Source organism: Calliphora vicina, chromosome 1 (genome assembly GCF_958450345.1).
Source record: "Calliphora vicina chromosome 1, idCalVici1.1, whole genome shotgun sequence".
Lineage (NCBI taxonomy): Eukaryota > Metazoa > Arthropoda > Insecta > Diptera > Calliphoridae > Calliphora > Calliphora vicina.
In genome coordinates, this window is record NC_088780.1 from 28054584 (window position 1) to 28609152 (window position 554569).

Sequence of the window (554569 nt, forward strand, 5' to 3'; positions counted from 1 at the left end):
AATTTTTTTTACCACGAAACTTATTTTTGTTGAATTTTTTATGGATATTCCAATTCTGTAGGCATTTATAGACCATAGAACCATATTTCGGGAAGATATTTGTATGGGCGCTACTAGAAATCATGGACCGATTCTTATAATTTTCACCAGAGTTACTCCTTTTATCATAAAAGTAGCGAGTGCAAAATTTTACCAAACTGCTTAGGACAATAATAAACATTTTTCTTGTAACTCTACTAAGTTTGTTTGCGTATTTTGAACGTGAGCGTGTTTTACACAGACAGACAGACAGACAGATGGATATGGCTCAATCGACTTAGAATTTCATAAGGATCAATAATATATATTCTTTTGTTGGGTCCCAGATGAATATTTCTCAATGTTACACACGGAATGACAAACTTATATATAGCCTCATTCACCACTTATGGTGGTGGAGGGTATAAAAACAAATTGCATTAAAATAAACTCAATTTAAATCATTATCTACCTTGACTGTAAATGGATAGAACCTTTCAAATGTTTACTATTAATCTTCATTCAGTAGTTATTAGTGCAAAGAAGGAAAATTTTTTTTTTGGAAATTTTGGAAAATCTAAAATTTGAAATTGAAGAATATTTAGCATGAACTTTTACGATTTTATTTGATATCACTATGCACAGTTGTTTAAAGACTTTTTATTTTGGTAACTAGAGAACGATTGGAGATATCTTAATGAAATTTAAGTTGCTTTGTAGTTGAAATAGCGGCTCGCCCGCTCAACCGCATGTCAACAAATTTTATATTTATGTGATTGTATCTCTTTTAGTTCAAGAAATTCAATAATAATTTTTTTTCACGATTTTTTTTTAGTTTTTTTTATGTTACTAACTAACTATGGTCGACAAATTTAATTTAAAAGAATCATTTAAATTTCTGATAAAATATCAAATCAAATATTGGAATTTTTTAATAAGGGTCCTCATGTAAACGCTTAAAAGCCTCGCAAACTGTGCAATCTGTGCATTTTTACACTCTCGCAAATGAAATGTCAAAAAATGTATGGAAATTCGTTTGCAGAACTCCGATAAGTTTGCGCGACAATTTAGACTCGCAAACTTGAATTTATTGTGCATTTGATGAATCAGCTGCTTTTGTTTACTTTTATTTATAAGAAATAAAAATCAAATAAAATATAAAAATTTTGTGCATGTGAAAATTGTGTAACTTTGGAACAGAATGATTGTATTAAATGACATTGTGTATGAAAACATTAACCAACAGCTAGAACATAAACAAAGTCCTCCAAACTATGTATACCACCGTTTGTTCCAAAGATTTAACTTTCATTCAACATTTTAAAATTAAAATTTATACAATTTGAAAAAAAATTATTAAAGCTTTTGTTGAATTTATGTATTTTTATTTGACAAATATAAATTTTCTGTATAAACTTGCACAAAATTGAAAAGGTGGGTTCATGAAACATGTCGCGCAAATTTGCCCATTTGCACAAATGGGAAACTTAAGCGTTTAAATGAGTACCCTTAATATTTTTTTTTAAATATTTGTACATTACACAGTTATGGTAATAGAAAACAAACAAAAGAAAATGTAAAAATGTGTATGGTTTCAAGCCGATAGCCTAAGTTGCTAGTGCTTTTAGCTATAAGATTTATTGTAATTTTAATTATAATAAATATTTAAATAAATAAATAATGTGTATGGTTTGGAAAGAGGGACTAATATATGTCACACTTGTTGGCTAGTGAAACTGGTATCTGGTATTTTTATACCCTTCGCCATAAGCTTGTCATTCCGTTTGTAATTTCTACATTTTTCATTTGCGACCCCACAAAGTATATATATTCTTGATCGTTATAGATAGTGAAGTCGATATAGCCATGTCCGTCTGTCCCTTTGTACATTGAAATCAACTTTCCGTATCCCCCAAATAACTTACAAACATGATTGATACATCAATATATCGGGAATTATTTCGGCTCGTTTGAATTTAAAATCGAGAAAATCGGCCACAAATGGCCGAGATATATGAAAAAAACTTGGACAACCTCGATTTTTGGCCAATTTTTGATATATATCTGGATTACTAAGTCATTAATAAAGACAATATGAATATCTAATGATAGTCAAAGTCCATTGCAATGATGTATATAAGGCTATAGTAAGTTCGACCTACGGGAAAAATATTTTTTAACCCGAATTTTTTTTTCATCAAAAAATACTTTTTTGTCAAAAATTCTTTTTCAAAAACAGATTTGAAAACAATTAAAAAAAAAATCATTTAGTTGAAATAATAGTATTTAAAAAAACAACATTTTTTAATATAACTAGCATAACTCGCTGCACTTCGCTACCCCTACCTCTCAATTACAGTTCACTTGATATTCGAAAATAACTCACTAATTTTGTATGGGATATACCACTCCACTCCATTGTTCTGATCCCACCCATTTTTAAATCTTATATGTAAATATCAAGCTTTACTTTAACTTTCCTTTATAAGGGAGGTGTCATTCCTACTAAGCCGATCATGCTTAGCTAAACTTCGAACAGGGAACAGGAATAAATTCGTTTTTAGCTAACCTGCGTAGAATGGTAATAAATTGCTTGATACGGAGTTTAAATTCTTTTACAACTTGCCTTTAAGTTCGTAATAGTAAAAGCTAACTTTAAGTAATAGAAAAAGGTACCCTTAAAGCTAACTTTTACTATTACGAACTTAAAGGCAAGTTGTAATAATGGCCATTAGAATTATAGTTCTCCAGATATTCAAAAGTAATTATTTACTTTGCAATCCCGACCATTTTCAGCCAATCTGTGTGAAATGGTAAGAGAGGCATGCTGACAAAGTTTGAAGAACCTTGCTGTTATTACTTTGTATGGGAGGTGACTCACCTCCTTATCCGACCCCTCCAATTTTGGGTGCTATGCCCTCTAATCTAATTCCGTCTATATTCAGCTAAACTCCGCACAGTAATAAGAAATTAATTTGCTAATAGTTTAAACACTTTTACAATTATAGTTCTGCAGAACTACAGAACTTCCACTTCCACTATTTCAATCCCGAACAATTTCAGTGAAACTATGCAAAATTATGAAAGAGCCATTTGGACTAAGTTTTAAGAATCTTGCAATTATAGTTCACAAATATTTAGTTCGCTCTGCAAACTACAACCATTGAAAACTTGTTGTAGAACGTCAAAATAACCAAACGGTTCGATATTACTTTTATGAGATCTGTCATTTGTTTCGTATCTGTAATAATCTGTGGCATTGGGTATGACAGTTTCAAAAGAACTACCCATCTTTTGAGGCCAAGAACGCATCATGCCATTTTCGGATACTCTGTTCTGTAGTGAAACGTATCCCAGAGAGAGCGTTCTGCATCGATCGAAACAAATAGTAGTCGGGCGGGGCAAGATGGGTGTGGCAATAATTTTAAAATAATTTCTAACAGGTATTGCAACACGGCATAGCGTTGTCATAATGGAATGTTACAGTCTCATGTCTGACCGAATATTCTAGGCGTTTTTCAACTAATGCTCGCTTCAAACAAAGCCGTTGTGTTCGGTAGCATTACCTTAGCGCCATGTATATTTGGCCTTGATGTCAATTCGGCTGGTTGGCCGGGCTTTACATACGATCTCTTACGCTTTGGGTTATCGTAATGGATCTATTTTACATCGCAAATAAAGATTTGGTCCCAAAATGATTTTCTTTTAGATCGTTCAAGCAGCACTTCTGACATACAAAATCATTTGTCAATTCATATGGTTCTCAATTTCCCTGTGATTTTGCAAGCTCTTGTTGAGATTTACACATTCACCATAAGCTTTGGTGAGCAATCGGTGTGCTTCAGAGTCACTTCTTTTCTTTTTTTGAACAGTTGCTTTAGTTTTGCTTTGGTATTGTCTTGCAATACGATAAACCGCCATCATGTCTCACTACTCCCGCACAAAGCCAAACACGATCAAGGCTTCGTAGAGCCGAAGATGGTGCCCATTTGTCCATCAAGGTTCCCGTTTAACAATAATATAATAAAAATACTGAAAAATTCCAAAATTTTAATACATTTTTATTTAAAAACAAGTAAGAAAGAAAGAAAGTATAATACCCTACACTAAGTAAAAGAGCAAAAACATTTTTCTTTTAGAATTTCAATAATTTATATTTTTGAGTGATTTTCGGAAGTGGGCCTTATATGGGGGCTATGACCAATTATGGACCGATCATCTTGAAATTATGTCTATATGAAAGTTTACTATGTTGAATTTTGTGAGTATACCAACATTTCTAAGCGATTTATGCACATTAAAGTGATTTTCGGAAGCGGGTCTATATGGGAGCTATGACTAATTATGGACCGATCGTAACAGAATTTGGTGATATGAATTTTGAACATTGATATTGTTACGAAATTTCACACATTCGGAGCTGAGGTGTTTTCGAGTTGATATACTGTTGCTCAGCTTCCTAGGTGTAATGGGCGCCAGTATGTAGCATGCAAGGTAGATGCGGAAGACGATAAACCTTCCACTAAAGACGTTGATTATGAAGGAGATGGAAATAGCAACGACATGGTTTCTATAAACATATTTTATCTTTGTAATATACATATATTATCAATAATAGGTTTTGTGTTACACATGCGTATAATGGGTAAAATATGTGATGATTTAGTTCATAAGGTTTTAGTTTTTGATAAATAAATTCAGTGTCATACAAACATTCAACGAGAAAATATCACACGCCCCAGTAAAGCATAGCATCAATATTAGCAATCTTTTTACAAGCAGCATTAACTGAAATTTTGTCGAAAAAATTGTTTGAAAATATAAAACTTGGGGTTAGATATACATATGCAAGGAGTTTAAAAATGTTGTTTCGGAATCAATTTGTAACAGGTTATCGATCATATAAAATATTTATATTTAAACATTTTTTTTTTCTAATTTTTAACTTTAAACCAACATAACACAATAAGAAAAATAATTAACGCGATCAGTTCTACCATGCCTACAACAAAATGAAAATCGTACCATAAGAAAAAAATGTTGAAAAATATTTTTAGACAAATTCTCCAAAACTATTTGATTTTTCTCATCGGATTGAGTGATATTTAATAATTTGCCAATCCAGCTCTAAGTTGCTATAATATGTCTCAATGTTTACTTGTATGTTGAAACATCTGCAATACTTTGTGTGATTTTAAAGATTTAGAAACCTTGGACAATAGAGTTTTACTCTAAGCTTATTGAAAGCATCAAGAGTCCCAGAATTTGTGAAATTCTTGGATTTAATTATGCTTTAAATATCGCCTCCAACTTTATTATATAGTTTATCAATGTCCGCATATTTATTTCCATTGCGAAACATTTTTAATGCTTAGAACTTCTAATTTAAGTTTCTAAAGAGAGAATGCAGCAACTATTAACTTATTAACCTTCTTGGAATTCACATAAAGTGAGAGAAAATATTTAAGTCGAAATTATTTATTTCATTTTGAAATTTTCTGTTTAACAATTTCACCTATTACAACTAATCCCAAAGGTTTATTTCAGCTGCCTCAAGTACGGCAGTACGATTGCCTAAACTGTATTATTTAACAGTTTGAAAAAATCTTTTTCAAGATTATTATTCGCATTAGTTCTGTGTAGCGTATTTAAATCAATATATATTTTCTACCACATCAAAATCAAAACCAGTCCATTGGCACATTATAGAGTTTTAAAACTCTATAATGTGTGAAAGATTATGAAAGATCACTGGTATAAAATTGGGACTTCTGTATTTCAAATTACACTCATTATGAGCAACTCCTCGTACTTAACCAGTTGGTCTCTAACTTTGTAATTATTTAAAGCATTTGCACAAATGTGGCAATATGTCGATTTAAACTTTAGACAAATACTGATTGTAAATATCTGTCGCATCTTTGACAATTTTTTCTACAAAAAACTTTGGAATCATTTTCCCCGAAATAATATCTATTGTTATTGTGTGCCTCACTAAAACTAAATTAAAGTATAATAACTAAAAGCACATGGAATGCGCCCTACCCTACACTACCATAGTGGGGAGGGTATCACGCGTTTGTGCAGATGTTTGTAACGCCCAAAAATATTAGTCTAACACCCACTTAAAGTATACCGATCGACTTAGAATCACTTTCTGATGTCCGTCCGTCCGTCCGTCTGGTCGGCTGGCTGGCTGTCCATGTAAACCTTGTGCGCAGAGTACTGGTCGCAATTTTGAAGATATTTCGATGAAATTTGGTACATATTATTTTTTCGGCCCAAGGACCAAGCCTATTGAAACTGGCTGAAATCGGTCCATTATTTCACCTAGCCCCCAAACAAATGTCCTTCCGAAATTGGACTTTATCGGTCATAAATGTTTAATTTATAAATGTATCTCCACAAGTTGCACTCCAAATAAGTTTTATATATACAAAATTCATGTCACCAAATTTTGTTACGATCGGTCCATAATTAGTCATAGCTCCCATATAGACCCGCTTCCGAAAATCACTTTAACGTGCATAAATCGCTTAAAAATGTTGGTATACACACAAAATTCAACATAGTTAACTTTAATATAGACATAAATCACACGAACTAATTTCATGGTGATCGGTCCATAATTGGTCATAGCCCCCATATAAGGACCACTTCCGAAAATCACTCAAAAATACAAATTATTGAAATTTTAAAAGAAAAAATGTTTTTACTCTTTTACTTAGTGTAGGGTATTATATGGTCGGGCTTGTTATGGTAAATTATTTAAATCAATAAGTATTATTATTTTTCAGAATTGGCTGGAATTTTGTTTTCACTACAGAATGTAAATTATTATGGTAATAATGAATTTCTATTGCATATAACAAATCAACTTCTAATATGTGTCCTGTTGATCAGCGATCGACAGAAGGTGTATGTTAGATCCACCAGAGAGTGTCTTAAATAACCTTCCAGAATACTGCTTTTAATTACACTAGTACTCAAGTCAATAAAATTATATAAATTGTTGAATTGAACACAAATTCTACCCATCGGATCAATATCTGGCATAATTTGATCTGTAATATCTTATTTGGAATATAATTTCTTGTTGATATGTTTCCATAATAAATAAACAATCTTTATAGTCCAATAGACTAATTTTATTGCTAAAATTTCTTTTGACACCCTTAGATTTTTTAGTTTCTTTTAAATCTTCCGTTTTAAAAGAATACATCTTTGCTCTTAAACCCGCAAATTCTATCATGATTATGACATAGTTTTCATCCTTCATCATTCCTAAAGTTTTTTTTTTTATTTTTTGTGGTATTGATAAATTTTGCCAACCTTTAACATCTTTTCCCTGCTTACGAAATAAATTTAACAAATTTCTGAACAAAAACTAAATTTGCACGAAATCTGCCAATTTCAAATAGGTGATCACACTAACCCGTAATAGGTACAACCGTTAAAATTAGCATTTTTAATCTCCATTTAGCATAGATTAGATTTTCTGAAATTTCGAACGTTTTTGAAATGTAAAATTTGTTATTTGAGATGTTCATGAAATTTAGTGATTTTTTTGGTATTAAATTGAATTTGTATTTCCATTGACTTAATAAATGAAATGAAATTGTAATGGGTTATAGATCGCAGGCAATATTATTTGTATTTTATATTTACCAAAACTGGATACAAAGATAACACAGGTCAACAGCAAAATAAAGGCTTCACTAACCACTATATAGATTCGATGCATCATGGTTACCTAAGTACAAAAATGGTAAAATTTTTTAATTCTATGGATAGATTATTTTTAAATTTTTTTTTTCCTAAGTTGTTAATTTTTTTAGAAGTTTCTCCACATAATATATGATAACTCAAAAGGGTATTTTATTATTGAGTAAACTTAGAAAGGTTCAAATTTATATAACCTTTACTCTGTTTGTATAATGCGTTTAAATCGGCTCAGTAGTTTCGGAGTTATAATAATAAATTGAAGCAAAAAATATATTTTTTACATGAAAATAGCAAATTTTTATGTTTTAAAAAAATCATGAAAAATCGAAAACGGAAAGAAATGGTCAAGTTTATTGCTTTATCGCAAAGCCGCAAATAATAGCAATAAAATGAGATATCGAAGATAAAAATCGATTGATTCCTCTAGAATTTATTCACAATTAAGTGAATTCGCTCATTTTCACAAAATTTTATTTTTTTGTTGGATATAGTACATAAAATTGAGTAGTTAATGTTCTTCTTTCGTTTGATTGAATTTTGCAAACATTTTTCCCATGCAATGTACAAATTTCTACATATATATTGCGTTCCAATCGGCAGTTTTGGAGTTATAATAACAAATTGAAGCAAATAAAAAAATGTACACTCAAAGTACAAATAAATTCAACTGTTTTTCATCCAATAAAAATAAAAAAATATTGTAGCAAAAAAAAAAAAAAACAGTTCTCTGGTTCACCGTGATTTGAGCTCGGGTTTAAAAGAAAAAAATACAAGTAAGAGTACTATATTCGGCCGTGCCGAATCTTAAATACCCTCCACCTAAATAAGATGGTAAAACAACTGAAATAATATAACAATTGTTAGAAAGACTAGTTTACGCAGAAGATATTTTATTTCAAATGTACAAAAAATTGTATCTAATTCAGCAATTTATAACTGAAATTCCTATTAGAATGTATGAAATTTAACAATTTATATACATAACTAGCTGAACCCGGTCCGCGTTGCTGGCCCTTACAATAATTCTGTTTTATATTGCATCTCGATTTGAATATAGTGTCGGACAAAAAAAAAGCACGGACTCCCCCGACCTGAGGTGGTCATTTGACACAGTTGTAGCAGATATCTATAAGTACAGTGGCATGATATGCCCTTAAAAAAATGAAACGGATGTATTTAAGGCAAATGGGATATTATATTTATGAATTCATCTTAAGGACAGGGGATATACGTTTCTTTTTTTTATTTACTCGGGAGCAAACCACATACAAAACATGAATTTTCCAAATGTAAGCCAGCAATAGTCAACGATTGGCCTTATGCTTTGTCGTTGGAAATCTTTGGTATGCGTGAAATCATTACGTCTTCGCATTTTAATCCGCCATCGATGATTGTTGCCTCTATTAAATTTGGTGAACGTTTTTTGATGGTCAATCGTGTTCCGTTGCATAATTTTGGCGCGTTTATGTTGCGGAGAAACATTATCTGTGATCCAACCTTCAATGTTTCAGTAGCATACTTGAGGCTTGTTCTTCGTTCATTACTGTGTCAATCGATTTGTATTTCATTGTTTCGTCAGTCAGTGTCATTAGCGGTATAGTGTAAAAATTTGATTTTACCACGCCCTCCGCCCACAGACCGAAAATCAAAAATCTGAAGATTCACTGAAAATTTGAAATGTACACTTCTTTTTATATATAAGATAATTAGTTAATACGTTTGGATCAACATTTTCCCCTTTAACATCAAGTGAAGAAATAGAAGGGTATGCAAATATATTTAGACAAATTTCAAAATATTTGGTTGTGGGACTTATATGGGAGCTATGACCTATTATGATTCGATTGTCATAAACTATTTTAACGTGATTTTTATGTATTTATATGGGAGCTGTGGCCAATTATGGACTGATATTCACAAAATTCAGTATTATGCATACAAATTACTGACCTGTGTACTATTTTGGTTCAATATATGGATGCTATGACCTGTTATGGTCCTAAGTATTTGAGGGCTATTTTTGTAGAATTTCATACAAACAACGCTATTAACAAGAGATTACCTTATATGGGAGCTATGCCGAATTATGGACCAATATTTAAAAAATCTTATAGTACGATTTTTGGATATTTGTGCAGGTTAAAGGGTCATCCTGAAGTGGTTCTTATATGGAGGCTATGACCAATTATGGGCCTATCATCATAAAATTTGGTACATCGATTTTTGTATATATTGAATAAATTTGTTTCGAATTTCAACCTAATAACTATATTTGTAGGAAATTTATGAGGATTTTAGTGATTTTCGGGAGTGGATCTTATATGTGAGCTATGGTTAAATATGAACCGATATTCACAAAATCCAGAAGTGTGATTACTGGACACAAATTACTGATCTGTGCGTAATTTCATTTTGATAACGATATGTTTTAAATATTTTTTATAGTAAATATCTTTTTCGGAAATGGGAATTATATGGGAGCTATGACCAATTATCGGCCAATCTGCATAAAATTTGGTACGGTGAGTTTTATGTACATGAGTATTATTTTTGTCGAATTTTAGCATGATAAAGGTATTTATAAGAGATTTATGAGTACTTAACTGATTTTCGGAAGTTGACCTTATATGGGATCTATGGTCAAATATGGACCGAGATTCACAAAATCCTGTAGTATGATTTCTAAATATAAATTACGGATCTGTGTAAAATTTTGTTTTGATATTGATATTTTTTAGATATTTGTGTAAGTTATTGTGTTTTTCGGAAGTGGTCCTTATATGGGAGCTATAACCAATTATCAGCCGATCTTCATAGAATTAGGTACAGCAATTTTGGTATATATGGGGACTATTTATGATGAATTTAAACTTAATAGCTATATTTATAAGACATTTATGCTTATTGAAGTGATTTTCGGAAGTGAAGATTATATGGGGGCTATGGTCAAATATGGGCCGATCCAGAAAAAATTTGGTGTTGTGATTTTTTTAAGCACGAAACTTATTTTTCCTGAATTTTGTGTGGATACTGCAATTTTGTAGGCATTTACAGACCATAGAACCATATTTCGGAAAGAAATTTGTATGAGGGCTAGGAGAAAACATGGACCGATTCTTATAATTTTTGCCAGAGTTAGTCTTTTTAACATAAAAATAACGTGTGTAAAATTTAATGGTATTATCTTCAATATATTTGCACTTTTTGTAAGTCTACCAATTTTGTTTGCCTATTTTGGACGTGAGCGTGTTTCACACAGACAGACAGACGGACAGAAGAACAGACAGACGGACATGGCTCAATCGACTTAGAATTACATAAGGATCAATAATATATATACCTTGTTGGGTCTCAGATGAATATTTTTCAATCTTACACACGGAATGACAAACTTATATATACCCTCATTCACCACTTATGGTGGTGGAGGGTATAATAAAGAAAAACAAAAATAGTTGGCTGCAACGGGATTTAAACCTGGACTTAATAAGTGGTACGACTTATACCAATATACATACTATGATGAGTTTTGAAAAATTGGCGGTTAGTGATTTAATAAAATATTGGATGAAAGAAAATGTTACAACTCAATATAACAAGAAATTTTGTTTATGAATTTTTTTTACAGTTAATTAGTTATTTTAAACTTAATAAAAATTAAATTAAATGTCCCCTTATTTGGAATGATTTCTAATTAAAATATTAAATTGAATTTAAATAAAAACGAAGCATACATCTGCTCATTTTAGCAGTTTTACTAATGTTAATCAATGTTAACAACATTTAACAGACTTAATTTTCTGTACGGATCGGTGGGATTGTGTTTATTTTTTTATAATTTTTTTTTGTTTAAAAAAATTAAAATAAGTTATAAAAATATAGATTTTAACTTACAGTACCAGGATCCCACGTCGAAAGACCTTACGGCTGCTTCTTGTATGTAATTTTTTTTTCAAAACTGATGAGTTTATGTTTCTGTAACATTTTATGTTATTTAAACTTTTACTCAAATAATAAAAAATCATTTTTCATAATGCTTAAATGTAATGCTTACAAATATTTTTTTGATTTGATTGACCCTCCACCACCATAAGTTTGTCATTCCGTTAGTAACATTGAGAAATATTCATCTAAGAGCCAACAAAGTTAATAATTGATCCTTATGCAATTCTTTGTCTGTCCGTCAATGTAAAACCCTCTCACGTTTAGTATTGTCCTAAGCAGTTTAGTATAGAAAATCAGCTAAATCGGTGGATCCAGAGTTATAGACCAAAATGTGAGACAACCTAAAAAAATTGATAATTTTAAAATATTTTTTGTTATTTGTGTAAATACCATAAAATTTTTCACTTATTTCTTATGATAAAATTACTAACTACATACATTTAAAATGGTAACAATTGGTCCTTCTAGCCCCCATATAAATTTCTTCACGCAATAATTAGCTATGGTCTATAAATTCCTATAAAATAGCAGTATCCATATAAAATTCAGCAAAAATAAGTTTCGTGCTGAAAGAAATCACAAGAATAATTTTTTTTGGTGATTTGGTTTATACCATAGCCCCCATATAAAGTTCACTCCCGAAAATCACTTAAATAAGCATAATTATCTTATTAATATAGTTAGCAACTTGAAATTTGACACAAATAATCCCCATATATACAAAAATCGCTGTATCGAATGCTATTAACATCGGCCCATAATTGGTTATAGCTGCCATATAAGGATCACTTCCGAAAAACACATTAACCTGCATAAATATCTAAAAAAATATCAATATCGAACCAAAGTTGTGCACTATATCAATAATTTGTATTAGAAAATCATAGTACAGGATTTTGTGAATATCGATTCATATTTGGTACACTTCCGAAAATTACTTAAGTACTCATAAATCTCTTATAAATATCTGCATCAGGTTAAAATTATAGATAAATAATTCTCATATACATAAAAATCCCTGTACCGAATTTTATGAAGATCGGCCCAGAATTGGTCTTAGTTTTCATATAATTAGGAAAAACTATATTGATCCAAAATTTTACATAGATCAGTAATTTGTATCAATTATAATACTAGATTTTATAAATATCGGTACATAATTGGCCATAGCTCCCATAATAGGTCCACTTCCGAGAATCACTATAATACCCAAAAAATCTTGCAATAAAGTTATTGACATGAAATTCAACGAAAATAGGCCTCAAATACATATAGCTCACTTTACAATATTTTATTTCGATCGGCCCATAAATGGTCATAAGTCCCATGTAAGACATATGTACATTCCAAAAATACATTAAAGCACATTGACATCGATATCCATACAAATTTCAAAATAAATTTTGAAGTTCGATATCGACTATGCGATTTCAGAATTTTTGGCCTAAAATTGAATTTTACATCAAAACAAGTAAGAAAGTATGGTCGGTCAAGCCCGACCATATAATACCCTACACTAAGTAAATGAGCAAAAACATTTTTCTTTTAAAATATCAATAATTTACATTCGTGAGTTATTTTCGTATGTGGTCCTTATATGGGAGCTATGACCAAATACGTACCGATCGCAATGAAATTAGATCGTGTGATTTATGTCTATATGAACGTTATTTATGTTGAACATTTTTAGGAGATTTATGCTAGTTAAAGCGATTTTCGGAAGCGGGTCTTATATGGAAGCTATGACTAATTATGGACCAATCATAATGAAATTTGGTAACAAGAATTCATTAAATATAAAACTTATTTGAAGCAAAATTAGTGAAGATACCGATATGAATTAAACATTTATGACCGATAAAGTCCAATTTCGGGAGGACAGCTGTATGGGGGCTATGTGAAATAATAGACCGATTTCTGCCACTTTCAATAGGGTCCGTCCTTGGGCCGAAAAAATTATGTTCCAAATTTGATCGAAATATTTTCAAAATTGCGATCTGTACTTTGTGCACAAGGTTTACATGGCCAACCAGCAAGACGGATATCGTGTAATCGACTCAGAAAGTGATTCTAAGTCAATCGGTATACTTTAAGGTGTAGGGTAGTGAAGAGTATAATAAGGGGGAAATAAATCTGTAACTTCTAAACGGTTTGCCCGTTTTAAATGAAATTTCACATGCGAAGTGTTGTCAAATGTGGAGTCCACCAGGAGCGTTGCCAGGAGTCCCCAAAGTAGGACACCTCGGGTATGTTAATTTTTAAAAGGATCCAATTTTTATACCCTTCATCTTCGTGAGAAGGGTATATATAAGTTTGTCATTCCGTTTGTAATTTCCACAAATTAATTTTCCGACCCTATAAAGTATATATATTCCGGATCCTTATAGATAGCGGAGTCAATTAAGCCATGTCCGTCTGTCTGTTGAAATCAACTTTCCGAAGCAACCAAATAACTTACATACACGATTCATACATCAACATCTTCGGAAGTTGCTATTTAATATCGAGTCCACAAATGGCTGAGATATAAGGAAAAAACCAGGATAACCTCGATTTTTTACCTATATCTGGATTATTAAGTAATTAATATAGACAATATGGATATCTAATGATAGATATTTCAAAGACCTTTGCAACGACGTATATAAGACCATAGTAAGTTGGACCTACAAGGGGTCAAAATCGGAAAAAATATTTTTTAACTCGAATTTTTTTTTCACCAAAAGTTTTTTATTCGCTTAATATTAAAAAAAAAATTAAAAACCAAAAAAAAAATTAAAAAACAATTCGAATAAATTTTTTTTATTTTGAAGTATAATTTTGTGAAGGGTATATAAGATTCGGCACAGCCGAATATAGCTCTCTTACTCGTTTCTTTTGTGTTCCTATTTAAAAAAAAAAATTACATATACATACATATAGAATCTTCTCGTAGACAACGACAAAAAACCTCGTTCTAGCTATCAATTCTCTGTGATATGTTAAGTTTTCCATAATTAATTTGTCACGTAAAAAACGTAAGGTATATCAATAGATAGGGGATTTATATGTAACATTTTTTAGTAGGTAATAAAAAAAATCGTCTGATTTAATTTTTTAAATATTTAAGGTAATGTTTAAAAAATTAAATCAGCCGATTTTTTTATTACCTACTAAAAAATCTTAGAAATTAATGTTTAGAAAAGGTCACTTTTTTACATTTCAATTCCAAAATATATCCAAAAATAGATTGCTAAATCGACCCACCCTTATATACAAATTTTATTTACGTACATTTTATTGAAATCTTAAGTGTTGATTAGGTGGTTTAGTTAATTAATTTGTATCATTCTCATCCCACTCGAGATTTTAAAACTCACCAAGTTAATTAAATTTAATTGTCAGCAGATATTAAGTATTCTGTCTGTGGTCGTTCAATAGTTAATTACACAATAATATTGTTTTCGCACTTTTTCTTAAGATTAGATTATTCACATTTTGAAGTTCATTGAATAATATTAGTTGAATCTATTTACACATTATTTAGAGACATTTAGAACAGTTATATTTTTTTTACAAAACAATAACACTTTGATGACGTTCACTTTAAACAACTGAAATTGTATTATTTAATAATTTTTATATTAAAGATCCATGACTATAAACCAGAAATGAGAACATAAGAAATAAAATAAAAAGAGATGAAAGAGAACAATTAAAATTGTTATATTATTTTATATATGGGCAATTCCACGAGAACGACAACCAAGACTGAAAAAGATGATTTGAATAGGAGAAAATACTAAAATGTTACTATGTGAAAGTATTAGAGCTTAAGTATTACATTTTAAGGGAAAATATAACACCGTGCGACAGCAATTATTGGACTTGAACGGGACCATATACATATGAAACCTTATATCATATATAGTGGAACTGCGTTTTTAGTTTTTCATTTTGTGATCTTTTCTCCTTTTTAAAGGACTTCAAAGTTTTAAGGATATACAAATTTTTAAAATTTATTTAAATAGTTCTGCTCATTAGTTTTTCTTTATATGGATGTCAAATGAAAGGGGACAATTTCTAGAAGTAGATAATATTTTTTATTTTTACTTTTCAGGACGAAAAGTTGTAAAAAATGTCCTTTGAAAAATGTATCCTTTTATATCCTTGAGAATTTCCAATATATTTTTCTAAACAAAGTATATGTTGAAACCATGCATATACTTTAACACATGCTTAAATTTCGTTCTTATAGCTTTATAAGTTAAGCCTAAACAGAAAAAAACATATTATTAAGTTCATTAAAAAAAAATACTTTTATGGATACAGCAATTAAGATTACCAGAATATTAGATAGTACTTTTTGGACTTAAACAAGTCCACATACACATGAAACTGGAGATCGTATATAGTAAATCTGCGTTCTCAGTTTTTAATTTTCTGATCCTTTCTTCTTTTTAAAGGACTTCAAAGTTTCAAGGATGTACAAATTTATAAAAAATAAAATAAATATTTTTATAAATGTTTGTCAATATGTGTATCAAATAAAAAAAGACAATCATTGGAAATGAAACAAAAGAGTTACTTAAATTTTATTCTTTCATATTTTAGTATAATTCTAACAAATTCCCAATTAGTACCAGCAGGAACAATTATTATAAAAAAATTAAATTTATATAATAAAAAAAATATTTAAGCTATACTAAATACTAAATAAAGATATAAAAGAAAGAAGAAATATAAAAATATATTATGGAGAAAAATGAATACGTTTACTCTGCCGCATGTATGGAGTATGTGAATCTCGACATATCGACCAACAGTATTTAGCGAGCATGCGACAAGTGCTCTTTCCTCTAAAGCGATTTTCAATAATTGCTAGGTCCTGGTGGAATCGTTCCCCATGTTCGTCACTAAAATGACCCAAATTATCGGGGAAAAAATCTAGGTTCCTATCTAAGAAGTGTATTTTCAGTGACATATTCACACCCATTTCACCGAAGTTGCGAACGAGATTGCGGACGATTTCTTCGTAGTTTTCAGATTTTCTATTACCTAAGAAATTTTCTATTATGGCATCTAAACTCCTCCAACTATTTTTCTCAATAGGTGATAGAAGGTTTGGAAATTCCTTGCAATTTAAAAATTTTTTTAGTTGGGGTCCATTAAAAACACCTTAAAGTATAAAAGATTACTTAGGGTAATACAATAATATAAGTATTTAGCACGAACCTACCGGTGACAATCTTTGCTTCGCTTAATTTGGGAAACATTTTTTTCAAGTGCACCATAGCTGCACTATCAACGTCGAGTACACGAACAAAATTTCTTATAAGAACCAATTTAATGTGTAGTGGTGGAAGTATTATTTTTGGAAAGAGCACTTGTCGCATGCTCGCTAAATACTGTTGGTCGATATGTCGAGATTCACATACTCCAGAATACAGAGTAAACGTATTCATTTTTCTCCATAATATATTTATACCCTACACCACCATAGTGGGGAGGGTATTATGCGTTTGTGCAGATGTTTGTAACGCCCAAAAATATTAGTCTAACACCCACCTTAAAGTATACCGATCGACTTAGAATCACTTTCTGAGTCGATTTTGAAGATATTTCGATGAAATTTGATACATATTATTTTTTCGGCTCAAGGACCAAGCCTATTGAAACTGGCTGAAATCGGTCCATTATTTCACCTAGCCCCCATACAAATGTCCTCCCGAAATTGGACTTTATCGGTCATAAATGTTTAATTTATATATGTATCTCCACAAATTCCGCTCCAAATAAGTTTTATATACACAAAATTCATGTCACCAAATTTTGTTACGATCGGTCCATATTTAGTCATAGCTCCCATATAGACCCGCTTCCGAAAATCACTTTAACGTGCATAAATCGCTTAAAAATGTTGGTAAACACACAAAATTCAACATAGTTAACTTTAATATACACATAAATCACACGACCTAATTTCATGGTGATCGGTCCATAATTGGTCATAGCCCCCATATAAGGCCCACTTCCGAAAATCACTCAAAAATATAAATATTTGCTCTTTTACTTAGTGTAGGGTATTATATGGTCGGGCTTGACCGACCATACTTTCTTACTTGTTTTATATTTCTTCTTTCTTTTATATCTTTATTTAGTATTTAGTATAGCTTAAATATTTTTATACCCTACACCACCATAGTGGGGAGGGTATTATGCGTTTGTGCAGATGTTTGTAACGCCCAAAAATATTAGTCTAACACCCACCTTAAAGTATACCGATCGACTTAGAATCACTTTCTGAGTCGATTAAGCGATGTCCGTCCGTCCGTCCGTCTGGTTGGCTGGCTGGCTGTCCATGTAAACCTTGTGCGCAGAGTACAGGTCGCAATTTTGAAGATTTTTCGATCAAATTTGGTACATATTATTTTTTCGGCTCAAGGACCAAGCCTATTGAAACTGGCTGAAATCGGTCCACTATTTCACCTAGCCCCCATACAAATGTCCTCCCGAAATTGGACTTTATCGGTCATAAATGTTTAATTTATATATGTATCTCCACAAATTCCGCTCCAAATAAGTTTTATATGCACAAAATTCATGTCACCAAATTTTGTTACGATCGGTCCATAATTAGTCATAGCTCCCACAAAGACCCGCTTCCGAAAATCACTTTAACGTGCATAAATCGCTTAAAAATGTTGGTAAACACACAAAATTCAATATAGTTAACTTTAATATAGACATAAATCACACGACCTAATTTCATGATGATCGGTTCATAATTGGTCATAGCCCCCATATAACCCCACTTCCGAAAATCACTCAAAAATATAAATTATTGAAATTTTAAAAGGAAAATTTTTTTTGCTCTTTTACTTAGTGTAGGGTATTATATGGTCGGGCTTGACCGACCATACTTTCTTACTTGTTTTTATTATATAAATTAAATTTTTTTATAATAATTGTTCCTGCTGGTACTAATTGGGAATTTGTTAGAATTATACTAAAATATGAAAGGATAAAATTGAAGTAACTCTTTTGTTTCATTTCCAATGATTGTCTTTTTTTATTTGATACACTTATTGACAATACGATCTACGATCTACTATATACGATTTCCAGTTTCATATGTATGTGGTCTTGTTCAAGTCCAAAAAGTACTATCTAATATTTTTGTAATCTTAATTGCTGTATCGATAAAAGTATTTTTTTTTAATGAACTTAATAATATGTTTTTTTCTACTTATCAAAACATGTTAATTTTGTTCCTACATTTCTTGTTCTAGTGGCCTGAGATATGTTAATGGCCTGGGAAATTTTTAATAACTTTAACATTGTTTAACCAATTTATGTTTTTTATATCTCATTTGAACGCTAATTATGTACACATTCTGATTCTTTTAAATTAACTTGCAAAAGGAATTTTTTAATGGCAAAATTTTTACAAAAACTGAAAAAAATTAATTTTCTCCCATTGTAAATGCATCTCAAAACTTTAGAGGACTTTCGGCACATCTTAACCCCAACCGAATAACCTGAAATTTGTTCAGGTGGATTTTTTTTTTTATCAATGTTCACCAAACTGCCCTTATTAAGGGCCACCTTAATGTGTATAGTATAACTATTTATTTATAAACGTAGCAAATATTTATAAAATTTGCCTTAAAAAAATATTTGTTAAAACAAAGTTATAATTAACCTACATATGTATACATAATGTGTATTATTGGAACTCTTTTTATGCTGCTTAAAAATGTCCAAAAGGGTGCATGTATAATTTTCAATCTAATTTTGCTTATGTTTTATTTAATGAAGCTGGGCGTTTATTTGTTTTAGCTGGCATAAAAGTAATTTTCTAATAAAAAAAAACTTATCTAGCATTGGACAGTAGCACATATTATGGCAAAATATGAGCAAGTTTTTCAAAATTCATAAAATAAATTTTCATTGTCACTCAGTCTAGTAAAGGCTTTTTGACAGTTTTCATTTATTTTATTGTAAAATACAGCCAAAAGAAATTTTTGCTGAATATAGGAAAGTGTGAAAGAGATTTTTAAAATTTAACAATTTCAACATTTACAAATAAAGTTCAGATGTCATTAATAATATTTATTTTGAATTTATACCCACTGTGTTGCTTTTTATTGACATTTTTATGTAATATTTCACTGTCAAAATAAGTATGTGTAAAAACTTTTTCCACCACCCAATACATTATTACCAAAATGTGTAGCATATGTGAGGGCGGTCGTATGAATTAAGGTTGAAACATAACTTTTATGCAAATAACCCAACACAAATATTAATTGCACTCCTGGGAAACTATAAAATTTATATCGATTTACTATTTTTACTTTATTTTATAATTTTAGTTAGTATTATTTCATTGTTTTTTTCTATTTATTTTGTGTGTTCTGTATATTTTACTTTGATAAATACTACAATAAATAAATTTTATAACGAATATAAAACAAAAAACAAATAAAAAAGTAAATATAGTTGGTCAATTCACAAGGTCTCCTATTGTGTCATATTGTCCTAATGTCCTAATATTTCACAATGGTTTGAAAATGCTGTTATTGCATTTAAACAAAAAATGTCCTAAAATACTACTACTCTGTAGAGACTTGAGCTGAACACCTAAGAGTCGGTTAAGCCTAGCCGCCGAGTCGTGGAATTTTAGGACATTATGACAATATGACATGAGGATACCTTGTGAATTGACCAATTAGGTATATTTAAAAATAAAACAACAATATTTAACAGATAAATAAACTTGAAATATGTTGAAAAAATGTTTTTATAAAATAAATCTATTTTTACCCAAAAATCTTTTAAGTTAATAAATGCTTTCATAAAATGAATTAAATCTTTAAATAAATAAATTTTGCATTTTTTTTAATTTTATTTTTTTGTAAATAAAACTTGAATTTTATTTTTATTATTCTATTACTGCCAATAAATTGCAAAAACTAAAACAAATTGCTGGAGTAAAAGAAAATTGAGCCATGAGAATAAAAAATAAAAACAACAATTATTACTTTGGGTTTTTTTTTTGCAAAAATACACTCATAACTGTTCAAACAGTTGCACACAAAATAATAGCAAAATTTGGATAGCTAATTTAACAAATTTACTTGCGCAAGTCTTGAGTTTGTAGATGAGAGAGTAGTGGAGATTGGAAAGATTTTCCTCTTTTTTTCCTCTCTCTTCTATAAACTCAAGGATTTCTCAAGTAAACTTTACGTCCAGCACTGATTTATAAATATTATTTGAGGTTAGTTTGATTTAGCAATTTATCATGATTAGACTCACTCCAATGCAGCGTTTGAAAACATTGTTATTTAACCACAATTTTATTTGAAAATTTTGGTCAGTGATAATTCACTCTTTTGCTTAATCCTCAAGCCACTGTCGAAACAACATTACATATGATAAACTTACTTAGTTATGCGATTTATGGATCGATGGAATTGATTCATATGTCTTCACAAACATCGGTGCTCGGAACATTACAGTCAATGGTTAGCGATAAAGAGATTAGCTTATTATTGCAGATACGCAGTTTCAGCTGGATGGTATGATTTATTGAGAGAAACATTTGGCCAACGAATAATTTAAAGGGATGGAATTGTTAACTGGCCACTTCGTTCTTGTCATTTGAAGCTATTAGATTATTCGAAGAAGGGAATATTTGAAGTCCCAGCTCTATGCAGATAAACCAGAAACGATCGAGCACTTGAAAGCGAAGAGCGTTAGTATCGAAATAAAGCCTGATTTACTGCTATTTTTAAAAACCATTTGAAGTTTACTTAATTTTTTGTTCACTATTATTTGAACTGTAACTGTACTTACATTCATGCCACATCATTATATGAGTTTTGTTCTTTTTTTTTGTTTGCCTTGTTATAATTTTTGTTGTTGTTGTTGCTGCTGTTGTTTATTGCAACCATAATTATGTTGTTACATCTAACCAATTTCTTTCTATATGAATTTTAGTTTTTCGTTTCATTTTCAAGTTGTTTTTTTTAATCTCTTCTCTCTATTAGATTCAATGGCTGGCATATGCAGTTTATCATGTCATCTGTAACATTATGAGAGATATTGACATACATATATATGGGGCATTTCATGTCGAGTGAACCAACTTTAGTCACAACAAGATCGGTCAAGAACTCTCTGAGTTACAGATCTTGGCCAAACAGGTGTTTTTCCATTCTCATTGTTCTTGGCAAAATGTGTCCCAAATAGTTTAAATAGCTATTTCTTCAATCTTTAAAAAAAAACAAGAAAGCTTTATTCAGCTGTGCCCAATATTATATACCCTTCACCAAATTATACTTCAAAATAAAAATTTTAAATATTTTTAGGTAAACAAAATTTTTTTTTTTTCAAAGTTGTTTTTTCATTTTTTGGAAAAAAAAATTTTCGAATTGTTTTTTTAAATTTTGTTTTTTAATTTAAAAAAAAATTAAGTTTATTTTTTTTTTGTTTTTTTAATTTTTTTGTTAATATTTAGCGAATTTTTTTTCCAAAAAAAATTTTATTCACACTTCTCTATTGCAATGAAATAGTGAATAATGGGCAAATCATTAACAGTATGATCCGGGCCCATCACATTACCCAATCTTGATCTGGCAAGACCGGCTCGATGCAATATATAAAAAAACTTTAAATTTTTTGGAAGGTGGCAAGGTTTAAGTTGCTTCTGAAGAGTAAATATAAGCTTTTTATATAAGTATTAGGTATTGGTGAAAACCTTAAGATTCGAATATTAACATTTCAGTGGAATTAAATAATTTTGTAATTTTTTCCATAGTCATTTATCTTAAAAACTATAAAATGTATAATATGCTGATTTTCCATTAAGAAAAATATAAAATTGTAATTAATGTAAATTTTTAATTAATACACATAGATCTAATAGATGTGAGGCATATGTGGGGGAGACACAATTTGGATTCAAGGCGGGCATGGGAACACGAGAGGCATTACTGAGTATACAAGTATTAATCCAAAATTGTCGAGCGGTTCAAAAGGATATATATCTCTGCTTCGTTGACTATACGGTTAAACATTACAAATTGATGGACATTTTAATCTCTATTGGACTGGAAGAATGTGATATAAGATGCATAAAGAACATATATTGGAAACAAATATCAAACATTCAAGTTTATGGTGAACTGACTGACAATATTCCAATCTCAAAGGGAGTAAGACAAGGGTGTATATTATCACCTCTTTTATTTAATTTATACTTGGAGAAAATATTTCGAGAATCACTTAGTGGAAAGAATATCAGAATTAGAATAAACAATACATTAATAAATAACATACGATATGCCGATGACGCTACATTACTAGCAAGCAGCTTGTCGGGATTACAGAAATTAATAAATGTACTTACGCAAACTAGCGAGATATATGGGTTGAAACTGAACATTAAGAAGACGAAATACATGATTGTGAGCAGAAAGAATGTCCAAACTAATGCATCAATACGGATAAATAATTCCAAAATAGAAAAAGTTTCAACATTTAAATACCTGGGAGTTCACATTAACGATCAATGGGATATGTCTAGGGAAATTAAATGCAGGATTGAAATGGCCAGAGATGCCTTTTTTAAATACAGTAAAACACTTACTAGTCACGACATAAGCCTAACAACAAAAATACGTTTCATAAAATGTTATATATGGTCCGTACTATTATATTCGGCAGAAACATGGACGATAAAGGCGTCAGATGAGAAAAGATTAGATTCGTTTGAAATGTGGATTTTCCGTCGAATATTAAAGTTACCATGGACTGACCGCGTTTCAAATGAAGAAGTGCTGAGACGTATGAATGTCGGACGTGAAATAATAAGAAATATAAAGACACGAAAAACATCTTATTTGGGTCACATAATGCGAAATGGAAAATATAAAATTCCCCAAACCATTCTACAGGCTAAAGTTGAAGGAAGACGTCGAAAAACCTTCAACAATGGACAGGTCACCAAGATGAAAGAAGTCTTCTGAGGGCAGCCAAAAACTGACAACTCTCTGTAACTGAATAAAAAAAAAAATATTGTTACTTTATAATTATTGTATGATCGCTTATATCCGAACACTGATTGGCAAATAAAGAAGAAGAAGATCTAAAGGTCTTTCATTCAATGACATTGCAATGGTTGCCATTCTTTGTTTTCAAATAACGAAATTTCTAAAACGGGGCAAACTGAGTTTTCTTTAGAAAAGTGCACATTTAGACGTTTTTTACAGTGTCATTTTAAAAAGGCTTTGTATGTACTTAAACAACATATAGGGCTATACAAATATGGTGCTTTTTGAGACTAAAATTTTATTCCAAAATTTCCAAGTTTGGATAGAGCTGGGAGTGATAATGTCCGCTTAGGTGTGCCAAATTTTAGATTACACGCTTTTGCATTAAGTTCTTTTTACAGATCATAAAAAAAAAATGTAAATAGTCCCGAAGAAAATAAAAGAAAAATTATAGGAACTTTTTTGAAAAAAAAAAACAAACTTACACAGAAAAAACAGATTCGTGATAGCAACCAAATTTGTTTCCTATCGAATGATTCTACCCTAGTGACTGAATTTTACAGTTGTGACTACAAAATTTTAGAAGGGGTAACAAAAGTTTGAAAGCTTCAACCGGAATTCTTATTTCTGACTTTCTGTTGATAGAACCGAAAAATTGGATGTGTGTAACTAATTTGTTGTCTTAGTGTAGAAAATACACACATCCAAAAGATGTTTCAACTTTGGATGCATGTAACTTTTTATAGGGACGAGATAACTGTTATCATGTTGTTTTTATTTTGATCAGAATTTTATCGCAAATATAAGTGATAATTAAAAAATAATGTTCGAACTTCGAAAGATCAAGCAAAATTAAACCTAAATATCTTTAAAATTGAACTAAAGGAGATAACCTACACTTCTAAGCATAATTTTTGTAGACTTTTCAAGAACTATCTATATTTTAAATTACAGCTCATTCCGATCATAAATGGATTTTTGGCGATCCATGTGATACTTTGAGGGGCCACTCACTGATCCCCATTTCAGCTACTAAGCTGAACAACTGTAAATCAACTCAAACACACTTCAGCCGAGTAAATAATACAGCACAATTTAGAAGTGTGGACTTAATTATACTTTTTGAATAAAAAATATTTGTATTCGCGTCAAAAAATAGTAAAAGGTAAAAATTGTTCTTTGTTGGCTATTTAGAGTACCTAGAGACTTCCAGATTGCATTGCACAGTGGGGCAGAATCGAAATTTTTTGGAAATAAATCTGGCATTTTTAAAGGGCTTATCCGATCAGGATGAAATTTGACATGGGCGTATTCGAGTTCAAGTTATTAAAATGGACCCTACAAATGCTCCAACGGCGGCGCTATGGATGCTCAAAGTAGGGTACCTTCGACATGTACAATTTTTAAATACATGCCATTTTTTGTTTCCCATCCGATTTCAAATATTTTTACATTTTTGTAAAGATCTCGAAAAAACATGCGGTGACTTAATTTTTTTTTATAAAAAAAAACTTTCTTTAATAACATATGAAAATTTTATGTTTTTCTGTAAGGTATCTTTACGGAGAACATTTTGATATAAAAACCATTTCCCCTTCGGAATTTGACTTATTTTTTTTTATAAAAATTTAAACTTTGGACCACATGTTCTAAAATCTCAAAGATGAGATCTGAAAATTGAAAGTAGTTTTGGAAACCCTTGTGTGTTTCCTATTTATCCCCAAAGTATTTTCCCAGTCACGAAGGAAATGTGGACTCCATGGGCAAAAATGTAAAAAAAAATGTTTGGGATTTTCTCTCCAATTTTTAGGAATTGCTGGATTCCCTTTGACCTTTTGACAAGTTTTTTTTACATCTTGTTATTTAGAATGACAAATGTAAAAAACTTTGAAAATTTCATTGAGGGTTGGTAATAAGTAAAGTTTTTATTACATATTACATATTTATAGAGTTTCTAAAACGAAAATTTGCATCAAAATTTTAATAGGATTGCAATATTAGGTGCAATTTGATCCACATTTATTCGGAATTATTTTTTTTTGTTTAGACAAGTTAATTTTTGGCTTAACAAAAAATTTTCAAGTCAATATCTCAAGTAGATTCAAAAATATGCCACTTTAAAACACCGCCCCACTGTGCATTGATATGTTTACTAGAGTTGTTTAGCTTTACCGTAGCTATAACTTTGCTAAATATTGTTAGAGAAAAACTAGGAGTCCACGTAAGTTATTCTAAAAAAATGGAAAAAAAATGTTCTTAAAATATTTTTTTTTTCAAGGAAACGAAAAAGATATTTTTTTGCCCAATAATTTAAACAAATTTAGTTTGGTGGACTCTTAGCTATATTATTGCCATATATAGTTAAGCGGTATCACCAAGTCCGAATTAGCTGTTGGTCAAAAACTGATGACACCTTTTTTTGAGGATATATAAAGTAACCAAATGACTTCTCATTGCACAGCAAAGGGAACATACATGTCAAATAATCCAAAAATATATAAATTAGAGTCAGCCAAGTGACCGATCGATAGTGACAATTACAGTCTATATGGGATACATTGACTACTTGCTTAACTGCTGGGTATTCTGTTAGACACAAAATCGTTAGTGTCTTTTCTAGGCAACACTGCCCACATTTATGAGCTTATTATGACCTATTATTTTTTGCTATAGACTTTTTAAAATTCGTTGCAAATTAACAATCATAAATTCTTGCACTAAGCTTGCGTTAGTTTATGAAGTTTCATTAAAAAATCACATACACGCACACACACATATATAGAAACACATACACACACATACGTATACTTACACAAATTTAGATTGCATGATGTTATTTGCTAAAAGTTGTTATTGCAATTGTATCATTTGTAATGGTGTGTGGTGTTATAGTATTCATAACATTTGAAAATCTTTTTTAAGGGTCTGCGTGTAACAAAGAGGAAATGAGAGGGAAAGAACTGGGATATCGTTGGCATTGTTTTTGTTGTAGTTATTGTGATATGATTGTGCTATTTAGAATAGATGAAATAAGAGCAGAGTTTTTTTTTATTGCCATTGATTGCATACAATAAGCACAGCTTTTTTTCTAATTTTTTTTTATTTGTTCGCTTTTTGTAATGAATGACTAAAATATGTTTTTTTTTCTGTAGATTTCTGTTTAATTTACAGTTTTTTCTTGTATTCTAGCTAACATTTCAATACCCATATTTCCATGAATGTTGCGGTTGTTAATATTCGCGTGTTATAACATTAGCTCTCTCTCTCTCGCTCACTCACTCTCTCTCTATTTATGGCGAAGGGATAATTAGTGAAATAAAATTGTGTGTGCATGTGTGTGAAAGTGGATTTTTATAAACGTTTCATAATAAAACCTACAACTACACATACAATTAAGTAAATAATTGCATGCATGCATACACTAGGCTGATCCTTGAATTGCTAATTTTTCGATTTTCATTGCTGCCAAGGTCTGAAATTGTTTTTAGTCAAGTGCAAAATATTTGAGCAAAATCGGATAACATTTTGAATTTGCACATTTTATTTGAAGTTTTGAGGCAAAATACCTATATTTTCCAAAAAAAAAAAATAATTTCAAAAAAATCCAATTAAAAATAGTTTTTGCATTTCATTTACATATACTAGGGTATTCAATTAATCGGGTTTCTGATTTAATCGGTTAATCGAGCAAATAATTAATCGAGGTTTAGATTTAATCGGCTAATAATCGGTTAATTTTAAATTATTCGACTAACCGAATAATATCCATTTTAATTTTAAATTGAAAAAAAAATGTTGTGTACTTATATAAGCATTTTGTTAATAAAAAGAACAAAAACATAAAAAACAAATAAAACATATCATTTCAACAAAACAATAAATAAACATATGAATTTTTTTTAGGGAGATCTTCTGAAACAATCTTTAAAAAAAGGAATATAATTTAAATGCTTTAAAAACTTAACTTGAAAAAACTCTCTCACCAACTATAGCTGTTGGAGAAATCGAAAGTAAGGCATGATAAAAAATATCCAATTTCTCAGTTCTTTTTTTAGTTTTTTATGGGAGTCCTTTTTGGATTTTTTTTAGATTTTGAATACTTTAATAGTTTCATTAAGTTGTGATAAAAGACTCGTTTCAGTATGTCTTCAGTTTCGTCTATTACCATATCGTCCTCCGACTCATTAGGACAAAGTTCATCATAGAACATTCTAGAAAAAGGGTCATTTCCAAATTCCTTAGTGTCAGTTATCGTACTATACGGCGGCATGAAATAACCCCCCACGAAATAATCCCCCAAAAATAAAATGAAATAACCCCCCAAAAATTAGTACAGAGAGCAACATCAACGATTTTTGGGGGGTTATTTCATTTTTTGAGGTATTATTTCATATTTTGAAATGGGGGATTATTTCATATGAAATAATACCCCAAAAAATCATTATGAAATAAGTCCCCAATATACATTTTGGGGGATAATTTAATTTTTTAATATATAAAGAAAACTTAATATCTGTCCCGATATATTAACAACATGTATTTACCATTCACAAAAAAAAGTTGAAGTGATAATTTCGCAGAGTTAAGATCATGATAATTTCACAGTGTAAAGAAAGTTGTAAAGAATAAAAATAAATTTTGAAATTGAAACTGGATTCAGAATGACTTTTTTTGGTTCAGAATGTCAAAAAGTCGGTATACAATAGTACCAGTAAATAAGAGTACAGGAATAAAACTCGCCAGGCTTACTTGCTTGTTATTTGTTAAAGGCTCTTAATATAATTAAGGATGAATGCGAAGATCTTGGAGAAATATTAAGGGTCATACATCTGCAATGAGCTTAACAATATTTGAGTTGTATGTTAGTAAGTAAAAAGATATTGTTTTGTTATCTCTAAATTTCTAATGGTGTTTGAAAATAGTTTCCGAGGAAGCAATTCAATTTATTTCCTCATATTTAAATAAATAAAAATTAAAAAGATTTTTTTCATAGGAAATTTGTAAATTTGGTCTGCTTTAACTTTTTTCATAAAATCTATAAGGTTTAACTTGAAACAAGTTTAGTTGAAATATTGATTTGTAAATTACTGTATTGTTTTGTTATCAAGCGCTGCAGGCGAAAAATTGTGTAAAAAATAATAAATTAGTTCAAAAAGTCTTATTAGTTTAAAACTTTTTTGTTTGAAAAATAAAAAAAAATGTGTTTAAACTAGCGGACATTATGACAATATGACCTAATAGCAGACCGTTTGCATCCCCCAATTGTTTTTGATCACCTTCACTGTGTTTGGGGACTTATTTCATTTTAAAAATTGGGGTTCTATTTCATATGAAATAAGACCCCAATAATGGGGTGTTACTTCATTTCTGTTTGGGGTATTATTTCATTTCATTGGGGTCTTATTTCATTTTCAAAATTGGGGTTTTATTGCATATGAAATAAGGCCCCAAATTTTGGGGGGTTATTTCATTTTATTTTTGGGGTGTTATTTCGTGGGGGGTTATTTCATGCCGCCATACTATACCTCAAAAAACTATTGCTAGAAGGAAATGTTTACAAGTGATGAAATAAAAGTTGTGTGTTTAAAACTATATTTCTATATAAAGTGCAAAAAATAAATAAATTTCGGTTAATCGTTTAATCGACACAAATTAATCGGTTTATTTGTTATTTGAAAATCGTCAATTTTAAATTATTCGAACAGTTAACCGACCGAAATTAATCGGTTAACCGATTACTAAGCCGATTGAAACACAATATATATTTTAAAATTTATACATAACATGGGGAAAATGTTTTCAAAATTCAATCAATCGAAAGAAGAACATTAACAACTCAATTTTATGTATGTCAAACAAAAAACTAAACTGTTGTGAAAATGAGCAAATTCACTTAATTGTGAATAAATTCGTAAAAAGTTAATAGATTTTTATGATCGATATCTCATTTTGTTTCCATTATCTGTAGCTTTGCGATAAAGTAGTAAACCTGGACAATTTCTGCCGTTTTCTATTTTTCATGAGTTTTCTAAAACATAAAAATTAACTATTTTCACGTAAAAAATATATTTTTTGCTTCAATTTGTTATTATAACTCTGAAACTACTAAGCTGATTAAACCGAAATATATAAACGGAATAAAGGTTATGCAAATTTAAAAAAATCAAAAAAAATCTTAAAATTACAGCGTTTGCATAATTTTAATTGAAATGATACCAATTCGCGGAACTCTCTAGGAATTATCATACCTAACACTGTCCAACAGCATTTTAGGAACAGAATAGCGACCCCATAATTCAGAAAGGGCATGTTGAGTAGATCATTTTTGTAGAATAAACTTATAGTCCAGCTGGTCTAAATTTTTTTTTACAGTTGGTCAAAGTTTTAATTTTTTGATCGAAGATAGCATTATAATGTATGTATTAATGTATTACAAAGAGAAAACAGATTCGTAATAGCAACCGAATTTGATGCCTATCGAATGATTCGGTTGCACACATAGAATTTTTCGGTTCTATCAACAGAAAGTCAGTTGATAAAGAAGAATTTCGGTTGAAGCAACCAAACTTTTGTTACCCGTTCTAAACTTTGGTAGCTAAAACTGTGAAATTCTGTCACTAAGGTAGAATCATTTGATTGGCAACAAATTCGATTTTGCTTAAATGTGCATCATTCATTAGATGATGAGTTACTATTTTAGACTTTGGGATAAGGATCACTCTACTACACACATATTCAAGCAAAATAATGAAGAGAAATGTATAACACACATACATATAAACGTACTTGCACTTGCATGGAAATTTAGCTGTAAAAAAAAGAAATTCTTAAATTAGTTTGTTTTTCGTTTTATTACTTTACAGAAAATTCCTTGCTTCCATTAGAATTTTTTAAGATAAAATACAATACATTACTTGTTAATTGAAATAGCATTGTGTTGTAGTTTATTTTTTACAGAGAATTTAGGAATTTAAAAAATGTTTTGGTTTATTAGAGTGAGATTTAAAATAACTACCACACAACCACATATGATTGAGTATTGGTGTGATATTTGTGGTTGCAGCAATATCACTCATACGATTTGTTGGTGAATTTAAATTGTTTACAAATTTTGTTTTTTTAACTCGTTTTTTTTTTTTTAAAAATAAACAATGCATTGTTGAAATGATAGCAAATGAATTTCTAGCAAAAATAAGTCATTTTCATTTAGTGGTAGTAAATGTATTAATTTTTCACTTTAAACAGTTTTCCTTAAAATTATTTAATTTTATATCAACAAACTTATATATTACAATGTAGGTGTAATGTAGAGAAAACAAACAAATATATATTTTTTCATAGAATCATAAACCAACGTTCATGTAGATAATTATATGTGTAAGCGAAACATATTTCAAAGTAAGTGAAAAGAAAACTGTTATAATAGTGTTAGATACGAGACTATAATTACGCTGTCGCCTTGTAGTTAAATTCGTATTATCATTATAAAGCATTTTATTTATTTGCAGTCAAGTTAACACAAATACAAACATACACCTAAGCATACTGTCAACCCAATATTTGGGTTAAAACAATAAATATAATAGCTAGAAATGGGGATAAAAAGCGGCCATTAGAAAAAAATACAGTAAAATGTGTTATAGTGAAAATTATAATATGATCGGTCTATAATTAGTCATAGCTCCCATAAAAGGCCCGCTTAAAAATGTTGGTATACACATAAAATTCAACGCAAATAACTTTCATATTGACATAAATCCCATGACCTAATTTCATGGCGATCGGTCAATAATTAGTCATAGCTCCCATATAAGAACCTCTTCCGAAAATCATTCACGAAAATAAATTGTTGAAATTCTAAAAGAAAAACAAGTAAGAAAGTATGGTCGATCAAGCCCGACCATAAAATACCCTACACCAAGTAAATGAGTAAAAATATTTTTCTTTTAAAATATCAATAATTTATATTCGTGAGTGATTTTCGGAAGTGGTACTTATATGGGAGCTATGACCAATTACGGACCGATCCCCATAAAATTAGGTCGTGTGATTTATGTCTATATGAAAGTTATTTATGTTGAATATTGTGAGTATACCAACATTTTTAAATGATTTAAGCACGTTAAAGTGATTTTCGGAAGCGGGTCTATATGGGAGCTATGACTAATTATGGACCGATCGTAACAAAATTTGGTGACATGAATTTTGTATATATAGAACTTATTTGGAGCGAAACTTATGTAGATACATATATAAATTAAACATTTCTGACCGATAAAGTCCAATTTCGAGAGGACATTTGTATGGGGCTAGGTGAAATAATGGACCGATTTCAGCCAGTTTCAATAGGCTTCGTCCTTGGGCCGAAAAAATAATATGTACCAAATTTTATCGAAATATCTTCAAAATTGCAACCTGTACTCTGCGCACAAGGTTTACATGGACAGCCAACCAACCAACCAACCAACCAGCCAGCCAGACGGACATCGTTTAATCGACTCAGAAAGTGATTCTAAGTCTAAGTACTTTTACTTATTGTACATTATTGCATTAAAATCTCAATTTCTAATAAAAAGTGGACTAGAACCTTTGTATGTTAAACCAGCGATATATTTCGTTGTTTCAGCAGTATGTGTGAATAGAGTAATAAATACGCTTCCAGTTTTATTTTGTTCTAAGAAGTATGAAGCAAATATTCCAGCACGATTATGAGTAGCTAATATTTCTTTTTTAAAACCAGCTCAAATTTACACAGGTGTAATTATAGCTATAGAAAGTGGTTTTATATGGACATTTTGAACATGAAATTATTATGCTTTAGTTGGTCTATTTTTTATTTTATTGCATTTTTTATTTTAGTTAAAGCTTTCACCTGCTAAGTAATGCTCATTAATAGTAAATTTGACATCGCTGTCGCTATTCCAAATGTACAGGCGATCACAGTAATTTTAAGCTCTATATGACAGAAATATTTGGAGGCATTATGCAAAACGTTACAAGATTTACTAAACAATCAAAGACGTTTGGCTAACGCCAAACAATGAACTTAATGTATTTTTGAAGTCATCCGTTTTGTGGAAACACGTCAAAAACTTTAAACATGCGTGTCGAGCTACGGAACGATCAATCTGCAGAAGTATTTTCCAAACAATTGCTGGACATTGGCAACGACAAAATCCCAGCTCACATTTCGACCGGCTGCATTCAATTTCTAGTCGCTTTCTGTCAGTTCAAAATCCGAACTCATCCGAAAGGTGATTCCAAATATTGCACAAAATTACAAATTGAGCGAACGTGCTATATGAAAAACGTTGATGTCGATGAATTTTAAGATTTAAATTGAAATTGCTATTGAATTGATGACAAATCGATGGATTCTGTTACTTCACAATCTCCAACTGAAAGTCGGATCGGTAATCATAATGTAACTATACATAAACCAACCACGTCTTAAGCTGGGTTTCCGCATACACCGTAATCGGCGCCGATAACGAAAACTGAAACCGAAAAACGTTGGTGTTCGTCACCGTCTCGTTTCTGAATTGTTTTCGTTTCAGTTGGGTGCGTTGCGGCATAAAACAGAAATGAAATTATTTTTTAATTTAATAAAATAGAATTTCATTATTTTTGACAAAATCTATTATTTTTTTCCTCTTCCAATAACGAAAATTAGTTTTTTTAATCATTTTGATTTTCTTTAAATTTGAAATAAAAAAATAATTAAAATAATTTCGTTCCTACAGCACCGAAAACAACCTACTTGAAGTTGTTTTCGTGCCCCAAATGACAGATTTTTCGTTACTGATCGGTGCCGTTTCGTTCCCAATTTTCATTGCCGATTTCTGAAACGAACTTTTTTTTCGGTGCAAATGTATGGAATTTCGTTTTCGGTGTCGATTATGGTGTATGCGGAAACGTAGCTTTAGTAATGACATCCGTCTTGCGGTAAAAATACCTGATGAATAATGACATGAATAAAAATTACACTGTGCTAGTTGAAAAAACTGTCAAGCGGGGCACCCGGTCGAGTACGCTGAATTCAATGGTGCCAACCGTTTTTTTTTCGAGATATAGCGTTATTTCGAAAATGGAGGAGGTTGCATAACATATATTCACGTAACTCAAAAACGGTTTAGTTTCTTGAATAAACTGAAAAACCCGAAATTCCGCAATAGAATTACCTTTAAGCAAGACTGAAAGTTTTTTTAATCTGCGCAGTTGTTTACGCAATATATATTTTTTTGGCAAACAAAAAGTTGTTAGGAAAATTTCGAATTTTTTGTTTTTTAAAACGGCATAAAAAAATTGGAAAATGCTGCCAAAAACAAGTAAGAAACACCCTACACTAAGTAAAACAAAAACAAAAAAATTTGTTTTCTGAAAAGAAATTGATATTCGTAAGTGATTTTCGGAAGTGGGCCTTATATGGATGCTATGACCAATTATGGAGCGATCACCATGAAATTAGGTCGTGTGATTTATGTCTATCTGAAAGTTATTTATGTTGAGGGGTTTTTGAGGGATTTATGCACGTTAAAGTGATTTTCGGAAGCGGGTCTATATGGGAGCTATGACTAATTATGGAACGATCGTAACAAAATTTGATGACATGAATTTTGTATATATAAAACTTATTTGGAGCGGAATTTGTGGAGATACATATATAAATTAAACATTTATGACCGATAAAGTTCAATTTCGGGAAGACATTTGTATGGAGGCTAGGTGAAATAATGAACCGATTTCAGCCAGCTTCAATAAGCTTGGTCCATGGGCCAAAAAAATAATATGTACTAAATTTGATCGACATGTCTTCAAAATTGCGACCTGTACTTTGCGCACAAGGTTTACATGGACAGACAACCAGACGGACTGACGGACGGACGGACATCGTTTAATCGACTCAGAATTGTGAGTGATCTAAGTCGATCGGTATACTTTAAGGTGGCTGTTAGACTAATATTTTTGGGCGTTACAAACATCTGCACAAACGCATAATACCCTCCCCACTATGGTGGTGTAGGGTATCAAAATGTATATTTCTAAAACGATTGCGAAGATTAAAAACGTGCTAAGCCTTAATTAATGATAATTTTATTGCGGAATTTCGATTTTTTCAGTTTATTCAATAAACTAAAATGTTTTTAAGTTACGCGAATATATGTTATGCAACCTCCTCCATTTTAGAAATAACGGTATATCTCGAAAATATGAGCTAACCTAAAAAACGGTTGGCACCACTAAATTCAGCGTACCCGAATTAGTTTAAGCAGCTGGGTGCCCCTCTGAGTGTTATCATTCAAATTTTGTTTCCAATTTGGACAGGACAACGTCTATCGGGTCAGCTAGTTATTTGATAAAACTTAAGCTCAATTAGGTATAACTAAAATATCCTAAAATGTTAATGTTAAAATGGAGTTAACATTAAATACTATTTCATCCCTTCTTTTCTTTACTTAAACTTTAATATACTTCTACATTGAATTAACCTTATATGATAGAGTATTTTCTTTCTAACTGTGATTACTTTTATTATAATTTCCTGCTTATAAATATTATAAAGATTTCTTTTTGTCTTAGTTTCAGAATCATTTACTACCTATATACATATAAGAGTATAAAATAAATGTTACTAAAAACCCAAGTTAACTAAGAACAAATGTGTAATATGTAGTTATAAGAGCATTAACTGGAATTTATATGGGCCATATTATTTTTTTCTACAGGTTTAATGGCTTCTTACTTCTAAATCTTATTGTATTTAACACTATGTATAGAGCAAAAGCTTAGAAACAGTTTTCTTAGCTAACTTAAGATGAGTAAAATGAAATAGTTTTATTACGTAGTTTTAAAGCCTTTAATTTTCTATATATAGTGGCTAATTTTAATAAGAATTTAGGCTGTATTTTATGTTTTGTTACCTTCATATTCTAACCATAACAATTGATTAAACTTCTTGTTTGTAACATAAAAAATATAACGAAGAAACAGCATGATTTTATTTTATCACATTTAAAATGTATGAATTTTTTGCTCAAAAAGTAGCCATCTATAACAAGTTTGTTTTTAGTTAAAGAAAGGATAAAAATAATAAAAATGTTTGTGTTTTATTTTGCTAGAATTCTATGATGTTTGAACTTTTAAGTCACACAGAAAGTCATTTTTGTTATAGTTTGTTTGTGAAGGCTTATAATTCCTTTGTGTTAGGATAGCTTTAATCATACAGATGTGCAAGCACATACTTACTTTTGAATGTACGCATCTAGACCATATATAAAAAAAAACAAATGCATTCATTTAAAATAGGTTCCACAAGAACATTCACAGTTGAATGCTTTTGTTACATGAAATACTCAGATACAAACATATGCACTAGTAGAAACATTTAGACTTTAATTTAAAAATATAGAATACTAAAGCATTGTTTAGATGGTTGTCAGATCTAACAATATTTTACAGGAAATGTCTTACAATCGTGTAAACTTAAAATTTTTGTATGGCAATATAGTCAGAGAAAGCTAACTATATTTGTCTATACTTGACAAATATTTATCATAACAATAAATGACATTTGTTGTCAAGACAAAGTTGTCTTAGCAAAAGCACTAACAATTTTGTCATAACGAAGCAATAATACTAATAAATGGAGACTATACCTGATATTTTTTTATCTTGACAACCATTTTGACGTTTATCATGATAAAAATTTATCAAGTATAGACAGGGGGTAATAACAAATATTTGCAGATATCCATTAATCGTGTGAACACATTTCGTAGTCATTTTCAAAACATTGTCAGTCATTGCCAGATCATTTTACATTATCAGATGAGCGAGATTTTTAACATATATATGACAATGGCATCGTAAGAAATGTAAACAAAGAGTTTGCGACAATTCTAGCTACCGTGTGAACTGACATTTGTTTGCCTGACAAGGTTGTCAGATAATTTGTTACAGTGGATTTCTAGATTTTCCGGAAATGTCTTGTAACCGTGTCAACTGACAATCTACATTGTGGTGAGAATTTCTCATTGTCTTAGATCTGACGGCCGTCTGAACAAAGCTTTTAAGCTTTTTCTTTAAGTTTAATTTTTGTTTATCTATTAGTGTATGACTTAAAAATGCGGGATTTTCAATAGATGGCGTATCTTTTGAATGCGGTTTTTATTTTTAATAACTTATGTATATGTATGTCATTTTGAAGAGTACAGATCTGTAATTTCTAAACAACAAAGTTTTTTTTTGCTTCTAAATACGGGAAGTTTTGCTTTACTTCTTTAATTTGAAATTACACAGTTGTTACCAATAAAATCCAATTTGGGGGGGACAGTTATAAGGGGGCTAGGTGAAATAATGGACCGATTTCAGCCAGGTTTAATATCTTCAAAATTGTGACCTGTACTTTGAGAAAATATTTTTGGCCGTTAGAAACATCAGCACAAATGCATACCCACTATAGTGGTGTAGGGTAAAAATTTAAGCACACCAATAGTTAATCGGTTTTAACGTGCGAGAGATGGTTTGCTCAAAGAATTGGAGGCATTATTCCATGAAGATTGTTGTCAAACTCAACAAAAGCTTGCAAAATCATTGGGAGATACTCAAGCAGCAATTTCAAAATGTTTACGAGCAGCAGGATTCATCCCAAAGGGGAACAAATAGGGTACCATACGAGTTGAAGCCGATAGACCTTGAAAAACGATTTTGTATGTCCGAAATTATGCTTAAACGCTATAAATGTATCCATTACGATAACCCGAAGCGTAAGAGATGGTATGTGAAACCCGGCCAACCAGACGAATCGACACTATAGCCAAATATACATGACGCTAAGATAATTCTCTGCCTTTGGTGGGAGCAAATATGCGGCTTATAATAGGAGAACCTATTATAAGCTGCTGAAATCTGACCAGACCATCACAGGGAACTTGTACGGAACACAACTGATTCGTTTGAAGCGAGCATTTACACAAAAATGCCTTGAATATTCGGCCAGGCATGAAAATGTAATATTACATCTTGACAACACTCGGACACATGTGTAAGAGATCGTACTTGAAGCCCGGCCAACCAGCCGAATCGACACCAAAGCCAAATATCCATGGTGCTTAGGTAATTCACTGTATTTGGTGGGAGCAAAGCTGCTGAAATCTGACCAAACCATCACAAGGAACTTGTACAGAACACAACTGATTCATATGAAGCGAACATTTACCAAAAAAAAACTCCCACATTATGCTACAAAGACATGAAAATGTAATATTCCATTTTGACAACACAAATTGCAATACCTTTTGAAAACTATTTAGTACGAACTGGTTGGAAAGTATTGCCTCACCCGCCTTATAGTCCAGAACTTGTCCCGTCCGACTACTATTTGTTTCGATCGATGCATAACGATCTCTCTGGGTTACGTTTCACTTTGGAACAGATTAACCGATATTGGCTTGATTCGTTCTTGGCCTCAACAGATATGTAGTTGTTTTTGCTTGGAATCTATATATTGCCAGAAATATGGGAAAAGTTCATAGCTGGCAATGGTCAATACTTAGAATAAATTTATATTGCACAAATGTCTCAAAATAAATGCTAAACATTTAATAAAAATTTATTCATTCACAAAAATTTGCAATATATTTTTCTCGAGATTTCTGTTACTTTTGCCAGAGCCTTAGGAATTGATATTACAGCTAGCTTCCCTTATCACATGAGTGGTAAGGGATCTATTCTCTATCTCAATTATTCGGTCTTATAAACAGAGAAAACAGATTCGTGATAGCAACCGAATTTGTTTCCAATCGAATGATTCTATCTTAGTGACCGAATTTTACAGTTGTGACTACAATCTTTTGTACGGGGTAACTTAAGTTTGGTTGCCTCAACTGAAATTCTTCTTTATCAACTGACTTTCTGTTGTTAGAACTGAAAAATTCTATGTCTGCAACCGAATCATTTGATTGGCAACAAATTCAGTTGCTATCACGAATCTGTTTTCTCTGTGTAGTAATCGACTGAGAAATACTATGTATAAGGCTAAAGAATGGATATAGAGAACAAATCCCTTACACAGAGAAAACAGATTCGTGTTCACAACCGAATTTGTCGCCAATCGAATTTTGTCCGTTACATGTACTATCACAAAATTCGATTGGAGTGACTGAATATATGGTATGCGCAACCTCAATTGCTGAATTATATAGTACTCACAACTGTTTTAAAAAAGCAATTCGGTGAAAAGGACTGAAGTAATAAGTATTGTAACCAAAATAGAATGTAAAAATATTTTATTTTTTCTCAATTTATTTTAGATAAAATACAATTGCCCAATTCACAATTGATGTCGTAGTGTTGTAGCGTTGTATGTCATAAATATTTTTCAAACAAATTTTTCGAAACAAAAACAAAACATTAATAAAAAAAATTACCACATACAACTATACAACGCTACGACACCAATTGTGAATTGGGCAAATATGTATATGTATATTAAATACAAAAATCAATGAAATGCATAAACTTGGAGTTTTTGATAATCTTATCCACGTATGTTAACAATAGTTAACCATTTGAAAATTTCAGCTTTGCTTGATATTAAACGGAATATCCGGACTTCATCTACTCTGTAATTCCTATTTTTGATTTCGGTTCCATAATGTAATCCGAGGTGTCGAAGATTATGGCAAAGATAACCATCGATAAGGAATCCAAAGATAAAACTTACTGAGTTCTTCAATCAAGTGCATTTTTTAGGACTTATTGATTTTTGTCAACGGAGAACAGCCAGAGAGGATGTAATAAGTGGCTTTCGCTTTTCAAATACTAATATTTTCGGCTGTACCATACATCATAGGTTAAGATAAAGGGTTGCTGTTAAAACACATAAAAAGTTATGAACGCGTTATTAATGTAGACACAGCATCTTAAGAAAATAATACATACCTTAAAATTATGTAGTTGGTTTCATCTTATCTAATTTTTCGGCTAATATGTATTTTAACATAACATACATAGTAAGATTTGTTCTTATATCTATCACAAATTGTTTCAATAAAATAAAATAATTTTTTTTTATTTTATTTACATATTATGTATATTATTTGTTTATGAATGTCAAAACAATCTACCGAAAGAAATTTTCAATCGGTTGAGAACACCGAATTCATATCCAGACATAACGTTTATTACAACTAATATTCGAATGTGGTGCCTATAATGCTGAATTAAGTTTGGTTATCATTGCCGAATCACTAAAATATATTTTATTAAAGGCATGAATCGATTGGAAACACCGAACTTGTTACTTATTTTTAGACTTAGAACCATTATTTAATTTATGCAACTAATAAAATAGTTAAAGTTGAAATGTTTTTAACACAATCATATTTTTGATTGCGACCACCAATATTTTATTATAAAAAGTGAATTGAATGCGGTTGCATCTACCGAGTCTATTAAATTTATTTTCAATAGATGGAAATTTATTGTGTTAACTAATATTTCAATTGTAGGAATTCTAATTCTATTATAAATATGGTTTTTTAGATACAATTAAAGAAAATCTGTTAATTTTACCAATTTTCAGTAATTAAACTAATATTTTGGTTAGAATTAAAAAATATTCATAATTGTAACCATTTTCCAACCAATCTGTATTCTGTGTGTACCACTCATGTTATTAAGTGAAGCTAGCTGTAATATCAATCCCTAAGGCTTCATGAGAAGAGTATCACACAATTCTTTGAGATTTTGATGAGGAATCGCTAAGTATCGACTGTCGATTGGAAAATATTTTGAAATTTTTACCAACACGAAATGAATATTAATATTGTCATAATTTTCCTCTATATACATACGTATGTATGTATGTATGTATCTGCCATATATAATTGGATCTTAATCTCGTAAGTGATTGCTTGTTTAAATGCTTTCGGCCAGATATTACTATGTTTTCTTAATATGTTTCTTGTTTTCTGTACATATGTATCTGTTAAAAATCTGTTTATACCCTACACCACCATAGTGGGGACGGTATTATGCGTTTATGCAGATGTTTGTAACGCACAAAAATATCAGTCTAACACCCACCTTAAAGTATACCGATCGACTTAGAATCACTTTCTGAGACGATTAAATGATGTCCGTCCGTCTGGCTGGCAGTCCATGTTAACTTTGTGCGCAGAGTACAGATCGCAATTTTGAAGATATTTCGATCAAATTTGGTACTTATTATTTTTTCGGCTCAAGGACCAAGCCCATTGAAACTGGCTGAAATCGGTCCATTATTTCACCTAGCCCCCATACAAATGTCCTTCAGAAATTTGACTTTATCGGTCATAAATGTATAATTTATAACTGTATCTCCACAAATTGCGCTCCGAATAACTTTTATATATAAAAAAATTCATGTCACCAAATTTTGTTACGATCGGTTCATAATTAGTCATAGCTCCCATATAGACCCGCTTCCGAAAATCACTTTAACGTGCATAAATCGCTAAAAAATGTTGGTATACTCACAAAATTCAACATAGTAAACTTTCATATAGACACAAATCACACGACCTAATTTCATGGTGATCGGTCCATAATTGGTCATAGTCCCCATATAAGGCCCACTTCCGAAAATCACTCAAAAATATAAATTATTGAAATTTTAAAAGAAAAATGTTTTTGCTCTTTTACTTAGTGTACTCAAAAATATAAATGGTCGGGCTTGACCAACCATACTTTCTTACTTGTTTTAATTATTAGAAAATAAGAATAGCATTGAGAATTTTTCCAAAAATTTTAAAAATAAAAGTGTAATAATGCCACCATATTCAGGATGAATATAAACACGATCTGAACCCATGTTCTATTTGTTTGTGATAGATATCTTGTAAAATGAATGACATATAAAATGATATTATGAATAATGAACATTTATAAAACAAAAATAAAATATTGTCAAAAAATAATAAAATAAAAATCTTTTTTATTTTTTGGTTGGTTGCTAAAACTAAAATGAAAGCAAAACTTTAGTTTACATAAACAGTAATAAATTTTGAAAAAATCAAATTTATGCATTTGACATCAATAATAAATCATAAAAAATGCTCTATTGCATTAGTTTTTTTTATTTATTTTTGTTTGTATTAAGTTAAAATACATAAAACAAAGTAAAAAAAACTGCATAAAATAGTAGGACTAAGAAATAAAGAGACAAAAATAAATGATAATAACTAAATTTTGGTGGCTTGTAATTTCGATTATTACGCGTAAAGAGCACTACTTAGAACTTTGGTAACTTTGGTTAGCTACACTGAAATTATCAGGCAAACATTTTTGTGCAGTATTTCAATACGTAAATGTCCTTTTTGAAATGATTTTTTTTATTTTTTCAAAAAGGCATCAAATTATCCCCTAAGGAGAGGAGCTAGAGGAATAAGATCTTCCACAAAAATTATACCCATAAAATTCCACAATATAACTCTGACAATAAGAATTCTCTCAGACATTAACTTACAAAATTTTATTCATTTAGTATAATGCTCCATTTCTATTCAGTTGTAATTTTGCAAATTCACTATAACAAAAGAATTATTATAATCACCCTGAATAATGAATTCTAACACTAAGCTTTCATCATAAAATTGTGTTAAAAGATCCCTACCACCCTGTCAAAACCTAAATTTTCTTTAAAAAAAAAAATAAAATAAACTAAAGCAAAATGTAAATACAAATAAAGCAAAAAAAAAAATTGAAAACGTAAAAATGTCGATATGTGGCAAAAACAAAAGATATCATAAATATGCTAAAAAATATAAACAATATCAAATGTCAATGCCAACAACTAACTACAGCCAACAAAACTAACAACAATAGAATAATAAAAAAATAAAATAAAAGAAGTATTGCCAACATATCAATAGAATACAATACAGCACAATACAAGCTAAACAATGCCACTGCCACATGCAAATAGACATGCACAATCATGACTATATATATGTATGAGTGTATCTGTGTGTGAAAGTACTGATAATGTAAATAGAATTTTATACACAAATACAGCTACAATCACACATTTGTAAATTTCAATGTACATATCTATGTATGGTGTTAGTATTAGAATCAACATGAACAAAATACAACAAAAAAAATGCAAATACTTTTCAATCAGTATGACAAACAAAACCAACAATCAAAAAACAACAGCAGCTACAACAACACCAATAACTAAAAACCTTAATGCTTTCAAAAGATGATGACTACAATGAAAAATCTCAAAAAAAATTCAAAATAAATCTATCACATATAACTAATACATGGAAATACATACACATACACTAATACAAACATTTACACTTATGCACACACACACACTCACACTCAATGATATTAACAATTACAACAACAACTACAATCACACCACCAGCAAAAGTAACAAAAACGAATTGTAAAAACAATAACAGTGGCAATTACAATAACAAAAAACCAACAGCACCAGCACCTACAATATACAATGTATGTATTTGTAATAAAAAAGAGAAAAACCAAAACACTCAGTAAAAAATCTCACAACAGCAATAGCAGCAACAACATTTCGTCAATCATGCTCGTAATAGTTAAAAACAATATGGCAGGAAGGAAGACATTTATAACAACAACAAATGAAATGCTAACTGTTATATATATGTATGTATGTATTTTAAGAATGTGGCTGTGAGTTTTGTTGCAATATTTGTTGTTATCTTTATTTACAAAAGCTTTGAGCATAAAAATTCAAAAAAAAACAATAAAAAATACGTTGAAAAAATGGAAACCCACAACAAATACATACATTTAAAAAATAAAAACATGGAAAATATGCAAATACAAAAACAAATACTGTTAGCGATAACCAATATTCGTGAGAAAATAGTAGCAAAAAACAAATTAATGAAAATCTCCTAAAATAATATAAACAAAGTCAAAGTAAGCTGTATATGAGGAAAATAGTAGAAATTTGTTAAAAAGTTATTAAAAATAAAGGTTTTGCTTAAGTGAAATTAAAATGATGCAAATTCATACAACACTCTCGTAATTATCAATGGTTTTTTTTAAACATTTATTACATACTAGCTGGCCCGACACACATTGCATTATATAGGGTGTATGCATCTCATAATTGATTTTTGCAAATGATTGAAATTAACCATAAAACAACTTGTTTCTTAAAGTTAAGATGTCAAGAAATAATTATTTGCAGAAATTATAGTTATTATGTCAACAGAAGTATTCGAAAAAGGGGAGCCAAAATTATATCATATTCAAGGGCGTAATTTTAATATTTATAATTATTTCACATTTTAAAAAAAAATGTGTCCATATCAATCCAGCCATTCACAACTGATGAAATTGCCAACGAACGACATTTGATTTTTATTTATATAGAAAATTAATGTTTTTAATATAATTTTTTCACGAATTCTATTGACGAATGTTTGAGAATGAAATGTTTAATGCTTTGAATGTTTTGAACACGTAATATTAGACGTAGTATTCAATTCTTTGCAATACATAAGGAACCTCCGGTTGTTCCTGGTCTGAAGCTATGGTAATACTCAGTCTAGTCCAGGATTACTTCACATAAAATTTAAAAAACTTTTTCTTTGTTCTTTTACCACTTTCACAGTTTCTTCCGTTTTAATAGCAAAACTCTATTAATAGAGCAATAATGCAAATTGTATGCTTCCTTATTGAGAACAATTTGGTGAAACATACCGGTGCCCAATCATTCCTGCCCACTAGTTCCTGCTCTTATAATATTCTATGATGTAATCCTAGAATCTTCTCTTGTCTCCAATATTTCCGAGTGTTACTTCAAAGAAAAATATCTTCCACTCTTGCCCTGAGCCAGTGCCCTATTCTCTTCCCTCAAGATAAGGATATAATCCTCCTGATTATAAACCAGTGCCCTGTTCTTACTATACAAGGATTGGTGTATGCAAATCCAATTTAATTACTCTGTAACTTGTTTAATTTATTTTTTATCTTACCGTCTTGTCACACGTCTTGCACAATATTAAAAGAGAATGATTACTACTTCCTTCTTTGTCTTGTGTCCTCTTCAATACGAATGATTCTCTCTGTTGACCAATCTCTACTGATATACTCTGCTAACACCCTCTGGTGTTGATACTCTCTATTTATCCCCTAAATATTGTTTTTAATATTTATCTTAAAGTATACATTCGGGAAGGGCTTACATTGGTTTATTGGAACGGTTTATAAGATTCAGCACAGCAGATATTTCTTGTTTTAAAAATGTTCAAAATAATATGATTTAAATTAAGTTTTACCAACCTAAACTTTTTCAATATAATAAAATTTAATGTTTTAATTACTAATAAAAAAAGTTAACATGAACAAAGCTATTCAGTGAATAACACAAGAAAATGTTTCAAAAACATTCCTTTCTTTTGTTTAGAAAAATTCCTTAATAATATAAATTGTGCTAAGCTCAACGATTATATGATGCAATTTTTTGTTAACACTTAAAATGCTCACAATGGTATAAAGACAAAGAAACCCAACAATGCAATGAAGCCAAATGATTTTGCTAAAAGAATAATAATAGTAAAAGGTAAAGAGGTAAAGAATAAAAATATGAAAAATTAAAACAAAATTTTGCAAAAATACAAAATTATATAATAAACATTAGCAGAATTTGCAAAACAAAAGCTATTTGTTATACATTTCTTTTAAAATAAATATTTGCTATTTATCTTATGGCCAAAATAAAAATACTTTTTTAAATAAGTTGTAAAGAAAAATATACTTAAGATTAATTGTTCATTATTTTAGAAAAAATTTCAAAAGTTATCAACTTTAAAATATTTTTTACTCTCTTCTTGGTTAATTTTGGCGGCCTTTAGCTGATTCTTTACTTCATAAGGTTTTTTAGAAGATAAATTTTATGAATGTTTAGATTCATCTCTATATTTTTCGTATACATTTCATTTCAATTGAACACTTCATATCAACACATGGTACCACTTGTCGTATGATTATTATTTAATTTTTTGTATGAGGAAAATATTACGTATACGTGACTTATGTCAATTAATAAATAGAGAATTTTAATTCATGTAGAACTTCTAAACTATTGGTGCCATCATCTAATTTAAAAAACCAGTTTCCGGTTTGACCGAAAATGTGTGTTTTTAAAAAAACAAGTTTTGATTTTTGTCTTTTAAAAAAATCGGTTTCCGGTTTAACCGAAAATGTGTATTTTTAAAAAAAACAAGTTTTGATTTTTGTCTTTTAAAAACACCGGTTAAACGGTTTCGGTTTCTGTCTTCAATAAAAACCGGTTAAACGGGTTATATTAAATTTTTATTCAATATGAAAAAGGTCTACTTAGATTTATTTTTATTTGTGGACGCTTATAGGTAATATGTTAGGATTTGTGTACTAAATCGTCGGAAATTTAACATTTTTCATTCTTTATGCAATTATTTTATACCTTTTACTACTATAATTGCCTACAAAATAAAACAATATCTTTAAAGTTTACAAGGATGAAAAATACCCTAGTGCCACACATTGTTTGAAGAGTGGCCGAAATTCATTTTTTTCATGTTCGCCGTTTTGGATAATTTTTTGGTATTTTGTTGTCAAATATCTGAATATTATGATTCCGTAACATTAGGCTGATATATTTATTATTTGTTAGTACAGACACGCTCGATGTTCATATATGTTCGCTTGTTTAAAATGGCATTCAAATTTACTGTATATTCAATCTTTTGGTACAATCAGACTAAACTTATCATTTGACTTTGTTGTATATTTTCGTAAATGAAAATTGTCATAGATGAGATTTGCATTAAAAAAAGTATGTAAGTAAGAAAGTATGATCGGTCAAGCCCGACCATATAATACCCTACACTAAGTAAAAGAGCAAAAACATTTTTCTTTTAAAATTTCAATAATTTATATTTTTGAATGATTTTCGGAAGTGGGCCTTATATGGGGGCTATGACCAATTATGGACCGATCACCATGAAATTAGGCCGTGTAATTTATGTCTCTATTAAAGTTTACTATGTTGAATTTTGTGAGTATACCAACATTTTTAAGCGATTTATGCACGTTAAAGTGATTTTCGGAAGCGGGTCTATATGGGAGCTATGACTAATTATGGACTGATCGTAACCAAATTTGGTGACATGAATTTTGTATGTATAAAACTTATTTGGAGAGCAATTTGTGGAGATACATTTATAAATTAAACATTTATGACCGATAAAGCCCATTTTCGGAAGGACATTTGTATGGGGTGAAATAATGGACCGATTTCAGCAATTTTCAATTTGATCGAAATATCTTCAAAATTGAACCTGTACTCTGCGCACAAGGTTTACGGACAGCCAGCCAGCCGACCAGACGGACGCACGGACGGACATCTTTTAATCGACTCAGAAAGTGATTCTAAGTCGATCGGTATACTTTAAGGTGCGTGTTAGACTAAGGGCCTCATTTTATAAAACGAAACGACAAACGTTAACAAAATTTTGTATGGAAAATATTCAAGTTTCAAACCCTTTTCCCAGTATTCTTCATACAAATTGCTTACGCTTCCAAACGTTTCGGTTTACAAAATGAGACCCTAATATTTTTGAGCGTTACAAACATCTGCACAAACGCATAATACCCTCCCCACTATGGTGTGTAGGGTATAAAAAATGGAAAAAAATCCATATGCTGTCCGAGGAAGCTCAGGAAGCGACTATAGAGCCTATAGATTACATCATTCGCGAAGAATTGGACGTGTAGCCACTAATGAAGACGTAATGCATAATTGTTTATTGTCTTCAGACAATATTTCCGTCAAAGCTGAAAATCAAAAAATTGGAGTACGATAACACCGTCCGACAAATAGAGAAAAAATAATTTGTATTATCTCTATTTTATCCTTGAAAGATCAAAAGATGTCAAAAATGTCCTTTAAAATGTTTATCCTTTAAGATTTCCAATAAAAGATTTCCATTTAAAAGAACCAAATATTCTATACTAAATGTCAAAATTTTATCCTTTATATGTATATATAAAGGTCAAATAAAAATATAAAAAAAAATTTTAGTATACAAAAAAGTTTTATTAAGAAAAGTGCATGTTTATAAACTACACCACCATAGTGGGGGAGGTATAATGTGTTAGGGCTGTTGTTTGCAACATACAAAAATGTTGTCCTAACACCCACCTTAAGGTATACCAATCTGCTCAGGATCACTTTCTGAATCGACTAAGCTATGTCAGTCCGTCTGTCCGTCCATCCATGTAAACCTTGTAATCAAACTACAGGTCGCAAGTTTAAAGATAATTCGACAAAATTTGGCATAAACTTTTATATTGACCCTAGGACAAAGGCTGTTGAATGAATGGTTAGAATCAGCCCATTATTTATCCTAGCCCCCATACAATTGGCCTATTTGAAAATAGTTAAGCTCTCATAAATATCTTAATTATAAACATATTCAAACCAAATTCAGCACAATTAAGTTTTATGTAGGCCGAACTCTCACTACCAAATTTCGTGACGATCGGTCAGAAATATTCCATAGCTCCCATATAAGCAACATTCAAAAATGTCATTAATATACATAAATCTCTGAAATAAAATTCAACACAAATCCAAATAAAATTCAACACAAATATGTTTCATATATTCGCAATTCATCCCACCAAATTTTGTGACGATTGGTCCATAATTCGTCATAGCTCCCATATAAGGCCCCACTACGAAAAATGTATGTATTCAAATATGATTCAACACAAATAAGTTTCATATCAAAAGAAAACTCTTTATAATCATATACCCGGTGTAGGGTATAATAAGGTCGGGCTTGCCCGACTATACCATTTTACTTGTTTATTAAAAAGTCTTCTTCGTTGCTTTTCACAATGGATTTTGTTATATTTTTTCGAATGAAATATTAATATTAAATCAAATACTTAATTCAAATTTAAAATATTTTTTAACACTTAAGTAGTTAGGACAGAAGGATAAAATGTTGGCATGTGGTATTCAATATTTGAGTCTTTAACTCACTATTTAAAAAAAAAATTATTGGAAATCTAAAAGGATATTCAAGGATAAAAATTTTAAAGGACATTTTTGACATCTTTTATCTTTACAGGATAAAATAAAAATAATACGAAATATTTTACAACTCCTCTTGATCATTTGACACCAAATTTGGCATAGTAGGATGATCACAAGTATTCTTTGAAGTCCTTTTAAAAGAAAACAGGATCACGAAATGAAAAACTGAAAACGCAGTTTTTCTCCATTTAATTTATTTTGCTTCAGACGTATATCATCCGGTTCGTGTCTAATATTGAGTGTCGTACGGTGTAATGATGTTAAAAAATTATTAAAAGACTTAAATTACATATTCATGTTTTTTCTAATTGTTTTTTCTATGGGAGATGGGCCTAAAAGTGGGCGGATCAGGTATATATTTTCAGAAGCCCATTCTAAAAAGTCAAAATTTAATTTTCACTTTGTATGGGAGGTGGGCGTAAAAGTTCAAACAATGTGTGCCATAGCTAGAAAACTTGAAACTTTAATTTAAAATGCATAAAAGTTCTTTCAATTTTTACAATATTGATCTAATAGTAATGGTATGTACCCTAATTTCCACATGTTTAAGTAAAATCTTTGGAAAATGGAACCATTTATTATGCTGTATCCTGTTTTGCTCACTAGCATTAATATGAAGTCAAAAACAATAAAATCAGAGTAAAAGATATTTTGCACACTTCAACTGTAATATATGAACTTTGAAATGAAATTCTGGAGAACTTTAAATTATTATAGAATTCGAAAAAAAAATTTTTTTGTTAGAAATTTTTCGTTTCGTCCCTCATATTTTAAATTTGTATAACAAATATTTTGATTTTTTTTTTAATATAGAATATTACATACATATATAAATCATAGCTGTAAATTGTGAATATTTTTATTCAAAATATTTCCAAAAACTTAATTATTTTTGAATTTTAGATATATTTGAAAAAATAAATTTATATTGAAATCATTCTATATTATTCAAAATAGGATACTAATTAATATATATCTATTTAGAATATAAAGCAATAAATATTATTTGATTTAAATAGAATACGATATTAAATATATTATACTGAAAAGTTTTGAATAAACATTCATAAAATTATACTAATATTATTTGTATTTTAGTAACAATAAGTTGTATTTTATTCAATATATAATGAATAGATTTTAAAATATTTTAATCAATATGAGAACATGTAATTATTTTCAAACTATATTTTTATAGTAAAAATAAAATATTAATTTAGTTTATTCAACTAGTTATAAATGAAATATTATTATATATATTCGAAAATTTGTTGATAGATTTTATTCAAAGCAATTTTCTTTGAATAATTTTATTTCTCCAAAAAAAAGAAAAATATTTAAATATTCAACAAAAAAATTTAGAATACTTTTATTCATAGAAATTTTCTTTGAATAATTTTATTTGTGAAAATAAAGTCAAATATTTTAACAACAAATTTTTGAACAGTTTTATAAAAAAAAAATTTTGTGTGTGAAAATGAGCTCGGACGATGAAGATTTTTCATTCGATGATTATGAAAAAGATCCTTCGTTTTCTATGAAAAAACAAAAACAATGCTCAAAAATAATTGAACGATAAAAAGGATTAGGAGGAATGCCATGTCAGACGATCATTTTGAACAACTATATACTTTAGTTTTCAAAAATAATTCATGAATTTTGTTCTTCGCAATTTAAATTAATAATAAACCTCCAATTGAAACCATAAATCTGTGTTCATATTGTAGTGATAATCAATGATTAAGTAGTAGTTTTTAAAAATAGAATATTAGATATCAGAGAATTAGGGTCTGAAAAAAATTGTAATTCGTTTTGAAAATAACTTTTTCAACTCAGAATGCAATCAGAAGACATTTTACATCAGTATTATTGTGAAATAAAAATATTCTTTAACATTTATTAGAACTATTTCTATTCAGTAATTTTTGGAAAAATAAATTTATTTGTTTCAAATTTGTGAGAAATAAAACTATTTCTAATGTTTTATTAGAATTATTTCTATTCAATCATTTTCTGTTTGAATAATTTTAGTTTTTTGTGTTTTGTTTGAATAAATATTCCAAAGAAATTAGTTGATTTTTTTGTATCTAAATGAAATAAATTAAAATTTTATTCAACTTTCTTTTATTTGAATATATAAAATTTTACTATTTTCTAAAAAAATATCAATATAATTTAATTAAACTAATATAAAATGATTATATTTATAATTTATTTGGTTTTAAAAGATATAAATATGGATAAATTTAACTGTAAATATTATTAATAAATTAGACAAATACTTTATTTAACTAGTAAATAATTTGGAAAATAAATATTTATAATTGGAAACAAAAACTAAAATAATATAAAAAATATTTATATTTTGTATTTTATTCACAAGTTACAGCTATGATATAAATATAATATTAATAATAATACATACATGTTTATTACATTATACCAAAATAACTTATTAAACGAAATGTGTATGTATAATTTACATAAAAATATGTATAATTTTGATACAATTTCCTCTGATTTTAACATTTTGTTGTGTATTAAAAATAACAACTATAAAAACATTATAATAACAATGAAATAATTATAATTACAATAATAATAACAATGAGAGACAATGACAATAACAATAACATCAACATAATAAAAACAACCATATAAATGTCATTTACAAACATGTTTATATTACACAAACACTTGTACTCACACACATTTAGACTTGTGTAATTTTTCAAAACCACCACTATTTGAAGCCCACATTTATTAAATCATGGTTAGTATTATGGTCATTTTTATGTGTTCATGAGATAGCAAACAAAAATAAATAAGTTTTTCATTACGTTCGTAACATGCTGCAGAGAGTTGTTATAAGGCCAGATAGTAGAATTATAATTGTTTGTGTTTTTTCATAGAAAATATCAATTGGAGAAAGTACAGTCTGAGAAAACTCTAAAAAGTGCAAAAATATACCTGTTTTAAAATACTTTTCATACGCTTCACATACACCAAAACTTGAGAAAAAAATCGAAAATTACATTCTGATTTTTTTACACTTGCTTACAGTTTGTTAAAAATGCAACCTTTTCACGATGGTAAATTCCGGTCAAAAATGTTTTTTTTTTTTGTTTTATTTATTTTTATTAAATTTTGATGGTGTCATTTTAATAATAGAAAAATGTTATTTTTTTACTTTTGAATCGAAGTAGCCTGTGCTTTTTTCTTTGAAGTTTTTTTTTGCAAATTATCACAGTTAGAAGTTAACCATTCCACGTAGTTATTATGGAGTTTTTGCGTGTTCTTTTTATATAAAAGTGAAGTGATTAGGAACTAGTTTTAAATCTATAGAAACTAAATTTAAAAAAAAGTTTGAAAGGCCAGAAAAAATTAAAAGGGGCTACTAGAGGTTAAGTGTAAATTACATCTTATACTTTAAAGTATCAATAAATTTCAGCTGCAATTATCTGCCATTCTAATAACCAGAACAATTTCAGTGCCTTCATATTTTACACATTTTTTTTTGCATTTTTTTGGTCAATTTCAAAAATTATGTTTGAGAGTTATTTACGTCTATGCTGATTTGGCCAAACCATGTATTTGTATATCGAAATTTTTTCAATGGATCATTTATGTTATTTTTAATTATAAACATAATTGAAGCCATATGCAAAAATTACATACTTTTTTCTATACTTTTATAACGTCAATGTTTATTTGGCCAATTCCTCTATGCAATTTTAATATTTTTTGCGATGGATCACGTGTGTTGTTCTTAAATGTACATAAAATTTCAAGCATTTACATGAATAAGCAAATTTTTCCGATAATTTCAAAACGTCCATCGATAATAAATTCAAAATTTTGTTCACCTAAAAATATTTAAAATTTTTATTTTAATTTGAAAGTAAATTTTTAATTAGGCTTAAGTTCATTTTTATTATAATTTGTTTGTAATAATTCAAAGAATATCACTGAATACTAAAATTTTTAGACAATTGGCAAATTGGAATGCATTTTCTACCCTGCCAAGGACTTAAGCCTAATTAAAAATTTACTTTCAAATTATATATATAAAAAGTTCGAATAATTACCAAAAATCTATAAATTTTTATTTTAAAGTATAATTTGTTGAAGGGTATATAAGACGAATATTTTAATTTTTTAATGAAAAAAATTTTAACTATTAACATTATAAGTTTCTGTGGGAGATATGCGTAATGTAGTCACGAACACCTTAAATTTTTCACAAAGTTTTTGAACAATGAAAAATTATACAAATCTCACTCGTTGGAGAGCACTGGTTTACCTATAGATAAAATCGGGGTTGTTATAATTAAACGAGAGTTAAATTTTATGAAAGCTTAGATTCTTCTGCATCATTTTCACATATATTTCTTTTCAATCGGTTTAGTAGTTTAGACGTTAAATATATTTTACTGAATTGTACCATTTCACAACACTTGGTTCCACTGGACGTATGATTATTATTTAATTTTTTGTTTGAAGAAAATATTACGTATACGTCGCGGTTATAGTAATGCTTGCAAATTTAATCATAAATGTTAATATATATACAACCACCATTATATACACAACTTCTATGCTATTAAGGCAATCATTACCAAACTTGGTAGATCAGTAGAGAAGGAAATATGCTTTTGTTGGAAAACTTATCCAAAGCAACTAAATGTAGAACCCGATGGTGTTTAGTATGACATTCTGGTGGGAAAATATTTACAGAAGTTTTCCAAATATATACTGATTTTATAGATATAAACATTCTGAAAAACTACATGAAAATGTTATATAGGAAGAAAGTCAACCATTTTAAAAAATATACTGTTTAAGCTTGTAAATAAAAGTATAATATCAAATATTACCACAGGATGAGCCGAAGTACGATATGTTAAATTTCTCAAATTTTGTTGTAAAAGAATTTCTTACTGATATAGTGTCACCGTTCGGGAAAAACGTTCAACTTATATAATTAGCAAATATGTACAAGACACTATTTAGATTCAACTTTTAGTGTCAAATTCTGGACACAATATTTTTTACATAAAACAACTGTAGGGAGAATCCATATCAAAACGGACAGAAAACAGCTATTTTCGGATTTGACATCTTTAATTTTAATGAAATTTACCACACATATTACGGTTAAAAGGGTTCCTCAAATCAATGACTTTTTCAGCGGAAAACCTTTCCATTTCAAAAACCAGCATACTCCATTTTAAAGCCAAAGATATTGTACTTAAAATGGTGTGGATAAAATTGTTTACTTCCAAAAGGTTAAAGGTCAATATTCGGAGTATATATTTCAATGTAAAAACTATCAAAGATCGCAGTGTTAAACATTAATAAAGAACATGATATGAGGACACCTAAACTCTCTACTATACTCGTGCAAACAAATTTCGATGGACACTCGATTAGTTCAGGAGTTATAAAGAAAAACGTTATTAAAAGTACGTTTTTTAATATAAATTCTTATAAATAACTAGCTGTCCCGGCAAACGTTGTTCTGCCATAGCTCACACAAAGTTTGAAGACTCCCGCTATAATAGTGCTCCAGATATGCAATAATAAATGTTTACTTTGTATGGGAGGCGCCTTGCCCATTGTACCTATATAGGTCAATTGTGAATCTAAACCATCCTGGGACCCACTCAAACACACACAACAAATTTCATCGAAATCGGCCCAGCCGTTAAAGAGGAGTTCAGTTACTAACACACGTACAGAAGAATTATATATATAAAGAAGATTACAAAGTCTCGAAAATTTTGAATTTTGATTTTAGTGGTTAGAAAAAATGTAAATTTATTTAAACTTTTAAAGTAAAAACTTTTTAAATTGATTTTTTCTCATTACAGATTGGCCCGGAAGGATTTATTGTTTTCGATATTCCTCTGAACCATACAATGGTGTGCTTGGAAAGATGATTCCAAAAACGGAAATTTCTTAAAACTATCAAGGCAATGACTTCACAAAGAGCCGCTACTTCTAACAATTAGAAAAACTAATATTGGCAGAACCACAAAAATAGAAAAAGCTGTCGACAAACTTCAAAAAAGAGAGCGGAATCAAAATTTTTTGGAAATAAATCTGGCATTTCTAAACGGCTGATCCGATCGGTATAAAGTTTGACGGAGGCGTAGCCATGGAGTATTCGAGTTTTAGTTATTAAAATGGGTCCTAAAATGGATAAGACCATCATTAAATTTGAATTTTATTCATTGCTTCTTAAATGTATATACTTAGTAAAGAAAACTTAAAAAATTTTTATAAATTTTCTTAAAATTTTATTCAACAACAAGTCAATTGTTCAATTCACAACTGACGTTGTACAGTCGTATGAGTTATAAGTCGTCTGAATCTACAATAGTTGTACAAATGTTGTTGATAATTTCTATATAAATGTTTTGTACAACACCTACAACATTTTTACATATGTTTTTCGAATGTTGTATGAAAGTTTAAGTGTTACCAAAAGTTCATATTTTTACATAAACAAAAATATTAGACAATTTTAGTGTAAAATAATAAGCAAACGGTTTGTTTTAAATATTCGTCAATTGTTTTCATTTTTACGCAATGCAGATATTAGTTTGCTATTAATAACGATTTTACATATTATTGGACTTTGGAATCTTTTGTTTTAAACTCCTTCTTTTGCCATTTTCAAGACTTGACAAGGTAAGCTTACGATTTTGCGAAAATTGTGTTCACAATCACAATAGTTGTATCATACAATGTACAACATACAACTACGTTGTGAATTGGACAAATGATTCTGACTTAATCACAATTTATACTAAAATATGAAAAATTGCAATATTTTTGAAGGACGGAGCTTTAAAGTGGCATATTTTTAAATCTAATTGAGACATTGACTTGAAATAGTTCAAAAATTAACTTATATAATCGAAAAAAAAATCGGAATAAATGTGGTTCAAATTGTTCCTAATATTTGCAATCTTATTAAAATTTTGATACAAATTTTAGTTTTAGAAACTCAATTAATATGTAATAAAATCTTTATTTATTAACAAAACTCAATAAAATTTTCCACGTTTTTTAAATCTGTAATTCTAAATAACAAAGTGTTGAAAACCGTGTTAAAAAGTGAAAGGGAATCCCACAATTCCTCAAAATTGGAGCGAAAATCTAAAAAAAAATTGTATTATTACAATTTTCCCATATGGTCCACATTTCCTTCTGTACTGGGAAAATACTTTGGAGATAAATAGGGAACACATCAGGGTATTCGTGGCTGCATTTCGTTTTCTGATCCCTTTGGGATTTTGTAATATTTGGTCCAAAGTGGAAATTTTTATAAAAAAATAGGTTAAATTCCGACGAGCGTAGGGGCAACATATTCAGAAATAGGACATGTTTTTTTATATTAAAATGTTCTCCGAAAAGATATTTTACAGAAGAATATAAAATTGTTATATGTTCTTAAATAAGGTTTATTTTTTAATAAAAAAAAAGTTAAGTCACCTTTTGGATAAAATATAGTAAAATTATATTATTTTTTTTATATTTTTAAATTGAAAATCTTTAATTTTTGAAATACTGGTAATTTAGTTGTCTACTTAACAAATTTTTTGAAATCGAATGGGAAACAAAAAAATTGCACGTGTTTTCTTTGAGCCCCCTGTAGCATTTGTAAGGTCCACTTTAATAACTTTGTCCCGATCGGACCAACTGTTTAGAAATGCAAGATTTATTTCCAAAAAATTTTGATTCAGCCGCACTCTGCATTCTTAAACAGAATGGTTTCTCAAAACTTGCACTGATATGGAATCGGAAGGGGATATTTTTGAAGACATGATCTATTTGAATATATAGAAGAATACTATGTAGCAACGCAAAAGGAGTCAAGCAAAAACGAAATAAAGTTGGGTCTTGTTTGCCCTGTAAATATTTGGGACTTGCTTTATTTCTATGTATATTTTTTGGAAATTATTTCATTATGAAATAAAACCCAAATATTGGGAATTACGTTGTAATTTTAATTGTTAGATATTTCATTGAAATTAGGTGATTATTATTTTTTTCATTTGGGTGTTATTTAATTTTTTGGGGTTTAAATTTATAGAAACCTATTTCGTTATCCTAGGGTGTTAATTCGTGTCGCTATCCTTAAAAACTACATCAAATTTTCCATATCAAACAATTCTAAATTACAATTGGGGGATGTAAAGCGAACCGGGTTCAGCTAATAACAATATAAAACAATTCGACTGCTTATTCACAGTTGTTTTCCATTATAATTTCGTTAATTTTGTTCACGGTTATGAGCAACTTTATGCTCACATTGTTGTAGGTTTTCTCCTTTTCTTACTCATTTTACACTCCTTGTATATAAGTGTATAAGTGCTTTGTTTTTGTTTATATCGTTGTTATTGCTGTTTATTGTTGGCTTGTGTCTATTATAATTTTATTCATTATTACATTGTTATTGCATTAAAATTATAGTCAGTCCTCGTTGGCTCGCATGCATATTTTCACGTACATAAATATATATGAATTTTATAAGTGCTAGCTACAATTTTCTTCTTCAAGTCTACATTTAACTGTTTTTAATAATGATAATAATAGAGCAGCAAAAGTTTAAGTGTTTTTACAACAAATTGCTTAAAGGTTGACTGACTGGTTGCCAGGCTCAATGAGCGCCGGCTGGACTGACTGAACGACTGAACAAATGTTTCGTTTTCTGTAGTTTTTTTTTTTTTTGCTACAATGAAGACAAAAGTTATGATAAATTTGCAATGCAAGTGATAAACAATTTAAAAATGTGGTGGTTAAGTTAATTGTGGTATTGTAGTTACAAAAATAATAATAATAATTAATAAAGTAAAGTAATTTTAATAATTTTTGTTTTAAAGTTTCTCTTTAACACAGTTATAGCATGAATGAAAATAAAGACCATGAATTTCAATTGAAGAACCTTCGTTTCCATGTGATGATAGTATTTCGAAATATTTAATGATTTGCATACATCATGAAACATTAATGTTTTTAATCCTGATCTAATATATAAACAAATTACACATTGAAATTAAATATATTATTTTGCTCGTTTTATACTAGTGTAGTATGTTTTGTTAAGGACCAGTTTTTTTCTTTTTGTATGGATGTATGAAAAATGAAATCAATCAGCCGTTTTTTGAATGTATTAGTTAGTTGGCATTTAGTTACAACTATACCCATGACTAAGTGCTAACTAATTGTGCTGAAAGTAACCAATTGTGAATAACTTAAATAGGTACTTAAAAAAATTAACACTTGGTGATCGTTTATGAATATGTGCCAATAATGCAAAACTTTTGCAACAAATACTTAGTTATTTTCAAATATCCGATAAAAGTATGGAGGACTAGCTAACACGGTGTGCTTCGCCACCCCAATTGGAAGAAAGAAATAGTACTAAGTATTAAGTCTCACTTTGTGAATTAATACTAATTCAGGATAACATGTCTCTAGTTCCATGTTAATTGATTCATTGTGAAGTGGATTCTATTTCATTTGAAACGTATTATTAGAATAAATAAGTACAATAAATACCCTCATTTTGTATTCCTACTCAGCATCATGACTATTATAGATAATGCTAAATAATGGTACCACTAAAGTCACATTTAGTGAATTTTAACTCAATCAGAATCACGTGTGCCTATTTTTTATGTTTATTATCATTAAATGTTCAAAAAGTATTATTAGTTGGAGGAAAGTACCTGTGAGTCCCTTTTTTAGATTCCAACTCGGTGAGGATCATTTGTGTTTAATTTTCTGCTTATAGGTTCATTATTATTGAAATTTCAAAAAAAATCGAAGAACGAAAAAATACTATTAGTTTTTGTTATCTCAATGTCATCAAATATAAATAAAAATCAAATGTCGTTCGCTAGTAATTGCATCAGTTGAGAACGATCGGACCGATTTAGAAATTTTTTTAAAAAAATGTTGGTCATAGTCCAACCTAGGTTTTTACGATTTATCCAAAATCTTTTTTTTTTTTTTTTTTAATAAACGTTTATTTATCGAATCTGCCTTACTTAGGCCTGACAATAAGTAATAAAATCTTATAACTAAAATTAAAACTAAATGCTCTCTGACGGGAGCGTTGATGTTCATATGGGCCACATCTTAGCGGGGTGGTAGATCGGCTCTACGAAGCCTTGATCTTGTTTGGGTCTGTGTGAGATGTCTTGCAAGCGGGTTCGGGTGGTTCCACAATTTCATGATGTATTTCTCACGGACATTCTTGAATTCATCTTTAACTAACGGTACTTGTAGGTCTCTATGGATGTTCTCATTTCTTATGTACCAAGGTGCACCTGTCATTATCCTAAGAATTCTCGATTGGGCCCTCTGTATAAGTTCAATACTGGAATTACTGGCCGTTCCCCACAATTGGATTCCATATGTCCAGATTGGTTTTAAAACACATTTATACAGGATGACTTTATAGTCAAGACTTAATTTTGATTAGTGATTGAGTAACCAGTGAAGGCTAGAGGCTCTTAACTTCATGTGAAGTCTCTTGACTTCTATATGTCGACGCCAAGTAAGTCGTCTATCCAAGTGAATACCAAGTTATGTAACAGTATCTGTCTGTGGAATGTTTATGTTATTTAGTGTGATAGGTGGACAATCACCCCTTCTGAGAGTAAATGTGATGTGTTTACTTTTGAGTTCATTTACTCGTATTCTCCAGTTATTCAACCATATCTCCACGAGTCTCAGATAATTGGCCAATTTCGTAGAAGCTACCTGCGGATCTGCATGTGAGCTAAGTATTGCCGTATCATCAGCGAATGTTGATATGGTAAGTCTATCACACACAGGCAAGTCAGAAGTATATATCAAATAAAGTGTTGGTCCGAGAACACTTCCCTGTGGAACACCAGCTTTAATTTCATAATTTCCTGTTACATAATCACAATATTTCACTCTAAAAACTCGGTCTGATATGTATGATTCCAGCAATCGATGCGTACTTGGTGGCAATAGACACTTAATTTTGTGAATTAACCCCTTATGCCACACCTTGTCGAAGGCCTGGGCGATGTCCAAAAAGATAGCACAGCAGTATTTTTTATTTTCAAAAGATTTTCTGATCTCTCCAGTCAATCGATTAACTTGTTCAATGGTTCCATGTTGTTCACGAAAACCAAATTGATGAACTGGGATAATATTTTGGTTATTTAAGTATGGAATAATTTTACATTGCAATACTTTCTCAAATAACTTTGATATGCATGGCAGTAGACTTATAGGTCTGTATGAAGACGGCATTGTTAAATCTTTTCCTGGTTTAGGTATCATTATGCTGCCTAAACCAGGCTGCCCCGTTTTGGCAAATTTTTTATTTCAATGTTCATAGTAATCCAATTTAAGTTTTTACAGAAATAAAAATTGTGCACGTCCACTAATACGTTCACTTATTAAATACATATGCAAAATACATCACTGTTATCACTCATATTTCTGAACAAAATTCGATTACTTATATAAAAACTAAAAATATCTTAAATCATTAATAATTGGCCAAATAACCGTTTAATCAAGAAAAGGAGCTCGATCTGTGATCACTCATATTTCTCAACAAAAATGGATTTTTTATATAAAAACTCAAAATATCTAAATTCACTAATAATTTGGCCAATAAGCGTTTAATCAAGAAAAGAAGCTCGATCTGCGATCACTCATATTTCTGACCAAAAATCGATTTTTTATATAAAAACTCAAAATATATAAATTCGATTTAACTACAAGTTAAAGAAAAAAAGGGAGTGTTCAACAGTCAACGGTAATAAAGAGATAATCAAGATTGAATAATATGGTCTTCAGCATTATATGTTTAAACATAACTTCAATGAGCTTCAAGCAGCTCTAATTATAACTTCAATGGTAGGACTTTTAAAACCTCAAATCGTAAGTCTTTATATAGAATTTTTGAAACTACAATCGCAGATCTTCATATTGTTTATTATAAACTCCAATCTTTGCTGTTTATATAGTCTTTTACAAGCTCCAATCGTAGATATTGATATAGCTTTTATAAGCTCCAATTGGAGGTATTTATATATGGTTTTTATAGGCACAAATTGTAGATCTTTACATAGTCGTTTATAAGCTTCAATCGTAAGTATTTATATATTATTTTGAAAGCCCCAATAGTTAGTCCTTTATAGGCTTTAATTGTAGGTCTTTATACAGTATTTTATATGCTCCAATCGAAGGTATTTGTACAGTCTTTAATAAGTTCCAATCGTAGGTTCTAATTACTACTTCAAATGCAGGTCTTTATATAGTATTTTATAAGCTCCAATGGTAGGCATTTATATAAGGAGTGAGCCAGAAAAGTCTTATACATAGGGTACAACTAGAGGCGCAGCTGAGAGTAAGCTGAGAGTAACAATAATTACTCTCTTCACACGTACTTGTGATATGTGAATTCAATATACTTGTGAGAGAATTAAACACATCAATATACTTGAAATTTTAACTTTGATTTTTCGACTAAATACAGATCGAACCATTTTATTGCACTTCTACACAATATTTGGCAAATTTTTTGAATACTTTGCAGGACACTTTTTATTCAGAAACACGTTAGTTTTGCTCAAATGAAAAAAAATCATTATTTTTTTAATTTTTGACACTTAATTTTATTTGTGGTAGAATTAAATTTATAGAACAGAGTTTAAATTTTTGGCATTGAAAATAGAAGGAAATTTATATAAATTAAAATTTAAACAGAGTTGTAGTGTGTCTGGTGAAAATTAAAAAGGCACCAATACAACCTCAAAAATATATACTAATACATTCTCACGACTTAGGTTTTTGACAACAGACCCGGTGATCCCGTTACGCTTAAAATAGGACACGTCTGGGAAATACGTGTTCTTTAATTCTTTTTTGAATAAGAGCCCAATACCTTTCCACAGACCGAAGTTCTGGACAGTTGGGTAGATTTGCCTCCCATGGTACAGAATTTATGTTATTGTTTTAATATCACTGAAGGGCATTTTTTCCATAGTGTGATACCAAATCGTTCCAGAAATATCTTTTTTGCTGTTAAAAAATTTTTTAATTAATTTTATAAAAAATTTTATAAACTAGAAATCAACATAAAAAAAATACAAACATTTTAATTAAAAACATAAAAATTAACATAAATTCAATAATTGTACTAAAAGTATCACCAAAAAAGTCTCCGTACAGTTGACCGTTTTAAGGCAAGGAATCCCAATATTAAAATTAATTGCATTTAATATTTGGTAGGTCCTCCTTTCTGAGCAATTGTAGCATTTAAATGGCAGTGCATGGAATGGACCAGCTTTGTTGTTGTTAGGAAATCTATTTTATAACACTCTTCCACTATAACAGCTGATCTTTACGCGATATATTGTGCTGCCGAATCTTTCTTTCCAAGTGATTCCATAGATGCTCAATCGGGTTGAGATCAGGTGACTCAGCTGGGCGATTTAATTCCTTAGGAACATTATAAATAAGACATTCCTTTACTAATCCAGAGGTGTGTTTGGGATCGTTGTCTTATTGGAAGCAATACAAACGTCCCAACCATAATTTTTGCATCACTTTGTTTTAAGTTTTTTTTAATATATTAAGGTTTGCATATTTATCCATCGTCTTTTCAATAAAAATAAGATTTCCCACCCCAGATGAAGCCATGCAACTCCAACCAATTACGTTGCCTCCTCCATGCTTTACGGTTAGCGTCAAATGCTTCGGATCCATTTCAGTATTTGGCTTTTTCCATACCATTTTTCTTCCATTAGAACCAAAAATATTAAATTTACTTTCATCGCTAAGAAAAAATTCGATTAAAAAAAAATCTTTATCAATATGCTCAATAGCGTAATCCAATCTCTTTCTCATGTTCACTTTTCGAACAAGCGGCTTCCTACGGCTTACCCGACCATTGTATACATTTAGTTTAATAGCGTTTCTTACAGTTTGGAGGTTTACCATTAATTCATCACTAGTTTTGAAGTTTCCCTCAATTACACATACGCTGATTTTTGGATTAACTTCTACAAATCGTACAATTCTTCTCTCTATTGAATTGAAGAGCGTGGTCTTTTTACAATATCATTGATGTCAGTTAGACTTTTTCCTTCATTTTGCAGGCAAATAATAATTTTATTTCTATCCATTGAAATTTGCTTATTTTTGCATTCCCTGACAACAACAAAGCTGGTCCATTCCATATAAATGCTACAATTGCTCAGAAAGGAGGACCTACCACATATTAAATGCAATTAATTTTAATATTGGTGTTCCTTTCCTTAAAACGGTCAACCGTACGGAGACTTTTTTGGTGATACTTTTAGTACAATTATTGAATTTAGTCCCGGTCCACACTGTGAAACATTTGCTGCAAAACATTTGAGTTTGTTGATGAAAGGGGAAAGAGGAATGAAAAAGGGAACCTTGTTTCATGTACATGATGTTTTTGTTGAGTATGTCATCCACATATATTCGTTCGTATTCTTTCTGTACAGAAATGTCAAAAACTGAAATGCAAAAACTTCACTTTGTGGACACGAATGCAGTTTCAAAACAGAATTTAAAAATGTTTTGCAGCAAATGTTTCACAGTGTGGACCGGGACTTATGTAAATTTTTATGTTTTTAATGAAAATGTTTGTATTTTTTTATGTTGATTTCTAGTTTATAAAATTTTTTATAAACTTAATTGATTCAGTGTTTATCGTGCATGATGTCACAAATGATTGGTTTCTTTCGCCACAACCGCAATTTTGTTTGTTTTATTGTCCGATACTGCTCTTGAACGTCCATACAAATCACAAATCACATACAAATCTTGACCCGGAAGTTGTCCAGTAGTCCGCCAGTAGATAAGTTTCATGATCCATCCCACAACAGGTGTATTTTTTTATAAAATTAGAATTCAATTTCCATCTCGTTTTTTTTGTTTCTAAGTTCATTACCACATTGTCATCTGGAACTTTCTGAAGTTTATACGTCAAAGTGTTCGGTGCTCTTCCAAAGAGTTGTTCGACTTATTTTGCCTTACCAATATCTGTTAGACCTTTTTTTCTTTCTGATCCAGGTTCTCTTTCACTACTCAAGTATATAGTTTAATGGCTTTTGAAAAATTTTAATTATTTTTTCGTGTATTTTTTTATTTTGGCTGTCCATTTTAATGATTTAGAAACTATAATATCTGACACATTTTTAAAAGCTAACGTGATTAAAAAAATATAATGTGTATAAGTTTTTTCTGACTCACTCTTTTCCTCCAATGATTTTCCAAAAACTTTGGACAATAAAATTTTAATTTATATGTAGCTCTGATATACGAATGAATCTAGATATAAGTGATATTCTATTGGAATCTGCTAGTCATGAGTTTATTCTATAAGGTTAGGCAATATGCTTATTGCCACGCTTACAAAAATATTAGCAAAAAAATATATTGATTTTTGGAAAAATCAACATTTTATTGAGTGTAACTAGACATTACAACATTTAAAGCCTATGCCATTGAACAACATACTTGAATGGATTTTAAATTAGCCTTCCACCAGCTTACATATATTGGTATATGGGCTTAACCTTCATATCACAGAGCCATATTGTATTCCTCGCAGCAATTTATTACAACATTACCCCACTATACTATTTCCAAAAACCTCAAACACTTATTAACATTTTAATTGAACAACTTTCAACAACTCCTTGTATTTCTGTCTAATAGATTTTATGCAGTTCATTATTTAAATTTCAAGTGCACTAAATCTCATTCAAGTGCGCTAAACAAATAAATGCTTGAATTTTTAAATTGAATTATTTTTATTTCATATTTTTTGACGCTGCATATTTAGCATGCATAATTATGCATTTATATTCAAATACAGTCGAACATTTTTTTGTATTTTCAGGTACAAGTATTAGCCACCACTACAAATCGTTTCGATTGTAATAATCAATATTGAATTTACCTTAATTTTTGTCAGGAATTTTATTAGCATAATGGTGAACAGCATGAAACACAACAGAAGTGCACTCAATGAAAACTACAAAACAAAATAAAAAAAACTCATAATATATTTGGGGAAATATTTGGACAATTTTTATGCACCTAATGAAAACTCTTTTCCGTTTTAGTAATTGTACTGGCTGTTATAGACATACATAAAGTGCATGGGGCACAAGTGATTATGCCACAATATAGCATTAAACCAAATACTCTTTTAACAGGGGAAAAGCTAGTACAAATTGAAATTGTATATAGCTACTTTATAAAATCTAAAAATTTGTAATTTTCTCAATAGAAAGCTTTGCCGTTTAACAAGCTCCTAGTGTTCTATAATGTTCGTTCACGTTTTTATTTGCATTTGCATATTATATTTGAATTATGTAGAGTTTTTATTATTATTATTGTTTCAGCATTTGCTTTTTAACTCGAAACAAAATTCTACGAATTCGACCAACAACTACTATGTCATGGTATGCATGCTTCCCAGTAGTTCTAGGAGACTGTCCCGAACTAGTTATTTTACCTATCATTTAGGGTGACAACTAGTTACATAAGTAACTACGCGACTAGTTATTATACCCTACACCACCCTAGTGGGGAGGGTATTATGCGTTTGTGCAGACGTTTGTAACGCCCAAAAATATTATTCTAACACTTTCTGAGTCGATTAAACGATGTCCGTCCGTCTGGTTGGCTGTCTATTTAAACTTTGTGCGCAGAGTACAGATCGCAATTTTGAAAATATTTCGATCAAATTTGGTACATATTATTTTTTCGGCCCAAGGACCAAGCCTATTGAAACCGGCTGAAATCGGTCCATTATTTCACCTGGCCCCCATACAAATGTCCTTCCGAAATTGGACTTTATGGGTCATAAATGTTTAATTTATAAATGTATCTCCACAAATTGCGCTCCAAATAAGTTTTATATATACAAAATTCATGTCACCAAATTTTGTTACGATCGGTCCATAATTAGTCATAGCTCCCATATAGACCCGCTTCCGAAAATCACTTTAACGTGCATAAATCGCTTAAAAATGTTGGTATACTCACAAATCAACATAGTAAACTTTCATAGAGACATAAATCACACGACCTAATTTCATGGTGATCTGTCCATAATTGGTCATAGCCCCCATATAAGGCCCACTTCCGAAAATCACTCAAAAATATAAATTATTGAAATTTTAAAAGAAAAATGTTTTTGCTCTTTTACTAGTGTAGGGTATTATATGGTCGGGCTTGACCGACCATACTTTCTTACTTGTTTTTGTATGTGCTTGTCCTAAGCAGGGGGTCGTTGACCCTTTTTAATTACAATGACACAGTCTGATAGCTGGTACAAAGTAATCAACGCATTGGATTCACATATCGGTTACATATAGACAGTTACCTCACTAGCCACCTAACTGGTTACTTGATTAGCTGCATGACTAGTTATTTTAACATGTACACGTGACGTCAAGTTGTCAGTTCAAAAGACATCGCATATACAGCCCAATTACTTCTTCCGACAACCCTCCAATAGATTACTTCGTGTGGGAAAAAAAAACTACTTTCTAAAGTGCAGTACAAATTAACATTTAAAATTACAACACTCTAGGTTACTTAGAGACACTAAAGTGACAATTGACTTCACTCTACGTTATATGAGATGTCAGTATTCGTAAGCAAAAAGGAAAGTTAGGTATTCAGGCAGCCGTCCAAAACCTTTCGTATCGCACAGCTCACTTGGTCCATTGATTGTTCCCTTTGTGGTACCTGAGGAAGTAGAAGATAAAGAAGAGAAAAAAGAGAAGTGAAAGAAGAGTGATATCTGTAGGTTGAGTGAAAGTAAAGTTAGCATGAGAAAATATAGGTAAAAATTTGAGGAGTTAGAAGAGAGAAGAATTTAAGAACTGAAGGAATAGCGCAGACCATCATGCGACAGTTGCTTGGTCACTATGAGTTGCGCTATGAGGTGCAAATTTGTGACAATTGTCTCCACGCTAGATTACATGCGATGTATAAAGTAACCAATTGACTTCTATTCGTACTAGAAATAGCTCATACGTGGCAAATGACCCAAATTGCAGTCAGCCAAGTAATCAGACAGTAGTGACAATTACTGTGTATATAGGGATACATTAACTATTTGCATAACTGCTGGGTTGTTATTTAAACCTACACTAGTCGAGTTGACTATACGATTTGTATTTATATTCAAACTCGTACATATGTGAGTATTTCGATATTTGTAAATACCTATACATTTAAACATACACTCACATACCTTCATATTTAAGTAAAATAATTCTCATAGTACAAGTATATAAAAGACTCAAATAACAAATTAAAAGGAAATTCCATGAATATTAAAAAAAATAGAGAAAAAACACAGAATTAAGATTGATTGGCAAGCGGTTACAATTAAAAGACTTCAATAGAATGAACTGAAATATTATTGCAATTTTTGAGAATCTATAAATTCAACACACTCTCCTTACTTAAGAATGTAAAAACATTATTTCGGTTCCAATATTTGAAAAATTTGTTGATTCAGTTAATTCTTGAAATGTGATACAGATAACCTACGAGTTCTCTTAGCCGAGGACCTGGACATTGCAAGAACCCTGATATAAAAGGGTTCCCCTTCTCAGCATACAACATTCTCTATACAAGAGGTAATGGAAGGCCAATTTTTCATTGTATGCAGCTTAGCTCAGCGGACCTAAGAGTCGCAGAGGCCGATATTCCGTATAATGTGAGCTTTTTGATTTTCTCAAGCTATATGACACATGAGAAGACAGCTCCTCCATGGAACTGAATACTCAACACAGGTTTAAGAGGGCAACGGTGGCCTATCGTAAGATGTTTGGTATGGATGTATACAGCTTATAGTACAGCCAATTCTTACTTATGAATATCTTGTATGGTGGACTGCAACTAGAAAAAAGTTATGTCGTAGACCAACTATATGAAGTTCAGAGATCAGCCTGCATTGACTTAAATGGGGCACTAGATTAGGTATTCAGGCAACCGTCCAAAATCTTTCGTCTCGTACAGCTCACTTGGGTCCATTGTTTCTTCCCTTTGTGGTACCTGAAGAAATAGAAGATAAAGGAAAGCAGAAAAAGAAGTAAAGGAGGAGGGAAATCTGCAAGCTGAGTGAAAGTAAAGTTAACAAGAGAAAATATAGGTAGAAATTGAAGAATTTAGAGAAGATAAGAATTTAAGAATTCAAGGAATTCATATAGCACAGTTGCTGGGTCACTATGAGGTGCAATTTGCATGCTCGGTCTTATCAACCACCTGCTATCCCTAATAAAGGTATCTATGCACTTTAGTTCCTTCCCAGATAACCCGGATTACTAAAGGATCGCTCGCCTAAAACCCTGGCAAGCAGATTACGCGGTGCCGGAGAATTATAAAAGCAGAAACCATATATTCTTCCTCCTACTCATTCTGACAACTCCTGCAGAAGTCGTGATGAGGCAGACCAAGTCTTGTAGCATGGTTACCAAAAGTGCAAATACCAGTGATCATCGCCACCATATTGCTAAGTCATATTCGTTGTAAGCGAAGTAGTAGATATGACGTGCGTTTATAGTCCAACGCAGGCCATATCATCCTCATAATAGCACAGGTGGATTCATTACCACACCTTGTTTGAGCAAGTTTGTAATATGCATTATGTATCTTCTGATTACAAGTCGACAGCGGAATGCCACATAGGAAGTCTATTTCATCTTCCGACATCGAGGCTCCTATTCTCGTCAAGTTATCACCAATACAATTGGCTTCGTTATCCCTGTGTCCACGTACCCAAGCGAATACAACTGTTCAATGTCTTGCCATCAGGATAAACTTCTATCAGGGATTTGATTGCGGATTTACTGTCAGTATATATATATAAATATCCCTACCAGATATTCTGTAAAATCGGTCTGAAGAATACTACATACATTTGGTAGTTTAAAGGATATTCTTATCCCAAATTCAGGAATGTAGACACCTTCGCCCACTCTGGAACCTTTCTTGGGCTCATCCGTATGGGTAGCCCCAGTGAACCAAGGGAGGGGCCATCAACAAGTTCCAAACTGGATGTGACTGAGAATCCGTAGTTCCTCAGGAAGAAGGTTTTGGAGGTGCAGTAATCAATATGATCAGAAAGATTTTGAATAATTCCTATTATGCAAGCATGACCATTGGATCCATAATTCCATACGTTGAGCCTAAAGCCCATGTTCAATGCCAGCTTTCTGGCCATTATATCTACTGGTTCCCAGTTAAGTAGAATGAAGAGCGGCTTCGTCGCCCATGTTATCAGGATTGCCATACTTTTAATACCCTTTCAAAGAGTGTACGGTTGGAGGCCCTATCAATAATATCGGTTTAGTAACCGTATCAACTACCCAGTTTACGTTCCAGGGGCTAATACTCCATCTCGTGTCTATGACCCTTTTACAGACGTACGTAGCCGTCATGGCCTTAGATGTCCTTGCCCACTGAACACTATACTGCACCTTGTTCCAGTATACTTTCACATAACGGCCACTGCGCAGCGAGGCTTAATGCGGGGGATTCTTGGCCTACTGCCTCCATATACTGATTTTGATAGGGTGTTCAGGAGTAAGTGGTTTAGGGGTATTTTCGTGTACGAATATGACACCAAGATATATACAGACGATTCTAAAATGAGCTGTGATGTTGGTTCTGGTGTTTTCTGTGACGAACTACATTCACAATTCCCCTATTTATTTCGATTCATGCAGAATTCTCTCTCTGCGATACGCTTCACTTTGGAACAGACCCTTCTTTCTGAGGAACTTTGGTTTCTCAATTCCATTCAGTATAGAACGTGATGGTGGTCCCTTCCTTGGTTCAATGGGGCTATCCATCTATACGGATGGGTCCAAAAAAGGAAAAGTGTGGGCGGAGATGTCTACATTCCTGAATTTTGGAATGTCCTTTAGACTCCCAAATGGATGTAGTATTCTTCAGGCTGAGGAATCGGCCATTAGGAGAGCGGTCAACTGGCTCAACTATTACAGAATATCTGGTGGGAATAACTGATAGGTGTTTATACAACATCAAATACTGTCCAGGAATGCAGGGCATCCTTAAATGAAATCGCGAGACATTCAACAGTAGTACTCACTTCGGTACGTGGAATAGGAGCCTCGATGTCGGAAGATGAAATAGACTTCCTATACTGGCTTGATTCATTCTTGGCCTCCTAATATGAGTAGATCTTTTGGCTCGGAATCCATATGTTGCCAGAAAAATGGGAAAAGGACATAGCTTACAGTGGGCTATACTTTTAAGAAATTTATATTGTACAAATTTTCATTTTCATTCTCCTTTAAACATTACAATTGTACTTTAAGTCTTTTATCACATTACCTCATACAAGTGGGCATAAATGTATGTTTATGTAGATTTTTGGTATATTTGCTGCATTAATAAATTTTATACATAATGTATAAATTGTCTTTAATTATTTCCATTTCCATTGTTGTTGTAACTATAGATTCTATAGATTGTAAGGTGAGGTTGTGTGTGTTTGTTGATACAAATGCATAAATGTATGTATTTGTTTAAGAGTTGTTGCAATTGTTGTGATTATTATTGTAGTTATTTGTTTTAGTGCTTAGCGTTTGTTAATTAGGTGTATATTTATGTTTAAATATTTCCTAGAAAATATTTACTAAACGACACTCGAACATACAAACAGCAACTACAATAATAACGGTCAGTCTAATGTACTACAAAATTAAAGTTGTTTAAATTTTAAAGGTTTTTTTGTTTGTTACCTAGAATAAGAAGACTTTTGTATCGTTGATTCTGTGTAACGTTTTTAAATTTTAGGTACAATTTGACACGGAGTGAATTAAGTTTTGAATATACAACTAATTTGTTCAAACCTCTACAATTTCAGTCAGACAGGAATGTTATTTACCACTAATATACCCTGAATTCTATGACATATATTTCAATAGGTTACAAAAGGAATGACAAAATATACCCCCTTTTTCAGCCAAAACTTATCCTTGGTCCAACAAATTATTATTTTTTAATTACGTTAGCTTTTAAAAATATGTCAGATATTATATTTTCTAAATCATTCATTGACAATTGTTATTTCGATCAAACTGGTCATTAAAAAATATATAAAAAAAATTATTAAAACTTTTCAAAAAAGTCCAATATGGACTATAAAAAAATAGCAAAAGATTTAAATGTTTAACGTCATATTGTTTCAAAAGTCATTAAACGGTAAAATGATGACTTGAACATTGAAAGAAAACCTGGATCAGAAAGAAAAAAATGTCTTACAGATATTGATAAGTCAAAAGAAGTCGAACAACTTCTTCGAAGAGCACCGAACACTTCTCTCAGAAAATCAGCTCGTAAAGTTAAATGCTCTGAGCAGATCCAAAGCTAATGCTGCACCGAGAAAACATATTCGTGATATCAACCGAATTTATTGCCAATCGAATAATTCGGTTGTGCACATTGAAGTTTTCGATTTTATCAACAGAAAGTCTGTTGATAAAGCAGAATTTCGGATGAAGTAACCAAACTTTTGTTACCCCTTCCAAAATTTTGTAGTCACAACTATAAAATTCGGTCATTAAGGTAGAATCGTTCGGTTGACAACAAATTCGGTTGATATTACAAATCTGTTTATGTGGTTTGAAGTCGTATAAATTGCTGAAAGTTCCAGATCGCAATGTGGTAAAGAACTTAAAAGCCAATGAACGAGATAAAAAATTGAGGTCAAATTTTATAAAAAAAAACTAGCTGACAGAACAGATGTTGTCCTGTCCAAATGAGAAAAAAAGTTTCTGTCTGATTTGTAATTTGTGAGATGCTGTATGAAATGTGAGCAAAAAAAACATTTCTTTGATTTACATTTGATTTGAAAATATGCACAATATCTTATAGTGTGATATCATAATTTTGTTCATTCCAATGCTCTATATTTTGTAGTCTGGCGCCTAAACAAATAATGCTGATGATGTTCTGAAACGGGAACTAGCGACATAGAATTGACAGTTCGAGAAGCATGTATTTTCAAGATTAAAGGATAGTTGACGACATTATCTTGGGAAGTAACGCAAGCCATCGAATTCTACGTCATCAATTCGACAGCAATTTCACTTTAAACTTTAAATTCAATTCGTCGAACTCAATGTTTTTCGCAGCCAATATAGCAGGTTCGCTCAATCAATCACCTTTCGGATGAGTTTGGATTTTGATTCGGAGAACTGGCAGAAAGCGATGGGAAATTGGATGCAGCCGATCGAAATCTCTACCGGGATTTTGCCGTTGCCAATGTCCATCAATTATTTGGAAAATACTTCTCTAGCTGGATCGTTCTGCAGCTCAACACGCATGTTCACAGTTTATTGAAGTGTTTCCGCACGCAGAGAAAAAATATAATTGGGCATGGTTACTGTAACCATTTAAATAGTGTTACAAGATTTTTAACAATATTATAGTCACAGTAACTATTTACGTGATTGTGGTAACCATAATATAGTTAATTTATGATTCACATGATTGTATCAACCATATATATGGTTACAGTAAACAAGTATATGTTTGTGGTTTTTACCCTTCTTAAAACAGCACAGAGGGCCTTCATATTTCTGATTGATTTGGCATCATGTCACTATGGGAAAAAGGCCCTTGAGTGGTATTTCTACAATACTGTCAATTTTGTAACTTCGGAAAGTTAAAAGGTCTAAAACAAAAAACTCATATCATGAACAAAAACCTTATAAACTACAAAATTTCCAATTGAATTTCAGAATTTTTCAGTTATATTTCAGAAATTCTAATTGTATTTCAGAATTTTCTAATTGAATTTCAGAATATTCCAATTATATTTCAGAAATTTAAAATTTAAAATTCTGAAATACAAATGGAAATTTCTGAAATACAATTTGAAAATTCTGAAATACAATTAGAAATTTCTGAAATATAAATGGAAAATTCTGAAATATAATTGGAAATTTCTGAAATATAATTGGAAATTTCTGAAATATATAAAAATTCTGAAATACAAATGGAAATTTCTGAAATACAATTTGAAAATTTTCAAATACAATTAGAAATTTCTGAAATATAAATGAAAAATTCTGAAATATAATTAGAATATTCTGAAATTCAATTAGAAAATTCTGAAATATAATTGGAAATTTTTGAAATATAATTGGAAAATTCTGAAATATAAATGGAAAATTCTGAAATATAATTGGAAGTTTCTGAAAATAAATTGGAATTTTCTGAAATACAATTAGAAATTTCTGAAATACAATTGAAAATGGTGTAGTGTTATTTCAGCTTTTTACTCCTTCTAGTTAATATTTAACCATAATTTTCATTAACTTAATGATTTATCGACCACTTTAAACAAAACAAATGATTTAATTTGTAATCTTTACTTTAAACATTTGTTTTATATGCAAATAAATGTTTAACAATCATTATGCCAAAACACGCACCCCAATCTCTAGATATATAGACACACAAAACAGAATTATTTTGTAAATTTATTAACGAAATTAGTTGCTATCTATAAATTAAATATAAATATAAATAACATTGGATAAATACTGATAAAAAACTAAAAACCGAATAAACATTTACATAAAAAGAACAGCTAAAATAAACAAATAGAAAAATAAACGAATTTGCATGAAAAATTAATTATGAAAAAGTCAAAGGGGGAAATGACAGTGAGAGAGGGAGATAAACAATTTATTGATATTTTGATTAGCAAATAGTTGTAAATAATCGCAAACATACAAAAAATATTATTGTTTATGTGTAAATAGTGTTACATATAGACAAAATAAATCTGAGAGGGAGAGGAAATTTAAATAGGATCTTGTTAATTAGGGCCAGATTAGATTTTCTATAAATTATTCTTGAAAATTATCACTTTTTTATAATCACTACTGTCTCATTGAGGAATATGGTCACATTTTTTCAGAATTATTTGCTGAAATTTATTTAAATCTGTGCTTGCTTTATATTAAAAATTATTTAATAAACACAAAGAAAAAAATTATAAACATAAATACTTAATGAACTTAAATTTATATTAATTTCCACAATGTACTTATTTATTTTGGACAAAACAAAAATCTATTATTAATTTAAAATACGCATGTAAATCAAATAGCAACGATAGTAATAAGTATTAATAATTAGCTAAAAATAAATTTTAATTTATATGAAATTATGCAAGTATGAACAAAACTATATTTTAAATAAACAACTGCATAATTTTTCATTAAAATCGCTAAACAACACCTATTTGTTGGACCGTGTGAGGTCACATTAAAGGTAAACAGCAAAAACAAAAAAACAAAAAAGAATTTAAAAACCGACAAAACTAAAATTCATAATAAAAGTGGAAAATAATTCTGAAAACCACTTAATGTATGCATAACACCACATGCAAATAAATATGTATATGTATGTATGTATGCGTGTGTTTAAATAATATGTTTGAAGGTCTGAGGCAGTTTCATATTAAGAAATTCTGCATTTATTATATAAATATTCTGAAATTTTTCTCTTACCTCCAAAAATACAAAAAATTAAAAATTATCAATGCACAGTGGGGCAGAATAAAAATTTTTTGGAAATAAATCTGGCATTTCTAAGCGGCTGGTCCGATCAGGATAAAATTAGACGTGAACATAGCCAAGGATTATTCGAGTTTAAGTTATTTAAATGGGCCCTACAACTGATTCAGAGGCGGCGCTATGAAGGCTCAAAGTAGGGTACCTTCGACATGTAAAATTTTTAAACTTGTGCAATTTTTTGTTTCCCATCCGATCTTGAAAAAATATGCCTGCGTGTGTTATTTATCTCTTATAATTTCCGAGTTATAGCCATTTCAAAATTGAAATTTTAAAATTTTGCCAAACCTTGGTCCGCTTTTTTTAAAATATAGGTCGTACTTTTAAACCGAATGGACTCGAATATTTTTGTTAGTTAGAAAACTAAATTACGAATAACATACTAAAGATTTCAGAGCAATATCAATTATGGATCCAAAAATAAACGATTTTCAATTTATATATTCAAAAAATAATTAATTTGGGATCAGAAAACGGAAAGCGGCTTTTGAAAACCTTATATGTTCCCTATTTATCTGCAAAGTATTTTTTCAGCCCCGAAAGAAATTTGGTCCCTATGGGCAAAATTTTAAAAAATACCATTTTTGGGATTTCGCTCTAATTTTTAGGAATTCCGGGATTCCCTTTGACCTTTTTACAAGTTTTTTTAGACTTTGTTATTTAGAATGACAAATTTAAAAAACGTTGAAAAGTTCATTGAGTTTCGTTAATAAATAAAGATTTTATTACATATTACATATTTATTGAGTTTCTAAAACTAAAATATGTATCAAAATTTGAATAGGAATGCAAATATTAGGACCAATTTGATCCACATTTATTCCTTTTCTAATTTTTTAAAAACAGAAAAGTTAATTTTTGGTCCTACAAAAAAATTTCTCAATTTGATTCAAAAATATGCCACTTTAAAACTCCGTCCTTCAAAAATATTGCACTTTTTCATACCAAAAAATTAAAAAATCTACAATGGTTTACTATATTATGATATCGACTATGAGATTTGAGAATTATTGCCCTAAAGTTGAATTTTACATAAAATATAGGCGTTTTTTGGATGGAACTGGTCTTCTCGGTATTAACAATTTTCAAATTTGTTTTCATTTAAAAGATTTAGTGTAAAGTTAGCCTTTTGAAAAGTATAAACTCTTAATACAGACAAATCCCGGTATAACGAATCTCATTTTAACGAAAATCCGATTTAACGCACGGTCAAATTCGTAACATTGACTACCTTATATAACGAACGTTTCAAAAATTATATGCTCGATATAACGAATGGTGATAAAAAACAAACAAAATAAAACAACTACCAAATTTTTAACATTGATAAACTTATATGGCGAACATTTTGAAAATTGTAACGAACAGAAAGTATAAAAAACAAAAGTAGCAAAGAATGTAAAAATAAGAAAATAAGTCGTTACAATACCGTTTTCAATGGTTACTCTCTTTAATAATTCTAAGTGAAAGAAAACTGATTCGTTCACATAAACATGAAGTTAGGAAATCTAAAATCAGCTTTCTTTTCAACGAAATCTTTCATTCAATATTGTGAAACAGGCTATAATTGTGCAAGTGTTCACGTGAATTAAATATGGGAAACAGTAGAATTTCATTGAAAGAAAAGTAAAAAAATTAGATGAATGAATGAAAAATGGAATAACAAAATTCTCAATATTTTGAAGAAAATAAAAACAAACATTTTATCGTTACTAAGTGTTTCCTGGAATCTACAAATTCAGTTTTTTAAAATGTTTGTCCCTGAGTTTAATTTTCTAAATCTATGTAAATCGAAACCCTTACAATAAAGGCTTTATTAATCGTGGATAATGCACCAAGCCAGCCTCCAGAAGAACAATTAGTAAAAACTACTAAAGATATACAAATTTGGACGATATTCATTCCTCCTAATGTCACACAGCTCACCCAATCTAAAAAAAGATTCTATATATGTAATTTTTTGGAAATCGGAACACAATCAAAGAAATAGCGTCTCTTTAAAAATTTAACATACCCGAGTTGTACTACTGTGGGCACCCTGGCCGCACCCCTTGTGGGCCCATACAGAACAAATTCAAAACTTAAACTCGACAACACTTCTTCTTTATGCAATTCAAATTTCACTGAGGTTTTCAAATCGGACTGAGGGTTTAGAAGTTACAGATTTATTTCCCTCTTTTTTTTCAATACCACTGTGAGGCGTTTTCTTTTCTGACACAAAATAATGCCAACATATTTTGTACCATTTATTAAAGTAACCCATACCCTCATAATGTTTTACATTTTTAACGATCACAATTGTACAAAAACCATACCATTTATGCAATTTTCTTTCATGTAGCTTTTAAATATTCTAAAACTAAGCTTTTTACTACCATTTCAACAATTTTAATAAACTTTAACTCTTTTAAACTTCAAAAAAATAAATAGAAAAGCTGTTTAAAAAGTGTAGCATATTTTCGGGGTATTAGGGCAACATTATTTGAAAAGAGTACATTATACGCTTACCAAACTACATTTTTTCAGAAAATAACGCAAAGAAGGATAAAAGAAAAAGAATGAAGGCATCATTTATACCAAAAAAAATATACGTTTCATTCGATGAACAAATAAAAATATTTTGTTTTTATTAAATCTGATTACAAAACTCCCCAAAATTATTTAATAAAGGTACTATTTTCCCTAAAGTTCTAAAATGCCATGGTATATGTATGAAGTAAATGCAAATAAACCTACAAAAATAAATTAAAAGAATGTCATAAACTTGTGTGCATGTTGTGTATTAAATATACATATACACAGACTGCCACATACACATACCTACTACATGTAGAGACTCAACGGCGCGTACTTATTTAAATAAAACAAAATGAAATAATATTGAAATTCATTATTTTATTTTTAAAATAAATATTTTTGGGAATTTTTTGGCCAAAAAATCAAATAAACCTAACGCACAGCTAGCCACACAGTTATACATTTATACATGCATACATACACACTTGTCATATACACTCTCTCACATACAATGTCGATTTTCTATGCGTGCGTTTATTAAACCAATAAGCATTTGATAATTATGGTTTAAAATTAATATACAATTAAATTATTTGCATAAGTATAATAAATAATGCATAAATGCCTACACACGAATGCAACACATATAGATACGCACAAATATTCTCTTTACTCGGCTACAGGCGAGTACAAAATGTTAGTAACAAATATAATGCTGAGATACTTTTATACATACATACGTATGAGTAACGTAATGTAATACCCATATCTGTAGTTACTCATACGCCGAGGTACGGTGAAATGAAATTAGAGATGCTAATCGGGACTGATTTTTGAAAATCCCGGGGATCGGGATTTGGTAAAGAATCCCGAAATCCCGACCCGGGGTTTCGGGATTTTTGGGAAATCTAAAATCCCGAAAATTATAAGAAAATTTCGAAAATTATATTTAGCAATTAATTTTTAATAGACACTAAAAAGCATACTATTGCATCTATGGTTTCGTCTGCCATTCTGGAACGAATTTTGTCTCCGACATATGCTGCTGCCGAAAAATATCTTTCACATTGGCAAAACCGTTTGCAAATACTTATAACAAATCTGCAAATATTTTGTGATATATTTCTTTTTCAAGTTGCAAATCTACATTATAACTTGGTTTCGTTATTGTTATTTGGGTTTTTTACATTTATTAATAATATCTTTTAGCCTTTGATCAATCGAAATATTTTCACTTTGTTTGAGTTTCTCATCTGAGATAAAATCAATTTCGTTTGAAGATTTAAATTGAGTTTTGTTAGATAACTTACAAAAAAAGGTGAAGAATTGATTTTCTAGAGCGCCACTCAAAGAAAACCAAAAATACCGTTTGTGCCAAATCTTATATACCCTTCACCAAATTATACTTCAAAATACATATTTTAAATATTTTTAGGTAAACAAAATTAATTTTTTTTCCAAAGTTGTTTTTTTAATTTCTTAGAAAAAAAAAATTTTGAATTTTTATTTCAATTTTTTTTTTTGTTTTTTTGGTCAAAAAAAATTCGGATTCAAAAAATATTTTTTCCCATTGTATGTCCAACTTGCTATGGTCTTATATACGTCGTTGTAAAGGTCTTTAAAATATCTATCATTCGATATCCATATTGTCTATATTAATAACTTAGTAATCCAGATATAGGTCAAAAATCGAGGTTGTCCTGGTTTTTTCCTCATATCTCATCCATTTGTGGACCGATTTTGCTGATTTTAAATAGGAACTGACAGAATTATTGAAGATTTGGATTCCGAAGATATCTGGGGTCTTCAGACAGACATGGCTTAATTCGCTATCTATAAGGATTCAGAATATATAAACTGTTACGTTTTAACCTTTTCAAAACTCATCTTTATTTCCTTTAAATAAACCGGATACTTTTGATTGCAAATAAAAGCCGTTTAGTAGTTTGAAAATTGTAACAACTCTTTATTTATTAAAATGTACAACAACAACAGAATTAAATAGTCACTCATTGTGTTTTATACACGTTTGTAAATTCGCAGAAATACAGACACAATTTATAATGTACACGAATTTACTTGAAAAACACAACACACTTTAAGGCACTCAGTTGATGTTTATTCGAAAAGCGTCTCTGATAAACTCACTCACGACTGCAACCTCTGCCACTATTTATAACACTGTCATCTGCACTCTATATTGTTCTTTAACTGTAAAAATTCGAATATTCTAGATCTTACTAATACATACACCACATACGCTGTGGTGTACTTTCTACAATGTTCTTTAACTGAATATTCGAATTCGAATACAGCGTTGCCAACTTACGATCAAATCAACTGAAAGCTTTTATTTAATAATGCCCACAGATATGTTACAGTTTGCTATCACAGCACTGTTATTTGAAAGCATTATGCTACTTTTAAATCAGCCCTTAAAATCGTTATATTTGAATTCAAGTACAATTTCGTAACAATACTTTATAGGGTCGGAAAATTATATTGTGGAAATTACAAACGGAATGACAAACCCTTCTCACGAAGGTAAAGGGTATAATAAATAACTCCCAAAGGGTAAAATGAGAATACATTTCCTTACTACAATTGGTTGGTTTCTTGCCGACACAAACTGTAGTGTGTAATGTGAAATAACTCCCAATTCGGATGCAATGTTCCTATTAAAGCTTACAAAAACGGTAGAGGATTTATCCTCTGTGGTGTATAAACACCGGCTTGATATAGTAGATTTCAGTTACTGCAGATATGTTTCGAAAAATCTTTTCGGCAATACAAGAAATCTATAATAAGCGAAGCCGGTTTTGAATACAATCCAGAGGAGAAAACCTGAGGAGAAAGGCTGAGCAAAGCCGAAACGAATGAAATTTTCGTTTTCCTTTTTCTGAAGAAGCAAAAAACGGTATTAATTCCACTTTCGATCGGAATGAAATTGTGTGAAAAGCCTGTATATATAGAATTACCCGGACGATTAGCTATTTGCCACACCTGCAAATAGGTTAACCCTTTGTGTTTGGGTGGTTACTTTACTAACCACATTTTCTATAGTCTTTAAAATATAGTTTATTGGCATCTATTGCCATTTTGCTAAACAATTATAATTTTTGAAGACATTGTTTATGATTTTTTGCAAAACTTTGCCGTCAGGGTGCTCGGGTTAGATAAATATATTGATTTGAAAATATTGTAAAAATCAGTTTTTTAAGAGACTTTCACGCATTCAATAAAAAAAAGCACAGAATATTTATTGTTCATCGAATTCAGTGTTACTTTGATATTTCAGTTGTTTGGTCAGAAAATTTAGTGAAAAATATTCGACGAAACAAAATTTGTTATCATAGTTATTTTTAATGACAACCGCCACGGTGGTTAGTAAACTAACCACTTCACTCCACAAAAAACCTTGGAATGGGGTGGTTTTTTAAGTTTTGATTTTTTTTTTTTTTTTACTTTTTATAATAAACTTGATTAAAGTAAAAATGCAATTGTTTTGATTTTAAGCTTATAAGTACACAAATATCAGAAGCTGAAAGAATTAATATAGGATATATTTTAAGTAAAAATTAAATTTGATTTTAATATTTCTCAAAATATGTTAATTTAGTTTATACATTTCTTGTACTAGTGGTCTGAGACACGTGAATGGCCTGGGGAATTTTTAATAACTTTAACATTTTTTAACCAATTTCTGTTTTTTATATCACATTAGAACGACAATTATGTACACACTTCTATTATTTTAAATTGATTTCTTGGTGATCGGTCATAGCTCCCATAGAAGGCACACTTCGAAAATTACTCACGAATATAAATTATTGAATTATTAAACGAAAAATTTTACTTAGTATAGGGTATTATATGGTCGGACTTGACCGACCATACTTTCTTAATTGTTTATTAAGGAAATTTTAAGATATTTATGGGAAAATTCATGGTGATAATAATAAAAAAACATATGGAAAAATCGTACGTTCGCAACCCGTTCGTTCGCGACCGGTAATTAAGACAATTAAACAAAAACCAATAGAGATATTTTATTGTGTAAATAACGGATAGAGACCTACATTAATATACTTTTAAAATAAATTAATCGCTTTTAAATATTCCGCTCCATTTCGCAGATTTTTTCACGTCCAAATACAATGTAGACCAATTATCTATCCGAATCGCACATTTTGCTGCAAAATGGCATCGATTTGTTAGTGCATATTTTTGCATATTTTATTGATAATGCATATTTTGTTATATTTTACTTCAAAATGCATATTTATATGCATATTATGCCAATTTTTAATAAAAATATAATTTTTTGTCATTAATGGGCAATACATTGTTTCGACAACAATTTTTTTTGTCGAATTTATTATAGAAATAGTAGTAGATAACATTTACATCGAGAAACTGGCATTAAGTTCTTCATTGCTTTAACAGTAATTGAAAATTATCATTTCAAAACATTTTTCTTCAAAAAAGTTTAGTTTTGTTAAGTATCAAAAATTCATTAAATGTATCGAAAAACATTCATATTTGTTTTAATTGCAAATTCGATTTATAAGAGATTTCGTTATCGAAAGATTCACATACACAGTTACCGCTCCTGACAGTCATTTCTACGAGACTGTCGTTAACCAGTGATTTTGGAAAACTTAGAGACACTATAGATTACATAGAGACACTTAAGTGATAATTGTCTTTATGCTAGATTCCATGGGATGTATAAAGTAACCAATTGACTTCTCTCTGCATTACAAATAGCACGTCAAATGACCCAAAATATATAAATTGGAGTCAGCCAAGTGATCAGATATTTTTTCCCTCTATAAGGAATACATTTACTAATTGCTTGGTTATTACGAGATAAAAATTAAGGTTGGATGCTACTTTGCAGCACGATCAAAATAGAGAAGCTCTAAAGATTATGGCTTTAAACAAGTATTCATACCAAGATATTACAATTAATATATCGTCCATCGTTTTTTCAGAAGAAAACTTATTTTAAAAATAGTTTTAGAACTTTAATTGTTTAATTCCTGGTATAATTTAAAGAGTTCTAACTGCTGGTATTTTTTGGACATTTCGAATTCCATACTTAATTATTTTATGTTTCTGCACAAAAATATAAGTGCATATTTTTTAAATTTTTATGCCATATTTTGATTTTTTTGAAGCATATTTTAGGCGCATATTTTCCAATAATAAATGCATGAAAATCCGCCCCCTATTTATAAGTATCATTATGAAAACTTAAATTCGATGGAATCCATCTTTTGCACTAAACATAGAGCTACCAAAATGCTATCGAATCGCAAAAAAATGCAAGGAAAAGTTTTTTTTCTATATCAAAAGCGTACGATCGTACGTTCGTGACCCCAGGAAATGCTCATATACAAATGTATAAGTTCATATATTCACACTGGTATTTTCAAATAAATAATGTTTAACAGCTAAAAATACCAACAACAACAAAAATAAAAACTATTGCGTTTACAACAACAGCAACATTAACAAAAAATCAATTTTAATTACAACAATTGTAGTCAAAATTATATATATCTAGTTTTTTAATTGCACACATTTATATTTACATATCGCTCATTTACTAAAAGAACGTCATAACTCAAAAAAAGTCTTTTCGTCGTAATTTTTTTTATTAATGTTTTGTTTTTGTTTCGACAAATTTGTTTGAAAAATATTTATGACATACAATGCTACAACACTACGACATCAATTGTGAATTGGGCAATTGAGTTTTTTGAAAACTGATAAAACTATATGAAAGACTATAGAACGGCGCATATTTTGTAATACTCAGTTCAAACAATATGAATTTTGAGTTATGACATTCTTTTTGTAAATGAGCGATATGTATTTACATACAGATATCTGTATTTATAAAAATATTTATGCGTACAACATAAAAAAATACATGTGCAGATGTGTGTGTGTGTCAGTTTTTACACATGTATTTGCATGCATTTACCACTAATACCAAAATAAATTATCAATTTTTAATAAATTGAGAAGATTTGAAATTTTGCATATTTGATATGTATGACTGGCGGGCAAATTTGCATAAAGTTAAATGTTGATGATGTCAATAATGACATTGATAATGCGAGAAATTTTGTTGCAAATGCTGTTTATTAATTCAAATGCAATACTTATGTGATGTTTCAATTTAACAAACAAAAAAAAATACATAGTTTTAATTTAAATTATTGATTTAAAAAGATTTTTTTAATATTAAGAGCTTCAGAATACTTAACATTTAGTATAAAAAAGTGTACATCTTATTTAACTGATATTTCTAGAATTTTCAATATTTTATAAGTCAAATTATTGTTCTGTGCCTTTTTGTTATTATGTGCTGGATTTTTATTCTTTAAAATTACATTTAAATGAAATTTTAATAAAAATTATTGCACTTTTAAGTGTTAAGCTTTTCAGAAATAAATCATAAAAACCCGAAATAATTTAATAATGTGCCATTGTTATTTTGTCCACCCATTTGTTTGTCATACTTGTGAAACATTTCCGTTTAATGTCGACAACTTAATTTTAGTGTTTCACACTTTCCACTTATACATAGTTATAACCAGGGAAACCGGAAATATGCTCTAAAAAAAGCGTTTTAGGCGCTTTAAATATGCAGTAAAAACTTTAAAATATGCTCTTAAAATTTAAAAAATATGCTCTTAAAAAAACAAACTTTTACATAATTTTTAACCAAAAAAAATTTACTTAAATTTTCAAATAAAAATCGTTGTCTATTGGATCTGAAAACATTTTTAAATATAGAAAATGTTCTTTTAACATCAACTGATGTTACAGGAGCAAATTTAAAAGACAACATTTCTTTAACACTTAGAACGGTTAAGTTTGAATTAGAACTAAAATTTGATATTTAGATGGAGCTATTATTAAAATAGTGCTTATTTTATATTAAAACAAGTAAGAGAGCTATATTCGGCTGTGCCGAATCTTATATACCCTTCACCTAATTATACTTCAAAATAAAAAATTTAAATATTTTTAGGTGAACAAAAATTTTTTTTCAGTTTTTTAATTTTTTGGATAAAAAAATTTTTCGAAATTTTAAACAAAGGAAGTAAAAACCTGTAACACAACAGCGAAAAATAAGTAAGACAAAATTTGTTTTTGATAAACTCAAAATATGCTATTAAACAGTAAAATATGCTCTAAAAACGCAAAATATGACATAAATATGCTCTTAAAACAAATATATGCAAAAATATGTATTTAAGGGTAAAATATGCAAAAATATGCACCAACAAATCGATGCCAAAATTCTTAAATAGTTCTGAAACGTGTAAATATCTTATCCATGTGCTCATTCGACTCACAAGAAAAAACATGCATTTGCATATTTTGGTTTCCCTGGTTATAACATTCCTACATACAACTATATACCATCATTCAAATACATATTCAAGCAATACATACCCAGCGGGAAAAAATCTTGGTTGTTCACTTTGTAGGCCTTTTAAAAAATCTGTTTACACATTCTAAAAGATGCGATACTCATTCTGCTCTGCCTTCTCTCAGAAGACATTGTAGAATGGCTTTGCTTCTCCTTCTTAAGAAAATCATACACATTCAAAACAAGTAAGAAAGTATGGTCGGTCAAGCCCGACCATATAATACCCTACACTAAGTAAAAGAGCAAAAAAAAATTGTCTTTTAAAATTTCAATAATTTATATTTTTGAGTGATTTTCGGAAGTGGGGTTATATGGGGGCTATGACCAATTATGGACCGATCACCATGAAATTAGGTCGTGTGATTTATGTCTATATTAAAGTTAACTATGTTGAATTTTGTGTGTTTACCAACATTTTTAAGCGATTTATGCACGTTAAAGTGATTTTCGGAAGCGGGTCTATATGGGAGCTATGACTAATTATGGACCGATCGTAACAAAATTTGGTGACATGAAATTTGGGTATGTATATAAAACTTATTTGCGGAATTTGTGGAGATACATATATAAAATAAACATTTATGACCGACAAAGTCCAATTTCGGGAGGACATTTGTATGGGGGCTAGGTGAAATAATGGACCGATTTCAGCCAGTTTCAATAGGCTTGGTCCTTGAACCGAAAAAATAATATGTACCAAATTTGATCAAAATATCTTCAAAATTGCGACCTGTACTCTGCGCACAAAGTTTACATGGACAGCCAGCCAGCCGACCAGACGGACGGACGGACAGCGCTTAATCGACTCAGAAAGTGATTCTAAGTCGATCGGTATACTTTAAGGTGGGTGTTAGACTAATATTTTTGGGCGTTACAAACATCTGCACAAACGCATAATACCCTCCTCACTATGGTGGTGTAGGGTATAATTACACTATAAAATAAGGTCTAACAAAGCTTTCTTTAAAATTCAAAAAACGATTGGTTTTGCAATTATTCCTATATGTTGTCTCTCTATAACAATGGTGTCCATTTCATTATGCTTTCGCGCTGACTAACAATACATATATTCTTATTCTCTTTTGTTTAGTAGTCACTGAGACAGCGACGAATGCACATGCTAAGCGGATGTATTGCTATTCTTTTTATACCCTTTACCTTCATTCCGTTTGTAATTTCCACAAAATAATTTTCCGACCCCATAAAGTATATATGTATATTCTGGATCCTTACAGATAGCAGAGTCGATTAAGCCACGCACGTCTGTCTGTCTGTTGAAATCAACTTTCGAAACCCCAAAAAACTTACATACACGATTCATACATCAATATCTACGGAATTCTTCCGGCTCGGATGCTATTTAAAATCGGTCCACAAATGGCTGAGATATAAGGAAAAATAAGGAAGATATTTCAACGACGCACCGTAGTATGAGAAAAAAAAAGAGGGAAATAAATCTGTAACTTCTAAACCCTTACTTCGATTTGAATGAAATTTCACATGTTCAAAGGGGAAGTGTTGTCGAGTTTAAGTTTTGAATCTGGGCCTCATGAGCCCACTACGAGCTGGGCCAGGGGTCCCCAAAGTAGGACACCTCGGGTATTACATATATAGAATCTTCTCATTGAGCACTATATAAAAGTGCTCACTACTCGTCGTAGCTATCAATTATCTCTTATAGCTTAGGAGATATCCGCATTTGAAAATTAAATTTTCAACATTTTTACCCACCCTACTCCAGTTTTTTGATGACCGCGGTTCCAAATATTTACCGATTTTCCATTTTTCTTTTATAGGATTAACAACAGATGTATATATCAAACAAAGGAAGAACTGTTTAAAAACCATGACTGAGTCCAAAGTTAAATGCATTTGAATTAAAAAAAAAATTAAAAAAGGCGATTTTTCGCTATTTTTTTTGAGAAAAAGTATATATAATAATTTTCAAATGCGGATATCTCCTAAGCTATAAGAGATAATTGATAGCTATGTAGTGCTCAATGAGAAGATTCTATATATGTAATTTTTTTTTTAAATCGGAACACAAACGAAGAAATATTATCATATTTAAGATTGACCATACCCGAGGTGTCCTACTTTGGGGACCCTTGGCCCAGCATCTGGTGGGCTCATGAGACCCAGATTCAAAACTTAAACTCGACAACATACCACTGTGCGACGTATATAAGACAATGGATCCAAATCGGAAGAAAAAAATTTTAACCCGATTTTTTTTCACCTAAAGTTTTTTTCGCAAAATATTAAAAAAAAAAAATCAAATTTCGAAAAAAAAAAATTTTTCAAACAATCAAAAAAAAAATTTGGTTACTTAAAAATATTTAAAATTTTTATTTTGAAGTATCATTGATAAAATCATTGAAGTGTTGTTAGGTTTTTCACATCAATTTACGTCTGTGAACAATTTTTTTCAGATTTTAATCAAAACAACGTAAAAAGATAAGAAAAAAAAATAATATTTTACATATTTTTTTATTTTTTTTTTTACAAATTTGTTGAAAAATATTAATATTGAACACTCAATTAATGAGCTTTGATAATATGTATATCGCAGACAATTTGATTAAGATTGTTGACTTGATTATTGTTAACAAATAAAACCTTAAAAATATTGACATCTTTATTTAATTTACTAAACTTTTCTCTCAGTACAGCTCTATTTCTCTCACCAATACTATATCAGTTTTAGCTATGGACATTCCTGCTCTATAAACAAATTTATTTTGCTCTCTTTATTATAAACCGTTACATAAAACCAGAAGAAGTTACAAAGTTTTCTAAAAAAATTTAGGCTTTTGTGAAGTTCGCTTGAAGTAGAATTTTATATATAAAACTATACACGTTATACTTTCAAGTCCATTCTTTTGGTTTTATGCTGAATTCATTAAGAATATTTTTCCTAATAACCTTAAAAGCTTAAATTAGGCTTTAATTTTTAGGACTTTTAATACAAGTTCTTATGTAGACATTCTGTGTGTAGACATTAAGTAGGCCTTCTAGCAGCGCACTAATAGAAATGAATATGCAAGGCCTTGGCTCCCAAAATAAGGCCCGCAGAAAGGCCTCGTTGCTGTATCTTTTTACCGCTGCGTCCATACGTACTTATTACTCGTATATAAAGTAAATACTTACAATTTATGTATGTTGTTTAACCATTTTGATTGTTATTATTTTATATTTTTTCCATTTCATCTGTTTTTTTTTAATTTTTTGTTTGAAGAATGCTTGAAATTCATGTACATTGTACAAGTTGCCACAAAACACATTATAAATAATAGAAAAAACTCAATAACGACAGTGAACATTTTTTGTGAAAAAAACATTGTCAAGCAAAACCGACCTAATGATTTACTACTGATAGGATATTAACATGTTGGCAATTCGTAAAGAACATATTTGTATACCCACCACCAAAAGTATGGGGGGTATATTGAGTTTTTCATTCCGTTTGTAACATATCGAAATAGTGGTCGTAGAACTAAAAAATATAGAGGGTACTTATAAAATTCTAAGACAATCGCAACGTTCGTGCGTCAATTGTTGGCACGATGGGGCCTCGAGGTAAGAATTAAGGATTAAGAAACGTTCGTCAAATGTTCTTTGTTGATCAAAAATATTAAAATGCAAGTATCACAAAATACATATTTTACAGAATCTTACTCATTCAGGATCATATGTGTGTAATTTCATGATTCCAGGTTCATTATTATAAATGTATTCAAAAAGTACCATTACAATTACAAAAAAGTACCATAAAGTCTCCCCATTGATACTTATTCACTCAGTATTATTAAAGAAAATTCAAAAAATACCATTATTAAAATAAAAAAGTACCTATAGTTCAGTTCTCACATTTTGGTACCTAAATATTATCCCCTATTACTAACTCAATAAATAATTTAAAATATTAAAAACGTACCATTAGGAGAAAAGTACCAATTTCCTTTTTTTCCTTGAACACCCTCAAGTTTGAAATTTAAAAAATACTCCATTTTGCCAAAATAGAAATGTCTCAAACGATTAAAATCTGCGTTAATGGGCTCAAGAAAAATATGTACCAAACTGTTTACCCAGATTTGGCCCAATTCGGCATTCGAATTCTAAATAACACTCTGTTAGTTAATTATACCCTACACAACCACGTTTGGGCAGATGTTTGTAACGCACAAAAATATTAGTCTAACACCCACCTTAAAGCATACCGATCGACTTAGAATCACTTTCTGAGACGATTAAACGATGTCCGTCCGTCTGGCTGGCTGTCCATGTTAACTTTGTGCGCAGAGTACAGATCGCAATTTTGAAGATATTTCGATCAAATTTGGTACATGTTATTTTTTCGGTCCAAGGACGAAGTCTATTCAAACTGGCTGAAATCGGTCCATTATTTCACCTAGCCCCCATACAAATGTCCTTCAGAAATTGGACTTTATCGGTCATCTTACCAAATTTTTTTACGATCGGTCCATAATTAGTCATAGCTCCCATATAGACCCGATTCGGAAAATCACTTTAACGTGCATAAATCGCTTAAAAATTTTGGTATACACACAAAATTCAACATTCGCTTCCTTGAGCGAATGGAGCCCAGGGTGTAGCCTCTCAAAGTTGGTCACCTCGTGTCTCAATTTTTTTAAAAAAAAATCCATTTATGATCCTAATGAGCTGAAATTTAAATTATAAATACTCCTTGAAAAGATGAAAAATACGCTTACATGTGTAGGTTATCTCTATTAGTTGAAGAGATATTCAGGTTTATAGATTTAGTTTTTTAATTTTGGGTCCATTTTGAAAAAAAGTTCGAATTTGCAAAAACAAAGGCAATAATTGTATGTCTTGAATTACAAAATATTTATTTTAATAGATATCCCACTAAGCGACAAAATAGGTCTTAAAGGAAAAGACCTAAGCTTTCCTTTGAGCAAAAAAAAAATTTTAAAAAATAGCCAATATTGAAATAAATCGATTTTGAAAAAAAAATTAAAATTTTTTGTTTTGCGTTACAAAATATTTATTTTGATAGATATCCCACTCGCATCCCACTAAGCGACCAAATCGGTACTAAAGGAAAAGACCTAAGCTTTATATTAAACAAAAAATTTTTAAAAAAATTTCGATTTTGCCAAAAAATTTCAAAAATTGTATTTCTAGAGTTACAGAATATTTATTTTGATAGATATCCCACTCGCATCCCACTAAGAGACCAAAATTATCTTAAAGAAATGGACCTAAGCTTTCTTTTGAGCAAAAAAAAATTTGGGGAAAAAGGGCCCATATTGGAAGAAAAAAAAATCGATTTTGCAAAAAAAAAGTTAAAAATTTTATATCTGGAGTTAAAAACGATTTATTTTGATGGATATCCCACTAAGAGACCAAATAGGTCTTAAAGGAAAAGACCCAAGCTTTTTTTTGAGCTCAAAAAATTCAGAAAGGGTCAGTTTTGAAAAAAAAGTCAACAAAGTTTTTGATTTTGCAAAAAAAAAGCCAAAAATTGTATTTTTTGAGTTACAAAATATTTATTTTGATAGATATCCCCTCGCATCCCACTAAGCGACCAAATAGGTATTCAAGGAAAATATCTAAGCTTTATTTTAAGAAAAAAAGAGCATATTTAAAAAAAAAAAGTCAAAAAAGTTTTTGATTTCGGAAAAAAATTTCAAAAAAAATTTTATTTTTAAATATTTTTTTTCGAAAGATTGGAGAAAGCTATTTGGGACACATTTTGCTAAGAACAATAGGTAATGAGATACATGGATAAGAAAAAACACCTGCTTGGCCAAAATGTCAAATTTTGACCCCCTCTAACTCGACCGATCTTGTTGAAAAGTTGTGTCTGAGTTACTATCCAATAGAACTAACCTTGGTGCAAATTTCATCCCGATCGGAAGACATCGATTTCAAAAGTTGGTTCACTTGACATGAAATGCACCATATATAAAAAATTCTATAACAAAATGTTTACAAAAACTTAAGAAAAACTATTTTTTTAAAATAACCGATTAATTTGTGGGAGAATTCTCGAACAATATTTTGAAGTTTTTATACCTCCATGTTACATTCAACACCACAAGTGCCAACTACCTTCTCATTTATGTGGTGTGATGGTATAGAGCATTAAAAACTTATATAATTTATTATTACATAAGTATGGCTACAAATGTACGATTTTTTTTACATGAACATTTATTCATGTATTTGTGCATGTTTGCCATGGTAGCCATCATTTTAATTTGTTAAAAAACATTTAAACATTATTAAACAATTACACTTGATTCTACACTTCCGTTTCTGGTATGTATTTTCATTATTTTTGCTCTTTTTTTTCTTTAGCTGTTTCTTTTTTTTTCTGTAAGTCATTTTTGCTGTTTTTTATTCCTTTTGTTTTGTTTAATTTTTCTGTTGCTTTTGTTAACTGTAACTTATGGAAATTTTACACGTACATATAAGACCATTTTAGTTTTCTTATAAGTACTTGCTGTATTTTTGACTTATGAGTTGCCTTTTGCTGAAAGAAAGCAACAAAAACTTATAATAATTTGAATGAAAGTACCACCCTCTTTTGTTATGGTCAAACTGTTATGTTGCAAAAGTTTAAGGTTTTTCTTTATTATAATTATGTGACAATTTAACTATAACCAAATTTTAGCATAATATTTAATTGTAATTTTATGTTAAAATTTAATAAAGAAATTTATTTAATCGGTAGCGTATAATTTATGTTAATTTATTTTGTATTTATTTCATATCACTCATACGTAATGGCAGACTTAAGCTGAGAAGTCATGAATTCGCCTTAAATTGTTACTTACTTCTGCTTAAATTAGCTGAATTTTGATATTGAAATATTTAAGTGTATTCTCGGTTCATTTACTTTAAGTTTCAGCTTTAATAACTGTTAATCTTAACATAAACGTTTTAAATCTTTCCAATTGACTGCACATTATTTCAAACCAACCGACCACCCTGTCAGTTGAAAGTTATGTAAAAGCCAAAAAATCAGAAAATTAAGATTATATGTATGTGTATTTATAAAAAATCAGCAACATGTTGCAAGTTGAAGAAAAATACTTAAATTGGTGTTAATAAACAGACAACAGCTGTGGCCAGTTACGCATCTTCATTGGAGTTCCTTTTTTTCATTTCCTTCTTGGTATCCATACATATATTCTCAATTTGTTTTTTTTTTTTGTAGGCTTTATTTATTTGTGATTATTTTTCTATATCGCGCTATTTAAATATTTTTAGTTTAATGTAGTAGTGGTAATGTTTAAAGGGCTACATTTATTTTAGAAACAAAAGTCCCAACTATAAAATATTTATTACTGTAAATCATAGCTGTTAAGTGTGAATATTTTTATTCAATATATTAGCAAAAACTTAATTATTTTTGAATTTTAGTTATATTTGAAAAAAAAAATTTATTTAAATCATTCTATATTATTCAAAATAGGATACTAATTAACATATATCTGTTTAGAATATAAAGCATTAAATATTATTTGATTTTATATTAAATAAATAAATTAAACTTAATAGTTTTTAATAAACATTTATAAAATTATACTAATAGTATTTATATTTTAGATACAATAATTTGTATTTTATAAATTATGTAATGAATAGATTTTAAAATATTCTAATCAATATGAAAACATGTAATTATTTTCAAATTGTATTTTTATAGTAAAAATAAAATATTAATTTAGTTTATTCAAATTTTATGAATAAAATATTATTTTTCTTATTAGATTTGTAATTTGTTGATATATTTTATTCAAAGCAATTTTCTTTGAATAATTTTATTTCTCCAAAAAAAGAAAATATTTACATAAATATTCAACAAACAATTTTTGAATATTTTTATTCATAGAAATTTTCTTTAAATAATTTTATTTGTGAAAATAAATTCAAATATTTAACAACAAATTTTTGAACAATTTTATAAAAAAATATTTTTGTGTGTGAAAATGAGCTCGGACGATGAAGAGTTTTCTTCCGATGATTTGAAAAAGATCCTTCCTTTGCTATGGAAAAACAAAAACAATGCTCAAAAATAATTCAACGTTATTTTGAACATCTATTTTCACTTACGGGGTTATTAAATAGCCATAGGAGGAATGCCATGTCAGACGATAATTTTGAACAACTAGTTACTTTAAAAACAGTTTTTATAGCCTCCACCACCACTAGTGGTGAATGAGGGTATATATAAGTTTGTCATTCCGTGTGTAACATTGAGAAATATTCATCTGAGACCCAACAAAGTATATATATTATTGGTCCTTACGAAATTCTAAGTCGATTGAGCCATGTCCGTCTGTCTGTCTGTCTGTCTGACTGTCCGTGTAAAACACGCTCACGTCCAAAATACTCAAACAAACTTAGTAGAGTTGCAAGAAAAATGTTTACTATTGTCCTAAGCAGTTTGGTATTGAAAATCAGCGAAATCGATACAGTGGAACCAAAGTTATGAATTAAAATGTGGGACAACCTCAAAAAAAAATATTTTTCACATATTTTTGGACATTTTTTGTAAATATATTACAGCTAATATCCTAAAATTTTGCACTCGTTACTTTTTTGATAAAAGGAGTAACTCTGGTGAAAATTATAAGAATCGGTCCATGATTTCTCCTAGCCCCCATACAAATTTCTTCCCGAAATATGGTTCTATGGTCTATAAATGCCTACAGAATATCACTATCCATAGAAAATTCAGCTAAAATAAGTTTCGTGGTAAAAAAAATTATATTACAAATTTTTTTCGTGGATCGGCCCATATTTAACCATAGCCCTCTTATAAAGTACACTTCCGAAAATCTCTTAAATAAGCATAAATGTCTTATAGATGTCGCTATCAAGTTTACATTCGACATAAATAATCCCCATATATACCAAAATTGTTGTACCCAATTCTATGAAGATCAGCCGATAATTGGTTATAGCTCCCACTTCCGAAAAACACAATAACCTACATAAATATCTAAAAAATATCAATATCAAAACAAAATTTCACACACATCCGTAGTTTATATTTAGAAATCATACTACTTGATTTTGTGAATATCGGTCCATATTTGACCATAGCTCCCATATAAGGTCCACTTCCAAAAATCAGTTAAGTACTCATAAATCTCTTATAAATACATTTATCATGTTAAAATTCGACAAAAATTATACTCATATATATAGATATCACTGTACCAAATTTTATGCAGATTGGCCGATAATTGGTCATAGCTCCCCTATAAGGTTCATTTCCGAAAAAAGATATTAACCTTAAAAAATATTAAAAACATATCGATATCAAAATTAAATTACGCACAGATCAGTAATTTGTATCCAGTAATCATACTTCTGGATTTTGTGAATATCGGTCCATATTTAACCAAAGCTCCCATATAAGGTCCACTCCCGAAAATCACTAAAATCCTCATAAATTTCTTACAAATATAGTTATCAGTTTGAAATTCAAAACAAATTTATTCAATATATACAAAAATCGATGTACCAGATTTTATGATGATAGGTCCATAATCCCTACAGTATATATATTTAATCTCTATAGGGTATTAAACAATAAACTTATTCCAAGTTTAGGGTACCAAAAATTCGTATTTTTTTAAATATTTCTCACAATGTTTGGTAAACAATTTAATATATACATCCGTTTTGAGCAGAGGGAAGGGAACACATTAAAAGTCAATATACATAAATTAGTTTCATTTTATCATTCCTCTTTGCTCGTTTTTTTTTTTTTTTTTTTTTGAAACACTAACATATTTAACTTAATTTCAGTTGGTTACCTAAAAACAAATTGTATTTATGCACTAAACCAATTGACTGGAAGATAAATGTAAAGTTTTGTTACTAACAACAGCAGCAACATGGACAATGCTAAGACCCTGAAAAAAACACATCTTAACCATTAAACATTTAACTGTTTAACGGTTGAAGTTGTTGAACAGCAAACAGGAAAAAACCAGGAACAACTTCTTTTTTGGAATATGTGTTAAAACCAGCTATTTGGCCTTTTTTTATTTATTATATGAAAATTACACATATTGAATAGTAGCAGGAGAAGAGATGTTTTTTTTTTTTTGTATGCTTAAAATTTAATCAAGCATAACCATATTAGACTTTCTCCTTGCTTGAGTTTCACCTAATAACACATGTGCTACCAAAAAATATTGAACGAAAAAAAAACGAAACTGTTACCAAAAAAATATAAATTGGAGTTGTTTGTGAAGAATATTGTTTTTTTTTTTTCGTTTACCCTTGATCTCAATAAATTGGCAGATGTCTACTTTGTGTGTGTATTGGGAATTTTGTGTTTATATGAATTTTTCTGCTGCATGCTTTTATGACGCAGTGTCATAGAAGAGTTTTTCTATAAAATCACATACGCATACAGTTTTATATTTGATTTTATAGATTCATATAAAGTTTTGTTGGTAGATAGTTATACCCTACATTAAGTGGTGTTAGAAGTTGGTATAAGTGTGCAAAATCTTTGAAATAATGTGGAATATCATACAATAAATTTCTTGGTTTTTCTAAATTAAAATTTGCCTTAAAATTTTTTGAAATTTTTATAATATCTAGCAATTAGCATAAATTCAGACAGAATATTTATCGTAAGGTACACTCGAAATACGAAACCCTTCTCTTCAACTACACCACTTGGACATAAATCGTGCGATTTGAAAAATGAAAATTCTACATTGCAAATTTCAAACAAAAGAAAATGTCAAATCTAGCAATTAGCATAAATTCAGACAGAATATTTATCGTAAGGTTCACTCGAAATACGAAACCCTTCTCTTTAATTACACCACTTGGACATAAATCGTGCGATTTGAAAAATGAAAGTTCTACATCGCAAATTTCAAACAAAAGAAAATGTCGAAATGGTTGTGCTTTGGAAAGAAGAACAATATATTTCACACTCGTTGCAGGTTCTATTTTTTTCTCTCGCTCTGCAAACTATAACCATTGAAAAGTGGCTGTAGAACGTCAAAATAAACTAACGGTTTGATATTACTTTTTTTGACAAGTGCCATTTGATGCATGTCTGTAATAATCTGTGTACTACATATTGAATATTTATAAAAAAAAATTCTAAATAGGTGAGAGTTCATATGCAAAAAGATAATCAGCTCAATCATGAATAAACAAGTAATAGAGCTATATTCGGCTGTGCCGAATCTTATACACCCTTCACCAAATTGTACTTAAAATATTTTTTTTAAATAGTTTTATTTAAAAAAAATTTATTTTATTTTAATTGTTTTTAAAATTTTTTTTTTTCAAAAATGTTTTTTCCAAATTTTTTTTTAAATTTTTTCAAAAAAAAATTTAAAAAAAAGAATTCATGACAAAAAAAATTGTTGATGAAAAAAAATTTGGGTTAAAAAATATTTTTCCCAATTTTGACCCCACTATAGCCTTATATACATCGTTGCAATGGACTTTGAAATATATATCATTAGATATCCATATTGTCTATATTAATGACATAGTAATCCAGATATAGATCAAAAATAGGGCAAAAATCGAGGTTGTGCCGGTTTTTTCCTTATATCTCAGCCATTTTGTCGATTTGAAATAGCAGCCGAGCCGGAAGAATTCCCGATATATTGATGTTTGAATCATGTATTTAAGTTATTTGGGGATTTCAACATACAAATGGACAGACGGACATGGCTATAACGACTTCGCTATCTATAACGATCCAGAATATATATACTTTGTGGAGTCGCAAATGAAAAATGTAGAATGTATAATGTATATATATCGTTGCCACTCATGGCGAAGGGTATAAAAATCCGCGGGAGTATTTTCCCTTTTCCCATTTTTCCTATGCAAATTCAGTGTTAAAAATGGGAAAAGTAAAAAAACTCCTGCGGATTTTTTATTCGTGATTGAGCTGATTATCCAATAGAATATTTCGATATCATTCAGCAAAGAATAAAAAGGTCTTTTTTCAACCTGGTTTCAGACGTAAAACGGTTTGTGATGTCTAAATCAATACCCCCGCTTCACTACAACATTTCTAAATTCTTAAAACTCATTTACAGTATACTTGCGATAATATGAACACCCCAAAATATGAACACTTTTTACTTCCATAGGGTAATAAAATATGAACAGCTTAGTACACTAAGTTCATATTTTAGAGCTTTTTAAAATATGAACAGCTTATTTTTGTTTATTTAACGTATTTTATTTATCTACACAGAGTTGAAATCTAAATCAACAGGCTAGTGGATAAATTCTAATTCAATTGCTTAATAATTTTTGGACTTCCCTAGCTGTAGATGGGAATTAGATGCCATTCGCAAATATGAACAATCTTGCGAAAGTGAACTGGCCTGGTTTTAATTAGTTCATATTATCGCGAGTGAATTGCATATAATAAAGACACAAAGGAATTTAAGACTGTATTTTTAATTAAGTTTAGGAAGTACAATATCAGTTCAAGTGTTTTGGGATCCTGGATAGAATTTCTGTACTGTTCGGGTATTGAAAAGTATTAGTTCCGTCTTCATAGGGTTCAAACTAAGACCACACGAAAAACTCCAGTGATTTCCATCTCAACCAGCAAGGTATTCCATAACCATATTCCACAACAGACCAGATAATACAAATCCTCCCGGAGTTCAACGCTTCGTCAGAACATATGGTCATAATAACAAATATTTTATTGACAAATTGGCATATACAAAGGTGAATTTCCAACGCCATCATTGCCTACCAGATGGCAGTAGGCTACAAGCTGCTTATATATCCATGAAGAAAACAAGAGAATACTCCTTATGCGCTAGCGATTCTTTAATAGGTATCACTAACAAATGTAGAGCTGTTTTCACAGATCTTCCTTATATATAAGCTTATTCTCAAATGTATATCAATGACCCTTTTAAAGTCTTTAAAATAAAGGATGTAGGAGTCACCCTATCCCAGTGCCCCGCAAAATGCTCTGGATATTTAAAAAAAATACCAATCGATTCCAAGTCCTAATATTAACCTGGCAGGGACTCGTCAAGCAGCTCACTTGGATCCATTCAAAACTTGGATCCATCCCATTGTGATACCCAAGAGTTAAACAGCAGGGTATTTATAATTCGTCCGTTGTCTTCGATTTGAACCAACCAGATTCTCTAATGAAGGAGTGGATTCGTCTTAGATGCATCCTTGATAGCTCATCTAAACATGATAGGAATGGGTTTCTGGGGATACATTCCCTCAAGTTTGTTAGCATGTGTCCCAATTATACAGTGGCCTGTAATAAAGGAAACAATTAGCCTTATTTTCTCAATACGGAATTCCAAGTAGATTCGTCCTCGTTTTAGCACAGAATGGTTCAGTGGTCCACCTGTTTTGTTCAGTCTCATATAGTCTCTGCTGTACAACCATTTTCCATTTAACATCATTTGCTATACAACTACCCTGATTTCCATCGTGTCCAGGTACTCATATAAGCGTTATCCTAGAATACCCGGCATTCATTGGTTAACCTAGATATCGTCAAGACACCAGCTAATCCGTCAAGGGTCCAGTTACCATAGGTATTCCGAATGTAGCTTGCCCGCTACACTATATCCTGAAAAACAATAGCGATTGTTGGAGAATGGGAAACGATGAAAACCTAAATATAATCGAAAATAAAATTATGATATTACAACAACAATTAAGATTAAATTCGTTTTCCCGAAATTGTTCATTATCAACCTAAGTCGATACAGGGGTCGAATTACCGCATTCGATATCGAGTAAATTTTATCGTAATTTTCTTATTCGAGATTATGGCAATCGATATCTAGCAAGAAATTTAATACATTTTATCATAATTTTGATATCGAAATTATTTTTCGATACGATAGCCATTCAATCACGAATGCGGTAATTTGGCTCCAGGTTTATAAGCAAACCACCATACGAAAATGTTAAATAGTTGGCAGAGATAAAAAGTGATTGTAATGCTTCATATGTAATTATATATATATAGTAGTGTATCCCTTTAGCCCATATCTTCCTACAAAAAATGTATTTTCTTATTAGATTGAGTTGATACTATATTCAATATCATAGTTATTGAAAATAAAACGAAACTATAATTTGTTGCAATTTACACATGCTGTCTGCTGTGACTGGTCAACTTTTATCTTTTCAAATATTTCCTTACTTTTCTGCTTCGTTTGTTCGTGATATTGATGCCTGGTCTGCTTACGTGTATAAATTTTGAGAGTTCAGTGCGTTCCAATAAACAAGATGTTACAAATACAATAGTAGTTTTATTAAAATGAAAATAGAAAGTGTATTAGCTAGAATAAAATAGTTGTAACACAATGAAATTATAAATGAAATATCTTCACTATAATAAACTAAAATAATACAAGCTGTACAAGAAGTAAAACTAACATTTCTAAAAGATTAGTATAGCCCTCATCATTTAAACTCTGTCTAAGTTTGTCAATCCGATGATCTCAGATATCTGTATCCATATATCAGATTTTGGTATTGAAAATCTATATTAACTCTTTCAGCCACGGTTTTATGTATTTAAGTTTAAAATCAAGACAATTGCATTTTTACTTTAATCAAAGTTAGTTTATTATAAAAAATAAATCAAAACATAAAAAACACCCCATTCCAAGTCTTCTATGTTTTTAAACCTGCATTGTCTTTAACTTATCGTACCAAATAGTCCGAGTACTGAGCTAACCGGACTGCTTTCCTACCGGATGTGTTGGGAGCTCTTTTCAAAATGCTTTCTATTTATTGGCTTTAGAAATATCATGTGGGCCATTACTTCTACCTGAACCAGGTTTTCTATCAACGGACAAGTTCTCCCGATACTGTTTAATAACATTGGAATCAAGTTGACGAAACTTTTTCTAGTTCCAAATTGAGTTTTCTTGAAAATATATAACAACTAGCTCACCGGACAGACGTTGCCCTGTCCAAATTAAAAAAAATGCTTGTGTTCGATTTGTGAGAAGCGGTTTGAAATGTTTTGCAACAACAGAATACATGTAAATCAATGACATATTTTGAGTTTTTATATAAGTAATACAATTTTGGTCTGAAATATGAGTGATCACAGATCGAGCTCCTTTTCTTGATTAAACGCTTATTGGCCAAGTTATTAGCGAATTTAAATATTTTGAGTTTTTATATTAAAAATTGATTTATGGTCAGAAATATGAGTGATCACAGATCGTGCTCCTTTTCTTGATTAAACGCTTATTGGCCAAGTTATTAGCGAATTTAGATATTTTGAGTTTGTATATAAAAAATCGATTTTTGGTTAGAAATATGAGTGATCACAGATCGAGCTCCTTTTCTTGATTAAACGTTTATTGGCCAAGTTATTAGCGAATTTAGATATTTTGAGTTTTTATATAAAAAAAATAAATTTTGTTCAGAAATGTGAGTGATCACAGATCGAGCTCCTTTTCTTGATTAAACACTTATTGGCCAAGTTATTAGCGAATTTAGATATTTTGAGTTTTTATATTAAAAATCGATTTTTGTTCAGAAATATGAGCGATCACAGATCGAGCTCCTTTTCATGATTAAACGCTTATTGGCCACGTTATTAGCGAATTTAGATATTTTGAGTTTTTATATAAAAAATTGATTTTTGGTCAGAAATATGAGTGATCACAGATCGAGCTCCTTTTCATGATTAAACGCTTATTTTCCAAGTTATTAGCGAATTTAGATATTTTGAGTTTTTATATAAAAAATTGATTTTTGGTCAGAAATATGAGTGATCACAGATCGAGCTCCTTTTCCTGATTAAATGCTTATTAGCCAAGTTATTAGCGAATTCAGATATTTTGAGTTTTTATATAAAAAATCGATTTTTTGTCAGAAATATGAGTGATCACAGATCGAGCTGTTTTTCTTGATTAAACGCTTATTGGCCAAGTTATTAGCGAATTTAGATATTTTGAGTTTTTATATAAAAAATCAATTTTTGGTCAGAAATGTGAGTGATCACAAATCGAGCAAGTTATTAGCGAATTTAGATATTTTGAGTTTTTATATAAAAAATGGATTTTTGTTCAGAAATATGAGTGATCACAGATCGAGCTCCTTTTCTTGATTAAACGCTTATTGGCCAAGTTATTAGCGAATGTATATATTTTGAGTTTTTATATTAAAAATGGATTTTTGTTCAGAAATTTTAGTGATCACAAATCTAGCAAGTTATTATCGAATTTAGATATTTTGAGTTTTTATATTAAAAATCGATTTTTGTTCAGAAATGTGAGTGATCACAGATCGAGCTCTTTTTCTTGATTAATCGCTTATTGACCAAGTTATTAGCAAATTTAGATATTTTGAGTTTTTATATAAAAAATTGATTTTTGTTGAGAAATATGAGTGATCACAGATCGAGCTCCTTTTCTTGATTAATCGCTTATTGGCCAAGTTATTAGCGAATTTAGATATTTTGAGTTTCTATATAAAAAATTGATTTTTGTTGAGAAATATGAGTGATCACAGATCGAGCTCCTTTTCTTGATTAAACGCTTATTGTCCAAGTTATTAGCGAATTTAGATATTTTGAGTTTTTATATTAAAAAATCGATTTTTGTTCAGAATTGTGAGTGGTCACAGATCGAGCTCCTTTTCTTGATTAAACGCTTATTGGCCCAGTTATTAGCGAATTTAGATATTTTGAGTTTTTATATAAAAAAAAATGGCTTTTGTTCAAAAATATGAGTGATCACAGATCGAGTTCCTTTTCTTGATTAAACGCTGATTGGCCAAGTTATTAGCGCATTTAGATATTTTGAGTTTTTATATTAAAAATCGATTTTTGGTCAGAAATATGAGTGATCACAGATCGAGCTCCTTTTCTTGATTAAACGCTTATTGACCAAGTTATTAGCAAATTTAGATATTTTGAGTTTTTATATAAAAAATTGATTTTTGTTGAGAAATATGAGTGATCACAGATCGAGCTCCTTTTCTTGATTAATCGCTTATTGGCCAAGTTATTAGCGAATTCAGATATTTTGAGTTTTTATATAAAAAATGGATTTTTGTTCAGAAATTTGAGTGCTCACAGATCGAGCTCCTTTTCTTGATTAAACGCTAATTGGCCAAGTTAGCGAATTTAGATATTTTGAGTTTTTATATAAAAAATCGATTTTTGGTCAGAAATATGAGTGATCACAGATCGAACTACTTTTCTTGATTAAAATCCTATTGGCCAAGTTATTAGCGAATTTAGATATTTTGAGTTTTTATATTAAAAAACGATTTTCTTGATTAAACGCTTATTGGCCAAGTTATTAGCGAATTTATATATTTTGAGTTTTTATATAAAAAATGGATTTTTTGTCAGAAATATGAGTGATCACAGATCCGATTTTGGATAAATCGTAAAAAGTGAGCGTAAAAGTGGGCGTGGTCAATTTTTCATTCCGTAAGAACCTAAGTTGGACTATGACCAACATTTAAAAAAAAAATTGTCTAAATTGTTCCGGCCGTTCTCAACTGATGCAATTGCCAACGAACGACATTTGATTTTTATTTATATAGATTTTAGTACGCACTTTTTTCTCGTCACTCATTATAATTAGATTAACAAGAAATGAACATAATTGACATTAAACATAATAACTGACACACTTTTCAAAGGTAACTTGATCAGCTTTGGTGCACTGACTTTGCGATGGATCATCCCTATTGTGATTTTGTATTGAAATAAAACCATTTATTTTTTTATTATTTTTAATTTTTTTGAAATATTTATTTTTTTATTAAATATTTTTAATATGCGTAAATATAACAATTTCGTTAAGAAAAAAAAACTATAAAGAAATATTATTAAATTTGAAAAAATTTCAAATATAAATATTTTTTATAAATTTTTCATTTATTTTGTGTATTCGAGTTGAAAATAAAGATCATATTTGTGAGATTAACAAATAAATAAATAAAAAAAAAAGTATTGTAATTAAATGCTTAAAAACTACATCAAAAAAATAATAAACATAAAAACTAAATTCACAGATAATTTGTTAAAAACTTTCACAAACAAAAAAAACAAACAAAATAAAGGCATTTGTGATTTTTAAAAAATCAAATTGTTGTATATAAAATATGTATGTATGTTGTATATAAATATGTAAATATATATTATAAAATGTATATATATAATAAATATAATAATAATGAGGTGAAGCAAAAAAAAATAATAAATTTGTGACCTTAACTAAGTGAACGGAGTGAAGAAAAAATAATTAACCTGAATTTCTTTCAGTGATAAGTCTCAGACATTGCTTTCTTTTAAGTGTATAAATGTGCGTTTTAATAGAAATACAATAAATTTAAATAATTTGTGAAAAAAAAACAAAATCAAAATAAACATTTAAATTAAAAGTTAGTTAGTAAGTAATATGTTGTTATATAAATAATAATAATAATAATTTAAATATAGTATCGTATTGTATTGTATATATAAATATTTATATAAGACGGCAGTTAGTAGAAATAGTTTAAATTCATTAGTTTCAAAAATTATTTGTTTATAGTTTTTTTTACATAAATTTCCTTAAAAAACAAAATTATATAATTATAGAGGGGCGTATAAAAAAATCAGGGTCTAATAATTTATAAATTTATATGTATGTATATGGCATATAAAAAAAGCTTTAAAAACCTTATATGTTTAAGATTAATTAATTAATTTCCTTGCTATTTTTTAAATTTGTTTTATTTCGCGAACAAAATTTTAACTACAATAATTTTGTTAACAGACTTTTTTTATGTGTTTGTTTTGGTTTTATTTCTAAATGTTATATTATAACTTTTATCTAATTTGATTTTCAATATTTATAATAATTAGCATTGCTTTCTTTATTATTTTTGTTTTTAAATAAAATATTTTCAATTATAAATTAAGCTTTTTTTAAGTGCTTTTAGCTTTACGTAATTAATAGGTTTTGAAAGTTTTGTTTCTTTTTTAAATTTTTTTTTATATCAATTTTATATAATTGTGCCTATATTACTGTGGTTTTGTGTCTAAACTACTGGCGTTTTCTTCTCAAATTTCTGTTATTTTATTTTAATTAATCCCTTTGTTCGTCAGTTTCTTGCTTTCTTTCTGTTTTACTAGTTTTATTAATTTCTTTAAAAAGGGGGTGGGTTTAGTAACTTTGTTCCATACTTTTTGTTTTGTGTGTGTGTGTGTTATTTTCACTAATTCTGTCTAAAATTGCAGATTTAGAAAAATATCTCATTTGGGCGTTTCGGGTGGAGCGGTAGCATTGCCAAATAATTCTTCATAGGAAGGAGCTGAAAATAAAAATAAAGAAAACAGAGTTAATTAATAAATATTTACAAGCTTTATCACAAATTGCTACAACCATAACAACGTGTCTCAGTCCATTTGTATAAGAAAAGCAAAGACAACAAATAAGAGCGCTATATTCGAATTTATCTAATCTAATACACCCTTCACCTTAGTACTGAGTATATGAGTTTTAAAGTGGCATATTTTTGAATCTAATTGAGATATTGATTTGAAATTTCTTTTATAAAACAAAAAATTAACTTATCTAAACAAAATAGATTATTTCGCAATAAATGTGGATCAAATTGTTCCTAATATTTGCAATCCTATTAAAATTTTGATACAAATTTTAGTTTTAGAAACTCAATAAATATGTAATAAAATCTTTATTTATTAACCAAACTCAAGGAAATTTTCAACGTTTTTAAAATTTATCGTTCTAAATAACAAAATGTAATAAAATCTTATCAAAAGGTCAAAGGGAATCCCACAATTCCTAAAAATTAGAAATAATCCCAAAAATGGTATTTTTACAATTTTGCCCATAGGGTCCACATTTCCTTCGGGGATGGGAAAATACTTTGGGGATAATTAGGGAATACATCAAGGTTTCCAAAACTGCTTTCCATTTTCTGATCCCAGCTTAGGGATTTTAGAACACGTGACCCAAAGTGGAAATATTGATAAAAAAATAGTTCAAATTCCGAAGGGCGTATGTGCGACATATTCGAAAAATAAGACATGTTTTTTATACCAAAATGTTCTTATAGAAAAACATAAAATTGTTATATGTTCTTAAAGAAAGTTTTTTTTAATAAAAAAAGAGTTAAGCCACCTTTTCAAACAGCAAAAATCTACTATTTTTGGAATTTTTAAATTGAAAATCTTTTTTTTATCCATAATTGATATGCTTTGAAGTCAAAAGAAATTCGAGTCCATTCGGTACAAAAGAACAACCTATATTTTTAAAAAATAGGTCCAAGGTATGTCAAAATTTTTAAATTTCAATTTTCAAATGCCTATATCTTGCAATTTATATGAGATAAATAGCACACGCAAGGCCTAGCCAAACGCTTTCCAAAAATATAAAAATCTTTGAAATCAGATGGGAAACAAAAAATTTTACATGTCAAAGGTACCCTACTTTGAGACCCCATAGCGCCGCCCCTGGAGCATTTGTAGGTCCCATTTTAATAACTTAAACTCAAATACTCCTTGCCTACGCCCACGTTCTCCGTATCGGACCAGCCGTTTAGAAATGCCAGATTTATTTCCAAAAAATTTTGATTCTGATCCCACTGTGGAGCGGACGACAAATTCTTCTCAAAATAAGAGAGGACGAGCGATGCTACTCGAAGAGGAGAGATTATACTCCAAGCTCTCAAAGGTGTCTCTACTCTACCCAGACAAGAACAACTTATCAGTATTGCCGGGTTAGAGGGGCGCAGCTGCCATCGTATTGTTGTCACTCTTGAACGGAGACCACTCTGAAGAGAGATTATACTCTGAACCTCCAGAGGTTCGATAACTCATTCCGTGAGGAAATTTGTATGGGGCTCGGTGAAATCATGGACCGATATTGCCCTTTTTCAATACCAAACAAACCTTATCGTCAGAGAGTATTTGAGAACATTTTAGCCATATTTGCTTTAGTTTAGCTCCTATAGTGTTTTCAACACACAGACAGATAGACGGACATAGCTAGAACGTCTTAGAATCTTATGAGGACCCAGAATATATATGCGACAAATATTTTGATGTGTTACAAATGAAATGACAAAATCAATATACCCCGCATCTTTTTTGATGGTGGGTATAAACATTCACCCTTATCGTGGTTGGCGTAAACGTCAGTTTCGTACTAGATTAAAGAAACAGTTTGCATTTTATCTTTAATCTAGTACGAAACAGTCGTAGGCGTAAGACGTTTACGCCAACCACGATAAGGGTGATTATATTCTATTTATAACTATTATTTTGAGTGATTTATTTTGTATAACAAAATATACATAAATCACAATTTGGGTATTTTGATCTAAACAAGTTATTTTCGGTATCTGCCGAAATGAATTTATTAAAATAAAGTAATAAAATAAACAATTCGAGAAGTTTCATACTCCATACAATTTTTAACCAATCTAAATTATACATATTTCCCTATAGTTTAACACAAAATACACTTACGCAATTCATGGGCTCCTGGCTGTGGTCGCATTGCCATGTACGTCGACGATGACACCGAGGCATAATGTGTTGACATTATTGAACTTCGATTTAAGTTGTTCATGGTTGGCGGTGGGGGTGTTGGTGTACCCTGATGTGGAAGTGGCTGTTGCATCAGCGAGTATTGTGGCGAGTCTGATAGGGGATATGGTGGCATATTAGCGGCTGGCGGTGGATATGAATTGATCATCAGTGGACTACTCGAGTAAGGCATATATGGTACATTCGAATTACTGCGAAGACTAGCTCGGTTAGAGGGACTATTGAATTGTGACGATGAACCGGAAGTGTAAGATAGCGCTGTACCTCCTACAGCTGGGCTTAAAGTGGCTGCCGATGAATCCGAAGTGGTCGAATGCAAAGAACTCGATTCACTGCTGTACTGTGAAGAGTGTGATGGTGAACCAATTGATGTATCCAGTGGTGGATACATAGTTATAGAATTGGAAGATTGTTCAAAGGGATTGCCAGCACCGTTGGCAACTTCCGGCGGCATGGGTGGATGTGGTAAATTGGGCGCTAGACGTACTGCTCCTTCAGTCTCATTTGTGTACATTTTAAAAGGCATATTAAGAACGAGATTTTTAAAGAAACCCCTTAGAACTGCTTCAATGCGCAACTCATAGGTTATGTTAATCACGCCCGACAACTCATCATCCGTCGGCTGGGCCATTTCGGGTATTAGCAGTTCATGGGCAAACGAACGTTCACTTTTCTTGTGCACCGATCCCGTCTCCTTGTGGGCTATAGGTATGATTTCCATTTTTTGTACCCTCAACGGCACATGGCTGTAATAAGAAATGTATTGTAAAACACAGAAACGTAATTTCTCTACGTTGGTGGTGCTATTATTGGTCACCGTAACACATATACGCAATGGCTCTCCTCTCACCGCAAAGTCTTCGGGCAGTAAGGCCAACATACTTATGGGTCGTGTACCAAATAAACTTATAGTTTTCGTGATTTGTTTCTCCAATGGTGTGGGATTTAGCCGATACACCGGCGGCAATGACATATTTTTCATTATGGTTACCGGTATAGAATGCCGTTCATCAAATGACCAGGGCCTTTGTATGAGTATACGAAGTTTGTATTTAATTGAACCATGACTTCCCTTGAAACTAGACGGCAGAAAACATTCCAAAGGCATTGAAAAGTCGAAAGTATGTTCACCGGGACTTAGCTCAATGCCACGGGGTTCGAATACCGAAAGTGGTATTTCATTGTGGGCATAGATTTCTTTGCTCGAATAGAAAAGGCTGCGTGTGGTTTCATTATTCGAATTGGAGTTTTTGCGTAAAATTTCCATCCATTTACATTTACCTTTGCCGGTAATTTGGACTTTAATCGCTGAAAGCATAGAGATTAAAAAAGAAAATTAATGAAATTCAAATTTCACAAAATAGTAATTTACAATACAAATTAAAAAGTCGTCGTATTTATAAAAATATATATAAGGTATATTTTAATATATAATATGAAACAAATTCACTAAAGGGTTGCTAAAGTTATGGCCCATACTTTTCTTACACCAAAAGTTGTTTAATTCAGTTTATATTCTGAATAGTGATGATGTTATTCTAAGACGCTAATGTTCCAAATTTCAAAGGCGTCGGTCCAGTATTTCAAATATTATTATTTTTATTAATTCTCATTTTATAAAAAAAATCCAAATAAGCATACTACACACTTTTCGAATAACTTATCATTTTTGACGTATGAGTATTTTACAATACAACCCAGATAAGTATGCTACACTTTTATTACATTACTATGGCGTATGATTGTTTTACGTTACGTGCGAAAGATTTATTCATCATACGCAGCGCTTTTGGTGTACCAAAAATCACAAATATTTTCCTAATACAAATTTACAAAAAATCAACAAAAAGAAAGATATGTGGTGGACAAAAAACTCACCACACTTTGTTTACTAGTGGTAAACAGTTATTCAAAAATTATTTTTTTTTTTTAATTAAATTTATTTTTCAAATTTGTATAAAAAATATTTTTCTAATAAAAATTAAGAAAAACAAAAAAGATACCTGAGGAACATAAAACTCACAATACTTGGATTTGGTGTAGTACATAAATTTAAGTTATTATAAAATTTTTGTTTTGAATTAATTTTTTTTTCAAAAATTGTATACTTACATACTTCAATACTTTTTTTTAATAAAAAATTAAAAATTAAAAAAAAGATACGTGATGAACAAAAAACTCACCACAATTTGTTTAGGTGTGATGAATAAAATTTTTATTTACCACACAAAAAGTTATTCACAAAGTACTGCATTACTGAACCGTACTACCGATAACTGCAATACCACAAATATTTGTATCGACCGAACCCTAATCAGGTGGATACTTTTACCGACACTATATTTACTATATTATACAACACTGTAGTGCTGGATGTTATTGTGAATGCATAACATTGATATCTATTGTGAATTCCTCATCAAGTGTCACTTTATACATATAGAAATAAAATATAGAAGCAGAAAAAATTCTTTCTTGTGAAAAAAATTTAACACTGAAAAATATGTGTAATTTCTGTTTATAAAATTAAGTTAAATAATGCAAAATATGTAAGTATAATTATTTTAGAAAATTTACAGATATTTATTTAAAAAGTGTTTATAAAAAAAAGCCAATAAGAATACAAAATGGTGGAGTCGTTTGTCTACAGCATAGTGGGTAGGTAAGCAATGAATTTAATGTGTGGTTAGAAAAGTGTCCCACATAGCCAACATTAATTTGGGTATTATTAACAAATTTCCTACATTTTGATCTGTAACAGAGAATATTTTAAATAATTACTTTAATTTTAGTTAAAATAAAAAAGTAGCGGCTTCAAAAAAAATATTCTTACATACATTATACTGAAAAAATCAATATGGATAGTGGCTTGATAAAAAAAGCTTTGTGCTTCCATGGCAAGCCCATGCAAAAGATATGGGATGATGAGAGGGGTGCTGGAGACTTACAAAAAATAGGAGTGCCCGAGGATGGCAACTACAACATCTATATGGATAGACAGAAGTATTTCACATTTCAGGATAGGGCCAAACGATTGAAATTGCATCAATTTCTCTCACGCAAGGCTTTGGATTTATATGACAAGGATTTAAGCAAATCGTTTATACAGTCCATAAAACCCAAGGAGGATGTGGAGAAGGGTAAGTAGCAAAGATTAAATTATAAATATATGACGCGTTAAGTTTTCGTTCTTATTCAAAATGAATTTATTATAATTTTTGATTTGAATTACACTTTTTAAAATTTATATACCTACCTAATTTCGTTGGTTTTTTAATGTTAAATGGTAAAGTATTATTTTGTTTTTATATATTTACATTTTCCTTATTTAATATTTTATGTCAAACTTTTTATTTTAGCTAAACAATTTGTGGCTGAGATACCACCCTATGAACTATTCATTGTCAAACATCAGGACAAGGTTAAACGTCATATTTTGGAATCTATAATGCCGGGTGATATTGTATATGCCTCTATACCACGTTCAAAACTCTCCACCACAAAACTATTAGCTGTAAAATTAAACGTAACACCTCTTTGTACGGGAGAACCAAATTGTAAACTAATACATGAATATAAATTAAAGGTGAGCAAGATAAATATGATTCATTATAATTCCTTTGTCATATAGATTTGTACTTTACTTAAATTAAAAATTTCCTTAGCGCTTAAAACTGATTAATTTTCGTCTTGTTATTTATTTTAGGCTCAAGTTCCACCCCAACTATGTGAAGAAATTGTTCCATTAAAGGGTGTTAAACCACGTGGCAGTGAAGCCCTGGAATATTTGCGCTGTGAAGTCGTTGAATTTTCCATAGATGCAGATCGTTTAACCTTAAGTCTTTTGCATACAACAACAAAAAATAAAAATATTAAATTAGGCTTGGTGACATATGAGGAATTGCCACAATTGTATCGGTAAGTTCCAAATATAAAACAAAAATTCAATCAAGTTATTAATGGAATAGAATTTGTTTTGCAATCATAATGAAAACTTTAGTAAACTATCGGAAAGTACTTTAGAAAGATACGAAGAATGTCTGAAAAAAGCTAAAGAATATGAAAATCCAAATTATGATATTTTATATACACTCAATGGTTTGGATATCAATGATAATTTTTCATTGATGAACAATTTAAAGTATGATTTTCCACCACAAGAATACGCCAAGGAACTGAGACAGGTACAGGCGAGTAAATGGGCTTTTAGGTAAGTGTCAAAAAAAAGTTAGGCATAGTTAAAGCTGACCAACAATGTCATTATTTCAGATCTGTGGCCGAGGGTATAGAGTACTTTAAAGTGGGTCAGCATGTAGAAGCATTTCAATGTCTTAATAAGGCCTTGAATATAGATCCGCGCAATGTGGAGGGTTTGGTGGCCCGGGGTGCCTTATATGCCAATAAGGGTTCGTTTCTAAAAGCCGTGGAGGATTTTGAAAAGGCTCTTAAGCTTAATGCTTATCATGTTAATGCACGCAAATACATGGGTGAAACTTTAGTGGCTTTGGGACGCAGCTATGAAGAGGATAATCGTATACAAGAGGCTGCCAAAGCATATAGAGACTGCTTGAATATAATACCAAATCATGAACAGGCTCGCCTTTCCTTGGAGGCCATACAACAACGTACTGGTGCCACAGTCGAGCCCATAATGCCATCTCAACTACCACCAGCTGCTACCGAAAAATCATTGCAACAGCAAATAAATGGTAATTACTTTGGGTTTTAAATAATAATTAATTTGTTGGTTTTTCTCTTTACCTATATTTTCAGGTTTTAAACAAATCTATTAGTAAGATAATTTAGCATTTTGTTTACATTTTTATTAAAACAAAACCTTATTGTCATTTTAGATTTTGAAAATCAGATTACATTAATAGTATCTTCTAGCAATGAAGAGGAATCCTCTGAAGGATCTTCCGCCTCGGAAACTGAAGGCTCTGGTATGTTTTTTTTTAAAACAAACAAATTTAGTTTAATAATAAAAACTCATTTGTAGACGAACATGCTCTTAAAGATCACTCACTATCGCCACTAAGCAAGAAAATGGTCATGCATAGAACAGCTATGGAGACCGGACAAAAACCACAAGCACAATTTAATCAACCATTTATGCAAACTAATAGAAATTCAATGAATTTACCGGTTATTCCAAATGAATTTAAGGTATGTCTACTAACTTAAGTTTGCAATTATAATACAAACATATTTTTGCTACACTAATTAAGCTGGACGATGATGATACAGAATCTAGGGTGCAAAAACTCTTGCAAAAGGCCATGAAACATAAAAAGGAAAAAAAGAAATCAAAAAAATCCAAGAAATCGAAAAAATCTAAAAAGGAAACCAAATCTGTCAAGAATCCTTCATCATTATTGGAAAAAATTAACTTTCAGGATGCCTACAAGTAAGTAATAAAACTTCTCTCAGCCTAGAAATCTCAACATTACTACATTTTAAATGATTTTTCAGTATACTAGGTGGTGGTTTACAAATTGAGAGTACTTTAAATGACAATCTTAAAATGTACGAGCAAACCATACAGGAAATACGTAAGCGTCAGGAATTACTGCAGCAGTCAACTTCAACGGCGACAGCATCTACATCAGCTGCTGCTTATAATCGCAGAGAACAACAACGTCAAAGATCGGAAACCCCACCACCACCACCTTTAAAGCCCAGCTTGCCTGCGCAATCGACATATGTTTATAAATCCATAAATTTTGGCAAAAATTCTTATACACCGGCCGCACCCAAGCCGCATGTTGTGGAACCGCCAAAATTTTCATTTCAGATAAAAAAACCAGTTAAAGTGGATAAATTTGGTCTTATACGCTTGGCCACACCTGCTCTACAAAACAGTCCAACACCATCGCCACCCAGATCCAAACGGGTTTCACGTTCACCACGTTCTCGGCGACGCACACGTAGTCGCAGCCGCAGTGGCAGTAGAAGTCGTGGTGGCAGTAACAGAAGACGTAATTCCCGTTCACGTTCTCGCAGTCGAGTGTTCAGAGGGGGTAGTCGCAGCAGCAGGCCCAGATACAGACGTCATCGCAGTTCGTCTTCAAACTCTCGTTCGCGTTCGCGTTCTCGTTCAAATTCTCGTTATCACGGTCGTAAACATGATTCACGCGGCAAATCTTCGGGATCACGCTCTGCACGCCGTTCGCCCTCTCCATTTGTGCCACGTGGCACTCCCTCACCAAACACTCGTTATCGACGTTCACGTTCACCCCGTTTTAATAGACGTTCACCTCATGGCCGTCGTGGTTCACGCAGTCCCGTTCGCCGATATCCTCCACCTAAATTTGGTAATCGCAGTTGGCAACGACCCGATTTTAAACCACGCGTACCCGCTGCTGCGGCAGCAGCCGACGGTAAATGGCTACACGATAAATTTGAGGATAAAAATGATGGGCCCTCCATTGAGGAAATTGATGAGATTATCAGTAAAGCTCAAAAGGAACGCAAGCAAGATATAATTAATCGTGATAAGAATATACTTAAAAAGACTAAGAATTGGTAAGAATTGTTGGAAAAGTACGTTATTATAATAAATACTGTATTTATAAATATAATTCCTAAAATATATTTTGTAGCTTATAAAATTACTATATTACATACATACATATAAATAACGTACGTGGTTTGTTTTATTGATGGCATTTCAAATGTTAAGAAATAAATTTAATAAACTACTTTAATTGAACTAAATATTTTTAATTGGGGTGAACGAAAAAGGCTTTATTAATAATTAAGCAGACAAATAATTAATGTCATGGAAAATGTATATGGGATTTAAAATGGTTGTAAAACAAAAAGTTAAATTTGTTGTGATTAAATATTGATTTTGTAAAATAAATTCGAAAGAAAATTGCTTTGCGGATTAGGCCGAAACTCGATTACGGCCAGTATTCGGAAAAACATAGATTGGCGATTTTGAAAGAAACAAGATCAATTTTACGATAGAGGAGATATACAATCGAAGGGGCAAACAACTGATTTCACATAAAGTTCATAATATTGCCAAAGAAAGATGAGAGACAGTAGAAAAAAAATGGTCCAATATAGATATGCAGAAAGAAACCATATAGCATTCAATATAATATATGTAAATGCCCAAAGGTTAATAATCCCTAAAAACGGTTTCTGATGAAGCTTTAATGACGAGAAAGATGTGGAGAAAAACTAAATTTTAAAGAAAACAATCAGCACAATTATGAATAAAAATTCCCATTTTTCCTATTCAAATTCAATGGGAAAAAACTCCCGGGGAATTTTTAATTCATAATTGGGATGAATTTGTAGAAATAAAAAAATCGTATAATTTAAATTGTATTTGGCCATTTTTACCCAAAAGGAAAAAAGTGCTTTTTCTGCTACTATTTTTCAAAGTTTTAATTTTCGTCATTTTTTAGCCAAAAATAAACTTTTTTAATCAAAATTATTAAACTTAGGTCAATTTTGTTAAATGTAAAAGCAAAAATAGCAATTTTTACTACTTTTCCAAAAGTAAACAAATGAAAAATATGTATATCTTTTATAATGTTCGATAAACGAGTTTGATAAATTTAAAAAAAAAAATTACATTTTTCTGGAAAAAATCATATACAATTGGCATCTCAAGACGTTTTAAATAATATTTTACAAATTTAACCAAAATATACTTTGTAATTGTTTAAGGTATTTATAGACGGCAATACTGAGTATTAATATTTGTCAAAAACTCAAGTATCATAATACAATTTCATCGTCTAAACAAAATTTGTATTAGATTTTCAAAAAATACAAATGATTTTTTTGATTTACGGTCGGTATTGAAAATTTTTTTAAAACAATTCAAAAACTTTTTATTTTCATATGTATCGGGTATGTATTTATAAAAACAAATAAGGCAAATAAAAATGTCAAGAAAAATAAAATTTTCAGAAAAATATCAATCAACAAAGAAATAAAATATTTGTAATACTACGTGTAAACCATAGAGAATTATACATAGAGACGAGACACTCCGATTTGTCAAACAAAAATATAAAAAATCATATGTCTGATACAAAAACAAAATACATTGACTAGCATGTATTTTGTTGTTGCCAGAGATAGGTTTTTGACAACAGACTTAGGTTTTTGACAATTACGTCTCGTCTCTATGTTCCCTATGGTGTAAACAATAAATGTTTTTTTGAAACTTTTTGAACCGACTGATTTCAATAATATTTTAAATTTGAAAAGTGTTAATACTCAGTATTGCCGTCTATAAATACCTTTTAGTGATAGCAAAAATTGTGTGATGTGTTTCATTCAAAATATTCAATATTTATATCTACAGTTAGTGCTAACTTTCAGTTAAATTTTTTATTGTTAATGTGAATTAGAAATGTAAATAAGTTCCCAATATGGAATTGAACAATGGTCCGCAAAGATAGTACTGAAGGACATTCTAAACCATGGTCTAAAATTTAGAAAATTTAATTATGGAAATTTAAGATTGGACTGAATGTTGTTGGTTTGGTCCTATCAACCCATAATATTTACAGGGATTTTTCTTGTATTTAGCATGTTTTGCAATAATTGGTTCTTTTTTATAGATTTGCACAATATAAAAAATTGTTTCAAAAATCTTTCCATAAAAGTGGTAAAAAGCGTTAAAAGTGGTCGACTTTTCGACCACCAGGCGATCCTAGTATTTATTATTTCATAATTTATACATTCGTAGAACCCGCTGTCATTAGAATGAGATTTAACGGTAATGTTTGTTGCTTTTAGGAGAAATCATCTACTTGCTCTTCTGGCAACCCCAACATACATGAATCACGATATCATATTATGGCAAATGTCAAATCACAAAAACAGCTAGACTATTTGTTTATGTTCATGTTTAATTACATTTAATAAAGCAAATTTATGGAATTTAAAACCAATAAATACTGAGTAGTTTATCAGATTTACTTAACAAACTGCATATTACATGAATAAATATTTTCCTTTTAATATTACATATCTTACAATGCAATTGACATCACTCCAAAAACATTCACAATAAAACTTTTATTGTTGTATGAAAAGAATAAAAAAGAGAGTGCCAGCGAGGGTGTGAAAGAGATTATTTTATTCTCAAACAAAAACAAAACCTCTAATCAAAACACAACAAAAACATACGGAAACCAAAGTCTAGCGAAAATTATTTGTAAATATCATACACAGTAGTGTAGTACGTCTGGTGGTGGCAATATTGACATTAAAATTAAGTTTAAGCTTATTTCCTTCTTTTTTTTTTGGCAATATTGCGTGTAAAGTTTATTATTGAAAAACGTTGTGTGTTTGTTCTATCTAACTATCCTTACAGCAAAATAAACAAGTCATAAATTAGGTCTAAAAAAGTAACACGAACAGGTAAACAATATATTTGAAGCTAACAAGAAAAAAACTAACAGATACTTTTGGTTTCAAAAGAAGAACCTTAAGAAACGAAAACAATGTACGAAAAAAATTGTAATTCTGATAGACACATGTTCTTTTGTATAATATAGTAAATATTATTTGCTGACTAGTGTGATTATTGCAATTTTACATAAGAATTTTTTATTGTGCCATCATCATGGGACTTAAGCTAATAAAAACGTGTATAAATTTGTGCGTCTAAAGAAACTGGGTGATTTTTCTTAATTAAAAAAAATCTATAACGTTCATTACATCAATTTACGTAGACTCTATTGTCTGATTTTTATGGGTTTTTTGCAATTCAAATTTATGATTTTAACCTTAGAGTTTTTTGCCAGTGTAATTCTTTCTCGTGTTAATGTCGAGTTAAAGTATTGATATGTAAACAAATGAGTTATATGGACTTTGAGCTTTTGTTGTTGATTATAATAATAAAAGAGCTTGATTTCGCGGACACTCTACATTAAGTCGATGAGCATTGTTTTAGGTTTGTTTGTAATTGAATGTTTGAAAAAGTTCAACTAATTTTCTTTAAGTTCAACTACTCACTTCAAAATTTGTCCAACAAAAAATTTTGAAATAGATATAAAATCGTAAAATTTCTCCATTTGGAGTGAAGATTTATTTTTGTTAACAGATGGTTAATGGTTACTTATGTTTTGGGATATTTCTAATTCACTACTAAAATCAATCATTAAGCTATTTATAATTTGATTAATTTTGGTCTATAATTGAAAATTACTAATTTTCAAATAACTAAGAAAACTTAGTTAAATGAAAAAAAATTTCGGTCGATCAACCGAAATACCCACCATCAAAATAATAGTTTGATTTTGCATTGCGTTTGTAACACTCCGAAATATTGATCGTAGACCCAGAAAAGTATGAAGTATGAGCTTGATTTCGCGGACACTCTACACTAAGTCGATGAGCATTGTTTAAGGTTTGTTTGTAATTTGAATGTTTGAAAAAGTTCAACTTTTTTTCTTTAAGTTCAACTATTCACTTCAAAATTTTTCCAACAAAAAATTTTGAAATAGATATAAAAACGTAAAATTTCTCCATTTGGAGTGAAGATTTTAGATGGTTAATGGTTATATTTCTAATTCACTACTAAAATCAATCGTTAAATTATTTATTATTTGATTAATTTTGGTCTATAATTAAAAATTACTAATTTTCAAATAACGCAGAAAACTTATTAATTTGTGTCGATCAACCGAAATACCCACCATCAAAATAATGGGAGTTATATTGATTTTGTCATTGCGTTTGTAACACTCCGAAATATTGATCGTAGACCCAGAAAAGTATGACTATTCGGGGTTGTAATACAATTTTAAGACATGACTTTTTACCAAACATTTTGTTCATGTTGTTCATGCCCAGTGGTCCAATTTAGTAAACAGAACTGGCGCTGTCGAATGAACTAAACGTAATGTTCTGTGCCCAAATTAACTTCAAGTGAAGTTGAATTGAATATGTTTATCTATAAAACACTTTTATTTAAATTTCTCGTTTAGCCATTTATTTCCAAGTATTTTAGTCCAGATGTGTATTTCCACCGAGAAGTACACTGAGACCAGAAAATTAAAAGTTTTTGAAAACACTTTGTTTTATCATATTTTCATAGGAAAATAATAAAATTTAAATAACGTAACGAAATTTTCCATTTATTCATAAGTCATTTCGAGATATTCGAATGCAAGGTCGATCATTTGAATATTTATACAAGTTTTTAAAGAGATACATTATGCATTGACTTTTGATATCTAAAATCTTTCTGAAAAAGAGTCAAATAACTGTAAGTATTTGCTTTGCATTATCACATATTTCGAAGTCCCGTTCGACATTGGAAATCAACATTTGTTATCAGTGAGTCGAAAGTACATGCAGAAAGCTTATCAAATATTGAGTACAAACAGAGATTTCTTATACAGTTAAAATAAAAAATCCTTATTGAAAAATAAGAAGATTTATGACCTTTGTACTTATATAAAGTTGGTCCCGTGCAACATCGTAAGTGTGAAATTAAATTTTATGGGGTAGAAATATATCTAATGCCGTCTGATCAGAAGAATCTTGCAATTAAAGTTCTCAAGATATTTAGAAATACCCATTTTGGTAGGTGACTCAGCCCCTTTTCCGACCCCTCCAATTTTTGGTTAAACCTCATGCAGTAATAAGAAATTGAATAGTGTAAAGTTTGAAGACTTTGACAATTAGAATCACTTTGTGTGGGAGGTGCCACGTCCGCTAATCCAATCCAGACCAATTTCAGGCAAACTATCTAAAATGATAAGAGAGCTATTCGGGCAAAGTTTGAAGAATCTTGCAATTAAAGTTCACAAAATATTTGGAAATACATAACAATTTTCTATCTATGGGAGGTGTCTCACCCCCTGTTCCGATGCTTCCCATTTTTGGTTCATCTGTAAGTATCGTGATATGAAATTGATTCATCAACAAAATTATAGTACTCCAGATATTCGAAAATAACTATTTACTTTGTATGATAGCTGCCACGCCCACTAATCCAATGCCACCAATTTTCAGGCAAACTCCGTCCCATTTTTGGTTAGACTTCATGCACTGATAAGAAATTGATTCGTATAAAGTCTGTCACAATTAAAGGTCTGCAGGTAAAAATGTTACAAATCTAGTCAATTTTCTTAGAGTTGCAGTTTTTTTTTTGCCCGCACAAATTTACCACTGATTTTACTAAAAACTTTGTAATTATCCTTACGTACAAAACTATTGGACAACATTTAATACAATAAATGACTATGACCGCAAAGAATTTATAAATAGCAGATGGGGATAATTGTATTCCTTTATAAGAAAAATCATACCAGTTGAAGATCACAACATAACGTTGCATTTTTCATGCTCGGTACTGTACATTCATTTTTATACCCTTCACCTTCGTGAGAAGGGTATATATTCCGTTTGTAATTTCCACAATATAATTTTCCGACCCTATAAAGTATATACATTCAGGATCCTTATAGATAGCGGAGTCGATTAAGCCATGTTCGTCTGTTGTTTTCTGAAGACCCCAGATATCTTCGGGATCCAAATGTTCAATATTTCTGTCAGGCATGCTTTCAAGAAGTTTCCTATTTAAAATCAGCAAAATCGGTGGCTGAGATATGAGAAAAAACCAGGAAAACCTCGATTTTTACCTATATTTTTATTACTAAGTCATTAATATAGACAATATGGATATCTAATGATAGATATTTCAAAGACCTTTGCAACGACGTATATAAGACCATAGTAAGTTGGAAATATAATGGGTCAAAATCGGAAAAATGGTTTTTAACCCGAATTTTTTTTGTACCAAAAAAAATTAAATAACTCGAAAAAAGGTTTTTTCCAAAAAATTAAAAAAAAAATAATTTTGTTTACCTAAAAATATTTAAAATTTGTATTTTGAAGTATAATTTGGTGAAGGGTATACAAGATTCGGCACAGCCGAATATAGCTCTCTTTTTATATAAAAGATTAAAGGCAAAAAAGCTATTACAAATTTTGAATTTAATAAGGTATCCCATAGTCTATGTAAATCAACTTTTTATTTTCTTACCTATCATTATAAATTCAAAGCGTACCTACTACACCTCTGTATATATTAATATTTTATAATAACAAAATCCAAAAATAATCTCTATTGGAATAATTTTTATACTCTCTTATCACTATAATAATGTTTTGTTATTTTTTTATTTTATTTTTTTCCAGTCTACTTTTAAACATTGCCAAATTAACATCTTGTATTGTTATTCGCTGGTCGAGTTTTCAATACATTTTACACACACAATATGTTATCAAAAATATTTCGCGCTGTCATTCTGGGAGCTCCGGCTTCGGGCAAAGGCACTATATCAAAGCGTATTGTGGATAAATTTGGTTTTGCACACATATCACCGGGTGATGTATTGCGTTTGAACGTTATCAATAATACTGAATTGGGGAAAACCGCCAAAGTTTTCATCGATCAGGGTAAATTGGTGCCCGATGATCTAATCATTAAATGTGTTATGAGCTGTTTAAATGAAGTGGGTAATAAATCATGGATGTTAGATGGTTTCCCGCGCACTGTTGTACAGGCTCAACGTTTATCTGAAGTAGAACGTTTGGATGCAGTCATTAATTTGGAAGTACCTCATGAAGTTATCATAGAAAGAGTGAAAGGCAGATGGATACATTTACCCTCGGGTCGTGTTTACAATATTGGTTTTAATGAACCCAAAGTTCCCGGTAAAGACGATGTAACGGGTGAAGATTTAGTGCAGCGTGACGATGATAAGCCAGAAATTGTAGCTCAACGTTTAAAGATTTATGAAGAGATGATGAAACCGGTTGTGGACTATTATGCAAAGCATGATTTGGTAACGAATTTCAAGGGAAAGACAACTGCAGAAATATGGCCAAAGGTAGAAGAATATTTAAGTGAAAAAACCAAAGCTTTACAAGCTAGTCGAGTTTAATTGTTTTAAACATATTAACAAAAAAAAAAACATGAAATGTTTGAAATTTTAAAGCTCAAATGCAAGTTCTAAATTATATGATAATAATAACTAACATTTGATAGTTTGCTTTTTTTTATTTATTATTTCTTTTGCAAATATATGTAGTAATAAAAGTCTATTTTATGACTAAAATGATAATTACGGTCTTTTGTTTTGTGATTAAACAAGTATGAAATATGGACAAACTAAATATGTGTAATGGTTAGTTAGTTCGTTTATCTTTAAGTATGCGCTTGTGTCTTCTTTTCATAGGCATAGAGTAAATATAAACATTGATAAGGTTTCCTTTGTTGTTTTAATTGAAAGTGAAATTGTTTTCTTAGCAAATTACAATTTAATAACAATGGTGTTGGCACCAAAATGGGAAAAATGTCTACATTATGGTTTCGTATATCATTTGACGGGTGTTAAGTAAGTAAGCAAATCAATTTCATATTACAGAGCTTAAGTGTGTTTATATTAAATTATGTGTGTTACATATTATTTTTTGTTGCTTCATTACCTGCTCAAGTGTGTAGCGTGAAAATTTATTGTGAATGGCAAGAAAACCACTCCTCTCGAGTTGCTTACAAAAAAAAAGCTCAATAGCAATGGAAACAGAGATGCCAATGCTGTATTTTTTAAAAAGTTTAAAGGTAAACATTTTGTGATTTTTTTGCAAAATATGTAATATAATATCTATAACGAAAAAGAGAATAAGAAATCTGTCAACAGAGGACCTTTGGCCGGCCGAAGAGTCATTAACTCTGAAATATGTCTTTTGTTTTATTGGCTTTTTGCCGACAAATTTTGGAATCAAAAAATTGGTTGCAAATAAATTGGTGAAACAAATTCTTGGTGAGCCCTTTGTGGTTTGATTTTCTCGATTTTAAATAGCACAGAGTGAACCACCAAAAAAATTATTTTGTATTAAGATAAAGTTTTATATTGAATGGTTTCAATATAAAAATTCTCAAAAATATGTGCATTTTTGCAAATATATCTGTAACTTCTAAACGCTTAGTCCGATTTGAATTTTGACATGCGCAAAGAGGAAGTCTTGTCGAGTTCAAGTTTTGAGTTTGGACCTCATGGACCCACCATTTGCGCGGCCAGGGTATCCCAAAGTAGGGCACCTCGGGTATGTTAAATTTCTAAAACGAATCTATTTCTTCGAATCTCCTCGTCAAGCACTATAAAAATTATCAATTATCTCTTAGGAGACATTCGCATATGAAAATCAAATTTTTTAATATGAGAGGGTTCAAATATTTCCCTTACTTTCATCTAAATTTAATAATATGCTGTTGTTATTTTCATTTTTATACCCTCCACCTTCGTGAGAAGGGTATATGTATATAAGTTTATCATTCCGTTTGTAATTTCCACAATATAATTTTCCGACCCTATAAAGTATATATATATTCTGGATCCTTATAGATATATTTAAAATTTGTATTTTGTAGCAAAATTTGGTGAAGGGTATATAGGATTCGGCACAGCCGAATATATCTGTCTTACTTGTTCAATTTCCAATCATCCATCAAGAACGCTGATTGGTATTTTATGTTCAACGAAAAATACTTATTGAGATTAAATATCCCTGGATAAATTTTTGTATGAAAAAATTTTAATTCATATCCATTCAATGAATTTTTGGAATGAGTGTTTCTCATTTTTTAATTCCGAATTAAGATTTTTGTGAATTAAGCGAATATCTGATACAATTACATATAAATATTTTTTTCTGTTCTATTATTTATTTTAATATTCCCAATTTTTGTTACAACATTAAATACCTAAAGTAATTAATAATGATATCATCAAACCACAATTGCCTGACCTAAATTATTTTGACATGAAACTACTTATTAAAAACAACAAAATTAATTGATAATTTTTAATAAAAAAATTTAAATATGTGTAGGTATATTGAACATTCTTATGAGAGTTCTAACGAAATATTATACAAACATGAATTTCTCATTGTCTTTATTTAAATTGAAAACAGTTGTTTGATTTTATTTAAAAATGTTTGCATTTAAATACATAATATAATAAAATTTTTTAGGTTTTACTTAATTTCAAATAGAAAAAAAAACAAATTGGTAAAATGTTGGTTATTAAATTTGGAATCAATCCTTAAAAATGTATTTAGCATATCCAAAATCATCTTGGATATAGAGCCCAATATTTCACCAGTGTCTTTTTGTGTGGTACACTTTTATGGCTTAGCTATGCACAATATAAAATTTTGTTCCAAAATTCTTTGTATGAATGTGGTAAAAATCGTTTCAAAAGTGGTAGAATTTCGGCCACCGGATGATCCTAGTTTATATAAACATTACTTGTTTAAAATATCTAAAGTATTCAAAAATATTCAGAACGAAATTCCCGAAGTTCTAGCAAATATTAATACTGAAGTAAGACTGATAAAGGTAGTGAACAAATAAGTAAACCGAGAAATAGAAAACAATTCAGAGGTAGCCATTAAACAATACAATAGATAATTGATTTCTATTAGAAATTCTATTTTTGCGACTAAGTATTTATTTGTGCTTCAGCATTTCCAAATTTTCAGAATATAAAAGGACATGTTTTATCACTCAAATATTTAATATATTTGTTATTTTAATTATAGTAAAAATTAACTTTTGAGGGTCAAAAGATATTAAACAAAGTCAGATTCATTGCACCTTCAGCTTGTTTTCAAATAGAAATTTTTGATTGATCAAAAAAGGAAAGAAACGACAATTGAAGAAAGACAAATTATTTTAAATGCGTACAATCGAAATAAATATATTCTGGAAATATGTTCATTAGTATATAGGCCACGTACCACCATTACTGGTATAATAAATCGCTTTAAAAATGATCCAGTATATATCAACCAAGAAGTTGTCGACATATGTCACTATCTGTCAGTGAAAAACATCAAATTATTAAGATGATTAACAAAGAGCACAAAACTCCGTCTCCAGAAATTGCTGCAATGGTGAAGGGAAGCACTGTATGGTAGTCCTCCATTGTACTGTAAGCAGAGCGCAAATAGTGCTGGTTATAATGCCAGAGTTTGTAGAAAGAAACCACAGATTAGCAAAATGAACCAAATGAAGCAACTTTTCTTAGCAAAAAGCAAGAATACACAGTTTTGGGAGAAAGTAATCTCCGATGAAAGTAAATCTTGTGTTTACAACTCGGATGGACGTGTTGTAAAATGGAGGAAGAAGGCCGACGCTTTACAAGAGAAGCATATACAGATAACTGTTAAACACGGAGGTGCTGGATTCTTGGTATGGGGGTTTATGTCGGCGGCTGGTGTCGGGGAGTGTTGTCGAATAAAACACAACACTCCCCGAAATAGTTCGCTTTTGGGTCCTGTACATATACCCCACACCCTAAAGACTCCCCCACAATCACCGGATCGAATATTTATGAGACCATTTGGATCTACGGATATCGTCCATATTACTTCTAAAAATATGCTAAAACAGTATTTTTGGAGGAAAAATACAATATATCCAATATTCGGCAAATATAGACTGTCATATTTATCATACAAAAATTTATCTCTGGTAATTGGCCTTGATTTGTTTCCAAAGAACCATTGTTTATATTTTTTGTTTAATATTTGACAAAACCAAGGAATAAATCTCGTCATGACAAAAGTTTTCCAATCCCTTTAACCTTCACATTAAAAAAGGTATTGGCAACCCTTAGTACTAACTCTCCCACAAAATCATTTACGAAACAACTACAACACTTCCCAGTGTAAAAAAACCATTAAAAAAAAAACAAAAGTAACAAAAAACATCTACTTTAAAGATTGGCATGGTTAAAATAAAGGAATTTGTTGTTCTTGTGTAAACATGATGAATGAAAAATAAATGAAAACAACACTACACGGACGCACACAAACAAACTTAAACACAAGAAAAATAAAAATCAACAAAATCAAGGAACGGTTTTTTTTGCACTTAACAGACAACAAACAGAACAAGATGAAACTTCTTTCTTTGTTTTGCAAAATGTCATTAAAATTGAAGTAAAAATAATACAATAAGAAAAAATAAACAACTGACCGCAAAATCGAAATTAGCTCATGAAATGTTGAAATTGATGAGGTACAAACGATGATGAATCAATCGCAAAATTAAAAATTTATTATTGAAATTTAAAACAAAATCGCACTTACCACGAATTTTTGTACGTTTGGTTAGATTAAACCAAATCTCACCCTTTATTGTTTGCCCGGCTATATACAATTTGTTGGGATTATCTAAAGTAATACGCAAACGTTCGTTTTCCATATTCTTGCAGTTGTTGTTGCTATTACAGTTCTTTATTTTCGTTTAAAAGAAAATATATATTTTTTAAATATTCACGTTTTACTAGTTTGAAATCAACAATTCTTTTTGCCTTAATACCACTTAACAACCATACAAACAAGTGCCTACGTTTCCCCTTCACCTTAGGAAGAAAAAATGCTCTAGATTTTTGACTTTTCACTTATATTATCCAAAAATAAATTAGAATTTTTCTTGTTTTTTTTTTTGATTTTCCTCGTTTCATACAATGACCACAATAAATAGTATTCAAGTTGCTGACTGTGTTGTAGATTGATATTTTAAAGTGGTCATTGTGTTTTTTTCCTTTCTTTGCGATATTTTTTACATTATTATACACTTTATTAATTAATTTATTTCACAAGTTTCTTTTTTGTTTATCAATGAATAATTTATATATTTTTTATTAATTTATTACAACAATTTCTTGCCACTAAAAGCCCCAACATAAGTTTTGTCACTGTTTTTGTACGAGTTTTTCTTTGCAAATGAATATACAATCATTCACAATAGCAGTTTCGTTTTCTTATTAGACAACAATGCCAGAGAGGGAGAGAAATAAAGAGCGTGAGAATATAATGCAATAAGAAAATGACAGACAAATGTCAAATTATTGAAGAACATGTGATGCCAGATGTGTGTTTTTGTAGATAACAGTTAAAAATTGTAGAAATAACGATAATTTATAGAGTTTAATTAATATAATGTGATTTCAAAGAGGTTTGACAACAAATTTTATAATATTATTGACAAATTTTACTATAGTAATATAATTTAAATTATTTCAACTGTCGAAATAACGATAATTTATAGAATTGAATTAATATTACATATGTAATTTAGAAAGAAGTTGGACATCAATGTTATGATATTGATAAATTTGATTGTCAGAAAAAAATTTAATTTATTTTTACTTAACCAACAAAATTTTAATAATTTTGTAAATAAAAATTTAGTTTAGCTATAAAGAAATAATAGGTGTATTTTTATAGCTATAAAATGAATAATTGTTAATATTATTCGTAATCAAATGAAATAACATGATAATTAACCAGTAATATGGTATAGATCAAGGTTTTTAAATTGGGGGTCCGTATAAATATTACAGGGAGTCGCGAAGTACTCAAGAAAACATTTAGCTTAAACATAATTGCCCAATTCACAACTGGTGTTGTAGCGTTGTATCGTTGTATGTCGTAAATATTTTTCAAACAAATTTTTCGAAACAAAAACAAAACATTAATAAAAAAAATTACGACATACAACGATACAACGCTACAACACCAGTTGTGAATTGGGCAAATAAAATAATTTTGTTATTGCTCAACTTGTTAAATAATTTACTTGAAATCGATAACTTTGGTTGCTTTTTTGGTTGTATTGTATATAAGAATATGAAAAATAGTGGACCGTGGTGCAAAAACTTGAGAGAACCCATGGAAGAACAAGGATTGACTTTTTTGGATTGACTCACTTTTATTTTGTAAAATCTCTTCTAAATAATAAATTTTCTACCCTAATGATTTAATATCTCTACGAAAATGTTTTACCAATTTGAAACCGGAAGTAGTAACTGATTGATGACGATTGGTCATTTCTACGACCATTTTAGAATCAAAATCTTGTTGTGACAAGAAAGCACAGTCGCTGTCTATCCGAATTATTATCCTTTATTAGATTTATAACACAATAGCTGCTAAGACTTTTGGCTCTTATCCGAATTAAAATTCGTGTATTTAATGATATTTTCTATAACCGTTATCTCTTCGTATAGCTGAACCATTAGATATTTTTATTTTATGTAAATTTTGTTAAAAATATTAACAGATACTAAATAGGTATGTATATGCAATTAAAGGCCATTGCTAAATTATATAAATACATATATTAATAATAAATACAACTAAAAATAAATTGTTTACTATATTTTTAACATGCTTTTTTATATAACTTTTATATTTTCTTTTTTTTTGCACATTTTCTGTTTTAAAGATACCGCCATTAACTAAATTATTTAGAATTATTAAAAAAAATGTGAAGCCCAAACTTGTTTTGTGCTATTTTCAAATTGAATAATTAAACTTTTTTCTTTATTATGTATGAATGCCTTTTGTTATAACAAAATCGTATTTTAATTTTTGCCGGTTAATTGTTAATACCATTTGTTTATAAAAAAAATATAACACCAACAAAAATACTGACTGACAGAAACAAAAACTGGCTTAAAACAAACTATATTTTGTTGTTGTTATTATTGTATTATTATACACATTTTATATGCTCAACTTCACACCACAGTAATATTAGGAAATGTCGTCATTATAATGAAGACAGAGCTGTCAACATATAAATTGTTAATATAATCTTCGAAAAATAAAATGGGGAATGGCCCCAATTTATGCAGATATTGTGCTGGTACTAGAAAAATAGGTTAAGGAAAGCTGTGATATTCAATTTAATGAATAATTTCTGTATGGAATTTAATCCAAATTATTTCCTATGAGAGCTGGTTAAATAGATGGGTTATTTTTGAATGACGTTTACAATATTTTTGACACCGGGAACAAATTCCTAAATTTCATCAAAATACATTTCATGAAACAAAACTTATATTATAATGAAGCTCTAATCATTAGAGTCTAATGCATCAATAAATTGGTTAAATTACTTTCACCCATAAGTACCTTAGCCCTATCCTGTTCGTCGTTGAGAAGCTCCAAAAAAGACTTTGAAGCATAAGAGTACAACGACCAGAGACTTCGGAACATTATTATAACCGATCCGACTTTCAGTTGGAGATTGTGGGGTGGTAATCCGGGTATTTCCAGCGAGTTTAAAAACTCGATTAGCTATTTGATGACATCATCTTGGGAAGTAACGGATTCAACCGATTTCTACGTCATCAATTCGATAGCAATTTCACTTTGAATCTTAAAATTCAATTCGTCGAATTCAATGTTTTTCGCATCAACATTCGCTCAACCAATTGTAATTTTGTGCAATGTTTTCGTATGAGTTCGGATTTTGATTCGGGATTCAGCCGGGATTTTGCCGTTGCCAATGTCCTGCAATTGTTTGGAAAATACTTCCGCAGATTGAATGTTCTGCAGCTGAACACGCATGTTCATCGTCAATTTCAGTTCATTGACGTGTTTCCACAAAACGGACGACTTCAAACATGCATTAAGTTTATAGGCTGGCGTTGAGACGAAAATCACCTGCCAACAGAATCATCGCTCCACCAAACCGGCTTTGATTGTTTCGTAAATCTTGCCACATTTTGTCTAATGCTTCCAAAGACTTTTTATGCGCCATTGTACTCTCATCAAAACGACAAGTATGCTTTGCAGCAAAACTTTATCCATCGTACTGTTCTTTGAAATGTTACATATTGGATTTTGCATTGATTTCCTTCATATTCGACAGCCTTCGAACAACGTAGCTGCAATTCCAGATGAAGCAAGTACAAGTGTAATATCATTCTGCGAACATATCGTTGCCAAAATCAACTCCATCAAAAAACTTTTTCCAGTTCAACCGGGAGCTCCTGATTAAATGCGTCAAGGCATCGCAATTATATGGGTTTTCGCGTCGCAACTCTTGATTAAATGCGTCGTGCATCGGATAATACATTGTTCGATATCATTAAGCACGTGTCCTCAATTAATATCAGAGCCTCGTTGTAAATTTCCTAGCTCAGTTGCAAATTTGGATTTGATGTTCTAATACGCATCTGCTGCAAAATATCATCACACATGCCATCTTTCTATTTGATCCACAAATCACTCGATTTGATGGGAAGCATGTTGAGATAATTATCGATAACAATGTTCATATTTGATGAGCATTTGACAAAAACACAGCATATCCGAGGGTGTATTCCAAATTAGTGTCATTCTCTAAAAATTATAAGCATTGACACGCTTCTCTATACGTGTCACTCAATTCACCATTTATAGTTCCCAAAACTTGGAACGATGTTGGTCCACGAACTTTGACTAAACGCAAATAGAAACACTCATCGTTTCTTGGATGGACTGTGTAAATGCGACCTAATGCGTCGGTGAAAAATAAATGGAGGTAACCTGGAACTAGATTTCCTTGTTGTTGAAATTTCTTTGACGATAGATTCCAAATATAATATGTATCTTGGCATTTCGGAGTATAGCAGCGTTCGGACAAAATCAACAAATCTGGTCAGTACAATCAACTCGTTGTAATACAATCTCCTCAGTAAAGTACACTCTTTGACCATTTTCCAGATGTACGGGTAAATGAACAACATTTGTATGTCTTTCAGGAATGACAAATGAAAAAATGCGCCAAAATGCTTTGTTACGGCTAACATAGCAGCCCATTTGAAATTGAATGACTTCATCATTGGAATTCTTCACACTAACGCAGCCATCTCACTACCTTTGGTTACATATTTGCAGATATATTTGATAAGTGTAGTAGGCGTGGTAAATTTTTCTTTCTGTAAAAAACCTAAGTTCTCCAAATCGGTCCAGCCGTTCTCAACAGATGCAATTAACAACTTACGACATGTGATTTTTATTTATATTATAGATGTATAGATGAATTCTTTGACGGCTCTGGGCAACGTTCAACAATTTGTAAGTAAATTATTAGAGTAGTATGCGTGTGTATGGAATACACACAGATACAACAAACATACACACATATGGAAATGTATCTTTGTTGTCTGTTATGTGACAGAGAAGCCCACAAAAAGTTTTCTATATCAAGTTCAACAATTTAGTATCACATTGGAGTTGATGGTACATAGAACAACTTACCAACAGATGGGAGGCCAACTCGTTTTTTAATCGGACAAAGAAATAGTGAATGAAAGAAAGAAAAGAAACGAAACGATACTCCAAGAATCGGTCGCGTGCGTGTATGTGCTTAAAGTTGAACATGAAAAAATATCTACAAAGAATTGAAAATTACAACAAATATTAAATTAAAATAAATAAATATAAATAAACAACAACAACAACAAAATGTGTATGGAGTGACGACGTCGACCTTGGTTGTGTATGGGAATCTGTATTGAATAAATAAAATATAAAAAAAAATAAATTTATACTTGTAAAAAATATTACAACAACTTCCACAAACGAAATTGCATTTAATTACTATTGTTATTTACAATAAATTACCATAATGGCTAGTAAATGTACCATACAATTTGACAACAATCCATTTGGCATCTATTATGCCGGTCAAATTGTCTCCGGCACAGCCGAATTAATAACAACACGTCCCAAAACTATACGCTGTAAGTATCCACTCCCTCCCTTCTTAAGATCTATGCATATTTTATTATAATATTTTGCACATTTTATCTATTTTAATGCGTAATTCCTCCTTTAATATGTTGGAGGAGGTTGGTTGGATGGTGGATGTGTCATTAAACAAACCCTTAACTAACAATAAAATATTTAGTATTTATATATTTGATGATTTAAATGTATTTTATGTGTCTATTCCGGGATTACGTCAGCGGATATTAAACGCATTATTTACTTATTTGTTTTATTTTTTATTTATGTGCTTCTGTTCTTTTCGGTTTCTTTTATTTTTATTGTCTGTTGCCCACAATATGTTTCCTAATAAAATTTGATCAATATATTTTTGTGTAAGGAAGTTTGAATCATTGTTGAAGGAGGATAAATAACATTGGTACGAAATTGGTACTAAAACCACTAATTTTTAAACATTAAAGTTTGAATCCTTAATGAAGGATGATAAATAAATGATTGAATCATTGGCAAGGATGGCTGGTTTGTACAAAACCATGTATTATTACAAAGGCAACAAAATCTAAATAATTTTGGAGGCTTTTTAAACCACTACACAATTTTAATGTATTGCGGTTCCAGTAGTACAAAAATGGTAAAATTTTTAAATTCTATGAATAGATTTTTTTAGAATTTTTTTTTTTTTAAATTTGAATTTTTCAAATGTTTCTCCACATAATTTATGAAAACTCAGTAATATCGGTTAGTCCGATATTACTGAAGTAAACTTAAGTAGTAGCTCAGTAGTTTCGGAGTTATAATAACAAATTAAAGCAAAAAATATATTTTTTACGTGAAAATAGAAAATTTTTTTATTTTAAAAAACTCATGAAAAATCGAAAACGGCAGAACTTGTTCAGGTTTATTACTTTGTCGCAAAGCCGCGAATAATAAGAACAAAATGAGATATCGAAGATAAAAATCGATCGATTTCTTTTCGAATTTATTCACAATTAAGTGAATTCGCTCATTTTCACAAAATTTAACTTTCTTGTTTGATTCACATAAAATTGAGTAGTTAATTTTCTTCTTTCGATTATTTGAATGTTGAAAACATTTTCGCCGTGCTATGTATAAATTTCCACATATACATATATTGCGTTTTAATCGGCTCAGTAGTTTCGGTGTTATAATTACAAATTGAAGCAAAAAATATATTTTTTATGTAAAAAAAAATCGAAAAAAATCGAAAACCCCAGAAATTGTTTAGATTAATTATTTTATCGCAAAGCCACATGTAATAGGAACAAAATGAGATATCGATTATAAAAATCGATGGATTATTTTCGAATGTATTCACAATTAAGTGAATTTGAGTGCAAATTCGACAATAATCCATCGATTTTTATGATCGATACCTCATTTTGTTCCTGTTACATGTGGCTTTGTGATAAATCTATATAGTGGTTAATGAAGCCTTTTTTTGATGTTGACCTGTGTTATCTTCAACGATCTGATCTGATCTGGTTGATACAGGCAACAATTTTTTTATTGTAAATTTTTTTAAACACCCTAAATTTTAAGCTAATTTTTGATATCTTTTTACTGCAATTTTATTTTTATTATTCTTTTTAAAAACTTTGAATTTAATATTGTTTTTATGTTTACAAAATAAAAAGTGAAGAAATTATTTTCAAATTCGCCTTTTATTTATTGATATCAATTTGATACATTGCGACGGAGGGTTAATGCAAAATTTTCGAAATTTTGTGTGGTATGAGATGATAAAATCCTAAGGCTCAACACATTAAAACTTGTTCATTAAGATTTCGAAATACACGTGTTTTACTGAAGTTTTTAGTTTAAAATGTACCATCATATATTTTTAACAATTGTTAGCTCTTTCTAAAAACTCTGCCCATTAAAAAAAAACAAAAAAATCTCAAACTCGTTTTACTAGGCTTTTTTATATCTTTCAATTTCAAGTAGTTTAATATTTTTTATGTTTTGTTTTTTGTTTATTATTACAAAACAGAATCTTTATTTACTAAAAAAATAGTTTTTTATGTGTTATTTTCTAGGTCGAATTTTAAATACCCTGCATTTAAAACTTAAGTAAAAAGAAAATTAAAAGAATTTAACTTTAGTAGATTGTTTAAAACAAAACTTCGAATTAATTAAATCAGAATTATAAATGTCAGCAATTTGTTCCATAAAATAAATTATTTAGCTTCATTTCATTGGAATTCATTCATTTCTAATTTAATTAAAAATGTAACTAATTCATAATGATTAAATTTTTGTTAATTCAAATCTTATCCAAAATTAATTATAATATTTGTTCTTCATTCAATTTGTTTTTGTTTTGTGTTTAATCATTTACAAAATAAATTGAAAAAAATTTCTGAAGCCTTTTTGTAATAGATTTAAATTTTGAAGCTATTTTGTAATGGATTTGAATTAAAGAAAACTTTAATGAATGAATTCAATACGTTTGAAGTAAGTACTATGAAATTAAGCCTACGAATTAATCCGTAGTGAATTCATTCAAAGAATGGTTAAGATTAAAATTTAATTCGATTTTGTAAAAGGAATCCATATTCCATATAAATGTCTTTGAAAGTTTGTTTGTTTATTTGTTTGACAATCACGCCAAAAAGCTGTACAGATATGATTGAAATTTGGAACGTAGATAGATCCTTACCTGGAAGCGTTAGTTCTTAAATATCAAGACTAAACGGCTGAACCGATTTGATTGAAATTTGGAACGTTGATAGATCCTTATTTGGTAGCATCAATGGGCTATATAAAGGGGTAAAAAGGTGAAAAACTGAGAAAATTGGTAACTTTAGTTTTTAAACATATAATTGAATATTTGTTTTAAAAGGAAGATATTTTTAAGTTAGTCACAAAAAAGGATCTTTTAAAAAGGGGCTGAAATCGAGTAAAATTACACAGAGAAAACAGATTCGTGATAGCAACCGAATTTGTTGCCAATCGAATGATTCTATCTTAGTGACCGAATTTTACAGTTGTGACTACAATCTTTTGTAAGGGGTAACTAAAGTTTGGTTGCCTCAACTGAAATTCTTCTTTATCAACTGACTTTCTGTTGTTAAAACTGACAAATTCTATGTCTGCAGTCGAACCATTCGATTGGCAACAAATTCGGTTGCTATCACGAATCTGTTTTCTCTGTGTACGAATTTTGTTTTTATCTGTTTGTTTGTACCTTACAGGAGGCTAAACCACTGGACCGATACTCTTAAAATATTTACTGTATATTCCTTTGTATTTGAAAGTACCAATAGCTTAATTTTTATTCTGTAATTTTTAGTGGCAAATAGTTATTATGGAATATCTGGTGAATTATCATTGTGAAAGCCGCAAAACTTCGCGGAATTCACTTCGGTACCATTGTGCGCTGCTTCCCTCGAAATGGTCGTGACACCACCCATAAAAACTTTGAAGGATTTATTTTGTTACCATGGTACGTAGTTGGCTGATAATGTACTGGATTGCATTAGTTATTTTCGAATATTTGGTGAACAATAATTGTTTAAAGACTTTAAGATTAGTATCACTCTACGAAGTGTAGCTAAAAAATGGGCGAGATCGGAACAATGGGTGTAGGACCTCCATTACTTTGTTATATTTTAGGATGCTTGGCTGAGAGATCGGCGAGAAGTAGTAGTAGTAGTGTAAAGAAAATAGTTATAATTAAATATATGTTAATAGTTAAAGTAATGCTTCAAATGATTTATTTTGTTACCATTCTCCATACTTTGCACGTGTTATTAGATCATATAAAGTAAATAGTTATTTTCGAATATCTAATGATAGATTCTTTTAACTTATTATAAATTAATTTCCTATTATTGACTAAAGTTTGACTAAAAATACGCTGGATGGAAACTTGCCCACAATAAAAGTATCAACATTTTTTATACTTCCAATATCATGGTAAGCCTTCATTATAAAAACCGGTTAACCAGTTTTTTTAAAAAACACACTTTTCGGTTAAACCAAAACCTGGTTTGTTGGACACTCTAGTTTAATGGACCAACTCTTTGCGGTTTGGTGGTTAGTTTACTAAAACATAGTTTATTGGCATCTATTGCCATTTTCCTAAACAATTTTTTTTTGTTGGTGTCTTCATTTATGATTTTTTGCAAAACTTTGCCGTCAGACGTTTGCCAACCGCCACGTTGGTTAGTAAACTAACCACTTCACTACACAAAAATCCTTGGAATGGGGTGGTTTTTTCATGTTTTGAATAATTTTTTTCTTACTTTTTATAATAAACTAACCTTGATTAAAGTAAAAATGCAATTGTTTTGATTTTAAACTTATACACAAAAAAGCGTAGCTGAAAGAGTTAAATAATTTCAAACAAAAGATTTGTATCACACTTTCGAGTTTAAAGTTACATTATAAGTGCAGATTAATGGGTAACGAGTTTAACTAAACCGTTGTTACCACAAATTAAACTTCCGTGTCAAAAATAACCCCTTTATTGTTAATAAATAAGTTCTATAAGCGAGTTTATTTTAAGAATCATTAAAAACAACTTTTTTTAAATGATTTACTAAATGGTGTGTCTACTACTTTCAAAGCGTGAGAAACACAGAATCTATTCAAATTGATTTCTCTGATTTCTGTTAACAAAGTCAATTGTAAAAAATTTATTTACATACATATACTGGGTGGTTTAAAAAGAGGTATTCAAACAAGCAATTTGGTATTCATAACTTTTCTAATATAATTTTTGCTAAATACTTTGGTGTGGCAATGGCATTTTTAAAAATGAATATTCCGGAATACATTATTTAAATACATAACTTATGTACATAGTTACATATTCGTTAATATGCACCAACAAATTTTGTTTTATAATAACTGTCGGAAAATTAACATTTCGTATTTAAAAACGGTGTATATAAAGTATAAGGTATAATATTTATTTTATACATTAAAATAATATTAATTTTTGTTTTATATAACATCCATAACTTAATATTAACTTTCTAATCTTTTATAATTTACTTCTGTACAAATTATAAATTCCTGCTAGAATATTAAAGTGTTCTTACTCCATATTTAAAGCAGCTTAGTCCTACATGACCAATAAATAGTCTTACATATTTACTTTAATACAAGTGATAAGAAGGTTGCTGCTCCCACTTAGCTTATCAGCTAGTTGCATTACGTTAAGACATTGCTCTTGAAATGTTTGTTAAACTAAATAATTTACATACATTTATTTTATACTTACTTAGAGCGGATATTTTTTAATTTTAAATAAAAAAAAATTGGAAATTCCAAGCTTATTAGAGAGGTTATTGTTTTGATCTTATATATACAAAATTAGAGTCAATATTAATCGGCAATGTGATGTTTGAAAATTGATTTAGAAGTAGAACAATTGGGATTATTTCAGTTTTCGCATTTAGTTATAACTGAATCGTAATGTATACTGAATTATAAAGTTAAATTCTATTGGAATATATTTGAGTTACCGTTGGCTACCGATTCGAAAAGCTAAAAAGGTAACGGTAACGCTAATTTGGATTATTTTGGAAACGATATTTTAGCGTTAACGATAATTGCAGTTATTTCGGTTACGGTATTTTCTACCTGAATTAAATTAATACTAAAATTCACAGGTCATTTGAAAATTGAATTGCAAGAAAAAATTTGATATTTCTAGGAAATTCTTAATGAAAACCTATGCATTTCTAAAATTAATGGAAGCTAAGATTTAAATATTTGTTTAACTGTTTTTATAGCTATTTCAAAAATATATTTTTATAAATTTGTTAAACAAATTTTCAAAATCTCTATTTAGGATAATATTACGGATTATGCGAGTACTTTTCATCATTTAGACGCAATTTGAATTTTGAGGAAGAAATCCTTTTTCTACAAATATTATTATTTATTTTATGTTTTGAAATTTTGATATTAAAAATGGGCGTGGTACATAAATGCCTATATAATATAGGTATCTATACAAAATCCAGCAAAAATATGTTTCGTATTAAAGGAAATTATAAGACCATATTTTTTGAGGCTCGGTCTATATTTGACCATAGCTCCCATATAATATCTAATTCCGAAAATCACTTTAATACTCAAAAATCTCTTATAAATAACGTTATCAGGATAAAACTCATAGCAAATAATCCACATAAGTATATAAGATTCGACACAGCATACTGCACCAACTGTGCAAGAATGAATCGTGTTTGCCTGGGGAGTTGCCTCTCACTATTCAAGATCGCAGTTGTTTTAGTGACAGCCATTTTATCAGGCTTGGGCGGTAATGATTACATTGTGTAATATATTACTGGTACATTACCATTACCTTGTAATTGTAATTGGATTTTTGCAATTACAATTACTTGTAATGTGTAATTGACCAATAGCACATTACAATTACATGTAATTGTAATTGAATTTTTCAATTACAATTACAAGTAATTGTAATTGCAAAATTTTACATTACAATTACATGTAATTGTAATTGAAAAATGCAAATTACAATTACAAAATTAAGAAAAAGTAATAGTAATATGACTAAAACTAGTAAAGATTACTTTCAAAGTATTTATTATTAAAACAATATAAAATTACAGAAGTTACCAATTACTTATTTTTATAGTGTGCAGTAGAATGCCGAAGACCAGTATGTTATATAGTAACACATACATATCTACTGATGCATACTCGATTAATTAAATTAGTCTTCAGTTTCCCAACAAAGATTGAAAATCTTTATATAAGTATAGTTTGTAAACAATAATTTTTAAATTTTTTCGAAGTACATATGTATATGGATTTTTAGCAACTTCGAATTCTCTGAAATTCAAAGTATACATTCTACTCATTGCAAGACGCATTAATTCGAAACTCCAACTTCATATCATTTTATATCCCTCTAAATTAGAACATTTACTTCTCAGAACTAACATATTGACCATTTTTGAAATATGATGTACGACTATTGAACAAAATTAACAAACTTGCCGAGTCTGAAATACCCTCCACCGAAATATGATGAGAATTATAGAAGTTACATTGGTATAAAGATCCTATTATGTATGAGGATTGAGAAAATGTCATTGAAATACTATTAAATAAATATATGAAATAATATAACAATTGTTAAAAATACTATTTTGCGCAGAAGTTATTTCATTTTGAATGTAAAATAATTATATATACTTAATTCAAGTGAAGAATCCGATTATAAACAAGTAAGAGTGCTATATTCGGCTATGCCGAATCTTATATACCCTTCACCTTTGTTGTGGATGCATTATTATTTTTTATAATTAGTATATATGTATGTACATTGCCCACTTTCAGCGTACAGCATCCTAAATTTATCAAGAACACAAAAAACAACAACAACGCCAAACGAAACAAAACACCAAAAGAAAAAACAAAATACGCAAGGCAATGAAACCAACACACATCCAAACATACGTTTAATTGTATAAAAAACAACAACAACGCCAAAAGAAACAAAATACGCAAAGCATGCACATTCAAACATAAGATTTGTTGATTTTTTGTCAAAAAAACCAACACACAACCAAACAAACGTTTAGTTGTATAAAAAACAACAACAACGCCAAAAGAAACAAAAAACAAAAAAAAACAAAATACGCAAAGCATGCACATCCAAAAACATACGTTTTGTTGCTTTTTTGTCAAAAAAACCAACACACAACCAAACAAACGTTTAGTTGTATAAAAAACAACAACAACGCCAAAAGAAACAAAAAACAAAAAAAAACCAAATACACAAAGCTTGCACACCCAAGCATACGTTTTGTTGTTTTTTTGTCAAAGCATGCAATACATTGTGTTTTTTGATGAAATTTTCAGAGGTTGTCTCGGATTTTTGCTCATATCTCCGTTATTTATGGACGGATTTTGCTGATTTTAAATAGCAAAATTCTCGAAAGTATGCCTGACAGAATTGTTGAAGATTTGGATCCCGGAGATATCTGGGGCCTTCAGAAAATTGATTTCAACAGACAGACAGACAGACAGACGGACAGACAGACAGACAGACGGACATGGCTTAATCGACTCCGCTATCTATAAGGATCCAGAATATATATACTTTATAGGGTCGGAAATGAAAAATGTAGAAATTACAAACGGAATGACAAACTTATATATACCCTTCTCACGAAGCTGAAGGGTATAAAAAGGGTATACAAATATATTTAGACATAGTTCAAAATTTTGCATACGGAAATTTTAATATACATATATTCGCGTTTAATGAATTTTCCGGATATGAGCCTTATATACGTGCAATATATAATTATGAACCCATAGTCTCAAAATCAAATAGTATGATTTCTGTCTACTTGAAACTGATTTCTGTTAAATTTTTGATCGATATAAATGTGCGTTAATGTATTTTTGGGTTAAGGGACATATGTGGGGCTATGACCTACTTGGTTCAGTAAAGATTTATTTTGGAGATTTGTGAAGGTTAATGAGTTTTCCGGAAATGTTTCTCATGCGAAGGCTATGACGATAATTTATCTTCATAAAATTGAGTACAGTGATTTTTATATATATTGAAATTTTTTGTTTCGAATTTCAACTTGATAACTATATTTGTAAGAAATTTATTACGATCTTATTCGGGAGTTGACCTTATATGGGAGCATAGCTGTAACTTGTGATTAAAATACAAAATATAAATATTTTTTATATTATTTTAGTTTTTGTTTCCAATTATAAATATTTATTTTCCAAATTATTTATTAGTTAAATAAAGTATTTGTCTAATTTATTAATAATATTTACAGTTAAATTTATCCATATTTATATCTTTTAAAACCAAATAAATTATAAATATAATCATTTTATATTAGTTTAATTAAATTATGTTGATATTTTTTTAGAAAATAGTAAAATTTTATATATTCAAATAAAACAAAGTTGAATAAAATTTAAATTTATTTCATTTAGATACAAAAAAATCAACTAATTTCTTTGGAATATTTATTCAAACAAAACACAAAAAACTAAAATTATTCAAACAAAAAATTATTGAATAGAAATAATTCTAATAAAACTTTAGAAATATTTTTATTTCTCACAAATTTGAAACAAATAAATTTATTTTTCCAAAAATTACTGAATAGAAATAATTCTAATAAATGTTAAAGAATATTTTTATTTCACAATAATTCTGAGTTGAAAATGTTATTTTCAAAACGAATTACAAATTTTTTTCAGACCCTAATTCTCTGATATCTAATATTCTATTTTTAAAAACTACTACTTAATCATTGATTATCACTAGAATATGAACACAGATTTATGGTTTCAATTGGAGGTTTATTATTAATTTAAATTGTGAAGAACAAAATTCATGAATTATTTTTGAAAACTGTTTTTAAAGTAACTAGTTGTTCAAAATGATCGTCTGACATGGCATTCCTCCTAGGGCTATTTATCGTTGAATTATTTTTGAACATTGTTTTTGTTTTTTCATAGAAAACGAAGGATCTTTTTCATAATCATCGGATGAAACATCTTCATCGTTTGAGCTCATTTTCACACAAAAATTTTTTTTTTTATAAAACTGTTCAAAAATTTGTTGTTAAAATATTTGACTTTATTTTCACAAATAAAATTATTCAAAGAAAATTTCTATGAATAAAAGTATTCTAAATTTTTTTGTTGAATATTTAAATATTTTTCTTTTTTTGGAGAAATAAAATTATTCAAAGAAAATTGCTTTGAATAAAATCTATCAACAAATTTTCGAATAAATAAAATAATATTTCATTTATAACTAGTTGAATAAACTAAATTAATATTTAATTTTTGCTATAAGAATATAATTTGAAAATAATTACATGTTTTCCTATTGATTAAAATATTTTAAAATCTATTCATTATATATTGAATAAAATACAACTTATTGTTACTAAAATACAAATAATATTAGTATAATTTTATCAATGTTTATTCAAAACTTTTAAGTATAATATATTTAATATCGTATTCTATTTAAATCAAATAATATTTATTGCTTTATATTCTAAATAGATATATATTAATTAGTATCCTATTTTGAATAATATAGAATGATTTCAATATAAATTTATTTTTTCAAATATAACTAACATTCAAAAATAATTAAGTTTTTGGAAATATTTTGAATAAAAATATTCACAATTTACAGCTATGTATGGGAGGTATAGCCAAATATGGACTATATTCACAAAATCCTGTAGTATGATTTGCAAATATAAATTACGGATAGGTATGGAATTTTTGTTCAATATTAATATTTTTTAGATATTTATGCAGCTTAATGTGTTCGTAAATGGTCCTTATATGGTCCTTAAGAATTGAGTAATAAATCCTCGAAAATTTTACATTTTTTAATTCTTTATGCAATTATTTTATATCTTTGACGAAATAATATTTTTAAAAATAGTATCAAAGTTTTTAAAAATATGTTTAAATGAGCTTTAAAAAAACATATTTCATTAAAACCGTTAAAGAAACCTGAAACCGGTCGAGTTTACAAAGATGAAAAAAACGGTAAACCGGTTTAATATTTATAAATGTAATTGAATTTAAAGTAATTAAATTACTTTTTAATAAATTACATATGCTTTTTCTATCAATTACAATTACTGGTAATTGTAATTGCCATTTTTCAATTACAATTACTGTTAATTGTAATTGAATTTTTCAAATTACAATTACATGTAATTGTAATTGAAAAATCGCAATTACAATTACCAGTAATTGTAATCATAATTCTTCAATTACAATTACATGTAATTGTAATTTGAAATTATCAATTGCAATTACACCTAAAGTAATTTAATGGAAAATGTAATTGGCATCGCCCAAGCCTGCATTTTATGCAATCATTTCTGCGCACTCGCTAAGGACAATCTGTTGACAATCTGGAATCGCAGGGGAATATTCATTCAGGACCCTGTTGTTTTAGTGACAGCCAGTTTATGCAATCTCGGCACACGCTAAGGACAATCTGGTCCGCGCGATATCGTCGAAATTCCATCCAGATGTGTCGAGGAAGGGGATTCTGGATCAGAAACTGATGGTTGGTGTTGCATGGCTGGTGACATGCCATCAGGAACCGTCTGGTCTGATCAAGTAGATGATTTACGTTAGTCATCTTGACACAACCGGTGACGATACAGAGTGCATTATTCTGGGCAGTTTGGAGACCTCTTCATTTGGTGTCGCTGATGAATGAGGTACATTAGGAGAGAGCTACAATCGTGTCTTTACTAATTCCCCAATGGACACCAGCGAGAGCACTTAGGACCTTATTTTTGTTATTCCCCTTCTGGTTGAAGTAGATGGCGTGTAATGAAAAATATAGAGGCTGTCGAAGACTACCACGAGGATTTTGAAAGTTTGTACCGTAAAGATATCAGTCTGAACCGGATCCGGGTCGAGAAACTTTATTGGTCCAAGAGGTGAGAGGGTCACCGTTAATTTTGTTAAAATAAGTTTGCGTTCCTGCAGAAAGTCCGAAATGGTGGCCAGATATTGAGAAATATTGCCACTTAGTTTGCCATCGATTTTTAAACCGAATGGGAATATAGTATTATAATCACCATACGACATCATTGAGGAATATTGGGGTGCAGTACCCCTCCTCCCATTTTTATCTTCTAATATATGGATTTTTTGCCTCTGAACACAACAAAGAGATAATCCAGCTTTTGACAACGTCGGTATTCGAAATGTCTTTTAACAGTGTAGAGTGACTTTAGATAGATTCAAATCATCAATAATAGTGCGTTGACACGGCTGTTGCTGATTGAGCGCATTAGCGATCTGGGTGGATATTACGTTCAATGCCGTGGTTGTGTTATGCTGAAACATGAAGTCATGTTGAAGTATTCCAAAACCTTTGTTACGGGTCACAAAAGTGATATAGAATGGTATGATTCTCCGAGGGTAGCGGCTTTGTCTTTTAAGAGATTAGGAATAATACGGGCAACTTTCCAGATTTCTGGAAACACCAATTTGCAAACCGAGAGACCTTGGAATTGTGTAAGATACTCCAAATCAACTGAACCAAGTTTTTTGAAAATCAGCATAGCCATCAGCACGAAGAGATTTTGAGGGTTTTGAATAATCTTTCTAAAATCAGTGTGTTTTATAGAGTTTTTTAGACAAAAACTACTTTAACGAGTTGTTGTATGAATAAAATACATATATTTTTTAAGAATACAATAAAATTTTACGAATCTATTTCTATTTTTAACTCAATTTAGTGTGACCTGTTTTTAAAAACTAAACAATTTTATAAAAAAACAAACTTTAACACGCAAACTTTTAACAAATTGACAAATGTCCATATTTATTTATTACAACATAAAACTACATATAACTACAAGTATACTTTCATTTAATGCCGACTGGCCATTTTTAATTCAATAAAATAATTATTTAATTAAAGACCATAATAATGAATTAAGTTCACCCTATTATGATACAAAATCGTATTACAAAAACCTCAATAAATAACTAAAATGCTATTATATTTTTTTTTCAAGTATCTGACATTCTATTTATTCTTATTCTCAACAAATTAAACACAATTCTAACGTAATCAACGAATAAAGACTAGTTTTTTACGAAAGATTAAAAAAGTTTTAAATATATGTATGTATGTATGTAGACAACGTCTCGTATACAAAACCAATCAACCACAAATTTATTTATACAGAACAAATAATAATAATAATAATAATAATAATTCATTCATAAGTATATTTTGTTTTTTTGCAACTAATTTAAATTTTACTTTCAATGTCTCATCATAGCTATTTTTATAACCATAAGTGGTTTTGCTGAAGTACGCTGGACTGAGAATATAACGAAACAGGATACTCAGGGTAATCGTGAAAAGGCCATCGAAACCTATTCGTCGTCCGAGTTGTATTACAGCAATGAGAAATACGTGTATGGTCAAAGTGGTGGTGCACAATTGGAGTTGCCAGCCGGCAAATATGTCTTTCCATTCCAAGGTACTATACCACCAAATGCTCCCACCTCACTCAACGGTGCCTGGGGTCAAATACAACATGAGGTGTCCGTAGTTGTGGATCGTGTTATGCGCTATAATAATGTATTTAAAAAGGCTTATACTGTGGTGTCGCCCTACGATTTAAACTTAAATCCAAATCATGCGGTAAGTGTAGAAATGTTTCTTTATTATCCTATCGGAAATTATAAGGGTCTGATTCTGTTGCAAGGACGGATCATGACTTGTGGAAAACACCAACAAAATTATTTAATAACTGTTTAATTATCATACAAATTTAAAAATGAATCAGACTTAAATCAGTTTTTTACCTGCTTGTCTAACACCCATTAATTTTTTTATTTTTTCCCCCAGAAACCTTTACAAAAAATCGAAGAAAAAACCTTCTGTTGGAGTTTATGTTGTGGCACCAAGGGACCCATGGTTATGAGCGTTAAAGTACCCTTTGCAGCCTATGCACCCGGACAAAAAGTACGCTTCAATGTAGTATTAGACAATCAATCCGATGTACATTGTTCGGATGTAAAAGTGCGTCTAATGAAAAAGATTATCTATACAAGTCGTAGTCCCGAAACGAAAACAAAAGAAACCGAACTTAAAGTATCCGATAATCATTGTGGCGAAGTGGTAAAGCTAAATAAAGCCGAATTTAATGAGTTTTTGCAAATTCCCTCGACTACACCGTCTTCTCTGGAAAGTTGTAGTATTATAAAAGTTTCATATACCTTGAAATTTATAGCAAAAGTGTCACGCATACATGGCGACTTAGTTATAGAGTTTCCATTTAGCATTGGTACAGTTCCGTTATATGCTAGCACTGCGGATGAGGGAGCCATAACAACACAACCGGGTAGTGGACCCATGTATAAACCTATACGTAAGTTCATTTTTATGATTTCTTGATTTTTGTATATCAAAATAATTTTATATATTTTTTTGTTTGAAGCTCCCCCCATGTTTGAAGAAGATGTGCGTTCAGAACAATTTGAAAGTAATACTTTTAAGCCCAGATATCCAGTATTTTTAAATGACCCAAGTATGTCTACAAATGGCACAAGCGGACCTTCGGGTCCACCACCATCAGCTGCCCCAGCCAGCAATAATTTATATCCCACAGCTAATATATCAGCTGTTACACCTACCCCACCCCGAGCTGCCATAACACCATCTGCACCCCCACCATCAGCTCCCGAAATGCAACCTTTAAATCCAGCTCATGTTATGCCCAGTCCTTCTCAACCATTTAGTCAGCATAATACTCCTAAGGCAGGTACCAACAATCAGCCACCTCTTGAAGTTATGGGTTTCAGTTTGCCTCCCGATTATGAGCCAACTGCAGCAGATTCCACTGGAAATATTGGCTGGAAATAAATTTGAAGTATTATACATACATACATTATGAACAAGAGATAACTAAATACGATCCTTTATTGAAAACAAAAATATGTATTCATTTTAAGTATAAACGCATGATAATTTGAAATAATACCCTGTTTTGATACACAGAGAAAACAGATTCGTAATAGCAATCGAATTTGTTGCCAATCGAATGATTCTGTCTTAGTGACCGAATTTTGAAGTTGTGGCTACAAAATTTTAGAAGTGGTAACAAAAGTTTGGTTGCTTCAACCGAAATTCTACTTTATCCACTGATTTTCTGTTGATAGAATCGAAAAATTCTATGTGTGCAACCGAATCAATCGATTGGCAACAAATTCGGTTGCTATTACGAATCTGTTTTCTCTGTGTACTTTTATCACAAAACATTTACTGTATACATACGAATATTAAATATTATTATTTTTTTAAATTTTTATACGATATTCACCTAATAAAGCATTTATAAGACGAAAGCAATTAAGGAATTTAATTAAGGTACTTATGTGTGTTAACTAAAGCGTAAGTAAATTTCAGAAAAGACGAGAGCCTAATCGAGAAAAAAAACTCGATCTATGATAAACCGTATTTTAAACCATATATCTGTCCAATCGATATTTCTACAAAAGCATCAAAAACCTGTAAACGTAAATAACTTTGAGCAATCCATCGAGAAAAGAGGATAGATCAAAAATGTATCTTTATATGAAAAAAAAAATAAAGCGTTTAATCCATCAAAATAGCTCGAATAGCTGTGCTCATCATTATTTCTAACGATATACATATAAAGTAAATCTTAAAACGCCAATGATATTTGAAATAAAAGTTTAATATGGAAAAGGAGTTCGATCTGCGATTGTTAATATTTCTGAGCAAAAATAGTTTTTTATGTAAAAACTTCTAACCAAAAATCGTATTATATACGAAGTGTTTAATACAAATATCTTAAATCGTCATTAATCTTGTATATACTTCTACTAAGTTAAATAAATAAATCGTTCAATAAAAAAATTCTGAAAAAAAACCTAAATTTATTCAAATATTTTACAAATTCATTAAACATTAAAATATTGGCATATTACTCGTTATGTATTTATAAATTTATCCAGTTTTTCCGGAAAGCATCCCTTTAAAGATGGACGACACGGTCTACGTACGCTTGAAATCGGATATGTCCTGGGATACGATTCCTGTGTGCTTTAATTCTTTTTTTACAACAGCCCAATACCCTTCCACAGGCCGAAGTTATGGACAGTTGGAATTGCCTCCAGTGATACAAAATTGACATTATTGTTTGAATACCACTCAAGAGCCTTTTTTCCATAGTGGCATGATTCCAACTCGGCTCAAAAGCCTAAAAACAAAAGGTACTTCTTCTAGCAAAAATCAATTTCCCAAAATTTTTAAATTTTCAAAAAAGTACCTTTTGTTCTGCGGCTCCTCATGTGGGAAATTTTAGACCGGAATATTAGAAAACAAAGCATTTCATCTAAGCACGAACTCCGAACAGCTTTAACGGAAGAGGGGCAAAATTATTAAAGATGTAACTGAAGAGTCCGTAATTATATTCAATGGAGGACCAACAAAATATTAACTTTTTATTTTCGGATTTTAGTAATATAAAATAGAGTGTTATTCATTAACTGTATACTAATTTTTGACTGTTGTTTTTAGGTACTTGTTTCTTTTTTTTTCCACGAAAACAATTTTAATTTTCAAAGTTTTTTAAAATAATAAAAAATTATACTCTAAACTTAATTTTAAGTTTATTTAAACTTATATATTTATTTCTCTAATTAAAATATTTAGCTTCATAGATGAAAATGCGTGTTGTATACTAAATTTTGACTCCGACTGTATATACACACCGTTACAAAAGTATATATACGATCGACATATTGATTCAGTGAATGAATGAGTGAATGAAGGAGTCAGGCCTGGTATTTTTAAATATATAGATAGTCGATCGTATGTATATTAATAAGTCGATCGTATGTATACTTTTGTAATAACCCGCTAATTTTCAAAGTTTGAAAAATCTCGCAATTTTAGTTATCCAGATATTCAAAATTCAATATGTACTTTGTATGAGATGCGGCATGGTGTAGTGGTTAAAGTACTTACCTACAAAAACCAAGCACTCCAGGTTCGATCCCTGGCAGAGGACGAAAAATTTAAAATCATGGCTTTCGAGTTTTTAAAATTAACCTCCCTCTAAACAATCCATCCAAGAAGCCCCCTGACCACTCCTCCACCTGGAAAAGAGGATAACATCATGGAAAAGTTCAGGCAGCCCGCCACCCCCTGGGAGAAAAAAATGAGAGGGTCCACTGTTCCGATCCCGACCATTTTTAGCTAAACTCCGTACAGTGATAAGAAATTGGTTCATAGAAAATTTAAATACTGTAACAATACTCTCATTTTTTGGGTAAACTTCATGCAGTGATACGAAATTGATTCCTATAAAGTTTGAAGACTTATTTAGTTCGTATGGGGACGTGGACGTGGCACACCACTTGAAATTTCAAAATCAAAAGTATCCTATTATTCCTTCCAGATATAGAAAAACATTCAGCAATTTCAAGAGGATCGGTCCAGCACAGGCGCGGATCCAGAGGGGGCGAAATAGGAATTTTTCCCCAAAAGGTCAACCCCAAACACACAAATAAATAAACAGACATACATACATATACAAGGTATGTTTATGAACTAAGTTGTTGTAACTTTTAATAGAATAACATTGGACGAAAAATTATTTAAAGAGATATTCTTTCCACAGGGTTCACATACAAATCTGAAAGAGCATACAATGGTCCTTCGCAAGAAATATAGCAAATACGATTGATCATCTTTGAATAAATCTGAATAAAATGCAAGATTCCATACAACATTATTAAGAATTATATAGCGACCACATGTGTCGTTCCTCCAATGCATTCTCCCCTCTAACCCAATTCAATGTCATACCCGATGTATAATCCATGTTCGATTATATCCACGATTGTGCGACTTTAGTAATAGAACTCAGCCAATAAGATTGGGATGAAATATCAAGAAAAACTCTCTTTTCAATGTAATTTTCAAGATTAAAACTAGTTTATTAATAAAGAACCATAGAAAGGTCAATAAAATAGTAATAATTTCTTTTAAATCCATTAGCGAAAAGAAAAATTAACTGTTAACATCAAAATTGTTTAATATGATTATCTTAATATTTAAATATAATAATAGTTGATTGTTAAACAATTAATTGTTCAATAAGACAATCTTGTAGTTAAAAAATATTGTTGAGTGTTAACAACTTTAAGTAACCATTTCATTTTTTATATTTACAAAATCGATTGTTGGTGCCTTTTTAATTAAAAAATTAATTGTAGTGACGAATTTGGTAATTAATATGACAATTGATTTGTCGTAATTTTTTTCTGTGTATATAGATTTAATCAATAAAAGGGTGTTTATTTGTAAACACACAACAAAACTTATATTTTGTTGAGCTTTACTAACAATTTATTACCCAATGTACAGTGGGAAAATTCGAAAAAAAGTGTAGAAAATCTTTAATTTATAAACGAATAGTCGATTTTAATTAAGTGCTAAGAGATGTAGTTGAGTTTAAAAAATGTAAAAACTACATACTTATTTTCAAATTTAATCGAGAACAAAAATATTTTTCCTTTTTTTATTATACCCTAGGTATACTTTGGGGTCTCGAGACTCAACCCGATCTTAGCCCCTTCCAAATTCAAAACTTAAACCCAACTACACCTTTATCATAATTTGACTATCCGTTAAGAAATTACAAAGTTTTTTTTCCACTTTTTACGGAATTACCCCACTGTGCAATGTTTCTATTATTATTTAAAGTTTTAAATGAAATACTACAATAAAATAATGAAATATATATTACTAATTCGTAGAATTGAAAGTATACTGTCGCCTCGCCCCCTTTAACAAGAAAACTTTAGTTTTATTTTATTTATTAAGTTGTGTTAAAGTTATCCCTTTGAGAGTATAGTTCCAAATGGAAATATTTATTAGCATACTATTTGTTAGAGTTAAAAAACTACTCAATACTTTCTTTTGAGTACTCGAAATTGCTATTACACAAACACAGTTGTAATTTTTACTGAAACACATACCAGTTTTGTCCTTATTGTTCAGAAAGGAATGGGTAATTATTTTTTGGTACTGAGTACCGGGAAAAACATACAGTATTGAGTAGTGAGTGCCAAAATACTTATTACTTTCACAATTCTGCTATTTATATTCTGGAACCTTTTGATATTTTGAACCCTGCAAACCAATAATGTCTTAATTATTGCGATATCCCTCCATTAGAAATCCATTAAAAACCCCTTTCATCAATAATTAAAGATTGAATTGAATATGATTAATTTACTGAATAAGATTAATTTAATGATTTTAAATAAAACCATGTTATAGTAGGGAGCACGTTAATAAATTATCAATTAGTTCCCATAATCGTAAAAAAATATTGAAAACAAAACTGCAGCAGCATGAAAATATTTTTCTAATTAAGTAGTTGCTATTTTGCGCTTAAATTGTTCACAACTTGTAAATCTAATTAAACATATCAGATATTTTCAATAATGCAATTAGAAAAACGCTTTGAACTGGGCATATTTATTGGAGCCCTGAACATATTTGTGTATTTCGTAGGGGTTTTAAATATAATTGCAACATTTATATTCGAAATAACCTTAGATAAGGAAAATGAGAAATTATCCTACGATACTAGAGACTATTTCTATATAACTTTTTATAAGATATTTTTATTGATGTACTCTTTAATAATGATTGTAACATCGGTAAACCTAATTAAAGGCATTATTAAGGTAAGTAACAAGGTAATTTAAAAACAATATACAATATAATAAAAGTATGTAATTAATTAAAATTTCTTCACTTTTAGAAATCGAATTCTTTAATTGTATCATGGCTAGTGTTGTCCTTTTCTGTGGTTATTTATCAAGCCCTATTTTTATTGGATCAAGTTATATTTTGTATGGCTTACGGTTATACACTATATTCGCCCATAGTACTATTGGGACTTTGTATTTTATTTGGTGAGTTTTTTTTTCAGATAGTTTTCATTATTTATAACAAATAAATTTCTATTTTCAGTTATACAAATTGAGTTTTTAAGAAATATAACACATTTCTCCTTGGACTTGTACAGGAAAAATATATTGCACAATGAAGAGATATTTTTCGTTAAAAATTCATCTTCAAAATCCGAAAATTATCAGAGAAATCTAACTTACAATGATTCATCCGTATTAACACCTCTGAATGAGGAAGATTTAAAAAAGCAATACTCAAACTGTAATAGTGTTAATTTAAATCAATTTGATATTTAAAATGTATACAAAAGTTATTGAAAAGTTTACCTAGAACTTGAATAAAAAACTACAATATATGTATATTGACAAGAAATTACTTTTGGTAAAAATTCAACTTTAGAAGAAATCTAATGCAAACATGATTCATCATTCATTAGTGCCAAATTGTAAAAATGTCAATTGAAATTTATAGTTATTGTACATTAAACAAATAAAAAGATAGATGTCTGAAGGTAAAATAATAAAATGAATTATTCAGAAATACAATTTAGTGGGCGTTTTTATTATAAAAAGTGTGAAAGTCAAGTGATAGTTTTTATGGAATACAAAATATCAAAAATTTGTTTTTATTTTCAACTAGCTGACCCGACTGACGTTGTCCTTTCCAAATTTAAAAAATGCTTGTATTGGATTTGTGAAAAGCGGTTTGAAATATTTTGCAACAACAGAATACATGTAAATCAATGTACATATTTTGAGTTTTTATACCCTTCACCTTCGTGAGAAGGGTATATATAAGTTTGTCATTCCGTTTGTAATTTCTACATTTTTCATTTTCTGGATCCTTATAAATAGCGGTGCGATTAAGCCATGTCCGTCTGTCTGTCTGTTGAAATCAATTTTCTGAAGACCCCAGATATCTTCGGGATCCAAATCTTCAATAATTCAGTCAGACATGCTTTCGAGAAGTTTGCTATTTAAAATCAGCAAAATCGGTCCATAAATAACGGAGATATGTGCAAAAAACCGAGACAACCTCGATTTTTGACCTATTTTTGATCTATATCTGGATTACTAAGTCATTAATATAGACAATATGGATATCTAATGATAGATATTTCAAAGTCCATTGCAACGATGTAGATAAGGCTATAGTAAGTTGGACCTACAATGGGTCAAAATCGGGAAAAATATTTTTTAACCCGAATTTTTTTTTCATTAAAAAATTGTTTTTGTCATACATTTTTTTTCCAAAAAAAAAAAATTTAAAAAAAATTGGAAAAACAATTTCAAAAACAATTTAAAAAAAAAATTTGAAAAACAATTTAAAAAAAAAAAAAATTTGAAAAACAATTAAAAAAAATTAAATTTTGTTTACCTAAACATATTTAAAAAAATGTATTTTAAAGTATAATTTGGTGAAGGGTATATAAGATTCGGCACAGCCGAATATAGCTTCTTACTTGTTATATAAAAAATCGATTTTTGTACAGAAATGTGAGTGATCACAGATCGAGCTCCTTTTCTTGATTAAGCGCTTATTGGCCAAGTTATTAGCTAATTTAGATATTTTGAGTTTTTATATAAAAAATCGATTTTTGGTCTGAAATATGAGTGATCACAGATCGAGCTCCTTTTAAATGTTATTAGCGAATTTAGATATTTTGAGTTTTATATATCGAGCTCTTCTTTTTTATTAAACGCTTATTGGCCAATTTATTAGCGATTTTAAATATTTTAAGTTTTTATATGAAAAATCGATTTTTGTTCAGAAATTTGATTAATCACAGATCGAGCTCTTTTTCTTGATTAAACGCTTATTGGCCATTATTAGCGAATTTAGATATTTTGTATAAGAAACCGATTTTTGGTCAGAAATATGAGTGATCACAGATCGAGTTCCTTTTCTTGATTAAACGCTTATTGGCCAAGTTATTAGCGAATTTAGATATTTTGAGTTTTTATATAAAAAATCGATTTTTGTACAGAAATGTGTGTGATCACAGTTCGAGCTCCTTTTCTTGATTAAACGCTTGTGTTTTTTTTTGTTTTGTTTTGTATTTTTATTTAAAAAATCGATTTTTGTTGAGAAATATGAGTGATCACAGATCGAGCTCTTTTTCTTTATTAAACGCTTATTGGCCAAGTTATTAGCGAATTTAGATATTTTGAGTTTTTATATAAAAAATCGATTTTTGTTGAGAAATATGAGTGATAACAGATCGGTCTTTATTTGGTCTGAAATATGAGTGATCACAGATTGATCACAGATATTGATGTACTATTGCGAACATTAAAAAAAATTAGCCAAATCGATCCAGGCGTCCTGTTTTTCTTTCAGTAAAAACTTAAATTGGATTACTATGAACATTGAAACAAAAAATTAGCCAAATAGGGTCAGCCGTTTTCCGATTTTGGATAAATCTTAAAAAGTAGGCGTGGTCAATTTTTCATTCCGTAAGAACATAAGTTGGACTATGACCAACATTCAAAAAAATAAAAATTGTCTAAATCGTTTCGGCCTTTCTCTACTGATGCAATTACCAACGAACGACATTTGATTTTTATTTCGTCCAATATTTCTCATGTTTGTCCATACCATAACAAGAATTTCTAACAAAAATTTTGCAAATCTATTTCAATGGAGCATTTTAAAGCAATAACACTTCAAAAGCTTAATTGTCCATTAACTATTTGCCACTTTTTATATTTCACTTGAAATTCTGCTAAAAAACATACATACATACATACATACATACATAATTCGAAGAATTGAAATGAAATCCCTGCTACTCTCCCTCTATACCAGCTTAAAGCTAGAAATGTTTTGTTTTATTTTATTCTTATTAATGTTAAAGTCATCCCTTTAAGTTCGGGTTTATTACTTGAAGATCAAATGCTAAAAATAATATGTATACATATAATTAATCCACTTCGAAAATCACTATTTTCTGTAAATTGGCTTAATATACATGCATTCCAAAAATTTTAATAAAAAACATGATGTAGAAGGGACTACGTTAATAAATTATCAATTATTTTCTATAATCGTTAAAAAAAAAACAAATATGTATAGCAGGTAGCAGCTTTCATGTAAATAAATTTATAATTAGTGTTTTTTCTGCTCTAAAATTTTACACAACTTATAAATCAAATTACAACATTTAATAATAATGCTATTACAAATCAGTTCGAATTATCATTATTATTGGAGCACATATAACATATTTTTATTTTCTATAGTAGTTTTAAATATAATTGCATCATTTTAATTTAGATTGCATACGGAAAATGCAGATTCTAAAGATTATTCATTAACTTTTTATTAAATGTGCTTATTGGAATATGGTTTTATAATAAAAATGAGTATCGAAGCTTTTAGAATGTGTAAACACGTCTTTTAGAAGGCCTACAAAGTGAAGACCTAGCTAGCATTTTCCGCTGGGAAATACTATCTTAAATTGTAATTAAATGTTCATTGAACAAAATTTTAAATTCAGAATTTTTTTTTTAAATAAATAATAGTTTTCCTTGAACTTGTATAAACAAAATATATTGCCAAAATAACAAATTACTTTCATTAAAATTGAAGTATATAATTAAAGAATATATAAAAGAATTCTAACGCAAAATGATTCATCAATATTGTGCCTCTTTTTTGTTAAAGAATTTAAAAAACATTCTTGAACTTGTAGAAAGAAATGCATTTAAAAATAATAAAAATGCACTTTTAAATCTCAAAAATATTGTAGAAATCTAACGCAAAATGATTCACTTATAATGTCTCTAAATTATAATTAAATAAAAACAAGTAAGAAAGTATAGCCCGACCATATGATACCCTACACCGAATATACGATTATAAACAGTTTTCTTTTGATATGAAACTTATTTGATTTGAATCTTATTTAAATACCAACATTTTTAAGATATTTACATTTATTTATATGGCAGCTATGGAACATTGTGGTTCGATCGGTACTAAATTTGGTAGTACGAGTTCAGCTTATATAAAACTTATTTGACGGACGGACAACGCTTAATTGACTCAAGTGAAGTGAAAATGATCTTGAGCAGATTGGTATACTTTAAGGTGGATGTTAGGACTATATCAATTAAGTCTATAAATGAATAAGTAAACAGAATTATGTGCTGTTTTTCTAAAGCGAACGTGTGCTTTGAGTGGATGTTTTACATGTATTTTGTTTTTGTTACAATAACAAAACACATGTTAAATTTCCACTCAAAGTACTCGTTTGCTATAGAAAAACAGCACATTATTCTGAACTTTGTAAGAAAATTAAATCAGTAATTTAAAAGTAGCAAATCTGATTAAAAATATTAATTTACAATTTTGTAACTTTTTTGTTACAGTTTTACATTTTTTTACAATGTTCAGAATAACTGACTAAGTATAAATTTCTAAACATAATTTTCCGAAACCTGGGGCCGAACCTAGGTGTAAAAAATTTAGCTGAGCTTAATAATAAAACAAAGAAAAAACTAATAAGTATCGGTAAGTCGGTTTCCATATTCATACTCTTAAATTTTATTTGGATAGCAAAATTTTGAAGAGTTTTATGCTGGTTAAAGTAATTTTCGAAAGTGCGCCTAATATGGGTGCTATAGTCAATTATGAATCGATGCTCAAAAAATGTTTAAATGTGATTTATTTTAATATAAAACTTATTTGTGGAGAAATGTGTGTTAATATCTACATAAATTATACCTTTATGACAAAAACATCCTATTTCGGGAGGACATTTGTATGTGCTAAGTGTAATAATGGACCGATTTCAAACAGTTTCAATAGACTTCGTTCTTGAGCATAAAAAAAGCTTTGCCAAATCTTATCGAAATAACTTAAATATTTCGACCTGTATTTTTTTCAGTGGATCGGTATACATTAGGCTTGGATTTATTTTTGGGCGTTGCAAACAACGGCAAAACACAATATATAGCCTCCCCACTAGGGTGCTGCAGGGTATAATAATATAAGAACGTATTGAAATTTTAAAATCATAACAGTCATTTTCATATTAAATACTTTGGCAACTCCATCAAAATACATGAACAGCTGTTGGCATCACTGTTGCCAGATTTGACAATTTATCGTCATTTTGATGATTTTTTGTGTCAAAAATACCCCATTGACCATTTTTTACTAAGGTTGGCTACCGTTATCACAAATAAACATTCAGCTCAACTACCGTTACCGAAATAACTGTAACCATTACCGATATAATAGTTATTATTAATATAGCGATATTTATAAATAATTTGAAATTTAAATAATTGAGCTTATTGAACTACATAATTTAATATATAAATTATTATAAAATACTAAGGTGGCATTTACACTTTGATTTAAAGTCATGTCGTTTTTTTTGTTTTTCTTTTAAAACCCCTACGAAAATCCCCTTGCATTTATACGATGCATTTTTTGTCAACCACGTTTGCCTTTTTTGGCATATAATCGTATCAACAACCAATCAGAAAAGAGCTCAAAGCAGAATATCAAAAAAAGTCTTGAAAAACAGAAAACTTGCCTTTTGTTTAGACGTCACAATTTGTTAGTACAAAAAATAAAACATGATTTTTAGTCATGACTTAAAGTCATAATATAAATGCCCCCTAACTTAATTTTAATTTTTGTAAATTTTATTCAGGATGAAATTACCATTATCATTAAAATACCGTTACCGAAATATGCTAAAATGCCGTTTGATAAATCGCTGATTTCTTTTAATAATAAAAATCGCTAGCATCCACTTTAATAGCTCAAATAGATTAGTCAACTAGTTACGTGTCGTAAGAATTATAAAAAATAGCGTGAAATATAATTGTTGAAAATTTTTTTTGCTTTTTCTCTTTTTTTTCACCATTTTACTGACTTTAATTTGCAAAACCAAAACAGAACAAAAATAATAATATTAAAATATATAAATTATGTTGAACAATCAAGAAATAATAATATTTATGACGAATGTTTTCTCCACCAAAACTTTATGTCCTAAAGCAATGTTGTTCTGTCGACGTTTTTTGCTTGTGCTTAGTAATAAAAATTGCTACGTGAAGACATCACGCGTTGTGACATGAATAAAAATCACGCGTTGTGACGGCTGGTAACGTAGTTTGAATCAGCTGTAAATTTATTTAAAAATCGCTAAATATGACATGAAAATAGCTAAACTAACAACACTGTTGACAAGGCAACGTAAAAAAATCGTAAAAATTTCTATCACAGCAATAAAAATAAACAAATATTGGCCTTCCTAAAAATATACACATTGAAAAATAATATAAATTATAATTAAATTAATCAAACAATGACTTCTCGCAAACGCAGCGGCAGCGGTTCCTCGAAACGACCCAAAGAAAAAGTTGTTTATATTTATGAACTTTTCTTTCGTGGCGAAGATCCCACACAAGAGAGTCCTGAGTTTTGGAATGAATTCTTTTTGCTGCAGCCGAATGTTGAGTCTCTGGAGGGTGAAGTCACCAAGTTGACAAGTGAACAGTTTACGGTGGTTAAGAAGAATCTAAATATGATTTTTCAAAAATGTATAGAAATTTTGGATACAGGTGAGTTAGTGAGTGAGTGAGGAAGTGCATTAAATTTTGGAATAAACGAAATCATATTAAGGGTGTGGTTTTTGATTATTTGTAATTAATTTGTTTTTAATTATAGTAAATAATATTTGGTTATTTATATTCCTTAGATCATCCTAAACGTTTGTGCAATAGTTTGCAGACATTGTGTTCTTTGTTCTTTGCCATATTTAAGAAATCCACAGCAGATAATACATATGACATACTCAATGAGATCTTTGGCTATGAGCATATGGACAAATGGATGAAACAATTAATGGACCATTGTAATCGAATATTGTTGAGTAAGTGCAAGAAATAAAAGTAAAGAAATATTTTTATAATCCCAATTTATGTTTTAGGCGACGTCACGGAAAATGCCAGATTTATGTGCTTAAAATTACTATTGGTTCTAGTAACTGGTACAGATAATGTTAGCCAAAATGTCTTGTTGGAATATCTTATGATGAATACATTATTTGATGCTTTTGTAAGATTACTAAGTGATCCAACATTAAGAGCTCAACATGGCCATGATATAGTTATTTTACTAACAATTTTGGTAAATTATCGCAAGCATGAGGCCACAAATCCTTACATAGTGCAGCTATCAATATTGGCCGATGAGTTGGCTTTAAATGGGTGAGTAACCTAAGGGAACAGTAAGATATTTTTGAATATAATTTGTGGTTTTTACAGCTATGGTCAAATGATTAGTCAATCACTCATTGACTTTTGCCGCCAATACATGCAAAGCTTGAATAATGCCCAATCATCCTCTTGGTTTTCCTCATTATCGAATATAGTGGGTAATATGTTTGTTTCGGATGAAGGCTGTGAAAGAGTGCAACAGATTAAGGCCAATAATGGTTTACTGTTGGCTTTATATGAAGCCGTACATTTGAATCGCAACTTTATAACAACTTTGGCTCATACACAAGCCGAAACTAGTGCACCACCCTCACCTAGCAATACCTTAAGTTTAACACAACCAGTGCCTGATTTAGCCAATGCTCCCATCATTGATATGACACAATATCCTACCAATTTATTGGTGGCGGTATTTCAATATTGGTAAATTACAAATAAACTTAATTTTTTGTTTGTTTTAACACTTTTATTCTTTATTTTATTTCCAGTTCTATTGTCATGCAGGACAATAAAAATGAGTCCAGTGTGGCCAATCTTAAACTATGCTTCTTAATTCTCACCTGCATTTCCGAAGATCAGTATGCCAACTCCATGATGCACGATAGCAATTTAACCTTTAAAGTTATGTTACATCGTGCCCAAATGCGTCATCGCAAATTGAACGTTGATCGTGTAGGCAAATCTCAACCATTGGCTGCCACTTTATTGGATTTGCTAGTGGAATTTATTGTTTCTCATTTAATGAAAAAATTTCCCATGGAATTGTATTTATTGTGTGTGGGTGTTATACATCGTATACTGTGTTATCAGAAACGTTGTCGGGTGCGTTTGAACTATCCCTGGAAGGAGTTGTGGTCGGCCTTGATTGGTTTGCTGCGGTTTTTGGTTAATCAGGAGCAGACTTTGGTGAAGAAATGCAATATCTTTTATTTGTCATTGCAGGTTAGTAGAAATTAGACAAATAGACTTTTGTCAATTATACTTCAATTACACTATGTACTATAGACTTTTGCCAATCTTACATAGTGTAAAATAGACTCTTGTTAATTTTACACAGTGTAAAATTGACTTTTGTTAATTTTGTTTAGAGTAAATAGACTCTTGTAAATTTTACAGTGTAAAATTTGTTTAGTGTAAAATAGACTTTTGTCAATTTTACACAGTGTAAAGTAGACTTTTCTTAATTTTACAGTTTAAAATGGATTTTGTCAATTTTACACAGAGTAAAATTTTACATAGTGTAAAAAATACATTTGTCAATTCTACAAAGTGCAAAAAAAAGACTTCTGTCAATTTTACACAGTGTAAAATAGACTTTTCTTAATTTTACAGTTTAAAATGGCTTTTGTCAATTTTACACAAAGTAAAATAAGCTTTTGGTAAATTTTACACAGTGTAAAATAAACTTTTGTCAATTCTGCACAGTGTAAAATATAATTTTGTTTATTTTACACAGTGTAAAATGGACTTTTGTCAATTTTAAACAATGTAAAATATACTTTTGTCAATTTTACGCAGTGTAAAATATAATTTTGTCTATTTTACATAGTATAAAATGTACTTTTGTAGTTTTTACACAGTGTAAAATATACTTTCGTCCAATTTACACAGCGTAAAATGTATTTTGTTAATTTTAAACAGCGTCAAATAGATGTTTTCCAATTGTGTAAAATAAACTTTTGTCAACTTTACAGTGTAATATATATCTTTGTCAATTTCATATAGTGTACAGAAGACTTTTTTGTAAATTTTAGGCATTGTAAAATGGACATTTATCAATTGTACAGGGTGTAAAATAAAATTTTGTAATTTTTACACTGTGTAAAATACAATTTTAGACTGTTAAATGGACCTTTATTAACTTTACACATTGTAAAATATGATTTTGTCAATTTTATATAGAATTTTTGTAAATTTTACACTGTTTCAATTAAACAATTTTAATTTTACACTGTAAAAAACTTTTTTCAATTTTGAATATTGTCAATTTACCACTGCGTAAATTTAATCTTTATCAATATCATGTGTAAATTTGATTTACGTAAATTTTACATCGTGTAAATGTGATTTTTCTAAATTTTACGTCGTGTAAATTTGTGTTTAGTCAATTTAATGTTTGTAATTTTACACTGTGTAAATGTGCCTTTAATTAATTATATTTATTGAACATTTGCCGTTGATTAATTTAATATTCTGTTAATATATATTTAGTCAACATTTTTGAAATCTTAATTTCTTTCCACTTAACAGGTCGTCAATATATTCAATTTATTTATTACCTATGGTGATACATTTTTGGCCACCACCAATAGCTATGATGAACTCTATTACGAACTAAATCGAGAGGAAAAAGTCTTTACCGAATTGCATGCAATGGGTAAGATTCCAATACAATAATTACACCATAATTTATTTATAACACTAACCGTCAATCAACAAATTTCAGTACTTCGTTATACCACAATGCCCGATTGTGAGTACAAAGATGATGTCATTAAACTACTAAATGCCTTAGTCAACATTTTGGCCATTGTTAAACATTTTCAAAATAAAATCAAAGAATGGCTGGCCGAACAGGGCCTATCCACACCCACAGAAGAACAAATCCTCGAAGTGGTGCGAAAAAATTATGACTTAACATTGAAATTGCAGGATTCCCTAGATCATTATGAACGTTATGCTGAAGCTCCAAGACACACAGCGTTTTTCAAGAATATGGTACGTGATGTGGTTGCTGATACACGTAAGCAAATCTATGGCTATGTTAAGGAGGCTGTTTCAACCATTCCAGAACCAGACAATGCTATGATTACTTCAACTTCTTCTAATACTTAAGTACATCTGTTTTTTTTTTAAAGAAAAGTAACAAATTCTTTTATTTTTCTTCATATGTTTTCTATAACAATTATTATTATTATAATTTTTAGCTACATAAATTGTGTAATATGACTGTTGATTATATAAATTGATTTAAATTTAAAAACAAATTCTAAAAAAATTAGGAACAAACTATTTGCATTATTATATATTTAACGAATAAAAAGTATCAATGAAATTGTGTTTAATCTAAAGCTGTATATTTATCTTTATATAAAAGCAAAAAAAAAACGTATTTATGAAACATTAAAACATATTTTTAATATTATTATATTAATACAAATTGAATTTGAAATTTTCTTTAAATTGGGTTTGAAAAGGGTTGGGTTCTAATAATTTTTTATGAGTAAACGGCGAAAACTAGTCTATAATGTTCCATCTCTCCAAGGTGGCCAAGTTATACTCAAAGAAAACTTAGTTTTTCAGATAGCTGACTTCCTTACGATTCTAATGAGTACCAACATCAAGGGAATCCGTTAAGCCTACTGTTAGTTATGACCACTTAAACCTAATAGTTTCCATGTCTAAAAGCCGAAAAATGTTTTTGCTCCATTTAAAATAACTTTGAAAATTATGGCCGAACTTTTTTTAGGTACCAGGAAATCAGAATTGATTAGTAGGTTAAAGTTGCATAATAATAATGTTGAAACGCTTATAACTTCTAAACGGCTTAACCGATTTTAAAGATATTGATATCAATGAAAAGCGCACGAATTCAGCTTTCTCCTCAATATGGAAAACGTCTTAAGCGTTTACCATAAGCAGTTGCTTTAGCTTGTTGATTTAGAAAGTCGCTTATAATTATAAAACAATAAGATATGCTCAAATAAAACTTAGTTTATCAGATAGCTGACTTCCTTACGATTCCAATGAGTACCAACATCAAGCGAATCCGTTAAGCCTACTGGGAGTTATGACCACTTAAACCCAATAGTTTCCATATCCAAAAGCCGAAAAATGTTTTCAAAATAACTGGGAAAATTATGGCCGAACTTTTTTTAGGTATCAGGAAATCAGAATTGAATAGTAGGTTGAAGTTACATAATAATAATGTTGAAACGCTTATAACTTCTAAACGGCTTAACCGATTTTAAAGATATTGATATCAATGAAAAGCTCATGAATTCAGCTTTCTCCTCAATATGGAGAACATCTTAAGCGTTTACCATAAGCAGATGCTTAAGCGTGTTGAATTAGAAAGTCGCTTATAATTATATAACAATAAAATATGCTCAAATAAAAATTAAATTATCAGATAGCTGACTTCCTTACGATTACAATGAGTACCATCATCAAGGGAATCCGTTAAGTCTACTGAGAGTTATGACCACTTAAACTCAATAGTTTCCATGTCCAACTACCGAAAAATGTTTTTAGTAGGTTGAAGTTGCATAATAATAATGTTGAAACGCTTATAACTTCTAAACGGCTTAACCGATTTTGAAGATATTGATATCAATGAAAAGCGCACGAATTCAGCTTTCTCCTCAATATGGAAAACGTCTTAAGCGTTTACCATAAGCAGTTGCTTTAGCTTGTTGATTTAGAAAGTCGCTTATAATTATAAAACAATAAGATATGCTCAAATAAAACTAAGTTTATCAGATAGCTGACTTCCTTACGATTACAATGAGTACCAACATCAAGCGAATCCGTTAAGCCTACTGGGAGTTATGACCACTTAAACCCAATAGTTTCCGTAACCAAAAGTCGAAAAATGTTTTCAAAATGACTTGGAAAATTATGGCCGAACTTTTTTTAGGTACCAGGAAATCAGAATTGAATAGTAGGTTGAAGTTGCATAATAATAATGTTGAAACGCTTATAACTTCTAAACGGCTTAACCTATGTTGAAGATATTGATATCAATGAAAAGCGCATGAATTCAGCTTTCTCCTTAATATGGATAACATCTTAAGCGTTTACCATAAGCAGATGCTTAAGCGTGTTGATTAAGAAAGTCGCTTATAGTTATAAAACAATAAAATATGCTCAAATAAAACTTAGTTTAGCAGATAGCTGACTTCCTTACGATTCCAATGAGTACCAACATCAAGCGAATCCGTTAAGGCTACTGGGAGTTATGACCACTTAAACTCAATAGTTTCCATGTCCAAAAACCGAAAAATGTTTTTAGTAGGTTGAAGTTGCATAATAATAATGTTGAAACGCTTATAACTTCTAAACGGCTTAACCGATTTTAAAGATATTCATATCAATGAAGAGCACATGAATTCAGCTTTCTCCTCAATATGGAGAACATCTTAAAAGTTTACCATAAGCAGATGCTTAAGCGTGTTGTTTTAGAAAGTCGCTTATAATTATAATATAATGGGATGTGCTCAAATAAAACTTAGTTTATCAGATAGCTGACTTCCTTACGATTACAATGAGTGCCAACATCAAACGAATCCGTTAAGCCTACTGATAGTTATGACCACTTAAACCTAATAGTTTCCATATCCAAAAGCCGAAAAATGTTTTCAAAATAACTGGGAAAATTATGGCCGAACTTTTTTTAGGTACCAGGAAATCAGAATTGAATAGTAGGTTGAAGTTGCATAATAATAATGTTGAAAAGCTTATAACTTCTAAACGGCTTAACCGATGTTGAAGATATTGATATCAATGAAAAGCGCATGAATTCAGCTTTCTCCTTAATATGGATAACATCTTAAGCGTTTACCATAAGCAGATGCTTAAGCGTGTTGATTAAGAAAGTCGCTTATAGTTATAAAACGATAAAATATGCTCAAATAAAACTTCGTTTAGCAGATAGCTGACTTCCTTACGATTCCAATGAGTACCAACATCAAGCGAATCCGTTAAGGCTACTGGGAGTTATGACCACTTAAACTCAATAGTTTCCATGTCCAAAAACCGAAAAATGTTTTTAGTAGGTTGAAGTTGCATAATAATAATGTTGAAACGCTTATAACTTCTAAACGGCTTAACCGATTTTAAAGATATTGATATCAATGAAAAGCTCATGAATTCAGCTTTCTCCTCAATATGGATAACATCTTAAGCGTTTACCATAAGCAGATGCTTAAGCGTGTTGATTAAGAAAGTCGCTTATAGTTATAAAACAATAAAATATGCTCAAATAAAACTTAGTTTATCAGATAGCTGACGATTACAATGAGTACCAACATCAAGGGAATCCGTTAAGTCTACTGAGAGTTATGACCACTTAAACTCAATAGTTTCCATGTCCAAAAACCGAAAAATATTTTTAGTAGGTTGAAGTTGCATAATAATAATGTTGAAACGCTTATAACTTCTAAACGGCTTAACCGATTTTAAAGATATTGATATCAATGAAAAGCGCACGAATTCAGCTTTCTCCTCAATATGGAAAACGTCTTAAGCGTTTACCATAAGCAGTTGCTTTAGCTTGTTGATTTAGAAAGTCGCTTATAATTATAAAACAATAAGATATGCTCAAATAAAACTTAGTTTATCAGATAGCTGACTTCCTTACGATTCCAATGAGTACCAACATCAAGCGAATCCGTTAAGCCTACTGGGAGTTATGACCACTTAAACCCAATAGTTTCCATATCCAAAAGCCGAAAAATGTTTTCAAAATAACTGGGAAAATTATGGCCGAACTTTTTTTAGGTATCAGGAAATCAGAATTGAATAGTAGGTTGAAGTTACATAATAATAATGTTGAAACGCTTATAACTTCTAAACGGCTTAACCGATTTTAAAGATATTGATATCAATGAAAAGCTCATGAATTCAGCTTTCTCCTCAATATGGAGAACATCTTAAGCGTTTACCATAAGCAGATGCTTAAGCGTGTTGAATTAGAAAGTCGCTTATAATTATATAACAATAAAATATGCTCAAATAAAAATTAAATTATCAGATAGCTGACTTCCTTACGATTACAATGAGTACCATCATCAAGGGAATCCGTTAAGTCTACTGAGAGTTATGACCACTTAAACTCAATAGTTTCCATGTCCAACTACCGAAAAATGTTTTTAGTAGGTTGAAGTTGCATAATAATAATGTTGAAACGCTTATAACTTCTAAACGGCTTAACCGATTTTGAAGATATTGATATCAATGAAAAGCGCACGAATTCAGCTTTCTCCTCAATATGGAAAACGTCTTAAGCGTTTACCATAAGCAGTTGCTTTAGCTTGTTGATTTAGAAAGTCGCTTATAATTATAAAACAATAAGATATGCTCAAATAAAACTAAGTTTATCAGATAGCTGACTTCCTTACGATTACAATGAGTACCAACATCAAGCGAATCCGTTAAGCCTACTGGGAGTTATGACCACTTAAACCCAATAGTTTCCGTAACCAAAAGTCGAAAAATGTTTTCAAAATGACTTGGAAAATTATGGCCGAACTTTTTTTAGGTACCAGGAAATCAGAATTGAATAGTAGGTTGAAGTTGCATAATAATAATGTTGAAACGCTTATAACTTCTAAACGGCTTAACCTATGTTGAAGATATTGATATCAATGAAAAGCGCATGAATTCAGCTTTCTCCTTAATATGGATAACATCTTAAGCGTTTACCATAAGCAGATGCTTAAGCGTGTTGATTAAGAAAGTCGCTTATAGTTATAAAACAATAAAATATGCTCAAATAAAACTTAGTTTAGCAGATAGCTGACTTCCTTACGATTCCAATGAGTACCAACATCAAGCGAATCCGTTAAGGCTACTGGGAGTTATGACCACTTAAACTCAATAGTTTCCATGTCCAAAAACCGAAAAATGTTTTTAGTAGGTTGAAGTTGCATAATAATAATGTTGAAACGCTTATAACTTCTAAACGGCTTAACCGATTTTAAAGATATTCATATCAATGAAGAGCACATGAATTCAGCTTTCTCCTCAATATGGAGAACATCTTAAAAGTTTACCATAAGCAGATGCTTAAGCGTGTTGTTTTAGAAAGTCGCTTATAATTATAATATAATGGGATGTGCTCAAATAAAACTTAGTTTATCAGATAGCTGACTTCCTTACGATTACAATGAGTGCCAACATCAAACGAATCCGTTAAGCCTACTGATAGTTATGACCACTTAAACCTAATAGTTTCCATATCCAAAAGCCGAAAAATGTTTTCAAAATAACTGGGAAAATTATGGCCGAACTTTTTTTAGGTACCAGGAAATCAGAATTGAATAGTAGGTTGAAGTTGCATAATAATAATGTTGAAAAGCTTATAACTTCTAAACGGCTTAACCGATGTTGAAGATATTGATATCAATGAAAAGCGCATGAATTCAGCTTTCTCCTTAATATGGATAACATCTTAAGCGTTTACCATAAGCAGATGCTTAAGCGTGTTGATTAAGAAAGTCGCTTATAGTTATAAAACGATAAAATATGCTCAAATAAAACTTCGTTTAGCAGATAGCTGACTTCCTTACGATTCCAATGAGTACCAACATCAAGCGAATCCGTTAAGGCTACTGGGAGTTATGACCACTTAAACTCAATAGTTTCCATGTCCAAAAACCGAAAAATGTTTTTAGTAGGTTGAAGTTGCATAATAATAATGTTGAAACGCTTATAACTTCTAAACGGCTTAACCGATTTTAAAGATATTGATATCAATGAAAAGCTCATGAATTCAGCTTTCTCCTCAATATGGATAACATCTTAAGCGTTTACCATAAGCAGATGCTTAAGCGTGTTGATTAAGAAAGTCGCTTATAGTTATAAAACAATAAAATATGCTCAAATAAAACTTAGTTTATCAGATAGCTGACGATTACAATGAGTACCAACATCAAGGGAATCCGTTAAGTCTACTGAGAGTTATGACCACTTAAACTCAATAGTTTCCATGTCCAAAAACCGAAAAATATTTTTAGTAGGTTGAAGTTGCATAATAATAATGTTGAAACGCTTATAACTTCTAAACGGCTTAACCGATTTTGAAGATATTGATATCAATGAAAAGCGCACGAATTCAGCTTTCTCCTCAATATGGAAAACGTCTTAAGCGTTTACCATAAGCAGTTGCTTTAGCTTGTTGATTTAGAAAGTCGCTTATAATTATAAAACAATAAGATATGCTCAAATAAAACTTAGTTTATCAGATAGCTGACTTCCTTACGATTCCAATGAGTACCAACATCAAGCGAATCCGTTAAGCCTACTGGGAGTTATGACCACTTAAACCCAATAGTTTCCATATCCAAAAGCCGAAAAATGTTTTCAAAATAACTGGGAAAATTATGGCCGAACTTTTTTTAGGTATCAGGAAATCAGAATTGAATAGTAGGTTGAAGTTACATAATAATAATGTTGAAACGCTTATAACTTCTAAACGGCTTAACCGATTTTAAAGATATTGATATCAATGAAAAGCTCATGAATTCAGCTTTCTCCTCAATATGGAGAACATCTTAAGCGTTTACCATAAGCAGATGCTTAAGCGTGTTGAATTAGAAAGTCGCTTATAATTATATAACAATAAAATATGCTCAAATAAAAATTAAATTATCAGATAGCTGACTTCCTTACGATTACAATGAGTACCATCATCAAGGGAATCCGTTAAGTCTACTGAGAGTTATGACCACTTAAACTCAATAGTTTCCATGTCCAACTACCGAAAAATGTTTTTAGTAGGTTGAAGTTGCATAATAATAATGTTGAAACGCTTATAACTTCTAAACGGCTTAACCGATTTTGAAGATATTGATATCAATGAAAAGCGCACGAATTCAGCTTTCTCCTCAATATGGAAAACGTCTTAAGCGTTTACCATAAGCAGTTGCTTTAGCTTGTTGATTTAGAAAGTCGCTTATAATTATAAAACAATAAGATATGCTCAAATAAAACTAAGTTTATCAGATAGCTGACTTCCTTACGATTACAATGAGTACCAACATCAAGCGAATCCGTTAAGCCTACTGGGAGTTATGACCACTTAAACCCAATAGTTTCCGTAACCAAAAGTCGAAAAATGTTTTCAAAATGACTTGGACAATTATGGCCGAACTTTTTTTAGGTACCAGGAAATCAGAATTGAATAGTAGGTTGAAGTTCCATAATAATAATGTTGAAACGCTTATGACTTCTAAACGGCTTAACCTATGTTGAAGATATTGATATCAATGAAAAGCGCATGAATTCAGCTTTCTCCTTAATATGGATAACATCTTAAGCGTTTACCATAAGCAGATGCTTAAGCGTGTTGATTAAGAAAGTCGCTTATAGTTATAAAACAATAAAATATGCTCAAATAAAACTTAGTTTAGCAGATAGCTGACTTCCTTACGATTCCAATGAGTACCAACATCAAGCGAATCCGTTAAGGCTACTGGGAGTTATGACCACTTAAACTCAATAGTTTCCATGTCCAAAAACCGAAAAATGTTTTTAGTAGGTTGAAGTTGCATAATAATAATGTTGAAACGCTTATAACTTCTAAACGGCTTAACCGATTTTAAAGATATTCATATCAATGAAGAGCACATGAATTCAGCTTTCTCCTCAATATGGAGAACATCTTAAAAGTTTACCATAAGCAGATGCTTAAGCGTGTTGTTTTAGAAAGTCGCTTATAATTATAAAATAATGGGATGTGCTCAAATAAAACTTAGTTTATCAGATAGCTGACTTCCTTACGATTACAATGAGTACCAACATCAAATGAATCCGTTAAGCATACTGGGAGTTATGACCACTTAAACCCAATAGTTTCCATATCCAAAAGCCGAAAAATGTTTTCAAAATAACTGGCTCAAAATAAGTCGCTTATAGTTATAAAACGATAAAATATGCTCAAATAAAACTTCGTTTAGCAGATAGCTGACTTCCTTACGATTCCAATGAGTACCAACATCAAGCGAATCCGTTAAGGCTACTGGGAGTTATGACCACTTAAACTCAATAGTTTCCATGTCCAAAAACCGAAAAATGTTTTTAGTAGGTTGAATGGGATGTGCTCAAATAAAACTTAGTTTATCAGATAGCTGACTTCCTTACGATTACAATGAGTACCAACATCAAATGAATCCGTTAAGCATACTGGGAGTTATGACCACTTAAACCCAATAGTTTCCATATCCAAAAGCCGAAAAATGTTTTCAAAATAACTGGCTCAAAATAAGTCGCTTATAGTTATAAAACGATAAAATATGCTCAAATAAAACTTCGTTTAGCAGATAGCTGACTTCCTTACGATTCCAATGAGTACCAACATCAAGCGAATCCGTTAAGGCTACTGGGAGTTATGACCACTTAAACTCAATAGTTTCCATGTCCAAAAACCGAAAAATGTTTTTAGTAGGTTGCATAATAATAATGTTGAAACGCTTATAACTTCTAAACGGCTTAACCGATTTTAAAGATATTGATATCAATGAAAAGCTCATGAATTCAGCTTTCTCCTCAATATGGATAACATCTTAAGCGTTTACCATAAGCAGATGCTTAAGCGTGTTGATTAAGAAAGTCGCTTATAGTTATAAAACAATAAAATATGCTCAAATAAAACTTAGTTTATCAGATAGCTGACGATTACAATGAGTACCAACATCAAGGGAATCCGTTAAGTCTACTGAGAGTTATGACCACTTAAACTCAATAGTTTCCATGTCCAAAAACCGAAAAATATTTTTAGTAGGTTGAAGTTGCATAATAATAATGTTGAAACGCTTATAACTTCTAAACGGCTTAACCGATTTTAAAGATATTCATATCAATGAAGAGCACATGAATTCAGCTTTCTCCTCAATATGGAGAACATCTTAAAAGTTTACCATAAGCAGATGCTTAAGCGTGTTGTTTTAGAAAGTCGCTTATAATTATAAAATAATGGGATGTGCTCAAATAAAACTTAGTTTATCAGATAGCTGACTTCCTTACGATTACAATGAGTACCAACATCAAATGAATCCGTTAAGCATACTGGGAGTTATGACCACTTAAACCCAATAGTTTCCATATCCAAAAGCCGAAAAATGTTTTCAAAATAACTGGGAAAATTATGGCCGAACTTTTTTTAGGTATCAGGAAATCAGAATTGAATAGTAGGTTGAAGTTACATAATAATAATGTTGAAACGCTTATAACTTCTAAACGGCTTAACCGATTTTAAAGATATTGATATCAATGAAAAGCTCATGAATTCAGCTTTCTCCTCAATATGGAGAACATCTTAAGCGTTTACCATAAGCAGATGCTTAAGCGTGTTGAATTAGAAAGTCGCTTATAATTATATAACAATAAAATATGCTCAAATAAAAATTAAATTATCAGATAGCTGACTTCCTTACGATTACAATGAGTACCATCATCAAGGGAATCCGTTAAGTCTACTGAGAGTTATGACCACTTAAACTCAATAGTTTCCATGTCCAACTACCGAAAAATGTTTTTAGTAGGTTGAAGTTGCATAATAATAATGTTGAAACGCTTATAACTTCTAAACGGCTTAACCGATTTTGAAGATATTGATATCAATGAAAAGCGCATGAATTCAGCTTTCTCCTCGATATGAAGAACGTCTTAAGCGTTTACCATAAGCAGATGCTTAAGCGTGTTGATTTAGAAAGTCGCTTATAATTATATAACAATAAAATATGCTCAAATAAAAATTAAATTATCAGATAGCTGACTTCCTTACGATTACAATGAGTACCAACATCAAGGGAATCCGTTAAGTCTACTGAGAGTTATGACCACTTAAACGCAATAGTTTCCATGTCCAAAAACGAAAAATGTTTTTAGTAGGTTGAAGTTGCATAATAATAATGTTGAAACGCCTATAACTTCTAAACGGCTTAACAGATTTTAAAGATATTGATATCAATGAAAAGCGCACGAATTCAGCTTTCTCCTCAATATGGAAAACGTCTTAAGCTTTTACCATAAGCAGTTGCTTTAGCTTGTTGATTTAGAAAGTCGCTTATAATTATAAAACAATAAGATATGCTCAAATAAAACTAAGTTTATCAGATAGCTGACTTCTTTACGATTCCAATGAGTACCAACATCAAGGGAATCTGTCAAGTCTAATGATATTTATGACCGTTTAAATATATTGTCCATGCGTTTTCTATGGGCGATTGTAACTTTATAAAGCCTCTCAAACTATAATATTTTAAAAAGTTCAGTGACCCTAAAACTATATCATTACGAGTGGCTTAAAACTTGAATTACTATATAAATTAAGTTTCTTTATGTGAATAAAAAATAAATTTTAATACGATTTTCTGTGAATTTATTATATATACTTTATTGAAGCTTTTCGTACGTAGTTTTATTTAATAATAATATGTTTATGTAGTACATGTATTGTATAAATGAATAGTGGGTGATAATAATTAAATCTATTACAAAGTTTAGTTTTTTTTTAAACGATCATTATGTCATATTTCTAATAAATATTGAATATATAATTTTTGTAATAATTATTATTAAAGCATACCAAAATAAAATTTAAAATCTATATTTAGATAAAATATATTTATAAACATTTAAAATGCTTTAAAGACAAAATTTCTGCTCGAAACAACTAAAACGAAATTAAATTACAATATAAAATAAAATAAACACTTGGGTACTCTACTCTTATAAACAAAAAAAAAAAACGAAATTATTTACAAAGAAAAACAAAATTGTCTTACTAATAAATATTTATAGTTTAAAGAGAAAAAAGGAGTCGTTCGTTATATTGTTCACATTAATTAATTAAATACAGCTAAAGGCACAAATTTACTATAAAATTTGTTTACAAACATTTTTCAGATAAATTTTATAACTTAAAATTAACTTCATTAAATATTTTTTGTTTGCTTTTAAATCATTTAATTTTTTTTATATAAAACTATAAAACAAGACTTATAAAACGAAAAAAATTATGTATTTTTAAATATATATACTTGTATATAGTATATTTACAATATGTTTAATGAATATATTTATTTATAAGAAAAAAATGTGGCTTAATATAGCTAGATATTTATAATAAAAAATATATATATTTATAGAAAATAACTAATTTATATGTATGTATATGTATTTATATGAATGATGATTATGATTATTATTATTATTATTAATTAATATTTTAGTACTATTTAAAAATGATCTACTTTAACCGATACTGTATGAGCAGCAGCATTACTGGGTAAATCGATATTATCCCATTCGGTGTGTATATTCTTTTCACTATCGGTGGCCTTCAAAGCTAAACCCAATGATGTTGTTCTACCCGCACAATGGGGTATATTAAGCGTTACGGGCACTCGAAATTCCAGACCCTGGGGACCACACATTACTAACGGTGACAGCATGGTTTCACCTAAAATCGTTAAAACCAAAGAGAACAAAAAATCATTAATTAATATTATTTTATAAATAAACTGAAATTTCTTTAACATTTGTGTAAGTGTTGTTAAGTTTTGATAAGTGTGTGAGTGTAAATATTGATGTAAAAAGTTTAAGAAATCTATAAAAATATTAAAGAAAATATTACCTAAATACAAGGGTTTCAGTCTTAAAAGATTGAGACTGAAGAAATTGAAAAGAAATTACAAATTACAATATAAAAACATGCTTAAGAGATTAGGTTTATCCATTATAATGATTGTTTCCTTTAAAGTCATTATTTTTTTTAAATTTACAATTAAATTCATAGAATTACATCTTTTTCAATTGCATTTCAGTAATTTCTATTCGTATTTTACAAATTTCTATTTATATTTGAGAAATTTCCAATTAGAATTAGAAATGGTGTAGCAAATTGTCCAGAGCATTGCAAGAGAAATTTTTTATTTAAAAACTATTTAAACAAACAAAACACTTGTTGATTCCCTAAACCACTATAGTAAGGACCAAAAAACTCAGAATCACTTTTTAACGATATCCGTCCGTTTGTCCGGCTGTCCATGTAAAAAAAAATTGTGTGCGGATCAATTCATAATTGACCATATCTCCCATATAAGGCCCACTTCCGAAAATTAAAAATATTGGTATCCGGAAAAATTTAACACTAATAAGTGTGTTGACCTAATTTCATGTCAATCGATCCATAACAAGTCATAGCTCCCATATGAGACCACTTTGTTTCAGAACAAGAGCTTTGAATTAATTAATTTTATTTAAGCTTAATTCACATAACAAATTATATAGCTGCATTTAAGCATTATATTTGAATAGAACTCATTCGTTGTTGAATTAATTCATTATACAATTAATTAAACTCATGAATTGTTAAATTTTTGTTAGTCAAATCTAATGCTAGGTATACACGTTACGATAAGTCGTACGATAAATCGTATAAGTATGAAATTAGTAACGTGTATCATGTTGTCGTACTAACGAAGTATGAAAATCAAAAATTTTTGATTTTTGTGATATTTTTATTACTTGTCATTTTTTTCAAAGGAAATAGTACGATTTGTAGTAACGTCTATCACAAAATCGTACTTCAACTCATACTACGATTAGTACGAAAAATAGTATCGTGTATACCCAGCATAATACAAATTGAATGAAAATATTATGCTTTCCTCCTTCAATTTATAATCATTTATAAAATTAATTGAAATAGATTTGAATTCAAGAAAAATTGATTTATTAAATAAATTGTATTAGACTATTTTGTAGTGGATTTGAATTAAAGAATAATTTAATTTCAAAAATTTTAATTCAATAAGGAATTAATTCTGAAAGGAATTATGTCTGGGAATTAATTCGTAATAAAGTCTGTAATGTTAAGGAAAAAAAATTAATTTGAATTTTAAAATTGAATTAAGTATTAGTACTTTTGAACTTCAAATTCAATCGTTGTTCGCTCATGGGTGAATTTCGAGAAGTTCTTATTACCTTAGCATGTCATACCAAGGATTTTGAAAATATCTATGTCCGAAATATAAAATGCTTTAAATACGGAGGTTTTATTTTAATGGAGACTCGATTAGTTCAGGAGTTATAAAGAAAAACGTTATTAAAAGTACGATTTTTCATATAAAATTTTAAGCAAATAGAAAACAGATCACCTTCGAATCAATTTAAATTTATATAGTAAAACACAGGTGCTTAAATTTTTATATTAATTTATATGAAAAAACGTACTTTCAATAACGTTTTTCCTTATAACTCCTGAACTAATCGAGTCTCCCGAAAATTTTTTATAGTGTAGAGAGCATTATGTATGTGTTAAATTTAATTAAAATCGGCAAATCCTTCACATCTTTCACATGGAGCCTCCCAAATGTTCTTACGTTTCTTTGAAACTTAAATTTTTTACAACAAATTTTCATTAAATTTTACATTATAAGACAATTTATATGTTTTTAGAAATGTTCTTTAGAATTCTTTGGAGCAATAAAGAAAAGCAACCACTAATAACGGATAATTTTTATTTGTCCGAAGTTTTCGGAAAAAGTAAAACTAAACTCGGATTTATCCGAGTCCCTAATAACAAGAGTTCTAACAATTCGGCACAGTCAAGTGGCTAAGCACTTAAAATGTCCCGAAGTTCTGGACTGATTTATTACTTAAGAATTTCCCTTTAATTTCGATTGAAATCAAAATATGTAGAATTGAAATGGAGATTTCGAGCGTGAAAATATAGGTTTCAAACATCTGTAGTAATGTCAAACGTTAAAAAAGAATAATGTGAGTAAAAAGAATTTCATAATAGCCCAATTATGAAAATAAATTCCACGGGAGTTTTTTCCCTTTTCGTTTTTATACCCTTCACCATCGTGAGAAGGGTATATATAAGTTTGTCATTCCGTTTGTAAGTTCCACAATATAATTTTCTGACCCTATAAAGTATATATATTCTGGAACAATTTTCTGAAGACCCCAGATATCTTCAGTATCCAAATCTTCATTAATTCTGTCAGATATGCTTTCGAGAAGTTTCCTATTTAAAATCAGCAAAATCCGTCCATAAATAACGGAGATATGAGCAAAAAACCGGGACAACCTCGATTTTTGACCTATATCTGGATTACTAAGACATTAATATAGACAATATTGATATCTAATGATAGATAATTCATAAGTAAGTTGGACCTACAATGGGTCAAAATGGGGAAAATGGGATTTTTTAACCCGAATTTTTTTTTAACAAAAAATTTTTCAAAAATAAAAAGAAAAAAAAATTCAAAAAAATTTTGAAAAAACTTTTTTAAAAAAAATTAAAAAACAATTTTTTAAAATTGTTTTGAAAAACAATTTAAAAAAAAAATTAAATTTTGTTTACCTAAAAATATTTAAAAAAATTTACTTCAAAGTATAAATTGGTGAAGGGTATATAAGACTCGGCACAGCCGAATATAGCTCTCTTACTTGTTTATTTTTATCATTTTTCCTATTCAAATTCTAGAGTAGAAAAAATAAGAAAACGGAAAAAACTCCCGGGGAATTTTTTTCATAATTGGGCTGATATACCAATTATTAGGAATTCCTAGAATTCACATATAATTTATACTGATGTTTCAAATTTTTGAAATGAATTTAAAATGACTTCTGAAAATAAGATTAGTTTCGAGCATGCAAACAACAAAAAATATAACTAAATTTTAGTAAACTACAGTTAGTAAAATTTCAAATAACACAGAGAAAAACAAACATATTTTAATTTACAAAAAAAAGATAAAGATCAAGTTAAGGTGAAAAATAAAATCAAGTGGTATGCAAAATAAATAATAAAAAAAAAACGTTATTAAAATTATGTATTAGAAAAAATAAAAACGGTGTTTTAGAAAAAAATTAAAAGAAAAAAACAAAAATTGCTAGAACAATTTATATATATTTTTAAAAATATTATATTTTCAAATAGAGTGAGAGAAGGGAAATAGAACAAACCATTTTCCATATCCAAGGGTGGGCCACCAACAGCTTGTCCCATACGTGGATCACTGACGGTAAAATAGATTTCTTGTCTAACACCCGGCGCTATGGCTCCCGGTGGTATTTGCAGCGAAACATTCCAAATGTTGTCTGCTAAAGTGCCGCCCTTACAGTCGAAAATACCCCGACAAGTGGCAGGCTCTCGAGGCACTGTTGGGAATGAACCATTACCGGGTGAGCTGGCAGCGGCTGGAGCAGATGTTGGTACTGGTCCGGCAATGGGCAATGACATATTGCTGGTATAGGGTGTACTGGTGGCATTGGGAGGTCCTACGGGCAAACTGGCCTGTGATGTGTATTGTGTTTCAATTGAGGTGCGACTTTCACTTAATTTCTTTAATGGCGGTGGTCCAGTTCTCTTTAAAATATTCGATATATGAAAAGGTGCTCTACTGGTGCGTGGTGTTAGAGGCAGTGTGGGCTTGGGTGGTTCTAAAGGTTCTATGGGTGGCCCTTCGATAACTAAAGGAGAGGATACCGCTTGGGGTGTTTCGAAAACATCATCGGACATATCCTGAGTTTCATTCATATTATTTTCTGTTTCCTCTAACATACCCTGATTATGACAGTTTTCTATGACCGTGGGAATTTCTGATCTATCAAAATCTTTAGCTGTATCCACATCCAAATCATCATCTTCACTTTGTACCAGAGGAGCGGACTTCCTGGGTGAGTTAGTGTTTATAGCTGTATTTTCTATAACAGTATCTGAGGATTTTTGTAATTCTGATCTGCTTAGAGTCTCTTCATCCTCAGCCTCATGATTGATTTCAGCTTGTGTTTGTATTTCAGTCTTTTCTTCTTTCTTTTCATCGGTTTCATTTTCTCTCGATTGCAAAATACTCTCTTCTTTAGTTTCATAAATCGGTTCGGGTCTGCCCACATCTCTTTTTGACACATAACCCGGTTCAGCCATGCTATCTAGGGCCTCTCTTCTGGTCTGATAGATTTGATCTCTCAATTGGGCCCTAGTTTTTAAAGCACTCTCTTTAATATCTCTCCTCGACTGATAAATGGGATCTTTATCGGTTTTATTATCTATCTCTGGTTGACCTGAATGTGGGGGAGTAAATTCCCTTTCTATGTCCTTTTTACCCTGGGTAATACGCTCTTGCATTTCCTGTTTGGTTTGATATAGGTGATGATTTTGTCTTTCACGTTGCATTTCTCGTCTAGACTGATACATAGGCTCATGTATTTCCACTTGTTCATTGGCGGCTCCCGGATAGAATCTTCTACGGGTCATAACCTCTGAATTGGGGGCGCGACGTTGGTTATCCAACATATATGCTCCCTGTTTACTTTGATAAATATCATCTTGTTGGTAGGGACCTTGAGCTCCATTGGGCGCCATTTGGTGTCGCCGTCCAGCAGCACGATCCGCTGTCGTAGTGCTATGTCTTCTAGTAATTTTTCTACCACTTCTACCCTGTCCCGCACTGGCAGCTTCAGCTTGTCGTCTTTCCAAGTCGATACAAGCTCTATTGGCATAAAGATCATCATGATCTGGATAGCCATTATTAAACTCATTGTAAGAACGTTCCCGCCCGGTCCTTGGCACTGTGCCCATATGACCATAAATATCTTCAGTTTCTAAATTTTGGTATGTACTATTCATAACATCCTGCTGTGGCCCATAATGGCCATGATTGTAATTTTGCTGATTTTGTTGTTCATAATACTGTTCTCTACTACCCCTCATGGCAGATGCGGGCACACTGCGTCCTCTACCATTATGATAACGTTCATCAAAGCCGGCCGGATATGTGGGATATTCATCGGGATAGTATGGCCTTTGCATACCTCTTTCCAACATTGAATGTTGTCGTCTTAGACCCGATTTTGGTTTACGATCTGCTTCCGCCATGCTATTCATGCGTCTTAAAGGTTTTGTGGTCTTGATCAGCGCATTCTTAATGGCTGTTAGGGGACTCTTTAACATGGATTTCTTTTTTACCTTATGCGGCAATGGTGGTGGTGGATGAATTTCATTCTCACCGTAGTACTGTGGTTGAACATTTGAGGGATGTGGCGGCGGCAGAGGTGGTGGCCCATAACTATAATAATTATTGGGATCATGAGATGAGGGCGGAGGTGGCATTTCATGGGCATAACGGGGAACAGAACGTGAACGTGGCGGTGGATGTTGTGGCGGTGGCATGGCATAATAATCATCGTATCTTTGCTGATCATATGGCTCCATTTCGCTAAAGATTTTTGCAATTGATTGGTTTTTGGAAGACGTTTTAGGTTTTGTTTAATTTGTTTTGTTTGGTGATTGAAAGTAAGAGAGTTTTTGGGGGAGGGTTTTAGATAAAATTGTTGAGGGGAATAAAACTTAAGTGTAATTTAGCAAGTATTTTAGAGGAATTTTGTGGATAAATAATTAAGAATCAAAGTGAAATTTTTAAAATTGTTGCTACTAGTCACATGGATAAAAGGTCCCTGGGTTTACGAACAAAGGTTGAAATTATATATATTTCGGATCATGGGGTTGATAAAAATGGCCATCTATCTGACTCTTGAAATCAACTATCTGAAGCTCTTAAAGATTTTAGAGGAAAACATGGTTTAAAGGTCTCTGGCTTTACTAACAAATGTTCAAATTATATTATTTTCGATCCTGGGGTTGATCGACAAAAATGGTCAATCATCTGATTCTTGAAATTAACTGTCTGATGCTCTAGAGTTCTCCAGAGTTTCGAATAAACTGTGTGGTCAAAATATGATCCGTTTTAAAAATGAATAGTTTTGGATTAAACTGTGTGAAATTGCTGACATTTTAAAGATATCGATAGAATTCGTTCTTTGTATATTACATTCAATTTGGGTATGTAAATCCGCCTTCTGATCAAAACCCAAAATTGTACATGAATTTGAATTGTGATCTGGAGAAGATTTCAACACAAATCAAGAGAATTTTATGTGAATTCGATCCATGCACCGATCTTATAATAAAGACAAATTCAAGCAACTGCCTACTGCTTGTAATTGCCGATCCAAGGATCCAAAAAAGAAAACGGGTAAATACTAAAGTGTTGTAAAGGCGGTATGACCAAATCTCAACTACTTAAATGATAAATGTGAATAGTTTTGGATTAATGTTTGTCATATTGTTGACATTTTAAAGATAACGATATAATTTGTCATTCATATATTACATTAAGTATTGAAGTATTCAAAGACTTGGCACTGGTTGCTTGAGTACTGGGAGAAAGAAAAATGTTTAATATTAAAGAGTTTTCCCAAGGAGATTTCGACATATTTTCCGATAATGGCGGATTATTTTGAGGGCTACTGACAAATCTGTTGTTTATTGTTCAGTTGCTGATGTCACACACAACTCCACATATGTATGTTTTTCGCCGAATCTAACTAATTTCCAAATACCTCTAAAATACTTGCATTTAAAATAGATTTTGTTACAATTAGAAAATAAGTAAATATTCAAAATTTGTATATTTTTGTTTCGCGCCTTTCTGTTATTCATTATACTGAATTTAAGCTGAAAATTATTAAAAAAAATTGTTTCCTAAACAAACAAAAATTTTGTTCTTTATTTTGCAAATACCAATTGAAATAGAAAATAGTTAAAACAATTTAATTTAGATATTACCATACCATAGATTAAAAACCGTAGACCCATAAAGATATTTATGTAAATAAAATTAAATTAGTTAAATGTATAATGAAGGTAGTTAAAGCTAGAAAAAAATTGTATGGTATTTAAAAGTAGAAAAGCCGTAAACTAAAAGTAGCTATGGAAAGCTTACCAAAAGTTAGGTTAGTTTTAATTAAAATAATAAAGAATTAAAAAGATATTTCTTTTTTTTTTTTAAAAACAATGTACGTTTAAAACCAAAACCTTAAGTTGTATTATTTGTTATTAAAAAATTGCCTTTGAAGTTAAAAAAAATAACCTTAAAATTGAGGTTAGAATTCTTTATTATTTTCTATATTTTTTTAACGTTAACCCGAAAAATGTTTTATTTTCGTTTAAAATATCAAATTTTGTTTTAATTTGTTTTTAATGATTAGAAAAAATGTTTGTTGTTGTTGTTTAGTTTTGTTTAAATTGGTTATTGCAAAATAATAAAAAACAAAATTTTTTTCACTACAATTTTCAAATTAGAACTCGGGGTTTGTTTTATGTAAATTTGGACATAAAATACTTAACAAAATGTTTTTATCAAAAAAATTTATAATTAATTTAGAATTTTTAAAACATAAAATGACCTTTAACCCGCATGATTTATGATTATTATTGATTGATTTTTTTTTTAATATATTTTCGAAATGTTTTAATGAATGATTGTTACAAAAAAAAAAAATTCACTTGCTTTTGCATTGATGATTAATAAACAAAAATAAAAACATTTTTCGTTAACACAAAAATTAATTTAAAAAGGTAATAAAGAGAAAATACGTTATACAAAATCGGGGAATACAGAGAGAAGGGGAGTTTGGGGCAATAACAAAATCGATGTTTCTAAACTTGTTTAATAGTAAAAAGTAGTTGAAAAAAACACTTACCTCATATTATGATGGTGCCCAGCTGTACCAATTTGGGGTTTACGATATAATTCAAATGCTGAACCACGTTGCTCACGACTGCCAGCCAAATCTAAGCCATGACGTTCCGGGGTATGAGGAGGAAGATTACCTAATTAGTAATGTTGCGATTTATGTAAACATATACAAAACTACTCAAACTAATAAAGGCAAAGCTAAAAATACTAACCTATGGGTGGTGGCATGCCCCGATGAGGAGCTATATAGGGTCCAGTGCCACTGCCTCCATTGTAATGATGCGAAGTGGGGTTGCCATTATAGCCATTGGCATTTGGTGGATAACCCGGGGTAGTGGCAGGACCATAATTATTATTGGTGCCATAAGTGGGCTGCATATTGGCACCGGTGTGAGGAGATCCAGGAGTTTGTTGGGAATAATGATGATGCTGAGGAGCAGGAGGATAATAAAAGCCATTGGGTGAACGAGGAGAACCAGGTTCCTAAAATAAATAAAATAATATTAATTTTTGTTATTTTTATACCCTTCAGCTTCGTGAGAAGGGTATATATAAGTTTGTCATTCCGTTTGTAATTTCTACATTTTTCATTTCCGACCCTATAAAGTATATATATTCTGGATCCTTATAGATAGCGGAGTCGATTAAGCCATGTCCGTCTGTCTGTCTGTCTGTCCGTCTGTCTGTCTGTCTGTCTGTTGAAATCAATTTTCTGAAGGCCCCAGATATCTCCGGGATCCAAATCTTCAACAATTCTGTCAGGCATACTTTCGAGAATTTTGCTATTTAAAATCAGCAAAATCCGTCCATAAATAACGGAGATATGAGCAAAAATCCGAGACAACCTCTGAAAATTTCATCAAAAAACACAATGTATTGCATGCTTTGACAAAAAAACAACAAAACGTATGCTTGGGTGTGCAAGCTTTGTGTATTTGGTTTTTTTTTGTTTTTTGTTTCTTTTGGCGTTGTTGTTGTTTTTTATACAACTAAACGTTTGTTTGGTTGTGTGTTGGTTTTTTTGACAAAAAAGCAACAAAACGTATGTTTTTGGATGTGCATGCTTTGCGTATTTTGTTTTTTTTTGTTTTTTGTTTCTTTTGGCGTTGTTGTTGTTTTTTATACAACTAAACGTTTGTTTGGTTGTGTGTTGGTTTTTTTGACAAAAAATCAACAAATCTTATGTTTGAATGTGCATGCTTTGCGTATTTTGTTTCTTTTGGCGTTGTTGTTGTTTTTTATACAATTAAACGTATGTTTGGATGTGTGTTGGTTTCATTGCCTTGCGTATTTTGTTTTTTCTTTTGGTGTTTTGTTTCGTTTGGCGTTGTTGTTGTTTTTTGTGTTCTTGATAAATTTAGGATGCTGTACGCTGAAAGTGGGCAATGTACATACATATATACTAATTATAAAAAATAATAATGCATCCACAACAAAGGTGAAGGGTATATAAGATTCGGCATAGCCGAATATAGCACTCTTACTTGTTAATGTTAAGTTCTCTTGTCACTTACCCCATTTTCGGCCCATTGACTTGGTCCATTAGCATTGCCGGCATTTTGCAAAGGTGGCCTATAGTTTTTCGGCTTGGGTGGTGGCACTGGTTTAAAGGGTCCTCCCGAACCATTGGGCGTAGAATTGCCATTCATATTACCATTAATATTTGGTGGTGGCACAACCATGCCATGTGCTGGTGGTGCACCCGTTTGCTTGGGAATTTTATTGTAATCAGCTTGTGAGGCAGAATTATTACGACTATTGTGACATAATACACAAAAAATAATGATAAAAGCATGATGATTTCGTTTAAAACACAGAAAATTACGGCACAATGACAATCAAATATGGGTAAACAGGTACAAAAAACAAAGGTAGGGAGAAAATGAAAAGAAAGAGATTTTTTGTATAAAAAAATGGACAAATATTAATGAAAAATTACCTATAACTTTATAACTTTAATTAACTTTATTATTTTTAATAAATAAAACCAAATTATAAAGAATTGTTAAATAAATTTTAAGAAATATAGTACATAACAAGGGACACATACAAACAATTATTGAAATTAAATAATACTGAAATAAAAATTAGATTTAAAACAAATTTCCCAAAGAAAAAACAATTTTTAAACTAATGTATCATAAATGGAAATATTTTGCACAATGGGTCGTGACAAAGAACACATTTGTGCTGGATAGGCCATTAAGAAGCCATTAGTGGTTCTACAAGAACGCCAAGTTCTATTGGGCATGCAAGAGGTCACAGCAGTACAACTGGTAATAGTACGTTGTGGAAGAAGTGGTGGTGGTGGCTGTTGCTGTTGCTGCTGTGGCGTTTGTAATTGTAGCTGTTGTGGTGGACAGTGAACATGAAAGGGATGTATATGGAAATGATATCTGTTTTACACATTATATTTAAATGAGGGCCAACAAATGTAAGGACACACAGACGGAACGGGTTTTGTAGAAATATTTCAATTAAATTATTTAATTGATTTAATGTAATAGTTACGTTTCAGTTTTCATTTTATTTTGTTTTGGGCATGCAGTTAGTTTGTTTTTATTTTATTTTTAAATTGTTATTCGTTATTTTTTTTTTTATAAAAAAAGTAAAAAAGAAATAAAAAGAATTGTTTGAAGTAGTAATTATTTTGTAAATTTAAATATTTACAACATTCTTTGTTAGAGTTTTAAAATAACTATTAAGAAATAATTATGTATTGTTTTTGTTTAAATACCTGTATTTTCCATAATCAGTTTTGGTTTCAACTTTACGTGGACTACCATCGAGACCCAAATTCGAGGGACGTTGTGGTGTGCCATTTCGGGGATCTGTAATTTTATAAAATTTATATATTTTTATTAAAAAAAAAGAAAATATTTTGGTTTTTTTAAGCAATAAGCAATTTTCAAAAAGCCAACGATAAAATAAGTGAGAATATATTTGGCTGTGCCAAATCTTTTATAACCTTTACCAGAGTATACTTAAAGATAAAGATTGAAAACAATTTTTGTTAATAAAAAAAAATTATTTGGTGAAATTTGGATTAATTTTTATTTTTTTTTATTTTTACCCATTGTTGATCCGAATTTTGGGCTGCGGATTGTTTATTTCAACAAACAGACATGACTATATCGAATCCGCTATCTATAACGATCCAGAATATATATACTTTATAGGGTCGCAAATGAAAAATATAGAAATTACAAACGGAATGACAAACTTATACTATATCCCCTCCCTTGCCACTCATGGTAAAGGGTATAATAAGTAAAAGTAGTTCTCAGCAATTTTTCGGCCGATTTTATCAATGTTATATAGCAACTGAACCAAGACTATACCCAATAATTTGAAGTATCTATAAGTCATTTGGGGGAAAAACATTTTAGGAAAGTTAATTTCAACTGACAGGCGGATATGGGTCCGTAAATGAAAAATGAGGAAATTACAAATGGAATGACAAACTTATCACTCATGTTGAAGGGTTTAATAACGTTAAAATACAGTCACTCTCATTAATATTCGGTTTTTCTTCGAGTTATTAAAAGTCAAAAAAAATAATAGAAAATAATAAAAAACGGGTGATCAAAAAAAAAAATTATTTTCAAATTTTGAATATTGAACAAACAACATAAATAATAACAAAAAAACTTAAATAATTCATACTTCATTAATATTCCGTTTTTTTGGCACTTATAAAATTATTGTTTAAATACAAATTTAAAAAAAAATATTTAATATCTGGTTGGATAGGCCTTATCAAGAAGACTATTTGGCATGTTATAAATTTTTTTTTGCAAGTAATCAACACTGATTTTATCCCATTCTTCCTGCAGCCTTTTTTAGAGTTCGTTTTTCGAAGAAACGGGGTTTCCGAAGACTCGGCGATCTGAATAGTCCCATCAGTTTTCTATGGGGTTCATGTCTGGGGATTGAGCTGGCGTATTAATCACTTTTGGACAATTATAAAGCAACCACTCACGAACAACGTGGGCTTTATGCTTAGGGTCGTTGTCCTGATACAAAATTTTTAAGTTAAATTTGCTTTCATCGAGAATTACCGTCTTCCCACCAATTTACATATTTTTTTATATGATCCTTAGTAAATTTTAACCGATTATTCAACGGCCGTATTGCCCGAAAAAAGCCATTAAATTCACGAAGGTTAATAGCGTGACTTATTGTTGCTTCTGAAACTGTCTTTCCAAATTCCGCCTTAACTTCAGTAACAATTTTGGGGGCACTTAAGCGTGAGTTAGCCTTGATTTTTCTAACAAAACGGAGCTCTTCCACTCGGTAAGCTTTTTTGACTGCCCAGTTTGTTTTTTTTAAATCAATTTGATCCTGGTTTTTACATCTTCGGATAATGTGACTGGCAGTATTCGTCTTCATATTCAATATTTCAGCAATATTTTTACAGTTTTTTCCATTTTTGTAATAAAAATCACAAATTTTTTTTTCTCTAACGAAGTATTTTTTCCTTTATAAAAAAAAACTTGAGAATGACAGTGTATTTCAGCTAACATTATTTGTTTGGTGTTAATTAATGAGTTTATCCCATTTTTACAAATAATTTATTTATGTAAATATGCAGATTTACAGCGGTGAATTTTATGGTAAAACTAAAAAACCGAATACTAATGAAGCATTTCTGTAGTATTTCAGTTTCTTATTATTTTGAAATAGATTCACTCAATATTAATTAAAACCAATTAGTGAAAAGTGATCTCTAAATATATATCTATTCATTGAGAATTTCCGGATTTCAGAAACTGATAATAACAGAGTCACTGTAAGTAAGAAAGTACATAAGATCAAGCTCAGCCCTTCGGATCAATTAAATACCGATTCACACAGAATTTGGTAGAGTGATATATGTTCTAATAAGTACTGGTTGATACAAGTCAAGTTTACTTGAGCAAGTCTTGAGTTTATAGAAGAGAGAGCGGAAGAAACAGAAGAAAAATCATTTCTATCTCCTCTCTTATCTACAAAGTCAAGACTTGCGAAAGTAAACTGGACGTGTGTGAACCAGCACTAAATCTCATTAATGTTAAATATATATCAACATTTATAAGCATTAAATTGTTTATCTAATGGGGGCTAGGGTCAATTAAAGACCGAACCTAACAAAATTTAGCGGAGGGTCAATTGTGATCCGATTTTATCTAAATTTAGTAATACAATTGATTATTTGGACCGATTTCAACAACATTCTATTGGATTCGTGCGTGGGGCACAAGAATTAAGTATCATCGAAATCATATACGACAATTTCGTTAAATGTTGTGTTTCAAACAAAAAAGTTCTATTCGAACTACATATGTATGTTTATTGTTTTGTCATAAAATAATATTTTTTTAGGACATTATGAAAATAACTCAATTATTAATTTTTGAATATGGCTTTTTGAGAATTAGCTTTCTTTCTATTTTAAATTGTTTAAACTTACCAATATTTCTAGAAGCGTTCATATCATGATATGGAGGTCTACCGGGACTACTTTGCCTATTAAGATCATTAGCACCGGCGTATTGACGATGATCATGGGTACTACGAGCATAATCGGCTTGTTGCGAAGTCATAACAACAGGAGGCAAAGGTCTGCCAGCACTATAAATATTAAAAAAAAAACAAATTTTATTAAACCTTAAATAATCCCTATACAAATAAACATTAAACTTACTTGGCATTTGGCACTGATTTGAGATCATCGGGGGCATTGGGACCCAAACGGCCCAAATTTTGCATTGTCAATTGAGAGGCATTGTATGAATCGTAGCTGGAAACACTGTCATAACTGGAACCATTCTGTTGAGCTGTAGCACCGGGTAGTTTTGATTGTACGGCCGCATTCATGCGAGCTTGACGCTCCAGCGAAGTCATGCCATGACGTTCTATGGCATCTGGGTTATTAGAGTTGGCAGCATTTCTGGAAATGTATTCAGCCTGCACATCATCACTAACAATGGGTTTGCCAAATAGTCTTTCCTGGGCCGAACGTCCCAAGGTGCCACCTGAACTATTAGAGCGTGAGGGGGTATTGGTGGTATTTGGAGTGTTGGTGACATTGTTGGGGGGGACTGGCACATCTCCGGGTTTGGATTGACGATCTATGCGTGGCGGCAAATCGGGGGCATTTATGCCATACAATGATTGCGGCCGGGTGGAGGGTGTTGAAGGATCCGAGTTCAATAAATTCGAATTTGAAGCATAGCCACCGCCATATTTCGAAGTATCCATAGTTTGGCGACGATTCGGTGGCGGCTGGGCGGAATGATCGTAAGGAATCTAAATATGTTGGGGGTAAAGTTGTTAAATATTATTAGTATATAGATTAGCACAAACTACTACACAACCATGAAATTTATGATAAAACTTAATTTTTTGTTGTTTGGTTAAGTTTCCAAAACATGCTTAAAACAAATTGTTCTTTTGTTTTTATTATGTTATGAGCAGTGTAAAAATGTTTTGTTTTTTATTATTATTATTATTAATTTGTGGTTGTTTTTGTTTTTGCCTCTTACCGTATATGGAGGTGGTAATCCTTCACCAATTATGTCTCTATCCCTATCCAAGTTATCCTGATTAGTGGCAATCGATGGATCTGAGCTCGACTTAACCAATTGTGGTAAATTGCCAAGAGATAATGATGTTGATGGACCAGGACTTAATTCCAAATCGGATTCTGGACTTGATGCATACGATAAACGATTGGAGGTCATTGGGAATAGGAAATCGTCGGATAAGGACTCAACAGGCTTTATTTTTTTTTTCAATCATTTTTCGTTTGTTTGTGTCGAAATTAAGTTTTTGTTTTCAGGGATCAAGGGAATTTGGGAAAAGCATTAGGGTAGGGCAGGGTTTTTTAAGTGTTTAAGGAAAAGCATTAATTAGTTTTAAAGTGGATTTAAAAAAAAAATTTCGAAAAAAATAGCAACAAACGTAACGAACGGAACGTAATGTAACAAACAAAAATAAAAAGAGAGAATAAAAATGAAAGCAAAAAAAAACGTAAAACAAATAACGTATGTATATAACGTAACGTAAAACAATAAATGAGTGTACAAAAAATTATATGTACGTTTGATTGCCAAGCATTATTTTTAATTTATTTTGGTGGGTTTATGATATAAATGGGAACAATCATTTATTTTGTTTTTTTTTTGTATAATTCAGATAAGGACGGACACAATTTGTTGTTGTTGTTGATTTTTATTTTGGACAAATACATGGGGGAGGGGGGTTAGTTGTTTGATTGAGTTTTAATTAAAAGGATAATGATTTTATTTAATTTTTTTTTTAAAAAGCAAGGAAATGACCATGATGTTGTGGATATTGATGATGATGTTTTTTTTGGTTGTTGTTGTTTTTTTGGAGTGTTTTTTAAAATTTTTATATATAAAAAAAAGAAAAAATATGAAACAAAAAACATTAAGTTAGCAACATTATAAAATTTTGTTTATTTAAAGGTTAATTTTGTTTTTTTTTTAAATTAATTGGTGTTTAAAGGATTAATAAAATGAGGCATTTTTTAATGAAGGTTTTTAATACGAATACAAATACATACATAACTACATATACATGCAACATTTAGTTAATAATATTTACAAGAAATATTTGGTATATTTTGGCTTGGAAACAATAATTTTAAAATTTGGATTATTGTGGCTTTTAAACAATTACATGCAACAGGAAAACTATATTATAGTATTTTAGGGTAAAATTAAAAAAAAGTTATAGAGTTAAAATCATTTAATTATTGCCTAGATTTGTTGTGGTAAATTTGCAAAACTAAGAATTTTTAAAACAATACATAAACTAGTTTATAATGAACATTTTCTAAAACTTGTAGCTCTTCTGAAAATCTAATATTTCAATATTTGAATTTTAGATTTCGAAACTTATTCCATAATCCTTGGTAATCGAACTTTCTTCAGCTTCTTTGTTAACATACTAAAATAATATGATTCTAAATTGATTCTTAAGAGTATTACGGAAAATTTGAAATAAAATTTACTTTTTTAGATTTTTTTAAGAAACACACACTATTTTTAAAAGAATCACTGTTGAAGAATTAGTTATAGAGCAATAATAATAAAAATGTTTTATTGTTTAATTTTGGAGCTAGAGATTTTGCCACCTCTTGTATCACTCCCACACCTTGAGAATTTAAAAGCTTTTAAGGAGGAACTTTTATATTTTGCTTAATATCCTAAACACTTTATATATTGTATTCCACAGAAGTAGTTAATGTTAAAAAACTATAAATAAACAAATACAATTTGTAAATCTCAGATAGTTTGAAATTAGAATTTTAGGAACTGATTACAGAATCAATCCGAAGGAGCGGTGTTTTCTGGGTACATATTCTCTTCAAGTAGTTTTGGTCGTGAGATTTATCATAAAATACTCGTGTGATTCGACCTAGTACTGACACTATGTATGCGATCTAGAACTAGTTCTAAAAGCTTTTGAAATATTGAAATTTATTTGAACATTTTATATGAAAAACGCAGTCAATTTTGAAAATTATTATTAGCTGATGTTTCATGGGTCGCATTGATAATCTAGACCTAGTTCTAGCTCTATAAATCCGATCTAGAACAAGTTCAATTTCTTTTAATTTGATTCCATTGAAATACGAGAATTTTTTGCCACATTTTAAATATTTTTAGGTAAACAAAATTTATTTTTTTTCCAAAGTTGTTTTTTTAATTTTTTTTTCGATTTTTTTTGTTTTTAAATTTTTTTTTTTAATATTTAGCGAAAAAATTCTTTTGGTGAAAAAAACTTCGGGTTAAAAAATATTTTTATGACTTGTAATCCAGATATAGATCAAAAATAGGCCAAAAATCGGGGTTGTTCTGTTTTTTTATCATATCTCAGCCATTTGTGGACCGATTTTGCTGATTTTAAATAGGAAACTTCTCGAAAGTATGTCTGACAGAATTATTGAAGATTTGGATCTCGAAGATATCTGGGGTCTTCAGAAAATTAATTTCTGACAGACGGACAGACAGATGGACATGGTTTAATCGACTCCGCTATCTATAAGGATCAAGAATATATACACTTTATAGGGTCGAAAAATTATATATTCTGGAAATTACAAACGGAATGACAAACTTATATATGTATACCCTTCTCACGAAGGTGAAGGGTATAACAATAAAGAAAAATTGGTAGGAGGATTTAGATCAAAGCTCTGAATTTGTATCGATAGATATGAAGATTACAAGCTTTTTAAATATTTTTTGAGTTCGCCATATATGGGAGCTAGTATCAATTAAAGACAAATCTATACAGGTGCTTGAAATACTGATTTATTTTTTAATAAATCTTATTTATGCTGAATTTTATGAATGTTATCTTATATCGATTGTTAGGTGAGAAAACATTGATGCTGTATGGAAATTGATATTGAAAGATCGATATATAAGATATGGTAAAAATTGAGACATTTGTTCCTTTATATGATTGTGTTAGTGAACTAATCATGGATCTATACATATGTGACATTTGTTAGAGGAGGGAGTAGCTCATGGAACTGGAATTTACATGATCTCAAGTTTATATTTTTTTTAAAACTTAATTCATAACAAAATATAACAATTCATTTATAATGCAAAATTATTTGAAATTCAAAAATATACAGAAAGTTTTAGAATTGTCATTTCCATCAGAATTTTTAACTGTATTTCACGTATTTAAATACGAATCTGTAATATATAAACTATATAGATGTCTAGAAATAGTAAATTGCTTAAAACAAAAAGCCGATCTTTCGACTTTTTTAATTAGTTGACTTTTCTACTTTTGCTATTTATGAAAACTCAATTTTTTTCTCGAAATTTTCAACTTTTTATCACTTTATTGGGATAACGTAATCGATTATTCGACCGTTTTCCGAACAAAAAGTCAATCAATCGACTTATAGAACCTAACAGACTACCTTAATTTTATGATTCAAGAGCTTTACCCGTACTTTATTTGGAGCGGTAATTTAATGTTAATGGACATGGAAAACATACTTAGTGTTGGAGAAATATTAACATTGCAAAGAAATAAAACGATCACTTAATTTATAGCAATATTTACCTCAACAACTAGGCAAATTTTTCTTATATTTTCTTATCTAAAAATGATTTTAACTCTTTCCTTTCTTTCTTTACCAAAATCATCTAGTTTTAACACTTTTAATTTATTTATTGGAAAAAATTCTCATGCAACATATTTCTCATTATGATGACTCTGACTATGATTAATATGATTGTTGTTGCCATTGTTGCTATTCAGCATATTCGAATTACTAGAGGTGTGATGTGATAAATTGTGACTGCTACGTTTCAAATAGCCACTACTATTCGAACTTAAAACATTTCTAGCAGCCGGTATGGGATTTTGATTTGTATGATGGCTGTAGCTTAAATTCAAATTTTCATCGACTAAAGTGCCAGCACTACTGCTATTGCCATTAGTGTTGCAATTTAACAAATCATTTGATGAATGCGCATTGTATAGTAATGAATTGCCCAAAATTAAATCATCCAAATTTTTGCGTGTAGTTTCCAAAACATTATCTAAACTACCATTAAATGAGGATAACTTATGACCGCCACTGTTACTCGACAACTGCTGACGGGGTAATGGTTGGTGCTGACGTTGTTGCTGCTGTTGTTGCTGCTGTCTAACATTAACCGTGTCAGCAATTGTGGTGGGTAAAGTGTTGTCGTTTTTATTATCATTTAAAAGATTTAAATTCGAATCAAAGACGGCTGATTTTTGTGCCAATTCATGATAATAATAGGCAGTGGTACGTGGCTCTATAGAAGGTGCTCTACTACTGTACCTGGAAGAACCTAACGGACCACTGCCACTATTATTACCATACGAACTCAAGCCTAAACCTCCTGCTGAACCTGAAACACTATTACCACCACCCCCGCCTCCAGTAGCACCCGATTTTGAGGTTAAATTCGATAGAGTAGAGGAGGCCAAAGTGGTGCTAGCGGTTAAATTGGAAATATTATCGGTTTTATTGGTGCCCCGGGAATTACTACGGAAACTGGTCATCATTATGTTGGGCTGGGAGCCACGATAATGAGACTCAGTGCCATCGCTAAGTAATCCCTCGTCACTAGTGGCCATATCTTGCGATAGGGGCTGTGTATTGGGTAAACCATTTGGCATAGAGGAGGCTGGCTTGATTATCGGTATCATTTCATATGATGTTAAACGTTTTGGCATTTCATTACTATTATTCACCAGCAACTCTGGTGGTCGCGGTGGTATCAAATCATTGCAATCATCAACGTCATTGTCAGCATCATCATCATCATCGTTGTTCATTAGGGTAAATGAATTGCGACGCATTAAAGCATTATGATGCAGATTATTAATATGATGGTTATGGTTATAGCTAGCAGCGGCATAGCGTGGCACTGATGACGACATGGGTCGACAACAGGATAATTGACATGGCTGTGCTATATAGGGGGGGAATAACATTTCGGTTGGGGAATCGGGTAACTGTTTTTAGGTGTTTTTGTTTTAAATTGTTGTCATAATAGTTAAGTTTGTAAAGGAAACAGATTTTTGGAAAAAAAAATATATATAAATAAAAATGTTAATAATGTTAAATTATATTGTAAAGAAATTTAAATAACGATCGTTTTAACGATTCTAAACTGTGCTAAATTATCTATCTGTGTATTTTACATGTTTCGAAATAATTAATTTCCCTTAGATTTAAGAGTCCTAAATCAAATAAAGTAAAATTAATGAAATATTTTTAATCAAAAAATTCTACAATCTATCAGAATAGTTTAAAATTAAAAAGATGAACTGTCTAATACGGATATACAGAGAGTGACAATACAATGGAAACTTTTACAAAAAGAAATTATCAAAATTAATTAAATATTGAAATAACGTTAAATAATGTTTTTTATATCGTTTTTTTACATATTATTTTTGTTTTAGTTTTCTTTATTGTAGAAGTTAAAAAGTTTCCACTGTTTTGCCAATGCTAAGAAGTATAACCACATTCAATAAATGTAGTTTTCTTAAACTTCACTCTATTTCAATAGAAAACCAGTAAAATTTAATTTATCATAGAAGGATTTGTTTTTGAAAACGGAAGTTACGGAATATATGTAGGTTTCAACAGAAGTTTCCATTGTATTGTCACTCATTGTTTACTTTAATTTTACAATTTTTATTTTTTCTATTCAAAATTAAACATCCCTGACTAAATACTTAGAACTTTTTCTAATATCGCTAGTTCTGGAAGATTCAGATTCCTTAATATTATTCATAGAACTAGTGATAATACAACAATTTCTAGAACCCGTTCATATTCGTTAATAACATCCCTAGAACTAGTGATAATTCAAGCACTTCTAGAACCCGTTCTAAGGAACAATATAGAGATTGAAATTACATAACTTCCAGAGCTGTAAATGAATCACTCATTTTTGAATTAATTCGCGAATCATTCACACAAAAAAATGAATTGAATGAAATTTGAGTCAATTCGAATGAATTTGGTAAAAATGAATTGCAATTCGTTTCCAATTCATATGAATTGAATTGATTTTGAATTAATTCAAATTAATTTGGTAAAAATGAATTGCAATTCGTTTTCAATTCAAATGAATTGAATTGATTTTGAATTAATTCAATTCATTTATAATTCATTTGAATTGAATTGATTTTGAATTAATTCAAACTATTAATTAGAATTAGAAAAAAAATTAGCAATTCATTTCCAACTCCGACGCGAAATTCGCAGCATATTTAGCAGATTCTTCAATGTCAGTAAGTATGCAGTATAATTAATCGACGGTTAAAAAGTCTTCCTTTAAATATAATGCGCCGTTACCATCGTCAGCTGGTGTTGAACGATTATTTTCGTACGCCTCTATTCTAAACATCCCTAAACGTGGATTTCTTTCAGATGATAATTTTGAAAAGCTATTGTTGTTTAAGGTGAATGATGCATTCTAATTAAATCTAATTAGCCTTATTTATGAAACTCAATTGTGTTTTGAACTACATACATTGTCACAAAATTTAAAAAATTATTAATTGCTTCTTGAATATTAAATATGTTTTGTCGTTCAGCGTATTTCAAAATAAAAATCAGTTCTTCTTGAAGAAATAAACTCCAAACACCATGTTTTCATTGATCAGGCGCGTATACAGGACAAAGCTTTTCAATTTTTGTACTGGATATTTTCATTTTGGTAGGAGAAATCTTTCATTCCCCCTAGAGATTGAATTTAATTGATTGCAACTCATTTTTGAATCATTCATTTGAATTGCTAATTCTTTTTTCTAATTCATTTGAATTAATTCAAAATCAATTCAATTCAAATGAATTGTAAATGAATTGCAACTCATTTTTACTAATTCATTTGAATTGGAAATGAATTGAAATTCATTTCTGTCTAATTCGTTTGAATTGATTCAAATTTCATTCAATTCATTTTTTCAATTCAATGAATTAATTCAAAATTTAGCTAATTCATAATGAATTAAAATCAAAAAAGAATGATTCATTTACAGCTCTGATAACTTCTAAAGAATTTTCTAGGAACAAGTTTATCGGAAGTAAATACAAATTTCTTGTAAATCTAAATCCTTGTTTTATATATCAAAAACCAGTTGCGAAAGAACTTTATAGAACCGTATTCAGATCAGTGCTAAGGATGTATTCAAAAGAAATATAAATTATTGGTCGCCACATCCTAATTTAACGATTACTGGCAGATAAATGTCGTATTTAAATATCTAAATTTTTAGAACCTGTTCCAATATCACTAGTTTCAGAACGATTATACCAGAACCAGCTCAAATTCTTCTAGTCCTCGATCTATTTAACAATTTTGTGATTCTATATTACTTCTATAGAGTTTTCTAGAAACTATTTATTTAAAACAAAATATACAATTTTATAGATCGAAAACCAGTTGCGAAACAACTTTATTGAACTGGTTCCAGAACCATTCCAAACATGTTTTGAAGGTGACAGTTTCATTTGCAGCTAGATCATAACTGAATCGGTCCTCGTTTTATGCATGTGTTCTAGAATTAGTTTTGAAACTAGTACAAATATTCCTGGATTTTTTTTTCAAAATAAGAGATTATAAATAATGGAACTAGAGTTTTTCTTTTCCCGCACTTTTTCATTTCCCGGGAAATCGGGATTGATTTTGAAATTTCCCGGGATCCCGGAAATTCCCGCCTATAACAAATTATTAAATTTTAAGAATGTAGACTTCGTTAAAAATCTAAAAAATGTCTTTGGGTTTAAATGTAATTGGATACAAATAAAATAATCCAATAAAAATTTAATATAAAGATATAAGCTGACACGATTTCTAATTTTGGTTATATATAAACCTAAACCTGTCACCATTTCTCATTTGAATGACTTTAATTTTCAATATTTTGAATAATGAACTTGTTATTGGTCTATTTGGGTTAAATCATTGTTATTGTATGAAACTTATGCATTTGTTTTGGAGCTTTAAGCTTCTTTTAGAGAAAGTCAAGTTCAAAAACATCAAATAAAACTAAGGAAAATAATTCCCTTGAATTCTCGCACAATTTCCCGGGATTGAAAATTATGTGTAATTCCCGGGATTTACCGTCCCGGGAATTCCCGTGAAAAACTCTACTTGTAACTGAACATCCTAATTTTTTTACAAAAAATCCTTTGTCCCAAAAGGGTTTGCCAAACTATTGGTCCCTGTTTTTAAACAAACATTATAGTAGTTAAGTGTAACCTAAACCTTATTAAATTATTATTATATTTTTCATTGTTATTCCACTACTTTTAATCACATTTGCTGCTGTTTACAACATCAATATTATAACATGCCAAAATATTTATGTTTAATATCAAAATCTAAATTAAAAACCCTTCACCAGTTATTTAATAAAAACACTACTAAATGATATAACTAAGTAATTGAATAAATGTATTATAACATATTCTTTAATCGAATCTTCAGCTTACCTTAGTTTCAGACATCCACACAGCACCACTCTGTTGCAAATCAATGGCATCACGCAATTTACGATACCAACTCTCCTCATCGTTCAACACAATTTGTGTGCTAAAGATGTGCGACCAAACACGTTCCAATTTCTGACATTGTTCCAACAATTTCTTTGAGCTCTTATGGGCTGCCTTGGGCATACCCTGTCTTAATTGTTTGATGACATGTTTACTATCCGTCTTACAGAATAGAACAATGGGATAAAATTGAGCATAGTTAAGACGATCCACTGCATTGGGCGTTATGTCCAAGAGAGCATGTTTGCCACGATCCATTATATCACGTATGTTCGAGAGACGTACAATGCGACATTTGGCATTTGTTGTTTTATCATCATCCTGTAGAGGTGTAGAGAATTTATCGGGATAATCTTTGGCCAGCTTTTCTCGTGCCAAATCAGAGATGGGGCCAAAAATGACAACGGGACGCACAAAGCCGGGATGCCGTAGGACCACACGTTCATAGGCTGGGAATTTGGAAATGCTGTCGGAAAAGACAACGTCATCCCAGTTTTCACGTGATAAACTCTTGGAACGACGGTGAGTGGATCTGGAATGATATTAATTTCAGTTAAAGAAATTGTTCCACATTTTAGTACTAATGATTTTGAACTTACCTTCGCCTTCTGAAAAAGTTTCCTCTCGACTCATTGGCATTCATCTCTTTTTTGGTTGCATTAAATTGTGCCGTTGCCAACTCCTCTGCTCTAGCCTTATTCGGTATGACACCTCTTTGCATTTCCTGATGACCACGACCGATCTTCAACACCTGCCACGAACCCACAACACCATTATGTAACGTGTCTATAACACGAAAAACATCACCAGCTTTAAAAGCCATTTCACCTTTAGAAGGATTATCGCAATGGAAATGAGTCTTAATATGGAACGAATCACCACGTTGATTATTCACCACCTCATCGTATTCTTCCTTACAGTACTGGACAATTAAATCGATGCGATCTTGCAGGGAGAGTAAGAATAAAACAGCTTCCTCTCTGGTAACACCATGCATATCCATATCGTTGACCTTTAAGATCTTATCGCCTGGTGTAAGACCTTGCAGGGAAGCTGGAGAGCCCGGTTGAACGGCTGTTACAAAAATGCCCGCTTCATTGCCACCCGTTAAACGTATGCCTACACTGCCCTCTTTTTGGAATGATATAAATCTGGGTTCGGCCGATTGGCGTGATCGTGTCAAAGGATCATCTTCGTACAGCTGTCGGCGAGAACTATAAAAATCTTCTGCATTATTGGGGCCTCGAGGTGGTGGTGGTCTGGGTGGCTCATCTATGCGTGAGCGTGATGTGGAACCATTGGGTGGAGTGACCGGTCTATCCAGCTGTTGTAAGGAAACTCCATCCATTATGGGTCCTCTGGAACGGCCACGTGGCGTCAAATTACTCTTCTCATCATTCAAACCATTGGGCGGACCATTGTTAGACGAACGCGTGGGAGGTTGTACATATAAATTTTGTGACGAATATGTGGCTCCACCATTCAAATACGGATCATCCAGGTTATTGCTACAGTTCGACAATTGAGGTTGATGTGTGGCATAGATATTCTGAGGCTGGGTATTGGAATTATTTAATTGATTAACAATAGTGGTGGCAGGCTGATTGGTGATATCACGCAAAACCACCAAATTCAAACGTTCCTTACAGCCATCTATAATCTTTTTAGCCTCCTTCAAACTCATGGTATCCGCACAATTGGTATTGTGTATGCGTGTTATAACATCACCCTCCTGCAAACTATAACCATTAGCGGCCAATTGATCGCGAGCTTTACTGGAGATCTCCTTAATAAACAAACGACAACCCAACACAATACCATAATCATCTTTTTTGCTATTCTTGGTTAGTGTCACCTTTATGGGGGGTTGTCCCGGCTGACCATTATGTTGTATTAACGAGGAATTTAAGGAATTTGGTTGACTCATTGTATTCGGATTGGTGGGATTAACCACCATGGCAGTACCATTTGTATTTGGTAGAGAGTTGAGGCCAACATTACTCATGCTGTGGGAATGTTGATGCTGATTATTGCTGACCGTATTCATATTGAGGGGTACTCGTCGTTTAACGACCAAAGTCACTGTATTGCCACTGTCGCGTAAAACTTGAACAGCTGTGGCGTATTCAACATTCTCCAGAGAGACACCGTTAACGGAGATAATGCGATCGTTAACTCTGTAAAGTTAAAAAAAAGAGAGAAAGAAATTAATAAATTAAGGAAACCCTTATTTAAGTTCAAATAATAAAATAATAATTTGATATGCGAGATATAAGAGGAACTCTTCTTAAAAAACACAACTATTTATTATAAGTTTAAAGGTGAAAGTTTTCAAGTGACACCAAACAACATTAAATCGTTATTTTATTAACAGTTTTCCTTTCCATCGTTATTCAATTGTTGAACCTAACTGAAAAAACTGTTACATTTTTCAAGCAATTATAACCAATTACCAAACCACACTTCAAAACTCAACTACAGGTTGTTGTTATACTTAAGTAATCTAAAAAAAGGTATTCTTTCTTTTTAAGCCACTTTTATAGTTAAAAAAAAGAACAAATTTTATCGACACTTTAAACTAATTTTTAAATTACACTCATAAAAAACACTTTTTTTCATACACTCTTGCTCAAACATGTGTAACACTGTCGTGTACTAAATAAAATTCTTTTATTACATTTGTTGTTCTTTTTTTCAGTTTTCTGTACTTTCAAATTCTTTAAATCAGCTAAAAAGATGAGTGTTTGTGTTTGACTTAATAAAAAAAAAAATGGGGGAAAAGAAGAAAATGAAGATACGTTTCATGCCCTTAGATAGATTTTGTTAATTACACTGTGTAATGAGATCAGTTACACACAAAAAGACAACAATGCAGCAAAAACTTAAACGAATTGTACCCAACAGGTTTATACAAAGTCAATGAAACTCTTGTATAGAGTAATTTTTATTAATGTCTAATTACTTGGTTGAATTAAATTTATAAATTTATGGGTTATTTGACATGATCAGGCTCTTTGTAAGACAATGATTACGCAATTGCTTACTTAACATATCCCTGGTAATCTAACGTGAAGTCAATTGTCACTTTAGTGTCTCTAAGTAATCTAAAGTGTAGTCATTTTAAAAAAATTGTTTGTCTGGGCTTTAGAAAGTACTAATATATAGCAAAGTCAATCAGTGTACAGGAGTTTAGCCTTTGTAATTTTGACTTTCGCCTAGGATACGCTCTAGTCACATTGCTAATTATGTAACCACTGTAGGCCCTAAATGATAGTTATAATCACTAATTCGAAACAAACACCCAGAACTGCTGGGTAATTGAAGTAGATACTGTAGTAAATATTACACATGTGTAATTTGTAGTTTAAACATGATTTACCCACATTTTTTTTTTCACCAATTGGTTGTATGTACGATTTCGTTGGCGATTGTACGATTATCTTTTGAAAATGTCTGCGTCATTACAAATGTTATTATGTACGATTTGTTAGTACATAATTCTTTTTCGTAAACATCTTTATAAAATATTTTTAAATTGGTGTTTGGTACTTGGGTATAATGATATCAAAACTATTTCGAATATATGTATAGAGAAACTGAGAAAAAGTGTAAAAGAAAATTGTTAATAAAGACAAGAAATTTAAACCGATTAAACTGTTTTCGAAATGAGTAACAGACAATTAAAGCAATATCAAGGTGTATTGCAATTAATATTTAAAATAATTGGAAGCTATTGAGTTTAAGAGGAATGTTGGGGAATTTATATTAATTAGAAGAGGAAAACACTTTAAATGAAATGAGGTCTAAAACTTAAAATAATAAAAATAAACCTATTATTTCATGATTCTTCCTTAAAATTGTGGCCGCCGAACATTCATTTAGATCATGAAATAAAAAGCATCGTTCATTTTTACCAACCCTAAACTGACAGCTGTCAAACTGATTTTTATTTACTTTGCAGAAATAACGGAAATCCCAAATCAGGCCCGTCAAGAATGTGCTATTTCAAATCACTAGAAAATATGCTGTTATTCGACTACTTCATGGTAATGTAGGCGGTTTGTTGTAGTCCTAGAAAAGTATGTTATTCAGTAATTGCCAGTCATTACCAAGTTTTAGCTAAGAAATATATTAATTGCAGTATTTAAAAATCAAAAGGCTATGTATTTTAAAATATTTGTAATAAATTAGTATTTGAATTTCTTCTCTTTCTGCTTATTATTAAGTTCCTTTTCAATTCCCTTTTCATGTTTGCTTTTTAAAACACTTTAAATTCTTTTAAGTTTCCTGCTTCTTTTTCGTAGTTCATAAATATTTTTAGCCACTTAAGCCTGTCATCTACCAGGCTTAACTACAACTTAGTATGTGTTAAAATATTTATTTTTATAATCTTTCATTTAAAGAAATTACAAATAATTACAATTTGTTATACCTGCCAGTCTAATTACTCCCTTTTTCCCTTGAATGCATCATACATTTCCAAAGAAATATATTAAAGCGGAAGTATATAAATTATTTAAGTTAAACAAAAAAAAAATAATTGTTTACGCTTGTGCAACTACATAAAATATTAGAAAAGAGAACCGATTAACCCTTAACTGCAGTAAAAAGTACATATTTGTAACATGTGCTGGCAGTAGTAGTACAAGGCGTGTGTGCTTAAAAGTAGGATAATATTGTTGAACTATTTGGAAATTAAAAAAATCTACTTATCTTGAAGTTAGCTCTAACAATAGATATTAATTTTATAAATACTTAGTTCAAAATTTTATTTATGTAAGTAAATTTTGTGGTTTAATTCAACTACAAGTTTGTGGTAGCAAAAATTATTTGAAAATGATCAATATTACGGCTTATAGTTAGTACTAATTAATAGTTAAGACTAACAATAAAATCTGGGATTAAAATAAATATAAAAATTAGATATAGTTTTGAAAAGCACTATTAATCTTAAAAATTCTATAGAAAATTGTGTTATACTGAAGATTTTCTATAGAAACTTTTGTTACACTAAAGATTTTCTACAGAAAATATTGTTCTAATGAAGATTTTCTATTCTAAATATTATTATACTGAGGATTTTCTACCACAAATATACTGTTATACTGACGATTTTCTATAGAAAATAGTGTTATACTAAAAGTTTCAATAGAAAATTTGGTTATTCTGAAAAATTCTACAGCAAATTGTGTTATACTGAAGAGTTTTTATAGAAAATAGTGTTATACTGACGATTTTCTATAGAAAATAGTGTTATACTAAAAGTTTCAGTAGAAAATTCTTTTATTCTGAAAAATTCTATAGAAAATTGTGTTATATATAAGATTTTCTATAAGAAAATGTGTCATTCTAAATGTTTTATATAGAAAATATTGTTATATTGAAGTTTTTCTATTAAAAATACTGTTATACTAAAAATTTCAGTAGAAAATTCTGTTGTTATTAAATATGTTATTATGAAAATTCTATAGAAAATTGTGTTATACTGAAGATTTTCTATAAAAAAAAGGTTTTTTATAGAAAATACTGTTATACTTAAGATTTTGTATTAAAAATACTGTTATACTGAGAAATTTTTTGCATCAAATACAGTTATGCTGAATGCTATTGAAAATATCTACTGATAGTTTTTATAGAAAATAATATTTTATTAAGGATTTTCTGTAGAAAATTGTGTTATTCTAAAAATTTTTTTTTTTTTATAGAAAATATTGTTAAGCTAAAGATTTCCTATTAAAAATACTGTTATACTGAGTATTTTTTACATCAAATACTGTTATACTGAAGATTTTCTATAGAAAATAGTGTTATATTAAAAATGTTTATAGAAAAAATATGTTATTATGAAAAATTCCATAGAAAATTGTATTATACTGAAGATTTTCTATTCAAATATGTATTATAATGAAGATGTTCTAAATACAATACTGTTATACTAAAGATTTTCTACAGAAAACACTGTTATAATTAAGAGTTTCTACTCAAAATACTGTTATACTGAGAATTTTCTATAAAAAATACTGTTATACTTAAGATTTTCTATAAAAAATTGCGTTATACAGATAATTTCTCAACATTTTCTATAGAAAATACTGTTATTTTGAAGATTTTCTATATGAAATTCGGTTACACTGAAGATTATCTATAGAAATACTGTTCTATTTGTGTCTGTGTTTAAAACAAATTTTAAACACAAACTTTTCTATATAAAATACTGTTATATGAATAGCATCAAATCTGTGGTGGTTTGGAAAAACTACCACAGAAATAACTTTTAAATGAGAAACTATATCAAAATTTCGATCTGACAGAGTGATAGTAAATGAAAAGTACTTTCTATTTTTGGTGTTATCTCAATTTTCCCAAAATGTGGAGTTACTAAGTTTTTCCTAACGACCACAGAAATCATTCTAAGTCTAAAAAAATTTGTAAATTTGTCCTGTTACATAAAATATTGAAAATAGTTTGAAAGTATCGAATAAATCTCTGGTGTACTACAATACTATAGAATATGAAATAATATCAAAAAAGTACGAAACCCTGCTCACAGTAAAATGGAATTATAAAATTGTTTGCTCTTACAAATGTTATGTAAACTCAAATAAACATTTGCCTAAAATAGTGCCAACGTTTTTATCATTAAATTATACTTGTGATAGAAATGATTGATTTTTTACATGTATTAACCCAACTACAGTAGTATACTGGCTTGAAAGTTTTTTCCGAATTCAATATTGATTGTTGGTTGCCAAAAATATTAATGCAGTGAGGTAGCTGATATTGCAAGATGGTCATGTAATGAGCATGTATGTTAAGCATTCGTTTTCATATCTTTAATATTGCCTAAACACTTGATCTTCGAAGTCATTTTGCTCAGAAAAGTTTTCTAGCGATTAGTCTAAAGAAATTTCTATATGATCACGAATGGCGGTTATTCATATTATACCAGTGATCGGCACAAATAGAACTTGCCACATTAGTAAATGCATAGTAATGTTGCATAAAATAAATTTTCTGATTGTATATCTGATGCAAAATATTCCACAGTTTCCTTTCGGATAATTTTGAGTGTTGTGGGCCCCTAGTGACTATGTGCGGCAAATCACTGATCTATACATATGTATAAGCCCGAAATTAAACAGTAGTCGTATATAATTTAACCCGGCAATTCCCAGTGTCACCTACAGGTGACAAAGATTAAAGGTAGTTTTAAACATAGAAACAGATATCGCCGATAAATATTGGTATTATTTATATACAGACAAGATCCTGTTTTATATCTGATTTTATTTTGGCAACGCTAGAATTTTATTAACTAGGGGATTTTTAAAAATCTTTAAGCAGTGGTTTTGATTTTAACATACTGGTGTGTGTCTTATGATAAATAAGTTGTTATAAAAATGCCAAACGGGTAAGTATCACAATAATTTTTTTTAATAAATACTGCTAGATATTCCGGCTAACAATGTGAGCAAGTATTTTTAGAAAATAATTTTTTTTCTGCCCAGTGTCGCCTATAGGTGACCCAGCTATAAAATCGAAACTAGCTATATTTTTTTTTTATTTTAAACTTATTTATAGTGTAAACTAGACGTATTTTTACTATTTTTAATAAAAACAAATTATTTCTCCCTTTGGCGAGGGTATGGGAATTGCCGGGTTAATATAACTTTTAAGATTACAAATCAAATGTTCGCCAGTTTTGAAAACCAAAAATACATATTAAAAGAGGATCATGATAAGATTTAAATATATATCTACATATATAGGTTTAAAATGTTTGAAACTTTAACAATGGGCTCAAATGTTATTATTTTCTACAAAAAAGTAATCACAACATTCATTCTTTCTATTATTTAACTGAAATTTATCACAAAAAAATAATGTTTCTTAAAAAAATAAACAAAAAAAAACCTTATCTCAACAAGACCAAAAAAAAACTAAAATAAAACATTTCAAATCTCTAGCAAAATAATAAAGAACCAAAAACATGAACATGACTACCTTAAACAAACATTTGAAAATAAAATAACAAGGAGATAAGGGAAACAAACTGGAAATATTTGAAAGAACTGCATTAATAGAAGAAAGACAAACACAAACTGAAAAGTACTATGTACTTGAAAAGAATTTCCTGTACAGTCTTACAAAACTCCCTCCCCTGTTTTATGAAACGGGAAAATCCACAAACGTGATTAACATAGAAAAAACGAAACTAAACTAAAACCCTAAAATTAAACATATGAATAAGTTAGTTAGACATTTTTGTAAAAAACACTTGTGTTTACTAAAAGACAATAAATAGAAGAAAAAACACTAACAAAATAGTAAATAAATATTCATGAAGTCACACACAAAAATACATAAATAAAACATGTGTTTTTTATGGCAAAAAGAAAATAAATTTAAAAAAACAAAACAATAAAATTGTTAACTTACTGCAAACGATCTTCAGCAGGGCCACCTTTCAAAACATCCGACACCGCTATGGAAGGATCACCGTTGGCAAAGTGGGGATTATCACGGCCACCGGATACTGCAATACCAAAACCATAACCGGGTACACGAGTTACCGACACCGTATGATATTCCCATGTTGTACGATCACCCTGAAATTAAACGGGAAAGAAATAAAAATTAAAATAAATTTTATATAAAATTTAAGTAAATGAATGAAAAGTTTTATTTATTAAATTATGAAATTTAATTTATAATAAATATATTTTATAGATATTTTTATATTTTGCCCTAAGAATTTTACATATAAATATTTTATTTAATTGAATAATGACCGGAAATGCATTTAAACTTCACTTGTCGTTACCACACCAATAACTAACTTTGCTGCAAAGTACGTTTGTTTGATTGGAATTTTTGATTTGAAAATTTTTGAAAATTTAATTTTATTTAAACAGGAAATTTATTTAATTCTCTTTTTATTTATTTTAATAAATGTGTAAAACATAAGAGGAAGTAGGCAAACAATTTCATGCATTATTATATTAAAACTTTGGAATAATAATTTATTCATGATTTTTATTGTTGATAAAAGACCACCTTAAACAATTTAATGATTAAACAGTTCAACACATCAGTTTATTTGAACCCATCTGTCACAAAACACTCTACTGTGATATTTGTCATAAAAACAATTTTGAACTTTTATTCGATTAAATTAAAACTCGAATAATTGACAACTTTAATTGTTTGACATTATTTGCTCCTCTTGACTAGCCTTGACTTGACTAGTTAACTCAGAAAACAATTTTTGGGTGCACACATGAATTTGTCTTGTTATGTTTCTGTCCACACTAGACAAATTTATGTGTGGACATGAAATTGTCCGCTAAGTAAACAAATTGATCGCTTGTCAATTCATTTTGTAAATGATTTAAGACAAAACAAATTGAATACACCAAAATATTTAAATTAAATTTGGATTAGATTTGAATTAACAAAGATTTAATCATGCAGAATTAATAGAATGATAGAATTCTATATCAATATCAGAATAAAATATCATTTGAATAAAGCTAAAGAAATTCTTTGGAAATGGTTTTATGGAAAGAATTTCTAATATTTTTAATAATGAATTAAGAATTTAGTTGAAATTTAATTAATTTATTTGAAGCTATGTTAACGAACGTGATTTTTAATAACTTATTAATGTTGTTTTTTTTTCTTTAAAAAATGTTGCACTTTTTCTGTCCTTTTTATACAAAATCATATAAAGTTGGTGCCAAGTTAAAGATTTTAAAGAACTGTCCAGTAGTATAAACATTTTTTGCAAAAATTCATCAATATATTCAGAAATAAGCCAGTGTTTCGAAAAAGAGGGCAGAAAAAGGGCAACATTTTTTGACAGAAAAGAAAAAACATAAAACGGAAGCCATAAAACAAGTTTGACAAGTAAAAAGTAACTAGTTTAGGATTTAAATTGAATTTTTAATAGATTTTCAAAGATTGTCTATTTAATTTATATAATTTTAAAAGAAATCATTATTGAATATAAATATTAAATCTTATGTATGGGTTTAAATTTATTAATTAAACACAATTATAATTGATTAGCATTTTAAAAGGGTTATTGAAACATTTTAAACACGATAATCAATGTGGGAGGTTCTGTTATATGACCTACCTTTTCCTGTTTAATTCATAATGATTTTCAAATACATATTTCAAATTCAATGAATTCATTCATTGTTGAAATTAAATTCATTCATTATTGAAGGTATGAGTTTAAATTATTTTGACAACAAAATATTTTAATTATTTTTTTATTTCTTTAATATTTAATATGTTGTATATGTTTATGAAATATTCATTAATTTATCTTTGAGATAACAATTTACAACTTAACAAAACATTCCAAAAAATCTTGATTTCCAGCAAAAGTTTAAACAAATTTATGTTAAACGTAAAGTTTTGTTTGAGTAAAAAGGCTCCACCTGTCTGTGACAAGTGGTTGAACTCAAAATGAAAACATAAAATTAATTTCAAACCAAATTAAACATTACAATGGGAAAAATATTCAAATATCAAAAGAGCTGCTCATATGATTAATGCAGAATGAATGCATAAACAATTTGTGTTTTATTTTTAGTATTTTTTTAGCTAAAATGTTTAAGCCTCAATAAAACAGCAGTGGGCGTTTTAAACTAATATCTAAATTTTATAATTTAATAAATACAATATGAATAAAAAAAGATGCAATGTTTAAAAACAGCATGTAAATTATTACAAAATACTAAATGAAAATCTATAGACGTGTTAAATACATAAATTGCAATTTTTATTTTAGATTTGGTTAAACATTCATATTTGGAAAAAAAACAAACCCAAAACGTATTACAATGTAACTTCATTTAATAGTTTGAACGTGGGCTTTTTGTTTTTTATACCAACGTTTTATTAAGAAACCTTTAGTTTTAAGCCTATAGCAGGTGTAAAGTTTTATGGTCTAATAAATGTAAATAATAAAAAAAATGTAAACATTTACCTACAAAGAATAAATTATTTATTACTTTTTAACTAGCAATTACAAAATGTGTTAAGTTTTGTTAAATAAATATTGATTTTGTAAGAAAATTTATGGGAAATCAAAGAAATATTTGTTTAATAAAACGTATAAGATTGTGCCGTTTCTTAAATACCCTTCTATTTAACGAAATGTTGCCTTTTGCAAGGAATCATTTATGAATTTTTGTTATTTATTACCTATTTAAAATGTAAAATTTCCATTGTATATAATAATTTTTAGTACTAATAGTGCAACCTTTTCACCATTACAACATTTTTTCAGAAAACAACATTAAAAATTCAAATTGGGTATAAAAAGGGCAACATTTTTGCCCGACATATTTCTGTTTACTCTAAATTTTTAAAAAAACATAATTCGATAATTGGAAATTAATAGGTTTTACAACAAAATTTAATATTTCAAAACAATTCTGCCAATTCGCTACATTTCAAAATTAAAATTGGGAAAAAAGGCAACATTTTTGCCAGATAAATTTTCGTTTTCTCTATTTTCATTAAAACCTATTTCAAAAATCATAAATCCGACAGAAATGTTGAAAGTTTTAAGATTTTATAATAAAATTCATTATTTAACAGCAATTGTCTCAAGTTAGCACATTCCAAAATTAAAATTGCGAAAAAAGGCAACATTTTAGCCAGATAAATTTTCGTTTTCTCTATTTTCCTAAAAACATATTTCGAAAACCATAAAAGCTACAGGAATTTTGAAAGTTTTAATTTTTTATAACAAAATTTATTATTTAAAAACAATTGCGTGAAGTTAGTACATTCCAAAATTAAAATTGGGTATAAAAAGGGCAACATTTTTTGTCAGATAAATTTCCTTTTTTTTTCTTAAAATTTTCTAAACATTTTAAAAACCGTAAAAGTTACAAAAATGATGAAAGTTTTTAGATTTTATAATAAAATTTATTATTAAACTACAATTGTGTCAATTCATTGGATTCCAAAATTAAAAATGGGGGGAAAAAGGGCAACATTTTTGCCAGAAAAATTCCAGTTTTCTCTAATTTCATAGAAATATATTTCGAAAATCATAAAATATGCAGGTGTATTGAAAATTTATAGCTTTTATTAGAAACTTCATTATTTCACAACAATTCTGTCAATTCGTTACATTCCAAAATTAAAAATGGAGGAAAAAAGGGCAACATTTTTGTCAGAAAAATTTCCGTTTTCACAAAAACATATTTTGTAAACCACAAAGCTAAAGGAATATTCAACATTATTAAAGATTTTATAACAAAATTCATTATTTAACAACAGTTGTGTCAATTCATTACATTCCAAAATTAAAATTGGCGGAAATAATGCAACATTTTTGCCAGTCAGATATCCGTTTTCTCAATTTTCATAAAAACATATTTCGTAAATCATAAAAGCTAAAGGAATATTCAAAAGATTTTAAAACAAAATTCATTATTTAACAACAATTCCAAATTTAAAAATGGTGAAAAAAGGGCAACATTTTTGTCAGATAAATTTAAATTTTCTTTAATTTCATAAAAACATATTTTAAAAACCATAAAAGCCACATGAATATTGAAATTTTTAGATTTTATAACAAAATTCATTATTTTACAACAATTCTGTCAATTTATTACATTCCAAAATTAAAATTGTGTAAAAAAGTGCAACATTTTTGCCACACAAATTTCTATTTTCTTTAATTTCATTAAAACATATTTCGAAAACCATAAAAGATACAGGAGTATTGAAAATTTTACAGGTTTTACAACCAAATTTAATATTTCACAATAATTTTTTTCAATTCGTTACATTCCAAAATTAAAAAATTGGGGGAAAATAAGGCAACATTTTTGCCACAAAAATTTCCTTTTTCTCTATTTTCATAAAAATATATTGTGAAATAAAGCCTCAGGAGTTCATTATTTCACAACAATTTTTATTTTGACATTTTTCTGAAAATCTTTCAATATTTTTAAATGATTTTTATCTTTAAATAACAAAATAAACCTATAAATAAACAAAGAAAAAAATAAAACATTTTTAAACTTACCAATATATTGTTTGGTACATAATCTGGAAATTTCATGTTTTATTTAAAATTCAAAACAGAATTTCTGTTTTGTTGTTTGCGTATTTCAAAAACGTTGAGTGCTTTTAAAATAAAAGCACTTTGTTCTTTAAAACGATTCCTTTGTATTCACCAAAAAAACACTTGTTATTTAAAGAAAAAATATTCTGGTTTTAAAGCAAAATATTTATTATAATTTTTTATAAAATCTATTTACTTTATTACTTTTCTTCGTGTATATTTTTAATTTTATCTTTTAATATCTTCTTTCTATTTTTTTCTTCTTTACACAATTTATTTGAAATTCATTTTGACTAATAAGATGAATTTTTAATTTTTGGTATTTATTTCTTTATCACTTTAATGTATAATTTATTTACATTTTTTTTATTGTATACTCTGTAGAAAAAGAATTTAGAATTTGTACCAAAGGTTAATTAAATAATTTCTCTATTTTAATATTTTAAAAAAATTTATCTAATTGTCGATAAATAATTATAATTGTCTGTTTCATGATGTCAAGAAATATGATTAAAAATATTTCTTTGTTTCAGTCATTTACATGTTTGTTTTTTTAATAATTTTTTTTTTCAATACCAGTTTTTTTAACTTGTTTTGTTTCGCTTCAATAAGTTATTGAATGAATATGAAAAAAAAATGCATTTTTAGGGTTTTGTTTTTGCAAAAAAAAAGATGATAGAACACGTTTGAGTTTATGAAAAAATACAATACATTACATAACTAAGAATTGAGTGAATTATAGGAGCTACACTACTTCAAATGAGTCAATGCTATAAATTTAATAGTATTAATAACTTAAGTTTTAAGCTTGTGCAATGGTTTTTTATGGTCAAGATTTTAGCAAATCTTAAAAGTTGTATAATTTAAAACATATTTTGTTGAAAACAAAATCCAAGTAAGAGCTTTTGAAAAAGCTTTATTTCTAAACAAACTCAAATGCACAATAACTTACAAGTTACAATAACTTAATAATTAAAATATGTGAGCGGCTACAATTTTAATACATATTAACTTCAAAAGCTTTACATTCATAACAAATTTTCAAAGAGCTTTCTATTATTTTTTTGTTCAAATATAATAATGAATAATACATATCAAAACTTATTCAAAAGACTAAAAATGTTAATGTTTTGATGGCAAACAAATATTTAAGTGCTGAAAACTATAATAGAATAATTGTTGATTCATTACATCCCAAAAGCTTTCAACATTATTTTTGTCTATAGCCTATATGAAGGATTCATATTGAATGTTTGTTTCATAAAGCTTTATTACATACGTTTCTTAAAATATTCATATGTATTTCAAAACAAATTTAGAAAATCCCCTCAAAAGTACAAAAGCTTTGAAACATTTATTTCAAAAACTTTTACAAAAGCTTCTAAACAATTTAGAATCAAAGGCATTTATGAAACAAAATATTAAGAAAGATTTTTTTAAAGATTGAAAAATAGGAATTTTTAAAGCTTTACAAAAGCTGCATAGCTTTTTGTATATAAAAAGCTTTTACAAATTTATTTCAGAAACTTTTTCTAAAGCTTTAAATCACTGGGTTTTATAAAGAAATAAATTTAAAGAGTTTTTAAAGCTTAATTTTCAAAGTTTATAAATCATTTCAAAAGCTTGTATTAAATTTACATCTCTAATGCTTTAACATTTCATAGTTGCACTATTAAACATTAAACGGTTTTAAAAATTAATTCCTTAAATCTTAATTTTACAAGTTAAAAATTTGCTTTAAGAAAAAAATTAAAAATCTGTGAAAAGCTGCATAGAAGATTCACGCTGAAAGTTCAAATTAACTTTTAGAAACTTTGAGATAAAAAGCTTTTATGAATGATTCATACCAAAAACAAATGCATTTTAAAGCTATTTTAAAAATGTTTAAATAAAAAAGTTAAATAATACAATTTTCTAAAGCTTTAAAAGCCTATTATCCAAAGCTTTAAAAATCACATTTCTCGATATAAAGCTTTTAAAAATCATTTTATTTTATTTTTAATGCTCTGGAAAAAGCTTTTAAAATGCTTTCAAAAAATAATATTTTTCCTCAGCTTTTTATCTAAAGCTTTAAAAAATCCTATTTCTCAAAAGAAAGCTTTGAAAGCTTTTAATTTTTTTTTATATTTTTAATGCTCTAGATACAACTTCAATTCAAGAACTCCTTTAAAACACCTAATATTAAAAGGTTAACTTTTATTTTTTTCAAAAGTTTGTAAACAATTTATTTTAAAAGCTCTTCGAATAAGCTTGAATTAAAAAGAAGTTTTTAAAAAGGGTTAAATTGTTTAAGATGTTAAACAAATTTTGAAATGTATGTCAAAAGCTTTAAAAAGTTTTCTCAAAAGCTTTTAAAAATTAATTTGAAAACTTTTTCAATAAACATGAATTCCAAAAAAATGTTAAACAGTTAAAGTTTCCTAAGATATTTCAAAAAAATGTTGAAAACTTTTCCTTAAAAAGTGTTGATAATGATTTATAAAATCATCATATATGTAAAGCTTTAACTGCTCAGGGTAAAGCTATGTAGCAATTCATTAAAAATTTTAAAGGAATTCTTAATGAATTTTTACAATACTGACATATGAATTGATGCATTGAAACATCAAATTTAGACCACTGTTACTGCAACTTTCATGTACTATGACTCAAAGCGCCACTTAATTAAAGCTTTCGCTTGAATTCCAATTCATCAGTTTACATTCCCTTGAAGCATAATAAAGTAATTCATAATTTTTCTAGAAAACAATTGAATTTCTTTTAATTTCCTGTTAAAATGTTCTTATGCGTTCCTAAATACGCAAGCAAAAAGGGTGGGTGATGGCTTGACTCGGTGACTCGCACAACAATCAATCTTATTGTAGTCCCTTTTAAAGAGTGCTTGCTTGAAAATAAGATCTTTTAATACTTCTTACACATGTTTGTGTAGAGATGAGCTAAAAATAATTTTAATTAACACAATTAACACTTTTAGAGCGATGTTTTTTTTTTATTATTTAGTAGTTCACACATTTTCTTCAACGTAAACGTTAACAAGAGTCACACATTTTAAAATTCTTATAATAAGTAAATATATTTAGTTCTCTTATTTTTTTATTTTAAACAGCAAAGCAAGATTGACAGCTAGATGTAACAGAAAGAACTCTTTGTCTAGAATCTAGATGTTGTAAAATAAAATTGGGAATTAAGAATACATACATTTATATAATAAAAATAAAAATAAAAAAAAATCAAGCAATTGAATGGCGCTAAAAGCTGTTTTAAATGGCGAAATTGAAAGGCATTAAAAATACATAAAACGTTTATATTAAATGAGTAATTTAAAAAGAATTTTAATAGCTGTTGTAACACATTTTTAAGGTAATAAAATTGTTTATGTTTTAAACAATAAATAAATTTGTTTAATAGATTGGAAAATTTCAGGTAAATAAGTTTTTATTAGATATAAAACTTTAAGGTCGCCTATTTCTGCTAAAGTCTAACAAACTTTCAGATTTCTCATACTATAATAAAAATTCATTACTGATTAAACAGCTTTTTGCACAATTTTGTGCTGCAACTCCAAAAATTATGGCTACTTTATCATTTGCAGATTAACAACAAACCATAAATCCAAAAACGAAAGCAATGGCCATTAAATATTGTAATTCTTAAGCAAAGTGAAAAAAGTTGCCATCTTTGCTGTCTATTCATATCAGTAAATATTGCACTTTTTACACTTTTTTTTTTGTTTTTGTTACAACAGCAAGCCACATCAAAAGCTAAAAGAAATAAAAAAAAACGAGTACTAAAATAGCTAACTGACAGATGAGTGCAAGGACGGACAGACAAAGGCGGAAAAACAGACCGACAGACATTCATGCATATTAACGTACAGATTGTTTAACAAACTGTGATGATTTCATATAAAAGTGAAATGCAATGCATCATAAAAGGCAGGCATTAAAATAAAATCGGAGCACACTTTTCATGAAGTAAATCGGGGGGAAGAAAAAAAATCAAAAAGCGTAGAAGAAAAATAAGCATGGTTACGCTTAATGAGTTTTTGTAGAAAAATCGTTTTTCTTGTTGTATGAAAATTATACAGATGTTTTAAAGAAAATGTTCTTTTTTTATGTAAACGTAATTAATATTTATAGATATTAACAAAAAAATTATACTTCAAAATACAAATTTTAAATATTTTTAGGTAAACAAAATTTATTTTTCAAGAGTTATTCGGGAATACAAAATTAATATTATAGTAAGAATTGTGCTAAATTTCCCAATTATTGATAAATTCACTGACATTTATTGTTGGAGGATAAGCTAGTTCCTATGAGCATTTATACAAATCAAGCTATAGAGTGAATGAGAATTACAGACACTCAAGCTTTATTTGTAAAAACATCAAAGCTTAAACAAAACTCCAACAATTAATAGTGAGTTTTTCTTTTCTTACATTCCCTCTACAATTGTTTGGCTTTTTTCTAAAGGTGTTTTTTTAATTTTTTGGAAAAAAAAATTTTTCGAATTGTTATTTTAAAATTTTTTAAATTCAAAATTTATTTTTATTAAATTTAAAAAAAAATTTGGTTTTTTTAATTTTTTTTGTGGTGAAAAAAAAATCGGGTTAAAAAATATTTTTTCCGATTTTGACCCATTGTAGGTCCAACTTACTTATATACGTCATTGCAAAGGTCTTTGAAATATCTATCATTAGATATCCATATTGTCTATATTAATGACTTAGTAATCCAGATATAGGTCAAAAATAGGTAAAAAATCGAGGTTGTCCTGGTTTTTTCCTTATATCTCAGCCATTTGTGGACCGATTTTCTCGATTTTAAATAGCAACCGAGTCGGAAGAATTCCGGAGATATTGATGTATGAATAGTGTATGTAAATTATTTGGGGGCTTTGGAAAGCTGATTTCAACAGACAGACGGACAGACAGATAGACGGTCATGGTTTAATCGACTCCGAATATATGTAGCTCTCTTATTTGTTTTTAATTGCATTTTAAAACCAAAGACGGGAATTCCCGGAAAATTTCAAAATTAATTACTATTTTCCAAGAAATGAAAAAGTGTTGGAAAAGAAAAACTCTAGTTTTAGTACACACCCTTACAAATACACTGGTAAATACGGTTTATGTTAGCTCATACAGTGCTTACGATATACATACTTCCGTTGGTACTCGAGTTACTAGTATTTATAGACACCAGCGTCATCTCCTAGTGACTTCCAGTAACATTTGAATGTTCGATTGCCACAAAGCTACTTCACAGTTAATGTTTTAAACATTTTATATAGATAGCGGAGTCGTTATAGATATTCCATAGTACGGCTGTGTGTTGAAATCAACTTTGCGAAGCCCCAAAAATATGGGGTATAGTCTTGTTTCGGTTGCTACTTAAAATCGAGAAAATTTTGCTGATTTTAAATAGAAAACTTCTCGAAAGCATGTCTGACAGAATTATTGAAGATTTGGATACCGAAGATATCTTGGGTCTTCAGAAAATTGATTTCAACAGACAGACAGACAGATCCAGAATATATATCTTATAAAGTGATCGGAAAATTATATTGTGGAAATTACAAACGGAATGACAAACTTATATATACCCTTCTCACGAAAGTGAAGGTACCGTGAAATAGCTCCCAAATGAAACAACTCCCATCAAAAATGAAATAATTCCCAAACTTGAAAAATGAAATAACTACTAAAGGGTAAAATGAAATTACTCCCAATAATCGGCGGTTTCATAATTTTAAAAATATCAGTCCCAAAAGAAGCGAAATAACTCCCAATGACATAAATCCCAATAGAAATGAAATAGCCAGTTTTTGATACACCCCAGAGGAGAAAACCTTAGCGCCCGGCCAAAGCCCGGCAATGCAAAAAATTTGTCTGAACGAAGCCAGTTTTTGATATACCCCAGCTGAGAAAGCCTTAGCGCCCGGCCGAAGGCCTACAAAGCAAAACAATTTTTCTGTGAGAAGCCAGATTTTGATATTTATCGGTTCTGCTTTTGCAATGTAGAACTCAATAAAAATTAAATAACTCCCAATACAGTGAAATAACTCCTAATTCCCGAAATAAAATTAAATAAAACCCAACAAAAATTTTATTGGGAGTTGCATTATGAAATAACTTCCAACAAAAAATTATGAAATAACTCCCTGTGTTAGGAGTTGTTTCATAATGAAATAAGTCCCAAGTTGTATGAAAAATTTTTTGGGTGTTTTTTTCTTTTTTTCGTAGGGAGTTATTTCACGGTACCGAAGGTGAAGGGTATAAAATTAGTGGTTGTTACAAACTCTAAAAATCTAAAGAATAAAACTGTTATATCCAATCGAAACATGTTGCATTTTGCCTGATTTTTCACTAATGTCCAGTTACTTTCTGGAAACAAATTTTCACTTTGCCTGTACCTTCCTTGCGAATCTTATTTTTTAAACGTTATGGATATCTGTTGTAGAAACATTTTTAGAAATACGTCAATGTTTAGTTAGATTTATAAATATTTGAATTAAAATTTTTGTAGAATTTTAGAATTTTTCTTTTTTCAAGTGGTTTTATTCCATTCAATTTTAATTGTTATCCTTTAAGCGAATTCATTGCGTTTTTAACTCTGTTTTTTTTTGTTTTTTTACAAAACCAAGGTAATTTTTAATGCATTTTTTCCCCTCATATTTGAAGTAGTTACTTGTTGAAACAGTGTAAAAAAACAAACAATTTTTAGAATCACTTTTTTTATATTCACTTCACTTTTATTGTAATAAATATTTAGATAGCTGGCGTAACTAATATATCTTAAACTTTACATTTCTTATTTGTTGTGTTGTTACATTTGTGTATTTATAAAATTCCACTTTTTTTTCTTCTTTGGTTTAATAATTTGTTCAAATCATTATGATTATATTTTTGTTTTCAAATGCCGGTTAGTTTTCAAATTGTGATGAAGCGTTTCATTTCAACACTTATTTCATTTTATAAGCGTTAATTTTATGTTGGATTTGTTAACGTTTTGAAACACGTTCGCTTACTAATTTGTTGTATGGCTTGTGTAGTCATTTGAACCCACAATAATACAGAGAGAAAGAAAAAAAAACACACAATGTAAACAATTGCTCACACACTCAAAACCAAAATTCACACAGATACTTTTTCAAAAAAAAGACTCTCACTAACGAATTTTAAGAGCAAAACAGAAAATGTACAATAAAAAGTAAACTTATAGATACTTTTACGTAGACACACACACAGAATGTAAACAAACCAATTTATACAAATGCATATATGCACACGGAAGAAAACGTATCCATAAGATAAATATCCACAAGTCATATGATGTTACAAAAACAAAAACAACAAAAGAATCTGGTGGTATCTTTTGTTAAGAATAAATATGCATTAAAGAGGGGTCTGCTGATGATGATGATGATAATGATGTTTAAACTTCAAACAAAAACTATCTTTATGTAAATTGAGGTGAATCGAGTACGAGCAGGGAGTTTAAAATTTAATATTTAGCTTTTGGTTTCTTTAATAAGGAAGTCATGTATCTACGTACTACGTAGTTCTTTTATGATTTTTGTTTAATTTACATGTGGTTGTTAGTTGATTTTTTGTATAAAAAAAATATCTACTAAATGCAAAGATTCAAGAGATTTAATGATTTCAAGAGTTTATGCTCTTTTAGAGTTACAGGGGTTACTTTAAAGAGAGAAATGTGTGATATTTTTGAGTATATGGGGGAGGGAGATAGACTGAAAACGATTATGATTGATCTGTTGTTTATATTTGGTAAAATTCAGTTTTACAAATGTTTTATAGTTAATTATTAATAATTTAAGAATTTTTCGTAATATTCAAGGAATAAAATTCATGAAATCTTAACTAAGCGAAGACACTTTCGATATATTCAAAAAGTAAAACCGTCGATCTCGGCTGAAAGCAGTTAATACTGAAATCGTTACTAAGCGTAGCCGCTATTTGGTATATGCAGCAGATTAAACCCATAAGTCTACCCGAAATTCGTCTTTTTAGGAAATCTTTATTAAGAGAAGCAGATGTTCGGCATACACGTAGGAGCTGGCTTTCTTTTTCGTAATTTGACAATCAGCCCAATTATGAATAAAAATTCCCCGGGAGTTTTTCCCCTTTTCACATTTGCCTATTCAAATTCAATGGAAAAAAACTCCAGGGGAACAAACTCCGGCTGAATATTTTATTCATAATTGGACTGTATATGAAACATACTCTTTTTCTGATTCTTTTTTACAAAATCGTATTTTTGGTACTATAATGAATATCTGCTATTGGTACAAAATTAAGGGTACTTAAAATTACTTTTAGAAATACTTAAATATTTTGTTGGATTTATAAATTACACTAGTTTACAAATCAAACATTTTTGTTTGCTCATGGAATGAAACTTATATTTTCGAGAAGAGCTAGGGACGCTAGTTAATTGACCATTTTTTGTTTCCCTTCTATACGTCAAAATTTTGAGATATATGGGTTTTTATTTTTCCCCTGACCTGAGTACTACTAATGCATACTGTAGTGTACCGAATTGTGGTAATTAGGTATTCACATCGTTTTTGGGTACATAACACTCTGGCGAAGCTACTAGATACTTTCAGAGTTGTATTATTTTGACAAATTCCAAAAAAAATTAACGGGAAAAAAATAAATACTGTTTAAAAGTACATCTTTCCTGTAGATAAACGTTAATAAATCGCTATTAAATACAAAACTCTAAAGTAAAAACTATTTGAAAATGTCTTCTGGAAAGTGTAAAATAAACCCAGACCATTTTTGTTTTATTTGCGGAAAAATTATTCAGTCAAATCAAGGTTTTCCTATAACACAAACACTGCAAAATGCTTATTTACATTAAAAAATTACGTAAAAGCTTTAGATAAGACAAAACCAGCATTTCAATATTTATGCAGCGTGTTCCCGAGTCTTTCTGGGGCTAAACTAAAAGAAGGGATATTTGTGGGTCCTCAAATAAGAAACATTTTGGTTGATACCAAATTTGAGTGTCTATTAACCGACGTTGAAAATGCAGCATGGAATTCTTTTAAACTTGTTGTTCAAGAATTTTTGGGGAATAAGAAAAGTCGAAATTACAGAGATATTGTTGCGAATTTATTACATAATTTTGAACTGATGGGTGTAAATATATCCCTCAAAATTCACTTTTTACATTCTCATGTGGATTTTTTCCCGGAAAACCTCGGACACATGAGTGACGAACATGGAGAGCGTTTCCATCAAGATTTGAAGATTTTCGAGAGGAATTATCAAGGTTTTTGGGATCAGAATATGCTAGGAGACTACTGTGGGAGTGTCGTGAGGGAGACAAATGAAAATAATTATAAAAAGAGGACTAAAACACTTCACTTTTAATTTTTTTGTACTAATTTAATGTAAATTTTTATATGTTTCGTTTTTAAGAAATATCTGAAAAGTTTGACGTCCATGATTTTTTTAATATTTTTTCCGAAGTTAGAAGACCTAATTACACAAATCCCCATATGTTTCAATTCATGAGCAAAAACATTGTAAACTAGTGTTATTAAAATTAAAATTAAATTTTCAAATAAATTGTAAAATTTTAGAATTTAGAATGCCTATTTCATATTACTTTCGCGCTAACTAACAACACACATATTCTTAATCTCTTTTGTTTAGTCGTCACTGAGACAGCGACGAGTGTACATGCTATTTTTTCATGACCACTGAACGAAATACATATTTGTATTTTTTTTCAGATTTTAAATGATTTTAATCAGAATAACGTAATAAAATAAACAAACAAACTATTTTACATATCGAGGACCTATATTCAAAACCCTCTATCTTGAAAAACACAACTTCTCAGGAGAGTCAAAAAACTGTTTTATTTCGCGTGTTACTTTAATTATTAAAATTCTGTATTCTACAATATTTTTTTAAAGCAACTACTGAATCTCTCATATAATTGGTTTTTAAAATTTTGCATTATTGTGGACTTTATGATAGATAGAGGATTTTGCTTTTCAAAAATACTCAATGTGTATGTATGAAATGATCAGATAGAGGGTTTTGCACTTTAATAATAATTAATTATTTTGATTTCATTTATGCCATCTGTCAGTTTTTAACGTGATTTATTTAATATAACTTAATTTATTTAAGATCGCGTCTAATAATACAATATTAAACAAAAAATTATAGAAAAAATGTTTTTATTTTGCTTTTGTAAATTTTTTTGAAGTTTGATTGAAGAAATTATTTCAAAAAATATTTGAAAATCATATTTTTTTTAAAGATAGAGGGTTTTGCATTCAGAAAAATTATTTGTGTAAGATAGAGAACTAAAAAAATGCAAATAAAAGAGCAAAACATCTTTGTTATAAAATTCACACTATATATGAGGGCTGTTTTACTGAACATTTTACCATCGAAAAGTCATTTTCGTGAAAATCATAGATAGAGGGTTTTGAATATAGGCCCTCGATATTTTAAATATTTACAAATTTGCCGAAAATGATTAATTAAGATTGTTGACTTCATTATTGTTAACAAATAAAGCCTTAAAAATATCAACATATTTTATTAATCGTTTCTTTCTCTTTCGCTCACCAACACAAATACAGTTTTAGCTTTGGTTATCCCTGTTCTAGACCAAATTTATTGTGAATGATCTTGAAAATCAGTCCATATTTATTAGTTTTTGCTGATTTGACACTAACAAACATATGGCTGATTGTTAATTTTGTCTTTCGTCGGATTTTTCACTAATGAACAAATGCAGTTTTTAGAAAAATGTTTGCTCTACTTCTGCTCCTTTATATATATTTTTGGTACTATTACAGACAAATATTTCGGATAAATTTAGTACCAAACTTAAAGGCATTTAAAGGGTGTCCAACAAAAGATAAACATTTTTGTGAATATATAAATATTTTGCGAGATTTATAAATATATGAATTCAGCAAAAAAAATTTCACTTTTTCTGCCCTATTTTTACAAAATCGTATTTTTAATAATATAATGGAATTCTATTAAAGATCAATTTGATACCAAATTAAAGGTATTTAAAAGACCTATAGTATATAAAATTGTTTGAAATACGGCAATATATTGTGGAATTTATAAATATTTGAATTCTGGAAAAAAATTTGACCTTTGTCTGCCCCTTGTTTACAAAATTATTATTTTTGTTACTATTACATAGAAATTTTATACCAAATTAATGATATTTAAAAGATTTATCTAATAACATATAAATATATTTGGAAATACTTTAACATTTTGAGAAATTTATATTTAAATTCTGGAAAAAATATTGCCCTTTTTCTGCCCCCTATTTTATAAAAATTTTCGGTACTAAAATGGATAACCATTAGAGATAAATTTGGTATCAAATTAAATGTGTTATCTAAAAGTACAGAGGCGGGTTCAGGGGGGTGGAACAAGTTTTAATATAAAAAGGAAAAAAAAATTAATTTATTCCCCCATCCAAATTGTTGACCTGGGCGCGGGTCTGTAGTAGTATATAAACATTTTTGGAAATTTGTGAGATTTATAAATATCTGAATTTAAATTGAATTTTCCAACAAATTGTACAATTCTTGAATCTTTTCATTTATTTATTCAGCTATTCCATTTTTTCTGTGAACGATCTTCAGCGAACAGTACTTGACATATTTTAGATAAATTTGTTGGTCCTATTTTTTACAAATAATAACTTAAATCGGAAGTTTATTATTTTCTTGGAGTTTGGGCAATATTTGTCTTGTTATGAGATGAGCCTAAGCCAACAAAATTGGATCGCGAACGAATCATGTCGCAGCAAAAGTTTGCCTGTTTCTTGGTTCATCGTAGAACGGTGAATTCGAAATAAGTTTTGAGTGTAAAAGGCTGTAAAGGTAAAACAATTTAAAAGCTAATTTTATATTCTGTCAGTATAAGATTTAAATATTTAAACATTCACCCCGATATATACCAGTGATCGACATCCATAACTACCAGGGACCGAAAGTAATCGGCTTTTTAATTGATACAACAAGAATTTGAATAAAACAAACATAAAAGACGCAGATATTCAGACACTTCTTTGTTTTCAATAGAGAAGGGTTACTTTCAATATTTTAGAAAATTTTCTCAAGCTCAAATTCTCCACAAGTTCTCATTGGGCTGACCACTGATATAAACTTCATATTCAGTTGAAATTTTGTTTTTGTTCAAAGAATGATAAAGAAGTTAAATTATGGAAATCAGACAAATGTAGCTAACAGTTCCCTAGAGTATTTAAAGAGTATGAGTTCTCTATTTTAAGAGAGTTTTGTGAGTAACCTACACAACCACTTCTCTTCTGAGTTATTGTTTACTTATTGCATTTTAATACGATTGTTTGATAATTGTGAAATTCATATTTAAAGTGCGGGTGCCATTTAAAATAAATAAATAAAGAAACATTTTTGTCAAACATCAAATAAATGCCTAAAAACTTGAAAGAATTGGAAATGGCTAAAGAGGGATAGAGGAAGTTTTAATAGATTCCAATCAGTTTTACTTAAGTAGTCATTGATTTATGTATTTTAAACGTGAATTTAATAGGAATTTAAGTATGGAAGAAATAGACAAATATATTTGAGAGATTTAAAGAAATTGTGAATAAGAAAGTAAATGCATGAATGAATATTAAAAAGACAATTCAATGATAAAATGGAGATAATAAAAAAAAATTGCTGTAGATTGGAACAGTCGGGGACGAGCGAATACTAATTTTAAGAAAATTAACAAAATAGGAAATTCAAATTGAATCAGTCACTTGTCTGTTTTTAACAGTAAATTGTTATTTTCGATGTTTTTGACAAAATTCCCAAGCATAAGTTCTCAACAATTTCTCTTTGTGGCGATCATTGACTTGGACTATAAATTCTTTCCCTTTTGATAATGTTTGTAAATATTTAATACATAAACATTTTGTTATAAATTAAATAAATTCAAACTTTTGTTAAATTTGTTATTTGGAAAGATCTTTACAATATTTAAATCTAAGTGATCAAAGTAAAGTGTTGGCTTTATCAGTAAGGCCTTTACCAAAATTAATCTTCTTTTATAAGAAAATTAAATCCAATCCCTTATTAATAATGCAACACAATCCCTACAACTATTTCTATCTCAAAACATCCACATTTCAATTCAAGTCCCATCAAACAAAACATAATAAATCCCTTCTTTTCATTCATTCTCCACAATGCGTATAATGATGATTCACCTATCTTGCATTTATTTACCATTAATTTCATCATGAATTTCACAATTTCAAACTCATATCTTGTTCTGAGCATTTCTTTAAATTCAAACATGTTGCAACATGCTTGTAAAACTCACAATACCAATCTTTTAGTCCACTACCTGGACTTAAATATTTTACTTTATTTTGTGTGTCTTCTCTCAAGGGTAAATCTGACAATTGTTCTTTTGTATGGCAACAGAGCCAAACAAAAACAACAACAACTTCATAATATTAAAGATCATTTAAGAAGTGATCGCTTTTTCTGTTTGCATAGAACAAAAAAAAGATTTATTTTTTGTAGGTACCTGGGGTAGATAGATCTTTGTTTTTGTAAGACAATTTTCAATAAATCAGTACAGTATCGAAGAAAGAATTTGTAAATGTTGTGTGTGCTGTCTGAGAAAATCTAATATGTTTAATTGTCAGCCAGCTAGGCGATAATTTAAACTCTGAGTAAATGTAGTGTGATTATGATGGTGGCTACAAAAATTAATTGAATTTTAACGACTTTTTTGTTTTTAGAGATAATTTAGTTGTACAACTATTTATAGAAATAGTAAAATAAAGCATTAAGTGTGGAAAACATTAAAAAAACAAAATAATTAATTAATAAAATTGGTTTTAAGGATTTGAAAAATCATGCATGTTTTGTGGTAAAATTTAAAACATTAAAGATTTATTTATCATACAAGATTAAAAATATATCACATTGATAAATGTATTGTAATATTGCAATATCTCCAATTTGTTTCGATTTTGATTATTTTAACGAGTTTCTTTCACATTACACCTTAATTGAATCGTTTATTTCTAAAACCAGTCAAGCAACAAAAAATCAAAAAATTGAGTTATTGGGAGATAACTGTTTTGTAAAGACAAATGCATCGTTTAATGCAAAAAAATAAATACTGCCCCACTATTATGTTGAAGCAAAGCCGAGAAATCCATGTTTAGTGCAGAAAGAAGCCAACTGACAGCGATTGACCGCTCCAACTAGGCCCTAATCTTTTTTTCATAAATGTTGTAGGTCTCAATAAGTGATACAAAAATAAAAGATTAACAAGCTCTAAAACCCTACTTGGTTGGATATGAAGAGTTTTCTCGGAATATTTTTCAATGGCCTGCAACGGAAGCAGAATGCACTGTAAACCAAGGGTATGATGGCGAATAGTTATTTCAGAACAAATAAGTATATATGAATATGATGTTAAACTCTTTAAAAAGTTCATTTATCATTTTACTTTTGAAGTTCATAATAAAATTAGTATAATTTAAAATAGTTGATGGTTGATTGCTTCAGAAACCAGTCAAGTGCAACCTTTATATTATTTTTTTAAATATATGTTAATATAGATAAATAAATGTATCAAATAGTTACACAAATGAATAACATTCATAAGAAAAATATCAACTTTGTAATAATTTTTTTTAAGTTGTTAGGAAGTTTAGTTTATTCAAGATCAACAATTTGTTGCTTGACGGGTTTTTGAAATAAACGATTCAATTGAAGATGGTGTTCGGGCCCTGGTGGCTATGATTGCTGATCAGTGATCACTAATGTAAAAGTGGATAATTTTATGTTAATTTCTATTTAGAGCAGTGATCGATCCTTATAGCCAACGGATTCCTAGTGCCAAAAAAAATTGCCAATTGAATGATTCGGTTCTAGCTACCAAAAATAAGTTGATTAAGATGTAATATTTCATTCAGTTTTAATCAGTCTTTATAGCTGAATGAAATGCGGTTTAATGGCGATATATGGCTTTTATGAAAAATCGGTTAATGGTAATAAAATATTGTCTTTTTTTGTGAAAGATCGATTAATTTGTGAATAATCGGTTTTTTTGGTAAAATTTTCTTAAGATGACGATTAAAATTGTTAGATGTTTAAGCTCAGTTTAAAATCTTGAACTTTGTTTTGGTTGTAAGCCTTCCTAGTAGCCTAATAAATGTAGTTTGAACTTTCGTCATTCATATGTCGTATATTTCACAAACAATCGCTAGATCCGTCATATTTGAATTTTAGCAACTCTATTGTAACTTAAATTTACACTTGAAGTTAAATTTATAATCCAAGTTATAACTCTAACTTGGATTATATTCTAAACCATTTATATACAAAGGAATCCGCAGTCTACTACAAATCTAAAATTATCGAACCCTCTAAAAAGATAATGCGTCAGATTTCTTCATGGTCCTTCGAACCGGAACCGTGTGGTCCTTCGTTACAGGTACTGTGACAATTGCCATGTCCTGAGATCATGTTCATTCCCAGATACTCGTCAGAAATCAGCACTACGGTGAGTATCAAATAAATCCTCAAATCTTGAATTGAAATTACTTTTATTTCCTTATAATCTCAAAACTCTAACTCCTCTACAAAGGAATCCACAGTCCACTACAAATCCAAAATATCTAACCCCCTAAAAAGCTAATGCGTCAGCTTTCTTCAATTAGTTTATTTCAAAACAGGCAATCAAAACTGTCTAATTAGTTAACGTTGGTTTTAATTTGAGTTTAGTTGAAGTAATTGTTTATCTGTCAACTCGAAAATGCAACTGAATTATGTGGAATTAAACTTAACTTCCTTTCTAAACATACTTTAAAGAACTTCTGTAAAAATTACACAGAAAACAATAATTTGGAGGTATTCCATCAAGAATATTCAAGTTTAAAAAACAATTATTTCTATAATGACAATTAAAGTGTATACATCAGTGGTACGCAAAAAGAGGCATTTAATTTGTGTGCTCTTTTGGGTAAAAAATAAAATATCCACAACAACATCAAGAAACTGAATGAATTGTGTGTATTTTTACGCTCTATTACGCTCTTTTGTTCACATTCGGGTTGTTTGACGAAAATCATCGTAACCTCAACAATATAAACGCCTACCATGGGTATACATGGTTAAGCTTTGTTTAATTTTGGCAACAAAGGTTATACTTGTTCCAGTAAATGTAGCTTAAATTATCTGCAGTATTTCTAACTAGTTACATTTGTTTGTTACTAAATAGGTTTTAAAAACTGCTTGATAAGTTAATCTTGGGTTTAATTTGTGTTCAATTGAACTCTATAAGAAGATCATTTATCAACTCAAAAATGCTACTGAAAACAATAATTTGGTGTCATTTTTTGAGTAACATTCCACAGAATTTTGTATAACCAACTAATTTATTTTAAGGTTTAATCTGTTAACAGGTTTAATCTGTTAACATGTTCCAATAAACGAAGTTTAAACATTCGTAAGTATTTATAAACAAAAACTTTAATAAGTTATTTTATTTTTAAACTTGACTTGATTAGCTAACTTTGAGTTTAATTTGAGTTTAGTTTAACTAAACGCTGCAATATGAAGTTTATTTCGAAGAATGTTTATTGCGATTCTACTGAGAAAATATTGAAATCGCAAAATTGTACCCTAAACTAATTGCTTTTTATTTTTAGAATAATTATTAAGTTTATTAGATGTTTAAGCTTAAATTAGGTCAATAACTGCAGTTTAAACTCCCGTCACGGTAAATAAAGAGCTTTCAGTAACTATCAGAATAACATTGATTTCAATTTCAGTTTAGTTTAGTTTAACTAAAAAAACACAACTGAAATCTTCTTTCAGGAATGATGTTTTCGTTTAACATAAATAAATCAAAATCAGATCTGGAAATTATACTTTAAAAAAACAAGGTTATAACAAAAACTCAAGTTATATTTTATTGTACCAAGTAACAATTACCTACTTTTTAAAACTAATTCTTTAGCAAATCCAATCAAAACATCTCATGCACAATCACAATTAATAATAGTTGCTTGTTACTACATACATACACACTTTATTAACATTTATAATTACATAGTTTTATTACACCCCCTCCTCCTACTAAGTTTTACAAAATTTAAAATTTTAAAACAAATTATAAATGTGGAATTTTAGTTTGCTTTGAAAAAAATAAAAGAAATCAAATACACAACACAAAACTACATCAAATTGCATTAAAAGTTAAAAAAAAAAAAAAAACAAACAAGAGGCACGCTTTCTGCACACGAATTGTGCCATTCGCAATTACAATTGCAGTTGGCAACAGCGGCAAAACATGCCTTACAATTTGTTTGCAAAATAAATAATAACAAGTAAGAGTGCTATATTCGGCTGTGCCGAATCTTAAATACCCTTCACCAAATTATACTTCAAAATTTTAAATATTTTTAGGTAAACAAAATTTAATTTTTTTTCCAGTTGTTTTTTGAATTTTTTGGAAAAAAAATTTTTCGATTGTTATTTTAATTTTTTTTTTTTTTAAATTAAAATTTTTTTTTTTAAATTTAAAATTATTTTTTTTAAATTTTAAAATTTTTTTTTTTTAAATTTTAAAAAAAAATTGTTTTGTTTTTTATTTTTTTTTTTTTTTTTAAAAAAAAAATCTGGTTCAAAATTTTTTTCCCGATTTTGACCCATTATAGGTCCAACTTTCTATGGTCTTATATACGTCGTTGCAAATGTCTTTGAAATATCTATCATTAGATATCCATATTGTCTATATTAATGTCTTAGTAATCCAGATATAGGTAAAAAAATAGGTCAAAAATCGAGGTTGTCTTGGTTTTTTCCTCATATCTCAGCCATTTGTGGACCGATTTTGCTGATTTTAAATAGCAAAATTCTCGAAAGCATGTCTGACAGAATTATTGAAGATTTGGATCCCGAAGATATCTGGGGTCTTCAGAAAACTGATTTCAACAGACAGACAGACAGACAGACAGACAGACAGACAGACAGACAGACAGACAGACAGACAGACAGACAGACAGACAGACAGACAGACAGACAGACAGACAGACAGACAGACAGACAGACAGACAGACAGACAGACAGACAGACAGACAGACAGACAGACAGACAGACAGACAGACAGACAGACAGACAGACAGACAGACAGACAGACAGACAGACAGACAGACAGACAGACAGACAGACAGACAGACAGACAGACAGACAGACAGACAGACAGACAGACAGACAGACAGACAGACAGACAGACAGACAGACAGACAGACAGACAGACAGACAGACAGACAGACAGACAGACAGACAGACAGACAGACAGACAGACAGACAGACAGACAGACAGACAGACAGACAGACAGACAGACAGACAGACAGACAGACAGACAGACAGACAGACAGACAGACAGACAGACAGACAGACAGACAGACAGACAGACAGACAGACAGACAGACAGACAGACAGACAGACAGACAGACAGACAGACAGACAGACAGACAGACAGACAGACAGACAGACAGACAGACAGACAGACAGACAGACAGACAGACAGACAGACAGACAGACAGACAGACAGACAGACAGACAGACAGACAGACAGACAGACAGACAGACAGACAGACAGACAGACAGACAGACAGACAGACAGACAGACGGACATGGCTTAATCGACTCCGCTATCTATAAGGATCCAGAATATATATAATTTATAGGGTCGGAAATGAAAAATGTAGAAATTACAAACGGAATGACAAACTTATATATACTCTTCTCACGAAGGTGAAGGGTATAAAAAATAAAACATAGTTTTCAAAACAAAATATTTTGAAAGTACCATATTTTTCGCTAAAATGCTTAAAGGGTTGAACTGTCAGGCCATTAGGGAACTTGGTGAGTGAGTGAGAGAGTGCATAGTGCACTGCACACCTTGTCATGTACAAAATATAATTTTTTCATAGTTGTTGTGGCAAATAATCAAATCAAATGCATTTGATAACATCATCAAACAGCATGACACAGAGATTTAAAGGATTATATTGAACCCGTCATACCCATTTATATACATACATATATAGAAATCGAATAATGTCACTCTCTGATTTTTAATACAAAGTCAGCAGATTGCCACTATTATGGCAGCGATATCGCTAGAAATTTTCATTTAAAATGTGTTGAAATTTCGATCATCATTTCCATAGTACAATTGATTCCTTTAGTATTCTGCCTTAAATGCTAATAAAATAACAGCATTAAAACGTCAATTACATTTCACTCTTTGACACATTTCAAACAATATGCTGTGAATTGAAGTGACGTTAAACTATATTAAAATGTGTTGGCAAACGTTTAGAAAAATAAACTACATACATTTTAAAATATACATAGTTTTATTTTTGTACAATTTAAGGGCTATTTTTATATTCAAAGCAAAGAAAATATGACCCTCAAACTTTTGAATGGTAAACAATTCACTCGCTTTAAGAGATTTAATTATTTCTGTGTTGAAAATGATCTCGTAAAGGTTGTCCAATAATAATTTACTAGAGAAATTTGTATAAAGATATTGAAATCTGTGAAAGGACTTTGGTAAATTTTTCACAATTTCCTGAGAGTTGGCTAAACAAATGAATTGGAGGTAGATTCTAGATAAATTCCCTATAATGAGAAGAACTGTTGGTTTGACCTTTTAACCCCCATTTTCTCAATCTCTAGTTATCGTTTTTCGTAACGATATACTTCCAATTAATATAATTTTTGTATGAGAACTGTCAGTATATCGCCACGATAAAAAATAACCAGATATAAAATATTTATTTTATTTCAATATCAAGAGAATTTAAGAAATTTTCAAAAATTTTAGATCGTAAAATACAGACTCAAAATTATATCACAAAGGAGGCTTTATCTGATGCGGTTTTAAAGGAGATAATTGAATCTTTAATTGGTTCAAATTACATCGTCGCATTGAAGCAGTAATAAAAAAACAAGGAATATTCAACAAAATACTGAGTCACTAAAAGGGAGGGTCAATAAGGCCTTGACTTTTTAAAAATTCCCTCTCTTAACTGAAAGGGCAACACTGCTCCTGTCAACAGGCTTCTGTCAACATAGGAACAAGCTGCGTCATTTAGTTTGTGTTTGACAGCCATTGATAGCGACGAAGTAAATGGAAACAAGTGAATTTATTGTGCTCGTTAAGCATTACTTTTTCCGGAAAAAAAAGATCACTCAAATAAATACTATGGGAACTCTGCACCATCAATTTCAATGGTAAAAAAGTGGTTTACTGAATTTCGTTGTGGCCGTACAAGCATGGAAGATGCTGTTCCAGTTAAGGTCTCTACACCCGAAACAATTGAAAAATTCCCGATATGGTGTTGGTTGATTGGATATTGAAAGTGCGAGAGATTGTGAGATGCATATCACATGGCTCAGAGGTTTAAATATTGAATGATTACTTGGGTATGAGAAAGCTTTTCGCAAGATGGGTGCCGCGTCTGATTGTAATCGACCGCAACACAAACTTGTGACCACTTCGCAGGAGTGTTTGGCGTTGTTCAACCGCAATATGGACGAGTTTTTGCGCCGTTTCGTAAACGTGGATCCACCTCATCACACCAAAGACCAAACAGAAGTCATAAAAGTGAGTTTCTCGGGGTGAATCGGCTCCAAAGAAGGACAAGGTGGGTTTGTCTGCCAACAAGAAAAAAGTTGCAGTTTCCATGGAAAAAATCCTGAATTAGGCTACGAACTGCTCCTTCATCCGACCTATTCTCCGGATTTAGCCCCGAATGACTATTTCTTGTTTCCAAACTTGAAGAAATGGCTTGTCGGAAAGAGATTTGACTTCAACTATCTCACTAACAAATACCTCTTTTGATGACCTCGATGAATCTTATTTTTTGGATGGGATATAGAGCTCAAAGGAGACTATATTGGAAAATAAAATTATTTTTTTATACAAAAACCTGTGTTTCATTCAAAAAGTCATGGACTTATTAACCCGCCCTCGTATCAGTGGTTTCAATATTTTCATTAGATTTTCCTTTTGGAAATTGTGTAGTTGATGTCTGTCTGGTAAATAGTTTAACATGTATTTCTACATGTTTTCCCAAATAACCAATTGACACGCTACAATTGTCTGCAACACGTATCCAACTTGATGGCTGACACAACAAAAATTGTCTCTTTTTATTGTTGGCTGTGTTTGTGTGCCTGTCATCCTCCCTACAGACAATGTTAAGGGCCATTAAACATTGACAGTAGCAGTTGTTGGTTGTGTATGAATGAAGTTGTTGCCAAAAAATAAGTAACTAAGGGGTTAAGGTTAAAATATTAAATCAATTCAATGACAAAACAAGTATACAACTACTTGGTGATAGCTTTAGTTAAGCTGTTTATTTAAAGGATATTTTGAAATGCAAAAAATACATAAAAAGGATCAACATTTTTTCACAGCGGAAATAAGTGTTTTAAGTTTCTTAAATATTACTTCAATAATATTCAATGTAATTCAGCCAACACTCAACACACAACAAATAGGAAGGGCACATTCTATAGAAAAGGATCAATTGTATTGCCTACATTAATGTTAGACCAAGTACGTGCTTTACTGTAGGCATTGAATGGAATTCTAAGAACAATTTTTTTTACGTTTAAATAAAAACCATGTGATTGTAAGTGGATTCTCCCTGACTCACTTAAACACAGCTCAGTTTACTTATTGAAAAAAAAATGGAAAAAAAAGATCTGTTTCTTTGTTCTATTATTTAAATAGACAGACAATTTTTCGTATAATTGCATAATTGTTGGAAAATATTTTTTGTTGTTAAAGTTATGGCGGTGTTTGGGCGTATTCTTAAATGTATGTATCTATGGTATCAACAATATATAAAATTCATAAGATACGTGTTGAAAATCTAGGATGGAATTATAATAGACCTACTACAACTTACATATGTACATGCTTTGCAATATATTTTATGTATATTAAAATAGTTTCTCCCTATTTTACCAACTGTTTGCTATTTTGATTATTGAAGTTTGTTTCTTTTTTGTCTCCGTTTAGAAAATTAACGCACGATTTTCCAATTATCAGCTTGTTTTGTTAGACTGTGTGTGGGGGTTTTGGTATTTGCATTTAATGGAGTTGATTTTCATTAGAAAAAATTGCAATTTAAGCAAATTGTTTTGGTTTTTTTGTTTATTTTTGTTATTTCTGTAATTGTAGGGTGTTTATTTAAGTTTTGCTGATTGTGTGTTTTTATAGCTTTTTCTACTAAAAAGATTAAATATCATAAATAATGTTTTATGTATCATGAACCGGGAGTTTCTACTTGAGAAATTATTCCCGGTAATGCCATTAAAAATTTTGACGAGAAATTTGTTTTATAAATTTTCTTCTTTTCGAATTTCCCGCTTCTTAACTCAAAGGGCAACACTGCTCCAGTAAACAGGCAACTGTCAATTGACTCCTGTCAAAATTAGTTTGTGTTTGACCTCCATTGATAGCAGACTACCTCGTGACTTGAGGAGTAAATGAAAAAAAGTGAATTTTGTGTGCTCATTTAAATACTATGGGAACTATGCACCATCACTTTCAATGGTAAAAATATGGTTTACTGAATTTCATTGTGGCCGTACAAGCACGGAAAATAACGAATGTTCTGGATGCCCAGTTGAGGTCTCTACAAAATAATTGAAAAATTCACGATATGGTGTTGACCGATCGGAGATTGAAAGCGCGAGAAATTGTGGAAGCCATAGGCATCACACCTGGCTCAGTGGTTCAAATTTTGAGTGATCACTTGGGTATGAGAAAGATTTCGGAAAGATGGCAGCCAAGTTTGCTCACAATCGAACACAAACGCAATCGTGTGACAAATTCGCAGGAGTGTTTGGCGTTGTTCAACCGCAATATGGACGAGTTTTTTCGTCGTTTCGTAACCGTGGATCCACCACAACACACCATATACCAAACAGCAGTAAAAACAGTGGGTTTCTCGGTGTGAATCGGCGCCAAAGAATGTCAAGGCGATCGTTTTTTGAGATGCTCGCAGTATAATCCACATTGACAACCTTCAAAAGGGTAAAAAAATCAATAGCGAATGTTACGCCTACTTATTGTTTCGATTTAATTACGATTTAAAAAAAGATCGCATTTGGCCAAGAATAAAGTTATTTTTCACTAGCAGTCTCCAGGGCAAAAATCCATGAATAAAGCTACGAAATGCTGCCTCATCCACTATTTTCTCCGGATTCACCCCCGAGTGACTACTTCTTGTTTCCAAATCTGAAGAAATTGCTCAGTGGAAAGAGATTTGACTTCGACGATGAAATCATCTCACAAATAGGTATTTAATGACGTGGTTATCTCACTTTCGACAACAGAATGTTTTCATTTTCAATATTTTCTACTGGATTATGCCCTCTGTGAATGGGAATATTTCGGGAAAAGTATTTTTTAAAACGCTGACGTTTTCGGAATAGCGGGTGTCTTCATTAACCGTTAAATGATAACCGAGGTTAACCGAGGAATGCCGGGTATTCCTAAATGAGATAGCGAGACATTCTAGGATAACGCTTATATCGGTCCATGGACACGATGGAAATCAGGGTAATTGTATAGCAGACGAATTGGGCAAAAGGGGTGCGAATGAGGAGGCGATTTACCCCTTTTCTGGTATTTCCCTTGTAAAATACAAGATGGCTGTACAGCGGAAACTATATGAGACTGTACAAAACAGGTGGACCAATGAACCTTCCTGTGCTACAATGAGGTTGACTTGGCCCGTATATGATGCCAGCAGGACGAATCTACTTATGGAATTTCGTCGTGAGCAGATAATGCTGTAAAATTGGGACACATGCTAGAAGACTAAGCCTACGGTTAAACGACTACTGTATAGGCTATTATAATGAAGAAAAGGAGGGGACTGTGTCTCAACTTTTCAAAAAAACGCATCCTTGAAATCCGATTCCTATCATGCATGGATGAGCTATCAAGGATGAATCTTAGACGAATCTACTCCTTCATCAGGGAATCTGGTTGGTTTAATATGGAGATAATGGAAGTATTATAAGTACCCTGCTGTTTACCCCTTGGATATCAGAATGGGAAAAGTTTTGAATGGACCCAAGTGAGCTGCTTGACGAGTGGCTGCCCATGGAACCTAATCTAACCTATTTTTTAAAATGACTTGTTGAAGAAAATCTAAAAAATATTGAATAAAACTAATAAAATTATATATTTAGATAAAGGTATTGTATAACTACGAAATTAAGCTGTAATAGCATTAAATACGACTTGAATTTGGGAGATATTAGTTGATATAAAACACCCAGTTTTACTGCTTATTTTTGAAAGTGGTTACAAAAGCTGTGCAAGATCAACTAAAACTTTGTAGAAAATAGTGGTTACATCAATTATTTGAATGTGAAATTAACTTTAGGTCCCTTAGGAGGAAATACCATTTAACATTTTCAATTCGCTGTTAACACCTGATGACTTTGAAATGAAAATTTTAAATTTTCCCAAAGACTTCTTAAGTGCTAAACTGATGACAATAATATTGTCATAGCCAGAAATTTTACCCTTTAATAAACACTTTAAAATGCAAACCAAGCATATGTACCATATATCCAACTCTCCCCCTTTCCATAACAAATATTTTCAGCCATCCCTAATGAAAGCTTTCAATGACAGCATTAGTAAAATCTCGACAAAAAAAAAAACTACAGAAAAAACCGTCTAACATAAAATTTGCATTCAAATGTCACTTTCGATAACTGTCACTTTGAACGAAAAATTTCGCTACATAGAAAAACAGGCAGGCAGACACACTCTCCAACAAAAAAAAACAATATTAAATATGCATAAGAATGAGCTGTACACAGACAGTAATAAAGAATTGGAAAAGGGGTAAAAGGGTTTCAAAATTACAGGGGGGTTATAAAATCAACAAGAATACAACATATCAGACCAGCCAGCCAAACACAAACATACTCAAAATGTAAATCCACATTGTGGAAATAGGAAGGGTTTTATTAAAAACAATTTTTTGCTTTGTTAGCAACTTTTTGTTTTGCTTCCTCCATTTAGAAGTGATTTGAAATTTTTATTTTTTTGTTTTGTATGAAACCAAAACAAAATTTAAATATTAAATTCCATCTTTTGTATGCACATTTTTTGGTTTAAGAATTGAAAAAATAAATATGCAAAATAAACTTTAAGTTCTTTTGTTGTGATAGAAATCTTTACATGACTTTTGGTTTTGATATCATGGTCTTATAACAAGAGATGTGAAGTTTTACAAAAGGCCAAGTAATTTAATTAAGTTCTTAATGGACAGAGTCAAAAATTTATAGAGTGTTGAATGACAATGGTAAACTTTAAGGCAGTGGTAGGCATAAAGAGAACAAGGTTTATAATAACATGTTAAGTACTTTTTTTCTCTTGTAATCTGCGATTTTTATGTCTTATTTGTATAAACTTTTATTAACATTCGTGATGTTTTTGTGAGGCCCCTAGAGGCTATGGATGCCGCCCACTGCTTTAAAAGCGAAATGTAGACAAAGTGCTGCTAATAAAGTGTTAAATAATAGAAAAGCAAATAAATCAGCAACAAATTCTGAATGGAGAGTAGAAGGAGACACAATACAGGGAATTTTATTACAATAAAAAACAAGTTAGAGTGTTATATTCAGCAGAGCAAAATCTTGAGAAACTGTTTTATTTTTGTGACCCCGATTTTATGTGAAACTTAGCCAGTCCGGGATTTTGTGAAAAATAAACTAATATCTCCGGATTTTAAGCTAATGCAGATCCGTATTATTCTTTAAATTAAAAGGGTTAATGTCTTGACTACTTCAAGATAGTCGTGGGGTTTTACTTATATCTGACATATTGATACTACTTCAATCTTGGCTCTTTCTGTAGTATTCATATAGTCTTAGTTTAGCTTAAATCGTAGCTTTTCTTTCAAGCTTTAAAAAGTCTTAATTTAGCGTCAATGGCGGGTCCTTTTTCAGTTGTAGTTTAGCTCTAATCGTGGTTCTATTTACGGACTTTTACAGACTATAAGTAGTCTTAATTATGTTTTAATCTTGGGTCCTTTTATATCATTTGTTTAGCTTCAATGGTGGGTACTTTTTTAGTTGTAGTTTAGATCTAATCGTGGTTCTTTTCACGGTCTTTATATGGTTTCAATCTTGCTTCAATCTTGGGTCCTTTTACAAACTATAAATGGTCTTAATTGAGCTTCAATCTTGGGTCCTTTTATATTCTTTGTTTAGCTTCAATGATGGGTAGTTTTTTAGTTGTAGTTTATATCTAATTGTGGTTCTATTTGCGGTATTTATATTGTCTTAGTTTAGCTTCAATCGTGGGTCCTTTTACAGATTATAAATGGTCTTAATTAAGATTCAATCTTGGGTCCTTTTATATTCTTTGTTTAGCTTCAATGGTTGGTCCTTTTTTAGTTGTGGTTTAGATCTAATCGTGGTTCTATTTACGGGTTTTAAATGGCCTTTTTAGCTTCAATCGTGGGTCCTTTTACAGACTATAAATGGTCTTAATTGAGCTTCAATCTGGGGTCCTTTTATAGTTATTGTTTAGCTTCATTGGTGGGTCCTTTTTTAATTATAGCTTAGCTGGCTATAATTAAAAATGGCTTTTTAGCTTCAATCGTGGGTCCTTTTACAGATTATAAATGGTCTTAATTGAGCTTCAATCTGGGGTCCTTTTATAGTTATTGTTTAGCTTCATTGGTGGGTCCTTTTTTAATTATAGCTTAGCTGGCTATAATTAAAAATGGCTTTTTAGCTTCAATCGTGGGTCCTTTTACAGATTATAAATGGTCTTAATTGAGCTTCAATATTGGGTTCTTTTATAGTCTTAGTTTACCTTCAATGGTGGGTCCGTTTTCAGTTGTAGTTTAGCTCTAATGGTGGTTCTATTTACGGTTTTTAAATGGTCTTAGTTTAGCTTCAATCGTGGCTAGTTTTACAGACTATAAATTGTCTTAATTGAGCTTCAATCTTGGGTCCTTTTATAGACTTTATTTAGCATCAAATGTGGGTTCTTTTTTAGTTGTAGTTTAGCAGTAATCGTGGTTCTATTTACAGTCTCTAAATGATCTTAGTCTAGCTTTAATCGTGGCTAGTTTTACAGACTATAAATGATTTTAATTTAGCTTCAATCGTGGGCCCTTTTAAAGATTATTAATTGTCTTAATTGAGCTTCAATCATGGCTCCTTTTATAGACCATAAATTGTCTTAATTGAGCTTCAATCGTGGCTCCTTTTAAAGACTATAAATTGTCTTAATTGAGCATCTATCTTGGATCGTAGCTACTTTGAGTGTCTGGAGAGACGACAGTGTGCTGGACTATCAATCCAAGGGTTGTGGGTTCGATGTCCGCCAGATACTCCGGGTGTTTCTGCAGACAAGCAAAATGCTTCGAAGTATGTGTTTTTTAAACACCATAAATGGTCTTAATTTAGCATCAATCATGGATCCTTTTATAGCCCTTATATAGTCTTAGTTTAGCTTAGTCTTACAGATCTTGCAAATTTTAAATAGTCTTATTTTAGCTTGATCGTGGGTCATTATATAATTTTAGTTTAGCTTTAATCGTGCCTTTTTTACAGATTTGAAATGGTCTGAATATACCTTCAATCCTGGGCCCTTTAATAGTCTTCATATAGTTTTAGTTTAGCTTTAATGGAGGCTCTTTTTACAGATTTAAAATTTTTTTAGTTCAACTTTAATGTTGGGTCCCTTTATAGTCTTTATATAGTTTTAGTTTAGCTTTAATAGTTGCAATTTATACAGATTTTTTTAATCTTGATATAGTCTTATTTTAGCTTTATCCATGACTCTTTTTACTGACTTTAAATGGAATTAGTTTAGCCTCAGTCATGGGTCCTTTTATAATCATCATATAGTCTTAGTTTAGTTTTGATTGTTCATTTAGGAGAAATATACTAAACCTTTTTTTAAATTGAAAAAAAAAAAATTGTGTGTTGAAATAAACATTCTAAAGTCTCCAAATATTTTAGGAATATGAATGATACAACAATACATCGGATATGTTTTCGGGAGTTTTGCTATTAAAAATCTACAAAATCGGTTCATAGGTGGACGAGTTAGAACTAAAATTAATTTTCACAAAATTATAATTCTGGGATTATTAATATAATTTTGAATAAATTCTTTCTTGTAGCAATCATTAATGAGCTTCTCAATACTGTATAAGCAATTTTAGTTTCATTTGTTCAAAATAAAACTGTAAAAACCTCAATATAGAAATGTGTAAGCAAAATACATATAGTTAGATAGAGAAATAAAAGCAGCATCTAACTAACATCCGCATAAATTTATAGAAATTTTGGATAAGTGAAAGTTTTATAGACATATAGACATTCTTAAGAATTAAACATATTGCTAAAAATAAATTAATACACAACTCACTAAATTAACATGGAATTCTGACGAAAACACAATTCACCAAATTAACATGGAATTTCTTTGCTAAAAATTAACATTTATAATTCTAAATATTAAAAAGCTTTAAAGAAAAAGCAAATACAAATGATCTGATGATTGTTATCGCCACATATGTCTAAAAAAACACCCATAAATAATAGCAACGAAAGTTATAAAGCAAAAAACCAAAGCTTAAAAAGTGTTTAAGACAACTGCTACCAGTATTGATTTCGTTAGATTTGAAAATAAAACAACAGGGAGGAGTGGGGTTTTTCTTACAGATTAACCTCAATTTTGACCTGTTCATTAGTTTTTTATTCCTTTACAAACTTAAGTTAATTATAGCTTTTTTATTAATCAACAACAGTGTTGATTAATTTAAATTTTTGTATATAAAAATAAACACTTGAACTTTTTTGTTATTTCAACAATATTCGTAAATATGTGTAACCCACATATTTATGAATAAAACAACTTCAAATTATTTTTTATTATTACTTGACCCTTTTTGAAGTGAATATTTTCAATTAAATTTTATAGAACTACTCTCATCCATATTCAACTCACTCTCTGTCTTCACACAGGAAACAACACCCCTGGTGTTTGGAATTACATACATATTTAATATTACTTTGCACTTTTTTTTTCCATATGTATGTGCAAAAATTCTGAAAATATTGAATAACAAAAGACCTAAGAGTCATTTGGTTTAGAAAATTGTTGTTTAAGATGTTTTCCTAAACAAATCATTGGTATTGTGTGCCAGACAATAGATAAAGATTTTTTGTCGGTTTTTTATGAGCCTTAGAAATTGTCATTTGAAATTGTGCTGCTAACAAGTGTCACACTGAAGAAAGGAAAGCATGAATATGTATTAAGCCTAATAGCTAGACCCCAGGCCATTCATTCCAAATAACAGAATTTAAAGCATTTTTTTTGCAATACAATCCAAAGGAATGTGTGAAAAGTTAGGAGTGATCCAGAAAAAAAAAAAGATTTTCAATAACTACTATATACCGTTTGCATTACTTAGAAGTAGATATATAAAGTTATGACATATTTATAAGCGGTTGAGGTAAGTACTTGATTCCTGTTTTAAATTAATAAGTTGAAATGCTATTGTGTAAGTTGCAAGTGTCAGGATTTAGCATTTTAACTCATTAATTGACAATAAAATTTTTTGCTGAGGACTTATAGGAGGAAATACGAATAGTGTCGAATCAATCGAAAAAATGGCTTCGGCCATTATTGGCTGTCTTTTTTTTCAAAAAGCTTCTTGTGAAAATGAGCCTTTTCTGAAAAAATGCTATTTTAAAGTGTTCTCGTTTAAATTTTTTTGTTTGTAAATAAAAGCTTTAAATCGTTTTATGTCAAAAAGTTGTTTTGTTAAAAGACATATTTTCGAAAAAGAGCATTTTATAAAAATTTTATTTTTTAATTTTTAGTTTGTGTTAAAAAGCTTTTAATACTGATCGTTGTTTATTTGCAAAATAAACATCAAACATTGTTGTCTGATGCTTGTTGTACTCTTGAAAGCACAAAAGATCTTTTGTAAAAGCTCGCACATTGTGCGTATGAGCTGGACGTAACTGTTTTAGAGTAAAAACGATATTTTTAATATATTTATAACATTGTCTGTGACAAATCAGGTTTTCAATAATCTTAAATTCGAAATTAGTTTTCGAACTGTTTAGTCGTTGGTCAAGTTAGGCCCAGCGAAAACCTTCTTATTTCTAATAAAACGGACTGCCAGAAATAGAATTCTGTTCTCTTTTCGGATTAATCCAAATATCATTTAAGAGGCTGTGATGGAAGAACACTTGTAAGATGGCCGAAGAGAAAAAGACTGGATCCTAAGTACACAAATAAGACAGTTTAGTTTGGCGGTAGCAATATTTTTAACGATATACACACGCTAAAAAAAAAATATCCCCCTAGTTTGCAGATTTCCGCGCGGCAATGATCCCAAACACACCTCTGTCAAATCGCCAGATTTCCGTCCCAAAGAAAACCTATAGGAAATTGCGGATCGAAAAATCGAACTCAAAATAAATTTAAATTTATTTTAAATTTTTCTTTTTTTCCTTTTTTGTATTAAAACATTTTAGTTTTTTGAGGGTTTGGAGTTAAATTTTTTCACCCTCCTTGATCCGCTCCTTTATAAGAGAATGGCAGCATTAATTAAAAATAAGGGAACAACAAATTCAGTCAAATGCTTAGATTTATCGATAGAATCAGGTAATATTTGGTCATACTTTATAAGTGTCGATCTTTACTCTATTAAAGATCAATAATTTCCTTGAGGAAAAGTAAAATCTTCAGCGCAAAATTGTTGTTCGTACAGAGCTCTTCGTGCCACAGCTTTTTGTCACAGGAATAATTTTAAGTTTGTTATTCAGTATTCTGGATCGTTATAGATAGAGGAGTCGAAATAGCCATGTCCGTCTGTATGTTGAAATCAACTTCCCTATCCCCCAATTAACTTACATGATTCATACATCAAAATATCCGCTATAGACCCGGCTTGGTTGCTATTTGAAATCTACAATGGGCCTAAATCGAAAAAATAATTTTTAACCCGAATTTTTTGTCAGCATAAAAATTTTTTGTCATTAAATTTTTCATTAAAAAATTTCCAAAAAAAAAAAAATTTATATTAATTTTTTTTTAAATTAAAAAAAAGAGAAATTTAAATTTTTTTTTGTCACAAATTTTTTTCACTAATAAATTAAAAAAAATTTTACCTAAAAACATTTAAAATTTTTATTATAAAGTACAATTTGGTGAAAGGCTCTTAGTCTTTTATTTGTTTTACAGTAACTTTAATTTTTTTTGCAACAGATAGTAATAAAATATTTAGAATGAATGAAGTAGATTAATAGAAATTAAATATATTCCATTCAAAATAGTTTGAATTTCTGAACAGATCGATTTTTTTTTTTCAAACTCCATTTGATTTTGTTAATTCCTAAAAGTTGAAATAATTCAGTTATTTGAAGATTATGATAAAGAAATTGAATACAAAATAAAACAAATGTCAATTCCACTCAGCTTTAATTGCCAAAAATATTACTCTTTTTCTATAGTAGCATAATACTATAGATTAAATTTTTACTAACGATGACAATAGAAATCTGCGACAGATCGAATCTAAGCGCATTTGAAAAGGTGTATTCGGGAACCCAGCCGATTATATAATTTGTACAGTGATATTTCAAACTATGCATATAAAAAATTCATATTTTTAAAAATTTTATTGAATTCTTCCCATCTGTCACCTTGTTAAAGTCAGGATAATTAAGCATATTTATGAATTTACATTTTTATCATCCACTGTATAATATTACCATGTCAATTTTGATTACAAAAACGCATTTTTTAGCCAAAAAAAAACGAACTACTCTTGTCAGTAGCTGCTGCAGTAGTTGTAGTTAAAAAATGTAAACTTTTTTCCACTGAATTTGTGGTAACCGGTTACATATTTTATACAAATATTTAAGCTCAATCTATAAACAAATATTTGTACGGTGTTTAATACTCCATACAACAAGATATCAACAAATTTATGGCGTAATACGAGTTTATTTAAAAAAAAAAAATTCGTTAAAAAAGACATAAAATACCACAATCACAGTTGTTTGATATTTATATCCATATGGCTTTTTAATACATTTTTTTCTATAGAAAATATAATTAAATTTGATAATTTATATAAAAAACAGGTCAATTTAATTTACCTGCCTTAAAATGTTAATAAAAAGTGGTTTAGATTTCCTAGCGGAGACACTAACTGAGTGGAGACAAACACACAGATAAATTTCAATTTCAAAAGCCGCTGACTAACTGACTCATTCATAAATATTAATAATCTATTGTAAATAGTCTAGGGAGGGATACAATAATAAAAATAAACAAATATTTGTATAAATAAATTTAAAACTATGTGTAAAGAATGTCAACAATTTAATAATGAAAAAATATGTTTTTTTCTTCAACAAATTATTTTGAATAATTTGCATAATAATGTTTAATAAAACTGGTTATTTTGTATTTCAAAATGTACAGACAATGGGGCTTTTAAAATGTGTATAAATGACAAATAAATTAACTCCTATTAGGGTTTTAGAACAAGAGTTTGAGTTTCAATCCGAAATTATTATTTCTAACAAGTTTGAGAATAAAGGTTTATTATGATAATTAGTAACCGAATTATACAGTTGGTGTCACAATTAAATCCACAGGTACAAAATAAATTAATGGGTATTGTAAAGTAAGGGTCATAAACTTATTTTAATGCAGATAGCTATAAATGTTCTAATAGTTATACAATAGATTTAAAAGCATATTAGAAATTTATGTTCACTATAAAGTACAAACTAATGTTTTAACTAATTTCAGGTTAAGATCACTTCAAAAATGTTTAAAGTATAAACCAATGATTGGTTTCAGGTTTAAATCAAGATGGTTTTGCACTCTAATCAGCGATCTAAATCATCACTGACGTTTGGTTTCACATTTAAATCAAGAGGTCTTAATCAACGATCGCAGTGATCACTAACTCAACTGATCTAATCTTCAGTCAATTGTTAATCTATTGTAAATAAATTCTGTAAAAATCAGTTTGAAAATTCTCTATTTTTTAATTATTTAATACTCTTCTTTCTTCATGTCTTGCTTTTGACTTTTTCTCAAACCCTTTTTAAAACCTTAATTTCTAATATGTATGATAAATGAAACTAATAAAACTTTTTATGATATTCTTTACTAATTTAACACTCTTGCCCTTTAAAGTTCTTAAATATTAAAGAACAATTATCAAATTTTTTGTTTATAAATCCAAAATTACCATAATTAATCTTACAACTAAACCATCTAACCTTGATTTATCTATAATTTACACCTTTTTTCCAAACAACCACAACATCATCAACAACAATTTGAAATTTCAAAACTTTTTCAAACGATATTGGGTTTTTTCAAACACAATTAAAGACAAGAATTAATGAAGATTACGCTTTTATGTATTGTTAACAAAAAAAGAATAACTTCTTATGGCAGTCAGTCATCATTATTTATAAGATCGTTTTTTTAAGGTAAATGATTAATGGTATTTTAAGGTTGGCACGCTGTTGTTTTTAGCCAGACAATGATATTAAAAATGAGCATTAAATTTTTTTTTTTTTAAAATTTAGCTACCATGTGTAATAGATCGATGATAAAGACACTAGTTGAAAAAGCATTTAAAAATAAACTTTGTAAACATTTTTCTAAATTAATGTATGCCTTTTACATTAATTAATGCAGAATTTTTTTTATTTAAAAATCCAAAAAAAAAATAGAACCTAAATTTATAAATTTAATTAAACAAATTTTAAATTAAACGCCTTTAGTTTATTTTATTGATAATAATAACGCCTTTGGGTCTTAACTGAAAAAAGGCAACATTGGGAACGGGTAACATTGTTATTGCCCTCAATTTTGCAAACTTTCTAATAATTCATATTAAATAAAGGTTTTAACTGGGAAAGGGATTTTTAAATTCCTCTCATATTGTATATTCAAAAATTATTTAAGTGATACGAAAATATTTGCAAAATGTAAAAATAGTTTTGCATTTATTAACAAAAGATTTAAAAAAAATTGAGATGAAAAAAATGCTTGGAAAAAATTGTAGAAAAACAAATTGAAATTAAAAGAATGTTTGGAAAAAGTGTTGAAAAAATAATTTGTGTGAAAAATATGTAAAAACAAGTAGGAGAGCTGTATTCGGTTGTGCCGAATCATATACATACATTTCAAAAGATAATTTCGCAAAATTTAAATCGCAGGTACGGAAAAACTATAGGAGGTATTGACATAATTTTTCCACATTTTTATTCCCTATTATGTTGACAATAAATCCCCAAGTGATGATCAAAAAATTCTGAAATTTGTTTAACAAAATTTTTAAAAATTTGAAATTGGAGTTTTGAAACTGCCGTTAAAAAAATATTTTTTTTTGGTCATACCTGCGAATAGTTTAACGGTATCCTACGAAGACAAAAACTCATATACAAGTAAATATGGACATATTTTAAGTAAAAATGAGCTATTATTTAAATTTTTCTCGAAATATCTTAATTTTTTTCCTAATTTTTTTGTTCAAGTGGCCTGAAACACGTTAATGGTCTGGCGAATTTGTAATAACTTAAAAATTTTTTAATCAAATTTTGTCATTTATGTCTCATTACAACGATAATTACGTACACATTTCGATTCTTTTGCATTCAATTGCAAAAGTATTTATTTAGTAGCAAAATTTTTTCAAAAACTGGAAAATTTGCATGTTTCTCTAATTTTGGCGATAATACAGTTTTTGGGTAATTTTGAACCAAAGGAGATACAGGGTTAATTTCCAAAATTTTTTTTTATGTAATATCCCAATAAGCATTTTCGCTGGAATTCAAGTATAAAACAAGTTTAATTCCAGTCATACATTCACATTTCAAGGGTTGAAATACACTTGTAGTACGCTTTAATTCAATAGCATTCTCCAGTGAAAAGGAAACTGGAATTCAAGTCGAACATTCCAGTGTTTATACAGTTGAGTTCAAGTCTTGAATTAAAATTCAATTCAAGTAGGAATAATACTTGAATTCAAGCTTTAAAATACAGTTTAATTCAATACTATAATTATTGTTTAATTCAAGTCGAAAAAATAATCGGATTAATCTCAAATTTTTTTGGATTCTATTTATTTTGCAAAAAAAAACATGTTTTATATATTATTAAAATACAAATCAATTAAAAACAATCAGCTCATTGTAAGATCTTGGAGATGCATTCTGAAGTTTTATTACTTTCGATTTCCTCTGGGAATCTAAAACAAAATATTTAACAGTTTCATCTACTGACGAGTCTTTAATTTTTCGGAAATTGGCGATGGATTCTGTGTGATAAGGAAGGAATTTGTTATATACTCCATATTGCTTTTTCGCATTTTACTTACTGATGTTTGATGTGATAGAAAAATTGTTTAATCTATTTTCAATTGTTTCTTAATAATTTTTTTAATTTGATGAATTTTTATTATTTGTTTGACAAAAAAGAATATGAAATATGTATTTCAAAAATAATGTTTGACTTGAAAAATAATTGAAAAATGGACTGGAATTCAAATTGAATTCAAATTTAATATCCAACACTTGAAATTAAATTTTTGAGTGCTTATTGGGATTCATTAATATAAATAAATGTACATATTTCTAGAAAACAATGCAGAAAGTTAACGAGTTTCACCTATTTATTCCATATTAACAGTAAAAGTTTGCATATATCTCCAGAAATCGTTGCCCGATTTGGCTCAAATTTTCAGCACTTAACATTTAGGCCTAGTGTCACAATATTCCACCCGGCACTCTTCAAAACTTTAACAAACATTTTTTTCCATACAACTGATTGTCACTCTAATGTACACCCTTGCCACTCATGGTGAAGGGTATTAAAATCGAGGTACTCGCAGTTTTTTTCTTATATCTCCGATTTTATCTATTTTTAATAGCAATATACGCCCATGTTAAAATAAAGCGTCATATGCGGGAAGTTTTGCTTTAGTTGATTAATTTGAAAAAAAATGCCCCTGAAACACACCGATTGCTCACCAAAACTTGTGGTGAATGCATTTAATCGGTTTCAACGTGCGAGAGATGGTTTGTTCGGTTCAGAAGTGGTGATTTTGACTCGGAAGACCATGAATTGCAGGCATTACTCCATGAAGATTGTTGTAAAACTCAATAAGAGCTTGCAAAATCATTGGGAGCTACTCAATTAGCAATTTAAAAATGTTTTTTGTGTAAGCTATCATAATCTATTAGGACATTATGACAATATGACTTAATAGCAGATCGTTTGAATCCCCCAATTATATATTTTAAAATAGTACCCTAATATAGTAGAGTCTTGCGCCGAACGGCTGTTCGCAGCCCATTTTTTTTTGGCTTAAGTCGGCTTCAAAATAGCCGCAGGTTTTGATAAAAGTTCCTTAGTAATTTCATAAAATTTTAAGAATTTCACTTTTTAAATTTTTAATTATTTAGAATTTGAGCAGTTATTCTATAGATGGCTGACAGCAGGCTAGCCGATGCCGATCTTTTTTGGAGTCAAGAGCCGCCTCCGTGAAATTTAGTCGGCGCAGGTCTCTGATATATTATATATAAATTTAATTTTATCACAAATTTACCATTTACACAAAATTTTCATAATATGAAACTCCCCCTATTTACAAATATCATGTTTTTTTCTGCACAAACACACAATCACTTATACACAGTCACTCTTAAAACTTGGCATGCCGCCAATAAAATATTATATTGTAGTACCCCTATGTAGAATATACTGAGTTTGAGGCAAAAATAACAAAAGAAAAAGCAAATTACAAATAAAATAAAATTAAACAAAACAAAAAACAATGTAAATCCAAACCAGTTTATCAAGTTGTAAAAAAACAGAGTCTTAAAATGTAGTATTTGTGGTATTCTCTGGTAAAACCAATGACAAAAAAAAACTAAAATTCTGAAATACTTTTTCTTTCTTTTCTTTTCAAATACAGGGACGACTGACTATAGCTAGCACCAGCCACTAGCAAGCACAATTATTGAGTGACAAATCAAGCTTAAAACAAATGAGTCAAATTATTAAGATTGAGTATTAAGTTACACTCAATTGAACAAACAAGCAAAAAATACCCTTTGGAACTTGTCTGGTTTTGTGTAATTGAGTAAGTGTGAGTGAGTATTTTTTTTTTGTTTCAGTAAAACCTGGTTTAGAATTGTGTAGAGAGAGGAGATCGTCTTGGGCTTCAATAATAATCCTCATGATCATTATTATTGATTTCAAAGGTGAGTACAGATGTGTAAATGTTTCTCTATATATTTTCTTGATTCTGGAGGGCACTATTTTGTGTTGTTGTTTTTCTCCCAGCATCATGCATGCTGTGTTTTGTATTATTTTTATTATTATTTATTCTTTTTTTGTTTTATTTTTGTCTTCGGCCAAGAAACCAGTTTAGTTTTCTTGTATTCATTCTCCTTCTTGTCACATTTGTTTCTGTAAAGGTTTCTTTATGTTGTGTTTTTTTGTAGTTGTTGCTTTTTATTATGTTTTTTTTTTTAATTATTTTCAATATGAATTTTTGTTATTGTTGTTGTTTGTATTGAAAATATTTATTTGTGAAAACAGGGTTTAACAAATAGAGGTGATAATGGGGAATAAAGGAAATTAGTTTGGGACAGCTTAATGAAGTAAGAAATTGTAAATTTTCTTTTAATTTGTAATCGGAAAAAGTTGAAAGTGTTAACATTTTGTTTCAATATCGAAACCTGATTTGGAGCTAATTGGTCACAAATTATTGGCATCACTGACAATGATGTCAATTGAATTGAGGAGCCGCAGAACAAAAGGTACTTTTCCGAATTTTTTTACAAATTAATTTTTTGGTATTTTTATAATATTTGGGTTAAAAACTTCTAGAAAAATTCAATTTCCCAAAATCTTTAAATTTTCAAAAAATATTCTTTTGTTCTGCGGCTCCTCAATTGTGTTTTATTTAGGGACTTCATCGACTTATTTTTGGAATGTTAAAAATTTCCCGAAATTTGTGTGACGATTCCTAACTCTGTAATTTCCAAATTGATTTAAAATGTTTTGCAGAAAATCTATTACTATTCCCAGGATAAGTTTTCGAATCTGCTTGAAAACAACTGAGTAGTTCTAGAACTATTGTAATGAGAACCATTTCAGATCCTTTAATGACAGAGCACTATTATGATTCTAAAGTACATACTTCTATTGAAATTGAGAAATCCAAATTAATATTGAGCAAATTCTAATTGAAGATGAGAAATTCAATAAAATAATGGCAAACTACAAATGAGAAAAGCTAAATAAAATTAAGCAATTGAAGCCCGGCCAACCAGTCGAACCACACCAATGCCAAATATTAATGGCGCAAAGGTAATTAGCTGTATTTGGTGGGAGAAAAGAGGTCCTATCTATTATGAGCTGCTGAAATATGATCAGACCATCACAGGGAACCTGTACCGAATGCATTTCATTAGTTTGAAGAGAGAATTGGCCGAAGAAGGCCTAGAATATGCGGCCAGACATAAAAACGTAATATTGGTTTTTTCTATTTTTTTTTTAATATTTTGCGAAAAAAAATTCGGGTTAAAAAATATTTTTTTTTTGATTTTGACCCATTTAATTTTTTTTTTAATTTTAAATTTTTTTTGTTTTTTCTATTTTTTATTTAATATTTATCGAAAAAAAAATTTGGTGAAAAAAAATATTCGGGTTAAAAAATATTTTTTCCGATTTTGACCCTTTGTAGGTCCAACTTACTATGGTCTTATATACATACGTCGTTGCAAAGGTCTTTGAAATATCTATCATTAGTTATCCATATTGTCTACATTAATGACTTAGTAATCCAGATATAGGTCAAAAATTGAGGTTGTCCTGGTTTTATCCTTATATCTCAGCCATTTGTGGACCGATTTTCTCGATTTTAAATAGCAACCGTGCCCGGACCGAGAATTTGATGTATGAATCGAGTTTGTAAGTTATTTGGGGACTTCGGTAAGTTGATTCCAACAGACAGGCGAACATGGCTTAATCAACTCCGCTATCTATAAGGATCCAGAATATATATACTTTATAGGGTCGGAAAATTAAATTGTGGAAATTACAAACGGAATGACAAACCCTTCTCACAAAGGTGAAGGGTATAAAAATCGTCTAATATTTTTAATTAATACATAAAAATGCCTGTGTTATTTGAAAGCCTAAATGATTTGCTATAATTTTCTTTATACAAATTCAAAATCGGTATATAGAAGTTCGGGGTTTTAAAAAAAAATAAATATGTATCTTTTTAACTTCAGATTTTGCGGGGCATTTTCAAAATTTCCAAAATGGGGTGATGAAGTACTCTTCGAAAGAATTTATTCTTAATTCCATTTTCGAAATTAAATTTTATCTCATAACCATTCAGTTAATGAATTCATTATGAATAAATTCATAGTGTTAATTTAATTGCACTTCAAATATATTAAATGCATTCCTTTGAGAATTAATTAGAATTAATTGCTTATTGAATCATTTAAATATTCTTTAATTCAAATCTATTACAAAAAGGCTTAAGTCAATTTGTTTCAACTGATTTTGAAAATGATTAAAAGCTAAACAAGAACAAAACTGAATGAAGAAAATATATTTTAATTCAATTTACATTAGATTTGAATTAATAAAAATTTAATTATTCAAAGGTTGAATGAATTCTGTTATGAATTAATTCAACAATGAATGAATTATTGTATATTTAAAAAAAAAAAACATTGAATGAAGCTAAAAACATTAGATGTTGAAAATGAATTTTTGGAATGAATGGCTCTCATTTATTTTAATTCCGTTTTAACCTTTTAACTTTAAAAAGCTTAAAAAATGTTGTAGAATAATTTTATTTAGAAGATCCATCAGAAACTAATTTGCAAATTAAGTTTAGGAACCAGGTGCAAAAAGGTGAAGAGTGCCTCAGGGCATTGTTGCCGATTTAAGTGTAAAAAACAATAATTATTCACCCCTATAGTGAAAAACATGTGACATTTTTGTTCCCATGAAATATCCATTACCCTTAAAGGGAAAATTGCTATCGTGATATTCCCCTGAACATTTCATTCACAATAGTTGTTCGCAACAGCTGTTTATTGTTTACAAAATTTCACAACATGGGGAATTTTTTCACGTGAACAAAATTTATGAACGAAAAATGGGAAAAGGGATCATATTTCATATGAAATATTGATTCGCGATAGGGGTGATTATAAGATTTTATTAAAAAGAACCAATAAAGAATATTTCGAAGAGATCGGGCAACTAAAGGTTAGTAAAACTTTGATTTAAAAAAAAAAAAAATTCACGTGCTAGAACTATGACATCACTCACAAAACAGCTGACAGAACAAAAACTAAAAGTCAGAATGCATTTCGACCTTCGAGGGAAATGTTAACAAATCTGTAACTAAAGTCACAGTTAAATTTAAAAAAAAAAATTATAATTACTTTTTGAGATAATTGGTGTTTTGTAAGGCATGCATTGAGGCACTCTTGTGGGTCAGAGGGTTAAGATTTTAGTGAATTAAGCCGAAATTGAATTAATTAACTCTGCTCTCTACTAAGCCTACAAATTCTAATACATTTTTTCAGCATTTTTTAATACGTTTTTTTCCAAACTAACTTCTCTTTTAAAACCACTCTGTTATTTTAAAGTATTTTTACATGCAGTTTTATTTACTTATGTTGTTTGCTCATTTTGCACCTATAAAATGCAGTTTTGTGGTTTTGTTGCCTTAAAGACACAAAAACAAAGACAACGACTTTTCAAAAAAGAAACAGGGTGAAATTCTTAAGGTTTTTTTTGCATTATTTTGTAGCCAACACCAACCACTTAAGGTTTGAAGACTTTATTCCAACATAATTGCAGCAATTTTAAAATTATCTATAACATAAAACTTACTTTTTGCTTATAAGGAATTTACATTTTTAATTTTTAAACCAACCTGGTTTAAATGTTTTTGTGGAAGAAAATGGAAACTTACCTAGAAAGAGAAAAGAAATTAAAGGAAAGAAAAAAATTAGTAAATATAAAAATAAGTAATTAATTAAATTAATGGATGTACAAAATTTATTTTAATTTTAAATTAAATACACAATAAAGTTTTATTCTTAATATTGTTAATTTTTTTATGGAAATACAATTATTCCGAAAGTTGTTCCAAAATTTTCGCAAGATTTGAATTAAATAATTTTTTTTTTATTGAATCATAAAGAATAGGGTTATGTATGGAATATCACATAAGGATATTGGCCTGGAAAGAAAAAAATATAGCTGATTTTGCATTTCAAAAACTCATGTAACAGTTGCTAAAAAACGCACTTAAATTATTTTAAAAAGCTTTCAAAGTTTTTTAAATGAAATATCAGTTATATTTGCATTTATTGGCATTTTGCGAAGAGTGCCTTGAGGCATGCTTAAGCATTAGAGGGATAGAGTTATTCAATTAATAACTCTGTAATTAATTAATTTCTTTATTTATTTATTTATAGGGTGTATGACTTAAAAATGCCACGACATTTAAAGCAATAGTCAACGTTATGGACTTAAAATCGACTTTAAGACTTTTGTGGTTAGGCTGGCATATATTTTTTTTAATAAGCCAACAATTTCAATATAAATACTTTCTATTTAATATTGTAAAACAAAACAAGCTAAGTATTGGCACTTTCTTAAATAAATTTAACAATAAATTTCTTTCAATATTTAGAAATAAAAAGCTGTTCCAACTCAAATAACCCTAACTATAGTTTAACTACTACATTTGTTTTTTTTATTATTTATTTATAGAAGTACATACTAATTTTCCAAGTACCTTACCCATAATTAAACAGTGAAATTTGCAATATGAAAAATTAAATTGAATAGTAGGTAAGTCAAATGTTTTTTTTTTTTTTTAAAAAGAAAATATCTATTGAAATGACCATAAATAATCAACAAATAAACAGAAAAACATAAAAACTTGTTGATAATCAACGCAAAATTTCTATTTATAAGATACACAAACATCATCATCACCACCATTGTCATCGTAAAATATCATGACATGCATATTTAATCAACAGTAACGAAAACAAAAAATATATTAACTAAAAATGACCATAAACTTTTAAATATAAAAAACAAACAAGATGGGTTTTCTTTAACTAAAATGTTATCATGGTAAATTTGTAAAATAATTAAATGTAAGCAGTTGTGGAGAGATAAATAGCAACATTTATGTATATTAAAAGTGTTTACATAATTCACCCAAGATTTGATTTTTCCTGAATTTGGGCAATTGCAAAAAAAAAAAACAATTAATAGAGCTATATTCGGCTGTGACGAATCTTAAATACCCTTTAAAATACAAATTTTAAATATTTTTGGGTAAAAAAAATTTAATATTTTTTTTCAAAATTGTTTTTACAATTTTTTTAATTTTTTTTTTTAAATTTATTAGTGAAAAAAAAATTATGACAATAATTTTTTTTTTTATAAAAAAAATTCGGGTTAAAAGATATTTTTTCCGATTTTGACCCATTGTAGGTCCAAATTACTATAGCCTTATATACATCGTTGCAGTGGAAATATCTATCATTAGCTACCCATATTGTATATATTAATGACATAGAAATCCAGATATAGATCAAAAATAGGCCAAAAATCGAAGTTGTCCCGGTTTTTTCGTTATATCTCAGACATTTGTGGGCCGATTTTAAATAGCAAGCGAGCCGGGAGAATTCCCGATATATTGATGTATCAATCATGTTTGTAAGTTATTTGCAGGCTACTGAAAGACGGACATGGCTATATCGAGTCCGCTATCTATAACGATCCAGAATATATATACTTTGTGGGGGTCGCAAATGAAAAATGTAGAAATTACAAATAGAATGACAAACTTATATACAGTGTTTAAAAAACTAGACTACAAGTAGCAGTAGCAACGATTACTCAATTACTACTACTACTGCTACCTTCACATTTTGGTAGCAGTAGTTGTAGTAGCACCAATAAAAGAAAAATTTAAAAGAAGCTGAGTAATTTATTTTCTATTCTACCTTAAAAAAGAAAAAGTTTTGATGTAGCAGAGTCATTAGTTTTTTATTAATTCTGCTAATTTTAAAATTAGGAGTAATAGAAGTAGCAGTTGAGGTATTAGAAGAAGTAGCAGTTGAAGTAGCAGCTAAGTAGCAGTTGATGTAGCAATAAAATAAGTCAAAAATAAAAATCTTCAGCCAAAAAAGTATATTGTGTGTTGTTGTTGTGAATGTATATTTGTGTAAGTTGGTCGTGTTGTAAACAAAAGTTCGGATTTTTTGATATACACACAGACAACACGATCCTTCTGTTAGCAACACGAACATCTGAGACGAATAAAAACGAATAATTCTTTCAAACACTCTCAAAACAAAAACAACACACAGTGTTTAATTCTGTCAATTTTGGTGTTATGACTGAAGATTTTCTTTTTTGACTACTTTTATTGCTACCTTAACTGCTGCATCAACTGCTGCATCAACTGCTACTTAACTGCTACCTTATTTCTAAATAATAAAAATTAAAACTCGATATAGTGCAGTAACAATGATTTGTATTTTTATGCTACTACTCCATTTACAATTCATGTTTTATTACTACTGCTCTGTTAATAGTTTTATATTTTGAAGGTAGCAGTAGTTTTAAAAAAACAAGAAAACGAAAAAAGACAAATGCTACTGCTACCGCTACATACACTTTTTTGAAGCAGTAGTTGTAGCTATATTGTATTTGTTAGTTATCGTAGCTTTTTAAACACTGCTTGATAAAGACGATTTTCGATTGAAGAAACCAAACTTTTATTACCCCTTCTAAAATTTTGTAGCCACAACTGTAAAATTCGGTTACTAAGGTAGAATAATTCGATTGGCAACAAATCGAATTGATATCACGGCATGATAACTGAGAGCATTATGTCTTAATTTAATAATATTGATGAGGACGACATATGATTTATCTCTCTCAATTTCGGTGATGCCGACGACATGTGAGATACGAGGGAGTTTCGGTGATCACAATTGTCCCCCTAGATTGTGTGATTTAACAACTTTTAATTTATTTTTCATTGATTATTTGAAGCTAAATGGCTATGCCAACAAGACCACTATCACGGATTTTGTGCTGGATGCATCGACAATGAGGCAAATCAAGCAGTTACTGGTGCAGAATATCGCGACATGATAACTGAGTGCTATTTGTCTAAATTGAATAATATTGTTGTGGAAGACATGTGGTTTCTCTCTAGTTTTCGATGATCAATTTAGACAGCGGTTTCTGTCTAAATTAGATCATCTTGATACAGTCGACAATTGGTTTCTCTCTCATTTCGTGATCCAGATCGTCCCCTAGATCGTGTGATTTAAAATCATTCGATTTATATTTATGTGATAATTTGAGGTCAAAGGGTTATGTTATCAAGCCCACAACCTTGGATTTATGATTAGATACACCATTGGGCCATACTTCTTTGAAAACAAGGTTAGTCAGCCAGGGAAAGTTACCAGAGCACATGATCACGACATGATCACTAAGTGCTTTCTTTTTAAACTACAAAATAATGATGTGGAAAACGTGTGGGTTTCTCTCTCATTTTGGTTATCAGAATTGGCCCCCATATCGTTTGATTTAACACCATTTCCACAACTGCCACATATTTTCAGATGAATGTTGCGGGTGATCTTTATAGAGGCATGATAACTGAGTGCTTTCTGTCTAAATTGAATAATATTGATGTGGAAGACATGTGGTTTCTCTCTCGTTTTCGATGATCAATTTAGACAGCGGTTTCTGTCTAAAGTTTATGATATTTATACAGACAAGTGGTTTCTCTCTGGTTTCGTGATCAGAATAGGTCCCCGTGATCGCGTGATTTAAAACCATTCGATTTTTATTTATGTGACTATTTAAAGTCAAAGGGTTATGTTATCAAGCCCACAACCTTGGATTTACATCATTGGACCATACTTCTTCGAAAATGAGGCTAGACAATCAGAGAAAGTTACCAGAGCTCATGATCACGACATGATCACTAAGTGCTTTCCTTCTAAACTACAAAATATTGATGTGGAAAAGGTGTGGTTATCAGAATTGGCCCCCATATCGTTTGATTTAAAACCATTACCACGGATTTTGAGATGGAGGCATCATTGGACATTACTTCTTCGGAAATGAGGCTGGTCAAGCAGTGACTGTTGCTGGTGATCTAATATAGAGACATGATAACTGAGTGCTATCTGTCTAAATTGGTTGATATAGATGCGAAGGACATTCAGGGGGAAATTCAAGGCTGCATCAACGACATATTTATGTAAAATTGCGTATTTGCCAGCTAAGCCTTTTTTATAATTTATGGTTCAATAAACAAATATTAATCGTAATAAAAAGAATGTAAGAAAATATCACTGTTTATTGTTTTTGTTTTGTTTAAGCTTTGATATTTTTACAAATAAATCTGAGTGTCTGTAATTCTCATTCAGTCTATATGTAGTTTTGTTTGTATAATATCTTTAGCTTATCTAAAGCCTTTTGAGAAAAGGTTTCCTGATGATCTGGCCTAAGCAAATTGGATATTTAGTGCAGAAAAACGAAATCTTACTAAAAAGAGAAAAAGCACCATGTTTTACATTTAATTCAAAACTTGACTATCTTTTGGGACAAATAAAATTTTGTTAGAAGAAAAATTAAATTCTTAAAAGAAACAAACATTAAAAATTTCCATTTTAAATCTGATGTCTGAATTTAACTTTTATTTTAAAATAAGAAAATTAAGATCTTTATAAATTGTTTATGGTTCTGAATTAGTTTTCATTCTGCTGGCTATTATGCTATTTTCAAACCCCTAACTGTTTTCACAATAGTTAAAGTTATACGGGACGTTGCAGCCACATTTTCTTTGGTTTGTTGGAAAATTAAAACTAAATAATAAAAATAGAAAGTAACAAAGATTATTAATTACTTAATGAAATAAATATTTACAAAAAGAAATTACTTTTTCACATTTTATAAGCAGTTGCATGAAATGGGCATATTTGGTAATTTCTATAAGAAAACATGCAGCCAAAGAAAACTCGTTAAAACTTTTACCAAAAATGTCAATCAATAAAAACATCAATCAAAACTAACCAAATAAAGTAAATAATAAAGATCATAACTTGATAATAAAAATAGAGAGTGAAATTTAAAAAAAAAATAATAATAATTACAAGCTTCAAATTTTATTGCAGTTAGTGTCCAATTATTGCTATAATTTTGTTGTAAACAAACTGTATCTGGTTTTAAAAATATTTGCATTATGATTTAGATATGAAATTTGAAAACTATTCACTACCAAATTAAAATATTAGTTGGGTAGTAATTTGTTTATCGTTTATCAGTTATAGATGCAAGATATTATAACGATACACTTTATTCAGGCGGGTGTAGCTGTGGTTTTTTTCATACTTGTTTTTCTTATAAAACCTCAAAGTTTCAATTGAAAGAGTTTTGAAAAGTCATCTGTTTGAAACTCAACCACAATAAAATAGAAATTTTGAAATTTAATTTACTTTGCAATTGTGACATCTTTTTAAAGATAATATGAAAGAGAAATTGAAAAAAAATACCAAAAGTAAGACAATAAATGTGGTTAACAAGCCTTTACATTGCAGCACACGTCGCACAGTGCTGCGCTTTTAGATAAAATTGACATTTAATGTGGATGAAATTGATGCAGATGATTATAATTAAGTTTTTATGCAATGAAAGTGTAAAGAATATCAATCGCTCTTAACCAATTTTCTAAAGAAAATCAATCGCTCTCTACAAGAGCGAAAAATTTTCTATTAAAAATAAATCGCTCTCAACAAGAGCGAAAAATTTTCTAAAGAAAATCAATCGCTGTCAACAAGAGCGAAAAATTTTCTATAGAAAATCAATCGCTGTCAACAAGAGCGAAAAATTTTCTATAGAAAATCAATCGCTGTCAACAAGAGCGAAAAATTTTCTATAGAAAATCAATCGCTGTCTACAAGAGCGAAAAATTTTCTAAAGAAAATCAATCGCTCTCTACAAGAGCGAAAAATTTTCTTAAGAAAATCAATCGCTCTCTACAAGAGCGAAAAATTTTCTATAGAAAATCAATCGCTCTCAACAAGAGCGAAAAATTTGCTAAAGAAAATCAATCGCTCTCTACAAGAGCGAAAAATTTGCTAAAGAAAATCAATCGCTCTCAACAAGAGCGAAAAATTTTCTACAGAAAATCAATCGCTCTCAACAAGAGCGAAAAATTTTCTACAGAAAATCAATCGCTCTCAACAAGAGCGAAAAATTTTCTACAGAAAATCAATCGCTCTCAACAAGAGCGAAAAATTTTCTACAGAAAATCAATCGCTCTCAACAAGAGCGAAAAATTTTCTACAGAAAATCAATCGCTCTCAACAAGAGCGAAAAATTTTCTACAGAAAATCAATCGCTCTCAACAAGAGCGAAAAATTTTCTATAGAAAATCAATCGCTCTCAACAAGATCGAAAAATTTTCTATAGAAAATCAATCGCTCTCAACAAGATCGAAAAATTTTCTATAGAAAATCAATCGCTCTCAACAAGAGCGAAAAATTTTCTATAGAAAAATCAATCGCTCTCAAGAGCGAAAAATTTTCTATAGAAAAATCAATCGCTCTCAACAAGAACGAAAAATTTTCTATAGAAAATCAATCGCTCTCAAGAGGGAAAAATTTTCTAAAGAAAATCAATCGCTCTCAACAAGAGCGAAACATTTTCTATAGAAAATCAATCGGTCTCAACAAGAGCGAAACATTTTCTATAGAAAATCAATCGGTCTCAACAAGAGCGAAACATTTTCTATAGAAAATCAATCGGTCTCAACAAGAGCAAAAATTTTCTATAGAAAATCAATCGGTCTCAACAAGAGCGAAAAATTTTCTACAGAAAATCAATCGGTCTCAACAAGAGCGAAAAATTTTCTATAGAAAATCAATCGGTCTCAACAAGAGCGAAAAATTTTCTATAGAAAATCAATCGCTCTCAACAAGAGCGAAAAATGTTCTATAGAAAATCAATCGCTCTCAACAAGAGCGAAAAATGTTCTATAGAAAATCAATCGCTCTCAACAAGAGCGAAAAATGTTCTATAGAAAATCAATCGCTCTCAACAAGAGCGAAAAATGTTCTATAGAAAATCAATCGCTCTCAACAAGAGCGAAAAATTTTCTATAGAAAAATCAATCGCTCTCAACAAGAGCGAAAAATTTTCTATAGAAAATCAATCGCTCTCAACAAGAGCGAAAAATTTTCTATAGAAAATCAATCGCTCTCAACAAGAGCGAAACATTCTCTATAGAAAATCAATCGCTCTCAACAAGAGCGAAACATTTTCTATAGAAAATCAATCGCTCTCAACAAGAGCGAAAAATTTTCTATAGAAAATCAATCGCTCTCTACAAGAGCGATACGTTGTTAAAAAAAAATTAATAGCTCTTAAAACTTTACTCAAATTAAAAAAAATTGTATGACATTTGCAGTCAAATTTCCTTACTTACTGGTTTTGGAATTTCGCTTTTAAACTGAAATTTAATCTGAATCAAACGATCTTTTTATTAAACTATCAATTTTGTAGTTGAGACATGCTGATATTTTGTTATAGATTTTCAAGTTATTTATTTTGATTTTCTATTTGTATATTTTACCTAAGGCATTCACTTTTTTTGAACAAAACAGTAGACTACTTGAGTTTATGTAAAACAAAAAAGTCAGATTTGTTCAATCAAACCAACCAACCAAGAAAATCATAGGTATCATAGGAATTGATTGTATTGTAAAGCACTTAAGTATGACTAAAATAACAATATGACTATTTTTTTATATGAAACTATGATTATACTCATATTACATTATTGAGCTATTAAGCGTTTTTTTGCTTAGTTTTTAGATTTAACAATAGCGTAACGTAAATAAAACTATTTATTATTGTTTGTGATTTAAAACATTTCGTATAGAAAGTAAAAGTACTAGTTTGTTTTTGGTATTTTAAGATTTTGCTTTTCATTTCACATATTTATGAGTCAATTATTTGGTATTTAGCTAGATATTTAAATTGTAATAAATTTTTAATAATACATTATAGCACAGTGGGCGAAAGAGAGGAAATGGGGCCAAACATTTCTCAAGGGAAACAAATGAGATTTAATAAAATTTATATTTTTAATAAAATTTATTTATTTTAAACTTATTTTGTTTTTTAGTTTTAGAACCTTATTTTATGTAAATCATTTTAAATTGTTTATAAATCCCAAACTGGTTTAAGATCATTAAAATTGTAACAAAAAATTTACATGTTTTTTTATTTAAATAATAATACCTGTTAATTAATGCTATTGTTCAACATTTGCGTGAGTTTGGTTTAAAATACATACATTTATGCAAAATCAATACAATTTATTTTAAGCGATTTATTTATAAATTTTCAAACACGTGTAGAAATGTAAATTATGAACTCACATCAATTTTAAAAAATACCCTAAAAGTAGGCAGTAATTTTTATTTTTAAAACAGGGTTAAATATAGATTTGTTATAAATATGTTAAATTTGATAAATTTACAATAATTTGCAGTTAAACAAAATATTTGTTATTATTTAAGCAACAATTTTATACAGCGAATTCAAAAGTTAGCTAGTTTTGTTTGCAGGGTATGAAAAATTGCTAACGGAATTCGAATAAATAGCCTTTATGTGATTAATTACAAATTATTTCCTTAAGGCGAATTTAAAATTTTCTTTAATTTTCATTGATTTATTATCAACGGCTATAAAAATACATTTTTAATTTTAATGAATTCAGAATTCCAGGAAATTTAACCTAATAATAAAAAAAACTTGATAAGGAAGAAATTTTCGTGTTGATTTAAAGTTATTCGGTTTAAATTTAGTTACGGCGAATTATGAATTTAAACAAACTTTAATGATTGCGGTAAAAATTAGTTGCGGCGAATTCAGAACTCCAGCAAATTTAACTTAATAACAAAAAAACGTGATGAGGAAGACATTTTTGTGTTTATTTAAAGTTATTGGTTACAGCGAATTACAAAATAATTTATTATTTCTAATTATAGTGTTTAAAGCTAAATTTGGTTGCGGCGAATTTAGAGATTCTAGCTATCTAAGTGATTAATAATTTATTATTATAAAGAAGTAAATTTTATGTACTTTATTTGCGAGATTGAGGTTAATTTGCGTTTCGGCGAATTCAGGTTTTAGTCAAACTTTATTGATTTATTAATGACAGCTATAGATAAGTTAAAATTAGTTATGGTGAATTCAGAATTCTAACAAATTTAAATGATTAGTAATTAAGTATTATAAAGAAGACAGTTTTAAAGCTACGGCGAATTCGGACTTTATTCAATCTTCTTTGATTTGCTATTAATTGTTACAAAACGTAAACTTGTATTCGTATTCGAACTAGTTTAGGTATAATTTAATTGCGGCGAATTCAGAATTTCATAAAATTTAAAAATATTAATATTTAATTATGACATTTTTATGCGTGTTAAGAGTTTTTTTTATTGTGTATTAAAATTCAGAATTCAGATTTACATAAACTTCTAATATAAATAATAAAAAGTTATAAGGAAGAAATTTACTGAAATCTTGAAAAAATCTGAAAAAATATACTTAGATCCGTTATTACAACTTGCCTTTAAGTTCGAAATAGTAAAAGTTAGCTTTAATGTTAGCTTCTATTGCTTAAAGTTAACTTTTACTATTAGCAACTTAAAAGCAAGTTGTAATAATGGCCCTTAGAGTCACTTGGGTAAAATTAAATAGCGGTGAATTCAGAATTGTACAAAATTTAAATTATTAATAAGCAACCGTTATAAGTTAGACATTCTTATGAGTATTTAAAGTAATTGGATGTATAATTAAATATAACAAAGGAGATGTTTTTATTTGTAACTGAGAATAAATATGGTTAAGGCGAATTCAAATTTTTGTTAAAACTGGACAAATGTTATAAAAATATTTTGAATGCCACCACTTTTTATTAAATTTGATATAATTGAGAGATTTGTTGCTTGCGGCGAAATTAGTTTCTAAATAATTATTTGTCATTTTACTAATTTTATAAATTATTACACATTTTTGGTTCATTATTATCATCATAAGCATATAATTTGTTCACGGCGAATTGAAAATTCATATTGGTTATTTTAAATTACTCAATATTAATCAGAACTTTAAAATTTTAATTAAGGCGAATTAATTTTTAACTCTGACATTATTTATACAAGCAATTTTTAAATCTAAACAAATTGTATATGAGGCGAATTTATTTCTATTATTTATATACTTTTTTAATGGCGTCAAATTGAAATATTAACTCAATTTTATACATTTCAATGTTTTTATTTTCGTAAACCCAAAATAAATTTAGATTTATTTATGTTCAAATGAATACGAGGCGAATTAATTTAATTTACAGATTTGTAATATTTTGTTGCTTAAATGATGGAAATTGTAATAAAACATGCAGAAGCCAACACAAGTGAATTCGCCTCATAACAATAAATTTATACAAGTTGGATGGAATGGCGAATTCTAGCGGATTAATTCTCAATATTGAGTGAATTATTTGATAATGTCCAAGGCGTATTAATAAGATGAGAGCAAGGCGAATTTATACAAGGTGGTGTCAGTTCTACAAAAACAACGATTGGTCTTAACAAATGGCAAAAAACCAAAATCAAAAATTAAACAAATAATTATTTAAACTTAATATAGTGTAGATAATTGAATAGTGAGGGCTTTACTTATTTATGTAAACAATAAATATTTTGTTAATAAGCTTAGAATATGTAGTTATTTAAATATAACAACAAGTTTTGACAGTTGTTAGAACCAAAAAGCGTAAAAAAATTTATCAGCTGTTTGACTGACTCCACCTTGTATAAATTCGCCTTGGGTGAGTGCATAAAATCAGTTGATTCTTAATTCGCCGTGGATGTATGTAGGTCTTCTGTCAAACTTTGTTTATGTTTACAATTGTTATTATAAATAACATTAACAATACATACTTTAATTCGCCTTGATATTGACAATTCTTCTACATTTGAACAAAAGCAAAATGCGTGTTATTTTTGCATCGATGTATTTGTTGCACTCGCCTTATTAATACGCCTTGATAATGTCAAAATTCCATATATAAATAAGTAATGAATTCGCTCGAATTTGCCAGAATTCGATAATATAACCATTTTGTATAAATTGTTTTAATTTAACACTTTTTATTGCGGCTAATTTATGTTTAGATCAGAATTTTGAGAAGGCTTATTTAATTTGTTATATAATTTTAACGGTTTTATAAATAACCTTATAATTTACATGGAGATAAATTAAATATTTACTTTTTATTATGATAAATAACATTTTTGGCTAAAATAGGTGCGGCGAACTAAATTTTTCATAATTGTTTATGGTTTAATAGGTTTCTTTTTCATAATATTGCAAAATTTACCTGTTGTGAGTCATGACGATAATGATTATTCGGCAAAACAATCTGATTTCCTGAGGGTGGACCAACTATATCCATTTTATGAGGGGGAGAGGTGAAAAAATATCAAGATTTTGTTTTCAAAACAAAATTAATCCTTGATGATGAATAATCGAAAGATAGAGAGTGAGAGCCGAGATTATCCACAAACAATGTTTTTATGATAATTTGACATGATGCAACTACCAACCAGCAATGAAATTAAAAATTTAACACTGATACAGGCACACACTCGTTTGAGGCATACAGCAAGGACCCGGTTTTTCCTATACACTCTAACAAAAACAAAGGCAATACCTAGATGGTTGGTTTTATTTTATTTTATGTTATGTTATTTTTTTCGTTTTGTTGTTTAAGGTGAGGAGATCGAGTTTAACGAAACGATCAACAGGTTTTCAGAAAATTTTAAAACAGGTATAAAAATATATATATTTTTTTTTATTTTAGATTTTGTTGGGTTTTATTTTTTTCTTAAATAAAAACTACATGTTACACCAAGGTAGACATTCTTTTTTTTGGTTTTGGTTTAAGACAATTTATGGTATAGAAAATTTTATAATTTGATTTTAAAGATAAAATTTATTTTTTGTTTATAATATTTAAATGATTTTGTTGAATTATTTGAAATATTTTTAAGTATCTTAATTTAATAAAAAATACGGCACTTGTTTTGCATAAATTTGTTTAAATTTATGCTGTATGTTTAATTAAAAATTATCACAATTATTATTTTAAGATTTCGTTTAACTACACTTTTTTGTTTAGAATTTGTATTTATTTTTTAATTTAATGACTGTTAGACATGCTGCTGAGTAAATATGATGAATTTATGGCCTTATTAACATTTTCTAGCCATTATGTGATATTTTTTTTTTTTACTATTTTTACACTATAATTTATCATTATTTTGAAAAGTTGAAAAAGCAACACGCGAGTTTTAGACGTTTAAAATTTCAAACACACTCTCAATTTTTATGCTGAATATAATAATTTTGATTAAGTGTAGTAAGATAGAGCATTTTTGTTGATTGCGTTTAAAACACAAAAGTACAGACTCCAGTGGTCTCTAAAACATTTTAAATTGTGCTGGTAGTTTTTGTTGTTGTTGTTGTTTTTGTAACAGGTAAACTCTTTATAAACATTTGCAATTAGTCCGTAAATCTTGTCCACTCGCCACGAAATCTCTTATGCTTTTGAAATGGACGCGCACATATTAGAGATTTTGTTTTTGAGTCAGAGTCAGATTTTTCATTTAGCCAGTAACCAAACCATTAAGCAGACAAACGGACAGACAGACAGGCCCAACAAAGCTAAGCATACAAACATCTATACAGAATTACCAGCCCAGGCAGCCAGCCAAACATTACAAGCAAAACAAACACAGAAAAAAAATCATGCTAAAACTATACAAAAAGAAACACACTCAAATCAACTCAACAACATAAATGCGGTTCTCTACAACATGTTTTAGAAAAGTCTACACTCTACACTCCAGCTATAACAACAGGTAAGCAAAACATAAAATAATAAACAAAACTCACACACCTAAGAAACCAGCCAATTCCAAAACCAAAATACATCCCAGCAGTTTTACAAGTAGTCAATGTATCCCTTAGCGACAGCCATTGATGGCTGACTCCAATTTATATATTTTGGGTCATTTGACACTTATGTGCTCTTTGTAGTGAAGAGAGAAGGCAATTGGTTACTTTATATATCCCAAGTAATCTAGCGTGAAGTCAATTGCCACTTAAGTGTCTCTAAGTAATCTAGAGTGTAGTCACTTTGAACGTTTATTTTGTACTGCACTTTAGAAAGTAGTTATTTTATCCACCAGAAGTAATATATTGAAGAGTAGTCGGACGAAGGTTTGTTTACAAGAAATCGGTTATTGGACTGTCTAGGAGATGTCTTTTTAACTGAATATTTCAGGTCAATTAGCTTCCCGTTTGTGTTAAAATAACTAAAGGCTCTTTCATTAAGAGCTTTCTATCTTTAAATTTAAATAAAAGAAATCGAAATTTTTTGTTCGCCATTATGTATGGAATATAACATCGTACAAATCTCCGCCGCGGCTTCGCTGGGAGACGCGCATCCGAAATTTTCCATGAGACTGGCAAATAAATCAGGCTGAATTTGAACGTTGGCAGGGGTTATGTTGGTTTTAAGGGCCGCTGTGACTTTAAGCTTATTCGCATAGATCTAAGACTTAGGAAACACCCACAAAAAAGTCTTCATGTGAGAATGTCGAATGTGGCATGAGCCATGTGACACGTGGCGCCGTCATGTTCAAGTCACATATCGTTGGTGTCCAAATCTTCCAATTCAGGCCAAAAGAAGTTGGTAATCATCGATCTATTGCGCTCGCAGTAGACAGTGATGGCCTGGCCAACGTCGTTGTGACAGTGACTTCTTCTGGTTGCATTGGACGCTCATGGATCTCATGTGGATTGGTATTGTCCCAAATTCAATAATTTTCATCCAGAAATAAGCCTCATCACTGAAGATAATTTTTTTTTAATGATTATCCACTTCATTTCCATTCCACAATTTTATCATTGGCCTTCCATGCTAATTTAGGAAAACAAACTGAATAAATGTCAGCCAATTGGAGAGATGTAGCTTCAACAATATGGCTGCTATCAAATATCAAAGTTTGGAAGTCCCTATTGGAATCCCCTTTAGTTATGTTGCTAATCAAGTAACCAGTTAGGTAAATAATAAGGTAACTGACTCTTTCTAAACGTTATGTGAATCCAATGCATTGACTACTTCGGACCTGCTCTTAGACAGTCTAAATAACTAGTCACGTAGCTATTTATGTAACTACTGCTCACCCCTAAATGATAGGAAAAATCTCTATTTCGGGACAGTCTCCCAGAACTGCTTGAATGCATGTGTGACAGCCACACATCCATACCTACACACATGAGTAAATATCACCACAACGTAAACAAAAAAATAATAATAATTCCAACATTATTCACCTTAACGCACACATGCAGCCAGCCACCAGACAGACAGACACACACCTCAAAACTAACAACAAAACCATAATAATAAGGCAAGAGTTAAACAAAAATGTTGACAAACTACTTTGGTAACAACCAAAAACAGCTTAAAGGAAGGCTTAGCAACATACACCTCTCCTCACAAACTCAACAACAACATTCAACAGCAATCTATACCAAACCATTGGAATCTCACACCGACCGACTCTCTTCAGATATTTTAACCAGTATTATTTTGTTGGGTTTTTTAGTTTAGTGTTTATTTCACCTTAATGCTACAAAACTACAAAATTTACATTTATAATTTTTCCCCATTCCTTGGTATTTTTAAGAATGATGCAAAAGAGTTAAATCTTTAGATGAATGATACTTAAATAAGGTGAATGAATACAATTGCATGATCTTGGTGGCGAATTCGAGCGAATTCATTCACCTTTAACGCGATTGGCAGGCATAGTCGTTTTAAGCTTTCGACAGTTTCATACTAGATTAAAGGAACAGGTTACATTTTATCTTTAATCTAGTACGAAATTATCGTAGGCGTAACACGGTTGGCGTAGGCGTTTTGCTTGTTATATAAACTCCAATGTATAACAAGTAGTCCAACTCTCTATTTTTCAATATTACTCTCTTTTTGACATTTATTTTAATTGTGCTAGAAATTAAACAATTGAACAGAGTCTCAATTTATTGTATTGAAAATCGAATACATTTCAAACAAATTCAAATTTAAAGCAATGTTAAAGAACTCTGGGTGTCTGTCAAACTCCATATATACACAATTAATAAATTCGCTGGAATTTGCTTGATTTCGCCGCTGTCAGCACATCATATAAATTCGCCTTGAAACTTAAACTTCAAGTACTTTTGCGATGTGCACTTATAAAAATAAGAATTTTGCATGACATCCAAACATGAAAATCATACAGATGGAGTCTTCAACTAGATATTTTCAGGAAGGAGCTTCATTTGCACGAGGAAAACATACAGAGATATGTGCAGAATCAATTGGATGGGAGCTGAGTTAAAACAACATTCATAGAGACGCCATCAACTCGTAGTTGAAGATCGCTCAATGCAGATACGGAAAGGAGCATGCCGCGGAAAACAACAGTAGTTCTGGCACAACTGTGATCAGCATGGAGCAACAGGCTTAATGGTTCCTGGTACCTCATATGTGCAACTAGTGGGCAGGGTCCTCCTAATATCCTCTCAAAATACTGTCCAACTAAACCTACTTCAGTTCATTCAATGGATGTATGGACTAACCCGTAAAAGCTAGTGGACATGGTCCTCATAATATCCCATAATAATACTGTCCAACTAAACCTAATTCAGTTCATTCAATGGATCTATGGACTAACCCGTTAGAGATAACACAATTCCTTGATTTCGATGCAGAATGCCCCGGATTAGAATATGTTATAGTTTTAGTTGTTACAGCAACGACGATCTTTTTGGGATCTTTTAAGTTTCTTTAGATTTGAGCTGTGGCCTTGAAATCTTCATTTCCCAGAACAAAAATAGCCGCTCTTGGTTGAGCAGTTTAACATAAGAATCGTTTTGGTCTGGGAACAGATTTAGAATGCGTGGCAATATCCCTACACTCTTACCAACTTTGAATTCGGCGAAGGGCTGAAGGGTTGGAGCATAAGATAAGAAACTAGACGACGCTAACCATAATTGAATGCAGCGGGAGCTAACGTCTTGTTACTGTCTATTAGGGATGGAAATAATGATTGGTATTCGGGACTTTAAAATAAATCTTAATAATTTCTGTCGCTGGCTGCGACCTGAGCCTATATGTTGAGGACAGCGAATTTAACCAGTCTCAAATAAATGAACCACAAATTTACAATTAATGATGCATATACTTGAGCAACCGTTTATTTCTAAAAAAAAGAACTTATTACAAAAAAATAACTTATAAATATATTAAGCGACTTACCGCAGTCTTTATCCCCAACAAACTAAATTTTTATTCTAAAGCCAGTTATTACTGAGCCTACAAATTTCTTTTTGTTTATGTACTATTACAACAGTTCATTTCCAAATAAATAAACTGAACGAAAATACTGCAGTATAATTTAGGGACAAAAAGTGCGATTAGTTCGTAAACAAATATGAACAAAAGGGAATACAAAACAATATAAAAAAATCCTAACGGACAAATGAACCAAACAACAATGATCATACAATTGGTAAATAAGACAATTTAAGTAAACATTAAGGTAGCTCACAAACAATTAATAAAATTAATAAAAATAAAAATCGTAATAAATTTAAATAAATAAATATATGAGCCATCGGCGACATTCCCACCCCCGTGGATCGGCAACGATTCACTACTCCAAATCAAGGACTGCTAGTTTGGAAACTGGGCGTTTAAGTATTCCACTACTTGTTTGGACATCAGCTCTTCGGATTACACCATCACTGCCAGGAAACACATTTACGACACGACCTCTCTTCCAATCTCGGCGGGAAACAGCTGGATCACAAATTAGTACAAGATCTCCCGGGGCCACAGGCTTCGTATGTTCGCACCATTTGGACCGTCTTGTAAGTGTGGGCAAATATTCCACAATCCATCTTTTCCAAAAATGATCTCGTAGCTGTCGAGCAATTCGCCACTGCTTCTTCAGTACCACTGGCTTTATAATTTCAATACCTTCTGGCGTTTGAGCCGTATTTGCAGAACCCAACAAGAAATGATTAGGCGTCAATGGTTCTTCGTCTTCCGGACTGACAGGCAAGTGAGTCAATGGGCGAGAGTTCACGATGTCTTCGGCTTCAATTAAAAACCTTTGCAAGGTGTGCTCTTTTGGGGCGACTTCTTTTAGGGTTACTCTTAAAACCTTTTTAACACATTGAACCATTCGCTCCCATATTCCACCTTCTGCAGGATTATGTGGACAATTAAACTGCCATTCAATGCCCCTTGTGGACAACTCATCTTCAATTTTAACCAGATCAAATACTTCATCAAATCGCTGGGCTTCTTGGTTAACTCCAACAAAATTCTTTCCGTTATCACTCCGAATCTTCAACGGGGTGCCACGACGATTTATAAAATTCCGTATAGCCAAAATACACGAATCAGTAGATAGATCATAGGCCACTTCTAAATGTACAGCTCTGATTGTAAGGCACGTAAACAGGGCAACCCAACGTTTTTCATAGCGTCTACCAACAGTCACATTTAATGGGCCAAAATAGTCAACACCAGTATAAGTAAATGGCCGGACATATGGAGTTAGTCTATCACTTGGCAACGATCCCATAAAAGGAGCTACTGGAACAGCACGACGAATCTTACAAATGTTGCAATTTGATGTGGTCTTACTCAACAGATTTCGAAGTCGTGGAATCCAGAATCTTTTCCTTATTTCGCCTATGGTAGCCTCAAAATTTTGATGTCTCATTTTATTATGCACATGGGCAACAAATAGTTGTGTAAAGCGGTGACAGGACGACAAAATAATGGGGTGCCTGGCATCTAAAGGCAACCAACTCGCAGCATCAATACGACCGCTCACTCGAAGTAAATTATTTTCATCAAAATAAGGCGAAAGGGAAAATAACTCGTTGTCCTTTTTTAGAGAACCATCAGATTTTAAAACGTTAATTTCAAAGGCGAAACACTCTTCTTGGGACAGACGACACAGACTAGTTTCAGCAACCATTAACTCTTCAGCACACAGGCATCTCGAACCATTACATTTATCATATTTTCGGCAGCGATTGATAAATCTCAGAACCCAAGCCATTGTTCGTTTAAGCCTGAGAAATGAAGAAAAACGATTAAAATCAATTACTAAATTTGTACTAACCAGCATAACAAATTTGGGCGTAGTTCTTCTTCACACAAATCATCAGATTTCTCAGAATTCTTATTCGGCCAGTCAGCTTCGTTTTCATACAAAAATTGTGGCCCTTGGAACCAACGTGTTTCAATGGAAAAATCAACTTCATTTTTAGCTCTTGTAGTATCATCGGCAACATTGAGATCTGTAGGCAACCATCTCCAATCAGTTGGGCGTGTCGAATCAAGTATTTCGGCAATTCGATGGGCAACAAATGGTTTATATCTCCTGCTTTCAGAACCAATCCAACTAATGACGGTTGTAGAGTCACTCCAACAGATTCGACGAGAAACTTTGAGTTCATGTTCCTTCATTATAGTGTCCATCAATCGGGTCCCCAAAACGGCGGCTTGTAGTTCTAATCTGGGAATAGTCATACATTTCAATGGGGCACATTTCGACTTGGCAGATATAAACGACACTCCTATTTGTCCATCAGATGTTGTATATCTCCAATAGCCAACTGCACCGAAGGCATCTTCACTGGCATCAACAAAAACATGCAGCTCTAACTCCAAGGGCAAACCATTTCCAAAATAAAATCGTGGAACCTTTACATGGACAACATTTCTTAACTCTTGGCGCCATTTATTCCACATCGCTTGTAATGACGCGGGCAACATCTCGTCCCAAAGTACACTATGTCTCCAGACTTCTCTCATCAAAAGTTTGGCAGTTATCATAAAATGGCACAAAAAACCAAGTGGATCAAAAATGGACATTACGACACATAATAACTCACGCTTTGTGGGACACCTTTTACCAAGGATGACGTCAGAATTCACACGATGGAATTTCAAAACAAATTTGAACGTGTCGTCCTTTGGATCCCAAAACATGCCAAGTACCTTTTCAGTTGAACCCTCCAACTCATTTAAGCCACCTGAGAAACTAACCTGATGATCTGAACATCCTTCTAGAGCCACAACCACCTCCGATGAATTCGATGTAAATTTACGCATTTCAAAACCAGCAGCTTTATGTATTTCACGAACTTGTATGGCTATTTCAATGGCTTTTGACGGATTTACAAAACTGTCTACAAAGTCATCTACGTAATGATGGTCCAAAATTGACTTCACGGCTCTAGGGAAACGATTTCGATGCTCCATTGCATTTGTTTCCTTCACATAATGGGCAATACAGGGCGAACAGGCAGCTCCAAACGTCATCACAAGCATTTCATACACTTCCGGTGGACCACTAGCATCATCTCGCCACAAGAACCTCTGCGAACACCTGTCTTCCTCAGCAACAACAACTTGATGAAACATTTCCTTTATGTCCCCACAAACAGCTACGGAACCGATTCTAAAATTAAATAAAACTGATGGCAACGGTTTGTACTGCTGAGGGCCTTTCAATAACTTTGAATTCAACGAGACACCTTCCACCTTTGCTGCTGCATCGAACACCATACGAATCTTCCCTGGCTTATTAGGGTTTACGACACCAAAGTGGGGCAAGTACCATGTTCTCGGATAAAACGTATCGACTTCACTCAATGATAATTTGCGTACATACCGCTTCTGCAAATATTCACTCATTATTTGTTTATAGGCCGCACCAAATTCAGGATTATTTTTCATTTTTCTTTCCATTCCAAAAAATCTATTAAGGGCCATGGAATAGCTATCCGGCAGGACTACGTCATCATTACACCATAGTAGTCTGGATTCAAATCTTCCGGCAACCCTCTTCGTCGAATTTCTCAATATCTCTCGTGCACGTAAATCATCTCTTGACTCAATCACTGGTAGAGCCTTAACACCAAAATTTTCAGTTTCAAAATAATTTGCCACCAAATTATTTAAATTATCCAACTGTGTCAGCAAACATGTTTGGGTTCCAGGGCGACCTCCTTTCACGTTTCCAAAAACAACCCATCCAAGAGGAGTATTGGCAGCATATGGACCAGCATCTTCCAAAGGGACTATTTCATCGGGCAATCCTAAATGGCAATGGTCCAATCCAATTAGTACCTTTGGAGCCACACATTCATATGAGTTTAATGGCACACCATGATTCTTTACTAAATCCGCATTAAAACTCTGACTAGGCAACTTCAAATTCGAGACACCATACACATTTTTCAAAGCATATTTCCTCTTCTTATTAACACCGCTCACATGAAGATCCACCACCATAACTGGTTCTTGTGCCGATTTACCACCATACCAACTCAAATTCAATTGACTTTGTCGACCATGCAGTCCAAGCTGTCTCACTAAAGAGCTATCCATCATCGTGACCGAAGAACCTTCATCTAGGAGTGCATAAGTTTCAATAGCACAATTTGGTCCATAAAGAACCACTGGGAGCACTCTGAACAACAAATCACTTCTTTCACTAGCACTGGAAACACAACTAAGCACTGGCTCGACTGTTGAAGATCTCTCTGTTGGCGGCACATTTACGGATCGTTCACTTGGTTCATTAGGTTTAGTTTCATGCAGTAATTTATTGTGATTTCTTTGGCACTTTTCCACTGGACACTGCTTACGCCGACGACAATCTTTACTTGAATGGCCACCACTGAGACACGAAAAACATAACTTCAATCTCTTCACTTCACTCCATCTATTAGGCACACTCAATTCTAAAAATTTCTTACAATCAAAAATTTTATGTGGGCCAACACAATAAAAACATTTTAACTGACGTTCTGGGCCATCAGAAGCATATAAAACCACTTTTCGTTTTGGATCACTGCTAGATCTATTGCCACTTGAACTGCTTATTTGCACACTTCTTACCAAATTTGCAACACGCTGGAGCCAGGTACTATAATCCAAAATAGTCGGCAACTGAGGTAAAGTTGAAGCAAACTGGGCCCAATCCAAACGTTTGCTCATTGGCAGCTTCTGTACTAACTCCTCCATGAGTGTTGGATTCGACAAATGTTGATAACCATTGGCAGATTCCAAAAATGCTGCTAAATTTCTGACCTTAATGGAATACGGCACCAATTTATCGATTGCGTTTTCTGCTATGGGCTGAACTTCCTTCATCTGTTGCAATTGGCATCGAATAAGCAACTCTGGGCGACCATATTGTAGCTTTAATTGCTCTATAACTGTTGGCACATTATTTGGGTGGATGAGCAACGACTTCACGCACTCTCTGGCTTCACCTTTCAAAGCCTTCTGCAATCTAAAACAATTTTCAAAATTATTGTACGAATATGCCGCTGTCGAATGTTCAAGGGCAGACAAAAACATTGGCCAGTCCTCGGGAATACCACAAAATGTTGATAACCATTGGCAGATTCCAAAAATGCTGCTAAATTTCTGACCTTAATGGAATACGGCACCAATTTATCGATTGCGTTTTCTGCTATGGGCTGAACTTCCTTCATCTGTTGCAATTGGCATCGAATAAGCAACTCTGGGCGACCATATTGTAGCTTTAATTGCTCTATAACTGTTGGCACATTATTTGGGTGGATGAGCAACGACTTCACGCACTCTCTGGCTTCACCTTTCAAAGCCTTCTGCAATCTAAAACAATTTTCAAAATTATTGTACGAATATGCCGCTGTCGAATGTTCAAGGGCAGACAAAAACATTGGCCAGTCCTCGGGAATACCACAAAATTCGGGCAGATCATAAAGTTTGCGTTGTACTGGCATGGGCACTGTAGCAGGGGAAACAATAAGAGGCTGAGATGTCATCAACTGGTCTGACTGACTAACATAGGAATATGGCGTTGGATTCCGGCGATCAACCATGTTCTCAGGGCCACTGCTAATACTTTGGATGACTGGCGCATTATGTCCAATAACATTCGGCGTATTTAAATTTTGATTTGCTCTTAAAGCACGTTGAGCGTTTGCCAATTGAGCTTGCAGGATATCAATTTGTCGTTGCAGGTTATCATTATCAGACGATATGGTTTGTGGTGGCTGGGTTCTCACATTAGGACCGGGCACTAACGGCGGCAGACTAAAGGGCTCTTCACTTGTTGAACTGAAAATGTTTTGCGTTGATACAGCAGGTGTCGGTTCTCTAGGGGCACTTATAGAGGCACTAGTTACGGTTGTTGTCGTTCCGAGGGCAACAGAACTGACATTTTGTACCGACGGCATTTGAGAAACATTTACTAAACTATTTGTTCCGGCAGGCGTGGAACTATTCACATTTTGGCTCGTTGCTGTCTGCAAACGAGAGCTTTTTCTAGATGGCGACCGTTGCATCTTGAATCACAAATATTTTTAAAGGGCACACAAATTCACAAATATTAAACAGCAACACAAAATTAATTTGTTCCGGCAGGATAGGTTACAATACACATAAATTCAGCTTAAAGTTTTACTCGTTCCGGCGTGTAAGGAACCACAAAAATTTCATACTTTAGTTTAAACACTTGTACCGGCAGGCATGGGACGGCTTCACAATTATTTCTATTTGTTCCGGCAGCTTGGAACCACAAATTCACATAAAGTACAAGTAAAATGTTCCGGCAGGCAAGGAACCACAAGTTCGCTCAAAGGTTGCGAAATATAATTTGTTCCGGCAGGCAAGGAACCACAAGATCGCTCAAAAAGTTGCGAAATAAAATTTGTTCCGGCAGGCAAGGAACCACAAGTTCGCTCATAGAGTGCGAAATAAAATTTGTCGCTGGCTGCGACCTGAGCCTATATGTTGAGGACAGCGAATTTAACCAGTCTCAAATAAATGAACCACAAATTTACAATTAATGATGCATATACTTGAGCAACCGTTTATTTCTAAAAAAAAGAACTTATTACAAAAAAATAACTTATAAATATATTAAGCGACTTACCGCAGTCTTTATCCCCAACAAACTAAATTTTTATTCTAAAGCCAGTTATTACTGAGCCTACAAATTTCTTTTTGTTTATGTACTATTACAACAGTTCATTTCCAAATAAATAAACTGAACGAAAATACTGCAGTATAATTTAGGGACAAAAAGTGCGATTAGTTCGTAAACAAATATGAACAAAAGGGAATACAAAACAATATAAAAAAATCCTAACGGACAAATGAACCAAACAACAATGATCATACAATTGGTAAATAAGACAATTTAAGTAAACATTAAGGTAGCTCACAAACAATTAATAAAATTAATAAAAATAAAAATCGTAATAAATTTAAATAAATAAATATATGAGCCATCGGCGACAATTTCCATCGGATCAGAGGAAATCATAACGAGGATGAGAATTTTGTCAAGTTTTTTTTTTCAAATTTAGAGAATAACACAAGTTTTATTAAACTCCATTCAAAGTTTGTTCCCAATTAAAAAAATTGATAGTATCCAATTTACTTTATAGATCAGAAAAGGTTGCTATACTCTTTCGATATTCGAGTGCCACTGATCGATACCATCTTATCAGTCGGTTGAATACGTTGAAGATTTTTTTGTTGCGATTTGAAGCTATTTGTTTCTTATTCCTCCAAAGACTTACGTCAAACAAATATTCCTATAACTAGCCGAAGACAATGAAGTGGACATCATTTGCTAATAGATATGATAGTCGTCTTCAAAGATCAGTACAACCGATTGTCATTAACGAACTACATTTGGAAATTATTAACGGCGAAAATAAGGAAAATATGCAAACTCACATTCATTCACCGAAAGTGAGCTTGTAGTGTGGAATTTATATCAGATCGATCGATTTTTTTTTTCAAAATTCTGTAGATTCAAAATTTGTATTATTATCAAATCTTTTAGACGAGATCTGACCATGTAATCCTTAAGCGATCGACGAACAAATTCAATTTGAAACCCAGGATGGTGTTCAGTGGCCGTTTAGGAGGATCTTCATGAAATTTGTCGTGAAGTGAACCATGAACACAATGGAATTCGTATTGTCTTGCTGATCGGTAAATTTTTCTTGAGTTAATCCAAGATTATCGGATGGAAATGGATTAAATTCCATTTATTTAAATTTAAATTCGATTTTAGACGAGATCTGACCATGTAATCCGTAAGCGATTGACGAACAAATTCAATTTGAAACCCAGCTTGGTGTTCAGTGGCCGTTTAGGAGGTTCTTCATGAAATTTGTCGTGAATGGAACGATGAACACAATGGAATTCGTATTGTCTTGCTGATCGGTAAATTTTTCTTGAGTTAATCCAAGATTATCGGATGAAAATGGATTAAATTACATTTATTTAAATTTAAATTAACGAAAATTCCTTAAAAGTTATGAAATCATTCTTTTAAATCCCCATACCTATGCTTTCAACTATTCCCTACCATTCCCACCATTCATTTCAACTCGTTCACTTCAATGGTTTTTGCTTCATAACGTATGCAAGACCAGGAGCTAACATTGTTCGCAAGTACGCGAAACGAACTATGAACAAGTAATAAAAGTATGTGAAAGATTTTTCTTTACTATAATCCACAAGTCGCCAGTTATACCATTGGTGTTTCAGAAAATAACAAAAAATAAAAACACGACGTCACGAAAGGTATTGTATTGATTCGTTTCGTTTGGAGTTTGTTTTGTAGTGCGAGTATTTATTGTATATTGTGCGATTAAATTATTTTATCTTCTTAGTATGGAATTTCAATTCAATAAGGAATTTTGTTTGATTTTTTCTTTTTATTTTTCATTTTGTATCGATTTATAGTATTAATAATATGACGAATGGGTTCATAACAAAAGATTGATGTTTGATGGCAAATGAATACTAATTGAAGAAAATAAGAATAAGAAGAAAGATTGCAAATATTATTGTTTCAAAGGGAGTAATCTATATGCAAAAGTATGCTTAAAAATAAGTAAATTCCTGTTCTCATATCTTTAATTGAACTTTAAGGTAATTAATTGAGCTTTGAAATTTCGATTACAATTTAATTTCATGGAAATATTAATATGACATGTATTCATATCTATTGTTTAAGGTAATTGATCTTTGAAATTTTGTTTAAACGATCATTTCTAATTAATAATCTAAACCCTACCTTTAAAATGTATTTGTTTTTTTTGTTCAGTTCTAAAACTCATTGAACTTGTCAACAAGTATTAAATTGACTTGGGTGTTAGTTATGGAAAAAGACTTGGCACAAACTAACTGCAAAATTCTATGTTTAATACAAAAAAAAAAAAATCCCTCAATGAACATGCAAATATTTCACATATTTAAACACATCAATTTTTGAACACACCCAATTCGAATGAAGTCACAAATTAAATGCACTGAACGCAAATATGAACAAAATTGGAAAAAATATTTTTCATTTTATTAAATGATTTTTTATAGCTCAATAATAGATAAGAATAATGATTCCAAAGAGTTGATGATCATTGATCTTTGAGTTTTATTAAAAATGAAAAACCCTATTTTTTTTGTCAGTGTACAATAAATTATTAATTTCATATCTTTATTAAGAATTTCTTTAAACATGAAAAATTCATATGACCCAAAACCTGTGTAGGAATAGTGTGCAAAGATAACTGGACTATACCTACACATTTCATGTTTGATGAAACTTTTATGTATGTTCCAAACGATCCTTCTATAAAAGAGCTCAGTCTTTCGGTTAAAAAATAATCGATAATTAAGATCCATAACGGCGAATAGAATTTCCGAATAGAGCCATTTGTTCTCAGCCATTACATTACTTCTATAATCACTTGAATATCTGCCTTTAGAATGATACGGAAGACTTCTTAACATGGAGAGATTGATCTTGTCTAAATATTAACCTGCATTCTTTCACCAGAAATACAAGTTCGCCAAGCAATCCGGGAAGATATCACCATTGTACATCATCATTACTTTCCCACGACAGCCGTTTCTACGCACCGGGATGACCCGAGTTCACTCGGCATCGGGCTGTCAACTCAGCAATCCCTGCTGCTACAACAACAATAAACACATGATAGTATTATCCACCTTCCATTCTTAATCTTCCGTTACTAGAATCTTATACTGACATAGCATGAAGGACGTTCTCTGTACCTTTTTTGTGGCAATATCAATTAGGTCATTTTCTCCACATTAGGCTAGCAAGATGAGCAGTACTTTTGGCTCGGAAACATATAAGCCCTACAGAAAAATAAAACGAATAATTGGAGTGTATAGCCGGTAAAACATTTTTGCAGCAAATTACACATTATTCCACCGTTCTAGAATATTTCGTTTGAAGCTCAACTAGCTATCCGGAATGAAAGCAACATATTTGCATCTGTCCATAAGATTGATAGGCCAGAAGGCAGGTATGTTGTACTACCTCGTGAAGAGAACTAGTTTCGTTTTTGGATAAATGAACTAAATCGCACAGATTTCATAACAGCGGCAAGAGTCCCCTCTATGGAACCCCTCTATTGGCAAAGCGGGTATTATTTACAAAAGCAGACACGGAAAACCTAACATTTTTAAAAGCAAACATAAATTTAAATATATTTTAATTCCCGAAACGCACCTGTAAAGAACCACAACAAATATGATCCGATTTTCTACAAGCCGATTTCTACTCCTAAACTGTTTACTAGCTTACTTTCAATTGATTTCCCTCTGTTATAGAATTTATACTGTAGATATGAAATCAGGACCAGCAATGAATTCAGAGCCCGATTTCAGCGATTTCCGCTGTGAAGTTCCTCTATTAAAGGGGGTTCAGACGGCATGTATTGCTTGTGTTTTGTGCCATGTATTGGGACATTTTTCCATATGTAAATATATACATACCGTGTGATCCATTTGAAACTTTGTGTATGTAAAATACATGTGTATTACTCGTGACATTTTTGGCAATTAGAGCATGTTCTATTTTCGTGTGTATAACAGTGTTGTATTTTGAAATACAACACTGTGTGAGTGCAAAATAAAAAAAAAAACAAAACAAAAACGAGTAAAGAAAAATCATAACAAAATAAGCTTCATTGCATTAAATATATTTATTGTGATTTAAAAACGTTTTAAATAAATATATTGTTAAAAAGAATAAACATATAAACTAATAGAGGTTATGTCACATGCAATTACATATGCACGTTTGAACGTGGAAATTATGAATCATATGTATAACGTGCATTTTGACATACACATGGAATTCCATATGTATAGAATACTTGTCCCAATACACAAGCAATACATGCCGTCTGACCCCCCTTTTAACAAAGCATGTATTACGTGAGAAATCTAAAACTGATAAGGTCCGCTTTGGTATTCTTGGAGTGTCTTCCTACCCCAAGAAACTAGTTCCCTCTTATATATTCTCAAAAATACCTACTAGCGAAGTTTCAATAGATTTTCGTCTGTTATATGCCCTTTGGAGGAGATAACAGATTTGAGACTTGTGCTTTCAGAAGAAACGATTACAGACTTAAACATCGAAAATTCTTTGATGAGAGAACTCTTTTACACCTTCGACTGAAAGCAACCTTTCGTACATAAGATCTTGCTTAATTTATGATTTGACTGTCCCAGATCTTGGCAGCCCTAATTAAGTATATAAAAAACTAAATGGGAAATCGCTATTGAACATTAACTCGAAAATCAATTTATAATAATCGAGAGGTAAATCGTCTGTAGTACTTATATTAAAGTTCTGTAAACAGCGTGTAGAATCGTGAAAACGTTTGCAAACAGCAGGATTCATCCAAAAGCAGAGCAATTGTGTACCATCCAAATTGAAGACGAGAGATCTTGAAATACGATTTTGAATGTCCGAAGTGATGCTTGAACGCTATAAAGGAAAATCATTTTTGCACCGAATCATTACTTGCAATGAAAAATGGATCCATTACGCTAACCCGAAGCGTAAGAGGTCGCATGTGAAGCCCGGCCAACCAGCCTAATCGATACTAAAGCAGAGATGCGCAAAAATAAATTCTCTCACACTTACTCTCACTAACACATTCAATTATTTATTTTATTCAGTGCACCTACAAACACACAAATACAAAAACACACCTTCTGCTTCACACCTTCTGCTTGAAGAAACCTTTCGTGCCTAAGATCTTGCTTAATTTATGATTTTGATGATTGATGACTACTATTTTCAATATTACCCGATTTCACTGTCCCAGATCTTGGCAGCCCTAATTAAGGACATAAAAGACTAAATGGGAAATTAATCGCTGTTGAACATTGACTCGAAAGTCAATTTATAACAATCGAGAGGTAGTTAGTCTGTAGTATACTAGAGTTCTATAAACAGCGTGTAGAATCGTGAATCGTGAAAACGTTAGCGAACACCAGGATTCATCCAAATGCCGGAAATTGGGAATTGATGCCGAAAGACCTTGAAATATGATTTTGAATGTCTGAAATGATGAAACCATTTTTGCACCGAATCAGTACTTACGATGAAAAATGGATTCATTTCGATAACCTGTCGTTTGTGAATCCCGGCCAACCAGCCGAATCGACACCAAAGCCAAATATCCATGTCGCTGAGGTAATTCTCTGTATTTGGTGGGACCAAACGGGTCCTATCTATTACAAACTGCTGAAATCTGGCCAGACCATCAAAGGAAACTTGTACCAAATGCAATTGATTCATTTGAAGCCGAAAAGCGGCCAGACATGAAACCGTAATATTGCATCATGACAACGCTCGGCCACATGTTGCAATGCCTGTTAAAAAACTATTAAGAAGGAAGTGGTTGGGAAGTTTTTCCTCACCCGCTTTATAGTCCGCAGTTCTTTTGGCTAAGAATCCACATGTTGCCAGAAAGATGGGAAATTTGAATGAATTCATATAATACAAATGTTTCAAAATAAAACCTAAAAATATTAAAAATTCCTTCATTTTTGGACACGCTTCTCAATCGTTAAACTTGTCATAGCAATGACTAAATAATAAACAACTGATTTGAAAGACGCCGCCAAAATAACGTGGACTAAGCCGCCTCTAAATCATGCCATCTAAAAGCCAACATAAATTGTTTATCTCCTATTTAATTATTATTTTAGCAATAGATTTTTAAATGCCTTGTTATGTAAAAATCTACAATTTTACGACTATTAAACAATTTTCATTCCGGATGACTCAACCAATCGTGTGCCTGCCTGCCTGCTGCCTTTACACCAGCTACAATTTAAATCCATTAAAATCAAATCAAAGACACAATAAAGGAGGGAAAGAAATCATTGTTTAAATTCTTATTGCATTTCAAAACCAGCAACTACAAAAAAAATTGCTCAATTTTATGTGTCTTTGTTAAATATTTTCGCTAAATTTACCTGCATTACTTTTTGTTTTTTTGGGAAGTCATTCTTGATCTTTATTTCGAAACCAGTTTCTGCCATTTTATTGTTAAATAAAGTACAAGAAACTTTATTTTTTTTTTTTAATATTTAAAGTGCCATTGAAATAAGGGAACAGGAAATGTGTTTAAAAGTTAACAACAGAAGTAACAAAAAATAAATAAATAAATTTGGTGTATAAATCACAAAACATTTAGTTTAGGTGGCACCCGAATTCTTAGTACCCTTCAAACTGGAAATTGGAGCTACAGTCCAACAAGAAAAATACCATAATTTCTGATGAAAAGGAATCCAAATAGATGAGTAACCATTTTGGGACAACCCTGAGTTATATTGAAATTATTTCCGAATTGTAAAATTTAGTTCTTTTTTAAGTTCTGTGGAAGTTCTTTTTATGTTGAGAACCACTAAATCAAGTTTAAATAAATTTAAAGAACTATTTTGCTATAATTTTACCAAGATTTTCCAACATATGAATAGCAATTTGCAACTGATTATTACTGCCTGTTACAAACTCAATGACAATTCCAATTATGCCCCCTATTTTCTGCAGAGCTTGAAAATAAAAGCTTCCAGACAATTCTTGTTTTTGTTTGTATAACCTTAACTACTACTGTTTAGCAAAAATTCATTTATCATGCCACAAAATATAAAAAAAAACTGTCAGACAGACAACTTACTAACATTTGAAATGCATTTTAAGAGCTTTTTAAGGTGGCAAAACGAAAAGGGTTTACTAATGTAAAGAAATTAACAAGTGAAAAAAATTTCAAAAAATCCGAAATGTTTTTTTGTGGATTTTCCAAAAGAAAGTGTTTCACCAGTTTGTTTTGCTTTTCAAAACATTTTACATCTTTTCTTTATAAGACTCGGTTGTATTCTAATACAAGTCACGTGCTTAAATCGTATTAAAATTGTATGCGGTTTTGTCTCGTTTTATGTACTATTAAGAGGAGTGTACCAGAATATATGTACGAATATCAAAATTTACATTGTTAATGCTGTTCAGGTAGTATTTTATTTATTTTCTTTGCTATTTTATTTTTTGTTTTGAGTTTGCCAAGAAAATTTACTGAAAGCACTGCAAAATGGTTAAGAGTATGGTTAAGAAATGAGGGCTTATCACAGTTTAATTTGAGAGACGTGAAAGTTGTTTTTTGTGGTATTCCGAAGGACCAGTTTATTTGCGATGGATCCAAGGAACTAGTTCAATGTTTCTTGATCTTTCAGTTGGGATATTCTTTGATCTATCACAAATCATTTTTGGTGAAATAAATATTTCTTTTAAATTTATAGTGTAATAAATTTTAAGCGAAAATTTGTTGGTGAATATTATTTTTTTTGATTGATTTTAAGTGAGCAATTTTTTTGATATTATTTTTGTGAAAATTCTTTGGTAAAATTTTTAAAATTTTATTTTTTTTTTTTGAGAAATTTTGAGTGAAACTTTTTAGTGAAATTCTTTTATAAAAGTTATGAAGAAAGTATCGACGATTTTATTCGAATTTTGTAAAATTTCTTAGTAAAAATATCAGGTCAAATTATTAATTGAAATTTTTAGTAAAACTACTTAAGAAAAATTTTTCTGAAATTTCTTAGTCAAAAATGGTGAAATTTTTTTGGTGAAAAAGTTTTCTGAAATTATTGGTCACCTTTTTTTAATGAAATCTAGTAATAATTTTTCAATTTTAATGAATTTTATTAGTGAAACTTTTACTGAAATTTTTCCTGAATTTTTTTTAGTGAAATCTGTCTTTTCTAAAGACTTTCCTTTTTGAAGAAATCTTTCGTGATAAATTTTCATGAAAATTTTCTGTAAAACTTATTTTCGGGGAAATAATTTCAGTAAAATCATTTCTCAGCCAAGCAAATTTTCAGTGAATTCAAATAAATTTTCGGTGAAAAGAATGTTTAGTGAAACAAATTTTCGTTCAAAATATTTCTCAGTTAAAAACAGTTTTTCGGTGAAATCTATATTCGGTGAAAATTTAATTTAAATCTATTAAAGTTTTGGTGAAATAAAATTTTCATTCAAAATTTTCGTATAAATCAATTTTAAGCGAAATAAATTTTTCTTTGAAATCCATTTTGGTTAAAATCAATTTCAGCGAAAATTATAAGTTTAAATAATTTTCAGTGAATATTTTTTTGGCGAATTTCGCCAATTTTTAGCGAAATCAAATTTTCTTTGAAATTAATTTTCAGCTAAATAAATTTTCGCTGAAATCAATATTTTTTTTTTTTAATTTTCATTGAAATCAATTTTTGGATGAACCAATTTTAAGTGATATCAAATTTTCTGTGAATGAAAATATTCGTTAAAATCAATTTTCGGTGAAATCAAATTTGGAGAAATTTATTTTCTCTTAAGTAAATTTTTGGTGAAATTAATTTCCATTGAAATGAATTTTCAGTGAAACAAATTTTTGGTGAAACTCAATTTTGGTGGAAAAAAATTTACAGTGAAATTTTCTGTTAAAATAAATTTTCGGTGAATTTTTGAAGAAATTTTCAGTGAAAATATAATAAATATAAGTTTTTGGTGAAATTAATTTTCGTTAAAAATAAATTTTGAGCAAAATTAATTTATAGTGGAAATTTTAGGTGATATCAAATTTTCTGTGAATGAAAATATTCATTAAAATCAATTTTCGGTGAAATCAAATTTGGAGAAATATTATTTTCTCTTAAGTAAATTTTTGGTGAAATTAATTACCATTGAGAAGAATTTTCAGTGAAACAAATTTTTGGTGAAACTCAATTTTGGTGGAAAAAAATTTACAGTGAAATTTTGCGTTAAAATAAATTTTTGCTGAATTTTTGAAGAAATTTTCAGTGAAAATATAATAAATATAAATTTTTGGTGATTTAAAATTTTCTGTGAATGAAAATATTCGTTAAAATCAATTTTCGGTGAAATCAAATTTGGAGAAATGTTATTTTCTCTTCAGTAAATTTTTGGTGAAATTAATTTCTATTGAGAAGAATTTTTAATGAAAACAATTTTTATTTTTGTGGTGAAATACAATTTCACTGGAAATAAATTTAAATTAAAATTTTGCGTTAAAATAAATTTTCGGTGAATTTTTGAAGAAATTTCCAGTAAAAATTATAGGTAAAATAAATTTTTGGTGAAATTAAATTTTTTAAAAATTTTTTTTTTCCAAAATTGTGATTTTTTTTAGATGTTTCTCTACATAATTTATGATAACTCAAAAAGGGTTAGTTCGATATTATTGAAGTAAACTTATTAGCAAATTATTTTTTTTTTTAAATTCATGAAAAATCGAAAACGGCAGAAATTGTTCAGATTTATTGCTTTATCGCAAAGCCACATGTAATAGCAACAAAATGAGATATCGATAATAAAAATCGATTGATTCTTTTCGAATTTATATACAATTATGTGACTCCCCTCATTTTCACAAAATTTTAGATTTTTGTTTGATATACTTAAAATTAAATAGTTAATGTTCTTCTTTCGATTGATTGAATTTTGAAAACATTTTTCCCATGCTATGTACAAATTTTCACATATATATTGCCTTCTAATCGGCTCAGTAGTTTCGAAGTTATAATAACAAATTGAAGCTAAAAATATATTTTTTATGTGAAAATACAAAAATTTTTTTGTTTTAAAAAAATCATGAAAAATCGAAAACGACAGAAATTGTTCAGATTTATTGCTGTATCGCAAAGCCACATGCAATAGGAACAACATGAAATAAAGATCATAAAAATTGATGGATTCTTTTCGAATTTATACACAATTAAGTGAATTCGCTCATGTTCAGAAAATTGTATGTGCTTACAATTGCGTGTACTTTGAGAGTAAATTTTACATGTGTTTTGTTTCTGTTACAATAACAATATAAATCCAAATTTTCAATCAAACTGTGATTACCTTCTATTTTTAGTACAAAGTCTTCTTTATATTTTTTTTACTTTTCATATCTTAGCTGCATTTTACCCCATTATTATTCATCTAATGTTGTGTTTTTGTTTTTTTGTATGCTGAAGAATCTCTGTTTATTTCTTTGACACTTTTTCTTCCTAAACATTTACAAAGATACCTGGTACTCAGAGTTTGGTATATTGTATTTCTGTCAATATCACAACACATAAAAAACATTGACATCTTCTAAGGTTAAAACGTGATTTCAATTTAGTTTGTTAACACAATTTTGTTGCCAGTTTTTTATTTTTTTTTGCAACTAAATACTGAGTTTGTTTAAACAAAAAAAGTATTTAAAGGTGTTTTATGTTAATGCAGATTTTAAACATTTAATATGAAAAAGCAAAAAACTGGGGAGTAAATTGTGAAATGTAGGAGATTTAGATAACAGAAGATATGAAGGAGAAATAAATAAATTACACTTTTTAAATGTTTTAAACTGAAAGTACGAATTTTTAAGGTGTGATTTTAAAAGCCTGAAATTTTTATTTTATTTAAGATTAATAAAACAAATTTTGAATGGAATCAAAATATTTAAGCAACCATTCAAGGGATTAGTTATGTATCAGTTGCCTTTCTATAGGGTAACTATTGAGCTGAGGAGTTAAGCTTTCAGAATATTGATTAGAGTCATACTTAATCATGTCAATTTTGATCCTTTACTTTTAAATTCAATCTTTGCCTATAAATAGTTTTTTTTTTTTAGACAAATAATTTTCTATTTCACTTTCCGATTTAACACAAATATTTATAAAAACTCACCTTTTTCATGCGGCGATTTGAGGCCGTCGATTGACCACTTTCACTGGGTGGCGCTTGATAAATCTGGTCTTGATGCTTTAACGATGTTAACAAATCGTCCACATTTCGTATATAACTTCGATCCATTGGTGGCGACATTTCCTCTTGCGACACCCTTTTACCCAAACTATTGCTACGCGAACGTATGCGTTGCTTTTGCAACCAATAAACTTGATTTGCTAAATTTATCTCAGTAGCTGCCTTGCGAGCATCACGACGAGTTAACGAACCTGTACTATTATTGGCAGCCGCCATTGTAGCAGGCTGATCTAAGGAACCATTGGCTAAATACTCTCCAGAGATGTGCACTTTGGGTGCGGTCACCAATTGAAGGCCAGTGGCTCCCGTATCATCGGGAAACTCATGGAGCTCATAAGGAAAGCGAGGATCCATAGACTGGCCAGCTTGCCGAGGATACATATAGCCATCACGTATAAACATTTTGGTTGTGGTATAAATACGATCGTCCACTTGATAGAGACCCTTGGAGTCGGGTCCCTCACCACTGCCAATTATGCCATTGCGTATAAAGGCAGTGGGTTTTTGTTTTAAAAAGGGATAGAATGCCGCCTTGGGATTGACGGGATGCATAACGGTGGAGCGTGATGAGGTTGCCATACTCGATTTACGTTTCTTTAAACTACTGCGCCGCGAAGTATACTTTAAAATTTTCATTGTATTTTATAAATTAACGGGTTGTTGAACAGAGTTTCCAGTGTTGTGTTAAAGCACTAAGGTGAGTTTATTTCTCTGTCTTTTATTTAAAACACTTAAAAGTAGGCTGTACTTTTTAGACAAATTATTATTTATTTTTATAGTGGTGTGTTTTTAGAGATTTTTTTTGTTTAAGAGAAATTCACCTTCTTTTTTGAAAAGTCGTTAGTTATTTTTTGTGTATTTTTTTAATAATTAATATTTAATTTTTCGGATTTTATTTTTTTTTTTGTTAAAAAATAAACTTAAATCGTTGTTTTTCGTTTAAAATTTCAAATGCAATTGATTTTATCTATATACTGCAATTGTTGTTGTACCCCCTAGATTTTTTTCTTTTTTTTTAATCCAATTATCCGATATTTGTGCTTGAAATTTTGCATTGTTTTGTTACACTTCGAATACTACACTCGAGGAAATAAACGCATCAATAGTTAAAATAAACATTACACAAAGTGCATAAAATGATTAGTTTCAAGACAAAACAGTTCAAGATTTTTCTTGTTGCTATTGTGCATTATTGATGGAAGTCAGAGGTCAGGAATTTATTGATTTTATGGTAATTATTGCTTTGAAAACATCTTTTAGAAAATGTGGATAGTATGAATATTAATTAATGCCACCAAAAATGATAACTCGTCCTATTGAAGAAATTTTTTGATGAAACTGTATTATTTTTATTTTTCAAAAATGGTTAAATTATCATGAAATTCATACAAAACCAAATTTAACTAGGTTATATTATTATTATATCAAAATTGATTGTTTTAAAACCTTTAAATCTATTTCGAAATCAGGTTCGAATTTTCGAATATTAATCAAATTGTCTAGAATTTTATACAAAACTTACTGAAAAAAGATTGGTGATGATTTTTTATGAAGAATTTTATATTTTTTGGGCTTTAAATAAATTTCGAAATTAAGTTCGAATTGACAAAAGTGTTAAAATGATAATGAATTACATAAAAAATATAGTAGAATTCGATGGAAGATATTTTTTGCTGAAAATTTATTATTGTAATAGCTCCAAATCAATTTCGAATCTATGTTTGAATTTTCGAAATTGATAAAATTGTCTTTTTTATCAATTTCAATTGTTAAAATGAAAATTGTATTTTTTTTATAACGAATTTGCTATGGTAGCTTTAATTCATTTTCGTAATAAAGTACGAATTTTCGAAATTGACTGAAATTTTAAACAAAACAAAGTATTTTACGAATGAAAAATATTTTTGTAGACAATTTTTTATTTTAAACGTTAGAATCAATTTCGAATTTAAGTTCGAATTTTTGAAATTGTTACAAAATTCTTAAGAATTGTATACCAATCTTACAGAAATAAGTCGGGTGAGTTTTTTTTTTAAAGAAATTTTGTATTTCGGTAGATTTAAACATTTTCGAAATAAAGTTCGAATTTTAGAATTTACGTAAAATGTTAAAATTATTAAGAATTTCATACAAAACAAAGTAAATTTCGATTAAAGAGATATTTTTATAAAAACTTAATATTTTAAAACCATAAAATTAATTTCGAATTTAAGTTCGAATTTTCGAAATTATTGAAAACAAGTCAAATTGTCTAGAATTTCATACAAAACTAACTAAAATAAGACTGGCGAGGGTTTCTTTATGAGAAATTTGATAATTGTTGGCTTTAAGCCATTTTCGAAATTATGTTCGAATTTTCGAAATTGCATGAAATATTAAAATAATCAAGAATTTTATTCAAATAAGAGTAAAAATTACTTTTGATGAATATTTATTATTTGTAGACATCAAATCAATTTCGAATTAAAGTTCGAATTTTCAAAGTGTTTAGAAATTGGTAAAATTGTTTAGAATTTCATGCGAAACTTACTGAAATAGGATTGCTGACTTCTTTTTATAAATAATTTGCTATTTTGGTAGCTTGCAATAATTTTCGAAATTAAGTTCGAATTTTAGAATTTGTTTAAAATGTACAAATTATAAAGAATTTCAGTAAAATTCAATTACATATAATGTTTGCTGCAAATTTCTTATTTTAAAAGCTGCAATTCATTTTCGAATTTAAGTTCGAATTTTCAAAGTGTTTAGAAATTGGTAAAATTGTTTAGAATTTCATGCGAAACTTACTGAAATAGGACTGGTGACTTCTTTTTATAAATAATTTGCTATTTTGGTAGCTTGCAATAATTTTCGAAATTAAGTTCGAATTTTCGAAGTTGTCTAAAATGTACAAATTATCAAGAATTTTAGTAAAATTCAATTGTACATAATTTGTTCTTCAAATTTCTTATTTTAAAAGCTGCAAATCATTTTCGAATTTAAGTCCGAATTTTCGAAATTGTTGAAAACAGGACAAATTGTCTAGAATTTCATACAAAACATACTAAAATAAGATTGGCGAGGTTTTCTTTATGAGTAATTTGCTATTTTGGTAGCTTCCAATCATTTTCGAAATTATGTTCGAATTTTCGAAGTTGTCTAAAATGTACAAATTATCAAGAATTTCAGTAAAATTCAATTGTACATAATTTTTTCTGCAAATTTCTTATTTTAAAAGCTGCAAATCAACTCTTCATTTTCGAATTTAAGTTCGAATTTACGAAATTGTTAGGAAGTTCAAAAATTTTCGAGATTTTCCTGTTTTCTCTGTATAATAACATGTATATTACTAATATTTCTGGATTTATTCTGTATTCCATATTTTTTTTAGCAAACATTCTGCGAATAAGTGCAAGAATAATTAACATTTTTCTGCTAGTGTAAACCTCCGCATGAAAATTATATTTTTTTGTTATTGTAAACTTTTCTTTACATCAACTCTTCATTTTTTGCATACCTCACTACAAAGACAAATACGATTCTTTTTTTTGCAATTTTATGACCAGCGCTTTTCTGTATGCCCCCTCATTCTTTGACCATTATTCTTTTCAATTTCCCTACTTTACGGTTCATTGTTGATGACAAGGTAAAAACGATACGACAGAAGAAAAATAAAAAAACAAACCAAAAAAAAGCAAAATAAACTTGTATACCGATATATTGTAGATAGTACAAAAATAGTTTGACGTTACAATCTTTGCAAACCAACCCAACACAATCGTTTGGCGTTTTCTGTAACAAATTTGGCACACTTTTCACATTTTGCCTCTGCTGTTGAGGTTTCGCAATATAAACTTTGTTTTATATTATAGTTTAGTTTTTAATTTAGTTGTTGTAATTAAATTGTTTTTTTTGTTTAGTTTAGGTTTCTATGTTTTAGTTTAATTTCTGTAGTTAATCTGTCATTGTTAATCTTTTTTTTTCTGTTTTTAAACAATTTTCTGTTATTTTTCTTTCTTTTTTTGGGATTTTGTTGACATGCTTACTTTTTTTTTGTTTTTTATTCTCAGATAACAAATTAATACATGTATTGACCCCAATAGTTTAAAAGTATTTATTTTCAAAATATTAGATACACTACGGTTACACTTTGTAGTTGTTGTTGGTATAGTCGTTGATTTGTTTTATTTTATTTTTTTTGTGTTTATTTTCCAATTATTTAATTGTTGATTAAAGTCTTTTTTTGCTTTTAATTGACGCCCACCATTTTAGTGACAGAAATTTGAATTAAATGTATTGAATAAAATGTTTAAGTGAATTGAAAGAATGAATTGTTTGCAACAATATTAGGAAAGCTTTAAAAGGAAAGATTTGAAAAGTATTCTGAATAAAACATGAACTCTCAATACACAATTTTGGAATTCTGGAATACTCACATACGGAGTATTCCTGTTTACTCCCTGTGCAATTTTTCATAAGGATGAAAATTTGCCTCTTTGTAGGAGACACATAGGAAAGCTGTTTTTTTTAATTTTATTTAATTCAGTTCATTAAATATTTTCTGAATCAAAGAATTTGCAATAAAATGTCAACGATTTAATTTTGCATATTTTGTTTTCAATACCGAAATTTTTGCATATTTTGCATGTTTTATGTCGATTCATTAAAATGTAGGATTCCTATTAGAGCAAAATGTCTGTCTATCTGTATTATTTTATTGCAGATTCTTTGTGATACTGCAGAGCCTAAGATTTGTTTTAATTTTGTTTTTAATTTTCTCTATAAACTTTAAACAGTTTGCATACATTTTGTTATGTATTTTGTAGGTGTAGTCTGCCTAATCTGGTAATCGATTAATCTGTATTTTAATACAAATTAATACCAAAGCTGTTAGCTATACAGTTTAGCACTGATTTAATTATATTTAAACAGATTATAAAATCAAAAGAACAAAAGAAGCAAAAGTAAAGCTTGCAAAAATCTACAAACATCTTAGTAAACACATGAGTAACTTCTAATTGAGGCTTATAATTCTCATTGAGTTTAAGTTTTTCTTCAATATAAGTTATTTCCAAATTTCTTAAAGCTTTTAAGGAAAGTTTTCGGCAAAATGCGCATAAAAACTTTCCTCACAAATAGAAATAAGATTTAGTATTGGTTAAGTCTTCTTTGTAATTACTTTATCATTACTAGACTACTTCTAAGTAATGCAAACGGTATATAGTAGATATTGAAAAGTGTGTTGTTAATTAAGTAAGTCTTTACCCAGTGTTTTTGTGAAATTAATCAGGAATTTCAAACAATACTTTGATTGCAAATTTATTATTTAAAAACCTCAAATTAATATCGAAAATTTCAAAACTAACTGAATGAGATTGGCGAGGTTTTTTTTATAAGGAATTTAATATTTTGTTGTATTTAACCCATTTTCGAAATTAAATGCAAATTTTCGAAATTGCAGAACATATAAAACATACAAAACATTGAATTAAAACTAATACTTGAAGAAAATATCTTATTGTCTTTAGTGAAACCAAAGAAAAAAATAGTGGATCTCAGAATACACCTGGAATTGGATTAAAATTAGTAAGGAAACCAAGGGTGAGTTAAAAATCGGAAACCCGGAATTGCAAAAGAAGTACTCTGAGATAATTCACAAAGTCAAGGAAAGCGTCCGTAGTTCCAACCAATTAGCTGAAGATGCACAAGAGGCTTTTCACATAAATCATATTAGAGACTTTAAGATAGAAAAACAGATGAGAAACAAAATGAAAGAAAGGGACGACATTTCTCACATAAAATAAGAACAATAAGTCCAGATAAGATACCTCTGGAACTGTTAAAAGCAGACCCAATCACAGCGCAAACATTTTAAACACTGGGTAGAAAAATCCTACCCAGAGGACACCAAAGAGAGTAATTCAAGAGATGTATTCTCTCTTTGCTTTGGTACTTTTTCGATGGCTAAAAATCATTGCCTATTTCAGGATTTACATCTAGAAAATGTACTAAGAAAATACTTTTCACGAAAAGTACTAAATTTATATTTTTATCTAAGGTGCAATTTTCCATCGGAAATGTAATTTCACATGTTTTTGCATATTTATGAAAAAGTACCACAGAAAAGTACTTTTTGTAAGTACAAATTAAGAATTTTTAGGATTTTAATTATTTTAAAAAAGTACTTTATACAAAATGTATACATTAGCGGAAAAGTACCAAAAAGTAATTTTTGCAAAAAAAATCTAAATTTATATTATCTAAGGTCTAATTTGACTACTATTTGTAAAAAGTATAAAATTAATTTTTTATTACAATAAAAATAAAATTAAATATAAATATACATATTTATAATGTTTTTTAAAAAGTACCAAAAAAGTACTTTATTCAAAAGTGCCAACAAAATAATAGCTATAAGATGTATTTTGTCATTTTTGTCGTTTTTGAATATTTGTGAGGAAGTACCAAACAATTTTTTTTTGTGAAAAGATTTTTTTTTTAATATTTAAAAAAAATGTAGCACTTTATTTTGCTACTTTTTTTAAATATTAAAAAATTAGAGGAAAAGTCATTTTTCCAAAAAGCACTAGATTTATATTATTATCTATTTGTGAAAAAGTACCAAAAAAAAATACTATTTGTAAGAAGTATCAAAAAAATACTTTTTACAAAATGTATATATTAGCGGAAAAGTACAAAAAATTAATTTTACCAAAATATTCTAAATTTGTATTATCTAAGGTGTAATTTGACAAGTTTTTGCATATTTGTGAAAAAGAACCAAAACAAAAAAAAATACTATTTGTAAAAAGTATCAAATTAATTTTTTAATACAATATCAATAAAATTAAATATAAATATAGATTTTTTAAAAAGTACCAAAAAAGTACCTTTTACAAAATGTTGCATATATTAGCGAAAAAGTGCCAACAAATTAATAGTTATAAGATGTATTTTATCATGTTTTTGAATATTTGTGAAAAAGTACCAAAAAATTATTTTTTGTAAAAAGTACCAAATTAATTTTTTTATTAGAATACTCCAAAAATTAAACATAAATGTATGTTTTTTTATATTTAAAAAAAAGTAGCAAAGTAAAGTGCTACATATTAGCGGAAAAGTACTTTTTACAAAAAGCACTATATTTATATTAATATCTATTTGTGAAAAAGTACAAAAAAAAATACTATTTGTAAAAAGTATCAAAAAAGTACTTTTTACAATATATTCTATATATATGCAAAAAGGTGCCCACACAATTTATTTTTCCAAAAAAATAATAGTTATTGTAATATAAGGTGTATTTTGTCTTTTTTTTGAATATTTGTGAAAAAGTACCAAAAAAAATACTTTTTTAAAAATACCCATAAAATTAAACATTAATATATGTTTTTTAATATTTAAAAAAAGGTAGCAAAATAAAGTGCTACACATTAGAGGAAAAGTTCTTTTTCCAAAAAGGTCTAGATTTATATAATGTGAAAAAGTACCAAAAACCAAAAAAGTACTCTTTACAATATATTCTATATACATATGTATATGCACAAAGGTGCCCATAAAATTAATTTTTCCAAAAAAAATAATAGTTATTATAATATTTATAAAGAGTATTTTGTCATGTTTTTGAATATTTGTGAAAAAGTACCAAAAAAATACTTTTTTAAAAAAAGTACCTAATTAATTTTTTATTCGAATACCAATAATATTAAACACAAATGTATGTTTTTTAATATTTAAAAAAAATTTAGCAAAATAAAGTACTACATATTAGCGGAAAAGCCGTTTTTCCAAAAAGCACTAGATTTATATATAGCCCAATCATGAATATAAAATCCGTGGCAGTTTTTTCCCTTTTTCCATTTTTAACACTGAATTTGAATAGGAAAAAATGGGAAAAGTAAAAAACTCCCTCGGATTTTTTATTCATGATTGTGCTGATTATTATCTACATATTTGTGAAAAAGTGCCAAAAAAATACTATTAGTAAAAAGTATCAAATTAATTAATATAATCTGCCATGTTTTAGAGTATTTGTGAAAAAGTACCAAACAATTAATTTTTGTAAAAAGTAATAAATAGGTATATTGATTTGACTGCGTAAAGTGGGAAGAGAGTAATTGAAAAATTCTGGGAGATTGGATTAATTGGAGATGCTAAACATAAATGTCAATGTCGAAGCAGTAAGTGAGAGTGTTGGTGGACAAGAATTGCAAATTTTGATATGTTTTCTATTTACTGAAGATTTGCATAAAAAGTTTAATTGATTAAGGAACTAAATGAAGCTAATGGCCATGAACAGGAAAAAGAGATCGAGCAAAATCGTCTAAAGCGATGAAGCACCTTTCACTGCGGAATTTGGCTGGTGTCATCATTGGACCATATTTCTTCGAAAATAAGGCCGCGATCTGATAACAGAGTTCTCTCGACCAAAATTTTATATTATTGATGAAGACAATATGTGGTTACAAAGATGGTGGACATGCCAATTCTATTACATCATGAGACATATTGTGGTCGTGTACTGTCTCGTTTCGGTGATTTGGTCATGTGATTTATCACCATTGGATTTGGAGATCTTTCTAATAAAACATCAAATAAATTTATAATAACCTTATTCTAGTAGAGTATTGAAATACTTCGTTAGTCATCATGACGGATTTGATCAAACTATTATTTGATCATAAATATGATAAAGTCATACAAGATCGTTATAATTTATTTTAAACTGAACTTAATATTTCATAAAAACAGTTCCGTTTACACAAAAGACTTATAATAAATTAAGAATATTAAAAGGAAGTGTATTGCAGCACTATGGTTACAAAACATTGCGTTTTCCACGATTTACATCCAAAATTACATTTGAATTTTTTTGCATTTTATACTTTTAATTATATTTTAATGTGTTTTTCTTTGTTTCTATACTAACATAATTACATTGTTAATGTTTTTGTTATTAAAATTTCGTTTTTTATTATTTTTTCACACCAAAAAACTTTACAAAGTAAAGTTTTATGTAAAAAACTGTGTTTTTTTTGCACTAAATTAATTATGGTACGTTTACACCCTATAATTAATTTAATTAATTACAACATCCGTTTCCCGTTCTTTTGTGACACTCTTTACGATTTAATTTTTGCGATATGAACGCGCCAAAGAACAATTGTCAACTGTTTATGGGCAATTGAAAAACAAAAAGAACAATTGAACAAAAAAAATTTACAAAATAATGAAAAAAAAACTAAAATAATCTGTTGAAAAAAAAAGAATCTACATAAATACAATAAGCGTAGCGTAAAAGAATAGAAGATAAGAACTTAAATTGTTTGTTAAAAAATATAACAGACCTTATGATATTCAAATGAGAAACACAAAAACTGATATAACTGCACTATGAAATCTACTCCAAAACAATAAAGAGTATTTCAATATTAAAACTCCCCTTGATTTAATATAAAAAAACAAAACACTCAACACAAAATGAGTTTTATCAGGGAAATAAAATAAAATATAAAATTGACAAGTACTTACAAAAAATTCATCTTCTATAACAGGATCGGCCAACATTTCAATGGCCTCGGTCATCGAGCGACATGTACGATTCGTATTCTTTTTCTTCTTGAGCTTGCGTCCCAGCGTGGCCGCATCACTGAAACGATGCAACAATTTCTCACGCTTACGCACGGCCAAAGGGCTGGATGTTGAACTGGCATGACACAGCAGTGAGGAGTAATTATTGCTGCTGGATGCCGCAATTGTAGAGACATTTGCATAGAAATTTTGCGCCTGATAGTGCGTAGGAGCTGTGAGAGACGAAGTGGTAGACTCTAATTTGGTAATGAGATTGTATTCGGATTGTGGGTATTTACTGGGTATCGAGTTGTTTGTGGTGGTCGATGAGGTCGATGTTTGTTGCAATAGAATGGGCTTTGGTGGTGGTGGTGGCGGAGGATCTTTCATTAGATTCACACGTCGTGGTGCCGCTCGGGGCAGAGTGGACATGGACGTGCTGTTGGTAATACCACCATAGCTGACAGCTCGACGATTGCGATCGTTTTCTTTGTCTCTGTAAGTAAAATAAATAAACAATGGAAAATTAATTGTTGATAAATTATCTGTTATCTGTAAATTTATCGTAAAAAAATTATTTTCATAAGAAAATCAAAATAGTATCATAGTGATAAAAGCATCGAATATTGAAGATACTAAAGTATCTTGGAGATACTAAAGTATCATGGAGATACTAAAGCATCAGAGATACCAAAGTATCTTGGAGATACTAAAGTATCTTGGAGATACTAAAGTATCTTGGAGATACTAAAGTATCTTGGAGATACTAAAGTATCTTGGAGATACTAAAGTATCTTGGAGATACTAAAGTATCTTGGAGATACTAAAGTATCTTGGAGATACTAAAGTATCTTGGAGATACTAAAGTATCTTGGAGATACTAAAGTATCTTGGAGATACTAAAGTATCTTGGATATACCAAAGAATCTTGGATATACCAAAGAATCTTGGAGATACCAAAGTATCTTGGAGATACTAAAGTAGCTTGGAGATACTAAAGTATCTTGGAGATACTAAAGTATCTTGGAGATACTAAAGTATCTTGGAGATACTAAAGTATCTTGGAGATACTAAAGTAGCTTGGAGATACTAAAGTATCTTGGAGATATTAAAGTATCTAGGAGATATTGAAGTATTTTGGAGATATTAAAGTATCTTGGAGATACTAAAGAATCTTGTATATACTAAAGTATCTTGGAGATACTAAAGTATCTTGGAAATACTAAAGTATCTGGGAGATACTCAAGTATCTGGGAGATACCCAAGTATCTGGGAGATACCCAAGTATCTGGGAGATACTCAAGTGTCTGGGAGATACTCAAGTATCTGGGAGATACTCAAGTATCTGAGAGATACTCAAGTATCTGGGAGATACTCAAGTATCTGGGAGATACTAAAGTATATTGGAGATACTAAAGTATCAAGGAGATACCAAAGTAGCTTGGTGATACCAAAGTATCTTGGAGATTCCAAAGTATCTTGGAGATACTAAAGTATCTTGGAGATACTAAAGTAGCTTGGAGATACTAAAGTAGCTTGGAGATACTAAAGTATCTTGGATATACTAAAGTATCTTGGAGATACTAAAGTATCTTGGAGATATTAAAGTATCTAGGAGATATTGAAGTATTTTGGAGATATTAAAGTATCTTGGAGATACTAAAGAATCTTGTATATACTAAAGTATCTTGGATATACCAAAGTATCTTGGAAATACTAAAGTATCTGGGAGATACTCAAGTATCTGGGAGATACCCAAGTATCTGGGAGATACTCAAGTATCTGAGAGATACTCAAGTATCTGGGAGATACTCAAGTATCTGGGAGATACTCATGTATCTGGGAGATACTCAAATATCTGGGAGATACTCAAATATCTGGGAGATACTCAAGTATCTTGGAGATACTAAAGTAGCTTGGAGATACCAAAGTATCTTGGAGATACCAAAGTATCTTGGAGATATTAAAGTATCTTTGTGATACTAAAGTATATTTGAGATACTAAAGTATTTTTGAGATACTAATGTATCTTGGGGATATCTTTGAGATACCAAATTATCTTTGAGATACCAACATATTTTGGAGATACTAAAGTATCTTCGAGATACTAAAGAATCTTGGAGATATTAAGGTATCCAGGAGATACTAAAGAATCTTCAAGATACTAAAGAATCTGAAAGATACTTTAGTATAAATAATCAAAGACTGCGATTTCTTTGAAGTTTTAACTTTAGTTACTGCAATTATATTATTACATATCCTCATGTAGTAGTTCTATTGAAAATATTTCAAAATGAATAAAATTACGCTACCTATATCTCTTTCTCTGCACTGGCGGACTAAAATAACAATTCGGGGCAAACGGTACAAAATAACCCAACTGCGGAGATTGAGCTGAGATACAGTGCTGCTGCTGGTCTTGGAATTGTTGTTGTTGCTGTAACTGACGCTGGTAAGGCGAATTCATATAATGCTGATATGTTTGCAATTGAGCAGAATTCAAAGAATTCGAACCCATCATCAGAGGCAACGATATTCTTTGTTGCTGCGTTGACGTAGCCGTAACATAAGGATTAAAGAATTTCTTATAGTATTTGATTTGTTGATGATGTTTGCGTAAAATATTATTATCAATAGAAGAGGTAGTTGATTCGGTAGAGTTGAGTGAACACTGGCTGCCATAGTTTTCACCTTGAAATTCAAGTTCATCGTTGGAGGAACACTCAGGTACAGTGTAGCAGGTGAAATTATGAGCTTGATAGTCGACTTGAGCCATGGTTGAGAGCAGTTGGTTGACATTAATTAATTTGGTTTTTTTATTTAGATTTTTTATTACTGCTCAGTTTTTTGTTGGTAGTTTGGTTGTTGTTACACTTAAGGCAGTTTTATTTCCGTTTTATGTTTGGTTTTTTTTTAGAGTCATTAGTTGTCAGTTTTCATTCTCACGTTGTTTTAGTTAATTAATTTTCATTTGTTATTTTGTTGGTTTATTAAAGCTTTTTGTTTTCAACGTATAATTGCTAAATTTGTGGCAAAAAGTTACAGTTAGAGTTGTTAGTTAGATTTATATCTTTGAGTTACTTGGGTATATTTTTTAAGTTTTTAATCAAAATTATGCTTTATACACTTTGAACATTGACAAATCATAAGAGGTATTAATAATTTTTTAATGTTTTTTTAATGGAGATGCCTTCAGAATATTGAATATACCTTCAGTATCTTGAAGATGTCTTCAATACCTGGAAAACTCCTTCAGTACCTTAAATATGCTTTTAGTAACTAGAAGATACCTTTAGTATCTAGAAGATTCCTTCAGTATCTTGAAGATACTTTTGGTATCTAGAAGATACCTTTAGTATCTGGAAGATACCTTTAGTATCTGGAAGATACCTTCAGTATCTTGAAGATACCTTCAGTATCTTGAAGATACCTTCAGTATCTTGAAGATACCTTCAGTATCTGGAAGATACTGTCAGTATCTAGAAGATTCCTTCAGTACCTTGAAGATACTTTTGGTATCTAGAAGATACCTTTAGTATCTGGAAGATACCTTCAGTATCTTGAAGATACCTTCAGTATCTTGAAGATACCTTCAGTATCTTGAAGATACCTTCAGTATCTGGAAGACTCCTTCAGTATCTGGAAGATGCCTTCAGTATCTGGAAGATTCCTTCAGTATCTGGAAGATACCTTCAGTATCTGGAAGATACCTTCAGTATCTGGAAGATACCTTCAGTATCTGGAAGATACCTTCAGTATCTGGAAGATACCTTCAGTATCTGGAAGATACCTTCAGTATCTGGAAGATACCTTCAGTATCTGGAAGATACCTTCAGTATCTGGAAGATACCTTCAGTATCTTGAAGATACCTTTAGTATCTTGGAGATACTTTCAGTATCTGGAAGATATCTTCAGTTTCTGGAAGATATTTTGGAGACATATTCAGTATATTGAAGATACCTTCAGTGTTTTGGATATACCTTCAGTATGTTGAAGATACCTTCAATATCTTGGAGATACCTTCGGTATCTTGGAGATACTTTCGGTGTCTTGGAGATACTTTCAGTATCTTGAAGATACCTTAAGTATCTGGAAGATACCTTCAGTATCTGGAAAATACCTTCAGTATCTGGAAGATATCTTTAGTATCTTGAAGATACCTTCAGTATCTTAAAGATTCCTTTAGTATATTGAAGATACCTTCCGTATTTTGGATATACCTTAAGTATCTTGAAGATATCTTCAGTATCTGGAAGATATCTTGGAGATATATTCAGTATATTGAAGATACTTTCAGTATCTTTAAGATGCCTCCAGTATCTTGAAGATACCTTCAGTATATTGGAGATACCTTCAGTATCTTGGAGATACCTTCAGTATCTTTAGGAGACTCACACAATCTTTAGATACTGCTAGTATCTTCAAGATACGTTTAGTATATTCAAAGCTACTTTTTAATTTTTAGTTCCATTCCGTGTCTTTGAGGTACTTGCATATATTTCTATCTCTTAAGATACATTGGTATCTCCAAGATTCTAAATTTGATTTAAATTTTTATTAAATTCATTCTAGCCAAACACATCTGTATAAAATACTTTTAAATCATTTGTTTATAGAACATTTTTTTCCATTTATTTGTATTAAAGAAATTCTTTTCAATTTTCTGGGAAATTTAAGAAAACAAAAAAATAAAATCAATATTTAAACCGCCATGTCTGCAGCATTTATGGTTTATAAAACAAATATTTCAATTTGCCAAAATTTTTTTATTATTTATTTATTTATTTTAATGTGGGTTTTTGTTTTGTTTTACTATTTACTGAAAGCAGAAAAATCACACATTTTTTTTTTTGTAAAAAGTCTGAAATGAATGTAAATTATTTTTATCTCATTGAGTCATTCATAATTTCTGGTCACTGCACTGCACTAATCGCTTGATGTGCACAAATGCACCTTACACTCTTACCGCTTTATTAATCATATTGAAGAGTTAGCAACAAATGTGTAAATAATAAAAAAAGAAAAAACTAAGTTTGTCATAAATTAAATACAAAAGTGCTTTTAAGCATTAAGTATATTTTTAATAGCATAATTGGGTATCTGTGTATTTTCAACAGATTTATTTTGCCCTTTTTTTAATACATATTTGTATGGTATTTTATAAATAGCGTAAAATGGTAGGGAAGTTGTTTTTAGGAATTTGTTTTTAATGTTTATTTAAATAAGTTATAATAGGGGAGTGAAATTATAATAAAAACTCTATCATAAGTTTCCGCATTAAAATTAATTTTTTTTATCTATCATTTCCCCCCAAGTGGAAAAAGGGCAGAGTTTAAAAGTAATGCTTTAGAAAGGCTAAATTAGAATTCTAGTTAAGAGTAAATATTAAAATTAAAGCGTTTAAATATGACAGCCTTGCAAACAGTATTTGGAAAGTTTAATACCTCTTTTATGGTCATGGCTAGATTTGGACGATTTTGGGGGTAGTAAAGGGTCTTCCAATAGGGAGTTCTTAAATTTGACAGATGATACTTGACATATTGCTGAAGCTACATCTGTCCAATTGGCTGTCATATATTCAGTTTCTATTGCCAAATCACCATGAACGGATATAGCGTTCAACAATATGATACAATTGTGGAATGGAAATTAAATGGAAACTGACTCTAATTTTCATTAAAAAAATCATCTTCTGGGATGAAACCCATTTCTGGATTCACATGAAATCTTAGCTCTTACTGAAAGACCCTTTAGTTTACAAATTATGTGTTTGCAATTGTTTTCATGTTTCGAAATTTTCCCTACAAAATAATTCCTTTAAGTCTCTGCTAAATTCTATAGTATTGCAGCCAAAAGTGAGACGAGAGATCATTGAATGCAGCATTATGAATGAATATTCAAATTGTAAATTTTCCTCCCGGGTATAATTCGTTGGGCCACATTTAAAAATGTGTCTCCATTTTGTCTGTTTTGTGGTTAAATAGGATAAAAATATTGTTATAAAAGGGTTGAGTTTGAGTGTGCAAAGAGAATTGCAGTACAAATTATATTTTCATTATAAAAATCACATTTTTTTTCTATTTTTTTGTGCCGTCACATTTAATATGAGGTTTTGTAAACATATTTTTGTGTATGACAAAAATTCCTTGACATTTTAATTGGTTTTTAAGGGGATTTGTTACCAGAGATAAAAACAATTTGGTCAAAAGTGGAGATTGTTTAAGGGGCGATAAAGCTGGTAATGTATAATGAAGGAATAGAGTAAAAACAGATGCAATAGAAATGCACAGCACACAATGGGACAGAATCAAAATTTTGGCGCTATGGGGCTCAAAGTAGGGTAACTTCGACATGTAAAATTTTTAAACACGTGCTGATTTTTGCTGTTTTTTGGGGCGAAAAGGTGTCTTAACTCTTTTTTTATACCCTACACCACCATAGTGGGGAGGGTATAATGCGTTTGTGCAGATGTTTGTAACGCCCAAATATATTAGTCTAACACCCACCTTAAAGTATACCGATCGAATCACTTTCTGAGTCGATTAAACGATGTCCGTCTGTCCGTCCGTCTGGCTGGTCGGCTGTCTGGCTGTCCATGTAAACCTTGTGCGCAGAGTATAGGTCGCAATTTTGAAGATATTTCGATCAAATTTGGTACATATTATTGTTTCGGCCCAAGGACCAAGCCTATTGAAACTGGCTGAAATCGGTCCATTATATCACCTAGCCCCCATACAAATGTCCTTCCGAAATTGGACTTTATCGGTCATAAATGTTTAATTTATATATGTATCTCCACAAATTTCGCTCCAAATAAGTTTTATATATACAAAATTCATTTCATCAAATTTTGTTACAATCGGTCCATAATTAGTCATAGCTCCCATATAGACCCGCTTCCGAAAATCACTTTAACGTGCAGAAATCGCTTAAAAATGTTGGTATACACACAAAATTCAACATAGTTATCTTTAATATAGACATAAATCACACAACCTAATTTCATGGTGATCGGTCCATAACTGATCATAGCTCCCATATAAGGCCCACTTCCGAAAATCACTCAAAAATATAAATTAATGAAATTTTAAAAGAAACATTTTTTTTGCTCTTTTATTTAGTGTAGGGTATTATATGGTCGGGCTTGACCGACCATACTTTCTTACTTGTTTTTATTAAAACAAATCTTTCTTTAAGGACATATAACAATTTTATGTTTTTCTGTAAGTTATCTTTACGGAGAACATTTTATTATAAAAAACATGTCCTTTTTTTGAATATGACGACGCTACGCCTTTCGGAATTTGACCTATTTTTTTATCAAAATTTCAATTTTGGGCCACATGTTCTAAAATCTCGAAGTAGGGATCAGAAAACTGAAAGCAGCATTGGAAACATTGATTTGTTTCCTATTTATCCCCAAAGTATTTTCCCAGCCCCGAAGGAAATGTGAACCCTATGGACAAAATTTTAAAAAATACCATTTTTTACCAATTTTCGCTTTAATTTTTAGGAATTGCGGGATTCCCTTTGATCTTTTGACAAGATTTTGTTTACACTTTGTTATTTAGAATGACAAATTTTAAAAATGTTGAACATTTTATTGAGTTTTGTTAACAAATAAAGATTTTATTACATATTTATTGAGTTTATAAAACTAACATTTGTATCAAAATTTTAATAGGACTGTTTCATCCACAATTTGAATCACATTTATTCCGAACTATTTTTTTTTGTTGTTTAGATAAGTTAGTTTTTGGTCTTACAAAAAAAATTCAATTCTCAAATTAGATTCAAAAATATGCCATTTTAAAACTCCGTCCTTCAAAAATATTGTACTTTTCTCAATACATAATCAGTCCCAATATGAATAAAAAAATCCGCAGGAGTTTTTTTCCATTGAGTTTTTTTCCATTGAATTTGAATAGGAAAAATGAGAAAAGGGGAAAAATTCCCGGGTAATTTTTATTCATAATTGGACTGAATGTCATAGATAGGATTGAAGCAAACACACACACTTTGTTTTATTTAAATTTAAAGATAGAAAAAGCTTTATTTCAATAAAAATTTGAAAGAAAATTAAAAATATTCTTGCTTAAGCAAATTTTTTAGAATATGTAGGAGATATTTTACAAAATTCGTACTAAAAGATACTTTTGTATCTCAACAAAGATTTCTTTTAATTTATTTAAAATCTTTCAAAAACATTTTAGAACTTTTGATTTATTTAGTAAATTTTTGAATTTATTTACGTTAAACTTGTATTTAGTATTTAATACATTTCGTTAATAAAAGATACATTTGTATCTTGCTTAAGCATTTTGCCATAAATTATATTTATTTTCCTAAGAAAAACACTATTTGTTTGTTTAGTTTTAAATTAGTTATAAATACAATGTTTTATTTAAAATTCGCATTAAAAGCTATACAATTTATTTGTATCTATAAGATATTTAAACCAAACCATTTTAATTCACTTGTTTAAATGAAAAGGAAAGTATTTTTATAAATTTAAAAATATTTGAAATATTTTATTTAGTAGCTTGTTCATGTTTCAGCTATTTATCAACAGATGTGCTTAATTTTTATTATACAGAAGAAGACAGATACATTTGTTTTAGTACGGATTTTTGTTTAAAAGGTATTAAAATAGTTTACAGTTTTATTATGATGAATAATATTGTGAAAATGCTTTTATAGTTTATGGCTTAATTTCAAAATATGCATTTATTTTATTTGTTCTTAAAATCAATAAGATTTTTTCCTAAGAATTTGTTGTTTTTAAAACGAAAAAAAGTACTTTTTTTAGCAACCTCGTAATTTTTTTTTATTTTGTTTGTTTTATGACGTGTGATGATATTTTGAAATACTTTGTTTAAATATTGACTATGTTTGTATTCTTTTTGGTATGAAATGAAATATTTGTATCTTTCAGTTTTTTCTTGGGAAATTTCAGCTGACAAATTTAGTTTTGAACGTTGAAAATTTATGTTTATATTTATTAATTTGAAATATTTTTATTGTCTGAGAATTTATAGTTTATGGTGACTAATATATATCAGGTTGATATAATGTGAAATCTTAAAGAGTTTTCTTCGATTTTGTTATGACAAATTGTTTATTTCATATAGTATAAACAAATGGTCCATGTATGTATGTCATCACGTGAGAACGGCTGGAGCGATTTGGCTGATTTTTTTTATTCGATTCGAAATTTTCAGGAGATGGTTTGTAAAGAAAAAAATTCAAAAATTCCGGGTAAAACTCGGAAATTCTTTTTTTTGTGAGTCCAGTCTACTGTAATAAAAAAGCACCCTAAAGTATGCAGTACAAATTTAGTTATTTTATTTGCAAATAAATAAGAACAGGCTGATGTGCGTGGGTTGGAGAAACTGGAAGAACTCTAATGCTACCGGGCGATCAACTAGTATTTTATAAAATATAAGTTTGAATATGCGTTTGTATGTCAAATAAATTTTGATATTTGTCCTTCATAATGAAACTTAAGGGCTTTATTAATAATCACGACTATTTAAAGGCTATTGAAATAGAAATTGAACTGCCTTTTTATAAAAGATACTTTTGTATCTCTAAGATACATTTTTAATTTTATATTAATAACTTGATTTCCAGTTATTTTTTTAATATTTTAAATCAGTTATACAATTCATTATTAAATTGGATTGAAATTTTTGTATCTTAATGATATTGGGTGTAAAACTAAAATATCAGATGACGTATCTCTTCAATGCGGTTTTTGTCTTTAATAAATTATATGTCATTTTGAAGGGTACATATCTGTCATATATTCTCACTTAGTTATTGAACATTATAGTGTAAACAACAAAGTTTTTTTGCTTCGAATTTTGTGCCAACAAAGTGTCATATGCGGGAAGATTTGCATTACTTTTTTAATTTGAAAAAAGTGTAGCCTAAGCACTTTTTCAACGTGCGAGAGATGGTTTGTTCGGTTCAGAAGTGGTGATTTTGACACGGAAGACATCGCCCAGGCCAGCCAAAAAAGTTTGAAGATCAAGAGTTGAAGCCATTACTCCATAAAGATTGTTGTCAAACTCAACAAGAGCTTGCAAAATCATTGGGAGCTACTAAAGCTGCAATTTCAAAAAGTTTGCGAGCAGCAGGATTTATCCATTGGCTACTACACGAATTGAAGCCGAGAGACCTTTAAAGACAATTTTGCATGACCGAAATTAAGCTTAAACACTATAAAAAAAATCAATTTGGACCGAATCATTACTTGCAATGAAAAATGCATCCATTACGATAACCCGAAATGTAAGAGATCGTATGTGAAGCCCGGCCAACCAGCCGAATCAACACCAAAGCCAAATATCCATGGCGCTTAGGTAATTCTCTGCAAAAGGGTCCTATATATTACACAGGTCAACCGGAAAAAAGCTTCACTAGCCACTACATAGATTTGATGCATCATGATTACAGAAGTATAAAAAAAGTAAAATTTTTTAAATCTATCGATAGATTTTTTTAAAATTTTTTCTTCTAAAATTGTGAATTTTTTTAGATGTTTCTCAACATAATTGATGATAACTCAAAAAGGGTTAGTCCGATATTATTGAAATAAACTTAGAAAAGTTCAAATTTACATAATCTTTAATCCGTTTATATATTGCGTTTTAATCGACTCAGTAGTTTCGGAGTTATAATAACAAATTGACTCAAAAAATATATTTTTTAAGTGAAAATAGCAAATTTTTGTGTTTTAAAAAAATCATGAAAAATCGAAAACGGCTGATATTGTTCAGGTTTATTACTTTGTCTCAAAGCCGCATATAAAAGCAACAAATTGAGATATCGAACATAGATATCGCTTGATTCTTTTCGAATTTATTTACAATTAAGTGAATTCGCTCATTTTCACAAAATTTAACTTTTTTGTTTGATATACATAAAATTGAGTAGTTAATGTTCTTCTTTCGATTGATTGAATTTTGAAAACATTCTCCCCATGCTATGTACAAAATTTCACATAAAATTTTGATTTTTTTTTAAATGTTTCTCAACATAATTTATGATAACTCAAAAAGGGTTAGTCCGATATTATTGAAGTAAACTTAGAAACGTTCAAGTTTGCATAACCTTTAATCTGTTTATATATTGCGTTTTAATCGGCTTAGTAGTTTCGGAGTTATAATAACAAATTGAAGCAAAAAATATATTTTTTACATGAAAATAGCAAATTTTTGTGTTTTAAAAAACTCATGAAAAATCGAAAATGGCAGAAATTGTTCAGGTTTATTACTTTGTCTCAAAGCCGCATATAATAGCAACAATATGAGATATCGATCATAAAAATCGATTGATTATTTTCGAATTTATTCACAATTAAGTGAATTCGCTTATTTTCAGAAAATTGTATGTATTCTTTGAGTGTAAATTTTGCATGTGTTTTGTTTTTGTGTTTTGTTCTTTGAGTGTAAATTTAACATGTGTTTTGTTTTTGTTACAATTTTTGTTGCATTACGCTTGGCAACATGTTACAATACCTGTTAAAAACTACCTAGAATGAAGTGGTTGGAAAGTTTTGCCTCACTCGCTTTATAGTCCAAACCGTGCCACATTCGAATACTATTTGTTTCGATCGATGCAGAACGTTCTATCTGGGATAAGCTTCTCTTCAGAACAGAGTATCTGAAACTGACTTGATTCGTTTTTCTCAAAAGATGAGCAGTTCTTTTGGCGCGAAATCTATAAGATGGGAAAATATCATAGCTAACAATGGCCAATACTTTGAAGAAATTTATGTTGTACAAATGTTTTAAAATCAAAGCTAACAATTTGAAAAAATCATGCATTTTTAAAAGATTTTCTGGATTTTTCAGCGGTAAAACTCAATTTCAATAATAAAACTTATTTTTATGGCATATGATTACATTTTGAGTCAAATTTAAATAAAAGATACAATTGTATCTCAAACATTATTGTTTAGGTTTTCACGAATTATAGCCATTTTCAATATTTTTTAATTATTTATGATATTTTGTTATTTATTTATATGGTTTGTTTTTGGCCTTAATTTAGAAAACATACTTTTGTATCTCAAAGTTTTTGTTATGGATTTTTTAGCAGAAAAATAAAATTACACAAATTTTTAGAGCTGAAGATCGAATTGTTCGTCAAATTTGAGTAAAAGATACTTTTGTATCTTAAAGATACTTTCGTATCTCAAAGATACTTTTTTAATTTTATGTTTATTTTAGGATTTTAACATAATTTTTTATTTATTTATGGAGTTTTGGTGTTAATTTTGTGTTTATGTTCTGATTTTGGCTTTAATTATAAAAAAGATAATTTTGTATCTCAAAGATATTTTAAATTTTTCAGCAGCAAAATTAAATTTATTCAAGACTTTAATGAATAAATATATTGTGAATGCTTAAAATCCACTTTTTAGTACAATATTAGAAAAAGATACTTTTGTATCTAAAAGATATTTTTTAGTTTTTTTATTAATTTTAAGTTTATATTATATTTATTAATTATTTATAATATTTTGGTTTTAATTTGGACTTTATGGTTTAATTTATGTTTCAAATTAAAAAAATATACTTGTATTTCAAAGATAATTTTTGCATTTTCTGCAGTAAACCTAAATTTACAAGAAACTTTAAAAATTAAATCTAGTTTAAAGTGGTAGAACAGATTTTGAGTCAACTAATGATAAAAGATAATTTTGTAGCTCATAGATACTTTTTCTAGTCTTGTATTAATTAATCTTTTAAATTTGTATTAATTTTATGATTTGGTCACATTTTTTACTTATTTACAATATATATTTCAATTTAAAATCAGGGGTCTGCTTTTACACTAAACCACATTACAGATACATTTGTATCTCAAAGATTTTTTAAATCAAATTTATTTCCATTTTTTTTATTAATTTATGTATTTTTTGTGTATTTAGAGATAAAGATACTTTTGTATAATAAAGATTTGTTTTACACATTTACATTGATTATGTTTAATGCATAAAAATAAACCTAAAATTGTTATTCAAATTTTAGTAAAATTGTTTTATGCTAAATTCCCAATTTTTAATTTGATAAATTCACTGAAATTTATTGTTGGGGGATAAGCTAGTTCCTATGCGCATTTCACTCAAATGATTTGTTCCTTATCTGCTCATTATATTAAGCTTGCATTATTGATTTCACAAAAAGATACATTTGTATCTCAAAGATTTTTTAGATATATTGTATTTTAAATACTTTTTGCGTTATTTTAGGGATCTAACACATGTGTATGGCTTTGGGTTAGATATTTTCTGTGGTTCATATAAAAATATAATTTTGTATTTCAAAGATACTTTCACATCTTATGTTTTTTTTTAAATTTGTATTAATTTTATCAAATTTTGTCATTGTTTTATTGATTTAAAATATGAGTATGACTTTGGCTTAGATATTTTCTATGGTTTTTATATAAAGATACTTTTGTATCTTTAAGATATTTTTAGATTTTTCATCATATACTTCTTTAAAACACAATTCATTATATTTCAAACGTTTTTTTTTAATAATTAATATTTTTTGAGATTTCAAGGGAAACAATTGGAACACCCATTGACTTTCTCATATATTAGGCCAAATATCAGCAGGACCAAATCAACAGGTTGTAGTAGTGCTGTCTAGAATATTGACAACCTGCTGCTTTTAGTCTAATGACACATGTCAAATGTATGAGAAAGTTATGGATACAATAGGGCTTTGATATTTTCATATATTTAAGATATTCTTATTATGTGTTATTTCATTTATATCAAACATTTTAATGGCTTTAGACAAGTACTTTTTTACATTCTTATAAAAACATTCTCTTGTATTTTTTTTTCGCTTTCTGTTACAACATGTTTTGCATTGTATTCCTTTTATTTAAGCTATTTTTATTTAATCTCTTTTCACACTTCACTTTGGATTTGATTTGATTTTATGCTTGTTTATCTCTAAATTTGTTTGTTCACAACTTGTCTGCCTTTTGCTATAAATATATTTCACGCTTTTTACAAAACTTCACTACTTCACTCTGAAATTGCATTTATTTTTGGAGATTTTCGCGTAACGGCACGTTTCGAATATAACCAACACAATTCATGGCTGGCAATTTTCAAAGACAAGGCGCCTTAAAGTCATTTTGTTTTCACTGGATTTTCTTTCATTTTTTTTATAGTTTTAATCAAAATATATTTATCTTAATGTCTTTAGACAAACACACACAAACTTATACATCCCGTATTTGAAATTATTTTCGAAATTTTCTAATTTACAGCTCGCGGAAAAACTCGTGCCAAAAAAAAATGTTTAGCAACAGTTTTGAATTGATGTTGTATTAGATAGAAATACTCATTAATTCCGGACGTCTGCAGTTTTTAAATGCCTTGTTTTGTTTTCATTTTACTTTTTTCTGAGCGCGTTTATTTGGGCAGACAGGCAGTCAGGCGGCGTTACACAAATGTTCTGACCGCGAGCAAATTTTCAACTGATTCTCTACAAAATCTTTAGCCAAATGACGGCGGCGGAAAAAAGTCAGCAAGAGAAAAAAAGTAAATAAATAAATAATCTCACTTTTTTTGCCTATAATAATGCTGTTGTTTTTGGTTTTGGATGATATTTTAAAAACAAACATGCAACATACACCCAAACTCTGTCGAAGAAAACAAAAATATCCCCCTTTATTTCTGATTAACTAATGTGCACGCTCGCTCTCACACTCTCTTTCTACGTTCGCAACAATTTCCCTCCAACAACAACAGCAATAAAAACATTGAAAAGCAGAAGAAAAAAATATTGTTAAAACTCACGAAATTAAATGAAAAACCTATTATAAATAATAGCTGGTCCGTCCATCCGTTTGTCCGTCTGTTTGCTGTTCATCCATTTGTCCCATAAAACTGGTGGCTGCCAAGCGCCCATTTAATGTGTCACACATTCACGGTAGCAAAAGCCAGAGCACAGTGGCAGCATAAAGTGACGTTTACCAATGACCGCACATATTTGTAAATATTTATTTTTATACTCCTTTCATCATAATTTTTGCCGTCTTTTTCTTGCAGTTTTCTAATTTTCGTTTTTCTTTTGATTTTATCTCTGCCACAAGAGTTCCCCCAGTTAAAGAAAGGAAAATAAGCAATATGTTTGCGAAAAAAATCGTAATAATAAACAATCTGCCTCTTGGCAGACTTAAAGACGCACGTTTATTATTATTACAAGTTTATTTTTTTTTACCCTGTTCATGTCTCATGATCCCATTGTCTTTTATATCGTTTAATTGCCCTGTAGTTGCAACAGGCGGCAGCAGCAGTGCACATTGGGAAAGGAATAACAAAATCAACACATTTTTAAATAGTTATAAATTAATTTAAGAACCTAAGTTTTGAAAAATATAGAAAAATGTTCAGTATAACAGTTTTTCTGTAAAAACACTCTTCTGCATAACAGTTTTATAAAGAAAAAATTTCAGAATAACAGTTTTTCTATAGAAACATATTTTTTGTTCCTTAAAAAATAGTATAACAGTCTCCCAATAAAACAAATGTTCAGTATAACAGTTTTTATAGAATAATTTTCAGTATAACAGTTTTCCTATAGAAAAGTTTTCATATTCACAGTTTTTCTATAGAAAATGTTAAGTATAACAGTTTTTCTACAGAAAAATTTTCAGTGTAACAGTTTTTCAATAGAAAAATGTTCAGTATAACAGTTTTTTATAGAAAAATTTTCAGTATAACATTTTTTTATAGAAAAATTTTCAGTATAACAGTTTTTCAATATAAAAATGTTTAGTATAACCGTTTTTTTCTACAAAAAAGTTCAGTATAACAGTTTTCCAATAAAAGAATGTTCAGTAAAACAGTTTTTCAATAGAAAAATGTTCAGTATAACAGTTTTTCAATGGACAAATTTTCAGTATAACAGTTTTTCAATATAAGAATATTCAGTATAACAGTTTTTCAATAGAAAAATGTTCCGTATAACAGTCTTTCAATAGAATAATGTTCCGTATAACAGTCTTTTAATAGAAAAATTTTCAGTATAACAGTTTTTCAATATAAGAATATTCAGTATAACAGTTTTTCAATAGAATAATGTTCTGTATAACAGTTTTACAATAGAATAATATTCAGTATAACAGTTTTACAATAGAAAAATATTCAATATATTTGCTTTTCAATAGAAGAATTTTCAGTATAACAGTTTTAATGTTAAGTAAAACAGTTTTTCTATAGAAAATGTTCAGTATAACAGTTTTTCAATAGAAGAATGTTCAGTATAACAGTTTTTCTACAGAAAAATATTCAGTATAACAGATTTTCAACAGAAAAATGTTAAGTATAACAGTTTTTCAATAGAATTATATTCAGTATAACAGCTTTGAATAGAAAAATGTTCAGTATAACAGTTTTTCGATATAAGAATATTCAGTATAACAGTATTACAATAGAAAACAAGTAAGAAAGTATGGTCGGTCAAGCCCGACCATATAATACCCTACACTAAGTAAAAGAGCAAAAAAAAATTTTCTTTTAAAATTTCAATAATTTATATTTTTTGAGTGATTTTCGGAAGTGGGGTTATATGGGGGCTATGACCAATTATGGACCGATCACCATGAAATTAGGTCGTGTGATTTATGTCTATATTAAAGTTAACTATGTTGAATTTTGTGTGTTTACCAACATTTTTAAGCGATTTATGCACGTTAAAGTGATTTTCGGAAGCGGGTCTATATGGGAGCTATGACTAATTATGGACCGATCGTAACAAAATTTGGTGACATGAATTTTGTGTATATAAAACTTATTTGGAGCGGAATTTGTGGAGATACATATATAAATTAAACATTTATGACCGATAAAGTCCAATTTCGGGAGGACATTTGTATGGGGGCTAGGTGAAATAGTGGACCGATTTCAGCCAGTTTCAATAGGCTTGGTCCTTGGGCCGAAAAAGTAATATGTACCAAATTTGATCGAAATATCTTCAAAATTGCGACCTGTACTCTGCGCACAAGGTTTACATGGACAGCCAGCCAGCCAGCCAGCCAGCCAGCCAGCCAGCCAGCCAACCAGACGGACGGACGGACGGACATCGTTTAATCGACTCAGAAAGTGATTCTAAGTCGATCGGTATACTTTAAGGTGGGTGTTAGACTAATATTTTTGGGCGTTACAAACATCTGCACAAACGCATAATACCCTCCCCACTATGGTGGTGTAGGGTATAAATATTCAGTACAACAGTTTTTGAATAGAAAAATGTTCAGTATAACAGTTTTCAATAGAATAATGTTTAATAATAAAATATAATAGTTCAAATTTTGCCTTCCTGGGATTTTAAAAACATTCTGAGAATTTAAGGGATTATTATTTTTTTATATAAGTTTTAAACAATTTAAATTTCTGGGATTTTAGTAAATTATGTTAGGAATTTATTGTCATTTTCTGCAAAATGACAATAATTTCTAGAAAATAATCAAATTAAAATAGAATTTGTTAAGTTTATTTGGCAAGTTTCCCCTTCTGGGATTTTGGAAAATTGTTTTGGGAATTTACGATTTTAGAAAAAAAAATATGTTGGGAATTCACGGGATTATTCGATTTTTTATTAATATAAAATATTTTTCTAGAATGTAATCAAATTAAATTAAAATTTGTTGAGTTAATGCAAATTTTCCTTTCTGGGATTTTGGAAAATTGTTTTGAGAATTTACGGGATTATCAAAAAAGTTTATTAATTTAAAGTATTTTTCCAAAAATACAATTTGTCTTAAATAATAAAATAAATAATGATTTATAGAATTTCTTTAAATTTCCCATTCTTTGATTTCTGGAAAACAATTTGGGAATTTAAGGGATTATAAATTTATATATTAAACCAATATAATTGGTAATAATTACAGAACAAAACTAAAATTTTAGAAATTTCTTAAAAATTTTTCATTTTGGGATTTTAGGAAAACATTTTGGGAATATATGGGATTATCACTTTTTCTATTTCTGTAAAGTATTTCCACAAAAAATAAACATTTCTCGAAAGTAAGACAGACAAAAAATAATAATTTTTTGAATTTCTGAAAAATTCCATTTTTTGATAATTTTCAGTTGACACAAATTTCTCTTTTCTAAATACTGAACAGATTTTGAATTTTTAAAATTTTTTGAAATTTACCATTTTGGGATTTTAGAAAAATATTTTGGGAATTTACGGGATTTTCAAATTTTTATTTAAACAACATATTTTTGGCAAAAATTTACAATTTCTCGTTATTAATAAAATAATAAAAATTTTAAAAAAATTTAAAAAAAAAATATTTTGAGTTTTTGAAAATTTAAAATTTTAGGAAATAATTTCAAAATTTTTAGAATTTTTTTTGTAGATACAAATGTTTAGTATAACAGTTTTTCTAAATACAAATGATCAGTATTTCTTTTTTTTCTATACAAAAATGTTTGGTCCAACAGTTTTTCTACAGAAACATATTCAGTATACATTAAATAATTTTTTTTCGATGAATATTTGTTGACAAATATTACTATATTCCAGCCCATTGTGTAGCATTATTATCAGCAAGAAAACAACGCAAATAGGCACCTACATACTACATTCTCAATCATACACTTATTATTTTGATACAAATCCATTCACATCTCATCTGTAAGTATTTCCGACGTACTCACAATCATATATATATGCACATTTTATTTTTGAACCGTTGACAAAAGGGGGGCTGATAAAGGTAAATTTTCGCTCTCTCACAATCAAATCTTTATAGTAGAGACTTTAAGATTCTTTTAAAAATGATCATAAAATATACATGAAAATTATTTGTGTTTTTTTTTTTTTTTGTTTTTATCTCCCATTGTCAGATTTATGAATGAGAATTAAAGCAATTGAGCACAACAAATAAAATAAAACAACAAACAAATAAATGAGTATATTAAATATAAATAACACAACAACAACAAAATAAAACAAATGTCATTCTGTTTATGACATTTAATGAAGAGATTTAAATAAATTTATTAAATTAAAGAATGTGCAGAAGAGGAAACGATTGTTTTATGCTGAAGCTGAACAAGATCTTAAGAATAATTTAGAACAAACACCTTAATGCTAGACATAAAACATTTTTAAAATGATAATAAATAAATGTTTAATAAGATTTTAAGCTTTTTTTTAAAAAAAATATAAATAATCTAAAGAGTTTTGAATTTTTTATTGTAGAAAAGTTTGATTTTTAAGATTTGGAATTATAAAGGAATCTTAAAATATTACAAAGCATTAGGAATATAGCGTTGATTTTTGTACCCTACACCACCATAGTGGGTAGGGTATATTGAGTTTGTGCTGATGTTTGTAACGCCCAAAAATATTAGTCCAAAATCCACCTTAAAGTGGGTAGAGCTTTCATGAAACTACTGGAAGGAAGATGAGGCTGCATAGCGGTATGAGAAAAAAAAGATGGAAATAAATCTGTAACTTCTAAACCCTTAGTCCGATTTGAATGAAATTTTACATGCGCACAGACGAAGTGTTGTCGAGGTGTCCAAGGTGTCCTACTTTTCCCAAAGTAGGACACCTTGGGTATGTTCAATTTTTAAACCGATCCTATTTCTTCGGCTGTGTTCCGATTTCAAAACGATCACATATATATAATCTCCTCGTCGTAGCTATCAATTATCTCTTATAACTTAGGAGATATTCGCATTTGAAAATTAAATTTTCATCATTTTTTTTTTCATTCATTTTTCATTTTACCCACCCTACTCCAGTTTTTTGATAACAGCGGATCCAAATATTTCCCGAGTTTCTCCATTTTTCTTTTGTTGGACTAACAATAAATTTATGTATGAAATATAGAAAGAATTGTTTAAAAATCATGACTGAGTCCAAAGTTACATGCATTTGAATTTTAAAAATTTTAAAAAGGCGATTTTTCGCTATTTTTTTGGGAAAAAAGTACTATTATTCTTTTTAAGTTATCTATAAAATTACTAAAATGATGTATAAAGAATTTGTACTTTTTAAAAAGCTAACTTTACATCAAATGTTTTAAATTAAAAAAAAATTGAAAATTTTTAATACCGAGGGGACCAGGTCCATTCAAAGAACGCCTATTTTTTAAGTAAAATTCAACTTTAGAGCAAAAATTCTCAAATCGCATACTCGATATCAAAATATAGTAACCCATTTTACATGGCCCAATATGTTCTTAATTATTGTGTAAAGGGTTCCGATAACCCCGCCCCTGGTATGGATATTATAGCCTAAAAACTAAAAAATCCCATTTTTGGGATTTTTCAACACTTTTTTGGGAATTGCGGGATTCCTGATTACAAATTTAAAAATTGGTATTCAGTTTTTCATTTTAAATCGAAAAATCTATATTAGCGTAAAATTTTGTTAAAAAATATTCATAAATAAAAATTTTATTTCAAATTAAAATATTTGTATCTTTGCAAAAACTCAAAAAAAAAAAATTTTTTGTCATATTTTTCAAAAAAGTATTCCATGATTTTTTTAGTTGTAAAAAGTTATATATATCCTTGAAAAGTAGACAAAATTCCCTATGCGTTGACATATAATATGTCTACATTGTTCTTTTTACGTGGCAAATTAATTTGGGAAAACTTAACAACTCGAAGTCAGTTGATCATTAGAATTAAAACCAACTGCATTACCAGTGTAATAGAACTTTCATGAAGCTACTGGAAGGAAGTTGGCGCTTTGTGTAAGTACTGGTAGCAGTTGCAGTCGGTAGTCAGTTGCAATACAAAGTGTTACCAGTGAAGCTATAGTGAGACTAAATGGGACGATTGAAGCACAATACAAAGTGCTGTGATTGAAGCAAAATGACACCACATAAAGTCCTACTGTTGAAGCTATAAACAACATGCAACTGTTATTTAACTCTTTTCCTTTTCTTTTTTTTTTTTTTTGAAATAACAAAGTTGCCAATACTGGCGTTAATTGAAGTGTTTTATTACAAAATTTACACTCTTGTCTCAAGTAATAAATCTTGTAACCAGCATTTATTTTTTTTTTATTTTCGTAAATTGTCGTGTGTTGAAAAGACTAAGAAATACCCTGCTTAATTGTAGTTTTAATGGAAAATACTATAAATATAAATGAACAAAACTGAGACTGAGATTTTCTTTTCATTTAATTAACATGGAAATAAAATAACAACATACAAATGGCAATGCCAAGCAAACAGAATTGAAACAATTGAATAATGCGGGCTTTTAGGTTTTTGCTGTTGAAAAAAAAAATCATCACACAATTGATTTGGAATACAATTGTGTATGGTTAAATTCCCCATGAAAAGAAGCCAGGCGGGAGTTAGTTTAACATATAGAGGGGTGTATTAAATTGGCAATAAACTTGAAATTTATTTGAAATATCTAGAGTTATCTTCAAATCGTATGCCATTGTCTTAAATTACACTATTAAACTTGTCTAGAGTACAACATTTATGGACAGATACATCTTTATTTGATTGTTTTTATTTTCCCATTAATTTTTGTTTCGGATTTTTGTTTCGAATTTTCTTAGATTGTGTTAAGTATTTGAAAATGCGACACTTGTAATTTATTTATTCTTGTGTGGCTGTTAAGAACTTTAAGTAGTCATTCAAAATGTTATATTTGGTTTTTGTATGTTTTTGTTTTTGCTGCTCTGTTTTTCAAGATTTTGAAATATTTTTGAGGCAGCCGAAAAAATGCATGAAATGTTTGTTTTTAAGATCTTTTGATATTTTTACACAACAACAAGCATTTGCTTGGTATATGTTTGTTGATTTTATGTCAAGTGTCTTTTTGCTGGTTTGTTTGATTCGAAAAGTTTTGTTTCTTTAAATAAATATTTTGACATTTTGTGTTTACGAAATAAATAAATTTGGTTTGTTTGGGAATGGGACATTTTTTAAGATATCAACTCAGACAATTGGGTAAATTTAGTGCAATAATGTTAAAAACGTTTTTGAAATCACATAAATAAAATAATACCAGCTAAGAAACCCCGTACAAATATCAATAATGAGAAACAATAATGATAATATTGTTACACAGAATGAGTTCTGGAAGTATTCCAAGGATGTTGTTAAAGAATCTGAAGAGACTCTTTTTATACTCATACTGGAATCAGTGATTTTAGAACAAGTTCTGCAAATTTCAGTGAATACTAATATTTACTAAACATAATTGAATGTTGCTATAAAAATCATTCCATAATTTTATTAATTTTATGTCTGTTATACGAACCATTGAGAATAGACATAGAGCGGAAACTCTACTGCCAAAGACCTAACTCAGTTGTCAGAAACCTAAGTGGTGAGAATGTATTAGTAGATAAAACTATGTGAAAACAAAAACAACACTTGTATATGTGATTATTTTGTGTAATTTGTATGTTTTAGGTTTTTTCTAGTTTGCGCTCCATGTTTTCCATTTTTATTAAAATTAAAATTAAAAACTATAATCCATAAAACTTTTATGAGCGTATCAATCGACCTACACAATTAGTAACTCTACTCCAAAATGCATTTCTATTTAACCCACTATGACAATTATATTTTAGTTTGGAGATCTTATCTGATTGATTCCTCCATAATTAACACCAACTAAACCAACACAATCATAGTGTTAAATACTAAATTCATCCACAGAAATTTAATCAACCTAGACCCCCGCCTCATATCCCAGATGTTTCTAAATGCACACAACAAATTCAAACAATTAAAGTGTCAAAAAACCAAACAAACCAAATTTACATTTATAATTTTTGAGGTGATTTGAATCAATATGAACCACCAACTAGTATTTAGCTTGCTACTTTATCTTCGATGTTGTTGATTTGTTAAAATCAATAAATTATTGACATTCAATAGACAAACAAATAAACATACAGACGGACAGACAACAAACAGCCTGCACTAGATGATGTCTAAATATTTATTTCTAAACTAAATTGGAAAATCTGTAGGTGCAACATAATTAAAAATGTATGTATTACATAGTGCAGCAGCTTGCAGCTCGTTGTGTGGTTTGCTGTTTATTTGGAAAAATTTCATTTCATAATTTATTCATCAATTATGAACAAGTTTATAGATGACAATTATTTGATAAATATTTGATTAGTGTAGAAAGTGTATTGCAAGATAATGGATAATAACTGATTAATGGCAACAATTTAAATTTGAAAACTTTGTTAATTTAAAAGCTTTGGTAATAACTAAATGGGGAAATGACTTTAAATTAAAAAAAAGAAGTAAGAGAGCAATGAGAGCTGTGCCGAATCTTATTCACCAAATTATACTTCAAAATAAACATTTTAAATATTTTTAGGTACACAAAATAATTATTTTTTCCAAAGTTTTTTTTTTCATTTTTTAGAAAAAAAAAATTTTCGAATTGTTTTTTAAATTTTTTTGGAAATTTATAAAATTTAAAAATTTTTTTTTTTGTTTTTTCAAAAAAAAATCGGATTAAAAATATTTTTTTCCGATTTTGAACTATTGACCCAGATATAGGTCAATAATAGGTAAAAAATCGAGGTTGTCCTGGTATTTTCCTTATAGCTCAGCCATTTGTGGACCGATTTTCTCGATTTTAAATAGCAACCGAGCCGGAAGAATTCCGGAGATATTGATGTATGAATCGTGTATGTAAGTTAGTTGGGGCTTACGGAAAGTTGATTTCAACAGACAGACAGACGGACATGGCTTAATCGACTTCACTATCTATAAGGATCCAGAATATATATACTTTATAGGGTCGGTAAATTATATTGTTGAAATTCCAAACGGAATGACAAACTTATAAAAAAATAAAGCTAAAGTGGTCTTATGATTGAAGCTAAAATAAAACAGTATGAAGACTTATGATTAAAGCAAAACTGGGACTGTACAAATACCTACGATTGAAGCTAAAATGGAACTATAATTGGAGGTAAAATAGGACTGTATAAAGTCCTATGACTGAAGCTAAAATGGGACTGTATAAAGCCTGATGATTGAAACTAATCTGGGACTGTATAAAGAATTATGATTAAAGCTAAAGTGGACTTATGATTGAAGCTAATCTGGGACTGTATAAAGACCTACGATTGAAGATTAAATAGTACTGTATAAAGATAATTCAAGCTAAAGTGGGTCTGTATGAAGATAATTGAAGCTAAAATGGGACAGTATAAAGCCTTATGATTGAATATAATCTGGGACTGTATAAAGTGGACTTATAATTTAAGGTAAAATGAGACTGTATAAAGTCATATGATTGAAGCAAAACTGTGACTGCATCAAGACTTGTGATTGAAGTTAAAGTGGACTTATGATTAAAGTTAAAATGTGACTGTATAAAGTCTTATGATTGACAGTGACTGTATAGCCCCTACTACTGAAGCTTAAGTGAACCTGTGATTAAAGCAAAAATAAAGACGTACAATGAAAGCTAAGATAATAAGAGTGCATAAATATAAAAACCTACGATTGAAGTTGAAATGTGACTGTACAAAGATAATTAAAGCTAAAGTGGGACTGTATAAAGATCTACGATTGAAGTTTGACGTATAATTGAAGCTACCGTAGGACTGTATACAAACCTACGATTGAAGCTGAAATGGGACTGTACAAAGATAATTGAAGTTAAAATGGAACTGCATAAGGACCTACGATTGAAACTAAAGTACACTTATGATTGAAGCTAAAATGGAACTGTATAAGGACTTATAATTGAAGCTAAACGTGGACTATATAAAGACCTACGATCAAATGTTAAGTAATCCTATCATAAAGACGAACGTTTGAAGCTAAAATGGGACTGTATAAAGACCAAAGATTGAAGCTACCTACGGTTAATGCTAAATTGGATGCATGATTCTAGTTAAAATAGTAATGTACAAAGACTTAATATTGAATTATACTATGACTGAAGAAAAAATGGGACTGTATAAAAACCTAATATTGCAGCTAACGTGAGCCAATGATTGAAGATCAATTGCAGCTAAAGTGGACATATAATTCATGCTAAAGTGGGACTGTATGAAGACCTACGATTAAAGCTAAAGTGGACCAATGATTGATGCTAAAATGAGACTGTATAAAGACACACTTTTAAAGTAAAGTAAGCCATTGATTAAAGACTAAATGGTGCTGTATAACGACTTACGATTGAAGCTAAACTGGATCTATGATTGAAGATAGAATGAGACTGTATAAATTCTACGATTCTGGATAACGTCGACCATTGATTAAAGCTAAAATAAAACTGTGTGAAGACTTATGATGATGATAAAGAAGTACAATTGAAGCTAAACTAGACCTATGATTTTATAATTGAAGCTAAAATGGGACTGTGTAAAGATATACATTTGAAGACTAAATATAACTTCATAAAGTCTACATAAAATGATACGATATATTAATTTACATATGGTAGATTTAAGAAAAAGGAATTTTGCAGTGCTGACTCCTTTGTATTAAGTGTGTAGCAAAAAGGTTTTGAAAAAAATCTGTGGAATTTCATATTTATTTTTATCACTTTATCTTTAACTTCTAAATGATACTGTCACAAGTAATTAGCCAACATAAATTCACATACAATTTCGTTCAATATTTGCATAAGACTAAAAAAAGATTCCAAAATTGCTTTGGGAATAATAAACATAAATAAAAATCAAGACGAAATTCTGAGAAACCGACATAAAAAAGGAAAAATATACATAATTTTTAGAAGAAGAGACAGGGAAACACTGAGGCCTCGAAAGAAGGCGTATGTAAACTGATGAGGAAGTATCGACGAGGAAAATGGAAAAAAATATACAATACAATATTTTTAAAGCATTTTTTGTAAAAAAAAAAAATAGTATTGAACGCATGGGTCAAATATTTATATTTCCTAATTATGTGGGTCAACTATGGTCTACCCCATTCTTGTTTTATCCGTCATTCAAGTCCTCATTGTACCCTCAGTCAACTACAAATTGAAAACCAAACCAAACTAGACAAAAAAATCACTAAGAAAATATGACACACATTTTTAAAGATGACGTTGTTGTTGTTGTGTTTTTAGCTGTTATAATTATAGTGACATTTGCCATACACTACAACAATGTGTATCTGAAGTATAATGAATAAATACAGCAACAACAACAACAACTTGTGCCATTAACACATTATAAGATGCATAAATACTCCACTATAAAAATGCAAAGCGAAAAGAAAAAAAAAAGACAGACAACACAGTCTTACGTTACGTTTCATTTAAATTTTAAAATGATAAAAAGAAGATGAAGACACATACAAATATAAAATATAAAACGCTGTGAAATTTGTGTTAACAAGTCTTTAGAGATTAGACGCGATGGAGATGCAGATTCCTACAACATGTTTCATTTTCACACACAAACAATAAAATTAAAGTTAAAATTTATTTTAGATTTTTTCCTTTTGACTTCTCTCGCACAATACACTGAACTGAGTGAATGAAAACACCAAGTCAGTCATTAAAATGGTAAAACAAGTGTTATAAATCAGTGGTGGTTTAAAAATCGGTGGCAGCACAGCGACACTTGCACGTTGCAACAACATGCAGCAAGTTGAGCCAGCTGAAATAACTTTAATTGTCAACAAAATGTTTATTAGTGAAATAAAGATAATGACAATATGGTTGTTGTTATTTTAGCTGGTAGGTGACATACATTTTGAACTGTTTGGTTGCTGTTAACAGGAGGGGTTAAAAGTGTGTTAACCCTCTAAGGGCAAAATGTAGTAATTATGTTAGGTTTTTACTTAATAGCTGTTGTTAAATTTATGTAATTATTTTTTTAATAAGAAGCAGTGATTATCTGAATTTAAACATAATTTTGAATGGAAAACATTATTTCTATTGAAAACTGTTTTCTATACCAAAACTATTATACTAAATATTATTTGAATAACATAACTGTTATAACAAAAATATATAAAAACTGTTATATGGATTTTTATCTATAGCTAATCTGTTATATGAAACAGTTTTCTATACAAATATTGTTATTTGTCTAAAGAAAAACTGTTATACTGAATATTTGTATATATAATAACTACTATACTGAACAAGAACTGAATTTTATTCTACAGAAAACTAATTTTTTTCTAACGAAAAACTGTTATACTAGACTTTTTCTATAGAAAAATTTATATACTGAACTTTTTGTATAGAAAAGATGTTATACTGCAAATTCATTTATAGAAACATTTTTGTAATGAATATTTGCTTTTTGAAAAACTGTTATACTGAATACTTTTCTACAGAAAAACTGTTATACTGAATATTTTTCTATAGAACAACTGTTATACTGAATGTTTTCTGAAGAAAAACTGTTATACTGAATACTTATCTATAAAATAACTACTAAACGGAACAAGAACTGAATTTTATTCTACAGAAAACTAATTTTTTTCTAACGAAAAACTGTTATACTAGACTTTTTCTATAGAAAAATTGATATACTGAACTTTTTGTATAGAAAAACTGTTATACTGCAAATTCTTTTATAGAAAAACTTTTGTAATGAATATTTGCTTTTAGAAAAACTGTTATACTGAATATTTTTCTACAGAAAAACTGTTATACTGAATATTCTTCTACCAAAAAACTGTTATACTGAATATTTTCCTATAGAAAAAACTGTTATACCAAATTTTTTTCTACAGAAAAACTGTAATACTGATTGTTTTCTAAAGAAAAACTGTTATACTGAATATTTTCTAAAGAAAAATTGTTATACTGAACTTTTTGTTTAGAAAAACTGTTATACAGCTAATTTTTCTACAGAAAAACTGTTATACTAAATAATTTTCTATAGAAAAACTGTTATACTTTAAATGATTTCTATAGAAAAACTATTGTACTTAAAATTTGTCTATAGGAAAACAGTTATACTAAAAACGGTTTTATAGAAAGCTGTTTTTGTAGAAAACTACACGAAGGGAAAAGCTGCAACTTCAATAATGTTCATTATAAAGAAAACCGATACAAAAATACTATAAATCAATAATTTTCAAATTTAAATTAATATTTTTCCATACATATTGAAATAAAAACATTACTAGACTTTCGTTAATGTTTAATATTGATTCAATATGGTTTTTATTAATTATAAGTTGTTTTTTTCTCTGGGTATATAAACAACACAGTCCTATTTCAGCTTCAATCGTAGGGTTTATAAAATGAGACTGTTTAAAGTCTTACGATTGAAGCTAAAGTGGACACATGATTGAATCTAAAAGGGGACTGTACAAAGACTTATGATTAAAGCAAAACTGGGACTGTATAAAGATAATTCAAGCTAATGTTGGACTGTATAAATACCTACGGTTGAAGCTAAAGTGGACATATAATTGAAGTTAAACTGGAACTGTGTAAAGAACTACGATTGAAGATAAAGTAAAACTGTATAACGACCTATGATTAAAGCTAAAGCGGCCTTAAAATGGGACTATATTAAGATACACTAAGTATTGTAGCTAAAGTGAGCTATTGATTGAAGACAAATTGTAACTGTATAAAGACTTACGATTGAAACTAAACTGGATCTATGATTGAAGCTAAAATGAGTCTGTATAAACCATAAAATATCTGTAATCAAATTACTGGTCGCAATTTCGAAGATAATTCCATGGAATTTGGGATACGGTTCTTTTTATGAAGATATACGATTTAAGCTTATGTGGGACTATATAAAGAGCCACGATTGAAGCTATTACGATTTATGAATGAATGTCAAATAGGACTATTTAAAGAGCTATGATTGAAGCTAAAGTGGGACTGTAAAACGAACTACAGTGGAAGCTAAAATATGACTTAAGGCTGAAACTTAAATAGGACTTAATAAAGACATGCGATTGAAGCATAAATAGGACTGAATCTAAAATAAACCTTAGATTAAAGCTAAAATGGACCTACGATTGAATCTAATAAAAACCTAAAATTAAAGCTAAAATGGACATACGATTGAATCTAAAATAAACCTTAAATTAAAGCTAAAATTAATCTTCGAATGAATCTTAAATAAACCTAAGATTAAAGCTAAAATGGACCTACGATTGAATCTAAAATAAACATAAGATTACATCTAAAATAGACATACGAATGAATATAAAATTAACGTTAAATTAAAGCTAAAATGGACCTACGATTGAATCTAAAATAAACCTAAGATTAAAGCTAAAATGGACCTACAATTGAATCTAAAATAAACATAAGATTACATCTAAAATGGACATACGAATGAATCTAAAATAAACCTAAGATTAAAGCTAAAATGGACCTATGATTGAATCTAAAATAAACCTCAGATTAAAGCTAAAATGGACCTACGATTGAATTTAAAATAAACCTACAATTAAAGCTAAAATTAACCAATGACTGAATCTAAAATAAACCTGCGATTAAAACTAAAATTGAACTATGATTGAATCCAAAACAAACCCAAGATTAAAGCTAAAATTTAATGATGATTGAATCTAAAATAAACCTTAAATTAAAGCTAAAATGAATCTACGAATGAATCTAAAATAAACCTAAGATTAAAGCAAAAATGGACCAACGATTGAATCTAAAATAAACCTGCGATTAAAACTAAAATTGAACTATGATTGAATCCAAAACAAACCCAAGATTAAAGTTATAATGGACCTAACATTAAATGTAAAATAAACCTAAGATTATAACTGAAATAGACCTACGATTGACTCTAAAATAAACCTACGATTAAAGCTAAAATGGACCAACGATTGAATCTAATATGGGACTATATAAAGTCCTATGATTGAATCATAAGTTAGACTATAAGACCTACGATTAAAACTAAAGTTTAACAATATGAAGTCCTTCGATTAAAGCAAAAGTTGGACAATATAGAGACCTACGATTCAAGCTTAAATATTACAATATAAATAGCTACGATTGAAAGTAAAATGAGACTGTAAAAAGCAACTATACTTGATGCTTAAATATGACTCACAATTTAGGCTACCATTGCAAACGCAAATCAGCTCAGATACAACTCAGCTCCGACTGTATACAAAGTCATTAAGATATATAATTATCAGGCCGGTTGAAAAATAATATAAATTCAAGTGCAGGATCTGAACTTATGACCATCCTGTTTGAACACACGACAAAGTAGACCTTCTCAAGTTTGAAAAGCTGCCATCTGTACATTAGGCCTGCACTATTTATCTTCATATTTATATAAAAGTTCTGAAAACTCTGATTTTCTACATGCTCCAATTAACTATATAGTATTGCATTTTGTATTTTTAAGTAGTTTTGAATTAAATTGTCTTGAAATTAAGCATGAAATTATTATTTACTGTGCCACACATAGCCACCATTAAAAATAAACCCCCACCCTAACGATAAAAAAATAAATTTCAGTTTTTAGATAAATTTAATATTGCAGTCAGTCAGTCAGACAATCTACTACAGAATTCATAAAGTAAGCTTATTGTTTTGAGTATTTTTGTTTAAATTTACACTCCTCCTGTGCATACAAATTGCATTGCATTGAATTGAATGTGCATTTTATGGATTTGCGTATCTAAACATAAAAAATATACTAAATATTCAAATACATTTAGTTTGGTTTTTGCCAATGTATTGTTGTATTTAACACTTAACATTTGGTTAGTGATTTCAACACTACTTTAGGTTTTTATTTTTTATATTTTTTTGCTGGACAGACTAGGATTCGGTCAGCGGAGTCATTAATATGATTGTCTGGTTGTGTCTGTGTCGGACAGTTAGTTTGAACAGTCTGGCGATAATTTACACAATTGGAAATGTATAAATTTAACAAAAGAAAAAAAACTGGAAAAAATACAGAAACATTTCAGGGAGTTGTACAAATTGGATTTTAATCGTTTCACAACATTATAAAACTCTGATTGTAGTTAAAATTTACTGCAACTATACACTGAGATATTTAGATATACATATACAGTGCACAGTGGGTAAGAATCAAAATATTTTGGAAATAAATCTGCCATTTCCATTTGACAGAACCGATATGAAATTTCACATAGGAGAAACAGAGGAGTATTCAGACCCCAAAACCCCAAAGGAGCGGCTCTGTGGAGTCTTAAAGTTGAACATCTCAGACATGCAAAATATTTAAATGCTTGTGAATTGTTTGCGGTTTGTCTAAAATCAAATAATCTCCATCGGAATATAGTTAAATATTTGCCATAAAGCCTTGGGCAAAATTCATAAAATTCCTTCTTTTTGGATTTTTTTATTTTAATTTTTTTTGGAATTCTATGTTTTATAGGACTAACAACAATGTATTAACGAGTTTTTAGATAACTTAACTCGAACTTTCACCTTTTTTGGTTTTTTAAAAAGTCGACTTTTCGAACTTTTGACTTTTTTTGTTTTTTAAAAAGTCCACATTTCGAACTTTTGACTTTTTTCGTATTTTAAAAAGTCGACTTTTCGACTTTTTTCTTTTTTTTAAAAAGTTGACTTTTCGAACTTTCACCTTTTTTGGTTTTAAAAAGTCGACTTTTCGAACTTTTGACTTTTTTCGTTTTTTAAAAAAACGAGAAAAGTCTAAAGTTCGAAAAGGTGACACTTTAGACTTTTCTCGTTTTTTTTAAAAAAGTCGACTTTTCGAACTTTCGACTTTTTTCGTTTTTTAAAAAGTCAACTTTTCGAACTTTTACTTTTTTTGTTTTTTGAAAAAGCGGACCTTCGAACTTTCGACTTTTCTAGTTTTTTTTAAAAAGTCGACTTTTCGAACTTTCAACTTTTTTCGTTTTTTAAAAAGTCAACTTTTCGAACTTTTACTTTTTTTAAAAAGTGGACCTTCGAACTTTCGACTTTTTTCGTTTTTTTTAAAAAGTCCACTTTTCGAACTTTCACCTTTTTTGTTTTTTTAAAAAGTCGACTTTTCGAACTTTCGACTTTTTTTGTTTTTTAAAAAAACGAGAAAACATGTTTTCTCGACACTTTAGACATTTCTCGTTTTTTTTAAAAAGTCGACTTTTCGAACTTTCGACTTTTTTCGTTTTTTAAAATGTCAACTTTTCGAACTTTTACTTTTTTTGTTTTTTTAAAAAGTCCACTTTTCGAACTTTTGACTTTTTTTGTTTTTTAAAAAGTCGACTTTTCGAACTTTTGACTTTTTTCGTGTTTTAAGAAGTCGACTTTTCGAACTTTCACCTTTTTTGGTTTTTTAAAAAGTCGACTTTTCGAACTTTCACCTTTTTTTTTGTTTTTTAAAAAGTCGACTTTTCGAACTTTTGACTTTTTTGTTTTTTAAAAAAGTCTACTTTTTGAACTTTCGAATTTTTTCGTTTTATAAAAAGTCGACTTTTCGAACTTTTACTTTTTTGTTTTTTAAAAAGTGGACCTTCAAACTTTCTACTTTTTTTGTTTTTTAAAAAGTCGACTTTTCGAACTTTTGAGTTTTTTTCGTTTTTTAAAAAGTCGACTTTTCGAACTTTTGACTTTTTTTCGTTTTTTAAAAAGTCGAATTTTTGACCTTGTTCGTGTTTTAAAAAGTCGACTTTTCGAATTTTCGACTTTTCTCGTTTTTTTAAAAAAGTCGACTTTTCGAACTTTCGACTTTTTAGTTAAATCGACTTTTTCCGACTCTTCATATATTCGAGTTTTGAGATAACTTAATCGTTTGTTCGACCTTTTTCGGACCAAAAAGTCGATTTCGACTTTTCGTCTTTTTCAGCAAAAAGTCGATTGTTTGAACAATTGACTTATAGAAACCTACTGTGCAGTGGTATTCCTATGTATGTATGAATAAAGTACTACATTTACTAAACAATTAGTTGGTTTTCTGTTTTTTCGAGAATGTGTGTGAGTTTTTTTTTTGAATTTGGCACTTCATTTTTCAACTTCCGCGTTTATTTGATGTAGTGTTTTGAAGTTGTTGAATATTGTTTTTTTTTCATTTTTCAAAGGCAATTATTAGTGATGATTAAGTGGGCTTCACTGTAATTATTGAAGTCTTTTTTTTGCCTCAAAAATGTTTTTGTTCAAGAGGAGGAGTTGTAGTTTCAAAAATATTAGTTAAATTTTGTCATTAGCAGCTTTTAAACATTTATGAATGAGGTTGAAACTGCTGATTGTTTAAAAAAAAGTGAAATGAAATAGCTTCTCACGCTTTTTTTTTAAAATAAAATTAACACAATGGAACACGAAATAAAAACTTCAGAATAATTGCTTCTTAATGGACTTACTAAGAAGCAGTAAAGTAAGGGTAATAAGGCTTTAATAACAGCTAGATTTTATATTATGATTTTTGCTCAATTGAATTTCTAACAACAAATTGTTTAGTTTTTAAAAACATGTTTTAACCTCTTTTTCCCCAATACGATCATTATTCCTCAACCCCATTTAAAGTTAATTAAAGCTACTGTTTGCAGTTAAGCTACTGTGTTATCCACACAATTCAATGAACTGTTGTTGGGTAATTTGAGGTAAATAAAAACCCACAAATCGTGATAAATTTTAAATTTTACAAAAAAGATATTAAAATATCAATAATAAACGAATCAATAGACAATTTATGCTCGAGTCATAAAAGTCACTTAAGGCGAGGTTAGCAGCCACAATTTACGTAAACAAAAAAAAATAAGAAATAATTGTAATAAAAAGAATAAAAATAAAAAAAGAAACAAAACGAAATTGTAAATTGTAAATTGTCTGTAAACCTAAAATAATCCAATATTTCTTTTTTCCTATTTGCAACACTCTACACAATAAAACACGCTCCAGTTAAATAATGAAAAATTTTCTATTGAATGCGTTTTTTCAAATTTTACACAACTATTGGCTGTTTGTCAAAAAAAAAAAAAAAAAATTTAAAAATTTAAACAAATGCACAGCAGCAGACGTTTGGCGTTTGTTACAAATGTCAAAAACTATTTTCTCAAACAAAAAAAAATTATTTTAAATTGCTGTCAGTTTTTATTTTAGTTTTACAAACTAAGCAACAAGTGTCTTCGCAGACGTCAGACGTCTGAGTGTTTGCATGTCAAATTCATAAAAATATCATTAATGTTGGGGAGGAGGGGAATTATTAAATGTGCACCTGAGAAAAAAATTCTCCCACGAACTACAAACAAAAAAAGAGGAAAAACACACAAAACTATAGATATAAGGAAATGAATTACAATTGCAACGGCAAGCGATTAATTCTGTTTGTAATAACTACAATATTAATTTGAGGCCATCAGTGCTAAAGTGGTGTAACCCACAATTGGTATTCAAGAGTAAATAGTTTGGGGTTACAACAGCCGACAGCCTCAAACCCTACAAAGTATATACTCTCAATCCTAATAGATAAGTTAATTTTACTTAAAACCACCTTTCCGATGGTCCCATATATCTGATAGTCCCAAATCTTGTATCAATATAGATTCGAGAATTTTGCCTACACAGAAAAAAAGATTTCTTAAACCGTTTCAATTCAAATATTTGTCACATATTGAACTGGTTTCAATTATTTCATAATTAAATCAAGTATTCATTTGCTCAAAAACAAAATTTTTTGATATTTGCTATTGAATTTTGAGTTTTGAATTTGATTGACAATTGAATATACAATTTTCGTTATTGGTTGAATTTCAAATACAAAAATTATTGAGTAGATAATTTTTGTATTTAAAGTTCAACCAATATCGAAAATTGTATATTTAATTGTCAAAATTATCAAATTCAAAACTCAAAATTCAATAGCAAATATCAAGAAATTTTGTTTTTGAGCACATGAATACTTGATTTATGTGCTGTTTTTCTATAGCGAACGAGTAATTTGAGTGGAAATTTAACATGTGTTTTGTTATTGTAACAAAAACAAAATACATGTAAAACGTCCACTCGCTATAGAAAAACAGCACATTAATTATGAAATAATTGAAATCAGTTCAATATGTGGTGATAAATGTTTGAATTGAAATATAATTTTTTCTGTGTGAAATATTAAAAACATATTGGAGTATATAAAACTGTATTCCGTTGGGGATTCACTGCTTTGGTATTTTAGAACAAATACGGAAAATTGGAAATTTCAACATAAATCAAAATATTTGTCACAGATCCACATTAGTATGTATATTTTGGGTCCTCATATGGTTCTAAGACTATCTAGCTATGTCCGTCCATCTGTGTGTAGAAAATAGGTCCCAAACGAAAGGAGCTAGGCTGAAATTACTCAAATACTATCTGTTGATAATGTTTGCTTAGTATTGAAAATGGACAATTTCGGTCCATGATTTCACATAGCCACCAAACAAATGACCCTTCAGAATACTGTTTGAGCATCATAAATAAGTTGAATTTAATTTTTTTTCTTAATTTTTTTTTTCAAATTTATTAGTGTAAAAAAAACTGAGAAACAAATTTTTTAGTGAAAAAAAAAATTCGGATTAAAAAAATTTTTTCTCTATTTTGTGTGAGAAATTAATTTTTTTTTGTGAAAAAGAAATTCTTTTTTTTAAATTTATTTTCAAAATTTTTTTAAATTTTGTTTTCAAAATTTTTTTTTCAAAATTTATTTTTTTTTTTCAAATTTATTAGTGAAAAAAATTTTGAGAAACTAATTTTTTTGTGGAAAAAAAATTCCAGTTAAAAAATATTTTTCTCAATATTGTGTGAGAAACTAACTCACACTTAATTGTTAAAACAACTTAACAAATTGTTTTTTTTTTAAATTTAGTTTTCAAAAAAATTTTTAAATTTTTAATTTTTTTATTTTCATATTTATTAGTGAAAAAAATTTTGAGAAACTATTTTTTTTTGTGAAAATTCGGGTTAACAAATTGTTTTTTGTAATTTTTTTTTAAATTAATTTTCAAAATTTTTTTTTTCAAATTTATTAGTGAAACAAATTTTGAGAAACTAATTTTTTGTGATAAAAAAATTCGAAAGTTCAGTTGCGTTGTCAGAGGGCAAACAAAAAATTCTGGTTGCCAATTTGACAACATAAAATGATAGCAGCAGTTGCCATCTGTAATACAATTTTGGAAACTGACAACATAACTTTAGTTTGGTTTTCATCCTTATCATAGACCCGAAAGTTTACCATGTCCGACTGTATGTTGAAATCAACTTTCCATAGCCTCCAAATAACTTACATACATGATTCATACATCAATATATCCGCTATAGAGCCGGTTCTGTTGCTATTTTAAATCGAGAAAATAAGCCCACAAATGGATGAGAATAAGAAAAAAACCAGAACAATTTTTTTTTGTGAAAAAAAAAAATCGGGTTAAAAAATATTTTTCGCAATTTTGTGTGAGAAACTAACTCAACTTAACAAATTGTTTTTTTTAAGTTTTTTTTTTTAAATTTAGTTTTAAATTTAAATTTTTTTTCAAATTTATTAGTGAAAAAAATTTTGAGAAAATAATTTTTTTTTTTTTTGGAAAAAAAATTCGGTTTAAAAAATATTTTTCTCGATTTGACTCATTGTAGGTCCAACTATCATTAGATATCCATATTGTCTATATTAATGACTTAGTAATCCAGATATTAATAAAAAATAGGCCAAAAATCTAGGTTGTCCTGGTTTTTTTCTTACATCTCAGCCATTTGTGGGCCAATTTTCTCGATTTAAAATAGCAACAGAACCGGCTCTATAGCGGATATATTGATGTATGAATCATGTATGTAAGTTATTTGGAGGCTACGGAAAGTTGATTGACTTCACCACTCTTGGTGAAGTGTAGAATATAACTCGTAGGTTAAATTCGTTAGGGCCTAGTGAAACCTCTACTAGTCTATTTTAGGGGTTTTATATTTTCAAGCTATCCCTGTTGAAATATCTTTCCAACAAATATAAATTCATTATAAGTTTCTTAAGAAACATTTTTTCTAGGAAGCAAAAAGCATGTTTTTTACAGGCCTAATTGAGGGGTTTCACAATATATTAAAATATTTGGACGTTTATATTTTAGTGTTTAAAATGATTATGTTCTAAATTGCTGTACAAATTAAACGTTTAAATTGACTACACTCTAGATTACTTAGAGACATTAAAATGACAATTAATTACCCGATAGTTTACCTAGGATGTATAAAGTAAACCACTGACTTCTCTTTGCATTGCAAAGAGCACGTAAGTGTCACATTATATAAACTGGAGTTAGGCAAAAAATAATAAGACATTTGTGAAAATTACTATCTTAATAGAATTCTACTTAAGTAGTCAAGTTGAGTATTTAAAAACTTGTCGCTTTGTCGCCTGTTGCTGCCATTACAAATCTAATCTCTGTTTATAAAATGCTTATTGTGTTTGTTTATCTCTTCAACTTAACCCAGTAAGCACCAAAGCCCCAAAAATTCAAGCACTTGAACATTTTGTTGGAATTTGACTTGAATGCAAATGTAATTATACTTTAGACATGAAAAATATTTGAAAATTTATTTATTTTTCAAACAAAAAACATATGGCTTGAATTTATGTTTCCTTTTTACTGGAGAATGCTATTGAAATAAAGTGTAATACAACTGTATTTCAATTGCTTGACTATAATTCAAGGCTTGAATTACACTTGCTTTCAACTTGAATTCCAGTAAAAATGCTTATTGGGAACATTCAAAATTTATTATTATTTTTTTGTTTGATTTTTTTTTAATTTTTAATTACTTGTGATGTTTATAATTCATGTTTTTGTATAAAAATAAAAAAATTTAATACATTTTCATAGTTGTTTAAATTATAATTTGCGTGTCTAGTTTCATGTTACGTTTTCATGCTCATTAATTTTATAGGAAAAAGATTTAAGTAAAAATTCGTAACTTTTTAAAGTTTTAGACTCATGTTTATAACCATCACTTTGGATATATGCATAAGTTTATCGTTAATTAATAGAAATATTCAACTGCCACTTAATAACATATGTATATTTTGAATCCAAATGAATTAACTTCTATCTGTCTGTTAGTCCATACGTCTGTATAAATCAAACTCAGCTCCAAAGAATTACTCTGAAATAACCATTATTTTAGACAAAGAGTTATAAGTCAAAATGTTATACAACCTGGAAAATTTTTGAAGTTTTATACAAAACAATTTCAGGATTTAATAGTGCCAAACTCATTTGTTGTTAAGTTAGCGATGGTTCATACACTTCAAGTTTACTTGCGCAAGTCTTGAGTTTGTAGATGAGAGAGGAGATTGAAATGATTTTCCTTTCTCCTCTATAAACTCAAGACTTGCTCAAGTAAATTTGATGTATGTGAACCAGCACTTAATGTGTAAAAACAAGCTGTAATTTTTAGAAGAATTTATTTTTAACCCTTAATAATTATTAATATTTAATGCTCGTGTGTATAAATGTACATCAATGTTGTAACGAGTGTAATTTATGCAAGTTTGGATATATATAAGTGAATTGCATTTTAGATTCTCCATAGGCGAATTTTATAATTGTTTAATTATTTCCCTTTTATTTAAAATACATGGCTGTATTTTATTATCATTGTTTCTCTATTACTATAATTTATTTGCTTTTGTTTTTATTTTAAAGTTCAAGTTTAATTGAATTTATTATTTATAATGTTGGTTTTCAAGTTTAAGGCCTAAATTCATTTGAAATTGATTAATGATCATAATTATGCTGTATTAAGCTAAATAAGAGAGATACCTAAGATAAATTAAAGTTTATAATGTAAAAAAATAAATAATAAATAATTTTTAAGGTAATTCATTGTTAAAAACACACACAAAATTTCATTGATATTTTAAAAAGTATTTTAAAAAATAGTAGTAAATGGAGTATATATTTACCTATAATAAATATACTTTATTAAATCAAGCCAATATTGGATACTCAACAAAAGCTTGCTGAATCAATTTCAAAACGTTTTCTAGCAGCAGGAGTCATCTAAAATCTTGAATATTGGGTATCGAATTAAAGCTGAGAGAACTTGAATGATGATTTTGTATGTCTGAAATGCAGCTTGAATCATTACTTGCGATGAAAAATTGTTCCACTATGATAACCCGAATCGTAAGAGATCATATGTGAAGCCCGGCCAACCAGCCGAATCGACACCAAAGCCAAATATTCATGGCGCTAAGGTATTTGGTATGTAGGACCAAAAGGCTCGTATATATTATGAGCTGCTGAAATGTTGTTGGACCATCACAGGGAACCTGTAACGAACACTACTAATTTGTTTGAAGCGAGCATTTCCCGAAAAACTCCCAGCCTTGATACCGTAATATTTAATCATGAGAACTCTTGGTCTCATGTTGCAATACCTGTTAAAAACTATTTAGAAAGAAGTGGTTGGTAAGTTTTACCTCATCCGCCTTACAGTCCAGACCGTGCCCTGTCCAACTACTATTTGTTTCGATCGATATACATAGAACGCTCTTTCAGGGATGTGCTTCACTTCAGAACAGAGTATCCGAAATTGGATTGATTCGTTCTTGGCCTCACAAAATGAGCAGTTCTTTTGGCTCGGAATCCATATGATGCCAGAATGATGGAAAAAGGGCATAGCTAACTTTGAATAAATTTATGTTGTAGAAATGTTTCAAAATAAAAGCTATCAATTTTAAACAAAAGTTTATTGTGACTATACTCTAGATCAGTCACGAGCAAAATTGGGATTCTAATGCACGCGTGCATAGGCCAAAAAATTCTGCTGACGCTTTGTTGACACACCTACACTATAAGCTTGTGTGTATTAGTGTGTCTGTGTTTTACTGAAATGACCACTTGTTTGTTGCTTTGTTACGATCTCAGAGATCAAAATCAAATCAGTTGCTGTTTAGCATTTGTAGAAGCAAGGTTATGTTGCGGATTTTTTTATGTTTATGATTTTCTCTCTTTTAAAAGAGAGAAATAATTGTAATTGCACTGACTGTAATAATTATTACAGTCAGTGCAGTCAGTCATCTCTCTGCTGCTTAACGCACACAAATATACTCATGGTGGTATGTGTTTGCCCATGACTGCTCTAGATTAATTAAAGATACTAAATTGACGCTAAATTACTTGGGATGTATAACGTAACCTATTGCATTCAGTTTGCAATATAAAGAACACATACGTGTCAAATGATCCTAATATATGTAAATTGAATTCTGTCAAGTTAGACCCCTTTCACACTAGGCAATTTAGTTGCGCAAGTCTCTTGTGTTTGTAGATGCCAGAGGTAATGTCGGGTTAAGGAGAAGAAATTTTTATATGCTGTTTTTTTGTTGGGCAAGAGACTTGCGCAACTAAATTGCCTAGTGTGAAAGGGGTCTTAGACATTAGTGAAAATTACTGTTAAAATGACTCAGAAATTAAGAAGTTGGAGTAAGACTAGTGAAAATTAATGTCCAGAATGACTAAATTGACTACTTGTAAAACTGCTAGGAAATATTCGGTATATATTATTATTAAGAGAAGTCCATTGATTACTTTTAACATCTCATATAATCTATTGTAGATTCAATTGTCTTTTTTGTAGTGTCTTTTTTGTAGTGAACATTCTCTTAGGACAGAAAAACATCTAATTCGGTAACCAGTGGTTACCCTAAATGATTTATTGGACAGCCACCAGAATTGCTGCGATGTAAATAATGCGAGAACAAATAAACATGCTTAATTTTACAGATTACAATAACAAGCTAATCTGCAAAGATTACACAGGGCAACAAAATCGAAAAAATTTTAGAGGCTTTTTAAACCACTACACAATTTTGATGTATTGTGGCTCCAGTAGTCCAGTAGTCCAAATTTTAAATTCTATGGAGAAGTTTTTTAAAATTTTTTTTTTTGTAAAATAATAGAGATAACTCAAAAGGGGTTAGTCCGATATTTTTAAAATAAACTTAGAAAAGTTTACATTTACATAGCCTTTAAACCGTTTATAAATTGCGTTTTAATCGGCTCAGTAGTTCGGAAGTTATAATAACAAATTGAAACAAAAAATATATTTTTTCTTGAAAGTAGCAAATTTTTTTGTTTTAAAAAAATTATGGAAAATCGAAAAGGGCAGAAATTGTTCAAGTTTATTGCTTTATCATAAAGCCACATATAATAGCAACAATATGAGATATCGATCATAAAAATCGATTGATTATTTTCGAATTTATTCACAAAATTTAACTTTTTTGTTTGATATACGGGGGATTTCACGTCAAGTGAACCAACTTTTAAAATCGATGTCTTCCGAAATTTACACCAAGGTTAGACCTATTGGATAGTAATTCAGACACAATTTTTCAACAAGATCGGTCCAGAACTCTCTGAGTTAGAGGGGGTCAAAATTTGACATTTTGGCCAAACATGTGATTTCTCATCCATGTAACTTATTATCTATTGTTCTTAGCAAAATGTGTTCCAAATAGTTTAGATAGCTATTTCTTCAATCTTTCGAAAAACAATATTTAAAAATATTTTCCTTGAAGACCTATTTGGTCGCTTAGTGGGATGCGAGTTTGATATCTATCAAAAAAAATGTTTTGTAACTCAAAACATGCAATTTTTGACTTTTTTTGCAAAATCAAAAACTTTGTTGACTTTTTTTTCAAAATGGACCCTTTTTTAAAATTTTTTTTTTGCTCAAAAGAAAGCTTGGATATTTTCCTTTCAGACCTATTTGGTGGCTTAGTGGGATGCGAGTGGGATATATTTCCAAATAAATGTTTTGTTACTCAAAACATGCAATTTTTCACTTTTTTTTCAAAATCGAACTTTTTTTCTAAAATGGGCCCTTTTTTAAAATTGTTTTTGGCTCAAAGGAAAGCTTTAAGATCTATGTGGTCGCTTAGTGGGATGGGAGTGGGATATATAGCAAAATAAATGTTTTGTAACTCAAGATATACAATTTTTGATTTTTTTTTGGCAAAATCGAACTTTTTTTCAAAAGGGGTCCTTTTTTAATTTTTTTTTTGCTCAAAAGAAAGCTTAGGTCTATTCCTTTAAGAGCTTTTTGGTCTCGTAGTGGGATGTATATCTTGAGTTACAAAACATTTATTTTGCGTTTCAATCGGCTCAGTAGTTTTGGAGTTATAATAATAAATTGGAGAAAAAATATTTTTTTTATGTGAAAAAAGCTAATTTTTTTGTTTTAAAAAAATCATGAAAAATTGAAAATCGAAATTATTTTAAAAAAAATCTATCCATAGAATTCAAAAATTTTACCATTTTAGTACTTAGGTAACCATGATACATCAAATCTGTATAGTGGTTAGTGAAGCCTTTTTTGCTGTTGACCTGTGTTATTAATGTTGAAAATTGTGTAAAATATAAAAATTTTCCAAGGTTGTCTGACATTTTGTTTTATAACTTTTTTTCTATTTAACCAATTTTGCTGATTTTTAATACCAAACTACTTAGCATACTAATGAATATTTAGGAATATAATTGTTTATTTTAATAAAGTACTTAGAACGTAAGCGTGATTTCTACACACAACTTGACAAAGAGACCGAGTTTAATAAGCTCAGATGAGTATTGCTAGAAAATATTTATTTTAAAACCTTTTTTGCTTTACACATTAAACTTATAAACACATAACAACAACAAACTGAGCAGAAAACACCATTAGTGTTGAAAACTGCATAAAAAATATAAATTTTCCGAGGTGATCTTATAATTTGTTCTATAACTATTTTTCTACTGAACTAATTAAGCTGATTTTCAATACCAAACTACTTAGCATAATAATGAATATTTTGGAAAATAATTGTTAATTTTCAGGACATAATTCGAACAGGAGCATGATTTGTACACACAAACAAACCTAGCTTGATCGTGTATAATAATAAGAAGTCAGAATAGTACGTCTCAGTTTAATATTTCTAGGTAATTCATACAGATCAACAAACTTTATACATATTGATTTAATACAAGTGTTGCTGTAGCGTTTAAAAATGTCAAATAAAATATTTCTTTTAAAACCCCTTAACTTTATTTAGGCTTTTGAAAACAAACGTAAAAAATGTTCCAGTTTTGAAACAAGTCATGAAGCTGAACTAAATTTTAATTGTTATAAAACACATTTTTGTTAAACTAAAACTCCTCTGGAGCATACTAAATTTGTTTTAATACAATTGTAAGTTGGAAAAAAAAAACAAAAAAACTTTTGGTTTTTCGTTTCTCTTTTAATTTTAATAATTGAAATCCACACACTCACTTTTCATTTTTGTACATTTCAAACCGGCAGCTTGGCACGAGTTTGCCAATTTTTTTAAAAAAAAAAGAAGTTTAAAGCCCAAAACAGCAACATTATACAAGTGATGACTCATGAAAGTTACGAAAAAAAATATGGCTTAAACAGCAGATGTTGGGGAATAAGATGTGTTTTTTTTCTGTTTTATTTACACAGAAGATACAACATGAAATATAAAGTTTAAGAAACCTAAAAAATAAATTATAAAATACAGCTGGCTGTTGGCAAAGAAATAACAGAAGAATGATTAAACTAAAATATAGTAATTAATTGTAAAAAACGGTTAAGAAAATAAGTAATTGAAGACAGTTGGAAGTTGAAAAGATGCTGCGCAGATGCATTAATAAGTCTAACTGCATGTTTATAAAGAAGCTGTTGAAAACCGTTTAACTTGCTCATATATTTTATCAAATAACAGTAGGACTCGGCCATCGTTCTGCATTGTTGCAGGCAAGAATTCAATAAATTTTTGGCACAAAAAAATCGATTGAATAAATATTTCTTTAAATTTAAATTGTGTCAATTTACTCAACTTAAGTTTATTCTCTCTATCTATCTACTTATCATGCAACCCTCGTTCTTTTTTCTTTCTGAAATTACTGTTATTTACACAGATATTGTTTAAATCTGAAAAGAAAAGAACAACTCACTCGCTGGTTTGAAGAAATAAATCACACCTTAAACAACCAACAACAACTGTAATCTTAAGAATAAAGAATTATCAATTCTACGCTTTTTTATTATTATATTTTTTCTTATTTGAATTGAAAAAGTACGTGATTTGTTTGTCTTACAAGTAACACATTTTATACGAAGAAACCAAAAACGAGTGAGCAACAGTCACTGACTGACAGACAGCTGGCTGGAGTTGTATAAATTTTATGGTTTTTATTTGCTGTTCTTTAATTTTAAACAATTGAAGCTTTCTTTGGTTTAAACTTATTTATTGTAACGTTTTTATTTTCTTGGTTTTATTCTGAGACTAATTGAGAAATTTTCTATGTATGATTTGGATTTTGTTTGTTATGTACAAATAAAACTACAAATTTGTTACGAGTCTTATCAAGAACACAATGTTTTCTAATATTTGTAATTGTTTCAACACATTTTCTAAGAGATTTAGAGATTTACAGAAACCAGAGGGATTAAACAAACACTATGGGGCAAAAGAGTAAAAAAAGACAAATAAATCCACACCAGTGCACGGCACTCATAGCCACCAGGAGTCGAACATAATCGGTTATACCTATATATACCTCTAATGAAAGCTAGCAACAAAGTTCATAAAAATTATCAAATGAGAAACAAAACTCACAATCAATAGCTGCTTAGACTACAACAGATAAATCTATATTTCATGTTCCTTTTATGCCGACCACTGATTTACAGACATATTCAACTCTCAAATGCAATTTATTTTATAATGTTTTCTATATCATAAACATTTTTTCTATATCATAAGATATTTTATTTGCAAATAAATAAGAACAGGCAGGTGTATGTGGGTTGGAGAAACTTGACGAACTAACATTAGTAAATGCTAACGGGCGAAGACGGGGCTTCGGGGCGGTCAACTAGTTTGTTATAATTTAAAGAATACATTGAAGAACTAATTTATATACTATATCTTCATCCTACAATCATCAGCCTTCACCATGAGTGGCAAGGGTAATGTGTGTGAAGTTAAATTTCGAAATTCATAACTCTAGACACAAACCAGTTAAATTAACAGAGTTCTGTTGAAAAGCTTACATAGGCACTGTTAAACACTGTAGATCAAGGTAAGTTTATTCAAAATGGAATAATAACCGAACGGATGAACCAAATACTAATGATTAAATTGGGAACTAATCTCCTGCTTTTCCAAAAACTAAGTCAAATCATAAATGTCAAACATATTTGTATATTTTTGGGGAATTTTTAAAACGGGAGAAGATGGAACTTGCTGGAATATTATAGCCAAGTTGTTTTTCTATCATAACCCATGGTTATAACCATAAACAGTGCAAGTTTTGATAGAAAAATTTAAATTTTTCGAAAATTTAAATTTCTTGGAAGAATGAATCTAAATTTCTCCGAAATGGGAGAAGATTCCTCGATAACGGGAGAAGATGGGCGGATGGAACTTTCTGCAATTTATAGATAAACTGTCCCACTATCATTATCAGTGGTCATAATATTTAACAGAGCGAGTTTTAATAAGTATTTTTTTTTTCAATTTTTACCAAAATAAAAATTTAATATTATGGGCGGATGAATCCAAATTCTAGGAAAACGGAAAAAAATTTCCGAAATTCCAAATTTGGATTTCTTTACCTAAAAATATTTAAAATTTTTATTTTAAAGTAGAATTTGGTTAAGGATATATAAGACTCGGCACAGCCGAATATAGCTCTCTTACTTGTTTAATATTGGGCGTATGACTTGAACACGGTTTTTGTTTTTAATAACTCATATGTCATTTTGAAGGGTACATATCTGACATTACATTGTAAAAAAACTACGTTTTTTTTGTTTCGAAAATGTGGAATTTTGTGCCAGAAAAGCGTCATATGGGGCACGTTTTGCTTCTTATTTCTTTAATTAAAAAAAAGTATAGCTGAATCACCCCAATTGCTCACCATAGCTTACGGTGAATGTGTTCCTTCGGTTTCAAAGTGCTAGCGATGATATGTGCGATTCAGAAGTGGTGATTTTGACACGGAAGAAAAAGATCGCACACGGCAGCCAAAAAAGTTTGAAGACCAAGAATTAGAGGCATTACTCCATGCATATTGTTGTCAAACTCAACAAGAGCCTGTAAAATCATTGAGAGCTACTCAATCAGCAATTTCAAAACGTTTGCAAGCAACAGGATTCATCCAAAAGCATGGAAATTGGGTAACACACGAATTGAAGCTGAGAGACCTTGAAAGGCGATTTTGTTTGTCTGGAATGCTGCTTGAACGCTAAAAAAGAAACTCATTTTTGCACCGGATCATTACTTGCGATGAAAATTGAATACATTACAATAACCCGAAACGTAAGTGATCCTGCCGAATCAACAACAAAGCCAAATATCCTTGGCGCTAAGGTAATTTTCTGTTTTTTGGGGGGAGCAAAAAGGTGCTATCTATTATGAGCTGATGAAATCTGACCAGACCAGACCATCACAGGGAAACTGTACAGAACGCACCTGAAACAAACCTAGAATATGTGGCCAGACATGAAACCGTAATATTCCATCATGCCAACGGTCGGCCACATGTTGAAATACCTGTTAAAAACTATTTGGAATGAAATGATTGGGGAGTTTTGCCTCACCCGCTTTATAGTTCAGACAGTGGCCCTTCCGATTATTAGTTGATTAGATCGATACAGAACGCTCTCTCTGGAATACGCATCACTTTGAAACAGAATATCCTAAATTAGTTCGATCCGTTGGCACTCAAAAGCTGAGCATATCTTTTGGGTCGGAATCCATATGTTACCAGAAAGATGGGAGAAGTTCATAGCTAACAAAGGCCAATACTTTGAATAAATTTGTATTGTACAAATGTTTCAAAATAAAAGCTAAACATTTAAAAAAAACTCTCATATTCTTTTAATTATTTCAAATAAACGGACCGATTGTCATAAAATAAGGCATCAAGACTTAAACTGTTGAATTTAATTTGGATACCAAATGTTTTGTACAAATGTTTTTTGATACCAAATGCTATTGTCAATTATTGACTGGTATATACCAAATTGTATCGAAGTATCATCAAAATTGCTACTACCTGTACTTTGCGTACAACTTTATATAGACAGTCAGATGGAAAGACAGACAGACGGACGGTCATCGTTAAATAGAAAGTGATCAGCCAATCGGTATATTTAAGGTGGATGTTGGACCAATATTTTTGGCCATTACAGACATCAGCAAAAATGCATAATACCCTCCCCACTAAGGAGGTGTAGGGTAAAATTATATGACACACTCTCTCCTCAAATAATATGGTTTTAATGTGATTTTGAAACAATGGTCGTTCGGCATTTATAGCCACCAGGGGCCGAACCCGAGCGACTATTCAGATGAACACAATACAAACATGAGCGAAATTCATTAGAATTATCCAAAGAGAAACTATGGCAGATTTTGCATTAAAAACTCTTTCATAAAATCCGTTTTATGCAAAAATACAATTTATTTATAATACCAATGTGGCTTGTTTGTGTTCGGTTTGTGCCGACCACTGTTCTGAAACCGCACACATGCCAATAACTGTAAATGAATGAAGAAAATCCCGCCACTCTTTGGTAAATGTAGGTGGTCGTTTGTTGTAACTTTCAATATTGTATATTTTTTTTAAAGTCTACTTCAGTGGTCACTGAACAATGTTGGTGGTTTCTCTTTTTCAATAATAATGCAGCATGTTGCAGCACAATGACCTATTTTCTGCTTTCTTAGCTGTTATACAAAAAGTTTAATGGAAAAATAATAAGCCCAGCTATAAATAAGTAAAAATAAAAAATCGATTGGATACAAAATTAGGGTAATTACTTTTCTTTTTTAGTATAAATAATAAACGAAACAATAGATTTAACACATAATGTTGTTAGATATAAAAAAGATTTTGGACACATATCAATTGTCAGTAATTACAAATGAAAAACAAAAGATTTAAGACCTAAACTAACAAAATAAGTAAGTAAAAGGGATTTAGGTGGGTGGTAATTAATTGGTTTCAAGTAGGTTTTACGAAAATTTTGAGTTTTTTGTGAATGGCTTAAGTTAGCTTTAAGTTTTCTAGGTTTGCTTAGAATATAGACCTGGAGCACAGCAATGTTGCAATAGAAACAAAACAAATTTCAAACAAATTCGGTTAATATTTATATTAAATAAATTTCCCATACTTAGATCTTTCCGGTTTAGTGGTCACTTTACTAACCACCTTTTCTAAAGTCTTTAAAAAAATGTTAGTGACATCTATTGACATTTAGCTAAACAATTAAATCTTTTTAAGTCATCGTTTAAGTTTTTTGGACAAACTTTGCCGTCATATTATATATTAATTTGAAAATATTGTAATCGGCAGTTTTTGTAAGGGGTTTTCCGCATCCAAAAAAAAAGCTCAAGTGTTTATTGTTCATCAAATTCCGGGTTACTTTGTTATTTAGTGTTTGTTTGGTTGGCTTGTGCTAATATTTAATACTATATCTTTGATAAATAACGTAAGTAATAAGGTGGTTAGATTACTAACCACTGCACAGTGGTTTCCCCCATAGGCCAAAAATCAAAAAAATTAATGTTATTTCTTTAAGCTTTATTGCACTAAATTTATTGATAACACTCTAAAGTTTATGAATCTAACAAGTTTTGTTGTTTTTTTTGCGAGATTTAATATTTGTGTCCGTTGAAAGTGGAGGTATGTTTATATTGCATATATTTTTATATTGTCATAAAACAAAACTTAAGTTTATCTAAAAAGTTATTCGCGATATTGTGGCAGAAGCCTCCAAAAACCCTACAAACATTAAATTTTAACTTATTTTCGACCAAATTAAATAATAAAAGCTGCAAGAATATAAGCCCATTAAAAAATCCCTGAAGAATACTTTTTTGAACTTTTCAAAACTCACGTTTTTTAAAAACAACTTTTTCATGTAGACTTTTAGATATTTGGCCCTCATCTGCCCACAACTTCTTATACATCAAATTGTAGACTTTTTACCCCTCTTTAAATTAAAAGATATTGTGGCCGTGGGTTTTTGCATATTTTCGCATATGGATGTGTCATCCGATAAAAAATAATGAAAAATCGAATTTAGTTTTGTACTGTTTCTTTTTAAGAATATACGATTTTTCGAGTACTTCATTAATTTATCATACAAATTATAGCTAAAAAAATGGAACACCAATATGAACGAAAAGTCAAGTGTTTTAAAGAGAAAACAATTTATTATTTGGTAGATAAGACAAAAGCTTGTGGTTGCGGAAATTCGAACGATGGCAACACAGCCTGGATATTTTTTCAAAATGTCGATCTTTCATCAAAAATAACAGGCATTTTGCAAAGATGTGCCACAATTCTCCAAGCTACAATTCTGGATTTGAAATTGATGCCGAAAAGTTTGAAGAATATGCTGTAGAGACAGCCAGAAAACTTGTTGAGGAGTATCCCTGGTAATACCTCCCTCCATAGGTACACAAAATTCTGATCCATGGAGCTGAGGTGATCAAGCATACATAAATTATCGGAGGAAGCAGCTGAAGCGAAAAATAAGGATATAAAACAGTTTAGATTGGAACATAAACGAAAAATATCGCGCATTGCTACAAATACAGATAATTTAAATAGGCTATTTTTAAGTTTTTAATTTTTTTTTTTCAGTGTATATTTTAAGTGAATAAAATGGAACAAAAATTTTATTTCGTTGGAAAGTATACCTTCGGATGAGAATGCGTCTGCAGTCTTGATTCCGACGAAGAAGAGAATTATTAGGAGCAAGTCGATCTTGTGATGGTGCTCGGTGACATATCTTCGGGGCTCCAGGCAAAATATGATGGAGATTTAAATTCGAACCTTATTCCAAATAAACATTTAGCTGTTTTTTTATTATACCTTTAACCTTCGTGAGAAGTTTGTCATTCCGTTTGTAATTTCCACAATATCGACTCCGCGGATATATATATATATATCCGCGGAGTCGATCCGGAATTCTTCGGGCTCGGTAGCTGAGATATAAGTATAAAAACGGGCACAACCTCGATTTTTTACCTATTTTTGACCTATGTATATCTGGATTACTAAGTCATTAATATAGACAATATGGATATCTAGTAATAGATATTTCAAAGTCCATTGCAACGATGTACATAAGGTTATAGTAAGTTGGACCAACAATGGGTCAAAATCGGAAAAAATATTTTTTAACCCGAATTTTTTTCATCAAAAGTTTTTTTTTCGCTAAATATTAAAAACAAATTTTAAAAAAAATTAAAAACCAACTGTGGAAAAAAAATACATTTTATTTACCAAAAAAATATTTAAAATTTTTATTTTGGAGTATAATTTGGTGAAGGGTATATAAGATTCGGCGCAGCCGAATATAGCTCTCTTAATTGTTTTTTCTTATTTTTTCATAATAAAAGTAAAAATGCAATTGTTTTTATTATTAAACTCTTACACAATAAAACTGTGGCTGAAAGTGTTAAGTGATAGTTTTACTGCAATACAATTTTTTAATATAAAACTAAATCGGAAAATTCACACAAATTATCATCTATCTATCAACGGTCATTCAAAGACTTCCTATGAATTGCAAACAAAAAACCCAAATGAAACAGTTTCCGTTTCTACATAACAAACAAATAAATTAACAACATAATTATATTTCCTCCCAAAAAAATTGTGCAATTTTAATTTTTGGCAGGTCATTTACCTCAAAATTTTCCGTTTTCCGTTTTCCTTTACAGAAATTGAAAGCATTTATTAAGCTGTTTTAATAAACATTTTGTTTTATGGCGTTAAACATATAATTTAAATTTAAGCTCTAGATTTTCTCTAACCCCTGCTTGAACAGGAGTTAAGTTTGAAAGCATTTAAAATTGCTCATATAATTATTGAAAAACAAAAACAACAAGAAATAAGTATAAAATCAAAAAATTTAAAAAATAACCATAAAAACCATGTTAAAGTCCAAAAAAAAACTGGGCAATTTTATTGTTGAATTACTCGATTTGTGGCACATACAAGTTGAGTTGGACTCACTCGTCTACTACCACCATTCATGACCGTTAGTAATAAAACAATTAAAAAATAGCTGCATAATGTACAGAGATTTTTTTTGTTGTTGTTACGTTGTTATTTTGCACTACAAAAGAAAAATTAAATCAAACTGGGCTTGGTCGCCAACACCACAATAAAACAACGTAAGTACCGGGTAAATAAACTGAGCTGAGCTAAGCTGTTATTGGTGCAAATAAGGTATCAGAGAATTGGACAGGCGATTAGACAGACAGCCATGCAGCCAATCTGTCTGTTTGTTAAGAGTTTGTCATATGTGCATGTAAGTTGCTTTAAGTAGATTTTTCAGAGACCCTACATTAAATCTAGGTTGGTTTTTCTTAGCGTTTGTAACAAATGAAAAACAAAAAATATTTTCTCCCACATATCAACAAACTTTCTAATGGGCGTAGCCAAGGAGTATTCGAGTTTATGTTATTAAAATGGGCCATACAAATGCTCCAGGAGCGGCGCTATGTGGCACAAAGTAGGGTACCTTCGACATGTACAATTTTTAAACACGTGCCATTTTTTTGTTTCCCATCCGATTTGAAAGATTTTTATATTTTTGGAAAGCGCTCGGTTAGATCTTGCTCTCTTATAATTTCCGAGTTATAGGCATTTCAAAATTTAAATTTTAAAATTTTGCCATAACTTGGTAGGTCGTAATTTTGGAACGAATGGACTCCAAAGATTTTTATATTTTTGGAAAGCGCTCGGTTAGATCTTGCTCTCTTCTATTTCTGAGCAATAGGCCTTTCAAAATTTAAATTTTAAAATTTTGCCATAACTTGGTAGGGCGTAATTTTGGACCGAATGGACTCGAATTTTTGTTTTTAGTACCAATAATACACAAAAGATTTCAGAGCAATATCAATTATGGATTCAAAAATAAACGATTTCCAATATAAAAATTAAAAAAATAGTAAATTTTTGCTGTTTTTTTTTAAGCGAAAAAGTGACTTAACTCTTTTTTTATTAAAAAAAAAAACTTTCTTTAAGAACATATAACATTTTTATGTTTTTCTGTAAGGTATCTTTACGGGGAACATTTTGGTATAAAAAAATGTCATATATTTCGAATATATTGCCCCTACGCCCCACAGAGGGATGGCTTCATACATTTTTTGGCAAAAATTATAAGGAGTGGTCGTAGACCGCTGAAATTTGGCACCGATAATTATATGGACCAAACTAAGAAAAAAATAAAATTTTATCAAAATCGACCACGCCCAACGCCCACTTCCCATACAGTCCAAATCGATTTTTTCGCATAAAATTTTTGCTATCCAAGTAAAAGTCTAGAAATTTGGTGCATATATTTTTTGAATCAAAAGAAGAACGCATGCCGAGTTTCAATAAAATCGCCCATGCCCACCAACCACGAAACCCATACATAGATAAGAATTTTTTTGATATTTCGTTTAAGTATTATTCGACAAAACATTTTAAGTTTTCATCCTGTTCCGAAAACTTCCGAAAACTATTTTTTCTTTTAATCGAAACAAGACACCCCCAACTTTCATTTTATTAAAGAAACAGCTTGGGGGAAATTGGGGCTAAATTTTTTTTCTCCATGGAAAATCAAAAATAAAATAATTTTTAGAGACTTATAGATTTGGGCATATCTTCTTAACGGTTTATGATATCCCCCTAATTTTTTTTTTTTGTATTTATGGAGAAATGTTATATTTTTAAAATATGTTAAAGGTAAATGGTATTATTAGGAAAATTATACATATATAAACCACTGAATTGCGTGAAAATATAAGTAAATTTTTGCTTAACACCCTTGCATGGACTTTACTTCAATTTTTTAAAAATAAAATAAAATTTTTCTTAAAACTATAAGTGTACATTTCATCTTTAAAAATTTCTCTACAAAACTGCATCATTTGATTTTTAAAATTGAGTGTTTGAAAAATTGACTTTTTGATACCAAAATCTATTTTTTATCAAAATTTCAACTTTGGGACACATGTTGTAAAATTCCAAAGCTGGGATCAGAAAACGGAAAGCAACTTTATAAACCTTGATGTGTTCCCTATTTATGCCCAAAGTATTTTCCCAGCCCCGAAGCAAATGTGGACCATATGAGCAAAATTGTAAAAAAATACCATTTTTGGGATTTTCGCTCCAATTTTTAGGAATTGCGGGATTCCCTTAAAAATAAAAGCCTTGGAATGAATCTCAAGAATTACATGTTGGGAATCGATTTATGGAATGAATGCCGACATTTATTTTAATTCCGAATTAAGATTTCAAATTAAATTATTTTGAAGTTGTGTAGGGCACACAGATATTCCTTTTAGTCTGTTATTAATTTCTAACTCATTTTTTCTTTATTTCTTCTATCGATATTGTTTCACTACTAAGTATTTTTTGGAATGGTGGCTGGTGTTAGTCTCTCTGTCATTATTAGTAATTTGAAGCTGAACATTATACATTTCTTTGATTTTTTTCTCGCTCTTTAGGTTTATATAGCAAATTATTCCGCACACTACAATTCGTTGTACAAGTTAATTACACAGTACAACATTTTTCAGTTCATTGCTTTGGGACTCAATTCTGACAATTGCACGTCAAAGTAGCCCCAAAAATAAGAACTTCTGCATCATTAGTTTTGTAAAGTTGGCTGCCGTATTAATTTAATGGCCATACGATTTTTTTTTCCTCAAGGTGGATTTTTATCACTTTTTCTATATTTTAGCACGGTTATATCTCGAATACCGTACGGAATATCTCTTTTGTGGCTGAAGCAAAGTTGTAGATATTGAATAGTAGAAAAAAAGTACGGAACATACCTACCCGAAAAAGAGGCATCCAGTGCCTTAAAAATCGCCAAAATGCCCATTTTTTTAATTTTTTAACCAATTTTTCACATTTTTTGCTCAATAACTGGATTACAAATCCAATTATGGACTGATCACCATGAAATTAGGCCGTGTGATTTGTGTCTATATAAAAGTTATTTATCATGAATTTTGTATGTATACCATCATTTTTAACAGATTTATTCACTTTAAAGTCATTTTCGGAAGCTGGTCTTATATGGGAGCTATGAATAATTACGGACCAATCATAATTAAATTTTTTGACATGAATTTTGTATATATAAAACTTATTTGGAGCGAAATTTGTGTATATACATATATAAATTAAACATTTATGACCGATAAAGTCCAATTTCGGGAGGACATTTGTATGGAGGCTAGGTGAAATAATGAACCGATTTCAGCCAATTTCAACAGTTTTTGTCCTTGGGCCGAACAAATTATATGTACCGAATTTGTTTATGATCAGTCCATAATTAGTCATAGCTCACATATAAGACACGCTTCCGAAAATCACTTCAAAGTGCATAAATCTGTTATAAATGATGGTATACATACAAAATTCATGATAAATTACTTTTATATAGACACAAATCACACGACCTAATTTCATGGTGATCAGTCCATAATTGGATTTGTAATCCAGTTATTGAGCAAAAAAGGTGAAAAATTGGTTAAAAAATTTAAAAAATGGGCATTTTGGCGATTTTTAAGGCACTGGATGCATCTTTTTCGGGTAGGTATGTTCCGTACTTTTTTTCTACTATTCAATATCTACAACTTTGCTTCAGCCACAAAAGAGATATTCCGTACGGTATACGAGATATAACCGTGCTAAAATATAGAAAAAGTGATAAAAATCCACCTTGAGGAAAAAAAATCGTATGGCCATTAAATTAATACGGCAGCCAACTTGACAAAACTAATGATGCAGAAGTTCTTATTTTTGGGGCTACTTTCACGTGCAATTGTCAGAATTGAGTCCCAAAATCATGTGTTGTACTGTGTTATGCTTTAGTACTACATATTATTATTATTTTACTATTTTATAATGTTAAAATTACAATTAAAATGTTTAATTTATTGAGGCACGATCAAGACAACGATAACAAAAATGGATGTGTATTGAAATGTGTTTAATAGAAGAGAATTGCTTGAACTTGCTTGATCCAGTCACAAGTTAATGAATTGGTTAAAGAAAATAAAATAAAAATTCATTCTTATGCCAACAAAAAAATGTAATGAAAGTAGTTTGGCTGTTGCTTTTGCACGATCGGCATGAAGTAAGATGATAACAGTTGTTACAAATGCAACGCTGATCTAATATGACTTGCCTGTTTTGTGAAACATTACAATATATAAGGAGAGCCATACCACAGTCAAATTCTCATCCGTATTTTCTCTCAATGACAAATGATTTCATTACATATTACGTTTTGACGATCTCATTTGTACTCTTCTACACAAAATTTAGACAGATCATAGTATTTGTGGGAAAATTTAAACGGGGCTTTAGTAATAGAGGAAAATGTTTAAAAAAAAAACAAGTAAGAGTGTTAAATTCGGCTGTGCGGAATCTTGTACAAAAAATTCGTCTTTAAACATTTTGCATGTCTTAGGAGCCCTACTTTCAGACCCCTTAATGCCGCTCGTGAGGGGTCTATAGGGTACATCGCCAAAACTTAAACTCAAATACTGCTCTGCTAAGCATTTTTATTTCCAAAATATTTTGATTCTGTCCCATTTTGCATTGCTTTCTTTTAAAAATAATATTTTATCACACTAATTAATTAAATTTATCTATATTTATATTGCTAATTAGTGAAACCAACAGTTATATTCTGTTCTCATTAATTTAAGCCCTAGGCAAAACTAAGTTTTCTAAACTAATTTACATTAAAAGTTTAAAAAACTTAACAAACAAATCTGGAAATATTATCTGTAATTAATATTCAATTCAATTTAATTTCAATATTCTGTTTAAACCAGTCACACTACCACGTGCTTGAGCTTGCATAAACATTTCATTATTTAAATTAAATATTTATCTTGAACAAATTTGTAAATATTGTTTGAAAAACAAATAATAAAATAAAGCTTAAAAACTAATATTTATTCTTCTAAGAGATTATTTGTTGGCTGTATATCAGGTTTTACAAGAACGAAAAGAAAAGTAAAAATGGAACAAATAAAGAAGTAATTTGCATTTCAAATAAATAAATAAATGAAAACAAAAGATTTCAGGCTCAGAACAAATTTTTTCTGTTCTACAAATAAAAAAACAAAAGACTAGAATATGCAAAGTTTTGTCTTAAAATGGTTTTCAAAATAAACAACAAACAGAAAAGTTACAGAATCATGCCGTTTTGTAATATATTTTTGTGCACTGCATTGCCGACTACTGCTCTATCCAGCATCGTACAACAGTGAGAGTAATGTTTTTGGAAGCCAATAATGAGACTAGTGAAAAAGATAAGATATGCATATTATATATCACCGTGTAGGAAATTGTGTCTTCTTTTCAAAAATTTATAAAATTTTTAAGAATTTAAAAATATATAGAAGACTTTTTGCAAAAATATGGAAATAAAAAATTTAAACTGATTTTTTGGAAAATTTAAATTTTTAAATGCAATAAAAGTTTTGTTTATGATGATGATTCGTTTTTATGAAATTTTACAGGTTTATAGAAATTTGTGACAATTTTCAAAAAACGTTTAAAAAAATCCCAAAAATGATATTTTGAAAATTTTTATTAAAATCGGACTATCGATTTTGAAGTTACAGATTTATTTCCACTTTTATTTTGATTAGAAGATCAAGCATTGAAGGCATTATTCCATGAAGATTGTGATCAAACTCAATAAGAGCTTGCTAAATCATTAGGAGCTACTCAAGCAGCAATTTGTGAGCAGCAGAATTCTTCTAAAAGCAGATAAATTGGATACCATACGAATTGAAGCCGAAAGACATTGGAAGACGATTTTACAAGTCCGAAATGATGCTTGAACGCCATAAAAGAAAATAAATTTTGCATCAATTCATTACTTGAGTTGACAATGGATGATTTAGATAACCCGAAACGCAAGAGATCGTATGTGAAGCCCGACCAACCAATTGAATCGACACCAAAGCCAAATATCCATGGCGCTAAGGTAATTCTCTGGATTTGGTGCTGCAGAAATCTGACCAGACCATCTCAGGGAACCTGTACTGAACGTAACTGATTCGTTTGAAGCGAGCATTGGCCGAAAAACGTCCAGAGATCGTAATATTCCATCATGGGATACGCTTCACTTTGAAACAGAGTCTTGGCCTCAAAAGATGAGCAGTTCTTTTCGCTCGGAATCTATATGTTGCCAGAAATATTGGAAAAAGGTCATGGCTAACAATAAAATTGGACAACAAACAGAACTACGATTGAAACTGAAATTGGACAATATAAAGACCTAGGAATGGAACTAAAATTGGAAAACATAAACAGCTATGTTTGAAGCTAAAATTCGCCAACAATAAGGCCAACGCCTAGAGCTAAAATTGAACACGATTGAAGATCAAATTGGAAAATATAAAGGCCAACGCCTAGAGCTAAAATTGAACAACATACAGACCTACGATTGGAGCTAAAATTAGACAACATACAGAAGTACGATTGAAGCTAAAATTTGAAAACATACAGGCTTACGATTGGAGCTAAAATTGGACAACATAAAGACCTACGATTGGAGCTAAAATTGGAAAACATAAACAGCTACGATTGGAGCTAAACTTGGACAACATAAAGACAAATGAATGGAGCTAAAATTGCACAACATACAGACCTATGATTGAAGCTAAAATTGGAAAACATAAAGACCTACGATTGGATCTAAAATTGGACAACATACAGACCTAAGATTGAAGCCAAAATTGGAAAACATACAGACCTATGACTGAAGCTAAAATTGGTCAATATGAGACAACATTAAGATCTACAATTGAAGGTAAAATTGGACAACATACAGGACTATGATTGGAGCTATAATTGGAAAATATACAGATTTACGATTGAAGCTAAAATTGCACAACAAACATACCTACGACTGAAGCTAAAATTGGTCAATATGAAGACCTATGATTAGAGCTAAAATTGCACCACAGACAGACCTACGATTGATGCTAAAATTGAACAACATAAAAACCTACATTTAAGTCTAAAATTGGGCCATATAAAGACCTACAATTGAAGCTTAAAACGGACCATGTATAGACCTTAGGGTGGCCCTTAATAAACGAATGTTGGATTTTGGCCATTCTCACCCTCCAGTTTGGTGAACATTAGTAAAAAAAATCATCCTGAAAAAATTTTAGGTAAATCGGTTGAGGATAAGACGTGCTGCAAGCCCTCTGAAGTTTTGAGATGCATTTACAAGGGGAAAAAATGCATTTTTTCCAGTTTTTGTAAAAATTTTGCCATTAAAAAATTACTTTTGTAATTTAATTTAAAAGAATCGAAATGTGTACGTAATTGTCGTTCTGATGAGACATAAAAAACAGAAATCGGTCAAAAAATGTTAAAGTTATTAAAAACTCGCCAGGCCATTAACGTTTCTCAGGCCACTAGAACAAGAAATGTAGGAACAAAATTAACATATTTTGATAAATATTAAAATAAAAGCTAATTTTTACTTAAAATATGTCCATATTTACTTGTATATGAGTTTTTGTCTTCGTAGGATACCGTTAACCTATTCTTAGGTACTTTACTAATGTTCACCAAACTGGGGGGTGAGAATGGCCAAAATCCAACTTTCGTTTATTAAGAGCCACCCTAATAGACCTACGATTGAAGTTAAAATTAGACCCTGTATAGACCTACTATTGAAGCTCAAAAACAAATTATTTAAGCAACAAACTTTAAATTGTCAAATGCTTTTTTAAAGCAACACAATAGACTTAACACACAAACTTGTTGTTCTCATTCACACTCTGGTTAAAAACAAAAGATTTAAAACACAAACTTTGGTTTATTAGGAATCGATTTTTTTCTTTGATAAAAACAAAAGTTTGAAGCTTTAAACCATTATTTAAATTATATTTAAGATATTTTAATCAAATCTATTGTTGTCAATGATTTGTGGTTATTGTAGTTGTTTTTAAACAAAAACTGTTAAATATTAATAAAACTCCCTCTTTTTTTGGTTGAAAAAATAATAATCATTAAATACAGAAATGATTAAAAAAAAAACTATAAAAAAAAACCAACAACAAATCAAACTTGATTTCAAACTTAAACAAAATTTAGTTGAGGTAGAAAAACATTAACAAAGACAACATAATAACACTGGTTACACCTGTTTTTGTTTGGCTAAATTAAATTATTAACAATAAAACAACATTACAAAACCTTAACAAAAAAAAAAAGAAGATTCATGTAGAAAACGAAAATGATAATACTTTTGTTTAATGTGCTGATCATTACCAGCAAAAAAGTGAACAAATTTAACCTGTTTAAAGTTAATAAATTTAATTTCCAAGAAATAGTGAAAGTGAAAATCCAAAGGAAAGGCAACATTTTTGGCAAAAAATATATAAATTTTAGCATAAAATATAGCTAAATAAATATTCACACAGAATTTAGTTATAAATTGAATTTAAGGCGCCTTAACAAAATTTATTCATAGTTCTCTCAGACTTAAATCTAATACAAATTAATATTTTTTTCTTTTTTTTATTGATTAAATTCATATGAAAGCGTGTTAAAACAAATTTTGTTTGGTTACTTATCATAAACATTGTTGTAAATATATCAGTTTCTTTTTCACTATAAAAACGAAACTGAAATCAAAAATGTTAATTTAAGTTTTATTTTTCTTAAACAAAATAAAGAAAGTGTTATTTATAGGTTTATTTAAGAAGTCATATTGAGTCGTTGTTTGATCTAAAAAATATATTAATGCCAACATGTGGGAGAATTTTTATTTGATTTTTCAACTTACTTGTCTATATATTCGATCGTATCGATTTCTTTTTGTAGCTTGTCCTCATTTTTCTCCTCATCGAAAGCGCCGTCTGCAAATAAAGTAGTTAAGAGAGAAATAAAAAAATATTAATACTTTGTTGATATAATTTAGTTTAAAGCATAGCTAATTGTTTAATATGCTTGAAATTGGCAAAATAAAATAAATATGTAAGTTTATAATATAACACAACTATATTGAAAGCTGAAGTAATTCAAGGATTTTTAAAGCTTATCAAATTAGCGGAAATTACAAAATTTGCATGAAAACTATATGAGAATTGCATAATTTTTAGAGAGATCATTATAAGATCAGTTTATAAGTGACTACTGTATGCCAAATCTGACAGACAAGTCAGATTATCAGAAGATGTCTCTTTGTCTGTACTTATCTTCCTTTGTCTGTCCTTTCTTTTTCTGTCTTTGTATGTCTTTGTCTGTCTTTGTCTGTCTGTCTTTGTCTGTCTGTCTTTGTCTGTCTGTTGTCTGTCTGTCTGTTGTCTGTCTGTTGTCTGTCTGTTGTCTGTCTGTTGTCTGTCTGTTGTCTGTCTTTGTCTGTCTTTGTCTGTCTGTTGTCTGTCTGTTGTCTGTCTGTCTGATGTCTGTCTGTTGTCTGTCTGTTGTCTGTCTGTTGTCTGTCTGTTGTCTGTCTGTTGTCTGTCTGTTGTCTGTCTGTTGTCTGTCTGTTGTCTGTCTGTTGTCTGTCTGTTGTCTGTCTGTTGTCTGTCTGATGTCTGTCTGTTGTCTGTCTGTTGTCTGTCTGTTGTCTGTGTGTTGTCTGTCTGTTGTCTGTGTGTTGTCTGTCTGTTGTCTGTCTGTTGTCTGTCTGTTGTCTGTCTGTCTGTTGTCTGTCTGTCTGTTGTCTGTCTGTCTGTCTGTCTGTCTGTCTGTCTGTCTGTCTGTCTGTCTGTTGTCTGTCTGTTGTCTGTCTGTTGTCTGTCTGTTGTCTGTCTGTTGTCTGTCTGTTGTCTGTCTGTTGTCTGTCTGTTGTCTGTCTGTTGTCTGTCTGTTGTCTGTCTGTTGTCTGTCTGTTGTCTGTCTGTTGTCTGTCTGTCTGTTGTCTGTCTGTTGTCTGTCTGATGTCTGTCTGTTGTCTGTCTGTTGTCTGTCTGTTGTCTGTCTGTTGTCTGTCTGTTGTCTGTCTGTTGTCTGTCTGTTGTCTGTCTGTTGTCTGTCTGTTGTCTGTCTGTCTGTTGTCTGTCTGTCTGTTGTCTGTCTGTTGTCTGTCTGTTGTCTGTCTGTTGTCTGTCTGTTGTCTGTCTGATGTCTGTCTGTTGTCTGTCTGTTGTCTGTCTGTTGTCTGTCTGTTGTCTGTCTGTTGTCTGTCTGTTGTCTGTCTGTTGTCTGTCTGTTGTCTGTCTGTTGTCTGTCTGTTGTCTGTCTGTTGTCTGTCTGCTGTCTGTCTGTTGTCTGTCTGTTGTCTGTCTGTTGTCTGTCTGTTGTCTGTCTGTTGTCTGTCTGTTGTCTGTCTGTTGTCTGTCTGTTGTCTGTCTGTTGTCTGTCTGTTGTCTGTCTGTTGTCTGTCTGTTGTCTGTCTGTTGTCTGTCTGTTGTCTGTCTGTTGTCTGTCTGTTGTCTGTCTGTTGTCTGTCTGTTGTCTGTCTGTTGTCTGTCTGTTGTCTGTCTGTTGTCTGTCTGTTGTCTGTAACCGAGCGCTTTCCAAAAATATAAAAAATCTTTGAAATCGGATGGGAAACAAAAAAATGGCACGTGTTTAAAAATTGAGCCCCCATAGCTCCGCCCCTGGAGCATTAGTAGGACCCAAATTTATTTCCCAAAAAAATTTTTTGATTCTGCCCCACTGTGCATTGATTTTATGTCTCGCTTCCAACGAATCAGTTGCGTTCAGTACAGGTTCCCTGTGATTGTCTGGCATGGATATTTGGCTTTGGTGTCGATTCAGCTGGTTGGCCGGGCTTCAGATACGACCTCTTATCGTAATGGATCCATTTTCTATCGCAAGTAATGATCCGGTGCAAAAATGATTTTCTTTTTTAGCATAAAAGCAGCAGTTTGGACATGCACAATCATCTTTCAATGTCTCTCGGCTTTAAACTTAAACTTTCCTGCCTTTGGATGAATCTTGCTGCTCGAAAACATTTTGAAATTGCTGCTTGAGTAGCTCCCAATAATTTTAAAAGCTCTTGTTAAGTTTCACAAAAATCAGCATGGATTAATGTCTTCAATTCTTGGTCTTCAAACTTTTTTGGCTGGCCTGGTTGAACTTTGTCTTCCGAGTTAAAATCACTACTTCTGAAGCGCACAATCCATCTCTCGGAAGTTGAAATAGATGAAACATAGCCACCATAACCTTCGGTGAGCAATCGATTTGCTTCATCGGCACTTTTTTGAAAATTAAAGAAGTAAACCAAAACTTTCCGCATATGACGCCAAAAAATTCGACATTTTCAAAGCAAAAAAAAACTTTGTTGTTCAATAACTAAGTGAGAATAAACGACAGATATGTACCCTTCAAAATGATTAAAGATATAAACCGAGTTCAAATGATACGCAAACTGAATCCCACATTTTTAAGTTATACACCTAATATTTTGGTTGGCTACATTTTACTACATAAATGACGACAAATTCATATCTGAATTTTGTGTCACCCTTTATAAGACTTAAACTTTAAGCATAAAAAGTATGTATGTAAGTAATTGAGTCTACTTGTTATTTTAGCATTGACTTGACACCAAATGAAAAGAAACAGATTTGAGACAAAAACACGTACTGAAACAAACTAAATTTATGTTTTTTTTATAAAACGCAAAAAAAAATGAAACTGAAGGACAACAATTTATATTTTATAGAAATACATAAGAGTTAAAAAGTTTTTAAAAAATATACTCTATATAGTTATCTATTTTATCGAAATAAGTTTAAGAAAATTAGGTACTCTTTCCTATACTTTTCCCTTTAATTAACTAAAAACAGTATCATTCTACAGTGGCATCTTCCAACTGCCACCTTTATCTTTGAGTAGTGAGTCAAATTATCATTTCCTTTACATGATTTTTCAGGGGTACATATTTATAGCATGTTACCAAAATTACATTAAAAACATTTTAGAGCATAATAAATAAAACCCGCTCTAATTTCCTTTAAAATGCTATAAAGAAAACTTAACTTTTTGGTTTAACAAAATAATCGTATTGTATAATTTGAACATAAAACTTTATTTACTGCAAAATGTTAACGTTTTCGTCAGGGAATATGCAGAATATTTTGCCAGCCATCATGCTGTATTATTCGTTTGTAACTTAGGCTTCTGTAATTTCCCATTAACTGAAGCATATCCCAAGGTAATGCGTGAGAAAGAAAAACTACTTAAATTAGTAGTGCAGCAACTACATATACATGCAACTGGTAAGTTGCAAGTAAGTAAGTAAGTAAGTATATAAATTTAAAGTTGGCCAAAGCAGACACAAAATGTTAGAATGAAGTATGTTAGGAAAGGTATTAAAGAGACTGACACAAAGACGGACAAAAAGATAGTTATACATAAATAAAGCAAACAGGCAAAGTCCAGTCATTTGTTGATTATTTTGTGCCAAGATAAAAAAAAGTTAAGACAGTTAGTTATTTTATGTATGTCAGGCAAATGCAAATAGAAACAGAGCAAATATTATTTTAATTGTGGTTTATGGTAGGTATATAATTCTGTTTAACTGAATATAAGAAAAGTTTTTAAGAAAATTAAAATAAACTAAATTTTTGCAAAGAGCCATGACCGCGAAAATAACTTAAGTAGCATTATATTCATATTATTTGAAAACTCCATGTCTGCTGAATGTATTGAATAAAATATCGTTCAAATGTCTGACTTTGACTTTGACACGGCTCCGAAAGGTATTATTTTCAATTACACAGGGTTATGTTGATATTGAGGACAACAATAGAGCATTCCATTATTTATTAAGTCTTTTTCTTGTAATATTCGTATTAAATATTCCTCGATCGTTTTAGTAGTATTGGACCATGATTAGGTCCTTTTATTAAAAAACGAAAATCTAATAATATTTCAGAATAATAACTTTAATCTCTGATTAAAATTCTAGAATTTTATTTCACTTATATTTTTTGTAATCATGTTAAACAAATATACAAAATTAATATAATTCTAATAAATTATTTATGACATTTTGAAATGTTTTAGCATTTTTTAATTGAATTAATTGTCAATGTCACACATACACTGCATTTGAACTTGTTTTATGTGTGTAATAAATTAATTTTATTATTAACATTTGATTGGTAAGACATTTTATATACAAGAGGGTTGTGTGAGAAATACCCGAGGCGAAACTGAAGAAACGGAGAAAATCTTTAAATCTAACTCTGATTTAGTATTAATTTTGTTTAATCAGAAAACATCCGAAAATTTTCAATAGTATTGAAATGTTGTAGGAAGAAATTTCTTGTTTGAATTCTATATCTTGCCAGATTCATTGTTATTTTGTTCGGTCCATATTTCCTTGAGAACAACGCACAGTGGTTTAGAAACTTTTTTTTTTGGAAATAATTCGGTATCTCGGGAACTATTGGAGATATTATTACAAAATTTCACATGGTTAGAGCTGAGGTGTTTTTGAGTTGAATTACATTTGTTCAGCTTCCTATGGGTAATACGGGCCAGTTTGTACCCCCTCAAAGTTGGTCACCTCGGGTCTCAAAATTTTAAAAAAAAATCCCCAAAAATTCATTTATGATCCCAATGAGCTGAAATTTAAAATATAAATAGTCCATGAGAAGATCTACAAAAAATACGCTTACATGTGTAGGTTATCTCCTTCAGTTGAAGAGATATTTAGGTTTATTTATTTTTTTTTAATTTTGCTCGATTTTTTTTTTTAGATATGGCGGCCCTACGGAGGGTCGAATTTTTTTTTCAAAATATCAGCTATATTGGCAATAAAATTCTAAATAAAATAAAAAAAACTTGGTAACAGTTATCTCGTCCGTGTAAAAAGTTACACGCATCCAAAGTTGGAACAAGTAAAATGGGCCTAATTTTTTACGATTTTTCCTAAAAACGTCCCTATATTTTTTCTTTTGTAGAAACAAATTTTCTTTGGGACTATATACAATTTTTATATGTTCCGGAAAGAAAACTTAATGCAAAAGCATGTAAAGTAAAATTGGGCTCACTTAAGCGGACACAGTATCCCCCAGACCTATCCAAACTTGGACAATTTTAAAAAAAAATATTTAGGTTTCAGTAAAAAATTCTAAAAAGGCAAAGCACCGATCCTCGAAAAAGTTCTGTATTTGTATAACCCTATATGTTGTTTAAATACTTAGAAAGTTGTTTTACTATCACATGGTAAATAGCGTCACAGTAGGCACTTTTCTAAAAAAACTCAGTTTTTGGAACACATTTTCCCCGTTTTAGGAATTTCGGTATTTGAAAATAAAAAATGTCAAAAATTATAATGTCATTAATTTAAGGACATTTGGATCTAAATTAGTTCCCAATTTTGTTATGATATCTATAACCGTTAAAATTTTACATTAAATCAAATTTTATATTTTTCTTCATGGAAAATCACCATATTATAATTTTTTTAGTTTTTAAGGTAAATGACGTTCAAAAATTTAATTAAACTCTTTAATTTTATTAAAATATGAATCTACAAGTCCTAAGGTTTTGCTGCTTGAGTAGCTCTCAAAGATTCTGCAAGCTCTTCTTGAGTAATGCCTTAATTCTTGGTATTCAAAAATTTTTGACTGGCCTGGACGATCTTTGTATTCCGTGTCAAAATCACCACTCCTAAACCGACTCTCCGACGTTGAAACCGATGAAACATATTCACCATACGCTTTTTTCAAATTAAAGAAATAAAGCAAAACTGTCCGCATCTGACGATTCGTTGGTACAAAATTCGACATTTTCGAAGTAAAAAAAAAACATTGTTGTTTACACTATAATGTTGAATAACTAAGTGAGAATAAATGACAGTACATATCTGTCAAAATGACAAATACGTTATTAAATACAAAACCGCGTTCAAAAGATACGTCATTTATTGTAAATCCCGCACTTTTAAGTCAATATATCACAGTTTTCAAGGCTTTTCAAATCTAGGATTTTGGAAGGCTGTGTGCCAAAGTAGTCTTCAAACCAAGGGCTGATAAAAAGTATAACAAGTTGCTAAAATCTCATAAAACAATTGGCATATCTTTAAATTTTCTTATAAAACCATTTAAAACCGCCACTGCTTTGTTTACTGCTGTGAATACCCTTATTAACAGCCCATACAATAATATACATATACACAATTGTATATTAATTTATATATTTTTTTCCTTCGTTATACATTTATTATTGTATTAAAATATCGCCCATTTCCAAGTGACAAACAATAGTGACTTTGAAAATTGTCATTCAATTGTATTGAAAACTGACACTCTAAAGAAAACAACAACACAAAGAAATAGCAACAGCAACAAAAACACACTTAATTGAAATGAATAATACTCTCTCGTCGTGTTTGTAACTAATATAAAGTCTAGTCTATAAAATTTAAACACAAATTCCCACGATGATTTGAAAAGGCCTGTTTTTTTGTACAAATAACATCAACAAAAAAACGGAATATAATTTCATTATTATTAATAATAACAAATTATTTAAAAAAAAAACTTTTTCTTCATTTAGCTGAAAATTTATATTAAAAAAAAAAAATATGATAAACTATAAAACCAGTATTTGTTTAACGCTGTAATAATTTAGACCACTATTTTGTTTACAAAAAATTGCTTGTTAACATGATCGCACCAAGACCAGCACCACCACCCCAAACTTTAAGGCACAGCTTGATGCAACATATTTTGCCTGAAGCCAGCAAGCGTTGTCTAAATTTTTTTTTTGATTTATGTTGGAAACAAAATTAAGTTTTCCTTGATCATTTTTATTTAGTTTTTATTTATTGTCACAGTTTAAGATTAACAAGATCAGTTGTTTTAGTTTTTTATTTTTCTTTGCAGTTTTCAGTAGATTTCAGCAAACTTGCAAGTGTTCAGCTGGAGCTGGCAATTAACACTTTGACATGTGTGTTTGCAAGTGACATGTTTTTAGTTGGAATTATTTTTATTTATTTTTTGTATTAGTATTTTCTGAATAGATGTATTAACATGATAACTGCAACTTGGTATGGTAGTTATAGTTTAAAATAAATATAAATATCCTTTGTTTTATAATTGAAATTCCGTGGTAGTTTGTTTTTTAAAAACACCTGAGTAAACTTTGAGTATGCGAGAGGTGTTTGGAAAGTATAAAGGCATTGTTAGGGCTGAATAGGGACTATAGTTCTAAAAATATTTCCTCACACTCATCTTACAAGATCACTGCCGGTGAATATAATTCCAACCTCTTCATGGTTATGTTTTGTGATGGACAGATATTAGCGGACATGATCTTTGCGAAGCAATGTGTTCTATGGGCGTTATCACATGTCTTCGCTAACAGGATTTAAATATTTTGGTATCATAGTTTTTAAAGCTTTTGAAATGAAGTTTATGTGTCAAAATTGTCTTCATTTCTGAAGACTAGTGGCAAATCCAAAAAATGTTATAGAACAATTGGCCTCTACTCGTTCTTTTAAAGACCAAATAAACAGTTACAATACAGATAAATCCAGTAAACTATTTCCAATTCGCCTAACAGTTATATGTTAAGATCAGTGGTTTGCTGGAAGAACTTAATCATCCCTATCGCGAATCAACATTTCACATGAAAGATTTTCACTTTTCCTTTTTTCTTTCATCAACTTTGTTCACGTGAAAAAAATTCCCCTTGTTGTGAAATTTTTAGAAGAAATTTTGTAAACAATAAACAGCTGTTACGAACAAAATTAACTATTGTGAATGTAAAGTTCATCATGATATTCCCGATAGCAATTTTCCCTTCGAGGGAAATGAATATTTCATGGGAACAAAATTTCACATGTTATTGCCGATAGGGGTGATTAACTTCGGTTACCGAACATGCATGCCTATGCCGAAGACTGGTTTTGAAGATGTAACAATATCGGAAACAATATTGAATTCTCTAAATTTAAACATCAAATGATGCGAGGAGAAAGGCTTGATAACAAACAAAACATTCACGACCATTCTTAAGTCATTTAAAAGTTGAAGTTTTCTGAGACTTATGAAGCGGATAATTTTAAAAAAATACTCAATTGTAAACGTATGATCGAGTTTACTTTAAGCCTGCCAAAGGCTCTTTTTGGTAGGATGGAGGGAGTTTAATATTATTATCAGGATCATACTGACCTATGCTGCTTTAGTATAGTGTGGTAGAAGCTGGAATGATAAACTATATCGCCTCATTTCCATATCGATCAGACAGGCCATGATAAACTATTTTAAGTTGGAATAATTTGTGAAAAATATCGCTACTCAAGGTAAATTTTTGGGCGATATACGTTGGAATAAATGATATATATTTGGTGTATGATTTTTTCAAATGTTCAGTTTTCATTTTTAAACATTTTTACAATATAAATTTATTCAAAGTATTGGTCATTGTTAGCTATGATCTTTTCCCATCTTATATGGATTTCAAGCCAAAGGATATGAATCAGGACAATATCGGATACTTTGTTCCAAAGTGAAGCGTATTCCAGAGTGAGCGTTCTGCATCGATCGCACGGTCTGGACTATAATGTGGTTGATGCAAAACTTTCCAACCACTTCATTCTAAATAATTTTTAACAGGTACTGCAACATGAGACCGATCGTTGTCATTATAGATTATAATGACTTTCGGTACAGGTTCCCTGTGATGATCTGGTCAGATTTCAACAGCTCATAATAGATAGCACTCTTTTGCTCACACCAAATATAGAGCATTACCTTAGATCCATAGATATTTGGCTTTGGTATCTATTCGACTTGTTGGCCGGGCTTCACATATGATCTCTTACGCTTCAGATTATCGTGAAGGATCCATTTTACATCTTTAGTAATGATTCCGGGCAAAAGTTTATTATAGCATCATTTAGGATATGCTAAATTTTCTTTCAAGGCCTCTCGGCTTCAATACGTATGATACCTAATTTTCCTGATTTTGGATGAATACTGCTGCTCGCAAGCGTTTTGAAATTGCTGCTTAAGTGGCTCCCAATGATTTTGCAAGCTCTTGTTGAGTTTGACAACAATCTTCCTATTATTGGTCTTCAAACTTTTTTGGCTGGTCTAAGCGATCTTTGTCTTCTGTGTCAAAATCACCGCACAAACCATCTCTCGCACGTTGAAACCGAAGGAACACATTCACCATAAGCTTTTGTGAGCAAGCGGTGTGCTTCAGCGCACTTTTTTGCAAATTAAAGAAGTAAAGCAAAACTTCCCGCGTATGACGCTTTGTTGGTAAAAAATTCGTCATTTTCGAAGAAAAGAAAATCTTTGTGGTTTGCACTATAATATTCAATAACTAAGTGAGAATTAATGACAGACATGTACCCTTCAAAATGTCATATAAGTTTTTAAAAACAAAACCCGCTTTCAAAAGAAACGCCGCGGCATCTATTGTAAGTCCCTCATTTTTAAGTCATACAGCCATTAATTTAATAAAAGTTGTATTCATTAATATATCGTAATGAAAGTTGTTACGTTTCACAGTATTTATTTTTTACTAGCTGACCCGACAAACGTTGTCCTGTCCAAGTAACAACAGCATACAGGTAAATCAATGTACATATTTTGAGCTTTTATATAAGTAATCGAATTTTGGTCTGAAATATGAGTGATCACAGATCTAGCCTTGTTTCTTGATTAAACGCTTATTGGCCAAGTTATTAGCGAATTTAGATATTTTGAGTTTTTATATAAAAAATCAATTTTTGTTCAGAAATATGAGTGATCACAGATCGAGCTCCTTTTCTTGATTAAACGCTTATTAACAAAGATATTAGCGATTTTAGATATTGTGAGTTTTTATATAAAAAATCGATTTTTGTGCAGAAATATGAGTGATCACGTATCGAGCTGCTTTTCTTGATTAAACGCTTATTGGCCAAGTTATTAGCGAATTTAAATATTTTTAGTTTTTATATATAAAACCGATTTTTCTTCAGAAATATGAGTGATCACAGATCTATCTGCTTTCCTTGATTAAACGCTTATTGGCCAAGTTATTAGCGAATTTAGATATAAATCGAAAAAAGTGGGCGTAAAAGTGGGCATGTCAATTTTTCCTTCAGTAAAAACTTTAATTGGATAACTACGAACATTTAAACAAAAAATTAACCAAATCGGTATAAGCGTTCTATGATTTTAGATAAATCGTAAAAGTGGGCGTGGTAAATTTTTCATTCAGTAAAAACCTATGTTGGACTATGAGCAACATTTTAAAAAAAATTGTCTAAATCGATCCGGCCGTTCTCAACTGATGCAATTACCAACGAACGACAATTGATTTTTATTTATTTTTTATATACCCGGGGTAAAGTTAACAAAAATATTAAATTTTCGGTGAGAGAATAGAATCCCAGTTTTGTGATTTTAGAATACTTAGGACAAATTAAAAATTTCGCTAAAGAAAATAGTTTAAATTTGGAAGAGCCTAGATTATCTCTTATTAGTATATTTTAGCGGTTTTCTATTTTAAAACTATATCTGTTGAGATGCCTTTCAATTAAATTTTAAAACATTATAAAAATAGGAAAATTGCTAATTTTCTCAATTTTAAAATTGAAAGTGGATTATTTTTGGACTCGTAAAAGATATTGCTTTGAAACTTTTTTCATAAGATTTTCTTATTTATTGTTTAACTGACAGATACTTTGAAAAAAAAACACAATCTAGATGTGATGAAATTTTGTAATTTGAATTTTCAAGTGTTTATAACTTGCTAACTATAAGAGATAACTTGCATATTCAAGTATGATTTTATATAATATAATACCCTACACTAAGTAAAAGAGCAAAAAAAATTTTCTTTTAAAATTTCAATAATTTATATTTTTGAGTGATTTTCGGAAGTGGGGTTATATGGGGGCAATTATGGACCGATCACCATGAAATTAGGTCGTGTGATTTATGTCTATATTAATGTTAACTATGTTGAAATTTGTGTGTTTACCAACATTTTTAAGCGATTTATGCACGTTAAAGTGATTTTCGGAAGCGGGTCTATATGGGAGCTATGACTAATTATGGACCGATCGTAACAAAATTTGGTGACATGAATTTTGTGTATATAAAACTTATTTGGAGCGGAATTTGTGGAGATACATATATAAATTAAACATTTATGACCTATAAAGTCCAATTTCGGGAGGACATTTGTATGAGGGCTAGGTGAAATAGTGGACCGATTTCAGGCACTTTCAATAGGCTTGGTCCTTGAGCCGAAAAAATAATATGTACCAAATTTGATCGAAATATCTTAAAAATTGCGACCTGTACTCTGCGCACAAGGTTTACATGGACAGACAGCCAGCCGACCAGACGGACGGACATCGCTTAATCGGCTCAGAAAGTGATTCTAAGTCGATCGGTATACTTTAAGGTGGGTGTTAGACTAAGATTTTTGGGCGTTACAAACATCTGCACAAACGCATAATACTCTCCCCACTATGGTGGTGTAGGGTATAAATATCTTTGAAGTTTGGCGAGCTTTTAAAAATTGTGCATGTCTGAGGTGCCCTACTTTTAATCCTCACAGCGACACTTCTGAGTCATCCTTCGTCAATACTAAAAGTCGAATATTCCTCTACCAGAGGTAGGTTCTGTCGCTACCTGACAATTCTAGTATATTATGGGAATTTCAAATCTAAGAATTTTTTGTCTTTGGACTATATTAGGTGATATAAAAAACGAGAGTAATGGTTACTGTAGATTTACTTACAAAATCAATTGAAATGAGTTGGAAATGAATTGCTAGTTTTTCTAATTCATTTGAATTAATTCAAAATCAATTTAATTCAAATTAATTAGAAATGAATTGCAATTCACTTTGACAAATTCGTTTGAATTAGAAACGAATTCTAAAAATTCATTTGAATTAGAACCGAATTGCAATTCATTTGAATTGACTCAAATAGCATTCAATAATTTTTTTTGTGTGAATGATTCGCGAATTAATTCAAAAATGAATGACTTCGTAAAAGAAATGGTTGACTGGCAAAACGATGAGATGTTTGAATCCCGGCTTGGTAAAAAATAGTTCGATTAGTTTAAAATCACAATAATCATAAAAGAGCTACGGAAGCTCTTTAATTCGATTAAGAATAACTAAGTTTAGTATGATTATAAGTTATTATTATCGAAAAACGAAGTAAAAAGGAATTCTTAAGTTATAAAATTTGGCTAAATGAAAATAATCAGTTTCAATAGTGGCAATGTATTTCTATGCGACGGTATTTTTCACAAAAGTCATATGACACATACACGCCCTTTGTAATGTCAAAAGAAGTCAACATAATACTTTACACATCCCTAGTAAACTAGAGTGGAGTCCATTGTCACTTTAGTGTCCCCAAGTAATCTAGACTTTAGTCTGTTTAAAACCACTGATCATGTTCTTTGGGAATGCCTCCTTAATTTGGCCGTGTAGGCTTCTAAGGGATTTTTCATTCGTGAATTCTCACTTCTATAGTAAACTAAAGAGCTGCAGAAGAGATCCTTTGGTCCCACAGCGTTGATCCTCATTGATCAAATTAAATTTAATAATTAATATGAATACCCTTAATAATAATTTAAACACAAATCAAACTATAAATTCTCTATTAAGTCATATAATAGTATGAATGGTGAAAACAATTTATTGAAAAATCTTAATAAAAAATAAATAAAATTACAACCATATAAAGCAAAGTGAAATAATGATTGAAAAAACAACATTTTCTATACTCGTAGTCAGTCGTAAGTAAGTGTCATTAAAATATGTTTCTTTCATATATATTTTTTTCTATATCCAACAAAACAAGTCATGTACAATGAATATACATGAATTACAAAGTCCAACAAAACAGAACTCAGTTATTATACAAACTATATGTATTGTATTAAAGCCGCATTGTTGTAAATTTGTATTCAATATTAAGTTTTTACACATAAAGACGTCTGTATGTCTGTTTTACACCAAAAACATAGACAGAAATTACATTTCTTTGGTGTTTAAATTTTCTTTTTTTTTTTCTTTTTACACAACTTAATCGAGTTATAAATACTTGAGTAATTTCGTTCGTAATTCAGGCGTAATTTTGACTTGGTATGAATTGTCTGTTTTAAATCAATTTTCTGTACTTTGGTGGGATGTATTGTATTATTGTATTGTATTCTGTTGTGAATTCTTGGAGGCAGCCAGCCCAACAATGGTTTCTCTGCCATTTTACAACAATTTGACATAATTTTCTTAGTCAAAAGTGTACAACAAAAAAGAAAGATTTTAACAAGAAAGATTGTTGTATTAGGCTGGTCCGAATCTGGTATACCCACCATAAATATGTAACAATAAAATATTTTACTGATATAGGGATTATATGGGGGCTAGGATTAATAGGAGCATTTTTATGGGGGCCCATTTTCAATACCAAACAAATCTTATGAACGGAAAGCCTGCTAGCACCTTTCCTTTGGGCATTATCGTGTTTTCAATAGGGAGACAGACGGACGGACATATTCCAGAGGAACAATTGTATGGGGGCTCAATGAATTCAAAGACCGACATTGCTCATTTCCAATACCAAACAAATCATATCAACACAGAGTATTTGTGGGAAACTTTAGCCTGCTAGCTCCTTTTGTTTGGGCTCTATCGTGTTTTCAACAGACAGACAGACGGACGGACATATTCCGGAGGGACATTTGAATGGGGGCTCGATGAAATCAAAGACCGGCATTGCTCATTTTCAATACCAAACAAATCTTATCAACAGAGAGTATTTATGGAAAATATCAGCCAGCTAGCTCCTTTAGTTTAGGCCCTATCGAATTTTCAATGGACGGACGGACATATTCCGGGGGGACATTTGAATGGGGACTAGATGAAATCAAAGGCCGACATTGGGAATTGTCATTACCAAACAAATCTTTTCAATAAAGAGTATTTATGGAAAATATCATATCGTTTGGGTCCTATCGAGTTCTCAACAGACAGACGGACGGACATATTCCGGGGGGACATCATAGACCGACATTGCCAATTTTCAATACCAAACAAATCTTCTCAACAGAGAGTATTTATGGAAAATATCAGCCGGCTAGCTCCTTTCGTTTAGACCCTATCAAATTTCAACAGACAGACAGACAGACGGACGGACATATTCCGGAGGGACATTTGTATGGGGGCTAGGTGAAATCATAGACCGACATTGAATTGAAAATGGGCAATTTCAATACCAAAAAATCTTCTCAACAGAGAGTATTTATGGAAAATATCAGCAATTAGCTCCTTTCCTTTGGACCTTATCGAGTTTTCAACAGACAGACGGACGGACATATTCCTGGGTGACATTTGTATGGCGGCTAAATGAAATCAAATACCAATATTGCCAATTTTTAATACCAAACAAACCTTAGCTGTCTGTTGAGTATTTGTGGAAAATTTCAGCCATCTAGCTCCTTTCGTTTGGGACCTATCGTATTTTCAATATATAACATTAGAATATATACTAATATTAGGTTCGAACAAATATGTTGATGTGTTATAAACGGAATGACAAAATCAATATATGTACCTCCTATTATTTTTGGTGGTGGGTATAAAAAGGAAAACATGTTTAAGTATATTAAATGATTTATTTTTATTGTTCATTTGTTTGTAATCCTATTTAAATAATAATAATGAAGGCAACATATAGTACAAAAAAGAAATTGTAAAGAAATGGAAAAATAAATACTTTAAAGTACAATTTATGAGTCATTAGTTGTGTAGTAAGAAATAAAGCAGATATGTATATGTACGAGTATGTGGGATTAATGGAGACTAATTGGAGATCATAAATCTTTTTGTATTGTTAGAATCTTAAAAGTTTTTTAGTAATAATTTTATAAAATTAAAAAAAATGATATGATTTTAAAGAATTTATACTTAAATAGATAAAAACTTTGATAAAAGACTAGACCAAAATAAAGTACTCAAATCCATTAGGGTCCGAGATTTTTCAAAGGGGGCAAGGTTAGTGGAACTTCTGAAGAGTAAATATAGGCTTTTAATATAAGTATTTGATATTGATAGAAACCTTAGGACTTGCACATTGGAGATCTTTCGAGGATTGGAGCTTTGCGTTTTTATAATTTCTTACTCAATCCAAATTTTTTTTTTTTTATTTGAGCAAGTTTGGATAGATAGATAGGGGTGTATTAATATCCTCTTAAGTGAGCCAAATTTTACTTTAAACGCTTTTGCATTAAGTTCTCTTTCCGTATCATTTATAAATTTTATACATTCCCGAAGAAAATTTTTGTCTACAAAAGAAAAAATATAGGGCCTTTTTGGGCAACTTTGGATGCATGTAACTTTTTATAGGGACGAGATAACTGTTATCAAGTTTGTTTTATTTTATTTAGAATTTTATCCCTAATATAGCTAATATTTAAAAAAAAATCGACCCTCCGTAGGCCCGCCATATCTAAAAAACCAAAAAAGATCGTGCTAAATTAAATAAAAATAATAAATAAACCTAAATATCTCTTCAACTAATACTGATAACTTACACATGTAAGGGTATTTTTTGTAGATCTTCTCATGGACTATTTATATTTCAAATTTCAGTTCATTCGGTTCATAAATGGATTTTTTGGCGATTTTTTAACAAAAATTTGAGGTGACCCGAGGAGACCTATTTTGAGAGGTCACGCACAGGCCCTCATTAACCCTAGGAAACTAAACAACAGTAAATCAACTTCAACCATGTGAAATTTCGTAAAAATATCTCCAATAGTTCCCGAGATACCGAATAATTTCCATAAAAAAAGTTTCTAAACCACTGTGCAGTGGTCGGCACAAAGAGAACATGACACATTTGTAAATCTATTTGCATGATAACACTGAAGGAAGATTCTGCTTCCATTTTTACATCCATAGACAGTAGAAAATAATATGATGCACAGTTTTCTTTATCTGTGTGCAAATTTTTCATATAATTTCGATATAACCCTGATTTTTTTAAAAGTATTTTTATATAAAATTAAATTATAAAAAGATTAAATTAAATTAAAAAAAACATCTTGTTTTCTCGCTCTCTACATTTTTATACCCTTCACCTTCGTGAGAAGGGTATATATAAGTTTGTCATTCCGTTTGTAATTTCTACATTTTTCATTTCTGACCCTATAAAGTATATACATTCTGGATCCTTATAGATAGCGGAGTCGATTAAGCCATGTCCGTCTGTCTGTCTGTCTGTTGAAATCAATTTTCTGAAGACCCCAGATATCTTCGAGATCCAAATCTTCAATAATTCTGTCAGGCATGCTTTCGAGAAGTTTGCTATTTAAAATCAGCAAAATCGGTCCATAAATAACAGAGATATGAGCAAAAAACCGGGACAACCTCGATTTATGACCTATTTTTTTATCTATATCTGTATTACTAAGTCATTAATATAGACAATATGGGTATCTAATGATAGATATTTCAAAGTCCATTGCAACGATGTAGATAAGGCTATAGTAAGTTGGACCTACAATGGGTCAAAATCGGGAAAAATATTTTTTAACCCGAATTTTTTTTTTCATCAAAAATTTGTTTTGTCATACATTTTTTTCAAAAAATTAAAAACTAAAAAAAAAATTTGGAAAAAACTTTTTTTAAAAAAAATTAAAAAACAATTTAAAAAAAAAATTTTGAAAAACGATTAAAAAAAAAATTGTTTACCTAAAAATATTCAAAAAAAATTTATTTTAAAGTATAATTTGGTGAAGGGTATATAAGATTCGGCACAGCCGAATATAGCTCTCTTACTTGTTTTAATTTTTCTTTGTCAGTTTCTTATTTTTATATCCATCTTGTGTTCATATAAATAATCAATTTCTTCCGGCCCCTGATGACTCCGTTTGCCGACTTCTGCTATAAACTGCTAATATAATCCTCCTGTTTAAATAATTACGACAAATTTCAATAAACTTGAATATGTAAACAAAAAAATCATCTGCAAATCATAAATATTTCACATAATCTTGTAAAAATATTTTTGAAAAAAAATCTTCAAACACAATTTAGCGGTCATTTCAAACATTTAGCAAAATTGTTCAAAATGATAATTATCTTTAAACACTTGTAGTCTTTTCAAACAGAAATTATTTTCTCAAACAAATCTTTTTTTATTATAAAAACCCCAGCAATCTCTAATTGATTTTTTTTATATAAAAATTTATTATATTTAAAAAGTTATTTTACTTAATAACAAAACACACATTTAAAAGATTCGCTGTCAAGGTCAATAGTCCATTAAATTGTTATTTCAAGAAAGAAAAAAAGAACAAAACATTGAAATGCGCTAATTTTTTTTCAGTGAGGGGGCAAATAAATTATGATTTTTTATAAGATGGAAACAAAATGTAAAAACAATTTAAAGATATTAAAAAAAAACCCAAATAAAAAAACAATAGTGATTTAAAAATTAAACAATATTGATTTAAGTTGAGAAAAATTTAGAATGTTACTCGTATTAAAGCAAATGTGCTTGAATAATCTTTTAAAATCATCTCTATATACTGAAAATAAGTTTCTGTATTTACAGCCTCAGGCAATCGTGTTCATATTTCAGTCAATTATGTATTGATTGTTTTGATTTTTTATAGAGATTTATTCGATAATTAAACAAACATATAAATACCAACAATAATTATTAAATATGCTTCAAGAGAGAGAAAAGTTGATTGCAACATACAAACATTTCATTTCACATTCTTGCGGACTTTTTCCCAACAAAGCCTCATATGCGGGAAGTTTTGCTTTAAAAAAATAAGCTGAAGCTCAAGATTGCTCACCAAAGCTTATGGTGAATTTCTCCTTGGAGAGATGGTTTGTGCGGTTGAGAAGTTGTGATTTTGACACGGCAGACAAATATCGCCCAGGCCAGTCAAAAGATCGAATCGTAAGGGCACTGTTACACGTTCAATATATATTGACCGCGATCAAGTATCGTGATATTTATTGATCGTGTAGCATGCAGTATTGATGGATCGGGATCTAAATCGCAGAATAACCTAATTTTGCGTGATCCATTACAATGGATCGCGATCCAAATATCACAATATATATTGAACGTGTAACAGTGCCCTATGAGATCGTATGTGAAGCACAGCCGAATCAGCAAGACAGCTGTGGAAAATTTAAATTTTGAACTAGTACTAAATTATATGAATGATTGATTAGCATATTTCAACATAAATGATGAAATGTTCCATCCCTGAAAACCTAGTAGCAATTTATAGTAATAATTTTATTGTCCAAACAATATTATTGTAATAAAAACAATCATAAAAAACACACCTACTAAACTCAGCGAACCGGAAAATGTTTCAACAAAATATATAAATATTAATTGCTTAAAGTTGTGAATTAACTTGGGAACATTTTATATGATTTTGAGCTTTTGAACTCTAAATTCAAAGTCAAAATTATATAAAAGCAAATTTAGTAAGAATGTGTGTTTGTATGTTAATTGTTTGAAGGCTATAGACGTTTAAATGTTTGAACCCGATTTGCTTGAAATTTGTACAGTATGTTGAAAGGAACTATAGGCTACTTTTTACTTTGAAATTTCAAGTGGAATCCCATACAAAGTTAATTTTAAAAATCAAATAACTAGGAAACTATATTAGCTAGAGTCAACTTTTACATGAGCAAGAGTAGCCACAGGGGGCATGGCACTTCCCTGCCACTTCTGCCTGCTTCTCTGCCTTTTTTATAAATATTTGTGAAAAAAATTGCTGGATTTTTGATAGTGGGCGTGGCACCTACCAAATTTAATAAGTAAGAGAGCTATATTCGACTGTGCCGAATTATATACCCTTCACCAAATTATACTTCAAAATTAATTTTTGTTAAAAAAAAATTTTCAGATTGTTCTTTTTAAATTTTTTAAAATTTAAATTGTTTTTTTTTTCATTTTTGTTAAAAAAAATTTTTGAATCGTTTTTTAAATTTGTTTTTATTTTAATTTTATTTTTTGATTTTTCAATTTTTTTTAATATTTAGCGAAAAAAAAACTTTTGAAAAAAAAATTCGTTTTAAAATATTTAAAAAATATTTTTTCCGATACGTCATTGCAATGGACTTTGAAATATCTATCATTGGATATCTATATTAATGACTTAGTAATCCAGATATAGATTAAAAATAGGCCAAAAATCGAGGATATCCCGGTTTTTCCTTATATCTCATTTATGGACCGATTTTGCCGATTTTAAATAGCAGCCGAGCCGTAAGAATTCTCGATATATTGATGTATGAATCATGTAAGTTTTTTGGGGGCTACGGAAAGTTAGTTTCATGTGAAATGTCGACATGGCTATATCGACTTCGCTATCTATAACTATCCACAATATATATACTTTCTATGGTCGCAAATGAAAAATGTAGAGATTACAAACGGAATGACAAACTTATATATACTAGGGTATTCATTCGACTAATGATCGTTCGATTAATCGAATAATTTCTTGCGAATAATTATTCGAACAATTTAAAAATGGCCATTTTCGAATAACGAATAATTCGAACAATTTTATGTAGAATAATCGAATAAAAGGAATAAATGTACATATACATATGTATATTAAAATTTATTAAATTGCTTAAAATTTTTCATAATTTCAAATTTAAATAAGTGATAATGACTCACAAAAATTGTATTGTTTCTGAAAATACAGTGACTTTCGATCACTGTAGATGAGTGTTCCGATAGCTCCTTCTATAAATATATAAATATTACTGCAAGCAGTTACAATTCTGAAAACAAATCTTTCAAAATTTTTAACTTCGGACTTGAACCTATGATATAAAAGGTACGGAATAAAATATTTGTTATTTAGCTGGCGAAATATTAGAAGAATCGCAATTAATAATCAAAATTTAAACTTAGATAAAAGTGGAGTTGAATGTGATGGAGAATGTGATTTTGAAACGGTCGTCGAAATTGATATTGAGGATGACATTTATAATGATTACATTGAAATATATGAAGGCCATGATCTTAAAATATACGTATATAAGTGATGTTATTAACCGCGTAAGTAAGTGTTGCAAAATATTTAATAAATCGAATGATAAACACAAATATTGCAAACTGACGTTTTGTTGCAAGAAAAGCATGGAGTTCGTCTTATATATGATTTTGAACATCGTTGAACATCTATGTCAATCATGCACTGCCTGACTTCAAATTAGCCACGTTCACTGACAATGATATCAAACTTTGGACAGATTCCCTTTATTGTGCAATTCCCCAAGACCACTTTATTAAGCAAAGATATGATAGAGCTTGATGTATAATACAATTTGTTATAAATAATTTAGAAATAGTGAATAATTAATTTACTAAAGAATTAGTTACTCAATTTAAAACCCGAATTAATGAACGACATAAAAAAGTTCTAAATATATTGTATTTGAATTGAGGATCATGTTCCAAATTGTTAGGTTCCAATTGTTAGTTAGTCAATTGTTTTGTAGATTGTTCTGGAGTTAATCTGATCAGAATATTTCTGTTGAAAATTTAATTATGGACTTTGTTTTCGAATGTTCTTTAACATTATCAATACTTGAATTGTTAGCTTTAACGTTATTTTTTGTTTTTCTTTAACTATAAAATATTAAAAAACCGACATCAAAACTAAATTCTTTACATTTTTAAAAAAATTTAAATTATTCGAATAATTCGATTAATTTTAAACGTGTGATCGAATTATTCGAACAAGTTAAAATCTCTTATTCGAATTATTCGTTTTATTCGAACAAGAGAAAAATCGAATAATTCGAATACCCTAATATATACCCTTGGTGAAGGGTATAATAAACACGACTTAACAAATATTATTCCCGATTTTGACCCATCGAATTACTATGAGGTTGTATGCGTCGTTAGAAATATTTATCATTAGATATCCATATTGTCTATATTAATGACTTAATAATCCAGATATAGGTCAAAAATCGAGGTTGTCCTGGTTTTTTCCTTATATCTCAGCCATTTGTGGACCGATTTTCTCGATTTTAAATAGCAACCGAGCCGGAAGAATTCTGGAGATATTGATGTATGAATCGTGTATGTAAGTATGTGGGGGCTTCGAAAAGTTGATTTCAACAGACAAACATGGCTTAATCGCCTCTGCTATCTATAAGGATCCAAAATATATATATACTTTATAGGGTCGGAAAATTATATTGTGGTAATTACAAACGGAATGACAAACTTATATATACCCTTCTCACGAAGGTGAATGGTATAAAAAATCGAATGTAAAGGATACTATAAGATATAGAGGCCATAAATGTAATTCTACCATCTATATAAATATTTAGGACAGGAATGGGCAGACTATAAATAGTGCGAGTTGCTAATAGTTAACTAATAGTTAAACTGACAGTTTTCATACACAAATAGGTTTAACCGACAGTATAACTATTAGTTATTATTAACACATAACCAGACTTAGTGTTAATGGGGGTTTAACTAGGACCTCTTTTAACCCTCTAACCCGCAAACTTTAAAAACATAAAAAAAAAGTTGTCGAATAATTTTTTTTAAGATAATTATGACCCAATAAACTCAAAACAGCCATCAGAAACTAATTTGCAAATTAAGTTTAGAAACCACGTGCAAGAAGGCGAAGAGTGCCTCAGGGCATTGTTGCCGGTTTAGGTGTAAAAAAACAATAAATATGACACGATTTTTTTTTAAAACTAATGAAAAAGAACCAATAAAGAATATTTCGAATAGAACGGGCGACTAAAAGTAAGTAAAACTTTGATTTAAAAAAAAAACAAGTAAGAAAGTATGGTCGGTCAAGCCCGATCATATAATACCCTACAGTCAGTAAAAGAGCAAAAACATTTTTCTTTTAAAATTTCAATAATTTATATTTTTGAGTGATTTTCGGAAGTGGGCCTTATATGGGAGCTATGACCAATTATGGACCGATCACCATGAAATTAGGTCGTGTGATTTATTAAAGTTAACTATGTTGAATTTTGTGTGTATACCAACATTTTTAAGCGATTTATGCACGTTAAAGTGATTTTCGGAAGCGGGTCTATATGGGAGCTATGACTAATTATGGACCGATCATAACAAAATTTGGTGACATGAATTTTGTATATATAAAACTTATTTGGAGCTGAATTTGTGGAGATACATATATAAATTAAACATATATGACCGATAAAGTCCAATTTCGGAAGGAAATTTGTATGGGGGCTAGGTGAAATAATGTACCGATTTCAGCCAGTTTCAATAGGTTTGGTCTTTGGGCCGAAAAAATAATATGTACCAAATTTGATCGAATTATCTTCAAAATTGCGACCTGTACTCTGCGCACAAGGTTTACAGGGACAGCCAGCCAGCCAGACGGACGGACATCGTTTAATCGACTCAGAAAGTGATTCTAAGTCGATCGGTATACATTAAGGTGGGTGTTAGGCTAATATTTTTGGGCGTTATAAACATCTGCAAACACCCACTATGGTGGTGTAGGGTATAAATATGATTACTTTTTGAGATCATTGGTGTTTTGTAATGCATGCCTTGAGGCACTCTTGCGGGTTAGAGGATTAGACATTAATAGAAATTTGTTGAATCATAATTTAGATGAAGGTATAATAAATTTCGAAAATAATTTTTGAATTATTTTTAAAATAATAAACTTATAATTATTTTACGCAGTCATCATCATTAGATTTTAGTTAGTACTACTTCCTTAACCTTTTCTAATGGATTAAATTTCAAAAAAGTTTTCAAACGGAAGTTGATTTTGCATTAAAAATCTGATACACATACTACATACTACTCTATACAAAAATTATGAGTTTGAAAACATATAAAAAAAGATACGCCAAAGGAATTTCTTTTGCGGTTTTAATATTATTGCTCTAGCTCTCATTATCTTACAAATGTAAAAGATACTTTTTCAGTTTGCCAGACTAAAATAGGAATAAAAAAAAATACTACCTCAGCGTTTGAATACGAAAAAAATCTTCCCATAACAAAAATAATAGCTTTGTAGGATAGAATAGAAAAGAAAATATTCTCAGGCTTAGAAAAGACTTATACGAAGACAAATATTCGTTATAAACAAAGTAACGTAAAGTATTTGATGAAAGCAGTGTTAATGAAGATGAATCCAAACATGATGGTAAATTAATGTTTCCATGTTTTGCAGCAAAAATGGTTTTAATCAATCTGTGATGAGATGTGTGAGTGAACGCAAAACTAAAGTAGAACTAATGTAATGTAATATATAATTAAAAGATTATTACTTGTACATAAAAAGAGTTAAAGGTATTTAGATTTCTAAATTAACCGCTAATAAATATAATGATGATGATGAGTCTATGTATGTAACAATTTCATAGACGGTTTTACAGTGAATTTTCCCATAACAAAATTGTTTAATTGGTTTTGAAGAAATATTTTGATTAAAGCAAATACTTTGTTTCAGAGTAATTTGAGAGAAAATTGTGGACAAAATAAAAAAAAAAACATGTTTATCAAGATAAACTCATTCATTTACTTATATTTCAATTATTTGTGGTTAAATTTAACTGATTTTCAATAGCTTTATAATGAGGACATAAAGCGGATTTAAACACACTGTGTTCTAGATTCAAAATTAGGTCTAGAAAACTCATACAGCTATTCTAAGCTAAGTTTTCAAGCAGCTCTATTCTTAATATTATTTGTATACCCTTCACCCTGAGTGACATCCCCATATTATGGATCGTTACAGATACACAAAGAGAAAAAATGTAGTTGGGCATGGTTACTGTAACCATTTCAATATTGTTACAAGTTTTTTAACAATATTATAGTCACAGTAACCATTTGCATGATTGTGGTAACCATAATATGGTTAATTTACCATTCACATGATTGTATCAACCATATATATGGTTACGGTAAGCACATATATATTTGTGACAACCATTCATATGATGAAAGACTTATCATATTATGGTGCTCTCGGCTTAAGGCTTATCATAATCTGAGAACAACATATTATGATAAAATTCATAAATATGGTTGCCACAAACATATATTTGTTTACTGTAACCATATATATGGTTGATACACTCATGTGAATCGTAAATTAACCATATTATGGTTACCACAATCATGTAAATGGTTACTGTGACTATAATATTGTTAAAAATCTTGTAACACTATATAAATGGTTACAGTAACCATGCCCAATTATATTTTTTCTCTGCGTATAGCGAAGTCGATATAGCCATGTCCGTCTGTATGTTGAAATCAACTTTCCGTAGCCCCCATACAACTTACAAACATGATTGATACATCAATATATCAGGAATCCCGGCTCGGTTGCTATTTAAAATCGAGAAATTCGCACACAAAAAACCGTGACAACCTTGATTTTTGGTATATTTTTGATCTATATCTGGATTACTAAGTCATTAATATAGACAATATGGATATCGAATGATAGATATTTCAATGTCCACTGCAACGATGTATATAAGGCTATAGTAATTTAGACCTAAAATGGGTCAAAATCGGGAAAAATATTTTTTAACCCGAATTTTTTTTTACCAAAAAAATTTTTTTGTCATACTAATTAATTTAAAAAAAAATTTTAAAAATTAAAAAAAGAAAACAATTTCGAAAAAATAAATTTTAAAAATTTTAAAAAAAAAATTTAAATTTTGTTTTCCTAAAAATATTTAAAATTTATATTTCAAAGTGCAATTTGGTGAAGGGTATATAAGATTCGGCACAGCCGAATATAGCTCTCTTACTTGTTAAATTTAGATTATATCAGAATTTATTATAGGGAAACATTCAGAACTCTTTTTAATGAATTCAAGTCTGATCATGAAAACGATTCTTTAAAGATTTAAATTAATACCAAAAATTCAACAAATTATAAGCTTTTTAACATTTATTATTAAATGGAATCAATTCAATCGATTTATAACTTCTTTCAAATTATCTTGTTTTCTTTTTCCAAAAACATGACAATTTTGTCACATATCATGTCATCATCATATCGTGATATTGTTAATTAAACTTGTTGTGTAAATGACACTTATTCAGAAGTAGCTAAAATTTGAAATAAAAAACATAAACAAAATAGCACAATTCTTACTATAAAATAAATTATAGTTTTATCACGATTTTATTAAAAATCGACATAAAGTTAACAGCATATCAATTAGTTTAAGAAGCAAAACTTTTAAATACTTTGCATTTTCTCTTCTACCCTAAAAATATCATAAAACTTGCGTACAAATATAATGTGTAGGAGTATTTCATTGTGTTCCAACAATAATACAGAATACCCCATACAAATTTAATTTATTATCTTAAGCCGTAATCTGTCTATCTTTATAAACAAAACAAAAATACTTTTTCAAAGAGGAAACAATATAATATTTTAGCATTTCAAGTCTTGTTTTTGAGCTTCTTTGTGTAGAAAGGTGTAAAATCATTTTAAAGTGTTACTAAGCTTATTTGTAGTCGGTCTTCCTTTTGGTTTTAATATTGTTTTTATTTCAAGTATTCTATATAAGACCCTGTTTAGCAGGCTTAGAAATTCATGTTTAATTTGTTTATATTTTTTTATTAGTCATAAAACTTCATTTTCAAATTAATAACAATTTGAACTACTGCTTTATTTCTAAATTTTAGTTGAATTTAAAACTCTTAGCTGCAGAAAAGTAAAATAATGCTGGCATTTATCTTTATAAAGTAGCAAAGCATACAAAGTTTTTAAAATCTGTAAAAAAATAAAAATTTTTGGAAATATAAACCAAGTAATTATTACACTTCACCAAATTATACTTTAAAATATTTTTTTTTAAATAGTTTTAGGTAAACTAAATTTAAAATTTTTAAAAAAAAAGTTTTTTAATTTCTTAAATTTTTTAAATTTTTTTTTTTAATTTTGAAATAAAAAACTTTTTCAAAAAAAAAATTCGGGTGAAAAAATATTTTTCCCGATTTTGACAAATTGTAGGTCCAACTTACTATAGCCTTATATACATCATTGCAATGGACTTTGAAATATCTATCATTAGATATCCATATTGTCTATATTAATGACTTACTAATCCAGATATAGATAAAAACTGGGCCAAAAATCCAGGTTGTCCCGGTTTTTTCCTTATATCTCAGCCATTTGTTGGCCGATTTTGTCGATTTTAAATAGCAACCGGAAGCAAATAGAACAGGAAGAATTCTCGATATATTGATGTATGAAGAATCATGTTATTTGGGGGCTACGGAAAGTTGATTTCAATATACAGACGGACAGACGGACAGACGGACATGGCTATATCGACTTCGCTATCTATAATGATACAGAATATATATATACACTGTGGTGTCGTAAATGAAAAATGTAGAAATTACAAAGGGAATGACAAATGCCTCTCATGGTGAAGGGTATAAAAATGGTTATTTATAGCAAATGTAAAGTTACTATTTATAAACAATTTGCTAATTATGGTAAATTTTTAGAAAATTACCTATTTATAAGATTTTTTTTGAAAATTTGCTGTTTATACCGAATTATGCTATTATTTCTATTTATGCAAAATTTTTCGAAAATTTCTTATTCATGGAATTTCCGCTGAATCACTACGATTGCTCACGTAAGCATATGGTGAATTTGTTCCATCAGCCTCAACGTGCGAGAGATGGTTTGTTTCGGTTCAGAAGTGGTGATTTTCATACGGAAGATAAAGATCGCTCAGTCCAGCCAAAATAGTTTGAAGACCAAGAATTGGATGCATTACTCCAGGAAGATTGTTGTCAAACTCAACAAGAGCTTGCAAAATTAGTGGGTGCTACTCAAGCAGCAATATTAAAACGTTTCCGAGCAGCAATTAACAGAATTGAAAGACTATTTGACATGTCCGAAATGCTGCTTGAACGATATAAAAGAAAATAATTTTTGCACCAAATCATGACTACGATGAAAAATAAATCCATTACGATAACCCGAAGAGTAAGAGATGGGCATGTGAAGCCAGGCTAATCAGCTTCATCGACACCAAAGCCAAATATCCATGGCACTAAGGTAATGCTGTGTATTTGGTGGATCCAAAGGCTCTCCTATCTATTATGAGCTGCTGAAATCTGGCCAGACCATCACAGGGAACCTGTACCAAACGCAACTGATTCGTTTCGAAAATCTTAATAGAAATTTTTTGGAAAACCTGCTATTTATAGGACATTTTTCGAAAATCTGCAATTTATAGTATTTTTTTGAAAAATCTGCTATTATAGCAAATTTTTTGAAAATCTGCTATTTTTAAACACTTTTTTAAAAATCTGCTATTTAAATAAAATTTTTCGAAAATCTGCAATTAATAGTAAATTTTTGAAAAATCTGCTATTATAGCAAATTTTTGAAAAATCTGCTATTAAAGCAAATTTTTAGAAAATTTGCTATTTTTAATCACATTTTTAAAAATCTGCTATTTAAATAAAATTGTTCGAAAATCTGCTATTTATAGAATTTTTTTTTGAAATCTGCTATTTATAGAAATTTTTCTAAAATTTTTACAATCTGCTATTAATAGTAAATTTTTGAAAATCTGCTATTTATAAACACTTATTTAAAAATCTGCTATTTAAATAAAATTTTTCGAAAATCTGCTATTTATAAACACTTTTTCGAAAATCTGTTATTTATATAAAATTTGTTGAAAATCTACAATTTATAGTAAATTTTTGAAAAATCAGCTATTATAGCAAATTTTTGGAAAAATCTGCTATTTTTAAACACTTTTTTAAAAATCTGCTATTTAAATAAAATTTTCGAAAATCTTCCATTTATAGTAATTTTTTGAAAATCTGCTATTTATAGCAAATTTTTCAAAAATCTGCTATTTATAGTAAATTTTTTAAAAATCAGCTATTTGAATAAATTTTTTCGAAAATCTGCTTTTTTATAGTAAATTTTTCGAACATCTGCAATTTATAGTAAATTTTTGAAAAATCTGCTATTATAGCAAATTTTTAGAAAATTTGCTAGTTTTAATCTCATTTTTAAAAATATGCTATTTAAATAAAATTTTTCGAAAATCTGCTATTTATAGAAATTTTTTCGAAATCTGCTATTTATAAAAATTTTTCTAAAATTTTTCCAATCTGCTATTAATAGTAAATTTTTGAAGATCTGCTATTTATAAACACTTTTTTAAAAATCTGCTATTTAAATAAAATTTTTCGAAAATCTGTTATTTATATAAAATTTGTTAAAAACCTGCAATTTATAGTAAATTTTTGAAAAATCTGCTATTATAGCAAATTTTTTGAAAAATCAGCTATTATAGCAAATTTTTTGAAAATCTGCTATTTAAATAAAATTTTTCGAAAATCTTCCATTTATAGTAATTTTTTTGGAAAATCTGCTATTTATAGTAATATAGAAAATCTGCTATTTATAGCAAATTTTTCGAAAATCTCCTTTTTTAGAAAATGTTTAAAAAATCAGCTATTTATAATAAATTTTTTAAAAATCTGCTATTTGAATAAATTTTTCGAAGATCTGCTATTTATAGTATTTTCTTAAAAGTTCTGCTATTTATAGTAAATTTTTCGAAAATCCGATATTTATAAAAACTTTTTTAAAAATCTGCTATTTATAGTAAATTTATAGAAAATCTGCTATTTATAGCAAATTTTTCGAAAATCTCCTTTTTTAGAAAATTTTTAAAAAATCTGCTATTTATAATAAATTTTTTAAAAATCTGCTATTTGAATAAATTTTTCGAAGATCTGCTATTTATAGTAATTTCTTAAAAAATCTGCTATTTATAGTAAATTTTTTGAAAATCCGATATTTATAAAAACTTTTTTAAAAATCTGCTATTTAAATAAAATTTTTCGAAAATCTCTTATTTATATAAATTTTTTCGAAAATCTACTATTTATAGTAAATTTTTAAAAAATCCGCTATTATAGCAAATTTTTGTGTCTGCTATTTGTAAATTATATTAGTAAATTTTCACCACAAATTCTATTTACTGAAAATTTCTAAGTATGTACCATTAATTCCTTCAATTATCTGCCTTTAGCTGAAATTGGCGGCTTTGTTTAATAAAACCAAGTTTTATTTAAATAGCAATAAAGTTAAAAAGAAGAAAATAAAACATGATTCGCTGGTCTTTTAGAACTTCACCCACATACTCGTACTTTAAACAATAAATGAACAAATAATGTTGAAAACAAAAAAAAAATCACAACATTTGCGTTCAATGACAATATAAGCAAATATTTTATTAAAAGTTTTGTTCATACTATTCATATGTAAAAATATTAGGGTTCTAACTTATCTTTAGACAAAAAAATTTTTATTCCGAAAGTCTCTTAGAGAGAAGGGAACGAAGAGAACTAGTCCTCAGACTGATTGCTAAGGATAGAGACCGGTATTTGTTTTAGAAGGAAACTGACAGAGAACTAGTTCTGTAACTGATTCCTAGGATTTCCTAGGAAATGTTAAGCTATATCTCCTTCTATTACAAGATACGATTGACAAAAATTTTTGGCAGGATTAGTATATATAATATACTTTCTCAGACACAGCACTGTTCCTGCTATGGGGGTAGGGATTTTATAAGAAAGCGACTTGTCACTTTAACATGTCGTAACATGACCTAGAATAGGGTAAATTTTATTTCTGTGACAGATCAGGGAACTTACTCAAACGAATTTCTTCTGTTAAGGGTACTGGTCGAAATTAATTGAAAATAATGAAATTGCACTATCAATTTGAATTTAACGGTTTTAACACAGGTTTCCACATCCACCAACTTGACATAAGTGGATGCCTCTACTTATCAGCACAGTGCAAAAAACATTAACTGTTAAAGCTGCTAACATTAAGTCAGCTTAAAGCTCTAGAAATTTAACATTCTAGTTCTCTCCATTAGATAATTCATGAAACTTCTAGAAGATGGCACTGTGTTTATAAATAGTAACAGCAAGTTAAATTGTTGTGTGATTTTAAATAAATAAAGAGTTTTTACAAATTTCAAAATGCTGATTTGCTATTAAAAGAATACGGTTTATTTAAAATAAATAAACCACCGTTTTTAAAAGGTAAAAACGTAACAATATTTTATATCAAACTTGATTCCAATTCATAGATAAACTATCAACTTTGTTTTCAAGTAATATTTCCAGCAGGCAAGCTCTCCTCCGGATATACATATTTACCAGCTAGATTTCTGCAAGTTAAAACGTTTAAAGCTACATTATTTAGTAGCACCCAATTAAAAACCTACAGAGTTACAAAAAAAACTTTTAGGCGCGTCTATTTAAAACCATTTAGCTGAAGTATTAAACAAAACACTGCCAAGTACAAACTATGTATGACTATGACTATATAAACATTGTTAAAAACTTTACAGCAAAACACACCCCTTCACTTTTTCAATACAATACAGAAAAAAAATCACAAAAACTATTAAAAAAAATGTATAATAAAATAATAATAAAGAGAAAAAACACTAAAAATCATAAATAATAATGGTTTAGAGCAGCCAAATTGTCTATATGTTAGTCATATTTAAATATAATTTTCATTTTTATTATCAAAAGCTTTAACAAATCTCCTCAAAGAGCTACTGTATGCATATAGTTTTAAATATTTAAATTGCAAAAAGAAATAGTAATTAACAGCAAATGTTAATAAGTTGCCATGAAATAATTATAACAAAACTATAATTAACGTCATCATGTGTTAATTCGCATTAAATTGTTGAAAAATTTATAGTAAATTAAATATTTGTGAGGACTGTTTTTTCAACGACTATTTGTTTTTTACTATTTACTATAATTAAATTATTTTAATTATAGTGATTTGTTGAAAAATATTTCTCAGTTTTAAAGTTGTTTATAAAAGGAAAAATTATTAAGAAAATAATTAATCATGGGGTTTTTGTCTTTAAACTGCATCCTGAATGTGATCAGTACTCGGCATTCTTAGCCAGCAGGGGCCGACCACCATTGAATTGTCGATAGTGTTCGATGTAAGCAAAACGCGTTAAAATGATCAAAATGGAAACAAATTGAGCTTGTAGCTGTCAGTAGTAACGCTCTGCGCTTTAATTCTGTTTCTCAAAATTGCAATATATATTTTAATGCAGTTGCAGTTATTTAATTCTTTTGATGTTGTTGCGCTTATTTAAACACGATCAAATGACAATTTAGCTGGGTCGTTCACTAGTTTGTTAGTTTTTTGCTTTTTTTTTTGTTCTCTATTTCATTTTAATTATAACAATTTGTGACAAACTATCAATTATATTATAAATATTTAATTTATTGCCAAGAAGTAACAGCAAAAACATACAAATGATTTGCCACCATCAACCACTGTGTACACGACAATGCGACCAACCAACCATCCAATTACCGGTAGTCAAGAGGTATTTGTAGCATTCATTGACACTGGTTGAACTTAAAAATAATTGAGTTAAAATACTTAATTATAAAAAAATAATAATAAAAAGCAATTTAGAAAGGAAATATTTGCAAAGAGTGACGGTTATTAATTAAAGAAAATAGTTTAGAATAACACAATGTAAATTAATAAATTAAATGAAAATTTTTTTTAAATTGCTATTAAAAAAACAAAAGGAAGAGCAATCAGAATTATTAATATAATGTAATACTTATCATAGGATCAACTTTTTAAGTATTTATGCCAAGGATTACATACCTGAAAGTAGAAAAATTAAGAAACCAAAGGTTAAAATGGGGGAAAATATTGTATTATAAATATTGAATTATAATTGAGGCTCTTTGACAGACTAGACTATAGACAAGGCTACATACTAGACTACAGATTGGACTACAGACTAGACTACATATCAGACTATAAACTACTCTAGACTACATACTAGACTAGAGACAAGACTAGACTAGAGACTAGACTAGAGACTAGACTAGATATTAGACTAGAGACTAGACTAGAGACAAGACTTGAGACTAGACTAGAGACTAGACTAGAGACTAGACTAGAGACTAGACTAGAGACTAGACTAGAGACTAGACTAGATACTAGACTAGAGACTAGACTAGAGACTAGACTAGAGACTAGACTAGAGACTAGACTAGAGACTAGACTAGAGACTAGACTAGAGACTAGACTAGAGACTGGACTAGAGACTAGACTAGCGACTAGACTAGAGACTAGACTAGAGGCTAGACTAGAGACTAGACTAGAGACTAGACTAGAGACTAGACTAGAGACTAGACTAGAGACTAGACTAGACTAGAGACTAGACTAGACTAGAGACTAGACTAGAGACTAGACTAGAGACTAGACTAGAGACTAGACTAGAGACTAGACTAGAGACTAGACTAGAGACTAGACTAGAGACTAGACTAGAGACTAGACTAGAGACTAGACTAGACTAGAGACTAGACTAGACTAGAGACTAGACTAGAGACTAGACTAGAGACTAGACTAGAGACTAGACTAGACTAGAGACTAGACTAGACTAGAGACTAGACTAGAGACTAGACTAGAGACTAGACTAGAGACTAGACTAGAGACTAGAGACTAGACTAGACTAGAGACTAGACTAGACTAGAGACTAGACTAGACTAGAGACTAGACTAGAGACTAGACTAGAGACTAGACTAGAGACTAGACTAGAGACTAGACTAGAGACTAGACTAGAGACTAGACTAGAGACTAGACTAGAGACTAGACTAGAGACTAGACTAGAGACTAGACTAGAGACTAGACTAGAGACTAGACTAGAGACTAGACTAGAGACTAGACTAGAGACTAGACTAGAGACTAGACTAGAGACTAGACTAGAGACTAGAGACTAGACTAGAGACTAGGCTAGAGACTAGAATAGAGACTAGACTAGAGACTAGACTAGAGACTAGACTAGAGACTAGACTAGAGACTAGACTAGAGACTAGACTAGAGACTAGACTAGAGACTAGACTAGAGACTAGACGAGATACTAGACGAGATACTAGACTAGAGACTAGACTAGAGACTAGACTAGAGACTAGACTAGAGACTAGACTAGAGACTAGACTAGAGACTAGACTAGAGACTAGACTAGAGACTAGACTAGAGACTAGACTAGAGACTAGACTAGAGACTAGACTAGAGACTAGACTAGAGACTAGACTAGAGACTAGACTAGAGACTAGACTAGAGACTAGACTAGAGACTAGACTAGAGACTAGACTAGAGACTAGACTAGAGACTAGACTAGAGACTAGACTAGAGACTAGACTAGAGACTAGACTAGACTAGAGACTAGACTAGAGACTAGACTAGAGACTAGACTAGAGACTAGACTAGAGACTAGACTAGAGACTAGACTAGAGACTAGACTAGAGACTAGACTAGAGACTAGACTAGAGACTAGACTAGAGACTAGACTAGAGACTAGACTAGAGACTAGACTAGAGACTAGACTAGAGACTAGACTAGAGACTAGACGAGATACTAGACGAGATACTAGACTAGAGACTAGACTAGAGACTAGACTAGAGACTAGACTAGAGACTAGACTAGAGACTAGACTAGAGACTAGACTAGAGACTAGACTAGAGACTAGACTAGAGACTAGACTAGAGACTAGACTAGAGACTAGACTAGAGACTAGACTAGAGACTAGACTAGAGACTAGACTAGAGACTAGACTAGAGACTAGACTAGAGACTAGACTAGAGACTAGACTAGAGACTAGACTAGAGACTAGACTAGAGACTAGACTATATACTAGACTAGAGACTAGACTAGTCATTCTTCTATAGAAATGACTGATATATAGAATTTTTCTAAAGAAAAAACTGTTATACACAAATTTTTCTAAAGAAAAAACTGTTATACCCAAATTTTTTTATAGAAAAAACTTTTATACACAAGTTTTTGTATAAAAACAACTGTTATACACAAATCTTTCTAAAGAAAAAACTGTTATACACAAATTTTTGTATAAAAAAAACTGTTATACACACTGTTATACACACTGTTATAGAGACTAGACTAGAGACTAGACTAGAGACAAGACTAGACTAGAAACTAGACTATAGACTATACTAGAGACTAGACTAGAGACTAGACTAGAGACTAGACTAGAGATTAGACTAGAGACCGGACTGTAGACTAGACTACATACTAGTCTACAGACTGGACTAGTGAATCCTACTGAATCCGATATGTCTACTAGATTTAATAGGCAAGTGATTTATACCAGGTTAATAAATGCTGTAGAAGAATCTGAAGGTATTTCTCAGTCACAATTCGGTTTTCGAACAGCGATATCAACGGTTGACGCAATCAATTTTGTAGTAAACACGACGAAGAAAGCAATCCAAGGCAAAGGAAGTGCGTGAAAGTATTGTGCGATAATTACGCTGGATATCAAATATAGGAGACCCTATCGGTTACCCATCTGGAATCGTTCACTAAGATGTACCTCCAGGAAGGACATGATGTCCATTTTCCGTAGAAGTTGTCTACGTCTATGCAGCGGAATTCATACCATATCTCTTGATGCATCATGTGTAGTTGGGAATTTTCAAAAATATACGAAGAAAATATCATAAACATAGGTGGTTTTAGTCGGACCTTCAATAAGAAGAAAAAAAAGACTAGACTACAGACAACACTATACACTACACTACAGTGCCAAGTGCAAAAATTGAAAAATACGAGAAAATTTTATACAGTTTAGTGAGGGATTCAATGCTTAAGAAAGTCACTTTTCGAGATCCCTGGAATAAACAGACATTGGAGTTAATTCCAAAACTAAATTAACCCATTGGCGATCCTTTTTAATATAGACCAATCAGTCTGTTAGATACAATAGGGAAAAAACTAGAGAAAGTAATTTATAACGGCCTGTCAAACTGCCAATATGGTTTCTGGAAGGCAAGATCGGGTTGATATTGATGCAATTCACAGTGTTACAGAAATAGAAAAATTGTATAAACTTATATTATATTTCACTCTACAATTATATTTCCCCCAAAAAGTTACCTAACTGCTTTAAACAAAACCTTTCCAAATTCTAATCTCATTATTTGCCCATCATCAGCAATTAGTCACCATCAATCCATTATAGTAGCTAACTGATCAATTAAAATAGCTTTTACTATTTTAATTAATTTACTTGTTATTTGATTAATTATTTTTGACCACATTTGAACGTGTAGTTAATACCAAAAACAAAACAAAACACCAAACACAAAATACACATTAAAATACATTTGAAAATGAATGATGTTTGTTTGAGATGTTGTACTTTAACTGAAAATGGCAAGTTGTTTAAAGTTGTTAACATAATCAAACAATTTGCAAGACAAACTAGATTTGTGCAAAAACGAAACAACACATACATGGATCTAATTTATTTTGAAAGGTAGGGATGGAAATTAACCAACTAAAATAAATATAAAAACAATGAGTCATTAATGAAAAATCATTAATTTAATTATTAGCCCAATTCCTGCAATTAAGAATACTTAAGGAAAATTATTTAAAAATTGAATAAACAAATTGAGATTAAAAAAAAGAAAATAAATTATTTTAAAACTATTAAAAAACTACACATATAAATGACATTTAATTGTGATTTCTCAGAATAAAGCAGCATATTTTTTTATTATCAGCAAATACTATAAAATTTAATTTTGATTTAACTCACATTCCCTGATACAAAACCTGCTAATTCTCTCAAATTTTGTTGATTTTGTTTTCCTTCAAAATTCGTGTTAGTCTTAACCATAAAAAGTTTCCTTATAAAAACTCCAGCATGTTTTCTTAACAACATTTTCCTTAACATTTTTGTTAACACTGTATTTGTCTAATTTTTATCACTATTTAAACAACACCTGCAATTTGTCTAATTTTTATGAGTCGAGTCTTTTGCGGTCCGCTCAATGGCATTCAATTGCTGCCACAACTAAAACTTGCCACCACAACAACTGCATTTTTTATTGATCAATCATAATAGTTGATTTTTTATTTTTTTTTTTTTGAATTTTCTGTATTTCTACGACAATATTTGCTTAAGAAATATGTTTGAAAATGTTTTCCTAAATGGTTGGAAAAAATCATGTTCGATACATGTAAGAATTAATTATGATACTTGTACTTGTTTTACTGTTTACCTTAAGAGTGTGTTTATGGGTATTTAGTGGGTAAAATAATGGTTTTGGGTAGTAAATACCCTACAGTCGGTTACCTTGAATATATTTGTTACAAGCTTCCTTCATGTTTTCAGACTAGAGACTAGACTAGAGACTAGACTAGAGACTAGACTAGAGACTAGACTAGAGGCTAGACTAGAGACTAGACTAGAGACTAGACTAGAGACTAGACTAGAGACTAGACTAGAGACTAGACTAGAGGCTAGACTAGAGACTAGACTAGAGACTAGACTAGAGACTAGACTAGAGACTAGACTAGAGACTAGACTAGAGACTAGACTAGAGACTAGACTAGAGACTAGACTAGAGACTAGACTAGAGACTAGACTAGAGACTAGACTAGAGACTAGACTAGAGACTAGACTAGAGACTAGACTAGAGACTAGACTAGAGACTAGACTAGAGACTAGACTAGAGACTAGACTAGAGACTAGACTAGAGACTAGACTAGAGACTAGACTAGAGACTAGACTAGAGACTAGACTAGAGACTAGACTAGAGACTAGACTAGAGACTAGACTAGAGACTAGACTAGAGACTAGACTAGAGACTAGACTAGAGACTAGACTAGAGACTAGACTAGAGATTAGACTAGACTAGACTAGAGACTAGACTAGAGACTAGACTAGAGACTAGACTAGAGACTAGACTAGAGACTAGACTAGAGACTAGACTAGAGACTAGACTAGAGACTAGACTAGAGACTAGACTAGAGACTAGACTAGAGACTAGACTAGAGACTAGACTAGAGACTAGACTAGAGACTAGACTAGAGACTAGACTAGAGACTAGACTAGAGACTAGACTAGAGACTAGACTAGAGACTAGACTAGAGACTAGACTAGAGACTAGACTAGAGACTAGACTAGAGACTAGACTAGAGACTAGACTAGAGACTAGACTCGAGACTAGACTAGAGACTAGACTAGAGACTAGACTAGAGACTAGACTAGAGACTAGACTAGAGACTAGACTAGAGACTAGACTAGAGACTAGACTAGAGACTAGACTAGATACTAGACTAGAGACTAGACTAGAGACTAGACTAGAGACTAGGCTAGAAACCAACCAACTAGAGACTAGACTAGAGACTAGACTAGAGACTTGACTAGAGACTAGACTAGAGATTTGACTAGAGACTAAACTAGAGACTAGACTAGCGACTAGACTAGAGACTAGGCTAGAAACCAACCAACTAGAGACTACACTCTAAACTAGAGACAACACTAGAGACTACACTGTTTAACATTTTTGTATAGATAAATTTGTCTATAGTAGTATTTTGTATTGGAAATCTTGTATAAAGCTGAATTTTCTAGTACTTTAGTAGTATTTCACTAAGTCTGTGTTTATTTACCACCATATATTCTATTTCTTTCGTTTCTCAATTTTGCTAATTTGAGCAAAAATTTTGTAAATATTTTTTTAAAAAAAAAATAACAAAATATATATTTGTTAATGCATAAAACCTGTATTAAATGTCAAAAACTTAGTTTTAAATTCAAATTTAAAAAAAAATCATTATGTGATTTTTTTTAAGCATTTTTACTATTCAAAAACAAAACTTATCAATCACAACAAAAGGAAGCAACTGACATCATCTTTAGTTAATTTTATATCATATAAATATGTATTTTTCCATAGAATTATTTGTTTTTTCTCTATGTTAGTTTGTATTTAAAAACATTTTATTTAATTAGGGTTTGTATACTTTTAATTTTATTGGTTTAAATATGTATAAAAATTTATCACATCTCGGTTTTGATTTCAGTTTTTTTTTATTGTTCCTCTGGCGTGTTTAGGTGCAGCCAGCCAAGCGTTTAATAATGATAAAACACTGACACTTGTCTGTATCAAGTGACGTATTATAATGTTATATGAAAATGACAGCTTTGAAATAAAACTAAAAATTATATTTGAAATGATTTTTAAAATTTTGCTTCATTAGTAAAACATTTATTTGCAATTTTGATAAATCAGATTTTAGTTTAAATTTGATTATTCAAGATTGCAAGTGTTTGATAAAAATGTCATTGGAAATTGACAGAAATTCTTTTAAGTAATTAACTTAATGAAATACATAAGATAAACCACAAGAACAATGGAAAATAATAAAATGTTAAGTGATTTAAGATTTAAATTTACCACCCCCATATTCGGAATAGAAAAATAGAAGTATAACAAATGATATATCATTGATCTACAGGGATCAAACATTAAATTAGATAAAATCCTGCAATACACAATATTGTCTATAGAATAAACAATTATACACATAATTGTCTATAGATAAAATTGTTATACTCGATTTTTGGTATAGAAAAACTGTTATACACAAATGTTTCTATTGAAAAAACTGTTATACACAAATGTTTCTATTGAAAAAACTATTATACACAATTTTTTTCTATAGTAAAAACTGTTATACACAAATTTTTCTATTGAAAAAACTGTTATACACAAATTTTACTGTTGAAAAAACTGTTATACACAAATTTTTCTATTGAAAAAACTGTTATACACACATTTTTCTATTGAAAAAACTGTTATACACAAATTTGTCTATAGAAAAAAGTGTTATACACAAATTTGTTTATAGAAAAAACTGTTATACACAAATTTTTCTATCGAAAAAACTGTTATACACAAATTTGTCTATAGAAAAAAGTGTTATACACAAATTTGTCTATAGAAAAAAGTGTTATACACAAATTTGTCTATAGAAAAAACTGTTATACACAAATTTGTCTATAGAAAAAACTGTTATACACAAATTTGTCTATAGAAAAAACTGTTATACACAAATTTGTCTATAGAAAAAACTATTATACACAAATTTGTCTATAGAAAAAACTATTATACACAAATTTGTCTATAGAAAAAACTATTATACACAAATTTGTCTATAGAAAAAACTATTATACACAAATTTGTCTATAGAAAAAACTATTATACACAAACTTGTCTATAGAAAAAACTATTATACACATATTTTTCTATAGAAAAAACTGTTATACACACATTTTTCTATAGAAAAAACTGTTATACACATATTTTTCTATAGAAAAAACTGTTATACACACATTTTTCTATAGAAAAAACTGTTATACACACATTTTTCTATAGAAAAAACTGTTATACACACATTTTTCTATAAAAAAAACTGTTATACACACATTTTTCTAAAGAAAAAAACTGTTATACACACATTTTTCTATAGAAAAAACTGTTATACACACATTTTTCTATAGAAAAAACTGTTATACACAAATTTTTCTATAGAAAATAATGTTATACACAAATTTTTCTATAGAAAAAACTGTTATACACAAATTTTTCTATAGAAAAAACTGTTATACACACATTTTTCTATAGAAAAAACAGTTACACACACATTTTTCTATAGAAAAAACTGTTATACACACATTTTTCTATAGAAAAAACTGTTATACACAAATGTTTCTATTGAAAAATCTGTTATACACAAATGTTTCTATAGAAAAAACTGTTATACACAAATGTTTCTATAGAAAAAACTGTTATACACAAATGTTTCTATAGAAAAAACTGTTATACACAAATGTTTCTATAGAAAAAACTGTTATACACAAATGTTTCTATAAAAAAAACAGTTATACACAAATTTTTCTATAGAAAAAACAGTTATACACAAATTTTTCTATAGAAAAAACTGTTATACACACATTTTTCTATAGAAAAAACTGTTATACACACATTTTTCTATAGAAAAAACTGTTATACACACATTTTTCTATAGAAAAAACTGTTATACACACATTTTTCTATAGAAAAAACTGTTATACACACATTTTTCTATTGAAAAAACAGTTATACACACATTTTTCTATTGAAAAAACAGTTATACACAAATTTTTCTACAGAAAAAAGTGTTATACACAAATTTTTTTTATAGAAAAATCTGTTATAAAAAATTTTTCCACAGAAAAACCTTGTATACGCAAGTATTTGTCTAGAAAAAACAGTTGTAAACAAATTTTTGTATAGAAAAAACAGTTATACAGAATTTTTTGTATAAAATAAGTGTTATACGTTTCTATAGAAAAAAACTGTTATATACCAAATTTTCAATAGGAAATGCTGTTATTACAGTGTGACCGAATATTCAGATTCAATTTCGTATTAAACCAAAATTTTGCATTCGGTGGGTATTTGGGCAAACTGTAGCCGAATATAAATATATAAATTTAAATCCATGTTTTTGTTTTAAATGATCAGCGTGAGAGGAAGATATTAGCCATTTAAATATAAAATTAAAAACATTAAAAAATTTATAATTTAAACACCTATTAAACATGTTAATAAACATCATTGCTAAATACTTTAAAAACTATGATTCAACGTCAGGTAAATCTGTTAGCCTGACAACTATGAATTTTAAACAACATCCTGTTAATAACCATGATTCAATATTGAATCTCTCTAACCTATAGCAGGCTAGCTAGCTGACTGACTGGCTGGCGTTAGTTTTAGTCATTTGTCCAGACTTTCGAAAGTCTTCAATTAAGTCATTATTTTCATAACTTAATAGCATGGCTCCTAGTATTTTCTCTCCTAAAAAGTCATTCAACCTGTGTAAATGCTTGATTATCTAGTTAGTTGTTGGTTTTATTGTTGTTATTTTTTTTTCTTCATAAAATGACATGACAGTTTGTATGATTACTGTTGACACAACTTCATCAATAATATTTATTTTGTGATGGTTTTTGTTTTTGCATTTTTTTTGTATGGACTCCTATGGAGTTTTTGTTGTTAAGTAAAATAGAAAATATTATTTTACAAAAAAAAAAAAGAAAAACCAGATATTAAATGTCAGAATGTTTTCATTTATTTTGTAGTTTTAACGTTTTTTTTTGTCTTCTCCTATACAAAGTAAACAGTCATTAACGCACAGCTCCTGTTGAGGGACTTGTATTGGGGATTTGTTGGAAAATGCAACCAAAGACCGCGAAAAATATGGGTAAAGATGACAACAGTTGACAAAAGCTTTGTAAACAGTAAGAATGAAAACATACATACATTTTCATACAGTGAGTGATAAAATTAATGCAACTAAAAAATAATTTCCAGTGTAAGTCACAGCTAATTTCACTTTCTTTTTTTGATGTCGACTCGGCAAAAGCTTGCCCATTGCTAATATATTTTAGCGGATTTCCAATATCTCGTAGATCATATAATAGACCTTCTTTTAACATTTTATACCGCTAAGAATACTTTTCTGTTTGAAGTAGGTCCAAAACAATTTTTGTAACCGTTAACAATTACATCTTAATGGGGCTTTTAGTTTCTTTTCAACCATCACACTGTATGACTATTACCCCAAGATATTTAAAACTGAATCTGTCGTTGTAGTTTCGAATTTGAAGTAGGTATTGTTGTGGCGATTCATCGTACTTTTACATATAAACGAGGTAAGAAATATGTAGGTACAATTAAACTATAAATATATGATATTTGTATCATATAATTCCACTTTAATTATGTAGAACATATGTTAGTTTCTCATGCAATTCAAGAACGGATTAATCAAAAGGACTGTTATTCCAATCGTAGCTACAATGACGAAAAGTAAATGAAAATGTCTAGGAATCTTAGACTTCATTTTTAGTTATTCTATAGGGCAGTGTTTACTAGGAATAAGGAGACGATTATTCAATTAGTTGTATTTCGTCCGCTCTTAATTTGGATCAAAACATGTGGAAAAATAAGTCTACTTGTTGCAATAGGAAGATACATAAATTTAGAAGTGTGGGCAACTTTTGAACGGAGCAAAATTATATTTGCAGCTTACAAGAAGGGAACAATATTGACAAAATTCCATCATAAACAAATTTATGTAAAAACATAAAACGCGTCTCTGAAACCTCTTGTCCGAACTCTTGAAATTTGGAATACCTGAAAACTCTAGAAAGTTCAAGCATGAACTCTCTAGAAATTCTACTTGAAATCCACATTAATTTGTCTTCATAATCTGTTCTGCATGCGAATAGGGAATTGTAAATATCCACATGAACATAAATTAACTGAGACAAGATCTAAGAAGCGACAATTGCCGTGTTACAGAGTCGCTGTGTTGATAGAGATGGAAAGGATTTTCTCCAGTATTATCATATTTTTCAATAGGGGAAGGTCACAGGGGTTTTATGGAATTTGTCCACGGTTTTGCTAAAATGTCTGAAATAACATAAATGTAATGTTGGCACCTATGCTGGTGATATGATCTTGCTATTCACGGCAAATTTGTGGTCAACGTCAAATTTTATTCCTCTCTAAAAAGATGCTGACTATTCCATATTTCAAAATAGGTTGGGGAAAGCATATTTGCCATAAATAACAGCAGACAAGCGTACTTGTTCTTCCCATCGTTTTGAACAAAACCAAGATCAATCTTACTGACAACGCCTTGAAGAGTGGAGTTTCAAATTTAATGTAATGGAATGGACGTATAAGCCAATGGTTTGTATTTACTGTTTACTGCTGGAGTTTCATTGGAGGGAACTTTGTTCAAACATCTTGCTCAACACTGTAATTGTTCATACAATTATTTTGTATGGTTTCTCGATTGGTGGTTTGCATTTTTACCTTTTTATAAAAGGTAAAAATGCGGAATTTACAATAGATGCCGTATCTTTGTCATTTTGAAGGGTACGCATCTGTCATTTATTCTCACTTAGTTACTGAACATTATAGTGTAAAAACCAAAGTTCTTTTTAGCTTTGAAAATGTCGAATTTTGTGCCAACAAAGCGTCATATGCGGCAAGTTTTGCTTTACATCTTTAATTTGAAAAGAAAGTGCCGCTGAAGCACACCTATTGCTCACCAAAGCTTATGGTGAAGGTGTTCCATCGATTTCAACGTGCGAGAGATGTTTTGTGCGGTTCAGGAGTGATGATTTTGTCACGAAAGACAAAGATCTCTCAGGCCTGCTAAAAAAGTTTGAAGACCATGAATTGGTGGTAGTAATCCATGAAGATTGTTGTAAACCTCAACAAGAGATTGCTAAATCATTGAGAGCTACTCAAGCAGCAATTTCGAAACGTTTTCGAGCAGCAGGATTCATTCAAAAGCAGGGAAATTGGGTACCATACGAATTGAAGCCGAGAGACAGAGAGGAGTTTTACCTCACCCGCATTATAGTTCAGACCTTGCACCGTCCGACTATTATTTGTTTCGATCGATGGAGAACGCTCTTCCTGGAATATGCTTCACTTTGGAAGAGAGTATCCGATATTGGCTTGATTTGTTCTTGGCCCTTTATAGTCCAGAACTTGCCCCGTCCGACTACTCTTTATTTCGATTGATGCACATCTTTGGGGTGCACTTCATTTTGAAACAGAGTATCCGATATTGGCTTGATTCGTTTTTGGTTCGAAATCCATATGTTGACAGAAAGATGGGAAAAGGCCATGGCTAACTATGTTCCATACTTTCAATATATTTATACTGTACAAATGTTTTAAAATAAAAGCTAAGCATTTAAAAAAAAATCTCGCATGTTTAAGTCATACAGCGAATATTAAAATTACGAACGATATTCTGAGTGTACGGTCCCAATTATAAAAGCATTTACGCCAATATATAGTCGTAATAATCGTCTCACAGGACAGGATGGTTGTTCAGCAAATTCACTATTGAATATTCCTATGCCAGTGAGACAACATATCTGTAAAAATAACGAAAATCTGGTAACCATAAGTTTTTTAGTTTAAAATGAGCCATATCTGTCAATTTTATGGTCGCAACTATAAGAGCATTTACTTCAATATTTGGTATAAATAATCGTCACATAAGCAGGCTAAAGCATGCTACAATTGGAGTCAACACTATTGAATGTTCCTATGCGAGTGAGGCAACATACCGATCGAAATAGCGAAAACGTGGTAGCTATAAGTAATTCACTCCAAATTGAGCCAAATCAGTCGATTCCACGTATTTGAACCATCAAAAATTCTCCCTCTTAGCTTTGCAAAAGTTTGAAAAAAGACTGTGGCGGCAATCGAACATGCAACCTTCAGACTCTTAACCCTCTTGAATTTCTCTCTATTGGGATACGTTAAATCATTGGATTATAACAAGACTACAGCGTTAAGTCGAAATTGCAAACCTTCCAGCAGATACATATACTACAAGGTGGCGCAAAAGTAAACTTCCGATGTTTTTTGGCTGTAATTAAAAAAACAATGAAAAATTTTGATTCTTCTTGTGGATTATTTTTATTTGGTCTTTTAATTTTTTTTACATCAAGTCGAGAATATGATGTCATGTAAATGACAGTTGATTGTCATTTGAACCCTTTTTATGGCATTTTCCATCACTTTGGCCAAAACTTCCGGCGATAGGTCCTCACATTCTTGACGGATATTGTCTTTAAGAGCTGCAAGAGTCTGAGGCTTGTTGACATAAACCCGCGACTTCAAAAAGCCCCACAAAAAGAAGTCTGGAGCGGTCAAATCAGGCGATCTTGCTGGCCAGTGCAAATCGCCAAAACGGGAGATTAGGCACCCGGAAAATGCATCCTTCAGCATATCGGTTGTGGCACGTTCATTGTGTGTGCCGTTGCACCGTCCTGTTGGAACCACATGTTTTCCAATCCGAATTCAGTTGCGCAAAAAGAACTCGTAGATCATTGCTCTGTAGCGCTCACCATTCACAATAACCGTTTGGCCCGCGACGTCTTCGAAGAAAAAAGGTCCGATGATTCCTCCAGCGAAAACAGCACACCATACAGTGACTTTGAGCGGGTGTAATGGCTCTTCGTGGGTTACACGCGGATTTTCAGTGCCCCAGAAGCGTAAATTTTGCTTATTTACGTACCCGCTAAGATGGAAATGGGCCTCATCACTCATGATTCACGTTGTGCCAAAGTCACCGAACGATTATTGGTCAAATAAATAGTCAGCAATATTCCACGTTCTGGAGCAGTGTAGCGTAACATTGTTTATTATCGTGTATTTCGCATGTGTTTACTACACAAATGTCAAAACAGAACTGACATTAGGGGCCAATCGAAAAATTTATAGCATTTTCTGATAGGAGGATTACTTTTGACTTATGGAATATTGATAGAAAATATCTATATATTAAGGTCTACAAATCAATGAAGTGTTTTTATAGAAATTCTGATGATTAAGAAAGTTCCGAGATCAAATATTGTCTACTCTACTCCTATTTCCTATTCCCTATTAGTGATCCATATGTATAGTGTCATAGAGATTAGACATAGAGCGGAAACTCTCCTGTCAAAGACCTAACTCAGTTGTCAGAAACCTAAGTGGTGGCAATGTATTAGTAGAAAAAACTATGTGTTTTTGTTTTCACATAGTTTTTTCTTAGGTTTCTGACAACTGAGTTAGGTCGTTGTACAGTATCGAAATGAAATTCTCTTCAAATAGACAATTACAATATTTTGTATGAACGGAAATCATTGTAGATTTCAGAGCATATTTCACTACATATTTCGAAAATACCCTTCTGGGAAATTATACATTTTTTATTGATGTTGGTATCGATATAAAATGCATTTTAAATGTCTTCGAATTTATTTTTCTCTAATATTTTACATCCTGTTTTGAGCAAACCTTCTGGTTCCACTGTTCATAAGTTCATCGGTTATAGAACAGAACAGAACATTCATATTTATATTCAGTTTTCCACATGTATGGTTTCTTCACTTCAATGAAATGCTGTCAGTTTTTATCGAACAAACGTATGTGAATGTTTCAATAGTTGGATGGTCGGATGAATGAATGAACGAATGAATGTATTTTTTTTATGATTTAACACTATAATTTCTTGCGGTTTTCAGAAAGTACAAATGTGTGTAAGACACACACAAACTTACAAAATTATGCCAGGTTTATAATGTATTATTCAAACATAAGTTTTTTTTCTTTCTTTTTTAAATTCTTTTTTTTAATAATAAATTGCATTTTTTTTAGTGTCATTTGACGTACATGAAGTATAAAGTAGTTACTCTACTGTTTCCATATGCCCGTATTCTGGTAGTTGCTTTTGTTGCTAAGTAATTTTTTTCTTGGTGTCACATTTCCTGTGAACGTATTTTGTATTTTATTTTTTTTATTTTGTGGAAAAAAATCATATTTTTTAAAACAAAAACAACTTTGCGGTTAGAACAGCTACAAAATGAAGATATATACAGAATACAGAAATGTATTTGTTTTCAAACTTTTTTTAAAAAAAAAAATATTCTCATGATTAGTAAGAAACATTAGAAAGATAAAATGATATTAAATAAAGGTAATAAGCAAAATGGTTTACTACAAGTTGTGGCTCTAAAGCTGAAAATACCAGAGAGAATGTCATTTGGTTAAAATGTTGAGGAAGATTTTAATAAGTGGCCCACTGTTGTTTTGCATTAAAAGTAATATGGTTAATTATGTTTATGTCTATGGAGTGACTGCTCTAAATACCGTTAGGTAATGTGTTGAAAAAATGGCAAAAGTTGGTTTTTTTAGATAAAACTTTAAATTGGGTTTGTAGGCTAAACAATTAGGAAATATGCAACATTTTCAATTAGATGGGGTAATGAGTTTAAGAGAAATAGTGGTTGTTTATGTCTGTACCAGTGGTCGACACTCATAGCTACAATGGGGCCGAACATAATCGGTTTTTTACCTGTAAACAGCACGAATGTCAACGAAGTTTATAAAAACAAGTTCTGCTGTGCCGAATCTTATATACCCTTGTAACGTATCTACGTACTTTCCCATACATTTAAATCTTAATGATTAAATTACCTTAAATTACCACTTAGTAATTCTCATTAAGTTTATAATAATTTCTATATAAGTAACGAAAGTTTACACACTGACGTCGCATTTCATACGAGATAGAATTTGCCAACCACTTTGATATTAATTTATCAAAGTCGACTGATACAAATCGGTCAACCCATTTGCTTTTAGGAACTCGGGCATAGTTTGAGCGACTTCGGTCGACTGTTGAATACAGACTCTTTGGTCGTCTGTTCAAGATAGAGTCTTCGGCCAGCTGTTCAATACAGAGACTTCGGTCGTCAGTTCAGTACATGGGCTTCGGCCGACTGTTCACGACAGAGGCTTCGGCTAACTGTTCGGTAATCAGTTCCAGACATAGGCTTCGGCCAACTGTTCAATATAGAGACTTCGATCGTCTGTTTAGTACAGAGGCTTTGGCCGACTGTTCAATATAGAGGCTTCGGCCAGCTGTTCAACACAGGAGCTTCTGCTAACTGTCTCCCTACTTAAGTTCATTTATTTGTATTACAGACAAAGTACACTAATACCCCGGTTTGCGTCGCTAATTGGAACCGGAGAAATACTACGCACATCGAAGCACGATTTTCCATACATTTGTATTGATTTTCATTTAATTGGTTCCGAGATTCATAATTTTAGCTGAAAAAATAGACTTTTTGTTACAAAGTGAAGCGGCGCAAACTGAAACCAAAACGACGCAAATCGACGGACTAAAGACGCAAGTTCGAAACCATGCGGCGGAAACTGAAACAAAATCGATGCAACTTCGAAATCACAGACACTTTAAAAAGACGCATCTTCGAAACGGCGCAGAACGAAGCGACGAAAACTGGGGTATTTGTGTATCCAACAAATTATAGTTTTAGTATCACCCGATACTGTACCGAAGAAACGCATCGACAGAAACCCGTGAGTATCATTTGTGACCAACTACCAGTTAGAGAGTCTTGTCAATGCATCCTATTGCCGACGATTATTGAAGTCCCGAAAACGGATCACCAGAACCGTCTACACCCGAAGGCAGTAATCTAGTATTAACCCGAACCTGTAACGACGAAACGCATTACCAGAAATCCGTAGCTATCGCTTGCGACAAACTGACCAGTTAATGAGTCATGACAATACATCGTATTGTCGACGATTATTTAAATCTCCCGAAGAATTCGAGATACGGATCACCAGAACCGTCTGCATCCGAACGTATTATCGTATCTGTTCGCAATTTATTACATATAAGCTGTATTAAATATTAAATCAATAAAGAAATCTATTATAGACCAAAGAAAAGGTAAAACAATTGTGTTATCACTTAAGGTTAGTGGATCCGTAAGTCTACCCTGGCCTCGACTAAACTACCTCAGCTGACGACAAATTCAAGTTACACCCTTCACCAAAATATGCTTTATAATCATTACTGAAAATATTTTTTTCAAAAAAATCTGAAAAAAATTACTTGTGAAATTTTTGAAAAAAAATTTTTTTTTTAAAAAATTTAAAAAAAAATTTTTAAAAAAATTAGATGAAACAAAATTCCAAAAAAAAATTAGATGAAACATTTTTGAAAACAAAAAAATCGAAAACAATTTTTTTTTTAAAAAATTCGAAAACCAATTTGCTTCAACAATTTTAGTTAGAAACAAGAAACAAGAAAGCTATATTCGGTTTAGTGTTTATAAACCGGTTAACCTAAAAACCGGTTTTTCTTCGAAATCTCGGTTTTTTGCGAACCGGTTAATTTAAAATGTTGCTTTTCGGTTAACCGGTTTATCCGGTTTTTATCACTCGGTTAACCGGTTTTTAAATTGCACAAACATTATTGGTCTGATTTGAAACCTAAACTGCTGATTTACAATATAAACCTATTTAGATTGATATTTTTAAGAATTACAATGATTCTAGTAATTCTTTAAAAAAATAGTAGAGGACGATGAGTTTACTTAAAAACTTTTTCAGAATAAATTGCACATAATCAAACTATAAAAATTAAATTCCGCAGAATTCTAGAAGTTTAGCAAAATCTTAATAATGATTCATTATAAACTTAGTGATGATTTTACCAAACGTCAAGTTGAATTTGATGTGCATACCTTCTTTCAATCAATTTGACTTCATTAGTGTGTTTTGTTCTTAAAATTTTATTTTATTATTCATTTCGTTAGCTTAGTGTACAAAGTCCTTTTCAGAAATAACAACGTTCCAAAATCCATAATTTGAAATATTTTGAAATCTGATAATGGAGTTTTATTAATTATTTTGTATGATTTATAATGACAAATAATCACAGCTAAGAAGAAGTGCGTTTGCATCTTATAGGTCCTTTTTTGGGACTTGCTACATTTTCTGTTACATATCAGAAAAATTTAATGAATAAACCAATAATTAAAACAAGTATATATAATATATTTAGTAACATATTTATACTCAATTCCATTTGACTGAGATAATAATTTTGAAATTTTTACAAAATAAAATGGATTTAGCACTTTTGTATATTCATAAGTATTTAATATTAACCATTCCTGACTACTAAAAACTACAAATTTTAAAGCTGTATATACTTTATTGGACATTTTATGTTTTCTACATATATATGACGGTTAACCGGTTTTTTCGATATCGGTTAACCGAAAAACCGGTTTTCTAAAAAAGCCCAATTTTCGGTTAACCGACAAACCGGTTTTTTAAAAAGTCGGTTTTTTATAAACACTAATTCGGTTATGCCGAATCTTATATACCCTACACCAAATTATACTTCAAAATAAAAATTTTAAATATTTTTAGGTAAACAAAATTTTTTTTTTTTTCCAAAGTTGTTTTTTAATTTTTTGGAAATTTTTTTTTTAAAAGTTTTTTTTTAATTTATTAAATTTTAATTTTTTTTTTTTAAATTTTAAAATCTTTTTTAATATTTAGCGAAAAAAAACTTTTGTTTAAAAAAAAAATTCGGGTTAAAAAATATTTTTTTCCGATTTTAGGTCCAACTTACATGGTCTTATATACGTTATTGCAAAGGTCATTGAAATATCTATCATTAGATATCCATATTGTCTATATTAATGACTTAGTAATCCAGATATAGGTCATAAAATAGGTAAAAAATCGAGGTTGTCCACGGCTTATATCTCAGCCATTTGTGGACCGATTTTCTCGATTTTATATAGCCAGAAGAATTGCGGAGATATTGATGTATGAATCATGTATGTAAGTTATTTGTTGGCTACGGAAAGTTGATTTCAACATACAGACGGACATGGCTATATCGATTCGCTATCTATAAATATATATACTTTATAGGGTCGGAAAATTAAATTGTGGAAATTACAAACGGAATGACATGGCTTAATCGACTCCGCTATCTATAAGGATCCAGAATATATATACTTTATAGGGTCGAAAATGAAAAATGTAGAAATTACAAACGGAATGACAAACTTATATATACCCTTCTCACGAAGGTTAAGGGTATAAAAATGGAACGTAAAAAAATTATTTTGATGAAAAAACTCGACTTAACAAATATTATTCATGATTTTTACGTTACATACGTTATTAGAAAGGTCTTTGAAATATCTATCATTAGATATCCATATTGTCTATATTACGGAGTAATCCAGATATAGATCAGAAATAGGTCTAAAATCAAGGTTGTCCTGGTTTTCTCTTTTCTCGATTTTAAATAGCAACATAACCGGGTCTATAGCGGATATATTAATGTATGAGTCACTATATCGATTCCGCTATATATAACGATCCAGAATATATATATACTAGAATGTCCCTTAGAATTAAATTTTTTTAAATGTTGAGACGGTACCCGATGAAAACTTGACCTAAAATATCACTACCACAATTTTTAGCTTGTTCTAAGAAGGGCAACCCATGCTGACTTAGCGATTTAGTTTACAAGGGGAAAAAATGCACTTTTTTCAGTTTTTGTAAAAATGTTGCCATTAAATAATTACTTTTGCAATTTAATTTAAAAGAATCGAAATATGTACGTAAATGTCGTTATAATCTACATAATCTATTTTTATTCGATTCGATATTTTCAGGAGATAGGTTGTAAAGAAAAAAAAATTCAACAATTCCGGTTAAAACTCGGAAATTCTTTTTTTTTTTGTGAGTCCAGTCAACTGTAATAAAAAAGCTCCCTAAAGTATGCAGTACAAATTTAGATATTTTATTTGCAAATAAATAAGAACAGGCTGGTGTGCGTGGGTTGGAGAAACTTGAAGAACTAACATTAGTAAATGCTACCGGGCGAAGCCGGGGCTATCAACTAGTAAGATATAAAAGACAAAAATTGGTTAAAAAATGTTAAAGTTATTAAAAAATCGCCAGGCCATTAACATGTCTCAGGCCACTAGAACATGAAATGTAGGAACAAAATTAACATATTTTGAGAAATATTAAAATAAAAGCTTATTTTTACTTAGAATATATCCATATTTACTTGTATATGAGTTTTTGTCTTCGTAGGAACCAATTCGCAGGTATAACCAAAAAAATTAAATTTTTTTAACGGCAGTTTCAAAACTCCAATTTCAAATTTTTAAAAATTTTGTTAAACAAATTTCAGAATTTTTTGATTATCACACTGGGATTTATTGAGAACATAATAGGGAATAAAAATATGAAAAAAGTATGACAATACCTCCTATAGTTTTTCCGTACCAGCGATTTAAATTTTGAGATTTTCGAGAAAAACTAATATTTTGGCCATATTTTGGCGAATGTGCCGAATTTCCTTACTTTTATGTTTTTTTAGTAAAAGCTATTCAGAATAATATAGTCCAGGTAATTTAAAATATAGTCTGAAAGTTTTACTAAAATCGGAAAACTTTAACCCTTAAATCGTGAAGGTCATAGGTCACATTTTTCAATATTTGGAATTTCTCATGGAAAGATAGCGAAATGTTATATATTTTTGGACCGATTTTGATGAAACTTAAGAAAAATATAACATGAAGTCTAGTATTTATAATAACAGCACAAAAATTAAAATTAGCCCCTAATAGCACTTGGGATTAAAATGACCCTTAACATTTAAAATCACGAAAAACACAGACAATATGAATGCTGCTATTTTTAAAGTTTTTTCAGTATTAAATAAACTGAATCATTCATGTTATTTTTAAAATTTAATAGATCAAAAGTACACTAAAGGGTTAAAATCAATTTTATTATTCAAAAATCCTCAATAAAATATTAATTACGCTATTAAAGCAAAAATCAGATATAAATACAATATTTTGCCGTTTAAAAAATGTGTGGTCAAAATTAAACAAAATTGTGAACCTTTTTCAAAATGGCTTAGCAATACTATTTTCAATAATAATACAAAATGTAGTAGTATATACATATCTGCCGATCGCGGCTCTATATATACATTATGAAAAATATAGAAATTTAAAACGGTCAAATATGACTATCTAATGAGATTACAACAGAGAATTAAAGTACATAGCATGTGGTTCCATGTTCTCTTCATTTTTAACCACAAAAACCATGCAAACTCCCAACTAATTAACCGTTAACTTAGAAATAGTATCACATCTAATAAAATATGTTAGTTATAGTTATTTTCTTTTAAAACTTTTAATTTAAAAGGAATTTTTTTCAAACCAAAGAATTGTTAATAAATCAAGGTTTTTAGTATTTAGAAAAAAACATGTTTTTTGCTGTGATATTGGTAACAAATTTAACCTTGCTCTACTATAGATTTTTTTTAAAAAAAAAACATGTTTCTAAATACTCAAAAGATCATATAAACTACACACTCTTGCGATAGACAATTTAGAGACATTAAGTTTTCAATAAATTTTATTAATATTTAACTAGAAATAAGAAAAAGCAATAAAAAAAATACAAGAAAACCACCACTAACGGAAACAGTTAACAGACAATTATAATTATTTGTTAAACCAAAAAAAAAAAAAATCAAAATAAACAGAAATACTTTAACACCCAGCCAGTTAGAAAACAAAAACAATTGAAAAAAGTTCACATTATTTAAAATTCTGCATGTAACATGAGCCACGAACACCAAACAAAAATCATGGTTACATTTTTTTTAAAATTCAAAATATTTATTTATACAAAAAACAAACAAATGTTTTAAACTAATATATTCATGTGCATAAAACTAGCTGTCTCTTTTCTACTTTAAGCCTGGTTTAAGTCCCCTGAGTTACAATAGTTTAACAACTTTAAGAGTTTATCACACTCTTCGTATTATTTCTTTTAAAGTTGAGGCGCGTGCTTGGAATTAACACTTGTTGTAAAACGATTTTTAGCTGATTTGTAATATTTAGCCCCAGCCATAGACTAAACTTTTTTTTTTTATTTTTTTTGTTTACTTGTTTATTTATGCGTCTTGGGTTCGTAATAATATAAAAAGTTATAACAAAGTTTAGCTATGTTTAACTAATCTCTGGTATTTAAACGAGACAAAATTATTTACACTTTTTTCTTATATTTTGGTGACAAACGAAAAATTAAATAAAAAAAACTTATCGTTTTGTTTTAAGAAAGTTTTTGTTTTGTTTGTAACTAAAAGTTTTGTGAAAATATAATTAATCTTTCAAACATATAAATAATACCTATTTTATTGGTTTATTGATGATTTATTGTTATTTAATTAAAAAGATGATAGAAATTAAACAATACCGTTGATTTCAATAAGTTTCAACTTCCAGATGTGAAAGTTTTTACAGCTAAACTTTGTGAATTATGGTTAAAGTTTGACAAACTTGAAAAATTTGGTTAAAAATATGAATCCTTTTTTAGAAACTCCGGCACTATCAGTGCGTAGTTACCTATGCACAGTAGGGTGGCCCTTAATAAACGAAAGTTGGATTTTGGCCAGTCTCACCCTCCAGTTTGGTGAACATTAGTAAAAAAATCATCCTGAAAAAATGTTAAGTAAATCGGTTGGGGTTGGCAAGCCCTCTTTTTGAAAAATTTGACCTTTGACCTTCACGATTTAAGGACTAACGTAAGAGTATATTTAGAATTATCTGGACTATAATATTCTGAATAAGTTTTGCTTAAAATTCATAAGAGTAAGGAAATAGAGCTCATTCTCTAAAAAATTGCCGAATAATTGATTTTTCTCGAAAATTTCAAAATTTAAATCGCAGGTACGGAAAAACTGTAAGAGATATTTTCATAATTTTTTCACATTTCTATTCCCTATTATATTCTTAATAAATCACAATGAGATGATCAAAAAATTCTTAAATTTGTTTAACAAAATTTTTAAAAATTTGAAAATGGAGTTTTGAAACTGCCGTTAAAAAAATTTTATTTTTTTGTTCATAACTAAGAATAGGTTAACGGTATCCTACGAAGACAAAAACTCATATACAAGTAAATATGGACATATTTAAAGTAAAAATGAGCTTTTATTTTAATATTTATCCAAAAATGTTAATTTTGTTCCTACCTTTCTTGTTCTAGTTGCCTGAGACACGTTAATGGCCTGGCGATTTTTTAATAACTTTAACATTTTTTCCGTTTTTTTATGTCTCATTAGCACGACAATTGCGAACACATTTCGATTCATTTAAATTAAATTGCAAAAGTAATTTTTTAATGGCAAAATTTTTACAAAAACTAAAAAAAAATGCATTTTTCCCCTTGTAAATCTCAAAACTTCAGAGGGCTTAATCCCCAACCGATTTACCTAAAATTTTTTCAGGATGATTTTTTTACTAATGTTCACCAAACTGGAGGGTGAGAATGGCCAAAATCCAACTTTCGTTTATTAAGGGCCACCCTAATGCACAGTGGTTTAGAAACTTTTTTTTGGAAATAATTCGGTATTATGGGAACTATTGGAGATACTGTTACGTAATTTCACATGTTATGAGCTGAGGTGTTTTTGAGTTGATTTACGTTTGTTCAGCTTCCTTGGGCCAATGGGGGCCAGTGCGTAGTCCCTCAAAATTGGTCACCTCGGGTCTCAAATTTATTAAAAAAAATCGCCAAAAATCCATTTATGACCCGTATGAGCTGAATGCACATGGTCCTTGAGAAGATCTACAAAAACTACTCTTACAAGTGTTGGTTATTTCTATTAGTTGAAGAGATATTCAGGTTTATTGATTTACTTTTTTTTAATTTTGCTCGATCTTTTTATGGTTTTTTAGATATGGAGGGCCTACGGAGGGTCGAAATTTATTTTTAAAATATCAGTTATATTGTCGATAAAATTTTAAATAAAATAAAACAACTTGCTAACAGTTATCTGTTCCCTATAAAAAGTTATACGCATCCAAAGTTGGAACTTGTAAAAAGGGCCGTATTTTTTATGTTTTTTCCCAAAAAAGTCCATATATTTTTTCTTTTGTAGAAAAAAAATTTCTTCGCGACTATATACAATTTTTATATTATCCTGAAAGATAACTTAATGCAAAAGCGTGTAAAGAAAAATTTGGCTCACTTAAGCGGACATACCACCCCCCCAGTCCTATCCAAACTTGGCCAATTTTAAAAGAAAAACTTCGGTTTGAGTAAAAAATTCTAAAAAGGCAAAGCACCGATCCACGAAAATGCTCTATATTTGTATAACCCCATATGTTATTTAAATATGTACTAAGTATTTTTACTATGACATGGTAAATAACATCACAGTAGGCACTTTTGTAAAAAAACTCAGTTTTTGGAACACATTTTCCCCGTTTTGAGGAAGTTCAATATTTGAAAATAAAAAATTTCAAAAATTCGAATGCCATTGATTTAAGGACATTTTAGTCTATATTCGTTCCAAATTTTGTTATGATATCTTTAATTGTTAAAATTTTACATTAATTCAAATTTTATATTTTTATTCGTGAAAAATAACCATATGAATTTTTTTTTAGTTTTTAAGGTAAATGAAGTCCCAAAATTTTATAAAATTATTTAATTTTACTAAAATTTCAATCCACAAATCATAATGTTTTCAACAATATCAAATACTTATACAAAAAGCCTTTATTTACTCCTCAGAAGTTCCACAAACCATGGCCCCTTTGAAAAATTTGTACGTTTTTGAAAAAAAAAAAAAAATCGGTTTAAAAAATATTTTTTCCGATTTTGACTCATTGTAGGTCCAATTTACTATGGTCTTATATACGTCGTTGCAAAGGTCTGCGGGTCATTATCCAGTTTTGGACAAGCAGAAGTCGCCAATTCCTGAATGTATATGAAGATGTTAGGGGCTGTAGACCATAACATTCTGTTTCATCAGATGAATAGGTTGGGTTTTCAATATTGAAAACTCTTTTTTACACAAAATTATGAAAATTTGCCGATATTATTAAAAATATATTCAAATTTTAAATTAATTCTAACATTTCTTAAAGCTCATGTTATTATCTTTTAAAGAAAACTAATCTAAACATTTTCACACCCATAAAAATTTGGTTATTATTGGCTTAAAATTAAAAAAATTACAAAATCTCCATTTAGCAGTCTGTCTGTCTAAATGAAATAAAAATTATAAATCATTACACAGCTAACAATGATTTTATGTTCAATTACAAATTATTGCAAAAAATTGTGTTTAAAACATATTGTTTTTTTTTGTTTAAAACAAATAAGCATTAAATTACATTTAAACGATTAATCTTTTACAAGATTAACATTGAATGAATAAGATGTTGTCATCACCATACAATTTTTATTAATTTTATTTAAGTACTCGTATCATTTCATGAAAATTATATGCAATATATACTACATACATAAGTATTTAAATAAATCTATTTATTTTTTTACTTTTTTTTATTTTAACAGATCACGACGTTATTAAGAAAACCAAAAACAACATGCTGATGATCAGCATTTCCTTTGGCGATCAATAGTTGTAACACTTTTTGACTGACACGTTGCCAATTTTCTATAAAAATTAGTTTGTTGTTGCTGTATTTAAAGTCAGCTGGCAACAATTATTTGAGAATTGTTGTTTATATTTTGTTAATTTCAACACGTGTTAATAACATGATAAAATAATTTAAGAATAAATAATTATTTTGTGAAATATACTATATTTATTTTTTGTTTGTACATTTAATAAAAGTAATTTAACGATAAATGTGTATAATTTATAAAAAATATTATAAATTTGTTATTGAAAAATAATAATGATTTCGTGGTAAATGACAAATTGGAATGAATGTTTTAGATGTAATAATATTTGTATTTGAGACAGAGACTCGTGCAGCGTCATCATGTTAAACACAAAATTTTTTATAGAAAATTGAGTTAAACACAAATTTTTCTATAGAAAATGGAGTTAAAATTTAAATTTTCTATAGAAAATTGAGTTAAACTTAAAATTTCTATAGAAAATTGAATTAAACTCAAAAGTTTTTGAGTTAAACTCAACATTTTCTATAGATAAATCAGATAAACTCAAAACTTTTTGATAAACTAAAAATTTTACATAGCAAATTGCGATAAATACAAAATTAAGAAAATTTAGATAAACTCAACACTATAATATAGAAAATTGAGTGAAACTCAAAATTTTATATAGAAAATTGAGTTAAACTCAAAATTTTATGTGGAAAATTTAATTAAACACAAAATTTTCTATAGAAAATTGAGTTAAACTCTAAATTTTTCTATAAAAAATTGAGTTAAACACAAAATTTTCTATAGAAAATTGAGTTAAACACAAAATTGTCTACAGAAAATTGAGGTAAACACAAAATTTTCTATAGAAAATTGAGTTAAACTTAAAATTTCTATAGAAAATTGAGTTAAACTCAAAATTTTTTGAGTTAAACTCAAAATTTTCTATAGATTACTCAGATAAACTCAAAACTTTTTGATAAACTCAAAATTTTACATAGAAAATCGCAATAAACACAAAATTATCTATAGAAAATTTAGATAAACTCAACACTTTAATATAGAAAATTGAGTTAAACTCAAAATTTTATGTGGAAAATTTAATTAAACACAAATTTTTCTATAAAAAAATAGAGTTAAACACAAAATTTTATTTAGAAAATTGATTAAACTCATTTTTCTGATAAACTCAAAATTTTACATATAAAATTGCGTTAAACAGAAAATTTACTTCAGAAAATTTAGATAAACTCAACACTTTTTATAGAAAAATTGAGTTAAACTCAAAACTTTATATGGAAAATTGAGTTAAACACAAAATTTTCTATAGAAAATGGAATTAATCACAAAATTGAGATAAACTCAAAATTTTTCTATAGAAAATGCAATTAAACTCAAAATTATCCATATAAAATTGAGTTAAACGCAACATTTCTTATAGAAAATTTACTTAAACTCAAAATATTCTATAAAAATTGAGTTAAACTCAACATTTTATATAGAAAATTGAGTTAAATTCAAAATTTTCTATAGAAAATTGAGTTAAATACAAAGAATATATATCATATTATTTCATTGAGTTAAACACAAAATTTTATATAAAAAATTGAGTTAAACACAAAGCTTTATATAGAAAATTGAGTTAAACTTAAAATTTTCTATAGAAAATCGAGTTAAACACAAAATTTTTCTATGGAAAATTGAGTTATGTGGTGTTTTACTATAGCGAACGAGTGCTTTATGTATTTTGTTTTTGTTACAATAAAGCACATTAAACACCAAATTGTCTATAGAAAATTGAGTTAAACACAAAATTTTCTATAGAAAATTGAGTTAAACACAAAATTTTCTATAGAAAATTGAGTTAAACACAAAATTTTCTATAGAAAATTGAGTTAAACACAAAATTTTCTATAGAAAATTGAGTTAAACACAAAATTTTCTATAGAAAATTGAGTTAAACACAAAATTTTCTATAGAAAATTCAGTTAAACACAAAATTTTCTATAGAAAATTCAGTTAAACACAAAATTTTCTATAGAAAATTCAGTTAAACACAAAATTTTCTATAGAAAATTCAGTTAAACACAAAATTTTCTATAGAAAATTCAGTTAAACACAAAATTTTCTATAGAAAATTCAGTTAAACACAAAATTTTCTATAGAAAATTCAGTTAAACACAAAATTTTCTATAGAAAATTCAGTTAAACACAAAATTTTCTATAGAAAATTCAGTTAAACACAAAATTTTCTATAGAAAATTGAGTTAAACACAAAATTGTCTATAGAAAATTGAGTTAAACACAAAATTGTCTATAGAAAATTGAGTTAAACACAAAATTTTCTATAGAAATTTGAGTTAAACACAAAATTTTCTATAGAAAATTGAGTTAAACACAAAATTTTCTATAGAAAATTGAGTTAAACACAAAATTTTCTATAGAAAATTGAGTTAAACACAAAATTTTCTATAGAAAATTGAGTTAAACACAAAATTTTCTATAGAAAATTGAGTTAAACACAAAATTTTCTATAGAAAATTGAGTTAAACACAAAATTTTCTATAGAAAATTCAGTTAAACACAAAATTTTCTATAGAAAATTCAGTTAAACACAAAATTTTCTATAGAAAATTCAGTTAAACACAAAATTTTCTATAGAAAATTCAGTTAAACACAAAATTTTCTATAGAAAATTCAGTTAAACACAAAATTTTCTATAGAAAATTCAGTTAAACACAAAATTTTCTATAGAAAATTCAGTTAAACACAAAATTTTCTATAGAAAATTCAGTTAAACACAAAATTTTCTATAGAAAATTCAGTTAAACACAAAATTTTCTATAGAAAATTGAGTTAAACACAAAATTTTCTATAGAAAATTGAGTTAAACACAAAATTTTCTATAGAAAATTGAGTTAAACACAAAATTTTCTATAGAAAATTGAGTTAAACACAAAATTTTCTATAGAAAATTCAGTTAAACACAAAATTTTCTATAGAAAATTGAGTTAAACACAAAATTTTCTATAGAAAATTGAGTTAAACACAAAATTTTCTATAGAAAATTGAGTTAAACACAAAATTTTCTATAGAAAATTCAGTTAAACACAAAATTTTCTATAGAAAATTCAGTTAAACACAAAATTTTCTATAGAAAATTCAGTTAAACACAAAATTTTCTATAGAAAATTCAGTTAAACACAAAATTTTCTATAGAAAATTCAGTTAAACACAAAATTTTCTATAGAAAATTCAGTTAAACACAAAATTTTCTATAGAAAATTCAGTTAAACACAAAATTTTCTATAGAAAATTCAGTTAAACACAAAATTTTCTATAGAAAATTCAGTTAAACACAAAATTTTCTATAGAAAATTCAGTTAAACACAAAATTTTCTATAGAAAATTCAGTTAAACACAAAATTTTCTATAGAAAATTCAGTTAAACACAAAATTTTCTATAGAAAATTGAGTTAAACACAAAATTTTCTATAGAAAATTGAGTTAAACACAAAATTTTCTATAGAAAATTGAGTTAAACACAAAATTTTCTATAGAAAATTGAGTTAAACACAAAATTTTCTATAGAAAATTGAGTTAAACACAAAATTTTCTATAGAAAATTGAGTTAAATACAAAATTTTCTATAGAAAATTGAGTTAAACACAAAATTTTCTATAGAAAATTGAGTTAAACACAAAATTTTCTATAGAAAATTGAGTTAAACACAAAATTTTCTATAGAAAATTGAGTTAAACACAAAATTTTCTATAGAAAATTGAGTTAAACACAAAATTTTCTATAGAAAATTGAGTTAAACACAAAATTTTCTATAGAAAATTGAGTTAAACACAAAATTTTCTATAGAAAATTGAGTTAAACACAAAATTTTCTATAGAAAATTGAGTTAAACACAAAATTTTCTATAGAAAATTGAGTTAAACACAAAATTTTCTATAGAAAATTGAGTTAAACACAAAATTTTCTATAGAAAATTGAGTTAAACACAAAATTTTCTATAGAAAATTGAGTTAAACACAAAATTTTCTATAGAAAATTGAGTTAAACACAAAATTTTCTATAGAAAATTGAGTTAAACACAAAATTTTCTATAGAAAATTGAGTTAAACACAAAATTTTCTATAGAAAATTGAGTTAAACACAAAATTTTCTATAGAAAATTGAGTTAAACACAAAATTTTCTATAGAAAATTGAGTTAAACACAAAATTTTCTATAGAAAATTGAGTTAAACACAAAATTTTCTATAGAAAATTGAGTTAAACACAAAATTTTCTATAGAAAATTGAGTTAAACACAAAATTTTCTATAGAAAATTCAGTTAAACACAAAATTTTCTATAGAAAATTCAGTTAAACACAAAATTTTCTATAGAAAATTCAGTTAAACACAAAATTTTCTATAGAAAATTGAGTTAAACACAAACTTGTCTATAGAAAATTGAGTTAAACACAGAATAATGATGAATACAAAACTTTCTGTTATTATAATCCATGTATTTATGCCGACCACTGCTTTGGGGCATTTAATCAGTTTATTTGAAGCTAATGGATCTTCAATTTATCATTTGTCTAAAAAAAGAGAGCATGTTTTTGAAAAATTAAGGAAATTATCTTTTTTATTTGAGATGAAAATAATAAATTTGTTCTGTAATTCCCGAATTTACCAAGTTTCTCTAATATTCCCAAGTGTTTCTATAACTATTTCATATAATGCTCGAAAATCAATCTTATAAAGTAGGGATTAGCATATTTGTCTACTACTTCCCCCTTCATTATTCTTAATTGTAACATAATTGAATTCTATTTTTTATATCACCCCTACCCTACCTTCCATGGTTTATTGACCGATATTTCATTCATGTTTTTTAATAAAACTGCACACACTCACGCGCTTTCATAATTACGCTTAATTTGTCAAGAAATATAAAACAGATGCCCCTCCTTTTTTCTTATTAATAACTTCAGAAAATTACAATTTTTATACATTCTGTTACGGAAAAGGCCAAAGCCAAAGACATAAAGTACTAAAAACGATAAAAAAAGAGTATTAAATTATGAACACGAGAAACAAATCCATGTAAATTTATGAGCCTTCTCAATGTATTTTTAACAAACACATGCGGGTATTTCAAATTTAAACAAGTTGAAGAAAGAACAAATAAAAACACTTCGTATACTCTTGCAACGTGCAACTGCATCAATGTACCAACAATCATCATGTATGCATCATGCATGCAACATGCTTGGCATGTACTTGCCACACAGCCATATGTTTGAAGCAAAAAACAAAACAAAAGGGTCATAAGAGAGGGCTGCATGAAGAGGAAACCAACTCATCATGTTTTATGAATGCAACAAACAAAACGTCAACAGCAGCAGCATCATCATCATCAGCATCTCTCCCCTTGGTCGCAGCAGGGCTCTAGCAGATGCTTTTTACTTGTCTAAATACAAATTCAAACACATACGACGTCTGCAAATGGCAACATGCCGAATTACCACCGACTTTAACACGCGCCAAATAATTAAAAATAAAAAAAGAAATAAAAAACTAAATTTTATATTTAAATCGATAAAATAAAATTCCCTGCAATGAAAGGTTTACCAAAATAACATCGTTTTAAGAGTATTTATTTTTAATTTTTGACATCATTTTCATGCAACCCTGAATATTTAAATGAATTTTGTTTAACAAAACCAAATAAAATGTTTTTAATATTAAAATCGTATTGTTTAAGTTTGACTAACCTTAAATATTGGTTTAATTTTCCCAACCACAATTGTGAAAATTTATAGAAAGTATAAAATAGCTGCTGCGGTTTTGAAAATAACGCTATTTTTTATGTTTAACTACCGTTATGGCTAAAATACAGTTAAACACAAAATTGAGTAAAACACACAATTTTCTATAGAAAATTCTGTGTTTAACTGAACGCAAATTTTTCTATAGAAAATTTATTAAACACAAAAATGTCTATAGAAAATTGGGTTAAACACAAAATTGTCTATAGAAAATTGAGTTAAACACAAAATTGTCTATAGAAAATTGAGTTAAACACAAAATTGTCTATAGAAAATTGAGTTAAACACAAAATTTTCTATAGAAATTTGAGTTAAACACAAAATTTTCTATAGAAAATTGAGTTAAACACAAAATTTTCTATAGAAAATTGAGTTAAACACAAAATTTTCTATAGAAAATTGAGTTAAACACAAAATTTTCTATAGAAAATTGAGTTAAACACAAAATTTTCTATAGAAAATTGAGTTAAACGCAAAATTTTCTATAGAAAATTGAGTTAAACACAAAATTTTCTATAGAAAATTGAGTTAAACACAAAATTTTCTATAGAAAATTGAGTTAAACACAAAATTTTCTATAGAAAATTGAGTTAAACACAAAATTTTCTATAGAAAATTGAGTTAAACACAAAATTTTCTATAGAAAATTGAGTTAAACACAAAATTTTCTATAGAAAATTGAGTTAAACACAAAATTTTCTATAGAAAATTGAGTTAAACACAAAATTTTCTATAGAAAATTGAGTTAAACACAAAATTTTCTACAGAAAATTGAGTTAAACACAAAATTTTCTATAGAAAATTGAGTTAAATACAAAATTTTCTATAGAAAGTTGAGTTAAACACAAAACTTGGTATAGAAAATTGAGTTAAACACAAAACTTGGTATAGAAAATTGAGTTAAACACAAAATTTTCTATAGAAAATTGAGTTACTATAGAAAATTAGGTTAAACCCAAAATGTTCTATAGAAAATTGAGTTAAACAGAAAATTGTCTATAGAAAATTGAGCACAGTGGGGCAGAATTAAAATATTTTTAAAATAAATCTTTTATTTCTAACTGGCTGATCCGATTGATAGGAATTTCATGAAAGCATAAAATCCTGAACACGGAATCCTCAGAACACTCAAGAGCAGTACCGTGGGGTTTCAAAATACTACATCTCAGACATGTAAAAATTTCAATCCCCCAAACCGAAGAGTTTATCATATCTTTAAATGGATTTAAAACATGCTCAAGTGTTTTATATATGAGGGTTGTCATCTCAAGTGACAAAACTTTTGATACCGATGTCTTCCGATCGGGTTGAAAAATGCACCATGTTTAGTAGTTTAGACACAATTGTATGTCTTCAGTTACAAAACATTTATTTTGATAGATATCCCATTTGCATTCCACTAAGCGACCAAAAAGCTTTTAAACGAAAAGACTTAAGCTTTATTTTGAGCTAAAAAGGCTCCATTTAAAAAAAAAAAAGTAGAACAAGTTTTTGATTTTGAAAAAAATGTAAAAAATTTCGTATTTTTTTAATTTTTATTTTTCGAAAGATCTAAACTATTTGGGACAAATTTTGCTTAGAACAATAGGTAATAAGTTACATGGTTAGTTATGACCTTTTCTCGTCTTTCTGGCAACATATGGATTCTGAGCCATAAGAACTGCTCATTTTTTTAGAACATAAATTGAAATTTTATTACTTTAAGGGTCCCCTAAGAGCTCACCACCCAAAACAATTTTTTAATTAAATATTTAAGAAAAAACACTTTTATTTTCTACACCACAAAAGTGTGGAAGAAATGTTGAAGTGTTTATCATAAAAATTTAGGTTAATTATGTAAACAATTTAAGGGAAATTTAAAAAAAAAAAATAACTTAAACTTTAAACAAAAACATCAGGTGTTAACAACTAATACAGGCGACTAATAAAATATTATAAATATTTATACAAAGAAAAACATAAAAAACCCCAACAGAATTATAATAATAAAAGAAAAAGAAACATTTAGTTAGAAAATTGTATATAAAAGAAAAACTTCTTCTAATAATAATAAAAAAGAAAAATTAAATAAACAAACTCAAATTCTCTGCAATACCTTAATCTAAACACAAAGTTCAAAATTGAAAACGAAAACGAAATTATCACAAGAAACCCACCACCACTTTAGCAGCATCTTTTTATCACAACTAACCACCACCATGTATGTATTCATTCATTACTTTTCTAATGCATTCAAATACTCTGGCATAAAAGTAAGAAAAGCAATAGTAGATTTAATCAAGAAAATTATATTTTTAAGAATAAAGAAAGATAATACTCAAGGGCCATAAATTATATATATTCAGGATCGTTACATAGCGGAGTAGATATATCAATGTCTGTTGAAATCAACTTTCCGTAGCCTTCAAACAATTTTCTTACATGATTGATACATCTATATAGAGGCTATAGTTCCGGTTCAGTTGCTATTTAAAAACGAGAAAATCGGCCAACAAATGGCTAAGATATGAGAAAAAAACCACGACTACCTCGATTTTGTCAAGCAATTTTTCACGACATTTTTTATACCCTTCACTTTCGTGAGAAAGGTATATATATATAAGTTTGTCATTCCGTTTGTAATTTCAATAATATAATTGTCCGACCCTATAAAGTACATATATTCTGGATCCTTATAGATAGCGGAGTCGATTAAGCCATGCCCGACTGTCTGTCCGTTTGTCTGTTAAAATCAACTTTCCGAAGCTCCCAAATAACTTACATACACGATTCATACATCAATATCTTGGGAATTCTTCTGGCTCGGTTGCTATTTAAAATCGATCCACAAATGGCTGAGATGGGATGTGTATCTAACATCCCTATGAATATTGACTGTTGCATACTTATTCCCTTCCTTTACAGACGTTATTCTGTGACGACCACGGACTGGTCATATTCATACACTTCTTCGACATCGCTCCAATTCTTCGATTGGGGTTTGTGGATTCTTTTGCATCCCAAGTTTTTGGAAAGGGGTCTGTTTCTGACTGCAGCATCAATGAAGCATTATCCATAAATTCGATCATAAAGAGGGCAGTATTTTCGTTCAGGTACCACAGAATATTCGTTGTGAATGTCCGGATTTTGTATCTGGTGTCTACATGACCGAATATCCCTAAACGAGTCTGGTGTACACAATGAAAATATCGACTGTTTGATCGGTGTACTGATTTCATGCTGTAAGTCACAAGTATAGCGAGAACTGTATGGGTCTGCTCAGATCAGATGGTCTTATTTTAACACATGATCATTGTCGAAACTTATATGAACCACAAGTTGTCGTCTTTGAAAGGTATCTCACCAAAGACCTTGCAACGACGTATATAGAAAGTTGGACATAAAAAATATTTTTTATGCCGAATTTTTTTTTTCCACCAAAAGTTTTTTTTTCGCTAAATATTACAAAAAAAAAAAAAAAAAAATTTTAAATTTAAAAAAAAAAATTTAAAAAAAATTCCAAAAAAATGAAAAAAACAACACCAAAAACAGTTTTTTCACTGCCAAAACATTTCTTCAGGTTTGAAAACAAGAATTAGTCAGTCGGAGCTAAATCTGGAGAATAGGGCGGAAGAGGGAGCATGTGAGTAAACGTGGAAGCCATCTTGCGGAAAGCTTTCTCATACCCAAGTGGTCATTGAAAATTTAAACCACTGAGCCCTGTGAGATGCTCTTGCACTTTCAATATCCGATCGACCAACACCATATCGCGCATTTTTTCATTGGTTTCGGGTGTAGAGACTTCAACTGGGCATTAAGACAGTTCTGCATCTTCCACAACGAAATTCAGTAAATCACCTTTTTACCATTGAAATTGATGGTGAGAGTTTTCAAAGTAGTGGTTTGAGTTACGTTTTTTTTTCCGCAAAAAATAATGCTTGATGAGCAGACGAAATTCACTTTTTTTCATATTTCTCCTCAAGTCACGAGTTATTCTGCTATTAATGGCTGTCAAACACAAACTAAATAACGCAGCTTGTTCAAATTTTGGCAGAAGACAACTGACAGATGCCTGTTTCAGTTAAGAGTCGGGAAATTCAAAAAGTCGAGGACTCGTAGTTTTTAATATTTATCATAAAGTACATTTTGGTGAAGGGTATATAAGATTCCGCACAACCGAATATACCCCTCTTACTTTTTTTTTTGTTTCTGTATATTTTAAATTATTTTGAATTTTGAGGTGGTTTTTCTTGCTATAAAAAGAAACCTTTGGAATATGTTGAACCATACAAAAAACTAAAACCAATTGACACTTGTCCATGCTTGACTGGCCTCAAAACTTCTTACATGTATTGACAGTTTGTCTGCTAGCTTCTACTTAAAGACCTTTTAACCTTTTCTGTCTTTCCCAATAGGAAGACCTATAAAAGGGAAGTAGTGTGCTGTAGTGTTGAGGCTTATTTCTACTGTTTAGTAAACATGAAATTAGAAATTATTTGATTTTCTGCTTGGCTGCTTATATTTGTTCTTTACACACAGCAAAAACAAAGTATCCTTATCAAAAACTAAAAGACCTCAACATACATTCTTATATCCTTCTGACCATGTTTGTAGTAGGTATTGTCCTGACCAAATATATAATGTGCTTAACTAAACAGGCTACTAAATGTTTCGTTCGTTACAAATTGCCTTTGACATAAAACTAAACTAAAACTTATTTTTCAACAGCTGCTTACTGCCTATTTAAACTAAAATACAACTTGTTGTTTTTGCTGTTGGTATTTTAATATCCTTATAGGAAACAAATACAACAAATAAAATAAACAGAGAAACACAAGGTCTGCTTCAAGAAACACTTGTCATCGTTATATGGCTATTTACAAAAATCAAGGGGTACTCACAGTTTTAAGCACTACTTAAGGGGAGTTATAAAGATAAACTACGCAGTTTGAAATTCTCTAAAGATTTTTATACCCAGCATACTCAAATCTCTATAGTATATGTACTATATATTCTGGGTCTTTATAAAATTTATTCCGTCCATCTAGCCATCAGCCTGTTGAAGGCTAAATTTGAAAGTACCTAGGATAATGGAATTTTCACCATATATACTCCGTTAATCTGAAATGTTTGATACTGAAAATGGGCACAATCGGTCCAACCAAAAAACATTATAGAACAAAATATCCATCCAACTTTTAAAAATAATTAAAACACGATAGGGCCTAAACTAGACCGAAAGATTTGTTTTCTGAATTCAATATTGGCCGTAAATACTTTATATTTAAATAAAGTTTAACTTTGCAAGTGGAAATTTGTCTCTGCTGAAGTTAAAATTTGTTTTAAATAAAAAGGAAATCAGATTACCTTAAAAATTTAAAAACATTTGGACCAAATGTTTAAGCAAAACAAAAGCTTTATACACAGACTATGGAAAAATGTCAGCAGATTTGTAAAATTTAAAACATTGACAACAGTCCCTTATCTCAGCTGTCAGACTCAGTTCTGTGGAGTCATGGAGTTCTGGGAATACCGGACATGCTACAATGTTGGGATGCATATCCAACATCAATATGAATGTTGACTATTACATACCTATCCCCTTCCTTTACAGACGTTTTTCTGTGACGACCCCGGGCTGGTCACATCCGTACCGAGACACATTCGATATCGCTCCAATTCTTCGACTGGGATTTGTGGATTCTTTTGCATTCCAAGTTTTTGGAAAGGGGTCTATTTCTGACTGCAGCATCAATGAAGCATTAACCATAAATTATTTTGATTCAGGTACCACAGAAAATTCGTTGTGAATGTCCATATTTATATCTGGTATCTACATGATCGAATATATCCCTAAACGATATGGAAAAGACATTCTAATCTGGAGTTATTCTGCTGTTAATGACACTGCAGATGAACTGCCAAAACGAAGTCTCGTGTACACAATGAAAATATCGACATTTTGATTGGTGTATTGATTTCATGCTGTCACACATACAGCGAGAACTGTATGGGTCTGCTCAGCTCAGATGGTCTTATTTTAACACATGATTATTGTCGAAACTTACATGAAGTTACAAGTCGTCGTCTTTGAAAGGTATCTCACGGAATTGGCTACGGATAGCGATAACTGTATTTACAGGGTACTATTTGAAAGGTGCTCATGTTAGGAGAATGAATATTCCCTCCAGCGACTTCTGTAGAGCATCTCCTCTGTCTCTGCATCTCCAGCTTTGTAGAATTACTGTGGAGTTCTGGGAATACCGGACATGCTACAATTTTGGGATGCGCATCCAACATCCTTAAGAATATTGACTATTACAAACCTATCCTCCCCCATGACCGATGTTTTTCTGTGTCGACCACGGTCAGCTCAACTCCATACGGAGACACGTTCGAGATCAACTCAGATCATTCCAATTCTTTGACTGGGGTGAGTAATGGCCTTTACATCCCATGTTATGGGAAGGATCAATGAGGGCAGAATTCATAAAGAGGGTAGGATTCTGGTTGAGCTATTACAGAAAATTCGATGTGAATGTCCGGATTTATATCCGGTGTCTACATACAGCCATTCTAGCCAGTAGTTGTTCTGGGTGCTGGATCATTCTGATGCAAGCTGGCTATGACACTGCGGGCAAACTACTAAAGCTGGGTCTTCGTCTAAAAATTACTAGATCGACAATTTGATCATTGATAGACTGATTCAAGCTGTATGTTACTCGTAAAGCGGGAACGTTATGGATCTGCTCAGACCAGATTTGAACACATGATCGTTGTCGAAACTTACGTGAGCCACTGGTCGTCATCTTTGAAAGAGAACTCACGAAATCGGCTACGGATAGTGACAACTCCTCATGTTAGGAGAATGAATATCCCTTCCAATGACTTCTGCAGAACATCTCCTCTGTCTTTTCCCTGCTCTGTCAGGGACTAGGACAATGGGTAGTCCTTTTCTGCATGACTTAACGGATCTATCGAAAGTGGACGTTAGAAGGATGGATTTGTTCATTCGTGGATCAGGTAGGTTCGTCCACGAATCACACACGGACATGTAAATGTCCTGATTTATGGGACGCTAAAATGATCCCTTTAGGTATTACAAAGAGACAAATCTATGAACCAAAGAGAGCTGTTATACTGGCTGCCTTTGATTTCACAAAGTTTCGTAAATTTTCGAAATGTGAGAAATGCTTTAAATGGCAATGTATGATGTATTTTGGCGTTCATGTTGCATTTCCGAAAAAACCGAAATTGGATCCTTGAGAAAAGTACACAATATATCGAAAGAATTAATACTTTTTTTATCAATGTTTTCTTTCTTTTGACATCACTCACAAAGTGTCAAAATGGTCTCCCACCAACGACAACACCATGAGATGATCTCCTTCATATATAGTCAATAGACAATGCTTTCATGTTGTATTTCTGAAAACAATAAACCGAAACTCATCCCTTGAGAAAAGGACACAATCGAAGAATTAATAATTTTTTTATCAACATTTTCTTTCTTTTAAGATCTTTCAAACAGTGTCAAAATGGTCTCCCACCAATGACAACGCCATGTTAATGAGTCTGGTCTCTTTTATATAAAGTGTACTGGAACCAGTCCCTACTATCCAGACACCAGTCTTGTCACTAGTTTTTGTCAGTTATCTTCCTTCTAGAGCAGTGGTCAATAGACAATGCGACACGAATAGATTTTTGGCTTTCATGTTGTATTTCTGCAAACAATAAACTGAAATTCGACCCTTGTGAAAAGGACACAATACGTCGAAGCATTAATAATTTTTTTATCAACATTTTCTTTCTTTTGAGATCTCTCAAAAAGTGCCAAAATGGTGTCCATGTTAATGAGTCAGGTCTTCTTCATATAAATTGAACTAGAAAAGGTCCCTGTCATCCAGGCACCAATCTTCTCACTAGTATTTGTCAGTTATCTTCCTGTGGTCGACATAAAGAGACATGGATCCATTTATTTATTGTTATTTTTTGTTCTTATTTGATAGCTCTTTTTGAACATCTTTGATGTTCGTTTGTTCGGGACCTAGAGAATATGAGTGCCGACCACTGCTCAAGACACAGCTTATTCAACAACCAGTGATGATCCCAAATGTTTCGTAAAATCACTAGTTCGAAGACAGTCACCTAAACTGCTGGTATTGCCATGAATAGCCTAAATAACTTCCATAATGTTTTTGCCATAATTTCTTTTGTTGTTGCAACTGGCTTTGAAAAATAATCCTCCTAGACATGTCATATTCTTGTAAATGTCATATTTTGTGCATTCCTACAAAAACCCATTAACATTTTATGACATTTGCATGTTTTGCCACATAAATACAAACCTATAGTTTTCACCGACATTAAACATTTATAAAACAATTTTATTTCATGTAACGTTAAAGTATTTAGGAATTAAATATTTTAACAGCTGCTGCATTTCTTTAAAAACAAAATGTTTGGCAACATATTTGGTAGTAGATTTTTGGGGTAAATTTTGTAATACAATTTATTTGAGGAAAATGATAAGAATTTAACTTTAATCCTGTTATTCATTGCAATAATCCTGTTAGCAAAACTAAAAAGGAAGGAAATGAAAACAAGTTGCCAACTGGAGTTTAAAGAACAATAGCAGCAACAAAACTGCACAAAATTATACAATACAATACATAGAGAACAAATTGCAATTTCATGCAAATGTTGGCAGAGTAAATATGTGTGTATGTGTTTGATTATATGGTTTGTAGAATCAACATTTGTTCTGGGGAATGCATTACGGAAGCACTGATGTGTAAAAGGTGCCAACATATGAGTTAAACTAGTTTAAGGATGGCATTTGTAATACGAGAAATGTGATTTGAAAATATTTTACAGACAATAATTTAAGAGGAAATCTGTTATTTTCTTTAATAATTTTTTAAATCTTTAGCAAAATGGAAATTTAACAAATTATGTATGTACTTTGAAAAGCTTTCAATAATACAAGATAATACTTTCGAATGTTGGATTAACCATGCCCACTTATTAAAGCAGGCGTTGGAATTAAATGAACTGACAGTAGCTTATTTTGTGGTTGAGTTTTAACTAAATTTGGTCATTTACTAAAGCCCTTTTAAAACTTTAAATTCAAAATCTTTAAATTCATACTTATCTTTACAACATTTGTTTTACTTTTCAAAACAATTAATAGACAAATAGTCCTTGGGTACATACCTGAAAGAAAACATAAAGAGAAAGAAAAATCCATTAGTTCATTATTGAAAAATATACATAAAGTTCAAAACTCAAAACGTTATATAAAGGTGTTTAAACAAAAATGGTAGAAGTGTAAATAATACTCTAAAGAACAAGTGCTTCAAACAAGCAACCCCTTTCAGTTCATTGTAATTTAAACCATTCAAATGCATTAAGGGTAAAACCCCGTACAAGTTGTATAAAATAAAACATAGAAGAGAAAACTAAAATGGTATGTATTGTATTTAAAATATGTACATGATTGTTGCCAAGAAAATAAATTACAAACAAAAAAAAAATAAACAAACAAACAATTGGTTTGGAAATGGGAAAACTAGGAATTTTCATGTAAAAATGCACAGAAAACAAATGAAATAATTCGAGAAAAAAAGTTGAAAACCTGCTGGGAAACATTAGAAGACTATAAATGGGGCGCTACTTAAGATAAGTGTTATTAATCTATTCTGACTAAATTCAGCACAATTAAGTTCATCAGACATGGGCTTATTCAGCTTTGGTTGACCTCTATACACAGCTACGGATAACTGCATTTCATGGGCTATAGCCTTGCCTATAGTTTGGAGTATAGTCTTGACTATAGTCGTACTAAAGTCTTGTTTATAGTAAGGACTATAGTCTTGTCTATAGCCTGGACTATAGTCTGGACTATAGCCTGGACTATAGTCTGGACTATAGTCTGGACTATAGTCTGGACTATAGTCTGGACTATAGTCTGGACTATAGTTTGGACTATAGTTTGGACTATAGTCTGGACTATAGTTTGGACTATAGTTTGGACTATAGTCTGGACTATAGTTTGGACTATAGTTTGGACTATAGTCTGGACTATAGTTTGGACTATAGTTTGGACTATAGTCTTGTCTATAGTCAGGACTATAGTCTTGTCTATAGTATGGACTATAGTCTTGTCTATAGTATGGACTATAGTCTTGTCTATAGTATGGACTATAGTCTTGTCTATAGTATGGACTATAGTCTTGTCTATAGTATGGACTATAGTCCTTTCTATAGTCTGGAATATAGTCTTGTCTATAGCCTGGGCTATAGTCTTGTCTATAGTCAGGACTATAGTCTTTTCTCTAGTCTGGACTATAGTCTTGTTTATAGTCTAGACTATAGTCTTGTTTATAGTCTGGAATATAGTCTTGTTTATAGTCTGGACTATAGTCTTGTTTATAGTCTGGACTATAGTCTTGTTTATAGTCTGGACTATAGTCTTGTTTATAGTCTAGACTATAGTCTGGACTATAATCTGGACTATAGTCTGGACTATAATCTGGACTATAGTCTGGACTATAGTCTGGACTATAGTCTGGACTGTAGTCTGGACTATAGTCTGGACTATAGTCTGGACTATAGTCTGGACTATAGTCTGGACTATAGTCTGGACTATAGTCTGGACTGTAGTCTGGACTGTAGTCTGGACTATAGTCTGGACTGTAGTCTGGACTATAGTCTGGACTATAGTCTGAACTATAGTCTGGACTATAGTCTGGACTATAGTCTGGACTATTGTCTGGACTATAGTCTGGACTATTGTCTGGATTATAGTCTGGACTATAGTCTGGATTATAGTCTGGACTATAGTCTGGATTATAGTCTGGACTATAGTCTGGATTATAGTCTGGACTATAGTCTGGATTATAGTCTGGACTATAGTCTGGATTATAGTCTGGACTATAGTCTGGATTATAGTCTGGACTATAGTCTGGATTATAGTCTGGACTATAGTCTGGATTATAGTCTGGACTATAGTCTGGATTATAGTCTGGAGTCTAGTCTGGAGACTAGTCTGAAGTCTAGTCTGGAGACTAGTCTGGAGTCTAGTCTGGAGACTAGTCTGGAGTCTAGTCTAGAGTCTAGTCTGGAGTCTAGTCTAGAGTCTAGTCTAGAGTCTAGTCTGGAGTCTAGTCTAGAGTCTAGTCTAGAGTCTAGTCCTGTTTATAGTCCTGACTATAATCCAGCTTATAGCCTTGTCTATAGTCTGGACTATAGTCTTGTTTATAGTCTGAACTATAGTCTGGACTATGGTCTGGACTATAGTCTGGACTATAATCTGGACTATAGTCTGGACTATAGTCTTGTTTATTATCTGGACTATAGTCTAGTCTATAGTCTGGACTATGGTCTGGAATATACTCTTGTTTATAGTCTGGACTATAGTTTGGACTATATTCTGGACTATAGTCTGGACTATAGTCTTGTTTATTATCTGGACTATAGTCTAGTCTATAGTCTGGACTATGGTCTGGAATATACTCTTGTTTATAGTCTGGACTATAGTCTGGACTATAGTCTGGACTATAGTCTTGTTTATTATCTGGACTATAGTCTAGTCTATAGTCTGGACTATAGTCTGGACTATAGTCTGGACTATAGTCTGGACTATAGTCTGGACTATAGTCTGGACTATAGTCTGGACTATATTCTGGACTATAGTCTTGTTTATAGTCTGGACTATAGTCTGGACTATAGTCTGGACTATAGTCTGGACTATAGTCTGGACTATAGTCTGGACTATATTCTGGACTATAGTCTGGACTATAGTCTTGATTATAGTCTGGAATATACTCATGTTTATAGTCTGGACTATAGTCTGGACTATAATCTGGACTATAGTCTGGACTATAGTCTGGACTATAGTCTGGACTATAATCTGGACTATAGTCTGGACTATAGTCTGGACTATAGTCTGGACTATAATCTGGACTATAGTCTGGACTATAGTCTGGACTATAGTCTGGACTATAGTCCGGACTGTAGTCTGGATTGTAGTCTGGACTATAGTCTGGAATATAGTCTTGTCTATAGTCTGGACTATAGTCTTGTCTATAGTCTGGACTATAGTCTTGTGTATAGTCTGGACTATAGTCTTGTCTATAGTCTGGACTATAGTCTTGTTTATAGTCTGGACTATAGTCTTGTTTATAGTCTGGACTATAGTCTTGTTTATAGTCTGGACTGTAGTCTGGACTATAGTCTGGACTATAGTATTGTTTATAGTCTGGACTGTAGTCTGGACTATAGTCTGGACTATAATTGCCTATAGTATGGACTAAAGTCTTGTCTATAGTTTGAACTAAAGACTTGTCTATTGTCTGGACTATAGTCTTGTCTATAGTCTGGATAAACTTTTCAATATAGCGAAAAGCGACCAACAGATATCGACACAGTTTAAACACTTTCAAAAGTGAGATCGGATGAAAACCATGGTATAAGTTTCGAGAAGATTTCGACGGTTTTGTTTCAGAAAATCTTGAACACGGTGTTTCAAATCCACATAAATGAGTTGTTACACAAAAATTATTTAGGGATACATAAAAGAATACCGAACAGGACGGGGAGCGTGCTGAAGAGTAGGGCCATTAATTCTAGATTCTTTAAAAAATTCTAAATTCGTTACTGTTAAAGTCTGGAGTATCAACGGTAGCGTACTTTCCATTACAATAGTTCATTGTATTGCAAAGTTATTTAAACCTATTAAAATAATTTTATCTGTTTTGTTTTGTACTTTTGGTTTGTAATTGAACAGGGAGAGAACAAAGTTTCAATGAACAACTAAATGAGAAACAAAATAAAACTAGTGAGGAATTAAAACAAAAGTTTTCTTTTCATACATTGTTTTAAACAGTGTGTGATATAGTAACAAGTACATTAATAACAAAATTTAAATAAAAACTGGAGAATAAAAACAGAAAAAACAGTCAGTTTATTTTCTAAACGAATTTTTCATTTGAAATCCTTTAGCTAGGCCTATGGTAATGATACCTCATTACCATAGGCCTTACCAAAGTAATGAGAAGACATGCAGAGTTTTTTTAAATACAGTATAATACTTCAAATAGAATGAAGTGGATGAACAAAACTATTGAAGTTATAAATAAAAGCTTAAATATTATCGACTAAGTGTGAACACTCATTACCAAATGTCTTACCTAGTAATGAGTTATGTTACTAATGTCTACAATAAATATTAGTTCTCTTGGTTGTAAATATAACCACGAATAGTTTAAGTAATTGCATGCGCGCTACAACACGGGAAGGGAAAAAAAGAAATTTCCTCTACCTAATGGATTATCTTGAATCCGTGACTGACTTTCAAAGACTGCTGTTAAAAGAAGCATTACAAATATATCATTTTAAACTACATTTAACAAATTTTTATTAGCCTCACATTTCAACAGCTCCATTTACGTTTTTATCTGCCATTAAGTTGTTAAATAGTACAATTTTTATCTGCTTAGTACGTGCCCGTTGAACTTGTCTAACCTTTTTTTTTGCAAATAAATGCACATTACATTTTTTGTTAATCATCAATGAAATGATGATGTTGCTGATGAAATTAAAGTGTTGCTATTGCTGCCGACAACACACCATCATTTTTCATTCATCTATGCGTTTATTCAGCCAGCCAGGCAGTCAGCCAGCCATTGAATGAACGACATTCAATCAAGCTACTTGACTTACACCACCTTACAAATGATGACACGCCAGCCAGTCAGCCAGTCAGTCATCCAGCCATGCCACACCATCATGTTCATGGCTGGCTTTGGGCAGGGAAACTGTCCATCAGCTAGACAAAATATGCAAAGATGTAGAGTAGAGTACAGTGGGTGGTAAAGACAGTGTAATTTTAATAATTTCTCAAAAATAAGACTACTTAGAGACACTGAAGTTATAAATAACTTAACTCTAGTTTAGACTCTAGATTACTAAGAGATACTTAAGTGACAATTGACCTTACGATAGTTTACCTGGAATGTATAAGGTAACCAATTGACTTCTCTCTGGACTACAAAGAGCTCATACGTGTCAGATGACCCAAAATATATAAATTGGAGCCAGCCAAGTGATCAGACATTAGTAACAATTACTCTCTATAAGGGATACCTTGACTACTTGCTTAACTGCTGGATCTAAATAGTCGATATCAATTAAGTACTTTCTAAATTCAACATATTGAATTGGGATTTAAAATGTTTATGAATTTATTTATTTAAATTCTTACCTTTACTTTGCCGCCCACTGTTCTCAATGACCAGGCCTGACTGGCTGGCGCAGACAACCCTACCAAATATTAAAAATTACTTGTGCAAAAAATGTTTAAGCCTAAAGGCAGCCAGGGATTATTTAATACCCCTTCTCTGCTATATTTTATATGGAAAAATGCTATAATATTTTATTTAAATGGGAGGAAATATGCCACCAAACACAAATGAAAAGGTTAGACAAATAGCCAACGAGATTGCTGCTAATAAATTGTAGTTTAATTAATAATGTTGTTAACGAAAATTGAAGGGGATTTGTGGGGGTTTTAAATATATTTCAAATAAATTATATTTGAAATACCCCAGCACATAGCTTACATCAGCACTTAAGCATTATTTAATTAGTTTAGTAGCTACTCTTTGCATTATCTTGAATCGATGCTATAATAACTTCATGTAATTCGAACTGTAAGTGAGTTTTATACATAACATGGAGCCTTCAATTAGGAAGACTTTAAAGAAAACATAAAATAAAGGCTTTTCCACAGTTAGCAACACAAAAATGCTTTCTAAATTAGGGCAACAAATGTAACATTCATTGAATCTTTTTAGAGCGACATTTCTAGAAAATAATATGTACCTCAGTTCACAGTTTTGCTACTTAACCCTCCGTTAGTCGCAATCATTTTCAATCGAGACTAGTCGCAATGTATCAAATTGATATCAACAAAACAAAGGCGCGTTTGAAAATAATCTCTTCACTTTTTATTTCGAAAACATAAAAACAATATGAAATACAATTGGCCAATTCACAAGGTCTCTTATCAGTCATATTGTCATAATGTCCTAATATATCACGGCTTGGCTCTTCGGCTTAACCGACTCTTAGGCATTCGGCGCAGGTCTCTGCTGGTTGGTTACGATAACACAATAAACATAGCATACAGATTAGTATTATTTTAGGACATTTTTTGCTTGAAAAACAATAAAAACCATTATGAAATATTAGCACATTATGACAATATAACATGATAAGAGACCATGTGAATTGACCAAATGTATTTAAAAGAGTAATACAAAAAAAATTCAGTAAAAACATTATTTTATCAAAAAATAGCTTAAAATTTAGGATGTCTAAAAAAATTTACAATAAAAAAATAATTGCCTGTATCAACCAGATCAGTTGCGAGTAACGGAGGGTTAAAATCGATAAAATTGGCCCTCAAATGGCTGAGATATAAGGAAAAAACCGGGACATATCTGGATTACTAAGTCATTCATATAGACAATATGGATATCTAATGATATATATTTCAAAGTCCATTGCAGCGACGTATATAAGGCTATAGTAAGTTGGACTTACAATGGGTCAAAATAGGGAAAAATATTTTTAACCCGAATTTTTTTTTCATCCAAAAAAATTTTTTTGTCATAAATATTTTTTCAATAATAAAATTAAAAAATTAAAACACAATTTCGAAAACAAAAAAATTTGAATTTTTTTTTTAAATTTTCAAAAACAATTTTGAATTTTTTTTTTTAATTTTGTATTTTAAATTATAATTTGGTGAAGGGTATATAAGATTCGGCACAGCCGAATATAGCTCTCTTACTTGTTTTATTAACATTATGTAGGCTTGAGGCGATCCACCTTGAGGGCCGTCCTTTAGCCCCCAGCCTAACTCCGATGCTATGAAATTTAACTCGCAACACCTCGGCTCTGACTGTGTAAAATGTCATTGAAATACCTCAAAAATTTTTTTTTAATTTAAAAAAAAAAAATTTTTTTCTCAAAATTTTATAAAAAAAAAAAAAATTTTTCTCAAAATTTTATAAAAAAAAAATTTTTTTTTAAAAAATTCGGGTTAAAAAATATTTTTCGCGATTTTGACCCATGAACTTATTACGGCCTTATATACATACGTCGTTGGAAATATATATCATTAGATATTCATATTGCCTTATTAATGACTCAGTAATCCAGATATAGATCAAAAATAAGCCAAAAATCGAGGTTGTCCTTATATCTCAGTCATTTGTGGGCCGATTTTCTAGATTTTAAATAGCAATCGAACCGGGTCTATAGCGGATATATTGATGTATGATGTATCAGGTATGTAAGGTATTTGGGGGCTATGGAAAGTTGATTTCAACACACAGACGGAAAGACGGATATGGCTATATCGACTCAGCTATCTATAACGATCCAGAATATATATAATTTGTGTGGTCGCTAATGAAAAATTTAGAAATTAAAAACGGAATGACAAACTTATATATATCGAGAAAATCGGACAACAAATGGCTGAGATATAAGGACAACCTCGATTTTTGGCCTATTTTTGATCTATACCTGGATTGCCACTTATGATGAAGGGTATAAAAAGGTTTGCAACACGATTGAGCATCTAGTAATGCCCTTGGACTGATGCAGAACTAGTAGTATGGACATGTTAAATGATATAGCCCTTTTTCCCAAGTCTGAGGACTCTAGACAGTGTTGCAACAATTGATACAAATTTCCCTTGATGTATGTGCAGATTTCACAGTAATAACAATTTGTCCACACTTTTTTTCTATCCCATTGATTTAAATCTAAAATCCCTTTAACCTACCATATACATACGTTTATATTTAAACAAATCCTGAGCACATAAAACACTTATTTTTTGATGCCAGCTTATAATAGACTTAATCTAGTTTATCTATCACTGCATAAAAATAAGCTCTTTAAACAGATGTTGGAGTTTATTTATTTTTTTTTTTGCACAAAACTCAAAAAAAATCAAAAACATAAACAAATAAAAAGAAATAAATGGGGAAAAAATCACAGTTTTATAAATGAAATACACCATATCTACGTTTCGTCATGTCTGACATTCAAAATAAGGCAAATGAAATGGCCATTGAGCCCAAAGAAAAAGCACTCATAGCCAGCAGCCAGAAACATGCAAGCAACCATCCATTCATTCATCTAGCCGGTCGGCCAGCCAGTCAACCAGCCATCCGTCCATCACTCAGTAATTCATTTATTTAAATTTTGTTTGATTTACTCTAGCTGCTGTTTCTGCATCTTTTTTTTTGCTTCTGCTTGGCTTTAAGATCTTTTAAAGTAGATCCAACAAAAACCAACAAATATTGTGTTTTTGATATGTTACCAAAATAGCAATACAAGTACAAACAATAAAACCAAATTCTATAAACAGAAAGTACCCATGAAATGATATTCAACTACTACTACTGCTGCTGCTACTAGAGACTTCCACTCCATAGAAATCTGTTTTCTATGTTGGTTGGAGGAGTAGGTAGGCGTCCTCGCTGTGTTTACAATGTGTATTAAATCACTTGTGTTCTAGTAGTATCGCGCACTCCAAAACACAGCCAGCTAAAAAAAAGCAAACAAACAAACAAATTTTGCACCCACACTTTTTCCAGCTGCGTAAAACGTGAAATTTTTTGCGATTGTTGTTTGGTTGGTGTTTGTTTTTTAAGAGAATTGTAGAGAACATGTACGAATATTAGCAGACATTGATGGTATGTCGAGGGTAGGTGACGATAGTTGGACTACTTGAGTTTAAGAGGACTTTTAAAGTGGCCTTTTTGCATAGGTCAGGTATTAAAATAGAAGAATATCCGGAAATTAATACTAACTAAAGTCAATTGGCCACTTTACATATCACTGGTAAACAAACGAAGTCAATTGGCCACTTTGCATATCCCTGGTAATCTAGCTAAGAGTCAATGGCGGCTTTACCACTAAGTAATTCAGAGAGAAAGGACTTTTAAAGTGACCTTTGTGCATAGGTCAGGTATTAAAATAGAAGAATATCCGGAAATTATACTAACTAAAGTCTATTGGCCACTTTACATATCCCTGGTAAAAAAACGAAGTCAATTTGCCACTTTGTATATCCCTGGTAATCTAGCGAAGAGTCAATGGTGCCTTTTCCACTAAGTAATCCAGAGAGAGGACTTTTAAAGTGAACTTTTTGCATAGATTAGGTATTAAAATAGAAGAATATCCGGAAATTATATATGTATATGGTTTATTATTGCTTTGTAATACTAACAGAAGTCAATTGGCCACTTTACATATCCCTGGTAAACAAGCGAAGTCAATTTGGCTCTTTTCATATCCCTGGTAATCTAGCGAAGAGTCAATGGTGCCTTTTAAACTAAGTAATCCAGAGAGAGGACTTTTAAAGTGGCCTTTTTGCAGAGGTTAGGTAGTAGGATATAAGAATATATGGAATATTTTTAGTTTGTAATACAAACTAAAGTCAATTACCCACTTTACATAGCCCTGGTAATCTAGTGAAGAGTCAATGGTGCCTTTTCCACAAAGTAATCCAGAGAGATGACTTTTAAAATGTCCTTTTTGCAGAAGCTAGGTAGTAGAATAGAAGAATATGCAGAAATTATGTATTTATATGATACAAATAGAAGTCAATTGGCCACTTTACATATCCCTGGTAAACAAGCGAAGTCAATTTCGCCACTTTACATAGCCCTGGTAATCTAGCGAATAGTCAATGGTGACTTTTCCACTAATTTATTCAGAGAGAGGACTTTTAAAGTAAAACTGAAGTCAATTTACCACTTTACATATCCCTGGTAAACATGTAAAGTCAATTGGTCACTTTGCATATCTCTGGTAATTTAGTGAAGAGTCAATGATGGCTTGTCCACTAAGTAATCCAGATAGTAGTCAGTTATTTTGAGTAACGGTAGCTTAGCAATAGCGGTAACCAACCCTTTTCTTATACATGCAAATATTTCCGCATATTACAAACGTTTTGACCAACTTAATGCACCTATAGTTTTATTTTGATATAAACAAGTTATTTTATTAAAAAAATCTCATGTATTCCAAATCTCTACACACTTTTGATACTCTCATGTATCACACGAGAGTATTTGTAACCTTTTAACTGCCTTCATATGACCAGAGGCTGTTAATTTGACAGACTGCCTGTGGTGCTAATAATAACCATATTCTAGCTATTTTTAACTAATTCTATTAGCAAAAAAAAGAACTTTAATTTAATTCTCTAGACATATAAAATTTGCGTAGTCTCTTAAGTAGTGTGTCAACATATACAATATTTTGAAGGCGCAACGGAAACAATTTTAAATTAACAATTAATATTTTTGTTTTAATAACACATTTATGTTTAGTTTTTTTTATATTTGCAATTAATTGGGTTTTTATTACTCCAAGACAGACGTTTAATAATATAGCTAATAAAAAAAGTAAATTTATACAAGTACAAACAGTTGTCTCAATTTACATTGTGGAGGTGTAGAGGAATTTAAATTAATTGGATTTCAAATAAAATTTTGTAATAAAGCTGGTGGAATAAAATGAAATTAAAGTAATAATAATAAATATAGAAATAAATACAACAATTACTGAAAATCTTAAATTATATTTATCAACAATGTGAGCTAAATAGGCGAAGTTTACAACTGACACCAACAATAGCCCGAAGAATGCAGATGAAGGTCGTAGCGAAACTGAAAAATGCATATCATTCTATTATTAACAAATTTCTTTGTTAATATATTGTTTAAATTTGTAACAATATAATTGAATTTAAGACTGATCAAACCTTTTTTATTTAACTAAAACAGTTTGAGGAAATTATTAATTTTCAAGGTTAATTAACAAAGGTTACAGCAAAGCCACCGATATCTCTAAAATACCCTTTTAGTTCTACTACTGTTACCGAAATAACTGAAAATATCGATGCCGTGAGATGCTGTATTTGTTTCCATCCGGGATGTACTTAGTCCGACCAGGTTCTTTAAAGGTCTGATTCCTTTGATATATTCCTTAACACACAGCTGCCTTTTATCCTCTTTTTTTTGGATATGTTAGTGGTGCTACGAATAACGAAAATAGTTATAGTCTCTTGATCTAGAACTATAAACGATCAGATACACTCCGATGAAATGAATTCTAGGACAATATTATATTCAGTCGAAGGTCTTAATGTCACAACTTAAATTTTAGGTATTGTAGCTTTTTATCGTAGGTCCTATTTTAACTTTAATCATATGCTTTTCCAGTACCAATGGTACAAATGTTTAAAAAGTAATTTTAGCTTCAGTCATAGGTCTTTGTATAGCCACATTTTAGCTTCTATCGTTACCCTTTAAATGGTCCCATTTTAACTTCTGTCGCAGATCCTTATATTTTCAGATTTTTGTTTCAACCGCTAGTCGGTTTTTCCAAATTTCTAACAAATTGTATTTGTTAGAAAATGTGAAATATATGAGTTCTCTGAGGGATATGGACACTGTGACCAAATCCTATTACCTCAAGAAATAAAATCTAGTGCAAAATAAAGGTAATGAATTGTACCTTTAAACTGCATTAACAGTTTTGCCAAATTGTATTTCTGAAAAATTATATTCATGTTAGAAAATGCAAAATAGTACAAAATTCTTATATATGAGTTCTCGGAGGGATGTGGATACTGTGACCAAGTCCTACTACCCCAAGAAATACAATCTAGTGAGGAATAAAGACAATTAATAGTACCTTTAAACTACATTAACAGTTTTTCCAAATTGTATTTGTGAAAAATTATGTTCATGTTAGAAAATGTTAAATAGTACAAAATTCTCATATATGAGTTCTTTGAGGGATGTAGACACTGTGAAGAAATTCTATTATCTCAAGGAATAAAACCTAGTGGGGAATAAATATAATGAATAGTGCATTTAAACTGCATTACCAGTTTTTCCAAATTGTATTTGTGAAAAATTATATTCATGTCAGAAAATGTGAAATGGTACAAAATTCTCATATATAGGTTCACTGAGAGATGTGGCCAAATTCTACTACCTCAAGAAATAAAATCTAGTGGGGAATGAAGATAATGAATAGTGCTATTAAACAGCATTAAAGGTTTTTCCAAATTGTATTTGTGAAAAATTATATACATGTTAGAAAATATTAAATAGTACAAAATTCTAATACATAAGTTCTCTGAGGGATATGGACACTGTGACCAAATCCTGATACCTCAAGAAATAAAATCTAGTGGGGAATAAAGACAATTAATAGTACCTTTAAACTGCATTTTGCCAAATTGTATTTCTGAAAAATTATATTCATGTTAGAAAATGCAACATATTACAAAATTCTCATATATGAGTTATCTGAGGGATGTGGCCACTGTGACCAAATCTTACTACCTCAAGAGATAAAATCTAGTGGGGAGTAAAGGCAATGAATAGTGCCTATAAACTGCATTAACAGTTTTTCCAAATTGTATTTGTGAAAAATTATATTCATGTTCTAAAATGTGAAATAGTACAAAATTCTGATATATGAGATTTCTGAGGATGCCGGCCACTCAGCTTCAATTCGTATGGTACCCAATTTCCCTGCTTTTTGATGAATGCTGCTGATTGTAAAGGTTTTGAAATTGCCGATTCAGTAGCTTCCAATGATTTTGCAAGCTCTTGTCTTCAAACTTTTTTGACTGTCCTAGACGATCTTTGTCTTCCATGTCAAAATCACCAATTCTGAACCGCGCAAACCATCTCCCGCACGTTGAATGCAATGGAACACATTCACTGTAAGCTTTGGTTAGCAATCGGTACTTCAGCGGCACCTTTTTTCAAATTAATGAAGTAAAGCAAAACTTCCCTTATATGACGCTTTGTTGGCACAAAATTCGACATTTTCGAAGCCAAAAAATTTTTGTTGTTTACACTATAATGTTCAATAACTATGTGAGAATAAATAACAGATATTTACACCTCAAAATGACATATAAGTTATTAAAAAGAAAAACCGCGTTCAAAAGATACGCCATCTATTGTAAATCCCGTATGTTTAAGTCATACACCCCATGTTTTAGCTTCAATCTTCCGTTTTTATAAAGTCTTATTTTATCTTTAACAGTAAGCCTTTATACAGCTCCATTTTAGCTTCAATAGTAAGTCTTTTTTGTCTTATTCTAGCTTCAATCTTAGGCCTTTGTATAGTACAATTTAGCTTCAGTTGTAGGCCTTTTTTTAGTCGCATTCAATCTTCAATCGTGGGCCTTTTGGTTGGTATTTTTATAGCTTCAAACGTAAGACTTCTTTGGTCCCATTTTAGCTTCAACGGTAGGTATCTTTATAGCATCAGTCGTGGACCTTTTTCCGACGCATTTTAGCTTCAAACGTAGGTCTATTTGGGTCAATTTTAGCTTCAATCGTTGGTATTTTTAATGCTTCAGTCGTGGGACTTTTTTGGTCCCATTTTAGCTTCAACCATAGGTCTTTATATATTCCCATTCTATCAATTATAATTCTATATTAAAATCACTTTATTCTACCAGCAAACACATGTTAAACCTCTAGTGTATTAAATTATTACTAAAATAATAATTTATGTTACACCATAATAACATTTATTAATTTATCTTTAGCTAAACCACAATAAAATTCCAATAAATCTCCAAAACTAAGACTTTAATAAACAAAATATAAATAAATTATTAAAAGCGACTACTTTCTGACCAAAAAAAAACCCACCCTCCCTTCTCTTCCTAAAATCATGTGAAAAATGTTTTGCACTTTACAGGCTATTCACACAGAAATATATATTTGCTGTTCTTGTTGTTTCTGTTTTACATGCAACATTAAATGCATAAATTTTACATGTAAAAATCCCATTTAATTCCATACATGCAACTTCAATTGGCAATTAACTACCCAGTCAAAATATACAATTCATACATGCATATATGCATATTCGTGTGACTTCAGTAAGCTGCTGCTTTTGCTGCTGCTGGTGATACCTATATGTCTCTATAGAATGTGGTGTAATCACCTTTTTGGATTCCCACAGGACATCCCTAAAAAAAAATGTGAGTGTGTATGCTGTTAATAACAATAATGAAATTTCAATGAAACTGCAGGCAGAAACAGTACCGAACACCAAAACCACATTATAATTCTATCTCTTTCTTTGCCAATATTTATACTCATATAGGAAGTACCTTAATGTAGAAGGGCAACTTCATAACCAGACATACTTTTAGGTTGCAATGAATTGAATTTCGGTATATAAATGTTCATCTCTCCCTTTTCCTGGCATTCTTGGGAGTTTTTGTGAATTATAACAATAAATAATCAAGTGATAAATGATTGCATTATAATGACATTTTTCTGGCATGTCTTGCATATAAATAAAGTTACAGTAAAGGAGAAAGTTTAATACATAATCGATAGTTAGAAGCAAGATTGGCTAACGAAACAGTTCAAAACAGGATACCGGTAATTTTTATCTGACTTATGTAGTCCCATTTGACTCCATCGTAAGTTTTTCTATAGACCCATTTAAGATAAAATCTTAGATCTCATATAGTCCTATTTTAACTTTAATTTTAGGTCCTTATATAGACCCATTTCATGATCAAATGTGGGACCTCATATAGACGAACTGTGTCTTCGATCGTAGGTTTTTATATACTTAAATTTTTAGCTTCAAACGTAAGCCTTTTTATAGTCCCATTTTAGCTTCAATTATAGGTCTTCATACAGTTCCATTTTATATTCAATTATGGGTCTATATTCAGTCCCTTTTTAGCTTTAATCATAGCCTTTTTATAGTCCCGTTTTAGATTCAATTTAGCTTCAATCATAGCCTTTTTATGGTCCCGTTTTAGATTCAATTGTTGGTCTTTATTCAGTCCCATTTTAGCTTCAATCGTAAGCCTTTTTATAGTCCCATTTTAGCTTCAATTGTGGGCCTTTATATCTTCTATCATAGATCTTTATACTGTCTAATTTTAGCTTCAATCGCAGGTCTTTATACTGTCTAATTTTAGCTTCAATCGCAGGTCTTTATACAGTCTAATTTTAGCTTCAATCGCAGGCCTTTATATCTTCTATCATAGATCTTTATACTGTCTAATTTTAGCTTCAATCGCAGGTCTTTATACAGTCTAATTTTAGCTTCAATCGCAGGTCTTTATACAGTCTAATTTTAGCTTCAATCGCAGGTTATTATACAGTCCCATTTTAGCTTCATCCGTAGGTCTTTATACAGTTAAAATTTTGCTTCAATTGTAATTCTTTATACAGTCCAATGTTAGCTTCAATTGTAGGTCTTTATACAGTCTAATTTTAACTTTAATTGTCGGTCTTTATACAGTCTAATTTTAGCATCAATCGTAGGTTTATACAGTCTAATCGTACAGTCCAATTTTATCTTCAGTCTCAGGTCTTTATACAGTCCAATTTTAGCTTCAATCTCAGGTCCTTATTCAATCCAATTTTAGCTTCAATCGCTGGTCATTATACAGTCCCATTCTAGCTTCAATCGTAGGTCATTATACAGTCTAATTTTAACTTTAATTGTCGGTCTTTATACAGTCTAATTTAACTTTAATTGTCGGTCTTTATACAGTCTAATTTTAGCATCAATCGTAGGTTTATACAGTCTAATTTTAGCTTTAATCGTACAGTCCAATTTTAGCTTCAGTCTCAGGTCATTATACAGTCCCATTTTAGCTTCAATCGTAGGTCATTATACAGTCCAATATTAGCTTCAATTGTAGGTCTATATACAGTCTAATTTTAAATTTCATTGTCGGTCTTTATACAGTCTAATTTAACTTTAATTGTCGGCCTTTATACAGTATAATTTTAGCATCAATCGTAGGTTTATACAGTCTAATTTTAGCTTTAATCGTACAGTCCAATTTTAGCTTCAGTCTCAGGTCTTTATACAGTCCAATTTTAGTTTCAATCGCAGGTCATTATACAGTCCCATTATAGCTTCAGTATTAGGTCTTTATACAGTCTAATTTTAGCCTCATTTGTAGGACTTTATACAGTCTAGTTTTAGCTTCCATCGTAGGTCTATATTTTTTGGACATAAAATTATACAATTTCCAACAAATAACTTCATTTTGACCTGCCACTGTTCCAGAGCCTGCATGTGTGAAATGGTACATGATAAAGATTTTTGATATGGTCTGCTATCTCCGGTAGTGTGATGTACATACATGCTTTCCCACAATCTCCGTTTTGCGATTGACTACTATTGTTAGAGTTTTTTTCCCTTTAATTTTATCACAAACATTTCATTTAGTGTACTTTTTCCAATTTTTCTTTCTCTTATTCCCTGTCAAAAGGGGAAGTAAAAAAAGTGTTTGTCATGTACTTCCGGCTTAAGTGTGAGTGTTCGAAAATATTTTTCAAATAAGTTTATGTACAACAAATATTAGTTTTCATTAGATCGCCTTTGTGTTTGCCGTATAACATGTGTGTTTGTGTGCCTTATTTGTCTGTCATTCAATACTTTTCTTGCTACAACACTGACTGACCACTTTAGATAAATTTCTTGGGGAAATAGAAATTTCATTATGGATAATTCAATTTATCATTGTAATAATGACAACAGAAACATAAACTTTATGTCTACTTTAGTTGGTAAAAAGAATGAATTTGTAAAATGTAAAATATTTTAGAAATAAGTCAATCATTAGTTCAATTGTTAAATAAAATATTAGATTGAATTGTCAAGGAAAAAGTCTTTGAACAAGGGCTATAAAAAAAAAACAGCTGATATCGTTGGTTTAAAAGCCCTTCGCGCATCAAACTGTTTTTGTTGCTATTGTAGGTTGTTATACAGTCCAAATTTTCCTTCAATTGTAAGTCTTTATACAGTCCCGTTTAAGTTTCAATCGTACCGGTACATTTCAATTTATATAGTCCTCTTTCAGCTTCAATTATAGGCATTTATACAGTTCTATATTAACTGCAATCATAAGTCTTCATTCATTCTCATTTTAGCTTCATAGGTCTTTTTTACAGTCTAATTTTAGCTTCAATCCTAGGGGTTTATACAGTTCAAATTTTGCTTCAATTGTCTTTATACAGTTCAAATTTAGCTTCATTTGTAGGTCTTTATGCAGTCTAATTTTAGCTTCAATCATAGGGGTTTATACAGTCTAATTTTAGCTTCAATCATATGTCTTTATACAGTCCAATTTTAGATTCAATCGTGGTCCTTTATATCCTCTATCATAGATCTTTATACTGTCTAATTTTAGCTTCAATCGCAGGTCTTTATACAGTCTAATTTTGGCTTCAATCGTAGGTCTTTATACAGTCCAATTTTAGCTTCACTCTCAGGTCTTTATACAGACCAATTTTAGCTTCAATCACAGGTCATTTTAGCTTCAATTTGTAAGTCTTTATAAAATACAATTTTAGCTTCAATTGTAGGTCTTTATAAAATACAATTTTAGCTTCAATTGTAGGTCTTTATACAGTCTAATTTTAGCGTCAATCGTAGGTTTATACAGTCTAATTTTAGCTTTAATCGTACAGTCCAATTTTAGCTTCAATCTTAGATCTTTATAAAGTCTAATTTCAGCCTCATTTATAGGACTTTATACAGTCTAGTTTTAGCTTCCATCGTAGGTCTTTATACAGTCTAATTTTAGCTTCAATCGTAGCTCTCTATACAGTCTAATTTTAGCTTCAATCGCAGGTCTTTATACAGTCCAAATTTAGCTTCAATCGCAGGTCATTATACAGTCCCATTTTAGCTTCAATCGTAGGTCTTTATACAATTAAAATTTTGCACAATTGTAAGTCTTTATACAGCATAAAGTCTAATTTTAGCTTCAATCGCAGGGCTTTATACAGTCCAAATTTAGCTTTAATCGTAGGTCTTTACACAGTCCAGTTTTACCCTCTATCTTAGGTCTTTATACAGTTCAAATTTAGCTTCATTCGTAGGTCTTTATGCAGTCTAATTTTAGCTTCAATCATAGGGGTTTATAAGTCTAATTTTGGCTTCAATCGCAGGTCTTTATACAGTCTAATTTTGGTTTCAATCGTAGGTGTTTATACATTCCCATTTTAGCTTCAATTTGTAAGTCTGTATAAAATTTCAGCCTCATTTATAGGACTTTATACAGTCTAATTTTAGCTTCAATCGTAGCTCTCTATACAGTCCAAATTTACCCTCTATCTTAGGTCTTTATACAGTCCAATTTTAGCTTCAATCGCAGGTCTTTATACAGTCCAGTTTTACCCTCTATCTTAGGTCTTTATACAGTCCAATTTTAGCTTCAGTCGTAGGTCTTTATACAGTCCCATTATAGCTTCAATTGTAGGTCTTTATACAGTCCAATTTTACCCTCAATCTTAGGTCTTTATACAGTCCAATTTTAGCTTCAATCCTAGGTCTTTACACAGTCCAATTTTACCTTCAATCGTAGGTCTTTATACAATCTAATTTTAGCTTCAATCTTAGGTCTTTATACAGTCCCATTTTAGCTTTAATCGCAAGTCTATATAAATTCCCATTTTGTATTCAAAAGAAAATAATAATTTATTTAAAATCAAAATAATATTTCCGATCAATATCTATTGTAATATTTCATGACACATTTACATTATACTTTGGCACCTTATGCAATCGCAATTTGTTTTACAAATTTATCATAAATTTCAAACAATTCCCCCAGTCATAAACTATAACATGCGATTTAACTTGCGCCTACATTCACACAATATATTCAATTTACAGTGAATCGTACGACTCTGAGAAGAGCTGGGGAAAAATAGCGAAAAAACCAAAAAAAAAATCAACTAAAAACTAATAACTGAATGATAAAATAGTAAAAAAAGGAAAAACGTATTAGAAATAAAATCAAATGGTTTGTGCCAAAGGCATTCTTAGAATTCTACTGCATGCCATAAATTACAATTGAACTATGTACGAAATATCAACTGCTGGCACAGACAGAGTGTTGCAGCCGGGTACGGATACATTTTGGTGTAAGTGAAACGTAATTCATACAAATGTAGCGTAAAATTTACACTGCATTACAAACGTAGTAAAATTCAGTTGTGTTATAAAAGCAGTAGCAGTTAAACAACTAGAAAAACCAAAACTTGGAAGTAATACAGCAACAATCTGATCTTAATCTTTATTTAGTTTTTTTTATTATTTTTATATTGATTTCAATTTAGTGCTTATAATTTAATGAATATTAAAATTGTTGACTTGCTTTGAATTGTTTTGAATTAAATTTAATTTGTAAACTAATTTATTTTAAAAGAGCAACGACAAATGTCTTTTAAAACATTAGCATTAAATTCAAACACACTTTAGAATAAGTAATAAGGCTTGAAAACAAATTGTATAAATTAATAAAAAATTAACTACTATACAGTATTAGTTCTCTACACTAATATGCAGTGGAATGAATGAATGAATATTCATTTACATTGTGTTGAATTTTTTCTTATTAAACTTAAAATTAAATGCTTCATTTGCTGGGAAATCGAAATTAAACCATTATTTTGTTTCCACTTGAGGAGGTTTTAAAAATTTTTCTTAGGAAAAGCGGTGAAGTATAGGAATTTTTATTATTACTTTAATTTTTCGTAAGAATTTTAAAGGTTGTTTGGTTTTATTCGTACATTAAGGAAATGATATCGATTATTTCTGCTGTTAATTTCCGTTTGAAAATTTTTGATTAATTTACTTAAATTAGTTTAATTTTTTTGTTTATATCATGCAGGAAAGTAAATTGTTAAACAAATTTTGTAATTACAAGAAATTAATAGCTTTAAAAGTAAATACTGAAGGTTTTTTAAGGCCAGTGAAGTGTTAGATTCAATTTCAGATGAAATCATAGCCAACGTTCATAATCAATTGTAGGTATTTGTATACACAGTCACTTTATAGTTTCGATTGTAGATATTTATACAGTCCCATTTGAGCTTCATTCGTAAGCCTTTAAATAGTCCATTTTAACCTTTTTATTGTAGGTCTTTATACAGTCCAATTTTAGCTTCATTATCAAGGCTTCTTATAGTCCTTTTTAAGCTTCAATTGTTGGTCCTTATACAGTCCCATTTTAGCTTCATTATTCTCAAGGTTTCATACATTCCCTTTTAAGCTTCAATATATGGTCTTTATACAGTCCAATTTTAGCTTTAATCCTAAACAATGCGACAGTGACTATTTTAGCTTCAATAGTAGGTCTCTTCTATACAGTCCCATTTTAGCTTTAATCCTAGACATTTATATAGTCCCTTTTAAGCTTCAATTGTGGGTATTTATACAGTCCCGATTTAAATTAATTCATAAGCCTTTAAATAGTCCACTTTAACCTTCAATTGTAGGTCTTTATACAGTCCAATTTTAGCTTCATTTGTAAGACCTACAAAGCTTCAATTGTAGGTCTCTATAAAGTCCCATTTTTGCTTTATTCGTAAGACTTTATATAGTCCTTTTTAACCTTCAAATCTAGGTCATTATACAGTCCAATTTTAGCTTCATTCTCAAGCCTTTATATGGCCAATTTTAATCTTCAATTCTAGGTCTCTATACAGTCCCACACAATTTGACAGTTTTAGCCTTAATTGTAGGTCTTTATACAGTCCCATTTTAGCTTTATTCGTAAGACTTTATACAGTCCCTTTTAACCTTCAAATGTAGGTCTTTATACACTCCAATTTTAGCTTCATTCTCAAGTCTTAATATAGCCAATTATAAGCTTCAATACTAGGTCTCTATACAGTCCCATACAATTTTAAAGTTTTAGCTTCAATAGTATTTACACAGTCCCAATTTAGCTTCAATTGTAGACTTTTATATAGTCACTTTTAATCTTCAATTGTAGGTATTTATACAATCCCATTTTAACATTTATATTTCAAAAATAATTAATGTATTGCGGCACAGTTTCAAGCAAAATCATCCTAAGCGATGCTCATTTTCACCTGACGGCATTTTGTTATTCGTCAAAATGTTGGTGTTTGGGAATCGAAAAATAAATGCATTCCTAACGTGTCACAGTTTGTAGCAGATTTTGGGCTGGAGTCACCATTGATAACTTCTTAAAATAGATGATGAATGCTCGATTTTTATCAATGTTTGATTAGTTAACTTTCCGAATATTTGAATTTTGTGTTTTATGAAAAGTTTACTTTTCCTACGACTTTTTCGACCCTTTTCTTATTAAATTTTAATGTAAAAAATTCATGCTTGTCACATTTATAGCAAAGAATATTGCATTTCTTAAATTTTACCAGTAAAAATAAAATGGATCAAGGCTTTAAATCACAAAATTAAAGGTTAAATAAATTTTATAATCATCTAGCAAAGCGCCAGAGACTGATACTGGCGCTCGATATCACGACATGATAGCAAAGTGTTTTCTACTTAAATTATATGATATTGATGTGTCTTCAACATAACGTTACCACATGTCGTACAATTCAATTACTGCATGACACATTTTATGGTTGTGTACCATCTATTTCTGATTTAGCGCCATTGGATCTCTTTCAATGTTTAAGGAAATTCAACGCTGCAGTAACGAAATTCCGCCATATATATACAAATTGGTCATGGATAATGTCGACAAAAAAGTGCCAAGCTTTGAAAATCATTCCAATTCTATTTAATTCAAACATTGCTTACATTTTGGGTCACCCATTATATTATGTATCTGAGATCATTGCAATATTTTATTTAAATTTCAAATGAAGCTATTAGTAGATGTTAAATACTATTGAAAAACACCTCCTTCGCTGCATGTTGTATACCGACGAGAATTTATCTGCTGTGGCCGAGAGTGTTCGACTCAACAGTGCTAGGCATAAAGAGCATATGGATTTTAATAACATGTTATTTACTCTTTTCTCTGATATAATCTGATTTTTGTCTCCTAGTTAACCATTCGTATGAAGTTTGTTGGCATTGGTGTTGTTTACAAATTAATAACCGATTATGTTCGCCACTGGTTGGCTATAAGTTATGTTATCTGATATTTAAAACATAAATTTGGACGATATTTGGTTTCAGCAGTCACAATAAAGTCATTTCAGTTGAAATTCTATTAAAAAATCAAAACTATTCTGATAATCCAGAAATTCAATTTTCCCGAGTATCAGTTTAGGAAAAATTTTAAAAATAATGTTTCATAAATACTGGGAATATCCATTCTTTCACATGAATAACAATATCGTATACTTTTGTTTATTTTATGTTTAAAACTACACTCCTTACACTTGTTTAACACTAAAAAATTCCATTTAAATTTATTTTTTTTTTTTTTGTAAATATTTTAAAAATAATACAATTTCTGTTAAAGCATTTCCTTTTGAAATGTATCTGTTTATTTTGCCATGTCCAGCCTTTAAATTTTTTTGTTTATTTATCTGGTTTTAAAAACCAGCAGCGACCACAAGACTGCCGGAAAAAAACCGCCACAAAAAGTACAGTCCTGCATAATTGTTTAACATAAACAACAAAAAAAAAATTGCACATATTTAAACAAATAAATAATAAACAATAAACATTGTATATAATCGTACAAACAAGAACATATTTCCACACATAAAATTGCCACAACCAATAAGGGAAAAAGGGACTATGTAACATTATGTTACAAATCAGTGGATGGCATAAAGAGAACATGTGTATAATACTATATAACCACTTTGTTTCTCTATGGTAATTAGACCAGATATTTATTATGATTATGATTTTTGTTTATTATTTGTTAATTTTTATGATCTTCATTGACATTCGTGTGGTTTAGCTGATCATGTTCAGATCCTGAGTGTCGATCACTGCCTTAAATAAAACATTTAAATTTTATTTTGAAATTTTGCCATTTAAGTCTTTATTCATTTGAATTATTTGTTTGACTATAAAACTCTATGAAAATTAACACCATCAGTTTAATAAAAAAACCAAAGACTTTAATAATAAAATTTGTTTAAATAATAAAAAAAAAATATATTGAAACTCTAGTGCAAAAATTCAGCAGAGAAAAAAAATAATTTTAAACAGAGATTTTAATTTTAACAACAAACATTTGCTGATCTTTTTTTTTTTTTTGTTCAGCTGGAATATGCTAATTAGTTGATGCAACAAAAATGTGTTATATTTTACATCGAGCAACAGTGAGGCCAGGGTTTATAAAAATATTACACTATAAATATCACCTGAATTATCAATACTAACTTAAAAACTCAGAGATTTGTAAACTGTTGACAACCAGCTGACATTACACCAAATATGTATGAATTTAAAACAACTGTCTTTAAAAGAAAAGTTGACTTCAACAAAATCCTGTAACTGTGTTGTGTACTTAAAATTATTTCACTTGACATATGTGCAAATATTGTAAATACTATTAAACCAGCTTATTATCATACTTATATGAATGTAAATATGTGTTATAAACGTGACAATGAGATATTTGTTTAAGTATTTTACATTGAAGTCATTTTATTTTAAAAATATAAAGAAACACACACCATTTCCAAAAGGTCTCTCAAAATAGTGGTTAAAAATATTCACAAGTTCATGGTACAAAAATATCGTAATTTATTAAGGACTACTTCCCTGCAATGGCTGGTCATCTGAGCCCTCAGATATGGTCCAGGGGATTAAGCAATCGGAAGATGTAATCTAAGAACCATCCAAACCCTACCTCACAGTAACTGTCCCCTATGTAAGTGGAGGTTGGAGTTAATTGAGCGCTTCTTTGTTTTCCATGCTGTTGCGACGACTTCAACTCAGTAGCATCTATTTCCTAGATTAAGGGCGGCTACTAAGTCACTCTCTGCTCTTCGGTTTCTATTCAATATCAAAGGTCTAATAGACAACATAACCCTGAACTCCCTGTTAAAGGCGAGTGGTTGGCGTTATCTGATTCTGTATGTCCGAAGTATGCTGATGTTCTTCCAAATCCACGATGCATCACACTTATATTCAATGGTTTTCTGATCTGCGTTTTGCTACAGAAATGTGACAGTGTCTTTTCTTACCTATAGCTGAGATATAAATTACAGATCGTACAGATTTTAAACTGTTACAGGCCCATCAGGAGGACCTGCAAGGCTCAGAATGCGGAAAAACATGGACACATTCCGTAGAACCATGTCAATGTAAAAGGACAGAAAAACAAAGTCCATGTACGGAAGAGGTTGGCAGGCTACAATGGCTCTGTAAAATATATCTGAACCTAGTTCTTGACTGCAAAAGCACTTGAATCCCAAACATACCTACCACATTCAGAATCACGAAGCCATGCATAATACTTCTGTTGTAGAGATCAAGCTAGTCAACATAAAGACTGAGCAAAACCAGAGTGGACATGAAAACATAACTAAACCTGTAAATCATGTCAGCACTAGAACAATCACCAGTTTGGAGACTCTTGATGTATGTCCATCAACATCTAAGGAGGCCACATCACGACCTAAGAGGGTTGATTAGTAATTCGGCAAGACGAAGTTGGTAATTAAAATGCCTAAAGTGCTGCCTGAAATTTTTCCAACTCGAGGATCAGCGACAGTATCTAAAGATCAAGCAAACCGACCTAGTATAAAGCTTCAAAAATCAAGTGAGATATTTGAAACGGCAATCAGAACTCGCTCGGAGTGATGATAATTCCTTTACTGCGTTCGACGTCACCAAATGGTTAAAAGGTGTGCAGATCATAGAATGCGGTAACAAGAAGGCGCTAAGTTTTCGTAAAAACTGGAGAATAAACTCTGGTCCAATGCCAGAATTGAAATAGTAAAGCTGGACTAGATACCTTTTAGTATGACGATATAGATTTCGGTTCCTCTTCCCATCATGTAGGATGAAATCACATGAATACTTATTAAAGGCCAGAACAAGGAGTTGGTAAAGAGAATTGGACGATTAAACGAGAGTGCACTAGGGACAAGAATGTAAATTTCGCTGGATCAAACTTGGTTCAGAATCCTTCCAAGTCCTTCCTTCTTGTCAAAGTGTCATAAAAAATTGGCTTAATCACCAACTTATCGTGCTTAGAGGAAACGCAGTAAGGAATCCGTGCGGTTGGAGCAGATTAATCTTCATTACTTCGAAGCAGCAAAAGAACACTTGCTGCGTTTCAAAGAAGGTCTTAACCCAAAACCTTGGCTTGTAGCCGAAAAAATTGGACCAGATACCTTTTAGGATGATGAAGAAGGAGTTGGTAGAGAGAATTGGACAATTAAACGAGGTTGAACGAGAGACAAGAAGGTAAATTACGCTGGATCAAAAATGGTTCAGAATCCTTCCAACTCCTTCCTTCTTTTCAAAGCATCATAAAAAATGGGCTTAATCAGCATCGACTTATCTTGCTTAGAGAAAACGCATTGAGGAATCCGTGCAGCCTGAGGATGAAGCAGATTAATCTTCATTACTTCGAAGCAGCAAAAGACCACTTGTTGCGTTTCATGGAGAAGGAAGTTCTTAAACCAAGAATCTCGGGTTGTAGCCAGAAAAATTCGAGGCGTCCGAGTTGAAGCTCTTTGCTACAACATACGAAAATAAAATAGGTAGCTGCATTTTAGTCAGGAAAGAAAAACTGGACTTAATCAGTATCGACTTATCTTGCTTAGAAAAAACGCAGTGAGGAATCCAAGCAGCCTGATGATAGTGCCTTGCTGCGTTTCATGGAGAAGGAAAGTCTTAACCCAAGAACCTTGGCTTGTATCCTGAAATTGAGGCGTTCAAGTTTTAGATCTTTTCTACAACATACGAAGTTAAAGTAAGTAGCTATACTATGATAAGGAAATATATTAAATCTTCTATGTAAATAACTCTTATTATATCATCAGCAAATCTATCTTAAGACGAGGATGATCCCCCAAATGTCGTTCGCAACCTAGTAAAGTGAAGTAGGATGTGATACTAATTCCAACATACGATGTGGTGGATCTTGCACGTTACTGCGATACCTTAAAATATGCTTAAAATAACCAGTGTTTAAAAAGCTACGATAACTAACAAATTTTTAACTGTTGCTACAACTACTGCTTCAAAAAAAGTGTATGTAGCGGTAGCAGCAGCATTTCGTTTCTTGTCTTTTTTCGTTTTCTTGTTTTTTTAAAACTACTGCTACCTTCAAAATATAAAACTCTTAACAGAGCAGTAGTAATAAAACATGAATTGTAAATGGAGTAGTAGCATAAAAATACAAATCATTGCTACTGCTCTATATCGAGTTTTAATTTTTAAGGTAGCAGTAAAGTAGCAGTTGATGCAGCAGTTAAGGTAGCAATAAAAGTAGTCAAAAAAGAAAATCTTCAGTCATAACACCAAAATTGACAGAATTAAACACTGTGTATTGTTTTTGTTTTGAGAGAGTTTGAAAGAATTATTCGATTTTATTCGTCTCAGATGTTCGTGTTGCTAACAGAAAGATCGTGTTTTCTGTGTGTATAACAAAAAAGCCGAACTTTTGTTTACAACACGACCAACATACACAAATATACATTCACAACAACAACACATAATATAATTTTTTGGCTGAAGATTTTTATTTTGCTACTTCAACTGCTACTTCTTCTACTACCTCAACTGCTACTTCTATTACTACTAAATTTTAAAAGTAGCAGAATTAATAAAAAACTAATGACTGCTACATCAAAACTTTTTCTTTTTTAAGGTAGCAATAGAAAAATTTACTCTGCTACTTTTAAATTTTTCTTTTATTAGTACTACTACAACTACTGCTACCAAAATGTGAAGGTAGCAGTAGTAGTAGTAATTATTGACTCCGAGTTTTTATTAATTTTTTAACTAGACTACTTGTGTTTTTTCGTTGCTACTGCTACTTGTAGTCTCGTTTTTTAAACACTGAAAATAATAGCTGTTTCAATAGGATCACGGAGCTGGTCAATGATATTTCGATGTTAGGTAACACATATGGCCTACGGTACAATGATTACTGCAGAAGCTGTCATAATGAAGAAGAGGGAGAGACTGTGTACCACCTATTCTGCCAATGCCCGGCTCTTACAAAGCTGAGGGAACGCATCCTCGGATTTCCATTCCTATCATGCTTGGACGAGCTATCAATAATGAATCTTAGACGAATCTACTCCTACATCCGGGAATCTGGCTGGTTTAATTTGGAGGCAACTGAAGTATTGTAAATACGCTGCTGTCTACCCCATGGGTATCACAATGGGATCAGATTTGAATGTAGCTGCTTGAGGAGCAGCAGCCCATGGAACCTAACCTAACACAGATCCAAGAATATCTCTTAAATGCTCTTTTTCAGATCATCATTTTACGATACAGCTTACTCTAGATTAGGCACTACGCATTAGCCATACTAGGAGGACTGACATTTTGAAATTCCTTAGACTCATTAATGTAACGACACTTCTCCCAATGGAAGGATTGGATGACACACAGGATATAGATTTCTCTCTCGAATTTTTAAGGACGATTTTTAAACATTGCGTAGGGAACAACAAGGTACTAAGAAATTCCAACAAATCTCATGCAATTACTACACTAGTCTATTGTAAACATGTGAGAAAGTGAAAAAGTAAACATGAATCTGAAATTTCCAACTCTCGCTAGATGATTCAAAGAGTTTTCTTTATCGGATTCTAAATGATGGCTTATAATCTTCGTGTAGGGAGCGGCAAGGACCTAAGAAATTCCAACAAACCTGATGCAATTCCATACTGATGCAGCCAAGGAGAGAAAAAGGACTGAAATTCGCGGATCTGGGATGACTATCGCTATCTACAACCGTATTTCGTCAAAAGTATGAGAAATTTAGAGGATATCAACAGATTTGTATCTCACTGGAGAGTGAGAAAGTAAACATGAATCTGAAATTTCCAACTGGATATTTTATCGCCATTTCCACCTCTCGTAAGGATATATATGATTCAATGAGTTTTATATCTCGGATTTTAAGGGATGCTTTTTAAAATTCGCGTAGGGAGCAACAAGGACCTAACAAATTTTAAAAACCCTGATGCAATTCTATACTGACAAGGAGAGAAAAGGAATAAAGATTCGTGTGCGGGGATAACTATCGTACTAGTACTAACAAATCTATTACATTTCCTTGGTATTTACAACCTTCTGATTTTGTCAAACATATGAACAATTCAGAGGATATCAACAGATTTGTATAGGGCTCCAGTGAGAAAGTAAACATGAATCTGAAATTTCAACTGTATATTTTATTGCCATTTTCACATCACGCAATGAATGGTTTGGACGACACACAAGATATAGGTGATTCAGTGAGTTTCTTTCTCGGATTCTAAGGGATGCTTTTTAATTTTCGTGCAACAAGGAACTAAGAAATTCCAACAACCCTGATGCAATTACATACTGATGCAGCCAAGGAGAGAAAAGGGAACAAGATTTGAGGAGCTGGGTTATCTATAGTAATTGTCCTAATTGTCCTATTGCATTTCCTTGCTTCTAATTTTGTCAAAAATATGAACAATTCAGAGTATATCAACAGATTTGTATAGGGCTCCAGTGAGAAAGTAAACAGGAATCTGAAATTTCCAACTGAATATTTTATTGCCATTTCCACCTAATGCAATGGATGGTTTGGATGACACACAAGATATAGATGATTCAATGATTTTTCTTTCTCGGATTCTAAAGGATGACCTAAGAAATTCCAACAACCCTTATGCAATTTCATACTGATGCAGCCAATTAGAGAAAAAGGAACAAGATTCGCGGAGCTAGGTTGACTATCGTAATTGACTTAGCAAATCTATTACATTTCCTTGCTATTTCCAATCTTCTGATTTCGTCAACGTATGAGAAATTTAGAGAATATCAGCCAGATTTGTATAGAGATTTGTATAAAGTGAGGAAGAAAACATGAATCTAAAAATTTCCAACTGGATATTTTATTGTCATTTCCAAAAGTTTTCCCTACACTTATTTAACCCCCATTTTAAAACAAAAACACTCTTTGTAATCTTCTTAAGATAACCTAATAAAAAAAACTCCAGAATATTTACACTAAACAAACAACTACAACAAAACAAAAAGCCATAATAAATTGTTTGTCGTACACATTATAAAAAATAAAAAAAAAAACAAAAATGTTGTTACCATAAAAAAGTTAACAATTTCTTTACTTTTATAAATTACTGGCACGATAAAACGCACTTCATAATCATAAGAGACTCATATAGAGCATGTTTCTCTCGTAAATTGCTACAAAAACAACTAAAACAAACACACTAAATCCAGTAAAAACGTGTAACGAGACCGCATACCAGGTTTATAGTACATGTGAGACCGAACGACAGACCAACCAGCCAGACAGTTAACAAAATCATAAATTTATGTAGTTCATATTTTATCGTAAAATAATCATACAGAGTAAAAGTTAAGACCACACATACTCACACATAACCTTACGCATACAATTACACAAAATTATAGTTTATAATAGAAAAAAAAATGTAACAACAACAAAATGTAATTAATTTTGATATATTTAATTAAATAAAGGAGTGGTTTTAGGTATTGAATTCAATGATAATACCACCGAGGGAATGTGTAGTGTAAGTATAAATAAATACAAGTATGTATTTACAATTTCAATCTAAATATTTATGTATAGTATTATCATATTGTTTATTTAATTTTGTATTGAAATTGGAAATTGAATTAATTTTTTAATTAGTTGTTGAATAAATTTCTAATTAATTACATACGAATACATACATATATTGAAAAGAATGTAATACATTTTTTTCACAAAAAGGGATTTGGCTTAGATTTAATTGAATGCATAGTTTATGGCTACATAGACTCCGATATATATCGTTAATTTATTAATATTAATTTAATTGAATTAGTACTTGTACATTTGTTATTATTTACTTACTAGTATCATTGCTATTTAAAAGTAGTTTTCAATTTATATGCATCAAAAAATACGTACCTGAAAAAGAAAAGAAAACTGATTTAAATAAAAAGAAATTAGAATTATAAATATTAAAAATTAAAAATTATATTAAATTAGCTAAAACCCGGTGTGCTTCACTACCGTATTGTAATGAAATAAAAAGTTTTAACAAGTTAGAGAGCTATATGCGGCTGTGCCGAATCTTATATACAATTCACCTTATGAGGGAGCTTTTCGGACAAATTTTTAATAATCTCGTAATTATAGTTCTCAAGATATTTAGAAATAACTGTTTACTTTTAATGGGAGCTGACTCACCCCCTCTTCCGATCCCTCTAATTTTTTTGAAGACTTTCACAATTATAGTTCCAGAGATATTGGAAAATTACTATTACGCCCACTAATACAATCCCGCCCAATTTCAGACAAACTCCGTATAGTGATAAGTGATAATTTGTAAAACGTTTAAATTCTTTTTCAGATATTCTAAATTAAGGAGTTGCATTGTATGGAAGGTACCACGCGCACTAATATAATATCGCCCATTTTCAGACACACTTTGTAAAATAATAAGGAAGATATTCTGGCGAAATTTTAAGACAGTTCTTCAGATATTCGAAAATAACTATTTACTTTGTATGCGGGGGTTCATACCCCCTGTTCCGATCCGTCCCAATAATAACAATAATTAGGGAGATGTTCGGGCGAAATTTTAAGACTTCCACAACTACAGTTCTCCAGACATTTGAAAATAACTATTTACTTTGTATGGGTAGGTATTTCGATCCGTGCCATTTTTTGGTTAAATTGATTTGTATAAAGTTTGAAGACTGTCACAATTATAGTTCTGCAGCTAATCGAAAATTACTATTTACTTTGAATGGGTGGTGCCACGCCCATTTTTCTAATACCACCCATTTTCATCCAAGAAGCTATTTATTATAATAGTTAAATTAATGCTTCAAATGAGTTGTTTTGTTACCATTGTAGATAAAATATATAAATATTTGAATATCAAGTGAATCTAATTGTAAGTCTTTAAACTTTGTGTAAATTACGTTGATGCCAGTGTCCTGTTATGCCAGAAATTAAGAAGGGGTGCAACACCCCTTGTTCCCATCCGTTCCAATTTTGGATAAACTTCATGTACTGGTAAGAAATTGATTCGTATAAAGTTTGAAGGCTGTCGCAATAATAGTTCCGCAGATATTTGAAAATACTATATACTTTGCATGGGAAGTTACACGCCCACTTATCCACTCCAGCCCATTTTCAGCTATTCTATGTAAAATGATAAGATAGCTATTCGGACAAAGTTGGAAGAATCTAGTAATTGTAGATCTCAAGATACTTAGAAATGACTAATTACTTTGTATGGGAGGTGACTCACCCCGAGTTCCGATCCTTCCCATTTTTTTTTTAATAACTTCTTGCACTGATAAGAAATTAACTCATATGAAGTTTGAAGCCTTTCCCATTTACAGTTCTCCAGATATTCGAAAATAACTATTGACTTTGTATGGTAGGTGCCACGCCCACTAATTTGATTCGTATAAAGTTTTAAGATAGTCACAATTTTAGTTCTGCAGATATTCGAAAATAACTATTTACTTTGTATGGGTGGTATTTTGCCCTCTTTTGTCCCTTTGTGGTCCAAGTTAAGAAAAACTATATAGTCTATTATTGCTTCCAAGTAAAGGAATATCTATGTTCCAAATTTCAATCAAATCGGTGTAGCCGTTTACTCTTGATTGTTTAAGAACTAAAGGTATCAATTTTACCGGTTTTCCCCCTTTAAATATCTTTCTGGTCCAAGTATTAAAAAAAGATATAGCCTATTGACGCTTCCAAATAAAGATCTATCTATGTTCAAAATTTCAATAAAATCGGTTCAGCCGTTTAGGCGTGATGCTCAAACAAACCAACAAACAAACAAACTTACAAAGACATTTATATATTTATATGGATTGGCCATTATTAGCTATGATCTTTCTCATCTTTCTGGCAACATATGGATTGCGAGCCAAAAGAACTGCTTATGTTTTGAGGCCAAGTACGAATCAAGCCAATTTCGGATACTCTGTTCTGAAGTGAAGCATATCACAGAGAGTGAAAGTAGTCGGACGGGGCAAGGTCTGGACTATAAAGCGGGTGAGGCAAAACTTTCCAACCATTTCATTTTAAATTCTTTTTAACAGGTACTGTAGCATGTGGCCGAGCGTTGTCATGATGGAATATTACGGTTTTATGTCTGGCCGAATATTCTGGGGCTTTTTTTTGGATAATGATCGCTTCAAACGAATCGGTGCAGGTTCCCTGTGATGGTCTGCCCAGTTTTTAGCAGCTCATAATAGACAAGACCCTTTCGATCCCACCAAATACAGAGAATTACCTAAACGCCATGGATATTTGGCTTTGCTGTCGATTCGGCAGGTTGTCTGGGCTTCACTTATGATCTCTTACGCTTCGGGTTATCGTACAGGATCTACTTTTTATCTCATGTAATTATTCGGTGCAAAAATAATTTTTTTATAGCGTTCGAGCATCATTTCGGATATATAAAATCGTCTTTCGACTTCAATTCGTATGATACCCAATTTTGGATGATTCCCGCTACTCGCAAACGTTTTTAAATTGCTGCTTAAGTAGCTATCAATTATTCTGCAAGCTCTTGTTGTGTTTTACAACAATCTTCATTGAGTAATACCTCAAATTCTTGGTCTTAAAACTTGTTTGTCTTGCTTGGGCGATATTTTGTCTTCCGTGTCAAAATCACCACTTCTGAACCGCACAAACCATACCTCGGACATTGAAACCGATAGAACACAGTCACCATAATCTTTGGTGAGCAATTGGTGTACTTCAGCGGCACTTTTTTCCAATTAAAGAACTAAAGCAAAACTTCCCGAATATGTCGCTTTGTTGGTACAAAATTCGACATTTCAGAAGCAAAAAAAAAACATGGTTGTTTGCACTATAATGTTCAATAACTAAGTGAGAATAAATGACAGATATGTACCCTATAAAATGACAAATAAGTTATTGAAAACAAAATCGGCGTTGAAAAGATACCCCGAATTCTAAGTCATACATCCAATAATTTTTCCAAAGTATTCAAGAATAGAGGTAAAGAACATTTTATTTCATCTAGCCAAATGTCTGTTTTTTTACGTTATTGGAAATTTACGAAATTGTTGTGATAATTAACTCTTTCAGTCAAAAATAATAAAAAAAAAGAAAACAAGTAAGAAAGTATGGTCGGTCAAGCCCGACCATATAATACCCTACACCAAGTAAATGAGTAAAAATATTTTTCTTTTAAAATATCAATAATTTATATTTTTGAGTGATTTTTCGAAGGGGCATTATATGGGAGCTATGATCAATTATGGACCGATCACCATAAAATTAGGTCGTGTGATTTACGTCTATATGAAAGTTATTTATGTTGAATTTTGTGTGTATACCAACATTTTTAAGTGATTTATGCACGTTAAAGTGATTTTCGGAAGCGGGTCTATATGGGAGCTATGACTAATTATGGACCGATCGTAACAAAAGTTGGTGACATGAATTTTGTATATATAAAACTTATTTGGAGCGAAATTTGTGTAGATACATAGATAAATTAAACATTTATGACCGATAAAGTCCAATTTCGAGGGGACATTTGTATGGGGGCTAGGTGAAATAATGGACCGATTTCAGCCAGTTTCAATAGGCTTGGTCCTTGGGCCGAAAAAGTAATATGTACCAAATTTGATCGAAATATCTTTAAAATTGCGACCTGTACTCTGCGCACAAGGTTTACATGGACAGCCAGCCAGCCAGCCAGCCAGCCAGCCAACCAGACGGACGGACGGACGGACGGACATCGTTTAATCGACTCAGAAAGTGATTCTAAGTCGATCGGTATACTTTAAGGTGGGTGTTAGACCAATATTTTTGGGCGTTACAAACATCTGCACAAATGCATAATACCCTCCCCACTATGGTGGTGTAGGGTATAAAAACATAAAAATCCCTACAAACCTTGGAAAGGGGTGGTTAGTTTATTAACCACCATGACATTAAAAATAATAATGATACAAATTTTCGTAGCGTATAAATCATTTTGATTAAATTTTCTGACCAAAACAAACGAAATAGCAAAGTAAAACTGAATTCTATGAACAATAAACACTCTGTGCATATTTTATTGAATGCGTGAAAGTCTCGTAGAAAAACTGTGGTTTACAATATTTTCAAACTAATATATTAATCTAATCAGAGCAGTTTTAAAAAAAAAAAAAACATAACCAAAGACTTTAAAAAATTTAATTGCTTAGCAAAATGCCAACAAACTATGTTTTAAAGACTATAGAAAAGGTGGTTAGAAAAGTGACCACCAAACCGCAAACAGTCAACGAATATTTCACATTCTTATAATGAAACCTGGGGGCTCGAAATTAATTTTTGAGCAAATTCTCTTGGAATGAACCATAGCGATGCGCTTTGGTACATTTTTGCGGAAACTAAATAGCAATCAAACTTAAATCAAGTTCATAACTTGTCATATTTTAGTATTTTAAATTGTGTATGTGTATTTCCTGCTTTCCAAAAGAAATTACTATCATTATTTAAACATTACTTACACATATTTAATTGTAATTTTCTCAAAAAAAAAAAAAAACAAAAAACATACGAACATTTTGAATTTAAGATAAGACTTTCTAAAGAAAGAAATTCTAAAACGCTAGCACAACAAAACAAGTGGAAAATGTACGACGGACAAACATCATAAATTATACATTCAGCTTGTTTATTTCAACAAAATAACAAAAAAACAGACTGAGATTTTAATTTCAATTAATTTGTTTAATTCTAAGTATTTAACAAGATAATGACTTGGGGTATGACAACTAAAAATCATTTACAAACTTAAAATTATTATGTCAACAAATAGCAATTTTAATTATCATTATTATTAAGATGAAATAAACAAACATGATCTAATAAGTTAAAAATTTCTAAAGAACAATTTTCATATTAACATGAATTAAGTGTGTAAAAATATTCAAAATAATCAGTATGCAATCAGTATAGAAATTATTTGTAAATTTATTATGATTTTTTAACAAAACTTTGTGTAAATCATAAACATCATAAAACACATATTAAATATACATATATTCGCTTGAATAAGTGAGATTGAAATCTGTTTTATATAAAAACAAGTAAGAGAGCTACATATATTCGGCTGTGCCGAATCTTATATACCCTTCACCAAATTATACTTCAAAATAAAAATTTTAAATATTTTTAGGTAAACAAAATTTAAATTTTAATTTTTTGGAAAATTTTTTTTTTTTTTAAAATTTGAAAAAAAAAATTTTAAATTTTAATTTTTTGGAAAAAAAAATTGTTCGAATGGTTTTTAATTTTTTTTTTAAATTTGAAAATATTTTTTTGAAATTTGAAAAAAAAAAATTAAATTTAAAATTTTTTTTTTTTGCTTTTTAAATATTGTGGAAATTTTAAATATTGAAAAAACCAAAAAAAAAAATTTTAAATTAAAAAAAAAAAATTTTCAAATTAAAAAAAAAAAATTTTCAAATTTAAAAAAAATTAAAAACCAATTCGAACAATTTTTTTTTCCAAAATATTACCACTTTGGAAAAAATTATAAATTTTGTTTACCTAAAATATTAAAATTTTGGTGAAAAAAAATTCGGGTTAAAAAATATTTTTTCCAATTTGACCATTTTTAGGTCCAACTTACTATGGTCTTATATAGTACGTCGTTGCAAGGTCTTTGAAATATCTATCATTAGATTTCCATATAATGACTTAGTAATCCAGATATAGGTCAAAAATCGAGGTTGGTTTTTTCCTTATATCTCAGCCATTTGAGGAATGATTTTCTCGATTTTAAATAGCAACTGAATTGGAAGAATTACGGTTTTTTTAAATTTGAAAAAAAAAACATTTTAATTTTAAATTTTTTTTAAATTTTGTGGAAATTTTAAATATTGAAAAAACCAAAAAAAAATTTAAATTTAAAAAAAAAAATTTCAAATTTAAAAAAAAAAATTTTCAAATTAAAAAAAAATAAAAACCAATTCGAACAATTTTTTTCCAAAAAATTACCACTTTGGAAAAAATTATGAATTTTGTTTATCTAAAAATTTTTAAATTTTGGTGAAAAAAATGTCGGGTTAAAAAATATTTTTTCCAATTTGACCATTTTTAGGTCCAACTTACTATGGTCTTATATACGTCGTTGCAAAGGTCTTTGAAATATCTATCATTAGATTTCCATATAATGACTTAGTAATCCAGATATAGGTCAAAAATTGAGGTTGGTTTTTTCCTATATCTCAGCCATTTGAGGAATGATTTTCTCGATTTTAAATAGCAACTGAACCGCAAGAATTCCGAAGATATTGATGTATGAATCGTGTATGTAAGTTATTTGGGGCCTTCGGAAAGTTTATTTCAACAGACAGACAGACGGACATGGCTTAATCGACTCTGCTATCTATAAGGATCCAGAATATATATACTTTATAGGGTCGGAAAATTATATTGTGGAAATTACAAACGGAATGACAAACTTATATATACCCTTCTCACTAAAGGTGAAGGGTATAAAAAAACATTAAATATTTTGATTTAAAAGTCACGTTTCATATCAAACATTGAATACTTATTTTGTCAAAATGATAAATATGAATTTGAATTGTGTGAATAATAAATTAATTTTTACAATTCAATTTGCATAAAATAAATATAAAATATTTATAAATATGATCAAGTTAAGAGTGTGACTGGGTAAATTATTTGATTTAGCACATTATAATTTACTTATAACTTAAATAAATTATTGAAATTCATTAAAGTATAAACTTTGCTTTAGAATTTCTTATTGTTATTACAATCCTTCCCCATCTCAAATGTCTGGAAATTTGACATTTCACTCTTTATCTCAAATCTCTACAATAATAAAATTATTTTCCCATCATAATTCCTTTTATTTATTAAAAAAAAAATCTCTATAACTTAATACTCATGAAATAAAAAACCTGACCATTTCTTTTAACCAATTAAAATCAATCAATTGTAGCAGCAGCCTTATAAACTTTAACTAATCAATCATCATTTTTATAAATTAAATACCAACAAAAAAAAACACAATATATTTAAAATCTTAAAAATAAAATAATCCAAAACCAGACCAAAAATGTAAAAAAACACAACAATACAATTGAATAATATTTGATTTAAATTCAGCTCAAATTACATTTTAACAAAAAACCATCAAACAAAAGAAAACCAGACCAGAAAGAAGATCAGCTTTAAATAACGAATTACAAAAAGGTTGAAAGAGAGGCGGATGATTATATTGATCATTGAAAAACAACAAGACAAAAACGTTTAGTAAATAAAGTCTATCATTAAAAAAAATTGGAAACCAAAAATACATTAATAAAAGCTATAGATCGTTTTCTCATTATTACATCATCATTAGATTTTACAAGACTTCCGAAAATTTGTTTTTAAAAGCGTTCTGTAAATAAGTTTAAAACAAAATCTGATAAATTATGGTTAACAAGGTAGACATATAACAATGAATGAAATTATTAGTTTTATTTTAAAAGAATAAGTTTATTTACAGTATTATTACTTACTACTGTTAATTTTAAAGTGGCATATTTTTGAATCTAATTGAGGTATTGACTTGATATTTTTTTTTGTAAGACCAAAAATTAACTTATCTAAACAAAAAAATATAGCTCGGAATAAATGTGGATCAAATTGTTCCTAATATTTGCAATCCTATTAAAATTTTGATATAAATTTTAGTTTTAGAAACTCAATGAATATGTAATATATAATAAAATCTTTATTTATTAACGAAACTCAATGAAATTTTTAAAGTTTTTTATGTTTGTCATTCTAAATAACAAGGTGTAAAAAACTTCCCGCAATTCCTAAAAATTGGAGCGAAAATATCAAAAAATGGTATTTTTACTATTTTGCCTATAGGGTCCACATTTCCTTCGGGGCTGGGAAAATACATTGGCGATAAATAGGGAACACATCAAGGTTTCCAAAGCTCATTTTTGTTTTCTGATCCCAGCTTTAGGATTTTAGAACATGTGGCCCAAATATGAATTTTTGATAAAAAATAGGTCAAATTCCGAAGGGCGTAGGGGCCGACATATTTGAAAAAATTTACATGTTTTTTATACCAAAATGTTCTCCGTATTTACACGACCCCATTCAGAGACTGTCAGAAGGTCCCCATTAAGGGAATTATTCATGTTTTGCCTCATTGTCCCAATCTAAGAAAAACATAAAATTGTTATATGTTCTTAAAGAAAGTTTTTTTTAAAAAAAAAAAGAGTTAAGTCACATTTTCGCCAAAAAAAACAGCAAAAATCTACTATTTTTTTAATATTTAAATTCCAAATCGTTTATTTTTGGATCCATAATAGATATTGACCTCAAATCTTTTGTATATTATTGGTAATTTAGTTGTCTAACTAACAAAAAAAAATCGAGTCCATTCGGTCCAAAATTACGCCCTATATTTTTAAAAGAGCGGGCCAAGGTATGGCCAAATTTTTAAATGACTATAACTCGAAAATTAGAAGAGATAAATAGCATACGCAAGCATGTTTCCAAAAATATTAAAATCTTTGGAATCGGATGGGAAACAAAATGGCATATGTTTAAAAATTTTACATGTCGAAGATACCCTACTTTGAGCCCTCATATCGACGCCCCTGGAGCATTTGTATGGCCTATTTTAATAACTTAAACTCGAATGCTCCTTGGCTACGCCCACGTAAAATTTTATTTCGATTCTGCCCCACTGTGCGACAGTGCTCCAGCAAATCAATAGAGTTGGATCCCCTACTGTCATCAATAATCACCATCGTCCTCTCCTGTAAGCGGTCGAGAAGCTCCAAAATAGACTTCGAAGAACCGGCTCATGTTGGGGAGTTGTATTCCATGTTCGATCGGATATAGGTGGTGTAAATATTGAAGAGATCAGATGGAGTGACTTTCTGCACTTGAAAAATGTGTTTAAACCAGCGGACATCACATTGTATCCTCCTGGCCAGAACATCAAGAGCGTCTGATTCCATAATATTTACACCACCCATGAAACAACAGATGAAAAGACATGGTCTCTCGTTCTTTTTTTTTTTTGTCAACGTGCTACACTGAGTCTTACGAGCATTGAAAGAGACCCTATCCACACGACCCCATTCAGAGACTGTCAGAAGGTCCCCATTAAGGGAATCATTCATGTTTTGTCTCATTTCCCCAATCTCCGACAGGCTTGGTCTGTAACTGAATGAATATGAATGGCAAATGTTTGTATCATCTGCCAAAGAATACATAGAGTTGGAAGTTTGACGTAGAAGGTCATTTAGAAAAATAAGAAATAGAGTAGGAGAAAGAACGGAGCCCCTGAATTTATCTCTGAGAAAGCTCGATATAAACCGAGAGAAGGCAATAAGTTTTGATAAAAGTGCACCGTGCCACAATCTAGAGATGGCCTGGGAAATATCTGGAGCCACCATTTTACTTTCTCTAAAATGGTGAATGGAACAACGCCATTTTTCCGATAGGAAGACTAGCAAGTCTCCCGTAGAGCATCCTCTACGGAAGCCATACTGGCGGTACTTAAGTACATTGTTGGACTCCAACTAAGGAGTGAGATCGAAAAATTCTTAACATACATATATGTTTATAAAAAAGAAACCACTAAACTTACAGCTTTAATTTTTTTTTTATTTGATTGAAATTATTATTACAATTTACAAAAAAAAATTATTTTTATAGTTTTAATCACTAGTGATGAAATTTTGAACCTTTTTCGGAAACCCTTCCATTAACGTTTTTATAGTGCTTTCTGTCACTTTGCTCGAACATGTAGTCCATCTCCGTTTAAAATCTACCACACTTTTGGACACCTTTTTTGTACTCTTCAATTCTCTTTTAACAAGAGCCCAATATCTCTCCACTGGCCTTAGCTCCGGGCAGTTTGGAGGATTTGCCTCTCTTGGTACAAATACCACATTATTGTTCTTGTACCACTCAAGGGCTTGTTTGCCATAGTGACAGGATGCCAAGTCAGGCCAAAAATAAGTGGACACATTATGAAGTCTTATGAATGGAAGCAGCCTTTTTTGTAAACATTCCTTGATGTAAATTTCGGTATTTATAGAGCCCGTTGTAACAAATGAGTGGCTTCTTTTGCCGCAACTGCATATTGCTTGCCATACCAAGAACTTTCTGGGAAATTTTGTCTGCTTTTGGGTCCTAAACTTTTCTTCAACATTCCCTCGAGCATCAGCAACATAAAATTTTTGACCTGGAAGTTGCGAAAAATCTGCCAGAACATACGTTTCGTCATCCATTATGCAGCAAGAATATTTTTTATAAAACTTGACTTCAATTTCCGTGCTCTGTTTTTGGCCTCTAAATTTTTAGTAGCGTTCCTGTCAGGAACTTTTTGAGCCTTGTATGTTTTTAAACCTGCATTAGCTTTAACTTTTCGTACCAAATAGTCCGAGCACTGAGCTAACCGGGCTGCTTTCCTACCGGATGTGTTGGGAGCTCTTTTGAAAATGCGTTCTATTTTTTTGGCTTTAGAAACATCATGTGGACCATTCCTTCTACCTGAACCAGGTTTTCTATCAACTGACAAGTTCTCCCGGTACTGTTTAATAACATTGGAAACAGTTTGACGGCAGACCTTTGTATGCTTGGCCAACTTTTTGTAAGACCAAGTTGGGTTTTGTTGAAAATATTTAATAATTTCAGTACGCACTTTTTTCTGGTCACTCATTTTAATCAGATTAACAAAAAAATTAATATAATTGACATTACACATAATAACTGACATGTTTTTCAAAGGTAACTTGATCAAAAAAAAATTCAAATAATACTTGGGTTAAAAAATGTAATGAAAAACGTGTGTTAAGAATTTTTCGATCTCACTCCTTATTCAACCAGATGCTAGTTTACCATACATTCCATAACTTTGGAAAGAGCAGACAAATTGTTTTTGGACGTTAATTTTCAAGATTATTAGCCTATTCCTTTTTTAGGAATTATCGTGACATTAGCAACATTCCAACATACAGGAAATACGTCGGCACGGTATAAATTGCTGAAAAGGTTAGCTAATGGACAAGCTAACGTTGAAGAGCACTGCTTCAAGACTAGCGCTGGTATGCCATCTGGCCCAGGAGACTTATTTACGTTAAGATCCGATAAAACTTCCCAACCACTTGATTCTAAATAGTTTTTTTTATAGGTATTGCAACATGTGGCTGAGCGTTACATGTCTGTGCCGCATATTCTGTGCGTTTTTCGGCCAAAGCTTGCTTCAAACGAATCAGTTGCATTCGGTACAGGTTCCCTGTGATGGTCTGGTCAGATTTCAGCAGCTCATAATGGATAGGACACTTTTGCTCCCACCAAATATAGAGCATTACCTTAGCGCCATGGATATTTGGATTTGGGCTCCATTCGGCTGATTGGCCGGGCTTAACTTACGATCTTTCACTCTTCGGATTATCGTAATGGATCCATTTTTTAACGCAAGTAATGTTTCGTTACAAAAATGATTTCCTTTTATAGCGTATGGTACCCAATTTCCCTGCTTTTGGATGAATCCTGCTGCTCGCAAACGTTTTGAAATTGCTCCTTGAGTAGCTTCCAACGATTTTGCAAGCTACTGTTGAGTTTGATAACAATATTCATTGATTAATTCCTCCAATTCTTGGTCTTCAGATTTTTTTGACTGCCCTGGGCGATCTTTGTCTTTCGTGACAAAATCATCACTCCTGAACCGCACAACCTATCTCTCGCAAGTTGAATCCGATGGAACACATTCACCATAAGCTTTGGTGAGCTATCAGTGTGCTTCAGCCGAACTTTTTTTCAAATTAAAGAAGTGAAGAAAACTTCCCAAATATGACGCTTTGTTGGTACAAAATTCCACATTTTCGAAGCAAAAAAAAACTTTGTTGTTTACACTATAATGTTCAATAAGTGGTCGGCATAAAGAGAACATGGAACTTGGATTATAATAGAATATGCCAGTGGTCCCACGAATCTTGTTTTCATGTAACATTTTATATGCCTCCCTGATCGACAATCTCTCAATCTGGAAGACGTTGACTTTATCTGAAAGATATATTGAGAACCTTAACCCTAGTTCACAAAACCATAATTTAAATTTTAAAAGTGATCTACGACGTAACCATCCATATCCAACATTTATCTCATGCGTTACCAGTATCCGGATGAAGAAGTGTTCTAGAAATAACGTGTCTTTGGCTTCTGATTAAGGTATAATAAATATGTGACACAATGAGATATCGTTGGCTCATGAAACATAAAGAGGAGGATCGTTATATGATCGTCTGTGAAATATCTGTGGCTTTATTTAGAAATAGTCGAGAAAGGAAATTAAAATAAGCCATTGGATTCTTAACATATAGATTCGAACGAAATAATATCAAAAAATTGTATGTGATCTTACTCTTAGGAGGATCATTGTATGATCGACTGTGAAAGCAGAGGCTCTATTTCGAAACAGTCGGGAGAGAAAATTAAATTAAGCCATTGGACATATAGATTCGATTTAAATATTATCAACAAATTTGCTGTGATCTTAGTTACTTCCTTTAACAGATTATTTACTATACTTTCTTTAACTGACGTCCTCTCTATTAGCGGTTCTTTGAACCCAAAGCTTGTTAATTATAAAGCCATTGATGAATTACTCTAAAGACATTTAGAAGAACTTGTATTTTCAAACTTATTTTTTCCACGCATTATTTATTACTCAATTTCCACACAGATTGCTAAAGCCTTTCCTAAATACAAACAGCAATAGTAACGTATAGTAACGATTCCCTGTTGCTTTAGCTAAATGGTTTTCCTTTATGTGTGGTATCATAATAAACTTAACCCACTTAAAGCGAGTGGGAAACCAGTTTCTTTAAATCTCTCGGTTTATTTTTTTGTTTATGTTTAGTTTTGCGCCAGATCAATTTCTAGTTGTAAGAGTAACTCTGAAACCAAACAAAAATCTGTATACAAAAACTCACTTGGAGGATGAATCATCACAAAAGCCCAGTTTTTCAGCTTAAAAAGACACAAGTCTTGCTTTTTATTTTGTACCTTTTTTTGTTTATTTTTCCCGTTTTCAATACATAGTATTTACTATAAAACATGCAACTTGTGTATGTTGCATGCAACAGTTGTTTAATCGTTTTTTTTTTGTATTTTTTTTTTGTTCAAGACAACAAAACTTATACGATCGTTTTGTGTAGTCATGCATTAAACTTGTTACGAGTTGGAAAGTATTACTACTACTACTGCTTGTAAAATGTTTTGATTTGTTTGGCGTTTTGGTTTGTTGTTTTCTTTGTAAGATTTATGTGGACTTTGTACCTTTTGAATACACTTTTGCGAATAATAAATTATTTGTGAGGAAGAAGTGGTGGAAAAAAAGAAATGAATTTTAAATTTAAGAATATATGTTGGTTGAATTGCGCTTTTAAGTTGTAATTGCAGTTGCATTGTGTTGTATTTTTAAAATTAGGAAGTGGTTTTTGATATTTTTTGTTTTCGTCTTTTCAATACCCTATTGTATGAAAGATAATAAGGTTGTTTGGTCATTGAATTGAAACATCAAGACTTGAAAAAAGAAATTTTCATTGACTACTAAGGAAATTTCTAAAGTTTCGTTCTACAAATCTGGATTCATAATGCTGAATAATTGCCTATGGTTTGAGAATCGTAGACACTATCACTACACCTTTAATATGAGAGGAGAGGTAAAGTCAGCATGGACAGTGACAAGTCATAAAGTGGTCTCATGAAATCTGTACATTAAGTATCGAGGTTGGAACGATTCGGAACTGCTGATTCACTGAGAGATAATCTAGTTCCATTATATTTCAGTATACGACAAAGTGTTCAAACTGATCACCTTATAGGAAGATGCTACAACTTTCAAATTGCTACATTTGTAATTTTATGAGGCTTTCTTATGCTGAATCTCTGACTCTGTCAATAGGACTTTCCCATTGAAGCAGTAGTAAATGACAGCATGGGCAGTAATGTCATGAAGTAGTCTCATGAAATCTGTACTTGAAGTTTCGATGTTCAAAAGATTCGACATTGAGAGATAATGTAGTTTCATGATCTTTACAAGTCAGTCCAAAATGTATCATACTGGCAAATTGCCGCAATTGCCAGTTTTCTTTTAATATTTGCGAAATAAACAGATGCAGAATAAAGGTCTACAAGTCAATCAAAAACTACACTCATGGATTTCTGATCCTTAAGAACTCGATACAAATTTCATCTGAATGGTTATGTAACAACTTAATTTTGTACTTCTGGGACACTGATAATCCAATCATTATCCTCGAAGGCCCATTGCATCCAACCAAATTCATAGAGGTTTCGGTCCTTTATTTTTCGAGGACACCGAACTATGATCAATGAGTTTTTATTGCCGCAAATTGATGGATTGGATTTGGAGGACATGTGATTCCAAAAGCACGATGCAAATGTACACAGCTCTAGCGACAGGTTTTATTTTGAAGGATGCCTTACCAGGTCGCTTAGTTTTAAGATTTAGGGTCGTTCAAGATCACCAAGCAGCATTTTGAAAACACGTCTATGATTTTTGAAATCACTCTGGAAGTTCTTAAAAAATAACATCCAACAAGATTACGAGAAGTTATCACCCGAAAGTCAAGAAGATGATCCATAACAATGATCAAAGGAGTTTTTACTGCCGCAAATTGATAAATTTGAATAGGAGGTCAAGTGGTTCCAACATCACTATGTCTCAGCAGAGTGGATATATTGAAGGATGCAGTACCAAGTCGCTTCATTTTGGGATTTTTGGTTAAACAAGACATTTTTAAATTTTTGATTTTTAAAACCACTCTGCAAGCTCATAAATAAAGTATCCGACAAGAGTGCATAGACAAAGGCCCGTCTTCTCAATGTATCGACAAACTGCCTGTTACTAAATGTCGACATAAATTTATTAGGCCGATAAACTGTCCGTTAACAATTTTGTTTTTCTCAATATACCGACGAAAAAGATTATTTTCAGTTGGCAATACCTCTCAAAATAGATGTGAAAGTTGGGAACCCTGCCTTCAATTGACAACATGTTTACATAAATCAGCTGTTTAACGTGGCCATCGACAGCCGGAATCTTTTGAAATATTCATTATCCTCCATGTCTGCCATATAGTTAGGCCTGGCATGATGTAGTTAGGCCTGGCATTTTCAGCATTCACTTGGAACTCATGTTCTTCGTGTTCATCCTCCATCAAATTAATGTTAATTCCTCTATTAAACTTTTTTTATAAAATCTATTTAATTTCGTTTACAAAAACACAAACACATACAAACTATGAACAGCAGTCAGCTGATTGAATTTATCTGTACGATAAATAAATAATTGGCAGATGAGGTCGGGTTAGCTTTGCGACAGAATAGAAGCAAATGAATAGAATAGAGCAAATTATTTAATCTGCAGTTTTTCGTTGGGAAAAAAGATAATCACCTAATGAGAAAACGGCCCAAAGAGAAATAGAAGTTTAAATCGAGATTATGATTTTTACGACACTCTAATTCTCTATTAGTAGATGTGAATCCCATTTAAGACTTTAAATTGCAAAATATACTCCATTTTCGAAATACGATACATTTTTTTTAGAATCAGAATAATCCAGGAGAATTTGCCTTGATACTATTACCTCAATTATTGTCTGTATAACGAAACCAGATATACAGATTTCGGAAAGTCCAAACAACCAATAGAAATACAAATATTCAGTCTATCAGTATGATAATGTACATGTATAACCAAGGTCCATTAATAAAGTCTGTGCAACTAATCAGGTGATCGTTGACAAAATTTTTGTTTATGTTTGCTGGATCTGTCAAAGTCTGCCTGTGCTTTTTGTTGCTTTTAAGTTTACTGTGGTATTCGCAACAACAAACACTCGTGAATATTTTTTAAAAATTAAAAAAAAAATTGGAAAAAACTTGTTTTTAAAAAAATTTAAAAACAATTTGGAAAAAAAAAACAATTAAAAAATTTTTAATTTTGTTAAATAAAAGTATTTAAAAAAAATATTTTTAAGTAAAATTTGGCACAGCCGAATATAGCTCTCTTACTTGTTTTTCTTTGTAGGGTTCTAAAGATGCTCAGACCTTATAAAAGTTTCTCGTTAATTCGAATGATGTTCGGACTTTGGTGATATCTCTAAAATGTGATCAAATTTATTATTTTAATTACGTTAATAATTTTTGGAACTCATTAAGTCGGGCCGAGATTTATACAATATCTTGAAGAAAAGTGCATGTCACTTTCGGAATCCCGAATGTATTAGTACAAATGTTCTTCTTGCTTGTTTTAAAGAATATTTCCTAAAAGTCTTTTAAATGTTTTAGGTTCCTCGAAATTATTTTCTAACTTTCAAGTGATCTTGAAGATCAGATTTAAAAATTTTACAAAATTTGATGTTTGTGGGAGATTAGTCTGGAATTCTCTTTAAGAAAATACAAATCCAACTCAACTATATATCCATATATTTGGTAATGATAAATGTGGTATTTACCATTATGGAGATTATTCGAATTAGGAAGAAAAATGTCTCGTGTGGTATAGAGAAAATGACTTGGAATCAATTAGAACTGAATGGAATAATGTGATTGTCACAATCTGTTTGACTGCTGGGAGAATTCCATGTCTTTAAACTGAGAGGAATCACTTTTGTCTAGAAAACGGTTTTATTTTAATAATTTATTTAGGAACTGGATGGGCAATTCCATATCATCGTTGTACGCCTATAGAGTAAAATAGATTTCGCAAAAATAAGAGTATCTGAAAAATAATTTGGTCTTTATGTTCCATTCAGAGGGTACTATATTTTTAAATAATAAAAAGTTCTTTCGAAATATTGTTGTCCAAAATATTGAGTGATATAAGGGTATATCGTACGTGACATAAAACGGAACTCATTTTGAGGTACATGTAGAAATATGCGAAAATATTCGAATCGTGAGAGGCGTTATGTTTTCTTTTAATTTCTTACACTAAACGAAACATTTTTCCTTTACAATCCGTCATATTTAAACAAAAACAATCTTTGGATGATTTTATAATAAATAAAATTTAAAATCGTACGTGACATACCGTACGCGACAGATTTTTCTCTTATAATAAAACAATATATATTCTGTAAATATATGTATACAAAAACTAAAAAAGTGAATAGAAAATATGCATTCGGTTTCAATAAACAATTTGACAATAGCAAAAAAACAATCAGAGTCAAATTCATTTCATACTACAAGCTAATTGGGAGCCTAGTTTTAGCCTAAAATAATTAAATGTAATCAGTTTAAACTATTATTTTTGCCTTTAAAATGTTGTAATATGATCTAAATACTTTCACATAGTAATATTTTATTATTTTCTTCTATTCAAATCATCTTGAAAGAAATTTTCAAGGGTTTTTGTGTTTTCAGTCGTGGCAGCGATTCTCGTGGAATTGCCCATATGCTTTTCATAACCTGGGCCTATTCCATGCGTCAAAATAGTCTCTTGATTGAGAGGAATTAGTTCTGTGTAGAAAACATGAAAAGGTTTCTATTATTTATAATAATTAATTTTAAGTAACAAGGTTATTCATGTTGTAGAATTATAATGGACACATGTAGATTTATTATCCTCTCATTTCCGTTCATTTAGAGCTAATTATTTACTAGTTAGTTAAACGTAGCTTAACAGTCTGTTAATTAAAACCAAAAACAAATTTAGACGGACTTTAACCAATGATTGTGTTTGGCAGTTCTTATGTTTAACTCGCCAATGATGCTTAGTTAAACCTAGATTACATACTACAGAGAATGTAGATTATCTTTATCGCAAAAACTAGCTCTAAGAGTTATAACCAGGGAAACCGGAAATATGCTCTAAAAAAAGCGTTTTAAGCGCATTAAATATGCAGTAAAAACTTTAAAATATGCTCTTAAAATTTAAACAATATGCTCTTAAAAAACAAACTTTTACATAATTTTTAACCAAAAAGTATACTCTTATTTAAAAAAATCAATACAATTCATTTCTAAAAAGGTAAAGTAACATAAAATAAACAAAAATAACAAGAACTAAAAAGTATAACAAAAAATAAATACAACATAAAAACAATAGGAACTTAAGTTATGAAAAGTCCTCGAGAGGTATTTTTTTGATGATATTTTATATAAATATAAAGTCGCTTCTTCAATTAAGGTTATTATTGCTATTACAAAATGTTGACTTAAATTTTCAAATAAAAATCGTTGTCTATTGGATCTGAAAACATTTTTATCATAGAAAATGTTCTTTCGACATCAATTGATGTTATATAGCGAATTTAAAAGATAATATTTCGTTAACACTTAGAACGGTTGAGTTTGAATTAGAACTAAAATTTGATATTTAGATGGCGCTATTATTAAAATAGTGTTTATTTTATATTAAAAAAATATATTTTTCAATTTTGAATTTTAAACAAAGGAAGTAAAAACCTGTAACACAACAGCGAATATAAATAAGACAAAATTTGTTTTTGATAAAGTCAAAATATGCTATTAAACAGTAAAATATGCTCTAAAACGCAAAAATATGACATAAATATGCTCCTAAAACAAGTATATGCAAAAATATGCATTTAAGGGCAAAATATGCAAAAATATGCACTAACAAATCGATGCCAAAATTCTTAAAAAGTTCTGAAACGTGTAAATATCTTATCCATGTGCCCATTAGACTCACCAGAAAAAACATGCATTTGCATATTTTGGTTTCCCTGGTTATAACAAACACTACATAAAATAAGTTTTACGTAAGATTTAGGCAAGAAAATTTCTTTACATTCAAATTAATCAAATTTCTAATAATTTTAACTCTAAACTTCTAATCATAAATTATTTAACAAGTCTGGTGGTCACCTTATTGCCATTAATTAACCCGGGCATCTGATACAATAAAGAAAATAATGAAGGCACACACTTAAAACAGCTGCAAATAAAACTGTGATTTTTCAAACACTAGCCGCTCCCCTCTATATTGTATTTCTTTTCTGGAACATTTTGCACACTATAATTCAACAAATACTGGACAACAGAGGAAACCTCAACATATAGGACAGTTAAACAATCAAACACACATCTGTGGACTCTATATACAAAAAGAAATAACAAGATGAAGAAACAACTGCAAAATTATAAATAATAAAGATTATGAAAAGAAAATAATATTATAATAACAACTACAACACATACAATTTACATGATAATAATGTCATAGATAATGATCATTCAACTTAGAGTAAAAAGGAAGATGATCATGAACCACAATAACTTCGTAGTAAAAACCAAAGAGAGAGAGAAAAAAACAAAAAAGATTAAAACCAAAAAAAAGGGTTTATAAACATGGAACGAATTTGTGTTGAAACAACAAAGAAGGAAACAGACTAATAATAAAAAGAGGTAAGTTGAAAGAACTACAAACTACGTGGTTTAAACAACGAATTTTGTTAAGAAAATAAAAAAAAATTAAGAACAAGCCGAAAAAAGAACTGAAAAAACAAACCCTTGATCACGTTTTATGAGAATCCGGCTGGCAAGATCAACGACGCGACCGGCAAAACAATAAGAACATTTTGTCAAACAAAACAACAGGCTGGCGGACGGACGGACGGACAAACTGACAGCTACAAGTATGAACACCTAGACCAAATAAACTGTCTGTCCTGCACACAACTTTGTAAAGAGGAGTTTTTTTACACAAACCCCTTTCAAACTAAAAACCAAGATGTTTGTATGAAAGCAAAAGAACAAGACTTTTTACGGATTTTGGTTAAAAAGAAAACACAGGTTAACTCTAGTTTGATTGTCGTCATCATAATCATTATTATATGATCATTATCGATTTATCAAGTAAAAACGTATTTCTCTTTCTTATTTTGACTGTCTGTTAGTGGGTCTGTTGCTTTATTTTTATTTTGCTAATTTTCTTAAGCGGTTGTTTCTTGTTTTCATTGTCTCTTTTTTGTTTGCAGTCAGTTTTTTCTCCACTCTTTATTTCGTACAATGTTCTGAGTGCTGCTGTCTATTTCCTAGTAAATAACCACAGGTAGTTTCGTGTGTAGTGGAACAAAAAAAAAACCTCTATACCCGGCCAAATGTATGTGGGGAAGTTTGTGCACATGATTTAGTTGAAGATCAACTGAACGGCACAGTTGTTTAAATGAACAAGAGCAGAAGAGTTGCCGTTGTTGGGTAGCGTTAAGAGCAAGTTTTTGTGAATGATCGTTGCACTAACTTCAACTATCAGTTTAATGGTCAGTTGATTTGATTAGTTAATCCAACCTTATTTTATTATGTTACTTTTTAATGCTTGTTTATAATTAATTGGGGGCCAAGAACTCTCTTTAACGCAATCGTTCAGGCAAGGACTTCGGGCGATGAATATTTGCCATCTTGTCGGATATTATCATCAAGAGCTTCGTTTTTGTGATTTTTCACCCAAAGAAAAAAAGTCTGAAAGCTCCAAATCGGACAATCTTTCCGACCTCAGTAAATCGCCAAAACCTGTCATTGGGAGACCGAGAAATAAATTATTCATTGTTCATCATGGTTCTTTAGTACTTATCAGTCACAGTAACCGTGGTGTTACCCATGGCATCCTTGATGTATTGGCTCTTCGTAAATGATATAATATGCTGGGGGTTTACTCCCTAAATCGATACGAAAGGAAATCGTTTCGAATTACAATGTATTTAGCACACAATTTCGAACATTTTCGTTTTCGAGTTGAGTTACGCAGTAACCGCAATGAATTTACAAATTTTTATCAAGTGAATTCAGCAATCTTTGTAGAAATATTAAAAAATTCCTTAATAAAAAAAAATTATTTGCGGTCAAGGAGCATTCAATTATGGTGACAGCAATTCCATTTATTGGAGACTGTCCTTAACTGTGCTCAACTTAGGGCATCAGCCTTAAAGGTTGTTTTTACGATTAGAACATACAAAATATTCAATCGGTGTGATCTAAAAGAGGACAACTCCAAGGACTTGTTGTGGATCGCCAGGCTCTAGCAGGATCCAAAAATTACTTTTACTTCTTCCCGAACTGAGTAGTGTCGGATTTACTCGTCATCCTACAACAGCGGAAGTGATGACTTTTCATTCATGCCCTTCAAAGCTGCTGTTAAATAGATCATTCACATATCTCTAGATCTTCTCGTGCACTCAAAAGTCAGTAACATGTCTTGATAGCGAAACAACTTTATGTTGTCGAAATTTGTATGACTCCGATTCCGATGATATCCCTGAAAGAACTGTTATATTTCCTGGTCGAGATAAACTTCGTTTCCCCATTCATTCCCGTATGTTTGTATGTTCCCCTGCAATCGAAGGTCAGTTTGAAATATCTCGGAAGAGAGACTGCAACTATGTGATATCGAAGTTTAGATGACTCCTCCAATGACATCCTAGGAGAAACTTTTTTAGGAATTAATGGTGTCTTTAAAAAGGAACTTTTATATTTCCTGGTAGAGATGAACTTCGTTTCTCTATACATTCACATATCTATGTATGTTCCCCTGCAATCGAAGGTCAGTTTGACATTTCTCGAGAGAGAGAGACTCCATCTATGTGATATAGAAGTTTGGATGACTCCTTCGATGACATCCTAAGAGAAACTTTCTTATGAATTAATGGCGTCTATACCAAAATCATTCAAAGTTGATATGGATGTTTGGTTAACTTTCCCGGTGACATTTAAAAAATTAACTGTTGTGTCATTATGATATAACGTTACATGGTCGGCAGAACCTTCGTTCTTCGCTGTTGTAAAATTATTTGTATATAGTTCATGGCGATCCATATGGCTGGGGTTTGGCAGCTTTGTATATTTATCCAGTACATGTCACTCAACGAATGTGTAGATACCAGATCCGCGTAACTGATCGCTGAGCGAACTTGTAAGTAGCCAATAAGGCTTCTTCATTCATTATTCAAAGCCGAATATGCATTTCGCAATTTCTGAGAGAATGCAAAAGCATGATGCGAATATTATGAACTATTTGGTTGTAGTAAAATTTTGCCAGACCATCACAGGTTCCCTTGTCTGGTCAGATTTCAGCAGCTCAAAATATATAGGACCCTTTTGCTCCCACCAAATACAGAAAGTTACCTGAGCGCCATGAATATTTGGTTTTGGGCTCGATTCGTCTGGTTGACCGAGCTTCACATACGATCTCTTACGCTTCGGGTTAGGATCCATTTTTCATCGCAAGTAATGATTCGGTGCAAAATTTTTATTCTTTTATAGAGATCAAGCTTCCTTTCGGACATGCAAAATCGTCTTTCAGGGGTTCTGGGCTTCAATTCGTATGGTACCAAAATTTCCCTGCTTTTGGATGAATCCTGCTGCTCGCCAACGTTTTGTTGCTTGAGTAACTCCCAATGATTTTGCAAGCTCTTCTTGAGTTTGACAACAATCTTCATGAAGTAATTCATGGTCTTAACACTTTTTTGGATGGCCCGGGAGATCTTTGTCTTCTATGTCAAAATCACCACTTCTGAACCGAACAAACCGTAACTCGCACGTTGAAACCAATGGAACACATTCACAATAAGCTTTGGTAAGCAATTGGTGTGCTTCAGTGGCACTTTTTTCTAATTCAATGCAAAACATCACGCATATGACGATTCGGTGGTACAAAATTCGACATTTTCGAATAAAAAAAAACATTGTTGTTTACACTTCGAAATGATATATAAGTTATTAAAAACAAAAACCGCATTAAAACGATACGCCATCTATTGTAAATCCCCCATTTTTAAGTCAAACACTTAATAAAATAATGAAATGGCAACTCTAGCCCTCTGGTTACAAGCAAAAAAGTTTATACAAAATGTAAAGAGAAAAAGTGTATTTTTTTTTGTATTCCTTAAGTAAATTATATTTTTTATTCTCTATATTCTAAATCCCAAAAAAAATAAATAAAGCAGGGTGTGTGCACTTTTGTTTTGCTTTTGATTTTTTTTTACAATTTACACAGCACGATCATTACAGCAAAGTAGTCAGTAGATCGCGTCAGACAGTGCTGATCATAATACATGTAATAAATGTTCATTTATTTTATAGGGGTTTCTACTATTTTATTATGTTGAGTGAGTGAGTGCTATTGATTTGGTCCATTGAAATTGTGGTTGGTTGTTGCACATTTGATTATATTGATTTTATTGTTATTTTAAATGTATAAAGTCTGACGATCGCCTATATACATACAACATAAATATGTATTTATATATAATTTAAGTATGACGATCATGTCTGGTCTAGAGAGACAAAACAAATCACTTCAAGATCATGTCAGGTTCAGGTTTGCTGTTTCCTTATTTCTCATTTCTTCCTTGGCTCAAGATTTAAAAAAAAAAAACGTAAGATCTTAAATGTTGTTGCTTGTTATTTATCTGAAGTCTAGTGTATAAGAAAAAGGAGTTTTTAGAGTTTGCTCTAGTTTATAGTAACTTGGTTTTAAATGATGCAGTAAAAAAGAAGTTTTAACTTGTTTTAAAAGTTTAAAGTCCCCTTCTTTTGAGTTGGTTTTGTTTTTTTTTTTCTTATTTATTTTCAGTTATTGCTGCACTTTTTCTTAACTAGTTTTTTAGGATTAAACTACAATACTTTTGTATATGCATATGAATTCGTATTTTTAACATTTGTATGTAATAATCTTTTAAGTAAACTGACGCCTTGGTTAATCTGTTGTGACTTTTTTTAGTATTATGCAAAGATTTCTTTTTGTATTTTTTTTCTTTCTTTGTATATTAAGATGTCTGTTTTCTTAACACTTATTTAAGTTTATTTTTCTCTTTTTTGTTTGTTTTTTTGTTTGACTGGGTAGACTAATGGCGAATTGTAATTTAATTTAGAAGTCTATACAGGAAATTACTATTAACGATAGACTTGTTTGAAGATATTTCACTATATGCCGCCAAGTATCAGCGGATAGGGAAATTACAATATTGTTTACATTTAATGATGATTAACAGATAGCTTAGAACCTTAAGTTTAATTGTTAAACAAGTTAAGTAGAGTCGTAAGTTTAACTTTAGAAGGTGGTTTTGCAAAACCTTGAGATGAACCTTAATTGTAGTTTTGTAGAATATTATGTTTATCTCTCAAACGTGGTTTTACAGAAATATAGGTTTATGTCTCAATCATTGGGAAGAACCTAAGTTTCATCTCGGAATCATAGATTTAAAACACGTGGATCTTCTCTCAAACCTGGGTTGTGAAATCATAGGATCTTCTCTCAAACACAATTTTGGAAAACCTCAGGTTTATCTCTTAATGCTGACTTGGTTGGTCCTTAGATTTTAATCGAAATCGTAGTTTTATAAAACCTTAGGATCATATCTCAATTTGAACCTATAGATCATTTGTCATTAGTGATTTTATAGATGCTAAGGCTTAATTCTGTATCGTGATTTTGTATAACCTTGTCTCATGGTTTTATAGAACCTTGGAATCATCTCTCAATACTTAAGATCATTACTCAATCTTGGTTTCAAAGAACCTTAGGATTATCTCTAAGGTTCATCACTTATTCATGGTTTAAAAAACCTTAAGTTCAACATTCAACCGTAGTTTTATAGAAACTTAGGATATTCTCTCATTCGTGGTTTTATAGATTCTTAAGATCATCTATCAGTTATTTTTTCATGGAACCTTAAGATCATCTCTCAGTCTTGGTTTAATGGAACCTTAGGATCATCTCTAAATTCTTACTTTAAAGAACCTTATGATCATATCTTGATCATGGTTTCAAGAAACCTTAGGATCATCTTTCAATCGAGGATTTATAGAAACTTAAGACCATTTTTCAGTCATCGTTTCTAGGAACCTCATGATCATCTCCCAATCATGGATTTATTGAACCTTAAGATCACCTTCTTTTCATGGTTTCATTCAACTTTAAGATCACCTCTCAGTCATGGTTTCATGGAACCTTAGAATAATCTCTCCATCTTGGTTTTATATAAACTTATGATCAACTCTCAGTAACGGTTTAAAGAACATTAAGATCATCTCTCAGTCATGGTGTCAAGGAACCTTACGATCATCTCTCAATCGTGAATATAAAGAAACTATGATCATTTCAAGGAACCTTAGGATCATCTTTCAATCGCGGATTTATAGAAACTTAAGATCATTTTTCAGTCATCGTTTCTAGGAACCTCATGATCATTTCCCAATCATGGATTTATTGAATATTAAGATCACCTTCTTTTCATGGTTTCATACAACTTTAAGATCACCTCTAAATCGTGGTTATATAGAAACATAAGATCATCTCTCAGTCATGGTTTCATGGAACATTAGAATCATCTCTCCATCCTGGTTTTATATAACCTTAAGATCATCTCTCATTAACGGTTTTAAGGAACCTTAATATCATCTCTCAGTCGTGGTGTCAAGGAACCTTAGTATCATCTCTCAATTGTGGATTTAAAGAACCTTAGGATCATCTCTCAATCGTGAATTTATAGAAACTTAAGATCATCTTTCAGTCGTAGGTTTCTAGGAACCTTATGATCATCTGCCAATCATGGATTTATTGAACCTTATTTTTTTAGTAATTGTAAGACCACCTCTCAATCGTGGTTATATATAAACTTAAGATCATCTCTCAGTCATGGTTTCATGGAACCTTAGAATAATCTATCAGTCCTGGTTTTATATAACTTTAAGATCATCTTTCAGTCGTGGGTTTCTAGGAACCTTATGATCATCTCCCAATCATGGATTTATAGAACCTTAAGATATCCTTCTTTTCATGATTTCATACAACCTTAAGATCACCTCTCAATCGTGGTTATATAGAAACTTAAGATAATCTCTGTCATGGTTTCAAGGAACCTTAGAATCTTCTCTCAATCCTGGTTTTATATAACCTTAAGATCATCTCTCATTAACGGTTTTAAGGAACCTTAATATCATCTCTCAGTCGTGGTGTCAAGGAACCTTAGTATCATCTCTCAATTGTGGATTTAAAGAACCTTAGGATCATCTCTCAATCGTGAATTTATAGAAACTTAAGATCATCTTTCAGTCGTAGGTTTCTAGGAACCTTATGATCATCTGCCAATCATGGATTTATTGAACCTTATTTTTTTAGTAATTGTAAGACCACCTCTCAATCGTGGTTATATATAAACTTAAGATCATCTCTCAGTCATGGTTTCATGGAACCTTAGAATAATCTATCAGTCCTGGTTTTATATAACTTTAAGATCATCTTTCAGTCGTGGGTTTCTAGGAACCTTATGATCATCTCCCAATCATGGATTTATAGAACCTTAAGATATCCTTCTTTTCATGATTTCATACAACCTTAAGATCACCTCTCAATCGTGGTTATATAGAAACTTAAGATAATCTCTGTCATGGTTTCAAGGAACCTTAGAATCTTCTCTCAATCCTGGTTTTATATAACCTTAAAATCATATCTCATTCATGTTTTCATGGAACCTTAAGATCATCTCTCAGTCATGGTTTTATGGAACCTTAGACTCCTCTCTCTATCCGGATTTTATAGAACCTTAAGATTATCTGTTAATTGTGGTTTCATGGAACATTAGGATAATCTCTCAATTGCGGTTTTTAAGAACTTTAAGATCATCACCCATTCGTTTTATCTTATCCCAACATAAGGTGGAGAAGTTTTGAAAAAACCTGTCGATTCACGACAATGAACAGATACAAATTGAAATATTTTAAATAGCTTTATAAAGATTTACATAACACTCAGTACTGCCAAATAAATTACCAATCTGACCTGTTTCTTTTAAGCCACATTTCCCTAATCTCTATTAATCTTATTGGCATGTTGCGTACGCTTAAAAAGTCGTCTAACATTAAGCATTTTATATACAGAAAATTCAATTTAAATAAGTCTTAAAAATAAACATAAACAAAAACTGGTTGTATTATTTAACATTTTATATGAAACAGAGCAACCGGCATTATTACCAACAGTATTAATTAAACTTTGGTCATTTCGCAAAAAAAAAAAAAATAAAACAAGATCAATTAAATTAAGACTCTATTAGTCAATGTAGAAAAAACGAGCGCTCATTCAAACACCACAAAGAATGTAAATTATTGTTCAGTCGTCAACACTAACCAGTCAAGTCGAGAAATAAAGAGACATTTGAAAATTTAAAAAAAAAAATAAATAAACAGCAGTGGAATTAAAATTGCCATAAAATCAAAACATGTAAGAATGAGATTTTATTATGAGGTAGAAATTGGCAGACAGGAATTTTAGTTACACTGTAAATTTAAATTTTAGAGAGAAACTTATAAATTTAAAGATTCATTAGGTAATCTTAATTCAAGAAGATTATAATTGATCCTGCGGATCAATTTACTTCGAGCTTTGGCGGTGAAGCAAAATCACAAACCTTTAGTTTTCGTTAGATTTCCGAATTAAATCAGGGTAATTGTTAGCTGAGGATAAATTTCGTGAATATCTTTCCGAATTAGTTGGTATTCAAAGAAAATGTCGATGTTGTGTTGTAAATGATATTGCAAAATTGTCATGTGATATTTCTAGACATTGAGGAAACATGGACAATTAGTTCCAATTGAAAAAACAGAAATTGGCAAATTTCGTCATTGAGAAAGATGGAAAATTATACATTTTAAAATTGATCTATTGTTCGTTTTCGGACTCCTTCATTTCACTTTATTTAAATTTTTAATGTTACAAACTTATGAATCAATTTAGAAGACCTATTTTCCTTTTATAGCTCAAATTATAGAAGACAAAAAATAAAACTTGTTTGCAGAATTTAAACATGAGTTCTTGAAACTTGTAACTTACGACAACTGTCAACCACAAATGAAATCAAAAACACTAGAGGTTTAAAACAATCGCACACAAAAAAACATTGTAAATTATTGTACTTACCACATTTGAGACGATCATTTATTAAATCCTCAATCAATTGGGGACACTCGTTCTCGATGGCATAACAGAATTGTTTGAATTTTTCAAAACCATTTTTGGCAATGATCTCAATTAAATTGGCGCATTGTAAACGTATAATATCGGCATCATTCAAGATGTGATGATTCAGTTCATCTTTCGTACTATATAAATCACTTAAATTATCCGAATTCTGTTGTTGCACATTGACCACCGAGGGTGTTATCGAACGATTATCACTTTGAGCAATATCGCCCACCACACTGGCACTACGCGAAGTGGTTACACTGCTGTTGTTGGGCAGTGTTGCACTTGTGGTGCTGTCAGCACTACTGCTAGTACCGCTAGCATTACTGATAACGGCACTCAGTTTGCGTTTGGTTACGCCCACACTAGAGGGAGCCGATGACGTTTGGGCGGCCGCATTGTGAGGCTTAAGCAGTAAATCCTCTTCGGATTGTGTTAAAACAGAATTTTTAACTAAAACGGCCAGTAGTTCGGTATTGGCCAGATCGAGTCGTATGCGTTCCTGATGACGTTCCAACAGGGTGCGCACTTCCTCTTCTTCTTCCTCACGCGTCATGTTTGTAGAATTTGTAGGAGTTTCACTCATTTTGTATAAGAATTTTATTTCTTTTTTTTTATTTTAGAATTTTATTTATTAATTTTCACTTGAAACTTTTTTCATAATTATTTAATTTGTTCCTTGACTTTTACAAGGAAATGTAAATTTTGTTGATGTTTTATTTTTATTTCATTTTTAATTCCAATGCTTTTATTAAGTTAAACACTGTTTTACTTTTAATTTTTTTCTTTTTTTTTGTGCAATTTTTATGCAGCATTAACAACAAAATCTATATGCAAATAAATGATTGACAAGACCTTTGTACAATTTTGTTGTTGTTTATTTTCTTTATTTTTACTGTGATTTTGCCATACTACTCTCTATAATGGCGTTTGTTTTCCGATTTTGTTTTTAACTTAACAAACCGACGCGCATTTAACAAGACTGTATACAAGTACAACACCACAAAAACAAAATATAATAAATAAGAAACAGTCGTATGTAATCAAGTAAGAGAAGAAGAAAAAATTAACACACAATTTAAACTCACTACACAATAGAATACATCTGTGACGTTTAAAAGCTACGTTAAGACTAAACCGGCTCTAAAGCAAAACATTATCACGAACCCCACGTCCACAACCAAAACAACAGCGAACTCGTCATACAACAACATCATAATGATGAAACGAACATAATAATGAGCAAACAAACAAGCAAACAACCAGTCTCTACAATTGAGTTAATGCAGTCAGTTAAAAATGAAAGAGCAAAAAGTAAACAACGGCAAAATTACAAACACGAAATAGTAAAACAAAACAACAATAAGAAAACAATAACAAATGTTTATTTCCCTTAATGCTAAACACACATCCACACTCTCATACATATTCGTTTTAACGTTATTATTTATATGGTGATGCCGTATTTATTTATGCGGCTTTCAATAAGATTTTTTTGTTGCGAGGTTGTGTCTGATACAACCTAAAAAGTGGCCATATTTAGTTGGTTTTATTATCAAATGCATTTTATACATGTTGCGTTCGTAATAAATTGAGTTGTTGGCAAACTTGTTGGTTTAAATAAGGTTGTAAGCAACTTATTTGTTATGGTTTGAGATTATAAGGGGCGTTTTATATACAAATTTTAAAATATAGTGAAATTATTCAAAAACAATCATCACAAAATTTAGTAATATGATTAATATTAACATAGAACTTATTTGGTAGCAAGGGTAAATATCATCACATTAAACGTAAAACAGCATAACTAACAATTGAATATTAACAAAGAAGAAACTATAAACATGCTAATTTAAAAATGTAAAAAAATTTTAAAATACAATTTTGTGCAAAAGCAAAATTTTGATGAAAACAATTTTTGGTTAAAATAAATTTTTAATGAAAAAATGGTGAAAAATAAAATTTTGTGAAAATTAATTTTTGATAAAAAATGTTAAAAAAAATTTTTGATGAATAAATTTGTTTGGTTAAAAAATGGAGTTTAAAAAATATTTTTCCCGAGTTTGACACATCGTTGATTCGAATTTATATGGCGTAATATACAGTGGTTGACAAAACAATGGAAACTTTTCCAAATATTTCATTAGTGGCCTAAAATCTGAAATAATTTTTTAAAAAATTTTAACATTTTTGTACCTAGTATTTTATTTGTATACCTACTTTTATTAACTTAATTTAACAAAAAACAAAGGACATAATTAATTAAATTCTAAAAATGAAAAAACAAAATTAAAAGATTTCTTTATTACGGCATTGACAAATATGGTCTAAACTTTGCTATAACTTAATATTTTGTTGGGTATCCCTTATTTTTTATAACTGCTACACATCGACGATGCATTGAACCAATTAAAGAGTCAATGGTCTCCTTTGAAATATTTTGCCAATCCCTTATAACCGCCTCCGATAAATCTTCCTTCCTGGTGTAATTTTGGGTCCTTATTTTACGATCTACAATTTCCCATAGATTTTCTATGGGATTGAGATCTGGCGATTGGGCAGGCCATTTCAAAACACGTACCTCGTTGGATTGTAACCACTCGGTTACAACCCTAGAGGTGTGTTTCGGTTCGTTGTCGTGTTGGAATCTCCAAACTAGGGGTATATTTTCCTCAGCGTATGGATACATAACATCGTTTAATATGGTTCTGTATCATATACCTGTCATGGTATCTTTTATAATATGAATATTGCTTTTGGTGTTTGTAATAACTTCTGTCGATTTATATCGAGCTTTCTCAGAGATCGCACTATACGAGTTGTTATAGATGGAATTTCATCAAACCAGTTCAAGATCAATTCAGGGGTACCGTAAGGCTCCATCCTTTCTCCTACTCTATTTCTTATCTTTATAAACGACCTTCTACGTCAAAATTCCAACCCTATCTACTCTTTTGCAGATGACAGCAACATTTGCCATACATATGCATTCAATTTAGACCAAGCCTGTCGGAGATTGGGGCAATGAGGCAAAATATGAATGATACGCTCAACCAAGATCATGTGACAATCTCTGAATGGGGTTGTGCGAATAGAGTCGATTTTAATGCGCGCAAGACTCAATGTTGTATGTTAACCCACAAACGCACAACAGATCATGTTGCTCCATCTGTTTTTATGGGTGGTGTAAATATTAAGGAATCAGAAGCTCTTGATGTTCTAGGCATGAGTATTCAGTGCGATGTCCGCTGGACAAAACACATTTTTCGAGTGTCGAAAGAAGCATTCAAGTGCCTTGGTTTTCTAAAACGGTGTAAGAAACACTTCACTCCATCTGATCTCCTTACTATTTACACCACTTATATCCGACCTAAAATGGAATACAACTCTCATGTGTGGGCCGGTGCTTCGAAGTCTATTTTGGAGTTACTCGACCGCGTACAGGAGAGGGCGAAGATGCTTATCGGTGACAGTAGGGTATCCAGCTCTATTGACTCACTGGAACATCGTCGCAATGTGGGTTGTGTTTCACTGTTCTACCGATACTACAATGGTATGTGCTCTGCTGAAATTAGGGAACTTGTTCCCGAAACCCGTAGATCTTTACGCAACACACGCTCTTCGGCAAGGGCACATCAATTCGTTGTCGACTGGACAGTAGATCGCACAACACATTACAGGGAAAATTCGTTCTTTAGCCGTACTGTCCGTATGTGGAATAAGCTTCCTCCTGAAGTATTTCCTGTCACTTTCAATATAGGAAAATTCAAATCAAATGTCCACAAACACTACTCCCTCTATCCTCCCTCCCATAACCTATTTTCCTAGTTCCAACACAATGCTTTGCATGAGTAGGGGTCATCCCTAGGACAGTATTCCATTTCTGTATCGACCAGTTTAAATAATTCCTGGCATATTGTAGACGAGCAGAACGGTTCTTTTTAGAAATGAATAGTTTTTTCACAGGACGATAACAACCAAGACCAGCCTCATTTGCCCTGCGACTAACTGTTCGGGTACTTATTTCTAACAGGGCTATTAACAACCTCTCGAGGAGTTATTTTTGGGAATTTCTTGAACTCTCTCGCTATTAAATTATCTTGTCTAGGAGTAGTCTTTCACCTAAATGTTGAGTTTTTACAGAACCGGTCTCACGAAATTTCTTTATAATTTTTGAAACTGCTGATTTATTTATTGAATATTTGTCACAGATACTTTTTTGTTTTAAATCGGCTTTAAAATCGTTAATTATTTTATTTTTTAAGTCTTCACAAATCTTAACTTTAGCCATTTGCGTTAATTGAAAAAAAGCTATGAAAAAGAAATTGTGAAAAATTACCAGAATTTAAAAATAAAATAACTGTAAACATGATGCTTTTTACATCGTTCTTTTAAATATTATTTTCGTTTTACACTTCTTTCTTGCAGAAGTTTAAAAGTTTCCATTGTTTTGTCAGTAGCGAAATAGTGAATATTTTGAATTTTGTTCCCTTTTTTCAGAATATAATTAATTATGTTGTTTGTTTTTCAGTTATTTTATATAAATAAAACTATACAAGTAAAGTACTAAAAAAAAAATTATTTTAAAAAAATATTTTAAATTTTGGGCTACATATGGAATATTTGGAAAAGTTTCCATTGTTTTATCAACCACTGTAAGTCGTTGGAATAGTATTTGAAATATCTGTCTTTTGATTTCTTTTAGTGAAAAAAAATTGACTGAAAAAAATATTTTTGGTAAAGAAAAATGTTGGTGAAAAAAATTGAGGTTACAAAATAATTTACCCAATTTCAGCTCGTTGGGCTGAAAATAAATATACCTAGAACAAAATCCCTCCGGATCAATTAAAACACAGATCGCCGTTTCTTGGTATTCGACCAAGATATTGAAAATGTAAAGTTCTTCTGCTACCTGGAAAGAACATTTAATGCAGATGGTGGCTCAGTAGTAGATAAAGGAACAGAGTGCATTTGCCCAGTTAAATCCGGTTTGGAAATTATCTAATATTTCGATACGAACCAAAATCAAATTATTTAACTCCAACATTAAAATCTACTCTGTTGTATGGATGTGAGACCTGGAACATAGTATCACATGATACACAATGTCTCAACAAATGCCTCCGCAAGACCTTACGGATTTTCTGGCCTTTGAGAATAGCCAACAAGCATCTTTGGGTGGTTGTTCATTGTGTATCATTCAATAAGTCCAAGGTCATCAAAATAGGTATAGGAGTCAAAACTCTTTGCGCCTAGCCATTTCCTCAGGTTTGTAAACAAGGGCTAAATCCGAAGAATAGGAGGTAGCAATTCGTTGCCTAATTAATAGACTTTTTTTCCATGGAAACTACACCTGTGTGTACCCTTGCAAATTTCCTGGTAAAAATAACTTTTTTCTTGGCCAAATGCGGTTGTTTTTGTTCAAATCCTCATTAAATCGACCCAATAAGTTGGCATAATATTTGCCATTGATTTTTTTACCCTTCTGATGGTAGTAAAAAAAACGGTCTCCATGACTTTATTGGCTGGCAAACCCACCTTGGCCTTCTTTGGTGAAGATTCACCCCAAGTTCCACTGTTTCGACTTTCGTTTGGTCTCTGGTGTGTTGTTGTAGATCCATGTTTCTTCCAGGTTATGAAGCGGCGCAAAAACTCGTCCAGATTGCATTTCAACAACGCCAAACACTCCCGCGAAGTTTTCACACGATTACGTTTGTGGTCGAAAGAAAGCTTTATCATACGCAAGTGATCATTCAAAATGTAAACCACTGAAGCCATGTAATATGACTATGGCTTCCACAATCTCTCGAACTTTGAATTTCCGATCGGCTAACACCATATCTAGAATTTTTTCAATGGTTTCGGTTGTAGAGAGCCCAACGATACACATTGAACCACTTTTTTACCATTGAAATTGATGGTGCAGAGTTCCCATAGTATTTATCATGCTTAGTCTTGGTTTGAAGTCTTCTATCAATGACTGTCAATCCCAAATATGACGAATTTTGTTAAAAGCTCAATAACTCCGTGTAGATAAATACCATAAAATGCAAGCGTCAAAAATTATTCACTTGATTGATGCATCGATTTTAGTAAAAATCTATTCGCCTGAAAATAAAATATTTTCTCCACAATTTCCGAATAACTAGGGACAAAATGTATAACTACAAGGCAATTTATACATAACTACAAAGCAATTTGAATTATAATTTTCTTTTTTTTACAAAATCGGACAAGTCGTTCTCGAGTTATTCGAAATATTTTTTAGTGTCCCAAAATAATTTATAGTTTGATGACCACAGTTCCAGAAAACTCATCATAAGCTATAAAGCACATTTTCAGCTTGATGGCTTTGTTATCGTAAAATTTGCATCATCTGGGGTGCAGACAACCTATATATGTTTGGTGAGTACTTTGGGGTGGGGAATCATTGAAAGTTAAAGATTAATGCCACCAGCTCCGGTACATTGAAGATGGAAATTCAACGCTCCATTAACGAAACGCATCCACAATGTTTGGTGAGGACTTTGGTCTGGAGAATCATATTTCTTCGAAAATAAGGCTCACTAACTGTTACTGATGCTCGATATCGCAAAATTATACCAGAATTCTAAAAGTAAGGTGCTGAAAATTGAGACAAACGCCTTCAAAGTATTTTAAGTGACATTTTGATCATTGTGGAAGCAATCTCTTCTTTTAATAAAGGTAAACTAGATATTAGTTCAATCTTTTTTTAGATAAATAACTGCGAACATTATTATAACAACCTAAGACCGCTCAATAGGTTGTAAATAGAGTCGATTTACCCCCTACAATGACAACCTCATGTTATAGTGGCAGATATATTTTTTGTGTAAAATCTGACAAATTAAAAACTCAATAATGCTTTTTAATCTTTGACTCTCATCATCTTATCATCATGATTTTTTCAACACCATAGACTTAGCAATACCTTAAGCCTATTCAGCTCCCCTCTTGCAAATTGGACAAACATCCATTTAAATACTTACTATATCAAATCTAGTCATTACAACATCTTTAATATATTGATTTTCTAACAAACGAACAACAAAAAAAAACAACTTTTTTGTTTGCACTTCAAAGAAATAAAGGCTGATGGTAATGAAAATCCTGTTGAAACATTCTCAAGTTCATTTCAACAACTCTGTATGTCATCATTAAATAAGGGTGGCTCATTTGTTTGCAAAAAAAAAGTAGAAATCTCTTCATCAAAAACCACCCTTTAACACAAAAAACGCAAAATTTGCAAAATCTTAAGACCACCGAGCAAAGCAACCCATTTAAAATGTTCATGTACGAGATTTTGCATTAATTTTATAGTCCATAAATACACAATGCGTGATAACTTAATAGGAACAACCAGTAAAATCTTTAAAATGAACAGTTTACATGAACAAACACCTTGAACTGCTTGCCACAGATGTAAAATATACTCTATTCGTTTAATGCATTTCATGTGCAACAGTTAAGGCGTTTTTCTTCCTCTTTTGCTGCTGCTGATTTAAAGATTCTTATGGGTTGCTTTAACACATGACATGCATGCAATGCGAAAGCCTACCAATAGTTCATTTAGATGGTTGATCCATCCCTAGAAGTGAGTATGATGGGAGTTGGAGTGTAGAATGTGTTTTTTGTCCAAAGCTGTAACAATAATTACATTGTACAGAGCATAGAAGGAAATAAAAGATATAGACGTGATTTGCAATTAAAAATGTTTAAAGAGTTTTAGCAGCTCTTCGTAATCACATGATAAGGGAAGGATAACTATACAAATTGGGAGTTTTGTTAACAACGAAATGTAAAGAGAACTCAGAGCAAATATGGATTTTCCAAAAACTTACAAAACAAACTAAATGTCAGGTTACAGGATAAGCCTCAGTGTGAGCAACCTTTTTACATATGAATGAAATAAAAAACTTTTAATTTTCAAGTCCAGTCGGCACAAAACTACGAATTCAACTCTAAGTTGAATTTAAATATTAATAGACTTTCAGAATATTATTCAAAAATATGTTAGTTTTTAAGATCAGCCACAGCCGCTGATCTTGACCGTAAACAAATTTCATAAGTGTGTCCAAGTTCGATCAATATGAAACTTGAAATATAACTCAAAAACGAGAAAATCGTTCAGAATTTTATTTCGAAAGTTGGCATAATATTTGCCATTGATTTTTTTACCCTTCTGATGGTAGTAAAAAAAAAACGGTCTGCATGACTTTATTTGCTGGCAAACCCACCTTGGCCTTCTTTTGTGAAGATTCACCCCAAGTTCCACTGTTTCGACTTTGGTTTGGTCTCTGGTGTGTTGTAAATCCATGTTTCTTCCAGGTTACGAAACGGCGTAAAAACTCGTCCAGATTGCATTTCAACAACGCCAAACACTACCGCGAAGTTTTCACATGATTACGTTTGTGGTCGAAAGAAAGCTTAAAGCTTTATCATACGCAAGTGGTCATTCAAAATGTAAACCACTGAGCCATGTAATATGACTATGGCTTCCACAATCTCTCAAACTTTGAATTTCCGATCCAATTTTTTCAATGGTAGAGACCCCAACGAAACACTTTAAACCACTTTTTTACCATTGAAATTGATGGTGCAGAGTTCCCATAGTATTTATCATGCTTAGTCTTGGTTTGAGTGATGGTTTTTATCTGGAAAAAAATTTCAAGTCACGCGGAAAGCTTCTATCAATGACTGTCAAGCCCAAATATTACGAATTTTGTTCAAAGCTCAATCACTCCATGTAAATAAATACCATAAAATGCAAATGTCAAAATTTATTCACTTGATTGGTGCATCGATTTTATTAAAAATCTATTCGCCTGAAAATAAAATATTTTCTCCACAATTTCCGAATAAATCGGGACAAAATGTATAACTACGAGGCAATTTATACATAACTACAAAGCAATTTGAATTATAATGTTCTGGAATTTTTTTTACAAAATCGGACAAGTCGTTCTCGAGCTATTCGAAAACAGCCACCTTATTTTTTTAGTGTCCCAAAATAATTTATAGTTTGATGCCCACAGTTCCAGAAAACTCATCATAAGCTATAAAGCACATTTTCAGCTTGATGGCTGAAAGTTCGATCAATATAAAACTTGAAATATAACTCAAACACGAGAAAATCGTTCAGAATTTTATTTCGAAAGAAGCCCAACTTAACAGTAAGAGAGTTATATTCTGCAATTTTTGGATACAAAAGTTTTAAGCGATAACTATTTTGGTAAATTTCGGTTTTCTAGGGCTCATTGTATTTTAAGCCTCGAATGGACATTTTGTTTTGAAATGTTTTTGGTTGGAACGATTTTGCCCATTTTCAACACCAAACATTTCTAAACAACAAATTTATTTTCGGCAGTGGATCTTATATGGGCCGATCTCCATAAAATTCGGAAATTTTTATATATATTAGGATTAATTATGTCGAATTTTAATCTGATAATGTTGTTTGGAAAAGCTTTATGCATATTGAAGTCATTTTCGGAAGTGGACTTTATATGGGGGCTATGGTTTGTTTTCCCATATTTCAGGAAATATACAGCGCCATCTTCCTTCCAGTAGCTTCATGAATGATCTTAACGATCAAAACTAGAATGTTCGAATTCCAGAGCTTTTATTAGCTTTACAAACAATGCTAATAACTGCGTGCTATCAACATTGTTGTTAAGTAGAAGCTTCTACTGATGGACATGTTTATAAACATGATAAATTTTTGGTTCTACGACCAATATTTCGATATGTTACAAGCGGAATGACAAAATAAATATATCCCCATCTTTCTGGTAAAGGATATAAATAAACACAGACAAACTGAAACAAATAGACCCCAGCATTACTTAAAATTATGTATGAATCATTTGAACTTCTAGTCTCGGAGTAGTAAACTCCTAACAAAATCTAGCAAATTAATAGAGTAGAAATTACGATTTCAGAATATTGTAGCCAGTGATATCACGTATCAACCCAGAATGGTTAATAGTTTACCTATCTAAAATATGATATGAAAGTTGGTATTTATTTCCAATTTCAATAATCTTAGCTCTAGGCATAATCGCTATAATAACTATAGTTTTATCCCTTGATTTCCCTTTTTTTTCTCTGCACAGTATAAACAAACTTCAGCTTTAGTTTACACTCGTAACATGTGCATATATTTGTCATGCTATTCCCGGTTAAAACGTTACGTTACATTCATACTTACATGATTGTAGCATAATTCCAGAGAATTTTTTAACTGCAACTATTTAGAAATTCTAATAGAAGATGCAGAAGTAGACGAAAAGAAAAAGAAACCTTTGCCATATTTAAAAAAAAAACCATATAAACTTAGAGACAACTACGAATGACACATCCATCATAATGAAATGTTGACAATGAAGTGTTTACACGTGCAATGAAAGTTCAATTGTAGACAATTTGACAGATAGTAAATGAAAATAATCGCTTGAATGGAAATTGTTCATGAATAGATTTAACGGGTCTCCACTACAAAGTCAGTGGGTCCAGAACATTTCGACAGCCGTTGATTCACGCAGAGAAAAAATAAAGTTGTGCATGTTTACTGTAACCATTTTACTATTGTTACAAGTTTTCTAACAATATTATAGTTACAGTAACTATTTACATGATTGTGGTAACCATAATATGGTTAATTTACGATTCACATGATTGTATCAACCATATACATATATGGTTACAGTAAACAAGTATATGTTTGTGACAACCATATTTATGATGAATAATTTTATCATAATATGTTGTTCTCAGATTATGATATCCATAAGCCGAGAGCAACATCATATAAATAGTTGTCACAAACATTTACTGTAACCATATATATGGTTGATACAATCATGTGAATCTTATGTGGGTGCTATTTCCAATTATGGATTGATCATCACAAACATACAATTGATCTGCAAAAAATATTCTTCGATATCGTCTTTTATTAGACAATTATTTTTGAGAACCAGTTTTTCGGAAGTGGTCTCTATAATGGTACTATGACCAATTATGGGCCGATCTTCATAAAATTAGGTATGGGGATTTTTACTTGTTCTTAAAATAATTTCCTTACTAGTGTAAACGTGTTGTAAGCAGCAGTTACTATTAACACCCATTATAGTAATTGTTGCAATTGTTATAAACTGTTGTTGCAAACTAAACAAACAACAATCAAATAGAAAAAAGTTATAGTTCTTTTTTAAAAGGTTTCTGCATAAAAAAAACTCTTTAGAAATGCCAGAGAATATAGGGAATGCATTCATTAAAAATAATTGCATATAAAACAAGTAAACCAAAGTATATTTTAAAATTAATATTGAAAAAAAAACATTTTTCCTAAAAAATTTTGAAAAAAGAAAATTTATGTAAAAAATTTAGGTAAAAATTTAAAAAAATTGGTGAATGAGATGAATGTAGCCGACCCCAATGGGTTGCTTATACCCATTGGCTGCCGATTTTAAGTAGCAACAAAACTATATATTTGGGGCTTCGCAAAGTTGATTTCAATACACAGTAGCTTTGTGGCAATAGAACATTCAAATGTTACTGGAAGTCACTAGGAGATGACGCTGGTGTCTCTATATACTAGTAGCTCGAGCTCCAACGGATGTATGTATATCGTAAGCACTGTTTGAGTTAACATAAACCGTATTTACCAGTGTATTTTTAAGGGTGTGTAAAAACAAATAAGAGAGCTATGTCCGTCTATCTGTCTGTCCGTCTGTCTGTTGAAATCAGCTTTCTAAAGCCCCCAAATAATTTACATACACGATTCATACATCAATATCTCCGGAATTCTTCCGACTCGGTTGATATTTAAAATCGAGAAAATCGGTCCACAAATGGCTGAGATATAAGGAAAAAATTAGGACAACCTCGATTGGTTTTCCGATTTTGACAATGGGTCAAAATCGGAAAAAAATATTTTTTAACCCGAATTTTTTTTTCATCAAAAAATTTTTTTTTGTCATAAATTCTTTTTCCAAAAAAATTAATTAAAGAAATTTAAAAAAAAAAAATTTGAAAAAACTTTTTTTAAAAAAAATTAAAAAACAATTTGGAAAAAAATTTTTTTTTTTTAAATTTAAAAAACATTAAAAAAAAAATTTTGATTTTGTTTAAATAAAAATACATATTTAAAAAAAAATATTTTTAAGTATAATTTGGTGAAGGGCATATAAGATTCGGCTCAGCTGAATATACATAGCTCTCTTACTTGTTTTTAAATCTTTTTCCAAATTATTTTTTATTTTTTTTTTAAATTGTTTTTTTGTGAGCCGTTTTTTTTATTTTAATTAGCAACCGAGCCGGTTGCTAAAATAACTTACATGTATGCAAGTTATTTGGGGGCTACGGAAAATTGATTTCAACATACAGACGGATATGGCTATATGGACTTCGCTATCTGTAACTATCCAGAATATATATACTTTCTGGGGTCGCAAATCAAAAATGTAGAAATTACAAACGGAATGACAAACTTGCCACTCATGGTGAAGGGTATAAAAATCCAATAAAAATTTAATATAAAGACTCGATTTCTAATATTGGTTATATACAAACCGTCACCATTTGTCATTTGTATTGGGATGGCTTTAGTTTCCATTCGATTTAGCTCTACCTTCTTTATATTCCAATTAATTCTGTTAATTCGCACAATTTACCGGGATTGAAAATTTTGCGGAATTCCCGTGCAAAACTCTAATTAAAAAAAAACTGATTATTCAAACTGTTGTTGTGTAGATTTTAATAAATAGAGTTGTTAAAATTTGAAAACTAGAATCTAGTTTATTTAAAGGAAATAAACCACCGTGTTTGAAATGTTAAAACATAAGAATAAACACTTACCATTTATGGTGAAGGGTATAAAAACCATAAAATTCTTAAAAAAAATTTATATGAACAAATTCAGATATACATACAAGTAAGAGAGCTATATTCGGCTGTGCCGAATCTTGGATACTCTTCCCCAAATTGTACTTAAAAATAATTTTTTTTAAATATTTCTAGGTAAACAAAATTTAAACTTTTTTTTGAAATTTTTTTTTCGAAATTGTTTTTTAATTTTTTTTTTAAAAAAAGCTTTTTCCAAAATTTTTTTTAATTCTTTTAAAATTTTTTTTTGTAATAATTTATGAGAAAAAAATTTTTTATGAAAAAAAAAATCGGGATAAAAAATATTTTTCCCGATTTTGACCCATTGTAGGTCCAACTTACTATAGCTTTATATACATCGTTGCAATGGACTTTAAAATATCTATCATTAGATATCCATATTGTCTATATTAATGACTTAGTAATCCAGATATAGATAAAAAATAGGCCAAAAATCGGTTTTCCCTTGCCACTCATGGCGAAGGGTATAAAAACTAAAAACTTACAATATTGCAACAAGTAGAACCATATTATCTTCTCCAGCCATATCACAAAAGGAAGGTTGTTAACAAAAGAAATAAACTAACTTTCGTTAAGTTGTATTTAATATCCACAATGATTTTGTTAAACACAATACTTTACTTTAAAAAATTTAAAATATCATTCAGAAAATACTTTTTCTACAATATTAACACTTTTCTATTATGTTTAAACCACCTGCGCACGTCAGGTTAACACAATTAATCCAAAGTAAATTTAAAAAAAAATAACGAATAAAAAAGCTTTGTCATATCACAAGGAAATGAGAATTGGCATTAAAGCTCTTTTTTACAATTTGCTACTAAGCCTACCGGAAGCTTTTTTAACTGCACGAATATTTACGCACACACACATGTGCATAACATAACGGCGAAAAATGGACAACTTAACAAAACGAAATGACAATGCAACACTCGTTAAGTTGCAATTTACATATAGATTTTATTTTAAACAAATTAAACACTTTTATGCATAAATTTGGTTAAACAAATATTACATTTTGATTAAATAACACTTTATCAACAGATTTAACTAATTTTCACTTTTCTTTGAGCACTTTTAAGCGAATTTATTTGACACGAAAGTGACCAGCCACTCGCGCACGTCTGCTTGTCACAAATTTTCGAAAGGAACTAATTAAAAAACACAACGAAGGAGTTAATGCAAGTAAAACAGAGATGGATAAGCTGTTAGAATATAAATATTTAATTTTATTACTGGTAAGTAGCTTAAAAGTAAAGCAATAGTGCGACACTAATTGGAGATTTAATTTATTAATTAATGTTTTTCTGTACAATTTTAGTTTATTAATTACTTAAGGCCTTATTCATAATCAATTTTACGATTTATTATAAGTTTATAAAGCAAATTTTGTATGGAAATTCTGGTTTATAAATCTTTTAATACATTTAAAATTTATTATGAATAAGGGGGTTAATTTTTAAATTCTGTAATCATCACAAAATAAAGTGTTTATTCTTTTTGGGAATCTTCATAAATCCCAAAAGGAATAAACTCTTTTAAATTTCTCCTACATGCCCATTCATATTTGTAGGTTGTAGTTGCAGTGCACTGCAAGCTGAACATTTTCCAGCTCACAAATATTTTCCTGTTCTCATTATCGTCATTGTCATCATTAGTCTTTTACAATAATGGAGCTGCTGGTGAAATGATAATGATGATGGTACCATCTACATCTTGTAGAAATTTTTGTTATTCAATCTACCATTCACAGAGTCTACTGTGGAACATTCTTTCTTCTGACAAGAAAAAAAAACTAAAAGATCTTCATTTGATCTAGTGTACAAGTCAAGCTGTAATAATTTGTGCGTAATTTGTTGAGCTTCTTTATAAACAGACAATAGAGTTGGACGAACGAAGTCAGTCAGTCTTATTGTATTATGCCACCTACATTGTGCCACATAAATATTTAATAAAATATAAATGTGCAATTTTATTGGTATTTCCGTTTTGGTGAACATTACCTACAACGGTTAGGAATTTAAGATGGTTTTCTTTTGTAATGCTGATGTAAAGTCATATAAAGTTTGTGGTGTAAGCTGGATAATGGGGCTGTTGGTGGTTTTATTCAAATTAAAAATTATTTAAATGATATTTGAAAAATTATGCAATTTTCTATAAAAAACACATGATTATTAGAAAAGTTTTCTTTAAAATTTTTATTATCAGAATAGTTTTCTACAGCAAATATGATTATCCGAAAACTTTTCTACAGAAAATTTCTTTATCAAAATAGTTTTTTGTAGAAACCATCATAATCAGATAATTTTTATTATCCGACCAGTTTTCTATAAAAAAAAACTTCAGTATCCCACCAATTTTCTATAGAATACTTAATTTAATGAAAACTTTTTCTTTCATTACCCAGTCAGTTTTTTTTGTAGTAAACATTATTCTCCGGACAGTTTTTTATAGAATTCTTTATTATCGGAACAGTTTTCTACAAAAAAAAAGAACTTTATTATAAAATATAAAACTTTCTTATCTGCAAACTATCCGTAAAGATTTCTATAGAAACCTTTATTATTCGACAAGTTTTCTATAGAAAACTACATTTTCCGAAATTTTTTCTATAGAAAACTTCATTATCCGACATGTTTTCTATACAAAATTTCATTATCCCACATTTTTTTAATAGCAAACTTCATTATCCGACATTATTTCTATAGAAAACTTCATTATCCGACATGTTTTCTATTATCCGAAAAGTTTTCTATAGAAAACCTCATTATCCGAAATTTTTTCTATACAAAACTTTATTATCCGACAAGTTTTCTATAGAAAACTACATTTTACGAAATAGAAAACTATAGAAAACTTCATTATCCGACATGTTTTATGTAGAAAATTTCATTATCCCACATTTTTTCAATAGTAAACATTATTATAAGAAAAATTCATTATCCGACGATTTTTCTACAGAAAACTTCATTATTTTCTATAGAAAACTTCATTATCCGACATTTTTTCTATAGAAAATTTCATTATCCGAAAAGATTTCTATAGAAAACTTCATTATCCGAAAAGTTTCCTATAGAAAACTTCATTATCCGACATGTTTTATGTAGAAAATTTCATTATCCGACATGTTTTATGTAGAAAATTTCATTATCCCACATTTTTTCTATAGCAAACTTTATTATCCGACATTTTTTCTATTATCCGATAATTGTTCTATAGAAAACTTCATTATTTTCTATAGAAAAATTCATTATCCAACAAGTTTTCTATAGAAAACTTCATTATCCAACAAGTTTTCTATAGAAAACTTCATTATTTTCTATAGAAAAATTCATTATCCGAAAAATTCATTATAGAAAACTTCATTATCCGAAAAGTTTTCTATAGAAAACTTCATTATCCGAAAAGTTTTCTATAGAAAACTTCATTATCCGAAAAGTTTTCTATAGAAAACTTCATTATCCGAAAAGTTTTCTATAGAAAACTTCATTATCCGAAAAGTTTTGTATAGAAAATTTCATTAACCGAAAAGTTTTCTATAGAAAATTTCATTAACCGAAAAGTTTTCTATAGAAAACTTCATTATCCGAAAAGTTTTCTAAAGAAAACTTCATTATCCGAAAAGTTTTCTAAAGAAAACTTCATTATCCGAAAAGTTTTCTATAGAAAACTTCAGGTTACGAAAGAAGAAATATTCACACAAATCATGGATTATTGCCATTCAAGCAACACATGTGTGTATCCTTTTGTGCACCCGATTGTGAGCAAACGAGGCAGCCATCTTTCGAAAAGCTTTCTCGTACGCAATTGATCATTCAAAATTGGAACCACTGAGCCATGTGAAATGTCAATGGCTTCCACAATCTCTCGCACTTTCAATCTCCGATCAAGTGTAGAGACCTCAACTGGACGTACAGGTGCTTTCAGGTAAAAGCCGGGAAATTCAAAAAGTCGCGGACTTATTGACCCATTGTATTTATAATTCCTAAAGTTTTCTTTATAAAACTTATTTAATCGGAAAGTTTTTATGTCAGGGATGGTTCTCGGCCATATGTTCCGTCTCCATACCGCCAGTAAAATGTATATCCATCAGTAGAGATAGATTTTGTCCATGAGCCATCTTCCCTTTGGTAACAACCAAGAACGCTGGAGTCTTTAGATAATATTCGACATAAAATTTATAGGTAATTTGGTTGAAAAATTACTGTTGAAACTGAACGTCGTTCATGACACCTTTCCAAAACATTCGTTTTTAAGTTGATAGATATCATATACGCTGACGCTTACAGCTTAACTCCATACGAAAACGAAAATATTCCAAATTGTGTGCTAAATACATTGTAATTCGAAACGAATTGCTTTCGAATCGAATTAGATAGTAACCCCCCTGATTATGTACACTTCGCTACTTAATGTCCACCAATGGACTGTTCTGTTCGAGCCTGGAAAAGTTTCTGGACAGGAAGTCTTTGTAAAAGTTGTCTTTCATTCCTTTATTCCAATAATTAACAAGTGTCTCTCAATTTCGAAAATCCTCATTTCACTAAAATGTCTAAAAAAAAGTATGATAAAACTTTACAAATCACGAATTGAATTATGTCTTTGTTCGAATCATAGAAAACTGTGCTAAAATAAAGCCCTAATATGTACTACACATGCAATCGCCTGACATGCAAGCCCAACAAGCTCTTGGAATGATGTTTATATTTAACTTGGAAGCATTTATTTGGAGAAAAAATAAATAAAAAGTAAACACTACCGGGTTCAATACACCATTTAGCCAGTCAGCCCAATGACTTAAACAACATTTGCTAAACAAATGTAAATAATTTTCTAAAACATTTGTTTGCGAAACTGCTTACCCCCATTTCGGATTTCTTCAAGAACCTTGTTTAGAGAGGTGGGATGAATAGAATGCAATAATGTAATGTAAGGGTTGCAATTACAAAAATAAAAAAATTGAAGAAAAGAAATCACTAAGGGAAGGTAGGTTTGGCATAGATTTCCATAGAAATAAAACACAAATTTGGATATTGTTTTTTTTTTTGAGATTTTACTTTTTAAAGCTTGTTATGGATCACACAAACATAAATAACAATTTTGCCGAACACTGACAGACAACACAATAGAATACATTAAGGACAATCACACAAAATTTTAACAATTTATATACAATTTATTTGTTTTTTAGGACTTTATATAAATGTAAGGAAATTAAGCTAAATTAATAATTATTTTTAAGTACTAACAAAACTACAGTGTAAAAAATTGTTTCTTTTTTAATATAAAGCTTAAAACAAAACAGTTTTTTCAGTGTAGTTATGATTATTTAATGTTTCAAACACTTAACAATTAAAGACTAACACTTATGCTAATGAAAATTCAGTTTAAAATCTTCTAATCCAAAAATCAACCGCGGTTTATTGATTTAATTGAAAATTAAACTAAATTTTCCAAAAGCATACACTTATTAAGAAATAAATATTCACCTATGCAGCTAAATCTATTCGAAGAAAACAGATTTCAAAGCAAATCTATAGACATGTGTATATTTGTGCACCAATATACAAGAGTATAAATTACTTTGACAAGGGACAAGCAACGGGACCAAGACCAAGGGCAATAACAACGAGGGACCAAGTAAAAAAACAATAACAACAAAGAGGAAGGGGGCCTAGGGGGAAAACGACAACAAAGAGGAAACAAAGGGGACTAAGTGAAAACTATAAGTAAAAATTGCTTAAAATTTGCTAGATTTTTTCTGGAGCAGACAAAAGGACAAAAATCTTATGGAAATTTTAAGAAATTTTTGTTTGAAAACCAAAAAAGCCAGCTTTTTGGTTCATTCTCTACCTAGATTAAAACTAACTTACTAAGATTCTAATACATACTAAGTTTAATTTTAGAAATAAACCTATTTAGAAAAATGTGTTTAACTAAAAAGCCCATAACGTTTCTTTAAATGAAACATATAAGCTTTTTAATTATTCTACATTTTGTATAACCTAAATTAATTAAACTAAATATTTCCTTACATTTATATGAATAATAAATAACATAAACATTTAACAAGACATATCAGGGGGACAGACACTCTCAAACGACAAACAACATAAATTAAGAACATAGAATTTTTGGATATTACTTTTAGTTAAAAACAGCGTTTTGAAATCTTTTTAAAATTATAAAAGCAGCTTAAAATCTGGATCCATTTTTTTTTTGTTTTTTTTCTATTTCGTTTATATCACATTTGAGTTTCTTTTCACAGGTTGTATGTGGTGTGTTGGTTTTAATATTCCAACTTGGATTCGATTAATTGTAAGACACGTTGGCGGCCAATTTTATTCCAAAATAGATAGGATTCGGTAGTGCCGGTGACATTTCGGGGTTCGCTGAAAAAAAAAACGAAAAAGCAGTTAGTTAAATTGTTAAAAAACTAGATAAATTACTCACTTCTGATAGCAATCGAAAAACACATGTCCTTTTTCATTCACCAAACACTTCCATATATCAATCACAACTAAATTTCTTTGTTGGCCTTCTCTCTTAATGAATTCATTAAGTCGTTCCAGCACACGTTTCGCATCATTATTGTGGCTATAGTTGGCCAAGGGAGCCAATGTTGTTAATATTGGTTTGATGCCTTTTTTCACCATGGTCAATATTAGTTCCCGAAAATCATGTTCAATTTGTATCAATTGTCTTCCCTGCATTAAATCCACCGAGCCAATATTTAAAATAATAGAGCGACGGCTATCGTTCAAGGCTCGAACGCGTTTTATGGCAGCGCCAATTGTTTGACCCGAGACACAAAGGCCGGATTGTAAAATTCGCTGATCTAAAAAGGGGCAGACAAACATACATTCCTCAATTTCTTATAAATTTATGTAAATCTGAATAGAAGCAACCTGAGCTTGTAAGTTTTTAAATAGTTTGTTGCAAATTTATTTAAGTAATGTTTTTAAAACAGTGGTCGGCACAAAGAGAATATGTAACATTACTAAATGCATTGTAATGTGGCATAAAACTAATTTTCTGATTGTGTTTTGATGTACAATTTGCCACAGTTTCCCTTCGAATAATTTTAGCGAGTTTTGCTTACATCCATCTTGTTTACGTTTGATCGCGTTTGGACCCTGGTAGTTGTGAGTGCCGACAACTGCTTTAAAAACATATTTTTTCTTCTTCCTAAGTAATCTTATCAAAAGTTTCTACTTACTTTTCTTAAATTTACATCTCAATTCCATACGGGCCATATACAAAAAGAAATCGTCTCCCAATAGTAAAAAATCCAACAAATGTGCTTCATAATCACTATCGGTATAAGCCGAATCATTTGTATACCAACTTTTGGCGGCAGGAGATGATGATCTACTTGATCTGGGCAAACCAGTCTTATATGGATTAAGGGAAGAACGTCTGTTGTCTATAGTAGCCACATTATTTACATTCTGTTGATATGGTTGCTGATGTTGCTGGAGTTGAAATAAATGATTCAAATGATTAACATTATTTTTATAGCACGGTACATCGACATTAAAATTATTTAAGGCTGAAGATGGGCCAGCATTGGTGGGTGGTAGAGGTGCTGGTTTTAATGTGGTTTGAGGAGCCTGCTCCAAATGAGGATTTTCTATAAGCTGAGAGGTTGAAGTTGGCTGTTGATGATTACAAATGCGATTAAATCTAAAAGGAGTTAGAACATAACCATTAAAGAATATGATTTTTAACTAATTTCCAAATTTAACACTTACAAATAATTACAATTATCTTGATAATAACAATTGTTTTCAAAGAAACCCTCCGAACCATCTCTGGACAAATTACTATCGGTAGATGGCAACAATTGTTGCTGTTGCTCAATTTCTATTACATTTACCGGTTCTACATAAAATTTTGTCGGATTCTGTTGTAGTCTACGACTGTTATTGTGACGCCAATTGTAGGGATGATAATTGCTGTTACGCTGACGTTCTCGATAGTAATTATGATTTCCCGTAGGTCTTTGTAAGGGTTCTGGCTGTGGTTTCTGTTGCATTACCATATCGTGTATGTGTTTTGTTTTATCCATCGGTTGAATATTGAATATTCTCGTACCTTTTTCAGTACAATAGGCTGTGACGTAGGGGATGGTTAGTAGAAATTCGGTGACATCTTCGTAAATGGGAAAGGCTAAGCCAGTTAATTTACGATAGTCGTCTGGAAAGGTATGGTTTTTTTAAATAATAAAAATAAGCTTTTTACAATGTTTGTTTAACTCAAATGTGGATTAAATTTGGCATTTATGCATACACCTGATGACAATGCAATATTATATTCGATAATTCAAAATCAATTTCGAAAATTAGAATTTGTGTTCGAAAAAATTTTCAATTATTTTAAAATAATATTATTTCATGTATAAACCTGATGGGAATTCAATATTCGAAATAAAGTTCGAAAATTTTTTGAAATTGTAAATCATGAAGATTTTTATAAAAAAAATTTTAGTTTCAATTTCTTACGTTTTACAATTTTGAACTTAAAAATTTTGAAAAAAAAAATTAAATTTCCATGCTTTTTATAAATATTTTCGAAAATTCGAATTTAAATTCGAAATATTCAGGATACTCTAATATGAAGAAAATAAATTAATAATGAAAACACAAGCCCAGTATTATGAAAATATCGCGATAATATTTTATATCACATAAATTGTATAATGTAATAGTTTAATTTAATTTAAAGTTTATTTTCTTCTTTTTGGAGAATTTAAATAAAAGTTCACAGGAAAATTCGTTTAAAAATCACTAGTTCTAGAATGACTATAACCAGAAGCATTTCAGATTCTTTGTCAACAACCATAGAACTAGTTATATCGCAACTACTGCTAAAAACACATTCTGAACAACAATATTTTGATTCTTATGAAATTGTATAGAGTTTATTAGGAACTAGTTGTTTAGAATTAATTAAACATTGGTTCTAGACTAGTTCTATAGAACACAAACTAGCTCGGAAAGAACTTCATGGAGTCATAACAAAAGTTTGAATTTTATTTTGGAGAAAAGGAAGATGAACAAAAATTAAAAGTTGATGGATTTGAACGAAAAAACAATAATTGAAAGACTAGTACTATTTAGAACCCTTCATAAGGTTTGTTAGTTATAAATCGCTTCCGCAGAACTAGTTCATAGGCTGACAATTTCAAGCAAAAATCATTGATTAGAGAACTGATTCCAGAATGATTCCAAGGAAGGGGTACTGGCTTCATAAAGATTTCATAGAACCTGTTTTGAAGGTAACAATTTCAAACAAAAATCATTTGTCGCAACGCAAAACTAGAATGAGTACTGGGGGCTAATTCTCGTATTCGTATACGAGCGAATATTTATTCATAATGATTGTGCTCGATAGCGAACGAGTTTTTACTAGTAGTGGAACTACTAGTTTAGGAACTAGATTGTTTTAAAGGTGTTTTTTTATTAATAATTTATTTTCATCAAATAATTAACTTTTGAAAAAAAAAAAACAAGTAAGTGTGCTATATTCAGCAGAGGGCCTCCAACTAAGTGTACTTTAAGAAAAATATTAAAAACAATTTTTTTAAAAAATAGGGATGAAAAAAATGGGGCGAAACAAATTTACATTGAAAAAAATTTCGAGTGAAAAATCTAGGTAGTAGCGGTTTTTTATTATATATCAGCCATTTGTGGGCGATTTTATCGTTTTTAATTTGATGCATCAATCACGTATTTAAGTTATTCGGAAAGTTGTTGAACATGGCTATATCGACCCCACTATCTCGTTAACTGGATGCAATAGTATTCAGCCCAATTATGAATAAAAATTTCCCGGGGAACAAACTCCCGCGGAAGTTTTTATTCATAATTGGGCTGATTATTAGTAAACCTTAATAATAGTGTCGCTTGTAAATTTTATAAAATCGAAGACACGTGTTAAACTAATATCATTAGCAAACTTCTTAGAATAACAAAAAAAAAATAGAAACAACTTACCCCGAATTTGCGAAATGGTCATACCCTCTTGAGCACGTGCTGTCAAAATGCTACGTATTTCCGAATTCAAATCGGGATACTCTTCACGTAACTCCAGAAACGTCAAATCCGTTACAGTCATTGCGTCTCCGTAAATATTAGTCGTCGAAGAGGTGGTGGTACTTTGTATAACGTGTATTTCCTCCTCAAAACACCTATAAATATTCTCATCAGTTTGTTGGCCAAAATCTTCCGTTGCCGATGTCTTCGCCTTGGCTATCAACGTGGTGGACAACAACTTGGCAACAATTTCAACTTTACGACCGTATTTACGAGGGCCCTTACAATCGTTGACGGTCGTAGTGTTGTTTCTGTTGGCGCGTTGTTGTGGTGTGATCAGTTTTTGGAATTTTGTATTGAACGATTTACAATAGACGGTGGTACGTTGTATAAAGGAATACTCCTTGCAAAAGTGTTTGCCAAACCATCTATTTGAGTTTAGCTGACAGTGGCAAAAACACTTTTCCTCCTGAGATGTTGATTGTTCTTTGTGGCCTTTGGTGGTAGGATGTTTTTGCCGCCAACGTTGTAGACACGTGGTTATGTGTTCTTTCAGTGCTGCTAGGCTGCAACCGTTCGAAACGCTGTTAAATTTCGTTTTAAACGTTGTGGTTGTTGTTGACATTGCATTCTTTGATAACGATCGCTGATCATTCGTAATTGTAATCAACGATGTAATTGATGCTCACACAACTGAATGGAATTTTGATTTTATTGTTCTTTTTTAGTTTTTGTAATTTATTTGCTTGTAGTAAATAAATGTAACGGTTTATTTAGTTGTTTTTTTTTTTTTTTTTTTTTTTTTTGTTCAATGAGTTCATGGAAACATAGCTGCCAGATGAATTTGAGGAAAAATGGGCAAAATGGTGGGGAACACAAGAAATGGGTTTAATTTTTTATAATTCAGAAAATTCAAAATTAGAAACTATTCTAAAGAGTTTCATTCTTTCACATGTAGATAATTGTATCATATATTTTATTTCATATACATATTTTATTTTTGAATTCAACATTTCGATTTAATTTTACTTTTTCTTTTAATTTTGACCTTCTTGGTATAACAAATTAATGGTTTATTTAGTAGTTGGTCAATGCCATAATTTGATAATTGCAATTACATATAAAAATTTTCACTGTTTAAATGTCTTTAGGTTACTAATTTAAAAAATCGACAAAATCCGCATCAATTTTAAAATCTGGCAGCTTTTAAGTAAAATTAAAGAGAGAGTATTCAGAATGAATGAAAGAAATCAGTGATGGAAAATCAGTAATTCATATGTGGACCAAAAATAATAGTGCTGTGTGGTACTTTGGTACACGATAGTGTTTAAATTATATTTACGACACAATGTGCCAATTTTAAAATTAATTAAAACAACATTTTTTGCCAATAACTTACGTGAAAATTAATAAAATGAACGCAACATAATTCATTTAATAGTTTTTTAATTATAGTTTTTATATATAAATTTTTAAAAAATTAATCTTAAAATTAGCGGGCTTCATATTAATTTTATTTAATAAATTACATATTTATTAAATTATACGTCTAAAAAGTATGTTACATTTATATTCAACATATTTACCACTTTCTAATTCTACAATCACAGCAACTCTGTTGTATACACCACTAGCTAAAGAGTTGCCACATCTTATTTACGCAAGGTTGCCACATTAACGTCTGCTTTACAACTTTGCCAACAGTGATGCTAACTTTGTTCTTTTTAAAGCCAAAAGTAGCTTAATTTTGTTATTGCCAACTTTTGTACTACAATGTCACAAAATACAGAGGTTACAATTTCGTTTCTAAAAATCCATAATCTAATGGAAAGAGAAATATACAATAATTTTTGTATCTTATTCAGTGATGTTAACTTTTTAATTTCGATTACCGTACAGCCCAAAAAAAATTACCGTTTTTTAGGTAAAATTACCGTATCCAAAGTTTTGTACAAAAATAATAATATTTTCTTATTGAAAAAACACAACTTTTCAGGAAAGCCAAAAAACAGTTTTTTTCGCGTATTACTTGAGTTATTAAAATTCGGTATGCTACAATTATTATTTTAAAGCAACTATTGAATCTCACATATAATTGGTTTTTAAAATTTTGCATTATTGGGGACTTTATGATAGATAGAGGGTTTTTCTTCTCATAATATTCAATGTGTATGTATACAAATGATAAGATAGAGGATTTTGCATTTTGATAGAATTAAATTATTTTGATTTCATTTATACCATCTGTCAGTTATTAACGTGATTTATTTAAGATAACGGCTAATAATACAACATAAGATAAAAAACACTTTAAAAGTAGACACTTTTTTAAGCAAACTCCAACTTTAACAATTTATTTTTATGCCATGGAAATTATATTTTCGAAAAACAAAAAGGTAAAATATTTTCATGGGAATTCATTTTTTTAATGATTGAAAAATTTAAAATTCATGTTCAGCATTCAAAAATTAGTAAGAAAACATGAATTGCAAGAAGAAATTATTCCAAATAAAAATTTGAAAATTAATTATTTGAAAAGATAGAGACTTTTGCATTCGGAAAAAATTAATTGTATAACATAGAGAAATAACAAAAATGCAAATAAAAAGCAAAACACAATATGTTTGTAAGAAATTCACACCATAGAAGAGGGCTGTTTTATTGAACATTTTACCATCAAAAAGTAATTTTCGTGAATATCAAAGATAGAGGGTTTTGAATATAGGACCAAGTTTTTAAAACAGCAGAACCCATTTTTATCAAGATCTTTTATTTGCCTTATAAGCATAAATTCCTATCAATTTCATTAAATTTATTCATTTGAACAGCTTCTGGGAAAAGCAAAACTAATTGAATTACAGAAATATTGGTATCGAATAATTGGGGATTTATTACGTCAATGTTTCAAATAAATGTTTGCAATCAGTTTTTAATACTAATTTGTATGTTGAAATATCCATTCCTGGGAAACTTGCTATTACTTTACCGCCTAGATATATTTTGTCTAGCGGTAGTTGGTTATCATCATCCTCAAAATTTTATGATTATTTTAATGAGAAATATGTATGTATATCATATGTAGACCCATTATGGAAATATTACTTTTGGGATATAATTCTTAAAAATTTAAACTTTTTAAAATTACCGTACAAATGTAGAAATTACCTGCCTACCGTACGGAGGTCTAAATTACCGTACAATACGGTAATTACCGTACGGTTAACATCACTGATCTTATTTATTGTGAGTAAAAGTAAATCACAGTAAAAATATAAAGAAAAGGCAGTTTAAAAGAAATATAAGACTGTGTTATCTTCTGTCTCCTAACATCTCTGTAGGCTTTGTGACAATTTCCATAGAACTAAATAAATCTGTATAAATAACCACCAGGGAAGCTGGAAATATATACTAAAAAATTTGTTGATGGAAAACACAATTAATATAAAATTAGAAAAATGCAACCATAATAAATAAAAAAGCAAATTATGCTCCAAAAAGACCATATATATTCTAAAAAGTCCCAATATGTATTAAATATGCTATAAAAACTTAATAAAAAAAATTAAGCCGCAGTAGTAAATGTTTATTTTTACATGTGCACAAATCAAGTATTTGAATCCTTTATTATTATTTATTTATTTCAACAATAATCCGTTATAAATTTCTACTTAAAAATAGTTTACATAAAAAACTTAATTATAAACTGAATTATTTATGAAATAATTATTATTTAAAATATTATAAATAAAATTTAACAAAGTCAAAACTTTAACTCCAACATATTATATTTTAAAACATTAATAGATAATTATTCCCTAATTGATATCAGTTCAATTAGAAACTTCATAAGAATAGCTATATAATTAACTATAATATGAAATGGCAACACTAAACAAAACGCTTAATTTACCGCTATATTTTTTTTTAAAATCGCTGAATTTAACAAGATAATCGCTAACTAACCTACACTTGTTGCCAACCAGATGTCATTCGACAATTGCAATTGGTCTCATTCGAAAATCATTCTTCTTGACGTTTAGTTTTTTTACGGTACGAAAGCTTTGAAAATTTTTTCATTTCATTAGTTGAAAATTTTATTTTGTATTATTAAAACGCGTAATAAATAACTAATAATTTATATATTTTTAATAATATTTTCCAATAGAATCTTACCAAAAAGAGAAATGGCATCATTGATAGCACGCACCGGTGTTGTAGCCGAAATTATTAATCAAAAAGTTGGCCAAAAGGTATTAAAATAGATAAAAATAAAATTATTGCAAAAAAAAAAATTATAAACTTTTTACATAATTGGCGAAATTTCATTGAAAAAAACCATGAATCAGCTCAAGGGGACAAGTGTATAAAGGGAAGTGGTTAAATAAAGTGATAAAGAAGTAAAAAACTAATATTTTGGTTTAATTAAATGGAAAAAACTATAATAAAATGATAAAATTAATTGTGACGTAACATAAAGAAAAAAATTTTCTCATGGAATTTATTTATGTGTTGCCATTCTTTCTATTTTCTTTCGAAATTGATTCAATTTATTAAGAGAAGGGGGAGGAGAAATGTGCAGTGTGCTTTTTGTTGTTGGTTGTTTACGTACGGAAAAGTGAAGGTACTTTTTTGTGTACATATACACAAAAAAAAATCGTTTTACAGATTGCTGATCAAGGTGATGGTCAATAATCAATTTAAACCTTGTACCGAAATAAAACAAAAAAATGTTTAAAAATAAACCCAGATTACTTTTAATTTGCAAAGTTTCTAAACTATTTTCGTCATACATATGTATATTTATGTGTATGTACAACACAAACTTTAATATTCTTATCACTTTTACCGGCAATTTCTTGATTTGCTGCTCCATATTTGACGTCACTTAATAAAATTTACTTGATTTTTGAAGATCGGTTAGGCATATGACTCATTTTATGCTGCTAATCGCGTGACTTGTTTTGTTGTTTAGGTTCTGTTGTCGTGGTATTTGTTATTTTTGTTTGGTTTAGATCAGGCTTTTTTTGTTTTTATTTGTTTTAAGATTATCATATTATTTATGCCGCATTTTTTGTATAATAACCTTGAATGTTTGTATGGTAACAATTTTTTCTTTAGATTTCGGAAGATTTTGCTGTGTATTTTTATTTAAATGGGGTTTTTCTTTTTTAAGCTGTTATTTTTGAAATAATAACAATAATTTCAATTATTTTCATTAATTTTTTTACAATTTGTTTTTCTAGATTTTGGGTTCAGTTGTCGCTGCTCAAAGCCAACAAAAGCGTAACTTAAACGTCCAAGAACATGTCTCCTATACACTTCTTAATGGTGCCGGCATTGCAACACCAAAGTGAGTATAGAATTGATTTTTTTTTTTTAAAAAATTGATTTATAAAATTTGTTAATTATATTAGTTCATTATTCAGTTAATTGTTAAATTCTTTTCCTTAGAGAAACCGTTTTATTCACGATGAGTCGAAAAAATTTGTAGGAAAAACACTCGCGAAACAGGCCTTAAATTTTAATAATTTCAAATAATACAAAAAATGGCAGAATGGACTAATTCAGTTCTTGAACGTAAAATCATTTATAGGTATTTCCTATAATAATAATTAAACATTAATTAAAAGGGCTTTAAAAAAATGTTTTATAAACCGGTTTCGCAAAAAATTTGAATTTTTTGGTGATGTATACTAATATAAAGATCAATAACTTTTAAAATGTGCAATAGCTATTAAAAATATTAATACCAGTGGGAAAAATTTTATTTTTGTTTATAAAAATTATAATTTTTTCTATAACCTTTTTTATTTTCTGTCACTTTGCACTATTTTTCGTAAACAAATAAGCCAGTGTTGCCAATTTTCTGTCATATCCGTCAACAAAGTAACCAAATAATAGTGAAACGAATAACGACTATCGGTTTTTAATTTGAAAATTATTGGACATTGACCACCACTTTCTTAGTCTATGGTTATTTTTTTATAGTGACGATAACCAGATATTGAGAAAATGGGGGTTAGACTACGAAATATATTTCAGAAGTTCCTAGCTTATAACTTAAGCAGAACATCGAATTAATTAGTTCAATTTTATTAATTCACTTAAATCTAAATTCGGAATTAAAAACATATCACTCATTCCATAAATCCATTTTCATTCATATTGGAATTAATTCATAACAGAATTCATTTAACATTTGAATGATTCTATTTTTGTTAATTAAATTTTTTTTATTCATTCAATTTGTTTATAGTAATTTTTTCAAATGAATTAAGAAAATTAACTTAAGCCGATTTCTAATATATGTATGTATTTGAATTGAAAAAGATTTAATCATTCAACATATTTTACACAGATACGAAACAAATCACAGTTCTCAAAAAAGTAATATCGAACCGTGTGGTTATTTTGACGTTCTATAACTACTTTTCAATGGTTGTCACTTCGCTTTAAAAACAATTTTATAAAAAATAAAAATGTCCTTAATGTCTAAAATTTGTTAAAAACTGTAAAAGAGGTGATTTTAGAATCGGGTATACAATTTTTTAACAAACATTTTCAGTTATCGACTTCTTACTATCTTGTCAAAATAATAAACATTTAATGATTGCAACAAAAAAAAAACAAATAAATTAAATTACACAGCACCATGCATTGTACTTTATTCTAATTGATATGATGATGTTTTATTTGTCTATTTAATTAAAACCAAAAACAAATAACGAATTTTTTATAAAAATGCCTTGAAATTGATATTGAAATTTGGGTTTTTGTGCACTTGACATCAAATTTAAATATCAATGAACTAAACTGTAAAAAAAAACTTTGCCAAAAATCGCAAAATCAGCAAAGAAAAAAACGAAAACTTTCTTTTTATAACACAAAAATAAACAAAATAAAACTGACCTTTGAACACTTAAAGAAAATAAAAGACAAATTATAAAATCATTCACATTACAGATGGCTAGACTTGGAAGCTAGTATACACATTTGATGATTATATTTTTTAAATTGTATTTAGCTTTTTATTTGTTTACTAATAATTGCCATTTGCTATGAAAGTAATTAATCAAAGAATCTATAGTAGTAACTAGTTTAGGGGTTATCAGTAAACATACAAATGTTTTTAAATAGAATAAACAATAATTGTAATCACAATGTGCATTAAAAGAGCAAGGCAAATAATTAATGGCCAGAAAGAAGTGCAGTTTACTTTGCAATTATCATTTATATGATAATATAAAGTAGAAAATCACATCTATAATAATTTTTTAAAAACGTAATACATATTTCTGTTAGTTTGTTTTTATATTAGTGTTACTTTTATTTAATATAATGTTTATATTTTGTTTAGAAAATTCTTAAATTTAGTGAAATTAAAATAGAAACTAGCAAGTCAACGAACACAGACCCAGTTTTATTTTATGGTAGCTATACTATCTTATATATGAAATTCAAAACATATTTTATTAAGTTTAATACGTGTGCTTTTATTAAGTATTTAATTACAAGTACTTAGAAATAGTTTATGTTTTTTTCATTAAGAATTTACTAACTATAACTATAAAACAAATGATTTATTATGCAATCTGAAATAACTGTTTGCCTAAACAACGTCACGTTGTGCTTTTTTATTAATTTAATATCTTATCTTAATACGTAAAAGTGGTTTTATTGTTTATTTAAACAATTCATGAATCAACTTAACTTTTTTTGTATTATGAAACCATTTTAGTTTCCCATAGTGATAAAGATCCATTTGTTGACAATTTTTTAAAAGTAAACGAAAATTGATAAAAGTTTTTTTGACATTTCTATGTAGTTTTCAAGATTTATACTTTGAAAGGTTCTGGAGAACCTCCCAGATAATCATATATAGAGAGTCAACTTAGTAACAGTTATTTTTTTTTGTATTTCCTTAACTCCCTAATGCAGTTTTTAAAAATCAACACGTTCTAAAAACTTTTTTTTATCGTCCTTCCATCTCAACTAATTGATCGTCTGTCCATCTGTCTATTGAAATCAACTTTCCGAAGTCCCCAAATAATTTACATAAATGATTGATACATCAATATATCCGCAATAGTCCTGGTTCGGTTGCAATTTAAAATCGGGAAAAACGACTAAAAACTATTTTACACAAAAAACGAGTTTTTTGGAAATATTTTATTCCAGTTTTTATAATTTTTGTTAAAATAATTGAACTGATTCTTTTTACTGATTAAATTTTCTTAAAAATGCGATGTTAAGACCACAAATAAATATTTTCCATTAAATCAAATTTCAACAATTTGTTTTTCTAACTTGATTTAATTTCATAATTTCTAATGTTATTTGAACTTTAAAATCATTTAGCAAATAAGAAAGTGCGCGGCTTATCTTTATTATGGCATTAAAAACATAAGTGCAAAGGTTTTTGAAATCATACTGTCTCACGCGTCCAATTAAAATACCGCAAAATTATGGCCTGATAAAGAAGCAAACAATTTAAAATGATATTTGAAAACAAAATTAATATTTTATTTCAGCATATTTAATATTTTTTTTTATTATTTTACTTATAGATTCGGTGTAGCCTCATCCGGCAAGGAAGCCGGTGATATTGCCAAAAAACTAAACACCAACAACTTGGTGTTGAAAGCTCAAGTTTTGGCTGGTGGTCGTGGTAAGGGTGCTTTCAAGAATGGTTTGAAAGGTGGTGTACGTCTAGTCAATGAGTAGGTTTTAATAGCATATCTTTCTTATTACCACATTATACAATAAAAATTATTTTGTTAAAGTCCCAAAGAAGCCGAAGAAATTGCCAGCAAAATGGTCAATCAACTTTTGGTTACCAAACAAACTGGCGCCGCTGGCCGTTTGTGTAAAAAGGTTATGGTGGCTGAACGCAAATTCCCCAGACGTGAATTCTATTTTGCCGTTATGATGGAAAGAGCATTCAATGTAGGTTTTTTTGTGTGGTACTTTTTAAAAGAAATAACTTTTAATGTAACAATAATGGTTTTGTTTTAGGGTCCCGTTGTTATTGCTTCCTCCCAAGGTGGTGTCAACATTGAAGAAGTCGCTGCCGAAAATCCCGATGCCATTATCTATGAACCTATTGACATTAAGAAGGGTTTAACCAAAGAACAAGCCGCTCGTGTTGTTCAAAAAGTCGGCTTGGGCGAACCCAAACATGCTGAGGACACTGTCAACATGTTGCTTAATATGTACAAATTATTTTTGGAAAAGGATGCTTTACTAATTGAAATCAATCCTTATGCTGAGGATGCTATTGAGGGCTGTAAGTATTTAAGGGTTTTTGAAGGATGGAATACGAGTATATTTAAATGTGTTTTTGCAAATTAAGGGGGTAATTTTTGTAAACAAATGTTCTCATACATTTCTGAATATTTTATACCTTTCACCATGAGTGAGTGGTAAGAGTATATATAAGTTTGTCATTCCGTTGTAATATCTACACTTTTCATTTGCGATCTCATATATAACGGAGTCGATATGTTCATAACCGTCTGTCTGTTGAAATCAGCTTTACGAAGCCCCCAAATAACTGATACATCAATATATCCGTAATAGTACTGGTTCGGTTGCTATTTAATTTCGGGAAAATCGGCCCACAAATGGCTGAAATATAAACAAACAAAAATCACTATTATCTCAATTTGTTCTATTATGAGCGTCAAAAGTGAAGAAAATGGAAAACATTAGAGTAGGGCCTAAACTTTTTTTTAGAACCGAACCTTATATTCGGCTTAATCTACAACAAACAAAAGTCTTTGTATCTTCCTTAGCACTGGAATAATCATTTTTTTATGTTTTCGGATTTTTTGCTAAGATTAACCAGACAATATTGACTTGCTTAAACTAGCAAACCGAAAAACAAAATTCGTAGATTAAACTCAATTTAATCTTCAAGTCAAAAACAAAACAAATTTTTAACCTAATTTTTTTTCACCAAAACTTGTTTAACCAAAAAAAATAAAAATTTATTATTTTTCAACAAAAAAAAATTTCTTTTAACAAAAATTATTTCAAACGATAAAAAAAATTTCAAGAAAAAATTTGTCATCTAAAATTTTATTCACCAAAAAAGTGTGTTTCTTTGAAAAAAAATTGTTATAAATATTTTCAATATTTATTTTTATGTATTGGTGGAAGATATATAAGATTCGGCACAGTCGAATCTTACTTGTTTTTTTTAAAATTTTAAAATTTTACCAAAAAAATATCTTACATAAAAAAAATATTGTAAAACTAAAATTGTTTAAGTTTAAATTTATGTCAAATCTCACAACTAATGATTTTCATTGTTTGTTTTTTTTTCCAAATTTATTTTTCTAATTTTGAATTTTGCAACACAAACAAACAATTTGTATAGACAATTTATGTGGTAATCATTTAAATGCTCAAGGTATTATTTTGTAAAAGTAAAACCAGACATTTATTTGAAATTTAATTTAAAATTTCTTTCTTAAAAATTTCTTCAAACTCTTTTCTTTTTACAAATCTCCCAGTTCTATAAACCGAATCCGTGTAACATTTTCGTTTTAAAATGAATTCACATAATTTGATGTTCTGTAAATCGAATACATACATATCGTACAAATCGTCCGATTTGCAGAACATCAATTTGAAATCACTTGTTTTATAAAACAGGTGGGAAAATAAGATCCTTATAGTTTTCTATACAAATTTTTTAAGAAACTTTTCGTTTGTGTTACTAAATATGGCTTTCATTTGTATAATTTCTTTATATTTTTTTTGAATTGGTTATAAAAACATTCTTGTAATTTTAATGCACATTTCATTTTATTTCATTGCAATACCTTCCATTCATGTGACGACCATTTGAACAGCCTGTAAGTAGTGTTTTCAAAACTTGATTCTTTGAATCAAAAGTAGTAATTGCTTTTTTGTACAAACGCTTTTATATGTTTTAAATAATTTTAATATTTTTCAACTTCCTTTAATAATTTTTAGTATTTTATATTTCTTAATGGTTTTTGAAATATTTGTAACCTGAGTTTCGAATTATTTAATTCAATTATTCAATAAAATCTTAATTCAGAATTAAAAATCATTTCATAAAATCATTCACTACATAGCAAATAATTCATTCATTGTTGAATTAATTCTTCATGGAATTAATTCATAATAAAATTCATTCAATTTAATTCTTTAATGGAATGGATAAGAGAAAAATTTAAAATTGAATTAAGAATTAATTCTTTCGAACTTTTTGTTTGTAACTAACAATATAATAAAACAATTTAACTCAATTTGAACTCTAGGTTGTGGGTAAAAAGCAAAGTTTCGTCAAAACATTCTTTGTGAAATAATTGCTTTTTTGAGAAAAGCTTTTTTTCTTAGCTTCACAAATCGAAAATTTAGAATTTGATAAATTCAGTAATTTTAGATAAGGCAACATTTTATTGCCTTTATTTTTCACTTTATTTTATATATTTATTTATTTTTCTACTATTTTGCTATAACATTAACTTCAAATCTATTTAAAACTCTTCCCTCTTCACTATTTCTTTACATACTTAATACATATTTATTAATTAATGGCTTTTTTGCACAAACGCTAAAATAGTTTTTCCCTTCATATTCAATAAAATCCTAAATAAAACTTTCCTATAATACCACACAGTCTTTGCTCTGGATGCCAAATTCCGTTTCGATGACAACGGTGAGTTCCGTCAAAAGGAATTGTTTGCCATGCGCGATTGGACTCAAGAGGATCCCAAAGAAGTTGAAGCTGCCAAATTCGATTTGAACTACATTGCTTTGGATGGTACCATCGGTTGTATGGTGAATGGTGCTGGTTTGGCCATGGCCACCATGGATATTATTAAGTTGTACGGTGGTGATCCAGCCAATTTCTTGGATGTTGGTGGCGGTGCCACTGCACAGGCTGTGAAAGAAGCTTTCAAGATTATCACTTCCGATCCCAAGGTGTTGTGCATTTTGGTGAACATTTTCGGTGGTATTATGCGTTGTGATGTTATTGCTGAGGGTATTATTGCTGCTGCCAAGGATTTAAATATGAAAATGCCCATTGTTGTCAGATTGCAGGTGTGTAATGCACGATTTTTTTATAATTGTCTTAAAATTTATATATAAAACCTATTTTTTAAATTAACAGGGCACCAAAGTAAATGAGGCTCGTGAATTGATTAGGAAATCTGGCTTGAGAATTATTCCCCGTCACGATTTAGATGAAGCTGCCAATTTATCGGTACATTTGGCCAAGATTGTTGAGTTGGCCCGTGAAGTTAAAATGGATGTTAGCTTCGAAATTCCCGACAGCGCCAAGTAGAGATTTTTTACTTAATTTTTCTCTCTCTCTCACTGTCTCTCATTGTTTCTTAAAAAAAAACACCCAATACTGCTACTACTATTACATCAGAAATCGGCAAAACCATATAGTTGTTAATATAACGAAACATTTACATTAATTAACATCATTTAACACTTTGGAATACTAGTGTTTTGCAAAAAATTAAAAAAATACGTTTAAATTACTAACTACAAACTGATATTGAAGCTTAAAAAGCCTTTAAATATAATAAAATTAAATTATAAATTAAAATCTCAAGCACAATTTATAAATTAGTAAACAAAATTTTAAGGCACTATTGGAAAATCTAAATGTAAATTGTATATGTAATTGTTATCACATGTTACTACGAAAAATATCTTATTTATTATTAGTATTGCAAAACATTTAAGAACATTTTTGGTTGGTATTTCTCTAGTATGTATTGATTAGTGGTTTTTCTTTTAAATTATTATTTTACTATTATTTAATTATTTTATTACTATTCTTTATACACTATTTTCGCTTTCAAAGCATCATTTTATTGTATATTTTTTTTTTTGTTTCTCTACTTTATTATTTTCTCTATTTTTAGTTATAATTTACACATACAAAAATTACACCATCTTAAACATAAAATACCTCTTAAAAACCAAAACAAAACCATTATTTTTTTTTGTTATTGTTATTCTAATTAATTTGTTTTCTTTTTTTGCTAGGGGCGTCAATTAGTAATCCCTGTAATTGAATCTTATGGCTCCTTGTTTTAAATATTCCAATTTGGAGCTTTCAATATAATTTTTTTTTTACATTTTGGCAAGAACATTACAAATTCATTTTATTATCATTATGAAACATTTTATTCAAATATAACATAAAATATTAATCTTAATTAACTAAAATTCGTTGCAGGAGATGTATGGATGGCTTTTCATTATACAAGTAATGTGAAATAAAAAGAAAAAATAATGAACCCAAGACAAGCAGACATATTCTGAAAAGCGCATATCGCTTAAATCAAACAGGTGTTCTGACAAACGAAAACGATAGAAATTTGGTGTTTTCAAAACATGTTGAAATGCTGCGTTTTCCAGAACGTTGGCGATAATCATAATTGTAAAATAACAAATTTATAGACAACTTGTCACTATATTAAGCTGGATGCATCAATGAAATATTCATCTTAAAGAACTAAATTTTTTCACTCTAAATTACATGAAATGGATGTGGTGCTACAGACCAGTTATGATAACGGTACTCATGTACGTTCCCACGACTATTGAATCTTCGCTCCGGGACGACCAGAGTCTACTCGGCCAAAGATTTTCAAAGCTGTTACAACCGAAAATATTTTAAGACAGCAGACTTGGCTGTTACTCGAAAATTAATATATTCGAAAAGATTTCCTTTTCGAATCGAATTAGGGAGTAACTCCTCTGTTGCAACAATGACACTGACGAACAGATATAGCGCTGTCTCACATTCCGTTCCGAGATGGATTCGATTCCGTAGTTACTATTCTAATAGATTTTTAAGCCCGTCACAGAATTCCATTTCGATTTAAAGTGGAATTAATTCCGTATTTCGATTCTTCAGAAAAAGTAAAACCAAAAATTCTTTCGGAATGAAACCGCTTTCAGTTTTCAAAGTGGAATTTATATTTCTTTGTTATTATAACGCACTTTTTCCCAATTTGGAATTCTGTGACCGGGGATAAATAAAATACTTTAACGATTTGTAAACTAGTCTTATCAAATAAATACATTTAAATGTTTTTTGTTTTTTTATTTTTGGAATTTTTATTTCGATCATAAATATCCATTAACATTAAATTAAAAACGATCCACTAACGATAAAATGTGAGATTGTTCCTGTTCTTTCCAATCTGTATCGCCATCATCACCCAAATTGCCAGCATATTCACGCATTATACTACGTATGGTCTTCATAGAGGCACCTCTCAAATTGAGAATTTGAACCACGCGCTGTTTAATGCTTTCAGTGGTAGAACTGATTTCCAAAATTATATAGTCAATCATTTGTAAAGTAAATAAACCACCCGTTAAACGTTTAATATAATTATTTTCAGCTTCCTCATCTTCGTCTTCATCATGATCCTTAAAAAAGAAAACAACAGTTAAATAAATTTTATGAAAAAAAATAATTACCCACACACACCTTTTGCTGTTGATCTATTTCCCTATCAACAGCTTCCACTTTTTCCAAGTACTTCAAATGTAACTCCAATAAACGATCCACCTTTTCATGATCGTTTTCGGTAAATTTCGACAACAGCCTTTGACGCTGAGCTCCCTTGCAATTTCTCAACATGCTGGCTATTACCGCACAAACATGTTCCTCATGGGCATCGGCAGACAATAAACGTTTGCTTTTCTTAGGTGTTTTCATAAACAATGGGAAAATTGTGCGCAATCCCAAGATATCCACAAATTTATTACAATTATCTCTACCATCTGGTCCAGACATGGCGTGATCCAGTACTTTTAAAGAACCATTTCTAGACATTTTCTTTTCTCTCAACATTAAATTCATCAACTGTAGACCTTCTCCCTTTAAAAAACGTTCTCGATTTTCTTTGGTCATTAGAGCAGAACACATACAATTGAACAGGTTTTCCATATATTCCTGCTCTTCCGTAGAGGCGGGATCATGTTTTTTATAAAAAGCCAATTGTTGCAATAAAATATCAATGCCATCTACTTCGCCCAACATAAGTCTGTTGTCATTATTTGTCTGTATAAGTATAGACAAGATTTCACTGCAGTATAGTTTGTTGGCATCATAGGGAGGCTTTTGTTTAAGTCTTTTCAAAATCCAACTTAGTAAACCCTGTTCGGCAGCTTCACGCACAACATCGCTATTTATTTCTGTTAAATTTTCAATAATCGATAAAGTGTTGTGTACACCATCGGCCTCTTCTTTAACTTGCTCATTAAGACGATCCAAGTTTTGCACCAAAAGTGCAGTCACCTGTTGCTTGCGTAAAGCTTCTATAAGTACCTCAGCTCCCTCACTACTTTCACCTAAAATTATGAAGCAAATAAAATGTTGAATTTTAACAAAAAAAATCCTATGTCCCTCAAAACTTACCCAAAATATCCACATCTGTCACTTCTTGCAACAAATCCACAATTGCCACCGCAATATCTGTATTCGGATGATTTAAGAGCTCTAATAAGCTGGGTATGCCATTTAATTCTACCAAAACGGGATACAAATCCGGCACAGTAGCCACTGCTTTTAATTCCTGTATAACTCCATGCAACTCCAACTCTGAATCCATAAATTTAACCGGATTATCGGGATATTTGATTCTTAGCTCTTGATTCTTTAAGTTTTTCTTCTCAAAAACTAACAATAGCTTTTTTAAGCCCTGCTCATCTAAGACTTCACCCTCGGCTTCTTCGCTCTCAACATATTTTAAGATATTAATGCGTTCCTCCTCCGTCAATTCGGGATCCATTAAAATCGCAGCTACCCCAGTCAAAGGTGGTGGTTCTGGTTTAGCAAAATCAGCCGTTTCTTTGGCCTGTGCTATACGTTTAAAACGTCTGGATTTTTCGTCTTGCCGAGTTGCAGGATGTTCCGGTGAACCACCATAGTCATCATCCTCGTGTGGTCTTTTAGGCGTAGATTCTGGCTAACAGGGTGTACGAAATTAGTTTTAAATAGTTCTGTAATGATATTAAATGCATTTAACATACCTTAAACGATAACAATTCCCCAATATCCATATTTATTCTATTAAAAACGTTTAACAATTGTTTAAAACGATCTAAATAATGTTTTTTTTCTCTAGAAATCGCAACGAAAAATGTAAACAAAAATACTGCTGTCAAAATAAAGAGCAAAAGTGTTTCATAGCAAGCAGCTTTTGTAAATAATGCCAGATTGGTAAATTGTAAAAATCAAGCATGAACAAATTATTTTCAGAGATGGAAATAAGTCAAGTAATAAAATTCTTTAAAACTTAAAATTCGTTTCGGCCGTAACTGCGTATTGGATGACACAGGATGAAAATTTGTGGAAAAAATTGCCCATGTTTTAATGTCTTATTTCATTTTTAATATCACTTTTTATTGAAACGTACAAATCGTCCGTACCCAACATTTAGGGCACTGGTTAGAGTAATTTTTAAATTTGTTCGAAATAATCTTAATAACTCCTGCTAATTTATGGAAAAATTTACAACATTATTTAAAATAGGAAAGCAAATCGAAGTTTTGAATTAACAGAGTTAGTGCTGATGTTTGTAACGTGCAAAACTAATGTCCCAATAATACCAATCTGCTCAGGATCACTTTCTGAGTCGATTAAGCGATGTCCGTCCGTCCATGTAAACCTAGTAACCAAATTACAGGTCGCAATTTCAAAGATAATTCGACAAAATTTGACATAAACTTTTTATTACCCCCAAGGACGAATTCTATAAAATTTGTTTTGAATCGGTCCATTATTTCTCCAAGCCCCCATACAACTGCTCTATCTGAAAATAGTTAAGCTCTCATAAATATTTTAGTTATATGATATCCAAACCAAATTCAGCACAAATAAGTTTTATATAAGCAGAACTCTTACTAGCAAAGTATGTGACAATTGATCCATAATTACTCATAGCTCCTATATAACACCCACTTCCGAAAATCACTTTAACTAGCTTAAATCTTTCGTATTCAAAAAAATTTCAATACGAATAAGTTTCATATATACAGAAGATAACCAACTTATTTTATGGTGATCGGGACATAATTATTCGTAGCTCCCATATACATTTTAAAAGAAAAATATTTATAACCATCTTCATATGGTCGGGCTTGACGGACTATACTTCCTTATTTGTTGTTTTATACCCTTCAGCTTCGTGAGAAGGGTATATATAAGTTTGTCATTCCGTTTGTAATTTCCACAATATAATTTTCCGACCCTATAAAGTATATATATTCTGGATCCTTATAGATAGCGAATTCGAATAAGCCATGTCCGCCTGTCTGCTTGTCCGTGTGTCTGTTGAAATCAATTTTCTGAAGACCCCCAGATATTTTCGGGATCCAAATCTCCAATAATTCTGTCAGACATGCTTTCAAGAAGTTTCCTATTTAAAATCAGCAAAATCGGTGCACAAATGGCTGAGATATGAGGAAAAGAACCAGGACAACCTCGATTTTTGACCTATATCTGGATTACTAAGTCATTAATATAGACAATATGGATATCTAATGATAGAAAGAACTTTGCAACGACGTATATAAAACCATAGTAAGTTGGACCTATAATGGGTCAAAATCGGAAAAAATAATTTTTAATCCGAATTTTTTTTCACAATAAAAAAAAATTAAAAACAAAATTTTTTTTTTAACATTTAAAAAAATGTTTCAATTTAAAAAATGTAAAAACAAAAAATTTTAAAATAACAATTGGAAAAAATATAAAAAAAAAATGTTTTGTTTACCTAAAAATATTTAAAATTTTTATTTTGAAGTATAATTTGGTGAAGGGTATATAAGATTCGGCAGAGCCGAATATAGCTCTCATACTTGTTTTTAATTCAATTTGTAAATGAATAAAAGAAAAACAAAACTGAATGAAGAATAATTTAATCGTTCAAAGGTTGAATGAATTCTATTATGAATAGATTTATGGAATGAATGGCTGACATTTTTTAATTCCGAATTAAGATTTTAGTGAATTAAGCTCAAATTTAATTAATTACAATAATTCAAAGCTCTGCTCTGGTGTGGATTAAAAAATGTATGCAAATGATCTTCATTGTTTTTATCAATAAAGAGATTTGGATCAAGTTGTCATAGCTACAATCAAATGACTATTTGATGAAAGTTTGAAGTTGTATATTGTATTGATGGTAAATAAAAAATCTTGTTTATGGAGTAATTTGAACCCATGTTAATTAAGATTTCCCGACCCAAAAGACTTATTATAAAAGAAAACTAATTGATTTTTGTTTTTAGTATTTTTTTTTCATTTGTTTGGTTTTTTATTTTATTTTTTAACATAAATTAATACAAAAATTAAAAAAAAATTAAACTAATTAAGTGTGAATAGAATAGACAGTGATAGATTTAAAAAAAACGATACAGTAAATCATTTTAACAACAAAAGACACATACTTGGAAAATATGATCTTTTTGTTTTAGAAAAATAGTCAAAGTATTAAAGAATATAAAAAATCAATATTTTTTGTTGAATTTTTTTTTTGGAAAAAAGCGAAAAAGAAGGAAGAACAAAATTTAAATATATTTGGTTTCTAAAAGTTGCGCGTGTGTGTATTTCGAACACAAATTTGAATTTTTTTATAATTCTTTTAATAAGGATTTTGTGACTTGGTTAGAGGTAGCCAATTTAAATACGTAATTGGGGATTGGTGTAACGAACATATTTCAAGAGAGCATCGTTTTCTTCGCAAACGAAGGATTTCTTGTGGTGGCAGGCAACATCATGCCAGTTGACGCCATCGTTGTAGAATTGATTCAAGAGAGCCAAACAGTTTTCGGGAGCACCGTTTTGTTTGAATTCACGGTTATCGGGTTGAGGTAGACCAATACCACCGGTGGGAGACCAATCACCTTGGCTGCGTTCGCTGGTGGGGGCAAGTTTTTGCAAAGTAGCAGTCCAGAACCAGCCGTTGACATTGGTGGGCTGTAAATCGGAGCGTTCGCAACCCTTGAAGTCACATTGGCGACCAGAAGTCCAGATGTATTTTACCTGGAAGGTACATTAGAAAAAAGAGGGGAAATTAATAAGTATTTCATTTTTTTTTTGCTAATTAGCTTGTTTATTGAAGCTTAATTTAATTATTTTTAATTTTGAGGAAGATATCTATTTAATCTCATTATGTATTACATAGTTTGTGTCTTAATTTATTACAATTTAACACTTCATAGTCAAATAAGCATGTAATTTTAAGCCATTAACCAAAACATTTTACCAGTACATTACTTTTTTCTTTGTATACAGCTCATTATTATTAACAAAAAATATAAATAAAAACCGACACCAATCGGTACCAGCATAAAATACAAAATTTAAATTTTTCATATTTTCAATGAGTGCAGACAGACGGACAGACAGACAGACATAAAAAAGGAAAAGTTAACGACATTTCAGACAACAGCAAAACAAACATAAAACATTACTGTATTTTAAAATATAACGGAAACTATTGTTACCAAATAGTAGTAAAGAAATTTTAAACATCAAAGCCCTCATTGTTCCACAGCTATGTAGACCCAAAAAACAAAACGAACAAAAAATCGTGCCTATAAATAAACAGTAAATTGTCATCACTATTTTAATATATTTTTTTTTGGTGTTATATTCATAAAAAGTGTTCGAGTAAAGAAATGCATTAAAAACATTTAACCCCACCTTAATGTGTTGCCTACCAATGGTAACTAACTTTTGTACAACAATAATAACTTTGGTCTAAAATAGTTACATACATTTTCTGTTGGCTTATCGTAGTTGTTGGCCTTTTTACAATATCATTAACAGACACTTTCTCTTAAGTATTTATTTGTTGCTATTGAATCTATCTATAGGTTTATTTTTTTCTTATTTATATTACAAATATTTGTTATTTAAAGTTTTTTTTTAAGGTTTTTATGTTGATTTGAGTTGTGGTTTTTAAGGTAAATTTATGAATGTTTTGGTTTTTTTGGGGTTAAATTGAATTTTCCTAAGAAATGTTGTATCTAAATGTCGGTTAAAAAAGCGTGATAAAAAGTATTAAAGGGGGAACGTGATTAAATTTGTCCTATTATAACAAAAAAGGAAATATTTAAAGAGAGGTGTTTTCGGGCACGTGTTTGTTGTTTAAGGTTTTTGTTTTGTAAAAAGAAATTTTTATCAAATGGTAATTTGATGGTTTTAATAGTATATATATCGAGGACAAGAGCTAGTTTGTGATTGTAACCTCCTGTCTATACCTGATAAATTTGTATCATGATAAACGTCAAAATGGTTGTCAAGATAAAAAATTATCAGGTATAGTCTCCATTTATTAGTATTATTGCTTCGTTATGACAATGTGCTTTTGCACAGACAACTTTGTCTTGACAACAAACATCATTAATTGTTATGATAAATATTTGTCAAGTATAGACAGGGGGTAAAGGCTAAGCTAACAGAACTTTCGAGCGACTGGAAAAACTATAAAGTATGCTTCAATAACTATAAAGAAGATCTCAAGATGGCAAAACGCAATTCATGGGTATTATACAGCGAATCCGTTGATAATGTCAATGAATTGTCCAGGTTTCGACGAATTTTATCCAAAGACCCAAAAGTCGTAGGCTACATTCAAAGGGAGGACAACTCATGGACGGAGTCTAGCTCACAAACACTCTCCCTTCTTATGGAAACACACATTCCAGGTTGTACAGTAACTGAAATTAGGGACGACGACCAGGGGGACACTGCACCTCAGTCATATTTCTAGTTGCATTGAGGAAATAGTCTCAGGCGAAAAATTAGTATGGGTGGTGAATACTTTCGACTCGTACAAGTCACCGGTTCCGGACGGCGTTTTCCTATGCTATGTAATATTCCACAGAACACATTATTTCTATTGGCTGATATCTTCAGGAATTGTCTTAGTAGGTGGTATTTGACTAGAGGGTGGAGAGAGGTAAAGGTAATCATTATACCAAATTCATAGATTTTTTCGTACTAGCAATAGAAACTTGAAAAATATTTGAAAAAATTAAATATTTTTCAAACAAAAAACATATGGTTTGAATTTATGTTTCCTTTTTACTGGAGAATGCTATTGAAATAAAGTGTAATACAACTGTAATTCAATTGTTTGGCTATAATTGAAGGCTTGACTATAATTCATGGCTTGAATTACACTTGCTTTCAACTTGCATTCCAGTAAAAATGCTTAATGTGTCCAAATTTCAAAATTTTTGTTAAGAAAAATTTATTTGAAATTATTCATATTTCTGACTAATCAATTGTCTTTCATTTGTGTATTCATGAATAAGAATAATCAAAATGTTTGATTAATCGAATAATTGATTAATCTTAAATTTGATTAATGGAAAAATCGCACATCCCTAGTTTCTGATTTGAAAAAGTTGTCATTCGAAACGAATTTCGTATTTAACTTCATCAGACCACTTAAATCTTTTATTAAAGGTAATTATAGTATTGAATTTTACCAATTTAATTGAAAATTCGACTAGTATGGTTTAATTTAGTATTCAGAAATTTCCTTGAATTCTAGAAAATGAACACATTTTTTTAATATTTCCTGGGAAAGGAAATTTTAGAAAAATATTTTTTTTTGCGATAAGTTGTTATTGTATAATATATAAATCTATAAGTTGTCCAGAGGAATATGTCAAGAATTTGTTTGAGTATTTTTTTTGTTTCAAGTTTGTGCTCTAAGTGCAGTTCTCTGTGACCTTGGCAGGGTAGAAAATGCATTCCAATTTGCCAATTGTCTAAAATTTTAGTATTCAGTGATATTCTTTGAATTATTACAAATAAATTATAATAAAAATGAACTTAAGCGTAATTAAAATTTACTTCAAAATTATATAAAATAAAAATTTCGAATAATTACCAAAAATCTATAAATAAAAATTAAAATAAATTTTCTGTTCATGTTTCTGAATCAGGTCCTAATATTTCACTCAATTAAGTCTTAAGTTGAATTATTCAATTCCAAGTTCTGCTGGTATTGTTATTGATTGACAAAAGTTATAGACTGTGAAATAATAATAATACAATGGTAGTGTATTGTATTATTGATCAGGTGATATATTGAGATAATAATAATTTCCACTGTATTCTTAACCAAGTTAAAACCGTTTTTTGTAATAAATAGTTATAAAAATAACATTGAAAACTAATTTGTCTTTTTTATTCCTTTTAATTCATCATATATAAAAGCTAAATATTGTGAAAAGTCAGAGAAGGATGTTGTAAAACCAGTTAAAAGTAATTATTGATTTGTATACAAAAACTAAAGTTAAAGCTAAAAACTACTTGTTTTTCGTTGGTGTAAATAGCATATTATTAATAAGATATGTATATAGAACTATGAGCATTATATTTGTGGTGGGAAATTATTTAAAACAAAGAAAATCATCGATCAATCGATCATTTTTATAAAAAACACACAAAAGTCAATTAGAAACCCTGCACGTATTAAAAATTACCTTTTAAAAAACTATTAAATTCAATTATTTATTCAATTTAAAATAAAAATTTATATAAATCATACAAAATATTCTTAATATGCTTCTAAAAAGGCCACTATTAAACAGAATGATTAGAAACAAAAATAATAGCCTATTTTTATTGCTTAAGTCTTTTGTTTTGTCTTGCTTCAAACTGCTACTATTTGATGTCTTCTATTTATATTTCATTGGCAATTCTATTGTTTTAACATTTCATTCAATATTAAAATAAATGATCAGGCCTTTGTTTAACAAAACAAAAGCAGCCAACATTAATGGTAGTAATCATAAAATAATTTATTACAACATGCCAATTTAACTAACAAATATGAAACCACTTCAACTTGAATTTTGTTTCATTCATGATAAAAATAAATAAAAAAAAACAGAGTTTTGACAGTTTTAGATCATTAACGTGATGTTAACATAAAATTGACATACATTTAAGATTTGGGCCAAACATGCAAAAGATGTATGTTTGTAAAATATTGTGTCACCGATCATTTTTTCATTGACTTTCAAAAACATTAGCTTTAGAGTGATAATTATGATGATAATGATAGTGATGCTAATTTGAAGTTAAAGATTAAAAAAGTTTATTATTAAACATAAACGTTTTTTATAATGTAATAATTACTCCCGCTGTTTATATGCAATTGTTAGTATTATATAAAATAATATTTTTAATGACTTTAAGACAGTAAAGTAACTAAGATCATTTGTGGATAATAAAAAAAAAGTTTTCTTAAACAAATTTCCGGCAATTTCAAAAATGACTATGTCTTCAGACAAGGAAAGACTCTGACTTCCATTTATGTATGCCAAACATCTTCAACATGTTCAGACAAACTTATTCATGTTGAGGTTTGTTGTTATTGTTTAATGCACTTTGTTTTGAAAAAAACCGGCCACATTTTTTTTGTTTTATTATTGTATTTTTATTTTAACTAATTTTCTTTATTAATGCCTTAAGTTCAATGTAAAATTTCTTGTTTTTTTGCTGTTGTCTTCATACATATTGTTAAGAGATTTACGTGCAAATGCTAGCAATGTACCATCATGATCGTCGTCGGACTGTTTGCTGCCTCATTCCATTATTCATATATTTATGCCTCATGCAACTCATGTCTGAATGAGTGTGTATTATGTAAGTTTCGTTTTTTGCATGGCTAATTGTTTTTACTTCTTCATATGTTTTTTTAGTTTTGAATTTTTTCCAACTTTGAGTAAATTTTTTATTTTTCAATTTTGTATAGACAGTGTTTTAGTTGTGTTGTAAATACAACAAATTGTATTACAATTTTGTAATTCTTTGTGCAGATGATGTTTTTTTTTGTTATACAAAACATGTATTGTATTGAAAGTGATACAAAACACTTTTAATTTCATACAAAATATCAATTTAAATGTATATTTTTCTGTTACACATACATAATGCTCTAATTTGTTGGTGTGATGATCAAAGAATTTCAATTCAAGATGGCTTAAGAGTTAATCATATACAAGTTAATTTGTATTGATGATGATACATTTACAATACAAAGAAATTGATTATTATTTTGTATTGATTATAAAACATTAGGCCGGTTAGACTTCAAGTCTTTTGTTTGCAAGTTTGTTGTTTAAGGCTTTTGTTTGAGAAATGTTTCTGAACAAGAAAAGGCCCGATATTTTTTATATTTGTTTATAGGTTTTAAGTTAAAAAACATTTACAGCAGTGTTTGGGGTTCCTGTCCCCCAGGAGCTCATCTAATATTTTAATAATTTAAAAAAAAAACTTTTTAAACATTGAAAAATAATAAATTCAGTGCAGTGAATTGTTATTAGACAGTGATCTAGTTAAATGGTGTTTTAAAGTTCAAGGGAACAACCACGATCGACTTTAGATAAATTCTAGCACGATCGACTACCACGATCGACTTTAGATTTTTATGATCTGTTTTAAAGTTCATACTCCCCAAGGGAACTACCACGATCGTTTTTAGATTTTTATGATCTGTTTTAATGTTCATACTGCCCAAGGGAACCACCACGATCGTTTTTAGATTTTTATGATATGTTTTATACAGTTCATACAGGCCCGATTTTTAGGATCTGTTTACAGCAATGATTTAATGTAAATGGTTTTTATTCGGAACATTTTTAATCAGACATTTAAATCTGAGCTTGGGATTCTAAATCCCCAGGGGTCTAGCGCAACTAACATTTTACAAAATAAAATATATTTTTAGACATTTAAAAAACTATAAATTTAGTGCAGAGAATTTTAATTAGCGAGTGATCTAATTGTTCATACCACCCCGGTAGCTTTTAAATGCCTTATAAAAAAACATTAATTTTACTATAATATTATAGATCAGATGTCATTTAATTAATAATCACAATATATATCTCTGGGAAAGAGTTCGATTAACTTTTTAAACCTGGCCTTTTAGAAAGTGAAATTATTTGTCATTGGAATTGTTTAATGTTGCCCCAGCTATTAACAAGCTGAAATCATTTATAGTAATAATGAAAGATTATTTTATATTTCAATGATCTTACAATGATTTGGATCAAATACATGTGCTCTAGAGGACAGGATAAAACATAGATTATTCCATATTTGAATGTTCTAAAACAAAGATCGTTGTGATACTCTAGGTAACTTATAGGAAAAAAATTAGACAAAAAAATCATTTATATTTGAATGATTGAAAATAATGATCGCGAGTGATCCGCAACAGAATAAGCGTAAGCAATTAGGTCCAAGTGATTGATATGTTCTCCTAACGAACGAATTCAAATAGCTTTTAACAAGCTGAAATAATTTGTAGGAATAATGAAAGATTATTTTATATCTCACTGATCTTGCAATGGGTTAGAGCAAATAAACCAGACATAAAAAGATTATTTTAAATTCGAATTCAATACAGTGATCGTTATTTCAATGTTCTAATATAATAATCGAGTGATACTCAAGAATATAAGAATGATTTGCTTTTAGAATAGACTGAAAACCCGGAGTGTGTTCGGCATTCAAACTTTATGGTTTGAATAACATTAAAATTATTTCAATATTATACATATAATAAAATCATAATTCAACAGTTAAGAAGTCTTTAAAGCTTATTAAAAACTGTGGTGATGACAAAATGTATGAAAGGAAATTTTAAACTCGTAAATACAAGTATTTCAATTGTCGAACAAAGGAGAAATTAAGAGTCTTACTATCAAATAGAAAATAGAAAATCTGTGAGGCTTTGGTAACAAAATATCGATGGAGTCTTAAATAAAAACGCAACGAACTGGGGAGTTATTGCGTAATTAAATTCGAAAAGAAAACACTTCTGAATTCAAATTATAATTTTAATCTCTGCAAGAAATTATAATAGAATAAAATTAATAAAATTTTAAAAAAAACTTAAAAAAAAGTGACAAGATTTGTTTCATAAGAATGATTCAGAAAAATACTTCTAGTGAATTCTCATGGTATTTATCAGTAGTCAAAAGTTGTCAATATTTAACAACTGAGACTCATTTGGAGAGAGGAAAACAGATTCAGAAAATATGCTCAGATGTTGAGTAAATGTGAGTCTGATAATTGGACTCAGGTTAAATAGATTTTTTAACATTAAACTCATTTGAAAACTTAAGTATTGTAAAGACAACATGAGCAATTAGTATTGAAAAAATCCATTGAGTTCTTATGAATCGGAAATTGGACATAATTTTTTTTTTTTAGAAAACCTAAAAAGATCTGCTGCTAAATATTTTCTATTGAAATTTAAGTAATATACTCGAAATTTATGAAATTTTTTTTGTAAAATTTCAAAATTTTTTTAAAAAAAAGTTGTCCTATTCTTGTACTTACTTTTTCACCGACAACACGTTGCTTAATCCATTCGTTTTCCAAGCTAGTTTCCAAAGATACTGAGTCCATGCAACGTCTGCGACAATAGTTTCTGGCACTCAACCAGTCCTCTTCGACACCCTTCAAGGCAGGGTCGCGCCATGAGAAGAAGTAACTGAAATAAACAAAGTTAAAGATGAATTTAGAATAAATAGAAATAAATTTCATATTTGAAATGTAACAGACATATTCACAAACTATTTTAACCCCCATTTTCTCAATCTCTGGTTGTTTATTATCGTGACGATAAACTGACAGTTCTCATACAAAAAAAATGTTAATGTTAAGGGTTAAAATTCTTTTCATAGATAAAACACATAGATCGTAAAATCTGCTATCGTAGACCTAACTCAGTTGTCATTTGTCTAACAGATTCGTAGTCGCAACCGAATTTGCAGTCAATCGAATAATAAACAGAAAATCAGCTACTAGGGAAGAATTTCGGTTGAAACAACCAAACGTTGGTTGTCCCTTATACAAATTTGTAGCCACAACTGTAATATTAATTGTTGCTACATAAGTTTTTTATTAAAATAAAGATACAAGTTATCACAATGTTTATTAATTCAAAATTTCAGACAAGTTTAAAAAAGTAACAAGATTTTGTTATCGAAACAAGAAAGATGTCTGAAAGATGTTGTAAAGAAAAAAATCTAGAAGTCAGTTGTAAAGCTTTCAAATTTTAATAGGATAATCTTATTTCTGAATACTTTTCCTTTTTAAATTTATCAGAACTTTAATTCGAAAAGGCTTGAAAACTGAAATTTATTTTAAAGAATCCCTCTCTTTAAATATATTTAGAAAAAGGAAGGATTTAACTTTAAAAATATATGCTGAATATGATTATCTAATAGATTTTAGAACTGATCTTATCATAATGTTTATTTAAAAAGGTTAAAAAGGAGCAAGATTTTGTTATCGAAACAATAAAGTTGTCTGAAATAGGAGAGACTTTATAAATTGGTCAAAAAGTTAGTTTTCTAACTTTATTAAAATAATCTTCTCTATAAATTAATTAATTTAATACATTTATCCAGAACTTTAAATTTAAAAGGTTAGAAAACTGTCGTTATTTTTAAAAAAATCTATCTCTATTTGGAAAAGGAATACCGGAATGTAGTAGTCGGGATTTTTTGCTTATATCTCGAACATTTGTGGGTCGAGATCAACCTAAGTTGAACTAAAGCGGATATATTAATGTATCAATCAAGTATGACAGTTATTTAAGGGCTATGAACAGTTGATTTCAATAGACAGACATGGTTATATCGACTCCGATCAAATCTAATGAAAATATCTCGAAATATAACAATGACTTGTTAAAGCTTTAATTTGTAATAAGCACAGAAGTTTAACTATTTTAAGAAATTAATAAAGTCATTACAGACTAGAGTACGTCAGATGTTATCAGTTAAAATTTTTAATTTTTAAAAAATTTTAAACTTCTTTCATGAAATTGTCTCCTGTTTAAATATATTTTTTGACACTACGTTAAAAGTTTGAGTATTTTCCAACAATTCAATATTGTTAATAATTTAAACATAATTTTAAGTTTAAAAAATAATAATAAAGAAATTGAAATAAAAAATCATTGAACCTAATTTCAAAATTAAATATTGCAGGTACATATGTAAATTAAAGGCATTATTTAAATCAAATAAAAATTTCATAATTTTTCAAATAATTGTCTTAAAACTTTCACTTCTTATTTTTTTATTTAATATAAGGAAAATCACAAATTTTTCATTTATCTTTTTTTATTATTTTATTAAAATATTAGAACTTTTCATTTAAAATTTCTTTATTTATTTTCTTTTAACTCACCCTTTGCCATCGGGTGTCTTTTCGTGAATAACTCTTTGAGCACACAATTGTGGATTGGGAGGATCGAGTACACGACCATTGGAGAATTGGGCCAAACCCACACTCAACACACTGAACAAACAAATACTGGCCACTACAAAGGCTTTCATTTTTAATTAGTTTAATTTATATATATTTTTTGTTGTTGGAAAAGATATTAATTTATATTTTTAAACACCACACTTTCGTTTTCGTTTTTGGTAGTACGACACTACTACTTCAATAACTTTTGAATTCGTAACGTAACGACGACCGTAATTTATAAAATGACATGAAATTTTATATGCCTCCTCACTTTATATACCTAAAAGCAAAAAAACGCACACAAAATTAAATCTTGAGTTGAGCTGGGAATATCAAAAATATTGAGTGAGTTTTTTTCTTCTTTGTTGTTGTATAAAACCTGAGAGTAAATTTTGAATATGTAGTGAGTTTTGTACTCATGTTACATGCCTGCTCTTGGTTTAAATTTTGTTTGTATGTTTTATTTTTGGGAAAAGACTTGAATAAAAATGTGTTTACTGGCAATGAGTATTTCAGTAGTATGTAGCTGGTAATTCACTTCTTTTTTTGTTGGTTTTTAGGCTTACGTGATTTTAGTGGGGAGGCTTGGGACAAGTTTTAAAATTTAATTTTGGTGTTATACTCAATTATGTGTGTTTCCAGTAATTTCAATTTTTAAAGCAAAAAATTTAACTAAGTTTTTCTTTAACGAAACAAATTGTTATTGTAAAAAGATCAATGATATTTATGCATGAATAATTTCAATGCTTTTTTCTCTTCAGGTTGTTTACTAATTATCTTTTTTTTTACTAATTACAGGTGTTAATACCCTACATTAACATTTATTTAAATTAAAGAATTTTTAATTGCTTGCCAAAATTTATTTCATATTTTGCATAACTATACATAATTCTGTAGGGTTAAACAATTAATTCAAATAAAGTTTCCTTCATAAATCTTTTGTTATTTAGTTAAGGATATAAAATTTGCTTCAATTATTTTGAAAAAAGATTTACAAATGCAAAAACAAATTTCATCATAAGATTTTTTTTGGGAAAACACTCACAAATTAAAAATATTCACTATTTCGCTTCTGACAAAACAATGGAAACTTTTAAACTTCTGCAAGAAAGAAATTTAAAACGAAAATAATATTTAAAAGAACGATGTAAAAGCATCCTGTTTACAGTTATTTTATTTTTAAATTCTGGTAATTTTTCACAATTTCTTTTTCTAAGTTTTTCGCATAATTGCTTTTTTTCAAAGTTAACGAAAATGGCTAAAGTTAAGATTTGTGAAGACTTAAAAAATAAAATAATTAACAATTTTAAAGCTGGTTTAAAACAAAAAAGTATCTGTGACAAATATTCAATAAATAAATCAGCAATTTCAAAAATTATAAAGAAATTTCGTGAGACCGGTTCTGTAAAAACTCAACATTTAGGTGGAAGACCTCGTAAGACTACTCCTAGACAAGATAATTTAATAGCGAGAGAGTTCAAGAAATTACCAAAAATAACTCCTCGAGAGGTTGTTAATAGCCTAAAATTAGAAATAAGTACCCGAACAGTTAGTCGCAGGACAAATGAGGCTGGTCTTGGTTGCTATCGTCCTGTGAAAAAACCACTCATTTCTAAAAAGAACCGTTCTGCTCGTCTACAATTTGCCAGGGATCATTTAAACTGGTCGATACAGAAATGGAATACTGTCCTCTTTTCCGACCAATCCAAATACAATTTAAGAGGCAGTGATGGGAGAACATTTGTAAGACGACCAAAGGGAAAAAGATTAGATCCAAAGTACACAAATAAGACTGTAAAGTTTGGCGGTGGCAATATTATGGTATGGGGATATTTTTCAGGGCAAGGTATGGGCCCAATTCATATTATAAAAGATACCATGACAGGTATAGGATACAGAACCATATTAAACCATGTTATGTATCCATACGCTGAGGAAAATATGCCGCTAGTTTTGAGATTCCAACACGACAACGACCCGAAACACACCTCTAGGGTTGTAACCGAGTGGTTACAATCCAACGAGGGTACGTGTTTTGTAGTGGCCTACCCAATCGCCAGATCTCAATCCCATAGAAAATCTATGGGAAATTGTAGATCGTAAAAAAGGGACCCAAAATTACACCAGGAAGGAAGATTTATCGATAGCGGTTATAAGGGAATGGCAAAATATTTCAAAGGAGACCATTGACTCTTTAATTGGTTCAATGCATCGTCGATGTGTAGCAGTTATAAAAAATAAGGGATACCTAATAAAATAATGAGTTATTGCAAAGTTTAGACCATATTTGTTAAAATAATACCTAAGTTTCCATTGTTTTGTCAATGCCGTAATAAAGAAATCTTTTAATTTTATTTTCTCATTTTTAGAATTTAATTAATTAAAATGGGCCCTTTTTTTATCTTAAAATAAAGCTTAGATATTTTCCTGTAAGACCTATTTGGTCAAAATGGACCCTTTTTTAATTTTTTTTTTGCTCAAAAAGAAGCTTAGATATTTTCCTTGAAGACCTTTAGTCGCTTAGTGGGATGCGAGTGGGATATCTATCAAAATAAATATTTTGTAATTCAAGACATACAATTTTTGACTTTTTTTTGCAAAATCTAACTTTTTTTCAAAATGGTAACTTTTTTAAATTTTTTTGGTCAAGCTTAGGTCCTTAGTGGGATATCTATCAAAATATATATTTTGTAACTCAAGAAATAAATTTTTTGCAATTTTTTTGAAAATGCGAAATTTTTTCCAATATGGGCCCTTTTTTAAAATTGTTTTTTTTTGCTCAAAGAAAGCTTAGGTCCCTTTCTTTAAGATATTTTTGGTCGCTTAATGGGATGCGAGTGGGATATCTATCAAAATAAATATTTTGTAACTCAAGACTAGGGTTTTTAATTTTTCGACCTTTGTTGATTCCCGGGAATCGGGAAATTTTTTTCTACATTCCCCGATACCCGGCTATTCCCGAAATATATAATGATACTGTAAATAAGGAATATTATAGCCAAATTTCATATAAAAACTTAGTGTTATAATAATTAAATATCAGAGCTTCGAATTAATTAATTTAATTCACTAAAATCTTAATCCGTAATTAATGAATGTCAGCCTTTCATTCCTAATATTTAATTCTAAAGTTAATTAATAACAGAATTTATTCAAACTTTTAATGATTAAATTTGTATTAAATCAAATCATTTACAAAATTAATTGAAAAAATTGTCTTAAGTCTTTTTGTACTAGATTTGAATTGAAGAAAAATTTAATCATTTAATAAATTTTTGAAACTGTTTTGTTATGGATTTAAAGAAGAAATTTAAAGAAATTCTATAAATAATGAATTCACTTTTTAAATTTTTATACGAAAAACCACAAATAAATAATAATAATAAAACTGTAAAAAAAATTTTTCACTGTTTTTTGGTGAAAAAAAAAAATTGAGTTCTAACTTGTTTTCTATGTATTTTCGTCAGTTTTTAATTCCCGGGAATCCCGACTAAAAATCCCGGGAAGCGGGTAGTGAAAAATTTTCAAAATTCCCGGGAAATTTGTACCGGGAATTCCCGGGATAAAAACCCTACTCAAGACATACAATTTTTTTGCTCAAAAGAAAGCTTAGGTCTTTTCCATTAAGACCTATTTTGTCTCTTAGTCATATGGGAGTGGGATATCTATCAAAATAAATATTTTGTAACTCAGACATACAATTATTGACTCTTTTGCATTTGGAGCGAAATTTGTGCAGATACATATGTATATAAATTAAACATTTATGACCGTAAAGTCCAATTTCAAGAGTACATTTGTATGGGGGCTAGGTGAAATAGTGGATCGATTTCAGCCAGTTTCAATAGGCTTGAATATCTTCAAAAATTGCGACCTGTACTTTACGCACAAGGTTTACATGGACAGCCACCCAAACAGACAGACAGACGGACGAACATCGTTTAATCGACTCAGAAAGTGTTTCTTAGTCGATCGGTATACTTTAAGGTGTGTGCTAGACCAATATTTTTGGGCGTTACAAACATCTGCACAAACGCATTATACCCTCCCAACTATGGTGCTGTAGGGTATAATAAATTGCATATGGTTTTTGTAAATGTTGTAGAAAGAATCGCTCTCACCTTATATAATGAATTCGCCTATAGTAAGAAGTAACTGTGCATACATACTCAATTTCATGGTAATACCATGAACCAAGATATTTAAAAATACCTTCCCCTGTAAAATTTGGTTTTTGGCGCTTACGTCTTTTTTGCTGTTATGAGTCGATATCGTCTAAAGTACAGTTCCTAATTTCCCGGAAAATATTAAAAAAATATGTTTTTTAATACTACATTCAGCCAAAAAAAAAGTATTGAAAAATAGATGAAAATTCAAATAATGTGTAAGCTTTTCTTAAAATTACGCATTTTTTCAATTCTGAATGGATATAAACAAATGCACAACATTATCCTTGGAAGTTTTAAAGTAAAACATCTCTCATGTTTTAAATAATTTGTTTTTATGTTTTTATCAGATGGAGAAAATAGTTTTAGTTTTAATAACTGAATGAAATGATTTAGTTTAAATTACCGAATTTTTCTATGAATCTAATCATATCACAACGAATCTCTTTTATCTGTGCGGAAATAATACTGTAACTTTAAAAAGGAAACTTATAAAGAATTTCCCGAAAATTAAAACAAAAATATTACCGGAAATTTTTCCCAATAGGAACCCATAGACTAGGGTACTTTAATGTCATGGAAAAAGTACTAGATTAGTAATAGCCTAGATAGTACCAAACTACTGTACTAGTACTACACCATTTCCAATTGTATTTCAGAAGTTTCTAATTGTATTTCAGAAATTTCCAATTGAATTTCAGAAATTTCTAATTATATTTCAGAAAATTCCAATTCAATTTCAGAAATTTCCATTTATATTTCAGAAATTTCCATTTATATTTCAGAAATTTCCATTTATATTTCAGAAATTTCTAATTATATTTCAGAATTTTCTAATTATATTTCAGAATTTTCCATTTATATTTCAGAAATTTCTAATTGTATTTCAGAAATTTCCAATTGTATTTCAGAATTTTCCAATTGTATTTCAGAAATTTCCATTTGTATTTCAGAATTTTTATTTTATACTTAAAAAGTTTCCAATTGTATTTCAGAATTTTCCAATTGTATTTCAGAAATATCCATTTGTATTTCAGAAAATTCTAATAGCAATACCAATGGATATTTCTGAAATACAAATAGAAAATTCTGAAATACAATTGGAAAATTCTGAAATACAATTAGAAACATTTTAAATATAAATTAAAAATTCTGAAATACAAATGGAAATTTCTGAAATACAATTGGAAAATTCTGAAATACAATTAGAAAATTCTGAAATACAATTAGAAAGTTCTGAAATATAATTGGAATATTCTGAAATATAATTAGAAAATTCTGAAATATAATTAGAAATTTCTGAAATATAAATGGAAATTTCTGAAATTGAATTGGAATTTTCTGAAATATAATTAGAAATTTCTGAAATTCAATTGGAAATTTCTGAAATACAATTAGAAACTTCTGAAATACAATTGGAAATGGTGTAGTACTGATAACAACTAAAATTTGTCCCTCTCTTTTTATCCTTCACTCCAAATAAAATGTAGGGCATTTCATAAACCGGTATTCTGTTAAATATTCAAACATTATTTGAATATGAGTTGTATTTTCTTACAGGTACATATTTACTTAATTTTTGTATTTATCTTTTTTTAGTACTTTTTGTTCAGTTTGTAAATTATAGCCGGAAGATTTTGTTTTATAGATTTCTTTTGTGTTTGTTTATTTTTCGTTTTTCATCTTGCCAGTAAATATGTTTGTACCAAGTATTTTCCAAACAATTGTTGTTGTTTATTTAAGTAATTTTTGCATAATTATTTAAATGCATTTATGTACAAGTTTGAAATTTTAAATTTGAGTGTGTCCATTTTTCTTACATTATTAAGTATTCAATTTTCCTCTGGCATTGTTTAAATATTTATTCAAGTTGAAGTTTAAACATAATTAGTTAGTAATTTTTTGTATAGTTTCTGTTTGTTAAAGAGTACTTGTATTACTTTGTCGGTTTTTAGGGTGTTGCAGTTTGTCACACAAAAAATTATATATTATTTAAAACAATTTGTACCAAATTTATTTTCTCACTCTTACATAACTTTTATTTAAGAAATTTATCAATGAAATTTTTGTGTCTGTGAGCTTTTTTTTTAGAGAAACTTGTTTTGTTTAAAGTTTTTTTTTATTGTACAATATTTAAGAAAACAAATTTAACAATTAAGTATCAAATTTAGCTTCATAAAATCATAAAGTTTTGTTTATTCAATTAATTTCCATATATTTTTTTTGGTATTTTTGCTAATTGCCTTAATTTTTTTATGAATTATAAAGGCGGATTTGAAATGTAGTTGTTCAATTCTCATGTTTGTTTCTTAAGGCTTTTGATTTTAGTGATATTATTTTGTAATGAGCAAAAAAAAAATTAAACAAAATTTCTTATTAAAAATAAAGAAATCAAATTACATAATTTAAGTTTTTTTTTTTATCGTAATCAATCTTTTTTTACAACTGGTTGATTGAAGTGTCACCTGTATCATTGCTGTTTGCAGCATACATTTTGATGTATAAGAGATGTATTTTTATATTTTATCCTTTAACAAGTGTTAGTTTTCATGACTTTCTTTGGAGATGACCATATTGGAATTGTTTGGTTTCACACACAAGTTCCATATAGTGAGGCCTGAATGTTTATGAAAATTATAGAATAAATACATAGAAGGGAAGGATACAGAAATGCCAATGAATGTATGCTATTACAATAACAAATTACTTGACAATACAATCTCATGAATTAGGTTTTTGATAACAGGCTTAAATCCTACTATCTAATTGCCATATATGATCTAAGAATTCAACAATTAAATTTTTAACGTTCCTTTTGAAATAAATCTTGAGATACAAAGAATCGATACTGGAGATCGGCAAACGACAAATGATCTAAGTGATCAAAAGTCCACAATATCAAGTAGCCCACCAATGTACTATAGGTAATTTCACTCATTTTTGATGCAAGAATTCATGTTAAATAATGAATTTTAAGTTTAATTTGTCAATTTCATGTTGCGCTTTTGAGAAATATAATTTTTCGTGGCAGCCTCCGCTTTCAAAATAGCGAACTTGCTGTAGTTTGGTTGGATGAGCAAAAGAAAGAGGAGGCAATGCTTTGAATGAGGAATCGGTTTATGTGAAGAAAAAAGTGCGAATTTCAGTTAGATGGGAGAGTTCATGCCATATTGGATCTGCCATTTTGAATTTTACCTCAGATTCGAAATCAGCAGTCATGAATACCCCCGTATACCGATTTTTATGTAAATCAAAAGACATTTTAAAATTTACGCCGCCATATTGGATCCGACATTTTTAATTTGAAAAATTTTACCTCAGATACACAATCAGTAACCTTAAAAGCCCCCGTAAACCGATTTTCATCCTTGTTCAGTGATTTCTTATTTTTGGCCTCAAAAATGAGTGAAATTATCTATAGTGCAATGGCTTGATTACTTGACTATATTCTATCCATTCAACAATATTTTCTTTACACTCAAAGCCTCTCCCGCTTCTCCTTCCACCTTGAAACATGTTTGCTGCAGAATATTTGAAATTAGGCTCAAGTGGACCGAAACTATCTAGTGATGGCAACTTTTCCAAACATAACTTGAGATGGTGATAGAATTGAACATCTTGAATGTGAAAATGTTTCATAATTAATTAAAACAGTTAAATTTGAATAATATGCATGAATAGAGCATAATGCAACAGACGTGTTCTGGAAAAATTGATCTGCAAATGTAAAACAAGTAAGAAAGTATGGTCCTGCCATGACCATAATTAGGAGAATCATACAAATACAAAAAAAATAACAAGTAAGAAAGTATGGTCGGTCAATACCCTATACTGAGTAAATGTGTAAAAACCTTTTTATACCCTTCACCATGATCCGTTTGTAGTTTCTACATAATTTGCGACACCACAAGGTATATCTATTCTAAATCGTTATAGATAGCGGAGTCGATATAGCCATGTCATACATCAATATATCGGTAATTCTCCCGGATCGGTTACTATTTAAAATCAAGACAATCGGCCCGCAAATGGCTTAGGAAAAAACCAGGACAACCTCGATTGTTTACCTATTTTTTATCTAAGTATATCTTGATTACTAAATCATTAATATAGACAATATGGATATCCAATAATAGATATTTCAAAGACCTTTGCAATAGCGTAAATTTTATTGATTTTCGGATGTTGGCCTTATATGGGAACTATGAGTAATTATGGACCGATCGTCATGAAATTAGGTCGTGTGATTTATGTCTACATGAAATTTATTCCTGTTGAATTCTTGAAAATTTTTAGGAGTTTTATGATCGTTAAATTGATTATCGGAAATGGGCCTTATATGAGAGCTATGACTAATTGTGGACCAATCATAAATTCAAAATTGCTTAAGCTTAAATGAAATTACATTAAAAGGTTTCCAAGATAACAACTTTGAATTCTTCACATATTCATGTATAAAAAGCATAAAACCATTGTTAATTATAAGAAAATATTTTAGGTTAAATATTAAAAACAAAACCGTACTTTTTATATGAATATTCTAACTTTTCTTTTACACATTTCAACTAAATGGACTGAGTTATTTTTCATAGAACCAGGGCTGACAGTAATGTAAATTATTTCGGTAAATGAATTTCACTTGTAACGGTATTTAGGCTTATTTCGGTAAAGGTATCATAACGATAATTTTGATTTGACTTAATTATTAAATAAAGTTAACAAAAATTAAAAAAATAATCTTAAATGAGTCGTATTATATTACATTTTAAATTATGTAGATTTCAATAAACTCAATTATTGAAATTGATTAAAATCGGAATTTTTTTTTTAAATTTCTTCCATTAGTGTTAAAGTCTCGTTTACATTGTACCATAATAGGTGTGTTCACGTACTTTCCAGTAAAAAATATCCAGTAACTTTATTTTAGAGAGAAAAAATAAATTACTCTCAATTTGAAAAATAATTAAAATAAGTTACGTGAACAACAATTTGTAAAAATAAGTTGTATTTTATTATAAATCAATTTAAAATTTTTCTTTTGTGTTATTTTACTTATTTTCTTTGCAAAACTTGTAAATTGTATTAATTTTCAACTTTTTAGTTTTGTTTACATTTGCAGATTATATTTTTATCATGTTCTATATCTACGAACTGTCACTTTTAACACTCTCTTGCTCTCTCGTTACAAGGTTTTAAAAGTAAACGAACGGAATCCCGTAACTTCCAGTGATAATTTGTTCAAATTATTACAAATTATCAAGTACGCGAACACAACTAATATGATCAGTCAAAATGTTGTATAGAAGAGTACAAATGTATGTAATGAAACCATTTGAGATTGACAGAAAATACGGTTGAAAATTTGACAGTCGTATGTCTCTCTTTATTTTTGGAAATTTTAAAAAAATAAGCAAGTCGTACGTATTAGATCACAATTCATACATATTTTAAAACAGTTGTAGGTAATTATAAAAGTCTTTGGGAACAAATTCAGAATATTTATTGCCTGTTTCACTAAATGCCAACGAACAATTCTTTCTTATTTTATATTGAAAACAAAACAGATAAATTTGAAAATTTTATGTTGTGTTCCATATGGGCATTTCCACCGAAAGGTCCACCGAGACCAGAAAATTGAAAACACTTTGTTTTATGCCATTTTCATAGAGAAACAATCAAATTTAAATAATGTAAAGAAATTTTCCATTTATTCATAACCCATTTCGAGATATTCGAATGCAAAGTCGACCAGGGGCAACTTTTCTGATTTGAATATTTATAATGCACATTTTGTTTTGATACAAGTTCTTAAAGAGAGACATTATGCATTGACTTTTGATATCTAAAATCTTCCTGAGGGTACAAAGAGTCAAAATAGAATGCATAAGAAACTATGCAAATAACTGTAAGTTTTTGCTTTGCATTATCACATAACAACATTTGGTATCAGTGCGTCGAAAGTAAATGCAGAAAGATTATCAAATATTGAGTCCAAAGAGAGATTTTTAATACAATTAAAATAAAAGAAACTTTACTGAAAAATAAGAACATTTATGATTTTGGTACTCATTTAAAGTTGGTCCCGTGCGACATCGTAAGTGTGAAATTTAAAAAATGTAAAATAATTTTTTCTTACATAAATGAAATAAATCATGTAAATATGCACAACATCACATAAATATGGTAAAATTATATCTTCTGCCGTCTGATCAGATTGAAAAGCATTCTTTGTTATAATACTTTTGGAATACTTTTGTTGCAATGGGCAAAAAGGAAAAGCGGATAGAACTGCGTATTCTTCTACTTTCATTTAAATTTATTTTTTTTATTGTATTTACTGATATATAATACTTTGCCCTATGTCTATACTTGATAAATTTTTTGAATGATAAACATCAGAATGGTTGTCAAGATAAAAAATTATAATTTTTTAGTGTTATTGCTTCGTTATGACAAAATTGTTAGTGTTTTTGCTCAGACAACTTTATTTTGAAGACAAACGTCATTTATTGTTATGATAAATATTTGTCAAGTATAGACATGGGCTTATTCGTACTAAATATTTTTCTTACGTTTTTAGTTTGTTGATATTATATTGAAATAAATACATTGAATACTTCTATTAATTTAAAAACATTTATACTAAGCTGGTTTACATATTATTTCGTAAAAAAGCAACAGAAACTACATTAATATTATGATGGAAAAAAATGTCCCGTGCGACTGTGATTAAAATTAATTTAAAAAAAAAGTATAACACATTTTTGCGTAAAATCAAAACCATTTTTAACAGACATCAATGCACTATATTCTAAAATTAGTCACATTGAAATATTGCCTCAGGTTTCGCTGGAAATTGGCGTTTGAATGGTTGGCCTCGAAATTGACTTCTGTATTTGTCCCGTGCGAATGTCTCGGTTTTTTGAAATTATCTTAAAAATGAAAACTTGCCCAAAATAAAACTTAGCACCAATTATGGAGCTAATTAAGAGCTATAAATTAAGCCTTTTGTCAGACTAAAAATTCTATTTATTTTGACTTATTTTTCACTTTAAATGAGTACGAATGTCCCGTGCGACATAATGGAATTGCCCATATAAAATACGAAAGAAAATGTTTGTTCACATTTAGTGAAACAGGCTATTAAAAGTTAGTTTTTTTATAGTTCCATTTAAACTTTACTCCAATAACTTTTTTATGCCATACTTATATAAAGATAACTTCGGATTCGATAGATTGATTAAATCAGTTTATCTGTATATTATTTGAGATCAAAAACGTGGGAAACATTTAACTAAGTAAGTAAATCTGCCTATATTTCTTTAAGAACATTTTATAATTGGAAAAATCAAGGTTATGATTTGATCGCTGTTAAGAATCTTGGAATTTCCTGTAGCATGCATAACAAATTCGGTTTAAATTCTATTGCTAATCCTCCATAACATTTGTTTCATGTAAAAATTAACGTAAAATTCCATTGCATTTTCTATCCCAGATTAAACATTTTGAATTTTGTGTAAAAATTCAGGTAGAATGCATAACAAATTCGAGTTTAAATTAAATTGCTAATCTAATTTGTGTGTAGAAGAATACGAATGGGATTGTCTAAACGTAATTTGTAATGACAACATTTGAGAGAAAATACGGATGCAAATTTGACAGTCATGCATGCAATTGTTTGAACTAACTTAACACTACGATTAAATATCTGTGTTTTCAACTAAGTTGAATGTCAAAAAATCAAAATGATACAATTTATCAGTTTCATCTTCATTCTACATTTGAAAAACAATTCTGAATCAGCTCATGACCAGATATACAGCCTTAACATAACAGAGGATTTCAACTCAAAAGAAAACTGATACAGTGTAATGGTAACTTTATGAATACCGCTATAAGATTTGGAATAATAAGTAGATCCCAATATTTATTACTGAAAAATCTAAAATTATAGTCAAGTACCAATTTTAACTAATAAAATATATCAATGTTGTTTCCCAAGTCTTTTGATTTATATTGACTGCAGCATGGTTACAAACCTCCACAGCTGATATTTATAACAAATGTTTCTCCTACTACATCATACACACGTGCTTATTTATTTAAATATTGTGGAAAGAAATATTTTTGTTTTTTAATTTAAATATCTGCCAACAACCATAACCATGCTCAACAACAGCAAATCTCAAACCAAAGATTAGTCAGTCACAAAAACACAAAAAACAACTCAAAATAAATAAATAAATTGACAAGATATAAAATTAATCAAAATCATTCACTGTTTAACAGCAGCAAATCGAAAAAAAAAGAAATAAACATCATGCGGGTGTGAGATATTTGAGTAGCAAACATAAAAAATATCTATGATATGAATACCACTTTAAGATTTATTATTTTAACTGAATAAAAAATAATAATGTTTAAATACATGTTTGTTTTCATACGCAATATGTGTTAAAAAGAAAGATTTCCGATTTGATTTTTTGTTGTATTTAATATTTACCCTCATCACAAAAATTGGTACTCAACTTAACAAGTAAATATTTCACAATGTTTTTATTTGGGGAGAAGAAAAAAAAAACCAACACCAGAAATTTATGAATATAAATATTTGGGAAAAGAAAACGTACTCGTATTTAAAAGTAGGTAAATAATGGGTTGGGCAGTGCATGGCAGAAAATAAAAATTTCTTCTCGGTATAACAAGTGACTTATTAAACAAGTAATGACAAATTATTAACAAAGAGGACCGGAAAGTACCCTATATTTGGGGGCAAATACTTAAAGAAATTTTATAAATTTGGAAGAGGCTGATAATGTTTAAAATTTTATCACAATTGGCTTAAACATTTCTAATCAAACGGTTATAAGTGATATCAGAAAAGTTATTTTATAACAGTTATTTTGTGACTTTAAAAATAAAAATCCATCTAAAACAATTATTATTCAACGTAAAAATAAAAGAGTTAAAAAAAAAGTTTTAGCCGTCTTAAAAAAAACTTATTTGAGGAGTTTTATTTTTCCCGTCAGAAAAAAAACTCATTTGAGGAGTTTTATTTTTTCCGTCAGAAAATAAAAGTCATTTTATGTAAATTGACACCTAAAGCTTGCCGCTGGTCAGATCATTACAATTTGTAAAGCACCTTGCATTGCAATTGAATAAATTGTCATTGAAATAAAAACAAGTGGGATTTTAATTTGCTACTGTTTGATTCCAATTATTAAATTGTTGTTGTTTTTTTTTGTCTTAAACATATAAATTATTAGACTCAGTATATCAGATAGACTCTATAAAGAAAAATACTGAAAAAAGTAGAAAATAATCGAAAAGAGTTTTATTTTATGACGGAAAAAATATAACTCCTCAAATTACTTTTATTTTATGACGGAAAAAATAAAACTCCTCAAATGAGTTTTTTTATGACGGCTATGTTAAACTCTTTTTTAAAGAGTCAACTGTGGAGTTGAGATCATTTTTTTAATATCACCAAAGATTTAATATCACCATAGAATACGAATCTATTGGTATATAACAGTATAGGTCTCCGTTGACTATAACATAGTGATTTTTTGATTTCAAATTTCCTGGATAATCGTTATTTACTGTCCCTGGATAAAAGGTATTTTCCCGTTATTACTCCTAACTCTAGGTCTACACGTAGCAATATTTATTGCTGCAATTGACAAATTTGATTGCGTCAATGAAATTTGCTAGTGTAGACCGCAAATTGCCATAAGTAGCAATCCATTGCGCAATGATTGCTTTACTGATTGCCTGAGCAATTATTGCTAAGCAATAAGCTGTCAGTTCAGTCTTTCTATGATTCAGTGCGATTAATTCATACATATTTAATTTATTTAAGTACCAAAAGTAAAAAAACAAAGAAATTAGTGAAAAAAAATCATTCAACACAAAATATAAGCAAAATACACATCAGTTTTGCATAGAACTTCTCGCGTAGAAATTTTTGTATTTGTAACGAACGTTTTCTCCACTTAAAGCAATCAGCAATCGCTGTGCTGTTGTTCTGCCGAAGAAGTTATTGCTTGTGTTTAGCAATAAAAATTGCTACGTGGAGACCTAGGGTAAAGGCTTCCAATTTTCAATCAGCAATCGCTGTGCTGTTGTTCTGCCGAAGAAGTTATTGCTTCTGTTTAGCAATAAAAATTGCTACGTGGAGACCTAGGGTAAAGGCTTCCAATTTTCAAAAAGTACCAAATTTAATTTGATAGTTTTTACCCCCTAAACCTTCGAATTTCTAAAAATCCCTTCTTGTTGGATCTACATAGGGAGAGAGAACCTATAAACCAAATTTCAATGTTACTCTTTTATATATAAACAAGTAAGAGAGCGAATCTTATATACCCTTCACCGAATTATACTTCAAAATACAATTTTAAATATTTTTATCTAAACAAAATTTATTTTTTTTCCAGTTGTTTTTTTTTAATGTTTTGGAAAAACATTTTTCGTATTGTTATATCACAATTTTTTTTAATTTTTTAAATAAAAAAAAAAAGAAATCGTTTTTTAATTTTTTTTCCCGATTTTGACCCATTGTAGGTCCAACTTACTATGGTCTTATATACGTCGTTGCAAAGATCTTTGAAATATCTATCATTAGATATCCATATTGTCTATATTAATGACTTAGTAATCCAGATATAGGTCAAAAATAGGTCAAACATCGAGTTTGTCCAGGTTTTTTCCTCATATCTCAGCCATTCGTAAACCGATTTTGCAGATTTTAAATAGGAAACTTCTCGAAAGCATGTCTGACAGAATTATTGAAGATTTGGATCCCGAAGAAAATTGATTTCAACAGACAGACAGACGGACATGGCTTAATCGACTCCGCTATCTATAAGGATCCATATATACATACTTTATAGGGTCGGAAAATTATATTGTGGAAATTACCATCGGAATGACAAACTTATATATACCATTCTCACGAATGTGAAGGGTATAAAAATAATGTAACAAACTTTATCCCTAACTAATAATAACACCCTACTATGCACATAAAAATGTAATTATTTGTTCAGCTTAAAACAGCATCCCAAAAGCTGATGTTTATACACCAGCGACAAAATTTATTATATTTTAAAAACCACAAATTAATTATTCATCAATATGCAGTGAAAATGTACCTGAACTTAAATGGTTTCCTCTACAACTTAGCTCTTTTTTAAACAAAAATACATACTTATGTTTAGTTTATATATTTTTTAAAATTTCTTTGTTAAATGATGCACGTGATGGATTACTTGCAAAAAAAAACAAATTTTAAGAAAATCAAAAAATAACGCCCCAAGTATCTAGACAGGTGAAGCTAACGAACGCACTTATATCAGAAGCTTGTTTCTTATTTAACATTTTTACACGTCTTTTTTTATATTTTCTTATTTTTATTTTTAGTTGCTTTTGTTGGTTGGTTGGCTGGCTTTTTAGTATGACACACTTTTTTTAGGATGATTTTAAAAATTTTTAGGTGAAATTTCATTTTTAAGTCTGACATCGGTTTAATGGTTTTTTGTTTTGTTTCTGATAAGTATTATAAAATATTTACCTTGTTGACCTTGGTAAAACAAAATTGTTGTAGTAAATTTGGTGTTGTTGTTATTAAATATTATTATGTATTTATGTGGATTATTCTTAAAGTTATTGTATTTTGTTGTTTTTATGTAATTTGTTGATAGAGATGACAGATAATGCATCCAAATGTTTGGTAAACGCGTCTCTTGAAATTTAAGGAATGTTATTGCAATAATTTGATTTATTTTTAGAAATTTAAAATATTCCATCAAATGAGGAAATAATGCTAGATATTTTAACGGTTTTGAGAACTACGAATGGAAGTATGCATGCAGAACGCAAAAAATCATGGAGATGCCAAATATGCAAATCGAGAAAAGGATCCAAAAATAAAAAAATCAACAAACCAAAATAAAAAAGATGATGATAATAATAACAATAATGATGATTATGTCAAACGCTTTAAAGAGCCTATGTTGCTAACTGATGTCAATAATTGTCTTGGGACTGTTACGTCTGATGTCATATTAGGAAAAGCAGATAGTTAGTTAGACCGGGCATGCAAATGGCACCTCATAGTGACCCCGTATTTGTCGCATGATGGTCTGCACTCTTCTCTACTCTAACTCCTCTAATTTCTCTTATCAACCCTACTCTCACTAGACTTACCAGTCAACATATCGCCTTCCCTCTTCTATTTTTCTTTTACTTCTCTCTTTCTGCTCTTCTCTATTTTCTTTATCTTCCTCAGGTAACACAAAGGCAACAATTAAGGGACCCACTTTTTCCGAAAATCATCCCAGTAAAGATTTTATAGTTGCTTCCATTACCTTTATGGGCGAGGTGGTCCACTTACTCTTAAAATCGGACATTTCCTGGGATACCTTTCCTGTGTTCTTTAATTATTTTTTTACAAGAGCCCAATACCTTTCCACTAACCGAAGTTCTGAATAGTTGGGTGGATTTGCCTCCCGTGGTACAAAATTGACATTATTGTTTGAATACCACTCAAGGTACTTTTTCCCATGGTGGCATGATGCCAAATCGGACCAGAAATATGAAGGCACTCTGTGCTGTTTTAAGAAAGGTAAAAGCCACTTTTGTAGACACTCCGTAATATATATAGATTTCTGTGTTTATCGTGCCTAATATCACAAATGATTGACAAGAAACTTCTTGGGGAATTTTGTTTGTTTTTTCGTCCGGTATTGTTCTTGAACAATGGAAGTTTCTTCAACGACTTCAACCCAGCATTAGCTTTGGCTCTGTGTTCAAAAGAATCAGAGCATTTTACTTTACGAGCTGGGTTTCTGATAGAATTGTTCGGTGCTTTTCGACATGAGTTGTTCGACTTCTTTTGCCTTACCAATATCTGTTAGACCTTTTTTTCTTACTTATCCAGGTTTTCTTTCATGGCTGTTCAAATAGTGTGACGATGAACCTTCAGATATTTCGCTATTTTTTTGAAAGTCTGTATTGAATATTCATAGAAGTTGTAATGTAGGCACCTTAATAATTCCTTTAAGAACATAAAATTTCAATTTGATTCATTCTTAATGACCGAATTTTTCTGTTGATGCTCAAAAAATTTTAGTTGAGTGCAAAAAAATTCGGTTATTTCAACCGTAATGATTCTTTGCCAACTGAATATATGCATATAATGGAAACATTCAAATTTGAGCATCGCAACGAACCTGAATATTGTAACTTTAAGAAGAAAACTTATGAAGAAATGAAATAATGTAAGGAGATTTTGAAAATGAAAATAGATGACATAAAAAAAAGTCAAAAATTTATTTGAATTCAACATTTTTTACAAAAAAATTTACGTTCGCATGTATGTATGTATATTAGAGTGCTTCGAGATTGTATGGACATAATTTTAAACATACTCTGAAAATTTTACTAAAATCGGAAAACGTTAAGGGTTAATCGTGAAGGTCAAAGGTACAATTTTTCAATATCTGGAATTTCTAATTGAAAGATAACGAAATGTTATATATTTTTAGGCCGATTTTAATGAAACTTTAGAAAAATATAGCATAAAGTCTAGTATTTACAATAAAAGCACAAATGTAAATTAATCATTAATAACACTTCGGCATCATCTGCAGCAATAACATGTGGAAACTTTTTTTGTGTTTTTCATTGGGAGATACTTTTCTTTTATTAAGAGAACAAGCACGGCACGACATTTTCTATACGATTTAACAGAAAAAACCGGTGATCGGCGTGATATAAAATTTGTTTTGATTTTTAAAATAAATATTGATTATGCTTTTAAAAATTAAGACGACAAAGATGGCAGATTATGGAAAAAGATGACAAATAGAGGACACTAATTTTATAGACGACAGCCAGTTAAAATAGATGATTGTCCTCTAAAAAAGAGGACGTATGGTCATCTTATTTAATGTCAACTGATTTTCTGCTATTAGTATCAAAAAAATCTATGGATATAATCGAATCATTCGACAAAAAATCTCTTTTATATGTTTGAAAATAATACTATAATTTTAAGATGGAAACATGTAAAGAAATTCCCGAAATTAACCGACAAAAAGTTCCCGAAAATTTCTATAAAAATATACCCGGGAATTCTCGGGAAATTTTTCCTGATTAGGAACCCTAGATATATTACAACTGTTTAATATTTAATTCTCCCACTTTCATACTCAGTTATGAAACACCCCACCTACAAACAAATGAAATGACCTCTCTAATTAACCCTCTTGTCAAAGCAAAACCAACTGATTGTCTAAGGCACAACAAACTAAACAAAATAAATTGACAAGTAATTCAATACCGCAACCACTCACAGAAATTTACGAAATACTCGTACCTACCAAAATTCGAGTACAAGTAATTTAAAAAAAGCATTTAAAAACTGCGCCTGACTACAACTCTCGTTTGTGTTGATGTAACTTGTTATCGATAATAAACTTAAACAGCAGCCTTTTTCCAATGACTAATTTATCATCTTTAGCCAATTTCATTATGTCTTTTTAACCTATTTATGAAAGCGGTAACATACAAAAACATCCATTATATATAATAATTATTTAATATCATCGATTTAGGCCCTACAAAACCAAACTGATCAACTGATGTGAGCTGACAAACCGTTAACTTAAACATGAAGATCTTCTTCAGCCATGACTAAAATGAAACCTCCTCCAATTAAAGATGTTTTTCTTTTTCTTTGTTCACTTAATGGATAAAACTGAAATTATGCAATATTGATTTTTTTTAAAAAAAAGGTATATGCATATGCGGTAGTTTGTTATTTGGATTTCATTAACATTCAGGAATTAGGTGTGAATTTTAAATAAGAAAGTGTATTTGAGTTTTCATTACATTTTTTTGTAAACAAATAATATTTGAGGGTAAATATTGAAGCAATATGAAGCAGACTTCGTCTACTACTGTGTATTGAAAAATCGTTAAATACATACATATAAGTATTTTGAATTCTCTTAGCAAGATATTGGAAAAATATTTATAAGAATTTATAAATATATACAAGAGCTCTAGTTTTTTATAAAATATGCAAATTAGGACTATGTACATTAAAAATATGACATCAGTATCTTAATATTCCAAGTCTGACTTAACATGTTTAGTCCTGTGAGGTAAATGTCTTGAATATTTTGAAGGATTTTTAATATTATATTAACTCAATGTTGGTAAAAATCCAATGAAATTTTAACCCTTAACCATTCGATTATACATTATGAATTAATTCATAGGCTTAATTCATTAGTGCTTTAAAGGTTTTAAATACATCCTTTTGAAAATTCATTATTTATAGAATTAATTCATTACCCCCTGTCTATTGCTGATAAATTTTTATCATGATAAACTTCAAAATGGTTATCAAGATAAACAAGTAAGAGTGCTATAGCCGAATCTTATATACCCTTCACCAAATTAGACTTCAAAATTTTAAATATTTTTAGGTAAACAAAATTTAATTTTTTTTCCAGTTGTTTTTTTAATTTTTTGTAAAAAAAATTTTTTCGATTGTTTTTTTAAATTTTTTTTTTTTAAATTTTAAAATTGTTTTTTTTTAAATTTAAAAATTTTTTTTTTTGTTTTTTCAATTTATTTTTTTGTGAAAAAAATATTCGGGTTAAAATTTTTTTCCGATTTTGACCCATTGTAGGTCCATCTTACTATGGTCTTATATACGTCGTTGCAAAAGTCTTTGAAATATCTATCATTAGATATCCATATTGTCTATATTAATGTCTTAGTAATCCAGATATAGGTCAAAATTTTTTTTTTTTAATTTTTTTTTGGTTAAAAGCAATTTTGAATTTTAAACAAAGGAAGTAAAAACCTGTAACACAAAAGCGAAAAATAAGTAAGACCAAACTTGTTTTTGATAAAGTCAAAATATGCTATTAAACAGTAAAATATGCTCTAAAAACACAAAAATATGACATAAATATGCTCTTAAAACAAATATATGCAAAAATATGAATTTAAGGGTAAAATATTCAAAAATATGCACTAACAAATCGATGCCAAAATTCTTAAATAGTTCTGAAACGTGTAAATATCTTATCCATGTGCTCATTCGACTCACCAGAAAAAACATGCATTTGCATATTTTGGTTTCGCTGGTGATCACTCATATTTCTGAACAAAAATTTATTTTTTTATATAAAAACTGAAAATATCTAAATTCGCTAATAACTTGGCCAACAAATGTTTAATGAAGAAAAGGAGCTCGATCTGTGATCACTCATATTTCTGACCTAAAATATGTTTTTTTATATAAAAACTCAAAATATCTAAATTCGCTAATAACTTGGCCAATAAGCGTTTAATCAAGAAAAGGAGCTCGATCTGTGATCACTTATAGTTCTGACCAAAAATTTATTTTTTTATATAAAAACTCAAAATACCTAAATTCGCTTATAAATTGGCCTATAAGCGTTTAATCAAAAAAAGGTGATCGATCTGCGATCACTTATATTTCTGACATAAAAACGATTTTTTATGTAAACACTCAAAATATCTAAATTCGCTAATAACTTGGTCAATAAGCGTTTAATCAAGAAAAGGAGCTCGATCTGTAATCACTCATATTTCTGCCCAAAAATTGATTTTTAATTTAAAAACTCAAAAAATCTAAATTCGGGAATAACTTGACCAATAAGCGTTTAATCAAGAAAAGCTGCTCGATCTGTGATCACTTATATTTCTGATCAAAAATTTATTTTTTTTATATAAAAAATTTAAAATATCTAAATTCGCTAATAACTTGCCCAATAAGCGTTTAATCAAGAAAAAGAGCTCGATCTACGTTTTTTTTTCTTTTTAACTATTTACCCATTTCAAACCGCTTCTAAGACATTCACAAATCGAACACAAGCATTTTTTTTTAATTTGGACAGGACAACGTCTGTCGGGTCAGCTAATATCCTTATAAAATCAACAAACACTTGTCAATAAGTTTATTCAAATAAAACTTTAACTGTAACGGATTTTATTGCAAATTTAAAATTCCCTATGAAACATACATTAAAAATGTCAAATTTTGATGGGAGTAAATAACAAACTTTACACACAATTTGTTTATTAAAATGTCTTCCTTTCGAAATTTCTTACATAAGTTCATGCAAAAAAACTATACATAAGTACATTTAAACAATAAACAAATTTTAAAACAATTCACGTTTAAACAAATTGAATTGGTCGGTTATAAGTTTTAGTTTT

General features: G+C 30.0%; 11 protein-coding genes across 22 annotated transcripts; 6 read left to right on the forward strand and 5 right to left on the reverse strand.

Annotated features, from left to right (window-relative positions):
- Positions 1 to 103651: 103651 nt before the first annotated feature.
- On the reverse strand, positions 103652 to 124931 carry Leash (leash). The gene is made up of 3 exons (XM_065505768.1): positions 124283 to 124931; positions 106049 to 107437; positions 103652 to 103866 (listed from the first exon to the last, which is right to left on the reverse strand). Exons 1-3 carry the CDS (start codon positions 124395 to 124397, stop codon positions 103808 to 103810), a joined length of 1563 nt encoding a protein of 520 aa, XP_065361840.1. The 5' UTR covers positions 124398 to 124931; the 3' UTR covers positions 103652 to 103807.
- LOC135955384 (tetratricopeptide repeat protein 14 homolog) lies at positions 108560 to 112846 on the forward strand. Its single transcript, XM_065505738.1, has 10 exons — positions 108560 to 108678; positions 108922 to 109269; positions 109489 to 109715; positions 109836 to 110047; positions 110130 to 110339; positions 110399 to 110838; positions 110983 to 111072; positions 111129 to 111295; positions 111358 to 111536; positions 111602 to 112846. The coding sequence occupies exons 2-10, from the start codon at positions 108987 to 108989 to the stop codon at positions 112656 to 112658; spliced, it is 2865 nt and encodes a 954-aa protein (XP_065361810.1). The 5' UTR covers positions 108560 to 108678; positions 108922 to 108986; the 3' UTR covers positions 112659 to 112846.
- On the forward strand, positions 115342 to 120246 carry Ak3 (Adenylate kinase 3). The gene is made up of 2 exons (XM_065505758.1): positions 115342 to 115525; positions 119318 to 120246. The coding sequence occupies exon 2, from the start codon at positions 119398 to 119400 to the stop codon at positions 120064 to 120066; it is 669 nt and encodes a 222-aa protein (XP_065361830.1). The 5' UTR covers positions 115342 to 115525; positions 119318 to 119397; the 3' UTR covers positions 120067 to 120246.
- A 4663-nt stretch (positions 124932 to 129594) lies between the features above and the next one.
- On the forward strand, positions 129595 to 144254 carry LOC135955433 (arrestin domain-containing protein 1). Its single transcript, XM_065505787.1, has 4 exons — positions 129595 to 129717; positions 142546 to 142913; positions 143121 to 143643; positions 143713 to 144254. The coding sequence occupies exons 1-4, from the start codon at positions 129603 to 129605 to the stop codon at positions 144135 to 144137; spliced, it is 1431 nt and encodes a 476-aa protein (XP_065361859.1). The 5' UTR covers positions 129595 to 129602; the 3' UTR covers positions 144138 to 144254.
- A 4454-nt stretch (positions 144255 to 148708) lies between these two features.
- On the forward strand, positions 148709 to 149570 carry LOC135963168 (uncharacterized). The gene is made up of 3 exons (XM_065514966.1): positions 148709 to 149002; positions 149080 to 149233; positions 149292 to 149570. Exons 1-3 carry the CDS (start codon positions 148757 to 148759, stop codon positions 149525 to 149527), a joined length of 636 nt encoding a protein of 211 aa, XP_065371038.1. The 5' UTR covers positions 148709 to 148756; the 3' UTR covers positions 149528 to 149570.
- A 5846-nt stretch (positions 149571 to 155416) lies between these two features.
- Positions 155417 to 159637, forward strand: LOC135955444 (armadillo-like helical domain-containing protein 3). Its single transcript, XM_065505798.1, has 7 exons — positions 155417 to 155815; positions 155953 to 156126; positions 156184 to 156463; positions 156521 to 156895; positions 156961 to 157414; positions 158723 to 158849; positions 158919 to 159637. Exons 1-7 carry the CDS (start codon positions 155560 to 155562, stop codon positions 159305 to 159307), a joined length of 2055 nt encoding a protein of 684 aa, XP_065361870.1. The 5' UTR covers positions 155417 to 155559; the 3' UTR covers positions 159308 to 159637.
- A 9925-nt stretch (positions 159638 to 169562) lies between these two features.
- pyd (polychaetoid) lies at positions 169563 to 482917 on the reverse strand. 12 transcript variants are annotated; one of them, XM_065505883.1, is made up of 15 exons: positions 481797 to 482914; positions 351927 to 351999; positions 292102 to 292636; positions 202280 to 202449; positions 194440 to 196017; positions 193781 to 194372; positions 185280 to 185513; positions 184439 to 185043; positions 184205 to 184365; positions 181490 to 181583; positions 180267 to 180507; positions 178965 to 179235; positions 178757 to 178847; positions 174179 to 176430; positions 169563 to 170657 (listed from the first exon to the last, which is right to left on the reverse strand). In XM_065505883.1, exons 1-15 carry the CDS (start codon positions 482425 to 482427, stop codon positions 170434 to 170436), a joined length of 7752 nt encoding a protein of 2583 aa, XP_065361955.1. In that variant the 5' UTR covers positions 482428 to 482914; the 3' UTR covers positions 169563 to 170433. The 12 variants fall into 12 exon arrangements, with proteins under 12 accessions (XP_065361955.1, XP_065361952.1, XP_065361960.1 ...); XM_065505880.1 differs by having other exon boundaries at positions 178757 to 178886; positions 481797 to 482911; XM_065505888.1 differs by lacking the exon at positions 185280 to 185513 and having other exon boundaries at positions 178757 to 178886.
- A 17918-nt stretch (positions 482918 to 500835) lies between these two features.
- osk (oskar) lies at positions 500836 to 505542 on the reverse strand. Its single transcript, XM_065498318.1, has 5 exons — positions 504770 to 505542; positions 502526 to 502970; positions 501991 to 502457; positions 501225 to 501609; positions 500836 to 501163 (listed from the first exon to the last, which is right to left on the reverse strand). The coding sequence occupies exons 1-5, from the start codon at positions 505431 to 505433 to the stop codon at positions 501061 to 501063; spliced, it is 2064 nt and encodes a 687-aa protein (XP_065354390.1). The 5' UTR covers positions 505434 to 505542; the 3' UTR covers positions 500836 to 501060.
- Positions 505543 to 508794: 3252 nt separating this feature from the next.
- ScsbetaA (Succinyl-coenzyme A synthetase beta subunit, ADP-forming) lies at positions 508795 to 518035 on the forward strand. Its single transcript, XM_065505937.1, has 9 exons — positions 508795 to 508858; positions 508974 to 509058; positions 510052 to 510158; positions 513376 to 513528; positions 513592 to 513754; positions 513824 to 514094; positions 516465 to 516889; positions 516960 to 517129; positions 517853 to 518035. The coding sequence occupies exons 2-9, from the start codon at positions 508993 to 508995 to the stop codon at positions 517863 to 517865; spliced, it is 1368 nt and encodes a 455-aa protein (XP_065362009.1). The 5' UTR covers positions 508795 to 508858; positions 508974 to 508992; the 3' UTR covers positions 517866 to 518035.
- Positions 518036 to 518905: 870 nt separating this feature from the next.
- Positions 518906 to 520978, reverse strand: LOC135955587 (beta-catenin-like protein 1). Its single transcript, XM_065505943.1, has 4 exons — positions 520859 to 520978; positions 520245 to 520794; positions 519312 to 520177; positions 518906 to 519250 (listed from the first exon to the last, which is right to left on the reverse strand). The coding sequence occupies exons 1-4, from the start codon at positions 520886 to 520888 to the stop codon at positions 518966 to 518968; spliced, it is 1731 nt and encodes a 576-aa protein (XP_065362015.1). The 5' UTR covers positions 520889 to 520978; the 3' UTR covers positions 518906 to 518965.
- Positions 520979 to 523107: 2129 nt separating this feature from the next.
- Positions 523108 to 533270, reverse strand: LOC135948868 (uncharacterized). The gene is made up of 3 exons (XM_065498320.1): positions 533076 to 533270; positions 531213 to 531366; positions 523108 to 523874 (listed from the first exon to the last, which is right to left on the reverse strand). The coding sequence occupies exons 1-3, from the start codon at positions 533222 to 533224 to the stop codon at positions 523512 to 523514; spliced, it is 666 nt and encodes a 221-aa protein (XP_065354392.1). The 5' UTR covers positions 533225 to 533270; the 3' UTR covers positions 523108 to 523511.
- Between the last annotated feature and the right edge of the window lie 21299 nt (positions 533271 to 554569).

What these genes read in the sequence shown, in the direction of transcription:
- LOC135955384 (XM_065505738.1), top strand. Translation starts at nt 108,987, where the DNA reads ATGGATAGTGGCTTGATAAAAAAAGCTTTGTGCTTCCATGGCAAGCCC. An exon ending in GCGAGTAAATGGGCTTTTAG is followed by an intron (nt 110,340 to 110,398) that starts GTAAGTGTCAAA and finishes TCATTATTTCAG; the next exon opens with ATCTGTGGCCGAGGGTATAG. An exon ending in CTCGGAAACTGAAGGCTCTG is followed by an intron (nt 111,073 to 111,128) that starts GTATGTTTTTTT and finishes ACTCATTTGTAG; the next exon opens with ACGAACATGCTCTTAAAGAT.
- Ak3 (XM_065505758.1), top strand. Translation starts at nt 119,398, where the DNA reads ATGTTATCAAAAATATTTCGCGCTGTCATTCTGGGAGCTCCGGCTTCG.
- Leash (XM_065505768.1), bottom strand. Translation starts at nt 124,397, where the DNA reads ATGGAAAACGAACGTTTGCGTATTACTTTAGATAATCCCAACAAATTG. An exon ending in CAAACGTACAAAAATTCGTG is followed by an intron (nt 107,438 to 124,282) that starts GTAAGTGCGATT and finishes CTATGCTTTCAG; the next exon opens with CGATTAAAGTCCAAATTACC. An exon ending in GCCAGGAGCCCATGAATTGC is followed by an intron (nt 103,867 to 106,048) that starts GTAAGTGTATTT and finishes TTTTATTTTCAG; the next exon opens with CTCCTTCCTATGAAGAATTA.
- LOC135955433 (XM_065505787.1), top strand. Translation starts at nt 129,603, where the DNA reads ATGGCTAGTAAATGTACCATACAATTTGACAACAATCCATTTGGCATC. An exon ending in ACGTCCCAAAACTATACGCT is followed by an intron (nt 129,718 to 142,545) that starts GTAAGTATCCAC and finishes GTCTCATCATAG; the next exon opens with CTATTTTTATAACCATAAGT. An exon ending in ACTTAAATCCAAATCATGCG is followed by an intron (nt 142,914 to 143,120) that starts GTAAGTGTAGAA and finishes TTTTTCCCCCAG; the next exon opens with AAACCTTTACAAAAAATCGA.
- LOC135963168 (XM_065514966.1), top strand. Translation starts at nt 148,757, where the DNA reads ATGCAATTAGAAAAACGCTTTGAACTGGGCATATTTATTGGAGCCCTG. An exon ending in TAATTAAAGGCATTATTAAG is followed by an intron (nt 149,003 to 149,079) that starts GTAAGTAACAAG and finishes CTTCACTTTTAG; the next exon opens with AAATCGAATTCTTTAATTGT. An exon ending in GGGACTTTGTATTTTATTTG is followed by an intron (nt 149,234 to 149,291) that starts GTGAGTTTTTTT and finishes TTCTATTTTCAG; the next exon opens with TTATACAAATTGAGTTTTTA.
- LOC135955444 (XM_065505798.1), top strand. Translation starts at nt 155,560, where the DNA reads ATGACTTCTCGCAAACGCAGCGGCAGCGGTTCCTCGAAACGACCCAAA. An exon ending in GATGAGTTGGCTTTAAATGG is followed by an intron (nt 156,464 to 156,520) that starts GTGAGTAACCTA and finishes TGGTTTTTACAG; the next exon opens with CTATGGTCAAATGATTAGTC. An exon ending in TACCGAATTGCATGCAATGG is followed by an intron (nt 158,850 to 158,918) that starts GTAAGATTCCAA and finishes AACAAATTTCAG; the next exon opens with TACTTCGTTATACCACAATG.
- pyd (XM_065505880.1), bottom strand. Translation starts at nt 482,427, where the DNA reads ATGAGTGAAACTCCTACAAATTCTACAAACATGACGCGTGAGGAAGAA. An exon ending in TTATAGAAGATGAATTTTTT is followed by an intron (nt 202,450 to 292,101) that starts GTAAGTACTTGT and finishes GTTTAATTTCAG; the next exon opens with GGTGATCGTACAACATGGGA. An exon ending in GGGCACCATCATAATATGAG is followed by an intron (nt 176,431 to 178,756) that starts GTAAGTGTTTTT and finishes AAAAATCTTTAG; the next exon opens with CGAAATGGAGCCATATGATC.
- osk (XM_065498318.1), bottom strand. Translation starts at nt 505,433, where the DNA reads ATGTCAACAACAACCACAACGTTTAAAACGAAATTTAACAGCGTTTCG. An exon ending in CAAGATAATTGTAATTATTT is followed by an intron (nt 502,458 to 502,525) that starts GTAAGTGTTAAA and finishes AACTCCTTTTAG; the next exon opens with ATTTAATCGCATTTGTAATC. An exon ending in TTTTTCGATTGCTATCAGAA is followed by an intron (nt 501,164 to 501,224) that starts GTGAGTAATTTA and finishes TTTTTTTTTCAG; the next exon opens with CGAACCCCGAAATGTCACCG.
- ScsbetaA (XM_065505937.1), top strand. Translation starts at nt 508,993, where the DNA reads ATGGCATCATTGATAGCACGCACCGGTGTTGTAGCCGAAATTATTAAT. An exon ending in ATCAAAAAGTTGGCCAAAAG is followed by an intron (nt 509,059 to 510,051) that starts GTATTAAAATAG and finishes TTGTTTTTCTAG; the next exon opens with ATTTTGGGTTCAGTTGTCGC. An exon ending in TGATGGAAAGAGCATTCAAT is followed by an intron (nt 513,755 to 513,823) that starts GTAGGTTTTTTT and finishes GTTTTGTTTTAG; the next exon opens with GGTCCCGTTGTTATTGCTTC.
- LOC135955587 (XM_065505943.1), bottom strand. Translation starts at nt 520,888, where the DNA reads ATGGATATTGGGGAATTGTTATCGTTTAAG. An exon ending in GACAGATGTGGATATTTTGG is followed by an intron (nt 520,178 to 520,244) that starts GTAAGTTTTGAG and finishes TCATAATTTTAG; the next exon opens with GTGAAAGTAGTGAGGGAGCT. An exon ending in AAATAGATCAACAGCAAAAG is followed by an intron (nt 519,251 to 519,311) that starts GTGTGTGTGGGT and finishes TTCTTTTTTAAG; the next exon opens with GATCATGATGAAGACGAAGA.
- LOC135948868 (XM_065498320.1), bottom strand. Translation starts at nt 533,224, where the DNA reads ATGAAAGCCTTTGTAGTGGCCAGTATTTGTTTGTTCAGTGTGTTGAGT. An exon ending in AAGACACCCGATGGCAAAGG is followed by an intron (nt 531,367 to 533,075) that starts GTGAGTTAAAAG and finishes TGTTTATTTCAG; the next exon opens with TTACTTCTTCTCATGGCGCG. An exon ending in AACGTGTTGTCGGTGAAAAA is followed by an intron (nt 523,875 to 531,212) that starts GTAAGTACAAGA and finishes TGTACCTTCCAG; the next exon opens with GTAAAATACATCTGGACTTC.